This window comes from Girardinichthys multiradiatus, chromosome 22 (assembly GCF_021462225.1).
Source record: "Girardinichthys multiradiatus isolate DD_20200921_A chromosome 22, DD_fGirMul_XY1, whole genome shotgun sequence".
In the NCBI taxonomy this organism is placed as follows: Eukaryota; Metazoa; Chordata; class Actinopteri; order Cyprinodontiformes; family Goodeidae; genus Girardinichthys; species Girardinichthys multiradiatus.
Genome location: NC_061814.1, coordinates 39,237,672 through 39,724,449, shown reverse-complemented (window position 1 = coordinate 39,724,449; position 486,778 = coordinate 39,237,672). Strand labels below are relative to the sequence as shown.

The window sequence follows — 486,778 nt, the reverse complement described above, 5'->3', positions numbered from 1 at the left end:
TTACTTACTTACATTCCACTCTTATTCTGCCTTTCTAGTGTGTGCAGCAGAATATATATATATAGTCAGTCAGTCAGTCATTTTCTAGCGCTTATTCCATAGTGGGTCACGGGGAAGCTGGTGCCTATCTCCAGCAGTCTATGGGCGAGAGGCAGGGTACACCCTGGACAGGTCGCCAGTCCATCACAGGGCAACACACAAACAACCATGCACGCACTCATTCATACACCTAAGGGCAATTCCTTCTTTTTCCTGCTCTCGGTGGAGGTGGACGCTTTTTCTCTGTCTCCCGCACCCCTCCCATATCTGCCCTGCTTCAGCTCTGTGTCTTGTCTTTTTTTTGGAGCCTCTTTTTGCACATCTTCCAAATTCTTTCTGAATCTGGCTCCCCTGCGCGGCCTTGATGGCTGGCTATCTTCAACTTCTCCTGGAAGTTATGTAAACATGACGCTCTGCTCCCTCTGCCCCCTCCCTTCCCTGAGGACACCTGTGGACCTGCTCAGAAATTTGTGGCCGGTTGATGTACATTCCAACGAACCATCAAGGACAATGGCCTCTGTGACAGTGTTTCATGGACTTACTTGCACACACTCATTTGCACACACACACATGCTCAAGATAAACATTTGCACTCCTCACACCACCTTCACCGTTCCCGGCATGATGTTGTTTTGTAAATTTGTTGCTTCTTTGTGCTGAGGTTTTTTGCAATCTCAAACTGTATCCTGCTAAGGATAAAGTGTGACATATGATTTTCTTTCCCTCTACTTACCTAATGTGGCCTCTTTTCTCATCTAGCAAGGGCAGCGCCTGTGAGTGGGCAGCAAAGCCTCGGTGACCTGTCCCCCCATTGTCTTGTGTCATGATGTATGTTTGGATGGGTTGTACTGGAATTCTAATTTCCCCTCGGGGATCAATAAAGTATCTTTGAATTGAATTGAATTTGAATTTAGAGTTACCAATTAACCTAACAGGCATGTCTTTGAACTGTGGGAGGAAGCCAGAGTACCCGGTTAGAACCCACGCATGCACGGGGAGATCATGCAAACTCCATGCAGAAAGACCCGCGGCCGGGAATCGAACCCATAATTCATTCCCAGAATAATCCCAAAGGGAAATTTAGTGTTGTTGTAGCTCATATTACACAGGTTTCTCGACAGAGCCGTTGTAGATGCTACTGGCTGTGGGCAGGCAGGAAGTCACTCCAGGCCGTCTGTTTTACAGCAGATCTGAAGAAGCCCCCGACTGAAGACAATCTGTTGTTGTACAACAGTCTCATGAAGAGGATGCTCAGGGTTCTCCATAATGTTCTTTATTTTATGAAGAATCCTTATTGGTACAGTGATCTCCAGAGGTTCTAGAGGAGTCCCCAGAACAGAGCCAGTCTTCATTATTAGCTTGTTGAACCTTTTAAAGTCCCTGGCTCTGATGCTGCTACTGCAGCAGATGATGGCAGAAGAGATCACACTCTCCACAACAGATTAGAAGATAGAAGATATGCAGCATCTTGCTGCAAACAGCGAAGGTTCTAAGCTTCCTCAAGAAGCACAGCCTGCAATGTCTCTTCTGGTAGATGGCTTCACAGTAGCATCTCCACTCCAGTCTGTTTTCCAGGTGAACACCGATGTATTTATACTCCACCACCTCCACTTTTTCTCCAATGATGGAAATAGTTTGACCTGTTCCTGTTTCGTTCAGAAATGACACCTGTAAAAAAGCCTTTATGGGTCTAAAATCTTAATTAACAGCATTACCTGGTTATGATGTTTTTGGGTTTTCTTCCTAAAGCTTCTCACAATAGCTTGCAGGACCCATTCCTCCTGACAGAACTGCTCTGAGTGAGTCAGGTTTGTAAGACGCTGTGCTTGCACACACCTTTTCAGCCATTTTTAATTGGTCAAATTGAAGATCCATTTGTACCCAAGCCTTAACTTCCTGACTGATTTGAGATGTTGCTTCAATGTTTCCACATAATATTCTTTTTCCTTAATGCTATTTATTTTATTTAGTAAACCATCCTTCCTGTAGCAAAACACCCCCATAACATGATACTTCCATCCTTGTACTCCTCAAATTGCATGGTGTTCTCAGACTTGCAAGCTTCCTGCTTTACCCTCCAAATATAATGATGGTCATTATGGCCAAATGCTTCAATTTTGGTTTCATCAGGCCACGGGACATCAGGCCATGGGACATGTCTCAAAAATGTAAGGTTTTTGTTCACAGATGTTCCTCCATTTCAGGCAATTATTGTGCCTTTAGACTATGAATCTCTCTGAGCAGATCATGGGTGCCTAGTTTTGAAAGTCTTTCGGCATGTCTGGCTGGTATGAGACCAGGCAGACCATAACTAATATCCGATAAGCAGAAGACAATGAGCAGAAGGAGACTAATGGACAGTAATTATAATCGTTTACTAATTTACTAAAAATGTAAGAAACCTTTGACAAAAGTATATTTAGCTCAACGAATAAACCAACATTTTCAGCAGAGGTGGACAATTATCAGCAGCCATGTGGGATTTAACAACCCTTAACAAAAGGCTTCCTCAGCATAATCTGCTGGCTTTACTCTTCCCCTCCACACACTTATATCTCCCTCCTGGTCCTTTGCCTACCAGCCTGTCCCCAGCTACCCTGTTCTCTCTCTTCCCTGAAGATTGCGAGCAACAGTGGGGAGATGAGGAAGGAAACATGGTTGCTTCACACCTGCTCACCTGGCTGGCTGTGTTGTTTGAGCCTTGATGTTACATAGTGGAGTGACAGCCTCCTAGGCTCTCATAAGCCACTGAATCAAAAGGTAAAAATCATGTTAATTCTTTGTTGTACAATTTTGCATCACCATCAGAGGAAGATATAAATAACAAAAAGAGGCTTGTGGGAAAGCAAGGAGAGCAATGGTGGAAAAAACACATAGAACACAGAATAGAGACTGATTGGTCTCACAAAATCCAGAACACAACTTTGAGTTAAATAGCTCAGTAATACTCACACTAACTTGACTCATGGTCTTTGTCATCACATCACAATTTTTGCCAGTGATTTGATGCATGAAGTAATTCAGCAGCACAGCAGGGCCTGCTGGTTGTCACAGGAAAACAAGATAAAGGGAATATTCAGGCATGTCACTCACTGAGGCATCAAGTTGTTTTTTCAGAAACAGGAACCTGCCTTCGGATTGCCATATAATAGATATCAGGTGCAGCTGTGTTGACAGTAAGGGAGTGGGAAGCAAAGGAAATACGGCTGACTGAGGAGAAAAAGGATAGTGTATTCATTACTTTTTGGTGCTTAGAGGAGGGATGTGTCTTAGGAGCTGCTGAGAGTTAGTGACTGGCTGGAATGCATCTTCTGCCTAGGGTGACGTATTGGGGCCCAACACTGCTTTCAGGACCAAACAAAGAAAGTGCTGTTTGAATGTTTAAATCCCTAAGCAGTGCCATTTACAATCTCAACTGACAAACTATGACAAATTAACATGCTTCACAGTTGATTTATCACCAAATAAAACATAATCATTGTTTCAAACGTGCATAATGTTGAAGTGCACACCCTGCTTTGTTGTTTAATGAAATTGTTGTCATTTTCCTCAGTAAATGTTATGGTGTTAAACCGGCGATATGTTCAGATCCTGTAGCAGGCTTAGATACACACACAGCTGAAGAAATATCTGGGACACACATACACACATTAGAAACCTTGCTTTCTAGAAATTAAATGATGATATCTTATAAGCAGCTTTGCCCACCTCTTTCTGTCCTCTCTTTCTCTTTGATCTTCCAACCTTCCTCCCTCTTATTCCTTCATCCACTGAGCCTCAAATTCCAATCCTGCCTTCGCCTCCTGCACACTCACGGATAAAAACACACCACTGTGCCGTCGCCACCCACCCCCCCTTCTTTCTGCCGCTCAGCTCTCGCTCTCCCACCCTGCGAGTCTTGAGCATGTTATTTAAGTCAAGGACAGCATTAGCATGACGATCACAGCCCTCTGTCACAAGTCTTGTCTGCCAAGATTGGAGCTGGAGGAGCAGGCTGGGTTATTGATGGGAGACAGGACTACTTAACACTTGAGAAGGAAGAAGAGTGCGAGAGAGCCGAAGGCATGTGGAGTCAGGATTACATGGGATGTGAAAGATCAGAGATGGGAACAACAATAACCCCTTCATCAAATCAAGGGGTTTCAGTGATTTTGGAAGATGCAACACTGTTTGCTTCCTTTACCAGTCTTAAAAACCTCACATTTAACTGTTTTACAAACATCCCCACAGTGCCTCTCAGAAGTATTTACACCTATTGCACATTTTATCATATTACAACTGCAAACTTGATATACCCCAATACAAAGCAGCACAAACTTGTGAAGTGCAAAGAAACTGATAGGTGGTTTCCTAAGTTATTTAAAAATTAAACTGTTTTTCAGGCATTTCTATTTAGCCCTCTGAGTGAACAGTTGAACTGCCGTTCACTGCAGTTAGTACTAGAACTCTTGTGAGATAAACTTTGTACATCTACAGACTGGAATTTGTTTGCATGAAAAAGCTCAGCAAGACTGGATGGTGAGTTTCTTTGGCCACCTGTTTTTGTATTCATGCCACAGATTCTCATTTGGAATTAGGTCTGGAACTTAACCTGACTGTTCCATTGTAGCTCTGTCTGTATGTTTAAAGTTGTTGTCCAGTTGGAAGGTGATAGTGCCAGTTGCAATTTATTGCAGCCTCTAACAAATTTCATTCAAGGATGGTCCTGTATTTAGCTCCATCCATCTTCAAATGACCAGGTTCTATTTCCCAACTGGAAAAAATCCTCATCACAGCATGATGCAGCCACTACCATGCCTACATGGCTGGTTGCCAACTACAACATTGACTCTTCTGTTGACACTATTTCATAAAGGATCGGTTGTGGAGTATACCATAAAATCTCATGTTAACTGGTTCACCCTCTGAATCTCTACAGCTCCTCTAGAGTACCAAGGGCTTTTTGGCTGCTTATGTGATGAATTATTTCTTTTCTGGGTTTAGGTCAGCAAATAAGCAAACATTTCAGGTCAAAGAATAATTTTTGACTACAAAACAATATGCCTGGAGCCATAAACCTTTTTTGACCGTTGGACACAAAGATATGTAACACTTTTTGGTCAAATATATTTTGAATACAAATTAGTTTTGACGTGAAAATTAAGAACTCTTAATTAATATTTTTAGATTTTTGGAATATTAAAAACATCAAACTTTTTAAGAGAAAAAAAGCTGCACAGTTTATTCCGTAGAATGTGGCCAACTGAGTTTGGTAACCTGTTTGAAAACATAAAGCAGTGTGCAGCTGAATTGATATTAAAGAACTGAAAAAACTATAATGCCATCCTGTTTTTTTAAATGTGCACATAGTTCACAAGAAATAGAAAGAACTGTAAAAAAACGAATGTTTCCTTTTTTCCTCAATTACATTATAATATGGCTGCACGGTGGCGCAGTTGGTAGCACTGTTGCCTTGCAGCAAGAAGGTCCTGGGTTTGATTCCTGGCCGGGGGTCTTTCTGCATGGAGTTTGCATGTTCTCCCTGTGCATGCGTGGGTTCTCACCGGGTACTCCGGCTTCCTCCCACAGTCCAAAGACATGACTGTTAGGTTAATTGGTAACTCTAAATTGCCCTTAGGTGTATGAATGTGTGCGTGGTTGTTTGTGTATTGCCCTGCGATGGACTGGCGACCTGTCCAGGGTGTACCCTGCCTCTCGCCCATAGACTGCTGGAGATAGGCACCAGCTCCCCCGCGACCCACTATGGAATAAGCGGTAGAAAATGACTGACTGATGACTGACTGACATTATAATATTTCATTACTTATTTATTTGTAGCCCTTTTTGTTATTAAGGGTCCATGTTGATGGGTTTTGGAGCATATTCCAAACCCCCAGTTTAGATAGATAGCTAATTTATGACAGGTTTGCAGTTTTGCCATACTATTCGTACTCGTACTCGTACTCGTCGTCTTCTGCTTATCCGGGACCGGGTCGCGGGGGCAGCAGACTCAGCAGAGACACCCAGACGTCCCTCTCCCCAGACACCTCCTCCAGCTCCTCCGGGGGGAGCCCAAGGTGTTCCCAGGCCCGCCGAGAGACATAGTCCCTCCAGCGTGTCCTGGGCCGTCCCCTGGGCCTCCTCCCGCTGGGACGTGCCTGGAACACCTCCCGAGGAAGGCGTCCAGGAGGCATCCGGTATAGATGCCCGAGCCACCTCAACTGGCTCCTGTCTATGTGGAGGAGCAGCGGGTCTACTCCAAGCCCCTACCGGATGGCTGAGCTCCTCACCCTATCTCTAAGGGAGTGCCTGGCCACCCGAAGGAGGAAGCTCATTTCAGCCGCTTGTATCCGGGATCTCGTTCTTTCGGTCATGACCCAAAGTTCATGGCCATAGGTGAGGGTAGGAACGTAGACCGACCGGTAAATCAAGAGCTTCGCTTTTTGGCTCAGCTCTCTCTTCACCACAACGGACCGGCAGAGTGCCCCCATTACTGCGGCAGCCGCACCGATCCGTCTGTTGATCTCCCGCTCCATTCTTCCCTCACTCGTGAACAAGACCCCGAGATACTTAAACTCCTCCACTTGAGGCAGGAACTCCCCTCCAACCTGAAGAGGATAAGCCACCCTTTTCCGGTCGAGTACCATTGCCTCTGACTTGGAGGAGCTGATCCTCATCCCAGCCGCTTCACACCCAGCTGCGAACCACCCCAGCGCATGCTGTAGGTCTTGGCTAGAGGGGGCCAGCAGAACCACGTCATCTGCAAAAAGAAGAGACGAAATCCACTGGTCCCCATTGGTCCCCAGATCCCCTCCGGCCCTTGGCTGCGCCTAGAAATCGTGTCCATAAAAGTTATGAACAGGACCGGTGACAAAGGGCAGCCCTGCCGGAGTCCAACATGCACCGGGAACAGGTCCGACTTAGTGCCGACAATGCGAACCAAACTCCTGCTCCGCTTGTACAGGGACCGGATGGCCCCTAATAAAGGGCCCCCGATTCCTTACTCCTGGAGCACCCCCCACAGGGCATCACGAGGGACACAGTCAAATGCTTTCTCCAGGTCGGCAAAACACATGAGGACCGGTTGGGCAAACTCCCATAAACCCTCAAGTACCCTGTAGAGGATATAGAGCTGGTCCAGTGTTCCACAGACAGGACAAAAACCACACTGCTTGTTCTGAAGCCGAGGTTTGACTATTGGCCAGACTTTCCTCTCCAAAACCCTGGCGTAGGCCTTACCAGGAAGGCTGAGGAGTGTGATCCCCCTGCAGTTGGAACACACCCTCCGGTCACCCTTCTTATGAAGGGGGACCACCACCCCCAGTCTGCCAGTCCAGCGGCACTGTCCCCGACCGCCACGCATGTCAACCATGACAGCCCCACAACATCCAGAGATTTGAGGTACTCAGGGCGGATCTCATCCACGCCAGAAGCCCTGCCACCGCGGAGCTTTTTAACCACCTCGGTGACTTCACCCTGGGTGATGAAAGAGTCCAACCCCGAGCCCCCAGCCTCTGTTTCCACCAGGGAATGCGAGATGGCAGGATTGAGGAGATCTTCGAAGTACTCATCCACCACCCAATAATGGGTCAGCAGACCCCCCCCCCCACACTGTAAACAGTGTTGGTGAAGCACTGCTTCCCCCACCTGAGGCGCCGGACAGTTTGCCAGAATCGCTTCGAGGCCCACCGGTAGTCCTTCTCCATGGCCTCACTGAACTCCTCCCAGGCCCGAGTTTTTGCCTCTGCCACAGCCCGGGCCGCGGCACGGTTGGACTCACGGTACCTGTCAGCCACCTCAGGAGTCCCACAAGCCAACCACAGCTGATAGGACTCCTTCTTCAGCTTGACAGCGTCCCTTACTGCCGCTGTCCACCATCGGGTTCGGGGATTGCCACCGCGACAGGCACTGCAGACCTTACGGCTGCAGCTACGGGCAGCAGCATCGACAATAGATGCGGAGAACATGGTCCACTCGGACTCTATGTCTCCAACATCTCTTGGTCAAAGCTCTCCCGGAGGTGGGAGTTGAATACATCCCTGGCCGAGGGCTCCGCCAGAGGTTCCCGGCGGATCCTCACTACGCGGTTGGGCCTGCCAAGTCTGTCCGGCTTTCTCCTCCTCCAGCGGATCGAACTCACCACCAGGTGGTGATCAGTGGACAGCTCAGCCCCTCTCTTCACCCGAGTGTCCAAAACATGCAGCCGAAGGTCAGATGATACGACAACAAAGTTGATCATTGACCTCCTGCCTAGGGTGTCCTGGTGCCAATGCACTGATGGACACCCTTATGTTTGAAGATGGTGTTCATAATGGACAACCTGTGACTAGAACAGAAGTCCAATAACAAAACACCTCTCGGATTCATATCGGGGAGGCCGAGACGGCTGAGCTGGAGGGCAACAAGCAAACCCACCCCAGCCCGCCGCATCGCCCCGTGGGCCACTCCAGAGTAGAAGAGAGTCCAGCCCCTCTCAAGGAGATGGGTTCCAGAGCCCACAATGTGTGTGGAGGCGAGCCCAACTATTTCTAGTCGATATCTCTCGACCTCCCTCACCAGCTCAGGATCCTTCCCCCCCAGCGAGGTGACATTCCACGTCCCTAGAGCCAGCCTAAGCATCCGGGGATCGGGCCGCTGAGGTCTCCACCTTCGTCCGCTGCCCAATCCTCTTTGCAGCGGTCCCTCACGTTTCCCCATGCAGGTGGTGGGCCCACTGGGCGATGGCCTCATGTCTGTCGTTCGGGCTTGGCCCAGCCGGATCCCGCGAGGAGCAACCAAGACACCAGATGCTCTCCGGCGAGTCCCGACCCCAGGCCTGGCTCCAGCGTGGGACCCCGGCTCCGCCGTACCGGGCGACGTCATGAGCCTCGATGTACTAGTCCTCACATAGGATTTTTGACTACTATTCGCATTTTCAGATAAAGGATTGAACAGTGGTCTTTGAGATGTTTAAAGCATTAGGTTCTGTTTTATAACCTAACCTGCTGTAAACCAATCCCAGAGCTGCCTGCTTCTTTCCTTGGTCTTTAAGATGATGTTTGTTCTATAAAAAATCCTCAATGCCTTCACAAAACAGCTGAATTTAAACTGATATTAAATTACACACAGGTGGCCTCTTGTTTTTACTTTGGTTACATTACAAGACTATTGATAAAACAGTTTATGAAATCATTGACTTACCTTCTAAAAAACCTCTATGGTGCTCACGCTATCTCAGAATCTTCTTAGTAGACAAGTAATGATGGATGTGGTCCAATACTTCACATAGCTTTCATTCAGATAAATAATCTGATGATTGTGAGGCAGAGGGCATGGGGTGGCCTTGGACATAAAAAAAAGAATCCAGCAGCATATTAAATGTACTCAGGCATTTCATGACCTGTCAAATCTGGGTGTGGTTGGTAAGACACAGAAGACACTCTGTTTCATTTCCTGTGTGATGTGTATACATGAGGAAAGCCTAGGCACACATGTGGACTGTCAGGATCTGGGTTGTGTTCGTGTTTTTGTGCTTGCTTCATGTGCTCAGTGTTTTCAGACAGTGCTGGAGTTTTCAGGTGTGCTGCGTGACAGGTGGGACTTATTCCACTGATTACTTTGAGGAGTACTTAAGCAGGAGGCTGCCAGCACTTCGACGCCAGAGTGTTTTGCCCTCAGTGGTAACAAGCTCACCCAAGCACTAAGTCTATGCTTTGTTCTTCGACCTCATGTAACTTTGTTTATGCTCCTTCGCAGATTGAAACTCTGAACTTTGGATTTACTTCGCTAAGCAATGACTACGTGTCTGGATGTTTTCTGGATAACCAAGAGTACCTACGTTTTGAGGACTTTGTTTCCCATCTCTTGTCTTTGTTTGGATTCGCATCAAACTGGCAGTTTCCTGCTACTTTCGTCTCCTGGATCAAGCCGTAAGTGTACCCTGTCCACCCTCCAACGTAAACATCTGCACACCGGACTCATTCCTGTTTGCTCAAAGCTCGTACACAATCTGGATCCCGAATCCCTCAACCCCTGGGGATCTGACCACACCTTTCTAATAAGCTGTTCTCTTGATTATAAGGATTTCTTCGCCTTTAGCTCAGTGTCATTTAGTTCCTTGTTCTCACCAGTTCTCTTCCCCTCCTCCCGTACAGTTGCTGATTCGTCCGTTCTTGTTTCCTGATTGTTTGAGACACAATAAAAACATTATCTCATTTATTCCTTCTCTCCGGAGTGTTCTACTGTATGTGTGTCAGATCTATTTTTGAGAAAAATGACAGAACACTCTGGCCAACAAGACCCAGCAGAAGAACTCCGTAGAACTCTTGCTGAACACACATATCAAATCCATTTTCATGATTCTACTCTCTGTTCTCTTTCAGAGCAAGAACTTCAAACTAACCAACAGCTTGAGCAGGTTGGCTCCATGTTGCAACAGACCATAGGTACACAGTCCACCAAACCCATAGATGGCGCTATCGCTTCGTAATGTCACTTCCCCTAACCCCGAAAAGTTTTCCAGTGAGGTGGGTAGTTGTGGGGGATTTTTGCTTCAGTGTTCTCTGGTTTTCAACCGATCCCCTTGTTCCTTTCCCCATGATTATGCAAAGATTTCATATGTTATTGGATTATTGACAGGCAAGGCCCTACAGTGGGCTGAGGCCCGGTTTTCTGATTGCAGAGAGTTTGGAGTTACTTTTGAGGACTTTGTTAAAGAGTTTAAACATACTTTTTCCCCCTGTCTTAGACAAATCTAGTGCTGGCCAAGTTAAGAACCCTAAAGCAGGATCATAGACCTATTACAGACTTTGCTATCGAGTTTTGTACTTTAGCTGCTATTTCTGGTTGGAATAGTGAAGCTTTGAAGACTACGTTTTTGCACGACCTGGACGATTCATTAAAAGATGAGCTAACTTTAATTGATGAACCCCCTAAGTTATTTCCTTCCAGAGTAGACAACAGAATTTGAGAAAGAAGAAGAGCCAGAGCAGAAAGGGCGTTTTACAGACATCAGATGAAGAGTATTTATCCACCCAATGTTAAGGTTCCACCACAGCAACCTGTTCCTGATCCTGAACCCATGCTAGTGGGAGGTACCCGTCTCACTCTAGAAGAGAGACAGAGACGCAGATCCTCCAAACAGTGCTTTTACTGTGGTTCTTCAGACCATTTTGTAGCCACTTGTCCTATCTGTCCTGGGCCACTAAAAGACAGGGTCCACCAGCTTTGAAGGGGGGTTTGGTGGACTGCACGCAGATTAGTAAGACCCCCAGATTCAGTTTATCTGCTACAATCATAGTAAACAAACATACCTCGACCTTACCTACTTTGATAGATTCTGGCTGTGAATAGAACCTAATAGATACTGAGTTGGTAAACCAGGCAGGTATTGAGGTAGAACCACTAGATTCCCCTGGTTCTGTTCTAGCTTTAGATGGTAAGAAACTACAGCAAATAACTCAGCGGACCAAACCTATAGAATTGTTATTGTCAGGTAATCACAGAGAGAAGACGTCTTTTTTTGTGTTTTCTGTGTCACAAGGCTCCTTAGTTTTAGGCTTTCCCTGGTTGCAGAAACATAATCCAAATTTAGACTGTTCTAAGTGCCGTGTTGAGTCCTGGTCCACAAATTGTCACTCATCCTGTCTCCAATCTGCCTTCTATCTCAATCTGCTTGATGAGTTTACCTCATCAAGCCAATAAAGAGGATGAGGTAATAGATCTGTCTCATGTGCCACTAGAATACTATGACCTAAAGGGAGTCGTCAGTAAAAATAAGGCCCAGTCTTTACCACCTCACAGACCCTATGACTGCGCGACCAACCTTCTTCCCGGTGCGTCCCTGCCGACTAGTAGACTTTACAACATCTCACGCCCTGAACAGAAGTCTATGGAGAACTATATAAATGACTCCCTGTCGGCAGGAATTATTCGGCCATCCTCCTCACCACTCGGAGCAGGATTTTTCTTTGTAGGGAAGAAGAATGGCTCCCTATGTCCTTGCATTGATTATAGGGGTTTAAATCAAATCCCGTTAAGAATAAATACCCACTTCCCCTCCCCTCCTCTGCTTTCGAACCGGTTTATGGTGCCACTATATTCAGTAAGTTAGATCTCCGTAATGCTTACCATCTGGTCAGGATCCACCAGGGGGATGAGTGGAAAACGGCTTTCAAGATGGCGTTAGGCCATTTTGAATACCTGGTCATGCCTTTTGGACTATGTAATGCTCCTGCTGTGTTCCAGGCTTTAGTCAACGACGTGCTCAGAGATTTTTTGAACATTTTTGTTTTCGTATACTTGAATGACATATTGATCTACTCAAAGGATGTTCGGGAGCATCGAAGACACGTTCGCCAAGTACTGCAACGCCTTCTGGAGAACTGCCTGTTTGTATAGGCAAAAAAGAGTTTCATCAGTCTTCCATCACTTTTCTGGGCTACATCCTTGAGGGTGGACAGGTACGTTCAGATCCTGAGAAGATCAGAGCAGTATTAGAATGGCCGGTGCCAGACTCCCGCAAAACTTTACAACGTTTTCTCGGATTTGCAAATTTCTACTTTTCATTAAGGATTACAGTCTTACCGCTGCACTTTTATCTGCATTAACTTCCTCTAATGTCTCATTCTTCTGGTCACTGGAAGCTGAAGCAGCCTTTCAAGCTCTAAAAGAGAAGTTCTCTCAAGCCCCCATCTTGGTCCATCCGGATTCTACAAAACAGTTCATCATGGAGGTCGACGCTTCTGACATTGGTGTTGGGGTGGTTTTCTCTCAGAACTCAGAGGATGGGAGACTTCATCCTTGTGCTTTTTTCTCCCATAGGTTCAGTAACACAGAAATCAGAATCAGAATCAGCTTTATTGCCAAGTTCGTACATACAAACAAGGAATTTGACTCCGGTACACTTTGCTCTTTGGTTTTGTTTTTGCATTACAGAATATACATATTTACAATGTACAATATACACATATATAATAATAAAAAGGTGCATTTGCAACATCTATATGCTGTTGTTTGGTACTCTATTGAATGTTCAACAGAGAAACAGCCTGGGGGAAGAAACTGTCTCTGTGGCGGCTGGTTTTAGTGAACAGTGCTCTGTAGCGGCGGCCTGAAGGTAAAGCTCTGAACAGTTTATGTGCAGGGTGTGTGGGGTCTGCAGAGATTTTAGCAGCTCTTTTCCTGACCCTAGACCTGTATAAGTCCTGGATGGAGGGAAGGTCAGCCCTGATTATTCTCTCTGCATTCCTGATTATTTGTTGCAGTCTGGACCTGTCCTGTTTTGTGGATGATCCAAACCACACTGAGATGGATGAAGACAGGACAGATTGAATGATGGCAGTGTAGAAGATGACCAGCAGCTCCTGTGGAACGTTGAACTTCTTGAGTTGCCTCAGGAAGTACAGTCTCTGCTGGGCCTTCTTTCGAACAGTGTCTATGTGTGAAGACCATCTCAGGTCCTCAGAGATGGTGGTTCCTAAGAACCTGAAGTGGTCCACGGCCGATACAGTGTTGTCGAGGATGGTGAGGGGGGTGTATGGGGTTGGTGTTCTCCGAAAGTCCACCACCATTTCCAGTCTTGAGTGGGTTGAGTTCAAGATAGTTCTGACCGCACCAGTGTACCAGCCGATCCACCTGCTGTCTGTATGCAGACTCATCACTGTCCTGGATCAGTCCAATGACAGTGGTGTCATCTGCAAACTTAAGGAGTTTCACAGATGAGTCCGATGAGGTGCAGTCATTTGTGTACAGAGAGAAGAGGAGTGGGGATAGAACACACCCCTTGGGGGCACCAGTACTTATTGATCTGGATCGGGAGAAGATGCTCCCCAGTCTCACCTGCTGCTGTCGGTCCATCAGGAAGCTGTTGATCCACTGACAGGTGGAGCCTGGGACGTTGAGCTGGGTGAGCTTCTGGTGGAGGATGTCTGGTATGATGGTGTTGAAGGCCGAGCTGAAGTCTACAAACAGGATCCTGGCGTACGTCCCTGGGTGGTCGAGGTGTTGCAGGATGAAGTGTAGACCTAAGTTAACAGCATCATCTGCCGACCTGTTTGCTCGGTAAGCAAACTGCAGAGGGTCCAGCAGGGGGCCTGTGATGTCTTTCAGGTGCTTCAACACCAGTCGCTCAAAGGATTTCATGATCACAGACATCAGGGCTACAGGCCTGTAGTCATTTAATCTTACGATGGTGGGTTTCTTGGGAACCGGGATGATGGTGGATCGTTTGAGGCAGGAGGGGACCTCACACTTCTCCAGTGATTTTTTGAAGATCCTTGTGAAGATCGGAGCGAGTTGATTTGCACAGGCTTTCAGGCATGATGGGGAGACGTTATCAGGTCCTCCAGCTTTCTTTGTTTTCATGCGCTGAAAGAGGGGGTTGGTTGTTTTGCGGGTCAAATTTGTTCCTGAATGGGATGTGGAGGGGATGATTTGAGGTGTGAATGGCTTCTTGTCATGTCTGTAGTAGAAGCCATTCAGACGGTTGGCCAGGCGAGGACTCTGTTCAGGAAGGGTGCGGGGGCTCCTATAGGCAGTCAGGTTTCTCAGACCGGTCCATACAGCTGAAGTATCACCAGTAGAAAGGCTGTTCTTAAGCTTCTCACTGTAGCTTCTGTTGGCTGCTTTGATCTCCTTTGTTAGTCTGTTCTCGGCCTGCCTGTACCCGCCCAATCTCCACTGCTGTGAGCTTCTTCCTTTTCCCTGCGCAGGTTCCTGAGGTGTGGAATAAACCATGGCTTGTTATTCCCAAAGGTGCAGAAGGTCTTGGTCTGCACACACATGTCCTCACAGAAACTGATGTATGATGTCACCACATCAGTTAGTTGGCTTAGGTCAATGGCTGAGGTTTCAAAAACAGTCCAGTCTGTGCATTCAAAGCAAGCCTGTAGCATGTTTTGATTCCTCAGTCCACTCGTTAACAGTGTGAACCTTGGGTTTGGAAGCTCTTAGTCTCTGTCTGTAGGTTGGGATGAGGTGGATTAGATAATGATCTTAAAAACCCAGAGCAGCCCTGGTAACAGCATGATATGAGTCCTTTAAAGCTGTGTAACAATGGTCCAGTGTGTTTTTGTCTCTGGTGGGACACTTAATATGCTGTCTGTATTTGGGGAGTTCATTTGAGAGGTTTGCTCTGTTAAAATCTCCCAGTATTATGATGAAAGAGTCCGTGTATTTTTTCTCCACGTCTGTAATTAGCTCAGCAAGATGTTTTTCCGCGGCAGAAGTGCAGCCATGTGGTGGAAAATATGAGCCAATTATTATAAACGACGAAAACTCTTGGTGAATAAAACGGTTTACAGATTATGGAAAATGACTCCAGATCCGGGCTACATGTTTTTCCCAGGACTTTTACGTCTCTGCACCAACCTTCATTTATATAAAAGCAGATTACGCCTCCTCACCTCTTCCCCGATAGCTCCGCGCTGCGATCCGATCTGAACAGCTGGAAGTCCGGCAACAGCAGTGCGCGGTCCGGGATGTTTTCACTCAGCCATGTCTCGGTGAAGCAGAGAACTGCTGATCCGCGGAGGTCTGAGTTTTTACTGGTGAGGAGAAGCAGCTCGTCCATCTTGTTGTTTAGAGAGCTGACATTTGCCAGGTGGATTGAAGGCAGTGGTGTGCGAAGTCCTCTTTTGCGGAGCTTTACCAGCGCGCCAGCACGCTTTCCCCTTCGACGCTTTCGGCGCAGTATCCCGAATAGTGCCACTGCTCCGCTTGCCAGGAGCTCAGTGAACCTCAGATCGATGAAAGATAGTGAAAAAATCCCAAGAGAGGACTCTCTGATGTTGAGAAGTTGAGAAGGATTGTGGCCAAACACCACAGTACTGTGGCTCGAAAAACATAAAAACACACAAAATACAAAAACAAAGAGAGAGCGAAACTCCGAGACTGCCATCGTCGGCGCCATCTTGGTCACAACAGAAAGGAACTATGATGTGGGGGGACAGAGAACTGCTGGGCATAAAACTGGCTCTTGAAGAGTGGCGCCACTGGCTTGAGGGGGCTGAACATCCCATTCAAGTCTGGATTGAACCTGATCCTGGCAATGGACCACCAAACCACATCTATGATCCTTCTAAAGTACGTTCCCGACTCATCAATTGGCTACACTCAGCTAAATATTCTGCCCATCCTGGTGTTAGTAGAACTATTGCTTTAGTTCAAAGGTTTTGGTGGCCCTCTCTGCATAAAGATGTGAAGGAGTTTGTTCAGGCTTGTGCAACCTGTGCTAGGAATAAGTCCAGCAACCAGCCACCCGCGGGTCTTCTCCAACCCCTCAGCATTCTGAATCGACCTTGGCCTCATATAGCTTTGGATTTCGTTACTGGACTTCCCCCTTCCCCAGGTATGACAACAGTTCTCACTATTGTGGATCGCTTCTCTAAGGCATGTCATCTCATTCCCCTCAGGAAGCTTCCATCAGCCCTACAGACAGCCAAACTTCTCACAAAACATGTTTTTCGTCTTCATGGAATCCCGCAGGACATTCTCTCTGATCGAGACCCACAGTTCATCTCTCAGGTTTGGAAACCGTATTGTCTATCCCTAGGATCTAAAGTTTCATTGACCTCAGGTTATCACCTTCAGTCCAATGGCCAAACCGAAAGATTGAAACAGCAACTAGAGTCCACTTTACGATGTCTCACATTCACAAACCCCTCAGATTGGTGCTCATACCTACCTTGGGTGGAGTATGCCTTGAATTCTCACGTTTCGTCAGCTACTGGTCATTCCCCGTTTGAAGCCTCTCTTGGTTATCAACCGCCCGTTTTCTGCAGACGAAAAAGATATCACCGTTTCTTCTGTCCACCAGCATGTCCGCCGCTTCAAATCCATCTGGAACTCCACTGTCCAAACCCTACATCGCACTGCTGAGCAAAACAAGTGTTTTGCTGACCGGAGACGCCGGCCTGCACCTGAATACCAGACTGTACAAAAGGTTTGGTTGTCAACACGGGATATACCGCTCAAATCTATGTCTCGCAAACCTTCGCCTCATTTCATCGGCCCCTACTAAATAGAGACTGTGATTAGTCCTTCTGCTGTTCGCCTTCATTTACCTGCAAGTCTTCGCATTCACCCTACATTCCATGTATCTCAGATAAAGCCAGTGGTCTCCAGTGACTCGAAATTTACTTCGCTAAGCACTGACTACGTGTCTGGAAGTTTTCTGGATAACTAAGAGTACCTACGTTTTGAGGACTTTGTTTCCCATCTCCTGTCTTCGTTTGGATTCACATCAAGCTGGCAGTTTCCTGCTACTTTCGTCTCCTGGATCAAGCCGTAAGCGTACCCTGTCCACCCTCCAATGTAAACATCTGCACACCAGACTCATTGCTGTTTGCTCCAACCTCGTACACAACCTGGATCCCGAATCCCTCAACCCCTGACGATCTGACCACACCTTTCTAGTAAGCTGTTCTTCGCCTTTAGCTCAGTGTCATTTAGTTCCTTGTTCTCACCAGTTCTCTTCCCCTCTTCCCGTACAGTTGCTGATTCGTCCGTTCTTGTTTCCTGATTGTTTGAGCCACAATAAAAACATTATCTTATTTATTCCTTCTCTCCGGAGTGTTCTTATGTATGTGGGTCAGATCTATTTCGAGAAAAATGACACGAACAAGGTCTGTGGATGCACAACACGCATGCAAACAGGAGGTAACACAACAGCACCCTATTTTAGACTGAAATCATCTGAATTCCTACCCTGTGGTAACTCTGTAAGACATCTCAATTTCCATCGCGCTGCTTAATGCTATGAACATTGGGGGGTTAGGAACTGAAAGGAAAAAAACAGACTTTTGCTATGATATTATTCATATACAAGTTAAACACACATACAAACATACACGCTGAGCCAACGACGCTTTAATCTGTTGCATGGTGAAAAAATACATTTATTGGGTATCTGTGTCAGTGTAGAAAAAAGTGAAAACTGGCTTCAGGTTTTTTTCACAGTACCACAGGTGAGTATTCCAGCAGCTGTCTGGTGGTCTGAAAGTAAGCCAGCATGAAGCTCAGTCAGGGCAGTACTTCTGCTAACCATGACTTCAGAGGAAGTGGCCTACGGCAGCTTGTGATAAACACATCGTCTCAAAGACACTGCAAAAAAGCTCAGGCTGCTTCTAAAACACATGACCAGCAAATACACGAGTTGTACAGCGAAGCTGACCTACACCGATGTTCTCTCAGATTGCATGTGGGTTTTGCAGCAGACTCTTGATTTTGGTGATACTACAATTACAAATCTTCAGAATCTGTAGAAGACACTTTTTAAAGTTTTTTAACAAACATTTCTGTTGTACAAGTGACTCTTAATGAATGAGAATATCATTAAAAAGGTATTTATTCCACACAGTGATATGCTTCAACTGTTAATTTTTGGTAATTTTGATGATTAATGCTTAGAAAATTACAAAATAAGAAAATAACCAATTAGGAATAGGAGATTTTTAAAACAGAAATGTCAGCCTTCTGAAAAGTATGTCCATGTACTGTACAGTATCTGCACTTAATACTTGGTTGGGGATTCCTTTTGCATGATTTACTGCATCAGCGCAGAGTGACATGAAGGCTATAAACAAGTGGCTCTGTTGAGGTGTTCAGTAAGCCATGTTGCTTTGACAGGAGCCTTCAGGTCATCTGCATCGTTGGCTTAGGTGTCTCTGATCTTCCTCTTGACAATACTCGATGTATTCTTTATGGGATTTAGGTCAGGTGACTTTGCAGGCCAGTCAAGCACAGTGATACCATGGTTACATGTAGTGTTGGTACATTGGACAGATTGGGCAGGTGCCAAGTCCTGCTGGAAAATGAAAGCAGCATCTTAAGAAAGCTTGTCAGCAGAAGGAAGCATGAAGTGCTCTAAAATTACCTGGTAGACAGCTGTGTTGACTGCGGACTAAATAAAACACAGCGCTCCAACATCAACAGGTGACATGGCTCCACACATCATCACTGACAGTGGAAACATTACAGTGTACCTCATTTGAGCTCTTTTTCTCCTAAGTTCAGGTGAGACACTTCTCTCTGGTTTGGGTGTTGTAGTAGCTCTTGAACCACTGACTCCAGGCAAAGTCCATGCATTACAAATCTAAACCTAATTCTTGAATGAATTTCTTTCAAAATCTTCTCAAGGCATTGGCTTTCTCTGTTGCATTTTTTACCCCACTTTTTCCTTCTACAGAATTTTCTACTACTTTTGTGGCTTAACCCTTTGTGGAAGTTGTCCAGTCAACAATCTTAAGATTGTCAGAGTGTTTAGGCCAAAACATATTCTTAATGCTTCTGAATTAAAAATCCCTTTTTATTGGACTTATGTAATCTATCTCTAATTAATTTAATTTTGGGTTTTCAATGACTGTTTTCAAAAATCATAAAAATTAAAAACTAAATAACTTTTCAATGACATTCTGATTTATTGAGATGCATCTATTCTAGTATAAAGGACCAGGTTTTAGGATGAGGTGAATATCATGTTGTGCATGTCTGTTTCTGATATGAAAGTCTCACAACACGTAGCATGTCTGCATAATTTATGGACAGGTAAAGGCCATCTGAAAACAAATAGGATATATCTAAACTCAGATGCTGAGCATTAACATTGAGAGGTAATTATTTTTTCCCAACTTTCTTAACATATAGACTTTTTTCTTAAACATCTTTAATCTCATGTAAAATAATTTTTCAGAAACCAATTCTATATACAAGGAAACGAGAGCACATGGAGGGATTCAGAGATGGTGTGCATGCTGATGTGGTTTGCTGCTTAGATACATTTTTTTTTTAGTCTTCTGCCTCAATGTGTCACTAGTTTTGTCTGAAGCGTCATCATTCATATGACAAACAACTGCTGCTGAATCAATTCTGAGACACCTTCTCTTTGGAGTAGTAATTCTTCAAAGAGACTGTGACCTTCTTGGTAACAAAAGAACAATCCATATGCCAACCTTGGCCTGCCCAGACAATAGTTAATATGTCTAAGATGTTTTTTACAGTTTAGGTCAGAAGTTTATGTGCAGTAATCATGGGCAAGAATTTCATATGAAGTTTGGATTTGTAATTATTTATTTTTTCCTTTTTCATCATAGGATAAACAACAAGAACTGGGTGTACGGGTTTTATTTTATTATGGTCTTTCTCTGTCCACACATAGTCAAAATTAAACAAAGTGCACCCAATTATAATAGCGTTGAGGTTGTGGCTATTTAGAGGCCATTCCAGAAAAAATAATGTTTACCTGTTATATTCTTTCCTAAAGACGTGTTTATAGCCTCTAAAACTGCAAAGAGTTATTCTCCCAGCTGCCTCTCTTCACTTATAAATCACAAATCAAGTAGACAATATCCTATACACGTGACCTTTCAAAAATCAAGACATCATCACAGAGCCAAAAGAGGCATGGAGTGAAGCTCAGCTGGGTCAATATAGAGCATATTACACATTAATTCAACCCCCATCTTGGTTCTTTCACAAAATACAGTGAGACTTAATCCTGCTTTTGTTTTGTAAAAGTGGTTTGTGTGTGTTTGGGATCTTTGCCCTGTTGGAACATCAATTGTGTTCAAGTAGCCACACAGTATGTTAATTACAACCACTGTGTTTGACAGTTGTCACTGTGTTCTTAGGTGGAGCCAGGTTTACATGAACATGGACTAATTAGGTTCCAACCAATAAAGAAGCTCCTGCTCCAAAACTGACACTTGTAAGTTCAACTATCAAGCATGGTGGTAGTAGCATGGGTCTGTTGAACTAAGAACTACCTATAAGTAGCAAAATTTTTGAGAATCGCATAACTGGGTGTTTAAACAGCATAAAGATTAGCAAAACGCAACAAAACTGTTTTTAAAATGCATACCCTAGGCTAACATTATGTCTCTGGAGAGGTCCAACCTCATTGACATTTTAGCAACCATGCTAAAAATTATATGTCAAGACATAACTTAAATAATCTTTAACTTTACTGATACGAAATTCCATCATGCGGCAACAAAGTTGCTAGAAGTTTATTGATGATCAAGGTGCAACTTGCTTTATCAAACATTTTTAACTGCATTTAAGCTGGTATATAATTATGACCCTAGTTAGATTGAAGAAAATCCCCAATTAATTCAGTCTTCTGTACCTAATCAGGTTAAAATCCGTAAAGATATTTTTTTTGTTGGATTATCACTCAAGCCTCAGAAGAATGCATAAGAAAAAATCATTAGAAGTATAAAATCACTGCCAATGATAAGTGCAGATAAACGTCTGACCGGAGTTGCAGGTGTTTAAACTCTGGCCAAATGCAGATTATTAATGGAAAATAAAGCAGACATTTGTTTGGGAGGAGAATACATGTAAGGATGTGGCAAAAATGACATAATGCCAGCAGCAACCGATGTACAGGATCAAAGTAATTAACAGCATGTGCACAATGTGGAGCTTTTGTTCATGACATACAAAAAACTGGATTATAAATGGACTATATTTGCTCTTGTTTCAGTCAGTGTTTTGTTATTTGGCTTTGTCCAGTTCTGCGTAGGATGAGAGACTAAACCTATTTTTGTATGCAAGGAAAATAAGGAACATCACTCCTTTGCAGGCTTCTCAAAGTGGCCCCTTTAGCAGCTTGTTGTTTGATTCCAATGATCACATTCAAACATTTTGTTGCTGTTAATGTTCGTATTTAAAAGCAGTTGTGATATTGTCAAGAGAAACGTGCAAACTGAGATGAAAAGAATAAAAATCTGACCAATAATGCATTGTCATGACCTGACTTTGAGTAAATGGACTGAATCCAATAACTCGCTGACATCAGCTCACCATCCACAGTGACATTGCCGTTCCTCCTGATGTGCCGTCGATTTATTCTTTTCAGGAAGAGGGAAACACTAACGTGAAGACATCATAAAGACATCACAATCAATAGAAACCTGGATAGGAGCACGGACAGTTTTCACTTCGCTTTTTCTGCTGTGATTTTTCTACAACTAAACTGGCACCCACACAACTCTGCCAAGCAAAGGTATCTTTGTTTATTATTTAGAAAATCTCTAGAAGGTATTCACAGTTGTGATGGCAAAAATACCCTTATGAAGTCTAAAATTGCTGGTTTAGTCGTCTAGAACATGAATGCCAAAGTACTGGAGATTCACTGTCAACGTAGACTATTGGTAGTTTCAGACTCAGAGTAAAAACATCTTGCAGCTTGTTGCCTTTGAGCACTAACACACATAATCACACATACAACCATTCATTTTTTTGAATATATATATAGAGAGATAGATCTGTAGTAATACGTAGCAGAGGGAATACCTTTAGTTAAATCTGATGGTAAAATGTGAGACACATTTCACAAACTGTTAGTGTTGAAAGTGATTTTCTTCGGTCTATGGATACACCTCTGAAGGCGATTGCATGACATAAGATTTCTGTACAAGAACACAGCACACATAAAAACATGTGGATATTGAAATAAAAAAATTTCCACATTGATTGTGATGTTTAAAATGCTATTTCACTTTTTTATGTAGAAAGGGAGGCAAAATTCATTTTGGCAGGATGAAGCGGAATGCCGCCGGTAATGTTTGGTGTTCCTGCCCTATACAGTAGTTTCATTCTTCCAGGGGCCAGTGCGTATATTCCCTGTGCTGTCTGAGGTGTACTGAAGTCCTTCATGCATGGCTCCCTTTAGAATCCCATTCTGACTGGGTGGGTTTTGGGGGCATGATTGTCTGCGTGGGGCATGCACCTCCAGATGGTGATGTGTTGCCACTGGTTCCTCCTCGGCTACTTTACTGCAGCCACACAGGAAGACTCCTGTGTCCCCTGATTCTGCCGGACACAGAGAAGAAAAAATGTCTGCCTTGGAACAGCAAATATGCCTGTGGCAAGGATTATGGCACGCCAAAGACTCATGCAGGGTGGCTGCAGTAGCATGGCATGTGTGATGCCCCTCGTGGTGGCCTTCATGGGCCAGATGCGGACAGATGTGGGCGTGCCGCTCACGTGTGCTGTGGGGGCTGTCAGTGTGTGAGCTGTGCATGCTTCCCCCATCTGCGCTGGAAGGAATATGATAGGCATATTCCCTGTCGCTCCCTGCACCGCAGGCAGCAGCCCCAGCCTTGCGGCCAAATTGACGACCTTTAGTCCTGGTGCTGCTTTTGAGACAAGGGTGCAGTTGGATCCCCGGTTCAGAGTGGAGCAGCACATGGGTGGCAGTGGGCTCTTCCTCCATCAGCTGCTGGCTGTGAAGGGCGGCACAGCATGGAGTTACCGGTGCCACACACGTCACGTGATTTTGTGAGGATGGAAGAGCAGCATGTTTACAGTGACCCAACCCGCTGTGGCTGCAGCTCAGCAGTGCTTTAGCCTGACACGGTGAGTCATGGTGGCAGTGACTATGACCGTGACCATGTCCTGGGGTGTCTCCATTCACGTTCACTTTGGGCCTTGTTTGAGCAGACCCCTGCACACCAGGGCAGGCATTGGCACGTCTTCCAGGACAACAGGAACACCAGCAGTGCCAGACATCGTCACGCTTGGCACAGTGATGGATGAGGATGAAGAGGCCGAGAGTGACGGAGAAGGCACCATAAAGGCAGCTGAAGATCATGTCCAGGAAGTGTCCCTGTGACACGGCCAACGCACCAAAAGTCCATGTGGCCAGGAACAAGAAAAGGGTAAAGGCTGCAGTTCGTAGCTGAGCTTTGAAGGAGTGCTCATTGGCCAGCAGTGCAGGGTTGATGGGGATGCCGGGGCAGCCAGCGGGGCAGTTGGTCCCACCAGATGGGGCTGCTAGCGCTCCTGGCTCGGCTCCCTGGTGACAGTGGGTCGGCACATCACCGGCAGCCAGCCTCTGATGCTCCTCTGTCAGCTGCTTGAGTTCGTACTTCTTCTCAGGATGCCGCCAGAGCTGAATGAAGGTGCAGAGGAAGTAGATGCATGTCACCAGCACAATGAAGGCCACAGGACCAAAGAAGGCTCCCAGGCTGGGCTCCCATGCCATCCAACAGCTGCAACAAAATTAGTCAAATTTAGTCATTTGATTTGCATTCAAAATACTTTCAAAGTTTTTAGATAGAAATCAAAAACTTACTATGGTGCTTGCTCCCCGCTTCCATAGTTTTCTATATTAACAGCTGCTGTGACGCCACAGATGATGAGAGGCACTCCACCACTGACTAAATAAAATCTGAGATGTGAGGAAGACACAGAACCATACAGTATGAGACAGGACAGAATTTATAAGATAGACTATAAACATCTAAGTATATTTGTATATAATACCAACAGTGTTCTGATAAAGAAATGTTCCAAAAATGTCCTTCAGCATGTTGTCTCTAATCCACACAAAATAATGCATACAGTCTCAAACATAAACATACTACCCTCTAATATTTGGTTAAAATTCACATTTTGAAGCTATCAACAAGCTTTTTACATAGTTCTGGCTGGATACTGGTGGTTCATTTAAATTGGTTGATTTCCTGCCATACAAATATGACTTTTGAACATAATGCATTCAATTTTAACAAGGTTGAGGTTATGGAGGACCGATCCTGCCATAATTAACAACTATAACTAACTATTAATAACTATAGAAATAAATAAATGACTCAATAAAATAATTAATTGGCCAAAAAGTAGCTAGAATTCTTGCAGGTGAATTTTTGCTGGCAAATTTTAAGTACAAAAAAATTCATATACATAATTGCACAGGATAAAAATTCAGTGTTATAAATTCAATGTCTAAAAAATGTCTGATTCTAATGAGACTATTTGACTTCTGTAGAGGTCCAGCTTCTAGGAAGTAGCTGCAAAGCATCATTATGGCTGCCTGGTTCTGAAAAGGAGCAAGCAGAGATGGCTGACTTAACTTCTGTCATGCTGCTCAAGAAGTCAGGAGTATTGTGGATTTGGTGGTAGATAGCGCTGTTAGTCGGGATAGTTTACTGGACTTTTCACAAACTAGGGGAAACATACTACAAAAACCTCAATGTTAATTTAGCCTATTTAAACATTTACAATGATACTTTCTGAATAATATAAAGACATAAATTTTTCAACAATAAATCCTAGTAAATATGGCCAGTGTTATTCAACATATTAACCTTTTTAAAGTAAATTGTCATTGGTAATAAATTTGAAAGAAATAAAAGGGGTAGGAAAAATAAAACAGCAAGAAATCCACTTGTATTCAATAAACAAAGGAAAAATATAGAGTTCAAGAAAAAAAATATGACTTGAAAATATAAAAATCATCTATATTTATTTATAAATAAAAATAGATTAAAATAGAAATATACATATTTATATCCGATTAATTAATGTATAATTTAATAAATCTCTTCTTTTTATTACTTTGTTGCATGTAATGCCGCACTAATTAGGCCCGAGCAGGAAAACTGCAAGGGCCTATTGTAATCGCTCGAATTCTTATTCTTTTTTCCGTTGCGTCTTTGCGGGGCAATATGGGGACTTTGCCAAGCCCCTAGATGCACACGCTTTTACACAAAATTGTCCCCCAACGAAAATTCTAGATCCTTAATGTCGTCATCGGTGGGCGTGGCCTAACCACTTAGTCACGCCCCCAAACGTGAGATAGCCCGAACCGTAAGTCGTAGAGATCTGAAATTTGGCACAATGCTAGAGCACCTCAAAACAATAAAAAAAAGTGTCTTGGGGGTATGCCCTAAAATGCACAGGAAGTCGGCCATTTTGGGTCAAAGGCCGATTTTTGCCCGTTTTTCACTTTTACTCACCTCGAACTTTAACGAACTCCTCCTAGGGATTTTGAGCTATTGGGTTCATATTTGGTCAACATGCAGTTAAGGGATGGGGGATTAAAAGTTATCAAAATCGTGAGTTTTTGGCCATGTTTAGGGGGCGTGGCCGGGCCACAAACTTGGCGTTCGCGCCGAAAGTGAAAAATTGCAATAACGTTCCCAAAAAAAATACAAATCACACCAAAGTTGGCATGAAGGAGGGCCTTCGGCTTCCCAACGATCCTATGGGGTCATATGCTGACATCATCAAAGCCACGCCCCCTCAGAACCGGAAGTCACTTTTTTCACTTGGAAAGGTGCCTCTCTGACCCTCTTCACCCAATTAACTTTAATCTGTGTCAGAAGACAGATAACTAGTGGGTCTAACTTCGTTTGAAGCACAGTAACTTTTCATAAAAGGGTGTGGCCGTGGCGGTGCCGCGAAGTCAGACGTCACGCCATGGCCATACGTTTGCCTCTAATTTCCACATAGATCATCTGATCTGCACCAAATTCAATGTGAGTGATCCTTGTCCAGTCCTCAACATAGATCTGATGACATATTCGGTGGGCGTGGCCTAATTCGTCCACAGCGCCCCCTTCAAAATTAGAAAAAATCAGCCCCAAGCCATGCTTTGACCGAGGAATCTGAAATTTGGTACACATATGTAACTTCTCAGGACCTACAAAAAACTCTATTGGAGCATTGGTCCAAACCCAACAGGAAGTCGGCCATTTTGGATTGAAGTTGCCATTTTGACCCAGTTTTGACCGTTTCTATCACGTTTTCCTTTACAGACTCAATGTTTGATGTTCTTCACCTAATCAATGTGAAACTGTCCCAAGTAACAAATAACATGATGCTCTTAGACAGTTGACAGTACTTACTGCTTTAGCTGGAGGGTGTGAATATGATGGCATGGCGAATTCTGATGTCACGCCACGGCCATACATTTGGCTCTAAATTACACATGCATGGTCCGATTCACTCAAAACTGAATATGCTTGATCTTTGTCAGCCCCCAAACAGCTCTATTGGATTACATTTAAATTTAGATCAACAGCGCCCCCAAGGACACTTCAAGGGCTATATCTCCCTCATACATCCTTGGATCCATTTCAAATGTAGTATACATGATCATGACTTAATGATGGACATGTTGACACAGTCAATTGATGATGTCGTTTTAGCCCCACCCACAAACAAACAAGTGAGTGCAGCTTCCATCTGGAAGGTCCGATTTACTCCAAATTTTGAATGCTTTTTGCCAGACTGAAGAAACTCTGCATGACCGAAGATCATATGACATGTTGCTCGAAGTGCCATCTACTGGCGACGTGTTGAAGTGAAGCAGTGTCATTGTCGGTGGCGTGTATGAGGTGATGCCAGGCTCCTGCGTTCGCTCAACAGCCCGAGTTGCGCTGAGGGGTGCGAGGGCCTTCAAAGCTGCTTGCAGGTTTCTAGTTTATATTTGTAGCTACTTTTTGGCACAGTAATTATTTTATTGATTCATTTATTTATTTCTGTATTTATTCTTAATTATGGCAGGATCGGTTCTCCATATAGGTTAGAGATTAACAGGGTCCATTCAATAAACATATTCCAAAACCAGGTGTGTTGCGTTTTTGGCATCTTTGTCTTATCAGACGCCTAGAAACCATGCATGTTTGTACTAATTCCACCTTGTCTTCCTCTTTTGTAAAAACACTATATACATATTTACAAAAAAGAAAAAAAAAAACCTTTTATGTTCTATTTTCTATTTTCTATATGTTGGGTCTCCATTTTGGAGCAAGGGCTTAAGTGGCACTGAAATTTTCAGCTGCCCACATGCACAAGCTAAAAGCCTGCTGGAGAAAAGTTGTTTGGTCAGATGAGATAAAGATTTAGCTACTTGGCTACCATGACAAGAGATATGTTTGGAAAAGTCAAGGGCAGGCTTTCAAACCTACAAAGACATTACCAACTGTAAAGCCTGGCATGATGTAGGGAGACTTTACTGCAAGTTGCGTGGGTTAACAAAGTGAAGGGAAAAAATAAGGAGAACCACTCCCATACTCTTTGATCTCACAACAAATCAACAACTAGATGAATGAAACTTGGACAATATTCTACATCTCTACAGGACGATGATCCCAGACCCAAATAAAATTGGTCTTCTAATGGATAAAGCAGATCAACATGAACTTCCAAAATAGCCTTACTAAAACACTGAGGTAAACACTACTGATTTCTTTTTCAGTTTCACTTCAAGGCCAGTAAACCAACAAATTTAAACAAACCCTACAAATTCAGCCAAGAAGCACGAACAATTATCCAGAGAGAAGTATACCAGAAGATTGTTGATGACTACAAAAAGAAAGAAGATCCACAATAAGTTCAAAGATGTGCACCAGATTCATACTGTTAGTTGTTTTGTGTGTAATCATTCCACCCTGAAAAAAGCTCTGAGCTCTTTATGCGCATGATGAATGGATGGAAAGCTGGAACTGTAAGTGCTCCCAGAGAAAAGTATGACTGGTAAATTAAGGGCTTATGCAGTGAGTGAAGTTCTTTGCCAACCTTGAAGTAACATTGTATAATGTCAGTGGAAGTGTATTTTCTTAGTTTGACTGACACCCAATGACACGTGGGGTCAGGCATGAAAACCTAATTATGTGCGTTGTTTTTCCCAAACCTGCCAATCTGAAAAAAAAGAAACAGATTATTTCTGTTTACCGTTTGAGCATGTCAGAGTGTTTATGATTACACCCTTGGGGCGCAATCACACCTACTATTTGTTTTCTTCACTGCAACCCAAAGTGCAAACTGTACTACATAAACAAATCTGCTTCCTATCGATCTGAAAATGATGGAACTGCATGCTGTGATTTGTTTGTATTGCATATAGAATCTGTCCTTGACTTAAGCTAAGATGTGGATATATTTTCTTTTTCTAAAAAGACATCAGGTTTGATGCAAGACAAACAAAGTAGGCGAACAAAACCTACAAGGATATTTGTAGTCAGAACAACAATTCACTATCTAGTCATAAATACTCCAGAAATTATGAGCGCTCGACTAACAAATGGAGCTTTCCTTAGGGAGTTTGGGTATCCAAGTGGATGCCATTGTGCTTGCATTAACAATAAAGTCAAAGCAAGCATACGCTGCTTCCACCAACTGTCGCAAATAATACTGGTACTACATACATTTACTGTAGTTATATACAGGTGCATCTCAATAAATTAGAATATAATTCAAAAAAGTATTCATTCTTATTGTGTAATTATTCATTACACAAAGTGGTATATTTCAAGTGTTAGCCATGGTCATTTTGATGAGTATATCTTACAACAGTCAGTCAGTCATCTTCTACCACTTCTTCCATAGTGGGTCGCAGGAAAGCTGGTGCCCATCTCCAGCAGTCTATGGGTGAGAGGCAAGGTACACCCTGGACAGGTCGCCAGTCCATCGCAGGGCAACACAGACACACAAAGGACAAACAACCACGCAGACACTCATTCGCGCCTGAGGGCAATTTAGAGAAACCAATTAACCAAACGGTCATGCCTTTGGACTGTGGAAGGAAGCCGGAGTACCCGGAGAGAACCCATGCATGCATGGGGAGAACATGCAAACTCCAGGCAGAAAGACCCCTGGCTGGGTGTTGAACCCAAGACCTTCTTGCTACCAGGGCAACAGTGCTACCAACAGCGTGCAGTTTTGTTAAAAAAGCTGATGATAAAATGAGGACCAATAAAAATAACTTTTCAACACAGAAATATATTAATGCCTATACATGGGAAACTGCTAACTTGACAGTTGTATTTAACTTGTACCTTCCACTGTTTAGAATAATGTAGGGCTGAAACAATTAAACGAATTAATCTTGATTAATCAATTATTGAAATAATCGTCCACCAATTTAGAAATCAAATAATCATTAACTGGAGTATACACTAAACATGCCATTTGCTGGAAGAACAACCCTTCAGAGCAGTAAATAAAGCCAGAACTGTACAAACAATATATCCATTTTCCATTGAAAACAGTACAGTGATACCAAACACACATCAAAAGTGGATTTGGAATAGTTAAAACAAGCTAACATTAAGCTACAAAAAACCTTCTTAGTCTGTAAATATGCTCTATCCAGAACTCCTCCAGTGGCATAGTTTCAGCTTCACCTGGTTCATTATTAATAATAATTGGTTAATCAAAAAAATAGACAACAGATTAATTGATTAGCAAAATAATTGTTACTTGCAGCCCTAGAATAATGTATCCAAGCATACACACAAACACACATATCCAGGACGTAGGACACACCTTCATTCCTTGTAGCCACTCCTGAAGCAGAGACAACGATGTCTGGTAGAAGAGTAGAGAAGCACAGTGTCGGGATCTGGGTTGTGTGTGTGTTTGTATTGTGCTTGCAACATTGCCTCAGTGTTTCAGATGTTGCTGAAGTTCTCAGGTGTGCTGGGGGACAGGTGCGACTTATTCTGCTGATTGCTTGGAGGAGTACTTTAGCAGGAGATTGCCAGCACTTTGACGCCAGAGTGTTTGCCTTCTGTGGTAACAAGCTTAGACAATGCTAAGTCTATGCTTTGTATTTAGTTCTGGAATAACTTTGTTTATGTCCCTTCGCAGACTAAAAATCTGAACTCTGGATTTATGTCACTGGACAACTGACTTCGTGTCCAGGAGTTTTCTGGATGACCAAGATTATCTACGTTCTGAGGACTTTGTTTCCTAACTATTGTTCCCATCTGGATTACAGACCAAGCTGGCAGTTCCCTGCTTCCTCCATCTCCAGGCCCTAAGCCTAAGCGTACCCTGTCCACCCTCCAACGCAAGTATCAGCAGAAACGAACTAACTCAATCATCTCCAAGCTCATCCAAGAAGCACCTAGGAAACCAACAGAACAAACTCTGCTACGACAACTTGGATCCCAAATCCCTCTACCCCTGGCGACCTGACAGCACCCACTTAGTAAGCCGTTCACTTCTCTACCTGAAATTCTTGTCATTCACTTAGTTATGTTTGTTCCCTGTTTTCACCAGTTCTATTCCCCTCTCCCCTTACAGTTGGAGTTTCGCCCGTTTTTCTTTCCTTATTATTTTGTGGCACAATAAATTTCATTTCACTCTTTCTATTTTCTCCGGAGTGTTCTCTGTATGTGGGACAGAGCTATTACAAAAACAATGACACACAGAATCCAGGTTGCTTGATGTTCATTGTGAAATTTTCATAGTCAATGAAGATTTCGAGGAGTCATTTGTTTGTGGTGGTCTACCGTGATTTATCAAGTACGCAGGCAGTGCAGCCATCTACCATGACATTTAGAAAACATCATGCTTTCCTTAGCTAACAAACTTTATGGAATTGCTGATTTCAATACCTAGCAGGACTTGGAACCTGCCCACACTGTAAAAAGCACCAATGTTTGATTTAATGACCATGGCATTAATGAGATTGATTGACCAGCAAACTGGCCTGACCTAAACATAGAGAATGGAGTATGGACAAAAGAAACATGAGAGAGACCAGACCCCACAATGCAGATAAGCTGAAGGCCGCTGATACACTGGCCTTCCTTAACACCTCAGCATGCTATGTGGCATTGATGCAGTAATTCATGCAAAAAGAGCCCTAACCAAGTATTGTGTGGATATACAGGTCCTTCTCAAAATATAAGCATATTGCAATAAAGTTAATTATTTTCCATAATGTAATGATGAACATTTAACATTCATATATTTTAGATTCATTGCACACTAACTGAAATATTTCAGGTCTTTTATTGTCTTAATACGGATGATTTTGGCATACAGCTCATGAAAACCCAAAATTCCTATCTCACAAAATTAGCATATCATTAAAAGGGTCTCTAAATGAGCTATGAACCTGATCATCTGAATCAACGAGTTAACTCTAAACACCTGCAAAAGATTCCTGAGGCCTTTAAAACTCCCAGCCTGGTTCATCACTCAAAACCCCAATCATGGGTAAGACTGCCGACCTGACTGCTGTCCAGAAGGCCACTATTGACACCCTCAAGCAAGAGGGTAAGACACAGAAAGAAATTTCTGAACGAATAGGCTGTTCCCAGAGTGCTGTATCAAGGCACCTCAGTGGGAAGTCTGTGGGAAGGAAAAAGTGTGGCAGAAAACGCTGCACAACGAGAAGAGGTGACCGGACCCTGAGGAAGATTGTGGAGAAGGGCCTATTCCAGACCTTGGGGGACCTGCGGAAGCAGTGGACTGAATCTGGAGTAGAAACATCCAGAGCCACCGTGCACAGGCGTGTGCAGGAAATGGGCTACAGGTGCCGCATTCCCCAGGTCAAGCCACTTTTGAACCAGAAACAGCGGCAGAAGCGGCTGACCTGGGCTACAGAGAAGCAGCACTGGACTGTTGCTCAGTGGTCCAAAGTACTTTTTTCGGATGAAAGCAAATTCTGCATGTCATTCGGAAATCAAGGTGCCAGAGTCTGGAGGAAGACTGGGGAGAAGGAAATGCCAAAATGCCAGAAGTCCAGTGTCAAGTACCCACAGTCAGTGATGGTCTGGGGTGCCGTGTCAGCTGCTGGTGTTGGTCCACTGTGTTTTATCAAGGGTATGGTCAATGCAGCTAGCTATCAGGAGATTTTGGAGCACTGCATGCTTCCATCTGCTGAAAAGCTTTATGGAGATGAAGATTTCATTTTTCAGCACGACCTGGCACCTGCTCACAGTGCCAAAACCACTGGTAAATGGTTTACTGACCATGGTATCACTGTGCTCAATTGGCCTGCCAACTCTCCTGACCTGAACCCCATAGAGAATCTGTGGGATATTGTGAAGAGAACGTTGAGAGACTCAAGACCCAACACTCTGGATGAGCTAAAGGCCGCTATCGAAGCATCCTGGGCCTCCATAAGACCTCAGCAGTGCCACAGGCTGATTGCCTCCATGCCACGCCGTATTGAAGCAGTCATTTCTGCCAAAGGATTCCCGACCAAGTATTGAGTGCATAACTGTACATGATTATTTGAAGGTTGACGTTTTTTGTATTAAAAACACTTTTCTTTTATTGGTCGGATGAAATATGCTAATTTTGTGAGATAGGAATTTTGGGTTTTCATGAGCTGTATGCCAAAATCATCCGTATTAAGACAATAAAAGACCTGAAATATTTCAGTTAGTGTGCAATGAATCTAAAATATATGAATGTTAAATTTTCATCATGACATTATGGAAAATAATGAACTTTATCACAATATGCTAATATAAGGACCTGTACTGTACAGTACATGCATATACTTTTCAGCAAGCTTTTCTGTATCAAACTTTTTTTAATTCATGAGTAGCTGAGTTTCGATAGCTGTCAATCATCCTCAAATTTAACACAAAAAACACCTGAAATATATCGATCTGTACGTATTGAATCCATGTAATAGCTTAGTTTATTTTTTTTTAACTGAGTGTAAACAGTCTCTGATGATATTCTTATTGAAATGCATCTATATAAACTAGTTAGTGCTTCTACATTATTTATTTTGTGATAAGATAAAGAAACAATGATAGAAAGGCCTCGACAACAAATGAAGCATGAAAAAAAAGCAAAGCAGCTCAGCATCACCTGTTTAAGTGCATCACAGGAAGTGAGACCTCTTTCTCTGCACTGTCATCCACTTCCCACAGAACACTCTGCTAGTTCCTCCTGCATCTTGTTTAATCAAAGCCTCTGCCACCATACCCTAACCTTTCAACCAATCCATCTTTATCCCTGGTTTGCTCCCTTCCGCTTCTTTCTGCTGTCTCTCTCTCTCTCTCTCTGACAATATTTCCCTTATCATACTGAAGCCCAAAAATTCAATTACAATCAAGATGTTTGTCTGAGCTGGTCAGTGAGGGGTTGAGGGTGTGAAGAAGAGAGGTGAAGCTGTTGGTATTAGCGGCCTGTCACTGCTTCTGAACGCAATGGTTCCCCCAGGGGACACTCTTCCAACAGAAAGCCATTTATACAACTGCCATGCAGATAGGAATAAATGAGGGGAACGTGTGGATGGTGAAGAGGCATGTGCTCTCAAACCCTCATTCCCTTACATCGCTCAAGGAATGCGAGCTTGGAAGATGCATAAAGCAGATGTGAGAAAAATATTCAGCACGTGTGACCAATCCAGTCAACTTGCTTCTTTGGTTTTATTCACAAAGCTGTATCATTTTAAATGTCTTGCCAGATGCAGAACTTTTTTGCATGAACATCTAAACACACACTACTCTGCATACTTTTATTTTGGCAAATCCAGTAAGAAAAAAAAAAAAAGCTTTGCTTTTAACTGAACTTAGAGGCAGCAATCATCTGATATAAATAGACCCTGAAGTGGCTTTTAGACAGCATCTACACACATTCCACTCTCATCCTTGTTCCTCGGCCCATGTACCATCCTCTGCTTTGTGACAGGGCCTTGTCCTATCTTTGGACCTCATCCAGTACTTACATAGAACAGCTGGGGACAAGTAACAGTCAAAACCAACTCCAGCACACAACATTTTACGTATGGATAAATCAGGAATCCATGACTTTCTTGTATTCATGCTCTCTAAAAATGTATAAATATCTTTGAAGACTAAATAATGTTTAATATAAAACATGAGCTGACATGCCATGTTTATCTGTTCAAACAATTACAAGTGAGAAATATATTTATTCCTTCTTTTCGAGTTGTTTTCTCCTTCTTTTCTGAATAGACAGTTGACAAACTAGTGTATTATCTCTTTATTTGAAGCTGTAATGAAAGCTGTATATGTCTAGGTAATACCTTGTGGTTCAAGTGGGCCAAAAATAAAATTAAAATCTGTGCATGCTTATTGGAGAGGTCACAGACACAGACACGGAGAGGTGTGTAAAGGTTAAAAAGCAGAGCTAGGTTACAGATTCTCATAAACTAATTGTATTTTCTCTGTTTAGAATCTCTTCAACTAACATTCAAAGTTCTATGTAATCAGAGTCCAGGCAACACAAGATGGATGGAGAACAACTAATAAAAACATCTTGATTGGTGTTGTGGTTTCTATTACTCAAGAACTCAAGAGTTCTGATGACAATTAAAAAGAGAGATCATATTTCTATTTTAGCTTCCCTTCATTGGCTCCCTGTTAAATCCAGAATACATTTTAAAATTATCCTCCTCACATATAAAGCCCTTAATGATCTAGTTCCATCATACATCAGAGATCTGATTGTCCTATATGTTCCTAACAGAGCACTTTGTTCTCAGACTGCAGGTTTATTGGTGGTTCCTAGAGTCTCTAGAAGTAGAATTTGAGGCAGATCCTTTAGTTATCAGGCTCCTCTCCTGTGGAACCAGCTCCCAGTTTTAGTCCGTGAGGCAGACACCCTGTCTACTTTTAAGGCTAGACTTAAAACTTTCCTTTTTAATAAAGCTTATAGTTAGAGTGGCTTAGTTTATCCTGAGCTATCTCTGTAGTTATGCTGCTATAGGCTTAGGCTGCTGGAGGACATAATGACCACTTTCACTCTTTTCACTACATTCTCACACTACTCTCCAATTATGCATTATTTCCTGTTATTTCAGCTTCTAACTTTATGTTCTCTCTCTTTTCTCTTCCTAGAAGCTATACCTGGCTTGACTTTGCGTCTAACTGTGACACCTTTCTGGAGAGGGGCATCATCCAAGCTTCTGCTGGCAACAACTTAATGCTCACCCTCTACTGATGATCCACATGGCCCTGTCTTTCAGTGTTTAACCCTTTCTCTCTCCTAGACATGGCGATTGACTGAGCTTTTACTGTAACTAATATATGTGCTCTTTTTCAGACTCTAACCTTGAAAACTGGCTCAGAGTTTATCTGTTCTTTCTTTCTAGGTGAAACGACTAAAGGAGCTACATCCATTAACATTTATTTTTCCTTCCCATAGAAAGTACTCCTGGATCAGTGCTTCTTTGTTCTCTTTGTGTCTCTGCTCTGTTCTCTCAAACCCCCAGTCGGTCGTGGCAGATGGCCGCTCACAATGAGCCTGGTTCTGCTGGAGGTTTCTTCCTGTTAAAAGGGAGTTTTTCCTCTCCACTGTCGCTACATGCATGCTCAGTATGAGGGATTGCTACAAAGTCAACGCCAGTGACTGTCCACTGTCTCTACATGCTCATCCAGGAGGAGGGAATGCTACAAGTCTCTGACTCGATGCAATCTGCTGGGTTTCCTTAGACAGAAAATCTTTTTATTCAATTTGAATAAATAACTGAATCTGACTGCACTGTTCAATGGTTAGTTATTAATTGGAATGTATGCACCTGACTTTGTGAAGTGCCTTGAGACAACATGTGTTGTGAATTGGCGCTATATAAATAAACTGAATTGAAATTGAATTGAAATTATTACAGACAGTAATAGGGTGCATGTGGTAAAGTTTGTCTCAAAACCCATAGTTTCTACTAATCTCTGGTTAGCGAATTCACTCAGAACCAGTGGCTGGTCAATGTTTCCCTTCAACATTTTGTGTATTTGTAGTTTGGGTCTTGTCTATTTGTCTATATTGTTTCCTATTTCAGGTACAAAAGAGAGAGGTGTACCCTGAGATGTTTTCTACTATACATCAATTTGTGCGAGACAGAGCTAATAATTCAAAGCATTTTCCTATATTACGGGATACGGACGCCTGGAGACTAAGTTGTCCTCAGTCCACCTCCATTTAACAGAGGGGAGTCCTAGTGCTTCCCTGCGGCTTCTGGCCGATCTGATCCGGACTATAGATCTGCAAATATATCTGGGTGAGAAGTTGCTCTGAATGATAATATATATTATTTTTTATTACACATTAACCATCATCTCCTAACTAATTAATTAGGTTCCGGAGTTGGGAGAGGGAGGACATCGACAGAGGGCCAGGTCACCCTGTAAGGAATACAGGGAGGTTCTTATTGGTAACAATAAGATAAAGCAAAACAAAGGGTTTTGCGGGTGGTTTTTGCAATTTCTACACCTTATAAAGGCGAGAGCCAGACAGTAGACGTGCCGCTGAACAGGTAAAAAATGGGTTCCGGAACCTCAAAGGCATCAGAGGTGGGTCCTTCTCCAGACTCTGTGATTTATAAAATAATGAAGAAAAAGGTGGGGATGATTGTGTTAAATGTGCTTTAATTTGGGAAGATGAGACAATTTTTGTTTTCCTGCAGGAAGTTTCATTTGTCTTAAATACAGAGATCAGTCGGAAAAGAACGTAAAAGTGAAAAGGGACATTAGAGATGGGAAAAGAAAGTTGTTTTAGAAAGGAGTATAATGCATGTTGTGGAAGGAAGAATGTGGAAGACAGAAAGTAGAATTCGAAGGAAGTGACAGGCATGTGGACAACTGACTGACTGATAATTTCTGTGTGCAAAATCTGAACCTATACTAAACCTTTTCTTCTGTCTCTTACACACACACGCACACACACACACACACACACACACACACACACACACACACACACACACACACACACACACATATGGGATTTGAGTGCAACATCTGCATTTTTGAGTCTGGCCTTCCCATGGCTACTCCACCAGAGACGCTTCTTCATCATGGCCTGAAAGAGAGAAGGTCTGCCTGCCTGCTGCAAATGACAGTGTGAGTTTCCACCAGAACGAAACTCAGAAGAAGTCTGGCCCCAAACCCACTGAGACGGACAACGATCCATGCTGTTTGCCAGAGCCAGAAGAGCGATACAGTGGATTTATATTGAAAGCACATCTTATGCGGGCAGAAGAGAAACAGGCCGGAGCAAAAACAGAGTTCAGGCGGGCGACCAGGAGGTCGTCCTGAGCAGGCACAGAGTTCAGGCCGGCGACCAGGCCTGCACCAAGACATGGAGGGTGACTGAGCAGAGTAGAGGACTTCCCAGACACTCTGTGGAACTCCAGAGGCGTGGAGCCTGGCGAACCCTCAGAGGCTGAAGCAGAGCCTGGCAAACCCTCAGAGGCTGAAGCAGAGCCTGGCGAACCCTCAGAGGCTGAAGCAGAGCCTGGCGAACCCTCAGAGGCTGAAGCAGAGCCTGGCAAACCCTCAGAGGCTGAAGCAGAGCCTGGCGAACCCTCAGAGGCTGAAGCAGAGCCTGGCGAACCCTCAGAGGCTGAAGCAGAGCCTGGCGAACCCTCAGCTCTGGGTTCAAAAGCCAGAACGAGGACAAAACGTTCCTTAAACTCCTGCTGACTAGGAACAGGAGTTGAGGTGTCGACGGGATCCTCCGTGACGTGAACAGGAGCTGAGACGTCGACCGGACCCTCCTTGACGTGAGCAGGAACTGAGGCGTCGACCGGACCCTCAGTGACGTGTGCAAGAGCTGAGGCGTCGACCGGACCCTCAGTGACGTGAGCAGGAGCTGAGGAATCGGCTGTGCGCTCAGTGACGTGAGCAGAGGCTGAGGCGTCAGCCGGACCCTCAGTGGCGTGAGCAGGGGCTGAGGTGTCACCGAGACCCTCAGTGGTGTGAGCAGAGGCGTCGCCGGGGCCCCCAATGACTTGAGCCGGGGTGTCCCTCTTACGACGTCTTCTGCGCCGTGTGGAGGGGGTTGAGGCTGACTTAGGGTCAGGCTGAGGCTGTGGTGTGTCTGGCCTGGAGTCAGGCTGTGGTGTGTGTGGCTGTGGCCCTGACGTGGGCTGCTCTGCAGCAGCAGCAGCTCCCTGGAGGCTTTACGTGGGCTGCTCTGCAGCAGCGCCCTGGAGACTTGACATGGGCTGCTCTGCAGCAGTGCCGATCGATAAGGCAGATCGAGTACTCCATCTCGATCTGCCTTATCCTCTCCATCAGCTCAGGAGAGGAATACAGGAGACCAGTCGTCCTGAAGATCTTTATTTGGCTTGCAGTGAACGTCAAGTGCTGCTCCAGCTCGGCAGGTGTTGCCCCAGAACACCGGGCTGGAGCGAGTGCAGACGGCATGGGCGGAGGTGCAGCGAGCCCGGGAGACAGTGCTATGGCAGGCGAAGATGCGGGCTCACTTGCTGCAGCGAGCCTGGCAGACAGTGCTGTGGCAGACGAAGATGCCGGCTTACTTGCTGCAGCCCTCACGTCAGCTGGCAGGGAAACCACCTCCTCGCCAGGCGACCGGCTGGGAATCCCTGCATGACGGAGGTTCTTGCGGCGGGAGGAAGATGACGGCTTTGTTGCCAGTACGGAAGCCGGTGGGGAACGTCGGAGCTGAGGTGGAGGGACAGAACAGCCCTCCCGAACTCTCTGGCGCTGGGCCGCCTCACGCTCCATCTGTTCCAGCAGCAGAGGAGATGGCAGAACCTCCAAATCAGTCGGCAGAAGTCTCATCGCCTCCTTCATCTGCTGCTTAACCCAGCGATCCCTGGCGCTCTCCTGCCTACTGTCCGCGAGGTCCATGTTTGGCGGAAACATTCTGTCACGGTTTACTTGGAAATGGACCCAGAATGCAGATGAGCAGGCAGCGTGATGGTAAGTGAAAAAGATTTAATAACAAAAACTCACTCACTACAGGAGGCAGGAACAAAACAAACGGGCAGGCAAGACAGGCATGGCATGATCAAAAAGACAAGACTTGGTTAGAGAGCTAGACATGAGAGTGAAAGATGTTTCCGCGAAGACTAACAGAACAGGTGTGAATATATGGCGTGAAAACCAGGTAGAGTAAGGAGACAGATTAACTTGAAGCAGGTGAACTGAATAAACTTAATTAACAGAACAAAACGTGACTGGAGCAAAACAGAGACACTTGAACACAAACTAGAAAAACATGAAGCAAAAGCATAACCAGATCCGAAAACCAAACTTGACAAAACATGAACAAGACGACAAAACAAAATCATGACCAGGAAAATAAACAGAAACATGATTCAAAACTTGAACATTGAAAAACATAAGGAAAAACCCCGAAACCAAAAACCAAACAACCCTACATCATGACAGAAGTTCATGTAATTAAGCACCTAGGCTTGAGAATGGGACTTTGAAATTAAAAATTAGCCAAATTTGTGAAGGCTCTGCTTATTGTTTTCACTTACGATTGAGACTTTTGAAGTGCTGTTTGACAGGTCTCCTAATTTAGGCATGGGGATATTGCTAAGATCTCTGCCTTCCACATCTTTGTGTGAAGAGAGGATGTTGTTTTACTGTCAAAACCTGTCCACTGTGCTTTCTCTAGTTTCATAGACTGTGAATGCTGCATTACTGGAAACAGCCACTTCCAAACTCCACTCCTTGGTTCCAGGAGAACACACTTGAAGTCCAGATGCTGGAATGGACCATATCAGATCCTACTAGTCACCCACACCGCTGTCAAGGTAGCAGAGCATGTTACCTGGGTCTATGCTACACTGCAAGGTGTTCATGGGAACACCACCTGAGCAGCATCCTGGTTCTGAACCCCCTGCCTAGAGGGGCTTCCATTGACCGCCCACTTGTACCAGCGTGGTAACAGGGCAGCTTGAAGCGCAGAGGCCACTCAGGAGAGGCAGCAGGATTTTAAAATTTTGCTTATGATTTGTTTTCTTTGAAAAAAAAAAAAAAAAAAAAAAAGAAAACTGTTTGCTTTCAGTACCAGCTGATGCATCAAACTGTGAGAAAAATAAGAAATGATAGTTGCTATGTTTGTTGTTTGATTCCACATGCTATTAATGATCAAGCATTTTTGGTACCTGTTCCTATTGATACTGCTTATACTCTAGCTACTTTCTTTCCAGATAACCGGCTGGTGGAGGTCATTTTTCCTTGGGTGAGGAATTATACCCTAAGGCAAAGCAGAAATGTTAGTAGATTTTCTAGTGAGACTAATTTAATATGTGCTAATACAGGAACTCTTTATAGATTTCGGGGTAATAGAAATTCAATAAGGGATCCACATTTTTGTACAGCTCAGGAAGAAAACACACCTTATTTCTTTGGAAAGACAGAGGGTTGCAAAACTATTATACCTGTTTCGTGTGCTTTAACCAACAGACATAAATTTGAGCCATGTCCTATCAGAACTGATCCTTATACCTTCGGTCCCAGGGCCTTTGTGTTAACTCTTAATCTGACAGCCGCACCGAATGGAAGTAAATTGAATGGCCAGGCAGGTAAATTGACCAGGGTTCTTGTTACTCTTCCTAGTAGAGATGGGTACTCGTGTCCTAAGAACATGGTTTGGATGTGTGGAAATAGATCATATTTGTATCTGCCTGCTAATTGGTCTGGAGTATGTTATTTAGCTTATGCACTACCTACAGTCACTACTGATGATTCAATCACCCCATTATTAGAAAGGAAGACAATGCTCAAACGGCAAAAGAGAGCTAGGATTCCATATTGGAAAGGGATTTTGGGTACAATTATTTCTAGTTATGGTGCTGCTGAGGACTAATGAGTTGTCAGTTGAGTTAGAAAATCTTACTGCTTTAACTGAGGAAGGTTTCACTGTTCTGACCAAGGAGCAGCAGGCTATAAGAGCTATGAGTTTGCAAAATAGAATGGTTTTGGATTGAGAGGAGTGGTGTTTGTCATTTAATTGGGGAACAATGTTGCAATTTATTCCTGATGTGTCTAACAACATGATAAGTGTCCATGATACATTAGAGGAGTTGCTGATGACTCTTGGAATCTTTGGTCCTGGTTCATTACTGGTGGTTGAACATCCTGGTTAATAACGATTGGAGTAATTCTTTTATTTTTATTTTTTATTTTGATGTTTTTTCATGTTGCATTATTCCAATGGTTAAAGGAATGGTAATGAGACTGATTAATGTTTCCATGCTAAAAGTTGATATAGCTGTAGACTTAATTTCTGTTTGTAATGACTATGGTGATTCTGTATTTGAGATAACAGACGGTATGGATAACGATGGATTTTATATTGCTTAAGATGCTATAATGATGTAATAACTCTAAACTGTTTGGGGAGTTAATACTGGTGTTCAGCATTCTAGTGGTATAAATAGAGATTTGGAGATTTATTCTTTTAAAGTGTTGTATATTATTTTTTGTTGGTTTTACTTTGATTAATTTTGGGTAATGGTTTTGTAGAATTTTCTTTTATTTGTGATTATCTTGTAATCAGAAGAAAGGAGTATTGTGGAAAATGTTTTTAGTGCTCTGAACTTTTCGTTACCTCTCCTCTCTGACCTCTGTGTTTTGGTTACTTAAGAGCAGATGGGCTCTAAATTCATTATCATGAGTTTTATGAAGTGTTGTGTCTAAAGGGATGATAGATGAGTGCTCTCATAATATGGCCCCTAGACCCCGGGTGGGGCCTAGGGGCCATATTTCTAAACTCTTTCAAGTTGAGAAAACACCCTCATTCTGGTATAAATACTGTTTGTGACTTCTGTTCGTGGCTCTGCTTCACTGACTAAACTCAATGACAGAGTCTTCAAATGCTGATATGCCTTTGAATAAATTTATGAAGACAAAGTCCGGTCTTTCTCTTGTTAATGAGTTGATTTCTCTCCCACTTTGATAAAAAAATCCACAACACCACTTTAAGACAAATCTGCAGTTTGACTATCACCTTATCTGATTGGCTCATGTGACAACATCATAAGCAATGATGTTCACGTTCTATATATTTTTTTGTATGGATAATAGTGCAGAAACGGGTGAAAGTTATTTAACGTTGGTCTAAAATGAGTGATGGGTGTTAGTTTATGAAAACCAAGTAAGTTCCATCAGCACCTGCTGTTGTATAAGTTGGTATTTCTTCACATTTGCTCCTGAATGAGACTATAACGTTAACCTCAGTCGATACCACAAAGTCATGAGTAACTTGTGGTCGTCGAGTGGCCCCTAGTTGCCTTATGAAACATTTTCTGTTCATTGTCTGAGAGTGATTTTTGAATTCTGTATTTGAATCGAGCACTTTGTTTTCTTTGCTTGTAGACCACACCTAAACATATTCAGCAAAGGTTTAAAGATGTAAAGCGACTATGAGTGTTTTATGCATCCCTGAACAGATGCCGGTGGTGGCAATAGACTACAACAAATCCCCTTCAAAGAATATTCACAGAATTATTTTGGTTTGATCAGATTTCCTAGTTTACTAAGAGTCAACAGGGACAAATGAAAATCAGAATTACTACAGACAGAAATAGGGTGTAAAAAAAGATCAAAATAGGACGTACATAATTCATAAAAAAACATGAAAACTGTGGAAAAATGTTGAAAAAAAACTACATGTGTATGACATGGTTTGAAAATGGGTACAGAATGAAAGTAAGAAGCAACAAAACTGCAATACAAAATGATTTAAGCTCAAATAGACACGGAGCCCCAAACCTCAGTTATTCTCACCAAAAACTAGCATGAGGATCGCAATAACAATTGTCAGTTTTGCAAAATATGACTTTGTCATGTCTAGTCAAACACTTTCTTTGCAGTGTATTGTTGCTAAACTGACAGAAGAACAATGCACCCTGTTAACAATATTGCAACAAGTAACAAGTGTCCACAAGTGTACAGGGAACAGTGTGAACACAACCTGCTTCAATGCGGTTGTTCCCAAACTTAATCTACCATTTTGTCCATTTGGATTGATCTAATTATAACCTGTCCTGTTATTCCCAATAATGGCACTGTGATTGTTGCTTTAAGATTAATTATGAATATTAAACTTTAAGTTACAGGAAAGACTCTCAAAGTCTTTTTTTTAATTCCAAGGAGAATAACCACAACCTCTCTCCTTATGCTTCACCCTGCAAGATTTTAAAATTGTGGTTGATTTTCAAAATCTGAGAGACCCCCCACATGATGCTAAAAAATGATAGATATACCAGGTTTGGTCCTTCAGTGAGTTGTGTACAGCCACACGGCAAGCACAACACACCACACACAACAGATTTCACTCAGACATTCTGATGTCAGATGGGAAATCTCACAAATCCTCTCGAGATCACACATTAGAGTGATTCCCCTCTGTGTTTACCTCACCTCACTGTTTGATTGGCTCCACATCACATTTAACAGGCTGTGGGCTCGTTTGTCCAAAACTAAAGACTTCTGTCTCTTCTGCTTTAAATTTGAGGGAATTTTGACTTATCCACTGATTGATAATATGGTCACGTCAACTCACTGACTGTAAAGAACTGCCATCATCTGGTAATACAAATATGAAGTTGTGTATCATTAATATATGGATGATAAGAGATGTTGTAATATTTTATAATCTGAGCTACGGGAAGCAAGTGGATGTTGAACAAAATTGGCCCCAGAATGGAGTCTTGAAAGAATCCCACATGTAATTTTTGTTCACTCATATTTAAATTTCCTAAATGATACACAGAGGTCATAGTATCAGAAAAGGTTTCCCCAGTGACTAAACACATATTTTTTCCACGAACAAAAGCACAAGATCAACCTCATTTTACACTATAGTATTATAAAGAAAATCTGTTTACTCTTTTCACCTTTATTCAAGAATATATTTGAAATATAACATTTGAATTTTTCATTCCTAGGTCCACTCGGGGTCTTCTTTAAAGCCTTACAGACCGTTATAGTTCAGCAATTTATTTTATTAATATTTTAACCTGTAAGATTTTTTTGTTAGGACATTTCACCACTTTTTCCTGCTGTAGCCAAAAAGTAGATTTCAACATTTATGTCCTGTGCACTATCTAAACAAGATATTGTTGTATTTCCATACATCAAAGCTATAAATGTGTCTGTTTGTTTAAAATGATAAGTACTGAAATGTACAGACAAAAATCTATGTTGGGACATTTAACTGATGATGGAACCTTTTTACAGCAAGAGGAAGTGAAACTCCTGCATCTATTGAGGAATGATCCGCACATCGGATTATATGCCAGACAGTTAATACATTAACAATACAATTCATGGTATTTGGTCTACCACAGAGGGGCCAATTTCTGACAACAGTTATTGTGATCCAGGGTTGGATATGTGATCAAAGACTGTCAGACAGAAAGAACAGGAAAACAAGTGGATGAGGAGGGATGAGACAATTGTTAAAAGAGGAGGGAAAAATAGATTTGTCTCCAGCTGCTAAGTCTCACTGCATGAGTTGGTCTGACGGCAGGCATTACAGTCAATCACTGTGGATCAACTTGACTGCTGCAGCCCACAATCTCTCTGCCTGCCCCCCAGACAAATTATCTCATTTGCAAACAGAACAGGATGGGGGAGCCTCTAGAATGTTTACCATTAAAACCCCCATTCATGCAGGGGTCTGGGAATTTACTTCTCAAGGAAACCAACGCTTGTAGGTCATGGGGAAACTTATCTGTTTGAGTCTATCTTTAAAGACTCTTCAAAAATGGATCCCTCAGAAGGGTAGGGGTTTAAGAATGGTCCAGATACTTTCCCTGTATGGATTTTTGTAGATACTGGTGTTTGGTAGTAAGAAATTACAAAGGGGTAAGCAGAGAATTGGGCTAAAATTGAAAATAAAAGCCTCTTGATGCCTTTGCATGAAGTTCAACAATCTCTGACAATTTTTGCAAAAGAAGAAATACATTTTCTTTACTTGAGAGCACAGGTGTAGGACTCTAAATTCAAAACACCCCAGAATATTTGAGTGGTGGGAATTTGCAGGGCAAAGGTGCAGTACTTTCCCAGCACAGAGTACATCGGGTCTCCTAATCTTTATCTTCTCCTTTGATCTTTAATTTCAAACTATGCTGCAGATATTTGATGATAAAACATTTTTAGTGTTGCTTTTTGCTTTGGCAATAACTGAAACCACACTAGATGTTACATTTCACATACCTTTAGAAATATACTCTAATATGGCTCACACTGTATAGTGTTGTATAGACATTAAGATTTAGTTCCATTTTTTAATTTTCTTTCAAGTCAAATTCAATCTTTAATTAGACTTTTCATTTGTCTGAATGATTTTATCAGTATATCAACTTATGTCAGTGTAAATTTATTTTTATAAGTACATTTAAAACCTGCAAGCACATCCAAAGGGCTGTCAAATAAAATGAAGAAAACCAAAAACTCACATAATTATGTCTTAAAAATACATCATTACAGACTATAAATGGTTGGAACGGGAGGAAAATAAAATGTATTGCTTTAATAATAAAACTGTGTTCCTAAAGTTGCTGAAAGGTAGAGCCAATTTGGAAATGTCCTGCTGCTGTAACATCATGCAACTTTATGCCACCCTTATATGTTATCATGAAGTCGTGCTGTATTGTTTGACCTTTGCATGTATACTGTAGTAGTGTAGAGTTTACATGAAACATATGTAGAATCACTGGATCGTATGACATCAAATGTGTAGTACGGAACAGAAGAGCATTTGTCCTTCTGGAAAATTAACATCTATTAATGTAATTACTAACTCAACAGTAGGAACAGTTTGACTAAACTATGTTGACATTTAGGTGCAAGAATCATCATCTCATTTTCTAAATATCATCCAAACTTTGTGAGACACTTGTTGGCATAGAGGAACCAGGGTGGAACATTTCTGGAGAAAGGTTCAGGCAGTCTTTAGAGACTCCAACATTAAGTTGTTTGTAATTGAATAAATTGTGTTTTGTGTCTTTAACAACTGTAACTAAAATGTTTGGGATTCAAGTAGGAAACATAGTTTGCGAGGAAATTTTCTTGTTGTAGTTTTTTATTCTCAGATGTTTTGAAGTTATTTTGTACACTTCCTTCTGTTATAATACTGTGTTTGTTCTCCTTTTACACTGTAACTTGTCAAACATTATTTTAATTGAATCTTTACTTGTGCCGTCTAATAGGGCCAAATTCCAAACACCTTTTTATGCATCTCTTATTATTCGCCGTCCACTTCGGTTGTTCTCATACAAGCTGAATGAAACTTATTTAATGTGATAAGGTTCTGGATCAAAGAGCTGACATTGTGATAGGTGTATAATCTTTTTCTTAGTTTTTTTTAGAGCCACTAGTCTTGATGATTTTTTATGTTTCTTAGTTGCTTTAAGTACCTCTATCACACTCCATGTGTAGCGTATCTGCCTTCTATTTGAGTGTAAAGAGACATAGCTTTGGGTAAATATCTCTCATTCTCATGCCTTTGACTCTGGCCTCTATTACTGGAACACCAGATAAGAAAAACTGCCACAGATATTTTGGACAACTTGAAGAAATCTGCTGCATGAGCATGAATGAGTCTGTGACCCCAAATAGACCACAAATAGACAAAGCTGCTATGAAATGTAATCAGTGCAGACTCTCTAAATAACATTTTCCTGCATAAATTCATACCACAGTAGAACAACGTAGAAGTGCATCTCGACAGGGAAGTAAAGACCAACAGGACACCATCATTGGGCTGTTTCCATTTAGCTAATATTTAAACAGATAGTGTTAGCTTATGCTGCCCAGGAGGTTTACTTCTACACTGTTGCAGGTATGGGAGCTTTACCATTTTAAGTAGCTCTCAAATATCAGTCCTGGTAGCTATGTAACATTAGTGCAGCTAGCCTGTGGCATCTTTCAGCATTTCATTTTTTCCTGTCCAACTGCCTCATAAAGAAAGTACCTCTGAACAATGCTTTGTGTTTGCCCAGTCAGCTAAAGAGCTTCGCCTATGTTTTTTCTTTCTGGATGTACTCGCCATCTTCCGATAGTTTAAAATTTCCAGCAGCAGCTCATTGCTTTGGTCAGGTAAGCAGCTGCAGCAAAGGGAGGGGCTGAGTGTCTCTGTTATTGCAGGAAGAAATTGATTATATTGATTGTATTGATTATATTGAAATATTGATTATTTTGATAAACCTAGTACTTTGTGGCATTTAGGGCTTATTTAGTTAATTTTTAAGCTTTATTTTGAAGACTGTGAGTGTCACATAAATTGTAGTTAGTGTCTTGAATGTCAGCTCTACTAACGGTTACCCAACTAAACAAGCTTCAAGTGACCGATTAAATTTTGCTGAATTCTAATCTATGTTGAAAATTAGCTGAATTTTTACATGAACTAAACAATCACCAACCTGAGACCAGAACAGGAACAAAGTGGAAGGTCTTCACAATGAGACCAAAGTGGTATAAATAGTGAAACTTGACAGCTATGTCAAAATAGAGTTACAAAAGCCAGGGGCTTTGAAAGATTGCAAACTATCTGTGAATGACTCTGCAGATAAACAATGCAATAACTCACCCTGCTAAAGCCATTGCTACAATCTAAACAAAACAATAGTTAGGAAACACCTAAGAAAGAGAAGGGGAATAAATAAAGAAAGGCACATGCATGAGAAGCCTTAATACCAAACTCAGACCACAAACATCTGCCCATGTACCGTCATGTATAAAGGAAGCAAAGAGAAACTGTTGAGTATACCTGTTATGTTATAAACAAATATGTTTGTCTATTACATTTGCAAATCTGTTCTACAAACAGAACCAGGGCTTCCAGAGATGCAAGTTGTTAAAATATCTTCATAAAAAAAAGTTGAATCCAGTCCAATTCAAACCTCTGACATCAAACACCTGGCATCCTCTCATATGTGTATCATTTAACTGTCATCTTGAGAGAGCTCTCCAAGACATTCAGATAAAACACCTGCAGATAAAATTAGATAAAAGGTGGACGCCTGTGTGCCTGACCAAGCATTTAAAAATATCTCAAATTAATAAATCATTCCACAGGCTCGAAAACTAACTGTGAATTTAAGATTTTTGGCAATTGGTTTGTTTGATGAAAAAATAAGACATGTCAGCTCAAATTTCATTAGAAAGTTTGGCAAGTTGTGGTGTCAGACTGCCTGCATCAGTGCCTCATTGTGCATTTCTTGATGTTTTTCTCCCATTTGTATGCTTCAGATCATCAAACAAATTTTAATATCAGACAGAGGTAACATGAGTAAATATAAATGCAGTTTTTAAATGATAATGTCGTTTTTTCAACCGTATTTGTTTAAAGCTGACTTCAATTTCATCAGCCACACCCAGGCCTTACTGCAAGACATGTATAATAATGAATAAATCACTGTAGGTCTCACTTGACTCAGTTAATGTCAATACTCATGATTCAACAATAACAAACAGAAGGGGCAAGTATTGCAACCATGGGAAAGTTCATATGTGAAAGTAACAATTGACCAAAAATAATCATTACTCCTGTTTTCTTGCAGAAAATCCTGAACAACATTGTCTGGTTGTCAGCTTATGAGCATAAACTCAAGCATAATTAGGTTAGCAAAACAAAGATCGCACACCTCATAACCTCTCAGGCTGAGGTAAAAATTTGTGTTTTCACCGATTACTGTCTGCATCATCACTGCCTGCAGAACAGGTACAAACAGGATTAAATGCTTTCTTTAAATACATCAAACGTCTCTCCAAACATAAATTATTGTTTCACATGACATGTCAAGAACAATGTTAGTTTGTAATTTGAGTTTAGTTTGGAGACAGTTATTTAAAATGTGTTCAAACGGGAAACTTAAAGCAAATGTAACTATACAAGTTCCCCTTTTCAGTACGTTGCTTTACGTCAGTGATTCACAAACCTTTCAGCTACTGACCCACAAAATTACACAGGAGGAGACTTTTCAACCATTTTACAATTATTATCCATTGTGCAACAATCTTTAGATTTAATTTTATATCTTGAGATTATTTTAGTATTATTTAGTATTTCTCAACCTACATTAGGATCCCAAACCCATCTCCTGGAACCACTGATCCAGTGCAATTATTTATAAACTGGTATTGAGATTCAGCAGAAGAATTTCTTACCAACAATCACTCTTATTACAATATCAAAGTGTGTGTCTTTGACCAGAATTTCTCAAATTTCTTCCAACAGTCCAAAAGCATGCCGATTTTTCTTTTTTTTCCCGTACCCTAAACAGAAAGTACGGTGGGTCTGGTTGCCTTGTAGCATCAGATTTGCTTTACAAAGGGTGGGAAAGGCCATATGATTCCAGGCCTGTTATGGCAGTAGTATATTTTGTAAAACTTCTTGTTTAATGTAGCAGAAAATGTTTTAGAAGGGGATTGATATTAGAAGAACATTGCATGTTTCCCTAATATTGATGCAGCACAAATGCATCTATCTCGTAAGTGTGTGTGTGTGTGCATGTGTGTGTGTGTGTGTGTGTGTGTGTGTGTGTGTGTGTGTGTGTGTGGGTGCCTGTATGTGTTGCATGACTGCAATGAAGTGCAGAAGCAGTCTATAATGAAATTGTATTGTGTGGGGCTGATGTGTGAGTAAGAACATGGCCGGTGGTTTGTTGCCTTGATTAGGGTGTACTGTGCCTGTCACTTATACACTGCTGGAAATAGGCAGCAGCACAGCATCCCATGATTTTGAATAGGATAAAATGCTCATTTGAAATAATAGATGGATATTGTATCTGTGTTTCAACTGATGTCAATGACACATTTACCCATGTTTGTACCAAATAAATGAGACTAGGAAGATAAATTGCTTTGGAATGGCAACCCAGGTCACCATGTCAAGTCACTACAGTGAAAGATGAAATAGAAAAGTTGTGCATTGAACCAGTGTTTAACCTTCGCAGACCTATACACTGCAAGCGGCAAAGACTGTGGAAGAAAGATGAAAAGAACTGGTCTCTTTCACAAAGACGAACACAACTGTTTAAGTTCTTTTTCTCCTCAAAGAAGTCAAGGCTAAGAAGGACATCACTGCTTACCTCAACAGCGGCTGTTTAGGAGGTGAAGGTGGGTCACCGTCCAGACTCTGTGGGGACTTCTTGGTCACCTGCTTATAAATGTTCCTGGCTGTCACCCCGAGCCACAGCATCGTCGACAGAGACGAGTAGTGCAACACGAACCCGACCTGAAGGGGTGACATGGGTGAATAAAATTATGTCTTTGACTTTTCTGAACTTAAACACTGCCTTACAAGCAGGTTTTCTGGGAAAAATGTAGGACATGTCGACAAAATTCATTTCACTCAAAGAAAATATGTTCAAGACAATCTCACACTCCTGACACTCCCAACATTATCAATGTCACACCAAGGGTAACTCTGAAGATGCTTCCCTGCAAGACCTGAATGCATCATTAAAGCTCAACAGTGCAAGAATAGGAAAATGGGCTTAAAAGTTCGATTGAACCATCAAGGTTGTTTGGGAGAACAGCATCTTAGTGAGGCTACACCAGAGGATACTGAGCAGTTTCTTATCAGTTCAGCTAAACGACACGAGGTGTGCACACTGAATACCAAGTCTGAATATAAATTATGATCACGTTGAGCACTAGCAGTGAGTGACTGCTCTTTTGCATGCAATGTACACATTTCTCCTTTCCTGCTCACTTTAATATTCATTAAACATATTTGGATGGTGCAACTGATCTAACTTTGTTTAAAGGCTTTGCCAGCTTACAGAAACAGAACACAGTTAGGGATGTGGCAAAAAAGAGATGAGAGTTTGGAGAATGGAGCAAGAAAATTAAAATGCTCTAAGCCTTTTTCACCACCCCGTCGGTCTGTTCATGATGAACTGCCAACCTGAGACAACCAATCAAATAGCTCCTCTCCAACATGATAGGCCTGGGGACTGAAGCTAGCATGCAGCGGACCAGACGCTAATTGGAAGTATCCGTGAGCTGTTTATAGAGAGCAAAGAGCGGGTGAGAAGTCAATCACTGCTTTGGAGTCTGCACACTTCAGAGCTTCATTAGACCCAAGAACAGACAGGAGGAGATGCTTTTTTAATATGATTACAAGAGGACAGGAGAAGATTTCAAATGATCAGATTCTGACAGATTAATTGCCTAAAGACTGTTTTACAACGTGACGAGCCGGATGATGACCTCAATTAAAAAAAGGAAGGTGAGTGGGGAAAAGAATGGTTTGAATGATATGATTATACAGCAAACGACTTTAGTGATCTTTAAAACAGGCTTTCATGTACGTTTGTGATACTTTTTTTTTATTGGAACATCCAAATATGTCCAAGTGTCAACTTATAATTACAAAGACAAACAGCTTTTTGGCCACAGTGACAAGAAGTATGGTTGAAGGAGCCGAGGTGCAACTTTCAAACCTAAGAACACTGCACTAATTGTCAAGCACAGTGGTGACACTATGATGCATGGGGCTGTTTTGCTACCAGTGGTACTGTTGCATTGTACAGAGTGGATAGAATATTTAAAGAAAAAGGAGAGGCATCCCCAAAGTCTTCAACTTCACCTTAGATCTAGAGCTAGCTGGATAAACCTGGACACATGTGGCTGCAATGATCCCAAACACACATCAAAACTGCTTTAGAAATCAATAAAGATGGTATGGTTAAGGATATAGAATGGCCACCCCAAAGCCCAGATTATGTCGATTATGCTTAAAAGCTAGGTCATGTCAGGAAACCCGTTAATTTAAACGAACCCTATAATTTCTGCCAATAAACGTGGTAACATATCCGACCAGTATTGTGTCTGAAACGTGCTAATGGTTAACGGCGTGTGATTAAAAAACAACTTGCTAAGAGTGCTAAGAGTTTACTGGGTGGTGTTTCACATATTTTAGCCTGTATGCATAATTTAGACATAATCATCCCACCATTAATAAGAATAGTTTAAAGAAATAAGTAAGTCTAAAAAATAAAATGACATTTATGCCTGAAATGAATGTATGACAACTTCTGACCAGAACTGTAGGTCTTTTTGAATTATTAGCATGTTTAGTGTGCAAAACGTGTTTAGTATAAACGGGTTTTGAAGAGATGCAAGTGGAAGATTTACAGTAAATTTCCGGATAAACAAAATACGTTTGTATAGTTATTTGACTTAGAATATCAAGTACTGTGATATTTTTATATTTTTTTAGCTGATTTCTATTCTGTGATGTTGACTGACTGGTGTGATTTTTGTCCCTCAGCATCATTTTGCAGTGCAGCATGGTCCCCACAGCCGAAAAGAAAAACAATTTATGTTATCAAGACACTGATGGAGCAGAAAGTAATCTGAAAGTTATAGCTTGACAGTTAGCTGCATGAAAAAAAAAACCTGTTGTGATTCAGACACAATGATCCCTACTCAAATCAGACAGCTGAGCAACAAACTGGAAACATAACAAAAACAACAGACCAGCATCTGAGACAAATGACTCGTGGGGCTCATTGGGCACCGGTGTCTTCTAGAAAAGCACACTGGTTGTGTGTTTATCTGGTGTTAACAGCCTGGTTTATCCAGTTCCTTGACACAAGCCCTCCTGTACTGTTGTAGGTGTACACACACAGAAACAAGAGTTAAAGTAGTTGAAATAGAGATCAGTAAAGAGTTTCCCTTGCTTTAAATATTAGAAAATACAATATATAATCTGCTCTGGATCTGTGAATAGACACCGTTGTATAGGCAACTGAGAATTTTGACCATATCCAAGCTCTATAAAAGTGAATGCTTATTGGACCTAAGCATATTAGGTGATCCACTAAAGACACCCTAAATCCAAGTATTCATCATTATTAGGAAACTTCTCTTCCTCAGGAAAAATGGGCCAAAAAAGATGTTTACTGGACTCTAAAGAGACTAACATTCTAATGAGATGAGATTGACTCTTGATGGACCAGATGACTGGACGCATGCCTGAACAAATAACAGCTACAGAGTTAAACAGCCACAAAGTGGAGGTGGGGTACTGCTGTGGGATGGTAGATGACTTAGTTATTCCGTTACAGCTTAAAGATAGACTCGAGACCAACTCCCAAACCTAGCTCCAGTTTTCAGAAGACACTTTCTCCAAGCAGTGAAACAATAGAAAGTCAATAAGTCTCCATGATGTCACCTTAAATTTACGCTTCTATGTCTTTTGTCAATGCTATTGAGCCATAAAAAATAAATCCCCATAAGAAAGAGGCTACAGCCAGAAATGTAAAGTAATTCTGGTGAAACGTCAGAACCTTTCGGCCCGCATACATATGAGGAAACAAAAATAATCCCACAAAAAACAAACTGATACTTACAAAAGACTCTGTGATATCAATGTTCACTGTTGAGTAACCTAACTTTAAAATATGTGTACTATACCAAATTTGGCAAAATAAACCTGAAAAATATGAAGCAAATCAGTGACAACAGAATGAAATTTAAAATTAAATAAACAACACAAAAGGTTTTGCTGAGCCGTTTCCCACATATTTTCCAACACTAGGAAAATATGTTTATATAATTTTAAGAAATATTTATTTCTTGTTTATTAATCAATATTTATTTGCATATACAGTTGAGCAATATATTATCCTCTGCCCTCCTTAAACATGGTCTTCCTACCATATACCAACTTGGTGATAGCCTAGATCCTGCCTTCAGGCTGCTTGTTTCTTGGAGTCATAAGCAGGCTGAAAGCAAACGACCTATGAGAGAATGTATGCCTTCCATCTATGCCAATCTTAAGTGTATATTTAGAATTAGTCTTCCTTGACCTCCTACAATTTACCCTGGCAACATCATCTATCACCACACCATCATGTCTCTTAGGGACAGTCCTGGGTCCTCTTTTGTGCTTTCTTCACTTCAGCTAACCCAGCGGTTTCTGGTAAACTTGTTCTGTTTATATTTAATCATATGTTTTGGATTATTGCCCTGCTGAAAGACTTGATGATGACCCATTTTCAGATTTCTAGCAGATTCCACCAGGTTTTAAATCCTCCTAATTTCAGTTCAGGATGCCATGAACTCTAACAAGGTTAGTATCACAGATCCTCCACCATAACAGAGGACATCAGGTGCCAATGCACATATCTACAGGGGTTGGACAATGAAACTGAAACACCTGGTTTTAGACCACAATAATTTATTAGTATGGTGTAGGGCCTCCTTTTGCGGCCAATACAGCGTCCATTCGTCTTGGGAATGACATATACAAGTCCTGCACAGTGGTCAGAGGGATTTTAAGCCATTCTTCTTGCAGGATAGTGGCCAGGTCACAACGTGATACTGGTGGAGGAAAACGTTTCCTGACTTGCTCCTCCAAAACACCCAAAAGTAGCTCAATAATATTTAGATCTGGTGAATGTGCAGGACATTGGAGATGTTCAACTTCACTTTCATGTTCATCAAACCAATCTTTCACCAGTCTTGCTGTGTATTAGTGCATTGTCATCCTGATACACGGCATCACATCGGTGGTCCTTGGTAGTGACGCGCCCATCTAGCACAAGTATTGAGCCACGGTAATACCATGATATGGCAGCCCAAACCATCACTGATCCACCCCCATGCTTCACTCTGGGCATGCAACAGTCTGGGTGGTACGCTTCTTTGGGGCTTCTCCACACCGTAACTCTCCCGGATGTGGGGAAAACAATAAAGGTAGACTCATCAGAGAACAATACATGTTTCACATTGTCCAAAGCCCAAGATTTGCGCTCCTTGCACCATTGAAACCGACGTTTGGCATTGGCACGAGTGACCAAAGGTTTGGCTATAGCAGCCCGGCCGTGTATATTGACCCTGTGGAGCTCCCGACGGACAGTTCTGGTGGAAACAGGAGAGTTGAGGTTGTGATGGAAATTCTTATTGTTAAGTGTTCCAAAGTGTATGACTTTTAGGTTACCTCTCACCTCAGAACATCTGTGTTGGAAGCTGTAAAGCCATTTACAGAAGTTTAATGGTTAAAACCCATCCTTTAGGGTGATGTCTCAGGAAGAGCAGATGGTCTGCTCGTAGATAACTTTGTTACCTCTGACCCCAGAAGGGTCTAGGGCCATAAAACACAGGCTCTTTGAAGTTAGGATAACACTGTCATGTTTGGTATAAATACATGTGTGGGACTGGTGTTTGGGGCTCTGCTTAACTGACTTGCTCAGTGACAGTCATTCAAACGCTAACTGCCTTTCAATAAATTTAATAAAGACAAAGTCCGGATTTTCTCTTGTTGTGAGTCAACTTCTCTCCCACTTTGAAAAGAAAATTCCACTACAAGGTGCACATTTAATTCTGCCGTGATTTGGGCAGCCGTGGTTTTCTGTTTTTTGGATACAATCCGGATTAGCACCCGAACATCCCTTTCAGACAGCATCCTCTTGCGTCCACAGTTATTCCTGTTGGATGTGGTTTGTCTTTCTTGGTGGTATGCTGACATTACCCTGGATACAGTGGCTCTTGATACATCACAAAGACTTGCTGTCTTGGTCACAGATGCACCAGCAAGACGTGCACCAACAATTTGTACTCTTTTGAACTCTGGTATGTCACACATAATGTTGTGTGCATTTCAATATTTTGAGCAAAACTGTGCTCTTACCCTGCTAATTGGACCTTCACACTCTGCTTTTACTGGTGCAATGTGCAATCAATGAAGACTGGCTACCATGCTGGTCCAATTTAGCCTAAAATGACAGGTGTTTCAGTTTCATTGTCCAACCCCTGTATACTTTATTCCAGACTCACCAACGTGGTGCCAAAAAGCTCAGGATTAGTCTTCTTCTAAAGCACAGTATGTGCACAATTTAGCATTTAGCCAATTTTGATGAATGGATGGCCACAAGTCCAATTAAAGTCACTGAATGTGTATGGTCCTATTTACTACCAAGAGGCAGAGAAACAGAGTTACTCGTACTCGTCGTCTTCCGCTTTATCCGGGACCAAGTCGTGGGGGCAGCAGACTCAGCAGAGACACCCAGACGTCCCTCTCCCCAGACACCTCCTCCAGCTCCTCCGGGGGGAGCCCAAGGCGTTCCCAGGCCAGCCGAGAGACATAGTCGCTCCAACGTGTCCTGGGCCATCCCCTGGGCCTCCTCCCGGTGGGACGTGCCTGGAACACCTCCCGAGGAAGGCGTCCATGAGGCATCCGGTATTGATGCCCAAGCCACCTCATCTGGCTCCTCTCGATATGGAGAAGTAGCGGCTCTACTCCGAGCCCCTCCCGGATGGCCGAGCTCTTCACCCTATCTCTAAGGGAGTGCACAGCCACCCTACGGAGGAAGCTCATTTCAGCCGCTTGTATCCGGGATCTCGTTCTTTCGGTCATGACCCAAAGTTCATGGCCATAGGTGAGGGTAGGAACGTAGACCGACCGGTAAATCGAATGCTTCGCTTTTAAGCTCAGCTCTCTCTTCAAAACAACGGACCAGCACAGCACCCCAAGTTCCGGCGGCAGCCGCACCGATCTGTCTGTCGATCTCCCGCTCCATTCTTCCCTCACTCGTGAACAAGACCCCCAGATACTTGAATTCCTCCACTTGAGGCAGGAACTCCCCTCCAACCTGAAGAAGACAAGCCACCCTTTTCCGGTCAAGTACCATGGCCTCTGACTTGGAGGAGCTGATCTTCATCCCAGCCGCTTCACACTCGGCTGCGAACCGCCCCAGCGCATGCTGTAGGTCTTGGCTAAAGGGGGCCAGCAGGACCACGTCATCTGCAAAAAGAAGAGACGAAATCCACTGGTCCCCAAACCAGACCCCCTCTGGCCCTTGGCTGCGTCTAGAAATCCTGTATATAAAAGTTATGAACAGGACCGGTGACAAAGGGCAGCCCTGCCGGAGTCCAACATGCAGCAGGAACAGGTCCGACTTAGTGCCGGCAATGCGGACCAAACTCCTGCTCCGCTTGTACAGAGACCGGATGAATAAAGGGCCCCCTATTACATACTCCATAATGGGCAAACTCCCATGAACCTTCGACTACCCTGTAGAGGGTATAGAGCTGGTCAAGTGTTCCATGGCCGGGAGGAAAACCACACTGCTCCTCCTGAAGCCGAGGTTCGACTATTGGCCGGACTCTCCTCTCCAATACCCTGGAATAGGCCTTACCAGTGAGGCAGAGGAGTGTGACCCACCTGTAGTTGGAACACACCCTCCGGTCACCACCCAGGTCTGCCAGTCCAGAGGCACTGTCCCCAACCGCTACGCAATGTTGAAGAGGCGTGTCAACCATGACAGCCCCACTACATCCAGAAACTTGAGGTACTCGATACGGATCTCTTCCACCCTCGAAGCCCTGCCACCGTGGAGCTTTTTAACCACCTCGGTGACTTCAGCCTGGTGATGAAAGAGTCTAACCCCGAGTCCCCAGCCTCTGCTTCCACCAGGGAATGCATGATGGCAGGATTGAAGAGATCCTTGAAGTACTCATTCCACCGCCCGATAATGCCCCCAGTCGAGGTCAGCAGCCTCCCACCCCCACTGTAAACAGTGTTGGCGAAGCACTGCTTCCCCCCCCGAGGTGCCGGATGGTTTGCAAGAATTGCTTCGAGGCCAATTGGTAGTCCTTCCCCATGGCCTCACCGAACTCCTCCCAGGCCCGATTTTTTGCCGCTGCCACAGCCCGGGCCACGGCACTCTTGGCCTCACAGTATCTGTCTGCTGCCTCAGGAGTCCCGCAAGTCAACCACAGCCAATAGGACTCCTTCTTTAGCTTGACAGCGTCCCATACTTTCAATATCCACCACCGGGTTCGGGGATTGCTGCCGTGACAGGCACCGCAGACCTTACGGCCGCAGCTACGGGCAGCAGCATATACAATAGATGCGGAGAACATGGTCCACTCGGACTCTGACAGACGTTCCCAGCAGACCCTGACTATGCGCTTGGGCCTGCCAAGTCTGTCCAGCTTTCTCCTCTTCTAGCAGATCCAACTCACCACCAGGTGGTGATCAGTGGACAGCTCAGCCCCTCTCTTTACCCGAGTGTCCAAAACATGAGGCCGAAGTTCTGACAACACGACAACAAAGTTGATCATCGACCTCCTGCCAGGGTATCCTAGTGCCAAGTGCACTGATGGACACACTTATGCTTGAACATGGTGTTCATTATGGACAATCCGTGACTAACACAGAAGTCCAATAACGAAACATCACTCGGATTCAGATCGGGGAGGCCATTCCTCCCGATCACGCCTCTCCAGGTGTCACTGTCCACGTGTCCTTTCCCACGTGGGCGTTGAAGTCCCCTAGCAGAATAATGGAGTCCCTGGGAGGGGCACTATCCAGCACCCCCGACAGGGACGCCAAGAAGGCCGGGTAGTTTGCACGACCGCTTGGCCCGTAGGCCGAAACGACAGTCAGAGACCTGTCCCCAACCCGAAGGCGCAGGGATGCGACCCTCTCATCCACTGGGGTAAACCCCATTACCAGACAGCTGAGAGTCCAGCCCCACTAGAGGAGATGGGTTCCAGACCCCCCACTGTGTGTGGAGGTGAGCCCAACTATTTCTTGCTGAAATCTCTCGACCCTACCGCTCAAGCTCAGGCTCCTTCGCCCCCAGCAAGGTGACATTCAACGTCCCTAGAGCCAGCCTAAACATCCGGGGATCGGGCCACCGAGGTATCCACCTTCGTTTGCCACCCAATCCCCTTTGCACTGGTCCCTCACGGTTCCCCCTGCAGGTGGTTGGTCCACTGGGGGATGGCCTCGCGTCTCTCATTCGGGCTTGGCCCAGCCGGGTCCCACGAGGAGCAACCCAGCTACCAGTTACTCTCTGACGAGTCCTGACCCCAGGCCTGGCTGCAGGGTAGGACCTGGGCTCTGCTGTACCGGGTGACGTCATGTGCCGCGATGTAATTGTCCTCATGAGGGTGTCTTGAACCGTTTTTTGTCTGACACATCACCTAGAGCCTGTTTGCCATGGGAGACCCTACTAGGGGCATTTAAACCGCAGACAGCATAGCCTCTAGGATCATTCGAGCACTCAAACCCCTCCACCACGTTAAGGTGGTGGTTCAAGGTTTTGTTTTGTTTTTTGTTTTTTTCAAAAAGAAAGAAGTTAATAAAGGAAAAATACTTTGTATTGTATCTAGCATTTTCTATTTTAGAGAAGATTTTTATGTGTCAAAGAAAGTAGTGCCTTTCCGTATCAACATTTTGGACCGAATTTGTATCATTTTTGAATTGCGGTCGCATGCTGCACAAAATCCTCCGTGCACCACACTTTGGAGACCCCTGATCTAATCTGAGTTATTGAGAATTATTCCAAGATTGTATCCTGCTGTTTCCCTTCCTTATCACCCTGCTCACCATGTGTTGTGGCAAGATAAACTTGAGTCCTGGTCCAGCCTGGTTCATTCCAGTTCCAAATCCAGTTTTTTGTTTCAGTTGTTTTAAACTTTTTAAATTATTGCTCTGTCAGAGATATGGGCATGTTTAGGCAAGTAACTAGTCAAATATTTTCTGACTTAAGATGATCAACACACCCCATACTGAAAAGCATGAAAAGAGAAATGGACATTTAGGTGTATGTAAAAAATATTTAATTAAATTTATTTTGCAATATTTGTTATGTCAAAATAAGTTGAACGCCATTGTCCCAAAAGAATAAATGTAATCAAATTAAATGTTGGATTTTTTTAAATTTCTCAGTGAAAGATTGTTACCTCAATTAGAAAAACATTTTTTAAGGCTTTTACTCATCTTTATATGAGGGCCAATAAGGGTGGAGGGCCATAAACAGCCTCTATTTGGCCCCTGATGCTGTCTTTACCAAAAGGCCAAAAAGGGTGGAAGGCCTGAACACATCCTCTGGTTGGCCCCTGATGTCAGTCAGTTTCTACTGATTGTGGGGGAGCTGGTGCCTATCTCCAGCAGTCTATGAGCGAGAGGCAGGGTAGACCCTGGACAGGTCACCAGTCCATTGCAGGGCAACACACAAACAACTACGCACACTCATTCATACACCTAAGGGCAATTTAGATTAACCAATTAACCTAACAGGCATGTCTTTGGACAGAAGCTGGAGTACCCGGTGAGAACCCACGCATGCACAGGGAGAACATGCAAACTCCATGCAGAAAGACCCCAGGCCGGGAATCAAACCCAGGACCTTCTTGCTGCAAGGCAACAGTGCTACCAACTGCGCCACCGTGCAGCCCACCCCTAATGTCATGAAATGAAAACAACTTAAAATGAGCTAATTTCATAGCCTATTGGCATTGTACATGTGCAAAAATCTATACATTTCTCTGTAGCTCATTAAGAAATCATTAAACATGCAATGAAATGAAATTCTAAAAAGTTCAACAATACTGCACATGAAGTGCTACATAAGTGCTACTTAGGTATACCTGGTTGGAAGTATATTATTGTTGGTTTATAGGTTTAATGGCACTAGACTAAAAACTATTCAGGGCAATGGCTGGGCCGTGAAACAAACCAAGGGTGAAAGCTTCAAAAACAGAAACCATGAGTTGACATTTGATTTTTCTGTCACAAGTGTCAGTTCTCAGACTGTTTGTTTGACATGCCAAAAGACTGTCTGTCTTCAAGAAGACAGTTTTTTGAACAACCATCCTAGCTATTCTACAACTTGTCATCATCAGAAAAGTAGGAAAAAGCCCTTGAAGTGTCCTTGAACAAAGCTGCTCCCTGTCCTTTTGATTACTTTACAAAAGTCAATGTAGGAAAAAAAGTCTCTTACCCTTTTCTATGATACCACTGACACACAGCAGGGAATGTTTAGCCTCTTATTAAAAGGAAGGCAGTGTTTGAAATGTACCTGATATAATCTAGGATACTCATACTATCGGTTTGAAGTAAAACCTTCTTGCGTCCATGCACTGTAGCACATTCTGCAAAGATAACACTGACAGAGGAATGCTTTCACTAATTTTTCCATATGCTAACAATGCTAAATTACCAAGTTCATGTCATCTATACCATGTTCATTATATCAATGTTTTTTCCTGTTTTCATATATAAATAATCAGTTCACCAGAAGCATTTCAGAAAGAGGAAAATAGGCCCAGGAGCCCTCAAATTGGACCCACAGGAAGTAGAAACTAATCATTACAGTTCTTTTTTTTTCTCACTCCCACTTAATTTCACAGTGACATGCTAGTGAGAAAATCCTCTATGTATGTCTTCTTAAAGCTGACAGCTCAATGTAAACTCAGATCTAGGTCACATCCTGAGCTAAGTTTCTTTCTTAATTAATGTTTGATGTTTTACCATCACTCTGACTCACTGAGCAGACACCTGAAACATGCTGTCCAAATGTAGATTATCTGATGTCTGGAAAGGTATAGGAGAAGTGAAAACAAGGATATGTTGCTCTACTGCTAAAAACAGCCACTGAGGTGATGTAGTGTGACAGCTGAGGTGGCGTTCAAGTCGATATTAAAGCAGGCACTGTTTGAAGGAAAGAGAAACTGAGATTAGAGATAACTTTGAGGCCCCAGACATCGGATGCTGCATAGCAACCGTGCCAAAGTTCAAGACAGGAAAGACAGGTAGATGAAGAACAGGTGGAATGTCGGCAGTGCATGCCTAAAATTTCGCAACAACTCCTAAAAATGTTTTTTGGAGGGAGAGCAAGCACTCAATTGCAACCTTGATCATGTGCACATATGGGTGGCACTGCAGGCACTGCTTGGAGCTCTGTAAGCAGTTGACAATGTATACGTGCCATGTAATCACAAGGCTCTTCAAGCAGTCCTGTAATTTTACTAAACTGTGTCCTGGCCAATGTTACAGGCTTCCGCCCAAAATTCAATTCAATTCAGTTTATTTAAATAGCGCCAATTAACAACACATGTCGTCTCAAGGCACTTCACAAAAGTCAGGTACATACATTCCAATTAATCCTAACCATTATGTATTCAAATTGGATAAAAAGTTTTTCTATCTAAGGAAACCCAGCAGATTGCATCGAGTCAGAGATTTGTAGCATTCACTCCTCCTGGATGAGCATGTAGAGACAGTGGACAGTCACTGGCGTTGACTTTGCAGCAATCCCTCATACTGAGCATGAAAGTAGCGACAGTGGAGAGGAAAAACTCCCTTTTAACAGGAAGAAACCTCCAGCAGAACCAGGCTCAGTGTGAGCGGCCATCTGCCACGACCGACTGGGGGTTTGAGAGAACAGAGCAGAGACACACAAAGAATACAGAAGCACTGATCCAGGAGTACTTTCTATGGGAAGGAAAAGTAAATGTTAGTGGATGTAGCTCCTTTAGTCATTTCATCTAGAAAGAAAGAACAGATAAACTTGGAGCCAGTTTTCAAGGATAGAGTCTAAAAGAGAGCACATATAATTAGTTACAGTAAAAGCTCAGTCAATTGCTATATCTAGGAGAGAGAAAGGGTTAAATACTGAAAGACAGGGCCAAGTGGATCATATGTAGAAGGTGAGCATTAAGTTGTTGCCAGCAGAAGCTTGGACAAAGCCCCTCTCCAGGAAGGTGTCACAATTAAACACAATCAGGCCGGATGTAGCTTCCAGGAAGAGAAAAGAGATAGAACAAAAAATTAAAACTGAAATAACAGCAAATATTGCAAAATTGGAGAGTAGTGTGAGAATGTAGCGAAGAGGGTGAAAGTGGTCATTATGTCCTCCAGCAGCCTAAGCCTATAGCAGCAAAATCTGCTCAGAGTTATCTCGTCAGCATTGATTGGATACAGGAGTGGCATAAAAAACGTGTAATTGCACTGAGACAAAGAAAACCAAATACAACCAGCCCTTAAAATGTCCTGGAGCAACAGCATGGCCAATAATGTTAACACCGTATGACTGTATGAGAAGCATGATACCGAAGCCTTACAGACATTGAGGGTCAACCCTTCAGTTGAAATCCCTTTTAAACAACATACCATAACTCTAAACTTTGCAATAAATTACCTTTTAACAATTAAAACAGTCAATTTAATGCTACTGATTACTTCAGTGAAAGAATTATTAAAAAATATATATTTCCAAGAATATAAACTGCCATGGTTTTTGGTTTGAAGATATAAGGCTGTAAGATATAGCATTACATCATCTCAAGCTGATGTAATGAATACTGTGTTGTACATAATTTAATATCCAGCAACCAGGATGAGTAGAGCAACTTAGAAATGTTTCACATACCTCACACAGCCAGAAACGTTCATATTCTGCACTCAACTAGATTCACTCTGATTTACACTTGAAGGGGATAATAGCCCAGGCAGTTGACCCAATTTTATCTGAAGGTTATTTGACCACTTGACCACTCACAGAATGGGCAGCATTGAACCCTCAGCCCAATATGGTGGTGATAAATAAAAATAATAATAGATTCCTGTTGTTCTTGTTCTAAGATGACAAGTGTCACGGTACTGTCACGGTATACTTGGAATTGGACCCAGAATGCAGACGAGCAGGCAGCGTGATGGCAAGTGAAAAAGATTTAATAACGAAAACTCACTCACTACAGGAGGCAGGAACAAAACAAACGGGCAGGCAAGACAGGCATGGCATGATCAAAAAATAAGACTTGAGCATCAAACTTGACATGAGCATGAGAGTGAAAGATGTTTCCGCGAAGACTAACAGAACAGGTGTGAATATATGGCGTGAAAACCAGGTGGAGTAAGGAGACAGATTAACTTGAAGCAGGTGAACTGAATAAACTTAATTAACAGAACAAAATGTGAGTGGAGCAAAACAGAGACACTTGAACACAAACTAGAAAAACATGAAGCAAAAGCATAACCAGATCCGAAACCAAACTTGACAAAACATGAACAAGACGACAAAACAAAAGCATGACCAGGAAAATAAACAGAAACATGATTCAAAACTTGAACATTGAAAAACATAAGGAAAAAAACTCAAAACCAAAAACCAAACAACACTACATCATGACAGACAAGGTCCTATTTATTCAGATCTGGCAGCTGTGCACTTGACAGTGATGTGAGTATATGCATAAAACAGCCATTCTGGGGCTTAATGTATAATGCTTAGTCTTGTAATTATAAATTCAATTACAGGTATGTCACAAAAGTGTAGCTATATAGCTGACAGACCCTGTGTGGATCTACTCATATTTACTGATACAACCGCTGGACAAAATAGCACTAATTGTCTGAGGAAAAGTGATGTGAATAGGCAGGTTTCTGTATTGGCAGATATTGAAATTCAGATATTGGCATTGAATCCAAAACATCCTGGACCATCTCAATAAACATGTCAAGATAAGAAAAAGTGCTTAACGGATAAAATGAAAAAAATCATGACCTCATTTACTCTTTTATTAGCCATCTAATTTACAGGAAGCTGTTTCTCATTTACTAATAAGCAGTCATTTATAGATATTATCAATAAAAGGAGCCTAGACTGACACACTCTTAATGTTGCCCTATTTTACTCCCTTTACGCTTGATCAAGAATTTTGATCAAGATAAAAAAAAAACTGCCTTAATTATACATTAATTTACATTATATCAGGCCAGCACTGCATTTAACTGTTTACACAAAAGTCAATAATGCAGTTTGATCACCCAGCACCTTTATTGCAACTGCAGTCTTGGAGTTTAACAACACAAATAGCAACTAGCCTGGAAACTCAAGATAAAAATATGTTCCTCACATCGATTAGGCCTGTTTTGTCATGAACATATAATTACTGTACTATCAGCCATTTTGAATGTGCTTACTTGTAAAAAATTATGCTAATACTCAGAATAAACAGATGATGAGTTAGGGTCTGTTGTGCTACTGTCTGATAATCCCTGAAGGTAATCACAGAACGGATGCATCCTCTGTCAGGACCAATCATCCGCTGATGTCTGCAGATCGCATTAAAAAACATAATCACTCTTTCCAAACACTCCTCTTGCATGTATAGCCTGGATAATTTGCTTCAGCTGCAGCGTTTTTTGTTTTTTTTTCTTTGTCGGATCCAAATGAACGAGCGTGTGACTACAGCTGCAGTCTAATTATATATCAGTAGTTTAACTTCCTTTCAATGCACCATTTTTAGTATTTGCTTTAAGTGACTTTTTTCTTTTATCGTTGTGAGAAAATGAACCACAGATGCAGCACACTCATCTGCAGATGCAGATGAGTTTAAACGCTGTGACAGACGGTGTCCTCAGAATAATGTTTTGACAGATGCATTAGTGTAGTTCAGTTAAACACTGTGAATAAAACAGACTTATTGTGTGGAGAATAGCACAATCAGTAAATGAACTAAATATACAGTCATATTCAATAAATTGGAATGCAATCTGATGAGGCTCATTTGTCAAATTAAAAGAATCATTTAAAAATAAGAACAACTTTTAAGCAAGTTTTCAATAAACTTTTCATTAAGCCCAAATTTCTGTAAACAAATGTTTTTTGGTCTGATGTAATATTCTAATCTTAAAGGTGGTGTTTTCATTATCTGTAAGCTGAAAATCACCATATTTAACAGAAAGATAGGCTTAAAAACACTGGTCTGTGTTTAATAATATATCATTTCTGTTTCATCTAATGAACTGACTTATTTACATAACTTTTCATTAATATTCTCATGTGTTGAGAATATTATAAAAGTGTTATATAAAAGTGTATAAAGCACTTTTCTATACACACTGACCACCCAAAGTGCTTTACACTGAAGCTACATTTATCCAACAAATGCACACATTCATACACTGATATGCAGATCAGTAGGCAATTTGGGGTTTAGTGTGTTGTGTAGGGCACATAAACGTGTTGCAGAAAAAAGCAGGAATACAACCCACAACTTTTAGCCGACTACTCTTCCCACTGAGCCACAGTCGCCCCACTATTGAAAAGAAAAAATTGTAGAATGTGATGACATACAACCTCTATTTTTTTTTCTTTTTAGACATTTCAAAACAGTGTTAACCATGGCTGATACCATGAATGTTTAATTCTGAATATTTTCCAAAAATAAAATTGATAACAAATGTTAATTATAAATAACTAAAACCTTCACTTTCATTCATTTTGACCTTCTGAGACTATTCAAAGATATCTTCTTGCTTTGTCTTGCCCTAACCTCACTTGGATTATAGTATAATAAACGTATAATTAGCAATATATTAAACTCTCTTTTATGTCCCCAGTGCAGTTAAAAGCATGTCTGATTACTCAGACTGAATGTTTAATTGTAGGACGGTGCATTTAACGGCCCACTGAAGGGGCGTTACACTAAAAAGACATTCATCTATTTACACAGTGATAAAACAATTTCTGATACGGGTTCTGCAGTCCTTTGCTCTACAATGGACATATGAACAGACTAATAAATATAAAAATCTACTGGTTCAAATTTTAAGGGTCTTTGTCATCTTTTTTATCCATTCCTACAAGCCATTTGCTCTAAAACCTTATGTTAAACCTTAACATAACCTTATGCTAAATTAAATTTCTGGATAATGTCAAAGGACTGGAACAACTAGTGATGAGCAAATCCCTTTAGTTAAGCTTGTCTCAATATTTACCTACCTTAAGCAGGTTTAATTTTTGTCTGTACTGTTCAGCTTTACAAGAAATTGTAACTTCAGCTTGATCAACTTAAATACTTTTCATGAATCAAAAACTGACAAAAATAAATGAACTAAAAAAGTGCAAAAAGACACTGTGACAGCAAAACAACTGAAGTAAAACATACAGATACCCAGACACAAACAAAATACACAGCAACCTACTGCAAAAAATAGAAAATTAACATTGCTTTTAAATAACTGCCAACAGCTACAGTATGTCCTTATAAAAAAAATTTATTTTTATTTGTTCCCATTTTGTTCCCCTGTTTTTTACACAGTTTATTCTAAAATTGTACACAATTATATGCTGGATGTGTAAAACTCCCTTCTGTGAATTTCTTTGAGATGAAATGACTTTCAAAGGCTCAGCCTTAAAAATCAGCTGTCAGATATCAATGTGCAGTGTTGTGCATTAACCTTTTCAAATGAACGCGCTCATATATGGAATTCACATTTTTGAGAAATTTGAATTGTACAATCCCATATTTCATGTAGGGAACGTCATAGGAATGAAGCTCACCTTGGCGTCATTTAATGGCGTTCCATTAGGGGGTGAATTAAAGATTGACTGCATTTTTTAGAGGTAAACTTTGGACAATTCATGGAAAAAAGCCACATTTTCTCTCGAAGTTTGTACCAAGTGTCAGATGAGAGTGTAAGGACCCACATCGGTAATCGAGGCCTTCGATTTAAACTTGACTATGTCACCTTCGGCTTATTTTATATGGAATGATATTAACTGAAGACTTCAGCTCCAACCCTTAAAATGATTAGATTAAACTGAGGGCTTTTTTGCAGCCTTTTTGCTTTTGTTTAAGAACTTGTTCTTGTTAAGGATGAACTAGCACAACACTGCCTTTAAGTATTGAAATAATAAAGTAACAAACACGTTCTATATGTAAATAAAATAAAACTCTTCAGATATGAACTTAACTTCACACATTTTATTATTATCACAAAGTATTTTTGTTGTGTTCAGGCTAACTCAATCACCAAGGAGGTTTAGCATGCTTTGTTTTGTTTTTTTTGACACAAACTGATTTTTTTTCAGTTTTTGATTTTTTTTTTTTTTCAGAACAATAAGTCAGTTTTAGAAAGTTGCTGTAATGAAACCACACATCTTGGTCTTCTGACGATCTTTGCAGAGGGAGATCTTTGGCTTAAGTCACCAAAATTTCATACAACTTACAATAATTCAACGCATAACATGTTCCCTTTGTGATTCCAATTAATTGTTTGCAGACAAAAATAACAGAACGAGTTGTTTTCGCTTCACTTTGTGTGTTGTATTTATAATTGACTGTTATAGCAGCGTGATGCTCAGGGCTCAGGTCCCACACAGCTTTCATTTGAGCCTCAGCTGAGCGTATCACATTACACAGAGACAGGGAGCATCAGATATCAGTACTGCTCTTTCACTGTAAACACTGACATTTAGGTTGTTGGAAAAAAATTCTCATTTGTTAAAGGAAATTTCCAAGTCACATTTTTATACTTTATGTGTTTTTCTGGGGCCAACTGCTATCCTTTTGTGAGTAACAGGCTGCTGTTGTAAATCAGTTCTGTTGTCATGATTATGTATGATTTGTTTTCCAAAAAATAATAAAGTAAGCTCATTGTAACAGCCAGGACACTGTATTTTGTCCCCATCATAACATTATGACCAGCATTACTCGTTTTTCCTGCCAGTGGTCAGAAATTCAAGGCTGACTAGTTTAAGCTAGCAATTCAAAAAAATGTGGTTCGGGTGTCAGGTATTCATCCTGTCACAGCAGAATGGAACCATATATTTTCATTTCGTGAAATTAATGGGGTGATGCTAAATGGTAGGGAGCAGGTAGATGGGCGGGTGATACATTTTTTGTCAAACATCACCCATCCTGTGACAGTTACTCCAGCGAGGGAACATATTACAGCTGCTGAGACAGGCAGGAGAAGCTAGGTACATTTCATCAGGAAACAGTGGAGTCTTTACTCTGTGGACTGAGGGGACACCTTAAGTGCCAGTGAAGGCAGACGAGACAGCTGAGTCCCAAATGTGCTGCAGCTCAAAACACGGAGAGTGAACAAGGCCCACAGAAACAAACACGGAGTGACAAAAGGCAACATAAACTGTGACTGGAAAATAGAAACAGAGCTGTGCACGTCTTTGTTTGTAGCAAGGTAGACTAAAGACCCTCTTACTAAGGAGAGCTGACAGTGGAGGATACTTTGCTAAAGTAAGTTCACAAGCGAAACAATAAAAAGGAATCTGACCACATAAAAAAAGAGAATCAGGTACTTTAAATATTTTTTTTGTTTGTGTTTCTTGTTAAAAAGGAATTTACAATATTCTGAATATGTTTTTCCATTTTAATGTTAAGTGCATTCTTTATTTAAGCACAGAATTTGATATATTTTATGGAATTCCTTCATCTTTCACCTCCATTTCATCTTTGTGAATAACTAAAAATAGCAAATTGCTAGCAGGCACAAAAGCATGTCCTGTTTCCAAATCTGTACTGACAACTAAATTCTCCGTGTTGCTCCGTCTATTTCACTCATTCAACTCTGTGGGCTGCAGAGACAAGAGAACCAAAAATATGATCACAGTGACAGTCCATCCAATGTAGGCATCGAGCACCACTTACATCAAAGGAAGTGGATGAAGTGTCAAGAACAAGTTAGTAAAAAAAAGGTGGCGAACCAGAGTGAGCACTTTGTCTTTATTGCTTTCTCTCTTTATATTTAAAGAAAATAAAAGGTACAAAACTGGCTCAAGTAAATGGACTTCAAGTAATACCAAGCAAACATTATCTAAAAATGTAATTATTTTAGTATTTAAACTAAAAAAGACATACAAATTTATTGCACAAATAATTTTTGTATTTTAAAGATTTGTTTCTGTTAATTTTGATGATTTCCGATTACAGCTAATGTAAAAAATGAAAAATCTACTTTTTAAACAAATTTGAATATTACTTAAGACCAATAAAACACTCCTGAAAAGTACAGGAAGTCCACTCAATACTTGGAAGAGGTTCCTTTCGTCAGAATTACTATATCAATGCAGCCTGGCATGGAGGTGATCAAACTGTGGCCCTGTTGAGGTGTTAAGGTGCTGCACTATCTACAACACCAGCAGATAACTCATTAAAATCATCATTGACAGTGGAAACCTCAAAATAAACCTCAAATAAATATTATACTCTCCACAAACAAAATGCAAAAAAGAACCATTGAACTTTTTCTCCTTTCCCCAAGTAATACAGTTCTCTCTGTATTACCCTGTTTTCTCTGGTTCACATTGGCTTAACACAAGGATTGTAAGAGTTGAAGCCCTTTTCCAGGAAATCTTTAATAGCTCTTGAAGAACTGACTCAGACTTATCCCTGCTGGCGGTGCACCTTTGTCCTTCCAGTCAACTTTCCAGTGAAATGCTTGGATACAGCATTTTGTAAACATCCAGTTTCTTTTATGGCTTATCCTCAATGTGGAGGGGGTGTGACAGTCTGCTGAACAGCTGTCAGGTCAGCTGTCCTCTTCATGATTGTGTGTAGACGATAACATGAACATAAGTAATTATTCTGTAATAAAATCCTTTGTTATTGGTCTTATTTAATATTCTAAGCTACTAAGAAATTGAATTCTGGGGTTTTAAAAGCTGTAAGCTATCATAATCAAAATTAGCACAAATAAACACTTGAAATGTATCATTCTGTTTAAGAAATCTATTTGTGAGTTTCACTGATTTTTAATTTTAATTATATTCTAATTCAATGAGATGCACCTGTAGAATCCAATTTAGAAATGAACCAACAAAATAAAAGCATCTTAAATCCAGAAACCACATGTGAACATGTGAATAGTGTACCTATTTATTTCATTTAGAGGAGTCATTTAAAAAGTATGACAGGATCCCTTTGAAAATATTAAAATAAAACACTACAGGATATTTTTCTCTAATGTGGTCACACAACCAGACAAAAGCCACAGGAACTGTGTCTATGTGGGGCAAAAGCATGAATTATTACTGGTCATTGTGCCACTACCTTACTAAAGGAATGTCTAGACCATACATACAGCTGAAGCATGAAAGCATAATACCAAGGTTGCTTTGGGTTCATGAGCTGCATGACCTGGTTCTTGACACTTGGATACACATTCACAATACTTTTTTTTTTTCTGAAAAGCTTTGAGAGTGGGGGCAAAAGAAAACAGAATGCACTTACTGTTTGACAGATGATGGGGTACTTGATTCGATTGATGCCACCGGCAAACACGGCGAAGGTCAGAGCCGTGTGGAAACAAAAGTTGAGAAGCATGTGCCATCCTTTCCGACTGATGCGGACAGCGCTGCCAGAAAGAAAAGTATAAAACAAATAGTTAGCTGGTGCAGCTAATCACTAATTTATTTCCCATAGACTTTACTCAAAAATTTATTTAGAAGATAGACATCCCATCAGTGTTTTATCAAGCAGAGTGTCTTAAACTGCCCTACAGGAGAACCCAGTCTTGCTGCTCACTAGGACTAAGGAGTGCAAACAGGTGCGGATAGGAGCAAAACTTCTTCATGTGGGCTGCAGACTGACTCATACAGTTCTGATCCATTCCGTACACCCACATGTTTACTTGTTCTTTATGTTTTAAATAGCCTTGAATGTAAATGGATTTTCTCATTTATGGATGGACAGTAGCAACAGTTTGTTGAGGTACTGATCCTGTTATCTGAAGCCTATAGCTGCATTCACGCCCTCCACACATGCACACGTTTCTGCATGGAATAGCAAGAAGCTCCCAGAAATTTCCTCTTTTTTTATTCAATTGATTTTTTTTGTATTTGAGGCACTTGAAGTCAGTTCACTCTGATTTATCAAACCTATACACCACCCAAATTATATGGTAGGCTTTAACAGTTAGTCTCATCCTAAAATCTGCTAAGTTTTGTTGTATTTGCCTGAATACAAATTTCAGCACACTTCTTAAAACTGACAGACAAGCTTTACGGCTTCCTAAGCATTCTTTTAACTTAGTTGATGAATGTGTCTAAACAAATTGGAGTATCCAGTAAACCACAATGTTTCTAGTATGACTGATGTTGATTTTTAAATGATGAACTACAATAAAACAAGAACATAAAAATGATAATAAATCATTGTGCAGGATTGGGCTGGATTAGAGTGTTTTGCTGCAAGAATCCAAAGCAACTAATGTCAGTCTTGAAATTTTGATGGAGAAATATTCCACTGGAAGAAGAACCAGAAAAGGGCATTTTACAGGCATCAGTATTAGACACTACTGCAGCGAGTCTCCGACTGTGACTTCATCTGACATAAAAACCAGAGCAGTGACTGGCATACAATCCTTACAGATGGGGTATTTTGTTGGTGAACAAACTAATTACAGGCTACCCTAGGTTATTGTAAGATATATGCAGTACACTGAAATGTTCTGTCCTTTGTTTGTCCGTTATATTATTACTTCTGAAGACAAACTCTGGTCCTAATTTTTCAGATCCCTATTGGCAGCATTCTCTGTATGATGTCATCAGCTCTTTGGCAGCAGGATTGAGAATTATTGTTGCCTTTCTGTTATAAATAAAGTCAATAACTTATGCAATTATATAGTATATAGCTGAAGTTAAGTCAGTAATACAGTTTTTGAAGACATCTCAAAGGTTAAAAATTGTATTTCTTGGATTATTTACTGACCATTAGCATTTTTATATTGTATATTTTGTGTAAAAGATGCATGATTCATGAGATCTAAAGAAAAAAGCTGAAAACCAAGAATAAACACATCTAGTACCCATTTAGTAACAGAGCCTTGCTGCTTTTAAGATTACTCTGTCTGAACATTCAGAAGACTGATGTTTATACAGAAGCTCTTTAAGCACTTCTTTGAATGCAAAATGAAAGAATGAAAAATAAAGGCTCTGAGTGTGAACACTTCAGTGAATCAGATGGTTCCCTTATGAAAAATAAAACAGGAGAGGATCAATTTAATTTGTTTCACTACATAATATTTCAGGCATGAGTAATATACATATTCATCCCCCAGTATCACTGTATCACTAAGCATGCAACATTCTGACACAACTTACTCACCAAAATTTACACTACATAGTAAATAAACCGGTATATGCAACAATCACTTTGGGCTTTGTAATGAAATAGACAATTATATTCAAAGGGGGCTGAATAAAGTGAGGTTTTCACCATTTACATGGTTCACCAAAGTTTACTGAAAGTTTAATATAAAAATATAAAGGTTTACTGACAGTTTAATAAAAATATAAAAATCATAGTTCAATATGAATTTACGGGAGGTATTTCTACAGTATCAGAATATACTTTATTGTCATTTTCACAAGTACAAAAAAACTAATGAAAAAAAAGCTATCTGGTTAATGCATGAGCAATAAATAATTTATGTAAAATTGAACTCATTAAATTTAAGGTCTGCTTACAGTACAGTAAGCAGGCTTTAAATGTCAATCCTACAACAAATACAGAGAAAATAATTTGGCAAGAAGGAAGGGAGGGAGGACAGAAGATGGAAACAAGGAAAGAAGGAAGAACAGAATGGAGGAAGAATACAAGATAGCACACAAGTAAAAGAGAAAGGAAGAAAAGAACAAAGGAAGGAAGGAGATAATTAAGGAAAGGCACAAAGCTGTACATGACAGAGTAAAGGTGCAACCAGAAAAAAGAAGGGGCACAAGAAAAGACGAAAGGGCACGAAGAAGAAAGCAGAATATCAGGAAGGAAGGAAGGAAGGAAGGCAATGAGGGATCATAGCTGAGGCAATGAGGCTTGAGAGAAGGATAGACAAAGAATGACAGATGAAGTAAGGAAGGAAGGAAGGAAGACCATATTTATCCAAATTAATCCTTCCCTGAAACACAATGGACTCCTGGCAGAAGTGGAGGATTGTGTGTTTGTCGATAATGTCAGTCGAGGATGTGGAAGATGTGTATATAATTGGATGTTTGATATCAGGATTTCTGCTTTTTGGAGTCGGCGGTTACCTGGCAAATCGAGAAATTCGGAGAATGTCAGCAGCTGTTCTGGCAATTGTGAGGCTGCCTGGCATGTATGATGGGATCTTCAAGGCGATCAACACTCAGACTGAGATGTTACGTGAGCTGAATCGCAGACTGGATGTGATCCTTAGGATCGCAGCCAGGTTGCGGTTCCTGGACTCAGGGGTGAAATGGGATAAATCTTGGAGAAAGTTGTTCGCTCGGATCTGGCGATAGACCAGGAATTTGGCTGTTTGGATTCGCCTTTGAGAAGCACCAGCGAGACTCTCAAGGCTGATGGAAAATTAAAAGTCAGCCTGAATCTGGCTCCCCTGCATTGCCTTGATGGCTGGTTATCTTCAACCTCTCCTGGAAGTTATGTAAACATGACTCTCTGCTCCCTCTGCCCCCTCCCTTCCCTGAGGACATCTGTGGACCTGCTCAGAACTTGGCCGGTTGATGAACATTCCAACATACCATCAAGGACAATGGCCTCTGTGACAGTGCTTCATGGACTTACTTGCACACACTCACTTGCACACACTCACTTGCACACACACACATGCTCAAGATAAACATATGCACCCCCTCACACCACCTTCACCGTTCCCGGCATGATGCTGCTTTGTAAACTTGTTGCTTCTTTGTGCTGAGGTTTTTTGCAATCTCAAACTGTATCCTGCTAAGGATAAATGTGAAATATGATTTTTTTCCCTCTACTTACCTAATGTGGCCTCTTTTCTCATCTAGCAAGGGCAGCGCCTGTGAGTGGGCAGCAAAGCCTCGGTGACCCGTCCCCCCTTGTCTTGTGTCATGATGTATGTTTGGATGGGTTGTACTGGAATTCTAATTTCCCCTCGGGGATCAATAAAGTATCTTTGAATTGAATTGAATTGAATTGAATTGAAACATACTTAAGTACAATTCCAGACTTTTTCACAGTTTTACAGAATGCATATGAGTCCTGAATGCAAATGTACCTTGTGAAGTATGTGACCAAACATGGTCCATGCAGGCCTGAGCTGGGAACTCAATACACATTATTGCTTTCCATCCAGTTGTTAGAAGACAGAGGAAATAGGTCAGATATTTCCAACATATTTGTTGGGCTGTGAGAGTTACCGGACCATCTAATCTTTTAATTACCATCCTCATATTTTTGTACATTCACTCACTGTCCCCGTTTGAAATTATATAACCCTGCTATGGAAATCTTCTCTTCCCAAAATGGAGGAATAGATCCGCACGTGACCCAACTGTAGATGAAGCAGCGACTCAGTGTTTGAGCCTTGAGGCGTGTCTGGGGCTGGGCTTTACTGATTTGTGCAAAGGAGAGGAAGAATTAAAGCTGCTGTTTTCCAGCCCTCCACTGAGTTCTAGGTTCATCCAGCAAAGGGGCCATAAATCAGTATAGCTGCTGGCCTCCCTGGAAGAGGTTTTCATAGGTTCTGCTGCAGGCTTTCATTGGGTCAAGTACATTAACCTGGCAACCCTCCATATCTCCATCTCTCAGAAGGTTAAAACAGCCTCGACTCAGCAACTGCTTTCTCACCTCAAAATCAACCACTCCGACAAATGCAAGGGACAATAAAGCCACTGTAATATAACACAGACAGTACGTTTAGTCAAGCCAAACGTGCTGCTGATGTCTCAGAAAGCAAAGGGTGCAAGCCTGGTTACAAGCTGCAATGGAAGTCGTTACAGTCTAATGCAAATTTATTACAACAGAAAAAGGGACAAAAGTGGAAATAAGGCTCTGTGACTAGAAGACATAATGAAGGAAACTAAATCTGCTGTGTTTAACTAAATGTGTCCCATCCGACTAAATGAGAAAAGAATAACAGTAAAAACAAAATACAAAAACAATTAAAAAAAACCAATACATAGTATGAAGTAACACTACAAGGGAGTATGTATAGGCGATAAATATAGGAGATAGGCATTTTGTTTTTTATAAGTGTAAGTGGTAGATCTGGGCTCTTCCTATTTCAGGGCAACATCTCCCAGGTGCCAACTCAATGCAGCCATGTTGCAACTTTTTCCTATTTCTTCACGAGTATTCCAGATCCCCCTCGAGGCATTCATGGCAAATCTTTGGCAGAAATGTACTCCGCCGTGGCCCCGTTATTTTAAATTTGTTTTTATCTACAATGGCCCTAATGCTTTGTTCTACGGCTGGAAATATTCCTGATGTGTCGGAATTAAAAATACATTGGTAATCAAAATTAAAATCTGAAAAACAAATTGTAGTGTGCTTTTTCTCCTCTACTCCTAAATAAAATCTAGTGAAACCAACTGCCTTTAAAAATCATAATTGGTGAATGAAATCAAGTTGTGTGTGATTTAATCTCAGTATCACTCCAGCTGTTGTGTACATTAGTGAAAAGACAGCATTATGAAGACCAAGGAACACAGCAGACAGAACCGGGAGAAAGCACAACTGTTAGTCATGCACTCGACAGATCTGGTATTTATGAAAGATATTGTTGAATTGCTGAAAGCAAGTCATAAAAAAACCCATTTTACACCTTACCACAAACCAGGTAAGGGAAACAACAAACATATTAAAGGTGATCAGTTGTGATGAAGCCAAACGTTTACTTTTGACTACATGCAAAACACTGTCTGTATCATAAAGCACAGGGGTAGCAGCATCAGGCTGTTAAGCTACTAAAGTATTTCAAATTATCAAAGGTTAAAATGTACCACATGGAGATGCATATGGTCAAATAGATTGCCATAAATGCATTGGGTTACTGTAGCTTGGCAACACCTGTACTGATAACTTTAAATAATTTGCAGGTAGCAGCAATCAACTTAGAAGCTATGGAAGTTAAAACACTTATTGTCGCATAGTTAATAAAACTGAGTCCTGTTTTCACAGTAAATTTGTGCTATGAGTTACCTGAGGTTGGACAACATGCTAAATTAATTAAATTACATTTAAATGTTTTTATGCAACAATTTTTAACAAAGATAAAAACCCTCAGGCAGAAAAATGTCAAGTAATGAAGGCTGTTTCTGTAGAGACACCTGCATCAGTGAACTTTGCCAGGAGGTTGCTGCTGCTGAAAGAAATGACATGAGAAAGTGAAAATGATCAGATTTTAAAATGTCTTACTGCCTTAAAGAATGTAAAAACATTTAGTTGAAGATATCTGGTGTCAACCTATGTGACAACTACAGACATTGGCAGAAAGTAAATGCAAAATAATTTTGGAGTTTCTAATCAGGAGAGAAATTGTATGTTGGGTCTCTTATCAGGGGTCTTCTTATCAGTTTTATGGAGGCGGTTCAGTGGTGGCCAAGTGTTGGGACCCACAGCCATGGTAACAACATTAAAACTCCGGTACAAACTTTTCTGGAACTTTCAAAATAAATTGCATTTAACTGACTTCCAGCAACTGAGGAAAAGGGGGTAGCAGCAGACTTCCCATGATGCCACTGGCTGTGTAAAAGCACGCCCTTTCCAATGGTCCGCTCTCTACCACCCGGGACTCCGCTGAGAGACTGGCCGGAGAGGAACAGTGCGCTAATGTCTCTTTGCTGGCAAAAAGACATAAACTCTTCATACTGGATCCAAGGATGTCATACGATTATCGATCATATGCAAAGTTAAGTACGAATGAAATACTGTATGTGTATCCGTTATTTTCATTCATGAACGGGGAAATTAATGTGCAAGCATTGCTTACTTTCTCTCTGAAGCCTGCAAAAGCAAACTGTCCCAGATAAGTTCCCTACAGAGACGCGGTCTCTACGAAGCCAAGCGGAGTGGTTTTCCCTGTCTGAGAGAAGGACAACAGGAGCCGCATCACCGTGGTTACAGTAACGTGCAGTTTTGGCCAGCCGACAGAACGGCTAACCGTTTAAAGACTGTGGACATTTCTTCAAACTTCGCCGCCCCGACAGCTTTTCCTCAGCATGGTCAGAGGTTAGGTCTGGGCAGAACAAAAATAGAAAGATTTAGATTGAAATGATCTAAACGTTTTTCATTTTATGAAGTTTGGTTTTGTTTGTGTTGAACTCAGCTATCTGGGTGCTAGCAGAATATCTGCAGCACACGTGTTCAGGTTGTGTTCTTTGTTTGTGTGTTTTTAAAGTTAAGACAAACTTTATTTAAAGGGTGATTTTAAACAGAAGGTTGATCACAACGCGCCGTCCGCGCTTATGCATTTTAACCCTTTTATTAACCTTGGTATTTTAAAGGTATGTGTTTGATTCTGGTGCTAAGCTATCTGCTTCTTTTGTTAGCTCAACTGCTAACCGGTAAGAACACGTGCTTGCAACTAATCCTTGGTCCTCCAACATAAACATTGCATGGTAATGTTGCATCACTCCTTCAGTCATGGTTTTCAATCATCTTTAATCAACTTGTTTATATTGTACATAGCCCATTAATCTTCCTTATTCTTTAATTCTGCTTGGTAGTTTAGTTGGATTGTTTTAGCATAGTAAAGAGTTTGTTGATTGAATTGTTTGACTTTGAGTTGACTTATTTTTGTTAATAAATTCTTGTATTTTAAGAAATTGTGTGAATTCATTCCATGTGTGTGCAAAATTGTGCTGTTCAATAATGTCAGAGCTCGTCTCACACCTTTCTATTTTGTTCTAATACCATCGCCTTACTGGGCTGGTATTCACAGGACAACCCTTAACAGACCAAAATATTATTTGATAAAATATTAAAATATTAATATTAAATAATATTGTCAGATTCATAATCCTAACACAAGCTAACAGACCAAGGGTGCCTCACTTGAAGTTTATTCCTCCATTTCCTCTGAAACATCTGTGTTAAAAATGTATGTTAAAATGAGATATCAGAAAATATTTTTAATGTTGCGTTGCTTGAGATATTTCTTTATCTTATATAGATTAGTGTGATTACTAATATGTCTTAATTCTACCGGTAGCTCTTTAAAATCTAAGCATTCAATTCAAATTGAAGTTTCAATATTGTGATTCTCAATATATATATATATATATATATATATATATATATATATATATATATATATATATATATATATATATATATATATTTATATATAAAAAATCTAAAAATCTAAAAGAAATCTTGATTTGTAAAGTCACTGAACATGTTCACAGGCAAACTGCAAAGTGCAGGAAAATTTGTCTGACTGCAGCAGTCTAATTTAAGTATTAGGAAATAGTACCCACGGCTGTGAATTTTCCTTTGCTCATACATCATACGTTAATCAATAATCAGAAATTCTGTCCTGGAATATCTTGTTGTTGGACAAGGAATTAACTACACACCAGATTCTGGGTAAAGATATTTATACATGTGCACCCACCCCATGCTGTGTCTATCACTGGATTGTCTTGCATTCTGCCCATTTAACACCCGGTCCGAGTGCTTCACAGCTTGGATCCTGTCAGTCTGTTGAAATGATACTGAAGTGTTACTAAACAGAGATGTGTTTTAGTGTTAGGGAGAGCCTAGTGGGAGGTATGGAGGAGGTGGAAGAGTCCGTTGATGTGAGCAATGTTGAAAGAAACCCCCTCTAACTCTTTGTGCAAAACACAAAATCTGCCATCACACCTTAAAATATGGACTTTTTGTACCTGTAGCTCAGACTGGAATTAATGTGCTTTTTGCAAAAAGGACCAAGATGGTTGTGATTTGAGCAGTATTCAAGATACTTGTTTTGATGTAAGCACAATACCTACAAGCCAGAATAATTAATGTACACAAATATGGCAATTTTTGAAGAAACATTGCCAGTATCAAACTGGCTGTGCAGTATTTTACTTTGCTGTTCAAAAATCAGATGTGTTGCAGATATGTTTAGGTATTGTAACACTAAAATATTACAAACTATATAAAGAGCCATGTTTAATGCAAATGTAAACGTTAGTAAATATTCAAGTGGGAAACTTTAATGACTGAAGATGAAAGCACGCAGAAATGAGTTTGAACAATTTAAGACATGAATCTTTCCCTAAAACAGGATCCTACAGCCAAGTGTAATCAGGAATCTTTAAAGCTGCGAGAGTTTCTTTTATTTTTTCATTTTGTAAAAGAAATACCCTTAGTGTCAAGAAAATGTCAATTGAATGTGAAATGCAAGCAAATTCATGCAGAATTCCTTTGTTTTTTTTTTAAATATCCTCCACTAACACATATGTTTTTTAGTTCAATAAGAATACAGGACTCCCTCCTTAAACCGGCATCTTAACGTGGTAGAGGTGTTTGAGTGCCCAAATGATCCTAAAGACTATGTTGTCTGGGGGTTGAATGCCCTGGTAGGGTCTCCCATGGCAAACAGGCTCTGAGTGACGGGTCAGAAAATGAGCAGTTCAATACGCCTTCATGAGGACCACACAATCGAGGCACGTGATGTCGCCCGGTACGGCAGAGCCCAGGTCCCACCCTGGAGCCAGGGTGGGACAAGTCAGAAAGCATCTGGTGGTGGGGTTGCTCCTCGTGGGACCAGGCCGGGCCAAGCCCGAATGAGAGACGCATGACGATCCCCCAGTGGGCCCACCACCTGCCGGGGGAACCATAAGGGACCAGTCCAAAGAGGATCGGGCAGTGGACGAAGGTGGAGACCTCGACGGTCCAATCTCCGAATGCTTAGGCTGGCTATAGGGACATGGAATGTCACCTCACTGGGGGGAAGGAACCTGAGCTTGTGCGGGAGGTCGAGAGATATCGACTAGAAAGAGTCAGGCTCACCTCCACACACAGCATGGGCTCTGGAACTCAGTTCCTTCAGAAAGGATGGACTCTCTTCTACTTTGCAGTGGCCCATGGGGAGAAGCGGCGAGTTGGGGTGGGTATGCTTGTTGCCCCCCAGCTCTGCCGTCGCATGTTGGGGTTTACCCAAGTGGATGAGAGGGTCGCATCCCTGCACCTTCGAGTCGGGGACAGGTCTCTGACTGTTGTTTCGGCCTACGAGCCGGACGGTAGTGCGGCCTTCTTTGTGTCCCTGTCGGAGGTGCTGCGTAGTGCCACTCCTGAGGACTCCGTTATTCTGCTTGGGGACTTTAACACCCACGCGGGAAACAAGAGTGACACCTGGAGAGGCGTCATTCGAAGGAATGGCCTCCCCAATCTGAATCCAAGTGGTGTTTCATTATTGGACATCTGCGCTAGTCACGGATTGTCCATAATGAAAACCATGTCCAAGCATAAGGGTGTTCATCAGTGCACTTGGCACCAGGATACCCTAGGCAGACCTTCTGCCGCATGTTTTGGACACTCGGGTGAAGAGAGGGGCTGAGCTGTAAGGAGGGGCAAGCAATGCTTTGCCAACACTGTTTACAGTGGGGGGCTGGGGGGCGGAGCTGCTGACCTTGACTGGGGACATTATCGGGCAGTGGAAGGAGTACTTCGAGGATCTCCTCAATCCTGCTGTTTCGCATTCCCTGGTGGAAACCGAGGCTGGGGCCTCAGGGTTGGACTCTTTCATCACCCAGGCTGAAGTTACAGAGGTGGTTAAAAAGCTCTGCGGAGGCAGTACTTCAGGGGTGGATGAGATCCCCCCCGAGTACCTCAAGTCTCTGGATGTTGTGGGGCTGTCATGCCTCCTTAACATTGCTTGGCAGTTGGGGACAGCGCCTCTGGACTGGCAGACTGGGATGGTGATCCCCCTTCATAAGAAGGGTGACTGAAGGGTGTGTTCCAACTATAGGGGGATCACATTCCTCAGCCTCCCTTGTAAGGCTTCTGCCAGGGTATTGGAGAGGAGAGTTCGGCCAATAGTCGAACCTCGGGTTCAGGAGCAGCATTGGGGTTTTTGTCCCTTGTGGTCCCTGTGGTTTGGTGCTCCAGGAGTACGGAGTCAGGGGCCCTTTTTTAGGGGCCATCCAGTCTCTGTACAAGTGTAGCAGGAGTTTGGTCCGCATTGCCAGCACAAAGTCGGACCTGTTCGCGGTGCATGTTGGACTCCGGCAGGGCTGCCCTTTGTCACCGGTCCTGTTCATAACTTTTATGGACAGGATTTCAAGGTGCAGCCAAGGGCTGGAGGGGGTCTGGTTTGGGAACCAGAGGATTTTGTCTCTTCTTTTTGCAGATGACATGGTCCTGCTGGCCCCCTTTAGCCATGACCTACAGCATGCACTGAGGTGGTTCGCAGCCGAGTGTTATGCAGATGGGATGAAGATCAGCTCCTCCAAGTCCGAGGCCATGGTTCTCAACCGGAAAAGGGTGGCTTGTCCTCTTCAGGTTGGAGGGGAGTTCCAGCCTCAAGTGGAGGAGTTCAAGTATCTTGGGGTCTTATTCACGAGTGAGGGAAGAATGGAGCGGGAGATCGATAGACGGATCAGAGCGGCTGCCGCAGTAATGGGGAAACTGCAGCAGCTTGTTATGGTGAAGAGAGACCTGAGCCAAAAAGCAAAGCTCTCAATTTACCGGTCGGTCTACATTCCTACCATCACGCATGACCATAAACTTTGGGTCAAGACCAAAAGAAAGAGATCCCAGATACAAGCGGCTGAAATGAGCTTCCTCCGTATGGTCGCCGGGCACTCCCTTAGAGATGGGTGAGGCCATCTGGGAGGGGCTCGGAGTGGAGCCGCTGCTCCTCCACATTGAGAGGAGCCAGTTGCGGTGGTTCGGGCTCCCTCGGGAGGTGTTCCAGGCATGTCCCACCGGGAGGAGGCCCAGGGAAAGGCCTAGGACACACTGGAGGGACAATGTCTCTTGACTGGCATGGGAATGCCCTGGACTCCCCCTGGAGGAGCTGGAGGAGGTGTCTAGGGAGAGGGAAGTCTGGGTGTCTCCACTAAGTCTGCTGCCCCTGCGAACCGATCCCAGATGAAGTGGAAGACGATGAGTATGAGTACGAGTACGAGTAAGAATACAGGACATATATCATATTAACTGTGAAAAAAAATTGTCATTTTTTTATATCACAGATACTGTACATAAAGTAAGCAATAAGAAAGATGACTTACTGTCGTGCTTAAACAATATACCAATTGAGCAAACTCCTGCTTTATACACCTAAAATACATGCAGATGCTACACTGAAAAATTCCAAGAAATGGACGCCCCATCCTAACAAATCCATTGGAGGCATGTGTTTATCCTATGATGGACTACAACACATGTACTTATGTAAACACAAATGTGTATAGGTTTTATATCCTCTTAGACAGATTGTAGGGCTTAACAGCAGCCTAAAGCATCTGACTCACACCCCAGTGAGCCCAGGATCTGAGGCAGAGGAGCCAAAAACGGCCAAAAGGTTGGAAAAAAAAGGTGAGAAATTAGGAGATTATGTAACCGTCTGCCTGCTTTTCCAAATGCTGAGGTGGAGTTAATGGCTATGAATTTAAATTACAGCATATCAGACTGAAGAGGATTGAATGCAGCAGGCATGTTATCCAGTTCATAATATTTCCTCTTACCCGTGATGCACGATGTAGGTGATGATGGAGGCGAAGAGGCAGAGCAACATGACCGCCGTGCAGGCATACACAACCGGGTGCAAAAACTCCCCTGGGTACGGGGGAAAAGACAGCACCTTCTTCAGATCCTGAAACACAAAAAAACAGAGAACAAGAAAAATATTGTCACTATCAGTTTCATGTAAAACAACCAGTCTGCTAGTTTTTTTTTTTGTGCAAAATGAAAGCACTTCTGAAAATCTGCTGAAAAAAGACATAATCACACATAATGAGCTCCTAGTATACATGTCCACAGTATACTGCTCTGATGAGATATGCAGGCAAAACACAAATTAAATTTGAGAAATGTTTCTGAGTTAGAAGGCTGTCCAAATCACTACAAAGGAGAAACAATGGTGTCAAGCGAAAAATCAAAAACAGATTAAAGAAACAGCGAAAAAAATATAAATATATACAGTACAGACCAAAGGTTTGGACACACCTTCTCATTCAAAGTGTTGTCTTTATTTTCATGACAATGAATATTGTAGCTTCACACTGAAGGCATCAAAACTATGAATTAACACATGTGGAATTATATACTAAACAAAAAAGTGTGAAATACCTGAAAATATGTCTTATATTCTAGGTTCTTCAAAGTAGCCACCTTTTGCTTTGATTACTGCTCTGCACACTCTTGGCATTCTGTTGATGAGCTTCAAGAGGTAGTCACCTGAAATGGTTTTCACTTCACAGGTGTGCCCTGTCAGGTTTAATGAGTGGGATTTCAAACCTTATAAATGGGGTTGGGACCATCAGTTGTGTTTTGTAGGATGTGGGTATAGCACACAGCTGGTAGTCCTACTGAATAGACTGTTAGAATTTGTATTATGGCACGAAAAAAGCAGCTAAGTAAAGAAAAACGAGTGGCCATCATTACTTTAAGAAATGAAGGTCAGTCAGTCCGAACACTTGGGAAAACTTTGAAAGTGTCCCCAAGTGTCGTCGCAAAAACCATCAAGCGCTACAAAGAAACTGGCTCACATGAGGACCGCCACAGGAAAGGAAGACCAAGAGTCACCTCTGCTGCGGACGATAAGTTCATCCGAGTCACCAGCCTCAGAAATCGCAAGTTAACAGCAGCTCAGATTAGAGAACCAGTCAATGCCACACAGAGTTCTAGCAGCAGACACATCTCTAGAACAACTGTTAAGAGGAGACTGTGTGACTCAGGCCTTCATGGTAAAATAACTGCTAAGAAACCACTGCTGAGGACAGGCAACAAGCAGAAGAGACTTGTTTGGGCTAAAGAACACAAAGAATGTACATTAGACCAGTGGAAATCTGTTCTTTGGTCTGATGAGTCCAAGTTTGAGATCTTTGGTTCCAACCATCGTGTCTTTCGGGGATGAAGCTCTCCTGTGGGACTGTGCCCCTTGGGGGGGGGGTGGGGGGTGGGGGGGGGTGTCGGTGTAGGCACGAGCCCGGGCTATCCCAGATCCCAGACCAGGTTCAGTTCAGTTGCTGGGGCGGTCTGCCTGTCTCCACCCCCAGAGAGAAGGGGACCACCTCCTCGTTCCGGGGGCTGGGGTATCAGCACCTGGACCTGGGAGTATAGAGTATGTATGGGGAGTGTGAGTGAGTGTACGACGTCCATTGTTGTTTGTCCTTACGTTGGGCGCATAAGTGAGTGTTTTTATGTGTACGCATGAGGATGTGAATGTGTGATTGTAATTGTGTGTGTGCCTGTTTTTTGTGTCAGGTTGGGTCTTGGGCTGCTCCTTTTACTGGATCAGTTTAGGCCCCCATTGAATGTGAGGCCGTTTCCCTCCCCACCACACTCTCTGCTGGTGGTTGGTATCTCTGCCCGCCAGTGTACCTGTGGTTCTCGGGCCTGGACCCCTAGGTTCTGTATGGCCTCTGCTTGGGGAGTGATATGTCCCGGGGTCTCGGGTCTCTGGGTCCATGGCTGGATCTGCTCGGGCATAGACGGCTGCCAGCGGGGCCTGTGGGCTCGTCGCTGCAGCTCCCTGGGGCTTCTGCATTGTGGCTGCTGGGTGGTTCCTCTGGGATTCTCCCCTGATCCTCTCTGGGCGGGTAACAGTAGTCCCGGCAGTGGTTCTCCTGGGGTTCCTGTGCTCTGGGGGGCCTTTGGATGTCTGTGGCTCAGATCTCCTCCGTATCTGTCCCGGGTCGAGGGGGGTGGGTCTGTGGCTCCTCACACTCACTACTGCATGTTTTTATGGAGAAACCTTGTATGCACATGCACGCTAACACTCAGACCCAAAGGTGTTTAGATTCAGGTGTTAACAGATACAAAAATGTTTTATATTGAGCCGCATTTACCACGAAATACATCTTGCATTCATAAGTACCGTTCACCTTTCGGTAAAAAGGCTGGTAATACAAATATTTCTGCAGGTGTACAAGCAAGCAGGGTGTTAGCTTGTATTCTCTTAATCCTTCTTTATTTCCTACATTCTATTCTCCTTCTCACCCCTTTTCCTTTTGCCCCCTTTCTCTCTTTCGTCCTTCTTTTTTTTCCTTTCCATTTCTGTCTCCATGTCCGTAACAATTGAAATAATCCTAAAGCAGTTTCTAATAAAGTTTATTTTCATGAACATCAAGCAGAGCTTTAAAGCGTTAGCTGTAATGCTGCACTTGTGAAAGTAAATCTGTTGGGTTCTTTCTTGGCACTCAGACAACAATTCTGAGTGCTTCTCTGCCGGATAAAAAAAAAAAAAAAAGAACAATTCCTTAGTTGGACACTTTAGACAGTCAATGCACTGTCTACCACAGGCAGAGACAAAATGAGTGATGTCGAGAATTTTGGCTTGATCATGTTGAAGTTGCTACATAAAGCGCACCTTATCTCCATAAGCCTTGCCAGCTCAGTGTGACTTTGTGTCTCTGACGGGCTCTATCATTGTTTTAGAATGTGGCTCAGTGGGACCTTGTTCATCTAAAAGGCTGGTGAGCCTGTATAGACCTATGACGGGATGTGACCCGACTCGAGCAATTACAAGCACTGTTGTAAAGTAGACCGTTGGTTGCTAGGTTGAGGGAGGGGACGTTATAAATCCCACCTAATCCCATTCCTTCCAGTTGATCTTAGATTTTGGGAGAACTTTCTCTGGAAAAAGAGGTCAGTTCTAAAAAGACATGTTGTAATATTTTGCCAGAGTGGTCTGGTCATAAGTTTACATTTATTGAAGGATGGGCATGAATGCCATTTCAATGTGATGTTTTTAATTTCAAAAAAATAAAAAATAAACTTTTCCCAGAATCAAGTGTTTATATAACAAACAATTTCAATTATATTTAAAATCATGAACAATTGAAGTTATTTTAAATTAGTCAATTTCCTAACACAAAGCTAGCCTTTAAACAAAGTGAACTGAATAATGAATGAAAAGGTTCTTTAAATTCACCCCAAATCAACGGCTTGATGGCTGAAACTGAGACATACAGTAGGTGGGTGTTCAAACAAGACAATGATCCCAAACTTTAAAACTGTTCATGGAATAAATAAAGCAGTCTAACAATATGTTTTTGCAATAGCCATCCAAAATTACTGTTATTTTGGAAATTTATAACGTACGCTTAAAAGCTGTGTTCATGCCAGTAAACCACCCATTTTAACTGAGCATCCTGTCAGAATTATGTCCGAAGCTTAAAGACATCTGCGAAGCTTAAAAACATCTGCAGAACGTGTGTGGTCAAGGTCTAAGTTGCTAAGGGAGATTTTTTCCAAATGTTATACATATGTTGGGAAATGTATGTCTAATTCAGCCCTGTGTGTATTAAATTAAATCGACTGTAAATAAAACAAAACTATTAGTCGTATGTTATACAATCATTCCACTCTAGTAAAATAAATCAACCCATAAAGCCCAAACTTAACGTGACATCAAGTCCATAATGAATGCATGTAAATTTCTGATCTTAACTGTATTTAACCACGATGGCCACATTTACACTGCTATGTCTTCTTAATGCAAACATCATATGGTTATTTCTTTTATGAAAAATAAAATAACAGATACAAAGCATAAACAAATAGGCAGATCACAGGTAATCTGTGTATATGCAAGTCCGTGGCTGCAATCAGTAGACAGTTGGTTATACAACCAAAAAGGTCACTGGAGGTTTTTTGTCCAAGTAACATCTGATTAGAGGGTCATAATGATGGTGAAAAACATTGACTGTGAGTCATGATGAACCAAACAGAACACAATGCTGCAACAGGCTTTTAATCCACTGTCAGCGGATGCCATGGCAATAAGCACAGTATAGACACAACACCTACGTTACAAAAGATACATGAAATCGACTCCTGGCATTTAAACCATTTTACTGCCAATGTTCATATGCGCACAAGTATTGTATTAGCATTCTGGATATTTACAAAGTTTTTAAAAATACATGTTTCCAATGTATCAAGCTTGACTGTACAGTCATGTATCAAGTCTTATATAATTTTAATTGAATTACATTTGATTGTATACAACTGGATTTGAATACCCCAATGCAGTATTTTCTGTAGAGCATTCTAAGTGGACTCTGGTTGTGAATTTACTCTATATAAATAAACAGAAATTGCAAACTTCAACTACAGCCAGCAATCAAATGAACAGTTACTGATAGCTAACAGACAGTTAGAGGAAGCAAAGACAGACCAGAAAGCAAACGGTCCTTTTAGGGAAAAAACAATGTGACAAACACATTCCAACTGTAAACTGCTCGTAAATAGCTAGCTTTTTACTGATTTACATGGAACAGAGGGAAGAAGACATGAGTCAGGAACTTATCAGCGTCAGTATAATGATTTATTTCCTTTTAGAGCAAACAGCAGTTAAAGGCAGAAAAATGGGAAAAAAATATAAATTTTACTAAAGGGCAAAAAAAACCTGCTTGCATTTAAGTCGTTACAAGCAGAGATAAAAAACTGAGATGTTAATCCTGATGGTGAGGGATGGTAGCTCTAACAAAATGGCTTTAGGTGAGATAGAAGTGGGCATATGGATTCAGGGTATGCAATTTGATAATCACTGCCATGTCATACAATAAGTCTTCTACAATGCTGTGAAGGAATTTTGTCTCAATCGTTGTTGCAGAATTGATTTATTTTTTGCTAAGTTGGAAGGTTCTTGAGCAGGTGCGGACTGTTTGAAGTCATGCCACAGCACCTTGTCTGATTTAATTCAGGAGTTTTACATTTTTCTAAAAGTCTTAAGATGTTTTTCTGATAAATTAATAAACTGATAAGTTATTTTTGGTCAGAAATGGTTGTGGACATGTGACTCTTCCAAGGATATAATTTTTGTCTAACCATTATCTTACTGAATCACAAATAATTACCTTAACTAAGGCAAGTGAGCTTTGAAGTGATTTTGATGTAGTTTTTGGTTATGTTACCTCCTGAATTAGACAATGATGTAATCTTTACATAATTTGGGTAGGTTGGCCACACCTTGGAAAGTTCCCTCCTGTTAAAGTTTTGTACACATGTTGACAATCGTTTTCACTTTATATTACTGGATTTTTCAAAAGATTGATTTTGGCTCTAGAGACTCTAATTCTGCAGCACTGGCAGTAATTGAGCCTGGGTGTGGCTAGTGTAACTAAATTCAGCTTTCAAAAAAGTGCTTTTAATTAAAAGTTAATTTATGATTTAACAATTAAAATTTCCCTTGAAGAATAAAATCATCCTTTGAAAACTCTGTTTTGGATTTATTTGGGTTGTCTTTCTATGATATAAATAAATTAGTTTGATGACCTGAATAATGACAAAAACAGCAACTGTTCATTTAACAGTTGAAAATGAAGCGGTTTAAGCATTAAACCTGTGGAAATAAAGAACACAATGGAAGAAAATAATTCCATTCATCCATCTTCTATACCCATTTCTTCTATACTGGGTCGCAGGGGAGCTGGTGCCTATCTCCAGTGTACATCCTGGACAGGTCACCAGTCCATCGCAGGGCAACACACAGGACAAACAACCATGCACACACCCAGTCACACCTAAGAGCAATAAAGAACAAAATAAAGAACAAATCATCAGGGCCTAAACATTCATTTATAATAAATGTAGCTGATGTAATTTATTTCTTTATTTTTTAAGTTGAAAGTGTGTAAATCATATTTTCTTATGTCCCTATGATATAAAAATGAGGTAAAAAAGAGGCAATTTTTCACCAACTGCCATTTAAGTGAAGCAGATGATAATGATCTTCGTAAGTCAGGAAAAGGCTACAAGGGGATAACTACTTGCCTAAACTTTCTCATATCTACAGTTAGAGCAATAATTAAGAAGCTTTTCAACAATTGGAACCCTGACAAACAAGGCTGGCTTGCCCTGCCATCTCACATCATGAAGGTCCTAGAGAGACTCCTGTTGGCCCACCTGAGTAAGCAAACAGTAAACCATCAGGACCCCCTTCAGTTTGCTTATCGCTGTAGAGTTGGGAGTTGAAGATGCCATCCTACACCTGCTTCAACAAACCCACTGTCATCTGGACAAAGCCAGCAGCACTGTGAGGATCATGTTCTTTGATTTCTCCAGTACATTTAATACAATCCAACCTGATTTGCTTTGTCAGAAACTCCAGAAGACTCAGGTGGAAGCCTCAACAATCTCCTGGATCAAAGACTACCTGACAAACAGACCACAGTTTGTGAGACTGAAGGGTTGTGAGTCTAACCAGGTAGTCAGCAGCACAGGAGCACCACAGGGGAGTGTACTCTTACCATTCCTTTTCACTCTGTACACCTCAGACTTCCAGTACAAGACAGACTCCTTTCATCTACAGAAATACTCGGATGATTCTGCAGTCGTGGGGTGGATCAGAGATGGACAAGAAGCTGAGTACAGGAAGGTAGTGGACCGCTTTGTGGCATGGTGTGGAAACAATCATCTCATTTTGAACGTGACTAAAACAAAGGAGATGATTGTAGATTTTAAGAGAAACACGAATAAGTCAAAAACTATTTATATCATGGGAGAAGAAGTGGAGGTGGTGGTGGAGTATAAATACCTCGGTGTTCACCTGGACAACAGACTAGAGTGGAGATGCAACTGTGAAGCCATCTACAAGAAGGGACAGAGCAGACTGTACTTCTTGAGGAAGCTTAGGTCCTTTGATGTTTGCAGCAAGATGCTGCATATCTTCTATAAGTCTGTTGTGGAGAGTGTGATCTCTTCTGCCATCCTCTGCTGGGGAAGCAGCATCAGAGCCAGGGACTTAAAACAGCTCAACAAGCTGATAAAAAAGGCTGCCTCTGTTCTGGGGACTCCTCTGGAACCTCTGGAGATCATTGTGGAAAGACGGATTCTTCATAAAATGAAGAACATTATGGAGAACCCTGAGCATCCTCTTCATGAGACTGTCCTACAACAACAGTGTCTTCAGTCAGAGGCTTCTTCAGATCTGCTGTAAGACGGAGCGCTACAGGAGATCCTTCCTGCCCACAGCCATCAGCATCTACAACGGCTCTTTGAGGAAACCTTCATAATATGAGCTATAACAACATTTAATTTCCCTGTGGGATTAATAAAGTATTTTTGAATTGAATTGAATTGAATAAGGACACATATTTATCATGCCATTGTGCACAAGAAGCACAATGACATGGTCTGGTGTCTTCTGACCAAGTCAGATAACACCAGACTGAGTCAAAACATCTAAAACTGTGCCTATGTAGCAGAGTTGATTGTTACTAGCACGGAGATATTATTGGAGTTCATCACCCATTGCTTTAATTATGTGCAGTTGTGGCTTATTCATTCTGTATATGTACAATGCAAGCTGTTCAAAATAATGCAAACCCAGGGAGGCCAAATGTTGTGATTATGAATATGAATATATTATTTAATATTAATACTTTAATATTTATATATATATTATACATGAACTTGGTAATTTAGCATTGTTAGCATATGGAAAAATTAGTGAAAGCATTCCTCTGTCAGTGTTATCTTTGCAGAATGTGCTACAGTGCATGGACGCAAGAAGGTTTTACTTCAAACCGATAGTATGAGTATCCTAGATTATATCAGGTACATTTCAAACACTGCCTTCCTTTTAATAAGAGGCGAAACATTCCCTGCTGTGTGTCAGTGGTATCATAGAGAAGGGTAAGAGACTTTTTTTTCTATATTGACTTTTGTAAAGTAATCAAAAGGACAGGGAGCAGCTTTGTTCAAGGACACTTCAAGGGCTTTTTTCTACTTTTCTGATGATGACAAGTTGTAGAATAGCTAGGATGGTTGTTCAAAAAACTGTCTTCTTGAAGACAGACAGTCTTTTGGCATGTCAAACAAACAGTCTGAGAACTGACACTTGTGACAGAAAAATCAAATGTCAACTCATGGTTTCTGTTTTTGAAGCTTTCACCCTTGGTTTGTTTCACGGCCCAGCCATTGCCCTGAATAGTTTTTAGTCTAGTGCCATTAAACCTATAAACCAACAATAATATACTTCCAACCAGGTATACCTAAGTAGCACTTATGTAGCACTTCATGTGCAGTATTGTTGAACTTTTTAGAATTTCATTTCATTGCATGTTTAATGATTTCTTAATGAGCTACAGAGAAATGTATAGATTTTTGCCCATGTACAATGCCATTAGGCTATGAAATTAGCTCATTTTAAGTTGTTTTCATTTCATGACATCAGGGGCGGGCTGCCCCTGATGGCGCAGTTGGTAGCACTGTTGCCTTGCAGCAAGAAGGTCCTGGGTTTGATTCCCGGCCGGTGGTCTTTCTGCATGGAGTTTGCATGTACTCCCCCCCGTGCATGCGTGGGTTCTCACCGGGTACTCCGGCTTCCTCCCACAGTCCAAAGACATGCCTGTTAGGTTAATTGGTCTCTCTAAATTGCCCTTAGGTGTATGAATGAGTGTGTGCATGGTTGTTTGTGTGTTGCCTTGTGATGGGCTGCCGACATGTCCATGGTGTACCCCGCCTCTCGCCCGTAGACTGCTGGAGAAAGGCACCAGCTCCCCCGCGACCCACTATGGAATAAGCGGTAGAAAATGACTAACTGACTTTAATATTTTATTGAATAATATTTCGGTCTGTTAAGGGTTGTCCTGTGAATACCAGCCCAATAAGGCGGTGGTGTTAGGACAAAATTGAAAGGGATGAGCCAAGCTCTGGCATTATTGAACAGCAAAACACACATGGAATGAATTCACACAATTTCTTAAAATACAAGAATTTATTAACAAACGTAAACTCAAGGTCAAACACATTTCAATCAACAAACTCTTACTATGCTAAAACAACCCAACTAAACTACCAAGCTAAATGAAAGAATAAGAAAGACTAATGGGCTATGTACAATATAAACAAGTGAATAAAAGTTTGTTGAAAACCATGACCGAAAGAGTGATGCAACATTACCATGCAATGTTTATGTTTGAAAACCAAGGATTATAGATAAAGAATCTGGAAATGAAGTTAAGTTATTCTTGGAACTGATTTAGCCAATAATTGGTATACCTTCGAACAACCTTTCACAATGCAAGATCAGATAAAACATAATTTTAATAAAATAACATTTTAAAGAATGATTTGCTGAATAAAACCAACCTTATGGATGACTAATTCTCAACGGTGTTTAATTAGCTGCCTTTATTTATTAAAATATTGTTTAAAAGAAATATTATTATGGAAATAATATAATAATATTTAAAAAAATATTATTAAGGAAATAATGAAATACTATTTAAGCAAATATTATTTTGAATAGGAACCAAACCTTTTGGATAAATGGGTCTTAATGGTGTTTAATTAGCTGCCTTTATTTATTGAAATTATATTTAAGGAACTATTATTTTGAATAAGAACCAAACCTTTTGGATAATTGGGTATTAATGGTGTTTAATTAGTTATCACGTTTAGTAAAATAATATTTAGGGAAATATTATTTCCTAGATTGGAAACTAACAACCTTTCTGGGTAAATGATCTTGAGCTGATTCAAAGTGGGCGAGTACGTGTTCTCAGCCGTTAGAGGTGGGAGGTAACAAAAGAAGAACGTCAGAAGGCGTGCGATGTGGTCACAGCCTTCTTTTCCAGGCCGTGGGGAAATCCGTTTCAATTAGGGCTGCTTCTGGAGGCCTCAGAAGAAAAGTCAAGTCAAGCTTGTCTCATTACACCCTTTACAGGTCCTTCTCAAAATATTAGCATATTGTGATAAAGTTCATTATTTTCCATAATGTAATGATAAAAATTTAACATTCATATATTTTAGATTCATTGCACACTAATTTAAATATTTCAGGTCTTTTATTGTTTTAATACGGATGATTGTGGCATACAGCTCATGAAAACCCAAAATTCCTATCTCACAAAATTAGCATATTTCATCCGACCAATAAAAGACAAGTGTTTTTAATACAAAAAACATCAACCTTCAAATAATCATGTACAGTTATGCACTCAATACTTGGTCGGGAATCCTTTGGCAGAAATGACTGCTTCAATGCGGCGTGGCATGGAGGCAATCAGCCTGTGGCACTGCTGAGGTCTTATGGAGGCCCAGGATGCTTCGATAGCGGCCTTTAGCTCATCCAGACTGTTGGGTCTTGAGTCTCTCAACGTTCTCTTCACAATATCAGGTCAGGAGAGTTGGCAGGCCAATTGAGCACAGTGATACCATGGTCAGTAAACCATTTACCAGTGGTTTTGGCACTGTGAGCAGGTGCCAGGTCGTGCTGAAAAATGAAATCTTCATCTCCATAAAGCTTTTCAGCAGATTGAAGCATGAAGTGCTCCAAAATCTCCTGATAGCTAGCTGCATTGACCCTGCCCTTCATAAAACACAGTGGACTAACACCAGCAGCTGACACGGTACCCCAGACCATCACTGACTGTGGGTACTTGACACTGGACTTCTGGCATTTTGGCATTTCCTTCTCCCCAGTCTTCCTCCAGACTCTGGCACCTTGATTTCCGAATGACATGCAGAATTTGCTTTCATCCGAAAAAAGTACTTTGGACCACTGAGCAACAGTCCAGTGCTGCTTCTCTGTAGCCCAGGTCAGGCGCTTCTGCCGCTGTTTCTGGTTCAAAAGTGGCTTGACCTGGGGAATGCGGCACCTGTAGCCCATTTCCTGCACACGCCTGTGCACGGTGGCTCTGGATGTTTCTACTCCAGACTCAGTCCCCTGCTTCCGCAGGTCCCCCAAGGTCTGGAATCGGCCCTTCTCCACAATCTTCCTCAGGGTCCGGTCACCTCTTCTCGTTGTGCAGCGTTTTCTGCCTCACTTTTTCCTTCCCACAGACTTCCCACTGAGGTGCCTTGATACAGCACTCTGGGAACAGCCTATTCGTTCAGAAATGTCTTTCTGTGTCTTACCCTCTTGCTTGAGGGTGTCAATAGTGGCCTTCTGGACAGCAGTCAGGTTGGCAGTCTTACCCATGATTGGGGTTTTGAGTGATGAACCAGGCTGGCAGTTTTAAAGGCCTCAGGAATCTTTTGCAGGTGTTTATATAGAGTTAACTCGTTGATTCAGATGATTAGGTTCATAGCTTGTTTAGAGACCCTTTTAATGATATGCTAATTTTGTGAGATAGGAATTTTGGGTTTTCATGAGCTGTATGCCAAAATCATCCGTATTAAGACAATAAAAGACCTGAAATATTTCAGTTAGTGTGCAATGAATCTAAAATATATGAATGTTAAATTTTCATAATTACATTATGGAAAATAATTAACTTTATCACAATATGCTAATATTTTGAGAAGGACCTGTATATGAATGAATGCCGGCTACTAGAACAGTAAATCATTGCCTAACCCTGTTACATACGATCGTATGACACTCTTGGATCCAGTTTGAAGAGTTATTTCTGCTTGCCAGCAAAGAGACATACTTCTGTGGTGACTCTCCTGTCTGGTCCCGTCTGGAATCTGCATGGAAATAGATCTGTTTGTTGGAACGCAGCGTTTTTATTCCAACTGTGATGTCACTGGCAGTCCGCTGTTACCCCTCTTGTTCCTGTTCCTGGCTGAGCTGGAAGTAGGTTAATGCGATTTATCTTGAAAGTTTCGGAAAAGTTCTTACTTGTCAGGGAGTGGGTTTGGGTCGGACCAGCTTGCAGGGAGATACTCAGGAGCCAGAAGGTAAGGTTTTGATCCATAATTTATTTGAAAGGCTTCAACAGTGCAGGATACTCTGCCAGGAGTTCAGGACGCGGTAAACAAGATATATGGAACTTACAAGAGCTGAACAGGAACTAGGCTGATGGGGATTCTAGGAATAACGCAGAAGCATGAAAGGTGAATAGCAGGTATCTAGCAGAACGAGGCGACAGGGAACAAATGAAACCGGTAATACAGGGAAGGTGAATGGTGAAACAATGAGAACGAGAGGAGTAGTTAATCAGATGAATGCTTACAGGTGTGCTGGCCAGGTGAAGGGAACTGAGGTAATGGAGGTTGTTATGGTGACTAGAGCTAGGAAACGCAGAGACAGGAGGGGAAACTAATTCTAAACTAAAATTGGAGGAACAGGGACAGAAACCTGAACATAAGTTGACATAAAAAGTAACTCTAGGAAGAACTAAATCTCAGGACGTGGAAGGGACTACGTAAATAAGCAGACTTACTAAATAACAGAATATAACTGACTGACAGGAACTAAAACATGAGGGATAAACGAAGATAACTATTACTATAAACCAAATGAAAGGACAGTGTACTGACACCTGAATTACTGGTGCAGAAGAAATTTAGTATCTGTGGTGTGTTCTAAATAAATTAATAAAAACAATATTTGCCAGAAAGTTAGAATACTCAGTCTTTTTTTTATTTTTTCAGTGCTGTTAGATTCAGTGGAAGCAGAGCTGAAAATTTGTTAATTACTTTATAATCAGTAGCAAATTTCTTTGTAGCCATTTTTAATCTTTATTTGAGTGTAGTGAAATATTATAATTTATGATCTGCATATTAAAACTGCATATTTGGTTATTGGCCACAGCTGGATAAAAAGCTTAATTTGGCATTAAAAATACAAGTGTGAGTTATTAATGAAAGGTTGTGTAAATGCAGCGCTAACTGTTTAGGAAGCAGGTCTGCCAATTTGCAGTGGTGTTTTCCATAAAGAAAAACACTGAGATTTTACTATAATTTATCCCAGATACTCTGAATAGCAAAGCAGTGAAGACTGTCTAACTGCAAGCTGCAACTTATTCAAAAGATGGCATTAATTTTTACAAAATCATTTTGAGCATTGGTAATATGTGTTAGCAGACTTCCACTGTTAACATCACTGTTGCAAGATGCGACAAAGTAAGAATAAATACTCTGAAAAAAGTTAACTAATTTTAATGATTTGCATACAGTACAACAGTATAAAGGTAAAATGAGCAAAACGTAACATAAACAGACATTCAAATATTTAAAATTACCTTCTAGCTGAACGGGATAGAGGAGGAAGAAAATGTTTTGGAAGAAAGAAGGACAGATAAAGAGAGATGGTCACTGCCAGCAGATGGACCGGTTCAGAGGTAAACGTTAAGAAGGAGCACAAACTGATCTGCACCCGTTATTCATGTGGCTCTCAGTAGCAGTGTTTGTGATCAAGCGGTGACATTTGGCAAATTGCCAAAGCACCAAGAAGAAAGGGGCCGATAAGGATGACTACACAATATGTTGCCCATACAGAACACAGACTCAGGAGATAGAATCTGTTTTTATATATGCACTACAAAGTTCTGAAACCTTTTTGAAAGGTAGAGGTAAACTTTCCAGAAGATCAAAGGGTGAGATACGGTATGCAGGTAGATAAAGCTCTAAATAATATACACTGCTCAAAAAAATAAAGGGAATCCTTAAACAACACAATATAACTCCAAGTAAATCAAACTTCTGTGAAATCAAACTGTCCGCTTAGGAAGCAACACTGATTGACAATCAATTTCACAGTTGCTGTTCAAATGAAACAAACAGGGGGAAATCTTTGGCGATTAGCAAGAAACACTCAATAAAGGAGTGGTTCTGCAGGTGGGGACCACAGACCACTTCTCAGTACCTACGCTTTCTGGCTGATGTTTTGGTCACTTTTGAATGTTGGTGGTGCTTTCACACTCATGGTAGCATGAGACGGACTCTACAACCCACTCAAGTGGCTCAGGTAGTGCAGCTCATCCAGGATGGCACATCAATGCAAGCTGTGGCAAGAAGGTTTGCTGTGTCTGTCAGCGTAGTGTCCAGAACCTGGAGGCGACCAGGAGACAGGCCAGTACACCAGGAGACGTGGAGGAGGCCGTAGGAGGGCAACCCAGCAGCAGGACCGCTACCTCCGCCTTTGTGCAAGGAGGAACAGGAGAAGTGCCAGAGCCCTGCAAAATGACCTCCAGCAGGCCACAAATGTGCATGTGTCTGCACAAACGGTTAGAAACCAACTCCATGAGGATGGTATGAGGGCCCGACGTCCACAAATGGGGGTTGTGCTCACAGCCCAACACCATGCAGGACGCTTGGCATTTGCCAGAGAACACCAGGACTGGCAAATTCGCCACTGGCGCGCTGTGATCTTCACAGATGAAAGCAGGTTCACACTGAGCACATGTGACAGACGTGACAGAGTCTGGAGACACCGTGGAGAGCGATCTGCTGCCTGTAACATCCTTCAGCATGACCAGTTTGGCAGTGGGTCAGTAATGGTGTGGGGTGGCATTTCTTTGGAGGGCAGCACGGCCCTCCATGTGCTCGCCAGAGGTAGCCTGACTGCCATTAGGTACCGAGATGAGATCCTCAGACCCCTTGTGAGACCATATGCTGGTGCGGTTGGCCCTGGGTTCCTCCTAATGCAGGACAGTGCTAGACCTCATGTGGCTGGAGTGTGTCAGCAGTTCCTGCAAGATGAAGACATTGAAGCTATGGACTGGCCCGCCCATTCCCCAGACCTGAATCCGATGGAGCACATCTGGGACACCATGTCTCGCTCCATCCACCAACGTCACGTTGCACCACAGACTGTCCAGGAGTTGGCGGATGCTTTAGTCCAGGTCTGGGATGGCAATTAGAAAAGTTTTAATGATGAGAAATTACATGGTTATTTCTTTGGCGCTCGGACCTGGGAGGAAGACATGAATGCTGAGAATGACATGAGCAACGATGATCATTTGTAAGGCTTAGATTTAAATATGTCTTCCCCCTGATCCGACACTGGTGGTGGATTGGCGGCCAGGGAGCGAGGAAGCCAGGAGTAGATGTGAAGGAAGATGGTGGAGGTGGGGTGAAGGAGGGATGAGCTTAGCTGACAAGCGAAGATGAACACGGTAGAAGCTCCTTTAAAAGCAAGGCGTCGGAAGGTGATTGGATGGAGAATCAAACGGACAGGTTGCTTATTGGAAGGCCGGGAGACGCACCGAAGAGTCACTGGAAGATGGAGGCGGTGAAGGTGAGTCTTTCATTCTGAATTTTCGCCAAAACTCCATTTCAACTTGCATCTTTGCCATTTCAGAATCAGAATCAGAATCAGCTTTATTGCCAAGTTCGTACATACAAACAAGGAATTTGACTCCGGTACACTTTGCTCTTTGGTTTTGTTTTTGCATTACAGAATATACAATTTACAATGTACAATATACACATATATAATAATAAAAAGGTGCATTTGCAACAGCTGTATGCTGTTGTTTTGTACTCTATTACATGTTCAACAGAGAAACAGCCTGGGGGAAGAAACTGTCTTTGTGGCGGCTGGTTTTAGTAAACAGTGCTCTGTAGTGGTCGGCCTGAAGGTAAAGCTCTGAACAGTTTATGTGCAGGGTGTGTGGGGTCTGCAGAGATTTTAGCAGCTCTTTTTCTGACCCTAGACCTGTATAAGTCCTGGATGGAGGGAACGTCAGCCCTGATTATTCTCTCTGCATTCCTGATTATTCGTTGCAGTCTGGACCTGTCCTGTTTTGTGGATGAGCCAAACCACATTAAGATGGATGAAGACAGGACAGACTGAATGATGACAGTGTAGAAGATGACCAGCAGCTCCTGTGGAACGTTGAACTTCTTGAGTTGCCTCAGGAAGTACAGTCTCTGCTGGGCCTTCTTTCGAACAGTGTCTATGTGTGAAGACCATCTCAGGTCCTCAGAGATGGTGGTTCCTAAGAACCTGAAGTGGTCCACGGCCGATACAATGTTGTTGAGGATGGTGAGGGGGGTGTATGGGGGTGATGTTCTCCGAAAGTCCACCACCATTTCCACAGTCTTGAGTGGGTTCAGTTCAAGGTAGTTCTGACCGCACCAGTGTACCAGCCGATCCACCTGCTGTCTGTATGCAGACTCAACACCGTCCTGGATCAGTCCAATGACAGTGGTGTCGTCTGCAAATTTAAGTAGTTTCATGGACGAGTCCGATGAGGTGCAGTCATTTGTGTACAGAGAGAAGAGGAGTGGGGATAGAACACACCCCTGGGGGGCACCAGTACTTATTGATCTGAAATACTAGTTGTTACTAGTCATGGTATAGTTTGGTGATATTTATCCTCTGTAAATTTTGTTTCCAATCCAAAATAAATTAACACATACATTCGTAAAGTGACTTGCAAAAGCTTAAATTTTATCACGTCAGAAATGTCAATGTATTTTATTTGGATGTTACTTGATGAAAAAACACTGAAATACTCTGCATTTTCAGGTAAAAGGGAAATTGTCCATAATTTGAAAAAAAACTAATGTCACTAGCTATCTAACAAAAATGTTTTGCATTCAGCCCCTCTTACTCTGATACCCTAAATAAAACACATTCACATAATTTGTAAATAGAGTACACCTGCTTGCGTACACCTGCTTGCGATTAAATCGCTGCATAATTCCAGCTATTCTGTGAGTTCCTCTGAGGTTTGTTGGAGAACAGTAGAAAACAAACAGCATCAAGACGAAAAAGGGACAGAGCAAACAGTCAGGGCTCCATTTTTTTAAAGCAGGGTTACAATAAAACATTTATATCCCAAGCTTTAAACAGTTCAAGCAGCACTTTTCCATCCATCATCTGGAAATTAAAAGAGTATTGCACAGCTAGAAAACCTCCCAAAACACGGCCATCCACCTAAAGTAAGGGTCAGCAACCTGGACAATCCAAATAAATATTTTTGCCCTTAGTCCAGTCAAATAAAATTAGCTTACAGTAAATCTATATAACCCTTTGAAAACATGTAACATACATTTTTATATAAATCTATTTTAGGTTGTCAGTTTTGATAATGAAACACCATTTAATTTAATTTTTTCCATTTTAAAATAAAGAAAAAAAAACTTTTACAAAAAGAGATTGTGTACATTTTCTTCATGCCTTATCCATATTTATGGATAACAACATCAAAAAAGCATCAGATGAAATATTTCCTATGATATTCGTCTGATTCTGTTGTAAAAATTCCAAGCAACAGCCAAAATTTAAATTATTTATAATCTAAAAACTTCGCTCAGTTCTTTATTTTTGGCCTTACTTATTTAAAGCGCCTGTGGAGGATCTAAAGAGCCACGCATGGCAGGACCTGTGGTTTCTTTTTCCCACCCCCTACGCCAGGACTCTATAGGTCTGAAAGTTAAGGATTGGGCAAGAAGATCATTAATAACAGACGACACCAGGATGCAAATAGTAACACTGAAGGAGCTGCAGATATCAGCTACTGAAGAATTTTTTGTCACAGATAATTAAACATCTGCTTCACCAATATGGCCTTAGATTACCATTGTTAAAAGAAGCCATATGGAACCCTGCAAAATGTTTGCCAAAAGCCATGTAGGAGACACGCAAATACGTAGAAGCAATTGTTGTGGTCAGCAGATGAGACCAAGATTAAATCTTTTGGCTGACATGCCAAATGTCATATGTGGAAGAAAACACTGAGCATTGCCCTACAAAAAAAAACAAAAAAAAACGAATCCCATGATGTTACATGATGGTGGTAGAATAAGGCTGTGTGATTCTTTGTATTCAGCAGGCACAGGAAAACTTTGATAGGAAGAGGGAAGGAGGTAAATTCCAGCACATCCTGGAGGGAAACCTGTTGATGAGTTCAGGTAATTTGACACTAGGGTGAAAGATCACCTACCAGCAGTACAACCAGCCTAATCATACAACAGTTTTACAAAGGAATGGTTTAGATCAAACTTAAGTATTCATGAGTTTGAATGGCCAACAGAGAATCTGTGGCAATAGTTGAAAACAGAAATCCCCATACACTCTCTTTCCAAGATGCAAAAAAGAATATACAGGTCCTTCTCAAAATATTAGCATATTGTGATAAAGTTCATTATTTTCCATAATGTCATGATGAAAATTTAACATTCATATATTTTTGATTCATTGCACACTAACTGAAATATTTCAGGTCTTTTATTGTCTTAATACGGATGATTTTGGCATACAGCTCATGGAAACCCAAAATTCCTATCTCACAAAATTAGCATATCATTAAAAGGGTCTCTAAACGAGCTATGAACCTAATCATCTGAATCAACGAGTTAACTCTAAACACCTGTAAAAGATTCCTGAGGCCTTTAAAACTCCCAGCCTGGTGCATCACTCAAAACCCCAATCATGGGTAAGACTGCCGACCTGACTGCTGTCCAGAAGGCCACTATTGACACCCTCAAGCAAGAGGGTAAGACACAGAAAGAAATTTCTGAACGAATAGGCTGTTCCCAGAGTGCTGTATCAAGGCACCTCAGTGGGAAGTCTGTGGGAAGGAAAAAGTGAGGCAGAAAACGCTGCACAATGAGAAGAGGTGACCGGACCCTGAGGAAGATTGTGGAGAAGGGCCGATTCCAGACCTTGGGGGACCTGCGGAAGCAGTGGACTGAGTCTGGAGTAGAAACATCCAGAGCCACCGTGCACAGGCGTGTGCAGGAAATGGGCTACAGGTGCCGCATTCCCCAGGTCAAGCCACTTTTGAACCAGAAACAGCGGCAGAAGCGCCTTACCTGGGCTACAGAGAAGCAGCACTGGACTGTTGCTCAGTGGTCCAAAGTACTTTTTTCGGATGATAGCAAATTCTGCATGTCATTCGGAAATCAAGGTGCCAGAGTCTGGAGGAAGACTGGGGAGAAGGAAATGCCAAAATGCCAGAAGTCCAGTGTCAAGTACCCACAGTCAGTGATGGTCTGGGGTGCCGTGTCAGCTGCTGGTGTTGGTCCACTGTGTTTTATCAAGGGCAGGGTCAATGCAGCTAGCTATCAGGAGATTTTGGAGCACTTCATGCTTCCATCTGCTGAAAAGCTTTATGGAGATGAAGATTTCATTTTTCAGCACGACCTGGCACCTGCTCACAGTGCCAAAACCACTGGTAAATGGTTTACTGACCATGGTATCACTGTGCTCAATTGGCCTGCCAACTCTCCTGACCTGAACCCCATAGAGAATCTGTGGGATATTGTGACGAGAACGTTGAGAGACTCAAGACCCAACACTCTGGATGAGCTAAAGGCCGCTATCGAAGCATCCTGGGCCTCCATAAGACCTCAGCAGTGCCACAGGCTGATTGCCTCCATGCCACGCCGCATTGAAGCAGTCATTTCTGCAAAAGGATTCCCGACCAAGTATTGAGTGCATAACTGTACATGATTATTTGAAGGTTGACATTTTTGTATAAAAAACACTTTTCTTTTATTGGTCGGATGAAATATGCTAATTTTGTGAGATAGGAATTTTGGGTTTTCATGAGCTGTATGCCAAAATCATCCATATTAAGACAATAAAAGACCTGAAATATTTCAGTTAGTGTGCAATGAATCTAAAATATATGAATGTTACATTTTCATCATGACATTATGGAAAATAATTAACTTTATCACAATATGCTAATATTTTGAGAAGGACCTGTACATTTTTTTAAGCTGATGAGACACACCCAAAAACAGCTATAATTGTAGCAAAAAGTAGTTGACTCAGAAAGGCTGAACAGAAGATACACATTTTATTTTTCAGATTTTCGCTCCACTTCACATTGATGCACCACCAATAAAAATACCAATAAAATACACTGAGGTTTATGGTTGCAACATGACAAAATGTGAAAAAGCTCAAGAGGTGGGAATACTTTTGAAGGCTCTGAGCAGACATACATTCAGAAAGACAGAGACTTAAATTCACACATAAACATACATGTTCTCCAAAGATCTGTCTGTGCTGTGCAGCTGTTCCAAACTGTGAAGTTGCAGCTCCCTTGTTGACCTGGCTGCCATGATGATAGATAGGCTGTTGGTGTTAGCTTGCTGTGTGCTCTGATCATCTCTTCCCCGTTGTATTTTTTACAGCCAAAGCCAATAGCAGCATGTCAGCTGAAGAAAACAGCAGCAGCCACTTTTACATGAAGCTCCTCCACTCAGGGTATTATCATTACTCCCATCATATTACATCACAGCACTGCAAGCACTTTATTACTGTGCCTGACTGACAGGTTAATGTGCCTAAACCCTTTGACACTGCAATTCATTACAGCCAGGCGAGTGTATTAGCACACAGGTCAATTTGGCTTAGACTTATCCTGGATTGGTGCTGGCATGTTATACCTAAACATGCCTCAACTGTCCACAAGCCTCAGTGACTAAACAGAGCACTGATCCCTTGTTTGTGCTGTAGATACAACTTTAATCTAGTATTCTCTGTCTCCATGCTAAAATCAGATTACCAGAGTCAATTAAACTTCATCCATAATCTCCTGCAGGCACAGTTGGTGCAATTTTATCAAGCCCACAAAATCCAAAGGGACAAGTGCACTGCTGATCAGTGAGCACTTAAAGGCAGAATGTCTTGGATTTACATGATGACTGGTGAAGATGATGAACTGCATGTCTTGTAAAACCCACAAGTAGGTGCTTCCCACATGTTAAAAGGATTTTGCTTGTAGCTGCTGTCGTTGAAATTCCAGAACTATAAACTAGAGAAGATTCCACCGTTCCCGTTGCAATCACATTGGTGCATGCAAGAGTGCACAAACTTTAAAGTAAAAAATAAAAGAGGAACAGTGAGAAAAGAAACAAAATTAAAACCCTCCAGTGAAGAAACCGTGGGTTGCCAGCTCCAAGTGTCTATCAAGCAATGTATTGTATCATCCTTGAGTGGCCGCACCAACTCTAGAACAGAACCGGAGGGAGTGTGCAAATCAAACCCACTCGGGCTTACCTATACACACTGGCAAACACAAAGAGACAAGATGGTAGCAGCGCAAAAAAACAGTATGGAATTGGCGACAGTCAGAAAAATGGTCACGCACCATTACTGCAGGTCGTCAGCCATACCTGGTGCCTGTCACTCAGCTCGCAGTCACAATGTATGGTCATATTTGCTATCAGCACCTAACCGATGGAGGTAAACACAGCTGACTGCGAAGCAAATAATCAAATCAAGTGGAATCAAGCACACATCCATCAAATCCATAAGCATTATGAGTTGATTAGGAAGTCAGGCCTGGGAATTAAAGATGAACCCCTTTCAGATGAGCACTGTAATTTGATTCATAGACACATCGGTCTTGCTGTATTTATCTCTTCAAACATTGGTGGGACATTGTTTCATTAGTGTTAATTTCTCTAGAGCCGCAGATTAGAAGTGTTGCACTCGACTTTAGGCTTTTATAATTCCTATAAAAAGGCACTGCATTCCCTGTTCCATGTAGATATAGTGATGTGAAAAAAGTAAATGCCCCCTTACAGATTTCTTCTGTCTTTGCTTTATTTTCACACTTAAATGTTTCAGATCATCAAGATAACCTGAGTAAATACATAAAGGAGTTTTTCAATGGATGTGTTTGCTTTATTTAGAAATTTTAAAAAACTGTCTAAACCAGCCTGGCACTATGTGAAAAAGTAATCACCCCTTAAATCTAATACTGTAACTGGTTTCTGTGTGCCTTGGCGGTTCCAGCTGCCAGCAAGCCTTTGTAATAACTGAAAATCAGATTTTCACAGAATTGGGTTAAAATAGCTACATTTTTGAGCGTAAACAGCCTGTTGAAAGTCATGTCACAGTTCATATCTCGATTGGATTTAAGTCTAGACTTTGGCTAGGCTAGTCCAGAACCTACTTTCATACAGGTTATATTAGGAGATTTCGTATTGATAAAAGTCAGACAGAAATCATCCCTTGTGTGGCACATGAAACTGAACCAAACATATGATGAATCACTGATAAACTAAATTGAATATTGAGCAATAACAATGGATCACATAGGGCAGGGATGGTTTGGTTTTTTTTTGTGTGACAAAAAAGCAAAAACAGAAAAATCTGTAAAAGAGCAGGTCCATTTTCATAGCACTGCATTTAACGAATGACTAACTATAATTTATGTGGGCAAGCCCCCCCCTTCAACAAGCAGAAAAAGTGTGTTACATGAACAAGTAATCGATACAAACAAATGTAAAAGAAGCAAGGAGCAGACTGCTACATAACATACTGAAACACTGAAAAGACTCTAATGTCCGTCTTACTCTCTACAGCTCTTATTTATGCAGAAAGCTTCTCTAACCAGGACACCTAATTTCACCCATGTGGAAAAAATCTGATCCTCAGAACAACCCGATCTGATCACATGCAGGGTGATGCTTACTGATTAGCAAAACGACATCTAAAGATTTTCACAACGATCTTTATTCTGTTTTATCAGTTTTACACTCAACACTTAAAAAGGAAACCTACAATAAGTAGGTTGCATTCAACTTTTTAAAATAATTGCCACTATAAACAAATTACAAACCAAAACACTCTCATCCAGTTGTTTCCAAGCTCTCTTTCTTCTGAAAAAATATAAATATTTATGTATAATGGGCTTTTTTTCATTTCTAGCAACAGTTTATGCAAAAATCAAGTAATCTCACTGAAAACCAGTACCAAAGATGTTATGCCATTAGAGACTAAACATAACAATTTATTTATTTATCACCCTTGCAGAAAGTCCTCAGAGTGTTTCAGCTTTTCTGATAAACAAAACCTTTCAGTAATTTTCAGTTCTAGTTTTTTATTCCTTGGCAGGAAACTGCCACTGAATGTAGACATGGAGAAGACAGTTTGCCAAAGTGCTAATTGAGCATCTAGATAAGGAAAGAAAAGGGTTTTAACCATTCCTTAGTGAATTTGAATGTGCCATGCTTCCCAGAGTATCTGGGCTAAATATTTCAGATCCTGCTGATCCACTGGGATTTTCACATATTCAATTTAAATTTAAATTTAAAAATACTTTATTAATCCCAAAGGGAAATTAAATGTTGTTGTAGCTCATATTATGCAGTTTTCTTCAAAGTGAAAGGAGGCTGGCTCTGTTTTGGGGACTCCTCTGGAACCTCTGGAGATCACTGTGCAAAGAAGGATTCCATTATAAAATGAAGAACATTGTGGAGAGCCCGGAGCATCCTCTTCATGAGACTGTTGTACAGTAACAGTGTCTTTTGTCAGGGGATTCTCCAGATCTGCTATAAGACAGACCACTACAGGAGATCCTTCGTGCCCACAGCCATCAGCATCTACAACAGCTCTTTATAGAAATCTGTGTAATGTGAGCTACAACAAAATTTAATTTCACTTTGGGATTAACAAAGTATTTTTGTATTGAATTGAATATTGAGATGCTCCCAGATGTAAATAAAAAAATAAAAAAAACACCTTGTTGCTATGGTGATGCATCATAACAAAGATCCAAAAGTTAAAATAAATTTGCAAAAATCCTTCCAGCTGCATAGCATCCGATACTGGAGAGGATAATGTTACAAAAAAATCTATTTTTATCCACCACAAGAGGAATTTGAGTTCTTAAAAAGAATTAAATAGAATGAAAAGTAACAGAGCAACTCCAACTTGCTGCCGCCTTGAGCGTTGCAATTCTAGAATTTTTTACAGGGTACAATTCTTATGTTGCTTGTTCCAAATTTTTCCAACTTCAAGCTGCCACAGATAGGAAGCTCAAAATTTGTTGTAAATATTATGAAACCATGGATCAACTGTTCAGGCTGGTGGTGGTAGTGTATCTGGTATCTGGAACATGAAAATAAGTTCCAGTAGCCTACACAACCCATAAGGTCTCAAACCCATTAAGCACCTTATATATATATATATATATATATATATATATATATATATATATATATATATATATTTGCAGCAACGGTGTCATGGCAATATAAACCAAAATCTCTAAAAAATCTTTCTCCAGACAATGTAGAATCAATGCCATGAAGAATAAGCATGTTTTAAAAGCAAAAATAAGTCCACCCCTGTATTAGCAAGATGTACTTAATAAAGTGCCCCAGAACAGCATATCAAGTCTAATCACTATTAATATCTCTTAGTCTCTGGACTTCAAGATCAAAAAATTTGAAACAGGAAAAGAATTAGCAGCAGCTATAATAAAAACAACCTCAGTTTCACGTGGAGGTCACTGTGGAACTGAAGCAGCAATCCTTCCCTCCCATGTCAATGGAAAAAAAATCAAACCTTCTAGCATCTCAGTCTGGGAACATAAATCAATAAAAATAAAACTGAGAGAAGATTGCTTTTAAACATGGCACAAGAGAACAGATTGAGACTAACCCTCTCTTTCATGGCCTTCCTGCATGTGTATGTGAGTAAGAAAGGGGCAGGTAGGTGTTGTCTGAGAGGGGTGACTCATCTCGTCCAGTTGCTACACACACTACGGAAGACTAAATAGACATTGCTGGGTTTGCTCACATGTATGTACCGACACATGCGCTGGCAGTCACAGATGCTCATATGAAAGAACAGGGCAAACAGGAGCACACGCGAATGCCAGAAACGCCTCGGCCCCTTTAACCCATGCCGCTCACGCTCTTCTTTCAAGTTCACTGACATGGCAGACTGTTCCGCACACAGAGCGGGAGCTTACGTTACACCAACCTGCAGCTCACTCTCTCCACTCACGAGCTAAATATCTTAAATAAAAACCTGCCATTTTTATTTAAACAGTTCATGCTCCCCAGGCTTTGCTCTGTTAATGCTTAAAGACAGCGCAGCATAGAGTGGGGACTGTAAACCCAGCCTCTGCACGCACCACAATGCAATGCTCACTGGCTATAGAGGTCTCAGATGGTAAATAAGCTTAGGTTTGTGCATGGGGTTCGTCGCTGTACACAGCCAGTGGATTTAAAAAGGTCTCCTGCTCACACACATCTGTTGCTGTCCACCATTTCCATGAGCCTGTCTTACCACTGCAAACATCTTCATAAACTGGCTAACTACTTAATAAGCCAGTTGGCTAGCATCAAACCAAAGCAAATGCTTTCAAATAGAACATAAGTGCAACTGTTAAAAAATTAACTTGAGCCAAATGTAATACATGTGCAGAAAACATAAAAATACAGTTCCTTGCAAAAGCATACCTCTGGCAGTTTTTCACATTTTGTGGCATTATAACCACAACAATGAATGCAATTTTGTAAAGTGGGAGGAAAAATATGCCCTGGTGTTTTTTTAACAAATAAAACTCTAATAAAATTGTTTACAGCTGTTGTATTCAACCCTGCTCAGTCAATACTTTGCAGAACCTCCTTACAATGCAATTACATGGAGTGTTTTGGGGAACATTTAGATACTGACAGAAGATTTTGCCAAATCTTCTTCTGCAAAATAGCTCAAATTCAGTCAGACTTGATTGAGAACATCTGTGAACATTCCTGTTCAAATCCTGACACAGATTATCACTCAAAAATATAGCTAAACTTTAATTGGGTCATTCTAACACAAGGATATGCCTTGATCTGATTGTACTGGATGGTGAACCCCAGTTGTAGTATTTAGTCTTTTGCAGCCTCTAACTGGATTTATTGATCTATATTTGCCTCCAATCACCTTCCAATAAATTCTGACTAGATTTGCTATCCTTGCTGAAGAATCATACCATCACAACATGAAGCTGCCACAACCATTTGTCACTGTAGGGATGTTTTTTGGGTGATGTGCACTTTTTCCTCCAACATAGCATTTTACAGATAAGCCCAAAATTGATCCCCTTGCAAGGCCTGTCAATTCAAAAGAAAAGCCATTTTGTGGTACCTTTGCAGTTGTTCCATACTATTCCCATTTTTGAATAAGTCCTCTTAGAATATTGTTTTATAACCAAACCCTGCTTTAAACATCTCTACAACTTTACAAAGTCTATTAACTAATTACTTGAGTTAGATTAGAAATTGGTTGCATTTGATTTCATTTAATTCTCTTTCCACTTCAAAATGATACGCTACTTTGTGTTGACCTAACAGAGAAAATCCAAATAAAACACACTGAAGTTTTTGTTTGTGACTAAACCAAATAGTAAAAGTTCAAGGGGAATAAAACATTTGTAAGGCCTTGTAAAAGAAAAAATATAACTGCCTTATGATTATGTTTTTCAAAGTTTCAAGCAACTGAAATTCAACTTTTGGTCTGCTTATGCGGTCAGACACCATTCTGTCACAAAGACTCTTGGAGGAATATAGCTAAAAAGTGCTCTCAACTGAAAGCAGACAGTGATAGAATAAGTGGATGCAGGAAATATAAGCTGTTTGATATATCAGGGACAACAATGAAAAAACAGTGATGGGGAGAAAAGGAGATGAGGAATGATTGCATTATATGGCCAAACATCACCGAGAAAAACAGAGAAAGAAGGACAAATAGGGAAATTATTACCCCTTCAGCTGGAATGGTTGTGTATATCTGGCTCAATCTCTCCCTCGATCTCTTTCCCATTCCACATATCCCTCTACCGCAATGCAATTTTCCTTCATTTCTGATTACAGATTGCTTGTGGTGATCTTAGCCTCGTTCCATCTAACCATCTGTCACCTATGCTAACTGTGCCACTCAGACCTAAAAGAACTCTATATCTGCTAGCTCTATATCTGTTGCAGCCAATTTACATGTTTGCGTCTTGTTACTCTTATTTGGCAAAGGCAACCTGTCAGAACAGTGAGTAAAGAGGGAATTTGTGTGTCCAGATTAACTTTCACCTTTGATACCAAAGCAGGGTTGAAACACTGCTCCAAAAAGAAGCATCACTGGCTGAAGAATTGACTTCTTTCACACAAATCCTCATCTACTCTGGCATTCTCAAAACACATTGCACATAAACCCAGTGGGAAATAGCTTCCTTTTGTAAAGAATCTCTATTGTCATTTGTCAAGCAAACCTTAGTGTACACTGCTGCATCCCAGCAACACTCAATCTCTTATCAAATAACATTGTCACAAATCCTAATCATTCCCCAATTTAGCCCAGCTGGGATTCTGGATTTGGAGCAATTTCAAGAGCTCATATTGAGAAGTCACACACACTTGATTTTTAACAAGTAATTTATCCTTTCTTTATGTGCCCCATATTAAATATTAGACAGATATCTTCTATTAGATTACGATCATGTAGTTGAGTTTCATTTTTGTAACTTGTATTTTGTAACTGTAGAAATAATGGCTTATTAATGATGACTGGCATCTAAAGGCACATACAAGTGATGGGAAAAGTTCAATTTATCCCATTTTTCAACATATCGTGGAACCACCTTTAGCATCAATCACCCCCAGTAGTTGTTTTATGTCTGACTTTAATAGTCTCTCACATTCTGGAAGAACTTTGGCCTGGTCTTCTTTACTATACTGCTTCAGTTCATCAATGTTTCTGCAAAACACAGCTGGTCCCACCAGAACATTTCAAAATGATTGATGTCTGGACTTTGACTTCATGTTCGAGTCAATGACTGCGAGATGCCCAAAAGCCCAAATCATCACCCCTCCATGACCATGCTTGACAGCTGGTTTGTAGCATTTGTGCTGTTATGCTGCTTTTGATTTTCTATAAACATGATGCTGTGCATTCATCTCTGCTTTGGTATAATCTCAGAAGCTGTGTGGTTATTTAGATTCGATTTTGCAAACCTAATTCAAACTGCCATATTTTTTTAAGAAAAAAGACTTTCTCCTTCACTCCTTTTAAAAAGGTATAGTTGTGCAGTTTTTTTTCTAACTGTCTTGTCATGAACTTAGAAATGTAATTTGCTTACTGGGGCCGGTGATGTCTGTGTTTTGCATTACCTGCACTTAAAGTTGATTTGACTGGACATTTATTTCTAGAAGATTGCCGAATAATAATTCTCACTGTAGAATAACTGGTTTCAATGTGATCACAAATGTGCTTGTAACCTCTTCCAGAATGAGAGGCAGCAAAAATTGCAACTCAAAGTTTATTGCTCATATCTCACCTTGGCATTGTGTTAACATATACCCATATGCTCTGGACAAGAAGCTGATAAAAATCCTATGAACTAACAGTCATAATGGTTACTGGTGTATATGGCATTTTTGCCAACTTATCCTTTGCTTTTAAAATGCACAAGTTTTACACCCAGCTGCCAAAGAATTTAGAGCAATACTATTTTCTCCTACATATACTTATTGCACTTTCATAAAACAATAAGGACATAGGGTAAAGCACAAACCACAATCTATGGTGAGGATGACACAACTGCTTCCAAAATTTTAATTTTCCAAACTATCAAGAACATAGTTGCCATTTAACATGTTTCTTTTTTGTTTTAGTGCCAATGCATGTTTGCTAATCAGAGTGGCAGCAGTAAAATGAAGAAGCAGAGGTTAGTTCTGGGAAATCCAAACAGCCAAACATCCAAGAAGCTGCAAGGTTAGATGTCTTTCTATATCAGCCTAATACCAAATAAAAAAAGGTTTAAACATGTCCACATAAACTGAACAACAGTGTGAAAATGAACAAACAACTAATCAGCTTGAAGCAAGTGACAGAAACTCGGAGAGAACAGTGGGGAAAGAGAAACACACAATCAAGAAATCTGTTTACACAAAATGTCCTCATTTCTATCAGGAAGTCTCTGGAGCTCTGAGAGGGTCACAGTGTTTGCTTAAGACCAGCTGCTGAGAAACAGGCCATTGGGTATTTGACTTGGGCAGTTTTAGATCAAACTGACAAATTATGGTGTGAGCAGTTCACTGTTATTTCTTGAACATGCAGCTTAGTTCCTAATTCTTGTGTATGCCAAAGCTGTCCAAGGAGATGAATCATGTATGTCAGATGGCCACTGTCACACATAAAAAGAAAAGCTGTGTGGCTTTCATTGAAATCATTTGGATTTAGACAGTGAAGCTGATGAATTTGACTCTACACAATAATAAACAAAATAGAAAATATGCGTATCTACTTTGTTTCGAAAAGAAAGTAAAAATGTAACAGCAATCATCATCTTTCATAAAGCCCACACATAATCAAGGGTAGCTTTACAGTCCCTGCAAGAGATTTGGTTGGTGTAAAAAATAACCAAAAAAACATAACACAGTTTTGACTGCCAATTAATCAGTGACTGCACATAAACAACATCATAACCACGAGGGCCATTAACTTTCTTTACGGATTCACAAACGCACTCCCATTAAGTGCAACAATCCCTTCTGCTGCCAGTAGCAATATTATAATCTTTCATAGCTGAGGAGTATGCATAATTTGAATAACAACAAGTAAAAGCAGTGCAATTCCATGCTAAGAGGGAGACATAGCATTTCAAATAGAGTTCGCAGAACAGAGCATCAGGAAATGGGACCAACTGTAAGTAATGGCTAACTCCTGCAACACCAAACGAAACAAGTAATGTCTTAGATTAATGGCAATCAGTGAGCTCTGAAGTCATTGGTAAGGTGGAAAACAATTTGCATCACATGTCAGGTTACTGGCAGCAGCAATCTGTTGTGTGCAAGCATCATGAGTCAGTTCCTTTCCTCTTTCACTCCAAAGAAAATGTGTCCTATTTAGTCAGCAAACAGTGAGGGGTCAAGTCACAGCAATAGTAAAACAAAATGTCTGCAAAATGTTCGTTGTTACAGTGTGGTGAACGCATGCAAACAGGCACAAACCTACACACAAATCCTGTGTGTTAAAGTGGCTAAAATGACTAACATCCAATCCATGCAAATGCTTTCAAATGGAACATAAGTGCATCAGTTAAAAATTAACTTGAGTCAAGGGTAATACATGTGCAGTGAGTTTACCCAGTGCAATTCATACCCAAAGCTCTGTATGCCTGCTTAAGTCAGCTGTCATGTTTTTTTTTGTTTGTTTTTTTTATGTTTGCAGCCTTAACAGCACGTGCAAGTGAGGTGGAAGGTGAAAGGTTGTGGGTTACACAGCGGAAGATTTTCAATTTGCTTTGGTGAGAGGCTTAGAGGACATGTTAACAAAAACACATACAGTATCATGATCTACTAAAACTAAAACTAAAACTAAATGGAACTTCCAGTGACATTTGTTGTCAAATATCGTTTTAGAAAAACATATCTATTTTTTAACATGACCACCTTAATTGTGGTTTTACTAGTATCTCAATGACAAAATGAGTTTGGTGATGTCATACGTAAAACTCGAAACAGCTATGTTACATTACTATAACTACCAGACTGAAAGAAAACTATGTCAACAAGACACAGGACAAAACACCACTAAATGTTATATTTAGGCATACCACAGTAATCTGCAGTGTTAATATATTAAATTATTAGCATAACAGTAAATAATGTTACGCTAATAAAATCAAACTGTTAGTATAGAATTGTTAAATCTGCTACGGTAATTGCATTAGAAAATATTAACAGAATAACTATTAGCATAGTGATTAACGACATGCTATAAGCAGTATGCTATCAGTATAGGATTGTTTTATCTGCCACAACTGAAAGAGGCTGATCAAAATTTTTTTAGAAGAAACATGCTTCATCTGTTAAGGACATATCACTCATTTCATGAGAACAAGAGAACAGCCTATTTCCGGTTATGATTATAGACTAAACTATAAATAAATCAAATTATAATCATATCATTGAAGAATGCTCTGTGCTCCATTGGTAAAGCACTAATTATTAGTGTGCAAAAAGGAATAGCCCACTAGATTCAGACTGCTTAATATGCATTTTCATATAGAATTAGCCTTGGATTGTTTAATCTGCGATGCTAACAGTATTGGCAACTAATAATAAATAGCATTAGCATAGCAGTCATTGATGTCATATCGATAGTAATAAACTATTAGAATAGCATTGTTTGAATGCTCGGAATATGGATTAAACTAATATGCGATCAGCCTATCATTGACTATTAAACTATTAGTTTAGAATTGTCACCACAATCACCACAACAGATGCAGAACTTAAAAAAAAAAGAAAAATGTCCAAATCTTATCTAAAATTATGCAGCATAAGATCTGATTATATATAAAAAGAGAAATCCGATTTCTTTATTTTTTGCTTCTCTTCCGTAGCTCCATGTTAAAACTAGAATCTAATTTAAAATGTTCTTCTTACTTATAAAGCCACTAATAATCAAGCTCAATCTTACATTAGAAATCTGATTGTTCCATATGTTCATAATAGAGCACTTCACTGTCAGACTGCAGGTTTACTGGCGGTTCCTAGGGTTTCTAAAAGTAAAACGGGAGAGAAATAATTTAGTTATTAGGCTCCTCTCCTGTGAAACCTAATCCAAGTTTGTGCCCGTTTTGCTGACCTACTGACTACTTTTTAGACTAAGCTAAAACTACTTTCATAAAGCTTACAATTAGATATGTTTATGTTATTCTAATTATGTGATTGAGATGTGCTGAGGTAAAAACACATATAAGAGTTACAGGACACCAGCCCTCAAGCACTGTTTGATACCTGTGTCCTAAGCTATCTCTGTAGTTATGCTGTAAGGCTTCTGGAGGCCATACTAACCACTTTTCCTCACTCTGATACTTTCACCTACGACTCTCCATGCATTCTCTGCTGTTATTGTTGCCATTAATTTCATGTTCTCTGTTTTTTTCTCTTCATAGTTGTTATACCTGGCCTGGCGGTCTGTTTAGCTGTGGTACCTTCCTGGAGGGGGCCATAGGCTGATCTATTGCTGACAATAACTTTGTTCTTCAAATATAGATGATACACTTGATCCTGTATTTCTGTGTTCAACTTTGTCTTTATCCTAGACACAGCAATTACAGCAATTATTGCTGCCATTAATTCTGTTTTTTACTCTGTTTTTCATCCCATAGATTGTGCTACTGGCTTACTATGAGCGATTGTTGCCAAGTTCATCACTACATGCAATTAACTTTTCAATGTTGCCAAATGCTTGTTTAGGTGATTAAGTCATTGGCTCGATTCAGTGAGCTGGGTTTCCTTAGATAGCAAACCTTTTACTGATTGACATGTTAAACTGAATTGACTGCCCGGCTCGGTCATCCGACTGGCGCATGTATCCCTCTCATACAGTTTGTCCCATCTTGGTGTGGGGTCGGGGGTTCCGTTGTGGGCGTGGTGCTTGGTGGGGTCTGCCCTGTTGCCCCTGTGGGCACGGGCTGGGGTAGCATTGAGCAGGGCCCTGCGCGCTGTGTGGTGGGGGCAGTATACGGCGAGGTTGCTAGGAGCGTGTGTGGAGCTTATGCTGTGTGGGTGTGGCTTTATCGGCTTTTCAGGGATGGAGCTCACCTATAGGGGTATGCCACTGTGCTGTGGGGAGGGGATTCATGGCGTTTGGGTTCAGGGGCATGTGCTCGATTGGGGGTGGCCCTGTGGGGAAATTCATGTTGGGGTTTATTGGGGGTGGGGGGCTCATGGTGTTACGATCAGAATTCATTGGGGGGTTGGGACTGTTTCATACTTTTGCGGCACTGGTTGGGGAGCTAGTTTGGACAATGCAGACCCCTCTTTTGTACATGGCCCCCTCTCGGATGACGATGGGGGTCGTTGAAGACTGGGATCGGGGCGGAGGGTCGGGGTCCAGGCCAAGGTTGCTCAGGTTCAGGCACCAGCCCAGGCTAGCCCAGGTTCAGGTGCTGGGGCGGTCTGACTGTCTCTGCCCCCGGAGGGAAGAGGACCATCCCCTGGGTCCGGGGGCTGGTTGTCCCTATGGGGTATTGACACCTGGACAGTATGTATGAACCAGTGGCGATTGCTCTAAGAATGCAAGGGAAGCTCAGCTTCTCGGCTGGCCCAGACGCTCAGCTTCTGCATGATGATTGGATGATCTCCCTGAGGCTGAATCCCTTTTTGATTGATAGTGAAATGAGTGAATCAGCGATCTTGAACTTGAGCTTCCCCTCCTTGAAAGACCAGCATCCGCCACTGGTATGGGGAGTGTGAGTGAGTCCATTGTTGTTTGTCTTTACGTTGGGTGCAAAGGTATGAGTCTTTTTATGTGTACGCATGAGGGTGAGAATGTGTGATTGTGACTGTGTGTGCCTGTTTTTTGTGTCAGGTTGGGTCCTGCACTGCTCCCTCTCCTGGATCAGTTTAGGCCCCAATCAAATGTGGGGCCTATTTCTTCACCGCCACACTACCTGAAGGCGGTTGGTGTCTCTGCCCGCTGGTGTACTCGTGGTTTTCGGTGTCCGGGGCTGGGTGCTTTGATGTGTGCCGACTAACTCCTGATGGCTGCTTGCCGGGGCCTGGACCCCTAGGCTTTGTCTGGCCTCTGCTTGTGGAGTAATATGTCCCGGGTTCTCAGCTCTCTGGGTCCATGGCTGGATCTACTTGGGCATAGACCGCTGCCGGCGGGGCCTGTGGGCTCATCGCTGCAGCTCCCTTCTGCACTGTGGCTGCTGGGTGGTTTCCCTGGGACTCTCCCCTGCTCTTCTCTGGGGCGGTTGTGGTAGTCTCGGTGATGGTTCTCCTGGGGCTCATATCTCCTCCATATCTGTCTCAGGTCCAGAGGGGCAGGTCTGTGGCTCCTCACACTCGCTTTTGCATATTTTTATAGAGAAACCTTGTATGTACAAGCGCGTTCACACTCAGACCCATAGGTGTTTAGATTCAGGTGTTAACAGATACACAAATGTTCTATATTGAGCCGCATTTACCACTAAGGACATCTTGCATTCAAAAGTACCATGCACTTTTTGATAAAAACAGCTGTAAATATGAGTGTTTCTGCAGGTATAACAGCAAGCTGGGTGCTATCTTTTATTCTCATCCCCCTTCATTCTCTTCTCCTTCTCTTCCCTTTTTGCCCCACCTCTCTCTCTTTCGTGCTTCTTATTTGTTTTGTTTGTAACAATTGAAATAATCCCACAGCAGTTTCTAATAAAGTTTCTTTTATAAATATCAAACAGAGCGTTAGCTGTAATGCTCCACTTGAGAAAGTATATCTGTTGGGCTTTTTCTTGGCACTCAGACAACAATTCTGAGCGCTACTCTGCCGGAAAGGACACGGTAAGAAAAAAAAAAACAATTTGACTGCAATGTAGGGGCACATTAGAATGCATGTAATGGCTTTTTACCAATTTTGTTTTAACTTGTAATTTAATAAATTTTTTATCTTACATTATGTGATGGATCTGCACAATATAGACTAAGTTGGTCAAGTGAAATGAGAAAAATATATCTACTAAAAAGTTTAATAAAATGAAAATTGGCATATGCATATGTAACCACCCCCTTTACTATGAACCCCCTAAAATGTTGGGGTGCAACCAGTTACTTTCAAAAGGCATATAACTAGCGAAATGAAGTCCACACCTAGGTGCAACTACGTGTCAAATGATCTGTCAGTATAAACACACCTTTTCTGAAAAGCCTCACAGGGTGCAACGCCACTAGGCAAGAAGCATTACACAATGAAAACCAAGGAGCTCTCCAAACAACTCAGGGACAAAGTTGTTGAGAAGTACAAGTCAGGGTGGGGTTGTAGAATATATATATATATAAATATTTGATCTTCCCTGGAGCACCATCAAATCCATCATCTTCAAATGGAAAGCACATGTTACCAAAACAAACCAGCCTAGAAAGGGCTGCCCACGAAAACTCACTGACTGGGCAAGTAGGGCATTAATCGGAGAGGCAGCACAGAGACCAAAGGTAACACTGAAGTTCCACAGGAGAGGCTGAAGTATCTGTAGGGCCACGATAAGCTGTACACACACCATAGAACCGGGCATATGAAAGAGTGGCCAGAAAAAAATGCATCACTTGTCTTGTCATGTTTTAAGTTTGCAAAAGGCATGGAGGCGACTCCCCAAATGTATGGAGGATGATGCTCTGGTCAGATGGGACTAAAGTTTAACTTTTCAGCCACCAACACTGCATGCTGAAGTTTTCTGTTATTTTGTCACGTTTGTTCTTTGCTTTACAATAAAAACTTAATAAAATATCTCCAAAGATGTAGGCATGTTCTGTAAATGAAATGGTGCCAATTCCCAAACAATCCATTTTAATTCCAGGCTTTGAGACAATAAAACATGCTAAGGTGGTGAATGCTTTTGCAAGGCAATGTATTTGAGTACATAAATTGGATCTGTTTTTTTTTTTTTGTAAAGTGCCTGAGATGACATTCAATATAAATCAGCTCTATATACATAAGCTAAATTTAATTGAATAGATATTGTTTCTCTCAGTGAGCATCACACACAATCTGAACTTTATTCTCACTCTACATAAGATCGGTTTAACACTCTTTCATGTAATGACACAACTCTTCATAGGGTATGGTTTTATATTACTTCTTGCCCTGGTCCTCTGTTACAAATCTTGTTAATCTACTAACACAAACACCAGGTAACACCATACCTCTGTTGATATCACTGGTTATCATCACTTCTTTTCACTTCTACATCCATTACATTGCCCACCAAAAATTAAATGTCAACCAAGGTCTACAAGACACCACACAAATCTAAAAGGGTCATCATTATTATTGTCATATCTCCTTCCATCTCATAAAACACTCAAAACACCACAGCTCACCTAGCAAAAGCATGTCTCTGAGATATAAAATAGCCCACAGGTTGAAAATAAAGTTCTCCACACTGGAGCTGGGTGTGTTTATTGGCAAATAATGAAAGCTGGCTTGTTGTCTCAATAGACCCAGGAAGAGCACAGATGTGGGCAAAGGATTGACTAATGAGGACATACAACCATCAATCTATATGTAGTAAGGTAGACAGAGAATATGAGACACCAATAAAAAAAAACATTGTTTTTCATCATCAAAGAAAACCTCAAAAACATAAGTCATAGGCAGTGTGTATTATCCATTATGGTTACAGACCACAGGCTAAATGTAGTTTAAAAATCTGGTCTTATTGTTTTCATTTATATTTACCGATGGGGGCATTTACTCAATCCTTGCTTGCTAATTGTACAATTTAATTTTATCTTAATAATTTTTAAATTTTTAAATTTTAAAAAAAGACACAAAATCTGTGAATCAGTTTTCTTAATGGGAGACTGAACCTTGTGGTTAGCACCCGAAGTCAACAGGAATGTCAAGCTGGTATTAAACCTCTAGGGAGTTCAGCCAATGAAAGCTAATTTATCACGCCAGCCTCCTATCTTGGATGGTTTGGTTTAAAATCAAGGTGTAGCAGCTAAGACAGGTCAGGTCAAGTAAGCACAAAATAATTGCTGGTATCAGCTGTGTTATAATTTTTATGCAGGGAATTAGTCTTTGTTTGTAGTTTTTCCAAGGCATTCTTTTATTACAAGCTGCATCATTGTCTAGTCAGTTATTTGTTATCATATAGCACTGGCCACATTTCTTAGCACTCCTGATAAAGATGTGCAAAAAGTCCTAAAATAAATTATTTGTTTATTGTGGTAGTATATGGATGAACTGGACATTTTAAAAAGCTAAACATTTATTTGATTTAATTAAATCAAAGGGGAAAAATCCTATATGAAGAACTGTTTCGTAAACAAATTATTTGTGGCAAATAATATGTAACATTCACTTTAAATGTAACTGAAACTTTTTTCAATGTGTGCATTGCTTTTTAAAGTTGATTAGGAACTTTAAATTAATAATCCATGACTTACTGTTGTTCTGGGATATAAATTTGACATGACACACAGGCCAACTCTTGGCCCCTCTTCAAAATAAGAAGTACAAGGGAACATGCCATTTCAAATAAAACAGTTATTCTTTTGTTGCAGTAATATATTCTCACACTGGACAGTTGATCTTTAACTAGGTCTAGGTCAAGAAATGGCTACAAGAAAATGGATACACATTTGAACCCTTATATGCAGAGAAATGATTAAAACATTCAAAACAACTGGAACTGTTAAAAACAATGGTGGAGGAGGACTCCATGGTGGTATGAGGAGAACTCATACCCTTGTTGGACTCATATTCCCACCACATACTAGAGGAGGATGTTAAATTAGGTTAAAAAAAGGGGCGTTAAAATCTCAAAAGCTCAGTAGAAACTTGTAATAGGTTTCACAGGAGAGAAGCCTGATAACTAAATGATGAGCCTCATGTTTTAAGCTGTTGTAAAGAGTGGCATCTCGGGGACTCAAACTTTATATAGCAACCATACTATAAGATACTAAGATGCTATCCACATACAAACCCATTGTTTTGGAGTGAAGCCAGGGAAATACATTTTCTGAGCTAGCATCTAGAACATAAACATATAAAGTTTGCAAAGCATTAGTAGAACTGTGCACTTTGGTCAGATAAGAAAAAAACATGACATTTATGAAGAAGAAACATTGCCGGTGTTCATCCTAAAACTAAGGATGAATATACAGAAACCAACTCTTGCCCCCTATTAAGTAGGTGGAGGACTGGTGATTGTGTGGACCTGTTCCTGTTCCTTGGAAACCTTGTTAGAAGGCATGGTATCATAAACTCTTTGAAATACCTGGACATTTTAAATAAAGACCTGGTGGAATCCATTAGTTCACTGAAATTTGCCTAACTTTTATAGAAACCCTGAGGGGTGAACTAAGAAGAAGAAAGTTCCCAGGACTCAGGATAACCTAGAGTCATTGTGCAAAAAAACAAATGGTCAAAGATCCTTCTCTCTGTATCCTCCAACCTTGGGAAATGTTATATGTGAAGGCTAAGTGTTTTCATGTTGGCAAACGCTTATATGCTTATATAAATATTATTAGCACGGGTGCCAAAGATAAACAATAATTTTTTAACATGTGATTACTTCAACACTGAATATATGTACTTAAACTTTTTCAAATTATTATTTTTCTAAATTTTTCAGTAAAATAATATGCTGTTAATCGAATTAAGATTAATATATTTTAAGGCTTTTCACACGTGTTAACCACTGTGGCCAACTCTATACTTCAATTAAAGGAAGTAAACACACTTTAAATTGATCACAGTCTACTCCTGCTCTTTATACCTTCATTAATACCTTCCATCTTCACAAACCATAATATACAGTACATTGTATACAAACTAAACAGGTCACTTGTTTAGGTTATACAGAACCAGTACAAGAAACTCCACCCTGGTTTTCAGAAATCCATGTCCCTTCACAAAGTCATTATATTCAGCTCAAAGTATAAAAATGCATTCTGCAAAATTTTTTTTTCCTATTGAGTCATGGCCTTGGGGCCTTGCTTATGAGCCACCATGTGTGATTGTGTGCGCGTGTGTGTCTCACGTCATAGGTCTTCTCCTGCATGTTAAACAGTCTGTAGAGCTGCATCATATAAATGCAGAAACTTGTGTTGACATCACCTCTAAATAAACAAACAAAAGAATTAAGATTAAAATAAATTAGTAAATCTCTGACACAGGAGACAGCAAAGAGTAAGGTTGCAAAGGTGTGTCTCATAAGGGGGTGGTGGGTGTTTTCAGTGTGGGATTGTGACTTGTCACCACCACAAAGCACAAAGACAGACGATGAAGCTGCACTGCTGTAAACGAGTGAGTCAGCCCTCCTTCTTGGTAAATATGGGCTTGCATGAGGCAGATGGAGGGGAAGAAGGAGGTGGTACAGGCGGAGGGAGAAGGAGAAATGTTCAGGAACTGTCCCTGGTGCTGAAATCTGGACAGTACTGCTTTTCAACAGCTATAGGTTCAGCACAGTGCAAAACCAGTTCAACCATAGACCAATTCAAACATAGAGGCAGGTTGACATTCGTAACTTGCCCCATGTGGAACAATCTGTATTATTAGATGCCACATACACTAACTGATTCATTTGGACAACAGCAAACTTTTAAAATCCACCATTCACAGTTTACAACATAGCTGAGCTTTTCCACACACAGCCTATCCCATGACCATAATCTGGCATTCTGATTACAAAGCCACAAGAGGAAGATTCTCTACCATGTAATTCCTTTTGAACCAAGTTAAAAAGATTTTCATTATTAATTTTTTCTAGTCCAATCCCCAGCCTCTAGGGACATTTGTGCTGGGCTCTGAGCCTGCATATGCAAACATACACATGCATTAACCCCAAAAGAGCTGAATGCAAGGAAGTTTGAATCAAAAAGAATAATGTATGGCAATATCCTGCCACAATTCATGTCTAAACATTTGAAATGATGTTTTTGTTGCATCATCCATCTTTTGAAGATACTATCCATTGGTGCTTTTTTTTTTTAAATAACAGTTGTACAATTGTTTTAGATTACTGTAACAACTTCGATGTTTCTGACTGCAATATAAGGTGTTTTTTCTCCCTTCCTCTATTTTGTGTTGGCTGGAATTGTGGTGATTGTATAGGCCATACTGCAAGTGTATGCATAATAGGGTTAAGTTATAAGATTACAGTAATTAGAAGTTTGTCTGCCAGGCAATTAGTTTCTGTGATGGAGAATTTCTGCATGCTCCATCTTGAAACATCACTGGAAATTTATAATCATCTTGATGGAGAGTGTCAACTAAAACATATGGTTTTTATAACAACTTGGCTGGAAGAGATTGCTAAACATGTTTGATACTTAAATCTGTCCATTTGAGTCTTCCCTATTCTTTTTCACAAACTGCCTTAATGTGTTTTATTGTAGCCACATTTGACTAATGTCCATGCAGTGCTCTTGCATATAGCTTAGGTGTTTTGCTGCACCTTTGCAAAACATGACTTAGGAATCTTGAAGAAAGAATTTAATCAAAAACATGCAAATAAAGAATAAAATAAAAATGGGCACACTCAAAAAAGCTCTTATCAGTTGCATTATGCCTTCTGTGAAGTCATAAGAGGCAGGTGTGTACAGAAGCTTGTTTTTGTTATAGTAGATTGTTTCTTAATTAAATAATGATTTATGAGAAAACAACAAAATGACTTGTTCTATGCGTGAAAATCTGTATCTAATGAGTTTGACTGATTTTACAGAAATGCCTGGCTAGTAGCTTTATTACAGCTCTGCATCCTGTGTAACCATTTTACATTTACTCAGCACCACAAACAAGTATTTAGTAAATATTCCAGGCAAGACAAGTGGTACTGCTTTAAATATACTAACCGGCCATTTTTAAAGGTACCTCTGTTCAGTTGTTGTAAGCACACATTATGAATCAGCCAATCATATGGCAGCAACTCATTGCATTTAGCAATCTAGAAGTGGTGAGGATGGCTTTCCGAAGTTCAAAGCAAACGTAAAAATGGAAAACAAAGGGGATTTGAGTGATATTGAATCCGGCATAGTTGCTGGTGCAAGACGGTGTGTACTGGGTATTTAAAAACTACTGATGTCCTCATATTTTCACAAATTATCATTGCTCAAGTTAACAGAGATGGTCCAAAATTGAAAAGCAGTGAGCAGCAGTTACATGCATGAAAGTATCTTGTTGAGGTAAGAGATGTCAGCGGAAAATGGGCAGACTGGTTCAACATGCTAGAAAAGCAACAGTAGCTCAAATATCAACTGGCTACAACTAAGGCATAAAAAACACCATTGCTGAACACAAAACATGCCCAACCTTGAAGCAGATGAGCTACAGTTGCAGAGGATCACAAGGAGCTATCTTGTCTTCTGTAAATGGTTCAGACTGGCGGTGGTGGCTTAATGTAGGATATTAGTTAGCTATTAGTATGAGATGAGCAGTGTTTGAAAACTACAGCCTGCCTGAGTATTGTTGCTGATAATATCCATCCTTTAAAGGACCCCAATGTTCCCATATTTTAATGATTACTTCCAGCAGGATAATATATTATGCAACAAAGATCAAATCATATCAAACTGGCTTCTTGAGGATGACAATAAGGTCACTGTGCTCCAATGTTCTGCAATGTTTGGTGCAGCCATGTCAAAATGGACCCAAATATTTGTTCCCACCTTTGAAAGCAAAAGAAGATCCAAAGGATAATAGCTATGTGTTCAATAATAAACGGGCCAATACTTATTTCCCTATATGGAAACATCACATTGCCTAACTTATACACACTACATACCTGGGTGTGCTAAATTCCCTTTAAATCACAAAAGCCAACGATGCAATATTATGGAAGTTCTTACACTGCTTGAATGACAAATGACATCTCCACTCATGATGGCACCCTATGAGTAAATGGCCAACTTGCACTCAGGCAGTACAGACAATCCGTCTCCCTTTGACATGAAAAGATTATGCAACAGGTTTTGTACTTGCAGAAGCCGCCCTGAGCTGAGGGGAATCATTGTTACAACAGAGAGCATTTAAGATGGTACTAACAGTAGAGTGATGTCACAGGTCTGTAAATAAGGGTCCTTTTTCTCGGGCACTGCAGAGACCAGGCGGGTGTGGTGACTGCATTAGCAGATGCATCCCCGGTACAAACACCGGCTCACCGTGAGGTGGACGTTCTCGTCACGTCTTTCTACCATAGCTATGGCAACCCTCGCCTGCCGGACGTGTTTTGAAGTTCAAATCATTACTCTATAATTAAATTTGACAAAAAAAAGCTGATCCAGTCTCGTTCTGGTTGTCACAGCGCGCCCCAATGATGGTGCGCCGTGTCGGAGTGAAAAACACACATGCACAATGACATCCTGACATCTGCTCTCCATCTGACAACAGCTTAGTATTCTCCAGACACCTCCCCCACCCCCTCTTCCCCGATGTGCACCCGTGCTTTTATCATATACCGCTTTTCTTCTTCCCTGCTCTAATGCGGCTTTTCTGTTTCACCCCCTGATCCAGCATGTTTCCACCAACGACATCAACGAAACTGATCGATAGGTTAAAAAACGGCACAACACTTTTTCATGCTCCACTGAGAACTGACCTCCCAGTCTAACGAATCCCACTCTTCGGTAAACATCCGGAGGATTTCTCTTCATCCAAAGAAAAAGAAAAAAAAATAATAAGAAGAAGCGGACCAGAAGCAGCGGCTCTAAGGAGCGACCTTGCAATGCGCTGCCATTGCGCTTTTGGTGCTTCTAATCCTCATGAAATCAATTTGAACACAGGGGCACGTCGTCGGAGGGAAGCATCTCGGCTTGCAGCGTCGAGACCAACTTGAGAGGCGCAGATGAACGACGCTAAGCTGTATAGTCCAGCATTTTTTCTTTTTTTTTTTGGCTTCTTCTTTTTCTGCTTCGAGATGGTTGCAACCAATTAGCACACCACTTGCGCTCAGAGTCGATTCGCTCCTGACAAGGCGCTCCTTCTCCGGAGCATCACTTGTATTGTAGCTTGGGAAAGGGTGGCAGACTGTAAAACGCGCACAACTTCTCCTCGTCTGTTTTCCAAAGAAAATGTAGACTCTATGATATTCCAATGCTAATCCTCACACAGCATTTGGCAATCCAAACCCTGTGCTGGAACAATAAAGGAAGCTTTTGAAGGTCCTCTCTTAAAACACGTGACTCAGTCTACTCCACGATAGGAAAAAAGGTTGATTTGATCCGTAATGGGCCCTAAGCATATGGAAGACACGTTATATGTTGGGGGAGGGAGTGGGGGGGGTCACAGTTAAATAACTACTCACCATTAGAACGGCAAAGTTCTTGTGACGGTTGCAGTGAATAGTGGTCGTATTGCCCCCGGAGGCGGTTATGTGGCAGCCCTCTGCCCTCCAACCACCGTGTCCATCCAGCAGGTCAAAATCCCAGTAGGCTGCGGTTGGGTCTACACCCAGCGCGAAGTGCCTGAGAGCAACGGTAATGGAGTGCACGGCGCTGCCGCGGCTGCACCCATCTGAAAGGAAAAGCACCACATTCAGGAAAGGAAGGCGAGTGGAAGCACTGTCAGTGCTGTGGCACAAAAAACACCCGTGCATGCATACGATGCACACATTTAAGCGTCGGACAGTTACTGCAACTGGAGCGTGGACTGTTTCAGATTACTTTCATGCATCACACTGCAGTAAACTGTATTTAATCTGATCCGTGCATTGGTTTATTTCAGTCATTCATATGAGCACACCTCGTTAGTTTTTTTTTTTTTTTTTGTACCGATGCAATCCACATGTTGCGCAAAAAAATACAAACTAATACAGACATGACTGCGTATGAGCGCGCGCGCACGTGTGTGCATGCATTTGGTCCACCGTTGACATCACACGCGTGAAAGATAAAATTGGTTTCCTCTTACCTAATTTGGCAAAAGCAACTGGTGTCGAGACGCTCCTGCGCTTCCCATCGTCTGCGAGGTTTGACGAATTCCCTGTGCAGGGAAAGAGTTTCCCATTGCGAAACAGAACGAACTGCAGCCTGCAAGTGGAGTTATCAACAGATTGCAACGCAGAGGAGGAGACAGACGGACCAGCCAGCGGTAAATGGATCGAGGCGACTGCCACGGAGTTCTGCGGATAAAAATGAATAAATAAATAAATAAAAACAGTGTAAACAGTTTGGGAGTTATAGTATCCTCTAACTTTGATGTGAAAATGTCTTCCATAAAAAAGGCGTTTCTCTTCAGGGTTGAAAGGGACCACAAGTGAGTAAGGGAACGAGTCTCACGTTTGCAGCGCTTTGGTGTGCCTGTTAGGTCTGCAGCAAAGGTGGAGTGGTTCTTACCATTTCAGCTTCAGGGCACATCAACACTGCAGCTTGATTTAAAGAGACAATCGTTGTGACTTTATATCCCATTCAGTGACTAATTACCATCGGATAAGCACCCTTACAATAAAACACCTGACACGATGCAAAGAAAAACACTTCAGTGCGACAAAAATAGGTTGGAAACGTCAAAGTGTGCAACAGGCAACTCTGACCACAGGTGAATTCACTTTGATTCTGTCTCTAACTCACTTATTCACTGCTGTGACTGCAAGCAAAAGCACCTAAACAACCTCCACTCTCCTGCAACAACTCTGATAATCCAAACAGAGTTGCATGATGGTCCCATGGTATAATATCCTTAGGCTACAATACCAGAGTTTCATGGTACCACACATTTGCACAATAATTGCAAGCAAAAATGCATAATCCAATTGCTTTTGTAAACAAAAGAAAAACAACAAGTATTCATACGGTGGCTAAAATAATCTAACATTGTGATTATTAGTTTTAATAATGTTATTTATTGTTATGAAGCAATGTTACGCTATATTATGGTTCATAAACCAGTCAGTCTCACAGTTATTTAAACTTAATCTTCATTATAATCTATCAAAAGTAATAATCTGGCAGGATAAATTATTTGATCACCTCTATGGAAAACCAGTTTGGCTTTAAGACTAAACATGGTACTAGGGCTGCTACTAACAATTATTTTGCTAATCAATGAATCTGTTGACTATTTTTGGATGACATATGGATGTCTCCCTCAGAGACTGAAACATGTAACACTGAAAGCTTTATTGGAAATCTTTTAGTGAATCACATTTTGTATGCAGATGATCTTGTGGTTGGTAGTCCATCAATAAAGATGGTATTAGCAGGCAGTGTTGTATGTTGTACACTCAGGCTTATTCCCTCACGTAAAATCCGTTTGTGCACAATGAAGTAAGAATGTATCTTTTTAAAGCATACTGCACGGCACTCTATACTACACACCAGTGGTCAACCTTTAAAAAGACAAGTCTGAAAAGACTTCAGGTTGCCTACAACGATGCATTGGGCATTGGAAGTGAAACGTTTGTGACAGCAGGAGTCAGCACTCTAAGCTGTGTTTAGAAACTTCATGTATAAGTTTATATATTGTCTAAATGAGCCTGGGAATAAAATAAACCCAGCCATAGTAAACCAGAGGTTGAGCTCTACAAGACTATTCTCATTTGTGAAGACACTGGTAAAATTATGTAGATTAAATTCTAAGTAATTGTTTTTTCTGATAAAAGATATGTATTTATGTCATGTGGTTGTGTCTTATCATATTGTTTTTTTTTTTCGTTTTGTTTTTGTTTTTAGCTGGACCTTCAGTTTGAAATAAAGGTTCTATCAGAATCAATCTGCATGATAATATCATGACCTTCCCAAAGAGCAATCTCTATTACATAAAAATAAGTTAGATTTATGTATATTTCTCTGAATAAAATTTTATTCTGAAACAAAACACATACAGTCATCCCTTTAATTACAATGCAAAGATTGATGAGAACTAATCATTGATATAATCTAAAATCAAATATAACTTTTTCATAATGATTAAACAGAGCAAAGAAATACACACAAGAAAACAGGCAAGAGTATAACAAAAAATTACTTTGCTGATCCTACTCTACTCAATAATACTAAAAGGATGAAGCTTAATGAAACTGCAAAAATGGGTATTCTAACTGAGAAAAAAGCTAACGCACTCTACCCCCTTTAGCTATAATATCTTAAGTGGAGTCTTGTAGCTGTATACCAGTCTCTGACATCAGTCTGAGCAAAGTTTGCCCCAAACCCCACTATTTGCTGTTTGATTTTGAGAAGTGTCTTGCAAGCCTGTTTTAATTCACACCACAGTATCTCAATCAGATGACTCATGTCCAATATCTTTATTCTCAGCCAGTTCCTGGAGGATTTACTGGAATGTTTTGGGTCATCATCATGTTGCAGGGACCACTTCTGCTTTAGCTTTAATTGTTTTACAGATGGTCCCACATTTCCTCAAGCACCCTCTGGTAGATTCTTTGTGGTGATGGCTTGTTCCGAGTGACATACTTTAGTCAGACCTTCATGAGCAAAGGTTTTCATTCTTGCACACCCCCATGAAAGTAAAATTTAAGCAGTCTCATTCTGATACTACAGAAATGCACTTTCATATCAGAAGCAGCAAGAGCCTTCTGTAGGTCAAGTGAGGACCTTTTAAGGTTTTTGGAGATTTCTTTTAACTATGGTCTACCATGTGTACCTAATTTGATATGCCTATGTGTAATTTTAAACAATTTTTGAGGACTAAATATGGGGGCATCCTAATGTATCATTCTACAGAACTAGCTTTTTTATCATATATGACAGACATTTTTAAAAGTGTATTTTCCTCCTGTCTCTGTTTGTTTATATTAATGAGTATTGTGAAAATGTGTATTAAATATGGTCTCCATTGTGTGTTCTAATCCATATTGTTTTCACCATCTGCATATAAAGAGCACATGGTGGTTGGGAGCTGGTTAAAAGAGGCTATAGGAACACATTTATTAAGAGAGCATCCTTGAACAGCATGATAAGCAGATCATAATACATTTGACGTGAGTCTTAAAGAAATGAAGAGGAAGCTGAATATATGCAGCTTTTTTTTTTTTAACCAATGTACAAGGTTAGGAAAACAGAGGCTGAGTAGCTGGAGAGTGACGAGATGAAGACAAAAAAGACCATGGACATGACAAGGTGAAAAAACAAAACAACAACAGCAACGGAAAAGTGTTGATCACAGTAATGAAGGTAAAGGTGATTACGCACAAAGAAGTGAAAAGAGACGGGAGAGGAAGCATCACACAGATAAGGTACAGGAGAAAAGGTGCATAAGGTTAGCCATCATGCAGAGCTCTGAGAATGAGTAGGAAAGGAAGAGTATTTGAATTGTCACAGGTTAGAGCTGGATCTGAGCTGGTATGTATTATCATTGCACACTGTCTTACATCTGTAAAATAAATTCAAATTAGTCCGTCTCAGTTGTTGTGTCCTTGGGCAAGACACTTCACCCACCTTGCCTGCTAATGGTGGTCAGAGGGCTCGGTGGCACCAATTGTATGGCAGCTTCACTTCTGTTACTCTGTCCCACTGTCTGTGTGTGAATGGGTGGATGACTGATTGAGGTGTAAAGAGCTTTGGAGTCCTTGGACTTGATAAAGTGCTATACACTTGCAGGCCCTTTACAATTTAATATTGATTGGTATTACTATGTTCAACTGTGATTATATCAGTAAATATTTTATGAGTAGATTTACTCTTGCTAGATGGTCCCATCTCACAAAGTCTCCTGCCCCCCTCTTAAATATTTTTCTACTTTAGACCCTGCTTAGAGGTAATAAGTAGGTGCTCTTTTAGTCCAATCAATGCTCAGGAGGAACTTGGTCAAATTTTTGAGTTGAGTTCATTAATAACTTTTTTGTCTGTTGTTATGTCTGTTTTTCCGGCCACAGTAATGTGGTTTGTTTAATGTTAAGAAACATTAACACCCCAGAGATATATGGATCTGGGTTATTTTCATGTTCATGCATCTTTCTTTTCCTGAAAATAATTCAAAATTGATAAAATACGAGCTAGGCTGTACATAAACATAGTGCCTTTAGAGCCACTAGGACAGAGAAGCCTGGGGTGATCTAACAGCGTCAGCTTTGTTTGCTATTTGTTTCTGCATCGACTCTTTCTTGAAAGGCTATTGATTTCCACCCTGCAATGTGTGTCTGTGGGGGAACGAAGAAAGACAGAGCATCCTTGCCTTGAAACTTATGTTGCATCATTTCCTTTCTGGGAACGGCTTTAACTCGACAGTCTATTTTCAAGACGTGACAGGATACAGACATCAGGGACTGAGCTGTGGATTTGAGGCTGGATGACAGAGGAGGAGTTAAATGTGGGCATTGCACACTTTTTAGTAGGTCTACTCGTATACCCCAGAAATGAATGCGAATGACCTCTTTCCCCTGGGGAGGTGTTAAAAATCATACAACTGTTGGAAGATAAATTTTATCTCACACACTTGCCCTCTACTCTTTCCACATCTTTTATCCTCTTTTATGTGGCATATCAAAGGGATTTACAGCCCAGAGGGTGTTCTATAAGCCATGGCATGCAAAGGGTCTCATTCTAAGAAACAATCTATGTTCCTCCTGAGCAACTCAAACAGCCACATTTCCTCAATCCTAACATCACCAGGGACCTCTCACATCAGAGTTGATTTAGCTGTCTCTACCTAAACTGTGTGACCTTTCCCAAACTCCCCTCCCTTTCTGACAACATTGCATGCTGTAGCCATGGTAACCCCAATCAGGCACTCCCCTCTGTCTTGCTACAGCCTCAGGATAATTTTCCTTCTTCTTTTTTCCCATTTTCTCCTGTCTTCGCAGAGGGCTTACAGGTGGATGTCCGCAGCTGCCTAGTATTTCAGGGTGTTCCCACATGTTGCCTCGCTCCATCCTTCTGCACCTGTTTCTTGATGCACAGGACTGCTTGATAAAACCAAAACTGCAGGACAAAACACAACAGTAGTGTTTGACCACATCAAGGCAATGACTTGAGACTCACACTTAGACTTGACTCCTAGACTTGAAAGGGATCACCTCTTAATGTGCACAGGCAAGATATTTTATAGAGGGTAATAAATGGGGAAAACTTGTGAGGAATAAATTAGGAAGTCCCAACATTTATTCCCACAAAAAAACGGATAAAATCAAACACATGCATATCATATATCAGGTACAAATGACGAGAACACATACTCATCATTTTGAAGGAAGTTTGCCCAGTTTAATCCTCGGACAATAAGTATTGTGTGCTCCTGGTTGTTGGAGATAGAGTGAACACCATAATGGGATTGAAAAAGCTGCCCGAGGTCTTTGAAAAGAAAATTATACCAGTGTATGAGCCTGGTAAAGGATTATAAAGAAGAAATTAGCCATTGCACTGTCTGGAAAACAGTCTGCGAGTTGATGATATTCAAAACAACTTCCAAAACACCCAGGTATGCCCACAAAAGCAAGTTCATCCTGAAAGTTGCCTGCAAGATGTTAACAGTCTTCAAAAACCCTAAATGTCATCATGGAACCTACAGCAGATTTTTGCTACTGTTGATGTGAAAATGTATCCCTGTAACATGTGAAAGAGACTGCACAAGTTTTACTTTCATGGAAAGTGTGCAAGGAGGAAATCTCTGCTTTCTAAGAAAACCACAAAGTCAATTTAAAATATGAGAACACAGACAAAGACCATGATTTCTAGAAAACTGTTCCTTGTACAGATGAGTCTAAAACAGAACTATCTAGACACCAGAACAGAGGACATGTTTGGTTTCCAGGAAAATAACCTATTGCAAGCTGTGAAACATGGTGGTGGGAGTGTCATGGTGTGGGGTTACCTTGCTCCAGCAAGAGCCAACCAGGTCATCATCATATGATCCAGTATGAATTCTACTATGTATCAAAGGGAGCTTAAGAAACATGTGAAACCATCTGTAAAAAAATGGCTGAATCAGAACTGGACCCACATGACCTTGGCCCAAAGCATACCAGTAAATAAAGATCTTGATCTCATTGAGATGCTGTTTTGTTGCTTGAAATGGCTTGTACACACAAGAACCTTCTCAAACATCTCCCAGTAGATTGTGAAGAGTGGGAAAAACTATCGTCAGACTGTCAGAGACTGATGGATAGTCGCAAGAAGCATCTCACTGTCAGCTAGAGGGAGTTTGACTAGATTTTAGGGGGTGTGTATAGTAGCTTTTTCCTCAGGAAACACAATTTTGTTGATGTGGGCTGTTAAAATGAAATGAAATAATAAAAATAAATAAAAATGTGAAACTTTCTTCTGAATATTTAATGGGGTTTCCTGTTATTTTAACAATAATTATATATTCAGCCCCCCTTTTCTCTGATAATGATAAATATACTCCAGTGGAACCAATAACCTATTTAGTAAATTGAGGCCATTTGTGTGAAATGTAACCTTAGTATAAATCCAGCTGTTCTATGAAGGCCTCAGGGGTTTGTTAGTGAACATTACTGAATAGACAGGATCATGAAGACCAAGGAACACAGTGGACCCTGCAGGGATAATTTTGTGGAGGAGTTTAAAGCTGGGATATCCTGAGCTTTGATCATGTCACAGCAGCCTTTCAAACTATCAGCTAAACATGGAAAGAGTAATAGACAACTGCAAACCCACTAAGACATGGCCTAAATTGACAAGCCAAGCAAGGAGAGAATTAACCACAGACAGAGCCATGTACCTCAGAGGGAGCTGCAGTGATCCACAGATCAGGTGAACATTTTGTTCAGGCATAAGAGCACTTACTCTCTCTGGTCTTTTAAATCTTGGTTTGACATTTTGATGATGCTTTTGAATTTCACAAGCAGTTGAACCTTCTGATAAAGTTCAGCTTTTACCAAAACACACTCCTTGCAAAGGTCAAAGGTTATCTCCTACTTAAAGATCTGAAAAGAGTAATCCGGGTTTTTATAACAGCTGGATTACTCCTTACACTGCGGCGCTGATCAGTCCCTAAAAAACAGCGTGCAGCTAGTGTAGCCAGTCTGTTCATTGATACGTTTAAGCATGACCACATATGACCTATAATGGCCTCAATTATCTGGCTGCCAGTGCAATATGGGGCTGATTTTAAAAATGTGTTGCTTGTTTCAAAAGCCAGCACCTCAGTATCTTGGTGAACTGCTGCAAATTCATACATACTAGTCAGGACATTTAGGCCAGCTAGCAAGCTTCTGCTGAAAGTCTCCAAAACTAGGTTGAAGTGCCGAGGTAACAGAATCTTTGGAGTGGTTGCTGAGCAAATCTGCCCCAACTCTTGGTCCTTAAATATATATTAAAAAATAATTTCCATGACTTTTACCATGACTACGGTTGAGCTGAACTTCCACAATCCATTTTATTTAATGATTAATCTTCCATCAGGAACTTGCTTTTACACAGTTTTGTTTTGGATGTTATAATCATATCTCTACTTTTATTGACCTGTTGCTATTATAAGTCATCTATCAATACATTTTGAATTGAGTTTGAGGTGAATTAATCTTTTGAGCAGTCATTCACTACACACATCTGTCTGGATTGTTTCATTATTTTCACATCAAACATACAAACAGCATATGATGCCCCAGTCAGATGAAACTTATATTGAATTTTTGGCTTACATGCCAAATGCTATGTGAGGTGGAAAACTTCACATTGAACAAACCTTCCTCATAGTTAAACATGATGGTGGCTGCAGCAGGGATGGGAAACTGGTCAAAGTTGATGTACATAGAGGGCAATTCTATAATGAAATATGTTTGAGGCTGCAGAAAACTGGGGCGGAGGTTCACCTTCCAGCAGGACAACAACCCTAAACATACAGCCAGAGGTATATTTGAATGGTTTAGATCAAAGCATATTCATTTGTTCGAATGGCCCAGTCAAAGTCCAGACCTAAATCCAATTGGGTATCTATAAAAAGATTTTCACAAATATCTTCGATCTAATCTGTCTGAGTGGTATTTTGCAAAGAAAAATGGACAGAAATGTCAGTCTCTAGATGTGCAAAGCTGGTAATTGCAGCAACAGGTTGTTCAAGAAAGTTTTGCCTCAGGTGGGCTGAATACAAATGCATGCCATTATTTCAGATGTTTATTTTTAGAAAATGGTAAAAAGTAAGTACATCCCTCCTTCTTTTTAACTTTTTCAGCACCATATCATGATTAAATCAAATTGTCATTTCCAAGCCTTAAAAAAGCAAAACCTCATCAAAAATTACATATTATACTATATCAGTTTGTTGAACCCCCTTAAGTGAAAATAACTTAATGTAATCATCCGTTGTAACATCTGACTAGTCTCTCATTATTTTGGAGTAATCTTAAACCAATCCTCTTGCCATTGCTGTTTCAGGTCATTGGGGTCTGCGCTATTCATTTTGTGCACTGCTCTTTTAAGATCTTGCGAGGTATTAATTAGGTTCAGGACAGGATTTTGATAAGGCCATAGCAGCAGTGAGTTTTATTTTCCTCTTCAGACATTCTGTTGCAGATTTACTGATGTGTTTAGGATCGTTGCTCTCTTCCATTGCCCAATTTTGACCCATCTTCTGCTGCTGGATAAAATGTCTCACTATTTCCCTTTTGAATGTTTTGCATGCAGAGCATTAAACAAAACAAACAAAACCTAATTGTGTGTGCAAATGATGTGGATGAAACACAAGGCCAGTAGAAATAAGATTGTTATAACTTATTTTGCATCTTTTTAATAATCATTGTCTTATCATCATAGTAGATTTTTGTCCAAAAACCCAATTTGATCTAGTTTTCCCTTGATCTATTTAGGATGTTCTTTAAGAAGCTTTACACTACTTTTAGATTTAGAACTTTGAAAATCCATCCATCCATCCATCCATCCATCCATCCATCCATCCATCCATCCATCCATCCATCCATCCATCCATCCATCCATCTATCCATCCATCCATCCATCCATCCATCCATCCATCCATCCATCCATCCATCCATCCATCCATCCATCCATCCATCCATCCATCCATGTTAACTGTCTCACTTGCTAAGTTGCATGAAACCAGTAAGGCTGCTCAGTTTTTAATAACTTTATCAATTTTTCTTTTTAATATAAACTATTAGGTGGGATTACCTTTTTTCATGACTGTGTAAATAAAGTGAGTGTAATATAAAGGGCAGCTTGCTCTGCTGTATTCCAGCCAAGAAGAACTGCTGACAGGCACAACGGCAGATTTGCATAATTTCTTTTGTAATCACTGGCACTCCTGTCACTGAGGACGTGGTCAAAAGCACAATGACAAATACACACTGGCAGACTTCAGGAGGTCCTTTCTGGTCTTGATGCATTAGATTCAGAAATTAAATCCATGTGCTCATGAGCAGCATTTAGTATATTTTCGCAGGCCTCTCTAATTGCACTCTATGTTTAGCCATATTTATATAATCTAAAAAATATAAATAAAATAAGGAAAAGGTAAGTGAAGGTCTATAAAAATGATGGCCATGGTTGCAGCATAAGAGTTGTATTCTTCTTAAGGATATTTACATTTTATCATTGTTTGAGAAATTAAACACAGTATTCCTTCATGGTTACCATGCCGACAGGACTCTGTTGTCTCTCAAGGGGTTATGTTGATTAGGGGTGGGGTGAGCAGTTTTGATGCAGGAAATCAGGCTCTCCGAAAGAGGCTGAGCTGCGCTTCAGACGTCAGTCAAGCTCTCTTTAGTCAGCTGTGACTCAAAGTGTCACATCACAGGATTGCCTCAATGCAAGCATTGAAGAGGCTGCAACACATAGAAGACATTGTTTGATTGGAATGTCACAGCTGAGTGCAAATTAATTAATGTATTGTGTATCAAAGCATAACTAATAAACCAACAGCGTCTTTAAAAGCAGATCTTAGCAGGGACATTTAATGATCTCAAGTGTCAAATATATAATTTTGTCAGCACAATCCAATAAGACTTTGTCTCATCAGTGTCTTGGTTCTACATTGTTGCAGCTTAATATGCACCATTATTAGTTAAGTCAAAAACGATCATGACTCAGAGAAGAATGCCTTCAGTAAAAACAGATTTTCATGCAGCATTGCAATGATAAGAAACTATTCTAGTACAGATGGAGAGATAGAGAGAAAAACATCTCAGTTCCAATAACGCTTTTCCCATTTTTCTTAAAGGAACACCACAGCAAAAAAACTAATAACTAAAACATCCCATATTCTAACTTTATTGGTTTTGGTATCAAGCTAAACAGAGATTTGAGGATAATACACTGAATAAAACTTTCGATGTAGATAGTCTTCGAAAGGAATATGAACCGTTAAAAAAAGCTGCTCACTATGAGGTGTTTATTTTTACCCACCATAGGAAAATAACATGGAACCAACAAAATGCTTATAAGAAATTTCTCTGCAAGAATATAGATGAGGTTTGCATTGCTTTGTAGATGTATGAGAATGTAATATTCAGTTGGACCACCTTTAGGCTTCATAACAGGAAATATTTACTCTGAAATTAATTCAAAAAGCTAATATAATGTCAAAATATTTAATACCATCCAGAGAGGCATACTTTTTGCCTAGATCTTGTGCAACATAAAGTCAGTCCATGGTATCCAGAACATTTTCCTCTAACCTTTACCCCTCTGATACCCTAAATCTGATGTCAGACTGGATATGTGTATATGCTGGTGTATTGACAAACATGAGTTAAGTAGGAAAAAAACATTGAGCAAACAGACAGCTCCTGTCATGTCCTGAAAGTATGTATGTTGCTTAAGATTTTTTCCTGTTTTGAATAGAACATGTATATTAGGATAAAAGGTGTGGAACTCGGCGTTTAGCAGCCAAAGAAGTAGGCCTGTTACTTTTGCCATTACATGTCTCATTTTAATTATTTCTTTTTTTCATCTTTCCATCTGGAAAGGAAATCTTAATATCTATGGGGCCCCCAAGTGGACAATTATTTGCTAGATTAATTATAAAATTGGTCATGTTATTGGTTTCATTGTCAGTTTTAAGCATCCAGCAAACCAAGTGAGTTTGCGTGTCGTGGCGTGATGTGGTGTGCTATTAGGTAATATTATTAGTGGGTCCAAAAGTAAAACAGTCTGATGCCACAAACCTTGTTAAATTCAGAGACTCAGAGCTGCAGCTGGCCAAATAGAACGGTTTTAATCTTGAGTCAGCTGAATTTTAATTTTGTTCAAAGGGGCATCGGTTTTGCCAGATGACATAAAATACTGATATAACCAACAATGTATAGTACTTAATACTATCAAAACCCAAACATACCTATCTTTTTCACTGTGCTAATACCAACCAAAAGGACACCGCATATCTCATTCACAACAATCCCAAACACAGTCATTTTAAAAGAAAATATCTTGGTTTATGAATTCTTTGGAAAATCACTCTCCAACTTCATCCCATATACGAGTTTAGCAGAAATATAGCAGTAAGAACAAATTAGTGTTCAACAGTGGATGTGAAAATACATTCAGCTGATGAGATGTGACGATAGGTGGGGAGGTTAACAGAGGCAATAGTTTTCCTAAAAATGCTTAAGATTTAGAGTTAGATGCAGATATTTTCCTGCATGAAGTGATTATCTTTAACTAAACACCTTCATTACTATTAAAAACTTCAGCTGTCTTCCTTTAAGGTAAGACTGTGAGATGTTTATGTTTTTAATTGTTTGCTTATTTTCAGTTGGGAAATATAAGTGTTTTCACACCTAACATACAGATTGGGCTATCTTTAGAACTGGTAAGGAGCAAAGCTGACAGTATAACAAAATGTGAGAAAAACAGTTTTTAATGAAAGTGAGACTATAATAGTCAACTGTTTTCAGCTTATAATATATGCATAGGTTATAGGCATTGAGAGAGGATGAGTAAGATAGCAGAGATGAGAGTAATCTTCTTACTAGTAGTGATTTACGGATTCCAGTGCCAACAAAAAGAGTTCTCATAATGGGAAAAGTAAAATGATGACAAGGAAAACTAACATCTTAAATGGATCAATTTGAGACATAGGTGTCAAGGATAATAAAAACTGATTAAGGGAAATGAACTGTTTTCAACAGTTCATGTATGGGTGCATTTCTATAAAGCGGAATATAAGGATAAATAGTTTTTTTCAAAAAGTGAAACTTAGATAAAGAGTCATTACAAGTTCAGTTTCTCTGAAATGTTAATACAAAAAAAAAAAAAACAATGATAAAAGATATTAATACAAATACCCTTAGCCCATTTTATGGTCAACATAATTATGGGAAACTGCTGACTTGACACTTGCTCGGTAGACAGTAACTGAAACTCTACAGATTCAGATTCAGGATGTGGGCTTCCCTGTCACATTCCTTTTGTTGAGCCATTTCTGAAACCGAGACAACATCAGTGTCCTACTTCAGCTACGGAGAAACGGGACTGGACTGTTGGTCAAAGGACCAAAGTCCTCTTTGTGGATGCAGGAGGAAGAGTGGAGAGCCACAGAATTCAAATTGCTTTGGGTACTGTGAGAAGTTTCCACAGTCAGTGAAGATTTGGGGAGGCAATTCTTGTGAGGAATTTGGTTGAATGCATTTTTATCAAGTCTAAAGTCAGTGCAGCCGTCTGCAATGAAATTTTAGAGCACTTCATGCTTCCCTTTGCTTACAAGCTTTTTAGAGATCTTGATTTCGTTTTCCAACAGGGATTGGCACCTGCCCACACTGCCAAAAGTACCAATACCTGCCTTAATTACTATAATATCACTTTACTTAATAGGCCAGCAAACTCATCTAACCTCAATTTTAGACAGTCTGAGCACCTCAACAGAGCCACAGGCTAATCACATCCATGTCATACTGTATAGATGCAGTAAATCATGCAAAATGAACTGAGGGTATTTATGAGAAATATACACTTCAGAAAACTTACATTCCTGTATTAAAAACACTTTTTTATCAGTGTCGTAAAATATTAGAATTTTTTAAACTTAGCTATACACCACAATCATAAAAATATTCACTGTTCATTGCTGACTTAGTTACGAAACTACGCATTTTAAAAAACTTTTTATTAAAAATGTATTGAGAGGGACTAGTAAGAAATTCTTTTTTCCAACCGTCCTATTGAGACAACAGCTAAATGGAGCCCCAATCAACCCCCGCCACCACCAAAAAATAAAAAAATAAAATAAAATCTGTACAATACATCTGTACTGAAGAGCCTATGAAAGTCCTCAATGGGTGCAGATAAGGCACATACTAACATACCTTGAGTAACTAAATGAATCTATTTAACTGCCCCTAACAAACTGTCAAAAATACCTCTTTATTACAGCAGCTGCAGATTTTCCACTGTAGTGGAAGACTTGGAGAAATAAAACTATCGACATGCCATAGAGTGCTCCAGAAGGTATATATATTTTCTTTGCACTCTGCATAGTGAACTTTATATAATTGAATCATCAGTTGCCTTGAGAGAAACCTTGACTTCAATGTTGATATTAATTTTACATTACATGACATTCCTCTAGTTTAGCTAGGAATTTGATGCAGGCTTTTTGACTTACCTGACAAATAAAAGTAGCAGGAGTTCAAAGAGAAATACATAACAGCTTAAAGCACAACCAAACACTATTGCAAATTAAATTCATCCAAATATTCTTTTGGTTTAAATGCCAACAAATGCTTGCCAATATTTCATTATATATTAAAGTTTATCTATCAAATATGTGGCTCTTATTTAAGTAAATATATTAAAAACAATGGAAATAATAGTTTTTTAACTAAATTGACGGTACCACATTTACTGACTGACCGTGAAAATTCAAAAAATAAATGTAAATGAAGATTTTTCACAATTTATATGCTTCTTTTCAAGTTCATCAGAGTGTCTAATGACTTTTCTTTAGTAATTCATGACTTCCTGTTTTCCTGGGGTATTTATAAGACATAAAACACAGGCTGATTTCTCACTCTTCAAAATAGCACCTCATGCCTACATTAGGTTCAGTGTAGGAGTCTGTTATTCTGTGGGTCCTGGGATACTTGTTAGAGTTCACGACAATATGAACTCTAACTTAATTTCAGGAAATTTTAAATAAAATACTGTGACCTCCACCGGAAAACTAACAGTTGGCCATAGGGACTTTGCAGCAGGATTTACATATCACTAAATCAAAAGAAATGGTTCACCAGTAACAAAAAATGAACCTTCTTCCATGATCATCTCAGTGGGATGAGATGTGACGGCAAAAGAGCTGGACTGAATTTAGGACTTTTTACAAATCTTTACCAGAGATTTGGGGACATTTCCAGAATAAATTATGTAAACTTTTTACAAAGTACTTTAGTTTTTGCACATTTTGTCTCATATGCATCTCATGTTTGATTAAGCTGTGCTAAAGATAGACAGTACAATACAAAACAGTTGGCTTTCACACAAAGTAGGTGTGTAAGCTCTGTCTGAGGTGAAATTGAGTCAGAAGTCCTGTCCACTCTGTTTAGACTGCCCAGTTTGATTATTATATAACAATTTCTTAATTTAATGCTTGTTCAATATGAGCTGATACTTTTTAAATTACATCCAGATTGGCTTGTTTTAGGCCATCAGTCAAGTGGATTAAAGGACAAGGCCTTAATGCAATTAGGGCCATATTGAGCTGCCTATTCTTTAACAGATTTGTTACTTCTGTTTCACCTGTCTGAAAGTATCATTTCAAACTCCTTTCATTTCAAGTAGAACTCAACTATTTTTTGCATATATCAAATGTAATTAATTTTCCATCTCTCCAACTGCTGCTGTATATGTAGATTCAGCAATAACGTGGGCATCCCAGTAGATATATGTGATTAAAGTAGGTCTCTCACTTGATGAGAGGTGGGGTAAGAACAATCATACCCTCTGTGGGCCTTTTCAGATTGTAATTTAAGATTGAGCTGAGGGGTGAAATGAATGTGAACTGGTGTGTGTACTTTACAGATTGAATCATCCAATTACTTTCAGGAACTATTTAATGATCCAAATTTGTGATGTTTCGGGCAGTCTCTCATTTTTAGCAGTTCAAGCCCTTACGAAACAAAAGTATATGGCAATATACTAGAATTTATATTGCCATACATCAGGAAATATATTTCAATATATCAGAAACTTCGTCATACAGGTCCTTCTCAAAATATTAGCATATTGTGATGAAGTTCATTGTTTTCCATAATGTCATGATGAAAATGTAACATTCATATATTTTAGATTCATTGCACACTAACTGAAATATTTCAGGTCTTTTATTGTCTTAATACGGATGATTGTGGCATACAGCTCATGAAAACCCAAAATTCCTATCTCACAAAATTAGCATATTTCATCCAACCGATAAAAGAAAAGTGTTTTTAATACAAAAAACGTCAACCTTCAAATAATCATGTACAGTTATGCACTCAATACTTGGTCGGGAATCCTTTTGCAGAAATGACTGCTTCAATGCGGCGTGGCATGGAGGCAATCAGCCTGTGGCACTGCTGAGGTCTTATGGAGGCCCAGGATGCTTCGATAGTGGCCTTTAGCTCATCCAGAGTGTTGGGTCTTGAGTTTCTCAACGTTCTCTTCACAATATCCCACAGATTCTCTATGGGGTTCAGGTCAGGAGAGTTGGCAGGCCAATTGAGCACAGTGATACCATGGTCAGTAAACCATTTACCAGTGGTTTTGGCACTGTGAGCAGGTGCCAGGTCGTGCTGAAAAATGAAATCTTCAACTCCATAAAGCTTTTCAGCAGAGGGAAGCATGAAGTGCTCCAAAATCTCCTGATAGCTAGCTGCATTGACCCTGCCCTTGATAAAACACAGTGGACCAACACCAGCAGCTGACATGGCACCCCAGACCATCACTGACTGTGGGTACTTGACACTGGACTTCTGGCATTTTGGCATTTCCTTCTCCTCAGTCTTCCTCCAGACTCTGGCACCTTGATTTCTGAATGACATGCAGAATTTGCTTTCATCCGAAAAAAGTACTTTGGACCACTGAGCAACAGTCCAGTGCTGCTTCTCTGTAGCCCAGGTCTGGGGAATGCGGCACCTGTAGCCCATTTCCTGCACACGCCTGTGCACGGTGGCTCTGGATGTTTCTACTCCAGACTTAGTCCACTGCTTCCGCAGGTCCCCCAAGGTCTGGAATCAGCCCTTCTCCAAAATCTTCCTCAGGGTCCGGTCACCTCTTCTCGTTGTGCAGCGTTTTCTGCCACACTTTTTCCTTCCCACAGACTTCCCACTAAGGTGCCTTGATACAGCACTCTGGGAACAGCCTATTCGTTCAGAAATTTCTTTCTGTGTCTTACCCTCTTGCTTGAGGGTGTCAATAGTGGCCTTCTGGACAGCAGTCAGGTCGGCAGTCTTACCCATGATTGGGGTTTTGAGTGATGAACCAGGCTGGGAGTTTTAAAGGCCTCAGGAATCTTTTGCAGGTGTTTAGAATTAACTCGTTGATTCAGATGATTAGGTTCATAGCTCGTTTAGAGACCCTTTTAATGATATGCTAATTTTGTGAGATAGGAATTTTGGGTTTTCATGAGCTGTATGCCAAAATCATCCGTATTAAGACAATAAAAGACCTGAAATATTTCAGTTAGTGTGCAATGAATCAAAAATATATGAATGTTAAATTTTCATCATGACATTATGGAAAATAATGAACTTTATCACAATATGCTAATATTTTGAGAAGGACCTGTAGCAAATGAAGACATAAATGTACATTAAATGACACATTTTCCTTACCATAGAGTTTTTCAAACTGTTTGACAAACTCAACAACTAGTTTTTCAAATTTTTGTAACCCCTCAGATGTGACAGTGTCCTTACATAGTAAGAACATTAAGGTAACAAGGATTAACGAGTGCAGGTAAAATGCATGAGGTAGTATTCCCTTCAGCACGAAGATACTATAAAAAAGTAACCAGTTCTGCTATTCGCTGACTTTCCAAAACTGTCTTTGCTTAAAAGAGCGGGGCACTCTTGTGATGTTGCAAGGTGGTTTAATTCTCAAGAGTTGCTGGTTGAGCTCAGGAACACGATTACCGATATAGTATGACTCCTCGTGGTGTTCACTATCCAGCCACATGCTTGTCATTTGCCGAAGTGGAATCATTGATCATATTGATCATAGGAATATATGTAATGGTCAATTTGTATTTTGAAGGATACAATGGACTTCTCCAACTAACTGGAATGAAATAATTATGGTAACAATTGCATTTTTACCATAACATTTGTTCTTACTGCCATTTTTTTTCCCATCTGCCACCAGCCTGGTTAACAAAGCCCGGAAACCACTCTGACACTGTCCCTTTCCCCCACACCCCCCCTTTTTTTGCTGACAGGACACTTGTAACCTGTAACTATGCGTTACATTAACGCTCAGCTTGGACTCTCTTATACTGGACTCATCTTATACTGCTCTATATTTACTCTCACTCACTTAAAACTGTGCACTTATATTTATATTATATTGTAGATATGTTTGTACTGTTTAACTTGTACTGTATTGCACCGACTACGCCAAAACAAATTCCTTGTATGTCCAAAAACGTACTTGGCAATAAAGCTTTTCTGATTCTGATTCTGATTCTGATTATCTCTGCTAAATTATGGTAAAAATGCAACTCTAAAGCTTGAAGATCATGAAATATTGAATCCACTTGCTGTGAGACAAACATCTCTATCCACACACAGATCTGATTTGTGTTCTTTCTATGATATACAGTCAAAACTAATTACACTCTTGTTACTTCCAAAGGATTTAGAAGGGATAGTAGAACCCAGGTGGTGTTAATCACATGCACCTGATTAACTGATTATAAACAAAGAGTGACAACCTCTAAAAATCAGGAATTTTGGCAGTTTACTGTTCTGGAGCATACAGATGTGCCCTAATACAATGCCAAGGAAAAAGTCATCAGCAATTAACACAAATAAGCAACTTTAGCTACCCATCAATCTTGTGAGGTTCATAAGGCCATTTGCAAGTCTAGCATTCTATTGTGAGAATAATTAAATAAGGAAGCTAAACATCTCACCCAGGAGTGAGTGAGTTAGTGTCTCACTAACTGCCCCAGTCACACATTATTTATCTCTGACAACCAATATCTCACCATTATGCTAGCATCATTATAAAAAACATCTGGTTCTTCAAAATAAAATTAATTCTTCTTTGACTAATTCATAAGTTTAACATTGATTTGTGTTAAACTTGTGTTACATTTTTTATTATGTTCAACGAGTCTTAAAAATATTTCAGTGCTGAAAAAGATCACTGATAGTTTGATAGAACATTCAGAAAGCTACCTTCAACCTTCAGTGAACTCCAATGTTGTTAAGAAGGGTGGCTCAAATTCCTCAACAACGATGTAAGAGGCAGAAACAGTCATACAGAAAGCATTCCTTTTTTATGAATTATTGATGTGACATTTGGTCTTGCAAGTTATTAGATCATAGGGTGTACTTAGTTTTTTCCTGTTACCGTGTACGTTTTTTAGATGTTAGAAATAACTGACAGAAATTGGCCCCTAGATCCTTCTCCGCTTTTTGATTTGGTCGCAAACAGGTATCCTAGTGTAGCCTGTCTCCATGGAAACTTGCTCATTAATCTGAGTTACTTAACAATTTCCTCTCCACAGTGCGGCAGAGAACCCAGCGCTCCATGTTTTAATGGTGTTTATATCAACATGAATGAAAATGCATGCAGCAGGGAACTTGCGGTCATTTAACAGCAACATGTTGTACCCAGCACATTGTCTGGGCACAACATGTTACAGGGGGCTTTGTTCAGCACCGTAATTACGACCTGCTTTTAATACTTTAAATTTGTAAAAATTTAGAAAATAAAAATAGATGAAACTTAATTCAGTAATTTGATTGGTTTATATTAAGCTGAAATAAATCTCCTTGTAGGCACAGCCTGAGATTTTCTTTTTGCCAATTTAAGTGATGTGATTTCTCTCTGAAACCTTCTGGTGAGAAAGACTAGAAACGAATGAGGGGTTGTTGCTGAATACAAGAAAAAAAATGACAAAGCAAATGGAGGATTGCAAAGCAGGGAATTGGAGATTGGATACTTTCATGGTCTAAGCATAATGGAGCTTCCATAGTCCAAACAGAGCAGAAGCTGCTGTTAGAGGTTGCCAACTCCATCTGAACGTTGCAGGATAAGGGCAGCTGGTAAATTACATACACATCATTTCAGCCATGAACTTAATAATGCTGTGTATGGATACATATAACATTGTATGTCAAATTAATACACACACAAGCCTTCAGAGTTTATTAATAAAGTATTAACAGCATTCAGGTGTTGGTGCAAGGTTAAATCAGTATTATTTGCTTAATATTAAACCCATTTTCTTAATCAACACAGCATTTTTGGATATAAGCACATGAAAAGCTAAAGTATTACATCCCTGTAAATGTATTTAAACTGAGATTAGAATTGTCTAGAGATGTGTCCGTCTTTAACGCCCTATTCTCCTGTTCTGCATTTAAGTGTCTTGCCTGAAAAATGCTCATGGGCATTGCCAGGGCACATCTAACGGAGGTGGGGGGGGGTCCTCCTTCACAATATTAATCCCTGCCCACTAATCCATTCACTGTCCCAAATAAAGCTCTAATGGCTGAAGTGGTCTGTATCACACCAAGCTGATGATAAACTTGGTCCCACAAATTACTCACTTCCATTTAAGTGGTATATTAATAAAAAAGCAGGATCCATAACTCAGGTGGGAGAATATGTCAACATCTTTCCACACTCGGGGCTCGGGGGGATCTGCGGTCTGGCTCGGCTCTATCGTTTTTGCTTGGCTGACCTGGATGTAGGTGGGTCTGCGTCTCTGGATGGGGGTGTGACCTCTTTGCTCCGTGTGCTGGGGCCTTTCTGTGGCACCCTTCGGCTTGCTTGGCCGGCGTCTTTCCCTTGGGCATGGTAGTGGGCGGGTGGTGCATCGTGCATCGTGGGCGTGGGGTCTGCTTGACTGCCCGGCTGGCCCGGTGGTTTCGGTTCGCCTGTCTATGGGGAGGGGGGGGGGTGTGCATGTACCTATCATGGCCTGGAGGGGCTGGGGACGTTGGTCCCGGTTTTCAGTTGGTTCTCGGGGCCTGTTACTTGTCCCTAGTTTTTTGCCCGGCAGATATGCCTATGCCTCCCTCCTTTGTTGGGACTCGGCAAACGGGGGTGCCTATTGGGGTCAGCCGGGGAGCTGGCTCCCTGGGAGAGTGGATTGCCCCCCAGTCCTTCCCTCCCCATCCCCGGACACCTCCCTCTGCCAGCTCCATCACAATACCACTCATAGAGGGCCTTGGGGTGCGGGTGCGCCATCGGAGTGCCGCAAGGGTTTTCCATCTCTGCGGTCCCATGGCAGCCTGTGCCCCAATTTTAGTGTACAACTTAGACTCTCACTTATAACATTTTCATGACATTCACATGTAGGGTCTTGGGGGTGGGCACACTCAATGGCATCAGGGGGGAGGATATCCTAGTAGCCTAACCTCTGGTGCCTGCGCTCACCTCTAAGGGTAAAATTGCATGTAGACATTGGGGGTTCAGAGGGGGGGGGGCAGACCCTCTTCCCCACCGTTTTTTTTCTTTTTAAATGCAAACTACAACAACACGCATCAACACCACATTTGAGCTGGCAGAGGCAGGCTAGGGGTCTTTTCACACCCCCGTTCGCTATTTCCCATCTGTGGTCGGAGGCCGGGAGAGGGAGTGGGCCCTCTAGTCGGGTCTGGGCTGGGGTTGGGGGTCAGGTCTTGGGGATTGTCTGGTGCTGGTCTGGCATTTCGGCTCTCTCTGGATCGCTTGGGTTCTCTTGGATCTCGGCCCCTGGCTTTGGGCCCTGGTCTGCCGGCTGGGGGGGGGGGGGTGCCGGGCTCCGGCAGGGGGGTCTTAGCCGGTGTTGATTGGGATGTGGCCCCGCTTTGATGGAGGGGCTGGCCGGCTGGACTGCTTTGTGGCGGGGTGCCCGGTAACTGTGGCTCCGTGTCCGTAACAATTGAATAATTCCCAAAGAAGTTTATAATAAAGTTTCTTTTATAAATATCAAGCAGAGCTTTAAAGCATTAGCTGTGATGCTCCGCTTGTGAAAGTAAATCTGTTGGGCAATTTCTTGGCACTCAGACAACAATTCTGAGCGATACCCAGGACACAGGGTCGAAGCTCAGGGTCGAAGTTCAGCTGAATCTATGACTGGAGAGCCTTAAAAGCAAAGCCTCGGAGGATTATTGATTGAAGACACGTGCAGATCTGACGCTGATGGAGGACGCTGGATGGAGGAGAGATGCACGGTGCAGTCATAGGACAGTTGGGAGGTGGAGGTAAGTCTTTCAGTTTGAATTTTGGTCAAAGAAGTTAGCAAAATTTATTTGGCAAAACATTTTGTCCACAATATTTGGCATTATTCAAAATAAATTATGAATAGAAATACACCATATATTGAATTGCATTATTATTGTGTTTAAAGTTACAATGAAAAAAATGTTTGGTTGCAAGATTTGGTAGGGTAATATAATAATTACAATGCATGCAAATGATGTATGCTAACACTTTTTTTTGGCCAGTTAGATATACTTTCACTGGCTTATATGCCACAAATGTCAAACTCCAGTCCTTGAGGGCCTGTGTCCTGCAACTCTGTGCCAACACACCTGAATCACATAACTATGTTGTTAGAAGCACTGTAGAACTCTAGTGTATGAGGAGGTAAATCAGCTATTAGATTCAGGTGTGTTGGACTTGGGACACATACAAAGGTTGCAGAACACTGGGCTTGGAGGACTGCAGCATGACACCCCTGCTCTATGCCCATGCCTCATATGTATTTTCAGTGGTTGAGATGCTTACAACTCACAACAAGTAGTGGGGTAGGGATGTTGCGATGGACAAAAAGGAAAAAAAAGTTGTTTGTCCTGTGTGTCTGTGCTGCCCTGCGATGGACTAGCAACCTATCCAAGGTGTACCAGGCCTATTGCCCATAGACCACTGGAGATAGGCACCACCACCCTTGTGACCCTGTACGGAAGAAGCAGGTATAGAAAATGGATGGATACTCAGCAACAGTATCATAATTACATGTTTTCCTGATGTTGTGCAGCTATAATTATAAAGCACAATCACTGTGATGACTCATCGATTTTAATTTTAGTGCAGAAAATCACTGGGGCTCCTCTCTCCCATGCACACACTGGACTGTACATTTTAAATCTCTTGCACATTTCCACAAAGTTTTGGAGAGACTTTGGAGAGACTTGGACATTAAATCGTATCCACTATAAAACAATCAAAGTTTAATGCTGCACTGGCCTGATTTCACAGTTTTTAGATGCATTCTGTACCCTGCTGTTATGGTGGGCGCCTATCTGAATCTCCACATCACTTAAATTGAGAGCATCAACCCTTAAAGTAATAGGAGAAGTGATCCTCTCAGCATCATCAGACATAATTTACTTAAACAACCAGGTTTTGTGCCCTGCAGCGCCCTAATACCTGTTCACCTGTTCTGTGTCCAAGCCTGAATAGACCTGTTTTAAAATTGCCATTGTCATCATTTAGCACACACACTCTGCACATTTTATATGTTGTTTTAAGTACTATATTGTACAAGTCTCCTAATCATAGTGATTCTGGGGAATCAAACACAGCCATAATGGCAAGCAGGAAAAGGATAGAGCATTCATAGGAAATCTCTGTTGTGCCTCTCATGCACATCATTTCAACTGATGTGTTGAAGCATTATCATAGTTAGCTCATAATGACTGTTGAGAATTATCAACCACCCTTCAGGATCTGATCAATAAAGAGCCCATTCATTGTCAGGTCCTACCAGCCCTCCCCACCCTTTGGCTACAGTGGGACAGGAGCCAAATGATTCATATGTGTAGTGTAAAGTACAGAGGGAGCCTTTTATCTCTCAGTCAAGGCCTTAGTTCCAAGGAGAATAATGAGGCAGGTATAAACCGATAGTGATAATTGTGATGGGGACTGCAGATTAATTCAGAAGGGATTTGCAGTGGCTTCATCAGTGTTTTGATTGCTTAAAGGTGTTCCCTGTGTGTTTAGATGAGAGGGTGTAAATCACTACAAAATAGCAATGGAGATATGATAAAATAGAAGATGACATTCCTAATGCTTTGTGCTGGATGAAGAAACAGACTACTGATTTGCTACATGATCTTTTTTGGATTTTTAAATTTAATGACATTAGACAGTTGATGGAAAATGAAATGAAACTGAAAACTGTGCAACTCTAGAAGGTTTCCAGCTGGACTTGGGCTGCTTGGATCGTGCAAAATAAACCAGAGCCAATTGCAAAACCTCATCTATCTGTACGGCTTTTAAAATTAACATTAGACAGGAGGACACACTTTGAAGATTCTGCCTCAAGAAAGTGATTATGTGTGAGCCTAATATGCAGCCCTAAGGGGACTTATTAGTGACCTCACCTAGAGTAAACAATGAGCCTAAGGAGACAGAATGAAAACGGAAGAGGGAACAAAGTCGTTTATCACGGATTTGTTTTCACCATAATTAGAAAACAAGCAAAGTAATGGTGTTAACAAGCAGCTGACCTTTGTCTCCACGCCCCCATGTCTGAGAATGCAATAATCATCTCCAATCCAAGCTTTAAAAGCTGCTAAACTGATAGAACGAAAAGATTTAAAGCAAGGTTTTTGGATTGATTTTTGCAGAGTTTGGATTGTGTGCTGAATGATTAATATCCTTCAGTTTAGGTTTTTGCTTTTAGTGAAGACTAGCTTTTCTTCAAAAATTCCACCCAGGGACAATTCATCTTCTAACACTCACACAGGTTTATCACAGTATCAGGGATATGACATTTCTTAAAATAATCAAGACAAGTAGTGAATTGTTATTTTTTTTATTTCGAACAAATATTCTAAAATATTTTTAATCATCCCACCTCACAAAATTTTTTTTTCAGTACCAATATACTGTCAAGCTATTGTACAACAACAGTTGAACTTTTTCCATTTGTTGTGTTTGTCACAAGTAAAATACTATTCATTTCCACTGTATGTTTTATGTAGTGAATGCTTAAAGAAAGTAAGAGGTATACTTTCATCAACCTAACACCAGAGATAAATACAGTGCCCTGAAAAAGTATTTTCCCTCTTACAGATTACTTTGGTCATTGCTTTTTAGTCATTCTTAAATGTTTTTGATTAAACAAATTTTAATACTAAAGACCAGACTGAATACAAAAAAAGTTTTTGTCATGATCTAGAGATGTTTAGTGTTGATTTTGTTTTTGTGTGTATTTTAATTATTAGCCTGTTGTTATGTTCCTTTGGTCTTGCCTGATCTAAGACTCCTGATCATCTGGTCTCCCTGACTGTCTGTCATCATTACATTATATTCCAAAACGAATAGTAAAAAGCAATAGTCTCTGGATGTGCAAAGCCAGGTAGACACACTCCACTAGACTTATAGCTGTGATTGAAGCAACATGTTGTTCTACAAAGTGTTGACAGGGGGGCTAAATACATTTGGACAACACATATAAATAAAAGAGAGAAAAACAGAAAAAAGTTCAACTTTTTCCAGTGCTTAATCTTGTGCAGCAAACTATTTGTGTCAAAAATATATGTTAAATTGGCCACCTTGGTACCACTGACAAAAAGGGGTGGGTGGGGGGGTGGGGGGTGGGGTTGTATTCGATTTAGATCACTTTCCCATCACTTCCATCCCCTCTACGCTCACACACTGCTTGTCTGGAAACTTTGGACATGAGGACAAGTACTGCATTAGACTGAGAGCCTGTTTCATGGCCCCAGTGACCACTCTTGTGCCACAGCGTCTCAGCAACAAGGAGCTAAGAAAATGGAAGCTAATTGGTCTCTTAATGACAGGAGTCTGTGTCTGCCAGTCTTTCCAGGAAAGGCCAACATTAATATAAAGGTGGCATTACAGAGAGAGAACTGACCAGGACCACATTGGGGTGGTCAGTATCATTTGCACATTTTAAATCAATCTAAAAGCCTGTTACAGTCATTTACAGTTTCCCTAATTTTAAGACCATTAACTACCTGCTCAGGTAGTCCCTAGAAAATATAATGTGAATCATAATAAAACAATAAAGGGTCAGACAGGGATTAAGGGAATTGCTGTGGTTTGTTTCTGTTGCACAATCAAACTTTAAGTCATCTTTAGTTACTCTTAATGGAGTTTTACAAGGTTCTGTCTTGGTCCTGTTTAATTTGTACTTTATTTGCTTCACTTTTATATTTTTTGATTGTTAAGAGATAACAGAGGTTACTTTTTTCAGTCCTTACAGTACAGGTCCTTCTCAAAATATTAGCATATTGTGATGAAGTTCATTATTTTCCATAATGTCATGATGAAAATTTAACATTCATATATTTTAGATTCATTGCACACTAACTGAAATATTTCAGGTCTTTTATTGTCTTAATATGGATGATTTTGGCATACAGCTCATGAAAACCCAAAATTCCTATCTCACAAAATTAGCATATCATTAAAAGGGTCTCTAAACGAGCTATGTACCTAATCATCTGAATCAACGAGTTAACTCTAAACACCTGCAAAAGATTCCTGAGGCTTTTAAAACTCCCAGCCTGGTTCATCACTCAAAACCCCAATCATGGGTAAGACTGCCGACCTGACTGCTGTCCAGAAGGCCACTATTGACACCCTCAAGCAAGAGGGTAAGACACAGAAAGAAATTTCTGAACGAATAGGCTGTTCCCAGAGTGCTGTATCAAGGCACCTTAGTGGGAAGTCTGTGGGAAGGAAAAAGTGTGGCAGAAAACGCTGCACAACGAGAAGAGGTGACCGGACCCTGAGGAAGATTGTGGAGAAGGGCCGATTCCAGACCTTGGGGGACCTGCGGAAGCAGTGGACTGAGTCTGGAGTAGAAACATCCAGAGCCACCGTGCACAGGCGTGTGCAGGAAATGGGCTACAGGTGCCGCATTCCCCAGGTCAAGCCACTTTTGAACCAGAAACAGCGGCAGAAGCGGCTGACCTGGGCTACAGAGAAGCAGCACTGGACTGTTGCTCAGTGGTCCAAAGTACTTTTTTCGGATGTAAGCAAATTCTGCATGTCATTCGGAAATCAAGGTGCCAGAGTCTGGAGGAAGACTGTGGAGAAGGAAATGCCAAAATGCCAGAAGTCCAGTGTCAAGTACCCACAGTCAGTGATGGTCTGGGGTGCCGTGTCAGCTGCTGGTGTTGGTCCACTGTGTTTTATCAAGGGCAGGGTCAATGCAGCTAGCTATCAGGAGATTTTGGAGCACTTCATGCTTCCATCTGCTGAAAAGCTTTATGGAGATGAAGATTTCATTTTTCAGCACGACCTGGCACCTGCTCACAGTGCCAAAACCACTGGTAAACGGTTTACTGAGCATGTCACTGTGCTTAATTGGCCTGCCAACTCTCCTGACCTGAACCCCATAGAGAATCTGTGGGATATTGTGAAGAGAACGTTGAGAGACTCAAGACCCAACACTCTGGATGAGCTAAAGGCCGCTATCGAAGCATCCTGGGCCTCCATAAGACCTCAGCAGTGCCACAGGCTGATTGCCTCCATGCCACGCCGCATTGAAGCAGTCATTTCTGCAAAAGGATTCCCGACCAAGTATTGAGTGCATAACTGTACATGATTATTTGAAGGGTGACGTTTTTTGTATTAAAAACACTTTTCTTTTATTGGTCGGATGAAATATGCTAATTTTGTGAGATAGGAATTTTGGGTTTTCATGAGCTGTATGCCAAAATCATCCGTATTAAGACAATAAAAGACCTGAAATATTTCAGTTAGTGTGCAATGAATCTAAAATATATGAATGTTAGATTTTCATCATGACATTATGGAAAATAATAAACTTTATCACAATATGCTAATATTTTGAGAAGGACCTGTAATTCAAACATGCCTCTTCCAAACCTTGGTGATCTGGAGAAAAGATTCTCTCAGTTATGCCAGATTGCCCAGCTGAAACTAGTCTTGTCAAAACATGACCAGGAGATAATAATCCTTACTTTTATTACAACTCGACTAGATTATTGCAATGTACTTTATGGCTATGTTCACACTGCAGGTCTTCATGCTCAAATCCGATTTTTTCAGGAATCCGATTTTTTTGTGTGGTCATTAGTTTGGAAATGTTGCGGCTCCAAATTGACCCGAATGCGAAAAAGAACAATACGAGCGTCGTCAAGCGCAGCACAACAGTAAACATGGAGAAATAGGTGTTATGGCTTAACTGCACAACAAAAGCCATTCATTGTCAAGGGGTGCTGTTTGGGAAACACGTGAATAAGAGGAAAGTGAAACTCTCTGTTTTAGGTTGATCTGACTGCACAACAAACTGTTAGGATGCAGAGACACAGCCAGGAATGGTGATGCAGGGATGTTAACAACTTTACAGAGACCGAGTCAGAACTTTATCACGTCATCATATATGTCAGCGCCTCTCCTCTCAACTCCACAGGCAGAAGACATGATGCAATCCAATGTATCGGACTGCAGCAGGGGCAGATGATCACATGCTCGGTAACCTCAATAGCATTTTAAAGTCCTCTGTTTGAAGGGTTGTATACACATTTTACAATACAAACTATGTCCCACATCCAGAGGGATCCTATGAGTCTTTCAATCAGGCTTGAATAAAGTTTTATCTCTGTTTATTAACAAGCTCTAATGTCTCTCTGTCTCTCTCTCCACTGTGCAGTTCTATTCTAGCCCCCCGTCTGTTTTGTTAACTGCAACCGTTTCCTACTGGGCGGTGCAAAACTGTGACAAATGCGATGGACCCCCAAAAAAATCTGATTTTGGCCACATCTGCCTGCAGTGTGAATGGGGCCTATGTTGGGATCAGTCAGGCCTCTTATTCATGCCTTAAGCTCGTTCAGAATGCTGCACAAGCATATCTCACCGGTTTTGTCTTCAGTCTACTGGCTGCCTGTGTGCCATAAAATTAATTTTAAAATCCTTCTCTTGGCTTTTGAATTCCTTAATTTTCTTGCTCATCCATCTTTCTCTGACTTGCTTCAGTTCTGTGTTTCACCACAGGTCTTTGGATGTGCTGACCAACTTATTTTGGTTGTACCAGAAAATAGACTAAGGCTCAGAGGAGATCAGGCCTTTTCAGTCATGGCTTCAAAATTATGGAACAAGTTGGCATTTAATATTTGACAGGCTTTTACTCTTGCTGTTGTTAAGTCTCTCTTAAATACACACTTTTTACTGTGTCTTTTAAAACATTGTGAGTGGATTTGATTCTGTGTCTGTTTTATTTAAGAAAGTTCATTCTTTGGATGTCTTTTATCAATCTGACATCCATCCATTCATCCATAGACTTTACCAACTTCAGAGTCTTTGCAGAGCTGTGCAGGTAGGGTATAGGGAGATAGGGTATACACCCTGCACAGTTTGCTAGTCCATCATAGGGCGATAGAAAGTAACAAGGGAAAAACAAACATGCACACACACTCAAAAAGGGCGGCTTGTAGAGATCTGTGAACCTAGCATGCATCATTTTGAGCTCTAGGATGAACCCATAATACCCAGAGAGAACCCATGAATTCATGGGGAGAACATGCAGAAAGACCCCAGGTCTGGATTTAACCCTGGACATTCTTGCTGCGCCACAGTGTATTCAGGTTTTTATTGTAATTTATACCACAGTGTATTTGATTTTAACAACTTTACTTATCTGTCTGTATTAACCTTTGATGCCTTAAATGAAGTCTATAAACTAAAAGTAACTTTGAAATTGCAGACCTTATGCTTTGGCAACCTCTGCCTTTTCATCTACATATTGTGAACTCAAAGGACTTGAATAAGAAGCAGATGAATATTCAGCTTTTTAGACTAACATTTGAATAGTTTTATTTTATTTATTTTATTTTACTTGATTATATCTTAGCTTTTTATTGCTTTTATTTAACTTGACATGTTTTACCTATGTGTCTTTTATGTTGCTTTGCTATGAAACACTGTATTTCTTTTCTGTAATTGATAATATAGAAATACATTTTCAAGTAGGAGTGAGTAATGTTATCTGTTAGAAGGCTTTAACAATGTCTATCAGCTGCTGGTCAAGTACTTTTATTAATAACAAAATGTTCATAATGGTTTCTGAAATGTTATTGGTAAAGCTAATTTCTCATCCGATTAGCCACAGCTACTCTTTTCTCTAAAACAGATTCAAATGTAAAGTGCTTCATTAATACACAAATGGGTTTTCTTTATGTTGTAAAACTATTAGCAGCACAGGTCAAATTGTATTATAGCACCCTCCACATTTATTGGCATCCTTGTTAAAGATAGATATGTAAAAAGACCAATTATTTTTTTGTTTTGTTTTGCAGTAGCAGTTCTATTTGTTTCAAACACTGTAATTATTTCTCTGACAGTGAAGAGCAAATTTATGCGATCATTTTATGATAGAAATTTACAAACTTATGAAGGTCAACACCCATAGGTGTGTTTTCATGTCTTCTCCACTTTGAAGAGTGACTGAAAGAAATGTTTTATGTCAGATTTATACTCCAAAAAACTGAAAATCATAGATTACAAATTAAATGTTCCTAGGCACTAACATTAGCTAAACATTACAAATTAAAGTATTCTTTAAAAATGTCCTTAAGTTATATTTATTTAGCTAAAATTGTCATAGGTGCTAAAGACATGTTGCACTGGTGACCTTTCAAAACCAAAAAAAAAAAAAGAAAAAGGAAAAGACTGTGGTCTAGCTGACAGGTTTTGCAGCTTTTTAAAGATGTGATGATTTTGGTTTGACTTTTATTATTACTTGGGATTCTAAATCAGTATTACACCGTTCAGTTTATTTCTGTTTTAGGTAAAATTCAAAACCTGAATGGAGCATAAAGCACAGAGGGACGACCACAGTAATGATCGTGGCCTGAATTTATAAAAATGTGATCTGCAAACTTGCAGCTTCCAGAGAGCCTGGAATGAGAATGGATGCCTGACAGCAGTCGACCCCAGCCAGGCTTTAGTTCCACTCCAGGGATGGACCTGCCCTTCCATGTCAGTGTAAATGTAATTTTCACTCTGCTAAAGCACTCCAGGTAACTCCTTAACCTCGAATTCTGGATTAAAGTGTGAGAGAGGGAGTTAGGCAGAGACAGGCAGAGACACGTGATGTGAAAAACCAAATCAGTGCAAGGCAAATCTCTGGAAATGCTTGCATGTATAAAGACTATGCTCATCCACAAACTGGTTACCTGCAGTTAGTCCAATTTTACCTTATTACACTGGCATTCATCAAAATAGTATGTGTAGCACCAGGGGATCAAATCTAATTTCACACAGTCAATATTCTGACCTTTTGATCTCAAAACCAATTTAATGCCTGGAACTAACAAGAAACTTTAAGGGAGACTTAAACACTTTTTCTATTACTTCTGTGTGCTTGTGTTAACCCTTGTGCAATCTTAACATTCTGTTTACTGCCTTCGTCCTACAGGTCAAATATCACCCACTCTACCAAACTCCAAAATAAAGCAGCTTAATTGAATTGTAAGTCCAAAATCTATTTTGCATGATGAAACAACCTGTTATTTATCAATTCAACTCAATTTAATTCATTTTTTATCATGTATTTTTTTGTTACACAATACAAAAAGACGATCACCAGTGAACAGTATTACACTTTCTTTTTTTTAACCACAAACCAACTGTCATAACTAGTTTTCTTTTACACAGTTAAGGTTTATTATTGCTATTATATAAATGTGAAGTAATAACTTCTGAATTAATTATATTGAAAGGGAAAAAAACAGTTAATAATGTAGAACTTTTTTGTCAACAGTTTATGTTTTTTAGGAAGTGAATTATAAAAGAGGCTGCACGGTGGTGAAGTTGGTAGCACTGTTGCTTTGCAGCAAGAAGGTCCTGGGTTTGATTCCCGGCCAGAGGTCTTTCTGCATGGAGTTTGCATGTTCTCAACGGCTTCTTCCCACAGTCCAAAGACATGCCTGTTAGGTTAATTGGTCTCTCTAAATTGCCCTTAGGTGTATGAATGTATGTGTGTATGGTTGTTTGTGTGTTGCCCTGCGATGGACTGGTGACCTGTCCAGGGTGTACCCCGCCTCTCACTGTAGACTGCTGGAGATAGGCAACGGCTTCCCCATGACCCGCTATGGAATAAGCGGTAGAAAATGACTGACTGACTGAATTATAAAAATACCTCTCTCATAACATAACGAAATGTTGCTTGATTTTCTGAACTCTATTTAGCACATTTAGGTTAGTATGTGCGAACGTGAGAATGGCCTTTGCAGATGTATTTCTCACACGTGCAGCACACCGCTTTGTATGTATGTAGGTTATGTGTATACATGAGCTTTTGTGTGGAGTCTGAATTCTCTCCAGAATTGAGGATCTCTGCTGGTGGGCATTGTGGCAGGTTCCAGACTGCACACTTGTCATCTATCTTCTCATTCTGGTTGCTGGAGACTTAAGAAGATGTTTGTCAACCAGTCTTTGTCTGATGGTCAACCTTGCTGGTAGACTTAAGCTTCTAGTTTCTTGTGAGACCTTTCTAGTAACAGTTCTGCCAAGTCTTTATGTTTGTTGCCTGTTTTCCTCCAGCTTACCACCTGCTGCTTTCTTTGCCTCACAAGCTGGAGTTTTGTGCAGCTGTCCCTGGTTTGAGCCAAGGCAACCTGAGCAGCATGTCTTTCTCTTCCCTTCATCCCACTTCCTGTCTGTCTACTTTCTGCTTTTAATTAAGTAACCTGTTGTGTAAAATATAATGAAAATTATGACATCCCCATTGAAATGAGTAAAAAGGTTAAGGTTTTCTAACTAGTTAAATAAGAGCTTATGCAACTGCAATAAAAATATTTCTTTTATTTTGCACACATAAACAGCCTCTGCTAATAACGATGCACTGTAACAGTGAGTCAACAATGTCCATATCCATACTTTATGACGATGTGCAGTTCAGGCTAAGCTGAAAAGCTGATGTGAAAAAAGGCTTAATTTTTTATATGATGTAATGGCAGAGGGAATGTCAGGGCTGGAACGAGCTTTAATAATGAATGGGACAGTAGATGTAACTAATGATGGTCTTGAGGAAACCGATGAGAACGTACGTTAATTGTTAAAGATGAGATATTTTTTGCTAGTAGTATTTGTGATTACATGTCAAGTTGTGTGTTATCCAGTCTTCTTCACTCACTGTATTTCTGACAGCACCTGGGCCTGGGACTAAAGAGTTGTCATGGTGGTAAAGTGGAATGCTGCTGAACTGCATGAAAGATATGTTGTTAGTAAAGCCCCCAAATATCAGCAGCATACTGTAGTCAGGAGTTCCTACTCATAAATAGAACAACTTGCTCAGGGCCTCTGTGTTTAGCTGTGTCCCTTTCCTGAAAAGGCCTGTTGATAGAGTACACTTTGTGTACTCTGTTCAGTAGAAAGTAGTCCTAGTTCAGTGCTTAGCTGTGCCTCATTCTTCACTTGGCACTCGGACCCCGGAGGAAGGCGTAGACGCTGAGGATGAAATGGGTTTGAATAAACATCCTGGGATTATGATTAGGTACGTCTTCCCCCCTGGGACCCGATCCTGGTGGTGGCGTAGGCCTTGGTATATTTGGAAGGAGTTGGGAGCCTATGGTGGAGAAGGGGTGGAGGAGGGTCGAAGCTCAGCATAAGAGCGGTGTTTTCCATGCAGAAGGTCTTTAAAAGCGATGCCCTGGGAGATGATTGGCCGAAGAGAAGTGCGGAACTGCCGTTGATTGGAGCAGCCAGTGAGGAGTGATTGGACGCGGCGGGGGTGGTGAGTCTTCCATGTTGAATTTTCGTTTAAACTTCATGTTAGCATTTTAAGACAAAGAGGGGCTGTCCCTTAGACAGAGATCAACACATTAATAAACGACATACTATAATCCTGCAAGTGGTTTTGGCATTCAGATTTTTTAAAATTGAGATGAATAGGAAATAAATATAGAATGAGCTATATTTCCGACAATACGTGGAATACACAAATATCGCAACCCTCATGTGAGAGAACTTATTGTCCCCAATTTCATACTGTTTAAGCAGCTAATGCCCTAATTGGCACAAAAATAAGCAGAAAATAAATGATGCCACACAGCCTCATAGTGACTCAACCCAAAAGAACTCCTGAACTAGAAATGGCAGGAGAGCTGTCTTGAAACCCGTATTAAAATCAGAACAGAATAAGGGAATCTACGAGAAGGCACAGACAGAATAGGAATTAGGGTATTAGAATAAATATAGATAAAAATACAAAGATACTTTTGGAGGGCACATGGAGGACAGGTTCAAAAGCAGGGCACCCTAAAAGTTTCCAGGGGACTGAGAAGAGAAAAAAATTAAACATCTTTATCACTCAGTAATTTGGGGTTTGTCTACACATCTATAAAATCCTGGCTCAGCAACAACTTAAAAAGGTATTTAGGATACCGGTCTTCAATGTATGTTAATTGCCTGTTTGTCACCGGCGGTGCAACAACAGGATGCAGGGTCTCCTTCTGCTACATTATTCGTGTGCTCCAGGAGAGGCTTGGCTCCATGTTTGACTGTGGCTTGTTTTGTGCAGTGTCCCTCATTACAGGGACCCTACCCACCCACACATCCCACGATATGAATTCCTAATCAACTTACACAAAACCAAATCCTGTTGGGTGCTCTTAAGCCCAGCAGGCAAAGCAGAGTTGGTTACAAGTTTTAGTGCATCTCTTCATTGTCCTCACACTCTGTTTACAGGAACACACAAAGCTGATGAATAAGATAATCAGATAGTGATTTTTAATGAATAAATTATGACTTGCTCGAGCAGGAGAATGTTTCCCCCATCAGGCAACCAGGTAAAAAACTGAAGAAGTGTTTGTCCCCATGTTTGCAAGAACACTAATTATTCTCTTTCTTTTGCATCATGATGATGTCCCCACCTCTCTATAAGCTATAGTGTCTTGGCCACTAATATCTCAAGTATGAGAAACAGGAGCAGTAAATGTCCATCCAACTGGCCAGACACAGGCCACTTTATTAGGTGGATGTGTTTAATTGCTTGTTGACACAAATTACAACTCAACAAATCATATGGCCTGATATATATGCCTTTTGACACTTAGAAGGGGTGAATAAAATCTGCTAAAGGTCAATCTGAGCCTCAGAATGGGAAAGAAAATGGATTTAGGTGACTTTTAACATTGTATATATGTGGATGACAGATTCGCTGGTCTGAGAATTTTCAGAAATTACTGATCTAATGGGGTTTACAAACAAAAACAAGAACATCCAATGAGCAGAATTTGAGTGGACAAAAATGCCATGTTAATGAGTTCAGATTAAAATAGGCACACTGGTTGGAGACGACAGAAAAGCATCAGTAGCTCAAATAACTGTTGTACCACCAAGGCCTGTGGAATGCCTTCTCTGAATGCACAACATGTCGTGCACGTGGGCTAAAGCGGCAGAAAACCACATTGGGTCCCACTCCTATCACCTGCGAACAGAAAACTGAGGTTGCAATTCAAATAGGTTCACCAAAATTGGAAAGTAACAGATTGGAAAAATGCTGTCTGGTTCAATAAGTCTTGATTTCAGCTGTGGCATTCAGATGGTAACGTCAGAATTGGACAAAAACAACATGAAAGCATGGATCCCATGCATGAACCTTGTATAAACGGTTCATGCTGCTGGATGCTGGGGTAATGGTTTTGAGGAATGTCTTCCTGGCAAATCTTGGGCTTCTTAGTACCAACAGAGCATTTTTTTCAGAGACACAACTTGAGTATTGTTGTTGACCATATCCATCAACTTAATGACCACAGTCTACCCCTATGGTGGCTACTTCCAGCAGTACAATGCACCATGTAACAAAGCTTATATCATCTCAAACTAGGTTTTTGAATGTGACAAGAGTTTACTGTATTTAATGAAACCCCAGACAGATCTCAATCCAAAAGATTACCTTTGGGATATGGTGGAAGGGTGAGATTCCCATCCTAAATGTGCTTGACAAATATGCTGCACAAAGCTGAACTAAAACACAAAATAATCTACAAATCAGAAAGGGAAAAGTAGAAAGCAAAATTCACATAGAACAGCACACAAGAAATTTAATGGAAACTCAACACAGAGGAATTAACTGGATATGGCAAGACATAAATAACAATAATAAACAACCCAAAAATTATCAGAATAAACACACAAATGAAAACCAAACACAAGCACCCATTGATCGTGACATTTGTATATACAGGGGTTGAACAATGAAACTGAAACACCTGGTTTTAGACCACAATAATTTATTAGTATGGTGTAGGGCCTCCTTTTGCTGCCAATACAGCATCAATTTGTCTTGGGAATGACATATACAAGTCCTGCACAGTGGTCAGAGGGATTTTAAGCCATTCTTCTTGCAGGATAGTGGTCAGGTCACTATGTGATACTGGTGGAGGAAAACGTTTCCTGATTCGCTCCTCCAAAACATCCCAAAGTGGCTCAATCATATTTAGATCTGGTGACTGTGCAGGCCATGGGAGATGTTCAACTTCACTTTCATGTTCATCAAACCAATCTTTCACCAGTCTTGCTGTGTGTATTGGTGCATTGTCATCCTGATACATGCCACCGCCTTCAGGATACAATGTTTGAACCACTGGATGCACATTGTCCTCAAGAATGGTTTGGTAGTCCTTGGCAGTGACGCGCCCATCTAGCACAAGTATTGGGCCAAGGGAATGCCATGATGTGGCAGCCCAAACTATCACTGATCCACCCCCATGCTTCACTCTGGGCATGCAACAGTCTGGGTGGTACGCTTCTTTGGGGCTTCTCCACACCGTAACTCTCCCGGATGTGGGGAAAACAGTAAAGGTGGACTCATCAGAGAACAATACATGTTTCACATTGTCCAAAGCCCAAGATTTGCGTTCCTTGCACCATTGAAACCGACGTTTGGCATTGGCATGAGTGACTATAGAAGCCCGGCCGTGTATATTGACCCTGTGGAGCTCCCGACGGACAGTTCTGGTGGAAACAGGGGAGTTGAGGTGCACATTTAATTCTGCCGTGATTTGGGCAGCCATGGTTTTATGTTTTTTGGATACAATCCGGGTTAGCACCCGAACATCCCTTTCAGACAGCTTCCTCTTGCGTCCACAGTTAATCCAGTTGGATGTGGTTCGTCCTTCTTGGTGGTATGCTGACATTACCCTGGATACCGTGGCTCTTGATACATCACAAAGACTTGCTGTCTTGGTCACAGATGAGCCAGCAAGACGTGCACCAACAATTTGTCTTCTTTTGAACTCTGGTATGTCACCCATAATGTTGTGTGCATTTCAATATGTTGAGCAAAACTGTGCTCTTACCCTGCTAATTGAACCTTCACACTCTGCTCTTACTGGTGCAATGTGCAATCAATGAAGACTGGTTACCAGGCTGGTCCAATTTAGCCATGAAACCTCCCACACTAAAATGACAGGTGTTTCAGTTTCATTGTCCAACCCCTGTATTTATGTTTTGCCTTTTAAGTCTTCTATGCCTTTGTTAAGATTTCAATTTTGGGTTTTATTTTCTCTTTGTTCCTGTTTAACTTAGGTAAGTCTGGTTCCACTGTGCAGTATTCTATTTCACTTTTGTTACCCTAGTAACTACTGTTTCTGTAGTTTATTCTCACCTTTTGTCTTTTTCTTTTCAGTCATTCTTGTGTTGAGCTTTCAATTTAGTTTAAATTGGTTTATTTATGTGGTGCTAATTTACAACAAATGTCTTCTAAAAGCACTTCACACAAAAAACTGGTCAATCTAGAGATATACAATAAAATTAAACCACTACATTTTAATTTTATAGACAAAATGAAATACATTTATAGTAATTCCAATGGAATTCTCAACCAAATTAATTAAATTCAGTTTATTATGCTAATTAGTACAATTTATCTATTTAAGCAATCCCAGCAACCCTCCTGCTGAGCAACATTTTTTTTTTCAGAATGTTAATTGCATCAAGCCTTTAACTTTGTAAAAACCTCTCAAACTTTGGTTCTGTTTGGCCATTCCCTCTCATGCTTCCCTTAGTTGTTTCAGTGTCTTATGTCCCTATCAGATGTTTCCACTCTGGTATATATTGTCAACTCATTCCTGTTCAATTAATCACTCAATGTTCGTTAATAGTTTGTTCTAACCTTGCTAGTTCCTTTTGTTGACCAACGTCCATGTCTCTGACATTGTTTTTTGTGCTATTCCTGTTTTTTACAACCACAGAGATTGATTTAGGTTCTCCTTTTTTCTTAGGGCTATTTGTTAGTAAGTTTTCTTTACAAATTGAATTTTCTGAGTTCAACTACCCAACTTGTCTGCATTTGGGTCCTAAATCCACACATTTACCAGCAGTTCATGGCCTCATAAATCACTTAAATGTCTATGAAAAGTCAATTTAAAAAAGTTAAAACTTTGAGAACAGTTAATATATTTTATTTATATTGCAAGTACGAAACATTACCACCATGATATACATTGAAAGTAGCAAACATACTCCCTGACTTTCTGCGTCACAGTAATTCTGTCTGAGGTTAATAGGTTGAGGCGGGTCAAACTGGTCTCTGAAATGGGATTCTCAAATTTGAATGAATCTAACAAAAAGACAGGAAGTGGAGCTGGAAAAGTTAAAATGAAAACAAATTCAGATAGCCAGAGCGCTGTGTTATTGATTCACATAGGACATGTCTTTGCTGATGTGTATGAAGACACCACTGTTCACTCGACACTGCATGGAAAATGTTTTTTAGTGAATAAAAACAGAACCGGCCAGATTAAAAATCAGTATATCTGGAAGAGCTTAGATTGAGCAGGTTGAAAGCAAATTTAGATAGCCATGGGAGAGAAACATTGGGCATGTGCAGAGAATGAATTGTGAATACATGGGACAAATTGTGCTCAATATGAAATTGACAAGGAGAACGAAAACAGGAAGACCACACAGAGAAGATAAATTCATTTAGTGAAAGAGGATATGTTGAGGGTTGGTGTGACAGAGGAGGATGGGATGAGATGGAGGCAGATGATCTGCTTTGGCAAACCTTAAAGGTGATAGTAGTGTAAAAAGTAATTCACACTTTAAAAATTAACAGGCTTCCATCTTAGGGCAGCTGATTTAACTTCAAAGCTGAAAAAGTAGAGAATAGCAGGGCAACAGGTAAGAAATAAATGTGTTAGAGATAACTCGGATAAGTGAACAGGTGGGCAGCAGCGGGTAAAACTGATGTTCATTGAGCTGTTTATTCCTTTTTGTTGTTTTTTCACTATGTGCTCCAAACAACTAAATCACCTCTGGTATGTCCTGATAAAACATGGAGCACAAAGAAGTCAAATTAAAACAACAACATATTAAATCTATCCAATTATAGTTTCATTACCATTAGCCCACCTGATTCCTTAATGTCAGGGTAAACAGATATATCACCCAGGGAGACTCCATATCTCATAAGAGGTGAGACACAGGTTGAAAACAAACCAAACACTGTGATGAGGGGACAAGTAAGAGACATTATTATTGACAGTGAGAGAGTGATACGGAAAGATGAGTGATGAGAGTGGGTGGGGGTGCGCTTGTTTGTGATTGGTGTTTGTGTGCACATTCTTGCATGTGTGAGGCTCAGAGGATAAGCACACAGAGTGAAAAAACGCGACAGACCACATCACTATAAAATGTAATCTATTAAAGCTTATCCCAGGCCAGATCGCTACATCTAAATTCATCTCAGTCCATCAGGCTCTCTGCTATTCCCAGTGCTGATCTACCTTAATGAGATGTGACAGTACATGTCCTGAGGAATGAAGAAATAAGGGGTCTCCATGTCACACAGCAGCATCATTTTACAATACAAATTTCCCTCATAACAACTAGGCATTGGCCAGTATGAGATTTTCATCATGTTATAAAATTCTGTAAATTTACTATAGTTAAATTATATTTACACATGATTACAACTAAAATGTACATCTAACTACTTTTATAACAAAGAAGCAACAATTCTTCTTACAGTTACTAAACACTTCTAACCTACAGATTATTATAGTTATAGTTATGTCAATATCACATTATTTTATTATTTTGATTTAAATACCTAAACTTTAGGAAAAGTATAGAATACATCAAAGTTAATCCATCCAATTGTTTTTCACAGTTGATTTTCTTCTTTACTTTTTCTGTTGCCTTTTGTAAACTAGTGTTATCCCTGATTTGTGTTATGCACTGCTGCAACATGTTTAGCTCTGCAGATATATGTATTATAAGAAAGAAGTAAACAGCAGAAACAGTTAATAATAGTTGTTTGTTTTTAAGGTACGAACCTATCTGATTGAATACATATGTTGGAAAGTTTTGTGCTTTGTAGAAAAATTAAATGTGAAAAAAGTAAAGTAGAATAGTAACAGTAACAGTCTGAGCTTCAGTCACAACAGGAGGGATAACTACAGTTAATTTTGGGACTTTATCCATTAAGGGCAGAACATAGTCGGGTGTACTGTGAGCAGCGCGGCTCTGCAAGAACTCCACGAACTCCCGACGTCTGAGGCTTCATAGCTAACCGTATCAATTTTCTACATTTCTGATGACAAATTCCTACATTTCCCACACTTTCCATGGAGTCATTGAATGGGGATGCAGAGCTGACATGCCGTGTAGCTTTGGAAAAACAAAAAGAAAAGAAGGTGGCAGCTAAAGGTCTTTAAACGAGACTAGGGACGAAGAAGGGGAATGGACCTGTCAGTGCAGCGCGGAGAGTGGCCGTGATGTTGCGTATAGTTGTGACAGGCTGCTCGGAGCAGTTTGTCACATATAAAATGTTACACATTGACGTGAAAATCGTTTCCCACTGAGAAGGCTATTGAGTGATGCAGTTGTAAAAATTTAGCTTTGCGTGGACAAGTCTGATGTATATCCACTTTGAGTCGGTGTGGAATCCGCGTTACGTCCACGGAGTCAAGTACGCCTGATTATGTTTTGCCCTTTATCTGTCATGGTGAATATAGAATTTGAAAATGTTAGCAGCAGGTTAACAGACTTTGAATGAAGGTAGTTATTTACATCTTCAAAATACATAGAAAGAAACAGGTGCTATTATTAGCAAGGCTATCTGTGCTACTTTCTAACAAAAGTTTTTAAACACAGTCAAAAAATATTATATGGGGTTGTCACATGGCTCAGTGGTAGAGAAGCAGGACCATGTGCCGAGGCTAGTCCTCAAGGCCCTGGTTCAATTCCTGGTCCTGGGCCATTTGCTGCATGTCTTCCTCTTCTCTCTCTGCCCATCTTACTGTCCAACTACTAATGAATACAGGCCACTTGTGCCACAAAAACCTTTACAATATTAAATGGTCTTCACTTAATTTTACTAAAATCAATAACTCCTATTTCACTGAGCTGTTTGTTGCTACGTCACTCAATTTCACGTCACTCAATTTCACACATAAACACTGTACAATGTCCCCTCTGCTCGTGAATAATTAATGACTACTCATGTTAACAGCAGAAAGGCTTGCTGGTAGTGATTTTCTTGCTGGGTGGAGGAACGTTTTGAGACTGTTTAACAACATTTTCCTTCTTTAAAAATAAAAAAGTTAGCAACAGTGTTCTGATGAGAAACATACCATGGAAACACCATTTGCTTACATTGTTCCCCAGCTTTTATCCAGTGTCCTCCAAAGTATAACTGCAAAAAAGTGTCTGATCTACTTTTGTATGTGATTTTGTATGTGATTGTTGCTCTAATCTTTTATCCCCTACTGCTTACATACTTCCCTTCATATCACTCTGTACATACATATACATATACATACATATACAGAAATACCAGAAGAGACAGATGACTTAAGCAAACTGCAAACTTGCAGTTTGCTCCTTTTCCAGGAGAGTGAAGAGGGTATTATTTATGTTTGCCATCCACAATAATAACACTATTTATTTCACTTGAACAAACTGTTTAAAATAAATATTCCCTTTTGAATATAGTTTATCTTGAGGTATTGGAGGTTGGCCCTACATTACTGAAACAATTTACATCATTGACTGGGGCTTTATGTACTCTGTTGATTACCAAGACCCTGTTGATTCAGCACCCTGAAGCAAAGGAAACTTTAAATTGACTTTTACAACCTTATTTACATCTACCCTGCATGCCTCTTCTTCTGTCCTCCTGATTTAGAGGTGCATCTAAATAAAGTAAAATACCATCAAAAAGATAGTGAAAAAGTAGTTAATTTATTTTACTTCAAACATGACATTTGTGTACTAAACATAATTTTTATCAGTTCTATGCAATGTTCTAATTTTCTATTAAACTAAATTTTGGTTTTGCATTTGCTGTATTCCATTATCAACTAAACCAACAAACACTTAAAAAATATTCCCCTTTGTGCCCTAAATCCTTATATAAATTGTACTGTTTGAATTTAATTAATGAAAGTTCTTGATTATATTCTAATGCACTGAGACGCACCTGTATATTTAAACTAACATTTTAATGCATTTAAGTGTCTTTAACACACCTTAATTTCACCAATTTTCTTCTCCTCTCTCTACCTCTATGCCGCTAGCTTTTTGTAAGTAAGAGAAGGCTTTTAGTTCCTTATCAAACTCTTATGAATTATGAACAACCACTGTCCAGCGGCCTGGACAGAAACACATATCACTATATGCGTGCCTCTCTGTTAAAGCAGCTCAGAAAAGAGCAGAACTGCAAGATGGTCACAAACACCTTGCCATGCAGGTCTATGATGTGAATTATTTAAAGCCAGTATGACGTCCCCCCAGTGCGCTCTGTAACAGCTAAGGATGCTGCAGAACATGAGAAATGGCTCACAAAAAAACCTCAACTGGCAAAGCTGTTGCTTAACAATGAACACATTGTAGGGGTCAGAGGATCAGGAGGATCAGCACTAGGCTGATCAAAGCCATATCTAACAGATTCCAGTGAGTTCACTGAAGTGAGGAATCTTCATTGGGCGCCAAAGTAATTACGGAGTTCCACTGGGTTCAGTATGAAACTGTTCACATTGTTGTCACATTACAACTGCAACTGTAACGACATTGGGGTTTTACACTCACCGGCCGCTTTATTAGCTACACTTGTTCAACTGCTCGTTAACGCAAATCTCTTCTTTTTTTTTAACCGTGTCCTGTCCGGCAGAGTAGCGCTCAGAATTGTTGTCTGAGTGCCAAGAAAGAGCCCAACAGATTTACTTTCACAAGTGGAGCATTACAGCTAACGCTTTGAAGCTCTGCTTGATATTTATCAAAAGAAACTTTATCAGAAACTGCTTTGGGAATATTTCAGTTGTTACTGATATGGAGACAGAAATGAAAAGAAAAAAAAAAGAAGCACAAAAGAAAGAAAGGGTGGGCAAAAAGGAAAAAGGGAGAGAAGGAGAATAGAATGGAGGAAAGAAAGAAGGATGAAGAGAATACAAGATAATACCCTGCTTGCTTCCACACCTGCAGAAACGTTCATATTACCAGCTTTTTTACCGAAATGTGCACGATATTTATCATTGAAAAATATATTTAGTGGTAAATGCGGCTCAATATAGAACATTTGTGTATCTGTTAACCCCTGAATCTAAACACCTGTGGGTCATAGTGTGAGCGCTTGTGTATATAAGGTTTCTCCATAAAAATATGCGAAAGTGAGGGTGAGGAGCCACAGACCAGCCATCCTGGACCCGGGACAGATACGGAAGAGATCTGAGCCACAGACATCCAAAGATTAGTTTAGGCCCCCCCACATTTGATAGGGGGCCTAAACTGATCCAGGAGAGGGAGCAGCCCAAAACCCAACCTGACACAAAAAAACAGGCAAACACAGTCACAATCGCACATTCCCACGCTCATGCATACACATAAAAGCACTCACACCCACGCATCCAATGTAAAGACAAACAACAATGGACGTCATACACTTACTCACACTCCCCATACATACTCTATACTCCCAGGTCCAGGTGTCGATACCCCATTGTTTATTAGTCGCTTTGCCCATGCTTTAGTTTTTGTATTTGTTTCACCTGTCCTTTCAGCCTCCCTGCCTCCTTGTCACACCTGTTCTTAGTTCCCTTGATTACCTGCCTTTGTTCTCCCTCAGTATATTAGTTGGTTTTGTTTCATTGTTCTTTGCTGGTCCCTCATTTCACAACTCGGGTCACTACCCTCGACTGTGCCATGTGTACCATGTTCCCGCAGAGCCTGCAGATGTAAGTTTTTTTGGATTTTGACTGTTTAATTCCTGCAGTGAATTTGTTACGCTTTGTAATTTTTGAATAAAGCTGAAGACTACTCAATATGATGCTGCCGAGCTCTTGTCTGCGATTTGGTCCACCCACAAACCCCATTGTCACAGTAGGAACCAGCCAGAGGGACCAGGTGGACAACGTTATAGAGCTGAAGAAGTGGGTGCAGCAGCAGGAGGAGACGCTACGGGCGTAGGAGGTGGAACTTTCTCCCTTGCTGGAGGAGATGGAGGAGTGCTTCGGCAAGACTGACTGGGCTGCTATGGGTTATGAGCCGGGTCCGAACCGTTCCTGTCCAGCTCACTCCTCATCCAGGTGGCATCGCCCTCGCCGCAAGCCCTCCACCCCAGCAGCAGCAGCCTCGGCTGAGCTCAACCTGCCCACAGCAGATTGGCCGGAGCCACCGATGCCTACAGTGGCTCAAGCTGAACCGTCCATGTCCGCAGCGGCTCCAGCTGAGCCATCCTCACCTCGACCAGCCACAGCAGAGTTTCCGGCTGGGTTTTCCTCCTTTCCAGGACGACGTTGTCTACGGAGGGCAGTCGCCACCGGGAAGGTTCGGGTGGGTGCCTCCTATTCTTCCACGGAGGGTCCACCCGCCACAGCTTCCTCGCGGCTGTTTTCGCGGCCGAGGACGGCTCTTTCCATCCAGGAGAGGGACGTCAACAAACTCTTCAGGAGACAGAACCCCTGGAAAGCTGCTGGTCCGGATTCTGTCTCACCAGCCAGCCTGAAGCACTGCGCTGATCAGCTGTCTCCAGTCTTCACAGACATTTTTAACACCTCACTGGAGACATGTCATGTGCCAGCCTGCTTCAAGTCCTCCACCATCGTCCCTGTTCCCAAGAAGCCAAGGACCACAGGGCTTAATGACTTCAGACCCGTCGCCCTGACCTCTGTGGTGATGAAGTCCTTTGAGCGCCTTGTGCTCTCACACCTAAAAGATATCACCGACCCCCTCCTGGACCCCCTGCAGTTTGCCTACAGAGCCAACAGGTCTGTAGATGATGCAGTCAACCTAGCCCTTCACTTCATCCTCCGGCACCTGGACTCCACAGGAACCTATGCCAGGATCCTGTTTGTGGATTTCAGCTCTGCCTTCAACACCATCGTCCCAGTTCTGCTACAGGAGAAGCTCTCACAGCTGAGTGTGCCCGACTCCACCTGTAGGTGGATCACTGACTTCCTGTCTGACAGGAAGCAGCGCGTGAGGCTGGGGAAGCACGTCTTTGACTCCCTGACCATCAGCACCGGTTCCCCCCAAGGCTGTGTTCTCTCTCCTCTGCTCTTCTCCCTGTACACCAACAGCTGCACCTCCAGTCACCAGTCTGTCAAGCTTCTGAAGTTTGCGGACGACACCACCCTGATCGGACTCATCTCTGATGGTGACGAGTCCGCGTACAGATGGGAGGTGGACCATCTGTTGGACTGGTGCAGCCAGAACAACCTTGAGCTCAACGCTCTAAAGACAGTGGAGATGGTTGTGGACTTCAGGCAGAACCCAGCTCCACCTGCCCCCATCACCCTCTGTGACTCCACAATTGACACTGTGGAATCTTTCCGCTTCCTGGGAACCATCATCTCCCAGGATCTCAAGTGGGAGCCAAACATCAGCTCCCTCATCAAGAAAGCCCAGCAGAGGATGTTCTTCCTGCAGCAGCTAAAGATATTCAACCTGCCAAAGACTATGATGGTGCACTTCTACACAGCCATCATTGAGTCCATCCTCACCTCCTCCATCACCATCTGGTACGCCGCTGCTACAGCCAAGGATAAGGGCAGGCTGCAGCGTGTCATTCGGTCTGCTGAGAAGGTGATTGGCTGCAGTCTACTGTCGCTCCAGGAACTGTACACCTCCAGGACCCTGAAGCGGGCAGGGAAGATTCTGGCTGATCCCTCCCACCACAGACTCTTTGAGACTCTCCCCTCTGGCAGGAGGCTGCGGTCCATCCGGACCAAAACCTCACGCCACAAGAACAGTTTTTTCCCATCTGCCACCAGCCTGGTTAACAAAGCCCGGAAACCACCCTGACACTCTCCCTTTCCTCCCTTCATGCACCTCATTTTGGAGGCAGAGTTCCTCGGGAGGGGTTGGCTCGACGCCCCAGTGCCACTCTCCGCTGCAGGTCTGTTCACTCCCCTCCTTGAGGCCTCCGGCGGGTCCTCAAAGCCACAGCCAGCTGCCGACGGGTCCTCAGGGCCACAGCTGGCCACCACCAGGTTTTCAGAGCCACATCTGGCCGCCACCGGGTTTTCAGAGCCACAGCCAGCCACCGCCGGGTCTTCAGACCCACAGCAGGCCACCGCCAGGTTTTCAGAGCCACAACCAGCCGCCGCCGGCTCTTCAGAGCCACAGCCGGCCGCCGCCAGGACTTCAGAGCCACAGCTGGCCGCCGCCGCCGGGTTGCCACGCCATGTTCGGGAGGGGCCCGTGGGCGGGCTGCCTCCACTTCCTCACCATGCTCCGGAGGGGCCGGTGGGCGGGCTGCCTCCACTTCTTCGCCATGCTCTGGAGAGGCCCGTGGGCGGGCCGCCTCCATTTCCGCGCCTTGTTCTGGAAGGGCCCATGGGCGAACTACCTTCACTTCCGTGCCTTGTTCCGCATGAGCCCTCGGGTGGGCTGCCTCCATGACCAGGTCCTGAGCACCTTCTGGGGTTCCTATGGGGGGTGCTCATGGAACTCAAGCCTGACTACACGACACCAGACTACACTACGCCTGACACTATGACTGACTCTACTATGAGTGACTCTACTACGCCTGACACCATGACTGACTCTACTACGCCTGAGTCTTCTACGCCAGACTCCGCTACGCCTGACACGACGCCAGACTCCGCTACACCTGACACTACAACTGACTCACCACGGCCTGACTCTAGGCCAGACTCACCACAGCCTGAGACGACGCCTGACTCACCACATCCTGAGACGATGCCTGACTCACCACAGCCTGGCATGATGCCTGACTCACCACAGCCTGACATGACGCTTGACTCACCACAGCCTGACATGACGCCGGACACCAGATCCAGTTCCCCCGGTGCCCTGCATGGGTCCAAGTCGGACGCCAGGCCCAAGTCTCTGCCACGGTTTTGGAAATGCCACAGACCTGCAAGGACCACGCTTCGTAGGTTCCCCTGACCACGCTGCAGACCTCCAAGGACCACGCTTCGTGGGTTCCTCTGGCCTCGCCGCCGGCCTCCTGAGAGCCTGTGTCATCGCCGCCGGCCTCCTAACAGCCTGCGTCTTCGCCTCCGGAATCCTGACAGCCTGTACATTCGCTGGCGTCCTGGACCTGGTCCGGAGGGAACATGTGACCAGGCCTTGTTGTTTTTTTTTTTGACCTGGACTTTAGTTTCTGCCCATTGGTTTGTTTTTTGGTGTTGGACTCTGGTTTTTCCCCAATTGGGTCAGTTTTTTTTTGTTTTTTGGACTCTGTTACCTTGTTCTGTTTTTGGATTTTTATGCTGATTTTGTACACATACTCGTCGTCTTCCACTTGTCCCGGACCGGGTAACGGGGGAAGCAGTATCAGCAGAGACACCCAGACGTCCCTCTCCCCAGACACCTCCTCCAGCTCCTCCAGGGGGAGCCCAAGGCATTCCCAGGTCTCCGGGATCTCGTTCTTTCGGTCATGACCCAAAGTTCATGGCCATAGGTGAGGGTAGGAACGTAGACCGAACGGTAAATCGAGAGCTTCGCTTTCGGCTCAGCTTCACCACAACGGACCGGCACAGTGCCCCCACATTACTGCTGCAGCCGCACTGATCCGTCTGTCGATCTCCCGCTCCATTCTTCCCTCACTCGTGAACAAGACCCTGAGATACTTGAACTCCTCCACTTGAGGCAGGAACTCCCCTCCAACCTGAAGAGGACAAGCCACCCTTTTCCGGTCGAGTACCATGGCCTCTGACTTGGAGGAGCTGATCTTCATCCCAGCCGCTTCACACTCGGCTGCGAACAGCCCCAGCGCAAAAACAAGAGACGAAATCCACTGGTCCCCACACCAGACCCCTCCAGCCCTTGGCTGCGTCTAGAAATCCTGTCCATAAATGTTATGAACAGGACCGGTGACAAAGGGCAGCTCTGCCGGAGTCCAACATGCACCGGGAAAATGTCCGACTTAATGCTTGCAATGCGGACCAAACTCCTGCTCCGCTCGTACAGAAACCGGATGGCCCCTAATAAAGGGACCCGATTCCACACTCCTGGAGCACCCCCCACATCGCACTAAGAGGGACACAGTCGAATGCTTTCTCCAGGTCCACAAAACACATGTCAACCGGTTGGGCAAACTCCCATGAACCCTAGAGTACCCTGTAGAGGGTATAAAGCTGGTCCAGTGTTCCACGGCCGGGATGAAAACCACACTGCTCCTCCTCCGAGTTTCGCCTATCGGCCAGACTCTCCTCTCCAATACCCTGGCATAGGCCTTACCAGGGAGGCTGAGGAGTGTGATCCCCCTGTAGTTGGAACACACCCTCCGGTCCCACCCCGGTCTGCCAGTCCAGAGGCACTGTCCCCAACCGCCACGCAATGTTGAAGCCCCACAACATCCAGAGACCTGAGGTACTCAGGGCGGCTCTCATCCACCCCTGAAACCTTGCCACCGCAGAGCTTTTTAACCACCTCGGTGACTTCAGCCCGGGTAATGAAAGAGTCCAAACCCGAGTCCCCAGCCTCTGTTTCCACCAGGGAATGCATGATGGGAGGATTGAGGAGATCCTCGAAGTACTCCTTCCACCATCCGATAATGTCGAGGTCAGCAGCGTCCCACCCCCACTATAAACAGTGTTGGCGAAGCACTGCTTCCCCCTCCTGAGGCGCCAGACGGTTTGCCAGAATCGCGTCGAGGCCAACCAGTAGTCCTTCTCCATGGCCTCACCAAACTCCTCCCAGGCCCGTGTTTTTGCCTCTGCCACAGTCCGGGCCGCAGCATGCTTGGCCTCACGGTACCCATCAGCCGCCTCAGGAGTCCCACAAGCCAACCACAGCCGATAGGACTCCTTCAGCTTGACAACATCCCTTACTGCCGGTGTCCATGGATGCGAAGAACATGGACTCTATGTCTCCAATATCCCTCGGAATCTGGTCAAAGCTCTCCCGGAGGTGGGAGTTGAATACATCCCTGATCGAGGGCTCTGCCAGACGTTGCCAGCAGACCCTCACTATGCGCTTGGGCCTGCCAAGTCTGTCCGGCTTTCTTCTCCTCCAGCGGATCCAACTCACCACCAGATGGTGATCAGTGGACAGCTCAGCCCCTCTCTTCACCCGAGTGTCCAAAACATGCAGCCGAAGGTTTGATGATACGACAACAAAGTCAATCATTGACCTCCTGCCTAGGGTATCCTGGTGCCAAGTGCACTAATGGACACCCTTATGTTTGAACATGGTGTTCATTATGGACAATCCGTGAGTAGCACAGAAGTCCAATAAAAAAACACCACTCGGATTCAGATCGGGGAGGCAATTCCTCCCGATCACACCTCTCCAGGTGTCACTGTCGTTTCCCACGTGGGCGTTGAATAATGGAGTCCCCGGGAGGGGCACAATCCAGCACCCCCGACAGGGACGCCAAGAAGGCCGGATACTCCGCACTACTGCTCGGCCCGTAGGCCGAGACGACAGTCAGAGACCTATCCCCAACACGAAGGCGCAGGGATGCGACCCTCTCATCCACTGGTGTAAACCCTAACACGAGACGGCTAAGCTGGGGGCAACAAGCAAACCCACACAGCCCGCCGCCTCTCCCCGTAGGCCACTCCAGAGTAGAAGAAATTCCAACTCCTCACAAGGAGATGGGTTCCAGAGCCCACGCTGTGCGTGGAGGTGAGCCCGACTATTTCTAGTCGATATCTCTCGACCTCCCGCACAAGCTCAGGCTCCTTCCCCCCCAGTGAGGTGACATTCCACGTCCCTAGAGCCAGCCTAAGCATCCGGGGATCGGGCCGCTGAGGTCTCCACCTTCGTCCGCCACCTTCGTCCGCCACCTTCGTCCGCCTCCCAATCCTCTTTGCACCGGTCCCTCACGGTTCCCCCTGCAGGTGGTGGGCCCACTGGGGGATGGCCTCGCGTCTCTCGTTCAGGCTTGGCCCGGCCGGGTCCCCCGAGGAGCAACCCGGCCACCAGGCGCTCTCCGGCGAGTCTCGACCCCAGGCCTGGCTCCAGGGTGGGACCCCGGCTCCGCCATACCGGGCGACGTCACGTGCCTCGATATATTAGTCCTCATGATGGATTCTTGATAATGCTGATTTCGACTCTGGTTAATTCCTGCAGTGAATTTGTTACGCTTTGTAATTTTTGAATAAAGCTGAACACTACTCAATATGATGCTGCCGAGCTCTTGTCTGCGCTTTGGTCCACCCACAAACCCCATCGTGACAGTCTCTACAAGGTCTGCACAGTGAAATGTTTGCCCATCCTTTGTAAAATAGTTCAAACTCACTGAATAGAGAATATCTGTGAGCATAAGCTTTCAAACTGGATTTAGGTATGGACTTTGACCTGGCTATAACACATGAGCTTCCATTATAGCTCTGGTTGTATGTTTAGACTTGTCCTGCAGAAAGATGAACCTCTACCCCAGTTTCAAGTCTTTTGCAGCCTCTAACAGGTTTTCTTGCAGGATTTTCCTGTATTTAGCACCATCAATCTCATCAGCTCTGACCAGCTTTCTTGTCTCTGCTCAAGAGAAGGATATCTAAACCATAATGCTGCCACCATAATGTTGGTATCACTCAAAGGATTTTGAATGTGTACTAAAAGAGAAGTTTCAGTATTATCTGACCATTACACATTCTTCCACGTGTTTGCTATGTCCTCCTGCATGGCCTTTCTTCCTGCCTCTCTTTATGAAGACTGATTTTGTGGAGTGTACGTTTAATAGTTGTCCTATTAAGAGATTATCTCATATGACCTGCATATCGCTGCAGCTCCTCCAGTGTAATCATGGGCTTCTTGGCTGCTTTTCTGAATGATACCTTTAAAGTAAGTCCATCAGTTTAGGTGAAATGCCAGATCTTGGAAAATATGCAGTTGTGCCATACTCCTATTTTATTTCCAGATGATGGATTAAACGGTGCTACACGACATGTTCAAAGCCTAGAATACTGTTTTATAACCTAACCCTGCTTTCTCCAAAACTTTCCCTGTCGGGGCTGGAGCGTTTTGTGTGTACTGTCTGTGTTTTGGCTCCTAGTAGGCGCTAGTGTTCAGCAGTGGTGATGACAGGTGTTTTCTCATCCCTGGTGATTGAGTCCTGGAATACTTAAGCAGGAGGCAGCCAGCATCTCATCGCTCGAGTATTAGCCTCTGTGGTAGCTACTCAGCCAACCTTAGAACCAAGTTTAAGAGTACTTTGTCTTCGGCTTCATTTAACCTGCTTTTGTTCTTTCTAGTGAACTGAACCGGAGACTACCTGGAGGATACCCAGGCTGGCCCCGGGGGCTCAATTCCTATGCTACCTTCGTTCCAAGGACCTTCCAAGGACAGACCTACTACAAGACGACCAGCTATCGCTGAACCCAGGAACCCACTCCAGCTGGCTGCTTCTGGACTCCGATCATCGCTGCTCACTCAACCAGACCTGTCCACCCTCCACCACACCGCTGACTCTCTGCCTGCTCTCCAAGCACAAGCCAAGTCCTCCAAGTCTTCATTTCCTTCGCTGTTTCTCCAGTCTGAAGCCCTCTCCTCCTGGCAGATAACCTTTCTCCCTACTAGTAAGATACATAACACGGTTAACATCCAACCCTTAGTTTACTGTTTTCACTCACCTATCATTTCCTTGCCTACAGTTGTGCCTGCAATCCGTTCCGTTCCAGTCTCCTTAATAAACTTTTCAAACTTGTACCTCTTTCCCTTGAGCATTATTCTGCATGTGGGTCAGATCCGTGCGCAAAACTATGACAGAATACTCGAGCCAACCCGACCCAGCAGAGGCGCTCAAGGGAATTCTTTCCGACCACACTCACCTCATTCAGTCTCACGATTCCACCCTACGCTCTCTAGCGGAACAGCAATGCCAGACAAATCAATTCCTTGAACAGGTAACCACCATGTTGCAGCTTTCCCTGAACAAAACCCCGACTCAGCAGTTAGAGGCCGCTGTAGCCAATCCAGAGCCCCAGCGTCTACCTTTTGCCCATGATGTCATTTCCCCCAGTCCTAAAAAATATTCTGGTGAATCCTGTGATTGTAAAGGCTTCTTGTTGCAATGTGCTTTAGTGTTTAATTGCTCTCCCCATTCATTCCCTCATGACGATTCCAAGATTTCATATATTATTGGTCTTTTGTCTGGAAAAGCACTAAGATGGGATGAGTCCTGTTTTCCTAGTTGTGCCCAGTTTGGTTGCACGTTTCCTGATTTTGAAAAATAGTTTAGACATCATTTTTCTTTCGACACTGATTATGTGGCTTCTGGTGGGAAATTATGGACTGTTAAGCAGCAGGGTAGACCACTTATCGAATTTGCTATAGATTTTTGTATCCTATCAACAGCATCTGGCTGGGACACACGGGCTCTTAAGTCAGTGTTTTTCCATGCTCTTGATGAAACTTTAAAGGATGAACTTGTTTTAGTGGACGAACCAGAGTCTTTGCCAAGGCCATTAAAATAGATAGTTGGCTAAGGGAGAGGAGGAGGCCCAGGAATGAGCGTAGCTTACGTTAGAGTCCCACCTTCGATTTTCGCTACCTCTAACCCCAAGTCTCCTTCTCCTGAACCAGCAGGGGAGACTGAACCTATGCAGGTGGGTAGGGAGCGCCTCACCAGCGAGGAGAGGCAGAAGCGTTGGCAGGCCAGGCCAGGTGTTTTTACTGTGGCTCCTTAGAAAATCTTATAGCAGACTGCCCTACCTGTCCGCCTCGGCCAAAAGCCGAGGTCCGTCAGTAGTTAGGGATGTACCGGCGTAACCTGAATCCCCTAAATTTTGCCTAACTGCCACTCTACTACTTAGCCAACAGGTCCACAATCTTCCTGCACTGGTAGATTCAGGAAGCGAACAAAATCTTATTGATTCTGGTTTAGTGAAGGCCGCCAGGACAGAGACTGTGCCTTTAGCATCACCACGTCTTGTGACTGCCGTAAACCGACAGGAACTTTTTTGTATCACTCATCAGACTAAACCTATTATGCTCCTGTTATCTGGAAATCAGCTTGAATTTATTTCTTTTTACTTTTTTCCTGTAGCTACGCATGCTTTGGTGCTGGGTTTCCCTTGGCTCGGTAGGCACAATCCTAACCTGGATTGGGTCAAGGGTAGAGTAGAGTCCTGGTCCACAGGTTGTCACACTACCTGTTTGCAATCTGCAGTCGTTCCTGCTTCTGTTGACCCAGCGGTAGAAGAGAGCGAGTTTCCAGATCTGTCCTGGGTCCCTCAGCTATACCATGACCTTAAACAGGTGTTCAGCAAGGCTAAGGCGCTTTTGTTACCTCCTCACCGGCCCTATGATTGTGCTATATATTTACTTCCAGGAGTCACATTGCCCTCTAGTAGACTGTACCCCATTTCTAGACACGAGCAGCAAACTATGGAAAAGTACATTAATGAGTCTTTAGTTACAGGTCTAATTTATTTCTCTTCTTCCCCCCTCGGTGGATTTTTTTTTTCGTCAGGATGGCTCCTTAAGGCCCTGTATAGATTATAGGGGGCTTAACAACATTACTGTTAAAAACAAGTATCCCCTACTGCTCTCCTCAGTTTTTGAACCAGTGAGTGAAGCCACAGTGTTCACCAAACTAGATCTCAGAAATGCCTACCACCTAGTTAGGATCCGCCAGGGGGATGAATAGAAGACGGCTTTTAAGACGCCGCTCGGGCATTTTGAATATTTAGTGATGCCTTTCGGCCTCTGCAATGCCCCTGCTTTCTTTCAGGCACTTGTGAACGACGTTCTCAGGTATTTTTTTAACATTTCTGTGTTTGCTTAACTTGATGATATTTTGATTTATTCCGAGGACTTGAAGACCCACCAGCATCACGTCCGTTTGAGGTTACAAAGACTATTGGAGAACAGACTGTTCGTGAAAGCGGAGAAGTGTGAGTTATACCAGACTACTGTAACTTTCTTAGGTTTCATTCTGAAGTGTGGAGGTGAAGGTGAGGGCAGTGCTGGAGTGGCCTGTTCCAGATTCAAGGAAACAGTTACAGAGGTTCATCGGCTTCGCCAATTTCTACCGCCGTTTCATCTGGAACTATAGCCAGGCGGCAGCACCCCTAATGGCCCCAACGTCCACCAAGGTAACCTTCCGTTGGAACTCCGCTGCGGACCATGCCTTCCGCGTGCTACAGGAGAAGCTCACCCAGGCACCTATCCTCAAACATCCGGATGCCTCCAGACTGTTTGTATTGGAGGTCGACGCCTCGGACACTGGAGTGGGAGCTGTTCTCTCACAGCCCTCCTCAGATGATGGCAAACTGCACCCTTGTGGGTTCTTTTTGCATCGGCTAAGTCAGGCCGAGCCAAATTATGATGTAGGAGACAGGGAACTCCTTGCTTTAAAATTAGCTTTGGAAGAGTGGAGGCACTGGTCTGAGGCTGCTACTCACCCTATCCTAGTCTGGACCGATCACAAGAACTTAGCATATTTACAGACAGCCACGAGACTTAACCCAAGACAACCCCATTGGTCCTTGTACTTTTCACGTTTTAACCTAACCATCTCTTATAGACCAGGTAGCAGGAACTCCAAACCTGATGCTTTTTCCCAACAGTTCGCACCCGACAAGTCAGAGAAGGTACCCGAACCAATAGTGCCCCCCACTTGGACAATAGGTGCTGTGTCTTGGGAGATTGAGGAACAGGTCTCCCAAGCGTTAGATACTGAGCCTGATCCCGGAACAAGTCCTCCCAACCATACTTAGGTTCCAGCTGCGGTAAGGGCCAAGGTTATTCAGTGGTTCCACACGGCTAGGTTCTCCGCGCACCCGTGTGTAAGCCATACCATAGCCCTAATTAGCAGACATTTCTGGTGGCTCTCCATGCACAAGGACATCAGGGAGTGGGTGCTTGCCTGTACTGTCTGCACTAGGAACAAGAGTAGTAATCAACTTCCTTAAGGTTTACTTTAACCTCTGAGCATCCCTAAGTGCCCTTGGTCTCACATAGCTCTCGACTTTGTAACTGGATTACCCACTTCTAAGAGTATGATGGCCATTTTGACCATTGTCGACCGATTCACTAAGGCTTGTCACCTAGTACCACTTAGGAAACTTCCTTCGGTTCTGCAGACTGCCAAACTCTTAGTTACACATGTTTTCTGTCTACATGGCATTCCCGGAGTACTTAAGCAGGAGGCAGCCAGCATCTCATCGCTTGAGTATTAGCCTCTGTGGTAGCTACTCAACCAACCTTAGAACCAAGTTTAAGAGTACTTTGTCTTCGGCTTCGTTTAACCTGCTTTTGTTCTTTCTAGTGAACTGAACCGGAGACTACCTGGAGGATACCCAGGCTGGCCCCGGTGGCTCAATTCTTATGCTACCTTCGTTCCAAGGACCCTCCAAGGGCAGACCTACTACAAGACGACCAGCTATCGGTGAACCCAGGAACCCACTCCAGCTGGCTGCTTCCGGACTGTGATCATTGCTGCTCATTCAACCATACCTGTCCACCCTCCACCACACCGCTGACTCTCCGCCTGCTGTCCAAGCCCAAGGAACTAGAAAATTATTGGACTTACCGTCTTCGTTTCCTTCGCTGTTTCTCCAGTCCGAATCCCTCTCCTCCTGGCAGATAACCTTTCTCCCTCCTAGTAAGATACATAACACAGTTAACACCCCCCTTAGTTTACTGTTGTCACTCACCCATCATTTCCTTTCCTACAGTTGTGCCTGCATTCCGTTCCGTTCCAGTCTCTTTAATAAACTTTTCAAACTTGTACCTGTTTCCCTTGAGCGTTATTCTGCATGTGGGTCAGATCCGTGCGCAAAACTATGACATTCCCTTCATCGTGCTATTTGTTTCTTAATGTTCTTTAACAAACCCAAGAGGCCTTCACAGAAAATATGCTTTTTTTGGATTAAATCGCACACTCAGTGTACTATAATCAATTGATTTATGGAAGCAGTTGTTTGCCCTGAATTTCATTTAGAGGCAAAAAAAAATGCACGCCACACATTTCAGATTTTCATTTGAAAAAATCTATGTTGGTCTGTCACACAAAATTCCAATAAAGTATAGAGAAGTTGAAGGTTGTAATATGCCAACATTCAAATAAGTTCAAATGGAATGAAATATTTTGATGTACTTTAGGCATGGTATCAACATTTTGATTGCCTTCAAATAGTTTGACAGAGACTTTGTCTTTTAATAAGCCTGTCGGTTTGCTTCAAATCCCCAATTACCAGTCATGCATCCACACCAAGTCCACAATACCTCTAATTTCCGTGAAACAGCCCTGGATCCACTATAACAAGCTGACTAAAACATATGTATGTCAATAGACTGAATTAAAACAACATGGCCAGAGGCAGCATGAATGCAGAGTAAGCCAGCTAACAAGATGAGCTTCTGGCAAATACATCCACATGATCCCTCATCTTAGAATTTGTGTTGGACACTGTGAGAAGAAAGAGTTGAGAGCGCCAGCATGGATTAGTGGGGCTGGGAGTTGCTTATGCTCTTCAGAAGAATACAGAGCTGCACTGTACTGGATTATGCAGCAGGGGAAAAGGTTGGAGACTTTGCCATGCACAAGAGAGAGGGGGGAGGAGAAATAACAAACTTAGAGCAGAAAGGATAATTAGATAACTCCTGTTATTTGAGAAAAACAGTCAGACCAATGCTGGGACAATTACCCGAACTCGTACTGTCAGGATCGGCCATTTTGGACTTTGTTTTGGTTTTGTGTTTTGTTTACTTTTCAGTTAGATGTTTCTATTCCTTTGGGTTTAGTAGTTATGTTTGTTTATTCTTTCTGTTAGCCTGATGTTAGTTTTGTTCTCTCTCCTGCCCCCTAGTTTTAGAAATTCTTTCTCCCCTTGCCCATAGTTCCCTTTGTGGTTGCTTTCTCATTTATTTATTACTTAGAATGGTTTTCTCCTCTGGTTATTATTATTATTAGAACAGTTCTCTTTGCTTCTTTGGGTTTTCTAGTTTAGTTTCTCGCTTAGTGTTTCTGTGCTTGTTTACTGTTGGGTTATTTGTTCGTGCTGCATTCTTCTAGTTTATTAGTTCCCCATTTCCCTTTGGCCAAAGACCCCTTTTTGTTGTTGTTTACCCAGTTGCTTGTTCCCCTTGAGATTAGTTGTTATTTCCCAGCCTAGCTCTTTACTATAGTTCTTCATGTCCCTGCTTTGTCTAGTGTTCCTTCCAGATTTAACCTTGTGTTTTATGTTAGGGTTCATATTATATAGGGTTCCTTAGGTCTGTTTTCCATTAGTTCAGCTTTTCCTCATGCCCCTGTTTAGTCCTTCCTAGAATTACTATTTATGTGCCCTAGAGTTGTCTTTAGTTTAGTTTAGTTTTCCCCTCCTGTCTCTGTGTTCTCTAGTTCCCTTTTCCATAGTAAGATATTTCCTCAGTTCCCTGCAGCCTGGTCCACACCTGTTTCATGTTTCCTCTGATTACCTGCCTCCCTGTCTCATTGGTCCATACTCCACTACCCTCAGCTTTAATTAGTAGTGAGAAATGAGGCAATCAGGGCTGCCTGTAGACAATAATTGTGACTTGGATTGTAAGCAGAATTGTGCTTTCAACAATTAAATATATTTTTCTTAATAAACATGTATCACGGAATAATAATGTACAGGAACGAAACAAATGTACTTAAGTCCTCAGGCAGAACATAACTTAATGCTTTAATAAGACTTAGTTATCAGAATTAGTCATGTGATCAGTATACATCTGAGATTATCACCAGTAAATTGAACCTCAATGCAGCCTCAAAGGGGGAAAATGTCCTGTGTCCTATTTGTAAAAGTTCCAGTCCCAGATAAATGCAGACATTTGCATCCAGCGTAAAACTTTTGACATGTATACAATGCAAGTGAACAACATCATCTCTATTCCGGATTGGTCAAGGCCCAGTTAACAACTACTGCCATTGGTGCTGTTGACTGACAGGGTACCGGTGGAAATTGGGCTACTGATGGTCAGCAAAGAAGAAGAGGAGGAAGAGGAAGAAGAAGAAGACGTTTCCATAAACAGATAAAAGGCAAAAGACTAGGACTGAGAGTAGAAACTTTAATGTTGAGACAATGAAAAGGTAGATAATTGGCTGACATGATGTAAAGGAGGCAGGTGGACATATTGTGTGTTCAGGAGACAAGGTGGAAAGGTAGCAAGGCTAGAGATTTTGGAGCAGGGTTCAAATTGTTCTACCAGTGTGTGGATGGGGGAGAAATAGTGTTGGAATTATCCTGAAGGAGGAATTTGTCAGGGCTTTTCTAGAGGTGAAGAGTGCTAGACAGGGTGATGAGTCTGAAGCTAGAAATTGAAAGTGTGATGTTCAATGTTGTTAGTGGTTATGCCCACAGGTAGGATGCGAGTTAGAGGAGAAAAGGAAATTCTCAAGCGAGTTAGATGAAGTGATGCAGACTATCTTCTGAGGTAAGAGAGTGGTGATTAGTGCAAATCTTAATGGACAAGTAGGAGCCGAGGTGATGAGGAAATTGTAGGGTGGTTTGGTATCCAAAACAAGAATGCAGAAGGACAAATGGTGGCAGACTTTGCAAACAGGATGGAAATGGATGAATACCTTCTTTCAGAAGAGGCGGGAACACAGGGTGACATACAGGAGCAGATGTAAGAGCACACAGGTGGAATACATCTTCTGTAGACGATGTAATTCGAAGAAACTCAGTAACTGCAAGGTAGTGGTAGGTGATAGAGTAGCCAGACAGCACAAGATGGTGGCATGTAAAATGGTTATGATGGAGAGGAAGAGGACAGAGAACAAAATGATGGAATGTGACAAAGGAAGAAAGTTGTGCAGCTTTCAGGGAGGAGTTGAGACAGGCTCTGGGTGGCCAAGAGGATGACTGGACTACTACAGCTAATGCCATCAGAGAGAAAGGTAGGAGAGTACTTGGTATTGTATGTATTCTGGAAGGAAAGTTGATAAGGAGACCTGGTGGTGGAATGGCGAAGTACAGGAGTGTGTACGGAGAAAGGGATCAGCTAAGAAAAAGTGGGACACTGTGAGGACTAAAGAGAGTCACCAGGAGTACAGGGAGACTCAGCATCAAGTGACGGCAGAGGTAGCTCAGTGAAGGTACTCGTAAGCTAAAGGTACACATAGTTAAGTGAAACAAAAATGGAATATTGACTTGGGTGAGCGGTTGTAAAAAAGGAAGGAGAAAATGATTTATACAGGTTGGTGAGGAAGAGAGACAGATATGTAGAGGATGTTCAGTAGGTTTGGGTAATTAAGGATTGAGGTGCAAATGTACTGACAGGTGTAACAAGTATGACAGAATGATTAAATAATTACTTTCAAGAGTTGATGAATGAGGAAAATGAGAAAGAACAAATAGCAGAAGAAGAGACTATTGTGAAAGGACGAAGTAAGGAAGGTGTTGAAAATGATGAAGAGTTGAAAGGCAGTTGGTCCTGATGATATAGCTGCGTAGGTATGGAAGGGTCTAGGAGTGACAGAAGTTGAGCTTTGACTAGGCTGTTCAATGAGATCTTGGAGAGTGAGAAGATTCCTGAGGAATAGAGGAGAAGTGTGCTGGTATCAGTTTTCAAGAACAAGGGAGATGTGCAGAGTCGTAGCAACTACAGAGGAATAAAGCTGATGAGTCATACAATGAAGTTATGGGAAAGAGTAGTGGAAGCTAGACTGAGGTCACAAGTGAGCATCTGTGAGAAGATGTATAGTTTCATGCCAAGAAAAAGTAATACAGATGCAATATTTGCTTTGAGCATGTTAAGAGAGAGGTACAGAGAAGATACAGAGGAAGCTGCATTATCTTTGGTAGATCTAGAGAAAGCATTTAACAGGATGCTGAGAGAGGAGCTGTGGTATTGTATGAGGAAGTCTGAAGTAGCAGAGATATATGTTAGATGGAATCGTAATAAAGAAGGTGGAGGATTAATGTACTTAGGATCAACAGTCCAAAGCAACGCTGAGTGTGGAAGAGAGATGAAGAAATGTGGCCAAGCAGTTTGGAATGGGTGGAGAAGAGTGTCACATGTACTTTGTGATAAAAGAGTAAGACGGTGGTAAGACCAGCAAAGTTGTATGGTTTACAGAAAGCAGCACTGATGAAGAGACAGAGGTCGGAGCTAGAAGTACCAGAGATGAAGATGTTGAGGTTCTCTTTGGGAGTGACAAGGAGGGATAAGATCTGGAATGTGTACATCAAAGGGACAGCTCATGTTAGATGTGTTGGAGATAAATCCAGAGAGGTCAGACCGAGATGGTTTGGACATTTAAGTAGGAGGGACAGTGAGTAAATTGGTAGAAGGATACTGAGACTGGGACCACCAGGCGGGAGGCCTAGAGGAAGAACAAAGAGGATATTTACGGAAGGAGTGAAAGAGGACATCAGGGTAGTGGGTGTAAGAGAAAAAAATGCAAATTTAGAATTGAGGGAGATGACTCTCTGTGGCGACCCCTGAAAGGGAAAAGCCAAAAGAAAAAGAAGTTGTCTAAGTACATGTGATTTAAGAGGGTAAGTAACACCCGGGTGCTGCTAATCAAAAGCACTTGAGTATTCAAGTTTTGAATACTCAGTGTGTTGGGATGATTTAGAAATTTGTCACCTCTGTAAAAGCTGGATTTGTTCTCAGTTTTTTTTTTTTCTGTTTGCTGTATGCTGGAACATGCAAGTGTGTATTAGCACAATGCCAAGCTGGAAACACATCAACACTGACCACAGATGAGCAATTATTGCTGCCCATAAACCTGGAACAGGTTATAAGGTCATTTCCAAACTATTTAAAATATATCCTTCTAAAGTGAGAAAGATTATTCAGAATTTGAAAAGAGCTGACAGTTGACAATCTTCCCATGGGTGGATGTCCCAGCAAATAAACTGTCAGGCCATGCAATTCCCTCAGAGATCGCAAATAACTCAAGAGCTCAATCTCACAATCAACAGGCAGCAGTTAGCATGTTAAATGTTAAGTACTATTAACAAAGGACTGGATGAGAATGAGTAGTTTGGAAAAAATGTCTGAAGAAAGCTTGTTCTCTCTCAAAAGAATAAGGCAGCATGATTCAAAACTGCATTTAAATAAACTACAAGACAGATGGAACGATGTCCTTTAAACAGTTCAGACTAAGACTGTGTTGACTTTGTCACAGAAAGTGGAGCTCTGAGAACAATGTCACAACCAAGTTTAGCACAATCTAGTTGCAAGCGGTAAGGATATTAATTTGCTACTTGTTAGGGTGTCAAAGTAGCATTACAAACCAACAATAATATATTTCTCCTCGTTTTATGAATTCAAACACTTAAAGAACATGTTCACAAGTTGAGGTTGTACAGTACCACACATGGCATTGAATTTAATGAGATACAAAGTATCAAGAATTGCTTATAAATAATCTAAACCAGCAACATTTACGTGCTAGGCAGCCACATTGGGTATTAAACACAAGGTTGCAATCCAATTTGTCATGTTGAAAAGAATATGAAAAAGAAAATGAAAAGAATAACGGAGTTTGCAAAGACCCAGTCAAAGTCCAAACTTCAATGCAAAGGAAATGCTGAGGTTGAACAGTAAAAAAGCGTGGCAGAACTGAAGCAATGTCAAGAAAAATGTGAAAAAAACAACGTGAGAGACTGAAAAAGTCATCCAAAAAATCTGTGCTTTAAGGTATCTTCAAAAAACATTAATATCTGTTGTGCATTTTAGTACACTTGAAGTTAGATTTAAATAACTTCAAAACCTGTTAAAGATCACATACAGGGGTTGGACAATGAAACTGAAACACCTGGTTTTAGACCACAATAATTTATTAGTATGGTGTAGGGCCTCCTTTTGCGGCCAATACAGCGTCAATTCGTCTTGGGAATGACATATACAAGTCCTGCACAGTGGTCAGAGGGATTTTAAGCCATTCTTCTTGCAGGATAGTGGCCAGGTCACTACATGATACTGGTGGAGGAAAACGTTTCCTGACTCGCTCCTCCAAAACACCCCAAAGTGGCTCAATAATATTTAGATCTGGTGACTGCGCAGGCCATGGGAGATGTTCAACTTCACTTTCATGTTCATCAAACCAATCTTTCATCAGTCTTGCTGTGTGTATTGGTGCATTGTCATCCTGATACACGGAACCGCCTTCAGGATACAATGTTTGAACCATTGGATGCACATGGTCCTCAAGAATGGTTTGGTAGTCCTTGGCAGTGACGTGCCCATCTAGCACAAGTATTGGGCCAAGGGAATGCCATGATATGGCAGCCCAAACCATCACTGATCCACCCCCATGCTTCACTCTGGGCATGCAACAGTCTGGGTGGTACGCTTCTTTGGGGCTTCTCCACACCGTAACTCTCCCGGATGTGGGGAAAACAGTAAAGGTGGACTCATCAGAGAACAATACATGTTTCACATTGTCCACAGCCCAAGATTTACGCTCCTTGGACCATTGAATCCGATGTTTGGCATTGGCATGAGTGACCAAAGGTTTGGCTATAGCAGCCCGGCCGTGTATATTGACCCTGTGGAGCTCCCGACGGACAGTTCTGGTGGAAACAGGAGAGTTGAGGTGCACATTTAATTCTGCCGTGATTTGGGCAGCCGTGGTTTTATGTTTTTTGGATACAATCCGGGTTAGCACCCGAACATCCCTTTCAGACAGCTTCCTCTTGCGTCCACAGTTAATCCTGTTGGATGTGGTTCGTCCTTCTTGGTGATATGCTGACATTACCCTGGATACCGTGGCTCTTGATACATCACAAAGACTTGCTGTCTTGGTCACAGATGCACCAGCAAGACGTGCACCAACAATTTGTCCTTTTTTGAACTAATGTTGTGTGCATTTCAATATTTTGAGTAAAACTCTGCTCTTACCCTGCTAATTGAACCTTCACACTCTGCTCTTACTGGTGCAATGTGCAATCAATGAAGACTGGCTACCAGGCTGGTCTAATTTAGCCATGAAACCTCCCACACTACAATGACAGGTGTTTCAGTTTCATTGACCAACCCCTGTACTTTCCATTAGGTCCACATATGTAAAACCCAATAATTGAAATGGGGTATAGCCTGCTGTCTTCCTACTATTGCTTCATTCGCTCTGTATTCAAAATATATAATTTTATATACGAATGGAAATAAAAACACATTACTATTGGGAAGACATAAAATTGACTTTGGATCTGGAAAAGTAAGATTTACACACCTTTATTTTTTTAGGTTAACTAGGATGCATAAACCCACACACAGTGTCACAAGAACTGTCATGAACAACTTCCTCTCCACACTCCTGCAGAGATAAACAAACTGATCCTTGATATGGCATTAAAATTCCAGGCCTGTGCAGAGAAATCTAACAGTTTTTATTATAATTAATGGAGTTGGCTCTTGTTTCACCTACTGCAGCAGGTCAATGTTAGACTTAACAGAGTAAAGGCTCCTGTCTTTCTAGTGCAGGTATTACTGGATTATCTTTAAGAATATGTAATAGCTAATTTGGGGCAAGAAAAACAAGGTGCCTCAATTTAGGACATGGACAATAAACCGCAGATTAAATACAAGCAGCAGTACAGGATAACTACTGTAGCAGTTGACCCTACTGCTCTGTAATAAAGGAATATAACCACCATTCTAATAGACCTTTAACTCTATTTTACACCTCTCTTTACTTACTCTGACTGGATAACAATAATGCCGCTGCACTGAAAATATACCATGTAGATACTAAAATGACCAATAACACTACAGCAATAAAACACATTGTTACTGAGGCGGAGAAATCTACAAAAAATTGGTTTTCAGTGGCTCCTTAAGTGATAACTGGATATTTGTGAAGGGCTGCGTGGGAAAAGAAGACTGCAAAAACAAGGTCAGGTGAACACAGTAAGAAATTCAGGGGGTGACTATAAATACGCACATATTCTTCTTTATATTTACTGTCATAACCCAATGTTTTTACATGTACTGTGTCTACTCTGTGCAGCATCACCTTCTGTATGATTTATGAAGCTGCGGGGCAGCAAAGTATCCTGCAAAGAAAACAAAGCAGGGATTTGTTTTCTGGTTTGAAATGTTCATAGATACATGTGCATCTCAGTACATCAGAGTATCCTTGCAAAGTTAATTATCCTAGTAATTCAATTCTGAAAATACACTTCCTATTTTATAGATTATTACATGCATACTAGTATAGAAGTTAAAACCGCTACATATTTCAAGTATTTATTGTTGGTCATTTTAATGATTATGAGTTACAGCTAATGCAAAAATCAATATTTCTTTTTTTATATGTTATGTTATGGCCATATCATGGCCATAAGAAGACTGATAACTTGACTGGTGTCCAGCATACAGTCAATGACAGCCTCCACAAGGAGGGTAAACCCCAAAATGTTATTGTTAAAGAAACATGTTAAGAAAAGTTGAGCAAAAAGAAAAGTATGGATGAAGAAGTAAAGATTGTGAAGCAATGTCCACTTAGTTTGGAGGAGATTCACAAGTCTTGACTGTGGCTGGAGTCAGTACACATAATTAACACAATTTACAAATGTACATGCTTGAATTATATAACTACAGGTGTAATCAATCTAAATAATGAGTTTTACATTTTGAATTAAACAACTGATATTACCTTTTTGATGATATTCTAATTTATTTGCATGGACCTCTTACTGAAGCTTTTTAAGAGATGTTGACATTTAAAAAGATGTCTTTTTCAAAGCAGTCAACTGTCAGAATGAGAAAACAATCATGAGTCTCTACTATGAAGCTGTAAAGCATAAATCCTCACATTTTAAACTTCCAGTTTGCTTTTCTTGCCTTGAAGCAGAACAGTTTTTCCTAATGAGTGCATCAGGATCATAATTAGACTCAGAGAAGTTCATGCATTTCCACCGGCACCGAAGAAGCTCATTAGCTCATTTGAGTGAGCTGTCATCACACCAGGCAGGGAATTAAGTGAATATTTTTTCTTCTCTTCTAACTTTATTCTTAGCAGGATTTCACACCGAGCATAATCCTCTAAACATGCATCTTTTGATAAACAACCGTTGTCTGATCAATATAAATATCCTTCTTATTAAGTGTGCGCAACCAGTTTAAATCATATTCTCATTCCTAAGAACAGACCCACAATTGTCAAATGAACCCCTTAGGAAGTTTGTCTCCATTATTCTGTATTCAGAATTTAAGTTTTCTGAAAGACAAGGCTTACTATTTATTTCAAACTGATGCTTGATGTAGTTACACAAGTACAAAACGGAAAATAAACTCTATTGCATACGCGACAATAAATGAATCTGTAGTGTGAAGTACAAATAGGTGTAGGAGGGTTTGGACCCCGAGAAAATATATAAGTTTCCTACAATCATTTTGAAGCTAGAAACTCAATAGTTGTCACATGTGTGGTTTGTGGAGCATACCCAAGTGCAGACAGGCAGATAGAGGCAGTGTGGTGAGTAGAAAATGTTTAATAAATAAAAGTGACAAATGACATTCAAACATAAGGTGGCAGAAGCAGGTAACAAATGTGAGGTAAGGTAAGGTAAGGTAAGTTTATTTATATAGGTCTTTTCAGTAACGAGACACTCAAAGCGCTGTACATACAATTACAATACAATCACAAAGAAAATAAAGACAGATACAGACTCAGAAAAACTAATCAAATGATACTACAATCCTTCTAAGAAATCTAAAAATCTATGAATCCTTCTGAGAAATCTAAAAATCTCTGGCCAACATTACAATGATACAGATAACATTAATAATCCTTTGGGTTTTACTGGTAAGAGCTGGTTCTAAACCAATCTTTCTAAAGAGGTAATTATATCAATAAATCCTCTATTTAGGGGAAAGCATCTTGTGCTAAGAGAAAATGATCCTTGGGTTCACTGGTATAATGCAGTTGTACTCCAATAATAACATTAATTTGCATCCATTGAAATTTAACTGAACAATCACTGAGTTCTAACTAAGGAAGCGGAGTCACTGGTGTCACTTTTGTTAAAATTTTTAAGAAACTATTATTATTTTCCTTTCACTGGTAAATCTAAAAATCTATTAAAAGGAGAAGAAATTAAGAAATGAAATCCACATTTAGGTAAAAATAAGGAGCATGGGAAAGCAACACACATAAGCAAAGATTTTGCAGGGGCATGGTGGACTCGTGAGGGTGCCAATATTGAAGTATGATCATGTTTGCAAAGAGTTAGACTGTCAACACTGACGAAGGTGCCATTGTCCTTTAAAAAGAGATGGAAGTTTTATCAAACGGCCATACAGTTCAGTTCACAGATGAGGGGGGTTGCTGGGGCAGAGCGTTGTATTTACAGAACATTCAGGAGAAATGTTTTGATAAGAAGCCTGTGAAGGCCATTTTGGGGCGCCTGAATTTGACAAACAATAAATGTTTTGGTTCAGGCCGGCTGGGATTTTCCACCTGCCTTCAAAGTCTTACTGGCGTTCTCAATTTCAAATCCAAATAGCCAAATTTCTGGTACTTTCAGTAGATCCTGAGCAAATAACTTTCTCCAAGATTAAATCATATCACCTTTGAGTCCGGGAAACGCAGCCAACCTGCGATTCTGTTCAAGGATCGCGTCAAGCTTGCAATTCTGCTCTCTTAACATATTAGTCTGAGCGCTGAGAGCCCTAAAGATCCCTTCAAACATCCCAGGCAGCAAATATTTCAATAAGCCAGGTAACGGCCAACTCCAAAAAGCAGAAATCCTGTTATCAGAAATCCAATTATGTACAAATCTTCCACGTCCTCGACTGACATTGTTGTCAGGCACACAATCTTCCACTGCTGCCAGGAATCCATTGCGTATCCGGAGAAGAACGTCCCGTCTGGACAAGAGGGTCCCCCTTTACCCTGTCTTCCCGCCGAGAAAATTTGATCAATTGCGTTGAGAAACCAGCTGACCAAATCCATAATGAACAAATTAGGAGGCTCTAAGAAAAACATAGACAAAATGCTCAAGCAGGGCAAAGAATGGGGGAGGATCAAGGAGAGAGTGGAAAAGCGTCTGACCCCACCGAGAGCAGAAGAGAAAAAAAAAGGGAGCAGGCATGGCATGAACAAACAGTCATGGACAGGCATGGCAGGGCAAACAGTATATGCCTGCAAGGAGTAAACAGAACCGAAGGGTAAATGTAGAGCATGGCATAGGTGAAAAAAGCGAGAGTGACTGCGTGAACCAGGTGGGCTGAATGACGCTGAGTGCAATGGCAGAGAGACAAATCTAAACATGAACTGAACAGAGAAACAATGACAATAAAACCAAAGAATAAATCATAAAAATAACAGAATTAAAATGCACCATAATCAGAACAAGTAAGAAACTAAACCTATAGAAATGAACTAAAGCGCTACCTGGAAAACATGAACAATCATGATCCACAACAAAACTCAAATAGTTACAAATCATGACATAATACATAATTTTGTTTGCTTTTTTACAGCTGTCTCACTTTGTCCAAACTTAGTTTCCGTAAAATTGTGAATGAAAGCTAGAAAGGTTAATGGCTTAGGATTTAGCATTGGGTTGGTTAAGCTTTCTGCTTATTTATTTTTTTACTGAATCATTTACTTTTGTTAAAGGAGTCAGGCTAATTTATATTTCTGTATTCGAAATAGATTGTAAAGCTTTTCCTTTTTTTTTGTTTGCTCTCCAACTTTTCAATCCTTTCTTGTTTGTCAGTTCAAAAACTCAAGACTTTTTATTTATTATTTTTCACAGTGCCAAATATTTTACATGTTTAGATTTCTAGATAGATTTTTAAAATTATTTTGAAACATTGGGGGCTTTAGACCAGGCCCTAAATAGTTTAATTTCCATAAGACATTGGCCCCAGTTTATAATTTAGAATTAAACTGGAATTAAACTAATAAAGAACATGTTGTACCAGTTTCCTTGGTAAAATCAAACAAAAAAGGTTTACACCAATTTTACTTGGTTTAATTTTTTTTTGTTAGTAGTTCAAGTGAGGATAAAGAGAAACAGTTTACAATTGATCCATCTCACAAAACGTTTTCCAAAACTTAGAGAAACTATGTTTACTGTTGGTCAAATAAATGTGCTTCTTTTCTCATCTACTAAATTACCCTTTTAAATGTTAAACTCTCTTCAAATTGTTCCATTCCTGAGTCTCTACTGTCTTAATTTCTAATATTACAAAAAATGTAAGGTGGTATAAAGTTGATTTTCTTAAATCTTAGTCAAATGGTAAGATCTTAAAAACACATTTAATTATTTTAATTTTGCTGAGAGCTTCATGAACCTGTTCTATTTTACTGCTGTCTTTCCAGCCCCTTATCTCACTCATGAAGAAACTATTTTCATTTTCCCTGCTGAAAATAATATATGAAACATTTTTATGACACATTAACACACTAAAGACTCTCCACTGAGCATGTAAGTCTTTAGTGCAGTCTTTACTATTAAACACTTTCTGTACAGAAAACCGTGTCTATAATATGACATAGAACCTCATCCATGGACTCTCATCTTTTGTCCTGTTATCAGTATTAAAATTATAGTTACTAATAACCATATACATAAAGTGGCATATATGTATTTACTTGAGTAAAACTGTATCCTTGTTTAATGAGTTTAGTTTATATTATATAAATCAAGAAAAATTAAACAGTTAACTAATTAATAGTACAACTATGAATAATTGCACAGTACAGCACAGAAGATATAAAAGAGAAGAGGGAGGCTCACTATAGGACTTTCTACTAGTTTTATTGGCACCAGGAGACATTTTTCCAGTTTATTGAGCAATACTTTTTTGTTTCTACATTTAGAACTGGACTATAGGACTGGCTGCAGCAATGAGATGCAATGTGGTGATCTGAATGGCTTTTTAATGTTTTTAGTTACTTCAGTATTAAATGCTTTGATTTTGACTGAAGTAAAGGACCAGATATTTTCAAATCATGATGCAAATCCAGCTAGAAGCTCACAGAGAGGTTTCCTACTGTTTTCTGTCACAGCCAGACTTTAACTTTCCCTGCTGCCCAGGTGAAATACCCTCTGCTCTTTCTTTCTCATCATGACCCTGATGATGCTCATTAGTAAACCTCCACCTCATGTTTTGCTGAGTGAATAAGTGATTACCTTACAACTAGGCCTTACTGAGTGATCATTCAGGTTTTACAGCTAACTTCAGCCTGGGTTAGACGGCTTTGCTTCCACCGCTTCCACGCACCAAGCTCCCACTCTGATTGGATCCACAGCTGCTCTGAAATGAGCAGCTATTGTAGCCCTGTTTGAGGCACTCAGTTTAACTTTTCGGGTAATGAACGAGGAAGACCCATGGCTCTGGGCTGAACAGTTGCTATGGACTTCCCCAGAATGGACAAATTGCCAGTCCACCTCCTCTTGTGCATTTAGTTGCACAGTCGCAGTGCTGCATGTGCGCAGATAACAATTTTGTGTCTTCTCTTAGTTTTGATTTATTACCAGGTTAGGTGGCGGTCTAAGTGATTGTATGGAATACAATAGAAACAAATATGCTTGTAGAGAAAAAAAGTGAAGTCTGGGGCCTAATGCATGTTTTTAATAGACACGTTCTTCAAAATATATAATTTTCCATTGCTTATAGAAAGCTTGATGCTTTTGAAAAGCCCAGGGCACACTCTGATACAAATTTTTCTAGCTATTTTCACTTTCCCGGAGCTTTACTTTCACAGTTAAGAGGTCCAGGTCTGAAGTAGGTCTTTTCAGATTTCGCTGGGATTGTTATGGGGGAGAGTTCTTTGCAGTGAGGCATGGCACCACTAGCTCCAGTAATGGTGCAGGTAAGTGTACAAATGTATTGTTTTTATTCCATTAAATTGTCACAAATAGTATAAGATGTTTTTAGGTGAGAAAGTAGACCTCAAAACTTAATTTGCGGTCAATTCGCCAAGAATGAGCATACTTTGAAATATTCTGTCTTTCAGCCCAGATTTTTGTGTCCATGTTATCTGTACATGGATGCAGGACAACAATAATCTCATTCAGGGTTGGAGCCAAACACATAATAGATTAAGAAAAGAATGAAGAGATCATGTGAAGAGGAAGAAATACAACAATGAGCTCATTTCAAGGAAATACATTAAGGAGAGATCTGCTATTTTTCCAGTGTTGATAGTGTGGATACATATTCTGGTTAGAAATCCCTTCAATCTTTCATCTTGCTACATTTCTTCTTCTCCTCTTTTAATAGACAATGTATAAACCAGCGCATTATCGCCTCCTAAGAGGCAGTAGTCAAAACTGTATGTCACTGCGTGGAATGGGGTTGCTGGGTGTGTTCTGATTCACCAGGCCAAGCACCATTTTTCCAGTGCTCAAGATCTCTTTTTGTTGAATTTTGACATCAGTAATGTCGATGTAATCCCCCCCGAATGGCGGGGCACAGTTATTATAGCATTTATTTTTTTATTAAACTCCAATTGACACCAATTTTTTCCAAGATGGAAGTAAGAAAATACAAAGTATTGGGATAGTGCAGCAGAGGACATAGCATACCTGTATAAAAGCAGAAATGTAACCCTTGTCCTCTGTTTGTCCCAACGAGGACAACTACTAGTGTTGGGACCCACAGCCATGGATTTCAACATTAAACTCCGGTACGAACCTTTCTGGAACTTTCAAAATAAAGTGCATTAACCTTCTTCCAGCACAGCCAGGAAACGGGATAACTGCAGACTTCCTGTGACGCCACTACCCAAATAAAAGCACAGCTGTTGCTACATCTGCCCTCTTTCACATGGCCTTCCAGAGGGACCGGATAGGGGAGGAAAGCACGCTGATGTCTTTTGCTGGCAAAAAGACATAAACTCTTCAAACTGGATCCAAGAGTGTCATAAGATCACGCGATCATATGCACAAGTTAAGTATGAGTGAAGCACTGTTTGTGTACCCGGTGATTTCATTCATAAAGAGGGGAAATTAAGGTATAAGCATTGCTTACTTTCTCCCTGAGGCCTGCCAAAACTGTGTCGCAGAGAAATCCCCAGTAGAAAAGCCGTTTCTACAAGCCGAGTCTGAAGGAAGGACAACGGCCCGCACCATCGTGTTACGGTAATGCACAGCTGGTTGACGGACAGAACGGGCCGCCCAGCTACAGCTCCGGAGCTAACCCTTTTGTTCACAGAGCGAACGCAGCCTCAACCTCGAGGTTAGCTGAAAGCTAACTGCTTGTTGAATGTGGACGCTTCTTCAAACTTCATCGCCCCTCGGATAACATTTCCTCACCATGGTCAGAAGTTAGGTTTGGGCAGATTAACAGTTAGGATGACATAATCTGAACGTTTTCATTTATGAAATTTGTTTTTGTGAAACTCAGCTATCTTAGTGCTAGCAGGCTATCTGCAGCACACGTGCCCTGTGTGATTTTAAACACAGAAGATTGCTCATAACGCGCCGTCCGCGCTTATGTATTTTAACCCTTATATTAACCGATGTATTTTAAAGGTATGTGTGTTTCTGGTGCTAAGCTATCCACTTCTTTGTTAGCTCAACTGCTAACTGGTAAAAACACGTGCTTGCTACTAAAGAGTATTTAACAGAAAGGTTGTTAGTTTTCAAGCTGGTAAATAATAGTCCCTAAACATTATTTTACTAAATCTGATAACTAAGTTAACACCATTAAGCCCCATTTCTCCAAACAAATTTGGCTCTTTTCCAAAATACTTCCTTAAATATTTTACCATCCCCTTAATAATATTTCTTCAAATATTATTTGAATAAATGAATGCAGCTAATTAGACACCGTTGAGAATTAGGCATCCAGAAGGTTGGTTTTATTCAGCAGATCATTCTTTAAAATATTATTTAATTAAAATAATATTTTATCTGATCTTGCATTGTGCAGGGTTGTCTAAATATTGCTGATTATTTCCTAAATTGGTTCCAAGACTAACTTAACTTCATTTCCAGATTCTTCAAGATAATCCTTGGTTCTCAAACATAAACATTGCATGGTAATGTTGCATCACTCTTTTTGGTCATGATTTCCAATCATCTTTAATCAACTTGTTTATATTGTACATAGCCCATTAATCTTCCCTATTCTTTAATTCTGCTTGGTAGTTTAGTTGGATTGTTTTAGCATAGTAAAGAGTTTGTTGATTGAAATATGTTTGACTTTGAGTTGACTTATTTTTGTTAATAAATTCTTGTATTTTAAGAAATTGTGTGAATTCATTCCATATATGTGCAGAGTTTATGCTGTTCAACAATGTCAGAGCTCGTCTCACACCTTTCTATTCTGTCCTAATACCATCAACTTACTGGGCTGGTATTCACAGGATAACCCTTAACAGACCGAAATATTATTTGATAAAATATTAAAATACTAATATTAAATATTAAATAATATTCTCAGATTAATAATCACAACACTAGGTTACTTTTCAAGAAGACAATGAAATCTTCCTCTTTAAGATGTTGAATTTGACTCTGTGATAGCTGTTTTTAGTCCTTGTTGAAAACCCATCAAAATTTGACAAAAATGTTCCCATCAGTTTTACATGATGGAAATAATTTACATTATTTATGAAAATAAGAGTAGACTTATGTTTCTAAAAATAGTTTAGTTTTCATTTTCATGATAAAATTCTGTCCACATTTTAATATGTTGCTCTTGAGCACCACTACAACATCCACAGCTAGAACAGCTAGGACATCAAATATATCTGCCTCACAGCATGAAGGAAAGCTTTTACAGCAACTAAACCAATCTATTGATAGCTTTCTAAATAGAATCCCAAATACATGAAACACTTCAAATGTGTGTGAGTTGCTGTGTCAGTGTGCAGGGCATTAAAAATAAGCAGCTTATATTGTTTGAGTAAATGCAAAAATTATGGACACTGTGGGACGACTTGTAACTGCTATGCCAAATTTACAGCCTTGCACATTGCAGTGGCGGGAACGGCAGGGGGTGAAAACCACTATTTCCACACAAGCAATAACAATAATTAGAGAGAAATATACAGAGATTGCAAGCGATATCCCACTGCTGAGTGCAGAACACTGTGTCACTGTAATTATAACTTGTGAAAGCCAGTGCTTTTGCAGCAGATTTTATTTGAGCAAACACTGGCTGAGCAGTAAAACTCAAATCTTCCCGATCTAAGACTCTTAATTGAAGGAGTGGCAGAAGCTCGACAGATGGTGCAACTTGCAAACACAACAGATCAATTAGGAAGTAGCCCAACTCCTCTCTCCCATTTCTCTCTTTTTTGTGGTTATTACAATAAATTGCTTCCCCAAAAAGTGAAGAGGAAGAAGCGCGAGAGAAACGAAATTTTAGATGGAAAGGCTATGATTTAGGCAGATGGAACCTTAAACATGAAAAATAGAAGGACATTTTTCAGTTATTCATTTAATAAAGTGAAACATTTTATAGATATATTACAAACAGGGTGACATACTTCAGTCCTTTATTTCTGTTAATTTCATGATTATGGCTTATACCTAATAGAAATTCAGTTTTTCATAAAATTTAAATATTGTATCAGACCTATTCAAATTTATTTTTAATACAGATCTGATAACATGCTAATACAGCTCTGATAACATGTTACGGAAGCTCAGATTCCTTTAATAATGGCCATAGCTAATTTGTATTGTTGGCTCTGTTGTCTCTGACCTTCCTCTTGACCACGGCCCAGAGATGGATTATGATACCAAGCTTATGGTAGGTAATGGTACTTTTGGCAGTGAGTGCAGGTGTCAAGACCTGCTGGAAAAAGAAATCCTGTTTTTCTAAGAGTTTAGAGTTAGAGTTAAGAGTGTTCTAATGTTTACCCCGATTGAGGGGTGGCTCCTGAAGTACCGACTGCAGCTACAGCCTATGCCATGTGACTCCTCAATGGACTTTGCTTCACAAACATTTCAAGGCTGTTAATATGTCTGTTGCTTTATTTTACACTTTTCCTTCAAATTACTTTCCCTAAATACATTGCAACTCTCTCTTCAATTTGATTTATTGTCTATACCCGCTGGATGGCTGGTGCCAATTTCCAGCGATCATTGGGTGAGACGCAGGGAACACCATTGACAAGTCACTAGTCCATCAGTATTTTATTAAACGTTTAATTAACCAAGTGTGTCATGATTTGATTTGAGTTTTGTTTTGGGTTTTTCCTCTCTTCTTGATTGTTTTCCAGGTGATCCTTTAGTTCATTCCTTTAGTTTTATTTCTTACTTGTTCTGTTTATGGTGCATTTTATGTTTTGTTACTTTTGTAAGAACTTTCATTAGTTAGATTCTGTCATTATACTTCTGTTTACTTCCAGTAATGTTTTGTTTTCACTCTGCCTCTGCCATAGTAATGAGCTTCATCGGGTCCACCTGCTTATGCTTATCAGTCTCACGGTTTTTAGCTGTGCCATGCTTGTTATATACTCTGTTTGTTCATGCCATGCCAAGTTTGTCTATGTTTTCAACTGTTACTCATGCAATGTCTCCTTCTGCTATTTCCATGTCTGGTTACTTCTTCTCTTGTAATTTAATTTAATTAAATCTTTCCACACACTGTACTGCTTTTTCCTGTTTGTCTGCATTTGGGCCCAATGCCAAGAGCCTTTTGTGACACGTTTTTGTGACACGTTTAAAAACAAGTTCTTGATGACAAGATGACTGGCCTGTGATATCTGGGTATTTCGTGATCAGTATCATCAAAATTAACATATATAATGGAATGGAATATATCACTCTGTGTTTAATACTTTTATACATTGTAAGATTTCTTGCATGAAAATAAATTAACTTTATGTAATATTCTAATTTTGTCCTGAGATTGACCTTCATACAGACAGTGCACACTTGTGAAAACATTAAGGTTTAAGTGAACAACAGCTGACGATGAACAGATATTGAATGACAGATGCAGAGCTTCCACTCAAGAAAAATACATCAATAAAAAACTCCCTTTCAAACCTTTTTTTGCTGTAGGATTTGTGATACCGACAGGCTGTCACATTAACAGCTGTTCAATGTGAATTTGATGTGTTTCTTTATCCATCATTAAGCAGCATATCCAATCAAGTCAATAAGATCTGTTTGTTGTTTTTTTCCATGCAATGCTTTCATTGTGACCTTGGGCAACATTTTCTCTTAACTTAATTCCAAAACCTCTATGTGGCATGGAATGCAAGATGCAAGAACAAATATAAAAGCATGTAACAGCATGAGTAAAACACAACAGTCTGGCAGGGAGGCCAATGAAGGGACCAAAGAAGATGGATTGCAAAGGATGCCCTGCTGCTTCACCCTACTTTTAGCAGGCACCTACTATGGGAGAAGTGATGAGGGACAGAAATGAGGATAGAACTGAGAATCATGTCAACTTTAATTTTCACACCAAAAGCGGATGGCGGCACATAATGCAGGATAGGCTTGGAATACTTAGTGCACTGGAGCTGAACTCAGTAATCTGGCTGAGCATTTACAGCTTTAGGACACATTTAAAACAGATGAGCAAAGTAGAGCAGGTAAAGAAAAAAAAGTGAACAATTCATATGTGCGATTGGATTTATATACACAGCTGCTGTCCGAAGTTTACGTCCACTCATCATGCCCTTAAATGTAACGTTCGTTTTGGGTTTTTAGGATTCGTTTGAACAAATTTTTTTATTTTTTATAATGAATTTTAAAAACAGGAATTGTGTGCCAAATTGTGCAATTATTTTTGATAATTTCATAATACATCCTATACAAGGTCTAAATGTTTAAATAGAAACTTGAAACTATGTATATATTCTCACTAAGATAATTTCAACAAATTTTTTTGTAACCATCAACAAGCTTCTGGTATATTTCTGGTTGGATGTTTGATCGATCTTTCTACCAGAAATAGTAGACTACATTTAAACTGGTTAGCATCGGGGTCCACAAAGTCCACAAGTTGTCAGTATTCTAGTGTCATCTTGTGTGTTGGTGAAGGACCCCTACATATGCGTGAGGAATGACAAGAAAAGTGAATATTTATTCAAATAAAAAGTCCAAAAGAGATATTAGCAAGGAACAAAAGCTGGAATCTATCCCATAAGACAAAAAATGGAACACAACAGGGACAAATTCAATTAAATTCAATTCAATTTAATTCAGTTTATTTATATAGCGCCAATTCACAACACATGTCGTCTCAAGGCACTTCACAAAAGTCAGGTACATAAGACTGGAAAAGTTAAGAAATGCTCAAAAAACACTTATTTGTCCCAACTTCATTGGAAATGGGGTTGCAGTGCTGTACAGTGTCCTTGAGTGTGCTTAGAGGTACTTTAAAAAAAATGTATTATTATGACTATTATTATTATTATGACAGTCTATGTAAAGACTACAAGAGAACACAGAAGAAAATAACAAAAGATGAATCAATAATATAATGTACAAAAAAGGTACAAAAAACCAATGACAGAAACAAAGCTAAAGTACTCATAATAAGGTTGGTCAGGAAATGTTAATGGCCTGCTTTGTCCAGTCTAAAACCTGTTTTGTTGTGTATTTGGGCCCATTAAAATGTCCAATGAATGACTTTTGCATAAGTTTCAGCAATCTAGCTGCTGATTTGAGATGAAGATAAAAATTACGAAGTAGTCGTCCTCGTTCAATGTTTCATCCACTTTGTGCAGTCACCACTACAATTGGCAGCATAACAGCCTCACATCATGATGCTCCCACCGCCAGGTTTGAGAGTGAGCGAGTTGTTCTTGTATTGTAAAGCCTCACTTTGACACCTCCAAACACAGTCCCTGTCCTAGGCAAACAGCTCAAATTTTGTCCTTCTAAGCATACAACTTGGCTCAAGAAGGCATTACCCTTGGGCTGGAACAAATTTCAACTAAAGGGAATCCAAAGGTGTTATTCTTATCACCCTTTGGTTGGTTAGCACCTTTTCACTTTACATTGATGTAAAACTGGCTTCAGTAGGACCAGCGGCACTGGTGTTCCAGGAATTTTAATGGTAAACATCAGCCTCAGTGGTTCCTTGACTGTCTCAGTTCATCCAAACCAATTTTCTTTCATCCAAGGAGGACAGTTTGGGTCAGATGGTCAAAACTAAAATGCAGGTCGATGTTCCAACAAGATCCCAAACATACATCAAAACTAGTTTTGGAATGGATAAGGCAGGTTAATAGGACGTTTTTAGAAAGCTCTCACCTAAACCATACTAGCAGAACATTAATGCATTAGAGCGTGCACAAAAGAAAACAAAATATAATAATTATAAATAATAAGCAGAGTAATTCAATCTAAGCAAGCTAACCTAACCCATTTATTACTGGATGGAAGGGTCAAATAAGTGTAAATGAGAAGGCAATGATGATAAATGCTATGTGACTACAGTAGGGGAGAAAGTTCAGCTTCTGCCTGCTCTAATGACCTAATGTCATGTCAAAGTGGAGGCACAGATAATTGGCTTCAGAGATAAAATATCATCAACTGTCACCAAGTTGACACAGCAATTTAAACTGCTAGAATTTAAAGATTTACTATTTAAAAAAAAGGAAAGCATTTATTATACAGACCACTGTTGCTTCATATGTCTCACTGAAAATGACTAGAAAAGAAATCATTTGGCTGACTGTTGCCAATTCCACTGACTTTCTGATCTTTGTTTGGTCTCCATTTGTTATTTTGGGAGGGAATGTGTTGCTGCTTGTTTACTTTGAATTACACTGGGATTTAAAACATATTGGTGGTGTTGGCTGAAAACTTGCTGTTTTTGTCAGAAATGTCACAGCTGGTAAAATAAAATCTCAAGGTTGCTTTGGAAAACATAGTTAGCTGACAGATGGTTCTAGTTTTCCTGTAAGTTGGGTAACTTTTGCACCAAGTTGTACTGACATAATAAATAAGACCCCAAGTACAGATCCTTCTCAAAATATTAGCATATTGTGATAAAGTTCATTATTTTCCATAATGTCATGATGAAAATTTAACATTCATATATTTTAAATTAATTGCACACTAACTGAAATATTTCAGGTCTTTTATTGTCTTAATACGGATGATTTTGGCATACAGCTCATGAAAACCCAATATTCCTATCTCACAAAATTAGGATATTTCATCCGACCAATAAAAGAAAAGTGTTTTTAATACAAAAAATGTCAACCTTCAAATAATCATGTACAGTTATGCACTCAATACTTGGTCGGGAATCCTTTTGCAGAAATTACTGCTTCAATGCGGCGTGGCATGGAGGCAATCAGCCTGTGGCACTGCTGAGGTCTTATGGAGGCCCAGGATGCTTCGATAGCGGCCTTTAGCTCATCCAGAGTGTTGGGTCTTGAGTCTCTCAATGTTCTCTTCACAATATCCCACAGATTCTCTATGGGGTTCAGGTCAGGAGAGTTGGCAGGCCAATTGAGCACAGTGATACCATGGTCAGTAAATCATTTACCAGTGGTTTTGGCACTGTGAGCAGGTGCCAGGTCGTGCTGAGAAATGAAATCTTCATCTCCATAAAGCTTTTCAGCAGATGGAAGCATGAAGTGCTCCAAAATCTCCTGATAGCTAGCTGCATTGACCCTGCCCTTGATAAAACACAGTGGACCAACACCAGCAGCTGACACGGCACCCCAGACCATCACTGACTGTGGGTACTTGACACTGGACTTCTGGCATTTTGGCATTTCCTTCTCCCCAGTCTTCCTCCAGACTCTGGCACCTTGATTTCCGAATGACATGCAGAATTTGCTTTCATCCGAAAAAAGTACTTTGGACCACTGAGCAACAGTCCAGTGCTGCTTCTCTGTAGCCCAGGTCAGCCGCTTCTGCCGCTGTTTCTGGTTCAAAAGTGGCTTGACCTGGGGAATGTGGCACCTGTAGCCCATTTCCTGCACACGCCTGTGCACGGTGGCTCTGGATGTTTCTACTCCAGACTCAGTCCACTGCTTCCGCAGGTCCCCCAAGGTCTGGAATCGGCCCTTCTCCACAATCTTCCTCAGGGTCCGGTCACCTCTTCTCGTTGTGCAGCGTTTTCTGCCTCACTTTTTCCTTCCCACAGACTTCCCACTGAGGTGCCTTGATACAGCACTCTGGGAACAGCCTATTCGTTCAGAAATTTCTTTCTGTGTCTTACCCTCTTGCTTGAGGGTGTCAATAGTGGCCTTCTGGACAGCAGTCAGGTCGGCAGTCTTACCCATGATTGGGGCTTTGAGTGATGCACCAGGCTGGGAGTTTTAAAGGCCTCAGGAATCTTTTGCAGGTGTTTAGAGTTAACTCGTTGATTCAGATGATTAGGTTCATAGCTCGTTTAGAGACCCTTTTAATGATATGCTAATTTTGTGAGATAGGAATTTTGGGTTTTCATGAGCTGTATGCCAAAATCATCCGTATTAAGACAATAAAAGACCTGAAATATTTCAGTTAGTGTGCAATGAATCTAAAATATATGAATGTTAAATTTTCATCATGACATTATGGAAAATAATTAACTTTATCACAATATGTTAATATTTTGAGAAGGACCTGTATTTGCAGAGTCATTTTGGGTTAGTGATCTTTACTAAAAGCCAAATTAAATCACTTCCGTTTCTGTAACTAAATCAAAAGCAAATAAGGCATGCTGTCAGGTCCAGGTTTTTTGTTGTACAAATATTTCCTGAGAGTTCAGTTCTGAGAAGTATTCTGGACCAGCACCAATATATCTGCCAGGACCACATCAACCAATCAAAATGTGACTTTTGATCAATGTGAGAGATCCATCATGTTATCCACCCAACGAGTTAAACAGAGTTTGAAGTTAGAAAGTTAGAGACTGTTCTTCCTCTGTAATACCGGAGAGCTTCACAGATGTGCGACTTTGGGAAAAAAAAGACTTCTAACTAAATCTATCAACAAAGTAATGGTTTCCAAATACAAGCATTTTATGCATGCATTACTTTGACAGGATTAAAGATGAGGGTAGTTTTAATTTAAACAAAACAATACAAGAGGAAAAACATCAGGAAAAACAGAAATATTTTAAGAAATAGAAAGGAGAAAGATGCTGTATTTATATGTTTACTGTATTTAGTCCATGTAATAAAATCTATCAGCTTGGGTGCAGACAAGTAGAGTCTATTGAGAATAAAAGTCAAAGTTTAGAGATTGGTTCACACCACGTTATTCACAAACAGATGTCAAGCAGCCAATGACAATCTAGGAGAAAACACTTCAGTTAACACTGGTATGCTGAAATAATAATACCTATGATGTCATGCCAGCCTGTGTTCTGTATTTTGTTTTTGTTTAGTTTCCTGGTCTGGTCGTTGTTTACCCTCTGTTTCCATCCTCATGTGTACCGCAGCTTAGCCCAGCTGTTCCTTGTTTATCTAATTACCTGGTTCTCGTTTCTCATTGGTTCTCCCTGTACTATCAGTTTGTATTTAAGCCCCTTTGTTTTCATTGTTTGGGGTTGGATCCTTGTGTTGTTTATGTCGTTGTTACCCTCGTCATGTCTGGTCACCCTGTGTCCTAGATCTGGTTCGGCCTGATTCTGGTTTTCCGGCCTGGTCTGCTTACGAGAACAATTAAAGACTCGTCTTACCTTCATTCCTCTGCCTCCTGCCTCCTTCACTGCATGTTGGTCCTACCACAAACCCTCAATATGACATATGATGGAAGTTGTGAACCACAGATAAAAAACTAAATAAATAACATGGGTAATTGTATTGAGAGTTCTTTCAGCATTGTTCTTAGAATTTCTAAATGATGTCTAGACATTGAAATTTATTCAAATGTTGGAAGAAAATTTTGTTTCTACAAATATCTAAAATATCTTGGCCTAAATGAGCTGAGTCTTAGAGATAAGGTAGGAGTTTGATCATTGTGGAAGAACTCGAAGTACAGTTGATGCTCCTCAACATCAAAAGGGTCAGTTGAGGTGCTTCGGCCATGTGGTCCAAGTCCCAATGTAAGGAGATCTCAGGGCAGACCCGGAACTGTATATTCCTTATGGCGTGGGAACACCTTATGTTCCCAGGATCACAAAAATGAACTGGTTACCGATCCGTTACCTCTGTGACCTGATTTCGGATATGCAGAAGGCAGCAGATGGAGTAATGGATGCCATTTACTGGTGGTTATAACAGAACAGAGATCATGGAAGATGTAAATCCTTATATTATTAAGACCATTTTTTCTTCTGATTACAAAAAAAGCAAAAACATTTAAATCCATCCATGAATGATCTGAAAGCCCTTTCACACAGCCAAACATTTGAACACCTGTGCAGTCAGTTAAAGTATGGTAGGATGACCTTGTTACTAGTAAAAGGAAGAAGGAATAATAAATATAGATAAAAAAAATCAGCTTCTGATGACTACTGTTCTTTCAACAGTGGAGACAACCCAGAGTTGTCGTTCCTCCTGTATGTTTTAGAAAGTTCTTGAATTTATTGAATACAGTTGTAGAATGGCATCAAAAGATAATAAATTTAATTAATTCAATAAAAAAACTACTATATCATATCGATTCGATACACATGGAGTTCTTATTTATTGGGATACATCTGTAAAGTATTTGAAGATGCTCGTCTGATGAGTTCATGTTAAGCAAAATGCTGAAAAAATTAGAAGAACAAAGATGAGTCAGAAAGGAACAAATACCTGCATTCATCTCACTGCACTCTGGTGCAGAGTAAGGGCAAACTTGTTGTCATGCAGCAGTTAAACTCTACATTCGACAACACAACCCACAGAGGATTTTCCTCTATCCTTCAGCCTAATGTTGGATAAAGTATTGGAGCAAATTTAGTAAGGAGTAAAGTAAAAAACTGGAAACTATTTGTGGCCTTTGGTTTAGGAATGCAAAAAAAAAAAAAAAAAACTCTGGGGAATTGCAGTGAGGTGGATTCATAAAGTAACATTTCGAGAACAGAATACATAGGGAATGAGATCAGCCTTCTTTCATAAAAGGGAAATAATGTTTTTTCTCTGATTCAATGAACACAGACAGTGATCTACAATCACCTGCTGATTTCCAGTTATTGATTAAGTATTTTCTTTCTCCTGTTCCTAATATTACTCGTATTCCCAGGGATTCTCTTAGCTTTGCTTCATACTTCTTTAGAAGTCCACTAGTCAGTTTTTTAGTCTCTCATTTATCATTTTTGGCTTTACTGTATCCATTCTCTTTTACTATCCTCCATTCTCACTTCTCTTTTTGTCTCCTGCCCCCCTACTTCTCCTCCCCTTCTCCCCTCTGCTTTTCTCTTATGATGTGTTTAGCATTCAAGGCCTCTCACTGCTGCATCACAGCCCTGTTTGTATCACCGTGCAAAGAGAGAAAAATATGTGATTCCTCTGGGAGGGAGAAAATTTTCTATGTACCTTCACAGTGTATGTGCGGCCATACATAAACAGTTCATACTTAAAAGTCAAACTCTGCATTACATCGAATCTGTGATGTGAAATGATATAAGCTAGCAAGCATAAATAAGTTCAACTACGCAAGCATGCATAGATGTTCTCAAATTTATACACAAGCTCAATCCGCCATTCATTAAAAGAAATGACATGAGCCATTACAACCCTCAAATTTATTCACCGTTAATGCTGGTTGCAATTTGACTCTGTCATTTAATCATAGCTGAGCATCCATGCAATTAACCTCCAGTACGTGTCAAACGTGTACAGAGGATTTTTTTTAATCTGTGCCTCCCCTGCATTCTAAGGCGCAGGTCAACAAGCTAATGAAGAGCCTCTGCAATCTTCATCCTGGAGTTTAGCACTTTAAATGCTGCTTATTATAAACATGTCCATAACACATCCCTAACATACTCCAATTAGAAGGGAATTATTACAACATTCATAAAGCACTTTAATGATTGAGTCAAACTGAGGTGCCAAATTTGTTGGCACCTCTAGTAAAGATGTATAAAAACTAAAATCTACAATCTAGAATGCAGGGAAAATTCAAAGAAAATAAATCACAGGATGAACATGATGAAACAGGTTGGCTACAACAGCAGGAGGATCTGACACCAACTGAGAAAACCAAGTAGCACTTATACTGGTGAGCCTGATTACTGGAATGCTAAACAAGTGAGTTATGAGCAGATGAGAGACAGCTGGGGAGTGTAGGGAGCTAAGTCACTGAGAAAAAGTAACCAATCGATGCAAAAAACTCAGAGAGCAGAGCTAAATGCAAACCAAAGGATGAAGGCTAACGCTAATATAGGAGTCTAAACAAAAATGCGCAAAGAACATCCATCTATTCATAGTCTATACCCGCTTGTCCTTGCAGGGTTGTGGGGGGACTGGTGCCTATTTCCAGTGGTCATTGGCAATGTAAGAAAGGTTTATTTGTTTAGTACATTTCAGCAATCCTGTTTTTTCATGATTGGTTATGGTCCTGAGGATGCAGAGTACACTTGAACCAGACGACCTGAGTGGTCTGGAAGGTTAATACAAGAGCAATAGATCTTTAAAGTATTTTGGTGCTAAGCCATTCAGTCACCTATAACAACAGAAGTATTCAGCTTTATGAAGAATCTTGATTGTTCCTCTATTGGTCCAAAAATGAATCAATTTCAAACGTTTTTTTTTTTTTTTTCGTGGCACTAGTCCTTGGTCACTGTATTGTCTTTTCCAACTCAACGTGCATTTGGAAATGTAAAAACAAAGGGGGCGGGACTGGGATGGAGGGGACAGTCTTTGGAACAGCATCAACCCTAGAGGTCCTCGCCTAGTGACTGAGGTCAAGCCTCTAGGAAGTAGTTGCTGAGCCTCATTATGCCTGCTTGATTCAGAAAGGAGCTTATATATATATATATATATATATATATATAAAATGTGGAAACTGTGAATTCAACTATGTTTTCCAACATGGTTTCAGCTTCTGTAGTACCTTCTTGTTAACAAGCTGTAGAGCTGTGTTCGTATGGGACTCCTTATTGTCCTTATTGTGCAATGCTAAACAGAGCAGTGTTAGACATGTGTGACTGATGAGTCACACAGGAGTGTTCATTTTGAGTATTTCCATTTATGTTTCCGATAACTGATACCCAGTGTTTTTAACGTGCGCAAAAATGGTAACTTTGACACAACTGGCTTTCCATCTCATTCATCAACTGCTGCTAAAACTACATTTGATCTCCTATGATCCTGGCTGACACATCACATATAGAAGTGCTTCACATAATGGTTTTACTTTCAGTCAGATGAATTGTTTTCGGCATCGGTTAGAATATTCTGTTTCCTGTCTCTTGCTGTGTTTGTTGCACTTGCTAACACTCAATGATGGGATTTGTCTGAGTTGAAAAAATAATTTAATTTGACGTGTGTTTGCACTCGCTGCTTTTACACTTGAAATAGAATATTTTCATGGCTTGAAGAGAAATCAAGATCAGAAATTCTACAAAGGATTACTTCTGGCTATAGGAATATATTTTTTGGGAACAGCCAAAACCTTAATCCTACTAAATAAATAATGCAGCATGCTTAATTGTATGCTTAATGACATTGCATGATTTCAAATAATGGACCCAATTTTTATTTTTTAAATGATGGAAGTTGTTTTATTACCAGTGCACCTCCCAAAAACTGTTTAAATAAAACATCAAAGGCACAAAATGTGTATAAACAAGCACTAACATAACTTTGCAATTGATGCACATTGTCTAAAGTTTACTAATGAATGAAAATGTATCCAATTTCTTTAAAATCATTCCAAATTAAATTTGTGAGTGCGCAACCTCTGCAAAGCCTTCTGCTTAAACATGTAGGGACGTTTTCCTTAGCATGGAGCTACAACAAGTGTTGTAAATGCTAATAAGACCAGAGGGACTTGACATAGTTGGACCAAAGTAGAAGCAAATCAAGTAAAACTAAATAAACATAAAACTGGAAAAAAAATATTAACATACCTATTTTCATCCTTTGGGTGATTGAGCTTGTTTTTAAAGCATATATAATGACTGTTTTTTCTATGAAATTAATAATAAGTTGATGCAAACTTTTTTTAGGTGTTTCAGGGAAAGAAATTGCTTGCCTGCTTTCTGGAGATGCAAAATGCCTGCATCTATTTGTCATTGTAGAGAGCCACAACTGGGGCCATGGTGGTGCTGATATAAAACGACAAGATCACAAGGCCGTCATATCCATCACTGAAGATTGATTCTCATTCACAAACTCACAAACTGCTGACCCGTAGGAAGGTATTGACCCATATACAACCTCAAGATGATCTATAGCATACAAAACCAGGTGTCTGCTTATCAAACAGCCTTTAGCTATGTGATTAAAACTCATAAAAATAAAACTGATGTCAATACCTGATCATTTCTATCCATTTTTACCAAGACAATGGAGCAAAAGAAGCAACTGGGACATTTTGCAAATTGTCACACAACTTAATTGCTTGTGACTTACCTTGCTGAGCTGACTAGCTGGCAAGGCGCTATTGTTGACAGTGTGGCATTTGAAACTGAGCAACGACTCTCCAGTGGCTTCATGTTCTCCCTGTTTGTCCTTGATGGGGTAGGAATGGTCATGCCGGATGGGAAACTTGGCCGATGTGGGGCTCTGCTGGAGTGCCGTGCAGGATAGACCAAGAAAGTTTGATGGCTTGATCAGAAGAGCCTCCAGAGCTATGTTAGCAGATACCTTCAGAAAATACCCCCAAAGGTTCAGGAGAGGAAGTGGGGAAGAAAAAGGGTTGAAGAGAAGCAAAAAGAGAAAGGAGAGAAGAGAGTTTACATTAGTCATTTTGCATATGCTTTTATCCCTAGTGACAGCCGGGAGGAGAGAATAAGCAGAGGCAAGATGAAACTACGAGAGGAAGCAATTTATCTTTATGTTTCATTATTCTCTTTGTTTGATTAAGCCACATCTAGAGTTCAATATTCTGAGACAAAAGAGAAAGTAAAGCTGTGAAACATTTAGTAAGAAAATTTAACTTTTGGAGCCTGGAGTGTGAGTGTAACACACCTTAGAAATGACCCGATTGTCCTCTGTGAGCGCCAAGTCGGCAATACGCTCCACACACTGGACAATGCGAGTACATGCTCTGGCCTCATTCTGCGCCATCCACAAGATGTGCTCTTCAACTAGCATCATGTTACTGGCTATGTCTGAAATGTAGTCCCCCAGCTGAGGAAATATGATGGGAAAATTAATGGAGATTAATATAGTGCAAAGAAATAAAACTTGTTATAAGCTGAAAATGACTTGAGCCTGGGATTAGTTCCCTTTCCAGTAGGACAACAACTCTACAATACAGCCAGAGTTACAAAGTATTGGGTTAGATCAAAGCAAATTCAGGTGTTAAAGTGGCCTAGTCAAATTCCAGCCATAAATCTAATTGAGAATCTGTGGCAAAAATCGAATACCATTGATACCCTCCATCTGCTACCATGGAAAAAAATAAGTCTAACAGTGCAAAGGTGGTAAAGACATACCAAAAGATATGCAAATGTAGTTAAAACAGCTTACATAGAATTGATTTAGCTGGGCTACAAATACACACCACATTTTTTTGATTTTTTTAGTAAAGAAAATGAGAATACCCTGTTTCATTCTCCTGCCATTTTGCATTTATGGACTACTTTGTGTTGGTCTGTCACATCAATTTCTAATACAAATACATAAAAAATGTGGCTATAAAAAGGCAAAGTGAGCACTTTTGCAAGGGAGTGGGAAAGTGCAGACACACAATTATCCAAATGCACACAGCATTCACATCAAATAAATCCCCTCCAACAGGTACATTTATAACCTGAGTCAGAACTGCGAAGTAGACAATGGTGTCTTCATTCATAAAAGAGAGATTTAATTTAGATTACCAGCTCTACTGGAGCTTAATCACTGCTTCAGGATGGCAGTTTTCTATTTACACATTATATATTTTATTGTTGCTTCGTTTGACTATTTTTTTATTGCCCCAATGAGGATGGTCTTTTGTGAATTGTGCTTTGAATAACATGGCATTAAGTATCTTATAATATCTCCCCCTGAGTGACCTATGTTGCTTAACTGTGCAAGTGAAAACTAATACAGATTCTTCCAACTTACTAGGCTCAGGACCATTCCCAGTGCAAAAGTTGACCTTCATCGTGATATAAATTCCTTCTATTTCCTTTGGTGCTCATGGCTCAGTAAAGGTAAAACTATCACTTTCTTACAAAGAAATACATCTTCATAAAACTGCAAATCTTTGACTTTATCCTTACGTCTTTCTGCTTCTCCAGCAGCCTTGTTAGTCTTTCCACAAGGTGAGTGACAAAGATGACGTCCATAACATCAGTAAAGTGTGCAGCCCTGTTGGTAAAAGCCACTAACTGCTGACCCAAAGGCTGAGCATTGCTGATATTAATGGGTATCTGAAATACAAAGTAATATTTAGAGAAATTATTAACCAATGTTAGGTTAAAAAAGCCAGAGGACACTTTTTAACAATTTAACATTATCTCTTGCAGTATGTGTGTTATTGCAATTCATTTCAGGACTACAGGTGCATCTCAATGAATTAGAATATCATTGAAAGGTTAATTTATTTTTGCAATTCCATTAAGAGGCTACATAGATTCACTGCACACATTTGAAGTGTGAATTTAGTACTGTAAATTTAGCTGATTATGGCTGTCACATATTTTGGTTTGTCAGAATTAGATTTTTTTACATATAACCAAAAAAAAACTGTTTTTTATAAAGACATATTGGGATAATGAAAAGTATGTCCATGTACTGTACAGTATATACAGTGAGTACTTGGTTGGAATCTCATTTGCAAGATTTCAGTCTGTGGCTCTGCTAAGGTGTTAAGCAAGCCCAGAATGCATCACCTTCAGCTTGTTTACATTGTTGGTTCTGGTGATTGCTGGAAAATTAAACCAGGATCTCAATAAAGCTTGTCAGCAAGGAAGCCTCCTCATAGTTGTGTATGCCATGATACATTGTTGTATTAAAAATGGTTTTTTAATAGGTCTCCTGAAATATTCAAATTTTCAGCAAAACTAACTATTGGTTCTTCATTAGCTTTAAACCATAATCATCAAAATTAACAGTAATAAACACTTGAAACGTACTGCATCACTCTGTGTAATTAGTATGTTTAGTACATGATTTTCATGTTTTAAATTGAATTACTCAAATTAAATACCATTTTGAAGGTATTATAATTATTTGAGGTGCACCTGTATGTTCCGATTCTTATAATTTAAAACAGAGTAAAAAAGTTTAAAAAAATCAACATTTCAAACATTCTAAAAAACTCCATAAATTAGAAATGTTTCACAGAACAAAGAAGCAAACTGGTTTAGGATGCTGAAGCAGTTCTAATCAGTAGATCCCCATCAGCACTCGTACCTGAGTGAGCTGATGCAGCACGCGGGTCAATTCACTAGCATATGGGCACTGAGTATAGTCCTCTTCAGCCCACCGCCCAGCTCGATCACAACGACGCCATGCTTTCTTCTGCCTTTGGCCGGAGGGGTGGGAAGAGCTGCCAGAGGGGTTGGGGGCAGATCCAAAGGTTGCAGGAGCACACGGCAGGAAGGCTAGGATGCCAGCCAGAGTTTTCGGCCATCTGGACCGAAACATACTTAATTAAACTAAATTTATGTTGAAACATGGAATTTAGAAATGAAGTTTCATATTCTACTTGCTTAATAAATGATTTATTTACATAATAATTTTCCTTTTAAACATTTTATTGCAGCGATTCATTGGATTCTGAGAAGATGTTAAACATACCTCACATTTAATATATTTGGAAAATCAAACATCCATTGTTTCTCTAATAGACACTGGTGCACTGATCTGACTGTGAACCCCACATGTGCACCAGGGTAGAAGATGACACATTTCAGTAAATGTATATATGATGTACCTACCTAATTCTTCTTATAACAAATTTCCAGCATTAGCGTTGTTTTGATGACCATGCAAAGTTCAATAAAGTCTCCTCTGGAGCAAAAAATTAGACTTTCTCAATAATGTCATCACAGACCAGCACCCAGAGCTGCTCTGCTAATCAACCCGTACTTGGAGTGAGATTGGTTTAACATGCAAATGGATAATATTTTATTTTCTGGGTGTTAGTGTTAGGTTAAAAAAAAAGCTTTATAGAGAAAAACAGACTGAAGTAATGGTCACAGGTTTATTCATACTGAATATCATCAGAAAAATTGCATTCATATTAATTTTTGGGCATTTAAATTTTAGGGTGGAATTAATATACAGCTGTAAAGAATTGTACATTAAAAGAAGTGGGTGCACAGGTTTTACTTTACTGTGGATTTTCTCTTATTCATGCAGGGTCAAGGTATTGCACACAGGCTCACTTTTATATGTAGAACACTACTAACATTTGGTTAAACAACCATATAAGTTGCATAACTAGATGCAACTCGCTCTCTTTAGCCACTATCATGCTTCTAGCATAATTCTGCCTGGATAAGTGTCCCTAGCATGGGCCATGGCATTCCCTTGGCCCAATACTTGTGCTAGATGGGCACGTCACTGCCAAGGACTACCAAACCATTCTTGAGGACCATGTGCATCCAATGGTTCAAACATTGTATCCTGAAGGCGGTGCCGTGTATCAGGATGACAATGCACCAATACACACAGCAAGACTGATGAAAGATTGGTTTGATGAACATGAAAGTGAAGTTGAACATCTCCCATGGCCTGTACAGTCACCAGATCTAAATATTATTGAGCCACTTTGGGGTGTTTTGGAGGAGCGAGTCAGGAAACGTTTTCCTCTACCAGTATCACGTATTGACCTGGCCACTATCCTGCAAGAAGAATGGCTTAAAATCCTTCTGACCACTGTGCAGGACTTGTATATGTCATTCCCAAGATGCATTGACGCTGTATTGGCCGCAAAAGGAGGCCCTACACCATACTAATAAATTATTGTGGTCTAAAACCAAGTGTTTCAGTTTCATTGTCCAACTCCTGTAGATGCTTAATGTTAACCTGTTTTATTGGTTCCTAAACTAGTTTTGTTGGTAACATGGTGGTGGTAGCATTATGCCAAGGGTCTGATTCACTGCAGGAGGTAGAGGTGCATTGCAAAAAGTGGATGAATTGATGCAGAAGGAGGAATACCTCAAACAACAGTCAGATGAACCTTAAACAAAGTGGGGTCTTCAAACAGGCTCTTGATTCTAAACTGGCACCTAAAAATGGTTGTAGGAATCCATAAGGCAAGCTAACATTCAGCTTCTTGAGTTACCCTGACCTCAACGCTATTAATATACTATGCTGAAAAGCAAGGCTTGTACCAGGTAACCAACAAATTTAAAAAGCCCCACCATTTCTGGTAAGAAAAGGGGTCCAGCATACAGCCAGAGTCAGGCCATAAGTTTGCTGCTGCATACAAAGAGCATGCGGTTTCTCTCTGAATTGTTGAAAGGAACATTTATATCTGAAGGAGTATATGTATATATTTGAGACTGAGTGTATTAATGAAGATTCACGATAAATTCAAACTTGTGCACCAAAGTTTTTTTTCTAAAAACTGTTATGCTACATAATCAATCAACTTTCCAAAAAAACTGGTTCAAATACAGTAAAACCTAAATGGCCAGGAACCGCAGATTATAAGAATTCTTATTGTTATGTTTCAGTGGCATTTGGAAAGATATGCTTTGTAATGATTGAAATGGGCTAAAAGAAAACTATCTGTTGCATATTTTATGGTTTTGTGCTTGCAGCTACTTAAAAAGTATACCACAGAAAATATGCCATGTAGTGTTTAATATATAATTAAAGCAGGGTGCTCAGGAGGTCAGTAATCTGTTCTGTGGTTAGAGACGTGGCATTTTACTACCCTTTTTCCCCACTCATTGTCCTCTTACTACCCCTCTCTTTTCATTCATGTTGCTGGTGCTGGAGCAACTGCAGCTGTCTAATAAATTGCATTAATTTCACCCCCACAAGAAACAGGCTAATTTTCCAGCCCATTACTCCAATGGTCTGTCGGAAGCAAAGCCTTGAAGCTTGCTGTTCTGAAAGTAGACTGTGAAGTACAGCGGATACAAAGGAACAAAGGAGTGGACAGCACAGAAAAGCAGAATGGATAGAAGGAGGTATGTTGTGTTGGTTCCTCTGAGTAATGGAAAGAAGAGGTCTCACTGTTTATAGTTGTCCTGTAAAACTAGACTACACTGGGTCAGCTTTGAATGTGTAGGAGTTCATTTACCCACACTTATCAGTAAAACATATCAACTGACCAAACGCTGTAGTTCTTTACCTGCTGAATTCTGGAATTTGCCACTAATAAGACCACATTTCAGGCTAAACAACAACTGGTTTGATACAGGGTGAGAAGACTTAAGAACCTCAACTTCACCGTAAGTAGAAATGTAATAACAGAGTGATTGAGTCAAGTAGTTTCTAGTAATAAGCTACTTTGCCTTTGGAAGGATTTCTGGAGAAATTAATCATAATGAGGTTAAACTATTGGCTTATTTTTAAGGAGACCTCCTGGTGTCAGCTATTAAACCAAGTGTCTGTTTGCAAAATAACTCAAAAACCTATGAATGGATTTTGATTAAATTGTCAGACAAGGTGGATTTCAGGACAAGGAACAGATGGTTAAATTTTGGTGGTGATGCAGTGCACCAACAGTATCCAGGATTTTTCTGAAGGATACTTTGTCATTCCCAGACCATGGAGCGACAACTTGGAATTCCCATATGGTTCCTCACCCTGTCAGCAGCTGACATACAGTGGCAACAAGTCATCCACAGTATAGCTTATCAGTGTAGAAAAAAGCCAACATGCGTCAATGACCCTATGGCCTTGGTGGAGTTCTGCGCTCTATGAGAGATTTTCTAGTTTTGGCAATGTTTTAAAAATAATGGTTAACTGATTTAATAAGTTATACTTTATGTTGTTGTTAACATTCAGTTCTAAGACAGAAATGACAACAAGGTTTCTTGCATGTTCTGTGTTCTTTACTCTTTAGTGGTTTAGCTTTTCGTAAGCCTTTTATTCCTGTTTTTACAGTCGCTCTTATAGTTTTTTTTTATCATGTAGAAAGACCCCATGCTCAGATTCAAACCCAGCTTTTTATACTGAAGTTGGTTTAAAATCATGCCATAGATCTAAAAAAGCCCTTTTAAGATTTTTGTATAATTTATTGTTAACTACGGACTCTGGGGACACTGCTGTCTTTGTGCTTTCAGACCTTTTTGAAAGATTTGTAAAGTCATCCAAGTTTTTATGTCTTCAAGACATGCTTGTAGTCTATCTAACTGGTTGGGTTCATCAGGATTTATGGATAAGTAAAGCTGAGTATCATCAGCGTAACAGTGAAAATTTATCCCATGCTGCCTGATACTTTGACCTATTGGAAGCATATATATAGTAAAGAGAATTGGCCCAAGTACTGAACCCTGTGGCACTCCACAATTAACCCTGGAGTTTAAAGATGAACGCTTGTGTCAGCGTTAATGATAAACGGTTCAGGTAGAAGCCAAGTTGTGTTATAAACAGCGTTAATATGGTGAAAAGGTGCATTGCGGTGGCAGCAGTACTACGACAGCAGCCGTTAGTCTGCACTACTATCCTGAAGTGAAGTGGATCACACCTGGAAAACTGATGAGGGACAGAATTGACAACAATATCCTCCACAGCTCATGGTTTTTTTCTATATTTTGAAAGGGCTGGGTAGCCGTACCTTCTACCAGACGGTGGTAGTTTAAAAGCAGTAACAGAAAGCAATGTAGCTTTCTAATTGCTCAGAAAATAAACTTTTTTGCAGAAAGTTCACGCTGAAACGAAGACCCATACAAAATCGGTTGCTTTTTTAGAACTGTAAGGTTTTGAAATAAGTTCACCCATGTCTTGTTTTGATGCATACTGACATCCTTGAGTTAGCCTTCTGCTTCCAGTCAGGAAGTTATCAAGTTTATTTTGTTACTCATGATCTCTGAAACATTAACAATAAAAGTTTGAAATAATATTGGATTATTTTTAGCCTTGGTAGGATAATGGGCAATGAACGTTTTCTAAACTTCTGCGTGATTATTGCTTCATAACATCACAATGGGGTTATCTCTCTGTGTTATTTAATCCTCAGGCAGATGTGCAGGAGAGCAAGAGAGAATGATGGGCACTAGAAGAGACACAAAACCAGAAGACAAAAAAGATAGCAAAACCAAGAGAAGATTTTAAAGTGACAAGCCTGCTTCAGCATAACTTTTTGATTTTGACTGCATCTTTAGAGTTCTTGCAAACTTTGTTTTGTCTTGCTGCACATGCAATAAAGATGAGTCAGTTTATTACCAAGATTACTATTGTTTAAAATCTGGTTCCTAATTCCAAGTAAGAATAATTATTAATTAAAATAAATGAATGTGATTAGTAATAGGTTAATTATTGGTTCTACAAATGACTAGTTCCAATATAATATTTCAGTTTCATTTTGTAGTGTTAATATTGTGATTCCAAGAATAAAATAAATATACACTGCTCAAAAATATAAAGGGAACACTTAAACAACACAATATAACTCCAAGTAAATCAAACTTCTGTGAAATCAAACTGTCCACTTAGCAAGCAACACTGATTGACAATCAATTTCACATGTTGTTCAAATGGAATAGACAACAGGGGGAAATCTTTGGCAATTAGCAAGAAACACTCAATAAAGGAGTGGTTCTGCAGGTGGGGACCACAGACCACTTCTCAGTACCTATGCTTTCTGGCTGATGTTTTGGTCACTTTTGAATGTTGGTGGTGCTTTCACACTCGTGGTAGCATGAGACAGACTCTACAACCCACACAAGTGACTCAGGTAGTGCAGCTCATCCAGGATGGCACATCAATGCGAGCTGTGGCAAAAAGGTTTCCTGTGTCTCTCAGCGTAGTGTCCAGAGCCTGGAGGCGCTACCAGGAGAGGTGGAGGAGGCCGTAGGAGGGCAACAACCTAGCAGCAGGACCGCTACCTCCACCTTTGTGCAAGGAGGAACAGGAGGAGCACTGCCATAGCCCTGCAAAATGACCTCCAGCAGGCCACAAATGTGCATGTGTCTGCACAAACGGTTAGAAACCGACTCCATGAGGATGGTATGAGGGCCCGACGTCCACAAATGGGGGTTGTGCTCACAGCCACAGACTGTCCAGGAGTTGGCGGATGCTTTAGTCCAGGTCTGGGAGGAGATCCTTCAGGAGACCATCCAACATCTCTTCAGGAGCATGCTCAGGCGTTGTAGGGAAGCAACTTAAAGTCAAGATAAGAGACAGCAGGGAGGTGTACCAGAAGAAGCTGGAGAGCAAGCTCCAGCAAAACAATATCAAAGATGTGTGGACAGGGATGAAGAAGATCACGGGCTTCAGGCAGAGGGATGATCGGACCGATGAAGGTCTGGACAGAGCCAATGAACTGAACACATTCTTCAATAGGTTCAGTTCAGAAACAAGCTTCGCATCCTCCTCTCCTGCTCACAGCCAAACAGACATTCCACCCTCCTTTGACCCACAGCTGTCCAGTAACACCTCACATTTTTTATCTTCCACCTCAGCCCTAGACCCTTCTGCTTCTACATGTTTGCCTTCGACCATATCAGAAGATGCTGATACTTCCTTTGCTTCCCCCTTCCACCTGTGTGTCTCAAGAAGTCAAGTGAAGAGACAACTGGAGAGACTGAATAGGAATAAGGCTGCAGGTCCAGATCATGTCAGCCCTAGAGTCCTGAAGGCCTGTGCAGAGCAGCTCTGTGGGATTCTGCAGCACCTCTTCAACCTTAGCCTGGCCCAGAAGAAGGTTCCGGTGTTGTGGAAGACCTCCTGTCTTGTTCCGGTACCAAAGAAAACTCACCCAACAGTCCTCAATTAGTATAGACCTGTTGCCCTGACATCTCACATCATGAAGGTCCTAAAGAGACTCCTGTTGGCCCACCTGAGTAAGCAAACAGTAAACCATCAGGACCCTCTTCAGTTTGCTTATCGCTGTGGAGTTGGAGTTGAAGATGCCATCCTACACCTGCTTCAACAAACCCACTGTCATCTGGACAAAGCCTGCAGCACTGTGAGGATCATGTTCTTTGATTTCTCCAGTGCGTTTAATACAATCCAACCTGATTTACTTTGTCAGAAACTCCAGAAGACTCAGGTGGAGGCCTCAACAATCTCCTGGATCAAAGACTACCTGACAAACAGACCACAGTTTGTGAGACTGAAGGGTTATGAGTCTAACCAGGTAGTCAGCAGCCCAGGAGCACCACAGGGGACTGTACTCTCACCATTCCTTTTCACTCTGTACACCTCAGACTTCCAGTACAAGACAGACTCCTTATATCTTCTATAAGTCTGTTGTGGAGAGTGTGATCTCTTCTGCCATCATCTGCTGGGGAAGCAGCATCAGAGCCAGGGACTTAAAAAAGCTCAACAAGCTGATAAAAAAGGCTGGTTCTGTTCTGGGGACTCCTCTGGAACCTCTGGAGATCATTGTGGAAAGAAGGATTCTTCATAAAATGAAGAACATTATGGAGAACCCTGAGCATCCTCTTCATGAGACTGTTGTACAACAACAGAGTGTCTTCAGTCAGAGGCTTCTTCAGATCTGCTGTAAGACGGAGCGCTACATGAGATCCTTCCTGCCCACAGCCATCAGCATCTACAACGGCTCTTTGAGGAAACCTTCATAATATGAGCTATAACAACATTTAATTTCCTTTTGGGATTAATAAAGTATTTTTGAATTGAATTGAATTGAAGTCATACAGGCACGTGGAGGCCACATACAATACTGACCCTCATTTTGACTTGTTTTAAGGACATTACATCAAAGTTGGATCAGCCTGTAGTGTGTTTTTCCACTTTAATTTTGTGTGTGACTCCAAATCCAGGCCTCCATTGGTTAATACATTTGATTTCCATTGATGATTGTTGTGTGATTTTGTTGTCAGCACATTTACCTTTTTACAGAACAAAGTATTCAATGAGAATTTTTCATTCATTCAGATCTAGGATGTTATACATAGAAAATGTAAGTGTTCCCTTAATTTTTTTGAACAGTATATATATATATATATATTTTATTTTTTTTCTAAAAATAAATTCTCATTCTTTTTGTAAAGTATTCAATTATGGCTTACTGCTCATGTAAATAAGATGGATTTTTTCATATATTTGCTGCCGATAAGAAATATATTTTAATTATTGACCCTGACTCGATTTTAAATATATAAGAATTATGGCCCACGACGTATTATTCTGCTAGCCTACTATTCATATATATGTACCAAAACTTTCTGAACAAAAGAACTGCGGATACTTGGTTGAAGATTTAACTGTTAAACCTTAATTTCATCCGCAAACAACCTAAGATAAAGAACACACAACATGGATATTTCTGACCCTTTTGATTGTCAATGCTGCTGCAACATTACCCCCTGACTGAGCACAGAAACATTAATATCATTTATTCAGATAATATAGAAAATATCTATCTATCACCTAAAAACACATGTTTTATCTCAGTTGAACTAACAAGGTGATTAATTTAGAGTTCCACTTGATGATGTCAAAAATACATGGATGCAAGGTAACTCACCTGAAATCTCCCTTGTTGTTGGAGACTCTGTCTGCAGGGCAGTACGGGGCCGAAGTCTCCACTACAACTATTTCCATTTGCTTAGAGGTGTTTCCTCTGGAACTGGTCACCAGACACTCCCAGTTGCCGGCGAGGGCTACATCGATATTGGACAGGATAACCTCACTGGAGCAGAGTAGAGAAATCTGTGAGTGTGTGAATTTTAAATGTCTGTGTTGTGGCTTCAATACTGGTGAATTATCTATAAGCTTTAAAGTGTCTTGAATTAGGAAAATTAAATGTAATAATGCTTTAGAAGGGTTTTGTTTCAGGACTTATTCTGTGGTGTTTCAATCATTTTGGGATTACGCTGATGAATGCAGTCAAACACCAGAGACAATATGTGTCTCACAAAGTCTAATTCATTTAAGAGACTTTTGTGTGAATGCATCTGTATGAGTATGTAGCAGATTAAAATGTTGGCTGTGATTTAAGAGGATCATTACTCACACTTATCTTTTCTACTTTGAAACAGTGTGAGAGATTCATATCTCAGCGGAAAATGTCTGATTAAACAAAAGTTGGTAAAACAGTGACACCAAGTAGACTAATCTCGAGGAGTTTTACTCATTCTGAACAAAAACAAGAAAAATCAGAGATCACTAAGCAATGGGAATAATCACCATGGAAATATTGCCTCTTTATAAAGTGGTAGCTGTTTAAGCTCCAAACCCATTGCAGTTGGCATATACTGTAAAGTTTTTATCATTGGATTTTTAAATATTTCACATTTTATGTTCATTGTTAACCTAATCAATTTAGAGCTGTTCTTGGTGAGGACGCAATAAAAGATTCATTAATCAACAGTATACTATATTCAATAGAAAGACTACTTCTTCATTAAAGATCTAAATCCTCAATGTTATCTGTTTTTTTTTTCTTACATTCCTTTTATACTTAAATATGCATAAAAAGAAACAATTGCTCAGGACATACTACCTTCCCAGCCATTACTGTACACACCCCTAGTTAATAGCCTGGTTTCTATGATAAAAAAATAAGACGTGACTTTTTCTATCTTTAGTGTGACTTCCGGTACAATTCAATTAAAAACAAATTTCTAGGCTTGAAAAATAAAAAAAGTTTCAATTTATCGTTGCTTAACTGTCCAACTCAGCATTCAATATTCTTAAATTTAGACCTGTCATCCATCCTTGTGATTATGATGAACCAGAAATAATGTGCATCTGTACTAGTAGGATATTTCTGGTACTTTGATGTTTTTTATTTGCATTTGCACTGTACTAAAACCCCTAAGGCTCTGGTTAGGACTGTTAGCAAGTGGACTGATGAATCAAAGCAGGCCTGCTTGGACTACACAGATTGGAGTGGTTTTTAAGCTTCAGCCACTGACCTGGAAAATCTTAATGAAACTGTGACATCATAAATCAGTTTTTGTGAGGACACGTGTGTGAAGACCAAGACCTTTACAACAACAATAAACCAAGGTTCACTTAACATTTGAGGAAGCCACCAAAGAAGAGGTTTACAGCAGCATTTTGGAGTAGCACGAATCACATCACTAACTACAGTAGACAGTCTCCCCATGCTGTGATGACCAGTGACTGGCTGTCGACCCCAACAGCTTCATCTGCAGGTTTGAAAAACAGCCATTCACATCCTAACCCATTCATCCTCACCCCACTCAAACATAAAACAAAACCCACTCCTCTCTCATCTCTGACCCCTTGCTTGCACTAAAGATCACAGTGTTAGAAGACCAGGAAAGCTCCAGCACCTGATCGTATTTCCCCCTTCTGTCTGAAAGCCTGCACTGACCAACTGGCCCCCATTCTCACCCAGATCTTCAACAAGTCTCTGGAGCTGCGTGAGGTTCCCTACTTCTTTAAGCATTCCACCATCATCCTAGTCCCCAGGGAACCCCATAACAGGATTAAATGACTACATACCTGAAGCCCCGATGTCTGTGTTAATGAAATACTTTGAGCAACTGGTGTTGAAGCATTTGAAGGACATCACAGGCCCCCTGGCAATCTGCTTACCTGGCAAACAGGTTGACTGATGATTCAGTCAGTTTGGGACTAACCTTGATCCTGCACCACCTTAACCAAACAGGGACATACATCAGGATCCAGTTTGTTGACTTCATATTGGCCTTCGACACCATCAACCCAGACATCATCTACCAGAAGCTCATCAAGCTTACAGTGCCAGCCTCCACCTGTCAGTGGATCACCAGCTTCCTTACTTCTGTCCTGTGCCCGTCCATCACAGTTTGGTTTGGCTCATCCACAGTCAGGACAGGTACAGACTGCAACAAACATTTTGGGCTGCAGAGAGGATCTTTGGGACTGAACCTCCCTTCATCCAGAACTTGTACAGGTCTAGGGACATTAAAAGGGCAGCTAACATTTCTGCAAACTCCACACATTCTGGACACAAAGTCTTTACGCTTCTACCTTCAGTTCTGCACTACAGCATAGTATTTGCAAAAACCAGCCATCGCATAGACAGTCTCTTCCCCCAATTTGTCTCTGATGATCACAATGAACACCTTGCAGCCTTAGTAGTCAGCTACTCTGCTGTGAAACAAAATATGCATATTGCACTACTACAACATGCCATTCATTTTTTTTCGTTTATTTGAATATAAATACATTTGCTGTACAAACACTTACATAGTGTTTCTTTTATCCCTTATTTCCTCTAAAGTTTGTATGTGTTGGACCACTTGTTTGCTGAATATTAGACCATTTGCACGTTGCTGGACGCCACTATGCCTTTCCAACGTCATCGGCCATTTTGTACTGCAGGATAGTCTGTCCTACAAAACCCAGCGACCAGAACGGCTGATATGACGGGGCCGTCCCAGGTCTGACATCACAGGTATTGTATTCTTTTTATTTGAGTTGAAACAAATAGAAAATGTATTTTATTTGTGGGTACTGAGCATTACAGTGGAAGGTGCCATTTAACATCCTGCAACAAGCAGCTCCATTTCATTTTGATAGTATTTTATATTTTAGTATTTTATTACGTGTTTTACTTAGTAAATTGAGTTACTGAAATAAATTAACTTCTCAATCATATTGCAATTTATTCAATAAGAGCGTATATGTCACATTAAAATTATAGAAAATTTTTAAAATATTTATCATGGTCTCATTATTTGCATAAAATATCTTACTGTTTTCAACATTTACCAGGGGTGTGTACACTTTTTGGAGTCACCATACTACACAACAGCCAAAAATCCATATTACAAAACTCATTCTTTCTCTTGAATCACAATTTTATTACGTGAACTGGTGTGTGTGGCGGGAGGAAAGAAACTGGAGCACAAAGCCCACATCTAAACAGCAGGTCCCAGCTTGGGCATTTCTTATTCTAATCTATTCAGCTGTGAGTTCCACATCAAGGTGGAAATCTCAGAAAGGGAAGTAAGAAAAAGACAAGCAGCACAGAGAACACTGAGTGTATTATGTTTTGTCACTGCAATGTGTTTATGATGTGTATCTACAAGAAAAGGTAAGCTGTTTATTCAGCAACAATCCCAAATAAAATCTCACTATTCTCTTATGGGAACTCATCTCCACTGCTGCTTGCTTAGGAGGTGAAGGAAAACACGAATCAGAGAATGTTATGATTTCCTTAACCAACAATGCAGAAGACTGAAGAGAAACTGCAAGACAGTTCAAAAAATTAGTAAAATGAGTCCTGAAACCTCGTTTCATGATTGCTTTAAAGGGTCTAGATCAGATTTAAGACTGAGATCAGATTTTTGGCTGAGATGATAGTTAAGTCAAGTCAAGTTTATTTATATAGCGCTTTTCAGCAACAAGGCACTCAAGGCGTGTACATATGGAAAAACGTTACTGTGATACAGAAAATCAAACAACAGAGGTAATTTAAAAGAAATAAAAATAAAATAAAGAGAATAGAATGATGGACAAGAAAAAGAAAGGAAGATTGGACTGAAAACTTAACTAATAATGTTAAATGGCACAGTGAAAGGCCACTCTAAACAAATACGTTTTTAATCTTGATTTAAAGCAACTTAGGGTTTTGGCACTTTTACAGTTTTCTGGGAGTTTATTCCAGATTAGTGGAGCATAAGAACTAAAAGCTGCTTCTCCATGTTTGGTTCTGGTTCTGGGTATGCAGAGTAGATTTGAGCCAGAAGACCTGAGAGGTCTGGGTGGTTGATACACTGACAACAAGTCTGTAATGTATTTTGGTGCTAAGCCATTCAGTGATTTATAGACTAACAGAAGTATTTTAAAGTCTATTCTCTGAGCTACAGGGAGCCAGTGTAGGGACTTTAGAACCGGGGTGATGTACTCCACTTTCTTAGTTCTAGTGAGGATGTGGGCAGCAGCGTTCTGGATCAACTGCATCTGTCTGATCGACTTTTTAGGCAGACCTGTGAAGACACCGTTGCAGTAATCAATTCCACTAAAGATGAACGCATGAATTAGTTTTTCAAGGTCCTGCTGAGACATTAGTCCTTTAATCCTGGAGATGTTCTTTAGGTGATAGAAGGCCGACCTTGTTACTGTCTATATGTGCCTCTGAAGGTTCAGGTCTGAGTCCATCACTACACCCAGGTTTCGAGCCTGATTGGTGGTTTCTAGCTGTATTAACTGAAGCTGTGTGCTAACTTTTAACTGCTCTTCCTTTGGTCCAAAGATTATTACTTCAGTTTTGTTTTGATTCAGCTGAAGAACATTTTGGCACATCCAAGTATTGATTTCTTCTAAGCATTTACCCAGCGCTTGAATGGGTTCATAGTCACCTGGTGACATCGTAATGTATAGCTGTGTGTTGTCTGCATAGTTATGATAACTTACTTTGTTGTTTATTAAAATCTGAGTTAGGGGGAGCATGTAGATATTGAATAGGAGGAGCCCTAAGATGGACCCTTGGGGAACGCCACATGTGATTTTTGTGATGTAAAGTTACCTACTGACACAAAAAAGTCCCTGTCCTTCAAGTAGGATTTAAACCAATTGAGTGCTGTACCAGAAAGGCCGACCCAGGTTTCCAGGTGCTCTAATAAAATGGAGTGATCAACAGTGTTGAATGCTGCACTAAGGTCCAATAATACCGGCAAAGTGGTTTTTCCACAGTTTGCATTTATACGGATGTCATTGAACACCTTGACAAGAGCAGTGTCTATACTGTGGTGAGCACGGAAGCCTGACTGGAAGACATCGAAGTTGTTGGTCATTGTTAGGAAGTTGTTTAACTGCTGAAACACAGCTTTTTCATTTATCTTACTGATGAAAGGGAGGTTTGATATAGGCCTGTAGTTCTGTAGTAGCAGGTTCTCCAAGTTGCTCTTGTTCAATAGAGGTTTGATTATTGCTGTTTTCAGGGCCTGGGGAAAACCCCTGACAAAAGGGACGTGTTTATTATTTGTGTTAAATCAGATGTTATTATGGGAAAAGCTTTCTTAAGGAAAGCTGTAGGTAAAACATCGAGACACCAGGAAGAAGAGCTTAGTTGCTATACGATGTACAGTTTTTGTAGTTTATTTGGTGAAATTCGGAAATGTTGTCGAAATCAGTTCTACAGGTCCTTCTCAAAATATTAGCATATTGTGATAAAGTTCATTATTTTCCATAATGTCATGATGAAAATTTAACATTCATATATTTTTGATTCATTGCACACTAACTGAAATATTTCAGGTCTTTTATTGTCTTAATACGGATGATTTTGGCATACAGCTCATGAAAACCCAAAATTCCTATCTCACAAAATTAGCATATCGTTAAAAGGGTCTCTAAACGAGCTATGAACCTAATCATCTGAATCAACGAGTTAACTCTAAACACCTGTAAAAGATTCCTGAGGCATTTAAAACTCCCAGCCTGGTGCATCACTCAAAACCCCAATCATGGGTAAGACTGCCGACCTGACTGCTGTCCAGAAGGCCACTATTGACACCCTCAAGCAAGAGGGTAAGACACAGAAAGAAATTTCTGAACGAATAGGCTGTTCCCAGAGTGCTGTATCAAGGCACCTCAGTGGGAAGTCTGTGGGAAGGAAAAAGTGTGGCAGAAAACGCTGCACAATGAGAAGAGGTGACCGGACCCTGAGGAAGATTGTGGAGAAGGGCCGATTCCAGACCTTGGGGGACCCGCGGAAGCAGTGGACTGAGTCTGGAGTAGAAACATCCAGAGCCACCGTGCACAGGCATGTGCAGGAAATGGGCTACAGGTGCCGCATTCCCCAGGTCAAGCCACTTTTGAACCAGAAACAGCGGCAGAAGCGCCTGACCTGGGCTACAGAGAAGCAGCACTGGACTGTTGCTCAGTGGTCCAAAGTACTATTTTCGGATGATAGCAAATTCTGCATGTCATTCGGAAATCAAGGTGCCAGAGTCTGGAGGAAGACTGGGGAGAAGGAAATGCCAAAATGCCAGAAGTCCAGTGTCAAGTACCCACAGTCAGTGATGGTCTGGGGTGCCGTGTCAGCTGCTGGTGTTGGTCCACTGTGTTTTATCAAGGGCAGGGTCAATGCAGCTAGCTATCAGGAGATTTTGGAGCACTTCATGCTTCCATCTGCTGAAAAGCTTTATGGAGATGAAGATTTCATTTTTCAGCACGACCTGGCACCTGCTCACAGTGCCAAAACCACTGGTAAATGGTTTACTGACCATGGTATCAATGTGCTCAATTGGCCTGCCAACTCTCCTGACCTGAACCCCATAGAGAATCTGTGGGATATTGTGACGAGAACGTTGAGAGACTCAAGACCCAACACTCTGGATGAGCTAAAGGCCGCTATCGAAGCATCCTGGGCCTCCATAAGACCTCAGCAGTGCCACAGGCTGATTGCCTCCATGCCACGCCGCATTGAAGCAGTCATTTCTGCAAAAGGATTCCCGACCAAGTATTGAGTGCATAACTGTACATGATTATTTGAAGGTTGACGTTTTTGTATAAAAAACACTTTTCTTTTATTGGTCGGATGAAATATGCTAATTTTGTGAGATAGGAATTTTGGGTTTTCATGAGCTGTATGCCACAATCATCCGTATTAAGACAATAAAAGACCTGAAATATTTCAGTTAGTGTGCAATGAATCTAAAATATATAAATGTTACATTTTCATCATGACATTATGGAAAATAATTAACTTTATCACAATATGCTAATATTTTGAGAAGGACCTGTATGCTGATCATCGCTGTGCTGCAGCTATTAGGAGGATTGCTTTCACCTTCTCCTTCCCAGCCAGCTCCCTAATTACACCTCACCTGGTCCACCTGTCCACCTAGCTTCATAAGCAGCACGCTGACAGACAAACAGCGCAAGATTATCGAAAGCCTTTGTGTGAGCCCACCCGCTCGCTCTTGATATCGTTTTTTGCCTCCCCAGATTTCTCTGCTCTGCCTTGCCCCCTGCATTCTGGACATCGACCTTGCTTCTGCCTCCTGACTACAGTTCTATGCCTAACCCATGCATCCGCCTGCCTGAATCTGCCTCTGTGTTCATGACCTCGTTTCTGTGCCCTGACCAACATTTCAAGCCTCTCCCTTGGATACTGTCGCCTGATTCTGCTTCCCCAGCTCTGACCTAGTTTCTGTCCCCTGACCACCACACTCTGCCTATTCAGTTTCCTTATTCTCCCATTCTCCCTTATTCAGTTTGCCGAAATTCAGTTTCCTTATTCTCCCATGGATTCTGAAAAGGTTAGTGGCTTTATTTCTGAGTTTAGTATTATTCTCAGTTCTCTGCTCAGCCACTAACCTGTCTGTCCTCCCTCGGAGGTTCCTGAGCCTACCGCTGATGGTTTCCCGCTGAACATCACCCAGAGCTTTAAATAAATCTTTTGAATTGTATCCGTCGTGTGCGGCTGAAATGTCAGGTCCTCTGTACTACCCGTTACAACATCTCAACACACCTGTTATTACAAGTTGTTTCTCCAAATTAAACAATGTGCCACTTTTAATATCTATTCTAGTCTCAAAATTATTTGTTCCCTTCATGATGGCAATGTTTAGAACTTAACAAAGCACCCTTTCGCTGCTTTAGCCTCTGGTAAATACAATTACTTTGTGGCTCCACTTCTCTCAAACTAGGAACTGTCTGTAGGAAGAACAGTTATGTCATTGCTGAACATGTGCCAACTCACTAAATGCTGGGAAATATACAGAAAACTCCTGACCGTACCATACCCAACCACCCAGTCTCACTTTACCTTTCTCCCTGCCACATGAGCAAAGGTTTATTGCTGAAGACATTTCTGTGACAGATTATACATTCCTGATCTGTTAAACTATGAAAAGAAATTTCAGATTTCAAATAAATAAAAGAAATGTTAAATATAAAAAAACTGAATAAATAACTGAGAGAAGGGCTCTACACAAGACAAACACAAAGCACTGACCTACATCCACAGTAACACTGCATCATTGTGGAGCAGTTCCCTGTGGACTCATTAGAAACATTTATACTTCAGCACAGACATTCATCAATTCATTTACATAATGTTGCTAATGAGACTGTAAACTTTCAGTCTGTCCCCACTACCCACTGGATGTTCCAAAGCAGTGATCTTTTAATTAACATTTGCTGATGACAGTTGATGACTGGGTTTTTAACTCCGAAGGCCATTGCATTGTAATGTACATTCCTGGTCAGAACAGATACAATATGAAGTACATGCAGACATGAGTGGATGTTTATTTTGTACACACAGACAGGAAAATGGTGATAAAATGTGACTTCCAATCTATAAATTTCTCCACTCAGTATATTATGTCTCTCGTCACAAATTAATGTCTCATTTTGTCTTTGTTTTTATGTTTTTCGATAAAACTTGGCTTTTATTTTTTTTCAATGATTTAAACCAGCAAACCGTGAAGTGATGAAACCAGAAGTAAAACTTAATACACTGTGTGAAGATAATCCAATCTGGTTTCCTTAGCAACACGTGTACAAAAGCACGCACAGACAAAAATTTAAGACAAAGTGAAAAACACTTCAAAATATCCAAAAACCAAAAAGGACATTTAGAAGGCAAAGAGCTAGATAAAGACTGTCTTTTAGGACTTTGCCTTCAAAGTTTCTAACTTGTGCAGCTTTTGTCCAGGTTGGGAAACAGTGGACCAGGTCTTTACCCTTGCATAGTCACTGAGAGGGTCAAGCGAGTGTGCTTGTCAAACCACATATAATGTGTGAAGAAAGCTTTTGATACTGTTCCCAAAGCAGTTATTTAGGGGTGATGTCAGGGTTATGGGACGCCGGGATACTTTTAAGGACTTTTTATGCCCGAAGCAAGAGCTGTGTCTGGTTGCTTGACACATAGTAAAGCTTATTCCCAGTGTGGGTCAGACTTCACCTGGGCTTCCTCCTTGTGGCCAGTCCTGTTTGTTGTGTACTCAGACAGGATCTCATGGCATGATCATTTACAGTAAGTTGTCTAATAGGAATGTCAGTGTCTCATCTACTTATCCACCTTTAAGCCATAACCATCATGATGCATTGGAGCGGTTCAAAGAAAAGCAATGAAGCAGCTGGGATGAGAGTAATTTCCTCTGATGCCATGGCCCTCAATTGGAAAAAGGTGGACCACTCCCCTTAGGTGGGAAGTGGAAGGCAGCTTATGTTTCTTAATGTCTTGTTCATGAGTGATGGTGGGATAAATGGGCAGATGGAAAGACATATTAGGGCCTCATTTGCAATAATGCAGATGGCATTCTGGTCTATCAAGGTAAAGGCAGAGCTATGCCAAATAGCAAATCATCAGTAATATTGGTCACCCATGGTCTGAAGGTATGGACTATAACTGAAATAATGAGCTCTCGGATGTAAGCAGCAGAAGAGAGATTTCTTCGCTGGATGGCTGAGCTCACCCCTAAAAGTAAGGTGAGGAGCTCCATCATTCTAACTACAGTCGCTACTCCTTCACATCAGTAGGAATCATCTGAACTAATTTCTCCATCTGATCAGGATGCTTTGTCTGCATCTACCTTTGGAAATTTTCTGGGCATGTTCCACTGGGAAACAAATTGCTGGAGGCCCAATCTGACCTGGGAACACATCGGGATCTCCCCAAAATAATCTGGAAGGTGTTGCTGGAGAGATGGCTGTCTGTGTGTCCTTTCTAGACCTGTTCTAGACCTGTTAGCCTGTCACTTGATGGATGAAGTGTTCCTTCCCACACAACGGCAGGAGCAGCCTGCTGCTGAAGTAGCTCGAAGTTTAGGATCACAGCAGGTAATTTTTATATATATATATATACATATATATATATATATAATGTTTTTATGTATACGTAATAATTTCTATATGGTCAAATATATACTATTTAAAAGAAACACAATTTAAACAAAAATGTGTGGATTTCTTTTACAATAACATATTGTGGCAAGCCACATGAATGAGACTGCATGAAGACACATTTTAGCTTACACCTCAGCTGCTGTTTAATATAAAGCCATTGCAAGGCAGTTTTATAATTTTTTTTGCACACAACAGTGGAAGTTACTAAACAGAACACACACTTAACTCACAGAGCTGAACTTGCTTCATATAACTTCCCCTTTCTTGTACCAATACAGCAATAAACAGATAGCACAAGAAACAACAAGTCAAATTGATAAAAGGTGAACAATTGAACGGTCCCATAAGACGACAAGTCGTAAAACACTACGGTGTCTCTCTGGATGCTGAGTATGCTGCTGCTGAAAAGCTCCGCTGCACCAGTAATATATGCTTTCCGTCGGGCAATGAGCACTGCACGTGCAAATTTCCAAAGCACAGGTGGAAGGCAATTAGGCAAAAACAATGTCTCATAAAAGGACATATCCTTCAGGCACAGAGAAAAGAAGGAGAGAGGAAGAAGAAAGAAAGAGCCAAGATAAAGGTATTTTTACATGTCTTGGTAATGTAATGTTTATCAGAGATTTGTGTAGCCATTGATGGAAAATTAGATTAAACTTGATTGAGTTTATTCACAGAGTTGACCATATTTAAATTTTTTTCAGCTTTAAAACAAATCTTTCCTAATGTTTGATAGCAAACATTAATTAAAACGTCACCTTGCTTGACATTTGCTAGCAGTATGTTTTAGAATCAGGCTACATGGTTTCTAGTTGAGATATGCTGTTTACACAAATTGTTAAAGTACTTTGGAGGCACAAAATCAGCCCAGTGCCAGTCCACTTTTTCAGGCTCAACTGTGGGTGATGCATCAGATGAGGGAAAGACACACCATGCAGAACAAACTTAATTTCTAAGAATGACAATTACACCCAAGGGTAATACATTTTTGTTACTTTCCGTAACACTACAAGATATACAGTGTATAGGATAAAGTAAACATTTGTCCCAGTTTTATTACTGGAGTTTTTCCACTGAGTTGCCATCTCAGAGTTTTATTACCCTTTGTTCGAGATTTGGGGCAATCAGCTGTGAGTTGCTAAGGGCGTGGTCACCATTCTACCAGCTGATCGCTGTATTAGCGCACCAAGAAAGCTGCCCTGTAAAGTGGTTCTTGTCTGCCTTCATGAAAATGCAAAACATATGATAATGACCCAAACGTGCAAATTCATGGGAGGAGGATATGCAAATGTCATCCCTTACCACCCGCAAGGAGATTTTCAAAGCCTGAAATGGTTTGCGGGCGCAATTTTTGCATGTGGATTTAGCAAGTGTGAAACCCAGGTGCTAACTGGGACGCAAAAATGTTTGCTGTCACTTTGGCCATAAGGAGGCATAGATAGAATGACAGATGACAAGGAGAGAGAATCTTCTGTACATGTGCCAACAGATTTGTGTGGTCAAAAATAAAAATATTAAAAATAGATGAGAACAGATTCTATGTATAATTATCTATGCTCTGATTTGGAGACAATCACAATGAAAAGCCATGATATTTTTTCTATGGTAAAACTCCTTGCAACCCTTCATTCAACATCATTCCAGCGTAACATAGCTGTCAGTGATCATTTGCTGAACGCGCACAAACCTGATCATGGCAAAATGTGCACATAACTGATCAAGCACGCAAAGCCTGTAATCACACATCATGCAAAAGACCCACTGTGCTTTGATGTTGATAATATACAGGTCCTCCTCAAAATATTAGCATATTGTGATAAAGTTCATTATTTTCCATAATGTCATGATGAAAATTTAACATCCATATATTTTAGATTCATTGGACACTAACTGAAATATTTCAGGTCTTTTATTGTCTTAATACGGATGATTGTGGCGTACAGCTCATGAAAACCCAAAATTCCTATCTCACAAAATTAGCATATTTCATCCGACCAATGAAAGAAAAGTGTTTTTAATACAAAAAACGTCAACCTTCAAATAATCATGTACAGTTATGCACTCAATACTTGGTCGGGAATCCTTTTGCAGAAATGACTGCTTCAATGCGGCGTGGCATGGAGGCAATCAGCCTGTGGCACTGCTGAGGTCTTATGGAGGCCCAGGATGCTTCGATAGCGGCCTTTAGCTCATCCAGAGTGTTGGGTCTTGAGTCTCTCAACGTTCTCTTCACAATATCCCACAGATTCTCTATGGGGTTCAGGTCAGGAGAGTTGGCAGGCCAATTGAGCACAGTGATACCATGGTCAGTAAACCATTTACCAGTGGTTTTGGCACTGTGAGCAGGTGCCAGGTTGTGCTGAAAAATGAAATCTTCATCTCCATAAAGCTTTTCAGCAGATGGAAGTATGAAGTGCTCCAAAATCTTCTGATAGCTAGCTGCATTGACCCTGCCCTTGATAAAACACAGTGGACCAACACCAGCAGCTGACACGGCACCCCAGACCATCACTGACTGTGGGTACTTGACACTGGACTTCTGGCATTTTGGCATTTCCTTCTCCCCAGTCTTCCTCCAGACTCTGGCACCTTGATTTCCGAATACATGCAGAATTCGCTTTCATCCGAAAAAAGTACTTTGGACCACTGAGCAACAGTCCAGTGCTGCTTCTCTGTAGCCCAGGTCAGGCGCTTCTGCCGCTGTTTCTGGTTCAAAGGTGGCTTGACCTGCGGAATGCGGCACCTGTAGCCCATTTCCTGCACATGCCTGTGCACGGTGGCTCTGGATGTTTCTACTCCAGACTCAGTCCACTGCTTCCGCAGGTCCCCCTAGGTCCGGAATTGGCCCTTCTCCACAATCTTCCTCAGGGTCCGGTCACCTCTTCTCATTGTGCAGCGTTTTCTGCCACACTTTTTCCTTCCCACAGACTTCCCACTGAGGTGCCTTGATACAGCACTCTGGGAACAGCCTATTCGTTCAGAAATTTCTTTCTGTGTCTTACCCTCTTGCTTGAGGGTGTCAATAGTGGCCTTCTGGACAGCAGTCAGGTCGGCAGTCTTACCCATGATTGGGGTTTTGAGTGATGCACCAGGCTGGGAGTTTTAAAGGCCTCAGGAATCTTTTGCAGGTGTTTAGAGTTAACTCGTTGATTCAGATGATTAGGTTCATAGCTTGTTTAGAGACCCTTTTAATGATATGCTAATTTTGTGAAATAGGAATTTTGGGTTTTCATGAGCTGTATGCCAAAATCATCCGTATTAAGACAATAAAAGACCTGAAATATTTCAGTTAGTGTGCAATGAATCAAAAATATATGAATGTTACATTTTCATCATGACTTTATGGAAAATAATGAACTTTATCACAATATGCTAATATTTTGAGAAGGACCTGTAATTAAAAGAAAATAATTAAAAACATCATAAGCCAGATTAAATCCTTCATTTGCAAACTGAATACTAAAATCATTCTTTAGCAGGTTAAAAATCACAATTTTAAGGCAGATTTTCCATTTGGTGACAAAGACTAAACCAATTAAATCCAATTCAATTCAGTTTATTTATATAGCGCCAATTCACAACACATGTTGTCTCAAGGCACTTCACAAAGTCAGGTACATACATTCCAATTAATCCTAACCATTGAACAGTGCAGTCAGATTCAGTTATTTATTCAAACTGGATAAAAAGTTTTTCTATCTAAGAAAACCCAGCAGATTGCATCCAGTCAGTGACTTGTAGCATTCCCTCCTCCCGGATGAGCATGTAGAGACAGTGGACAGTCACTGGCGTTGACTTTGCAGCAATCCCTCATATTGAGCATGCATGTAGCGACAGTGGAGAGGAAAAACTCCCTTTTAACAGGAAGAAACCTCCAGCAGAACCAGGCTCAGTGTGAGTGGCCATCTGCCACGACCGACTGGGGGTTTGAGAGAACAGAGCACAGACACAAAGAGAACAAAGAAGCACTGATCCAGGAGTCCTTTCTATGGGAAGGAAAAGTAAATGTTAATGGATGTAGCTCCTTTAGTCGTTTCACCTAGAAAGAAAGAACAGATAAACTCTGAGCCAGTTTTCAAGGTTAGAGTCTGAAAGAAAGCACATATAATTAGTCACAGTAGAAGCTCAGTCAGTAGCTATATCTAGGAGAGAGATAGGGTTAAACACTGAAAGACAGGGCCATGTGGATCATCGGTAGAGGGTGAGCATTAAGTTGTTGCTAGGAGAAGCTTGGATGATGCCCCCCTCCAGAAAGGTGTCAGAGGTAGACACAGAGTCAGGCCCGGTGTAGCTTCTAGGAAGAGAAAAGAGAGAGAACATAAAGTTTGAAGCTGAAATAACAGCAAATAATTCAAGTGAGAATGTAGCAAAGACAGTGAAAGTGGTCATTATGTCCTCCAGCAGCCTAAGCCTATGGCAGCATAACTACAGAGATAGCTCAGCATAATCTAAACCACTCTAACTATAAGCTTTATCACAAAGGAACGTTTTAAGCCTAGCCTTAAAAGTAGACAGGGTGTCTGCCTCACGGACCAAAACTGGGAGCTGGTTCCACAGGAGAGGAGCCTGATAACTAAAGGATCTGCCTCCCATTCTACTTCTAGAGACTCTAGGAACCACCAGTAAACCTGCAGTCTGAGAACGAAGTGCTCTGTTAGGAACATATGGAGCAATCAGATCTCTGTTGTACAATGGAGCTAGATCATTAAGGGCTTTATATGTGAGAAGGAGAATTTTTAATTCTATTCTGGATTTAACAGGGAGCCAATTAAGGGAAGCTAAAATAGGAGAAGTATGATCTCTCTTTTTAATTTTCATCAGAACTCTTGCTGCAGCATTTTGAATCAGCTGAAGGCTTATAACTGCATTTTGTGGACATCCTGATAGTAAAGAATTACAATAGTCCAGCCTTGAAGTAACAAATGCATGGACTAGTTTTTCAGCGTCACTCCTGGATAGGATATTTCTAATTTTTGCAATGTTCCGGAGGTGAAAGAAAGAATCCTACAAACCTGTTTAATATGGGATTTAAATGACATGTCCTGGTGAAAAATAACACCAAGGTTTTTTACTTTATTACCGGAGGTCAATTTAATGCCATCCAGGTTAAGTGATTGACTAAGCAGTTTCTTTTTTAAAGACTCCAGTCCAAAGATGACAGCTTCTGTCTTGTCTGAATTTAGAAGCAAAAAATGTAAAGTCATCCAAGTTTTTATGTCTTCAAGTAATGCTTGTAGTCTATCTAACTGGTTGGGTTCATCAGGATTTATGGATAAGTAAAGCTGAGTATCATCAGCGTAACAGTGAAAATGTATCCTATGCTGCCTGATAATGTTACCTATTGGAAGCATATATATAGTAAAGACAATTGGCCCAAGTACTGAACCCTGTGGTACTCCACAATTAACCCTGGAGTTTGAAGATGATTTATCATTTACATGAACAAACTGGAATCTGTCAGACAAATAAGATTCAAACCAGCCTAGCCCTGTTCCCCCTGAACCAAACACATTGCTTTATTGACAGTAACGTTATGTCATTGCAGGGCATTCAGAGATGGATCAGTTTGATTACGTTGTTTAAATGTGAACATTTGCCAGGGGAGGGTTTTGTTTATGCAGTAAAAAATTATTTTGTGTCACCAAAAGACAATTTAAACAATCAAACACGTTGTATATCGTTAAAATATTGGCAAAACAAACAAAACGAATTTAGCAAAATCATTGGAAAATAATTTATTTTTACATACATAAAAGTTTGATTTAACTTACGTGACACTATATTTTTAAATTAGCAAAGCTATAACATACAGATTGCCAACTCCTACAACAATCTATTTTCATGTTGCTAATATTAGGTTCAGGCTTTAAAATTGTGGTTGATTAGGATAAACTCCAAACTCTTCAAACATATACTCTCAAAAAAACAACACAACTCAGTGAGTCTCCGAAAAGAATTAAAACATCATGGGAGACAAATTAATTAACAGACATATTTGTCTTTTGTATTGAAAATATTGATTGGTCAACTTGTTGCTAGTTACGTCAAGCAAGATAAGAGAAATAATCTTGTCAGGGCAGATGACAAACCTGCTGTGAGTAGCACAACAAAAGCTAACTAACTGTAACAGTCCAGAAAAGCAAGGGCCAATTGAGAACAATTAAGATGGATAATAAGTGTTTTCAAGTCCACCGGTTTGTCCACTAGCAGGCCAAAGTGGTATGTTTATTCTGTATTTCGTAAATTGTATATTTTGTGTAAGTTAAAACAAGTATGCTAATATGTTGTACATCCTCTATGTTTCATCAGTTCTACAGTGTACCTGAGGTGTAAAGTGCTAAGAAGAATAAAGATGCAAGACCACAGAAAACATCAGTCAAAGGAACCCTCTTGTCTCTCTTTTTTGTGAACAAGCTGGCACAATTGAACACTACGCTGCCCTGGAGAAAGCACGAGACTGTCGGGACCGAAGCTACTAGCAAGAGATGCTAAACGTGCAAAGGGAAGTATCATGTGTTTGGACAAATGCATTGAGTACATAAAGAAACAAGTTAACAAGTGGAAGAAAGATAAGCAAGCACTTAAGTTTATGTCTTGAAGGGCACAGAAGTACTTGTAAATTGCTGTTAAAGTTTCAGTCGCACTCAAGATCCAATGTGGCATTTCCATAAACAGAAACAGTAACTTATATCAAAGGATATGAAGATTGAATAAGTGAATGTAAAAAAAACAAAGGACATTTGTAAAAGAGTGATGACAAGGTGCCATGGCCGATGAAAATAGGAGTACAGTACAGCCCACTGAAAGTAGTGCAGAGCTTAATGTACAAGATGAGGAAAGTAGAGGATAAAGAAGAGCAGGCAAATGGAGAAGGAAATCCACAGTCCTCAGTATCTACAGATAGCACACAATCAGAAAACTTACGTAGAAGCCAGCGCATGCGTACACTCACTGAAAAAAGGGAAATATTTACAAGATGCAAAGTTGATTTGATCAAAGATTTTCAACGAATCTACAAGACGTGGAAATACCACATAAACTCTTTTAAAAAATGGTGAAGAATAAGGATATTGATTTAATACCAGAAGCTGTGAGTGCTATTGACACTATTGTGACAGACATCTGCAGCATGATCAGATTAGAAAGATTGAAAGTCCTGATATGGAAATAAGGAGATGTGATGTGTGCTGGGCTGGGCTGTCAGTGGAGCCACCAGGAACTATATTCCTGCCAATAGATCACAAATTCCCACAAGCAGTACGGCAGAGAATTGGCCCCATCTGAATCATCTATCAAAAGAAATGGCTCCCAAGCTCGACGACGAAGTCGGATTACTAATTGGATATAATTGTCCTCAAGCTTTACTCCCTCTGGAGGTGGTTAGTGGTGAAAGAGACCAGCCATTTGCACAAAAATCCCTGCTTTGTTGGAGCATTATTAGTTATACACCGAAACTGATTATGGAGATGAAATAGGAGTATGTTATTGTTAAACAAGTCTTGCCAGCTGTAGAATCCAATCAAAAGCTCAGTACTGAAGTCCACTTTGCTTCAGAGTTGTTGTGAAAAACAATCCCTTGACTAGGAGAGGAATGCTCTCAACAGTGGCCTCGATATTCGACCCACTTGGATTTGTTGCCCCATTCATTCTAGTTGGCAAAATAATCCTCCAAAGAATCCTCCAAGGACAGGCTGGGTTGGGATGAGCTGCTCCAAGAAGATCTCAGGCCTCAATGGGAAGCTTGGCTCAGAGTCCTCCAGAACCTGTCCTCCATAAAGATTCTACGAAGTTACGTCTCCAATCAACATTCAACCAGGATCAGCAGTACAGGTCCTTCTCAAAATATTAGCACATTGTGATAAAGTTCATTATTTTCCATAATGTCATGATGAAAATTTAACATTCATATATTTTTGATTCATTGCACACTAACTGAAATATTTCAGGTCTTTTATTGTCTTAATATGGATGATTTTGGCATACAGCTCATGAAAACCCAAAATTCCTATCTCACAAAATTAGCATATCATTAAAAGGGTCTCTAAACGAGCTATGAACCTAATCATCTGAATCAACAAGTTAACTCTAAACACCTGTAAAAGATTCCTGAGGCCTTTAAAACTCCCAGCCTGGTTCATCACTCAAAACCCCAATCATGGGTAAGACTGCCGACCTGACTGCTGTCCAGAAGGCCACTATTGACACCCTCAAGCAACAGGGTAAGACACAGAAAGACATTTCTGAACGAATAGGCTGTTCCTAGAGTGCTGTATCAAGGCACCTCAGTGGGAAGTCTGTGGGAAGGAAAAAGTGTGGCAGAAAACGCTGCACAATGAGAAGAGGTGACCGGACCCTGAGGAAGATTGTGGAGAAGGGCCGATTCCAGACCTTGGGGGACCCGTTGAAGCAGTGGACTGAGTCTGGAGTAGAAACATCCAGAGCCACCGTGCACAGGCATGTGCAGGAAATGGGCTACAGGTGCCGCATTCCCCAGGTCAAGCCACTTTTGAACCAGAAACAGCGGCAGAAGCGCCTGACCTGGGCTACAGAGAAGCAGCACTGGACTGTTGCTCAGTGGTCCAAAGTACTATTTTCGGATGATAGCAAATTCTGCATGTCATTCGGAAATCAAGGTGCCAGAGTCTGGAGGAAGACTGGGGAGAAGGAAATGCCAAAATGCCAAAGGTCCAGTGTCAAGTACCCACAGTCAGTGATGGTCTGGGGTGCCGTGTCAGCTGCTGGTGTTGGTCCACTGTGTTTTATCAAGGGCAGGGTCAATGCAGCTAGCTATCAGGAGATTTTGGAGCACTTCATGCTTCCATCTGCTGAAAAGCTTTATGGAGATGAAGATTTAATTTTTCAGCATGACCTGGCACCTGCTCACAGTGCCACAACCACTGGTAAATGGTTTACTGACCATGGTATCACTGTGCTCAATTGGCCTGCCAACTCTCCTGACCTGAACCCCATAGAGAATCTGTGGGATATTGTGAAGAGAACGTTGGGAGACTCAAGACCCAACACTCTGGATGAGCTAAAGGCCGCTATCGAAGCATCCTGGGCCTCCATAAGACCTCAGCAGTGCCACAGGCTGATTGCCTTCATGCCACACCGCATTGAAGCAGTCATTTCTGCAAAAGGATTCCCGACCAAGTATTGAGTGCATAACTGTACATGATTATTTGAAGGTTGACGTTTTTGTATAAAAAACACTTTTCTTTTATTGGTCGGATGAAATATGCTAATTTTGTGAGATAGGAATTTTGGGTTTTCATGAGCTGTATGCCAAAATCATCCATATTAAGACAATAAAAGACCTGAAATATTTCAGTTAGTGTGCAATGAATCTAAAATATATGAATGTTACATTTTCATCATGACATTATGGAAAATAATTAACTTTATCACAATATGCTAATATTTTGAGAAGGACCTGTATGAGCTAAACAGTTTTTCTCATGCCAGTTTCAATGGTTATGGTGTGTGCTCATACTTAAGAACTGTGATCAAGACCGGAGAAGTACAATGCACACTTGTGATGGGGAAAGCCAGAGTCGCTCCTACTAAAGTAGTAACCATTCCAAGATCGGAGCTTTCAGCTGCAGTATAGCTGCTAGAACTGCTAGCTTTATTAAGAAAGAGTTAGAATTCTAAGACATTCAAGACTACTACTGGACCGATTCCAAAGTCGTCCTTGGTTATATTAACAATGACACAAAACAATTCCATGTATTTGTTGCTAACAGAATACAGAGAATTAGGTCAAGTACAGAACCAAGTTAATGGCGATACGTTGCCTCTCAACAAAATCCTGCTGATCATGCATCGCGTGGAGTCATGACAAAGGAACTTGTAGAGTCCAATTGGTTCTCAGGACCCAGTTTCCTTTGGCAAAAGGAACTACCAAAAGAATACATCAACGTGAAAGAGGTCAGTAGTGAAGATTCAGAACTCAAGATCGTACAAATTTTCAGTCAAAGCAAAAAAAGATAAATCTATCTCAGAAAGACTGCGAAAGTTCTCAGATTGGACAAGAGCTGTAAAAGCAATAGCAGGATTAAAGCGACGTGTAAAGTATGCAAAAAACCTAAAGGAAATGTCCAAGGAAGGTACTACATTGGAAGAAAAAAAAGATGCAGAGGAGTTCATTATAAGCGCAATCCAAAGCGAATCATTTGATAAAGAAATCAAGTCCCTCAAAGATAAGGAGGACATCAATACATCTCACTCTAAGCTACACCAATTAAGTCCATTCCTTGACAAGCACAATATTTTGAAGGTTGGAGGAAGACTAACAAAAGCGTCACTTCATCCCAACCTTAAACATCCAGCCATCAAGCCTAAGGAGCATCATGTGTCATGTCTGCTCATCAAGCATTTGAGATACATCACCAAGGTCGAGGGATGACGGTCAATGAAATACGTGCCAATGGCATATGGATTATGGGCTGTAGTACAGAAGTGTCATCATTCATATACAAATGCGTCAAATGTAGAAAATACAGGAAACGCAATCAAGATCAAAGGATGAGCAATCTGCCATCAGAAAGACTGAAAGCTACCCCTCCATTTACATATAGCAGTATGGACTGTTTCGGACCATTCTGCATAAAAGATGGGAGACAGGAAGTAAAGAGATATGGACTCTTGTTTACATGCATGTGCTCGAGAGCTATCCATGTAGAAGTCCTGGATGATCTCAGTACAGACTGTTTTTTGAATGGACTTCGTTGTTTCATTGCAATACGTGACAACGTCAGTCAACTGCATTGTGATCAAGGCACTAATTTTATTGGTGCAAAAAATTTACTTTTCACAAAAGTAACTCAAGAAAAGGTCAAAGAACTGGGTATAAGCTCCATTTTTAACCCACCTGCTTCTAGTCACATGGGAGGGGTCTGGGAGAGACAGATTCGGACAATAAGAAATGTTCTAAGATCCATTCTCGACCAGTCAGCTTCAAGATTAGATACTTCATCATTGAGAACATTCTGGTACGAAGCCATGGCGATAGTTAATAGTAGACCATTAACTGTAGAGTGTATCAACGACCCTGTGGGGCCAGAGCCGGTGACGCCAAACCATATTTTGACCATGAAATCAGCAGTAATCTCACCACCATCTGGTGAATTTGTTAAAGAAGATCTCTACCTGCAGAAAAGATGGAAAAGTGTGCAGTATTTGGCAAATGTCTTCTGGAACAGATGGAAAAAGGAGTACCTGTTAAACTTGCAGCAAAGAAACAAATGGAATAAGAATAGAAGGAATGCAAGGATAAATTACATTGTTCTGCTACAAGAGGATCATATTCAAAGGAGCCAATGGAAACTTGCCAAAGTAGCAGAAGTCACCCCAGGAGCTGATGGCAGAGTGAGGTAGGTCAAGCTTCTGATCAGTGACTCTACTTGAGACAACAAAGGAACACGTTCAGCAAGGACAATTTTAGAAAGACCCACACATAAGACAATACTTTTACTTGAAGCAGATTAAGGACTCAAAAGTAATGTTTATTGATAACATTTATGAAGTTCATTGTTTGCTAACTTCTGATTAAAATCACGCATGCTGTAGTAGTAGCGTGATGGTGGGAGTGTAACAGTAGTTGGAATCACTTTTAGTCAAATTGTTTACTGCTAGATGTACAGGGATTGGACAATGAAACTGAAACACCTGGTATTAGACCACAATGTTGTAAATATGAATCTGAGAATATTATTTAATATTTAATATTAATATTTTAATATTAATATTTTAATATTTTATCAAATAATATTTCGGTCTGTTAAGGATTGTCCTGTGAATACCAGCCCAATAAGGCGATGGTATTAGGACAGAATAGAAAGGTGTGAGACGAGCTCTGGCATTATTGAACAGCATAAACTCTGCACATATATGGAATGAATTCACACAATTTCTTAAAATACAATAATTTATTAACAAAAATAAGTCAACTCAAAGTCAAACATATTTCAATCAACAAACTCTTTACTATGCTAAAACAATTAAACTAAAATACCAAGCAGAATGAAAGAATAATGAAGACTAATGGGCTATGTACAATATAAACAAGTTGATTAAAGACGATTGGAAATCATGACCAAAAGAGTGATGCAACATTACCATGCAATGTTTATGTTTGAGAACCAAGGATTATCTTGAAGAATCTGGAAATGAAGTTAAGTTAGTCTTGGAACTAACTTAGGCAATAATCAGCAACATTAGACAACCCTTCAGAATGCAAGATCAGATAAAATATTATCTTAATAAAATCATATTTTAAATAATGATCTGCTGAATAAAACCACCTTTCTGGATGACCAATTCTCAACAGTGTCTAACTAGCTGCCTTTATTTATTAAAATAATATTTGAAGAAATATTATTAAGAGAGTATTTTGGAAAAGAGCCAAATCTGTCTGGAGAAATTGGCTTAATGGTGTCTACCCAGTTATCAAATCTAGTAAATGATGTTCGGGGACTATTATTCACTAGCTTGAAAACCAACAACCTTTCTGTTGAATAGTCGCTATCTGTAGCATGCTATCTGTAGCACCCACGTGTTCTCTACCGGTTAGCCGTTAAGCTAACCAAGAAGCAGATATCTTAGCACCAGAATCAGCACACACCTTCAAAAATACCAGGGTTAACAAAAGGGTTAAAAATGCATAAGTGATACTGGTGGAGGAAAACGTTTCCTGACACGCTCCTCCAAAACACCCCAAAGTGGCTCAATAATATTTAGATCTGGTGACTGTGCAGGCCATGGGAGATGTTCAACTTCACTTTCGTGTTCATCAAACCAATCTTTCATCAGTCTTGCTGTGTGTATTGGTGCATTGTCATCCTGATACACGGCACCGCCTTCAGGATACAATGTTTGAACCATTGGATGCACATGGTGCTCAAGAATGGTTCGGTAGTCCTTGGCAGTGACGCGCCCATCTAGCACATGTATTGAGCCAAGGGAATGCCATGATATGGCAGCCCAAACCATCACTGATCCACCCCCATGCTTCACTCTGGGCATGCAACAGTCTGGGTGGTACGCTTCTTTGGGGCTTCTCCACACCGTAACTCTCCCGGATGTGGGGAAAACAGTAAAGGTGGACTCATCAGAGAACAATACATGTTTCACATTGTCCACAGGACAAGACTTGCGCTCCTTGCACCATTGAAACCGACGTTTGGCATTGGCATGAGTGACCAAAGGTTTGGCTATAGCAGCCCGGCCGTGTATATTGACCCTGTGGAGCTCCCGACGGACACAGTTCTGGTGGAAACAGGAGAGTTGAGGTGCACATTTAATTCTGCCGTGATTTGGGCAGCCATGGTTTTGTTTTTTGGATACAATCCGGATTAGCACCCGAACATCCCTTTCAGACAGCTTCCTGTTGCGTCCTCAGTTAATCCTGTTTGATGTGGTTCGTCCTTCTTGGTGGTATGCTGACATTACCCTGGACACCGTGGCTCTTGATACATCACAAAGACTTGCAGTCTTGGTCAAAGATGCGCCAGCAAGACGTGCATCAACAATTTGTCCTCTTTTGAACTCTGGTTTGTCACCCATAATGTTGCGTTCATTTCAATATTTTGAGCAAAACTGTGCTCTTACCCTGCTAATTGAACCTTCACACTCTGCTCTTACTGGTACAATGTGCAATCAATGAAGACTGGCTACCAGGCTGGTCCAATTTAGCCATGAATCCTCCCACACTAAAATGACAGGTGTTTCAGTTTCATTGTCCAACCCCTGTAGCTATGGTACTGTTAATGCCGTGGAGAAGGTTCAGGTAACATGTTTATTTAGGTGCTATGTTTTTATTTTCAATATTGTTTGTAGCATTTATTAGAGTAAAGAATTAATAATAGTTGATATCTGAGTGAAATCTTAATGGTAAATTTGATAAGTCTAGTTTAAGAGCACAGTGACGTCACTTCCGGTTCCAAAAAAGGTCGAAAATAGGTGCTGCAGACGGACTCGATTTTGTGCCAGTTCAGAACAATTAAGATGGGTAATAAGTGTTTTCAAGGCCACTGGTTTGTCCACTAGCAGGCCAAAGTGGTATGTTTATTCTGCATTTCATTAATTGTATATTTTGTGTAAGTTAAAACAAGTAAGCTAATATGTTGTACATCATCTATTTGTTTCGTCAGTTCTACAGTGTACCTTTGGTGTAAAGTGCTTAGAAGAATAAAGATGGAAGACCACAGTAAACATCAGTCAAAGGAACACTCTTGTCTCTCTTGTTTGTGAACAAGCCGGCACAGGACATATAATTTAAATCCTACATTAAACAAGTTTCTAGGATTTCCTTCTTTCATCTCCAGAATATTGCCAAAAATTTGAAATATCCTATCCAGGACTGACGTTGAAAAACTAGTCCATTTGTTACTTCAAGGCTGGACTATTGTAATTCTTTACTATCAGAATGTCCACAAAATGCAGTTAAAAGCCTTTAGCTGATCCAAAACACTGCAGCAAGATTTCCAATGAAAGAGATCACATTTCTCCTATTTTAGCTTCCCTTCATTGGCTCCCTGTCAAATCCAGAATAGAATTTAAAATTATCCTCCTCACATATAAGGCCCTTAATGATCTAGCTCCATCGTACATCAGAGATCTGATTGTTCCGTATATTCTTAACAGAGCACTTCGTTCTCAGACTGCAGGTTTACTGGTGGTTCCTAGAGTCTCTAGAAGTAGAATGGGAGGCAGATCCTTTAGTTATCAGGCTCCTCTCCTGTGGAACCAGCTCCCAGTTTTAGTCCGTGAGGCAGACACCCTGTCTACTTTTAAGGCTAGGCTTAAAACGTTCGTTTTTGATAAATCTTATAGTTATAGCTTAGGTTATCCTGAGCTATCTCTGTAGTTATGCTGCTATAGGCTTAGAGTGCTAGACATAATGACCACTTTCACTTTTCCTGCTACATTCTCATACTACTCTCCAATTTTACATTATTTGCTGTTATTTCAACTCTTATGTTCTTTCTGTTTTTTCTCTTTCTAGAAGCTACATCTGACCTGGCTCTGTGTTTAGCTGTGGCACCTTCCTGGAGGGACATCAGCCAACCTGGTGCTGCCAACAACGTAATGCTCACCTTATAAGGATGATACACTTGGCCCAGTCTTTCAGTGTTTAACCGTGTCTCTCCTAGACATAGCTACTGGCTGAGTTTCTACTGTGACAAACCGTATGTGCTCTGTTTCATACTCCAGACTTGAAAAGTGGTTCAGAGTTCATCTGCTTAGCTCTCTTCCTCTCCTAGATGAAGACTCTAAATGAGCTATAACCATTAATGTTTCACTTTGCTTTCCTAGATCAGTGCTTCTGTGTTCTTTTTTTGTCTCTGCTCTGTTCTCTCAAACCCCCAGTCGTTCATGGCAGATTGCTGCTCACACTGAGTCTGGTTCCGCTGGAGGTTTCTTCCTGTTAAAAAGGAGTTTTCCACTCCACTGATGCTACATGCATGTATGAGGGATTGTTACAAAGTCAATGCAAGTAACTGTCCACTGTTGCTACATGCTCATCCAGGAAGAGTGAATACTGCAAGTCAGTGACTTGATGCAATCTGCTGGGTTTCCTTAGACAGAAAACTTTTAAACTAATATGATTAATAAACTGAACTTGACTGCGCTGTTTGTTAGTTAGGAATAATTGTAATGTGTGTACCTGACGTGAAACCTGTCTTATTCGATTGGACTGACTTTGTAAAGTGCCTTGAGACGACATGTGTTGTAAATTGGTGCTATAGAAATAAAACTAAATTGAACTGAGTATGGATGGATGCTAACAGCTAGCAGCTCCATGTTTTTTGTGCAATGCTGCTCCTTCACATGCACATGCTTAGAATTGCACTACTTCTACAGACATTGCCAGACCCCTGCCACACCATAGTGCTCCAGTCTGCTCTCATAACTCCGTCTAGTGCAATAATAGTATCCGGGGTGATGTTATTAAGCCACGTCTTTGTGAAACACATGAAATTGGCTTGCCGGTACTCCTGCTGTAGTCTTGTAAGTGCTGCGAGCTTGTCCATTTTATTAGGTAGCTATCTTAAGTTTCCCATAACAAAGGAAGGTAACATGGGTTTATACCTTTATTTTTTTCTCACAACACTTCAGTTCTACAACACTGTCTCTTGACCTTATCTCCACGGGGCATTGTGGTCTCTCAAGTGGGAATATCCGTGCATCGCTCACCACCATCAGCTGTTCACAGGAGTAAACAATGGAGCTGTGACTGAGGGGTACCCAAAAACAGTCCAAAGAGCAGAAAAAACAGCAAACCAATTTTAAATGTTGTGTATTCATAGGCGCATGTAAACCACCAGGATTAGTACTAAGAGAAAAGCAAAAACACTATAGAAACAGCAAGAAACACAGATAAAGGCATAGCTGCTGCAATAGACTGTGACTCAGGTGATGCCTAATCTTAAATTAGGCCATCCGTCCAAAAAGGATAACTTTCTTGTTTATTGTTTTATACGGTATGCTTAAAACCGTATAAAAAGGATGACAGAAAAGCAAAGAGCCTTTTTATTCTTTTCTTTGCTTTTGGTAATATTTCCAAACAGGTTCCTTATTTTGTGCAAGATTAGCCTAATTAAAAATGGAGAGGATTAAGAGAGATACATCCCAAGTGTCTGCTGCAGTTAGCTACAGGGCTCTAAAATGTTTGATTAATGAAACATGAATCTCAGGCTGGTTCCACTTCTGCCTCTAGCATAACTAACACTGGGATTTTGGCCTGACACCATTACTCAGGAGGAGTTTGGCCAACGTTGCAGTGCCACGAGGCCTCACAGGGCCTGTTTCTTTGCTGCTACTCGATGTGAGAAATGTAAACGGAGAAGCATATCGGCCCTCCTGCGCCAGTGAATAACAGTGTATGATGACACAGCACAGTGTGGATTTGAAACAATAGGGAGGTGAATAATTAAGAACATAATACCACACAAAAAGAACCAAACAAATTTCATTTCATAAATATCATGCCAGTTTTAACAAGGGAATAATCCTGTCATGGTTTGCTTTCAACGTGGGCAACTTGCCAGGGATAGCCTAAAGCCTGATGAAAGATAATTTAACTGAGAATATACACGCTGAAAATGTTGGGTTCACCTTCAAAGAGGTCACTTTGCATGACTTTGGTATCACTGCTCACTCTTCTGCAACTTTGTGCGACAAATCCAGACAGAGGCTTTAAGCCATGTGCTTAAATCCTGTGTATTCAGCCTCTCCCCTCTGATGGGCCACAGAGGGCAAGGCTGACTGACTCAGAGGACGGTTTGCCAAGGTGAACCATTTTGACATGTGCATCTTAAAGTTGAACCAACATACAATTTTAGAATTTTGAAATAATTTTTAATATACAGATTTTTATATAAACTGTTGAAACCAAAAAGCACAGATTTAGCCTTGCTTCTTGTAGTTTAAGGTGAAGTAAAGGGACAAAATGTGAAATTAGGCTTGTGCGCAGCATAATGTTTTTGTTGGAACTAGCTTTGTATTCATCGAATATCAAAATAATGCCTGATTTTGGCTATTTTATTTAAAGGAGGCAGACAATCCCAGATGCCAAAAGAAACATGACTAATATTAGTTCCACCTGTGGTGAAGAAAATGCATATTGGTCTCTAGATTTAGAGGAGCAGAGTGTAATTACAAAAAAGAGGGAAAAAAGTGTTAATAAATTAAGACAAATAAAGGACGATTTATTTCATATTTCAAAAACAAAGGGAGCAAAACACCTTGCAGTGGTATTATAACTGTAAATTGGGTTCTGGGTTCATTAGTAAGTAAATTTCACTAATGTTAGTATCAGGATGTCAGGGAATTTTATGTTTATTTAATACCAAAGGATAACATTTGCATTCAAATTAAAGCCGGTTTAAAATGTTACCACCTGTGGAGGTGGAAAATCTAGCTAACGTTGAGCGACAACAAATCAAACGAATCAGCTGGCTTAAAAATTGTTAGCCTTCTGATTTAGCATAATGTTGCTGTTTGATAAATGATTTAAGGATTTTCTAACATGTCTAACATTGTTTGACATCAATCTGTTATTAGACAGAACAACGATAGTCCCGGCAGAGTCTTGGAGAGGTCTTTTAGGAAGCATCAACAATGTAGCAGGCTCCCCTTTATGTATGATGGAGTGTGAAGGTGTAATGCTTTTGGTGCATTACTTCCTACCACTGCTCTGGCTGCAACAAAAATGATCTCACCAACCAGCTAAAACAAACAATCCACACCCTCTAAAAGGAATAAAATAACATGCCATATTCGTGTATTCATGCCTATTGCACAAAGAGCTCGGTAAGTTCTGTGCTTCCTGCTCACCTCCAAATTGTGCATATAGGTTAGTGGTAAATCATAAAATGTTAGTTCAGCTTGCAGTTCAAATGGAAAAAAGTATTTATCATGCATTAATTCATGTACGGGCAAAAAAACCTAAGGAGCTACTCATCAATTTACAACGTACTTACAACATACTTTTACAAGTTTACAATTTCAGGTTTGAAAATCTCAGTGTAATTTTTTCAGAATGATACAAACTATAGGTTAGTTGCGTATCCCTGGTACTCAAAGTAACATGAGTGAGATGTCTCACTATGGGATACACCTCTTGCCGTATTCTTTAGAAGCATCGATCTCATTACACCAATTCTGATTGGCTGGTGATTGCGATGCAAGCGTCACCTATCCTGTACGTAGCTTGCGCCATGACGTGGCACCATTCAAAATAAGGACCTCTTTTCACTTTGCCCTAGGAAGAAGAGTTGTCTAGTGAGAAATCTCACTCATGCTACTCTGAGAACTGGGATTACCCAAGTAACCTATAGTTCTCATTCATAGCAGTCGTTTCAATGGGATATGGAGTGTTCCGTATTGCCAGACAGCTTATCTCTTGCAACCGGGTCTCTCCCGGGTCCAGCAGGGACCCAGAGTTCAAAACAGCTGAGGCCACAGACGTCCAATTTATAAAATCATGCAAAAGCGAGTGGTGAGGACCAGCGCAATAGCTTCCACAATCCAGTGGGAGAGCCGCTGCTTTGTGATGGGTCCCCCTATAAGGCCTAATCCAGAACACAAAGAGCAGGACGCACGGCCACAACGCACTCTGCCGTGACCATCACCCTCTGTGCGCCATGACACACAGGGTGCAGCTTGTGCGTAGCCATTCAGCGCTGGAACTCCCTTCGGTGCAGCACACAAACACCTTCGGGTTCAGAGACAGGCGGAAGAGAAGCACTGGGTATTTGTAACAGATGCCCTGAAATGCAAATATCAGATATTTCCTGTGCACTTGGTACACCAAAGTATGGAAATATGCTTCTTTCAGGTCAACCGTGGTGAACCAAACACCGCAGTGCACCACACACAAAAGGGATACATGTGTGAACATCCTGAATTTGTAATTCCTGAAATTGCCTTTCAGAGCCCTCAGATTCAGGATTAGGCAAATCCCTCTCCCCCTCCGTTTGGGGATAAGAAAATACCTGGAAAGGAAGCCTCGGTTTTTCTACTCCTCGGGAACAGGGGGGGGAATAGTGGCAAACTGAACCCTGTCTCCCCACGGTATTGTTCGCTGAACCCAGGCTGACGCTGTGTGGGAAGCCCATATGTGTCTTCAAGCACAGAGCGACGTCACTACAGAATTTCCCTCCATTCTCAAATGTTGTCTCATGGGGCCCCCTGCCGGTAGAGCAGAGTCAACGACAACAGATGGCAATGCGCATGCACGGGTAGATCGAGCTGTTATGGAGTCGGTCACAATCTGTTGCCTGCGGGCACCCCCTCATGGAGCAAGGATGGGACTGATCCATTTATTCTCTTTTTTATTGTTTTTATCTACGGCCTCGACCTTAGGTCTGGATGTGTCAGACGAACATGTTTTATTCTTGTTTTTGCACATGTGTGTGTGGTTGTGTGACTCGTAACCAGGACAGAACCAGCTGTCCTAGCAGTCGAGCTTCCTCGTCCTTTGGCCGGGGGAACGCACCACAGCACAGGATCAAAGGGACACACACTCTCTGGCTAGGTGTGCGGAGCTGGTGAACAGGGAACGTCCAACTCCATCACACGCAAGAGGGCTGGGCCATCAGGTCACCCTCTTCTTCTTCCTGCCAGCTGGAGGCCTGGGCCAGCTGTCCAGGTAGAGCAGCTGCAGATGGCATCGGAGCCTTACTGGGCCAACCCTGTCTTCCTCCCTGGCCAGAAAGGAGAGCTGGAGAAGGCTGGGGTTTCGGCCGCCTGAGGATCTTGAAGAGAGGAGGCCGCAGCGAAGCCTGGGTGTAGGTTTGTCTTTGGGTCACCTGAGGAGAAGGCTCTTCCTGGGTAGGCAGAATCGGAGCGCCTCGTTCTCTTTTCTCCGAGCCTTGCATCACTGTTGCAAAGAGGCTAATGCGGAACCAAAGATGCCTGCTGGCACGAATGGCATGTCCAGAATGTTCTCCTTCTCCCGGTCTGACAAATTGGTCAGGTTGAACCACCTTGCTCTTTTCTGCAACACCATCATCCCCATTGATTTCCCCATGGCCTGGACTGTGCAGCATTGGATGCGGAGACAGATGTCTGTGACCATGGTGATCTCATCCCACTTGTCAGGGTGCGGCTTGGTGGCCATGTCCTCGCTCAGCTCTGCTTGGTATGCAGAGAGCATAGAGGACACATTGAGCACTCTGACCACAACCGCTGCCACCTTGTAGGCCCTTTCTGTCATGGCGGACTGGAAGTGGTCTGCCTTAGATGTCAGTAGAGGATTTTTAGAGGTAGCCGCAGGTGCCACCAGCAGTTCCACTGGAGGCATGTGGTGAAAGCCCAACTTCTCCATGCCCTGGAAGTCCAAAGAGGAAGCTCAATGGATCAGAGTCTTCCCACTGAACGGGCGGTCCTTCCAGGAGTCTGCCACCTCCTCCAGCAGCTCCGGGAAAACGGGGAGCTGCTGTTTGGTCGCCCTGGTGGTCTGAGGCCATTTCTTCCCATCATAGCAGGATCTGGTGGTCTCCGCTGCTCATTCAGGCCAAAGGCCAAGGGATGCTGACCCTGGATGCATCGCATTTGCACATGGCCTACATGTCCATGCACAGAGGCTGTACCACTCTCTCCACCATCCCGAGGGGCGACGAGGTGCTCGGCGTTGCAACCTGTGGGCTCGGGGTGAAGATTTTGTCCTCATCATCATCCTCTGAAACAAGGTGCTCCGAGATGACTTTGTCATCATCCTCCTACTAGGAGATATGCCTCGAACCGAGGAGGGGTTTTTGAATGGCACTGCGTCGTGACAAGCTATGGTCTTCCACGTGGTTGTCCTGGGTTTGATTCCCAATCGCAGGATGCATGTCTTCCCCTTCTCGCTTCACCCTCTTTCCCATCAAATTAATGTTCAATAAAGGCCACTGATCCAAAACAAAAATCCTTAAAAAAACAACCAAATTATGGATTTTGTATGCATGATTCCCTCTGCCTGCACTTGCCAAGATATCAACATAGAGGACTGCTATAGGATAAAAACAAAGCGCAAAATGGCCCACCCAGCAGTAGTGCAACCTTTACACAAAAAACCCACTCAACAATAAGTTCATAAAAACTGATGTGAGACAAGTTATTCCTCTCGCTGAGATTTCCTCATTAGAAAGCAGATGCTAAGAGTACTGCTCTGGGGGCAGAGCATGGGCAAGGCACATGTTACAAATAAATGCAGCAAGGTAAAGATGACGGAGAAGATAAAAATGCCATCACCAGCTAACTAAAGATTAGCCAAGGCTAACCTCATGACACACCTAAAACAGCAATATGCTGGATGTCCAACCTTCACCTAGCTTTACCTGCCTCAGGTTTAAATTGTCTTGGGTAAGAAGTTACAAAATTGGTGAATATGTTTCATGCCTTCCTTTGTAACCGCTCTGCCCATTTTAAGAATACTGCAGATGTCATCACCTTGTTCAAAGATAACTTGCTGTACAGTGTAACTGAGAACATGAAATTGTTTTTTTTTATTACTTTCACTATGTCAAGTCTAGGAACACAATTCTCAGCACAGCTAAACTGCCTTACTGCCATCATAGTTAAGTGAGGTGGGAGCTAGATTGCAGCAATATTGGATGTTTCACAGATTTCGAAGAAAACTGTTTAAAGCTAATTTTATATCTTATTGTTTTATGATGCTGCTCAGTTATTGAATAAGTGCTAACCAAATTTGCAGCCTGACAGGTTTTATAATTTTGCTGTAAGCTTCAGTGTTTTTGATCATTGTAACTCAGGTTTTATAAAAGAGCACTAGAATTATTACAAAACCTGTTTTATCCTAGCACTGTAAAATTAAATTAAATCATATTAAACTAAAATAAATATTTGGAAAAATAGCATAAAATAATTTTTTTTTGCATTACTGACTGATCCGAAGGCATCACTGAGAAATTATCTGCGTATAAGTTGGTACAAAAAAAAGAAAAGAAATGTATGTGCATTGGTGTTGCATTTGAAGCCAAGGAACTGACGACCCTTCCAGGACCTGATCTAAAAATTCACTGTGTTCGTTTCCAAATAAACCAACCAAAAATATTCAGGCCCTGTTTACACAGTGAAACATTTCTGTTAGCTTTCCATCAATATTTATGTCAGAGACTCCAAGTGAAGATAGGCAACAGTAAAACTAATCAACAGCAATGTGCTCCAATATCCCAACCCTGCTGCATCACTATTACCTCAAATGTGCGATATAATAAACACTGATGCACATACACACAACCACAGCAAACCATCCACAAAACAAAGACAGAGGGAAGATAGAGGTTTGTGGTAGTTTCTCAATAAAGAATTTGCAAACGTCTGTGATGTCGGTCCACTTTATCACCTCAATTATGATTCAGCATCTGTTCCTTTTAGCGTGTGATCAGCTAGTGTCCTGCCAGCGCTTGGGGGGCAGACCTGACGACCAATCTCAAGAGACGAGACGTAGATTGCTCTGAGGTTTTGAAGCGATGCCAAGACAGTTCTTCTGTGTCCTTTCAAGGGCGGCAATAACAAAAGGGAAAACCCAAAATCCTATGAGTGAGGTATACAAAAGAAGGAGGTCTCCGTGTCTGTGATTACTGAATAGTGAAAACGTTACAATGTAAGTTTTTTTACAGACAAACATGATTAATTAGTGCATAATGGTGAAGAGAAACGAAAGGATATGTGGTTTTCAAAGCTTTTATTTACAAATAAAAGTCTAAAATGTTTGTTCTGCCTGTGTTTTCAGTCCCTTCTCTTATAACTGTAAATAAGATTCAGTGCAACCAATTTATTTCAGAAGAGTCCAAATTAGTTAGAAAACATTAGTGAACAAACAACATAATACAAAGGATAAAGTTTTGTATAAGTTTAAAAATGGTTAAAAAACAATAACCAAAGATTTAAACATCTAATGGAGTATTCTATTCAAGTACTGTTATACCTGCTTGTGTTTTGAGCTCTTGAGTTTTTGTTTTGTTATTTTACCTGGTCTAGTCCTTTGTTTTCTGTCTCCCTGCAACCCAAGCCCACACCTGTTCTGTGTTTTCCCGTGATTGTCTGGTCACGTGTGTCACTGGTTCCCCCTGCTGTCCAGATTTGTATTTAAGCCCGTTTGTTTCCTTTGTTCCCCGCTGGTTCCTTATGTGTTGTTTGTGTGCATGCCTGGTACCCTGTCCGTGTCCAGCCATGAGCAATAAAGTGTCGTCTTACCTGCAAACTTCGAGCTTCAAGAGTTCTTCCCCGCATATTGGTCCAGCAGAAACCCACATTATGACAGAAGGAGCCAGCCAATGTGACCAAGCGGGAGGAATGGTGAGGGAATTCAAGAGGGATGAGGTTCTGGCCAAATTATCTTTTCACCTGGTGACCTCTCCCAGCTCACCATGGAGAAGGCTGGAAATAGCTGGCAGCCTCCAAGACTGGCACGAGGCGAGGAGGGATTTTTTCCCTGATCCTCGGATCCACCACACCATCGAGGCCGAGCGACAAAGGGCCCTGGGAGAAATTGCCGCTTCTATGAGGAGATCTCCTGCTCCTTCCTCCACCCGCCTCTCCACTGAAGCTCTACAGTTTTCCAGCTCATGGTTTACCTCCTGATCATCCATCGCCGCTGCTTCCGACTCCTAATCCTGTTCCTGGTCCAGTTCCAGAGGGTTCATGGAAAACCGCCTCCACACCGCGATCCTGTTCCTGGTTCTGTTCCGGAGGGGTCCCAAGCCGAACCGCCCTCACACTCTGTTCCTGTCCGTGAGGGGCTCGTGGATGGACTGCCTCCACTTCCTTCTCCTGTTCCCGGTCCTGTCCTGGAGGGCTCTGAAGACGAACTTTCTCCATCCCTGGTTCCCGTTCAGGAGGAGTTCGTGGAGGACCTGTCTCTACTTCCTGTTGCTGTCCCTGAGGGGTGCGAGGACGCACACTCTCCGCCTGCTGTGTCTTGACAGGTCCGCCGCAGATCTCCACGGCCTCGCCGAAGGTCCCAGCGGTCTTCGCACCGTGCCTCTGAGCTCCACCGTGGGTTCTCCTGGTCCCGCCGGCAGCAGTCAGATCACCCTATGTCGCCGGCCTGCTGATCGTCTGCCCCTAAGTCACCGGCCCGCTGATCGCCGGATCTGCCCTCCGAGGCGGTCGCCTGAACTCTGGATCTGCCAGGGCCGGCTTCCACATTTGTTTTCTCAAATGTAAATATGGAGTTCTTAACGAAAATTCAACATGGAGGACTCACCTTCACTGCCCCTGCTCTGCCTGGTTATTTCTCCATAATGCTCCAATCAGAGACGGGTCCGCTCTTCTCCTCGTCCAATCATCTCCCAAGACATTATATTTAAAGACCTTCATCATGGAAGATACTGCTCGTTGCTGAGCTTTGACTCTCCTCCTCCCCTTTCTCCACCATCTGGCTCCCATATTCCTAACAACTTCTTCAGGCCTCTCCACCACCAGGATCGGATTCCCGGGGGGGAAGACGTACCTAATCCTAAAATGGCCTTTCTAGCTCACGTCATCCTCAGACTACACGTCTTCCTCCAGGGTCCGAGCGCCAAATAGATAATTTTCATTAATAAACATGCTAATCACTATCTTGTTGTTTCTCCCTTTTTTTGAGTCTTTCTAGGTTGAACTGTTTTCTGAAATTCAAATGTGTTTTGTCAAATGTAAATTTGTATTCTTAAATGTTAATTTGTGTTCTGGAATTTAAATGTGTATTTTTAAATTTAAATTAGTTTTCTCATACTCGTACTCATCGTCTTCCGCTTTATCCGGGACCGGGTCGCGGGGGCAGCAGACTCAGTAGAGGCACCCAGACATCCCTCTCCCCAGACACCTCTTCCAGCTCCTCCGGGGGGAGCCCAAGGCGTTCCCAGGCCAGCCGAGAGACATAGTCCCTCCAGCGTGTCCTGGGCCGTCCCCTGGGCCTCCTCCCGGTGGGACGTGTCTGAACCACCTCCCGAGGAAGGCGTCCAGGAGGCAACCAGAATAGATGCCCGAGCCACCTCAGCTGGGGCTCCGAGCCCCTCCCGGATGGCCTAGCTCCTGACCCTATCTATAAGGGAATGCCCAGCCAACCTACGAAGGAAGCTCAATTCACCCGCTTGTGTCCGGGATCTCGTTCTTCCAGTCATGACCCAAAGGTCATGGCCATAGATGAGGGTAGGAACGTAGACCGACCGGTAAATCAAGAGCTTCGCTTTTCAGCTCAGTTCTCTCTTTACCACAACGGACCGGCACAGCACCCCATTACTGCGGCAGCCGCACCGATCCGTCTGTCGATCTCCCGCTCCATTTTTCCCTCACTCGTGAACAAGACCCCGAGATCCTTGAACTCCTCCCACAAGGCAGGAACTCCCCTCCAACCTGAAGAGGACAAGCCACCTTTTTCCGGTCAAGAACCATGCCATCGGACTTGAGGAACTGATCTTCATCCCAGCCTCTTCACACTCATCCACCCCAGCGCATGCTGTAGGTCTTGGCTAAAGGGGGCCAGCAGGACCACATCATCTGCAAAAAGAAGAGACAAAATCCATTGTTCCCCAAACCAGACCCCCTCCAGCCCTTGGCTGCGCCTAGAAATCCTGTCCATAAAAGTTATGAACAGGACCAGTGACAAAGGGCAGCCCTGCCGGAGACCAACGTGCATCGGGAACAGGTCCAACTTGGTGCCGGCAATGCGGACCAAACCCCTGCTCCGTTTGTACAGAGACCGGATGGCCCCTAATAAAGGGCCACCGATTCCATACTCCTGGAGCATCCCCCACAGGGCACCACAAGGGACACAGTCGAATGCCTTCTCCAGGTCCACAAAACACATGTGGACCAGTTGGGCAAACTCCCATGAACCCTCGAGTACCCTGTAGAGGGTACAGACCTGGTCCAGTGTTCCACGGCCGGGACGAAAACCACACTGCTCCTCCTGAAGCTGAGGATCGACTATCGGCTGGACTTTCCTCTCCAATACCCTGGCGTAGGCTATACCAGGGAGGCTGAGGAGTGTGATCCCCCTGTAGTTGGAACATACCCTCCAATCACCCTTCTTATGAAGGGGGACCACCACCCCAGTCTGCCAGTCCAGAGGCACTGTCCCGACCGCCAGGCAATGTTGAAGAGGCGTGTCAACCATGACAGCCCCACAACATCCAGAAACTTGAGGTACTCAGGGCGGATCTCATCCACCCCCGAAGCCACCGCGGAGCTTTTTAACCACCTCTGTGACCTCAGCCTGGGTGATGAAAGAGTCTAACCCCGAGTCCTCAGCCTCTGTTTCCACCAGGGAATGCGTGATGACACGATTGAGAAGATCCTCGAAGTACTCCTTCCACCGCCTGATAATGTCCCCAGTCAAAGTTAGCAGCCTCCCACCCCCACTATAAACAGTGTTGGCGAAGCACTGCTTCCCCCTCCAGAGGCGCCGGACGGTTTGCTGGAATCGCTTCAAGGCAAACCGGTAGTCCTCCATGGCCTTTCGGAACTCCTCCCAGGCCCTTGTTTTTGCCTCTGCCACAGCCCGGGCTGCGGTATGCTTAGCTTCACGGTACCTGTCAGCCGCCTCAGGAGTCCCACAAGCTAACCACAGCCAATAGGACTCCTTCTTCAGCTTGACTGCCGGTGTCCACCACCAGGTTCGGGGATTGCTGCCGCAACAGGCACTGCAGACCTTATGGCCCCAGCTACGGGCAGACGCATCGACAATAGATGGGGAGAACATGGACTCTATGTCTCCAACATCCCTCGGAAACTGGTCAAAGCTCTCCCGGAGGTGGGAGTTGAATACATCCCTGGTTGAGGGCTCTGCCAGACGTTCCCAGCAGACCCTCACTATGCCCTTGGGCCTGCCAAGTCTGTCCGGCTTTCTCCTCCTCGAGCGGATCCAACTCACCACCAGGTGGTGATCAGTGGACAGCTCAGCCCCTCTTCACCCGAGTGTCCAAAACATGCGCCCGAAGGTCTGACGACATGACAACAAAGTCGATCATCGACCTCCTGCCTAGTGTGTCCTGGTGCCAAGTGCACTGATGGACACCCTTAGGCTTTAACATGGTGTTAATGACTAGCATAGAAATCCAATGACGAAACACCACTCAGATTCAGATTGGGGAGGCCATTCCTCCCGATCACGCCTCTCCAGGTGTCACTGTCATTTCCCACATGGGCGTTGAAGTCCCCCAGCAGAATAATGGAGTCCCCGGAAGGGGCACTATCCAGCACCCCCAACAGGGATGCCAATTTGTTTTCTCAAATGTAAATTTTTTTTCTGAAATTTAAATGTGTTTTCTCAAATGTAAATTTGTTTTGAGGCTTGTAAAAGTCTTTCAGATATTGTAATGTTTGTTTGCATCTCCCGGCCACCGTAGTATGGTCCCCACAGAGCCCTGATCTCAACATAATCCAGTGTGTCTAGGATTACATTAAGAGACAGAAGGATGTGAGAAAGCCTACATCCACAGAAGATCTATAGTTAGTTCTCCAAGAAGTTCGGAACAATCTACCAGTCGCGTTCCTTAAAAAACTGTATGCAAGTATACCTAGCAGATTTTATGCTGTTTTGAAGGCAAAGGGTGGTCACACCAAATACTGATTTGATTTAGATTTATCTTTTGTTCATTCACTGCATTTTGTTGATTAATGAAAATAAATTATGAACACTTCCATTTTTGAAAGCATTCTTTGTTTAAAGCATTTTTCACACCTGCCTAAAAAAACTAACACTGAGCATTAACCTGAACTTGGAGGTGGCAGGATCATGTAAATTTATTGTCAAAGTTAAACAGATGTTTATGTGCTCAGTCAAAGCCCAGACTTAAATTTATTTGAGAATCAATGGCAAGACTAACACTTTGCTGTTCAGACGCTCTCCATCCAATTTAATTGAGATTTAGCTGTTTTGCAAAGATGAATATGGTAGAACTTCAGTATCTATGTGCAAAGCCCGCGAAAAAAATTTAGAAAACCATCTATCGCCCTGGTGTTGGTTTATCACATACAATCCTCCAAATATACATTCAAATTTTATGATTGTGGCTTGACAAAATGTATAAAATGCTAAAGTAATATGAATACTTTTGCTCTGTATGTGTTTTATTAATTTTGTTGAAGGAGGAAGTTTTTATTGTATCTGCTTAGTGACACACTTTGGAGATTATTTATATGTAAGTGCAACAAGTCAATCATCAGCTAACCAGCACTCAGCTCACGTTTCTTCGTGTACCTGGTGAGCAAGCAACAGTCATGAAGCAGGGTCTTCTCTACATAGATTCCCATGTCCTCCTGTGTGATCACGACGTGGCCATTGTGACGCCATCGTAACTCCACCGACTGGTCAAGGTAAGAAGCGGTGCACTGCAGGGGTAGTTGGTCACCACGGAAAACAAGCTGCCTTTGGGAAGGGATGAGCTGGAAAAGCGGCATCTCCAAAGGACCATCTGTAAGGTTAGCAGGAAAGCAACAGGATAGGAGCTTGTAACCCTTTCCATACAATCTTCCCTGGGTGGAAAATAAAATAAAAAAGAAACAAGAAGGTCACTCTCTAATTTTTAAGTCCAATTCATGTTATACACATTCAACAAACTATTGCATACCTCAGCAAACCTCAAAAACATAGACATAACTGTAGACCTAGAGTCAAAGCCAAACTCCTCATAATGAATGTTTTTACTCTTACTGAACAGGACAAACAGCAGCCGATAAAGAGGTTCAGCCTTAGGAGCTATTCCGATTCTCTTTTGCTGCAACTAAGTAACAATAGAGGCCTCGAGTGATTAGATGGTTGAGTGAATAACACCCTTAAGAATAAGTCTACAAAAAGGGTTAGACTAAACGACATGTGCAAGAATGCTGAAACGGTATTGTGATGTAATGATGACAGATTTGAAGGTCTAAAGTAAAACCAAAAGTCTGAAGTTTTTCTTCTGGCTTCCAATCTATCCACAAAGTAAACCAATAAAATGTGATAGCAACTGTGGGAAGCAAAAAACCCACACATCAGATTCACATTTTAGACCAAGTCAGTAAAGACATACATTCTTAAATCAAAGCCAACTAAATGTGAAGTCTTGCTGATTAAAAGTTCCCTACATGATTTACAGAAGCAAGCAAGCCTGTGAAATTGAATGCTTATTAAATACATTTAGCTGACCAATGGGTGACATTTAGTGTGATGTAGACATAAGGAATGCAGTGCTTTCACATAAAGCAAATGCTTATTTTTGGCTTTTTTTAAACTGGTAAATAACTTCAGAAAAACTCACTGTGGCTTTCAAGTTTGAACTTAATTTCAAACTAAATCACATTTTTCTTGGTATGGCCTGTTTGCCCCTACCCCAGATTAGTAATCAGTTGTTACATCTTCTGTATTCGAATAGAGTCAGGTTTACATTTTCAATTTGTTATCAACAACATATCAAAGTTGCTTTGAAAAAAAACAAAAAAAAAAAAACTGATATCACTATCTGACTAATGTTCCTGTAGTCAGAGGACCACCATCTGAAAGTGTTTTTAAAACTATACTTCCAACACTGTGAGAGGCTATGTTAAATATTTCCTAATATCAGTTAATAATTCAAAAAGTCAAGCCACTAAATTAAGACACATAGGCCTACAAGTATAATTTACTTTAATTATGATAGCTTTAATGTCCAGTTACACAGCACTGTCATCATCCAAAAAAAAAAAAAAAAAAGCACTGCTAATGAAAGCAGAATCATCTAGTGAAGCAGTATGTAACACATCACATTAGCTTCATACTTCAGGTTTGGGGTGTTGCTCTCTTGTGCCAGCAGTGTTTCAAAAAGAAGAAAGCAGTGGCGACATGTATTAAACAGATGACCCTGAACTTGACCCAAGAAGCACCTGATGTTGACATGAAGACAAGCACGGTTCTCTGTTCCCGCTTATCTGCAGCCAGCAACTGACCTGAGAGAGAATTTAAGTGCACCCTTCCATCAAACATTTTGACAGGTGGGCGGGACTTCCGGTGAGGGCGGGACTTCCGGTGGGGGGCATATGGGCGCCATGTGGTTGCCATGTGGGCAGGGGGGGTGTGTCCAAGGGGCGTAACAGTGGATGTTGATTGGTTGTCGTCATTAGGGGCGATACCTTAAATGAGTCAATTAAAACACAGGGGTGTGTTTAAGGGTGTTATTAATAATCTGTATGTTTTTTTCAGGCGTTAATACATCTAAAAAACAAAACAACAAAAAAAAGACATGCATCCTTTTATATTTTTAAAGGTATAATCAACTTAATGTTGACCTATCACATGAAATCCTAATAAAGGAACTGTGTAACCTGACAGAATTGTAAGTTAATTTTTGCTTTACAGCAGGACCTATTTGTTGAATATATGAGCCAGTCTAAATCCGTTCAAAATAGAAAAGACCTAAAAAAGTAAATAAAAAAAAATTGTGCTTCACTACATCGATGGAACGAGAAAAACCTTCAGCTTCTGCGTCAACATACTGGAAAAGCAGCTGAAAATAGGTAAGACGAATATCAGATTAACAGAAAAAAAAAGCGTGCCCCAGTCGTACAGCTGGAGAGACAGTAACTTTTTTGATAAAAAGAGATGCTCCTAATATCCTGAGTTTGTAAGTGGAGTCTCTTGCGGCCATGAGACAAAAGGCATCGTTGGCTCTTGTAAGTTTAATTTTAAGGTCAACAGAGTTTAAAAGAAGTCTCTCGCAGAAAAATATGTCGGCATGCAGGGGGCCTAGGAGATGTACCTCCCTGGAATTTGCCGTAAAGCCTGCTCTGCTGTTAAGACCTTGGTTAGGGCCGTTAGTTGTAACAATAGAGTTCAGAGCACCTGCAGTGTCTTTATAAAAAAGACCGGAGCTAAACTGGGTTTTTAAAGAATCCTCAGAAAAGTTTAACAATGTCTCAATCATGGCTCTATATGGATGTGTAGCGCTGGATTGTGAAATCATTCGATCTCCGAGAGTGACGTCACACTGACTGAAGATGGTGTTTAACGGGTAGTTGATGAGCCCTACAGGTGCATCATCTGGCAGGTTTGTTCCATTCTCGTTAGTAATTTTCACTCTGAGATGCAACAGCGTATCGTTGAGATCCAGATACTTTTCTCCGTCTCCCGGAATGAAAAACTCGATCGGGCCTCCATCAGTGATTGCTGATAAAGGCTGGATCTCGGTGTAAATTTTATCTTCGATCGATAGCTGCGTCATCGGGGCAGAAAATAAGTCCAACTCTGCCAGCGTGCACTCTGATGATTTGTTATGTAAAAGAGCCATTATTTAAATATATCAAAACTTGCGGATGACTTCCTTCCTCTTCGTTTGTCAGCTGCGACTGATCTCCTTTTTCGCGTTTGTCGTTGTTTTTTAACCGTCCTTAAACGATCACCAGGGGGTCTTGTTCTGGGTCTTTTGGATAAAACCATAATTCCTGAACCTTCTTGACCGTCGATATGTGCAGAACCACTCATTTTACTCACGGCTCTACCGATGACATCCGAAGCGATATTTGATGCAGCCGTTTTAAGATGGGGTTTTGCAATTGCAAATCCTTTTTTAACCAGAGGGGATACGAAGCGGAATAATTTTGAAAATAATGATCCAATTCCGCGTCCGTACATGACCGGGGCCCCATAAAACCCTGGCAGATTACCGCCCGATTGACTTACATAGTAATTTACAAAGCGATTTGGATCACGTCTCAGACTTAGATGTGCCATGTTCTCTCTTGCCTGCTTGATGCAGTGTTGAATGACCAGCGTAATATGAATGATAACCAATCAATCTTAGAGGTTATATACATATCTCTGGAATAGTTTATACAAATAAAATTTATCTCAGGCTACGTTGTGATATCACCGGTCTGAAGTGTAGTCTTATGACGGTCTTTCCATAGACGAAATTTACAGGAACGTTTTGGTCCGATTTAATTTCTATATTGATATTTTCAATATGTCTTCTGGAGACTGGAAGGTAGTGGGCGGGGTTAAACGTCTGAGTAATCATATCACTGAATGTGCCTTGTAGTTTGACGGTCCGCAGTAAAGGTGCAAAAGTGTCGCCTACTATTTGTGGGCTGACCACGTCGCTGTAACAGTATAGGTGATAGAAACCAGCCTTTATATCCGCCGGAAAAGGAGCCAGTTTTGGTTCAGAAACATGAATCCATTCCCCTGGTTTCACGCCAATCATATAAGCTAGAGGGCTGAAGAAGCGTATTTCATACGGACTATTTGCTTGAAATGCAAATCTCTTTTGAACTTTGCTGAATTTAATGCGTAAACCCGATTTCAATTTTTTGAAAAACATTTCCATCTCTGTCTCGAGTTGAACAACGCTGTTATAGTAGCCACTTCTGATCCTTTGCGTATTGATCTCCACATCACCAACCTTCCTCCATTCAAAGTAGGCATCATAATCCGGTAAATTATGCCATGTATGAGGGTATGAAATCTCGGCTAATGCAACCATCCATTGGCCTTCTAAATCAATATGTTGAGCTAAATTTACACGGAAACTTGAACTGGTATTATTTTTAAACACTTCCATGCTAGCATTAGATGGAAGAGTAACGTAAAAGCCATCATCCTCTACCTGACGGTTCATGATGCTGTGTCAACTGTGAGGTTTAGTGCAAACCTTTTTTATACGTTTCGAAGTTCATCAAACTTGATCCAACTGTTGAATTTCTCAGGCCAGTTTTTCCAGCTTACAAAAACCTGTTTGACTCCCTTGACCGTACGTCGTTTTAATATTTTTTCCACTTGATACATCTTGTCGTTAAATATTTTTACTTTTTGAAGTTCCTCAGCGTAAAAGGAACCCTCGATAGGTTCTCCATCCAAATCTTTGAGTTTGTATACAGGAGGAGAACGGGGTATCCGGTCATAGACTGTAAACACTTCATCCGTAAAACTCTGTTCGTATTTTTTGTCAAACACTCCACGGACCTTGGATATTCTGACAAGATCCCCTTGTTTAAACGTTGTCACTGAGTCCTTGCAATATCTGTTGGACTTGACATCATACAGATTCTGAAACACTTGAAAGGCATTTTCTGGGGTCACTTCCATAGGGCTCATTTTAATGCTGGAGTGGTAGGAATGGTTGTAGCTTCTAGCTAGGTTTTGCAGTACATCAACGTACCGCCGGGTATTGTTAGCTGTAAAATCTCTCCACATCCTTGTTTTTAATGTGCGGTTAAATCTCTCGACCACTGAAGCTTTGGCTTCACTCGCTGTGGCAAAATGTTCAATACCGTGTTTCTCCATTAAAACTTTAAATTTCTTGTTAAAAAATTCTTTACCGGCATCAGTCTGAAGTTTTTTGGGGATCTGACTTTCTGTAAAAACTGATTCAAATGCCTTTACCACCTCAGCGGCTGTTTTCCTCTTCAAAACTCGTACATACGCCCTTTTTGAAAAGATGTCAATGACTGTTAATAAATAATTATAACCATCATTTTCCATGGCCAGAGCTTGCATGTCACAGAGATCAGCCTGGAACTGCCTCAATGGTCTGGTGACAAAAACTCTGTTTCTCGGGAACTTTATTCTTGCAGGTTTATGTAGAGTATAGGTATCTTCTCCTGATAAAAAATCTTTAACTTTTTCAACCGCAACCTTCTTTCCCGTTTCATCTTGCATAACCCTCCTCAGCCTATCTACACCCCCAAAACTTCCCGGATTTGAAGGGCTATAATATACTTTCTTCATCAGCCGTCTTCCTGCCATCTCTGCCGATTACTTGTTAAATAATGAGAAAAAACACACAGGAGGGTAGATTTATCCTTATTTTTTTTTTTTTTTTTTTTTTTTATTTAATATAAACAAAAAACAACCAGAAAACAAAATCAGATAAAATGCAGATGAATTCAAACACTACTAGCTTTTTTAAACAACACTTTTTGGGAAAGGTTACTATGTTCCTACTTTAATTGTATTTAATAGTAAAAAAGAAAAAAGAAGAAAAATCATATAATGCAGATTAACTAAAGTACTGGAATACTAAAAAAAAAAAATGATACAACAACAAGTCATCAAACATGTGAGATCAGTTTGTCAGTCCATAGCACTCTGAAACAGAGTTAAGTTGTTTGAGATGTTTCTCATCGACCATGCGATCATAAACGTGCGCTATTGCACTGTGGATGCCTTGTACCGATTTCAGTTCATATAAAACCGTCTTGGCAATCGTCTTCACTCTGAAGTCATCCGCTTGTATGCTTCGAAGTACCAGAAGATTCTGAATAGCAGGAATGAGTTTGGGGGTTACGAGTCGTCGTACGATGCGTTGAAAGTTGACTTGGTAATAATCCTCCCCCAGTACCTCCAGGCAATGGTGTTGACGCTGGCTTGGGTGGTTCGTTATACATCCATAGCAGGTTTCTCTGAGATAGTTCAAAGAGGTTATGTTGAATAAATGAAGCATCGCTGTTTTCACCGTATTGATGAGGGTGGTTGAGAACCAACCGTCAATTTCGTCCTCCTGGTTACTCTCATCCTCTGCTGAAGGCTGAGGGTCCTCCATCGGTTCCAGGGTTTGTGTAGGGGCTTCGGTAGAGGGTGAGTAGCCGGTGGCTACCTCCTCCTCCACGACCACCTTCATGTCTTCAGGCAGGACATTCGCGTCTACAGACTCAGCCATGAATAGCGGTGATGGTGAGCAGAGGTCTGGAGAAAGCGGTAGATATTTCATGTTGTATCCTGTAGGTGATGCAGGACTGTAGTGGTTCTCTGAGAATGAGGATGTTGAGGTGGATGGTGAGAAGAGGTCAGGGGAAGGCGGATGATATGGTCCAATGTTGAAGCTTTCATCGTGCTCAGGAGAGAAGTGGATCTCTGCTCGGTGGTTGTAGAGATCCCTGTATGGTGTCGGTCCACTCATTCTCATGATACGATTCTCAGTGTCTGTGAGCTTGCAGTTATCCCCCCGTATATATCATAGGAAGGGGCGTGTCCTCAGAAGAGGGTTCGTTCTAAACGTAAAACAGGAAACGTCAGCGTTTTTTTCACTGACATGACATCGATCCAACTTCGTGACTTTTGGAAAAGGTCGGAAAGACGATGTCCAATTTCACTCATCTTCTCTGCCCAAGCTTCAAACGGCAGAGCCAGCATTGTCTTGAATACGCCGCAGTCCTGATTGAAAGCCTCCAACACAAACAGATCTGAGGGACTCGTCCGGTTGTTCCTGCGTCTGCTTGCCCGAAAAGACCAGCGGCCATTTGCTGTGGTTTTTGACCCCCACACTGCGCTAAAGAGAGGTTCTCTCTCAGCTATTTCAACATCGGATGGTATATGAAACATTCTCGCCCGTTTTACAGGTCGAGGAGACAGTTCATTTTCTTCTTCTTCTTCTTTCTCCCTCTCCTGCCTTGAGACTGTTTCAGGGCTATCATTAAGGTGCGGGATTGCAAGCTTTAACACAGCCCAGTCGCTGTGGGTGAGTGTACACAGAGCCAGTGATCCATTAAATACCTCGTCTTGATCCAATTGATACAGGCAAAGCTCTCCTATTTCATACATGAAAATATAACCCCAGCTGCCAACCAGGCCATATGGCTCCAAAGACCATTCTTCCTGCAGAGTCTTGAACGGGGGTCTTTGTACCCTGCAGATGTAGTATGTTGATTTCTTAGGAGCATTCAATTCACGGGATGAATACTGGTAGACGGTCACTGGGGTTTCGCACAGAACTGACATACCTCTTGGCCGAACCGAGGTCTGATTTTCAACCATGGTTGTTGAAGTTGATTTTGGATCCTCATCATCGGTAGAGTATGTCACGACGGGAATTCCGATAGGTATCTCCGTTGAGGAAGTATATGATGCAGTTGCTTGTTCATCATCATCATCTTGGCACGCGTTGCGTTTCTCCTCCGCTTGACGATAAACTCTCTTAACTCTAGCCATTGTTGAACGGGTGTTCTTTTTTTTTCCAACGAATGCTGCATGTAAAGTGCAGAGTTTTATCTCTGTATTTAAAGTAAACACTAAGGCACGCCCTATTGTTTTCATTGGGTTATTCAAGGTTTAATGATGCTTACAAACACACCCCCTCTATTTTTAATTGGTGCTGATGCCAAACAGTTTCCGATAATACCATATTTGTCTTGTTCTATTTATAACAAACACACCCCTGTGTTTTAATTGACTCATTTAAGGTATTGCCCCTAATGACGACAACCAATCAGCATCCACTGTTACGCCCCCCTTGGACACACCACCTGCTTGACCACGTGACCTCCTGCCCACGTGGCAACCACATGGCGCCCATATGGCCCCCACCGGAAATCCCGCCCTCACCAGAAGTCCCACCCACCTGTCAAAAAGTTTGATGAAAGGGTGTACTTATATTCTCTGACCTGAATTGCTATGGTGACATGTGCTATTTATCACACTTGAGAAGCTGGGGAGGAAATATACATTTTGCAAAATAAGTCATATGCATTTAACTTTTTAACATTGTATGGTTTTACAACCAAAAACGTCAATGTAGTTGGGATTTTATGTGATAGATCAAGAATCCATAAATGTTAATATTTTGTATACTATATTGATTGGTTGAAGTATATTCATATTGAAAAAAGTGAACTGTTGTTTCATTCACTGAATAATACCTACAGTACAGACCAAAAGTTTGGACACACCTTCTCATTCAAAGAGTTGTCTTTATTTTCATGACTATGAATATTGTAGCTTCACACTAAAGGCATCAAAACTATGAATTAACATGTGGAATTATATACTGAACAAAAAACTGTAAAACAACCGAAAATATGTGGTTCTTCAAAGTAGCCACCTTTTGCTTTGATTACTGCTCTGCACACTCTTGGCATTCTGTTGATGAGCTTCAAGAGGTAGTCACCTGAAATGGTTTTCACTTCACAGGTGTGCCCTGTCAGGTTTCATAAGTGGGATTTCAAGCCTTATAAATGGGGTTGGGACCATCAGTTGTGTTGTGCAGGTGGTGGATACAGTACACAGCTGATAGTCCTACAGAATAGACTGTTACAATTTGTACTATGGCAAGAAAAAAGCAGCTAAGTAAAGAAAAACGAGTGGCCATCATTACTTTAGGAAATGAAGGTCAGTCAGTCCGAACAATTGGGAAAACTTTGAAAGTGTCCCCAAGTGCAGTCGCAAAAACCATCAAGCGCTACAAAGAAACTGGCTCACATGAGGACCCCCCCAGGAAAGGAAGACCAAGAGTCACCTCTGCTGCGGACAATAAGTTCATCCGAGTCACCAGTGTAACCGATTTTCCAAGATACGAGAGTGGGTTACCTTTAATACTGAAATAAACTGATAGAACAATCTGCGGGCCTAAGAGCAGAAGAACCTGGTTTGTGGAGCCAAGGAATAGAGCAACAATAATAAGCCGAACACAGAAATGAAATGGAGTAGCAACTTTTATATTATTACATAATAAAAATAAAATTTGCCATGGCTTACAATCGGTTAACTGAAAACACCCAAAACAAAGAAGAAAATAGTGCAAATGTCCCACAAGAGATGAAAACAAAAGAAAATTGTCCGTCTGGGCCTCTTATAGGAAGGACAGCCTGTGTTGCAGGTGTACCGGTTATGTTGAGTCTGTCTGAATGGTCTGTGTATGTATATGTGTGTACTTGACTCTTCTCCTCTTCTGGTTATGGATCCCTTCTTCAAGGTCCTTTTAGTCATCAAATTGGATCGGAATCTTGCCTGGTCCTCAAGATTATTTTCTGGTCCACTCAAAAAAACCTGACCTAAAGATAAGGTCATACATGTACATATCAATGAATTTCTATTCTTAGATGCATCATTAAACATTCAAAATCAACATATCTATTGAATTGAACTTTGTTTATAAGTCTTCAGTCTATCAAAGCTCTGTTTTAGTTGTACAACATTCAACATTTCAAACAAATCAACCATGAGAACTAAATATTAAAGTACTCGCATTACCTACTGTTCGTGTGAACGATGTTCTACTAGATTACAATTTCAAATAAATCTTATGAAAAGTTATCATAACCTGGATAATCAAATAATTTCAACCAAAATGAACACAAATACAAAGCTGGTTTAGAGATATCAGAGAAGTGTGCTTAATTTCTTCCCTTGCACTACAGGCCTAATAATACAAGAGAGAAGCTGCACCAAAATTTTCCTCTAACCTGCTTTAATTTACAAAGGAAAAAAAAGTTTCCCCATAAATTGAGCTTACAAAACACATTTAGCAACAACACAGCTACAACTCTTCTTAGCATACATTACAATACTGCCTACTTACTGCTACACATTCAGTTCGCACTTATTTCACCATAGTTCTCTCATTAACTTTCAATTCCAGCAGCCAAATCACACTAGTTGTAGCTAAACGAACGCGGTTCTCACCGTTGCTCTGGATTTCAAACGGAGTTTGTTAGCTTCGGCTCCCCCACAGCTCCCAACATGGAAGGCAAACCAGCTGATGTAACTTGTCTCACTTTGCTGAATAACTATTTCCTAAACCCACAAGTAAACTAATTACTTCTGGCTTTCTCCTTACTATATTTACCGAAATTTTGTCTTCAGCATGTAGCTACCTTCTCCATCGTGTTTCAAGTCAGAAGAAAAACAAGTAGAATTGTGCCTTGACTTCACCCCACGCTTCTGAGTGTGATTCCTGATTGGCTGCTGAATATCGTATGATCACGTACACTAAACGATGCATTCAAGTGCAGTAGGACATTTAAAAACTAACCATTATGAATAAACTTAAAGGACATACATTCCTATTAATTCTATTTTTCCTTTCATTAGTCAGTTTTTGTTTTTTTTTTGTCACCTGGGCTACACCAACCTCAGAAATCGCAGGTTAACAGCAGCTCAGATTAGAGAACAGGTCAATGCCACACAGAGTTCTAGCAGCAGACACATCTCTAGAACAACTGTTAAGAGGAGACTGTGTGAATCAGGCATTCATGGTAAAATAGCTTCTAGGAAACCACTTTTGAGGACAGGCAAGAAGCAGAAGAGACTTGTTTGGGCTAAAGAACACAAGGAATGGACATTACACCAGTGGAAATCTGTGCTTTGGTCTGATGAGTCCAAGTTTGAGATCTTTGGTTCCAACCATTGTGTCTTTGTTCGGCACAGAAGAGGTGATGGACTCTACATGCCTGGTTCCCACCATGAAGCATGGAGGAGGAGGTGTGATGGTGTGGGGGTGCTTTGCTGGTGACACTGTTGGGGATTTATTCAAAATTGAAGACATACTGAACCAGCATGGCTACCACAGCATCTTGCAGCGGCATGCTATTCCATCCGGTTTGCGTTTAGTTGGACCATAATTTATTTTTCAACAGGACAATGACCCCAAACACACCTCCAAGCTGTGTAAGGGCTATTTGACCAAGGAGAGAGATGGGGTGCTGCGCCAGATGACCGGCCTCCACAGTCACTGGACCTGAACCCAATCGAGATGGTTTGGGGTGAGCTGGACCGCAAAGTGAAGGCAAAAGGGCCAACAAGTGCTAAGCATCTCTGGGAACTCCTTCAAGACTGTTGGAAAACAATTTCAAGTGACTACCTCTTGAAGCTCATCAACAGAATGTCAAGAGTGTGCATAGCAGTAATCAAAGCAAAAGGCGGCTACTTTGAAGAACCTAGAATATAAGACATATTTTCAGTTGTTTCCCACTTTTTTGTTCCGTATATAATTCCACATGTGTTAATTCGTAGTTTTGATGCGTTCAGTGTGAAACTACAATATTCATAGTCATGAAAATAAAGAAAACTCTTTGAATGAGAAGGTGTGTCCAAACTTTTGGTCTGTACTGTACATAACTTTAACAAGGCTCTGGATTGTTTACACATGTGAATGACTTTCGCTTATAAGAGCCAGCTATTTGAGAAGAACAACCATCAAATAACATTTGAAACCTTGCTCTAACATTACGACACTGCATCCAACTGCAAACAGCTTGTAGTCAAATGAATGAACGAGGTGGTGTAAGATGAAGTTAGTGTAGAGTGCTGTATGAAGGCCAAGAATTGCAGGAGCATGGAGCCCATAATGTTATCACTGTAATCCCATAATGGATGCTATGGGGCCTGAAACGAGTGCTCTTTGTCCTGCCACTGGATTCCTCTCTTGGCTCTTTGTCTGGGGACTGTGCAGAATTAGCCTGTAATTGCTTTGGATTGTTTTGACTAAATGAAAAATACATCCAGTTAGGATTGGAGGAAATCAGTCTACAATGTCTAGGCTTTAGACATCTTTGGATAGCACTGACTGTGTATGTGAAAACAAGAACTGCAGGGGATAATCATGTGCATGATGCACACCAAAACACATATCTCTTAATTAGTTTCCTGGGAGTGGTGTCACATTGTGCAGACAGTGCATCTCCATGTTAGATGGCTGTAGTTCACATATACGCACACAAGGACAAACACACAGATATTTTCTCATTCTCCAGCAATGTCCCTGGCACAATCCAGAAATAAGGAGAGTGGGAGCATGATTTTATCACATATGAAATACAATACCCCTGTGGACTAGGACACAAAGTAAGGAGATAGAGAAAATGAAGGAAAAATCGAGGGAAGGAAAGGGAAAGGCTGGGAAGACAACCATAGTTTCAAATAAAAGAAGGTAAAGACTGTTGGATTTTTCTACTGCTCAATAAAGAAGCCATCTTAATGTCTTTAAAATCTCCCTTTTATACACTAATTGAGAGCAAATACTATACATTAGCTTTCCTTCTTGTTTTTTTTTTACAGTCATGCACAGTGCCCTGTAAATGTACACACGTGGACAAAATTGTTGGTACCCCTCGGTTAATAAAAGAAAAACCCACAATGGTCACAGAAATAACTTGTATGTGACAAAGGTAATAATGAATAGAAATTCAATGAAAATGAACAAATGAAATTCAGACATTGCTTTTTAAATATGCTTCAACATAATTAGCTTTAAAAATAAACTCATGAAACAGGCCTGGACAAAAATGATGGTACCTTTAACTTAATGGTTTGTTGCACAACCTGCTGAGGCAATCACTGCAATCAAACAATTCCTATAACTGTCAATGAGACTTCTGCACCTCTCAGCAGGTATTTTGGCTCACTCCTCATGAGCAAACTGTTCATGTTGTCTCAGGTTTGAAGGGTGCTGTTGGGACCCACAGCCATGGATTACAACATGTGGTACAAATTTTCTGGAACTTTCAAAATAAATCGCATTAACCTACTTCCAGCCAGCCAGGAAAGGGGATAACAGCAGACTTCCCGTGATGTCACTGGCTGTATAAAAACACCCCCTTTCCAATGAATCGATCTCTTCCACACTGATCTCGAGAGGATCTGAATAGGAGAGACAGCGCGCTAATGTCTCTTTGCTGGCAAACAGACATAACTCTTCAAACTGGATCCAAGAGTGTCATACGATAACGCAATCATATGCACTAAGTTAAGTACAAATGAATTGCTGTTGGTGTATCCGGTATTCATTCATGAACAGGGGTAATTAAGGTACAAGTGTGGCTCGACTTTTCTCTCTGAGATCTGCAGAAGCTAACTGTTTCCAGAGAGTTCCCACCAAGCCGAGTGAATCAGTTTCCCAAAGGAAGGACAACGGGACGCATCACAGTGGTTACGGCAGTAACTGTGCAGTTTGGTCGGCGAGCCGCCCCAACCAACAGCTACGGAGATTAGTTGAAGCAAATATTTTGTTCACAGAGCTTTCTTTAAACGCCGGACAAATTTTCCTCAGCACGGTTCACATGAGAGGTTAGGTGGTTTGGGTAGAGAGATAGAAGTAATTTAGGATGAAATAATCTAAACTTTTTTCCGTTTTATGAAGTTTGGTTTTGTTTATGTGAAACTCACCTATTGTAGTGCTAGCAGGCTATCTGCTCAGCACGTGCTAAGTTAGTGTGTTCTGTGTTTGTTTTAAAGTTAAGAAAAACTTTATTTAAAGGGTGATTTTAAACACAGAAGATAAGCATAACGTGCCGTCCATGCTTATGCTTTTTAACCCTTTTATTTGCGGTATTTTAAAGGTATGTGTTTGATTCTGATGATAAACTACAAGCTTCTTTTGTTAGCTTTAATTGCTAACAGCTAAGAACACATGTTTGCCTGCTAAGATCATTTACCCAAAAAAGTTGTTGGTTTTCAATCTAGTAAAATATTTCCCTAAACATTATTTTACTAAACGTGATAACTAAGTAAACACCATTAAGCCCCATTTCCCCAGAAAGATTTGGTTCTTTTCCAAAATAATATTTCCTTAAATATTATTTTACTATTTCCTTAATAATATTTCTTTAAATATTATTTTAATAAATAAAGGCAGCTAATTAAACACCGTTGAGAATTAGTCATCCAGAAGTTTGGTTTTATTCAGCAGATCATTCTTAAAACATTATTTTATTAAAATAATATTTTATCTAATCATGCATTGTGAATGGTTGTCTAAAGGTATGCTGATTATTGCCTAAGTTAGTTCCAAGACTAACTTAACTTCATTTCCAAATTCTTCAAGATAATCCTTGGTCCTCAAACATAAATAACATTGCATGGTAATGTTGCATCACTCTTTTGGTCATGATTTTCAACAATCTTTTATTCACTTGTTTATATTGTACATAGCCCATTACTCTTCCTTATTCTTTAATTCTGCTTGGTAGTTTAGTTGGATTGTTTTAGCATGGTGAAGACTTTGTTGATTGAAATATGTTTGGCTTTGAGTTGACTTATTTTGTTAATAAATTCTTGTATTTTAAGAAATTGTGTGAACTCATTCCATGTGTGTTTTGCTGTTCAATAATGTCAGAGCTTGCATCCCTTTTGACTTTGTCCTAATAACACTGCCTTATTGGGCTGGTATTCACAGTACAACCCATAACAGACTGAAATATTATTTTATAAAATATTAAAATATTAATATTAACATATTCATATTCATAATCACAACAGTGCCTTTTCCATGTTTCAGCTCCTTTCAAAGATGCTCAATAGGATTTAGGTCAGGGCTCATAGAAGGCCTCTTCAGAATAGTCCAATGTTTTCCACTTAGCCATACAGGTCCTTCTCAAAATATTAGCATATTGTGATAAAGTTCATTATTTTCCATAATGTCATGAGGAAAATTTAACATTCATATATTTTAGATTCATTGCACACTAACTGAAATATTTCAGGTCTTTTATTGTCTTAATATGGATGATTTTGGCATACAGCTCATGAAAACCCAAAATTCCTATCTCACAAAATTAGCATATTTCATCCGACCAATAAAAGAAAAGTGTTTTTAATACAAAAAACGTCAACCTTCAAATAATCATGTACAGTTATGCACTCAATACTTGGTCGGGAATCCTTTTGCAGAAATGACTGCTTCAATGCGGCGTGGCATGGAGGCAATCAGCCTGTGGCACTGCTGAGGTCTTATGGAGGCCCAGGATGCTTCGATAGCGGCCTTTAGCTCATCCAGAGTGTTGGGTCTTGAGTCTCTCAACGTTCTCTTCACAATATGCCACAGATTCTCTATGGGGTTCAGGTCAGGAGAGTTGGCAGGCCAATTGAGCACAGTGATACCATGGTCAGTAAACCATTTTCCAATGGTTTTGGCACTGTGAGCAGATGCCAGGTCGTGCTGAAAAATGAAATCTTCATCTCCATATAGCTTTTCAGCCTATGGAAGCATGAAGTGCTCCAAAATCTCCTGATAGCTAGCTGCATTGACCCTGCCCTTGATAAAACACAGTGGACCAACACCAGCAGCTGACACGGCACCCCAGACCATCACTGACTGTGGGTACTTGACACTGGACTTCTGGCATTTTGGCATTTCCTTCTCCCCAGTCTTCCTCCAGACTCTGGCACCTTGATTTCCGAATGACATGCAGAATTTGCTTTCATCCGAAAAAAGTACTTTGGACCGCTGAGCAACAGTCCAGTACAGCTTCTCTGTAGCCCAGGTCAGGCGCTTCTGCCGCTGTTTCTGGTTCAAAAGTGGCTTGACCTGGGGAATGCGGCACCTGTAGCCCATTTCCTGCACACCCCTGTGCACGGTGGCTCTGGATGTTTCTACTCCAGACTCAGTCCACTGCTTCCGCAGGTCCCCCAAGGTCTGGAATCGGCCCTTCTCCACAATCTTCCTCAAGGTCCGGTCACCTCTTCTCGTTGTGCAACGTTTTCTGCCACACTTTTTCCTTCCCACAGACTTCCCACTCAGGTGCCTTGATACAGCACTCTGGGAACAGCCTATTTGTTCAGAAATTTCTTTCTGTGTCTTACCCTCTTGCTTGAGGGTGTCAATAGTGGCCTTCTGGACAGCAGTCAGGTCGGCAGTCTTACCCATGATTGGGGTTTTGAGTGATGAACCAGGCTGGGAGTTTTAAAGGCCTCAGGAATCTTTTGCAGGTGTTTAGAGTTAACTCGTTGATTCAGATGATTAGGTTCATAGCTCGTTTAGAGACCCTTTTAATGATATGCTAATTTTGTGAGATAGGAATTTTGGGTTTTCATGAGCTGTATGCCAAAATCATCCGTATTAAGACAATAAAAGACCTGAAATATTTCAGTTAGTGTGCAATGAATCTAAAGTATCTGAATGTTAAATTTTCATCATGACATTATGGAAAATAATGAACTTTATCACAATATGCTAATATTTTGAGAAGGACCTGTACTCGGGTGTTTTTAGTTGTGTTTTGGGTCATTATCCTGTTGCAAGACCCATGACCTGCGACTGAGACCAAGCTTTCTGTCACTGGGCAGCGCATTTCTCTCTAGAATCCCTTGATGGTCTTGAGATTTCATTATACCCTGCGCAGATTCAAGACACTCTGTGCCAGATGCAGCAAAGCAGCCCCAGAAAATAACAGAGCCTCTTCCATGTTTCACAGTAGGGACTGTGTTCTTTTCTTCATATGCTTCATTTTTCCATCTGCAAACATAGAGCTAATGTGCCTTGCCAAAATGTTCAATTTTTGTCTCATCTGTCCATAGGACATTCTCCCAGAAGCTTTGTGGCTTGTCAACATGTAGTTTGACAAATTCCAGTCTGGCTTTTTTATGATTTCTTTTCAACAATGGTGTTCTCCTTGGTCATCTCCCATTAAGTCCACTTTGCCTCAAACAACGTTGGATGGTGCGATCTGACACTGATGTTCCTTGAGCTTGAAGTTCACCTTTAATCTCTTTAGAATGTTTTCGGGGCTCTTATGTTACAATTCGTATTATTCGTCTCTTTGTTTTGTCATCAATTTTCCTTCTGCGGCCACGTCCAGGGAGGTTGGCTACAGTCCCATGGATCTTAAATTTCTGAATAATATGTGCAACTGTAGTCACAGGAACATGAAGCTGCTTGGAGATGGTCTTATTACCTTTACGTTTAACATGCTTGTCTATAAATTTCTTTCTAATCTCCTGAGACAACTCTTTCCTTCGCTTCCTTGTTGAGTGTAGTACATACCATGTCACCAAACAGCACAGTGACTACCTGTAGCCCTATATGTAGGCCCACTGACTGATTACAAGAATGTAGACACCTGCGATGCTAATTAATGGACACACCTTGATTTAACATGTCCCTTTGGTCACATTATTTTCAGGGGTACCATCATTTTTGTCCAGGTCTGTTTCATTAGTTTAAAGCATGTTTGAAAAGCAATCTCTGACTTTCATTTGTTCATTTTCATAGAATTTTTATTCAGTTTTACCTTTGTCAGATTCAAGTTATTTCTGTGACCATTGTGGGTTTTTCTTTCATTAACCGAGGGGTACCAACAATTTTGTCCACGTGTATATGTGTACTTGCATTTTTTTCACAGCCTGTTTACTGGGATTTCATGATAAATACACAATGATATGCATACATGTGAAGTGGAAAGAAAATTATGTGTGGGTTTCATTTTTTTTCACAAATAAAATCCCAGACATTTTGACGTGCATTTGTTCCCCTCTGTAAATACTATGTAGAACCATCTTTCTTTTAAGGTATGTTTCTACTAGCTTTGCACATCAATAGACTAAGATTTTTGCCCAGTCATCTTTGCAAAAAAAGCATAAGCATAGTCAGATTCAGTTGGGCATGATTCTGCCATGTTTCATTGTCAAGAAAGAGAGTTTATAACAAAATTTATGTACTTCAGTTATGGTCTCATGTGACCAAATCACCTTCCACCACCGGCTTGCTGTGTTGTATACAAAGATTGTAGCAAACCTTAAATGGAACTTTATATGGCTTTCTTTCAGCAGTTGTTTTCCTCTTGCCATTCTTCCATAACGGCCAAGATTGTGGAGTAATAGTTGTTTTGGCAACATACTGTTCCAGCTGTGGATGCCTCCAGCTCCTCCAGGGTAACCGGGGGCCTATTGGTTACCCTTCAGCGCTTTGAGTGTCTCGTTGCTGAAAAGCGCTATATAAATAAACTTACCTTACCTTCTGCTTAATGTTGTCCTTGGCTACTCTGTCAGTTAAACTGAATGGCCATGTTTTAGTAGATTTGTGGTTATGCCATACTGAATTTACAGTGCTGTGTAAGATGCTCACAGTTTGGGATATGATTTTGTAATCTAATCCTGCTTTAAAATTTGCAACATCTTTATAGCTGACCTGTCTGGTGTCTTCCTTGGACCTCATGATGGTGATTGTTCAATAATGTTCTCAAACAAACCTCTGAGACCTTCAAAGAACAGCTGAATTTATGCTCAGAATTAGTTACACACAAGTGGACTCTGTTTAATAATTTGGTCATTTGTGAAGACAACTGGTAGGACTCGATTGTATTCAGGAGTATCAGACTAAAGAGGGTGAATATAAAAGTGCAGCACATGTTTCCTCCTTTTAATAATAATAAAAAAATAAATAAAATGTATCGTTTTTATTTCACTTAACAATCATACACTACTTTGTGCTGGCCTATGGATGGATGGATGGATGAATGAATGGATGGATGAATGGATGGATGGATGGATGGATGTATCATTTAGAGAATTGTGAGCTCACCTTGTCTAAGATTTTGCAGAATCTGTCAAAAGCTGCCAGTTCAAAAAACTAACAACAAATAAAAAGCTTGATTGGTTCCCACTCTTTGCATCTTATTATCTAAAGATGGTGGGATTAGAAGAAATTCTTCAGTTGTCATAGAAAAAAATTTGTTAGTTTGACATTTTGTCTCATCTGCATTAATGATATCATCTCTTTTAGCCCTAAACTGTTATGGAAAACAAGGCCTTACCACATTTTAACTGCTGTTCTCGAAGGTTGCGGAACTCCAGGCCATGGAGGTGGGTTGGGAAAACGCAGACCGTGTCATTACCAACCCTCACTGAGTTCTGTTGAGCCCAAAGGAGCAGCCACTTCAGCTGACAGTCACAGAACAACGTCTCAGTGCCAAAGGTCCTGGTGGCAATGTCAGTATACAGTTAAGACATTATTCAGTAGGGTTTAAATCTCAAGGGCACACATGTAACATGCTTAATAAGTAAAATGTCCGCAATGCAAACATACGCAAACAAATTTTGTACAATAAACAAAAGTCACAATTAGAGTCTAGGAAATCATGCTTTTATCCCCTACAAATATTTTAGGTTTGCTTATTTACAAGTAATAAGGAGTCTGTTTTGTTAATTGAAGTTTTGTTTTAATGGAGACAGAGAGAATGTAACCAAATGTCTAAAAAGACCACATTACATCAAAGTTAGAAATTGATTTCCATGTCATGAACAGAATCAAGTAAGCCTCAAGGAAAACATGACTTGAGAGGTATTTTCTATATTTGGTCACCAGGTTTAAACCAAAATTCTTTATGTTTCTTGGCTGTTACTATTCGAGCTTCAGGTACTTCCAAAGATTTCCTGCAGGATTGTGGTCTGCAGAATGACTGGGCCACTCCATTCCTTTTATGTGGTTATCATTTATCCATTCCTTTGTTACTTTGGTGGTTATTCGGTACATGGTCGCAGGAGGAGCTGGTGCCTATCTCCAGTGGTCTACAACGTAGACAGGTTGTCAGTCCATCGCAGGGCAACATAGAGACAAACAACCATGCGCACACCCATTCACACTTAAGAGCAATTTAGAGAGACCAAGTAACAGTCATGTTTTTGGACTGTTGGAGGAAGCTGGAGTACCTGGAGAGAACCCACGCATGCATGGGGAGAACATGCAAACTCCATGCAGAAAGACCCCTGGCCAGGAGTCGAAACGAGGATTGTGCTACCAACTGTGCTACTGTGCAGCCCTGCAGTGAACTCATTTTCAGAAAACTAATGGCAAACATAATGCTTCTGCCTCTGTGATTGATTGTGAAGAAGGGGTCTATCTCAGGATGTCTCTTCGCAAAATTCAGTTGATGTCAAGAAGTTCAATTTCGGCCTCACCGGACCACTGCATTTTCTCCCAAGCTTTCTCTGAATCATTTAGATGTTCACTAGCAAACTCAGGACAGATATGTACATGTTCCTTCTATAGCAGGCAGCTTCAATATTTAAATAAATTACAGTGCTTTGAGTTACCAATGGTGTTCTTGGCAACAGTAGTCCCAACTACCTTCAGATCATTGACAAGCTCCTTCTGTGTAGCTGTGGGCTGATTCCACAGCTGAACAAAGGGATTTGATGGTCATTTTATAACAATTTCATTTCCAACAGTTTTCACCTTTCCACCAATTGTCTTGCTAATGGTCTTGTAGCCCATTTTAGCCATTTTAGAGATGTACTAATATGTCCCCGATGTCCTGTTAAGAGCTCTTTGGTTTTCTCATCAGGGATTAGATATAGCAATAGAAGAAACTGATTGTGTGGACAGGTGTGCTCTATACACAAAGTTAGTGACATGTAGCATTTGGGACATAACCATTCTGTGGGAACCATGATTCTGGTTCTGTTGTAAGCGTTCAAATACTTATTTCTCTCTGTCTCTCTTAATGAAAGATAAACTTTACTATAAAAACAAAAGTTTATTCAAATTAATTCATTGAATCAAATACACTTACTGGCCACTTTATTAGGTACACTGTGATGGCCCCTCTGGTCCACTATCTGTATCCCTCTTTGTTTTAATTTTTTCCTCCTCTTTTGTAAAAGTGCCTCTTCTTTTCTTCCTCACTGATCTGGTTGGAGCAGGCAGCTGTTTGTTGCACTCATATCCTTGCGGCAGGCATGACACATGATTGACTTCTATTGTTTTGTAAAATAAATCTATTTTTTTATCCGCCAATCCTTGTATGTCTCCCATATTTGTTGCACCCTCAGAGTAACAACACCTTTCCAGGTTTGTCCCCAATTTGCCATCAGAACTGCACTAATTCTTCATGGCATAGCTTAAACACATCAGAGACATTGCAAACAGATTTTGGATCTATATTGGCAGGGCAAAATTCTGCAGAACATTCAGTTAAACTTCAAAGAGAGGCATGCAGGAGGCATCCTGATCAGATGGCCAAACTACCTCAAATGACATCAGCAGCTTAACTCTTTGCTGCCCCTGACTGGGCTCCTAACGGACAGTTATCCTTGAGGGCAGATGTCCTGTAACTTTTGGATGCATCTATCCTTCAACACACCTGAATCAAATAATTAGGTAATTAACAGGACTCTGGAGAATATGACTTCATACTGAAGAGATAATTGAACCATTTGATTCAAGTGTGTTGGGTTAGCCCTAACCCAACACAACTAATGCAACCCCAATTATTTTAACCACTACATCATCCTACCATCCCTCCTAAACAAGAGACCAAGATACTTGAAGTCCTCCTCTTGAAGCAGAGCCTGATGCCCAATCCGGAGGAAGATATTCACCTTCTTCTCACGGAGAACCATGACCTCAGATTAAGAAGAGTGGAGTCTGTTGCAATGAGTGGTCATTTGAGGTACTGTTGCCTTTTCTCATCTGAAACCAGTAAGCCATTTCTCTTCTCACCTCTGAGGTAAGCAAAACATTTTCATCCACACAGCTAAACAGTTCTCTTTTTCAGACCATTGTTTTTAAACCCGATAAATAGTTGTTTGTAAAAATCCCAGTATACAAGCTGTTTCTGAAATACTCAGTCTAAAGACATTTGCAAGTTGCTGCAATGTAATTGCCTGACTTGCTATTTATTTAAACAAGCAATTGAACAGAGTACCTAATTAAGTGGCTGTTGAGTACATCTGCCTCACTTAAATATATATATACATATATATACATATATATATATTATTTGTTCATCTTACAGTATTCTAAGATCCTGGAGGTTTGTGAAGAGTCCCGTCGAGAGTGTGGAGAAAATGTTCCCAGACAAATTCCTGTTTGTGAAAACAGAAAACACACACATTTCCAGAAACACATAACAGAAAGAACTCCCACTTCTGCATACCTTATGCAAAACTAAGGCCACTTAAAAGGTATTAGCCTATGTAGACAAAATGGAAAATAAAAATTTTGAGAACCCAGGTGGCTACTCACAATTTTGAGAGTGTGCCCAGATCAAGAAACATCTCAGGTGAGAGACAGCCAATTCTGTTGTCAGACAGATCCCTATAAGGACAAAAAAGGCAAAGAAGAAAAATGCCTCACTTGACTTAGAGAATTGTCCTGACATTGTCGTCAGAATAAGTAAGAACAGAAATCTGAGATGTGTCTGTGGTAATATGTGCTTCAAGGCATGCCTGCCTGCACAGGAAACTTAAGCAGCTGAAAACGCTGTTTTTCTCTGTCATTTATGCCACTTGGTGAGAAATCTGTCCTGACCTTTTGCAAAATTTCACATTTCACATAACAACTGCTGGCACACACACACATACACGCATCCTTTCTAACACAAACACATTTGAACGCTTGGATCAGGCGCTCGAGTGGCAGAGCACTATTGTGTCCAAATCTCCACGCCCACACACACTATAATTAAAGAGCTGCTGGTCTGGAGCAGCTGTGGGAAAATAAGCAGAGCACTCGAATAATCACCAGTTGGGGAGCACTTAAATTAGCCCTCTGCTTTTCCCCAAGGCTGCGTGCACACGCGCCCAGAATCAATATTGTTAACTCACTGTTTTTATCCCCGGCAGTCCAGATCCTACTATCAGGCTGCAATCATGTCCCTTACTCCTTAACCTTTTATGTAGAAGCAATCATTAAAGAAAGTACAGAGGTAGAAGCAGGGCCTGCTGAGAAAAAAACAAACTTTTTTTCCTTTTAAATATTGAATATTTTTCCAGCTTTGAATAAAAAACAGATAAAAATAGCATTTACAAGATGTCAAACCCATTGTTACGGCTTGTTGCTGGGTGTGATGGTCTACTTATTCTGTCTATATGTTCTATTACTGTGCTGCAGAATGTGGCTGAACAATAACTAGGACTCTTGACCCGGATGCTTCCAAAACAACAAATAGACACTTCAGCCTCTTCAATGACGCTCTCACTTGGGCGCACCCGGTCCCCTTCATCACGCAGCAGTCCAGCCTTTCGAAACCCGTTTGTGATTTTCCATGTTGATGAGGGTGAATATAAATGTGTGATTTACAATACCGGTAATTGCATTGTGAAAGTGCTCTTGATTTATCGCACAAGTTCTTTGGACCTCTTTGAACTTCTCATCAATTTGATTCTTCTACTGTTACCAGGCTAAATGTTTTTGGCGGCATGAAAAAAAAACATGCATTACCCGCACCGTTGTATAGGCCGCAGTGTTCAAAGTGTGTGAAAAAAGTAGCGGCTTATAGTGCGGAATTTACGGTATATATATAGTTCATAGTAGGTATGTCTCCATTCTATGTCTACTTATTTGGAACATTTTGGCTCATTTAGGTTATTTACTGGTGAGGTCAAAAAAGGCCACTGTGTCAAGAATTCTTGAAAAAAATATTGACAAATATTCTTGACAAATCAAGAAGCGGTCAGGGAACATGTATATTTTCCCTCGCAAAACTATGCATAACCCTTAAACCTTTTGCATTTTATCACATTGCAACCCCCCTACTTGAACCACCACCTTAATGTGGTGGAGGGGTTTGAGTGCTCAAATGATCCTAGAGGCTATGTTGTCTGGGGCTTAAATGCCCCTGGTAGGGTCTCCCATGGCATACAGGCTCTAGGTGACAGGTCAGACAAAGAGCGGTTCAAGAATCCTTCATGAGGAATAATACAGGTCCTTCTCAAAATATTAGCATATTGTGATAAAGTTCATTATTTTCCATAATGTAATGATGAAAATTTAACATTCATATATTTTAGATTCATTGCACACTAACTGAAATATTTCAGGTCTTTTATTGTCTTAATATGGATGATTTTGGCATACAGCTCATGAAAACCCAAAATCCCTATCTCACAAAATTAGCATATCATTAAAAGGGTCTCTAAACGAGCTATGAACCTAATCATCTGAATCAACGAGTTAAATCCCATCACCTGCAAAAGATTCCTGAGGTCTTTAAAACTCCCAGCCTGGTTCATCACTCAAAACCCCAATCATGGGTAAGACTGCTGACCTGACTGCTGTCCAGAAGGCCACTATTGACACCCTCAAGCAAGAGGGTAAGACACAGAAAGAAATTTCTGAACGAATAGGCTGTTCCCAGAGTGCTGTATCAAGGAACCTCAGTGGGAAGTTTGTGGGAAGGAAAAAATGTGGCAGAAAACGCTGCACAACGAGAAGAGGTGACCGGACCCTGAGGACGATTGTGAAGAAGGGCCGATTCCAGACTTTGGGGGACCCGCGGAAGCAGTGGACTGAGTCTGGAGTAGAAACATCCAGAGCCACCGTGCACAGGCGTGTGCAGGAAATGGGCTACAGGTACCGCATTCCCCAGGTCAAGCCACTTTTGAACCAGAAACAGCGGCAGAAGCGCCTGACCTGGGCTACAGAGAAGCAGCACTGGACTGTTGCTCAGTGGTCCAAAGTACTTTTTTCGGATGAAAGCAAATTCTGCATGTCATTCGGAAATCAAGGGGCCAGAGTCTGGAGGAAGACTGGGGAGAAGGAAATGCCAAAATGCCAGAAGTCCAGTGTCAAGTACCCACAGTCAGTGATGGTCTGGGGTGCCGTGTCAGCTGCTGGTGTTGGTCCACTGTGTTTTATCAAGGGCAGGGTCAATGCAGCTAGCTATCAGGAGATTTTGGAGCACTTCATGCTTCCATCTGCTGAAAAGCTTTATGGAGATGAAGATGTCATTTTTCAGCACGACCTGGCACCTGCTCACAGTGCCAAAACCACTGGTAAATGGTTTACTGACCATGGTATCACTGTGCTCAATTGGCCTGCCAACTCTCCTGACCTGAACCCCATAGAGAATCTGTGGGATATTGCGAAGAGAACGTTGGGAGACTCAAGACCCAACACTCTGGATGAGCTAAAGGCCGCTATCGAAGCATCCTGGGCCTCCATAAGACCTCAGCAGTGCCACAGGCTGATTGCCTCCATGCCACGCCGCATTGAAGCAGTCATTTCTGCAAAAGGATTCCCGACCAAGTATTGAGTGCATAACTGTACATGATTATTTGAAGGTTGACGTTTTTTGTATTAAAAACACTTTTCTTTTTTTGGTCGGATGAAATATGCTAATTTTGTGAGATAGGAATTTTGGGTTTTCATGAGCTGTATGCCACAATCATCCGTATTAAGACAATAAAAGACCTGAAATATTTCAGTTAGTGTGCAATGAATCTAAAATATATGAATGTTAAATTTTCATCATGACATTATGGAAAATAATGAACTTTATCACAATATGCTAATATTTTGAGAAGGACCTGTATATTGAGGCACGTGACGTCACCCGGTACGCCGGAGAGCGCCTGGTGGAGCAAACTCCTCCTCAAGTGGAGGAGTTCAAGTATCTCGGGGTCTTGTTCACGAGTGAGGGAAGAATGGAGCGGGAGATCGACAGACGGATCGGTGCGGCTGCCGCAGTAATGGGGGCGCTGTGCCGGTCCGTTGTGGTGAAGAGAGAGCTGAGCCGAAAAGCGAAGCTCCCGATTTACCAGACGGTCTACGTTCCTACCCTCACCTATGGCCATGAACTTTGGGTCATGACCGAAAGACCGAGATCTCGGATACAAGCGGCTGAAATGAGCTTCCTCCGTAGGGTGGCCGGGCATTCCCTTAGAGATAGGGTGAGGAGTTCGGCCATCCGGGAGGGGCTCGGACTAGAGCCGCTGCTCCTCCACATCGAGAGGAGTCAGTTGAGGTGGCTCGGGCATCTACACCGGATGCCTCCAGGCACGTCCCACCGGGAGGAGCCCCAGGGGAAGGCCCAGGACACGCTGGAGGGACTATGTCTCTCGGCTGGCCTGGGAACACCTTGGGCTCTCCCCAGTGGAGCTGGAGGAGGTGTCTGGGGAGAGGGACGTCTGGGTGTCTCTGCTGAGTCTGCTGCCTCTGCGACCCGGTCCCGGATAAGCGGAAGACGACGAGTGGACGAGGAGTGGAGTGCAACCAAAAACATCAATGCATTTTATGTGCCCCCAACTACACATGTGTTGCTGAGCACTGCCAGTCAGCTGGCTGAGAAAGAGCCGAGTCCAACTCAGATTAGTTTTGCTATGCTTGACAATAACAGTATTATAACTGCAATAATCAAATTTTATTATTTTAGCAGCAGTAGGAACAACTAACTAAAACAGCGTTTGTGTTTTAAATTAAATTAGATTTTATTTTAGCTTTGTTAATACAGTGATTTTTTTCTTCAAAGCTATCATACCCTGAGAGCATTGTTGAAACTCCAGCAATTTGCACAGCTTTTTAAAATCTAATTCTTTCCACTGTATTCCTCATGACTTTAAGTAAAGGGTCCAGTGGAAACGGAAAATCTAGGGATTCGGGGAGGGTTATAAAAATAAATACAAAACTCTACATTTAGTCTTTTTTGCTGTATTGTTGTATCAGGCTGTTTTAAGGCTTAATCACACTTACAGTTTCCTTAAGGCCAAAAGACCACGGAAAGCTCCAGGCTCCACAGTACTTATCAGATTATTCTTCAGGTACCTAGAGAAGAGAGACACATAGAAAGAGTCAGATATAACTATCCTACACATTTATCCATCCATTTGATCAATGGTGAGAAAAGAGCTCTTAGATGAAATTTAGTGACCTTCTATTTGCAGACTACACAAACAAGCAATGACCTACGATGCCATCAAACCATCTATGAGGCCTGCCAAGTCCAGTCGGTATTATGTTCAGCTTGTGCTTGGGAATAAAGGACGTTTTTAAACATTCAAGAAGCCTCATTAAAGCAGTGATTTTATTTTTATTTTAACAGATGTAATTAGGAAATGCTGGCATCATGCTTCAGTAAGATAACTTGCACCTGTTAGCTAGACCACACAGACCATTTCCTGCAAGCTGGAGATCCAAACCACATGCAGCAAAAAGGCAAAAACACACATGTGGCAGCTCCAGACCAGCTCTTGTCCACCAACACCGCCTACCGTTAAAATTCTCACAATACTAAAAATGGATCTCAGAAAAATCTCTTCTCTGGCTTTCTTTGCAGGCCAAGGAAAACTTCCTGAAATTGTGTCTCTCATTTCCTTTAACTCTGCCCTGTAGGCTGTGTGCGATGAGGAGCAGAAGACGGGTTGTGCTTATTTTAAAATCTGAATAACAATATGGTTCAGGCAGTTCTTTTCTGGGTTATTTTTTTCCTAATGAACAATAAATAAGGCAAAATGTAAGACCACAGCCAGACACCTCTTGTTCTACTGGACTCTCAAAGACATAGCTGTTGTAACTCCAGTTTTGCTTTTACATCGGGTTTAGTTGCACTTTAAAAAGAAAGGTGATGTAACACAGTTGTAAACATTCCCATCCCAGCTTTTTTGAAACATGTTGCAAGCATCAAATTGAAGATGAGTGAATATTTGCAAAAGAAACAATTACATTTATTATTTTGAATATTAAATATTTTGTCTTTGTAATCTATTCACTTGCATATAGGTTCAACAGGATCTGTAAATCAGTTAATTCTGTTTTTATGTTATGTTTTTCACAATGTCCCAACTTCACAAGATTTGGGGTTGTATATTTGAGCTTGTAAATATGACTTTAATCTTGTGTGGACAAACAAAGTCCTCTATAAATTCAAACATGCACACTCAACACTTGTTGCTAAATATGATTGCAGTTAAATGTTGGGTAATCAATCCAAACATATCACTGAAAGGCCAAAATGACCTAATGAAAATATACAAACTTCCAATTGCAATTAAAAGACTGAACTATTTCTTTAATAGAGAAGTCAACTTTGTTAAAAAAGCATCCTTGTCACGTACATAGGAAGAACAAGCCACCCATACGTTTACCATCTACTGCTAACTGTAGTTTCTTAATAGTTGTAACTTTCCAGTTACTGATGTTGATGTAAAAGATGTGAAGCATACATATTTATATCAGTATTAATGTGTGATTTATTGTCTACTCCATGATAAAGGGTGCACATTGTGTTTGCACTATTCCTAAAGAGCAATTCAGTGAGGTGATAACTACTGCTTGGTCATCAGAGAAAACGTGTGTATAAATGACACACACCTCATAATTTTATTTTATAATTTTCTCAAGTTCTATTTAGGATTTATTTATAAAAAATCTTCACTTGACCTTAAATCTGAGAAGAGTATTTATTTTTGCTGAGGGACTTCTTAACAGAATCACCTTTAATAATTTTAGTAGGCAGTCTCCTGGAGTTCTTATTCTAACAGCATACTTTGGAAAGTAGAGGAAAGTTGTCTTCCTGAGAAACTGAGCTCCAGGTCTAGTCAGGTCAGTCAGCGGCTATCTCCCACTTTGTTCACACCGACAGTTCTCTTTGATCATGCATAATATGCTACAGAAAATCAAGTGTGCCAAGTGGTTAGGCCTGAAGCACCTTCTATTATTCTGAACCATCTTGCAGCTCACTGCTCTGCCATCTCTGAATGTGCTGAATGCTCAAAGGTTTTGCCACTTCTGGATTCATTGCCTTAACATAGGGCAGAGATCACTGCTCCATGAGTCTGCGCAAAGCAAATGCATCACTGTTACTACTGTATTAGGACATGATGGATTCCTTAACACCACTAAAAAGCAGCTATTTTAAATGTGTAGAGGAGAAACACAGAAAAATTGCTGCTCCTTTTGTTTTAGATTTCCTGTGTGAGACTATTTTCAAAACCATGTAAAATAAACATTGGCATGTGGGTAACACCTTTAACATGCAACAGACCTGTGCCAACAAGTATTAGCAAATTAATCTGAATTATGATTGTGTGTCATTACACGGTCTAGAAAGGGTTGAGTTTACAGTATAATACAATGGTATGGGTGCCAAAGGCTTTAACAATCAGAGGAAACTATCTGAAAGTACATTTTTACATTCTTTGTCCATGATTTATGATCCAAAATGATTTGTAACATCCTCTGTCAGTGAGCTCCACAGTGTTTAGGGCCGAATAAAGCAAAGTAATTGTTCTTTAGTGACTCAGACCATCTTCTGCAAGGAGTTACCTTTATACATTGAATACAAAATATTAATAGAGATAGGACTGATCCATTCAAATATTTGAGGCCTCTGATCCATCTGCAGATCCAGAAAAAAGAAGACTTCTCCTTGTTACGTGAAAGCATCTAGAGTGGTGAAAGTTGAATAATTGTTACAGTAATGATAACTGAAGAGTCTGTGGAGTGACAGTCCATGCTTTACATAGGTGCAACAGCTTCAGCAGCAACTGCAGAAATATCTGGATAACAAAAAGTTGCTTTCCTTTATCCTTTTCAGCTTTCACACTCTATGACATGGATGCCATGTAGGCAGTAAAAATATACCACCCAGCCACAACCCCAATTTAAATACAGTTTAGACACACACATCTCCGGCACCTGGACTCCACAGGAACCTACGCCAGGATCCTGTTTGTGGATTTCAGCTCTGCCTTCAACACCATCGTCCCAGTTCTGCTACAGGAGAAGCTCTCCCAGCTGAGTGTGCCCGACTCCACCTGCAGGTGGATCACTGACTTCCTGTCTGACAGGAAGCAGCGCGTGAGGCTGGGGAAGCACGTCTCTGACTCCCTGACCATCAGCACCGGTTCCCCCCAAGGCTGTGTTCTCTCTCCTCTGCTCTTCTCCCTGTACACCAACAGCTGCACCTCCAGTCACCAGTCTGTCAAGCTTCTGAAGTTTGCGGACGACACCACCCTGATCGGACTCATCTCTGATGGTGATGAGTCTGCGTACAGATGGGAGGTGGACCATCTGTTGGACTGGTGCAGCCAGAACAACCTTGAGTTCAACGCTCTAAAGACAGTGGAGATGGTTGTGAACTTCAGGCAGAACCCAGCCCCACCTGCCCCCATCACCCTCTGTGACTCCACAATTGACACTGTGGAATCTTTCCGCTTCCTGGGAACCATCATCTCCCAGGATCTCAAGTGGGAGCCAAACATCAGCTCCCTCATCAAGAAAGCCCAGCAGAGGATGTTCTTCCTGCGGCAGCTGAAGAAATTCAACCTGCCAAAGACTATGATGGTGCACTTCTACACAGCCATTATTGAGTCCATCCTCACCTCCTCCATCACCATCTAGTACGCCGCTGCTACAGCCAAGGATAAGGGCAGGCTGCAGCGTGTCATTCGGTCTGCTGAGAAGGTGATTGGCTGCAGTCTACTGTCGCTCCAGGAACTGTACACCTCCAGGACCCTGAAGCGGGCAGGGAAGATTCTGGCTGATCCCTCCCACCCCGGTCACAGACTCTTTGAGACTCTCCCCTCTGGCAGGAGGCTGCGGTCCATCCGGACCAAAACCTCACGCCACAAGAACAGTTTTTTCCCATCTGCCACCAGCCTGGTTAACAAAGCCCGGAAACCACCCTGACACTCTCCCTTTCCCCCACACCCCCCCTTTTTTTGCTGACAGGACACCTGTAACCTGTAACTCTATGTGTTACATTAACGCTCAGCTTGGACTCCTGCTTTACTTGCACTGCTTTACTTGCACAATGATCACCTGCACTGTTGTATTGCTCTTGCATCTTATACTGCTCTATATTTACTCTCACTCACTTAAAACTGTGCACATATATTTATATTATATTGTAGATATGTTTATACTGTTTAATTTGAACTGTATTACACCGACTACCCCAAAACAAATTCCTTGTATGTCCAAAAACGTACTTGGCAATAAAGCTTTTCTGATTCTGATTCATCAGAACAATTGACATCACCACAGACACACACAAACACCATGGAGAGGAAGGCTGTGCTCAAGGGGCACAGCACAGTCCCCTGGCTCCTGCCACAGAACCTGTGCTGGTTCAGCAGAGACTGGGGGTGTGGGGATGGCTGGGGGGTCTCTGAAAGGGCCATGAGGGGGCCCATCAGGAAGCTGCCTGCCTTGGTGGGGAGTTGTTTGTGTGCTGTCTGGCGCCACGTCCCGAATGGTGGGGCCCCATCTGGTGGCCTATGGCTCATGGAGGTGTGTTGGGCTGGTTGAAGGCCGCGGAGGGCTAGTGGTGGATCCGTGGTGGGTGTCCCTCCCTTCAGATCTCTAGGGGACTGGCACCCCAGGGTGAAATTCAATGTGCCCAGGTGACAGACCCGCACTCACAAACACCCATTCAACTCAAACACACTTATTTCTACACAAATGCTTACCTACCCACACAAACAAACACACATCCACACACCAACATACTATTACTCAAATGGTCGAAGGTCTTACAAATACAGGTTACTATAACATCAATGTGGCCGGCCTACTTTGATGTTGGATTGAATTTTGGAATTAATTAAGTTAAGCACGCAATTAGGATACTGCCTTGAGGTATTCTTTTTGTAGAGCAAAACTGCCCTGGTACATGTAGGCAACCATCTGCTCCATATAGAATGCCTGAAACGTTGTGAAAGGACACATTAAAAAAAAGGAACTGGAAGTGATAGCATGCTGCTGGATGACCTTGAAACGAGATAGGTGTGAAATCTGTGATTGATATTCAAACTCACATGTAGATATCACACAAGACAACCTAAGCCAAAATGTAAGTGGTTTATTTTACAGATTTGAACATGTTCATAGTGCTGTAATTCTCATCTGTGGTTGCAAGTAGTGTTGTTCTTAGGGGCGGTGGTGGCAATGAGGTAACCCCATGCAGACACGGAGATGAGTGGCTGGATGTGGCTCTGGAGAACGGTGTTGTGATGGCTTGTATTTGTCAGAGTTTCAGCATGCTTGGGTGTGAAAGAGCACAGGACAAAGGGTGGGTAGGTGCTTGCTGGGAAGGCAGCAGCTTCAAAGGTCATATGTGGAAGCAGCTGAGTATCTAGGTAAGTTTGCTCAAAGAAGTGACTTCAAGGGTCCAATGTCTAACAAGGCAAGTTTAAACATGTAAGTCACGCTATAAGCTATGTTGGGGTCATCCATTTTGGTCGCACATTTTGACATGTGCAGCTCAACAGACGTCGCAGCTCTGATGTCACTGGGAGTATAAACCGGCTGAGCTGGAGAGTTTCGTGGTCATTTCCCACGTGTCTCACAGGACAGCGCAACAGAGGCGCATATCTGGAGAGACAAAAGCTCGTAGGCAAACTTTTGCTCCACAAGACCATTCCCAGAAGAGCTTGAAAGCTGGAAATCTGTCTGATACATGAAGCAGATTTATCAGCAATCTTATTTGCCAATCAAAGACCGCGCCGACACCCGGCGCAGGTGAAGACCTACAGAGGTTCTATTTCCAAGGAGATGAGTTTCCTCCTTGTTATTCAGTCGACTAAACGATTCTTCATCTTTTCCCTTCCTGGACGGATGAGAAGTTACTGTTTGTTTTTTTTCTTAATTTGATCATGGACAGGTGATCCCCCCTCCCTCATTTTTCGTCAGACCTGACCCATCCTCAACCGGTGGAGAGAAGAAATTAACGTCAAAGTAATTTCGTTCTTTTTAAATTAAACCGGATAGGTGCATTTAGAGGTCTGGGCAGGATAAGGCATAGTGAAGGTGATTTAGAATCACCTGTAGTTAATCTAAGGTATTAACTTGTTGCATGCAATACTGATTGAAGTGTTTTATGCTGAGTGGTGTTTTGATTTGCTGTGCAAGCGCTGCTGAATCGTGCCTGGTTAATGTTTTATCCGACTGATCTCAAATCAGCCAGGAGTTAGGAGTTGGACGTTTAAACGTTTTCATTCAAAGCAACTGCGGTCTGTACCTCGTGGCCTGACCACTCTTTGTTCCAGTTTTATTGCTGGAGATTTTCCACTGAGTTCCCGCCTCAGAGTTTTATGACCCTTTGTCTGAGATTTTGTGTGATCAGCTGATAGTGGCTAAGAGCATCCAGCTCACCGTTTTATCAGCTGACCGCTGGAATCGAGACATCAGCACCAGGAGGGCTTCTCTTTCCATTTAACCCAAATTACACATTTTGTCCATAAAACTGCTGGTTTGATCTTCATAGACACTAAATGCGCATATATTTTTGTTCTATTATTATTGTTAGGTAGTCATTTTTATTCCCTTTGTGTAGAACAGTGCTTGTTAGTTAGGTGAAGGTTTTTGGACCAGAATAATGGTATATCAAGATTATTTGGCTTCAATAAATCTTCATATATATAATTAAGAGAAGTGTTTGTGTTTATTTCGTGCAAGAGTGATTTATCTGTCAAAACAAGGTCGAAGATCCTCCATCTTCGGTGAAGTGGTTGAATAAACAGTGACAGTTGGTGGTTTTGGTTAATAATTTGTAATTATTAAAGAGCTTTGAGCCCATAATCACAACACCATAGGATGTCTCTGATTTATATTCGTAAGTAATGATTTTTGCTTAAGAAATTATTATTTTCTTCTCAAATTATGATTTTAAATTATAATTCTTCATAAATATTAATTAATCAATAATCGTAATCCTTACAGCTATAAAGTAAGCATGAGGTGAGTATCTTTTATTATAATAATAGATTTCATTCAACGAGACTTGACAATATCATTATGGTCAATCATCAGGTTCCTAAATACACAGCAGCCAAATCAGGGAATTACAGTCAGATGTGAGAGCTGCAGGCTGCCTGGCCACACCTCATTTTAATAATTAGGGAATTAATAGGACTCTGTAAAACTTTACTTTATGAAGAGGTAATTTAGCCATTGGATTTACAGTAGGTTTTGTGGCCCAGGGAGATATTCAAAAGTTGCAGTCACCAGCCCTCGAGGACTTGAGTTTGACAGCCCTGATCTGGAAAATACACAGAAACTGCTGTTCAATTAGCAAACTGTAAACTGAGCTAATAGGTAAAAACATTTTTAAAAATGTCACCATAGTATGCTTTTAACTTTGTTTAAATAAAATAGCTCCTGTTTTATTGAGCTATTTGTAGTTACTTCTCTCAGTCTCTCAGGTGCAAAGAGTAACATCACCTCAAATGGTCAATGTGACAGTTATTGTCCATAAAAGAAAATTCATTTGCAGCTATCAAACAGCTCAATTGAAATATAACAGTTCACAAAACAGAACAGTCCAAGTTTGGTCAGTCAGAATCAAAAAGGTGCAATTTTCTGTTTTTTTTCTTCTACAATTACCACTAAAATGATCTTTGTCAGCACTACATCTTCTCTGTGATATGAAGGAAACTCCAAGGTGCTACTGCTGTATCAGAATGTTTAGTTCGGGTTAAAGATGATGAATCAAACTGGAACACTGACATTTTACTTTTATTACAACAACTTGCTTGATGTCTGGTGATTACACACCTTGTACAGCTCAAATGTCAAGCTACACCTCAAACTAAAATGTGTTGCATTTCCATCTGCTAGTACAGTACAAATATGTAAATATATTATATTTATCACTCTTCTCTCAATTTTGAGCTCTCAAATCTTTTTCTACAAAAATAATTCTATTACTGCAACATCACAATAGAAAAAAAGTCTCAATTCATTTATACTGAATCAAATAGACACGTTTGCATGACTTCCACACTTTTTTGTGGATGATAAAAAGTTAAATTCTAGCTTTGCCCACTTTTAGAACAGGCAGTGTTGCTTGGTCTAAAACTAAACAAAATATATAGGTCTAAATCAGGGTTATGTACGTCCATACATTACCTCATATAATGTAGACTCAACACTGAAGTTGGGAAGGGTTGTTAAATTACAATATAACTTTCAAATGTTTCAAAAAAGTCACAGGGTAAACTGCAGCAACTTTTTTAAAAACAAAAAACTACCATTACAACGGGAAGTGCTTTGTGTCTTTAATAACTAAATTTCTCAGTCTATAGTTCAGCTTTAGTAGCTCTACAACCGACAAGAATGTAAATAAAGGCATTACATTTTTAATCTGATAATTATTTTGTGATTATTAATTTATGAAATCTAAAGAAAACTAAAGATATGTGGAAAAAAGCAGAAGTATAACTTACAGTTACTAAAGGTGTCAGGGTATGGACATTTTGGACTTTGTTTTTGGTTTTGTGTTTTGTTTACTTTTAGCTACAGTAGATGTTTCTCGTTTGTGTTTTGTATTCATGTTATTTGTGGTTTTCTGACACTTTTGGTTTTGTTTTGCCCCCAGTGTGTTCTCCTCTCGCTCCTAGTTCCCTTGGCGTTGCTTTCCTGTTTATTTTCTTGGTTTCCTTATTATTATTATTATTTATTATACTTCTCTGGTTCCCTTGCACTTGGTGGAGATGAGCCATTCTCATCTCCACCAGCCGCATCAGACTTTCCGGCTGGGTTTTCCTCCTGCCCAGGACGACGTCGTCGCCGGAGGGCAGTCGACACCGGGAAGGTCCGGGTGGGCACCTCCTACTCTCCCACTGAGGGTCCACCCGCCATGGCTTCCTCGCGGCTGTTTTGCCTGGCGTGGGTCCTGTCCAGACCGGAGAACCTATAGGCGGAGCTCATAAGGCTGCAGGTTATGGATTTTGCCAGCTACCTGAAGATTTTCCCCGAGGATTTGGACTTTGTGCACCTCATTTTGGAGGCGGCGTTCCTCGGGAGGGGTTGGCTCGACGCTCCAAAGCCACTCTCCGCTGGAGGTCTGTTCACTCCCCTCCTCGAGGCCACTGCCGGGTCTCTAGAGCCACAGCTGGCCGCCGCCGAGTCTTCAGAGCCACAGCCAACCACTGCCGGGCCTACTGAGCCACAGCCCGGGAGTACTGAGCCACAGCCGGGCGCCGCCGGGTCTACTGAGCCACAGCCAGCCGCTGCCGGATCGCCACGCCATGTTCCAGAGGGGCCCGTGGGCAGGCTGCCTCCACATCAACGCCATGTTCCGGAGGAGCCCGTGGGCAGGATGCCTCCACATCCACGCCATGTTCCGGAGGAGCCCGTGGGCAGGATGGCTCCACATCCATGCCATGGTCCGGGGGAGCCCGTGGGCGGGCTGCCTCCATGACCACAGCCTGACTCCAGACCACACCCTGACTCCGGGCCTGACTCAAGACCACAGCTTGACTCCAGGCCTGACTCACCACAACCTGACGACTCACAGCCTGACCCACAGCCTGACTTTTTGACTGACCACGTTTCAGGCACGACTGACTCACCACCTGACACTACACCTGACGACACTATGCCTGGGTCCAAGCCGGATGCCAGGTTCAAGTTTCCGAGGTTCCTGCCTGGGTCCAAGCCGGACGCCAGGCCCAAGTCTTCAGGGTTCCAGCCTAGGTCCAAGCCGGATGCCAGGTTCAAGGCTCCAAGGATCTCGCTTCGTGGGTTAGTCTGGCCACGCCGCAGACCTCCGGACTATTTGCTTTGTGGGGTCGTCTGGCCACGCCGCAGACCTCCGGACACTTTGCTTCGTGGGTTCATCTGGCCACGCCGCAGACCTCCGGATACTTCGCTTCGTGGGTTCTTTTAGCCACACTGCTGGTCTCCTGATCAGCCCTTGCGGCTGGTTTTGTTTGGACTGGACTTCAGTTTATTCTGTGATGGAAATTCTTGCAGTAGGTATTCCACAGTGTATGACCTTTGGTTTACCTCACTCCAGTGAACATCTGTGTTAGAGGAGGAAGCTGTAAAAGCCATTATCAGAAGTTTAATGGTTAAGGACATTTGTTACGGTGATGCCTCGGGGAGAGTAGATGGTTGTTCCTAGATAACCTTCTCACCTCTGAACCCGAGAAGGGTCTAGGGTCGTAAACCACAGACTCTTTGAAGTTGAGATAACACTGTCATGTTCTGGTATAAATACTGTGTGTAAATGTTGATCGGGGCTCTGTTTCACTGACTAACCTCGGTGTCAGGGTCTTCAAATGCTGAATGCCTTTGAATAAAACTTATAAAGACAAAGTCCGGATTTTCTCTTGTATGAGTCAACTTCTACCTACTTTGATAAGAAAATTCCATAACAATTTCATCAGGTTGTTTTATGTTTTTGTGGACTCTGGGTCTAGTTTTGTTTTTGGACTCTGTTGCCTCACCCTGGTTGGATTGTGTTTTGGACTCTCTCTTCCCCTGCTTCACCTGTGCCTCTGGCTTTATAAGCAGCACTGCTACAGACAAACAGCGACAGATTTACGAAAGCCTTTGTATGAGTAGTGTCCAGCATTCCTTTCTTGCCTGTCTGCCTGATCGGATCTCGTTTTGTGCCTCACGGATTTCTTTGCTCTGCCTTGCCCTCGTCGGATACCTCATTGGCTTCAGTTATCTGGACTACGGCCTTGCTTCTGCCTCCTGACCAACCCTCCCTGCCTAACCCCTGGATCTGCCAGCCTGTGTCTGCCTTCCTGTGCATGACTTCGTTTCTATACCCTGGACAAAGATACAAGCTTTGCCCTCGGATCCTGCTGCCCTTGTCTGCTCTCACGGCTCTGACCCAGTTTCTGTCCCCTGACCACAGCAACCTGCTCAGTCATCGGGTTAATAACACTGAGAACCTGTGGGGCGCTTTCCAGCCATTACCCCAGCTACACTCTGAGCAACCGGAACTCAGCTACCTGATTTTATGGATTCTGAGGAGGTAAGTGGCTTTTTCCCTGAGTTTTACATTACTCACAGTTCTCTGCTCAGCCACTAACTTACCTCTCTGCCTTCAGAGGTTCCTGGGTCTGATGGTGGTGGTTTCCTGTACGACGACTTCCAGAGCTTTCACGGAGATTACATTCACCGGCTCCTTCTCAGTCTGCTCCTAATCAGACTTCACCCACTTCACCTGCCCCTCTGGCTTTATAAGCAGCACTCCAGACTCCAGACAATCAGCACCAGATTTACGAAAGCCTTTGTATGAGTAGTGTCCAGCGTTCCTTACTGTGGTCTTAACGACATTACGGTTAAGAACCGTTACCCACTTCCCCTAATGAACTCCGCCTTCGACCTGATTCAGGGAGCTAAATATTTTACCAAGCTTGGTCTCCGCAATGCTTATCATCTAGAATATTTGGTCATGCCATTCGGGCTGACCAATGCCCCAGCCGTGTTTCAGGCGTTGGTCAATGATGTCCTCAGAGACATGGTGGTACGTGTTACATATGTTTACCTCGACGACATTCTGATCTTCTCACAAACCCTTGAGTCCCACAAACTCCGTGTCCAGTCTGTCCGCCTGCTCCAAAACTTTGTTAAGGCGGAGAATTTCACACGTCTTCAACCTCCTTTCTGGGTTTTGTCATTTCTCCTGATCAAGTCACTATGGTCCCCTCTAAAACCACAGCAGTGGCAGAGTGGCTTGCTCCATCTGACCGTAAGCAGCTCCAGAGGTTTCTGGGCTTCGCCAACTTTTACTGCCAGTTTATCCAAAATTATAGCTAGGTGGCATCTCCCCTCCATGCTATCACCTCATCTAAATTACGGTTTGTGTGGAACGATCAGGCTGAGAAAGCCTTCACTAAACTAAAGTCTATGTTTACTACTGCTCCTGTTCTCCACACCCCTGACTCTGAGAAGCAGTTCATCGTGGAGATTGAAGCCTCTAACACTGGGGTGAAAGATCCACTGATGGCTGTGTTCACCCTTGTGCTTTTTTCTCCAAGACCCTCTTCACAGCTAAACGTAACTGTGATCTTGGAGATCGAGAACTTCTTGCAGTCAAGCTCGCCTTGGAGGAGTGGAGAAACTGGTTAGAGGGAGCTAAGGAACCATTCATTGTTTGGACTGATCATAGGAACTTAGAATACCTTAAATCTGTTAAAAGACTCAACCCATGACAAGCCAGTTGGTCACTATATTTTGGACATTTTAACTTCTCCTTGTCTTACAGATCCCGAAACAAGAATGTAAAACCTGATGCTCTCTCCAGAATTTGTGAAAAGTCCGAGGCCAAGACCAATGGTGTGGAGGATTTTTGTCCTTCCGGAAGACATAAGACTTTCCGTCACCATGCTAGATCTTAAGAAAGATATCAGGGACGCCACCCAGGATCTTCCGCCCCCGGATGCATGCCCTGGAGATCACTTGTTCGTGCCGGACCATCTTGTCCAGAAGGTACTGATGTTCTGCCATAAATCATGCCTTTTTTGTCACCCTGGAATCAATAAGACGCTACAGGTAGTGCAGTCTCAGTTTTGGTGGCGTTCCATGACCAAAGATGTCAAAGAGTTCATCTCATCCTGTCATCAGTGCAATAAAGCACAGTCCTCAAGACGCCCACCCTCTGGGTTTCTGCAACGTCTATCCATTCCGTCACACCCTTGGTCTCACCTCGCCATGGACTTCGTCACAGGTTTGCCTCCATCTAGTGGTTATACTGTCATCCTCACTGTCATTGACAGATTCTCAAAGATGGTCCACCTGGTTCCTCTGCAGAAGCTTCCCTCAGGTAAAGAGATGGGGGAAATTTTGGCATGTGAGGTCTTCCGCCTCCATGGTCTCCCCACTGGTAATGTCTCCGACAGAGGTCCTCAGTTCCTTTCTCGTTATTGGAAGCAGTTCTGCTCTATGTTCTATCTAACCAAGAGGCTGAGACCAAGCTATGTTGATGATCCCACCAATTGGTCACACAACTTACCATGGGTGGAGCATGCCATCAACTCCCTTCTTAATATTTATTGCATCTCCAGCAGTTTTTGACGAAATTCATATGCAGTAATATTACATGCTGTAAGATAATGTGAACAAAATAAATGCTAAATATTGCGCAGCCCTATTTCAAACATTGTGAAATGTTACGGGAGAAGACTAAGTGATGCCCTATTGGCAAAAGGGGGTTGTAAAAGTATTACCTTGGGACTTTTTCCCACCAAATAAATGTCAAATAAAGGTTAATTTTCAACAAATAAACGTTTGGGGTTTTTTTTTCACATTTTTTGGTTGAGAGCATGATGCTGCAATAATAATGTGTTGGCTACTGTAAATGGATCCATCTGCTAGAAACACATCCATGATTCAATCCCAGCAGGGCAAAGTATCCATCTCTAAGGTCTAACCCAGCAGGCAGAAAACTAATTAACATCAACACACAAAAAGGAGAACAGCTGTTAGCAGTATGGCACAAATGCAAATAATGATACATAAAGCAGGTGCACTCAAAAGCACAATCTTAGTTCAACAATTAAACAAAAGCTAAAACGAGAAAACAACACTGTAGAATCCTTAGTTTTCCAGGAAAATAGAAAAATATTGATTAAACTTTTACTATAAAACTGAACATTTAAAGTATATATAACACTCATTCACACATATAAACAGAATATAACCACAGTATGGAAGCCAGACCTTCATATCTGTAGAAACAGCTGGAGTCGCTCAAATGAGATGAATGTTTAAACAATGACCATTTTTGACTCCCACTGTGGTCCATGTTTGAGGAGCGGTAGCAGCACACTGTATAAACTCCACAATTTGTAGTTAATGTTTGAAAAGCTCCCAAGTTCTTTGAAACTCCACTGTATATCTAAGTCTGCACAAAATGTCCTAAGAAAAGTGACGCTAAGAACAGCAGCATGATTATTTTGTCACTGAAAGGGCAACATCTAGATTGGAGGTTTGCAGTTTTATCTGAAGGTTAGTGGGTGAAGGTGAAGAAACATGGCATTAGTTTTAAAAAGAATAGGTTTCAAGAGGTCAGGTATATTTAATGTGCCATGGGTGACCTGTTTTTACCAGAAGCCTACAAATGGTTTAGATGTCCAGATCCCATGTTTTTGAGGTTATGTCTTTTTTTGTTCCCTTCTCCTTCCCTTACCCTTTTCCTTTGTCTCCCTGTGTAGACAATTTCACTGAAGACCAACTTCAGTGAAACTGGTTTACAAAAACCAGCATGTGTCTCCTTCTTTGCCTCATTGTCTGAGAATGACTGCAGGAATTAAGCCAAAGATTCAAAGTTCTATGTTCATTTATAACTAATAAGTAATTCCACTTTCAGAATACGTGTGGGAATGAGAGGAACCCAAGTGGGGCCATGAGGTTACAGGGAACAGAGGTAAAGAAGGTAGAGGATGTTGAGTGCTTAGGGTCAACAGTTCAGACCAACAGTGAGTGTGGAAAAAGGTGAAGAACCATGTCCATGCAGGTAGGAACAGTTGGAGAAAAGTGTCAGGTGCGTTGTATGATAATGGAGTATCAGCAAGGACGAAAGAAAAAGTGTACAAGACAGTGGTGAGGACCAGCGATGTTGTATGGTTTAGAGATAGTACTGAGGAAGAGACCGGGGCCAGAGCTAGAGGTAGCAGAGATGAAGATGTTAAGGTTCTCGTTGGGAGTGACAAGGAGGGATAAGATCAGGAATGAATACATCAGAGGGACAGCTTATTGCGACTAAGAGATACATTACAAGATGTGTTTACACACTAATGCTGTGGAATTTTCACATGTGCCATTCAAGTGTCGCAGCAATGACCCGTTGATACCATTACTTAATCTCATCTAGATGCTCTGTCTGCATTGATGGAAGTCTGGGGTTTGATTCCCAACTCTGGGACATTTGCTGTCTTCCCTCTTTCTCTGTCTCCCAATTTTATGTCTGTGCATTGTGAAATGAAGGCCTCTAGTGACAGAAAATTAATAAAATAAATTGAGGTGAATGCCCAAACAAATGGAAAGGTTGGAGCCTTATATTCTAAACTATTAGAACATCACAAAATCAATGTATGATGCTCACTTCTTGCAAACAAGCACCCAAACACACTGACAAGGCCCACAAGTCCTTCTGGAAAAACAGAGATTTGTAATTAGCAAACTTTATTATTTGTATTAGCAATTATATCTCAGACTTGATATTATTTTTAAAATACCATCAGATGTACTTTGGATCAATGTGAAACACATGCATACATAAAAGAGCAGCTGACTGCCGTCAATTTGGCACTCGTTAAAATGGAAAATGATGCTGCATTATGCATTAATTTTATATGTCCACTGAGTAAAATGGGACGACAACATACATCTGTTAATAGGTCTTGTATTATACTTCTCAGTGGTAGACTGGTGTAAAGCAACTACATTTTGAGTCAAGCCTCTTAGTTTGAGGAAAAGGGATTAAACTTCAAACAAACATCTAATGACAAATTAGTATTTAGTTAGAACACAGGTTATATGACAAAATTGTACCAATCTTTGTCTTATTTGCAGCAGTTTAGTACACCAAACATTAGTTAGGATCAAGCATTTAAACTATATGAACCTGCTGCCTTTGTCAATATTATAAGTGGCATTTTCTTCATATTGGAAGCCAGAAAGCAGAAAGAGTTGAGTTAAAGCAAACATCCATCTGGTTAAACTATTGATGTGAAATCTAAGTGTTAGGACTGAAAATTTTTATTTATTTCTTTATTTTTAACCGTGTCCTGTCCAGCAGAGTAGCACTCAGAATTGTTGTCTGAGTGCCATAAAAAGCCCATAACTTTTACTTTCACAAGTGGAGCATTACAGCTAACGCTTTAAAGCTCTGCTTGTTATTCATAAAAATAAACTTTATTAGAAACTGCTTTGGGATTATTTCAGTTGTTACGGACACGGCAACGGAAATAAAATGGAAAAAAAAGAAGCACAAAAGAGAGAAGGGGGGCAAAAAGAAAAAGGGAGAGAAGGAGAATAGAATGGAGGAAAGAAAGAAGGATGAAGAGAATACAAGATAACACCCTGCTTGCTTCTACACCTGCAGAAACGTTCATATTACCAGCTTTTTTACCAAAATGTGTACAGTACTTATGAATGCAAGATGTACAGGTCCTTCTCTAAATATTAGCATATTGTGATAAAGTTCATTATTTTCCATAATGTCATGATAAAATTTAACATTCATATATTTTAGATTCATTGCACACTAACTGAAATATTTCAGGTCTTTTATTGTCTTAATACGGATGATTTTGGCATACAGCTCATGAAAACCCAAAATTCCTATCTCACTCAATACTTGGTCGGGAATCCTTTTGCAGAAATTACTGCTTCAATGCGGCGTGGCATGGAGGCAATCAGCCTGTGGCACTGCTGAGGTCTTATGGAGGCCCAGGATGCTTCGATAGCGGCCTTTAGCTCATCCAGAGTGTTGGGTCTTGAGTCTCTCAAAGTTCTCTTCACCATATCCCACAGATTCTCTATGGGGTTCAGGTCAGGAGAGTTGGCAGGCCAATTAAGCACAGTGATACCAGGGTCAGTAAACCATTTACCAGTGGTTTTGGCACTGTGAGCAGGTGCCAGGTCGTGCTGAAAAATGAAATCTTCATCTCCATAAAGCTTTTCAGCAGATGGAAGTATGAAGTGCTCCAAAATCTCCTGATAGCTAGCTGCATTGACCCTGCCCTTGATAAAACACAGTGGACCAACACCAGCAGCTGACACGGCACCCCAGACCATCACTGACTGTGGGTACTTGACACTGGACTTCTGGCATTTTGGCATTTCCTTCTCCCCAGTCTTCCTCCAGACTCTGGCACCTTGATTTCCGAATGACATGCAGAATTCGCTTTCATCCGAAAAAAGTACTTTGGACCACTGAGCAACAGTCCAGTGCTTCTTCTCTGTAGCCCAGGTCAGGCGCTTCTGCCGCTGTTTCTGGTTCAAAAGTGGCTTGACCTGGGGAATGCGGCACCTGTAGCCCATTTCCTGCACATGCCTGTGCACGGTGGCTCTGGATGTTTCTACTCCAGACTCAGTCCACTGCTTCCGCAGGTCCCCCAAGGTCCGGAATTGGCCCTTCTCCACAATCTTCCTCAGGGTCCGGTCACCTCTTTTCGTTGTGCAGCGTTTTCTGCCACACTTTTTCCTTCCCACAGACTTTCCACTGAGGTGCCTTGATACAGCACTCTGGGAACAGCCTATTCGTTCAGAAATGTTTTCTGTGTCTTACCCTCTTGCTTGAGGGTGTCAATAGTGGCCTTCTGGACAGCAGTCAGGTCGGCAGTCTTACCCATGATTGGGGTTTTGAGTGATGAACCAGGCTGGGAGTTTTAAAGGCCTCAGGAATCTTTTACAGGTGTTTAGAGTTAACTCGTTGATTCAGATGATTAGGTTCATAGCTCGTTTAGAGACCCTTTTAATGATATGCTAATTTTGTGAGATAGGAATTTTGGGTTTTCATGAGCTGTATGCCAAAATCATCTGTATTAAGACAATAAAAGACCTGAAATATTTCAGTTAGTGTGCAATGAATCTAAAATATATGAATGTTAAATTTTCATCATGACATTATGGAAAATAATGAACTTTATCACAATATGCTAATATTTTGAGAAGGACCTGTATGCTGATCATTGCTGTGCTGCAGCTATTAGGAGGATTGCTTTCACCTTCTCCTTCCCAGCCAGCTCCCTAATTACACCTCACCTGGTCCACCTGTCCACCTAGCTTCATAAGCAGCACGCTTATGAAGCCCAAGCAGCCCAAGACCCAACCTGACACAAAAAACAGGCACACACAATTACAATCACACATTCCCACCCTAATGCGTCCACATAAAAACACTCACACCCACGCACCCAACGTAGAGACAAACACAATGGACGTCATACACTCACTCACACTCTCCATACATACTCTATAATCCCAGGTCCATGTGCTGATACCCCATAGGGACAACTAGCCCCCGGACCCAGGAAATGGTCCCCTTCCCTCCGGGGGTGGAGACAGGCAGACCGCCCCAGCACTTGAACCTGGTCCAGGCTAGCCCGGGCTCGTGCCTGGACCTAAGCGACCCCGGCCCCCCCCCCCGACCCCCCGCCCTGACCCCAGTCCCCAACCACCCCCATCTTCATCCAGAGAGGGGGCCATGTACAAAAGAGGGGTCTACATGGTCCAAACAAGTTCTTTTTTTTCTGAACAAAAAAGATTGCACAAAACAAATTCATTCAAGTGTAAATGTTACCTTCGCACAACATACAGCACCTCTAAAATGTATAAAAAGCCCTGAGGCAAGAAAGGTTTGAAATAATCATGATCAAAAGTCACAATTTTTAATCTTAGTATCTCTATAAAATATATTAGGTTCACAAGAGCAACACAAGATTTTTAATATAAACAAAAATCATCCATCTTTTGGTTATCACAAATAATGTAAAAGTTTAATAAATCACAAAAAAAGTATTTTAGAGAATCTGCATTTAGCATAGAATAACTTGACTAATAAAACTGGCCTCCTCTGTAATTTTAATAATTAGCTCAGGTTTTACCAGTCTAAATATTTAACATTTTTAACCAAAGGTGGTTCAACATTGTCCAGATTGCACATGCATCTTCGAAATAGCCATTCAATTTTAAATCAGAATTGTTTAATGAATATTAACTTTAGTACCAGTAGACAGCTGCAGCATAAATCCATATTTTTTGACAGTCCTTACCACTGCGTAAAACACAAGAGGACAAACACTTCACTTTGGCTTCTGGTTCAAACAGAAAAGCTATTCTAATACACTTTCTTATGCTGCTCCCTCACAGTGATACCACCCTAGGCAGTAAGCCATATCAAACATTAGGAACTGCCAGTGGGACATTTAGACATGTGCACATATTTATTTTTAATAATTGCAATCTTTCTGTTCTTTAAATAATCTCCAATGTCTAGTAATGGCATCTTTATTTCAGCTATAGGTATTCATTTTGTTAATTGAAAAGATTTTATTGATATAACCAATACATCACTGATTATGATACCATGAATACAATAACTGCAGAGTTTTGAAAGGTAAAAAAGACATCAAACACCTTGATGGCAAAGGTGAACCCACACAACATGAGTGGGTCAGTTTACAGATGAAGGCCTGTCCATCATATTTCCATCCACCCAAACCCTAACAGAGATGGATAACTATTTAATGAATAGTAAATATGTGCTGAAACTTTACTGAGAAGGGGAGGAAGGCAGACAGGTCAGTCCAATTAAAATGACTGAACATGTATGCACTTTGACAGCTTTGTAACTACCACTGCCAGACCATCAAATGGCAATGAAGTATCCTATAGTTGTCTGCCTATTATATAAATTGCATGACTCCGGTGCCAATTATTTTTTTAACCTACATTGCAAGAGACAAAGCCCAAAGTAATTTGCTACTTTAAGCCACACTTACTAATTGAAATAAATCTTCTATAATATTTGCTTCTGGAGTTTACCCATGCTGTTCATGGAAAAAATTATCTCAAGGGCATTTTTGTCATTAAAGATCTCTGCAGTCTGAACCCATTTTTCAGCAACGGGTAAACAGTTTTCAAACACTGCGCAGCCTATTCCTCCTGATGAGTGTCGCCTATTAAAATATTTGCTCTGATTTTCTTAATTTCAATTGCTCCTTTGAAGAACAAAAATAATGGGAAAAATAAGCAGTCACTCTCATTTAAGCCCACAGTCAAACATGTAAAACAGTCACATAAAACTACTGGAGGCAATTTTAGAGGAGATGGCAAACAAACAAAAAAACTCAGTAAACGTCTGAAATAATGAGGAACAGCAGCTTCACCATACTATCTTATTTTAGAGCTACAGATCTCGCTGTTGTGAGATATCCTATCAGAGCTAAACAAGGGTCAATGAGGATAAAAGCAAAGATCTAACTTTGATGCAATCCATCTTGTTTCATCTGCAACTGCATTTAATAGCAGCCAACAATCGGTGATCAACAACCTCCAGGAGTCAGACAGAAAAGAGAAACAAGCCAAGCCTGACTGTGTCTCCAAACTTGGTTACAGAATTGGACACACCCTTTGAGCTCACATGCTATTTGTCAACAGTGACCCTGCAGTGATTCCCTCTAAAAAAACAATGAAATGATTCATATTTCAAAACCCAGCTTTGATCCATACAAGGCTTCATCATACTTTATGTCCTTTGTTTAACAAAGTGGGAATAAATCAGCCAGGCCTTACAGTAAAACATCTCAATAAACAGCAAGAAAAAAAAAACAATTAATGGTTATTTGAGATAGTACTATGTGCAAATCTAACTGTAGGTAGCAACAGATTTAGCTTAAACCAGGGGTCTTTAAAGTTAAGCAAAGTCTCGCTGAAGACATTTTTTTAAGGAAATGTCCAAGTTCATGATTAAGGCAAATCAAAATACAACAAAAAAGGTCTTGTTTGTATTTTTTTTCTTGCTTCAGTTACAAAGAAAAAAATATATATATACAAAATATATATATATATATATATACAAAAAAAAAATATATATATATATATATATATAAATATATATATACAAAATATATATATATATATATATATATATATATATATATATATATATATATATATATATATATATATATAAACAGGAGAAAAATATTTTGAATAAATTGATCAATTTTAAGCTTTCCTCACCAGCCTGAAACTTATTAATCCAATCTTTTTTCAGTTGCAAATGAGTCATGCCTATGTGTTAACAGGTTAACACAAAACAAAACACTCTTCTGCGTGAAGGTTGTTACTGAGGGAAGAAGACTCAACTTTAGCTATTTTAGTGAGGTGATAAAAAATGAAGAGGAAGCACAACATTTGTCACACACTATTTCAAAAGAAACTATTTTCAACAGAGACATCTCTGCTGATTATTCAGGTTGCTGCTTAAAACCAACTGCAATTTCATACATGTAAATATACCAGTTTATACTCATTTACTTAACCAGAGTGATACAGTGGTATGTTTACACAAGGTTATCTTATTCTTTGAATCTCACACCTTCTGCTGCTTTGCCAGAAATATTACTAACATCTACAGTTCTTACACCTGGTTCACACAGCAGGAATTTCAAATTGTCGGCTGATTTTCAAAACCTGAGAGACCCGTGACAATAAATAATCATAGGTATAACAGGTCTGGTCCTACAGTGTGTGGTGTCCAGCCACACGGCAAGCACAACACACCTCACATGAACAGATTTCACTCACAAACATTTAGATTTCAAACGGGGAATCTCACAACCTCCCTTGAGATCAAACGTGAGTTCAAAGTAATTTCCCTTCGTGTTTCCGTCACAATGCTTTCTGATTGGCCTAATGTCACATTCAACAGGCCGTGTGCTTATTTCTCCTCAGAGATCAACCCACACGATTTGAGGTCGGACAGGGCTAGACGTCCTTCCCAGCAGACTAGATCACTCTTAACACACCACACACGGCAGGAATATCTCATAAGATTAGCTCAAGAGTCATCAAAATAATCGGGGCATGTTGGAAGGGGAAGATCGGGTCAAAAATTGGAATTTAATCCTGCTGTGTGAACCAGGCATTACTGACTGTAAGATTGCTATATATTGGCAAATTAGGTATGACTGACTAAACAAAGCCACTGTTGCTTTTTTTTCTTTTCTATCTACCATTAACCTCTCACCTCCCTAAAAACATTCTTAGGGTCAGTTTGATTTATGGCCACAGAAAATCATTAATTTCCTATCTATACTGAAAGCATGGTCTTCCATTCGTACATACATTGTTCGGCAACACCTTTGGAAGGACGTGTCCTTCAGTGATTTGCCACTCAATCAATCACCGCTCAGGCAGGCTCATTCTTGAGGAAAAATGAATAAACGTCACTTTGTCTGTTGAAACTGTGAAAAGTTTGCAAAGAGCACCTCCCTGCACCTCTGACATCCACTTCTCAGAATGAGCTATTGCAGATGCCACCTGGAATTCTGATATTGTTTTTTGTCCTGGGTTGAAGTAACTTCTGTCCATTCAACTTGCTTTTAAATTCCACTGGCTAAATGAATAATGTTTGGTCAAATAGACTGGAAACAAACAAAAAAAACGGTATTTGCTTTCAGCTAAGAATGAATTAATATAATATGAAACATGCATCTGTACAACTTCTGCAAAGGTTCAGGGCCTTAGGATTCAAAAGTATACATCTTGCATTCTTGTAGTAGAATATTTGACAATTTCTTCAACAATCTGACCACAGTACATTTCCTGCAGATTGGATTATTTATTTATTTAGTTTTAATAAAATGTGTTTTCAGTCCAAAGCTTCCCTTAAAAATATTACTCTGTACAAGCTTCAAAATGCAACATAATTAGCATGAGAACTAAAAACTATGTCAGTCTCATTGATGTTAACAGTGGGAACCTTTAATAAAGCAAGACTCTGTGTACTGAACAGAGAACAGTGATGGGCTTTGTTTTTGCTTTGCCCCTGTGGGACTCATTTTGGCTGACGGTAATGGGCCGGTGTCCATATGGGGGGATTCAGGCCATCATCCAATATACAGGGGCCCTGCATTTAGGAATACACTGTCTGCTCCACCAAGATAAAGTTCCACAAAAGCTTTTTCCCTTGGAGAACTACAATTCTACAGCAACATCTGATGATGATGATGACAGAAATGAAGATAAGCATAATAAAACATTATAATGGAAAACCTACAATGGTTATGCTCGGTAAGCTGCAAGACAAAAATAATCCAGTAACAACATAAAGGGACAAGGGACTCCTGATTATTTTTAAATAATCCAGATAGAAAGAACCTTTATAAAACTGGTGAACAGCTAACATTAGCTAATATTTGCACCACCATGTGAAGCTTTATGGGTTTTTAAGGTTCTAGATGAAACATGTAAAACATCAAGTTTTACAAAAACAAGAACTGTGTGTTATTTGTCTAGCATGTTGTATAGCTAATGTCAACCTGACACCTAACTGTTAGAATGTCACAGAGTAATGAGGTGATGGTGAAATTTATCATTAAACTTGATGTTAGAAAGACTAATGTGCAAAACTGATTTGCCAAATGTTTGTGTTTTTAAGGTCAGACTTTCTGGTAATGTTCTAAAGTTGTCTTGATCAATAACTGTGCAGACCCGAGGGTCATTCAGAGATTTATTTGGACATGAGCTGTTTCTTTATTTTCAGAGGAACAGTGGCTCTTAAAAGTGTCCTTACCCCTCTTAAAATGCCTTCCAAGGATGACCAAAGAAATCAGAACATTATGAAAAAGATTATGTTTGATCCCTATTGAAGCTTTTTTTGTTTCTTCCTAATTTCTGTTGTGTTGGATATATGCTGGTTTATTAAGCCCCCTTTAAGACTTAACATTTACCTTTAGTTAGAAAACAATCACTGGATTGTTGTTTCTATGAAGAGAAGCAATGGAGAAAGATTGCTTGACAACAACTAGTGTCCGCATGTTGCTGCAGCACATTGATAGGTCCTAGCAGCCTTTCACTAAGCACTACAAGTCCAGGTAAATATTTCTGCTGTACTGGACCTGATTTAAGAGGAGTAAAGGAGATTTAATAGCTCATTGAGATTAATTTGCTTTTTTCTCCCCATGGGTATCTGACTAAACAGATCGCATTGGGTTGAAACTACTTTTGTTTCCAAATCAAACTGTGGCTAGAACCAACTAATAGGTGAAAGTAGGTGGGACTAAAATGCTCAATTCTTTCTAATAGCTATTTTTAGTTTGCAATTTAAAAAAAAAGTTTACAAAAAATTTGTCAGACTACGGGGGCAAATAGATTTTTAGCCAAAACATAGGGTCACAAAAATAAATGTATGCACACTCCTGTTAAAATGTCATCCGTTTGCGCCATTCTTCAAGTGCCTATGGGTATGATGATAAGTATTTTTAAAAATAAGATATGTATATTGTGCATAATTCAACAGAAAACAAGTACAGTGATTCTCAAAGGTCTAAGGTAATTGTTATTATTCCCAAGGGACAATGTGCTGTGCAGACAGCAATCACATAAAAACAAGCACAACAACATTAAAAGAAAAGGAAAGGTCTGAGTTGATTCCCACATTGTCAAGTTCACCAAGCTGACGGCAGCAGAAATAAAACATTTTTGCAAACTGTTCATTCACAGTGCAGCATCCTGCACCTCCCTTCTGAAGGTAGATGGAAAATTATCCCATAAAGCATGGCTGTGGTCAGCCAAGATGATTTTAGCCTTCTTAAGAGAACTGGTGTGTTAGAGGTCACAAAGTTTATTCAAGGCTATGCTGGCAATTGTCCTGTTATTATGTTTATAATACCCTGCAGACAATTCTTGTTTTTAACTAAATGTGACTCGTGCCAGTGGATAAAAGAAAAGATGAGGCTCAATAAAACAAGAATAAAACATCCTCATAAAACAGAGCTGACATGAATGTGTACACATCTCTGTTAAAATAACAGTTTTTTGTAAAGTGAAATAATGAGATGATGATAAATAGTTTAAACACATTTTCCATGTATTATCCTGTACAATTCAACTGAAAACCAAAAACAAATCTGTTAGAAATATAAAATAAACATGAGGAAAGGTTTGAGATCCTGTTTGTGCAAATGTCCGGACCCTTTAATCAATACTGTGACCCTGTTAGATTTTCATTACTTTTCCACATTTGCATTCAGTAGCTGAAGCCCTGGCTTGCAGAAAAGAACAGAGGATCAGAAGGATCTCAACGTAAAAAAGAACCTTCAGGAGACAGATACAAAAAACTTCAACAGTATCATATCCACAATGCTCATCTGCGCTAAAAAGCTTTTTGACCCTGAAACGTGTTTCGCATAAAGAACTGAAATTTTGGACACAAACTGTAAATTAATTAGGGATGATCTAAGACTTTTGCTCAGCACTGTATATACCACATGCTACATATGTTAACTCACTGATTGCAGTTTTTACTTGCTCGCTGTAACAAACAAGCAAATAAGTGCTGAATACCCTTGGTTAAAAGTGTATGTTGACTGATGAACACAGTTAAATGTAATAATAGAGGACAATTAAAAATGAATAAAAAATAAAAAGTTTGTGTAATACAAGTTTTAGATACAAAATATGTTCTAGAAATGTAAAACTTCCACCGCTACTTTAAAATGTGTGTTCGTTTAGATGTATTCGGACTAGCTGCAGCAGTGGTGGTGCAAATGCAGACCTTATTAGACTTTTCAATTAGCTGCCAGTTCAGCTCAACTATCCAATCCAGTCAGATAGCCAACCGTCCAAGCAGAAAGTTGGGGCAGACGAGAGAACATCTGGCTGCCACTTTCAACCCACTGTGGCTACCTGGCTTTGCATCAGCCACTGGACACAGGCACATTACTGCCAAAGGCTGCATGGGGAAAGGTGGATGGACACAACATGTCTATGGAGTGCACAAAGGGGAGGCATAGGCCACACAAATTGCTGCTCTGAAAGGGTAGCCATGGCAAACATGTGACCAAGCACATTTAAAAGCCAGGCAATCATTACTGTAGCAAAGCTAAAAAGATGAAAGTAGATATTTTGAATATCACTAATCTGACCCAGAGAGACGAGTGATATAGGTCCACCAACATCACAAAGAGGAGAAGAAAGTGAACAGAATTATTCCACTGACAATATTCCAGAGTGGATTTAACTGTCAACTAGTCAGGGAGACAGGGACCAACCTGATTTGTCATCATTTTTACACCAGTCACTTTTGTAGCCTGTGTGTGAGTCTGTGCTTCCATGTGGATGTCTGACTGAAGGAGAGTGAGGTATCAAGCTGTCTGCTCTGTGTGGTGTTGGCCTCTCTTTTGATTTCCTGATCAGAAGCCAATGTCAGTGTCACCATTAGGTAGAAAATCAGTGATCACAGGGCTGGACGGAAGTGAAAGCAATCAATAGTTGACTTCAGGGGCAAAGCTGGGCCAGCCGTCACATAGCTTATAATCAGGCTTCATGAATGCAACCCTCTGGGACGCTGCATGCGGTACGAGAATCATCGACATGGACATGGCTCGTCAGTTGCGCTGTCAAACCTCATGGATCTTGCGTCGCATTAGTCTTTTATATAATGCTGTATTTTATCCCCTTTTAAAACTTTCACTGCTGCAGTGCTAGTCAAGCACAAGGCATGGGAGTTTAAAAAAAAAACAGGAGAGCCTCCTGCAGGGTAAAAACTGACAAAGATCTTCTAATTTCCACCATGTTCCCTGTTTGCCTTTTTACACCTTAAAAGCCCAATACTGCCATGGTGATGACAGCTACTAGGACTCCGGGGAGGACAAAGCAGTAAAGAGTGCTTGATTTAAGTACTTACAGCTTTTCCAGGGCAGCCAAGCCATAGAAGGACCCGTTTCTCAGCAGAGAAATCTTGTTGTTACTCAGGTCTCTGTTTAAAGTTAAGAGAAAAAGAAGAAGAAAAGTCAATGTTAGCTGGCAGGCCACTTAAGCTGAGGTATATTTATTACAGGGATGTAACAAGATTTCATAGCGAAAGATCTCTTAATATCAAATCGCCAGAGTGTTTTTTTCTTAAAGTGAAAATTGTCTTGAATTGCCTTCATCTGATGAATTAAGTGTAAGCTATTTTTAAGTTTGTGTCTATTTTTGAGACTTTTAAAGATTATTGATATTTTTCAATCATTGATGAGTCTGGACTGCATTTGACCGAAAGAGTCTAATAAAGACTCTTCAATGAGTTCGGAGCTGCTTAACTCCATGCAATATGCAACTCTAGTCACTCCGGCACTTTCGCACCAAAAGAACTTGAAACCATAGGAATGGTATGACAGAAAACGTTTGTGGTTTTAAAACTGTAACTCTTCACAACCTTGCCAGTGACGGGCCATCTATAACTATGACAAAAACAGAGCTGCTGGAAAGTGCTTAGTCAAATGGCTGATGAATGGTTTATCTTCTGTCAATATTCTGGTGAGTGATAAAGATATAAGTCTGATGAGATTTGGGGATGTAAATTTCTCATCCAGGCCACATTCGAGACTTGTTTATTGCTGTTCCTGTATAAGACGGGTAATGATCCAAGCTGCCGCCATCCGCTGCTTCTCCACATTAAAATATCTGTGCAATGGGAGGTCTTACAGAAACGCCATTTCTGCACCATCCAATCATCCATTGCACAGCATCACTACACCAAACAAATCAATGAAAGACACGAGAGAGATATTTAGGTGATGAATTAATATTCAGGAGAGAGTCTGTGCCTTCATTGGGATTATTTTAGTGGCAGCTATCTCTGCACTTCCTCTTTTTTCTTTTCTGGTTTAGATGGAATATGGCTATGTGAATGCAAAATGTTTCTCTGAGTAACGCATTAGTCTGACAAAAATAGAAAAATAGTGCTCACTGACAGGCAAAAATTGCAAGTCTCATTATTCAGCCCACTGGGCCTTGCAGCTCAAATGTTTTCTCAAACCTGATCACAACAGTGTGAAGAACCATGCAAGAAAACAAACACATACTCAAAACATACTACACTTGTTAAGTCCTTCTGCTTTTCCTTTTGCTACCTCCACAATGATCAGCTACATTTCCCAATATCATACGTTGAAATAGAACTGAACTGACTCACCAAATCTAAACCAAAATGTCATATATCTGTAGACTCTGGATGGCAAATCTTGGCAACGAAGGAAATAAACTCTCAGTGGATGTAATCAGGTGTTTTGTTACAGAAGAAAAACACACAGTAACTAATCAGGCAAAGTATTTGCAACCTGCAGCTCAAGCAGGGCATTTTACAGCCGAAAGCCCAGTTCTCCTTTGAGATATCATCAGGACAGCCAATAACTCTCACTCTATTCATTTTGAACTGAACACGTGAACTCATGGGGCCTCCAGAGGTAGAGAGGTAGAAACAATAAGGAATGGAGTAACTGCAACACTTCACACTGAAAATAAAGACGGTCTCAGCGTTTTCTGGGGTTGTTTGTCAACGATAGTCCCAGCTTTAAAATTGGATTTCCTTAATATGGGAATTATGTATTTGTTAAAAGTTTAAATCACAACCTAATCAGTAACTTACTGAATTTGATTAGCAAATTCCTTAACTGAAGGTTAATGAACAATGACACTGCCCTTTCTTAAAGAGCTTTGTTTGGGACCTGGCTACAACGTGGTGCAGAGAAGCCAATGTAAAGCTATTCTTTGGTACAGTTTTTTGAATTATTCTAATTTTCTGAGAAACAGAATTTGGGGTTTTTATTAGCTATAAACCATAATTATCATATTGAACATGTCAAATTTTGAAAAAGTATCATTCTGTGTCTATTTATCTATTGTTATCAATCTGAGAGATGAGTTTCACTTTTAGAATTGAATTGCTACTTAGTAACTTTTATGTGATTTAAGTAACAAGGATTAGCAGCAAATGCTGAATCTTAAAACAGAAAAGATAGACTTCAGGGGATAGAAAATCTTGTTTTTTGCTTACAATTGTTCCAAATTACACATTGAGAAAAACAAAGTATGACTGTAGACAACAAATAATGGTGGCAATATGTGCCACCATTATTTAAATTCTTAAAAACTGGATCCAAATATTCACTTCTATGTAAATTAATGGATAAGTCACTTCATGTAGCCATAACCTTTTGTACTGAAATTATTTCAATAATATTCATGAAGAATACATAATTACTTTCAATATATTAGATAAAAAGAGAACTTTGACTTTGATTTTTGTATGGGTGCACTAACTACAGGTAGTGATTGTAGTGCCAGTTCTAAAATAGGCAGAATAGTTCTTACAGAGCAGAAAGCTATGGTACTATAGGGCGAGTGGCTGATGATAAACATAGCACCCATTCTACACCCAAGATTCAGATCATTTTAATTACATGCTGGATGAGGATTCTGGTTTTTATATCTGCTGAAATATTGATTGTTCCAGCCAGCTCTTAAATCATTCACTGCAGGCCCATCCTCGCTCTCTCGCTCTCTCTCTCTCTCTCCGACGCTGTGGATAGCAGCCTACTTATTTGATCAGCTTGCCTTGAGCGCCCCTCTGCATGTGTGATGTTATGCATCTCCTGTCAGCAAACGACCACCCCCACTAACAGATTCTCACAAGGTCAGATTATTCCATCACCCTAATGCAACATCTCCCTCTAACAAGCCTGGCTCTGGGAATAATTGGCCAGGTTTAGCAAGAGGGGGGTAACTGGGATGTGTACTTGGCCTCCACTGTGACGACAGAGCACTCGTTAGGGCTGCAGGCAAATGCATACTCAATTTTAACTCTAGGATTACGCAGTAAGGTCCCACAATGAATTGTGCTGAGTGGGCAAACTGCTGGCCAAGCTGTCAGAGGGGAGTAGTGGAAATGTGTCTAATAAAAATGTTAAGGTGAAAATTCACAATGCACCAAAATCAGACGGCTAAATGTTTGTCACTGTCGTCACACGGATGCAAGAAACTGTGAATGCATGCATGTTTGTCCAATTTGTAACTAGACAATCAAATGCGTATGTTGTATGCTTTTGTATCTAGGAATCTTTGATGAGCATTACTAATTGTCTTGACAGTAAGATACCTCTTCAAGCCAGATGGACAAAGTCGAATCTGAAATTCAAATATAAATGTCAAAGAACGTATCTCTTCCAATGACACTATGACACATTTTTAAGGTTAAGAATCATTGGAGAAATCTATTAAAAAGACAGATAAACCCAGCAGAGGCAACAGACATAGAACGAACATAAAAAATGTGACTGATCTTTCAACTCTACATCACCACTGTATCGTAACATGATCCTGAGCAATTTAATGTCAGGGCTTCAAAATAAATTGTCTGTAAAGGCATCACATATCTACTGATTATTTTCCAGCCATTATCCCAGAAAATCCTATTTGTCCATAAAGTGATTTTCACAATATTACAGAACATAGTCAGGACTCAATAAAGATCTAGAGTATAGAGTCTTTCAGGTTAACCGAGGTGAGCAGAGGTGGGTAGTAACTTCTTATATTTACTTGAGTAACTTTTTGAACATGTTTTTCTAAGAGTAGTTTTGGCACCATATTGTTTACTTTTACTTCAATAATATTATACCCTTATTTGAGTAAAATTTCTGTCTGCTTTACCTCTCTCAAATGAATTCACTAAAAAGATACCAAGCAAGTTTTAACAATAAAAGCACCATACTTCAGCGAGACTTCTGGTTTTTAGACAAGTTTCATTTTTCTGATGTTATTTTGTTCCTGCTGAGCTGGTTTTGAAATTTGGAGTGCAAGTAAACACACATCAAAGAGTATATACATTGTCACTGGAAGTACTTTGCACTCTTCTAACATCTATACATTGCCTACTTTAAGCATGGTTTCAAAGGTTTTAAGTTATAGAAAACAGAAATGAGTGTTTCTTCTGTCCTTATCTGTTATTTGTAATGATTCATTGGGATGCATTTGTACACTTCAACATATCATCTCTAAACAAGCCACTCTCAGTTTTTACAAATACGGTTTAAGGTCATTCAATTAGCTTTTTTAAGGAAAAAGCATCAAATGAGTCTTTACTACCACTTTTAAAGTGATCAAGCAGATCCCTGAGCAGGAAAGCTAGGGTTAACAAAGACCCCAAGAACATAATTGTGGTCCCTTGTATTCCTTAGTGAGGTTAAAGGTTTTGTTGGTCCTGCTAAGCCATCATGTGTTGAATGTGTTTGTCAGTATTGTACTCTGATGCAATGGACAGCAGGATAATTGCAGCATATCCCTTAAATCCTGTGAAGTCGGCCTCCTTTACTTTTTTAAGCCCATCCTACTGACATTGATTGGATTTGAAATCCGGGGGTCGTGTTTCTTAAAATTGTAGCTGGAGACTTAAAAGTAAGAGTTTAGATTCTCAGCCACTAATCTATATTTAAAATGTACATAGAAGCAGTAATGTTAATGGTGCTGGTTTATCATACAGTTAGGACCAAAGGTATTCATACCATGGCAGATTTTGGCTTAAAGTAGTCATTTAATTTTACAAAAGTGCTTTTTTGTTTTTTTTTTTACTAAAAGAGGCCTTTCAACCTAAATAAGTTGACTCATCACTGCAAGAATAATTGTCAAAATACCAGTGGAAACATGCAAAAACCAAAGTATGTAGGGTAACTAAGAGCTTGAAAGATTATAAATCAGTTTCAGACATTTTCTTCAAAAACACTTTGAAGGTGAATCTCTTGTAACTTATAATTGGAACTACTTTTCTGTCAGTTTATACTGAAACAAAACAGCCAAAGATTTAAACCAGCATGGAATCGGCTGGATAAAATGAGTAAAAGTTAAAACAACAGATACATTTCAGTCAAAGAAATACTGGGAAAACAACACTTTGAAATTTTCTACATTTTCAGGTGATGGAGTGATCAGAGATCTGTGAAATGTTCAAAGTTTGGGATATAATTTAATAACCTAACCCTGCCTTAAACTTCAGAACAACCTGCATACATATTTCAAGTCCTGCGCAATGTCCAGGAAATCCCAGAAAAAACAGAATTGAACATTGTGTAAACAGCCCATGACAAACCTCTGGATGAGCCCTTCAACTGTCTGTTTACATTATTAATTGTGCTCTCTGTAGATAAGCTGCTTTCAACACAGGATGGGTGCAGTGACTCAGTATTGTCTCTGTGGGTTACTGTGTTCCAGTCACAGCCAAATAGGCTGACTATATAAATTATTAATACACTGTATAAATAAACCAGACAATCTACAATATTTTAAAGTAGTCTTGATCAAGACTTCTCCAGCTTTTAAAGATATTCCAAAGTTTTTCTTTTGCTTCAGCTGCTAAACTCATCTTCTGTCAATTCCTTGTAATCTGGCCTCAACAGCATACTGTGTGAAAAAAGGAGACTGACAAGCTGAGGACAAAAGATGTGTTAGGCCTTAAAAACTAATTACAGCAGATTAGGCATTAGATTTTTACAGTATGATATCCTTGAGTAAAAATACATCACATTTAAATACAATCAGACTGTTCCTGAGATTATTACAACTATAATACTCTACTTACTTATTGGTTTTTCAATACACATGCACATTAAGTCTATAATTATCATAGCTTGAGCTTCACTCTTTTGTAAAGCAGCACTATATATTACATTGTATTGGATATCACAATATCACACTGCTTGGATGCATAGTTTGAAAGGAAAACATATTGCCATGTCATGCATTCCCACTCTGCATTTTGCTAGTATATTTGGTCAGTTGGATGGACTGTAACTGCCTTTAATGCCCACAGCTTTTAGACAGTGGTGTATAAATTGTTCAATGGTAAAGCAAGAAAAGAGACTGAAATTTCTGTTTCATCATAATACATATTGCTGTTGCGATATTTTAGCATTTGTATCACAATTGCATATGTTACAAATAACAGCGAAGGGTGTTATGCATTTAGTTTCCAGGCCATCAGTGTCCAGAAATATTTGAAAACAGCCAAATTGTTTTTTCTTTGCAGTAAAGGAAGTGTGGTACATTTTTCTCAGCCAGCTGAACTTCAGTGTGCAGCACTGTGTCTGTTTTAAATTCCTAACTTTTTAAAACTAGGGAAAACCCTGACACCAACCCATACTAACATCAAATTAACAAAAACTTTAATTTAGGTTTTAAGGAAATAAAAGGACCTAAATTCAGTTTTAAGGAAATAAGAGGACCCCTCCTTGAACCGCCACCTTAACGTGGTGGAGGGGTTTGAGTGCTCAAATGATCCTAGAGGCTATATTGTCTGAGGCTTAAATGCCCCTGGTAGGGTCTCCCAAGGCAAACAGGCTCTAGGTGACGGGTCAGACAAAGAGTGGCTCAAGAATTCTTCATGAGGACTAGTAGATCGAGGCACGTGACGTCGCCCAGTACGGCCGACCTGGGGTCCCACCTTGGAGCCAGGCCTGGGGTCGGGACTCGCCGGAGAGTGCCTGGTGGCCAGGTTGCTCCTCGCGGGACCCAGCCGGGCCAAGCCCGAACAAGAGACTCGAGGCCATCCCCCAGTGGGCCCACCACCTGCAGGGGGAAGCGTGAGGGACCGGTGCAAAGAGGATTGGACAAAGGTGGACACCTCAGCGGCCCGATTCCCGGATGCTTAGGCTGGCTCTAGGGACGTAGAATGTCACCTCGTTGGGGAGGAAGGAGCCTGAGCTTGTGCGGGAGGTCGAGAGATATCGACTAGAAATAGTTGGGCTCGCCTCCACGCACAGCTCTGGAACCCATCTCCTCGAGAGGGGCTGGAGTCTCTTCTACTCTGGAGTGGCCCACGGGGAGAGGTGGCGGGCTGGGGTGGGTTTGCTTGTTGCCCCCCAGCTTAGCCGTCTCGTGCTGGGGTTTACCCCAGTAGATGAGAGGGTCGCATCCCTGCGCCTTTGGGTTGGGGACAGGTCCGGGTTGGGGACAGGACTGTAGTTTCGGCCTACGGCCTTCTTGGCATCCCTGTCGGCGGTGCTGGATAGTGCCCCTCCTGGGCACTCCATCATTCTGCTGGGGGACTTCAACGCCCACGTGGGAAATGACAGTGAGAGGCGTGATCGGGAGGAAAAATTTAAAGCAACATATTGATAGAGTTACTTAAGGTATTTACGTTCTGTATATTTTTTAGCTATAATGATGTGTTCACATGCAAGGCTCTGACAACGAAAGGATTGAGAACCATCCGCTTGAGAGACCATCATTTTTAACTGAGATGGTACGGACCATAAAGAACTAAAACGAGGCAAACTGAGCCGCAGGAATCAGAGGTAGCTTACATCATGACAAAATTCAGTGGCGAGAATAAACCAGTCAAGGCAGCTCCTGATTGAGCGAGTTTGGACGCAGCTTTGGCAGAGAAGGATTTGTGATATGATAGAAAAAACTGGAAGCCATGTTTGAAAAGAAGGTCGACAATAAGAGAGGAATAGGTATCACACTTATTCTACACTCAGATAACAGAGCAGAAGACGTCTCTGAAATGCTTAAAGGCGGCCAAAAGCTCGTCGAAGGGGATTCTTAGAAAGGTGGGGAGTAGATAATTTAAATACAGCATTAAGCCATCAGGTAAAGCGAAACAGTGATCAACCTCGGGAAATAGTAAATGAGAGAAACCAGATTAATGAGCTGCCCCATGTTGGAAGCATGGGAGTATATGATCTACCTTAATGTAAAAGAGGAGTGGGAAACACGGCATGCTTAAAGGGCATATGAATGAGGAAACAGTTCAGAAAAGGAATGGAGTGAGTTGAACGTTGTCGGAGCGAGAACAGGAAATGCTGATGTGGCAGAATTGGAGGCGAACTCCCGGAGGAGCTGAGTAAAGAAGATATGAAACCCTGGAGAGAATCCATGGACGAGATGAATGAAGCAGGGAAGATTGTGGGATGACCGGCGTAGAAGAAGACGTCAGAGCCTGGGGAGTGGGAAGATCAGTTTGAGAGACGAGATCGGAGGAGAACCACTGGAGAAGCCGGGCCGGGCCGGGAGCCACGGTGATGGCAGGGCGACTTCAGCAACACTTAGTAGATGGATTGGAGGAGTTCTTAAGGCGCTTTCCACATGCCCGGAGCTGAGATGAGGGGAAAGGGGGCCATTAGGCAGGAGGCCAGTCGAACGTTCCTACAAGCGGAGGAGGAAGGAGGGCGGAATTCATCACAAACAGTACGAGGAACCACCAAGTCCCCAGAAACTAGTCGGACATGTCACGGCTGATCATCGAAGCACAGCAGAAGAGCGGTGTTTTCCATGCAGAGGGTCTTTAAAAGTGATGCCCTGGGAGATGATTGGCTGAGGAGGAGTGCTGACCTGCCGTTGATTGGAGCAGCCAGTGAGGAGTGATTGAACGTGGCGGGGTGGTGAGTCTTTCATGTTGAATTTTCGTTTAAACTCCATATCAGCTCAGCTAAGCTCTGCTTCATATGCCTCCTCCACACCACTGCTGGGAAATTTCTGGGAGGTCCGACCAAAGAGTTCTCTCCCTGCAAACCATCCTGGCTGGCATTCAGCAGAGATGTTTTACTACAGATTATTATTACAGGGACACAGAAACAGAAATAGCTCCCACAGAAGCAGTTCACTGCACTGATCTGACAGACCAATCCAGCAGAGATTATAATGTCAACTACTACACATATAAATAAATCTCTAACAAGGTGGAATTTGTAAATATCAAGTTTTAAAGACAAAGTTTCAGAAGGTAGACACAGACTGACAGACGGATCAACAGCGAGACAAACCTCTTCAACTTATTTAAGTAGCAAGGCTGTGCAATAAAAGGTGTGAAATGTTTTTGGGTGCTTAGAATTAGAAGTTGAAAATATATTAGAAATGAACAAATCATTACACTTTTAGCTACCTTTGGTGTGTTCAATAGTTTTCAATTGAAAAACTTTTTTGTTCTTTTTAAGTAAATCTGTCAGAGACAACAATTCTAAAAAAGAATAAAAAGTCCTCTGGCAAATTGGATAGTCATTTTGTTAAATGAACATAGCTCTAATTTGCGGTAAATAGCTGGCTAAAAAACATGGTCACAAAGATGTTTGTTTCTGTTCAGTGAAATAGCTACACCAACATGAAAATAAAAAATCATAGTTAATCTTAAACATTTTAATCTATTTTTGTCCTGTTTTTCTTTGTGACAAACTCATTGAACTGAGAAAAATATTTTCTTCTGTGGATGTGTGGATAAACTTTGTCAAAGACCCACCTTGTTACCAGGTCATGAATATAGTCTTGTCCTAATATCAGACATTAGTGATGACTGATCCGTTGAGTGAAAATGTTACTGTAACTTTAGGTACTTTTTATTTATTTACCATATTTAATTCAAGTTTACGTTCTCCAAATTGCTGTATATATTATCGGATTTTATAAAATGCAGAGGCTTTGTTTGACCTCATATGATGACCTTACAGATTAACCATAAACAAATCTCTTAGTCGGAAAATGTAACAAAAAGATACAATAACCTGGTTATATAAGTCTGTACACGCTTTCACCTTTCTGAAGCACAATTTGATAGGATCCTATCAGCATGCCACACCATTCATAACTTGCCCCAAAATTTGCCCTCTCTGCCTTGCAAAAGTTATCCAAGTCTATCAACCTGTAAAGACAACCAAAGCCATGTGCAGCAAAACCCACGGATTTGGTGTCAGATTTAATTCTGGACAGTGGTAGTGACTTGCTCATTGAATTTTAATTTTCCACTCCTAAAGTTATTCTTCTGTTGATTTGGATGGATGCTTTGCCTCACTTTGATAATGAAAAATAACATCCGTCTTCATCTTCAGCTTTGTCAAAGACACTCGATGGTTTTGGGTCAAAATTGACTTGTATTTATAACTGTTCATAATTTTATCCACATTTTAAAAGTCAAGAGTCCCAGTTCCATCTGAAGAAAAAAAGGCCCAGACTATTATGCTGCCACCACCATTTTTCACTAGTGTTGTTCTGTTGATGCATACTGTAGTGTTTTATTTGTACCAAACTCATACTTTTATACTTATGGCCTAAACCTTTGATTCTGCTTTCACCAGATCATGGCACATCTCCAACAAGGTTTTGTAAGATTCTTCAGGTCAGGAGAGTTGGCAGGCCAATTGAGCACAGTGATACCATGGTCAGTAAACCATTTACCAGTGGTTTTGGCACTGTGAGCAGGTGCCAGGTCGTGCTGAAAAATGAAATCTTCATCTCCATAAAGCTTTTCAGCAGATGGAAGCATGAAGTGCTCCAAAATCTCCTGATAGCTAGCTGCATTGACCCTGCCCTTGATAAAACACAGTGGACCAACACCAGCAGCTGACACAGCACCCCGGACCATCACTGACTGTGGGTACTTGACATTGGACTTCTGGCATTTTGGCATTTCCTTCTCCCCAGTCTTCCTCCAGACTCTGGCACCTTGATTTCCGAATGACATGCAGAATTTGCTTTCATCCGAAAAAAGTACTTTGGACCACTGAGCAACAGTCCAGTGCTGCTTCTCTGTAGCCCAGGTCAGGCGCTTCTGCCGCTGTTTCTGGTTCAAAAGTGGCTTGACCTGGGGAATGCGGCACCTGTAGCCCATTTCCTGCACACGCCTGTGCACGGTGGCTCTGGATGTTTCTACTCCAGACTCAGTCCACTACTTCCGCAGGTCCCCCAAGGTCTGGAATCAGCCCTTCTCCACAATCTTCCTCAGGGTCCGGTCACCTCTTCTCGTTGTGCAGCGTTTTCTGCCACACTTTTTCCTTCCCACAGACTTCCCACTGAGGTGCCTTGATACAGCACTCTGGGAACAGCCTATTCGTTCAGAAATTTCTTTCTGTGTCTTACCCTCTTGCTTGAGGGTGCCAATAGTGGCCTTCTGGACAGCAGTCAGGTCGGCAGTCTTACCCATGATTGGGGTTTTGAGTGATGAACCAGGCTGGGAGTTTTAAAGGCCTCAGGAATCTTTTGCAGGTGTTTAGAGTTAACTCGTTGATTCAGATGATTAGGTTCATAGCTCGTTTAGAGACCCTTTTAATGATATGCTAATTTTGTGAGATAGGAATTTTGGGTTTTCATGAGCTGTATGCCAAAATCATCCGTATTAAGACAATAAAAGACCTGAAATATTTCAGTTAGTGTGCAATGAATCTAAAATATATGAATGTTAAATTTTCATCATTACATTATGGAAAATAATTAACTTTATCACAATATGCTAATATTTTCAGAAGGACCTGTAGTTAGTTTAAGGGTGTACACGCCTGTGCACCAAGATATGGCATCCTATTCAATATGGACGCACCAATATCAAAATTCAGGCCAAAATCAAGAACCAATATTTACCGATATTATACACTATATATCTCACTACTTTTTCAATACAGTGAAAAAACGATTACACTGCTGACATTGCCTCTCTGCTAGAGTTAAACAACCTACAGTCCTCCACTGCATCACCATCGCTCTCACGTGCCTAAACAAATACCACATGGCCAACCCCCTCCCACTCCAAAAACACATACACAAACAGCAGCAAGATAGTAATAAATATTGGTTATTATTTATCTGCCCAGTTTTACTTATTGTGCCAATACCGATATGTTAAAAATGACAAACATCAGCCAATACCAATGTCAATGCCGAAATGGAATGGACAGGATGTAGCTCACATTAGATGTAGTAAAACTTTAGGAATAATTTTTTATTAAGGTCTCTTTTTCCCCCACAAACACCTGAAATAGTTTTAGGGCTGTGAACAATTATGACTGCCAATCTGTTATCAATTTGAGAGCTTTCTATGGTACCTATTAATGTTTCGGAAGATTATGAGATATAACCTGCAAACCAAAACTGGCTGCATACCTAATTCTGAATCCTGGGCATATCTCAATCTGCTCATTGTATTTCTCGGGATACAGCTTTTTGGGTGTGGTTTCGTTTCTTTCTAAAAAATGTTTAACTTTTTAAAAACCTGGATTCAGAAGTACAACAGCAGATTTTAGGTCCAATGAAAAAAACGACCTGGTTCAACATGTACATAAAAAAGAGAAGAGCACAAATGAAAGATTTGTGAACATCTGAGCCTATAGCAGCTGCACAGGTGACACACCAAACCAGCATTAATGACAAAGTTAGAAATAAGAACACAGAGCGCTAGCACACAGCTCTGTACATATAGACTCAAATTGAAACTTAGTAATGCCCTGCTGCACACACACACACACACACACACACACACTCTTGTTTTGCTATATGTAGTGAGGACCATGTGTTGACTCCCATTGACTTCCATTGATTTTCAGTCATTTTCAACCCTTTCTATGCCCTAACCCTGACAATAACCCTAAACCTAACTATTACCAGTGCTTACCTAACCCTAACCTTAACCTAAACTCAATTCACATCTTAGTCCTAAACCTAACCGTTAGCAAAATAGGTCGTGAGGACCAGCAAAATGTCCTCACTTTGGTACAAATGGTCCTCAATTTGATGGTGAAATCGGTTCTCACTGTGATGCCAAGACAGGAACACACACACACACACACACACACACACATACACACACACACACACACACACACAGAATCAGAGATATACAGATATATCCAAACCAGAACACACAGCTGATAAAGGTCTGCCAAGACTCCTGTGTGACAGACCTGACAGCTCAAGCACTTCCCACAGAGATCACACTCTCTGAGGTTTCATTTAGCATGTTTTACTGTCAGAAAACGGGGGAAAACCATCAGGCTTCTGAGTTGACCTCTTTTGCTCCTTCTAATATATGGCTTTTCGGTAACTTTGGTATTGAACAGTCCAGTACATATTTACCAGACACACCATTCTTTATTGCTTAATATTTTGCACATGCTAGGCTTGCATTTTGACACATTCTTGGTTATTCAAACATAATTTATAACCTTCTCTTCAGCAGTTGTGAATTCCCAATCCCCAAAATCATTATTTTTTTAAAGCAAACGTCTGTTTCTCTTAAGCATAATACATGATTGATGACCAGACAACTTTAGGCAGCTCAACTGCAGGTCAGTAGGTCTTCACCAGCTCCTGATTATATGACAATATATTTTCACTCAACAGTGAAAGAGGTCCCAATAAAATACTATCAATTTATAACTAAATACATCAGTCATTCACCTATTACAAAGACTGACAGCTCGGCCCTGGCCTCACTGTTCTTGAGCTTGCGGATACCCCAAGGGCAGATTTTCTTGGCTTTAGGAATTGCAAAAGGAAAAAGTGGTGGGATGTAAAAGATTTCCCCCCTCTGAGGCTTAGATAACATACCCATCTAAAGATGAACCCGTTTGCTTTTCATAACTGAACAGGTTTCACAGGGAAATGCACAGCAGAAGCAAACAGGGGGACAGAGAAGTCAAGACCGGCAAGATTTCTCTCAGCATGACAGTAGATAGAACATTTTTTATCGGGGTCATTTTGGTGACGTGTGTGTAGATTAACAGCAGGCTCTCCATGTTGATGTGTGTCATCGCCATTATTGCATTTCACACTCTGCATTTCTTGATCTGCTGTGTGCTCACATGGTTTGTCAATGAGATAATGCACAAGAGTATATAGAGGTGCTGTGTGTGTAGAATGAAATATTCATAGATAAGTACTCAGAACTCTGAAGATGGTAGAGCACAAACAGCACCTCAGTAGACAAGAAAAAAAGACCCCAAGGAATAACAGTGAGAGAGCATAACAAAGATAGAGTGAATAAAAGAGTGGCAGAGAAAAGAATACAGAGAATTTTATTTATAGGAATGTAATATCTAAAAAGCCTGACATGCCATATTTATTTAAAATGACAATACATTTTCAAACAAAATGTCTACCTGCAATTTGCCAACATATTATCCTAAATCCAACATTTTGGTCATTTTTCATTTGGTTCTTTCAAGTCTACATTCTTCGAAACCGCCTTCACACTGGATTAAGACGTCTCCCAGATTAAATAAATGCCACAAATCACAGCAGTTTGGAAAAATTGCTTTATGAGAACATCATGAAAAACAACAAACTAAACAAAGCAGTTAACTGCCCTGAACATGAAAGTTTCCCTGATGCCTTCTCGTTGAACTTTCCATAAAGGTTTTTATTCAAATGTACGTTATTACTTAAGACAATAAATACAAAAAATATGAAATATATTGTATTTCATATATCTAATACATTTGTGAATTATACATTTAAAATAAAATTGAAAATATGTAATTTTATGTACACCACCATATGTGTTCATTCGCTGTTTTGATGCCTTCATTGAGAATCTACATACAATGTAAATAGTCATAAATGTAAAAACCATTAAATGAGAAAGGCACTCTAAAACTTTTGACCGGTAGTATATTTAGTAATTTAGTTTATTTTTTTAATATCAAAAAGGAATCTAGATAATACTAGTTGGTCACCTACCCAGGCAAGGTTATTCGCTGTATTGTTGAATGGTGCAGACACCACAGAGTAGCAAATCTTGCACCTAATTTTTTTTATCCAAGTCTTTGTCTTCCACATAAATTACCTGATTATACCTCTTTTGTCTTTTTAAAAAACTATCAGTGCTGCATCTCTACACTTTCTGCCATCGTCACTAGCGCTGACTTTTCAAAACACAACTGCAAGACACATGAGAGTTCCGCCTTCAAAAGGGATGCAAGGGCACTTACAAGCACCTATGCATTTGCTGACAATACAAAATAAAGATGAACTTACCAAGTGTATGCCAAAATGATTTTTAAAAGTCAAAAGGAGGATGATTAGATACAAATTCCACACAAAAGCTGGCAGTAGTGCTTTTTATGACCACAAAGTCTGACTTCAATTCTTGATTTGATGCTTTTTCAATAAGCTCAATAGAACAGTAGAAATTGTGTATACTCTTGGTCACACAGCAGTTTAGAAACCTAATTTTAAAGATTTATTCTAGCAATCAGTTTACAAACTCTACTTCCTAAGGTTCTGGAAACACCACAAATCAGTGTGGCATGTTTTTATGTCCTTACAATCATTTTATCTCCCTAATTAATCTGTTTTGAGTCATAGGTGGCTTGTGCCTGTCTCCAGCAATCAATAGGCAAGTGCTGTGGTACACCCTGGAGAGGTCGCCAGTCCATCTCAGGATTACACAGAGACATACAGGAGAAGCAAAAATGCATTCACACAGTCACATCTAAGGGCAATTTTAGAGCAGCCAGTAATTTAACATGCATGTTTCTGAATGGTGGGGGAAAACCTTAATCCGCTTAGAGAAAATGCAAACACAGAAAGGTCTCCACAGGGATTCGTACTCAGGACCTTTGTTGCCTTGAGGCAACAGTGCAAACACCTGTTCCTCCATGATGCTGTAGCATGTATTATGTATAATTTAAAGGAGTGATTGAATCAAAGAAATTAACTTCAACTTGATGTGTCAATGTGTGTTAATGCAGGAAAATTATAGAACGTTTTAGTGGGAGCTATTTTTTATGAAGACTATTTCTCCAATTAGATGTTTGCGCATATCTTAAAATATAAATTTAAATTAAACCCACACATGCTCTGCCCTCAGCAGGTAAATCACAAAAAAGCACAAACAGTATGCAAATTAGGTGTGTCACCTGAGACACAGCTGATGTAGTGCTGTTTTTAGTTTTGCTGGTGCCTGAGATCTGGCATGCAGAAAGCACAATCCTGTGTTTCTGTTATATTTGTTATGAGCCTGAAGGTAGAAGAAAAGCATTTCAATTACAGTGCCTTGTACAAGTATTCATACCCTTTCAACTTTTTCACATTCAGAATTTTACAACCACAAATGTTGATGTATGTTATTGGAGATTTATGTGGTGAACTACAAAGTATTACATATTTGTAAAGTGAAAGGAAAAATTACAACATCTCATTTCATTCATATGCAGATGACACTTTCTACTTTCAGTTGAATCCTTTTTACTGCAACTACTGTTTGATGGTCTTATGGAGGTAAAAGCTTGGATGACCTAAAATATTTTAAACTTCAATGAAAATAAAACTGAAGTATTTATTTTTGGTCCCAGTGGAAATCGTAGTGCTTCTTCATCTCCAGATCTAGGTAGCCTGGACCAGTTTGTAATATCTCATGTAAAAAATCTACGGGTGATTTAAGGTTTAACATTTTAACCTTGAGAAACAAATTAGTTATGTAGTAAAAATATCTTTTTTTGAACTGAGACTTTTATCTAAAGTGAAACCATTTATATCTTTTAATGATTTTGAACAGGTTATTCACACATTCACTAGCTGAATTACTGTAGATCTCTGTACATCGGTGTTAGCCAGGCCAGCCATGAACAAAAAAGCATGAGCATATTTTCCCAGTGCTTGGTTCCCTTCACTGGCACCCTGTTTGTTTTATGAATAGATTTTAAAGTTTTGTTGATTATCTATAAGACCCTGAATGGACAGGCTCCTGAGAACCTGACCTGACCTCCTGCAGCCTTATGTGCTCTCCAAATCTCTTCGATCTAATGATCATTTGCTTTCAATTGTCCCATAGTCAAGGCTGGCCCACAAAGGTGATCGAGCCTTTTCTGTTGTAGCTCCTAAATTGTGGAACCAGCTCCGCCTTCATATCATACCCGGGTCAACACTTAAAAAACCTATATCCCCCCCAGAGTAAACTTTCGTTTGTGGCTGTAATGTAACAACATGTGATAAAGTTAAAGGGGTATAAATAGTTTTGCATGGTGCTGCATTTTAAGACTCAGTTACCAGGTGATACTCAAAACATATCTACCAGTTCCTTCACATCTTTGATAAGTGACGTGTCCACCTGTTAGCGCATAACCCAAGATGGGTGTCAGCTGCAATTTGGGCTGCTACCCTGCAGAGAAATGCTGCTGCTCAAAACTGCAGAAACAATTACAAACGATAGGTCCCAAGGTCGACAGAGTTGCTAGACCGAACTCCTTAACTTCCACTCCCCACAACTCAGATGATAAGGAAAACACAGGCAAAGGTGTTAATCGAGGGCACTATGCAGCACAGAGAGTTTAGTGACTCATTCCTGCATACAGCTCATTTCCATCTCTATTATTCATGCAACTGCTCCTTGATTTGCTCATTGAATTGTTTCTCTTTGCCACTAGCAGGGTGTTCCAATGCTGGGCCTGTTCCTCATAAAAAAATTTTTTTGATGCCGTAATAAAAAGCCAAGCAACATTCCCCAATCTGTGCCTATAACAAGAGATGGCTTTTGGATATTCGTGAGAACATTTAAAAGTGACACATCTGGGCTTCAACTGTCACTCAGGAAACGGTGGGACAACCTGCTCACCAGGGTGAGAAAAGAGCAAAAAGGGGCTGATTTAGAGGATTCAAGCAGCCTGCAGGGAGAGAGTGGTGTGTACATGCTTCCCTTGACATATCTGTTTATTTACAAATCACATCTAAACAAAAGAGCGAGCGGGGAGGCCACTCCAGCCTGACAAAGGTCACATTTCCTAATGCAGGAAAACTGCTTCCTGCCCGGGCAGAGCTTAAATGTAGGATTTAGTTCACTAAGGCATAGGGCATGGTGACCTTCAGACTTTCACAGATCTCCAGTGGTCTGATCATAGCACACAGCAGACACACAAATACCAACACATACAACCATAACTCTCTCAAGAGGAACCATGCATGTCATGGCATGCAGTTACAATGCCAGTCAGTTTACATCCACCATCATCATTGACATGAATGTCAAATGATGCATTTGGACTTTTCTTTTTTGGTGGTGGTTTTATATTAAAAATATATCTCCATTTTATTTTAGAACAAGAACTTTTAACCTTCTATCAGAGATTGTATAAATCATTAGTTGACCTCCTCACCTAGAGCATGGTTCCTAACTTTTCATCTGGGTTGAGGTCAGGATCTCAGCGATCATAGACTTTAGGAGAGATCATGTTTAGCATATAGCCAGCAATATTCATAGTGAAAAGGTAAACACAGTACATAACTGCAGGTACTTTGTAGCAGTTATTAACTCACAACTGAACTTTCAGGAGAACCGAAACTGTATTGATGACAGGGGTAACCAAAGAGTCTACATGCTAAGAAGGGTTAACCAGTTTGGTTTCTGTAAAAATATATTACATACCTTTAAATCAATGCCTTATTAACATTTTGTCAACTCTCTCCTGCTGTGATTGATTAAAGATGTGTCTTCTAATGAAATAAATAATTTTTTGTCTTCTCTCTGCATTGTTAGGTCTCTTCTAAGATTATTGGAGCCCAGCAGGAAGACCGAAGCTCTCTCATTAGCCATTTAGATCGAAAACGTCACCAGCTGTGGTAAGCTTTGAAAGCCATTCATGTGTAGTGCACGCATGACGCGACAAAAGTATTGTGCTGTGCTAAACCAAGTGGAGCACTGAACCCACATCTGTGTGGAGGTATGTGCAGCTTGGTGAAGCGTTTTATAGTCAGATGAGAAACAACTGAGGTATTTGGCCACAACGAAGACAAGTGTTTTGAGAAGCCAAAGTCAGCCTTATGAAACCAAGAATACTGCACAAGCTATCAAGCACGGTGGTGGTAGCATTATGCCAAGAGTCCCTTTTGTTGCTAGTGCTTGCACCAATAGTGGTGGAGGACTACCACCAAATTATTCAACTTCAAATCAAATCAACAAGTTGAAATTTGGACCCAGTCGATGTTCAAAGTGAGACAATGGTCCCCAACCCACATCTATATTGGAATGGATAAAGCAGGCTGGAAAGGCCCCAACCTCAACCATATAAACCATACAAAAACATTTATGGTTAAAAGCCAGGTCCATGGCTGAACACAAACAAAATGATTTAACCCTACCAATTCTGGCAAATCAAATAAAGAGTGGTCAAAGGCTATCCAAAGGCTGTCAGTGGCTACAACAGGGCGTGGTTTCTCTGCAGCTGACCAAAGCACATTTAACCAAATAATATAGGCTGTACATGCATATATCAGAGAATGTATTTATTCATTTTTACCCTGTGTAGATTTAAGAAAATACATAATGAATTCAAATTGTAAATCTGGCTCTTGTTTTTAAAAAACACTGCAGCTCTTTACGAATAGTCTGCCATTTTAAAAAAAATAATTTGAGGCCTGCAATTATAATACTCATCCTGATGATGGTGTATGTAAACCTCTGACCAGCAGTTGTAAATTAAAAGGTATTTTGTAAGGAAAATGCTGTTTATTTGTTAAATTTTTTTCATGAAGTCCTCTTTTCAGTATCTGCAGGAAACAAAACATTTGCATGTTGACAAATTTAAAAAATAAAATAAAGCTACTACACATTCTCTGCATAAAAACACCCCTTTAAATAAATTGCAGTATGCAAAGTGCCTTTCATTAATCAACCATGCTTGTAGTTCAGGATGAGTGGTTGTTGGCTCTGACTCGTCAAGGGCCTTTACATTTACAATTCGTCTTTTTCCCACCAAAGCCAGGCATCATGTTTCCAATAATAAAGCAGTTTATTAATTTCATAGCATTTCAGTGCACCTGCAAAAAGACAGAGTGGTGATGTGCAGGAAAGAGTTCAGGGTTTTAAGTGCTATTTGATCTACAAACGAGAGACAGGAATAAATGCTAAAGGGGTTTTTTCAGTGTTCTTGTGGATGTGCCAGATTTGTGTTAAAATAACTTTGAGTACAATGCAAATAATATATCGCACAGGGAACAGCAAGCAATTTATGTAGATGTGGAAGTTTACCAAAACAAAACAGGTGAGGCTCAAAAGCAGCACTAAAAGCGAGATCTGGGGAAAATAAAAGCCCAAAATCTCGAGGAATTTTAATAATTAAGTAAAGCTTTACAACAACAGAAAATGCTTCCATATAAAGAACTAGACGTTGATATGATTGTTATTTTAACCCTGGGTCACATATTGTAAATAAATTCTAAACATTTTATTATATCAGATAAAGATAAGTATTCAGTAGCAAATGCAGCAGAACTGCATGTCTGTGAGTTACTTATTTTTCTTCCTATACATTACTTTTTCTAATAATTCTGTTATTTCAAGGACTGGGTATAGTGGGTATCAGAGAACTAAGGACAACAAATTACAGATGTACCAAGAAACCGACTAGGGACCAGAACTGGACAATTTCAGCTTAATCAGCTGTAACCAGTGACCCGTCGGGTAGTGAACAAACTATACCTAAGAACAAATGGCTCTTGATAACCACTACATTCTTCAGTGGGAAGTTGCTAAAAAAATAAGTATTTCACAGTTATCTAAACTCTAGCCCAGATTTACACAACTAGAAGGACAACATCAGCATCACACATTCTGAAAAACACAAAACACATTTATCTAGAAATAACATCTGAGCACTGATTTTCAGATGGCCACACCAATCGACTGGTTAAACGCATGCATCAAACGTCCAAATCTGATAGCTGACTTTAAAACATACCAATTAGGCATAAATGCTATAAAATTGGCAGCAAGTAAGTTCAACTGCTTTCACCACAAATAGATGAAAACATGAAAGAAATTAGGACGAGAGAGAGAGTTCACAAAGGAGGACAAGGAAGAGGTGGATGAACAGGAGGGAGAAGAGTTGAGGTAGAGTGAGAACATGCAGAAGGACCAAGAGGACCATCAGCAATGGAAATCTGTGCAGTACTAATCGACCATATTTAAAACTGTTCTACAGATACATATCTGATACATATCTGATGGTAAGGCGGCTATTTTTAAACAATGAGATTTCAGTATATAACAGGAAGGCTAAAATGTATTGTAGCATTTGCTCTTTTTAGTCCTTTACAATATCTACCTGCTATGGAATATACTGAACTGTGAAACGTTGGCAGTCTTTAAGCATAATGAAATTCAACTTATTTAATTCTCTATCTTTACTAATCGAATTGTCAATGCTGCTGATTATGTTTTTTTTTTTTTTTTTTCTTATTAGATAATTAGTCTCAAATGAATCTGATATGGGACTAAATCACACCTTCATTTACACCACATGTAGAAAACATGTATTGGTGTTTTACAAAAATTGTAGCAGAAACTTTTTCTGTAATAAGAACTTCAACTTAAACATAACCAATATGACAACCAAGAAAATGTGATAAGTTTTAAGAGAAGAAATAAAACAAAACCTTAATATTTGATCAATGGGGCATAGCTCACAATTTTACATATTTTTCTTAATTATGTTTGGACTTCTAGCCCACAATAGTAAAAAAAGAATGTTATTAGGTGAAGAAAAAATGAAGGTTTGGAAGAATAATTGCCTTGCATGGGAACATCTGCTTAAGTTGCCTTGGGCAAGGCACTTAAGCAGATGTTTCCTATCAATACTGATCTATTTCTACATGTGTTCAGTACTTATTCCCCATGTTAATGATTTCTTTGTATGTGTGGATAACTTGGGTTGTTTCTGACATCTGATGTGAATTGCATGTCAAAGGCCCAATTAGAAATACTTAAACAAAGAAAAACATTGATGTGTTCACTACTTATTAAATACAAATTCTGTAAAACAAAATTCATGGTGATATCTGAGCCCATCATTTGGTTTGTTTTACTATGTGGTTGGTCAATTGTGAAATTAGTAGTGTACTAAGTGTGCAGTATTCTCCTAAAATCTACCTGTCTTTGACTGCTGTCATGTTGCTGTATGGTGTTGAAACTGTTAACACTTGGTGAATCAATTTATAAAACTCTGTGGTTTAAAGTTCTTTAGGTTTTTCTTGAAAGTGTCAAAAAATACCAGTTAAATTTTAAACGCTATACATACTTGAAATTAAATGATTATAATTTTTCACCCTCAGCTCCTATTATTTTGTCTTGCAGATTCCTGTTGGGGCAATTCATACAGGTACAGGGCCTTGCAAAAGTATTCATACCCCTTGAAGTTTTTTTTTTTTTTAAACATACAGTCACATGACATCCATACACATTTATTTAATTTTATTTATGTGATGGACTATCACAAAATAATTCAGCACATGATTTTCAAATATTTGACAAATAAGACTGTGGCGTACGTTTGTATCCTGCCCCCTTTTTACTCTGATACCTAAAAACATTCCTGCAGCAAAAGTGGAATTCTGAAGTCATTGATTTAATCTCAGCATAAATCCAGCTGTGAAGGCTTTAGAGCTTTGTTAGCAAACATTAGTGAACAAACAGGATCACTACTATGAACACACTATCACTATGGCCATCATGCTGGCAATATCATGCTGAGGGGATTTTATTTCTTTAGAAGGGAAAAGGAAAAGCTGGTCAGACCTTACGGAGAGATGGAGCTAAAAACATGGCAATCATGAAAGAAAACGTGTCTGAAGCCGCAAGACTTAAATCTTGGTGTAAGTTCACCCTCCAGCAGTGGAACGATCCTAAACATACACTGCAATAGAATGGTTTAAGTTAAAGCTTATGCATGCGTTCAAATGGTTAAAATTTGGTTTTAGATTTAGCAAAGCTAGTAGAGATGCATACAAAAGAAGCTGTAAAACAAATTATCAACTTAGGAAGGCAGATATTTAATTTTTTTGTAGAAATTTATAAATCCTATAAATCCCTCTGCCATAATTTCACAGCTGCACTACTTTCTGTTATTCTAGCACCTCAAGTTCAAATAAAATAGAAGTGTGAGATTGTAACGTGTCAAATAGTGAAAAAGTTCATTGGGGAATTAAGACTTTTTCTAAATGGGTCTGCTCAGCTGTCAGTGACATTTCACTCATGATGGCTCCTACTTACAGGAAAACAGTTCTGTTTGGGAGGAAGCTGGGGGGCAGAGTGTCCATCAAGTCCACATCATCACACAGCACTTTGACTCGAACGTGGTGCCTGCTCAGCTCCTTGTACCTATCAGCCGAGCAGTGACAGCTGTCAACGATCAGGTCCGGGCAGTTTCGGCTGCTCTGGCTCGCCTCCCACAACAGGGCTGTTAGCCAGATGAAACTCGGCGATCTCATCGTGGCTTAGTGCTGCTTTTAAAGAGGGGACCCTCTTCTCTTCAAATTGTGTCATTCCAGCCTCTGGAACTAGTCGGGACCATCTCACACCGCCTTTAGTAAAAGTGGAGTAAAATCGAGACAAAATCCCACACCGCGTCGGTCACCTGCTGAGTCACAAGAGCTTAAAATCCTCTATAAAACTTCTACCTGTAAAACAAAAATAAAATCCCACCACTGTATACTTTCCATGCTTTTAGAACAAATCCAAAGTATCTTCGCTGTTTTTTCCATGCGTAAAGAAAACTTCCAGTGACGCACCTCCGAAAGTTGCGATAAACTTAGTCCCTGTGCGTTCTTCAGCCTAAACCAGAATGAGGATGAATAGGCCAATCAAAATGTATCCTTGATCTCAGCGTCAAGTTTTTCCCCTGTGAGCCGCAGCGCGCCGGGTTCCCAGCCACTGCCGTCGCTGCAGTCTGTGCGCCCTCGGACTTGTTGCGCATGTGGCGTCCAGAGAGTCCCTCCCCCGCTGTGTCCGGAGTGTCCGGACACGCTCTACTTTTAATGACGTGTGACGTTGAATTTGAATATTTAGGACCAAGAAAAAACAGTTTTGTTACAAAAATGTGGACCCACTGGCGAGTGTGGCTCAGTAGGAAGAGTAGTCGTTTTGCAATCAGAAGGTTGTGGGTTCGATTCCAGCTTCCTCCTGCTATATGTCAATTGGGCAAGTCAACTTCTCCTCAAGTTGCCTACCGATCTATGTACAGGTCCTTCTCAAAATATTAGCATATTGTGATAAAGTTAATTATTTTCCATAATGTCATGATGAAAATTTAACATTCATATATTTTAGATTCATTGCACACTAACTGAAATATTTCAGGTCTTTTATTGTCTTAATACGGATGATTGTGGCATACAGCTCATGAAAACCCAAAATTCCTATCTCACAAAATTAGCATATCATTAAAAGGGTCTCTAAACGAGCTATGAACCTAATCATCTGAATCAACGAGTTAACTCTAAACACCTGCAAAAGATTCCTGAGGCCTTTAAAACTCCCAGCCTGGTTCATCACTCAAAACACCAATCATGGGTAAGACTGCCGACCTGACTGCTGTCCAGAAGGCCACTATTGACACCCTCAAGCAAAGAGGGTAAGACAGAAAGAAATTTCTGAACGAATAGGCTGTTCCCAGAGTGCTGTATCAAGGCACATCAGTTGGAAGTCTGTGGGAAGGAAAAAGTGTGGCAGAAAACGCTGCACAATGAGAAGAGGTGACCGGACCCTGAGGAAGATTGTGGAGAAGGGCCGATTCCAGACCTTGGGGGACCTGCGGAAGCAGTGGGCTGAGTCTGGAGTAGAAACATCCAGAGCCACCGTGCACAGGCGTGTGCAGGAAATGAGCTACAGGTGCCGCATTCCCCAGACCTGGGCTACAGAGAAGCAGCACTGGACTGTTGCTCAGTGGTCCAAAGTACTTTTTTCGGATGAAAGCAAATTCTGCATGTCATTCGGAAATCAAGGTGCCAGAGTCTGGAGGAAGACTGGGGAGAAGGAAATGCCAAAATGCCAGAAGTCCAGTGTCAAGTACCCACAGTCAGTGATGGTCTGGGGGGCCGTGTCAGCTGCTGGTGTTGGTCCACTGTGTTTTATCAAGGGCAGGGTCAATGCAGCTAGCTATCAGGAGATTTTGGAGCACTTCATGCTTCCATCTGCTGAAAAGCTTTATGGAGATGAAGATTTCATTTTTCAGCACGAACTGGCACCTGCTCACAGTGCCAAAACCACTGGTAAATGGTTTACTGACCATGGTATCACTGTGCTCAATTGGCCTGCCAACTCTCCTGACCTGAACCCCATAGAGAATCTGTGGGATATTGTGAAGAGAACGTTGAGAGACTCAAGACCCAACACTCTGGATGAGCTAAAGGCCGCTATCGAAGCATCCTGGGCCTCCATAAGACCCCAGCAGTGCCATAGGCTGATTGCCTCCATGCCACGCCGCATTGAAGCAGTCATTTCTGCCAAAGGATTCCCGACCAAGTATTGAGTGCATAACTGTACATGATTATTTGAAGGTTGACGTTTTTTGTATTAAAAACACTTTTCTTTTATTGGTCGGATGAAATATGCTAATTTTGTGAGATAGGAATTTTGGGTTTTCATGAGCTGTATGCCAAAATCATCCGTATTAAGACAATAAAAGACCTGAAATATTTCAGTTAGTGTGCAATGAATCTAAAATATATGAATGTTAAATTTTCATCATGACATTATGGAAAATAATTAACTTTATCACAATATGCTAATATTTTGAGAAGGACCTGTATTGGTGTATGAATGTGTTAATGAGTGCAATTGGGTGAATGTAGGTCTAGTGTAAAGCGCTTTGAGCGGTCTGTATAACTGGAAAGGCACTATATAAATTCAGTCCATTTACCTTAAAGTACTACATCAATGCAGTGTAGCATGGATGAGAGCAGGCTGTGTCTCTGCTCAGGTGTTAAGGGAGCCCAGGATGCTTTATTAGTGGCCTTTAGCTTATCTGCATTTTTGGCTCTTGTGTCTCTTGTCTTCCTCGTTAAAGTCTTGATTATTCTTAACTCAGGGAAGAGGCTCTAACGTTATCTGTGGTTAATGGAGTTAGTCAACAAAGGGAATGAACAGTTGTACCCCATGTTTTGGATACATCTGTATGTGGTGGCTCTTAAATCACTGAATCCATTTGCAGTCCACACCCTGTAAATCCCAGCTGCATGAGGCCCCTTTTCTGCCATAGTTTTTTTTCCAGAAAATTTTGCATAAAGATGCATGGATACAACATTCTGTGAACAGTCAGCTTCTTTTGCAGCGATCTTTAATAGCTTACCCACCTTGAGGAGGGTGTCAGTGACAGTACAACAGTGCTGGACAACTGTGTGGTCAGCAGTCCTTCCCATGAGTGTTTAGCTGTAACATCATATTTTGGCAACAAAACACCTTTTCTTTATTGATCCCTATTTAACATTAATATTTTTGGAGAAACTGAATTTGGAGTTTTCTAAATGGATATGTGTCATATGTGTGTATTTTCCTTTATTGGACTATGTATTAAATGTTTCAGTGGTTAGGTCTCTTTTATTTATAGTTGTCTTTGGTTTCTAATTAGTTATTAGTAACTTTCAGTTTTATTTCAGATAGTCTGGACCTTTTTGTGTGGTGTTCTCTTTGTTTTCTGATTCTAAGTTTGCTAGTCTCCTGTTGGTTTTGAGCCTTTTTTTATCTAGTTGTGTTCTGCTTGTGCATTTTAATTAGTTTGTGGTCGGTGTTTAGTACTTTGTGCCATTCATTCTCTTTGATTCCCTCTGTCTCAGTTTGTTCAGCTCTGCTCATTAATCTCATTTCATCTGTTTCTAGTTCCACACATCAATTCTCCGTATATATTGCATTTCATTTCTTTAGTCACTGCTGGTTCATCTGCTCCATAGTGCTGTAGTCTGTCCTGTCTAATTATGACCTCCAATGTCTTTGCTCCATGTTCAGGTTTGTTTTTCGATTTATTTACTTTTTTTTTAATCTTCCGTTCACATTTTTTGATTTTTGGACCATGGTCTTTGATTTTGCAAGTTTAGTTTTGTATTATTAAACATCTTTCATTTTGCACCACCTCTGCCTCCCTTTTGCCTGCATTTAGGTCCTCCACAACATTTTTGTTCCTTTTGTGACACAAATAATATGAGTTTCACATTTTGAATTGAATGACTGCTATAAATTTACCTTATATAATATTCTAATTTATTGAAGTGCAGCCACATTTATTCATTTGTCATTTTTGTGTCTGTTAACAAATGCTACTTTTCTATAGCTCTGCCCAACACTATATCTGAGCATCATAAAGCTCCTGAAAATCTGCTTTGGCTTTTGGTTTTGGTTCCTGATCTGTGGCCACAAAAAATCTAAACACTTTGGATTTTAGTGGTCTCCATGTGGCCACCCCATTTGAAAACTTTCCAGAAGTGCTCCTTTGTACCTAGAAGGAGGAGTAAAACTCTTATTTTATCAGGGGCTGAAATCACATTGAAATTAAACAATTTTCTCCTAAGTTCATTTTTCAAATGTTTCTATGAGTGCATGGAACCCATAATTTCTCAAGCACAAATATTTATGCTGTGTTTGCTTTTGTCACTTCATTTATTCTGGGAACTGAAAAGAAATCTTTGTATCCATTTCTGTGGACTGACCAACACTATCTTAGTTTTATAAGGACTGAACAAAGTAATCTAAGGTTACTTTGTTTTCCACAAGCAAATGACTGGAATTGAATTGTCCCCAAAATATGAACATATTTTTGTTCTGCAGCCACAGTTCAGATATACACTGATAACCATATTGCACAGATTTAATCAGCTTTTAGCATTTGGTTGTCGTTACCCTCATTAGACATTTTTCCTCATAAAAAGCAAACTTGTAAACCTCTCATTCATTTCACTGAATGTATAATATAAATGATGAATAAACTGGCAAGAGCCCAGGTCGACACAGTAATACACTGTTGGGCTCATTGAGATGATTAATGACTTTTCTTTTTATCACCAAATAAAGTGCTTTGATTGCCCTTATGTTCTTGCATTGCCAGAGCTTGAGCAATATGCACTGTTTCAGTTTTCACTCACTCTAATCATGGAAAGCAAATCCGATATATTATACTTTGATGTTGTGACAGAGAAAAAAGAGGACCAGGCCTAATGTCCTATAATGAGTTTGTGCTATGTTCTCTATCAAACTCTGAGGGTGTAAGGGTAAAGGGAGCTAAATACAAATGCATACAGAAACCATTGTCCTTTTCCTTCCACTTTACAATTATGCAATGTGAATCCTCCTGAATTTTCTTATTTGGATGGAAAATTTCAACATCCCACATAATTAGCCCCAATGACATATATCATGGAGGGGTTTCTTGTGTGGAAGGGGTTTGGCCTCCCAGAAGACAGCTGATTAGTTGTCCTCCTCTGGACTAAGGTAAGATGTTCCCCACTGGCTGCGCACGCAGCGCCATTAAGCAAGTTCCTCTCTCATTATCTACATTGTCTCTGAAACAGGCCCAAGGGCTATAAAGAAGATTTGAAGCCTCTCCCACTGACCCCGCAAGCAGCCCATGATTCCAATTCTTCTGTCTGACAGGCGACCAAGACTCCCTTTTTTCCAGCAGGCTGGAGCAGGCTGCATAAGGCAGGACACATCACTTGCCTCTGTTTATCCGCATGTGTAGGCCTCCTTCTTTTCGTGCTCCCCCAGTGCTGTCAGTCACACCTGTTTATACAGATATATTATTACCTTGTACCTCCTGTAAGTGCAGAGGAGGATCAGCCACCCGGCCGACCGTCAGAAGCTTTAAGGAAAGTCACCCATTGCAGCAGACATAACCGTTTGCAGCGATCCATCTTTACCGGACCCTGAAGAAACATTTTTCCTTGGCTACAAGCCATAGCTTTTCACTGAGCTACTTGTACACTCCTAATAGAAACCAGACCCATGCTCACATGCCTGTTTTCTCTCTAGTTGGGGCTGTATTTTCACACCAACCAAATCCCTAATAAGCACAAGCAACATTATTTGAACAATAAAGAAGTTTTATAGTCAGAGATTTACTTTTTAGACAGCTCAAGACTGCAGAGTGAATGGTAAATAAAGCCTCATTAGTGCACAGTTAAAAAAGAGAGTTAGTTATACTGTGGTACTGCAAACACTATCTTTCTACAGTGGATGTTCAGCCATCATCTCTCTCTGACATCAGTGTTCGGTGCTCTCCTTTATTACCTGGAGACAAATAGGAATGGGCCATGCCTTGCTGGCAGCAATTGCAGCCCTCACTAAATATTTATCAGCTTTACTTGCAGAGGCCGGAGCACTCCTGGATGACAGACTCATTAGGATGCTGTGACTTCTGACATAAAGGCTAACAGCTAACATTTCAACTTATTCGGGCCCTATGGACTTCTAGCCGTGCTGCTGATTTCACATAAAAGAAGGTCAGAGCCATTGCTACGGCTTCTGGTAAATGTGACAGGTGATTCCTGGTTTTATAGCACAGTCATTAATATTGGTCTTATCTGAAGGGTTTGAAAGAGAAAAAAAAATGTACCATAATATTTCCTTTGTGGCTCTGCCTGCTGAAACACCCGAGGCTAAAAGGACTTTGAAAAGACTAAGGTTTAACATAATCTATGAAATAAAGTGGATTAGGGAATGAATTTACAATGCTGCATTTAGGGTATTGAAGCTAATTTAAATTAAAATGGTATCAATGTCTCATCCAACAATGTCACAAAACTTAAAAGTAAGTAAGTAAACTTTATTTCTATAGCACTTTTCACAGACACAGAGTCACAAAGTGTTTCACAGTAATCAAACCATACAATCTAAAACATTAAAATGGAACAATACAAAAGTGGCAACATTGGGTCAGTTAAGACTGGAATGCTTGTCTAAACAAATAGGTTTTAAGGAGCTTTTTGAACACATGTACTGAGTTCAAAGAGTGCAGCTTGAGATAAAGTTCATTCCAGAGTTGAGGAGCAGTAGCTTTCAAAGAACGGTCACATCTTGTTTTAAAAAAAGTTTCGTGAAATCATTAACAGGTTCTGTCCATTTGACCTCAGACTACGAGTCGAGCTGTAAGACTTAATTAGGTCACAAATACAGACAGGAGCCTGTCCATGTAGGGTTCAAAACATTAGCACTAAAACTTTAAACTGAGTACAATACATAACAGGGAGCCAATGGAGAGATTTTAACACAGGTGTGATGTGATTCCACCTGTTCGTTCTGGTCAAAAGTCTTGCAGCTGAATATTGAACTTACTGCAGATGAGCCAGCTTTTTCTTGTTAAGATAAGAAAAGAGACTGTTGCAATAGTCCAACTGCGAGGATACAAATGCTTGAGTTATCATTTCAAGCTCATCTCTGGACACACAGAAGAAAAAAACAGTTCTTAACCAGCTGCTTAGCATGGTGATCCAGTGACATTGCCTCATCAAAGATAACCCCAAGATTCCCCAGTTTGTTTTTTGCTGAGAGGCTCAAATCACCTAAGTGCTGTTTAATAGAAGGGATAGCACTATCTGGAGCTATGATAAGAGTCTCAGTTTTCCTTGAGTTCAGTTGAAGACTATTATTGCCTAACCACTGTTTCACTTGTGTCAGACATTCCAGTCAGATTCCACAACCTGTTTATGAGAATCTGGTGGTCAACTGCGTCAACGGCCAAAGACAGGTCTAGCAGGACCAACACCTCCTCGAGTCTGCAGCCATCATGATGTTGCTAGACACTTTAAGTAATGCTGTTTCTGTAGAATGTAGATTGCGATATCTAGACTGTAATTTTTCATAGACATTGTGTGACTCTAGAAGGATGCAAGTTGCAGAGAGACCACCTTTTCCAACAATTTGGCCAGAAAGGGGAGTTTAGATATTGGCCTAAAGCTATTAAGATCAGATTAGGTTTCTTCAGAGTCTGGTACGGGAGGAAACAGCGACGTGGAGAACACCAGAACGCCAGGGGGAAGGTGAGTAGTCGGTGGGGTTGTTAACAGCACGGACTGCGGTGAATGGATGTTTGTTCCACAGCGTTGATGAAATCCAGAGGGTAGTGAAGACTGCAGTGGTGCTGGGTGAACAAGTAGTGCAGAAGATGAGGTCAAAGATGGATAGGTTGGTCAGCGGAACGGAAGCCGTTCTTGGGAATGTAATCCAGGTAACAACGGAGGTCCTTGTAATGCCTGAGGTAAGTTCACAGGCGAAATTGCACGTAGGAACTGGAACTGGGTAATACCTTCAGGAGAGGAGAGACACAAGGATTACTGTTGGTTCTTCAGGTGAGAGTTCAGATGGTTCTGGTAGGATGGTTATGTTGGTTCAGAAAAAGCTCAGAATAATGCTCAAGGAAATACTCAGAAAAATTAATGAGGCTTGATGTTACCAGTGATAGTTAACACTCAGGCGAAGAGTGACTGGCTTCCTGCTCCTTTATGCTGCCAGTGGACTGAGGCTGATTGCACTTGATTAGTGTCACCTGCATGGAGGTGCAGCAGGAGGTGACACGCCCAGCTCAGGAGCCGACTACAGGAAGCCCTCTGGTGGAGAATCTGCAAAACTGGAGCCAAACAGGACAGTGCACAAAGCCAACAACCCCATTTCCTGACATATATAAATTTCAAGCTTAGCGGATTTCCAAAGACGTTACATTTTCCCACAGGATCTTCTGAGTTTCAAAATATTTTCATTAATCCAGGACCATGACACCTTGCGGGGGGCAAAGTTGCATTTTAATGGTGCCAATTCACCTACAATAGGGTCACAGTAAGAATTAAAACTATGCATAAAGCTATTTACGTCACAGCATAGGTTAAAAGCACAGTGATCAAACAGCACAAAAACTCCAAGCTGTGGTCTTTGTGATGATTCTTATTTCTGCCCTTGTTGGAACAGGTATGAACTGAGGAGGGACGTTTAAGTCAAAAAATAGAGAGCTATGATCGCTCAAGTGGACATCCTCTGTATGTACATTTGTAACATATAGGCCAAGACAGAACAGCAGGTCCAAAGTGTGACCCTTACTATAGGTTGGGCCCAGGGGTGTTTTTAGGGTCTCAAAACATTGGGGGCTTTAGCCCAAATCCAAAATATTTAGATTTTAATAAGACAATTTATAGGTAATTTAAAGTTAAAATAATATAGGACATATTGTACCAATTCTCTGTCTCAGCTGGTTTTAGACTGAATGTAAATTATTGTGAATCAAACCAAAAAGGTTTGCAATAATTTAACTTTTTATTTTTGTTAGAAGCTGAATGAAGGACAAGGAGAAACAGAGTTTAGTCCTGATGAAAAACCATTTTGCTGAAGCAAATAATGACACATTTTGAGGTATTTAGAAAATAACTTAATCTGAATTTTTGCTGACAAACGTTTTTCTTAAACTCAGAGATGTTTATTATGGGCCAGATAAATGTGCTTCATCTGTCATCTACATAAATTACCTATTTTAAACGTTACATTCTCATCAAAGTGTTCCGCTCCTGAGGCTCCATTGTCTTTATTTTTATATTTCAAAAAAGGAAAGTGGTATAAAGTTGGTTTTCCTAAATCTTAGTCAAATGGAAAAATCCTAAAACACGTTTATTTTATTATGCCAAGAGCTTTCAAAACATTTTATTAAAATTGTTCCTTCTTTTATGAACCTGTTCTCTTTTATCTCCATCTTTTCAGTCCTCTGTTCCACTTCTGGAGAAATTTGGCCTGCCAGAAATAATAAATGAAACATTTTACAACCAAGTCTTTTGTTCTGCACTGAACATGTGAGACATTAGTGCAGTTCTTACTATTAAACACTTTGAGAGGAAAGGGTGTTAAGTTGTGTTGTTTAAAATATAGCATAGAGCCTCATCCTGGACCTTATCAGTACTAATATTACAGTTATTAATAACTGTATACATATGGTATGTATGTCTCACCTTCAGTAAAACTGTATCCTTGTTTAATTAGTTTAGTTTATATAATATTACATGTGTAATTCAGAAGAAATAAAATAGTTAACTAACCAACGGTCCACCTGTTATTAATTGCTATGATTTATTTCTTAATTATCCTGCATCTTTAACCCCAGAGCTGTATGTTTAAAATCAGCACAGAAGATATGAAAGAGAAGAAGGAGGCTTACTGTTGCTCTTTCTACTACGTCTTACTGGAACCAGGAGATATTTCCCTGGTTTATTGAGCAACACCTGGTTCTTTCTACATGAAGAACTAGACTATAAGACTGGTTGCAGCAATGAGATCCAATGTGATGATCTGAAGGACCTTTTAATGTGTTCAGCTACGTTAGGATTAAATGCTTTTATTTTGACTGAAGTAAAGGACCAGATATTTTCACATTATGATGCATATCTGGCTAGAAGGTCACAGAGAAGGTTGTTACTGTTTTCTATCACAGCCACATCATTTAACTTCACCTGTAGCTCAGGTGAAAGTCCCTCATCATGACCCTGAAGATGCTCATTAGAGTGAACCTCCACCTCATGTCTTGCTGGGTGAATCAGTGATTAGCTGTAACTTACAATTAGCCCATTCTGAGTCAGCATTCAGGTTTTACTGCTATCTTCGTCTGGGTTATACCACTCTGTTTCCACCTGTTCCTGAACACACACCCACCAGCCTCCCACTCTTCGGTTGCCTCCGCGGTTGCTCTGAAATTATCCTTGTTCGAGGCGCTCAGTGTAACTTTTCAGGTAATGAAGGAAGCAGGTCGACATGGAGTAAACTGCTGTTCTGGACTTCTCCAGAACGGAGTCCGTCTCTGGCTGTGCGCGTAGTTGCACATTCGTGGTGCTGCGAGTGTACAAATAAGTATTTTTTGTCTTCTCCTCATAACCCATTGTCAGGTTAGTCGGAGCGGGACGTGATTACACGGAGTACAATTGAAAGAATCAGATTGTTTTTAAATAAATATGTGAAGTCCAATACCATTTTGTGGCTGCATCTTTTTAATACTTCTAAATTTCTTCTATCAAGAAGTCCGGGGCTATTCAGAAAACTTCTGGGGCTTCCGCCCCGGAAACCCAGGTCTAACTACGCGCCTGGTTGGGCCTGAAACATGCTATATAAAGTTAAAAGATTCAGTCAATGATAAAAGTTCCACTGCTGGGCTTGAAGAGTCATCATCAAAGTCTAGGTGGAAATCCCCCAAAATTAAAACATTCAGAAGTCCAATATGACTCACCACAGATGACGTCACTGCATTCATGTCAGCTGAGCGCAGTGGGATTGGCCTTAACTGTCTCTCGCTGCCACATGATGTCCAGCTGTACCAGCGTGTTCGTCTGGCTGGTGTAAAAGGTGTTCAGTTTAGGCCTTGGGGCCTATTTCATCCCCGCCACACTGCATGCCGGTGGCTGGAGTCTCTGCCCGCGGGTGTATTGGTGGTTCTCGGTGTCTGGGTCTGGGTGCTTTGGTGCAGTTCACTCCCAGTGGCTGCTTGCTGGGGCCTGTGCCCCGTGGCTCTGTTGTTCCTTTGCTTGAAGGGTGATGTGCCTCGGGGTCTCGGGCCTCTGGCTCAATGGCTGGATCTGCTCTGGCGTGAACGTTTCTGGTGGGGCCTGTGGGCTCGTCGCCTTCGTTTCCTATTCGTTTCCATCTCCATGTCCATGGCAATTGAAATAATCCCTAAGCATTTTCTAATAAAGTTTATTTTATAAATATCAAGTGGAGCATTATAGCTTTAGCCGTAATGCTCCACTTGTGAAAGTAAATCTGTTGGGCTTCTTCTTGGCACTCTGACAATTCTGAGTGCTACTCTGCTGGACAGGATATGGTAAAAAAAAAAAGTGTTTGTTTTCCTTTTTGTTTTATTTTATGGTAGCTCAATCAATGTTGTTTTAGCCTTGATGGAGAGTTACCACTTATGCCAAAAATTAATTCATATAAAAGCAGTCAACCTTTTAGTTTTTAACTGTCACTCTTATCTCATGCTGTTTATTATAGCTCAAGAAACCAGATAAACCAACAGCTCAACCTCAGCTTCTGGATGTAGGCATTCTGTTTTAGACCCCTTCAAACTGGAGATAGATTGCCCTGCAGTCCTCAGGACCTCCATGGTTATTCAAAGAATGCTGAATTTTGGAACCAAATTTGGAAAACCTAATTTAAGTGTGAAGGCCAGCAGGACTCTACTGTAATATTAGGTGGTTAGATAGCTGTTTCGATTTTGTTTTCCTGGTAGTCCTGACCCAATGGTTTCACCACTGGTGTCACATCAGCACTATGTCATTTCCACAAAATATACGTAATTTTTCTAAAAATACAGTTCATGTATGGGAAGAACATGGAAACACCACGCAAAACAACCTCCGCCCAGGATTTAAAGCTTTTTGCAACAAAGTAACCTTGATACAAATGAGACAATAGGCAAATAAAATACAATCCAGGACCAATCGTATGTCCTCCAGAAAAACTGATGAAATGAGATTGGGCACTAGGCACCTGTGAAATGTTTTGTTGTGACACTTATAACCGAAACAAAAGTCAGTAGCATGTTTAAAGCCATGAGGACTTTGGACAAGAAAAGCCAAATGAAATCATGTCAGAATAATTTATATAAGAGCTAAAACTTTGATGGAAAAAACCTTACCTCTCTTTCTTTGAAAAAAAATAAAAAAATGTTGCATCTTAGCTTAAATCTTGTGCTGCCAAAGTCAGCAAATGGACTATGATTCTAAATAAGGCTAAGGAATATAATAGCACAAAGTCGAAAACAATAATTGCATGTTATGTGCTGGGCAATCATTATTTTCTTCCTTTTGGTTAAAGAGGGCAGGATTTACCATCAATAAATAAAGGTGCCAAAAGGATTTGGGAAACCAGTGCTACTTTTAAACTTCAGAAAGAGGAAGGTTTGTGCTCCAGTAACTGGGTGGAGCCACTGACCATCAACCATAAGTATGGTAAGTATGGTATGGCATAAGGATTTAAGTAAAGGTTTAGTGCATTCTATATTGGCTGGTTATGCAATCACATCCAATAGCAGATGCCAGCACTGAGTTTTGGTCCCAGTTGTTTTCACCTGTATTACAAACAAGGCAAATGAAATGTTCTTCAGTAACACTGTTTGAAGGGTGTCTGCATGCAGAATGCAGAATGCACTTATTTATGACATCTGTTTTCCTCTGAGTCTTATAGTGCTGTACATAAACTAAACTCTTGTTTCTACATTTCAATAAAATCTCCCTGAAATTTCATAACCACGCTCATTTGTCATGATGTGTGGTGACGGAGGTTGCCCTGCTCCTATCTGGCGATCCTCAACGCTAAGTGCTCTGTTTTGGTGGTGAGACAGGATACATCTCCAGCTCTTTCTGCACAATAAGTATTCCAGTCTTCCTCCATAATCTCAGCTGCGTGAGAAGGAAGCAGATGAAGAGATGAGGTACCATGGGAACGTTTCCTGGCAGAGGAAAAGGAGCAAAATAAGAATGAAAAGAAAGAATAACATCAGCAAGCCGTGTTATCATGTTTTGAATCAAAAATAATTTTTCTTAACTCCAATGAAAACAATCAATCTTTTTTGTATTATAAAAAATATTTTGAAACATATTATGCTAATCCCAAGGTGTAAAAGAAAAGAAAAACCTTATGTGTTGATTTCTCTACAGATCTATTTTTGCAGCTTTGTTCGATAATAAAAAATAAAAAAAACCTTCCCTGCTGCACTTTGTTTATTCCAAGTTATTCTGCTCTTGTATGCAACTGTGTCTCCTTCACAGAGCTGGGATGGCAGAATACATGCAGAGAAGTGGTGAGGCAAGTGTGTCATAAATTGTCCAGTGTGATCTAATTATTGATATGGGTATTAAGTGACAGTTTTAGATTCTATTGAGGAAACCAGGGAATTCCTAATCATTCCCCCTGAGAATCAGTCTCTCATCTTCTGGACAAACAATAAAAAAGATGCACAAGAAATTTGAAAATACATTCTCAGAATGTGTTTTGGTCTTACATCCAACAAAGATGTATTGTGTGAATGGAGAATCCACAATGCCTGGGGTGTGCTGGCTTTCTCATGAACTCTGACCTTGGTGTCTGTAAACTTAGAATAGCACAGGGTAACAAGCTGGGCTCCCATATCCTGCCCTATCATGCCCCTTTCTGTAAAATAATTGCTACTTGTTCGCGGCAGTGAGATAGGTCATCTCAGAGCTGAAGATCTCCTATGGCAGATATTTCACGCCTGTCAGTAGATCTTCTTTTTCCTCTCTGCCTCCATTGCTATTAAAAAGACACGCTTTAGCTTGTTGTGGAGATGTCTCTGTGTAGTTGCTGAGAGTGGCCTACAGTGTACATTCAGATGTGATTTCTGCTACATGACAATGTGAAGTCAGTGAGGGGTTCTTTTTTAAGCGTCCTTAATTCATTGCACTCATTCTTGACATGGCCTCCCAACAGAGACATCCCTCTTATATTTCACATCAACATCTAAGGCGCCAGATTGGAGGAATCCATGAAAGCATATCTTGGTAACCTCAGAAACCCCCCTGCTCTACCTGTGCTTTTCAAAAAAGGAGAGAAAAGGCTGAACTTCTTTATAAATTCATTTAAAAAGAAACAAACTAAATACTAAGACTAATTATCAACTGCTCTTACTGGCTAAAAGGGGAAGTTTTGTTATTAGGTGATTAAATGTAAAAAAAAATTACAAGAGATCCGACTTGCATCAAAAGTTCATTAGTGTCTCAGGAGCTTAAGGAAGGGGTTTGATCTTCTACAATTCTTAATTTGAATGCCTACCATTAATCTGATGGGGGAAAGCTCATGAGAAAACAAAACATTGCAAAATGAAAACATGGTTCAGAATCATCTTTAATCTGTCAGCTTTCAACATCAGAACCATCATGGGTTGACCTGGAAAGGTTTCCTGGGTCAGGCAAGTCTGTCTGCTTTCTTGGATCCAACTTCTGTTTCTTTTCTGCGGTCCCATTACAACTATCTTTCTCTGAGGAGTAAGGATAACCAGCTGTTCTGCTCCAACAGTGGTTTCACCAGAGATCACTTGGCGACTTGCAGCTGTTGGTTCTGTTGCACTTTGTTGGATATCTTGGCAGTTCCCCTCTTTGGATTCTGAACTGTGTTGCATACAAAGGAAAAATACACTGAAAGGAAGTTACAAACCTGTAAGGAGAAGAAGTCCAAGGTATAGAGGAAAATAAAATAAAAATCTTTCACAGTAAATAGACAAACAGTAAATCGTATAACAAAAACATGAGTTATTTGTTCATTTCAAAGGGATTGATGGTCGGTGTCAACAAATAACATGTATAGCCTAAGCTAATTTGCCGTTGCCCTATTAGGCTTTTGGTTACATAAAAAAATTACATTCTAAGAAGTTTAAAATAAAAATATAAAATAGTAAACACTTCAAACTAGACCCAGCAGTACATAAAAACAAAACACAATATTATCAAAATAATCATTTTAAATTGGTGGACAATATCTGTAACTACAGAAGTGGTCTTTAAGAAATTGCTACAGCTGTGGTCTAAAATGAGGCCTTGTTTTGGTGTCAAGATGGGAACCAAAAGGTCACTGAACCCCTGAGGAACATTACCATTTATCACATTTGAATCCTGACAGTGTGTGTAGAAATGGCTTTGACTGGTATCACTTGTTCAGCGTTCTTTGTGTCTCTCAGAACACGCAACAAGCTTCTCCACAGCCAGAGCTTCTGGCAGAAGAGCTGTCGCAAGAGACCGATCAGCCAATTAGGAGCAGACTTTGGCAAATGTGTGCTATATCATGTAAAGCAAGCAAGGAGAAATGGTTTCCATAAGCTTTTCGAAACCACACTTTATACCCAAGAAATATACCTAACATGATCTTTCATTGTAGAAAAACTACTCTCTCGTGGTGGGCCTGTTTTCACTTTCAAAGTTGCAAACATGTACCAATTCGATTGAATTAAAAAGAAATTGCACATTCAAGGTTTAACAAATCAATCAATATTTAAAGTTAATCATGAGACTACCTACATAAGAGAAACAGACATTTATTGATAGTCAGAAAAACTGTTTTTGAGCATGGCACTTATTTAGTTTATTGAACTTTTCAGGTTTTGTAAATTCAGTGCCACCGGAATATGACAGTTTTATGACTAGACCAATGATCTGTCAAGGATATTGGAAAGGAACTTGGAAGAAGGACGTTCTTGTAGGTGAAAGGACAAATGTGATCAGTCAGGGTGTCCTGGTGAACTTTGTCCTCATGATCTGTATCCAGCTGCTCTGTTACCTTCACACATTTGGGTACTTCTCAGTATGCAATCAAAACCTAAGGCCTGAGCTAAAATCTTTCTCAAACATGTTGCTCTTATGGCTGAGTTCTTCTGCCTCTTGGCCAGAAAGACAGTGAAGATGATAATCATAAAATGCCGATCTCTCCAGACGGCTTTTTAAGATTAGAAGAATTTGACTGTATTGTGATATGATAGGACTGAATTGCAATATATCTGTGTCTGGCTAAATAATTACATTGGGTTGGAATGGTTTGAATTGAATTTGGAACGAACTAGAACCTATATTTTTGGATATGAACAGGACCTGGTTGTCTTGCTTCAAAGGAGATCAATGGAGATCAATGTTTCACCTTCCCACATCTTCACCAGGTAGAAAGATTGTAAATTATGAAAATTCCTAGTGAAACCTCCAGATTTGAGCCTTTTGCACTGAGAAACAAGCAAAGACAGTGGCTCTCAAGTTGTACACACCTCTACATACCACTAAGCATTAGCGAAATAAGATCAGACCCAGACTGAAAGATGGCAGCATCATGCTGAAGGTTTACTTTTCTTAAGATTGAATTTTCAGAGTTTTTTGTTAATGGGAATGAAGTTATGAACAGTTCCAAAGATCAGCTAGTTTGTTTCTGCAAGATAGTTCAAATTGAAGAAAGATTTAATTTTCAGCATCACAGTGAGTATTAAATTACAACCAAATCAACAAGAGAATTGATTTGTGCACGAAAAGAAAACTGGAATCACCTAGCCATAGTCTCAAACCTAATTTAACAGAAAATCTGTGGAGTCACCTTAAGGGATGTGGAAAACAGTTGTCCTCACAATCTGTTAGCTTTAGATCCATTTTACAAGCTACAATTGGCAAAAAATGACAAATCAAGATGTGGGATACTGATGGACTCCTGCTAAAGAACACAGAAAGTGAATTAAATGATGATTTAAAAAGGTTTAAAGCATTGGAATATTTTCCAACTGGAGTCTCACACTTTGTATGTTTTGTTTTATTTTATGTTTTTCTTTTTGACTGATATGTTTGTTTTTCACTTGGATTCCTGATAATATATGTCCCATTATGTATGGAAAAAAGTTTTTTACTGATTTATCATGATCTCTTTTTTACATCACAAAAACATGACATCTAACTGGGGTCTTTTGAGAGCCACTGCATTCATGTGCTACATCAGACCATATGAATCTAAAAACAAACCAAATGTTTAAAGATAACATATTTATCCATTATAAACAGAATAGAAGAGGAACATTAGTGGCATACTCATGTAAAGGGGGAACAAACTGGCATTACATACCCATATAAATCAAAATGTACAATATACTGTATCTTAGCATCAGAAATAGGACATAGGCCAACAAAAAGTTTCCCTCTTAAAAGTGACTGACCAAACTCTAAATATGCAGACTTGATTTTTCGAACATATTAAAACACAAATGAAAAAGAGATGCAGAAGCCTTCTCTCAGACATATTTAATACCAAAAGGTTAAAATGTTACTGCAACTTGCTTCTAATTTGCAATCATTTGATCTTGAATTAAGGATAATTGCTTGAATGAAAACAACACCTCATGTTCATGAAATGTAGGGCAAAACCCTATGTCTTCTAAATAAACATGGTTGACTGTGATTTTTCTGTTTAATTTTTCTATTTAATTTATTTATTTGAGAAAAATACTTAACAAATCCTACACAATTTAAAATGTTCCATCTGCAATGAAAGCACAATGTTAACAATGTGAGGAATATGTTTTATTGATTATATCATGAATAAGAACTGTTATAAAAACAGGCATACAACTAGAGCAGGTAGGTGAATATGTGGTTCTCCGATTTTAATTGCAATGGTGAATTACTGATGCCTGTTTTTGTCTATAGGAGAGGAGTGAAGCTAATGGAGCCCAGTGAATATTTTTGAACCCTGAATGTTTAAAAAAAGGATTCCATATATGCCAGTTGATGATTATTATACCTAGAAGATCCAGGTGAGGCCAGATTGAACAGGGAGCTGGTAGAGGGATGACGCTGGACAGGCAGGAGTGTTGTGACTGTAGAGAACAGTGAGGAGCTCTGGGAAGGAAGTTGAAATTTCAGATGAATCTTTCAGGTGTTAAGCAGGAAGTAACCAGAGGATCAAGATAATGCTCCAGTACTCCAGGTCAACATTTCTATGACATAAACAAACAGAATGTAAATATGTAATATTCACTGAAAAGATAACATGTCTAGATTACTACAGTCATAGATGGGCAATTTGCAGGTGAATGAAGCAGCATCACCAGGAAGGCTCGGATGGAGCTCAGCCGAACAAGTAAAGGTGGAATGCAGGGGGAACGAGAAATAAAACACCAACCCATGATTATAACTGTCAGGATCTGTCTGTGTGCCCGTTCCACTTAGTTTTTTTTTCAGCAGGTTCAGTTGGAGGCTGGAGCAGCGCGCTGCCTCTCACTCCTGTGAGTCGTTAGGCTCGTTATGGCAGCTTCTTAAGGAGAGGGTTGCTGAGCATTCAACGCCTGAGTGTCGTCCTTTTTAGTATCTCAAGCCCTGTATCCTGTTCCTGTTTTACACGCTCTCTGAGATCTTCTTGTGACCTAGCTCTGTTCCTTTTTAAAGTGCTTTCCTGGATCCTTCTGGTGGTTCCTGTGCAACCTGTTTTCACTCTCCTTCTGAAGTTCCCCGTTTGGATCGCAGGCTTACCATCACCGGGTTCTAGATGCTCAGCTGCCAAACCTGTCTGCCCTCCAACGAACTGCTTACCTTTTGGAAACACGGACCTTCCATCCAAGAACTGACCACCCCTCCCGGACTCCATTCCTGCCAGCAACAGTAAGCCTTCATCACTCAATCTTCCCCTCCTCGCTGTGTAACAATACTCACCATTCTGCTTTCCATCCTCAGTGGACGTTCCGCTGGAGCCGCCCTGAATTCCTCATTCATGTCATATCCCTTCTGAATAAATCTCTTAAAACTCAATTTGTCTCCTGGAAGTTTCTGCATGTGGGTCAAGAAGCTCGGTAAAACGATGACAATAACAGATTTATAAATTAAAGGTGCTTGCAAGAATTTTGTGTTTGTCTGTATTTCTTTCCTTTACCTTTACCTCTTAGTCAGCCATGTGGGGCATTACTTAACAGATGTAGAATAACTCTGGTAGGAATGATGACAAAGCAGAACAGGAGTGTTCCTCTTAAATGGACAGAAAAGCATTTATTGGCCAGAAATTACCCGTCAGATTGATTTGTATTTATTCAGTCATTAACCGCCTGCAATAGAAATGAGCTCACTCAAGACAATAGATCCGAATGAGACATCCGGAGTATGCCCCATTCAAATGACACCCTGATGCGCTGTTTGAAAAGGTGTGTAAGTCACAATAGACTTTGAACATTTTTGTTTATAGTTAATAAAAAGCTCTTTATAATATGCTCTTTTTAACTATACAATTTCAGCATAAAGATGTTACACTGTAAAACAACATGTGTCTGAAGATGATCTGGAATAAATACCATGCGGTGTTTTGACGTTTATGTGACACAACATTCCTGTGGAGACCAGATTAACCCCAGTTAAAACCTGCTAACCCTGAAGGGGTTCTCATGATCACACAAACTGTAATCTGCAGGGAGGCCTTGGATGTAAGTTGAAGCGAGAAACCCCCTGAGGCAGGTTAACCTCTGCTCAGCTGTTCTCTGCTCTACACTAGCCCTGATTTGTGTATGTGGGTGCATATGTGTGCGTTAGTATGAATGTGTGTGTGTGTGTCACTCTCTTGCTCGCCCCTGATTTCCTGGGCTTATTGAGTCATGATTGTGCAGCAGCACCCGGTGACAGAGGATGTCAGTTGGCTGTCAGGCGTTCAGACTCCAGCTGAATCAACAGTCTCCTGACAGTGAACGACTCACTCAAAAAGACACACACACACACACACACTCACACACACATATGCATGCCGTGCATGTTGGCCTCTTTTGTTTATGTATGCAGTAAAGAAATGCAATAAAAATGGAAAGCACAATACATAAAGAGTTATTGAGTACCTTTAGTGGACAATGGAATCATATTGTGATGGGAAATGGATTGTTTTGATGACATCAAAAGCTGATCCTGGCAAACGACACTTCTCATTTTGGATGCTTTTATCCTCAGCAGATGGACCCATACATTACCATGATGCACTGCAGTAGTTAAAAATATTCGCTCTCTTTCCTGGTTTCTTTTTTTTCCTCATTCCATTCCCTTGCACTCCCCACAGTTCATGACACTGGAAGCTCGCCAAGCAAAATGTTGACGTAGATTCCCTGGCGTCACTCATGGAGCCAGTTGTGCAGGGTTCAGTCCCTGGCCAGGGGAAGGGCTGACCTGCAAATGGCAATCTGAAGCCCACAGGTAGAATATCTCAGAAAATAATCTATATCCACAAAAAGAAAATGTTTTGCTTCCTTAAATAGCTGTTCTTGAAAGCCAATTGCAAAGTGTATTTATATTTTAGAAAGAAGCACATCTTGGTTAAAGGCATATTCAGAGACGGAATATGGACTGAAACATTCTCCTAAATTCACATAGACTATATGTTTCTTATTTGCAGATTATTGGTCAGTAGCAGGTTTTAAAGGCCAGCATGGCCAACCCAGTGGCTTCATGCAGACTTAAGAAAGCCACTAGATGAAATCACATACTGCCATTGTGTTAAGAGCTAGGCAGACGAGAATTGACCGGTAACATCTCCATCAATCTTTTATTATCTTTAGCTGAGCAAGGAAAACAGAACTCACAACCAGAGGAACAGACAGAGAAGGAACAGACTGTTGAAATCCAGCTTCCTGTTGGCTTCAACAAGCCCAAAATGCAATGTGAGTCTGTCTAATAGCAAACATGCAGATTAGGAATCAGTTGAACAGCATGGGTTTTCACAACGGTTTTGCTTCTTTGGTGCATTTAGGTACAACTGGTAAGCAAATCTCACATCACTTCTATACTGGCTACTTGAAATTCAAGAAAATGCTGATAAATTATTATTTATCAGCATGTTATTATTATTATAAATTAATTATTTTCAGAGTACTTCAACTTTCTTTATTTACTACAAAGAAAAATTTATATAGTATTTCTATGATTGTAACATACCGAAAACATACCAAACCCAAAGCAAGGTACATGAGAATGGCCTATAAAACGATTTCTTGGTTCCCAAGATATTGCACAAGACGCAACTCATAATGGCTAAAAGCAAAAAGCTCTCACATGGACACTGAAACTGCTTAGTTGCAATCAAGGTTTTTTTGCTGTTAAAAGAAAGATTTTCCTTTCCACTTTGGTTACAGGCCTGCTCCGCATGAGGGATAGCTGCTAAGTCGAAGGGGTATTTCTGCATGGAATTAGCATGTTCTCCCCGTGCATGTTGGTTTTCTGTGAGTACCTATCCCACAGTTCAAAAGGTTCACTGTTTGGTTACTTTGACATTTTAAAATCCCTTAATTTGAGTGTGTGCATGACTGTGTGTGTTTCTGTGTTGCACTGTTATGGACTGGCGACCTGTCCAGGTTGTACCCCATCACTTTCCCAAGCAGGCATAGACAATGGATGTATAGATGTATGGTTGGATTGATTTAAATATATATCCTAATTTTTATAAATTGAATCTGTTTGTTTTGTATTGTGCCTTGAGGTGACATTTGCTGTAAATCTGCGCTATATAAAAAAATGGATTTTAAACCATAAACCAGCCAAGAAACCAGATGCTTATTGCAAGATTTCTGACAGAGGAATCATGACCTGCTTGCTAACAGCTTGCAAAGAGCTTTAGACAGACATAGGGCCTCATGTACAAACACCTTTGTGGATTTGCTAGTAAACATGGCAAAAGCTGAATTCAGAAAACTGTATACACACAAAGAAAATAAATCCTCAAGCATGAAAGTGTGCATACACATGGTTGCAAGCACAATAGTACATCCCATTTCAGATTAAGTGTACATGTGGAATTAGCAGACTTTGCCTTTGAGACTCCTCTTTTTACATATGCAAATCGATGTAAATAAACCCTGGACATGAGATTCTCCTGGCTGCAAGGTCAAAAGTCATATCTCTTGCAAGAGTCAGGACACAGTAATGCTATGTCTGCCATTGCTTACAGGCAGTGAGTATGGAACCCCAATGATGCTGAAATTAGTGGTTGTTGTGAAGTGCAGACTGCTCAATGACGGAAAACACTTCAGAATGTATTTCCTTAAGGAACTTGTTTGTCCTCTCAAGAAATAAGAAATAAAAATAGCTTTTAAAAACAGAAATGTACTCCTCAGCTATCCCCACAGCGGGTTGTTTATTGTCTTTATTAAAAAACTGTTTAGTAATTATTTCTCTCGGCAATGCTTTTAGCACCGTTATGATACAGAATTAATTACCCTATTATGCTGAAAATTACTGTGATGTAAAGTGCTGTACATGTTTTGGTCAGAGTATGGCTGGGAGGTCTGAACAATTTTATTTTTATTTTTATTTTAAATTTTTTACATTTTAAATTTGTATTCAGAGGTCCCACTGCACTTTATCCTAGTGGTCTCAATGTCTACTATCCCGAATGTTTCAGAGGTTTTCTTTTTCCTGCACACCCTATTTAAATGAATAGGTCATAAACAAGTTTCAGCACGTTAAGGAGGAGGTAACACAACGTTTGAATGACGTGTGCTGGAGCAGGGACACATCTAAAACTCACAGGACAGTGAGCCATGGAGACTCAGTTGTTGCTCAGGCGTGGAGCCTGGTAACGAAAATATCTGTGTTCTAATTCAACTTGTAGTAACTCTCAAGTCAACTTGCTGTTTGTATGCTCTGTTAGGAACATATGAAACTATTGGGATCAAGGGTGTGGAATTCACAGCAATATACTGAGTCAGGACAGGGTACGTTTCTTTTGCTGTGACATTACTGTGCTTAATTTTTCTTTCCATTTGTAAGAATAAAGTGACCCTCTGGGGTTGAAATTCCAATGATCTATAAGTGAACCCAAGTGGTCAAATAATTGGTAACAGTAATAACCAGAAAGTAGGTCATGCTGTCAGTTTTACTTTCTGTTTCAGGCATTCAGCAAGGTGAGTGAACCTTCATCTGCAGAGGATTTTGAAATGTGTTGCATCTGATTCCATTTTTTTTGCTGTACTATTTAGGTAGCGGTTGTGTAAATACTGTAGCAGTGGCACACATGTACATCTTACATGGCATGTGAGAGCTTGTGGTGCTCATGCTTTAGAATTGACATGTTCAATAATTCTGTTTCAGCCTTACTTACCCTGATAACAAATTTTGTATGCTGCAGTGCTGAATGCATAGGAAGGCGATGCAGGAGCTTTGTGTACCTCGGTGAGCATATCTTCTCATGCTATTGAAATGTAAGACAGATGTTTGTTTTGGGTGAATTCAGTTTTTTGCAGACTTTATCATTTTGGCTTTATTCTTAATAATTTATTACATTGTGAAATCGTTAGTGTGTTTTGGTTTGGTTTTAGCTTTTAGGTTGGATTTAAATAGATGAGATTGTGCATGTGTTGAATCCAAAGCATACTTTCTTTTCACCAAGAGTGTGCATACTGCTTTTTGGTAACATTTCACTAAGTTGTCAGACTGCTTGCCTCAATTTAAAAAAAAATTTCAGTGGAGGATGTGTTGATAGTGGCCATGTGTGCCCATTGATGTTTGACTTGCCTCAGCTCAGCGAAGCAGATAAGAGCTCACTAAACAACAAGCAGCAGTTAAAAGGCCAATCTGCTCAGGGATAGGATGAGCACTAAAGGACCATGGCCCTTAGTGACAAGTTAATCTAGAGTGGGCTGTTTTTCAGCTGGATTTATTCCCTTGAGTATGTGTGATGTGCCTGCATCATGTATTTGTGCAGTGTGTACATTTCACTGCTAGTTTTGACAACAAAATCATAGCTCTCAACACTTTTCTAATCTATACTTACGTATATTACACAGTCACCGATTTTACCATCCCCAGGAGCCTGTATTCCTCTGAACTAAAGTAAGTAGACGGGCACTTAGAATAACCTGAGTAAAAATATTGAAGTTTTTATTTATTGATTGCCATCCTGACATTAAGTGTTTCGAGTGTAAAGAGCACCAAAGGAGACATCTGTCTCATCTAAATTTCATCTTGATGTTAATAAATGTAAAACCTGATGTTAACTGAGTTTGGTACCTACCTTTCCTTTGCCGACAGCAAAAAAATATGCTGTGACTGAATTTGTGAGTTTTCTGAAACCTTGTATGAGGAACAGCTTCTTAACCTAAGTGTCTGTGTGGGTGTTAAATCATGCATGTGTTTCGTTTCCCTGTGTGAGTATATGTGTGCCTGAGCTGTGCGTGGTTGTCTGTGTTTATGTCTGCTTGCTCTTAATTAGGGGAAGCAGTGAGCATTTCACCTCTGGAGGGGATTTTATGGCTATATAAACATCATACATCATGATTCAGCGAGGTGAGGCGAGCACAGCCCTGCGGCTGCCAAGTCTCACTTAGTTTGTTGTCAAGATGGCAACAGTCAAGAGTGACAGAGGCAGAAAAGAAACAATGTTGGATTTTTTTCTGTGCATCAGAATACATGGTGGGGTTTAAATGTTTGTGTAATGTTTGTCTCTTAAGTTGGCATCACACTGCTCAGAAGTAAAACATTTCAAAACTGTCGACACCAATAATATTACAGCCCAAATTCTTATGTTATCAGATTACGTTGACCCTATGACTATGAAAAAAATGGTAGAATGTGAGAAGACAAAATCTCAGTTTAAACTGTAATGATTGACAAAAGAATTTTTGGTCAGACTTTTAGACATGTCCATATCTGTAATTTGAAAATACTATCTGGTGTAATTCTTTCTCTCTTACAAATGCATAATGACTCAACTGGATAAAGATGTATCGGGTTTTCACTTCCAGATTTCCCAAAAAAACTATGTTTTTCGCTGGAATACCACAATTACAGCATAGATTCTGAAACTTTAGAGTTGTGTTTGATTTGCAGGGGGTTTAGTCTGACATGTTTGAGCCAGAGTTTGACCCCAATGATCACCAAGCCGTAGTGGATGATACCACGAGTGGCGAACCAAAAGCAAACAGTGACATTGACAGTGTTTGCTGACTTTGAACATTCTGTTTATGTTTGTTTGAACTTTTCTTTTTTTTTTTTTTGTGAAACAAACAAACTGGTGCCAAAACACAGTGGAAACATGATTCTTAAATTTAGATTTGGTTGGTTTAGAAAAAAACAAAACAAAACAGAAAATACACATTATGTGTCATGGGATCCTGCTTCTAAAAGCAATTTCAGGAAATTACAGACTTTGGGAAGTTGAAGCAATTGTTCCCTTACCTTTGGTAGATAGATATCAAATCTGCAAGTTTTTGAGAAATCCAATCAGGTACTGTAAAAAAAAAAAACTATTTGCCCTTTAACAGGCTTGTTCTGGTTTCCTTTTTTGTTAAAAAAGCAAATTGTAATGTCAATTTATAATTTTATTTTTTAAGCGGAAAATGTCATCACCCATTATTGTATAATCATGAATTAACTGGGATTAATCACGTTTTTTTAAACAGCTAAGTTCATTTTAATGCCTGATTACTGTATGAGCTGTAGATTTAAATAAAAATTCAAAAAGAACCTGTCTGACGACATGAATTAGTGAACCACAGTGAGAGCCACAAATGGTACTCGTACTCTTTGTCTTCCGCTTTATCCGGGACCGGGTCGCGGGGGCAGCAGACTCAGCAGAGACGCCCAGACGTCCCTCTCCCCAGACACCTCCTCCAGCTCCTCCGGGGGGAGCCCAAGGCGTTCCCAGGCCAGCCGAGAGGCATAGTCCCTCCAGCGTGTCCTGGGTCGTCCCTTGGGCCTCCTCCTGGTGGGACGTGCCTGGAACACCTCCCGAGGAAGGCGTCCAGGAGGCATCTGGTATAGATGCCCAAGCCACCTCAACTGGCTCCTCTCGATGTGGAGGAGCAGCGGCTCTACTCCAAGCCCCTCCCGGATGGCCAAGCTCCTCACCCTATCTCAAAGGGAGTGCCCGGCCACCCTATGGAGGAAGCTCATTTCAGCTGCTTGTATCCGGGATCTCGTTCTTTCGTGATGACCCAAAGTTCATGGCCATAGGTGAGGGTAGGAACGTAGGTCGACCGGTAAATCGAGAGCTTCGCTTTTTGGCTCAGCTCTCTCTTCACCACAACGGACCGGCACAGTGCCCCCATTACTGTGGCAGCCGCACCGATCCGTTTGTCAATCTCCCGCTCCATTCTTCCCTCACTCGTGAACAAGACCCCGAGATACTTGAACTCCTCCACTTGAGGCAGGAACTCCCCTCCAACCTGAAGAGGGCAAGCCGCCCTTTTCTGGTCGAGAACCATGGCCTCAGACTTGGAGGAGCTGATCTTCATCCCAGCCGCTTCACACTCGGCTGCGAACCGCCCCAGTGCATGCTGTAGGTCTTGGCTAGAGGGGGCCAGCAGGACCAAGTCAACTGCAAAAAGAAGAGACGAAATCCTCTGGTCCCCAAACCAGACCCCCTCAGGCCCTTGGCTGCACCTAGAAATCCTGTCCATAATAGTTATGAACAGGACCGGTGACAAAGGGCAGCCCTGCTGGAGTCGGGAACAGGTCCGGGAACAGGTCCGACTTAGTGCCAGCAATGCGAACCAAACTCCTGCTCCGCTTGTACAGAGACCGGATGGCCCCTAGAAAAGGGCCCCTGATTCCATACTCCTGGAGCACCCCCCAGAGGGACACAGTCGAATGCTTTCTACAAGTCCACAAAACACATCTCATCCAACCTCGAAGCCCTGCCACCACGGAGCTTTTGAACCACCTCGGGTGATGAAAGAGTCCAACCCCGAGTCCCAGCCTCTGTTTCCACCAGGGAATGCGTGATGGCAGGATTGAGGAGATCCTCGAAGTACTCCTTCCACCGGCCGATAATGTCCCCAGTCGAGGTCAGCAGCTCCCCACCCCCACTGTAAACAGTGTTGGCAAATCCCTGCTTCCCCCTTCTGAGGCGTCGGACGGTTTGCCAGAATCGCTTCGGGGCCAACCGGTAGTCCTTCTTCATGGCCTCACCGAACTCCTCCCAGGTCCGAGTTTTTGCCTCTGTCACCGCCCTGGCCGCGGCACGTTTGGCCCCATGGTACCCGTCAGCCGCCTCAGGAGTCCCACAAGCCAACCACAGCCGATAGGACTCCTTCAGCTTGACAGCATCCCTTACTGCCGGTGTCCACCACCGGGTTCGGGGATTGCCGCCACGACAGGCACCGCAGACCTTACGGCCGCAGCTACGGGCGGCAGCTTCGACAATAGATGCGGAGAACATGGTCCACTCAGACTCTATGTCTCCAGCATCCCTCGGAATCTGGTCAAAGCTCTGCCAGAGGTGAGAGGTGAATACATCCCTGGCCAAGGGGTCCGCCAGACGTTCCCAGCAGACCCTCACTATGCGCTTGGGCCTGCCAAGTCTGTCCGGCTTTCTCCTCCCCCAACGGATCCAACTCACCACCAGGTGGTGATCAGTGGACAGCTCAGCCCCTCTCTTCACCCGAGTGTCCAAAACATGTGGCCGAAGGTCTGATGATACGATAACAAAGTCGATCATTGACGTCCTGCCTAGGGTATCCTGGTGCCAAGTGCACTCATGGACACCCTTATGTTTGAACATGGTGTTCATTATGGACAATCCGTGACTAGCACAGAAGTCCAATAACAAAACACCGCACGACTGCCACAAATGGTGAAGACATTAAACAGTAGGGAACCTTCCGAAGAGTTGCTTTAAGAGCATACCAAAAAAACAAAAACAAAAGAGCATACCAATGACTCATCCAGGGGGTCAAATAGAACCAATAACAACATCTAAAGCACTATTGGCCTCGTTTTCCTCAGTCACAGCCAGTGCTCATGATTCAACACTGATGAGGAAACTGAGCAAAAACAGCCTCCATGGGAGAGTTCCAAAGCCAAAACCACCACTCACCAAAACGAACCCAAAGGCCTGCCTCACATTTACCTAAAAAAACTCTTGATGAAGACTTTCCGGAAAGTATTATGTTTGCTGACGTGACATAACTGGAAGGCATGCTTCCCATTACATCTGGTGGAAAACTAACATAGCGTTTCATAATAGGAACATCATACTGACCTGTTGCTGGTAGTATGATGGTCTGGGACTGATTGGCTTCTTCAGGACCTGATCAACTATTCATAATTGATAGAACCTTGAGTTCTGCTCTCTGGCTAAAAATCCTGAGGGAGAATATTGGGCCCTCAATTTATAACCTTCAGCTCAAGTACACATGGGTTATGCAAAAAGACAATAATCCAAAGCACAATTGCAAGTCAACCTGTGAATAGCCCAAAACAAACCAAAAAAACCCAAATGAAGGCTTAAGTAATAGGGGGCAAATACTTTTAAAATAGCGACATGTTGGTTTGGATAGCTTTTTGTCTTTTTGTAAATGAAAACTGCATTTCTTATTTACCCAGAATATCTTGTCTGAATTGTTGTCCAACTGTGGCAAAAAAAGCAAAAACAGAAGAAATCTGCAAGTGGGCAAATACTTTCAAACCGAGAAGCAGAAGTAAGGTAAGGTAAGGTAAGTTCATTTATATAGCGCTATTCAGTAACGAGACACTCAAAGCGCTGTACATACAATTACAATACAATCACAAAGAAAATAAACACAAAAAAACTAATCAAATGATACTACAATCCTTCTAAGAAATCTAAAAATCTATGAATCCTTCTGAGAAATCTAAAAATCTCTGGCCAACATTACAATGATACAGATAACATTAATAATCATTTGGGTTTTACTGGTAAGAGCTGGTTCTAAACCAATCTTTCTAAAGAGGTAATTATATCATTAAGTCCTCTATGTAGGGGAAAGCATCTTGTGCCAAGAGAGAATAATCCTTGGGTTCGCTGGTATAATGCAGTTGCATCCATTGAAATTTAACTAAGCAATCATTGAGTTCTGACTAAGGAAGCTGAGTCACTGGTTTAAAAACAGCTTTTGTTCAAATTTTTAATAAACTAGCATTATTTTCCTTTCACTGGTAAATCTATGAAAAGTAGAAGAAATTAATAAATGAAATCCACATTTAGGTAAAAATAAGGAGCATGGGAAAGCAACACACATAAGCAAAGATTTTGCAGGGTCATGGTGGACTCGTGAGGGTGCCGATATTTAAGTATGAGCGTGTCTGCAAAGAATTAGACTGTCAACACTGACGAAGGTGCCATTGTCCTTGAAAAAGAGATGGAAGTTTTTCAAACGGCCATACAGTTCAGTTCACAGATAAGGGGATTTGCTGGGGCAGAGCGTCGTGTTTACAGAACACCCAGGAGAAATGTTTTGATAAGAAGCCTGTGAAGGCCATATTGGGGTGCCTGAATTAGACAAACGATAAATGTTTTGGTTCAGGCTGGCTGTGATTTTCCGCCTGCCTTCAAAGTCTTACTGGTATTTCTCAATTTCAAATCCAAATAGCCAAATTTCTGGTACTTTCAGTAGATCCTGAGCAAATAACTTTCTCCAAGATTAAATCATATCACCTTTGAGTCCGGGAAACGCAGCCAGCCTACGATTCTGTTCAAGGATCGCGTCCAGCCTACAATTCTGTTCAAGGATCGCGTCCAGCTTGCGATTCTGCTCTCTTAACATATCAGTCTGAGTACTGAGAGCTCTAAAGATCCCTTCAAACATCCAGGTAGCTTTGGAGTGCTTTGAACAGCTGCTGATGTTTTAGAAATCTTTCGACAAGCCAAAAAGCAGAAATCCTGTTATCAGAAATCCAATTATGTACAAATCTTCCACGTCCTCGACTGACATTGTTGTCAGGCACACAATCTTCCACTGCTGCCAGGAATCCATTGCGTATCCGGAGAAGAACGTCCTGTCTGGACAAGAGGGTTCCTCTTTACCCTGTCTTCCCGTCGAGAAAATTTGATTGATTGCGTTGAGAGATCAGCTGACCAAATCCATAATGAAAATTAGGAGGATATGCGAACAGAGGCTCTAAGAAAAACATAGACAAAAAGCTGAAGCAGGGCAAAAAATGGGGGAGGACCAAGGAGAGAGTGGAAAAGCGTCTGACCCCACCGAGAGAAAGTACACCAGCAGGCAGAGACACCGACCACCGGCAGGTAGTGTGGCGGGGAGGAAATAGGTCCCACATTTGATGGGGGGCCTAAACTGATCCAGGAGAGGTAGCAATCCAAGACCCAACCTGACACAAAAAAACAGGCACACACAGTCGCAATCACACATTACCACCCTCATGTGTACACTTAAAAGCACTCACACCCATGCACCCAACGTAAAGACAAACAACAATGGATGCTGTACACTCCCTGAGCTACACTCTCTGGGCTAGCTCGGGCTGGTGCCCGAACGTAAACACACCAGCCCAGGCCCTGACTCCCGGCCCCGACTCCAGTCCCCAACGACCCCCATCCTCATCCGTAGAGGGGGCCATGTACCAAAGAGGGGTCGACATGGTCCAAACTAGCCTGCCAACCAGAGCTGCCACAGGATGAAATAGTCCCAACCCCCCCAATGAATTCCTATCCTAACCCCATGAGCCCCCACCCTCAATGAACCCCAACATGAATTTCCCCACAGGGCCACAACCAACCAGGACACAGATATTGAACACATACCCCCGAACCAAAACACCATGAATCCCCTCCCCACAGCACAGGGGCACACCTTACAGATGAGCTTCATCCCTGAAAAGCTGTCGAAGTCACACCCACACAGCGCAAGCTCCGCACAGCCCTGCTCCAAGCACCCCCGACGCATCCTGTCCCCACCACTCAGCGTGCTGCGACGGCAAGGTAAGGGCCCTGCACAATGCTACCCCACTGCCACTGCAATGATAGCCCAGGGAGAAACATTATCCAGCTCAGCTTTACCACCGCCGCTCAGCCGATCCCAATGTCGATGACCCCACATCCAAGAAACTTGTTATCAAACCTGCAGGTAGGCTAGATTGCTAAAAATGTAAAACCACCATTTGTGGCATGATCCTCCTCTACTCTACTCTGGCCACTAAGGGCTTGATCTTCAAAAGGTTTGCGTGTACAAAACCGCATGCAAACCTCTTTGCGTCACAAAGCTGATCTACAAACGAGGTGGTAATCGGATTGGGTGTGCAAAATCAGCGGAACTGCGGGTGCAAACTTTTTAGCGTGTCTGCCTCCATGATTATGCAAAATATATGATAATGACCCAAACGCACAGATTCATGGGAGGAGGATATGCAAATGTCATCCCTTACCCCCCGCAAAGCGATTTTCAAAGCCTGAAATGGTTTACGGGTGCAGTAATCGCACATCATACAAAAGACCCACTGTGCTTTGATGTTGATAATATAATTAAAAGGAAAGAACTAAAGACATTATGAGGCAGATTAAAATAACTTCTTAGCAGGTGAAAAATCTCCTTTTTAAGCCAGCTTTTCCATGTGGTGACAAAGAAAGTAATTATTATGCATTATTGACAGCAACGTTATGTCATTGCAGGGCAGTCAGAGCTGGATCAGTTTCATTACGTTGTTTAAATGTGAACATATGCCAGGGGAGGGTTTTGTTTAGGCAGTAAAAAATTATTTCGTGTTACCAAAAAACAATGCGTTGTATATCGTTAAAATATTGGCAAAACAAACAAAACGAATTTAGTAAAATCATTGGAAAATAATTTATTTTTACGTACTTAAATGTTCGATTTAACTTTTTTGCAGGACAATTATGTAACGTTATGTTTTAAAATTAGCAAAGCTATAACATACAGATTGCCAACTCCTGCAACTATCTATTTTTATATTGCTAATATTACGTTCAGGCTTAAATATTGTGGCTGATTATGATAAACTCCAAAATCTTCAAACATGTACTCTCAAAAAAACAACAGAATCCGGTAAGTCTCTGAAATGCATTAAAAGATCATGGGAGTCTTTTATATTGTTAATATTAATTGGACAATTTATTGGGAGTTGCGTCGAGCAACATAAGAGCAATAATTTCGTCAGGGCAGATGACAAACCTGCTGGGAGTAGCACAACAAACGTTAACTAACAGTAAGAGTCCAGGAAAGCAAGGGCCGAATGGACAGAAAAAAATCAGCAACTGGATCATTTATAATGATGCAGCGTAACAATCCTTGCATATTTCTAGCAACACGATTACGACTAATAAACGATTAGTATATAAAAATAAGAATTTTATAATCAAGAGCTTCTTTTTGTAATTTAGCACTTTTTGGCACAAAAATCTATCCAACCAATATGAGTTAATGCACTTCAGGCTTGCCTCAAACATTTTGCTTCTTCAGCACAGCCTTCAGGAGCTTTTATGTAAGTCTCAGCATCCATGAGTTCCTGTGCTGTTCTCATCAGGGATATCTAAGAGCTCAATTTGACAAGTCTCATAACAAGTCTTCTGATGGAGCAGTGAAGTAAAACTTAAAAAAAATCTGCATAGATTATCAAAGTACGCATGCCAAAAATTGTAAGGAACCCATTACTATACAACTTTTAAAAAACTAAGTATAAACCTGCATACACCTAAATATTCATTACATTTGTGATGCTAATGATGATGCTGATTAAAAAGCAATGGGCCCTCAGTTCAAAGGTAGAGTGTTTCTCCTCACTCTTTTGCACTTTCTGTTACAGTTAAGATTAATTCACTGCCACTGCTTATCATACATTGTAAAAGTATTCATATCCTTTAACTTTTTCACATTTTGTCATGTTGTGCCATTTCCAAGTGATGGATTCATGATAATATTGTTCACTAATGTTGTCTAACGAATCTCTAAGGCCTTCACTGTACAGCTGTATTTATACTCAGATTACATTGCAAGCAGCACTCTATTTACTTAATATTTAAATTAAATTAAATTAAATTAAATTCAGCTTTATTTATATAGCGCCAATTTACAACACATGTCGTCTCAAGGCACTTTACAAAGTCAACTCAATCGAATCATACAGATTTCACGTCAGATACATACATTTCAATTAATCCTAACTATCAAACAGTGCAGTCGGATTCAGTTTATTATTTAAATTTGTTAAAAGGTTTTCTATCTAAGTAAACCCAGCAGATTGCATCCAGTCAGTGACTTGCAGCATTCACTCCTCCTGGATGAGCATGTAGAGACAGTGGACAGTCACTGGCGTTGACTTTGCAGCAATCCCTCATACTGAGCATGCATGTAGCGACAGTGGAGAGGAAAAACTCCCTTTTAACAGGAAGAAACCTCCAGCAGAACCAGGCTCAGTGTGAGCGGTCATCTGCCACGACCGACTCGGGGTTTGAGAGAACAGAGCAGAGACAAAAAAAGAACACAGAAGTACTGATCCAGGAGTACTTTCTATAGGAAAGTAAAGTGAAACATTAATGGTTATAGCTCCTTTAGTCGTTTCATCTAGGAGAGAAAGACAGCTAAGCAGATGAACTCTGAGATAGCTTTCAAGTCTAGAGTATGAAAGAGAGCACATACAGTTAGTCACAGTAGAAGCTCAGCCAGTAGCTATGTCTAGGAGAGACAGGGTTAAACACTGAAAGACAGGGCCAGGTGGAACATCTGTATAAGGTGAGCATTAAGTTGTTGGCAGCAGCAGCTCAGCCAATGTTCCCGGCCTGGAAGGTGCCACAGCTAAACACAGAGCCAGGTCAGGTGTAGCTTCTAGAAAGAGACAAAACAGAAAGAGAATGTAGAGTTTAAAACTGAAATAACAGCAAACAATGCACAATTGGAGAATAGTATAAGAATGTAGCAGAGAAAGTGAAAGTGGTCATTATGTTCTCCAGCAGCCTAAGCCTATAGCAGCATAACTACAGAGATAGCTCAGGATAACCTAAGCCACTCTAACTATAGGCTTTATCAAAAAGGAAAGTTTTAAACTTAGCCTTAAAAGTAGACAGGGTGTCTGCCTCACGGACTAAAACTGGGAGCTAGTTCCACAGGAGAGGAGCCGGATAACTAAAGGATCTGCCTCCCATTCAATTCAATTCATTTCTATTCAGTTTTTATTTACATAGCGCCAATTCACAACACATGTTGTCTTAAGGCACTTCACAACAGTCAGGCACATACATTCCAATTAATCCTAACAATTGAACAGTGCAGTCGGAGTTAGCTTTTTATTCAAATTGGATAAAAAGTTTTTCTATCTAAGGAAACCCAGCAGATTGCATCCTGTCAGTGACTTGCAGCATTCCCTCCTCCTGGATGAGCATGTAGAGACAGTGGACAGTCACTGGTGTTGACTTTGCAGCAATCCCTCATACTGAGCATGCATGTAGCGACAGTGGAGAGGAAAAACTCCCTTTTAACAGGAAGAAACCTCCAGCAGAACCAGGCTCAGTGTGAGCGGCCATCTGCCATCTACTTCTAGAGACTCTAGGAACCACCAGTAAACCTGCAGTCTGAGAACAAAGTGCTCTGTTAGGAACATATGGACCAATCAGATCTCTGATGTATGATGGAGCTAGATCATTAAGGGCTTTATATGTGAGGAGGAGAATTTTAAATTCTATTCTGGATTTAACAGGGAGCCAATGAAGCGAAACTAAAATAGGAGAAATATGACCTCTCTTTTTAATCTTCATCAGAACTCTTGCTGCAGCATTTTGGATCAGCTGAAGGCTTTTAAATGCATTTTGAGGACATCCTGATAATAAAGAATTACAATAGTCCAGCCTTGAAGTAACAAATGCATTTGCATTTGACTTCTAAGTCCACTTAGGTGTACTCAGTTCTATTTTTCGATAACTGAAGATAGAAAACCTGTCCAGGGTGTACCACGCCTCTGGCCCGTAGACTGCTGGAGATAGGCACCAGCTTCCCCGTGATCCTCTATGGAAGAAGCGGTGTACAAAACGACAGACTGAATGGCTGACAGAAGACAGACTGAAGATAGAAAAGGCTAAACACAAACTTTTTAGATTTTAATTTGTGAAAACCTTTAAACACCATGTATAATTTAGATGGATGGATGAATACAATATTAATGTCACCCTTATGATATTGACAATACTTCATATGTTCAGTTAAAGCCTGTCTTCTCTGTACGGTTAAATAACTAGCTGGTCACGCTGAATTTAAAAATACTTGTCGAGGTTGCGCCAGGTGAATGTTCTTTGAAACTTTGTAGCCTTCTCTATCACGACTTTCTTGTGTGTTTCCCTTTAGAACATTTCTCTTTTTTGTCTCTTTCATTTTGTCCTTCACAGTGAACATCTCTTGCTGAAGATTTCTCATTCTATTTAGCAAATAAACTGAATCTGTAAAGGGAGAATTAAAAAAAATAACATGTTCAACCTCCATCAAAAGAAGCTCTTTATTTAGATTTGGTTTGGGAAGATTTGTACTCTAAGATTGGATTATTTATTTGAATTTTTACTCTTCCAGAGAAACGTTAAACCGCATACAAAGTGATTAAAACCCAACAAAAGTACTACTGAAAGCCAGATATTAGTATCTGTGGCTGTATTATATTCTATACTGATTTCAGACACCAAATTATCCCAAATCTCAGAGGAGCATTAATGTCTGATTGCAGTTAACTATCAATAAGCACTAGGTCATGCAGAATCCAGACCTTTGTAAGAAGTCCTCTGAAACCTGGAAATTAACCTGGCCCTGCACATGAGTCAGAGCTGTACTTTGTCCCTGTCTGGGTGAGTGGATGCTTAATCACCCTGAGCTATAGATGTGGTGTTTATGAAATTTACAGCAACGAAAACATTGTAATTGCACCTCAGTTACTCTATAAAATAAATAAATGAAAAACCTTCAAAGTAGCTTTTTAACTTTGTGCAAAAATGTGTCCAACTGAACAAAAAAATGTTTCATTTTATTTTACTTAATAAACAATTTATGTCATTTGTTTATTCTTTTCTATGTACAAATAACAACTTAACACCTAGATTTTTGTACACAATTGATACATTTTGCAAATAGAAATAATTTTGATAGATAGATAGATAGATAGATAGATAGATAGATAGATAGATAGATAGATAGATAGATAGATAGATAGATAGATAGATAGATAGATAGATAGATAGATAGATAGATAGATAGATAGATAGATAGATAGATAGATAGATAGATAGATAGATAGATAGATAGATAGATAGATAGATAGATAGATAGATAGATAGATAGATAGATAGATAGATAGATAGATAGATAGATAGATAGATAGATAGATAGATAGATAGATAGATAGATAGATAGATAGATAGATAGATAGATAGATAGATAGATAGATAGATAGATAGATAGATAGATAGATAGATAGATAGATAGATAGATAGATAGATAGATAGATAGATAGATAGATAGATAGATAGATAGATAGATAGATAGATAGATAGATAGATAGATGATTGATTGAGACGGACGGACGGGTAGGTAGCACAGCATTAGGATAGGTAACATTGTTATTGGATTATTGGTGATGTACATAGGGAGCAGAGGCTGTCTCTTGTGTACACCTGGGGGATGGGGAAACACATGGCACCAGGATATGCTATGAGATAAAGGGAAGTGCTGGTGACAGTGCGATGATGTGAGAAATGTTCTTTTGGCATCAATCTGGATGTATTTTTACATCTACTATAATTCTGAGCATTTCTGTAAACAGTATACATCCATTCATGGAAATGACATTCCAAAATGACTGTGGCCACTTTCAGCAGCTCAGTGCTACAAAGTACAGATCGTCCAGGGGTCTCATGGAGTCCATGTCTTGACAGATTGGGACTGTCTGGTACCAAAGAGGGATCAGCACACTATTAAGTAGCTGGTGGCGCATGCCGGAGTTTTTCGAGAGCTTGGGCTAAGATCAAATAACCTATGCTACAATATCAGATTCATAGAAACATGTCTTCGAAGCGTTATTAAATGAACCTTATACATTTTTCTGTCTAGGTTTCTATTGAAACCTAGACAGATAAACAATTGTGTGTCCAGGGTATTAATACAATTCAATTCAAACAAACAAAAGTTTCCCATGCAGTTTACAAAATAATAATCAATTACATTCCACAGCATACTAAATGTATGCTGTGGAAACTCCCGTGGGTAAATTGGAGACAGTTTCTCCTGTGAACCCCTTATTTCACCTTTGATGTATGACATCAAATAGCTTAAACCCAAGTCATTGATCAGGAGAGCAGTAGAAACCTGTTTGAGAAAAAAACTCACCAACGCAGGTCACGACTGCATAACCACCACTGCAACAGATGATGGAAGACAGAAAGGCAGTGGGAGAAGAAAATGAGATAGGTCTTTAAGATGGGGTTTGCTGAGGGAAGTCACTAAAATATACATCACACAATGCTGTTCGTTTGAGAGCCCACTGCAGTCTCTGGAGGTGCATGGGTGGGGAAAAGGGAAAACACGCTCCTTAGTGACAGGGAGATCAAACTCAAATACTGTGCTAAGAAAAGTGGTGGAGATACAACTGTCATATCCTCAGTAATATTAAACAGGGATATGGAAGTCTCTTAATGGTTGCAGTAAAAAAGTGAAAAAGATCAAATTGCTGCATTTTACAGGATGAATGATAGACAATATGATTCTCTCCTGTGGGAGATGAGGTATTATTATGAATAACTGATATCTGTGAGTCTGCTTGTGTCCATGAGAATTATTTTGTTGAAGTTAGTTATATCATGTTAAAAATGGTGTCCTTTATCCACTGCAATCTTTACATAAAATGTTTCTGCAGTGGATGGTTGGTTGGTTGGTTGAATGGATGGATGAATGGATGGATGGATGTTCTTATTGCTGGTAATATACATTTGACGTGTAGTTCACATCTATTATGTTTTTAAAAGCATTCATTATCCACACAAGCTTTACATGCAGTGATAACTGCTAAAACAAACTTTTCCAAATACAACTGATAATGCTTGCGCACACTTAATAAATGCACAGCCATGCTGTCATACCTATGCGCAACTGTCTCCCTGTCTCCAGGGTGTTGAGGATGTTGGTGAAAAACTGGATCCGCTCTATATTCTAAACTCCCCACTGTGTTGTAGAGGCTCCAGACTGAGTTATGACTCATCATGAGCTCTGACAGAGCTCATGCACAAAAGAATACATGCATACAGAGCGAGATAGAGACAGATAGATATTATGAGCAACAGGCTTCAGAAATACATGGATGCTGGCTTGGGCTCCCTCTCCATGTTGCACAGTTACCTATGAGAGAATAAATCTGTAAATAACAAAGCAGGCCAATAGGGAGAGAAAATTTGTTTTAATAAGGTAGGGCATCCTCAAACTGCAGATTCAAGGGTCAAAGCTGACCGTGCAACTGGCTTTGAAATTTGTACTGCTTGTTACTGTGGATACCGCAGCGACTTTAAAAACCTTTATATTCCCAAAACTGAAAGCTTCTGCCACCCAGCCAGCTCCTAAGAGGTTTTGATGCAGGTCCACAGAGGAAAAAAGCATTGCAGTCAGACAAAGCTAACAGATATCACATACAAAAGAGTTGATACATAAAGAGATTCAGATTCTACTTCTAATTTCACCATTTTTACCCACAGGTAAAATAAAATTGTGAATCAGATATGGAATCTAGCTGATATGTCCAATGAAAGGTACCAAAAAGATGTGACGCTTGGTGGAGATTTTGATGATGAGCAAAGCAGGAGAAAGGTAGAAGTGTGTGTGTTTGTGCGTGCGTGTGTGTTTATGTGTGTGTGTGTGTGTGTGTGCGTGCGTGTGTGTGCACGTGTGTGTGTGTGCATGTGTGTGTGTGTGTGCATGTGTGTGTGTGCGTGTGTGTGTGTGTGTGTGTGTGTGTGTGTGTGTGTGTGTGTGTGTGTGTGTGTGTGTGTGTGTGTGTGCGTGTGTGTGTATGTGTGTTCCTGTCTTGGCATCACAGTGAGAACCATTTTCCCGATTTCACCATCAAATTGAGGACCGTTTGTACCAAAGTGAGGACATTTTGCTGGTCCTCACGACCTATTTCACTAACGGTTAGGTTTAGGACTAAGGTATGAACTGAGTTTAGGTTAAGGTTAGGGTTAGGTAAGCACAGGTAATGATTAGGTTTAGGGTTATTGTCAGGGTTAGGTCATAGAAAGGGTTGAAAATGACTGAAAATCAATGGAAGTCAATGGGAGTCAACACATGGTCCTCACTACATATAGCAAAACATGAGTATGTGTGTGTGTGTGTGTGTGTGTGTGTGTGCGTGTGTGTATGTCAGGGGACACATGCATCCAGTGAGAAGTTCATGTTCTGCAGCAAGAGGAATAAAGAACATTTGATAAGATGTGTAAAACAGCCGCATCTGTACTGACTGATTGTGTGAAACAAAATAAGCAAAGGTGCCATGACTACCACAGTGGCTTCTGTGATTCGTCTGTCAGACAGCACGCAGTATCCTGGATTTTGGTCATACTGTGACTTGCAACATATTAACTCTGGTGTTACTGCAAGAAACTTTCTGTCTTCAGGACGTTGGACTTTTAAAATGAAACTGGCAACCGACTTAACTGTTCAGAATATGCACGCAAGAATTTTTTTTTGCATGACTGACCGCATCGATGTGGCATGGCATGAAGGTGATTAGCCTGTTCAGGGAGCCCAGGTTACCCAAATAGTAGCCTTAGGTTTGTCTGCCTTGTTGGCTCTGGTGTCTCTAACCTTCGAAAGCAACCTTACTAAAGGTAAGACATGTCATTGAAAAGCCAGCTGATTGTGGTCCAAGCCATCAATACATATGCTCCAATTACCAGATACCCTTCTGGTATTATAGCCTTGACATCAAGACAAAGGGTCTCCTCACTGTGCTTTGAGGGTTTTACCCTGAGAATGTATGCTAAACGAAAGGCAGGAGGAAAAGTACTTGAAAGTGACTATTCGGCGTCAAAGCCCCCCTCTAGAATAAAACAGCAAAGATCCTGGAGTACATCCTAAAGACAGACCCCAAGGATGACCTGGTAAATGAATGTCACAGACAGCAGAAACCCAGTGGACAAGATGAGGACTAGGATAAACAAAGTCCCTGTCTAGCATGTACCACTGGCTAGAGAGGGTTGGACTGAAGGTCAGCACAGTGGCCCTAATTGTGGCAGCACAGAAACAGGTTCTTAGAACAACAGGAAAAGAGGTTGAGGTCTACCACATAAGACAGGAATCAAGATGCAGGCTGTGCACTAAAACTGTCTAATACATAATAGCTGAAAGTCAGATACTTGCAGGCACAGCGTACATGGAGAACCATAACCAAGAGGCTTGAATAGTTTAAGGAACATTTGTGCTCATTATGTGCTGGAGAACCTACAGTCAAAGAGGGGGATATGACCAAAAGTGGACCAGAATAATGGTGCCAAGAATGATATTGAGACTTGCATAACCAGATGGATGAGCAGGTGATGACTTATCCACTGGACATTGCCTTCGTAGAGAAAGCAGAAAAGCAGCCAGCAGTGATACAAATTGCAATCCCAAGCAACAGCACCATCATAAGGAAGGAACATTATGACGTTAAAAACACCAGAGGCCCAAATGGGAAATAGGTTGTGGAATGTCAAGGCCTGAGTCGAGCCAGTGGTCATTAGTAAACTCAAGGCTGTGGCCACCAAACTGGGGTAGATTCCAGGAGCAAACCTTAAGAGACCTTTGTCCAGCAGAGTGAAGTCCAAACAAACAAGATACTGCGCAGAGCTGCCAGTCTTCAAGCCCTCTGGTACAGGGCCCAAGTTTGAAGTGGAACTTCCCAAGTGGTAATGGTGAGGGGAAATGTTTTTTCTTTTTTTATATACTATATTGATCCATCCATCCATCCATCCATTAGACCTGGTAGACTTTTATAGCTTTTGCTTGACATTTGTGAAGTTGCAGCTCAGTAGCTGCTGATAATAATTGCGCACACTGGCTGAGAACCCATCTGTTTTGAAATAACTTGAGTATTTTGTCTAATGAAGGACACAGAACTTACCATATGCATATAATGGCCAGGCATGCCTGTTTAATTCTGATTTAGTTTTAGTAGTTAACCATTTGAAAAGAATTAAAAAGGCACCGTTTCTGATAGCGTTCCCCAAAGTTTGCTCTCTATTTTATTACAGGTTTATTAGATCACACACAACCAGATGACACTGATCACATGGTCTTTCTCAGCCCTCACTTTGGTGGAGTGTAGATGTCCAAGTTGAATAGAGTAAGGGACCATATTCACCTATCACCCTGTGCAGGTGCAATGAACCAGCAGCTGTGCTTTTCCACAGACATTTTTCTCTTCTTATCACAATGTGAAACGCGCTGTTGAAATGAATAAATTAAAGGATGATTTCAGTCCTTTGTGCAGCTGCAGGTATGGCACATGCTGGCTCACTGCCACATTGTACTGGCAGACTGAATAGAACAGACATATGGTAAATATGATTAGTAACACCTGTGCTTTATACTCTAAACAGTCAGAGCCTGGTGTGAAAAAATGTGGTCTACTTTATTTGTAAAGCAAACGGTGAAGTTGAATCTGAACCAGGTGATAATGATAAAACCAAGGTTTGGAGAGCGGTGGTGTTCATGTTAAAAATTGGCAAGTATTTTAAACTTAGCGGGCTAAATCAACATGCATAAAATGTTTCATTTGAAATTCAATTTGTAGAATAATGGTCCCATTGGCCCAAATGTGCAAATTACAAGGAAAGCTGATTGACACAGAGTGGCTGTTAAGAGGTGCATAAAATTACATTTAGTTCAAGTGCACCAGTGCAGAATGGTTTGCAGGTATGTACTTAGACTTTTGTTTTCAGAAACCTTTGAAGCTATACTTTAGAATTTATTCTGTTTTGTTATAGCAACACTAATAAAATGTGTACTATATATTTATTATGCTGTGTATGATCTATTTTACTGCTCTAAAAGACTCCACTAAAATCCCTCTTTCTCTGTTTCATTGTTAAAAAACGTGTTGACTTTACCAACAAAATTTTAAAATGCTAATTAGCACGTTATCCTAACATTTTAGTAGTCTTGTCTATAAATCCATGTTGAAGCATATTTATGAAATTGGCAATATTAGCTCACACTTTTTTGCAAAAATGCTCCAAATCTGTCAGATTTTGAGAGCATCACAAGTACACTGCCTTCTTGTGGGTTTTTCGAATTGAGGTCTGGGCTCTGGCTGGGCATTCCAGCCATTCTTTTGTTCAATTGGATAGATGCTTTGGGATATTGTCTTATTTGTAGTTTAAGTTCCTCTTTGTGTCTAACTTAGAAATATTTGAGTATTAATTTCTGAATCCTCATGCTGCCCACCTCCACGTTTGACTCATGGTAGGGTGTTCTGTCGGTGATGCGCAGTGTTGTGTTTGCACCAAACATAACCTTTACTGTAGGATTATAGCCTAAAGGTATATGAAGATAACTTTTTTTTTATCTTGTTTGCTGTGTCCACTAGCACTACTGTCCTGTAGCATATTTTAACAGATAAAAACACATTTTCTCACATGCTTCTGGGTGGCTTCAGGGGTATTTTTTGTAAACTTTGGCTAGTCTTTGAATGATTTGCTTTGTAAGAAAAGGTTTCTGTTTTCCCACCCTACCCCACAACCCAGACATATGAGAAATATGAACAATATTGTCACGTTTCTTATTGAATGGTATGTTCTCTTGTGTTTCCTGTTTTGAAGATCTGCTAAGACAATTATGCAACACTGATGTCCTGAGTTTCAAGTTTCAAGTTTGAACAAAGATTTCTAAAAAAAGAAAAAAAAAAGAAGCTGGAAACAAGCGCAAAAAATCTTCATAGATTGCACTGATCATACAGTACTGTAGTGAATATGTACTATGAGATGGTTACATGTACAAATATTTTCTAACAACATTATAAAAGGTATTAAAATTTAATTTATAAGTTGAAGGTACAAAAAAGATAGGAACATCTTTAGTTAGCATGCTCATTCTGATCATCAGTAATTTATCATTCATCATCTCTTTAAATTAAAGATTCATTTTAATAATGCCAGCAGCTCTGTTGTGGCATCGCTTTATTTTTCTTTTTATCTTACATAGAGCAATATTAAAAACGGTTTAGCCTAATTAGACAAGCTAATTTAAATAATCAATCATTATTTTTTTAAATCATATTTGCAGTCAAGAATCCCATCCATCCCTGTTACTTAAACCCTAAGTGCAAAACAAGAAATACAAGTTTGACATTTTAAAATATCATCAGTGTCATCTTCGTTTTTGATTCAATTCACTCTCATTGGATACTCATTGGATACTTGCAACATGTGAGTAAATATTTTCAATGTTTGACGCACTGAACATCTGTTTTGCACTGCAGTGGATTCAGCGGTGATTCCTTGATTCCTTACTGCCATCTTGTGGTAACACAGAGCAGCGCATGTTAGTGCACTGATTGGATTTTTGGGGGGGAAACTTGTGATTTTGCTGGGATATGTGTGAGCTGTAGCAAAATGACTGGTGACACAACAAAATTATCAGTATGATATAAAGTAATATGTGAATCAGAACATAATTGAAAAGCTATTTTCTATTTTAGTAATTTAATTCAAAAAGTAAAACATTATAAATAGATTCATTACACATTGGACTTCTTTCTGTTTATTTAAAAAAAAGATGACTTACAACTAATGAAAACCTTGCACTTAGTTTAATAATTTTGAATATTACATTACAAAAATAGTACATGGTTGTTTGTGTGTTGCCCTGCGATGGATTGGCGACCTGTCCAGGGTGTACCCCGCCTCTCGCCCATAGACTGCTGGAGATAGGCACCAGCTTCCCCGCGACCCACTATGGAATAAGTGGTAGAAAATGACTGACTGACTGACTGACATTACAAAAATAAAAATTTTGATCTGTAGTCCAAGTACCGTGCAGTAGGCTTTATGCACTCTATGGGGTTTGGATCAGGCCTGTTTACTGGTCAGTCAAGCACAGTCATTAAAGCAAATGCTGGTGCTTTTGGCGGTGTTGGCAGATGAAAAATTGTGCCTGAATATAAAATCAGCATCTCCGTAAAGATCGTCAGCAGAGGGAAGCATGAGATGCTCTGAAATTAGATGCTCTGGTAATCCATTGTTCTGACTTTGGACTTGAAAAAACACAGTGGACTAACACCAGCACATGACATGGTTCCCCAAATCATCAATGACTCTGGAAGCTTCACACTGGATCTCAAGACACTTGGATTCTCTGCCTCTCCACTCTTCCTCCAGACCCAGGGACATCTGAACAACAGTCCAAACCAAGATGCTTCAGATTTGTTCTCTGGTTAAGGAATGACATTGTCTCAGGTTCAGCTGTGGCTTAACACAAGGAATGTGACAGTTGTAGTCCAAGTCCTGGATGCATGTGTGGTGGCTCTTAGCTCCAAATGCAGTCCATGTATTCTCAATCTCCCTAGAAAGTCTAAAAATAGGTAAATACCCCACAATCCTCTCATCCTCTTATCCTTGCTTGTACACCTTTGTCTACCATACTTTTTCCTTGCACTGAACTTTCCATTATTATGCTTGCATACAGTACTCTGCTAACTATAGCATTGACTATTTTTGGCTTACCCTCCTTATGGAGCGTCTTACTAAATGTCTGCTGGACAACTGTCAAATCAGCAGTCTTCCTTACATTGTGGAGGCCATAACCTAGCCAGAACAAAACATTTATTAAGTATTAAAAATCCATTTTATTTTTGGTCTAAATTAGCATTCTTTTTCCCTTGAAACTAAATATTGCATTTACATTTGCTGTAAGCTATAGTAATCAAAATTAACATAAATACATCTTGGTGTAGTGTTTCTTTTTTTTGAATTGATACTGAAATAAAGGAAATTTATTTTATGACATTCTAATTTACTGAAATGAACCTTTAAAAGTCCAACTAAGCTCTCCTTCTGGATTAAAGGTAAAACAGTCTCACTGAAACTGTGTGGCTAAAATGATAATTTCACTCACTTTTCTGTCAAGACAAATGATGTATCAGTCTCTGTCACACTGGCACACCTTTCAGATTTACACTCTGAGCTCAGGTCTAATAATGTTCTGCTGCTTTGCTCCTGCAGACCAAATTCGGACCTGATTCAGACCTGCAGGGAAAAGAGCGCACTCCACAATGCAATTCATCTTATCTGTGTTATACTGATGCAGTTCATAATTCAACGGTGTGGTGCAGAATCAAAGTGATTGGAAGTAAACATAAAGTGAAACTTCAGTGTAAAAAGAGCTGGACTTCAGTATGTTTCAGAAGTGTAAAGGTTGAATACTAAATTATAACCCCAATTCCAGTGAAGTTAGGGCATTGTGTAAAATGTAAATAAAAACAGACTTTGATGATTTGCAAATCCTGTTCAACCTATATGTAATTGAATACCCTAAAAATATATGATATTTATTCTTCAGACTCATAAACTTTATGGTTTTTGCAAATACGACCTTATTTTAAATTTGATGCTTGCAACACATTATAAAAACACTGTGACAGGGACATGTTTAGCACTGTGTTACATCACCTTTCCTTCAACAACACTCAGTAAGTGTTTGGGAACTGAGGACACAAATTGTTGAAGCTTTCTGGGTGAAATACTTTCCCATTCTTGCTTGATGTACAACTCCAGTTGCTCAATAATCCGGGGTTACTGTTGACGTATTTTGCGCTTCATAATGCACCACTCTTACAATCTTTACTAAGAAGCCACGCTGTTGTAGCACCTGCAGAGTGTGGCTTAGTATTGTCTTGCTGAAATAAGCAGGGACGTACCTGAAAAAGGCATTGCTTGGATGGCAGCGTAAGTTGCTCCAAAATCTGCATGTATCTTTCAACATAAATGGTGTCTTAACAGATGTGCAAGTTAGCATGCCATGGGCACTAACACACCCCCATACAATCACAGATGCTGGCTTTTTAACTTTCACTGATAACAATCCAGATAGTTCTTTCTCTTTTGGCCCACAGGACACGATGTCCATGATTTCTGAAAAAATAATTTTAACTGTGGATTCGTCAAACCACAGCACGCATTTCCACTTTGCATCAGTCCGTCTCAGATGAGCTCGTGCCCAGAGCAGCGGCCAGCGGCAGTGTTGTTGATATTTGGCTTTCGCTTTGCATGATAGAGTTCAAACCTGCACTTGTAGATGTAGTGATTGACTGTGAGAACTGACAATGGTTTTCTGAAGTGTTCCCAAACCCATGTGGTAATATACATTATAGAATGATGTTTGTTTTCAATGCAGTGCTTCCTGGGGGGTTCAAGGTCATAATATAATGTTGGTAATCCTAACTGTCCTGAAACATAAAATGTTTAGTCTGATTTAATGTCAGTCAGTGAGAAAAACTGATCATGTGTCTCCTATAGCGAATGTGAATATCTGGCTTCAGCTATAAATGCCTTAAATTATGCATAATAGCAAACCAAAGAAAAAGAAGAAGAAATGCAAGTTGGTTTTTTTGAGACCCAAAAAACGTTTTTCTATTTTTAAGCAATTTCCTGCTTAGTTTACCCTCTGGGTACCTCTGGGTAACGAAATCACTAAAACCAAAAATCTGCAATCTGTGCTGCTGCCTGGCAGAGCAAAGTGACCTGAAATATCCTTAAATGAAAGCATCTTTCACAGTTCTCCCATTAAAACTAACCCACTGTGTGTGTGTTTGTGTGAGTGTGTGTATGAGGCTAAGAAGTGATCTTAGATCATCTCATATTCAAAGATAGAAAACCTTCAGGGAATTAAGACCCACACGGACTCTCCCACTGGGCTACTGCTGTTCAAACATCACCAAAACACTGAACAAACGGATTCATAGGTGAAAGTTTGAAAGGCTATAATGCTTACCAAGAAGATGCTTCCATTTTTGCTGCATATACAGTGGTGTCCCCTTCCTGATTTCTTTTTGCAATTTGTTTGCATGGTTGTCACACTTACATGTTTTAGATCATCAAACAAATTTAAATATCAGTGAAAGACAACATAACTAAACACAAAGCGCAGTTTTTAAGTGAAGGTTTTTATTATTAAGGGAGAGAAAAATCTGAACATATATGAGACTGTGTGAAATAGTGATACCTCCCCTTCTTCCACACATGTTCTCAATCAAGAAATCAATTAAAAAGGACCTGCCTCACAAAGGGAAGTAGACCAAAAGATCCTCAAAAGCTAGACATCATATTAAGATCTAAAGAAAAATTCAGGAACAAATTAGAAATAAAGTCATTGATATCCATCAGTCAGAAAAAGGTTATAATGTCGTTTCTAAAGCTTTGGAACTCCAGCGAACAGTGAGAGCAATTATCCACCAATGGCAAAAAGTTAGAACAGTGGTGAACCTTTCCAGGAGTGGCCAGTCGACCAAAATTACCTCAAGAACATTAAGGCTCATCTGACTTTTTCCCCAAGACTTTAGGGAAAGCACTCTGTGGACTGAGGAGACAAAAATTTTACTTTTTGGAAGGTGTGTGTCCCAGTACATCTGGTGTAAAAGTAACACCACATTTCAGAAAAATAACATCACACCATCAGTAAAATATGGTGCTTGTAGTGTGATGGCATAGGGCTGTTTTGCTGCTTCAGGACCTGGAAGAACTGTTGTGATAAATGGAACCATGGATTCTGCTATCTACCAAAAAATTCTCAAGGAGAATGTCCAGCCATCTCTTCGTGACCTCAAGCTGAAACAAACTTAGGTTCTGCGGCAGGACAATGATCCAAAACACACCAGCAAGTCCACCTTTTTAATGACCTAAATCATATTGAGATGCTGTGACATGACCTTAAAAAGGCCGTTCATGCTTGAAAACCCTCCAATTTGGCTGAATTACAACTATTCTGCAAAGATGAGTATGCCAAATTTCCTCCACAACATTGTAAAACACTTATTGCAAGTTGTCACAAACACTTGATTGCAGCTACTAAGGGTGGCCCAACAAGCTATTAGGTTTTGGAGGCAATCACTGTTTCTCATAGGCTCATTTTGTTAAGGCTTATGAACTAGGACCCCAGAATGCAGACGAGCAGGCAGCGTAATGGTAAGTGAAAAAAAGATTTAATCAACAAAAATTCACTCACAGATGAGGCAGGAACAAAACAGAAACAGGCTGGCTAGACAGGCATGGCATGGTCCAAAAAGCAAGACATGACCATGATCTGTAAACAAGACATGATTTGAGAATGTTTCCACGAGGAATAAACAGAACAGGTGTGTATATATGGAGAGTGAACCAGGTGAAGCAAGACTAACTAGGTGCAGGTGAACCGAATAAACTTAATTGACAGGAGAGAACAAACGTGACTGAGCAAAACAGGAATTCAAGAATACAAACTAATGGAAATCGAACTAGAAAAACATGAAACCAAAGCATAACCAGAAGCCCAATCCAAGAAAACAACTTAGCAAAACATGAATACAAAAACTAAAGCATGACCAGGAAAACAAACAGAAACATAATTCAAAAATCAAACAAGAATAATAATAATAACAATAATAAACAGAAGAACGATTCAAAACTTCAACTGTGAAAAACATATAAAGAAAAAACCCGAATCAAAAAACCAAACAACCCCGAATAATAACGCATTTTGTGTTTACTTGTATTTTCTTTGACTAATATTTAAATTAGTTTGATGACCTGAAACACTTAAGTGTGATAAACATGCAAAAAATGAAAGGATAAGGAAGGGGGCAAACACTTTCCCACCACTGTAAATTCGGATGAAATTAGAATGTAAAACATTTTATTTAAATTAGTCTTTTGGATTGATTAGTGTTTTGTTTATTGATATGATTGGTGCTGTTTGTCTTGTAAAGTGCCTTGAAATAATATTTATTTTGAATTGTGACTTCAATTGAAGTTAACTACACTGATAAAAATGTTTGCAAAAATTATGGTAAACATACAAAATGGTAAGAGCGATATAGTGTTAAAGCTCATGTTGGGCCCAGGCATGAATGGAGGATAAGGACTGAACTGCACAGAGAACAGAGTGCACAATATTAACCAATTTTAATGAGAGCTTCCAGGAAGGAGAAATCAACTCTGGAATCCCCGTCATGTCATGGAGGTATAAAAGCATGAGCAGAGCAGTGTTTTTTGTCCTACCGGCAGCTCTCCACAGGCTGTATTGGGGAGGAAACGCATGGGAACATATTGATCTCGGTGGCCAAATAAAAAACTGCATCTTCCAAAGAAACCTTGGATCTAAGATGGTTTGTTGTCTGTATATCCAGTGACCATACCCCAGCCAAATATAAGACTAGACGCCTGAAACTGGCTGTCTGAGCTGAACCAAAGATTCTCCAAGAAGAGATGGATTGTCTCTAATTACGAAGCGGTTTACCTGCCCTGAAGAAGACAGCATTCGAAAACTCAGCTCTGCACTCCTGACGGATGCGCCAGTCAGAGCTGATGCTCGCCCCAGCCGCGAGACCAAGTTCTGTTCAACCGACCTACTGAACTCAACGCGCTTTCCTGTTCATCAGTCAGTTTACAGTAAGAGGTTGTCTCTGGGCAGAGAAAATTAGTTCAAGAAAAAACAATATAATGATTGTTTTTTTCATTGTGTGGTGTTTTGTTCTGGTGTTGTTTTGGACACTGTGGCATGCTGTTACGTAACATGAACTTGTTCGTTTTCTTTTGAGTTTTGCCTTTCTTTCCTCTCACTAACCTGCATAAAATATATCCACATACTCCTTATACATGTGCTAAGTTGTGTTACCATTATCCCAGCTGCTAATGCTAAAGCTCTACTAATACTAAGAAGATAGCCCCCGTTATGCCGCCTGTGTTCTCCACATGGCTCACTCTGTGCTCGTATACATTAATATTTATGCTAGTTGAACTTAAAGTACATGTAGGACTTACAGGGGAATGCTAAATAGCAGCAGCTATTTTCTTTGTTGTTAGCTGAGCTGCTAATCCCGGATGTTACATCATCATGCCTGCGTCTGTCCACCAAATTGAGTCCATATCCCCTTTTAGTTGCAATCTTGTTAGTCAGTCACTCCATCACTCCATTCAATCAGTCACTGTGATAGCTAGTTAAAACTACATTAAGAATCAATTGTCCAAAATGTTATTTTGGATTTGTATTCAGCAAATGAACATTATTTGATCAAAATCGTGTTTTATTTTCCCTTTTGCTTTGTATTGTGTACCGGTTGTTTGAAAACCTAGCAACTGTTGTTCTTTGTTAGCTTTCAAAGCTAATTTGGTCTCATTCCCAATTCCTTAAAACAAACCTTGGTTCTTAAACATACATATTTACACTGGAAGTTGAAGTAGTTTGTTACCTAATTATTGTATGTTGGTGATAAGTTGTTTTTGTTTATTCTGTGTATGTGTGTAGGGCTCGCTGTTGAGAACACCAGTGCACAAATTCAGCTTCTTGTTATTTCAGTATTAGCAGTGACCGTCATACAGCAGACAAAATTATTTCTCCAATTATTTTGGCATTAAGACATTAAATATGAATGGCTTTGTATTCAGTTATTTTGAGGGGACTGATTGATTTGCATTATATCAAAGTGTTTACCCATGGAAAAAATGTAATCAAATATTTAAAGAAATGTGAGGGTGTACTCACTTTTGTAAGATACTGTATTCAATGATTATGTTTATTTTAAGGTGTCCACTTTCTACAAATGTAACACTAACTCTGCAATAGTTCATTCATTATAAGACTAAAAGGGGATGTTTTATCAAAAGTTAATTGAGGTTTCAAATATTATGTAAGTTGTTTAAACTTAGCACTGTGTCACACTGTGTGGGTCTCACAGGAGTTTTAAGGAATGTGTTTTGTAACCTAAAATTCTGAGTTCTAATACCTAATATTATTTTGAGGAGGAAAAAAAGGATGAGCAATTCAATGTTTTGGGACCACCGTTTATCCATTATCTTTCAGAACCAGAACCATCCCAACAGCACAGGAAGAGAGAGTGCCTACTGTGGGTCAGAGGTTGCTGCTGCTCACTTTGCCAGAACCACTTGTATTTCATTGCCTCTCACTTTATATTTGGAATTGGGTGAAACAAAAACTAAAAAGGAAGTCATTGACAGCGTAATCAAATGTTTAGCTTTTTGTACTCTCATATCGTCAAGATCTCTCAACAATTTGGAGCATCCAAGTCATTGCTTGAGAAATAAAACTTAATACCCCCTCTGTGTTTACTTCTCAGCAGACATGCACAAGAAAGTATTTTTATTGTACTTTTCCTCTGTCTTAACCCATAAAAATGGCAACAAAACAACAAAATACCAGTTTTTTAATGTCTGCATTTAAGCATAACATGTTCTTTTTATAAATATCAAACTTTATGTTCATATTTATTGTGATGGCTAAGCAGGTTTTCCAGCTATTGGCACTTATATTATGTTGGAATGGAGGCAAAATGGTTCATTTGATGAAAGTGTGCCCACCGGCTCCACACTACTGAACACTTTCAAAACAATTGTCAAAACATCAACGAGTAACACATTAAACCTTTTTTATTGCTATCATTCAGATTCATACACCAATAAACATGCATAGTGGTATTATTTATTTACATTAGATTAACTGGATGTTACTACTGTATATACATACATATTACAAGAAAATGTCCTATGAAGGAAAGTTGTCCAATCAGCTTGAAGCATATAACTGACATAATACCCACACCAGGGGACAAAAGATATAATTTTTTTTCATTTTCCTTTGAATATATCCAGACAATATCCAGTTGACATCCTCCTTCAGAATCATGCCTTCAGTATTGTACATTGTTCAGTCTGCGTGGTTGGAAAATATGGTCGGTATCACAGAGTACTATTGATTTGATATTTGAGCATTTGGATCGCCTCAGATAAGGGGTTCTTCCTGTCGTAGTTCTTTGGCTTCTCATTTGCATGCATATGTTAAACTAAGCTAACTAAGCTATTAATAATAAAAAATGCTGGGGTGCTGTAAAAACAAAAAAGTTAATGTTTGCCAACACCCACAGCAAAAATGCCACTCAGTCTGGTGGAGGGGTTTGAGCATTTTGACTTAATCCCAATTTTTCATTATTGTAATTCAAAAGTGTTTGGCAACTAGCACTTTTGCAGCCAAGACATACGGTGACTACAATACTCATACAATCCTCACAATAAACTGTCAGTCAGCCTCTTACACTGAGTAATTCTGTATGTTAAACATAACAAATTAAAGAACGTAGAAGGAAAAAAGGTACACCAAAAATCATGCAGAAAGGGAAATGAACTAAAAAGATATCCCACAAAAGATAGAAATTCAAATAATTGTTTATAGATGGCAGACTGCAAAACAGATATAAAATCATGGAGCTAAAGCAGGTCATTGACTATACAGTGACAGTTTAGTTTTCCATGACAAACTAAGGATTAGTTCTATAAACATTAACTTGACTGACAATTCAGGTTTTTATTTTTTATCAAGTCTGAGTTTTTCACTGTAATACTGAGCAAAAAGCAAGAAATAAACATGCACCTCTGTATTTCAGCTGAATAATGATGTCAGTCTGAGTGTTGTCGTGTTCATCCCCTCACTGACTTCATGCGGTTTAAGGATTCTCTAATGACTATAGAAACATAAATGGTAGAATCGTTTCAGCAAAGCACTTTAAGCATTTGAAACTAAAAGGAAACTAACAACAATGAAAGCAACTTATTTGGTTCAATTTCATGCGAGCAAACAAACCGTGGCATTGTTAATTCTGATATTTTACATTTTTGCACCTGTTCACCAGATATGTGATGAAAGGGATGCCTAAACACTGTAACTTAGTCACAAGCCAATGTTCAAAACACCCCTGATTTTGAGAGTAGTAGGTTTGGGCTGGTTGGGAAAACGAAGATGACAAAGATAGAAATATCTTTCAAGCTCCATAAGAGAAGTATAAAATTGTACTTCTTTAAGCGAGAGCAAGAGCAATCATTACATTATGACCACCTGCCTAATATTGGACCAGTTCCCCTTTTGTTGACTCATTGACGCATGGCCTTCACTAGACCCTTGAAGGTGTGCTGCGGTATCTTGCGCCACAGCAGAGCAGTAGTGCAAGAAACCACAGCATTTAAAGGATCTGCAAATTACAGAAGTCCGGTAATTTGCAACTTCATGGATTTAAGTTTGTCCAGCAGATGCTCATTTGGAGTTAGATATGGGGAATTTAAAGACAAAGTCAACACCTCAAACAGGTTGTTGGGCTCCTCAAACTGTTCCTTAAGCTTTGCTATGTGGCAGGGAGCCTAATCCTGCTGAAAGAAGGCCCAGTCATCTGAACTGTTTCCATAAATGTGTCTACATAGTCTACAACGTTTGAGTAGGTGGTATGTCAAGGTTCTATTCACAAAGGTGGCAGAACCAATGTGTTTTTGGAGCAGAACATTGCGCATATCATACTACTGCGTCAGATGGCTTGCCATCTTTTTATAGTGCATCCTGGTGCTATGTGTTCCCCAGATAGCCAATGCACCCTGAAGAGGCCATTTGTGAGTTGTAAGAAAATATTTGATTCATAGGACCAGACCAACGTCTTCCATTGCTTCTTAATCCAGTTCTTCTGTTCATGTACCCATTCTTGATTATTTTAGCAGTGGACAGAGGTCAGCATGGACAACTTTACTATAGTGAACCTATATGCATGAAACTGAAGTAGACTGTGTATTCTTGCCCTCGTCTATCAGAGCCAGCATTAATTTCTTCTGCAATTTGTCCAACAGCAGCTTTTTTGGGCCCAGCCTATCAAGAGACCAGCCTTTGCCCCCCATGTACAGCATTTGCCCCCCTGCCGCAGGTTCCTAACTTCTCCTTGCTTGGACCACTTTTGATAGAGACTGCCCACTGCAGACACATAGCTTCAGCTTTGTTAGATACTCTGACCCAGTCACCTGGCCACAACACATTCAAATTCCTATGCTTGTCCTTTTCCACTGCTTCTAACACATCAATTTTTGGAGACACAATGATCATAATATTATGCCTGGTGTATTTCTTACTGTGTCTAATTAGTTTTGTTCAGACCCTGTTACCATTACAGTTCAATGGGCGCAAGAAACATTTTGGATTAGTTGAGATGAAACAATGGATTCCTATAGTGTGTGAAGTTGCTGCAAAAACACAATCACTGACTATAATTGGAATGTGTTTTAATGGCTTTTAACATGTAAGAGACACTTCATAGCAACTTGCTGCCCCAGCATGGTTATATTAGCATTACTGGAATTTCTCCCTTCTTCGTAAGAGTGTAGCTGAAACCTGAATCATTAAAACTAAGAAACACTATGCTGCTATTTTCACAGTGTGCAGAGGCTTCCATTCTCTTTATATATTTTGGCCATTTCATTCCTCAAAAAGTTTGGCTACTGTGTTATGTGTTCCAAAAGCACAGTGGGAAAATAGCTGAAGCCACATAGAGAAATGCTGCCTAAATAATGTATTGCTCACCTTCTCACTGTACTTTAAAGTGTGCCTGTCATGTACACCCACATATCTAATTTGTTACCCCTGCCAAGTGAGCATTGACACCAAAGTGAAAATAATAATGTAAATTATTAAATCTAAATGTTTAAATATCAACAATTAGAGTTTGATACATGATGATGGTTTGTTTTTCTGTCTTTGTAACAAGTGTATTTCATACAGTAGAATGGGTGTTGTATGGAATAACATTAAATTTTCTTAAAGGGAAAATTAAGTTGAATTTAAGGCCAGTCCCAATGTATTTTACCAAAACTTGACATGAACAAGCAGTAGTAGCAATAATATGTTCCATGATAATGAAATATCCCTAAGAAACCCACTTTCATCAATTTCTATTAGTAAGGAAGGGGTTGGGTAGATATAGTTTCAGTGAAATGTTTTCATGAACACATCATGGGTATGAAGGTTGTTTAATTTTTTCAGGGCAAAACTATGATACAACGTACTACCTCAATGATTTGACAAACAAGATTTGGATGCACTGGTTTGGATTTGCTGTGGGTTTTCTCTCAAAATTACACATACAGGCCAACATACATACAAACATCCCAAGATTGCTAAATGTCATTAGAAATGTAATTAGTGAAGTGTTTTTTGTTGACATCAAGAATATTCTGCCATATTTCTGGCTGACTGGGTTGTGGTTGGTGCTTTGGGAAGGTCATTCCAAAAGTGTATTGCTAGCCTGCTTTATCAATTACAAAACCAGTTCTGATGTCATTGTCGTGACACTGGTGTTCCAACATGGTGTTCCAACATTGTGTTCCAACATTGCCATGAACTGAAAGGATCCCAAACCAAAAAAGAAAACCCTGCTCCAAATTGACTCAACTTTGGTAAGGCTGTTAAACCCATCAATGCTGTTCTATCAAACATGGGCATGGTAGCATCATGCTGTGCAACCTTTTTATGCCAGATGAATAAACAGCTAGATGGTTGAAATTTGGAAACAACTGGATCTTCTATAGAGATATTTATCCAGAAAATAAGCTACTGGAATGGACTTCCCAAAGCCTTGACCTTATATTTTGGAAGTTTGCTTAAAAGCTGTGTTCATGGCAAAAAAACAAGTAATTGCTTGAAATATTCTTATAAAAAGATATATCCAATATTCCATCTAGAATCATGCTAGAATGGCTGCACAGTACTGCAGTTGTTGACATGCCCAGGGTGTAGCCTGCCTCTCAATTAATGACTGATGGAGACAGACACCTGGCAACCCTGCAAGGACAAGAGAGTATAGACAATGAATGTATATATGTTGTAAATGAACTGAATTTTATATAGCGCTTTTCTAGTCAGACCACTCAAAGAGCTTCACATTAGAATCACATTCACCGAATCACACAAACAAAAGGCCACACATTCATACACCAATATGCAGATCAGTAGGCAACATAAGGTAAAGTGCCTTAAATTAGCTGGAATCAAACCCACAACTTCAAGACTGAAAGGCTACTACTCTTCCCACTGAGTCGCCCTGGTTGTATAAGCATTCTACCCAGGAAAAAGATTGATTCAAATAAAATCACTGAAATCTCAAAATTAATATGACATTCATGCCTCTGATTAGTACACGTTTATGAACTGTGTCTGTTGGTGTTTTTTCAGTTCGGTGTATTTTAGCGTTTATGCCAATAAATGCCTCTATACCTCAGTCACTGAACTTTTACCATTAAACATTTCTTACAGGTTGTTTTTGTTTTATGCTATTCAATATCATGTACTGTGCAAAAAATTCAGAATGTTCAAGTTTTATAGGGAGATACAGGGCACTTCAAACTCTTATGATGACTAGTGTCATAAAACTGGTTTCCACTATATTCATAGTATCAATCAAAAAAGATAAAATGCAGGCAAACAGAATCGTACTAACTAGTAAATAAAAACAACTCACAGAGTAACACAAAGAAAACAAAATTCAAAGAGTGGGAGGACTGATCATCTTTTGGAGAAAGGTTTATAGTTTTTTAAAACACACTCTCTGTTTCACTGATGGGTCATTTTCACCTCACACCTGCTATTTTTTCCCTACTTCCTCGTGAATGTTGGCTCTGCTAACAGAAAATAGAAGATGAAGTTAGAAAATATCAATTAACAATCCATCACAGCAGAGAATCAAAGTGCTGTGGGAATTTGCTCTCACATAACAGCCCTCGTGAAATCTGTCACAAAGCGTTAAATCACAGCTCTAGCTTAAAATAAATATATCTCAACTAGAAAGATGCAATAGCCTTTTCTTACTTTTGAATTATTAGAGTTGATCAAAGCCTGTGTTCTCTGGTAAGGCTGGCCTATTTCTTAGTAAAATAAAGGACTTATTTGGAAAAACAGGGCTGGAGAATAAGCAGCAAATTGGCATTGTTAAATAAGTCAACTTAGTTATATATCAGCATATTACTGGAAAGTTGTGTGAAAGGAAAAAGTGTGGTAGAAAAAGGTGTAGAAGCATCTGGGATAGCTGCAGCCTTGAGAGCATTGTGATGAAAGGCCTTTTAAGAGTTTAAGAGAGATCCACAAGGCATGGAGCTAATCACAAAACTGACTGTGGAAACTTTCAGTGTGAAAGTTTCACAGATTTGGGAGAAAGGGCATGGCCTGTGTTGGTTTACTGTGTTTTCTCAAGCCCTATGTCAGAGCAAGGGTCAACCAATAAGTTTTAGAGTACTTCATGCTTTTCTCTCCTGACAAACTTTATAAAGATTCTCATTTTATTTTTCAGCAGGACTTGGAACTCGCCCACAACACCATAGGTAGCAATTTCTGCTCTAATGACTGTGGTATCACTGTGCTTGATTGGCCAGCAAACTGGCCTGACCTAAACCCCAAAGAGAATCTACTGAGTGTTGTTAAGATGAAGAGGAGGGAGACATGACCCAACAATGCTGACAAGCTGAAGGTCATCTTTAAGGCAACCCAGGATTCCTCAACATCTCAGCAGAGCAACAGGCTGATTGCCATCATGTCATGCCACATTGATCCAGTAATTCATTCAAAAGAACACAAACCAAGTATTGAGTATATATAATGTACAGTAGATGGACATCTGTGGCGGACTGTTGACCTGTCCTGGATGTACCCCACCTCCTGCCAATAAGCACTGGAGATAGGCAAGTATGGATGGATGGATGAGTACATGGGCATAGATTTCAGCAGGCCGACATTTTAGCTTTGTTAGTAATATTGTAAGTTATTGAGATGCAACTGTTTTGCTATTTAAAATGAATCTGCAATTATGAGCAGTAGTTTTTCCAATAAATAAATAAATAGATAATTAAATAAGAACATTTCAGTTTGCTACTTTGCTCATGAATCCAAACATAGAAACTGTATAAACCTATCTCAGAACACACCTTGTTTTTACTTCCTGTACATATATACAGTAAAATACACTTCTTGTCAACATACGCTCTTTGCCTTACACTCTCTAAGACACACTGCTGCTCTTAAGTTAATACTAGAAGTACAGATAATATGTCCAGTAGAGCAGGTTGACAATGACAAAAGAAAGGGGGAAGGTAACTCTGGAGTAGTTGTCTATGTGGTGGGGGTTCTCGATATGACAGCAGCTTATAAAGCGGAGGATTTTGCGGAGTGTGGCAAGAGCGGTGAGGCACCAGTTGGTGGGCTCTGGAGGGGTCACTTCAGGCTTGGGCTCACTGCCCGAGGGACTTGAGGGGCTGACATTGAGTTCTGCTGAGGCAGGAGCCGGGATAGAAGTGATTGCAGGCTCCTTGCGTCTCTTGGCTCTGTTGGAGTGAGTGGAAATGGTGGTGACGATGCCATTCATTTCGTCGTCCATGTCGTGCATTTGGTGACCGTACTGCAAGAGAGGGAGTCATGATCATGAAATCAGGTTCTGATGGAAGCACAGAACAGAATGTAGACTTGGTAAGTAGTTGAGGGGTTGGTGAATATGATTATGATGACAAAGAGAAAAACCCTTATGTCACACCAAATCACTGTGATAATTAGACTTACAGCATCCTCCACATTTATTGCCATCCTTGGTAAAAATGTGTTAAAAACCTTTAAATAAGTTCTACTTTCATCAGAATAGAAAAATCTCACACCAAAAAATTCACAGAATTCAGCCATTAATTGTAATACTATTACGTGGAAAGCATGTTTTTCTTTCTGTTTTTTGCTGTATGATTAGTTCCACACTTTAAGGTGTCCCTAACAATTTCCAAAAATTTAAAGTAACTGAAGCATTTTGATAATTTATATGTAGCTTTTGAAACTGCTCAGTGTTACTCAGTGAACTTTTACTTTGTAATCTATTACTTCCTGTTTCCCTGGAGTTTATGTCGAGACACAGGTGGTGTTTTTAGATATCAAAACTTGGCATTGGAAAGGGGTGGGGGTGTTGCATGATCACCAGTTAAGGTTGTTAAGCACTTTCCCCTGACCCACATCTGAGAGACTTTCCTGGATTTTTAGTGGTTTTCAGGAGGAATGACTGCTTGGTGGTGTTCGTCAAACGAAGCCCATGTGGATTGGACCTGCGTCTTCCCCTCTGACTTTAGCATGAGTGCCTTATCAATGTCCAACAGGGTCATTTGTTAAAATGACATCTTCACAAACTGGAACCGTTTCTGCGGATGCCAGTATCATTGAAGCAGCTGCAGAGAAGATAAAATCTTGGGCTAACAGAAAAACACAGCATGGCCCAGCTAACAGGCCTGTTGCTAGTCATGAACGATTGGGATTTAGAAATTCAGAAGAAGTTGCTTGCCAAGCGTGGGATTTAAGCAACAACCACTACTGCATAAAACATATCCAGTTTCCCTTGCACATTCTTTAAAATGAGAAAGTCAAGAGAGCAGGCAGTTTAATTAGGGCAGATGTGTTTAACATTGTAAGCAAAAATTGGCTGTATTAAAGAGCTACTTGACTAATGACGACCATATTTTTATTCAGAGAAATAATTTAAAAGTTCAACAGAACTAAAACTGTGACAAACAAGGATGAATGAGGACTCAAATCTATGTTGCCACCATACACAGAGGAATATATTAAGGGAGGTAAAAATAACCTTCAAAGCACATGCTAACTGATTGTTTTGGGAAACAAAAGAAAAATGTAGGAGTTTTTGAGCGCAACATGCTGAAGTTGGTTCTGGTCGAGTCATCGTTGGTGTTTCAGCAGGATAGTGATGTAAAAAAAAAACACTCACAAATAGTTTTCCAAAACTGAAACTCAATTTTTTTCCCAGTCATCTCAGGACTCCATACCTAAATCCTATAAAAACCTGTACTGAGCTGAAGAGAAAACAGCATAAAAGGACCCAGGACTCTGAATGATGTGGAGCGATTGTGCAAAGAGGAATGGTTAAAGAATCCTCATGGATGCTGTACGTTTATGAAATGTTGCAGACAGAGAATAAACACTGTCCTATCGACAAAAGGGGTTTTGTGCAAATATCTGACAACCAAAGTGTAATATTGTTAACAATTATTTTTTAATATGGGATATTTTTTGCCATTGACTAAATGCCCGAAATGAAAAGTTGGCTTTTTCTTTTTTTTTTTCAGGAGTGGCAATAATGGTTAATGGTACTGTATGAGCATGAGCATTAACAACAATGCTTTAAAATATCTACCAAAGGGTCTCACCATCAGCATGTGAGCATTGGGGTGAGTGAGAGTGCAGAAGTGGGCCACAGCATACTCAATGAGTGCTCCAAATATGAAGCTGAAGCAGATTCCCAAGTAGACATCAATGGCCTTGATGAAGCAGTTGGCATTGGGCAGTGAAGTCCTGGCTCCCATCATCAGTGTGGTCATAGTCAGAACGGTTGTCACTCCTGTCAAACAATAAATTTAGAAGCATGGTCTAAAGTCATATGTGTTAAATGGGTTCTTGTTCAATGACCCATTCAAACCCATTATCTCCTTATACTGTGAGAAAAATGAATTTGCCTTTTATGATTAAAACATTGGAACCCTTCTGTGCCAGCCAAATACTGTTTCAGGTGAAATAATTCACTTTCCTTACTTTTCCGCAATTTGTTATATTAAAGATGCATTCTAAAAACAATTTTAATACAGATTTGTCTAGAAAAAACTCCACAAAAAATATTCCCAAAATGACAAGGTAAATTTATAAAAAATGTTCGTTCGTTCGTTCGTCGTCTTCCGCTTATCCAGGACCGGGTCGCGGGGGCAGCAGACTCAGCAGAGACGCCCAGACGTCCCTCTCTCCAGACACCTGCTCCAGCTCCTCCAGGGGGAGCCCAAGGCGTTCCCAGGCCAGCCGAGAGACATAGTCCCTCCAGCGTGTCCTGGGCCGTCCCCTGGGCCTCCTCCCGGTGGGACGTGCCTGGAACACCTCCCGAGGAAGGCGTCCAGGAGGCATCCGGTATAGATGCCCGAGCCACCTCAACTGGCTCCTCTCAATGTGGAGGAGCAGCGGCTCTACTCCGAGCTCCTCCCGGATGGCCGAGCTCCTCACCCTATCTCTAAGGGAGTGCCCGGCCACCCTACGGAGGAAGCTCATTTCAGCCGCTTGTATCCGTGATCTCGTTCTTTCGGTCATGACCCAAAGTTCATGGCCATAGGTGAGGGTAGGAACGTAGACCGACCGGTAAATTGAGAGCTTTGCTTTTCGGCTCAGCTCTCTCTTCACCACAATGGACCAGCACAGTGCCCCCATTACTGTGGCAGCTGCACCGATCCGTCTGTCGATCTCCCGCTCCATTCTTCCCTCACTCGTGAACAAGACCCCGAGATACTTAAACTCCTCCACTTGAGGCAGGAACTCCCCTCCAACCTGAAGAGGACAAGCCACCCTTTTCCGGTCGAGTACCATGGCCTCGGACTTGGAGGAGCTGATCCTCATCCCAGCCGCTTCACACTCGGCTGCGAACCGCCACAGCGCATGCTGTAGGTCTTGGCTAGAGGGGGCCAGCAGGACCACGTCATCCGCAAAAAGAAGAGACGAAATCCACTGGTCCCCAAACCAGACCCCCTCCGGCCCTTGGCTGCGTCTAGAAATCCTGTCCATAAAAGTTATGAACAGGACCGGCGACAAAGGGCAGCCCTGCCGGAGTCCAACATGCACTGGGAACAGGTCCGACTTAGTGCCGGCAATGCGGACCAAACTCCTGCTCCGCTCGTACAGGGACCGGATGGCCCCTAATAAAGGGCCCCCGATTCCATACTCCTGGAGCACCCCCCACAGGGCATCACAAGGGACACAGTCGAATGCCTTCTCCAGGTCCACAAAACACATGTGAACCGGTTGGGCAAACTCCCATGAACCCTCGAGCACCCTGTAGAGGGTATAGAGCTGGTCCAGTGTTCCACGGCTGGGACGAAAACCACACTGTTCCTCCTGAAGCCGAGGTTCGACTATCGGTCGGACTCTCCTCTCCAATACCCTGGCGTAGGCCTTACCAGGGAGGCTGAGGAGTGTGATCCCCCTGTAGTTGGAACACACCCTCCGGTCCCCCTTCTTATAAAGGGGGACCACCACCCCAGTCTGCCAGTCCAGAGGCACTGTCCCCGACCGCCACGCAATGTTGAAGAGGCGTGTCAACCATGACAGCCCTACAACATCCAGACACTTGAGGTACTCAGGGCGGATCTCATCCACCCCCGAAGCCTTGCCACCGCGGAGCTTTTTAACCACCTCGGTGACTTCAGCCTGGGTGATGAAAGAGTCCAACCCCGAGTCCCCAGCCTCTGTTTCCACCACGGAATGCGTGATGGCAGGATTGAGGAGATCCTCGAAGTACTCCTTCCACCGCCCGATAATGTCCTCAGTCGAGGTCAGCAGTCTCCCGCCCCCACTATAAACAGTGTTGGCAAAGCACTGCTTCCCCCTCCTGAGGCGCCGGACGGTTTGCCAGAATCGCTTCGAGGCCAACTGGTAGTCCTTCTCCATGGCCTCACCGAACTCTTCCCAGGCCCGAGTTTTTGCCTCTGCCACAGCCCGGGCCGCAGCACGCTTGGCCTCACGGTACCCGTCAGCCGCCTCAGGAGTCCCACAAGCCAACCACAGCCGATAGGACTCCTTCTTCAGCTTAACAGCATCCCTTACTGCCGGTGTCCACCACCGGGTTCTGGGATTGCCGCCACGACAGGCACCGCAGACCTTACGGCCGCAGCTATGGGCAGCAGCATCGACAATAGATGCAGAGAACATGGTCCACTCGGACTCTATGTCTCCAACATCCCCTGGGATCTGGTCGAAGCTCTCCCGGAGGTGGGAGTTGAATACATCCCTGGCCGAGGGCTCCGCCAGGCGTTCCCAGCAGACCCTCACTATGCGCTTGGGCCTGCCGAGTCTGTCCAGCTTTCTCCTCCTCCAGCGGATCCAACTCACCACCAGGTGGTGATCAGTGGACAGCTCAGCCCCTCTCTTCACCCGAGTGTCCAAAACATGCGGCCGAAGGTCTGATGATACGACAACAAAGTCGATCATCGACCTCCTGCCTAGGGTGTCCTGGTGCCAAGTGCACTGATGGACACCCTTATGTTTGAACATGGTGTTCGTTATGGACAATCCGTGACTAGCACAGAAGTCCAATAACAAAACACCACTCGGATTCAGATCGGGGAGGCCATTCCTCCCGATCACGCCTCTCCAGGTGTCACTGTCGTTCCCCACGTAAAAATGTCAAAATAATAACCACCCTCTAGTCTTCTAGGGCTGTGGATCCCAAACGTTTTTGACTGGTGTACCCCTGGGCCATTTGCTATACCACGGGTACACCCTCCAGTGTATCCCTTAGGATATATATATATATATATATATACAGGGGTTGGACAATGAAACTGAAACACCTGGTTTTAGACCACAATAATCTATTAGTATGGTGTAGGGCCTCCTTTTGCAGCCAATACAGCGTCAATTCGTCTTGGGAATGACATATACAAGTCCTGCACAGTGGTCAGAGGGATTTTAAACCATTCTTCTTGCAGGATAGTGGCCAGGTCACTATGTGATACTGGTGGAGGAAAACGTTTCCTGACTCGCTCCTCCAAAATACCCCAAAGTGGCTCAATAATATTTAGATCTGGTGACTGTGCAGGCCATGGGAGATGTTCAACTTCACTTTCATGTTCATCAAACCAATCTTTCACCAGTCTTGCTGTGTGTATTGGTGCATTGTCATCCTGATGCACGGCACCGCCTTCAGGAAACAATGTTTGAACCATTGGATGCACCTGGTCCTCAAGAATGGTTCGGTAGTCCTTGGCAGTGACGCGCCCATCTAGCACAAGTATTGGGCCAAGGGAATGCCATGATATGGCAGCCCAAACCATCACTGATCCACCCCCATGCTTCACTCTGGGCATGCAACAGTCTGGGTGGTACACTTCTTTGGGGCTTCTCCACACCGTAACTCTCCCGGATGTGAGGAAAACAGTAAAGGTGGACTCATCAGAGAACAATACATGTTTCATATTGTCCACAGCCCAAGATTTGCGCTCCTTGCACCATTGAAACTGACGTTTGGCATTGGCATGAGTGACCAAAGGTTTGGCTATAGCAGCCCGGCCGTGTATATTGACCCTGTGGAGCTCCCGACGGACAGTTCTGGTGGAAACAGGAGAGTTGAGGTGCACATTTAATTCTGCTGTGATTTGGGCAGCCATGGTTTTATGTTTTTTGGATACAATCCGGGTTAACACCCGAACATCCCTTTCAGACAGCTTCCTCTTGCGTCCTCAGTTAATCCTGTTGGATGTGGTTCATCCTTCTTGGTGGTATGATGGCATTACCCTGGATACCGTGGCTCTTGATACATCACAAAGACTTGCTGTCTTGGTCACAGATGCGCCAACAAGACGTGCACCAACAATTTGTCCTCTTTTGAACTCTGGTATGTCACCCATAATGTGTGCATTTCAATATGTTGAGCAAAACTGTGCTCTTACCCTGCTAATTGAACCTTCACACTCTGCTCTTACTGGTGCAATGTGCACTCAATGAAGACTGGCTACCAGGCTGGTCCAATTTAGCCATGAAACCTCCCACACTAAAATGACAGGTGTGTCAGTTTCATTGTCCAACCCCTGTATATGAAAACTGAAATGTTCTTTCTTCATTTTCTACCTACTGTATTTATATATAATTTCTATATCTTTTTCTTTATGTTTTAACTGGCTCTTTATCATTCCCTATCTGTCCATCTTTCTGTCTATATCACATCTTTTATCTATTTCTGTCTCTTCATCTTTTAATCTTTATATATTGTCTTTCTTTTTCATCTATCAATCAGTCTGTCTGTCTGTCTGTCTGTCTGATTGATTGATTATCACTCTTGTAGAGCCTAGGGGATTATTTCACCTCTGACAGCAGGTCGAGTTCAGAATCTTTATTCTGCTGCCATCAAAATGAAATTCCGCGCTTTTAAAAACCGCAGATATCCGTGCTTGCTATCCAGGTTTCAGTGGGATGTTTTTCTGTCCGCTCTCTCTCCGCTGTTGGGAGCGTGTGTTCACCTGCTAGCGAGCATACATAACTCAGCTTGTCAGCATCGACACAGAGTATGAGGAGGACATAGAAATTAGAGTAGCGACAATGCATGGATAGAAATCGCTCATGATGTAATCTATTTCAATGAATGACATGAGCTACCTTTTGGGCGGGGCGGAGTGCCCCACTCGGATAAGTCCTCAATACACAGACATTTAAAAAAAAGTATCTGCAACAGAACACTTAACAAAAATAATACTCAGGCTACCTATGTCAGTTTGTTTTCATCATTTAAGTGAGCTGTAATATGACACCTGAGCTTGCTTGTCCTTGATAAACTTTGATAGATCAGCAGAGTGGAAACAGCTGTTACATTTCACTCTCTTTGTAGCAAAAAGACACCCCTGCTTTAGTCTTTCCCATCTGTAGTTGTTTTATTGTGCCTCTTTTGCTCTTTTGGTTGATAAAGGTACATTTCCATGTACCCCCTGCAAAGTGCTTACGTACCACTAGGGGTATGAGTACCCCCGGTTGAGAATCACTATTCTACGGTATGCCTCTATAAACTTGATACACCTGTGTTGAAGATAATTTCCCCATTATTCTTTACAGATCATTTCAAACTCAGTCAGTTTGGATTGTCAAAGACAGTAGACAGACTGGGAACAAGCTATTAAAACATTTAATAAGGATCTATTTTGAAAATGCTTGGTTTCTGCTCTGAGATGCACTATCAAGTGTGTTTATTCAAGTGAATTTAGCGCAAGTTCTCTCCATTCAGGGGATGCACAGTGGTGCAGTTGGTAGCATTGCTGCCTTGCAGCAAGAAGGTCATAGATTCTACTCCCAGCCGGGGAGTCTTTCTGCATGGAGTTTGCATGTTCTCCCCGTGCATGGTGGGTTCTCTCCGGGTACTTCGGCTTCCTCCCACAGTCCAAAAACATGACTGTTCGGTTAATTTGTCTCTCTAAATTGCCTCGAGGTGTGAATGGTGTGTGCCTGGTTGTTTGTTCTCTGTGTCTCTGTGTTGCCCTGCGATGGACTGGCAACTTGTCCAGGGTGTACACTGACTCTCACCCGTAGACCTCTAGAGATAGGCACCATCTGCCCCACGACCCTGTATGGAGGAAGCGGGTATTAAAAATGGATGGATGAACTTCATTCAACTTGCAGACACATCTGCAGAATTATCAGTGGAAATCTAATTAACTTGAGCTCAATTTTGTGTGTCATAGCAACGGGTGAAAAGATGTATTCATCACTTGTGTTTTAAAATATTACATTTAAAATACAAAACCCAAAAAATGTCTGACAAAACATGAAAAACTTCACAGGAATACTCTCTGGTGGATCACAGAAACTAAGACTTAAGTAGAAACGTTTCACTCAACCATTATATGAAGGACAATATTCAAACCGGTCCTTTATAAAATCCTGATTTTTACAATTAAAGCAGACTGCATTTCACCAACCTAATAACACAACCTGACCTGACCTTACTTGCTAGGAAATTATTAAAAACTGATACTGCAGATGGAATATTTATTACCAAATCAGTTTAAAAACCCTTAATCTGTTGAACATAAGTGATCTGTTGCACCTAAGCATAAGTGTTTCCAATATTCTTGGAAAGTATGATCATCTACTTGCTGCATGTTGAAAAATAAATTGTGTAAAAATAAACTGGTTGAATGTCTTCAACAGATTGCCACACTGACAGGTACATGCCAGATCACACAGCTTTCAGCTGAAAGTTTCCACAAGGAAAAATATAAAAAACATTACTACTGTTTATTGATGTGTATGTAAAAATCTTGGCTAAATGGGCAAAGTACTCAAATTCTTCAAACCAAACTATTTATCTGTTTTTTTTCTGCTCTGCACTGAGGATGCTATTGTGTTGTAAACCTGCGTTTTTCAGAAATAAATCAAACACCATCAATAGAAAATTTCCAAAAAAAAGAATTACAAATTATGTTTTTATATTGATAAAATTACCTATTTATGAAGAAGTGGCAAACAATTATGCTAGCTACTAGAACAGTTACAAAACACATTGTTTTGAGGTCATACTGTAAGACATTTTCTATGATCACATAGTGATACAATAGTGTCTAGGCAGACAGTGATGAAAGGATTATAGTAATTATAGTTTCATTTTCTAAGCTCTGTAATTTGAATAATTTAGGATGTGTGTTAAAGAACAGTAAAGGTGGTCAATGAATGAAACAAAGAGATAATTTAGCTCATCAAAGCAAATAGCAAGATGGATTGAAAAATGGCTTGATTGTCATGCAGACGGGTTGTTAAATCATTTCTGTGATGAGAGCTATTCATTGGCCCTATCTCAATTTCCAGGCCTTCAGTCGTGCCATCTGGCTCACGTTCAATGACACCAACAAAAAATACTGAAACCTTGTCTAAAGTTTTTACATGCATCTAAAATGTCACGTAATGCAATTGGAGTAAGATAAATCTGATGAGATTCACAAAAAAATGGCACCAACGAGTTACAGGCAACATGGACCAAACGCTGACCTTATCAAATATTCTGCTAACCTTCTTGTGCTTTGAGGATTAATATTCTGCTAGCCTTCAAACATTAGAACGAGTGCAGTCAGGTGGATATCAGTGTTTGGATCTTTACTCCAAACAGGATGAATATTAGAGAGACTTTTTTCTCTCTGTGTATCAGAGAGTACAGAGACGACATCTTGAGTTAATTCAACCCTCTGAGATTGCCAGGGAAGTAGTCACACCCCTATCTTGGCTGACTCATGTTGGGGTTAGTCAGACTATGTGTCAGTCACAGACAGATGGACTGTGTGACCAGCTTGCTGGTGGATTTACAGCAAAAACACACCAGGACTGGGGCAGATCGGTGTATTACACACATCTTTGAAAGGTGGTGCAAAGTGCACTTGCAGGCTTGGTTCTGCGATGCTAGCCTGGTTTAAGAAAGATGTGTACATGACTTGGTCGACTTCGTGATTTATGAACAGCCACAGTAATCTGTGTTAGGTGCTTGTTTTTACAGGTTTATGATGGAACTGTTTGGTAAAAGATAATTTTGATACACGAATGCCTCCGAATTACACTGATGTATGAGCTGAGTCCACCTTTTTCAATCCTAGTCTGGCTTTCTTGGACAAGTACAAATATAGAAAATTGATGTAGATGGAATTTTCTGAAGAGAGTGCAGATGGGCTGCAATAGCCAGGATGTGCATGCCCATGAAATGTGGACCCTTAAGCAGCAATCTGATTCACAACCTCCTCAAATAGGGCTCCCATACTCAAAGACGTTTCTCATGTCATTTTTTAGTTTGTCATTTTTGACTCATGATACATTTTACTTGAGTCAAAAATTATTATCTCCTGTGTGTATTACCAAACATATGTATACCTATACAAATTCGAGCTGGAACAGAGGATAAGGAAATCCAGAAAGACACCCATGAGAGGACCACCAGCAGGCTTGATGGGACATAAGTCTCCAGGATGAAATACAGAATGCTCCTTTTCAGCTCAAAGTGGAAAACCAGTCTGGGGTAATGACCTTTTGCGAGAAGAAAGCAAAAAGATTACAAAATAATAATAAGAAAAACAGAGATGTTAATTTTTAGCATTGGTGGTTTTAACAGAAACATTAGACTATTTCAAAAATGGTTAAATTCAAACTTCTTTTCAGCCAAACTCAAACATTATTCAAAGATTTTACCTGTTTCATAGACAGCTTCTGAGACAGATGTGTAGTGGTCCTCTACAGTGTACTGAGCCAGCTGGAGTGTGTCTAAACCACTGACAGACTCATTTCCTCGAGTCCAGTAAAACATAACATCATTGATGTTGTAGCCCCCTATAAAAGAGCAAAGAGATGACAATTAGCAAGTACCCTACTCAGGTTTAGTATGTGTCTATAACTTGTTGTCACACCATTTTTTTATCCTTTGTTTTAATTATTTGGCCTAAAACTGTAATCTATTGTTCCATCTCAGATAATAATTAATAGTTTATTCTCTAAGAACAAACTATTGCGTAACAGTCCATCATAGAGCAACACACAGACACACAACCATGCACACACAGACACACTCTGTTTTCAGGAGCTCAATTAACCTTTCATGCACATTTTTGTTGGTGTTCTTCACTTCACCTGTCAGTGGTCATATTTTTATGGTTTTATGCATGTGTTATTCATAAACATTATTTTGTTTTTAATAACTTATTTTGGTATGCAATATGCAAGTCTGTGCTGTATAAAATGCAGGTATAACATTATGATTCAATATCAGCAAATAATATTAAACGACTTGATGGCAAAAGATCATGACAGTGACATCCCTACTGAAAACAGCTCTTTGGTAACATATGAAGAGCAGTGCTGAGATCGATGTGTTTCTTCATTTTATTTATGAGGTATCCTTGTTGTCATATGTGAGCTGTAATATTACATCACTGAATGTCAGCAGTTAGTGGAACAAATGTTGTGCAGTCCCTACTTCTCTCTCTGCCTACTTCCTGTCTGATAACTACAAATAAAGACATTGTAACAAGTGCCACAAAATCAAATAAATAAATAAATGTTAGCTTGACCTTTGTAATACGAAAGACTTAATTATATGCACTTAAATAAATTAAAATGCCTTTCTAAATGTGGAGCAAACACATAAACATGCAGATAGGAGTATTAAATCAGTGCTGGTTGATTTTGTAGCAACAGAATAATTGTTTCCTGTACTAAAGCCTGAAGTGGCAATGAGACAAACAGCAGGGAATGTTAATGGCTAATAGCTGTGCAATGTTCAGATCTTATTAGAACTCAGATGTTTGGGAGTGCAGCTCCACAGTGGGAGGCTGGTAAACTTGGCATAATGCTAAATATCGGCAACAAGAGAGAAATCTGGGGAAAGCAAAATGGAATGCTTAAACCTCAGCTAGGTTTAGACCTCATGTTAACCTTAAAAAGTAGCACCATAAGATTTGGCTTGTTCAAAACCTACTCATTTGGTGTTTAAATGTCTTCAGTCACTACAACTAATGTTTACTTCATATGCAACAACCTGCTCATATTCTTGCACGTGATCTGCCACAAATGTCTGTAACACTGTGTGAGAGAAACCCATCAGGGCTTGCTAAATGTACAGAACCTTGCTTAAGTATTCATACACCTCGAACAATTTTGCATCTTGTCACATTACAAATTTAAACTTCAATGGATTTCATTGAAAAATTATGTAACAGACTAAAACGAGGTGTTAATTCAAGTGTAATAAAGAAGATACATTGTTTTTAAAATCTTATTTTAAAAAGCTAAAAAACATGACACACAGATATTCACCCCCTTCCCCTTAATTTCATGGCTGAAATAAGAACGATAGTGAACAGACAGGGTTATGAGGACCAATGAACACAGCAAACACAAAAGCTTTATGCACTGTTCAATCCACCACCCAATAAGCATGACACAACTGCAAACCTACCAAGACGTAACTTTCTACTTAAACAGGCCAGGCAGGGAGTGCATTAATCAGAGAAGCAGCCAGGTGCCCCACTATAATTCTGGAGAAGCTGCAGGATTCCACAGCTCTAGTGGGAAATTATTTTACTTGTGCAATCCACAAATCTGGCCTCTATTGAAGAGTGGCAAAAAGAAAGCCATCATAGAAATGAAACCAAAAGAAGTTGTTTGGCACAAGCCATGTTGGGACAGGGCATAAATATGGAAGAATGTGCTCTGGTCAGATGAGAACGGTATTAAATCTTTTGGCTGGCATGCAAAACATGTGTGGCAGAAAGCTAACTCTGCACATCACCCTAAATACACCACTGTATGACAAAATATGGATCAAGGGCATACGTGGGGATGTCATTACTTCAGCAGGGATAGAGAAACTGGTCAGAGATGACTTGTAACTGGGGTGGAGGTACACATTTCAGCAGGAAAGCAACCATAAACATGCAGTTAGAAACAAACAGAAATGATTTAGATCAAAAGACATCCATGTGTTAAAATGGCAGTGTGAAAGTCCAGACCAAAATTCAGTTACACACTAAATGCAATATGACTGAGTCCCAGCTATTTGCAAAAACAAATTGGAAGTTTGGTCTCTAGAAATCCAAAGTAGAAACATACCCCTAAAGATGATTCTACAAGTCATTAACTGTGTTGTTATGGAATACCTATGCATGCCACACCTTTCAGAATTTTCATTTCTAAAATACTTAAAAAATATATGCACTTTTCCTCCTACTTTACCAATATGCACCCCTCTGTGATGATCTCTTACCTAAAATATTAATAGAAATAAGTGCATTATTGTTTGTGGTTGCAATGTGGCAGAATGTGAAAAACTTCAAAGGGTATCCTTTTGCAATCAACTCTATTTCTGTTGTGCTTGCAGCAAATTAAAGAAGATAACAAAAGAGTGCAACAAGGTCCTGGTGAAGTGCATCACTCTTGAATCGTACCACAACAGAAAAAGATATGCATATTGCACAGGGCCCAGGAGAACTCAGATAACCCAATTATTTATTGTTCAGAGGAAGCCTAAAAAAATATATGATGAAAGAGAACACAGTCATGTGTGAAAGGGCTTCCTGTAGCAGCATACAAGTGTTATATTGTGAGGTAACAGGGCTTAATATGTTTTTAATTTTCTATTTTGAAAAACAGTATGGTTTATGTAATGAGGTTGAACACCTCAGATGCATTTTCCGAAATAGTCTGCAGAGGGAGTAAGAGAATAAGAACTGTAGTTTGTTCTTTTGGCTAAGACTGAAAAACCCCTGTGAGCTCCTGTCAAATGATGCTTAATTTCTTGCTGCTTACCCTGTTTAAACCCATATGAAAAGACCCTGTTTTAGGCCACAAGTGTTGCTGGAGCTCTCACCTCACCAAACCCACATGAAGCCATGGATTAATGACCAGAGCATGATAGTAAATTAAATGTGGGACACTGTTGACTTTGATGCCTTTAAATTAACAGTTTTCTCTCTAACTGTAATTCTGGAAGGAAGAACTGATAGTTGTCTGACCTACAGCATTGGCAGGATATGGGAAGTGAAATGTTGGCATGGAAAATGATGGTACACTCGGACCCTCTGTCCCATGTTCTAACTAAGGCTTTTTTTAAAGGGGTATCCTGCACCAACGTTTTATTTCAAGCAAGCTCTACATAAAAATACTATATTTTAGGTCTGCTGCTGCCAAGTTTCACTAAATATTTTACTGCAATTCTAATTTAAACACCCCACAAACTCCCACAACAGCACTGCCTTTAAAGCTTCCTCCTGCACAGAGGATCCAGTTCTGGCACAGCATTAAAAGAAATAAATCCTTGGATATACATTTTCATAAAGAGACACCGGGACAGCGCAAGTGGGGGATGGAGGCTGAATGAGAGGAGGACAAGATATGATACAGAAAAGAAACTGAGCATCAGGAAGTGAAAGAAAGTGATTTGAGGGTAGAATGGAAACGACAAGAAAGAGGTATTAGGCCAGAAATTATTGAAGGACCAGAGGAATATCCGTCAACCTCTCAGTTTCCTTATTTTATACTTTTTATTGTCTGTCTGTCAGCTAAGTGGCACTGGAGCTAGAGGTAAATGTTTTGTGTGAAGCTGAGGTTTTGGTTGACTTCTGGCAGGGATCAGACTGAGCTTAACCTGACTGGCAGTCATTTTATAGAAAAACCAAAAGCCGTCTGGAAATAGAGAGTGGAGAGGAAGACGTATATTATATAGACATTTTTGCTGTCGAAAATACTAACAATGAATGTCCTTTCGACAAAAGTGAGCTTATAATAACTTCTTCATTTCTGGTACTTCTCGTACTCATACTCGTCGTCTTCCACTTTATCTGGGACCGGGTCGCGGGGGCAGCAGACTCAGCAGACACACCAAGACGTTCCTCTCCCTAGACACCTCCTCCAGCTCCCCTGGGGGGAGCCCAAGGCATTCCCAGGTCAGCCGAGAGACATAGTCCCTCCAGCGTGTCCTGGGCCGTCACCTGGGCCTCCTCCCGGTGGGACATGCCTGGAACACCTCCCGGGGAAGGCGTCCAGGAGGCATTCGGTATAGATGCCCGAACCACCTCAACTGGCTCCTCTCAATGTGGAGGAGCAGCGGCTCTACTCCGAGCCCCTCCCGGATGGCCGAGCTCCTCACCCTATCTCTAAGGGAGTGCCCGGCCACCCTACGGAGGAAGCTCATTTCAGCCGCTTGTATCCGGGATATCGTTCTTTCGGTCATGACCCAAAGTTCATGGCCATAGGTGAGGGTAGGAACGTAGACCGACCGGAAAATCGAGAGCTTCTTTTATCAGCTCAGCTCTCTCTTCACCACAATGGACCGGCACAGCGCCCCCATTACCGCGGCAGCCGCACCGATCCGTCTGTCGATCTCCGCTCCATTCTTCCCTCTCTTGTGAACAAGACCCCGAGATACTTAAACTCCTCCACTTAAGGCAGGAACTCCCCTCCAACCTGAAGAGGACAAGCCACCCTTTTCCGGTCGAGAACCATGGCCTCTGACTTGGAGGAGCTGATCTTCATCCCAGCTGCTTCACACTCGGCTGCGAACCGCCCCAGCGCAAGCTGTAGGTCTTGGCTAGAGGGGGCCAGCAGGACCATGTTATCTGCAAAAAGAAGAGACAAAATCCACTGGTCCCCAAACCAGACCTCCTCCGGCCCTTGGCTGCAACTAGAAATCCTGTCCATAAATGTTATGAACAGGACTGGTGACAAAGGGCAGCCCTGCCGGAGTCCCTCTAAATATCCCCTAGGAACCATATGCATGGTTTCTTGTGTGTGTTGCCCAGTGATGGATATGAAACCTATTCAATTGGCCCCAAAGAAAACTATTAATCCCTGAGTGCATTTGCAAACTTTAATCTGGCTTCTTGTGTTGCTTCTGTTGTGATGTCTTCTTCCACTCTGAGTGATCTTTCGGCTAATTCTTTCACTAGATTAAGCCAGCGATGTCTTATGTGCCTTTTGCTTTTGTTTTAAAAACCATGTCTACTGATACTTCCACTTGATAATTATGTTGTACTTTTGGTCTATCACAGAAAACCTGAGTGAATTACAGTGAGGTTTCCGGTTGAAACAGGACAAAATGTAAGAGCATATGAGGGGAATTAATACTTCTGGTTGGACAGACACTGTTTGTGCTTTATCCATGTTAAAGTTACATAAAAGTCTTACGGTCATTTATTCATTTAAAGGTTTAGGTTTCAAGGGTTCTTAAAGCCTCACAGAAGAAATAGTACATCTTGTAGTTTTTCTACTCAACAACTCTTCACTAATAAAGTGGCTGCATTAATACCTAACAAGAGATTATTACAATTGACCTGAAATGTCTCAGCTTCTGTTGCAGAGTGACATCAGCGGTCCTTTGCGCAAACACAGAGAAAGACTGCACTTGCTTTTACAAGCAATGTAAAAGATGAGAGAAAGTGATGCGTTTGATCCCTAGATTTGATCACATTCAGTCAAAATCACCAGGTCTCTGCCTCTGGTTCAAGGAGGATGGCTCACATTTTCCTAACAAATAGTGTCCTTACAGCTCTCGAGTTGTAATGTGCAGGTCTGCTTGTCCATGGGGTACTTTGTCAAATCCATGTTGCATGCCACAGTGGTGGTGATCCTGAAGAACAAAAAATGAAGCTTTTAGTTGAGGGCTATTTGAATTAGAATGCATATTTACACTAACCTAAATGCTGAGATGCCTTACATTTGTGAGGGGAATTCAGTTAAGTACTGATTATGCTTTTTTAATGATTTATGATGATAAACCAATTAAACTCATGCTTACCATAGAGTATGAAAAATATGGGATGCAATGAATGAGAAATGAATCCCATGGTATGTTAAGAAATTGTTTGGAAATTAAAGCAACATGTAATGTTACAGAACATTAATGAAAAAACCCAAAATGATCCTAAATATATGCTCTTAACAGTAGCAAGCAGATTACATTATTCATACCACCCATTTTAGGCAGTCCTCTGGCATTTATCAATATATTTCCACAGATATGTTTTACAGTTAATTAGATCTGTAATCATTAGGCATAGAAATGCACACTGTTATGGATGATTTAATGCAGCCATGACACATCATATCTGGAGGCCTTCATTTTTTTTGTCTTTTGTTTTAGAAATAATTGCATTCAGATCAATACACAGCACCCTTTACATTTATTGGCATCTATAGTGAAGATGTGTAAAAAGTACTAAGATTTATTCTTTTATTGAGGTAGCATAATTACACACTAAAATTTTCAAATAAATCTTGCTTTTAACAACACATTTATTCAGTGGTGAAAACTAGTATCTCACATTATGAAATAATTGTCTTTTTACAAAATCACTAATAGCGCACCCTTAACAATTCATGTGAATGTAAGTAAAGCAGTGTTTTAAATGTATCATTTTTTTAAGTTGAGCAAGGTGTATAGGAACTTTTTATTATTAATCAGTTACTTCATATTACCAATGGGCATACATTTAACATAAAAGAGAGGTCCATTGCATCTAACTACACTTAAACATGGAAAAGACAAGAAGAACATAAATTTGCAGATGTGTTGATTCTTACAAATCGGAAAATGTGTATAAGAAAATAGCTACAACACCTGTCACTGTGACAAACAAGGCTGAACGAGTTGGGCAAAGTGGGGGTAACAAGAACTGTGCCACCTTATTAGAAACATTCATTTCTTAATATGAGATTTATTTTTCACCAATGAACAAATGGTCTGGTGATTTTTCTAAACTGTTCAGTGTGAAATTATGTTACTGCAATGAAGGACTGAGTCAATAAAAAATAGCATACGTCAGTGAAAGGGACAAAACACTAATGTTTAAAAAAGAAACTCGAAATGCATAAAAATCCATCTGCTGTAGCTTGGGAAGTAAGCCACAGGAAATCAGTTCTTCACCTTGATTGGAGCTTTTACCGTTTACCTGCCTTCTTAAGGTTTTATTGTACTAAATTTGGTTATCTCTAACTTGATATTTATTAATATTTTACCACAATAAATAAAAGGACATACTTGATCCAGAAAATGGGCACAGTGCTTTGTTAAACACCTCCTGTTTTAACCGCTGAAACTTTCACTACAATCACCTCTGCGTTTGTTGCTCATTCTCTCCGGGCCCAGCAGTGAAACACTTGGCACAGCTGTCCTTTTCCTCTAGCATCATATATTTCTCACTTCACTCTGTCCCCTTTCACAGCTCAAATTCCCTCAGGTTGCCATGCCTCTCCGGACTGCCTTTTTGTGCTTGTTTTATCCTGTTGAGCTCCTTTTCCGTCTGTCGCACTGAGGTGCAGCTAGAGCACAGTTTCCTGTGTAAAAGCAATGGGCCATGAAAATGGACCCAACCAGATGAAGACTTGTATCTATCAGTGTTCAAGTGGCGTTATCTAGACCTCAGTGACACATGGGTCTTAAGAATAGAAACACTGATCAAAAATTTGATGTAAAATATTCAGAATGTTCATGTTTGAAGGAGAGATTTGGTGCACACCGGGACAAAAAGTAAATATCCAATAGACAAACACTAGTAAACACCATACTGTGCTGGTATAAGGTTTCTTTTTTGTGTATTTATAACATATATGACAAAGTCAAAACTAAAGTCAGAACTGTAGCAGAGAAAACTCTTTGAAATTTCCATATATGAAGTGATTGGAAATAGAAAGTACACCCTTTTATTGTTATAAGGACTTAAGTATCAGGTTATAATAAAAATGATCTGTTTAACCAGGTTCTTATTTAAATCTGACCTCAAGGACAAACAACCATGCATACACCCATTCATATCTAAAGGCATTTGAGAAGGACCAATTAACCTAACAGTCATATTTGTGGACTGTGGGAGAAAGCCAGAGTACCCGGAGAGAACCAACGCATGCACAGGGAGAACATGCAAACTCCGTGCAGAAAAACGTCCCAGCAAATTAAACCCTGACCATGAAATTATCAGGGAAAATGCAAAAAACCCTAAAGATCTATCTCAGTCTCTATCCAGGCCTCAGTAAACATGTTGAATGTTGAAGATCATGAGAGGCAATTTGAAAAAGACTGAAAAAGTATGGTTGGTTCTGAAGAGTTGCCAGGAGTACGCCTCCTCTCTCTTAAAAAGGATGACAGCTTGACTCAGGTTTGCAAAGCTGAATGAGAATGAACTGAAATATGTCTGGAACAATGTTATTTGGACAGATGAAACCCTAGTAGAGAAAGGTGACCATAATGAACAGTACTATGTTTAGAGAAAATACAGTATATCAATACATACACCTCATTACTCTCTGTAGTAAGACCTGTTGCTACAAAACAAGCCAAACTGGGTCATTGCCAGTGTTGAGCATGTTACTTTAAAACAGTAATTAGTCAGTTATTAGTTACTTCTCCCAAATGTAACTGAGTTAGTGACTGAGTAACTCTACTATGAAAGTAATTAGTTAACAGAAAAAGTAAATATTGTGTTTTTTTAAGTTTAAATATGTCCATGAATTTAGATTTTTTTCTAAGGTTTCACAAGCCAGTTGCATAAAGTGGAATAACACAGACATGTACTGACACCGAACTTTTAATATTTACTTCACATGTACGTTCTAGCTTTTTACCTCAAGGAGAATAAAGTACTGTCTGTACTTCTACTTTGAAAACGCAATATTTCTCTCCAGACCTGCCATTGTTGCAGCTTACATCTGCTAGTTTTCCTGAGCAGGGCTGCTGTGTGCGTTTGGGGTTTGTGTTTAAACTGAACGCTACCTCTGATTGGCTTACCATGAAAGGTTACTCTACCTTAGTCAATCATCATTACTTATGCGATTGTCTCACCTCTCGCTCCTCCCTTCACCAAATAAAAAGAAGTTTAGCTCCTGTGTCTGTGAGCCACAACAGATGACAAGAGCTTCAATGAGTAACTTTAGGTCATAACGCACCCCATTTAACTGGTAAAAGTAACGTCATTAGTAACGTCGTTTATTTTAACAGCTGCAAACCTACAAAATAAATCAAAGAATCAATCTGTTACAATGGCTCAGTCAAAGTCCAGACCTTAACCAGATTGAAATGCTGTGATGGGACCTTAATGAAGGTGCGCAGAAATCTAAATAAACTGAGGCATTGTATTTAGTTTTAACCAATAGCTTTTTCAAATTGATTTTATGTTTGTTTAATTGGTAACAATATTGTGGAATCCTTTGTATGTTTGATTACACTTCAAGCTAAATTTAAATGATCTGATTATTTTTTTAGTGTGTCCTGATACATAAAACTCAGAGGGTATACTGTCTTTCTCCCATGACTGTAAAATAAGGATAAACAATGTAATTCAGATCTGCCACCATGACAACAATGTTTACACTCTCAAATATAAATATAAATCGTTCACACAGCACAACATCTGCTTAAACGTCCAAACTAGACTTATGATGTTCACAGTATCCACACATCAAATGCTTCTGGACTCAGACAATCCAATAGTTGAGTAATAGTGTGTTATAACTCCCACTGCTGCAATCACATTATCTCAAATTTAACCCACGCTTCCTCCCTCAGCCTGTTTCTTCTTGATTCTCTGGCCTACTTTTCTATTATCTGCTGGAGCAGGAGAAAAAGAAACCAAACAAAATGAATGACCAACAATGCTTTTTTGTTATCCCACCTCAGAGCATAAAGGACGGTCCCATTGGGGAAGATGCGAATCAGTCTGTTCTCCACAGTGATATCATGCAGGAAGGATTTCTTGGAGTCGACAATAAAAGTGTCCGGCACCCAGAGGAGCTCCACCAGCCGTCCGTCAAGGCTCAGGCTCTTGTTGCCCTCAAACACCAAGCGCTCGTCTGTCCAGCGCTGACGAAGAAATATGGTGGCAGTGTAGTCCTATAGGATTGAGGGCAAAAGTTCACAGTGGAGCCATCACAATGCCTGCTTGATCACAAAGCTGGAATATTTATTGAGTCGCTGAATGTAGATAAAATCAGGTCCTTGAGGCCCTCTGTGCCTGAGGCAACAATTATACACAGCACAGCCTCAAGTCAGCAGGGCTGCTCAGGGTTTTGGAATACAAACCTGCCTTTTGTGCAAAACACTGATTGAAACCTTTAGAGTCCCAAACATGAAGTAGTTTAGTTGTGAAACTAAATGAAAATGATACAATATTTATTTTTTTACTTTTTTATTTCACAAATAAAAATCTCTAAATTATTGTGTGTATAACTGCAAGTACTTTGAGATATATCTAGACCAAATTGGCACATCTAGAAATCAAAATTATTGCCCACTTATCTTTGCAAAATTGTTCAATTCCATACTGGACTAAGAGCATTTTAGAACACCAAAATACAATTTTTGTCAGTGATTTTGAATTAGATAACTTTCTGGATTTGGACTGGGCCATTTTAACACATGAATATATGTTGTGATGTAAACCTCTATGCTAGCTTTCCATTTAGGGTCTTGAAAGGTGAACTTCCCACCTAGTCTCAAGTATTTTTCAGCCTACCCCCATGTTTTACGATGAGTATGGTCTGTTTAGTTTGCTGCACTGTTTTTCATAATTTTGCATGTAGGCATTTTTGTCTCATCTGAACAGAACACTTGCTTCTACAACTGCTGAGGTGCCTACATGGCAATTTGCAAACTCAAAATGTGACTTACTATGGCTTTCTTTCAACAATGGCTTTATTTTTGCCAGTCTTCTATAATGGCAAAATTGTTGAAGTGCACAACTGATAGTTGTCCTGTCAACAGATTATTAAGTGACAAGTATTCCTGGAGCTGCTAAAATAATACAACATTATTACAGGTAAACTAACATTTTCCATAAAATATACTTATATTGGTTTTTAAACACACACTTATGCAAAAAATAGAATAAACACCAATTACATTTACAAGTAGCTTTCAATTGGCTATTGCACAGAATATTGCATCTCATGTTGTTTCGTTATTTATGGAGTCACACAAATATAGCCCTGTGATATTGACTGGCTCATTAGTCGAAACAGACTCTAGCTTGCCAGTTTTTAAACAGTGTCACCCTTTTAAGAGTGATGGGTGGGGCTCTTTTAGTTTCCACACCATCTCTGTGCTTTTTGTAACCATACATATTTCCAAACAGCCAAATTGATCTTTCTAGTGAGGGATGCAAAAAATGAAGTAGCCTTCTTTCAGCCTCTTTAATCCATTAGAGCAGTATGACAAAATAATTTCTTGGTTTGGAGTCTTTTTTTACTTTTTAAAGCCTTGGTATCGCTTACTACAAGTAACCAGTCCATTTAAGTTGAGAGTTTGCACTACAGTCTCTAATTATTCACTTCTTCGCCTCCGTTTTCATTTAACCTTTAAAAAGTTAATGTGTCAACTAATTAAACTATTTAAAATAGTGCTGTGTTTGTTCCTAACTCATCTAAAACCCAAATATGTAAAACTAAGCACTGAATGGATTCTATGCTATTAGGCATTTGTTAATATGGGGCAGTGCATGGTTCCCAAAATTAGCTTCAATATAGCTACAGGAACTGATGGTGGAATACTTAATTTTTTTTGTATAAATTACACTTTGATGGTTAGATTAAATGCAAAAAATGTGCCTTTTATATTATTTATTATGCTTTTGGATACAGTTTTATTTTATTAAAGGTTTAAAACTAAAATGTAAAACCAGTTAGAAACAATGAAAGCCTAAATCTAAAAAGAGCCAACAGTCTGGTTTGACCACTTTAGCAAAAGTGAGTTCCAATTTTTGCTGTTAGTCTGTTTCAAGAACAGTGTAACATCACAAAGCAATAATTTCCAAATCCACCCCTCATAGTAACTGCATGCAACACTAAATAACTAATGTATTCATTATAGTGTGAAAATCTTACCATGTTAATCTCAGAGATGGTGTCAATGCTAGCAATATCCAAACTCATCCCCACCGTTACAGGGCCGTCTGAAGAACAAAGACAAAGCTATTACTCCACCCGCTACTGGTTTTTCACACAAAGCATTGAGATTAATACTCTGACATGTGCTTTCAAGTGTTTCAGTCAGATTTGTTAGGATGATAGTGGCAAACTATTAGGGTCTTCAGAGAGAAGGCCACAAAACATACCACAAAAAGATGTGGAATCATGCCTTGAAGACTGTGGTGTCAAATTCCAATCCTTATGGGCCTGCAATCTGCATGTTTTAGATGTTTCAGCACACCTAATCATTTAAATAACTGGGTCATTAACAGGCCTCTGCAGAATCAAATGACAATTTTAGGACTTAATTCCATGATTTAAATAAAATGTGTTGGAGCATGGACAAATCTAAAATACCCCAGATACACAGAGGAATCAAGGCCCTAAAGCACTGGAATTGGACACGTCTGTCCAAACAGACCAATCTTCCAGAAAGACTGGTCTAGTAAGACTTAAAAAAGGAGATATTTGCTTATAGCATTTTCTAACCTTCAATCTGTGACGCCAACTATGATTCCTTATTGCATAAGTTAAAAATTAAAAATTTCACAGCAATATTAAAGCACAAGATTGCTTTAGTCCCCTGAAACTGTGCTTTAATAATGAGATTTAGAGCAAAAGGTCCAGCTTCTGTTTGCAATAGGATACATGCTCATCCAGGAGGAGGGAATGCTGCAAGTCACTGACTGGATGCAATCTCCTGGGTTTCCTTAGATAGAAACACTTTTTATCCAATTTGAATAAATAACTAACTCTGACTGCACTGTTCAATGGTTAGGATTAATTGGAATGTATGTACCTGACTGTTGTGAAGTGCCTTGAGACAACATGTGTTGTGAATTGGTGCTATATAAATAAACTGAATTGAATTGAATTGAATTGAATATGAGAAAAACCACCTCATTCCCAAATAAGTGTGGTGGAGGTTGTTTGACCCTTACTGTAGATAGAGTCATAAATTCTTTGAAGTAACAACTTAGACAAATAACTGGTGGCTTCCACTAGTAAACTGACAATGCTGATGAATAATCCAAAAAATATGTCCAAATCAACACAGAAATGGTTTGCCAGATACAGCCATAACCTTCTTCCAAGGCTTTCTCAGTCCACAGATCAAAATCCTATTGAAAACCCATGTAGTGAGCTAAAGAAAAGAGAGGATCCAGAACTCCATCTCTTTTTATACATCAACCTTGTAAAATGCTGTAGAAGATGACTAGTGCTGTTTCATTGGCCAAAAAGGGTTATGCAATGTATTAATAACAGAGGTGCCAATAATTATGTTGAGTAAATGAACTCAAATTAAATGTTGGCAATTTCTAAACCTTTCCCTGCCTGATTATGATACTGAAATAAAATATTATTTTAGATCTATTTTACACAGTACATTTCTTTGCATTTCTACATTTTCTTGCATGCTCTTTTCTTTACACCTAGCATACACAGATTTCAAGGAAGAATTAAATTACATTTGAATATATGAATGGAGGCATGCAATATTCAGCAGGGACATGCAAGCACAAATCAATGCAAATGCAATATGAACTCCTCTCACTATCTGGCACACCACCAACCCCTGACTGTTTTGTCATTTTCACATTTGTCTTTGCTGTTCCCTTACTGTCAAAGAAAGGCCTGAGATACTTGTTGTATCCTTTCATCAGCCTCTGAATGGTAGGAGGCAAAATCTCTCCTTCCTTCACTTCTGCGTAGAGCAGTGAGTTCTCTAACAACCTGAGAACAAAGACAGAGAAAGAGAATGGCTGAAATAAATGACAGCCCCCCCAGCAGGTAGATTCTTCTGTGACGCATCTGTAGGGTGCCGACTGAGTTCCACTGTCAGACCTAACTGGTTGCTGAGCTGAAGATTACAATGACAACACTGAAATAGAGGACAAGCTAAGAAAAATAAAACAAAAACATCTTAAGTAAAATATAAATGAATATAAATTGTTTCACAGCTTTAGTCTGGTTTTCTGTCTATTTTTGTCTTTCAAATGGATGCTTTTATCAGTTTTTTACACTTTCCTTCCTGTGTTGGAAGTGTTGGAAGATGATTATATTGCTTGTAGATTGAGACAGGAGAGACAGAATACTCCATGTACCTTCTAAAGTGGTGTTTTTGTGTGTAAATCACATCCTAAATACAGAGCTGCTCTGTAGGAAGAAAAATCTGAGGCACGTGCCATGATGTAAGAGAAGCTAAAGCAAGACAGATCAGGCCATGTGCACATGGTGAAAAAATTCATCCTCCCCTCACTGGCAGCAGTCCCCCATGTCACTTGTGTGCCGCTGTAGTGGAGTATGAGGAGAGGAAGGGTAGTCCTTTAAAATGGGTACAATGTTTGAGCCCTTTAATATCAACCCCTAAATGAGTCATGTGCATTTGGAGAGTGAATATGCTTTAATCTAGGAAAGCTTTATAAATGTATTGATGCAATTACATCCCATATAATTTCAACCAGTGTCATTCACAAATTATATTGTTTGGTTGTTACAGGTGAACTGATATATTTCTGTTTTATCACATGCGACACTGCAAAGAAAGGCAGGTACAAAAATTGGCTGGGTGGATGAAACCCTATGAGAATAGGACTTGAATGAAAAGTTCTCAATAAATTAGAGTATGACTGAAAAGATCATTTATTCAGAAATTCATTTTAAACAATGAAAGTTTAATTTAGATTAATTATACAAATAGTGGAAGATCGCTATCCTTTATTTCTGTTAAGCAAAATGAAAATAAAATGTATTGATTCTCCAGAGTTTGGTATTTAAGTTTCTTTGGTGATTTGTTTCCTATGTGTTGTTTATGTTCTTCAGTTGCTGTTGGAGTGTAGGTTCATTATTCATTCTTATGTTTTGTTACATTTAGATATTTTTGCTGGATGTCCTCCCTGTGTTTCTCTTTGTCCGCTCCTGCTCATTTACAGGTCCTTCTAAAAATATAAGCATATTGCAACAAAGTTAATTATTTTCCATAATGTCATGATGAAAATTTAACATTCATATATTTTAGATTCATTGCACACTAACTGAAATATTTCAGGTCTTTTGTTGTCTTAATATGGATGATTTTGGCATACAGCTCATGAAAACCCAAAATTCCTATCTCACAAAATTAGCATATCATTAAAAGGGTCTCTAAACGAGCTATGAACCTAATCATCTGAATCAACGAGTTAACTCTAAACACCTGCAAAAGATTCCTGAGGCCTTTAAAACTCCCAGCCTGGTTCATCACTCAAAACCCCAATCATGGGTAAGACTGTCGACTTGACTGCTGTCCAGAAGGCCACTATTGACACCCTCAAGCAAGAGGGTAAGACACAGAAAGAAATTTCTGAACAAATAGGCTGTTCCCAGAGTGCTGTATCAAGGCACCTCAGTGGGAAGTCTGTGGGAAGGAAAAAGTGTGGCAGAAAACGCTGCACAACGAGAAGAGGTGACCGGACCCTGAGGAAGATTGTGGAGAAGGGCCGATTCCAGACCTTGTGGGACTTGCGGAAGCAGTGGACTGAGTCTGGAGTAGAAACATCCAGAGCCACCGTGCACAGGCGTGTGCAGGAAATGGGCTACAGGTGCCGCATTCACCAGGTCAAGCCACTTTTGAACCAGAAACAGCGGCAGAAGCGCCTGACCTGGGCTACAGAGAAGCAGCACTGGACTGTTGCTCAGTGGTCCAAAGTACTTTTTTCAGATGAAAGCAAATTCTGCATGTCATTCAGAAATCAAGGTGCCAGAGTCTGGAGGAAGACTGGGGAGAAGGAAATGCCAAAATGCCAAAGGTCCAGTGTCAAGTACCCACAGTCAGTGATGGTCTGGGGTGCCGTGTCAGCTGCTGGTGTTGGTCCACTGTGTTTTATCAAGGGCAGGGTCAATGAAGCTAGCTATCAGGAGATGTTGGAGCACTTCATGCTTCCATCTGCTGAAAAGCTTTATGGAGATGAAGATTTCCTTTTTCAGCACGACCTGGCACCTGCTCACAGTGCCAAAACCACTGGTAAATGGTTTACTGACCATGGTATCACTGTGCTCAATTGGCCTGCCAACTCTCCTGACCTGAACCCCATAGAGAATCTGTGGGATATTGTGAAGAGAACGTTGAGAGACTCAAGACCCAACACTCTGGATGAGCTAAAGGCCGCTATCGAAGCATCCTGGGCCTCCATAAGACCTCAGCAGTGCCACAGGCTGATTGCCTCCATGCCACGCCACATTGAAGCAGTCATTTCTGCAAAAGGATTCCCGACCAACTATTGAGTGCATAACTGTACATGATTATTTGAAGGTTGACGTTTTTTGTATTAAAAACACTTTTCTTTTATTGGTCGGATGAAATATGCTAATTTTGTGAGATAGGAATTTTGGGTTTTCATGAGCTGTATGCCACAATCATCCGTATTAAGACAATAAAAGACCTGAAATATTTCAGTTAGTGTGCAATGAATCTAAAATATATGAATGTTAAATTTTCATCATGACATTATGGAAAATAATGATCTTTATCACAATATGCTAATATTTTGAGAAGGACCTGTACTTCTCTCCCTCAGCTCTCACTCTTTAATGGTGTCAGCTGTTTCTCATACTCACCTGCTTGCCCAGCCTCTCTCTTCACTCTCTCCTTGTATATAAGCTGTTATGTTTTCATTTGTTCTTTGCTGGAATGCATTTTTTGCCTGCTCTACACCCATTGCTATTCCTCATTATCTGTGGTTTTTCCTCCCAGTATAACTGTTGCTCTGCCTGGTTCACAATCTTTGTATGTTTTTTCAAATTTCTTTTTATTTTTTTATATTAATTTATATATAGCAATATGATGATGTTTATTTATGCACACATGTAACAATAATGTGCAAACACATTTAAATAGAGTTGATCATTGTCACAATAAATCACAGTTCTTATCACAATAAAAGAAAAAACAAGTTAACCATTAATGATGTGAAAACTGCTCATCTCTTACCTATTCAAAGTTAAACTAACTCTGCTTATTCATTTATAAACATGTATTTTAAAAGCTAAAGGTTAAAAAGGGGCAAATTCAAAGAGAGATTTTTAGCACAACATTGGAGTTGCACTATCCTAACTTTTCACAGGTGAAAAATAATTAGGGAACCATTTCTGACAGCTCATGCTTTTGACTTTTTTTTATCCTATTTTGTTTCAGGAAAATATTTTTTCCATCTCTATCCTTTGTTTTTGACCACTGTAATGTTATGTTCTGTTCTAATTTAAAACCTTCTGTGTCCCATCATCCACTCTCCTCTCTCTGTGTATGTATAATATATATATATATATATATATATATATATACATAGTCCTTTCTCCTTTTCTTTCCTTTGTCAGTCTGTTTGCCTGCCAGATTTGTCAGCATCTTCTCCTACCTGCTTGTTTTCACTTTCTTTTGGGAGAATTGTTTTGTTTGCAGCTATTTATTCCAACCTGTTTCTTTTGATGCTTTTTCTTCCAAATGTAAGAGCACCTCTGTCCTGCATTTAGTTCTTCTAAACTCTCACATAAAACACACTTAAAAACCAAAATTATGTATCTGTTTCTATAAAACTGAATGACAACAGAAGGTTTTCTGCAGATTAAAAATAGCCATTTTTTTCTTGCACACTGCCCTCCCTTTCGTTTTCTTTTTTTGTCCTGAACTGGACCCCAATATCTGAACCACACTTGGATCAACAGTGAAAAAAAATCACAGAAAAACACCTATTTTGCCAGAAAGCTTAACTTATTTCACCTGGCTGTGTCAAATCAGCTGAGATGGTGGGGTGCCTCCACCCTGACAGATTGATGCTATGCTGTATAAAGTCCCACTCACATGGCTTGCAGCCTGTTGTTTCAGTTGGCAGCAGCCTTGGATGGGGAAGCCATGTTAGTAATGGTGCTGACTGCATTCTGCTTCTAGCATAATCAATCTGGGTCAACCCGTGTTACCCCCCCTGCCTACCCACACAAATGTATGTGTGTTCGTGTGTTTGTAGCAACAGGAAAGAAGGGATAAAAATGATATTTAAATTATTTACAAATAGATTATTTAATAATCCCTGTCATAAGAGAAAAATATGTAGATTTATATAAATAATGCAAACAGAAACATACTTGAAGGTGGTGCCATATAACATACTGCCTAATGAAAGAAAACCAAAGGTTGTCAGATAATGGAATGCAACTCCTGTTTTATTTAGAAAAATGCCTACAGAAATCTCACTTCACTTCTCATTCTGTCCATCTCAGTAAATCCCTAGGCTCTAACTTTTGGTTGTCTAAACCTTCACCTGCAGAATAAGAGTTGAGCTTTCCAACCTGCCAAACAGGTGCTATCCACTGAGCCATGACAATAAAAAAAAGAAGCAGAAGAAACAGAGAAAGCAAAGCAGATCTAGAAAACAATCCAATAATTCCCAATTTCTTCAAATACAAGCCATTCTGTTCTTTTTTTGTCTGAGTAGCAACATAGTTCTGAAAACAGAGCTGCAATGTGAGCCACACATAAAAGTAATGAATAAATACTCTCACATGCACTCACATTGAATACCACTCATATACACTCATTCATTTAATCCAAGGGTTTCAAACAGTTACATGGACACAGCACCCCATGAGGGATGGCCTCGCAGGCCATCGTGGGCCCACCACCTGCAGGTGGAACCATGAGGCAATAGTGCAAAGAGGATTGGGCAGCGGACGAAGGTGGAGACCTCGGCGGCCTGATCTCCAGATGCTTAGGCTAGCTTTAGGGACGTGGTTTGTCACCTCGCTGGGGGGGAAGGAACCTGAGCTTGTGCGGGAGGTCGAGAGATATAGACTAAAAATAGTCGGGCTCACCTCCACGCACAGCGTGGGGACTCCATTATTCTGCTGGGGGACTTCAACGCCCATGTGGGAATCGACAGTGACACCTGGAGAGGCGTGATCAGGAGGAATGGCTTCCCCAATCTCAATCCGAGCGGTGTTTCATTATTGGACTTCTGTGCTAGTCACAGATTGTCCATAATGAACACCATGTTCAGGCATAAGGGTGTTCATCAGTGCACTTGGCACCAGGACACCCTAGGCAGGAGGTCGATGATCAACTTTGTTGTCGTGTCTTCACACCTTCTCCGCATGTTTTGGACACTCTGGTGAAGAGAGGGGCTGAGCTGTCAACGGATCATCACTTGGTGGTGAGTTGGATCCGGTGGAAGAGGAGAAAGCCGGACAGACTTGACAGGCCCAAGCGCATGGTGAAGGTCTGCTGGAAATGTCTGGCAGAGCCCTCGGCCAGGGATTTATTCAACTCCCACCTCCGGGAGAACTTTGACCAGATTCTGGGGGATGTTTGAGACATAGAGTCCGAGTGGACCATGTTCTCCGCATCAATTGTTGATGCTGTTGCCCGTAGCTGTGGCCGTAAGATCTGCAGTGCCTGTCGTGGCAGCAATCCTCGAACCCAGTGGTGGACACCAGCAGTAAGGGATGCTGTCAAGCTGAAGAAGGAGTCCTATCGGCTGTTGTTGGCTTGTGAGGCCAAGCGTGACGCAGCCTGAGCTGTGGCAAAGGCAAAAACTCGGGCCTAGGAGGAGTTCGTTGAGGCCATGGAGAAGGACTACCGGTTGGCCCCGAAGCCATTCTGGCAAACCGTCCGGCCCCTCGGGAGGGGGAAGCAGTGCTTCGCCAACACTGTTTACAGTGTGGGTAGGAAGCTGCTGATCTCGACTGAGGACATTATTGGGCTGTGGCAGGAGTACTTCGAGGATCTCCTCAATCCTGCCGTCACACATTACATTGTGGAGGCAGAGGCTGGGGTCTCGGGGTTGGACTCTTTCATCACCCAGGCTGAAGTCACTGAGGTGGTTAAAAAGCTCCATGGTGGCAGGGCTTCGGGGGTGGATGAGATCCACCCTGAGCACCTCAAGTCTCTGGATGTTGTGGAGCTATCATGGTTGACGTGTCTCTTCAAGATTGTGTGGCGGTCGGGGATAGTGCCTGTGGACTGGCAGACTGGGGTAGTGGTCCCCCTTTATAAGAAGGGTGACCGGAGGATGTGTTCCAACTATAGGGGGATCACACTCCTCAGCCTCCTTGGTAAGGCCTACGCCAGGGTATTGGAGAGGAGAGTCTGGCCGATAGTCGAACCTCGGCTTCAGGAGGAGCAGTGTGGTTTTTGTCCCGGCCGTGGAACACTGGACCAGCTCTACACCCTCTGCAGGGTACTCGACGGTTCATGGGAGTTTGCCCAACCAGTCCACATGTGTTTTGTGGACTTGGAGAAGGCATTCGACTGTGTCCCTTGTGGTGCCCTTTATTTGGGGCCACCCGGTCTCTGTACAAGCGGAGTAGGAGTTTGGTCCACATTGCCGGCACTAAGTCTGTTCTCTGTGCATGCTGGACTCTGGCAGGGCTGCCCTTTATCACCGGTCCTGTTCGTAACTTTTATGGACAAGATTTCTAGGCGCAGCCAAGTGCAGGAGGGAGTCTGGTTTGGGGACCAGTGAATTTCGTCTCTTCTTTTTGCAGATGACATGGTTCTGCTGGCCCCCTCTAGCCAAGACCTACAGAATGTGCTAGGGCGGTTTGCAGCCAAGTGTGAAGTGGCTAGGATGAAGATCAGCTCCTCTAAGTCCAAGGTCATGGTTCTCGAACGGAAAAGGGTGGCTTGTCCTCTTCAGGTTGGAGGGGAGTTCCTGCCTCAAGTGGAGGAGTTCAAGTATCTTGGGGTCTTGTTCACGAGTGAGGGAAGAATGGAGCAGGAGATCGACAGGCGGATCTGTGCGGCTGCTGCAGTACTGGGGACGATGTGCTGGTCCATTGTGGTGAGGAGAGAGCTGAGCCGAAAAACGAAGCTCTCGATTTAACGGTTGGTCTACGTTCCTACCCTCACTAATGGCCATGAAGTTTGGGTCATGACCGAAAGAATGAGATCCCAGATAAAAGCAGCTGAAATGAGCTTCCTCCGTAGGGTGGCCGGGCACTCCCTTAGAGATAGGGTGAGGAGCTTGGCCATCCGGAAGGGGCTCGGAGTAGAGCTGCTGCTCCTCCACATCGAGACGAGCCAGTTGAGGTGGCTCGGGCATCTATACCGGATGCCTCCTGGAAGCTTTCCTCGGGAGGTGTTCCAGGCCCAGGGGCGGCCCAGGTCATGCTGGAGGGACTATGTCTCTCGGCTGGGCTTTGAATACCTTGGGCTCCCCCCGGAAGAGCTGGAGGAGGTGTCTGGGGAGAGGGACATTTGGGTGTCTCTACTGAGTCTGCTGCTCCCGCGACCCGGTCCCACATGAAGCGGAAGAGGAAGAGAACGAGTACAAGTACGGATTCTCACAGCACTAATCCTAAAACTTACATATTTTCCACCATCTTCATCATGCAAATCCAGTTCACAGCTAGAGGGTGACTGAGAGGACTCCTACTGTTTTCTGTCCCTTTATGGCTACTGACTTATACATGGGGCTCTGGTGAAGTTCCCTCTGCCGTCTATCCTTCATCGGGCTCATTTTCCACCTGGTACCAAACCCACTTCCTGTTACATTCCAGCAGTGGAAAGAGTTTAACAAGTTGTACAGTTTGTTGTTGTAACCCATATTCTCCTCACTTGCAATCATAATACCGATTTTGGTTGGAACTGGCAACATCACATTTTAATCATAATTATGTGACACCGTAAATGTAGTTGCATGCAAATTGTTTTCCGCAATTTCTGTTAGTGTTAAATAAAAGACTATGCAGGCTGCACTTGAGGGAAATGCGTTCTCCAGGTCAGCCCAAGTAGCAGTGATACACTAGCAGGGTGTGCATAGTGCAACTTGAAATAGGCTTTGTTCTATCTTTAACATTAACAAGCATTTTAGTAAAGTACCAACTGGATGCTTAGATTACATTTCATTTACACAGCTTTAAGACAAAAAAAAAAAAAAAAGCAGATGCAGTTTTGGTAAATTGATTTTTATTGACAGCAGAAGCTGACATATGTATGAGCTTAACAGTTGGATGTCAACAGGAGCATAAGGAGTCCATCACACCAGTTACTTTCTGAGGAGTCTATCTGCTATGGCCTTGGCAGTGACAATAATATCAGGATAGGTGGATGTCTCTGTGAACAAAACAGCAGCATTAATGTGATAATTGGCCAGTCACAAACAACTGAGCTAGGTGTGGAAGGAAGTGAAACAGGAAGCAGCATTAATTCTGTCCTCGTTTGTCAAGATCAAAACCTCCAAGTGACTAATAAGCCCTCTGGATACTCACTCACATCCATTTTCTTTGTTGTTTCTCTCTCACATCTCCCCTCTATTCGTTTTTCTTTCTCATTGCTTAAATAATGCATAAATGGGTTCTTTAACTGTAAATGGTCCTAACTAACCAAAAAAATCAAGGCACTATCAACAAGAAAAAACACACTAAAATATTACAAAATCTGTATATAGTATAACAGATGAGTCAAAAAGAGTAAAAATGAAAGGGGTTTTAGTGGTACCACTAATAATGGTTTTGGTACAGTTTTTGAGTTATAGTTTGGTACCGGTACATGAAAGCAGCAAGAAAGCACTCTAAATGTCAATTACTAGTATCATTTTTACATCTCCACTTAAACAGCAAAAAACCATCGCATACGCAGGCACAAACTGGCTGTGCTAATGAGGAAGTATATCTTTAATTGTTATTTTATGATCAACTTTACAATAATGTTTAATCACTTGGACACTGCTTTAATGCTATGTAGCATTTGATTTGCATCTGATAACAACAATTTTGTGTCTGATTATAAAGCACCAATTCACAACACGTCATCTCAAGGCAATTTACAAAAAAAGTCAATCCAATTGAGTAATACAGACAGATTCTATGTCAATTACACACATTCCTATTGACCCTTGTAATCAAACAATGTAGTCAAGTTCAGTTTATAGCGTAACATCTGTCGCCTAGCAACTGTGACAGCGTAAAGGATGCAGCCCCTGAATTCGGACACAGCTATAGATTTTGATGGTTCACAGATTTTGGTGTAACACCGGTACTGTCACATCCGCTGCAGGTCACTTCCATTGTGACGTTTGTATTTGTGTTGTGGCTTTTGTATTTGGGTTGAGACCTCTGGGCCACTGTACAATTGGGAGTTGTACGGTGGCCCCCCGTTTCATCTTCAAATTCTTACCAAAATGCCCCAGTGCATGTCTCCATTCGTTCTTTCTTTAACTATATAAGGTCTGGTTTGTACCATATGCTAAAAGACAGTCCACATCATGATGTTCCCACCTTCAAACTTGTAGTTGGTATGATGTTTCTGGAGTGATATACAGTGTGATTCCTCCTCCAAACATGGTGTTTGCAATGAAAACTAAAGAGTTACATTTTGGTCTCATCACTCCAAGTATTTCATTGGATTGTCCAAATTTCCCACAACAAACTTTATACCAGCTTCAACATTCTTTCTGTGTCTTGTGAGATGAGCATTCACAAACGTTATTGTGGTTGAGTACATTACATGTTTTTAAATATGAACATGAATAAATATGAATATGTTATGAGCTACAACAACATTTAATTTCCTTTTGGGATTAATAAAGTACTTTTGAATTGAATTTGAATTATGGAAAACCTGGACTTGCAAATTCTAGGTCATTCTGTAGCCCTTTGCAAATAGTCTTTGGCTCTTAAAGAACTCTTCTAACATGTTTTACTCCTGCGCCACCGCCACACCCCAAGAAATCTTTTTATTGACCATCAATTACGAACTAAACTAGCTGCTAATAACTGGCACTGCTAGAGAAAGGGATCACTTTCTATATACTGACACATTTCTTGGCTTTCTGTGATTTTTGGCACCTGATTTTTTTCATATTATCTATATTTGCTCCCTGTAACTTTACCTATATTACACATAACTTCACTTATTGACTAAATATTGACATGTCCAGTACCAATTTTTCTCATTTTACTAACACTCTTTCTGTACCTGTCAACTTGGATAATTTCTTTGTAACATAACATCTGTAAAGACTTTTATGTTTCATGATGTCAACACTGTGTAAATATATATAAATATATATACAGTACAGACCAAACGTTTGGACACACCTTCTCATTCAAAGAGTTTTCTTTATTTTCATGACTATGAATATTGTAGCTTCACATTGAAGGCATCAAAACTGTGAATTAACACATGTGGAATTATATACTGAACAAAACTGTGAAACAACTGAAAATATGTCTTATATTCTAGGTTCTTCAAAGTAGCCACTTTTTGCTTTGATTACTGCTCCGCACACTCTTGGCATTGTTGATGAGCTTCAAGAGGTAGTCACCTGAAATGGTTTTCCAACAGTCTTGAAGGAGTTCCCAGAGATGATTAGCACTTGTTGGCTCTTTTGCCTTCACTCTGTGGTCCAGCTCACCAAACCATCTCGATTGGGTTCAGGTCCGGTGATTATGGAGGCCAGGTCATCTGGCGCAGCACCCCATCACTCTCCTTCTTGGTCAAATAGCCCTTACGCAGCCTGGATGTGTGTTTGGGATCATTGTCCTGTTGAAAAATAAATGATGGTCCAACTAAACGCAAACCGGATGGAATAGCATGCCGCTGCAAGATGCTGTGGTAGCCATGCTGGTTCAGTATGCCTTCATCAGTAATAATTTCCTTTGCAGTGCTTGCTGCAATTTTGACATTGTGTGGCTGTTGTTGTATTCCCTGTCTTCGTTCTCTTCTTAACCGTCTCATCACCACAGCTATTTCTCCTATGGAAGACAGAGTTACCCAGCTCTATCCGTTACTTAAACATCAGGATGATGAGGATGATGAAGATCTGACTGACCACTTTTCTGACCTGTACCCAGATCCATCTCTACATGATTCTGTGGTTTAAATGTCAGTAAGTGCCTCTGAGTGTAATTATATTTGTGCTCATGAAAAATGATCTTACAGTTAAAAATCCAAAAGAAGTGGCTGTTTAAGTGATATGAGAATATGAGCAAATATAAGATAAACAGGGGGGAAATGTTGGAATAATTGTATATAGATTTATCTTATATTTTTCCTTTTTTATTAACTTTACTATTTGATCTTTATAACCTTTCATGTATGTGTGAGTAAGGATGTGATGAGTTGTTTGCAGGCAAGGATCAAAGGTGAAGCCGGGAAGGAAGCAGTCACAGTTCAGGATGTCATAAAGATGGTGGCTGATCGTGCTGAACAAAGGACACACAGATCTTAAGATGGTGGAGACTGTGGAAGTGTGCTGTTACAAGATAATGGTGTATATGACCTGTTTACGTTGCAGCTGTTTATCCCACCCTTCAGAGCAGCAACGTATATTGTAACTAGGGACCACCCTAAAGATAATAAAAAGAGAGGATCGGACAGATGTGTTTTCAGAGCGTTAGGAGATTTGTAACTGAAGCACATCTCTGTCCATTCTCCTCATGGCGAGTAAAAACAAATTCTTTGTCTTTCTCTTCTTTTTGTGATGTTATAAGTATTTATGTTGTTTGAACCTGACACGGTATGCCTTCAATTTTGAATAAATCCCCAACAGTGTCACCAGCAAAGCAGCCCCACACCTCCACCACCATGCTTCACGGTGGGAACCAGGTATGTAGAGTCCATGCGTTCACCTCTTCTGCACCGCACAAAGACACGGTGGTTGGAACCAAACATCTCAAACTTGGACTCATCAGACCAATACACAGATTTCCATTGGTCTAATGTCCATTCCTTGTGTTCTTTAGCCCAAACAAGTCTCTTCTGCTTGTTGCCTGTCCTCAGCAGTGGTTTCCTAGCAGCTATTTTACCATGAAGGCCTGATTCACACAGTCTCCTCTTAACAGTTGTTCTAGAGATGTGTCTGCTGCATTGACCTGTTCTCTAATCTGAGCTGCTGTTAACCTGCAATTTCTGAGGCTGGTGACTCGGATGAACTTATTGTCCGCAGCAGAGGTGACTCTTGGTCTTCCTTTCCTGGGGTGGTCCTCATGTGAGCCAGTTTCTTTGTAGCGCTTGATGGTTTTTGCGACTGCACTTGGGGACCCTTTCAAAGTTTTCCCAGTTGTTCGGACTGACTGACCTTCATTTCTTAAAGTAATGATGGCCACTTGTTTTTCTCTACTTAGCTGCTTTTTTCTTGCCATAATACAAATTCTAACAGTCTATTCAGTAGGACTATCAGCTGTGTACTGTATCCACCTCCTGCACAACACAACTGATAGTCCCAACCCCATTTATAAGGCTTGAAATCCCACTTATTAAACCTGACAGGGCACACCTGTGAAGTGAAAACCATTTCAGGTGACTACCTCTTGAAGCTCATCAACAGAATGCCAAGAGTGTGTGGAGCAGTATTCAAAGCAAAAGGTGGCTACTTTGAAGAACCTAGAATATAAGACATATTGTTGGTGTTGTCAGTTGTTTCACACTTTTTTGTTCAGTATATAATTTCACATGTGTTAATTCATAGTTTTGATGCCTTCAGTGTGAAGCTACAATATTCAGTCATGAAAATAAAGACAACTCTTTGAATGAGAAGGTGTTTCCAAACAAAAAAAAAAATATATATATATATATATATATATATATATATATATATATATATATATATATATATATATGACCAATGGAAAGACAAAAGTGAACCCCACCACTGTAGCCCCGAACCCCATTCATATTCTATGGATGGTTGGCTATGCTCATGTGTTTTGTGTCTTGATGTAATTGTTAGGGTGGAAAAATGGGTTCAGACAAACTAATACATTGTGATAGTGTAGCTAGGTCAGAGGGACCGAACCCTGGGGCAGAATTTGCTTTTTCACAATCAGTTTCATGACATAGCCTCCCAACAGATCAGTCTACCCATCCGCTTCCTCATCCTCTCTGTCTCCAATGTACAAAAGGCATGGGTCCAGGCCTGCCTTGCACATTTCACAACAGATTAATTCAGTTGAGCACAACCCCTGCAGAGAGCTGAGTAACACTCTCAGTGGACCCCTTTCTAACTCTTTTTCCGCCATTCTTCCTCTCACTCAGCAGCAGGCTCAACTCAAACCCGCTTCTTACTCCAATCCATATTTCAGTAAACCATGTCATTCTTTGCTTCCAGGCTCACTCAGCTGGCCCCCTTGAGTTCTCAAAATCCCTGAACCCATCTGTAAGCTTTAAAACCAAAACCCCACAAATGAGAGCAACATGTGGATTTTTGTTTGCCCAGAGAGCAATTTAATTTCATATTCCCTTTTAAATAATGTGCAAAGAAACTGAGTAACACCTCCCTCCGAATATTGTTTTTTATTTTTGTTTTCCTTATTTTGTTTTTTCAGGTGCCCAAATTTCCAATTTTGAGATTCCCCTGCAGTTGTCCAAGAAATGGGATCATTGTCCATTCACTAGCACAAATTACCCAGTCTCTCACTAAGGAGGAAAAAAGTTTAACATTTTTAGTGCTATTAGTTTTTACATTTTAGACTAAATGACAGAGATTTAGCCTTCTAACATTGCATGTATGTCTACTTTGAATTCACACAGTGCTAAAAATATGTGAATTATAATCTAATCCTTATATCTTTATTGAAATACACTGCCTGGCCAAAAAAAAGTCACCACCAAAAAAAAAAAGTCACACTAATATCTCATTGGACCTGCTTTAGCTTTTAGCTCCAGCACATCCCAAAGATTCTCAATGGGGTTCAGGTCTGGACTCTGTGGTGGCCAATCCATGTGTGAGAATGATGTCTCATGCTCCCTGAACGACTCTTTCACTATTCGAGCCCGATGAATCTTGGCATTGTCAAGAAATCTTTGGGGCTACAGCAATAGTGAAAAACATCTCAATTCTTGTGTTTCTTTTACAAGAAATCATAGTTGGTATTAGCAGTCTCCCTGTTGAGTTGTAGAGATTTTGATTACCATGTTGTGTCCAACTACTTCATTAGTCAGCCACCATCTCCAAATCCTACAAAATCCCTGGTAAATAGGGACTGAAAGCTAAATACAAAAAAATAAAGGTACGTTCTCTAGTTAGCCTTCCTGTTGCTGCTGAAACTCCATGTTTTGTATTGGCACTAGTGGCCTTTATTGAATAGTAATTTGACAGAAAAGAGGATGTAGAGAGAGAGCGAAGACATTCAGCAAATGACTCGAGACCAGGAATTGAACGGAGGACAACCGTGTCGAAGACTATCGCCTCTCCACATGATGCGCCCGCTCCACCAACTGAGCCGCCTAGCACCCCAAACTCTTTGTTGTTCAGCTGTTAATAACCTACTTCTGATTTCACAGAGCTCTCTCCTGTCATTACGGGTCTTGGTTTGGTCGGACCAAAGTGCAGACTTACGCTCAGGAATCGCATGGTGAGTAAAAAAGTAGTGAACATACAGCGCCAGAACATGGAAGACAAACGTGGAGCCAGGAAACCAGAACCGGTAACAACCATGGTAGTTGACAGAGGAATTCAGGAGGAACCAGAGGGGAACAAGGAAAACCAGAAAGCTTAAGTACTGAGAGAAGTGGAGTATGAACCAATGAACAGGGAGACAGGTAATCAGGTGAAACATGGCACAGGTGTGGAAACAGGCTGCAGGGAGACTGAGGGGAATGTATCCAATTAAACTAATGTGAAGGAACATGAGGAACTGAGCAGAAAAATAAAGAAACTATACTAAATAGCAAAACCCAGGTAGAAACAGATCTATAGGGCAACATAAACACACACATGAAACACAAGAATCTAAGGACTGAAAAATAAACAGAAGGAATCTAATAACCTGGATAAGAAGAAAAACACCTGACAGAGAGAAGTAAACAAAAACACTAACACAAATCTCCACTAACTGGCAGGACAGGACATCTCCTTATTTATTATTACTGTAAGAATGCTACATAACCTCCAGTGGTGCATAAATCACATTACAGATAGATGTTCTGTATTTTCTCCTTTCAACATACAACATACATTTCTCTGGAGAAGTCAATGCTAAGAAATACACAGCTCACTTTGCATCAAATTGACCTTGCATTCCTCTGTATATAATTCATTATCTAAGTGTAAAACATAGTTTTTGGCTATGAAGTTTAACTTTCAATAGAGGACCATAGAGCCCTTTCGAAAGGACTGTGCCTGATATTTGATCCAAGAATCACAAGTCAGATCATATCTGCCCCATCTCTATATAGTACTTATTAATATATCTCATTGAGTGTCAGCACAACAGCAAACAGATGCTTACATCACAAGTACGGTCTTGGCAAATCATTGTAGTCTACCATTCTCATTAGAGTTCATGTACAGGAGTGTTCAATGCAAATGGTACACCACCTTTTGAGGGCTTTCTTTAAACTGAGAATAACACAGTATCATCATGTCATGTGTTGGGATCATCCATTTTGGTCGGATAGACCGACTATGATGCGCAGCTCGACATACGCAGCTCAGCCTTTGTTGCAATGATGGACATCGAAGCTGACGTCATCGGAGCTATAAAGGCCGAAGAAACAAACTTTTAAACAGCCATTTCCAGCATGTCTCATGGGACGACGCAACGGAGGTGCATATCTGGAGCGACAGAAACTCACAGGCAAGTTACTTTTTTTTCCTCCACAAGGCTATTCCGGGAAGAGCTTGAAAGCTGGAATTCGGTCTGATACAAGAAGGTCAGAGGACTCATATACTGATCGAAAACCCCGCCGACACTCCGGTGCAGGTGAAACTCCACAGAGCTTTGTTTCCAAGGAGACGAGTTTTCCTCCTTGTTGATTCAGTCGACTGCAACGGTTCCTCATATTTCCCCCGTTTTGGACGGATGAGAAGTTTACCGTTTTTGAGTCGATCATGGATGCTTGTCACTGCCACTTTGAAGTAATTTTGTTCTTTTTTTATATTAAATTGGATTGGTGTATTTAGAGGTCTGGGCAGGATGAGGATTTAGAATCACCAGTAGTTAATCCAAGGTATCAACATGTTGCATGCAATACTGATTGAAGTGTTTTTTGCTGAGCTGTGTTTAATTTGCTGTGCAAGTGCAGCTGAATCGCACAGTGCGGATGCGATCAGCAAGGTGCATGTTCATTTTTTTGTCCGGCTGATCCCAAATCAGCCAGGAGTTAAAAGTTTTCCATTCAAAGCAAACGCTGTCCGGGCCTCGCCTGACCAGTCCTTTGTGGCTAATGGCGCAGCCCACCGTCTCCCAGCTGATCGCCAAAAATAAAGACATCAGCACACATAGAGGGCTTCTCTTTCCAAGTAAACTCAAATTGCACATTTTGTCCATAAAACTGCTGGTTTGATCTTCATAGACACTCAATGCGCAAATATTTTGTTTAACTATTATTGTTAGGTAGTCAGTTTTATCACCTTTGTGTACAATGGTGCTTGTTAGTTAGGTGAGTAGTAAGTACCAGAGTAGTAATTATATCAGATATAGATATATAAATAAGGTCAAAGTTCCCCCACCGATTGGTGAAGCGGTTGAATAAACAATGACATTTAGTGTGGTTTGGTTAAAAATTACCAGTTATTAATGATAATTAACTAATTGTAATTATTAAGTGCATTGAGCCTGTAATCACAACACCAGATGACATCTCTGACTTCTATTGGTGAGCAATGATTTTTGGTTAAGAAAATTATTTTTCTGAATTAAGATGTTTAATTATAATTTTTGATAAATGTTCATTAATCAATAATCATAATCCATACACATGTATCACGTGTAACAATGACTTTGCAGCATATCATATGAAATAAGCTGTAGGTGCCTACTTTCAATTCAACTGAATTCAATTTTTTAATATAGCACCAATTCACAACACGTTGTCTCAAGGCACATCACAAAGTCAATTCAATCGAATCATACAGATTTCAAGTTGGCTACATACATTCTAATTAATCCTAACTACAGAACAGTGCAGTCAGATTCAGTTATTTATTCAAATTGGATATAAAGTTTTTCTAAGGAAACCCAGCAGATTGCATCCGGTCAATGACTTGCAGTGTTCACTCCTCCAGGATGAGAATGCAGAGACAGTGGACAGTCACTGGCGTTGACTTTGCAGCAATCCCTCATACTGAGCATGCATGTAGCGACAATGGAGAGTAAAAACTCCCTTTTAACAGGAAGAAACCTCTAGCAGAACCATGGTCAGTGTGAGCGGCCATCTGCCACGACTGGGGGTTTGAGAGAACAGAGAAGAGAGAACAAGAACACAGAAACCCTGATCCAGGAGTACTTTCTATGAGAAGGAAAAGTAAACATTAATGGATGTAGCCCATTTAGTAGTTTCATCTAGGAAGAAAAAACAGATGAACTCTGAGCCAGCTTTCAAGTCTACAGTATGAAAGAGAGCACATACAGTTAGTCACAGTAAAAGCTCAGTCAGTAGCTATGTCTAGGAGAAAAATAGGGTTAAATACTGAAAGTCACAGCCAAGTGTATCATCGGTAGAAGATGAGCATTAAGTTGTTGGCAGCTTGTAAGATGCCCCCCTCCAGGAAGGTGTCACAGGTTAGATACAGAGTCAGGCCAGGTGTAGCTTCTAGGAAGAGAAAAGAGAGAGAACATAAAGTTAAAAGTTGAAATAACAGCAAATAATGCAAAATTGGAGAGTAGTATGAGAATGTAGCAGAGAGAGTGAAAGTGGTCATTATGTCCTCCAGCAGTCTAAGCCTATAGCAGCATAACTACAGAGATAGCTCAGGAAAACCTAAGCCACTCTAACTATAAGCTTTATTAAAAAGGAAAGTTTTAAGCCTAGCCCTAAAAGTAGACAAGGTGTCTGCCTCATGGACTAAAACTGGGAGCTTGTTCCACAGGAGAGGAGCCTGATAACTAAAGGATCTGCCTCCCATTCTACTTCTAGAGACTCTAGGAACCACCAGTAAACCTGCAGTTTGAGAACAAAGTGCTCTTTTAGAATATACGGAACAATCAGATCTCTGATGTATGATGGAGCTTGATCGTTAAGGGCTTTATATGTGAGAAGGAGAATTTTAAATTCTATCCTGGATTTAAAAGGAGGCCAATGAATGGAAGCTAAAATAGGAGAAATATAATCTCTCTTTTTAATTTTCCTCAGAACCTCTTGCTGCAAGATTTTGGATCAGCTGAAGGCTTTTACCTACATTTTGTGGACATCCTGATAGTAAGGAATGACAATAGTCCAGCCTTGAAGTAACAAATGCATGGACTAGTTTTTCAGCATCACTCCTAGATAGGATATTTCTAATTTTGGCAATGTTCCGGAGGTGAAAGAAAGAAGGCCTAGAAACCCGTTTAATATGACATGTCCTGGTCAAAAATAACACCAAAGTGTTTTACTTTATTAGTTTAATGTAATGCCATCCAGGTTAAGTGATTGACTAACCAGTTTCTTTTTCAAAGACTCAGATCTGAAGATGACAACTGCTGTCTTGTCTGAATTAAGAAGCAGAAAATTTAAAGTCATCCAAGTTTTTATGTCTTCAAGACATGCTTGTAGTCTAACTGGTTGGGCTCATCAGGATTTATGGATAAGTAAAGCTGAGTATCATCAGCATAACAGTGAAAATATATCCTATGCTGCCTGATAATTTTACCTATTGGAAGCATATACAGGTCCTTCTCAAAAAATTAGCATATTGTGATAAAGTTCATTATTTTCTATAATGTAATGATGAAAATTTAATATTCATATATTTTAAATTCATTGCACACTAACTGAAATATTTCAGGTTTTTTATTGTCTTAATACGGATGATTTTGGCATACAGCTCATGAAAACCCAAAATTCCTATCTCACAAAATTAGCATATTTCATCCGACCAAAAAAAGAAAAGTGTTTTTAATACAAACAACATCAACCTTCAAATAATCATGTACAGTTATGCACTCAATACTTGGTCGGGAATCCTTTTGCAGAAATGACTGCTTCAATACGGCGTGGCATGGAGGCAATCAGCCTGTGGCACTGCTGAGGTCTTATGGAGGCCCAGGATGCTTCGATAGCGGCCTTTAGCTCATCCAGAGTGTTGGGTCTTGAGTCTCTCAACGTTCTCTTCACAATATCCCACAGATTCTCTATGGGGTTCAGGTCAGGAGAGTTGGCAGGCCAATTGAGCACAGTGATACCATGGTCAGTAAACCATTTACCAGTGGTTTTGGCACTGTGAGCAGGTGCCAGGTCGTGCTGAAAAATGAAATCTTCATCTCCATAAAGCTTTTCAGCAGATGGAAGCATGAAGTGCTCCAAAATCCCCTGATAGCTAGCTGCATTGACCCTGCCCTTGATAAAACACAGTGGACCAACACCAGCAGCTGACACGGCACCCCAGACCATCACTGACTCTGGGTACTTGACACTGGACTACTGGCATTTTGGCATTTCCTTCTCCCCAGTCTTCCTCCAGACTCTGGCACCTTGATTTCCGAATGACATGCAGAATTTGCTTTCATCCGAAAAAAGTACTTTTGACCACTGAGCAACAGTCCAGTGCTGCTTCTCTGTAGCCCAGGTCTGGGGAATGCGGCACCTGTAGCCCATTTCCTGCACACGCCTGTGCACGGTGGCTCTGGATGTTTCTACTCCAGACTCAGTCCACTGCTTCCGCAGGTCCCCCAAGGTCTGGAATCGGCCCTTCTCCACAATCTTCCTCAGGGTCCGGTCACCTCTTCTCATTGTGCAGCGTTTTTTGCCACACTTTTTCCTTCCCACAGACTTCCCACTGAGGTGCCTTGATACAGCACTCTGGGAACAGCCTATTCGTTCAGAAATTTCTTTCTGTGTCTTACCCTCTTGCTTGAGGGTGTCAATAGTGGCCTTCTGGACAGCAGTCAGGTTGGCAGTCTTAACCATGATTGGGGTTTTGAGTGATGAACCAGGCTGGGAGTTTTAAAGGCCTCAGGAATCTTTTGCAGGTGTTTAGAGTTAACTCGTTGATTCAGATGATTAGGTTCATAGCTCGTTTAGAGACCCTTTTAATGATATGCTAATTTTGTGAGATAGGAATTTTGGGTTTTCATGAGCTGTATGCCAAAATCATCCGTATTAAGACAATAAAAGACCTGAAATATTTCAGTTAGTGTGCAATGAATCTAAAATATATGAATGTTAAATTTTCATCATGACATTATGGAAAATAATGAACTTTATCACAATATGCTAATTTTTTGAGAAGGACCTGTATATAGTAAAGAGAATTGGCCGAAGTATTGAACCCTGTAGTACTCCACAATTAACCCTGGAGTTTAAAGATGATTTATCATTTACATGAACAAACTGGAATCTGTCAGACAAATAAGATTCAAACCAGCCTAGTGCTGTTTCCCTGATCCCTACAGCATATTCCAGCCTTTCTAAGAGAATATTATGATCGACTGTATCAAATGGAGCACTGAGATCTAACAGGACAAGTACAGACACAAGTTCATTATCTGAGGCTAGGAGAATATCATTAGTGACTTTCAGCAGACTTGTTTCAATGCTTTAATGAGCTGTGAAACCTGCCTGAAACTCTTCAAACAGATTATTGCTGTGTAAATGCTCACACATTTGATTAGCAACTATTTTCTCAAGAATTTTAGATAAGAATGGAAGATATGATATTGGTCTGTAATTTATTAAATCATCTTGATCAAGCGAATGTTTCTTAAGCAAAGGTTTAATTACAGCTACCTTAAAAGCTTGTGGTTCTGATCCATTTACTATATAGATTAATCATATCTAAAGTGGGGCTGGTAATCAGAGGGAACACTTCCTTAAATAATTTGGTTGGGATTGGGTCTAACATACAAGTTGAAAGTTTAGATGAAGCCAATATTTTTGATAACTCAGGAAGCACCACTGAATCACAACAGTCCACACACAGGTCAGGTTCTACAGTTACTTCCAATGTTTTATCACTTGCTGAGGATGAAGTAATCATCTTTGGGAGTATGCCAATGATTTTGTTTTTAATAGAATCAATTTTATTTAAAAATAATCCCATAAAGTCATGACTGCTGAGAGCTAAGGGAATAAATGGTTTAACAGAGCTATGACTCTGTGTAAGTTTAGCAACTGTACTAAAGAGAAAACTAGGATTATTCTTATTCTCTTCTATTTATGATGAGAAATAAGCTGTTCTAGCTTGGCGAAGACAACACTAGACAATTTTTCCAGATTAAGTAGGAATCCTCTAGGTGTGTAGAGCGCCTTTTCCTCTCCAATTTTCTAACATTGTGCTTTAAAGTAGGCAGCTCTGAATTAAACCAGGGAGCCAGCCTCCTATAAATAATATAAATAATTGGGCGAGACACTGTCTTAATAGGGTACAGGGTGGGTAGCAGTATAGAAGCTACAGAGAAGAGTGTTAAACTACAACCCTGCTTCCTGGTCTGAACCTTGGGTTGTCAGAGTTTTGAAGAACTAATAAATTCGACCAGATTACTAGAAACATGAGCTGCTTCATTCAAAGTGGGATGGATGTCGTCTCATGGATCGGACCAGGTTTTCCCCAAAATGTTCACCAATTATCAATGTAGCCCACATCGTTCTCTGGACACCATCTAGACAGCCAGCGGTTGAATAACAGCATGCGGCTAAACATGTCGTCACTGGTCAGATTAGGGAAGGGACCAGAGAAAATTACAGAGTCCGACATTGTTTTGGCAAACTTACTCACCGAAGCAACACTAACTTTGGTGACCTCCGGAAGTCATTACTGCCATCATGAATAATAATTTTACTGTATTTACACTTATCCTTATCCAGCAGTTTCAGGTCCGTTCTGGCCCCTGGCAAACATTTGACTATGGTCGCTGGTGTCTCTAGTGCCACGTTTCTGACTATAGAGCTGCCCATTACCAGAGCTGGCTTCTCAGCGGATGTGTCGCTGAGCGGAAAAAATCTGTTAGAAACGCAGACAGGTTGGTGGTGACCTGTGAGCTGGGATCTACTTGACTTTTAGAGTTTGAAAATCAAGCCAATTCATATTCAAACAGCTCATGACATTTGGATCTTATTTCACAGCACCAAATCTATTTAGAAAACATACACAACTGATTCTTTTCTTTCTGTTCAGAGCTGTGATCACAGTGCCATGGGGTTTCAAATTTAGAGCACCCTTGCGATTTCCTTGTCAGCATGTTGTGGGTAAGAGGAGGCATCTGTTGTCTTTTGACAGACAGCTGGGGGTAACAGGTAAAACTTATGGTATTCTTCTTTTCTTCTCTTAAAGAGAATATTCCGTTTTTGCCGCTATGAAATTCCATTTGAGAAAGAAACCGCTGCTCCCCTTAAATATTGAGATTATATTATTCGGCTCTGAAGGGACTTTCAAGGCTTCCTCAGACCTTTCAGCCATTTCAGGCAAATATACAGAGACAGGGAACCAGGATCCACAACAAGAAACCCTCCTGAGTTTGTCCCATAGGCCTATGTGCATAAAAGCAGCTGTTTCTCCCTTTCATGCTATCCCAGTGAGCTCCCTAAGCTCCTCCACACGGGAGAGTAGCAGAACTCCCCTCTACCAAATAAAGAACATTTGCTGTCTTCATAAGTCCCCTCAAGTCAGAGGAACCTTGGAAAAAGATGTAACTAAGAAACACAAAGCGTTGTGTCATAGAAGAGAATAGATACAGGTCCTTCTCAAAATATTAGCATATTGTGATGAAGTTCATTATTTATTTTATTTTATTTTATTTATTTATACTTTATTTTCATCACTATTTACATTGTAGATTCTCACCAAAGCCAACAAAACTATGAATGAACACACATGAAATTATGTAGTAAACAAAAATTGTTAAATAGCTCTAAACATTTTTATAATCTGTCGGTGGCAACAATAGCAGAGGTTCGTCGTGTAACCGGTGAGTTCCCGGTTCAAACTCCTGCTCTGTCTGTCTCAGTCGTTGTGTCCTTGGGCAAGACACTTCCCCCTCCTTCCCTGCTGATGGGGGGTCAGAGGGCTTGGTGGCGCCTGTGTATGACAGCCTCATGTCTGTCAGTCTGCCCTTGGGCAGCTGTGGCTACTATGTAGCTCACCACTGTCAGTGTGTGAATGTGTGTGTGAATGGGTGGATGACTGATTGTAGTGTAAAGCACTTTGGGGTCTCTGGGGACTTGATAAAGCACTATGCAAGTTCTGTCAGGATCTGCCATTTTGGTTTTTGTGTTTGTTTAATTTTGCTGTTAGGTGTTTCTGTTCCTTTGGTTTATTAGTTATTTATTCCTTTCGTTGTCCTGGTGTTGAGTATTGTCTACACTGCTAGTTAGTTTTTTACCTGGTACTCTCGTTTTTGTTTTAGTGTTGGTTAGGTCCTTGCTGCGTTCTTGTTTATTAGTTCTTCTGCTCTTCCACCCCACTTGTTTGTTAGTTCCTTCCTTGTCCTTAGATCCCCTTTAGTTATTTACTTTGTGTTTGTTTCCCTTAATATTAGTAGTTCTCCCCAGCCTTACTTCGAGTTTTCCCTTGTGTAGTTTTTTGTTTATTTTCCCGGTTAAGATTTCTAGTATTGTTACCTCTGTTAGTCCCTGCTGTTCAGTTCTTCTCTGACAGTTATAAGTATTTGTTGCCTCTTCCCTACTCAGTCTCCAGCTTCCTGGTTTCTAGTTTGTTTTCAGTCTAGTTTAGTTCCCCGTGTCCCTGCGTTCCTCAGCATTTGTCACCATAGTAACCATTGATTTCCTCAGTCTCCACAGCGGGTCCCACTTCTCATCTGATCACCTTAGCTCCCCTCTTATTGGTCCACTATCCTCCTCTCCCTCCTTATATATGTGGTTGTTGTTATTATTCTCTGCTGGTTGCTCACTTCATGTAATCCATGAATGTCACGTCCTCAAGTTCCATGTGCCTCTTAGATTTTGATACCAGAGTTATCTCCTGAGACTTTGTAAGTGCTGTTTTCCACGCCTGAATTAAAAGATCTGTTTTACAACATGCTGAGCCCAAGCGCCTGTTTGCATTTTGGTCCAACACAACCGCAGACTGTGACAAGTTCAGGCCATTTACCATTTACCATCTTCAAAATAGCCACCCTTTGCTTTGATTACTGATTTACTCTCTTGGCATTCTCTCCATGAGCTTCATGAGGTGGTCACCTGAAAAGGTTTTCCAAAGAGTCCTGAAAGAACTTCCCAGAGGTTCATTGACATACTGCTAACAGTTAATATTTCAGTCATCACAGCGAAGGGCGGCTATTTTAAGGAATCTAAAATATAAAACATAGGTGTTCATTCACAATTTTGATGCCTTCAGTTAGAATTTATGTACAATGTAAATTGTCATCAACATAAAGACAATTATTAATTGAGAAAGTGGTTCTAAAACTTTTGACTGGTCGTGTCAATAAAAAAGCAGCAGCTTTAACTACTGTTAGAACAAAAACATCAATATAACCTTCAACATAAAAATTACAATTACTACTCTGATCTAACTTTAAAATATGTTATTCAAAGTTTGCTTTGAATGTAGGAACATTTGTAATGCATTTTAAGTAAGCAGCTAGCTTCAGTCTGCACAGTAGGGCTACATAAAACTACTGCTCAGAGGGGAATACCAGTAATAGGCAAGGCAGAGCAATACAAGTATGTCCACAACTTCGCCGACAAAACTCACACAAATATAATCTGAATACTTCTACTCAAAACTACCCGTCATTATATCTACAACTATATCTGATACTAGCTGTGGTTCCTCTTACAAAGTTTCTATGGGAAAATAGCTAACAAAATGCCATTTCATATAGTTGTACAAATCCTAGCGGTGGGGGTTTTACACATGATTGTACTGATCCCAAGTGATGGAAAGGAAAGGATGCGACTCGGCATCATGAGGATAAAGACCCTGATGCACAGCCTTCTCAGTGAGAACCTCAGATGAATGTGGTTTGTGGGAAGAAATTTCCTTCTCAAAGCTTGACTGACAGAAGTGCTGTGATAAAGCACAGTGTGAAGGGGAACTGTGGAGAAACCTGACAGATAGCTTGACAGATTTGTCTCGTGTGTCACAGAGGACACATATATTCCGGGGCTTGCAAAGGTAGTCATGCTCTTTGAAGTTTTGCACACTTTCATGTATTTTATTGGAATTTTGTAAACAACCCAAAGTAGAGAAAGATTGTGAAGTCAATGGAAAATGGAACATGGCTTTCAATGTATTTGTAAAAATATCTGAAAGATGTGGCATGCAAGCCTCTTTTACACTGATTTACTTGAATCTGTCTAAACCAATTGCCCTCAAATGTCAGTTTTATTTTTACACAAATTTTAAACAAATATATAATTTATCTGTCTTTTCACAATTATGCACTACTTTCTTTGGCTCCAGTAAATCTGACACAAATACATTAAGGTTTGTGTTTGTATTTTGGGAAAATGTGAAAAGGTTCCAATGTTAGAAATTATTTTGTCAAACAGATGGAGCTTTACATGCTGGAGGCAAATGTTTGTGAAATGTAATTATTTTAATAAATAATGTTGATGGGAATATATGTAATACAATGTCTAAGATAAGTGATAAATAATCAGAGCTGTATACAAAAGTAAGCATAACAGAAGCCCAGACAGAGAGAGACAAGGATGCAACAAAGGGCAAGTGGCAGAAAGCATGCTTTCGAACCTGAAAACTGACAAAGGACAGTAAGCTAATTAGAAACGATTTACATGTAGTAAAGAGAGAGGAAAACAAGTTTAACTGATAAAAGAAGCACAGATACAAAATAAAAGGGCCCCTGGATATATAAACAGGAAACTTGTGCAACATCGAAAAGCTCCACAGACCAGGACAAGGATATCTACAATTAAACTCACTGAAGAAAGAAAAGGTTTAGTTAAAAAATCAGACATTGTCAGTGTAATGCTGAACTTTGGTTAGTTTTGAATGAATGCCAGCCTCCTCATTATTTAGCTACCAGAAAAGTTCTGATCAAAAACTAATCTCTGTTGATTTGACACCAACACAGCTGACTTGAGACAAGCCAATAATACTCCCCTCTGTGGAGCATAAATTAAAGCTATATGTAAAATCTGAACATCTCAAAACACAGCATTGTGCTCAACCAAGTGAAAAACTTGTAGTTCCAATAAGCGTTTATCAAAAAAGGGGAAACAGTTCTCGATCTTATACAGTAGCACATGTGTTTGGACATTTAAAGCTAATCAGAATTTTCTCTAAAATTAGTCAAACTTGCTAAGTTTAATTCTAGAAGCAACATGGATTCAAGGATTACAGATAAGACTGACTACAATAAAACACATGATAGCAGTTTCTGAAGAGGACCATGAAAACTAATCAAATGGAAAAAAATAACAGATATGTACCACTTAAAGTTCCTGAAACAATCATCACTGTAACAGAATGCTTTAGCTTCACCATTCATGGCAGTATTGATCATCACTTCTGGATCAACAGACTGAAAGGCTGGTAAAAAAAGCCATAAAGTTGAACCTTTTGCAATTTTTGAAAATCTGTCTGAATGTTTATTGATGTAGGCTTGCTCCCCTTGCTATGCCATTGACCTAAATACACACAAAGTGGATTTAGCAGGGATCTTTGTTTTTAAGTCCGCTTTTTAAAAAGTTTAGATTTTGTGAATCATTCAGTTGAAATCTAAACTTTTTTACCCATCTGTGTTTTTATCATCAGTTTACATTTGTAGATAAAAAAGGGGGGAAAACACTGCATAATATCTTTATTATTGGAGTTTTTAGATAAAAACAGATGCACTGGTACATTTTGGAACTGGAATAGCTGTGGTTTTACTTTTAAGAGGTTTAGCATGGAGACTGAAGTTAGTATGAAGGCTGTGCGTTGCCTTCCTGACAAGCTTTAAATTGGTCCTGGCATCCTGTCTAACTTCAGTGATGGGATCTTCTTGGAATCGGTGATGTGAGTTCAGCGAGAGCCCTGGAGCATTAACTTGTCTAAATCAGTTCACTGGAGGATCACTCTTTGAAACCATTGTGATAAAGCACTTGATGAATCCGTAATTCAGTTACATGGTTTGCCAGAAACTCACTACACTACTTCCCTATTTAAATTTTCTTGGAATCCACGCCATCTGCATGAAATAGATAAGGACAATTTGAACAGGTAACATACCTCCTTTTGTAATGTTAAGTAGAAAATTATGCTACAAAGCTCACTTATATTTTTCTCCCAGACCACTGTCGGTGTCTTGTTTGAGACAGTTGGGTCATGTACGTACATGGGACCTGTAAATGGATTTCTATTCAAGAGTAAAGTCATGTCTGTGCAGTAAAGTAAGACAAGTAAAGTCTTTAATCTGCAAGTAATAGGCTTTTTTATGTGGATTCTGTGAAACCACTGGGACTACATTTTTTTTCTCTTATTATGATTCTGTCATGGGAGCTTAATTGAGAAATGAAGTATGACTGCTTTCATGATGCACCCTGAACTGTCAACATACAGTCTTTAGGTCTTTTTTGCACCTAATTGTCCCCTAGACACTGGAGCTCATTTGAACTGAGGTCGCCACATCCTGCAGCTGCAGTTTGCCAAACAAATAAATTATGTATTCCCTTCCTCACCTGTAGTGAATTGGAGAGTGCCAATAATGGCATCTAGTTCTTTATAACAGTGAAACATGTCCATTTTCAACTTTTTGCAGCACTGCTAAACCTTCGTGGTTCTTGTGAGTTCTTACCAGAAACTGCGAGCCATTTCTCCCGGTTGTAGTTCTACACACATGTTTGTTTTAGTTGTGTTTACCCACAATGCCCTGCATTGTAGTCTGCTTCCTTCATTTGGTTCATCTGAACTGAACTAAGACCTCTGTGTTCAGGGGGACCAGAGTTTGCTTCTTTAATCCATAGCAGAATTCGATTGTAGATAGCTTGCAGCATTCACTTTACTCATCATTTCTGGTCAGAAACCAATCAAGTACACTCAACAAAGTAATTCAATATGGCACTTTGCCTACATACAAAATGAGTTAATGAAATCTTTTTATGTATATTTGTTTTATAGTATTTTTGAATAACTATGGTGTGACCTTGAGCAAATTGCATGGAGAATATCTGGTGCAACATTACCATTACTTAACATTACTGAATGGTTTCTTCAAATTGGATTTCAATTTATTTCTTTAGGGAGGCTGAAAAGAGGCCGGCAGCAACACTGAAAGAGCTAGATGTTACAGCAGTCAAGTTTATTCTCCATTTGTCTGCCCTAAGGAGTAACACTGCAGGAGAGTGTTACCATAAAGATAAAAACCAAGTTAAAATCTCCTAAGACCTCATAGGATAATGTGTTCCGGTCTGATAAAATCAAACTTGAACTTTTGTGCCACAATTTCAAAATATATGTTTAGCACAAAAACACCAACGATCTTCTAAAACAACACCATGCCCATTAAAACTGCAGGTCTACAAGATAAAAGCCTGTTATGTTTCACACATTTCTGGGATTTGGGTTAAGAGAGCATTCACAACCAATACATTAACTGACTCTGGCAAAATAAAAGTAATACTGTAACCAATTTACATTCAATATGAATTGAATGGCTGCACGGTGGGGCTGCACGGTGGCGCAGTTGGTAGCACTGTTGCCTTGCAGCAAGAAGGTCCTGGGTTCAATTCCCAGCCAGGGGTCTTTCTGCATGGAGTTTGCATGTTCTCCCCATGCATGCGTGGGTTCTCACCAGGTACTCTGGCTTCCTCCCACAGTCCAAAGACATGCCTGTTAGGTTAATTGGTCTCTCTAAATTGCCCTTAGGTGTATGAATGAGTGTGTGCATGGTTGTTTGTGTGTTGCCCTGCGATGGACTGGCGACCTGTCCAGGGTGTACCCTGCCTCTTGCCCATAGACTGCTGGAGATAGGCACCAGCTCCCCTGCAACCCACTATGGAATAAGTGGTAGAAAATGACTGACTGATGAATTGTCTGTGTAAAATAACAGATTGGACTAAATTCTGATGATCAACATAGCAGTTGAAATGTTTTTGAAAAGTTTAATTTATTCTCTTCATCTGCTATGTGGAGGGAATGTTTTTTTTTATTCAGGCTATTTTGGATGATGACAGCAGAGGATGTGTTTCATCACCACATTTAATGTGACGCACAAGCTTGGCTAAATTTGTCTACAAAAACTATTACTGATTTTTCTATTTATTTAGTGCCAGTTCCGAACAATATTGGAACTGAATGAGCTCTAATGCCCTCAGATTAAGGTTTGGGACATTGGTCCACGTAGGCATCCATCTGGTTCAATATTACAATGCAGAAGGAAGGATTGCAAGCATTTAACCAATACAAACACCAAAAACCGTACAGCACTTAAACACACTCCTAATAAACTGTTCTGGTCTGTAAGCACACTCCTTTAGGGGACATGTAGAATCACAGTGGGGACAAAAATGTGGCTCTTTCAAAAAGCAATCATAGGATTTGAGTTGGTGTTTTTTTAAGCACAGAAGGCAGCTAATTAGATTTGCTACCAAAGAAAACATTTCTGATGCTCTTCTCTCACACAAATTTGACTGACTTTATGACTTTTTGATTTTTTGCTTAAACTTTTAAACTGTAACTTTAGTTTGATCTGTAATGCATAAAGGCATATTTCTAAAAATAAATGAAATTAATGCATGTTGTAAATATGAAACTGAGAATATTATTTAATATTTAAATATTAATATTTTAATATTTTACCAAATAATATTCCGGTCTGTTAAGGATTGTCCTGTGAATACCAGCCCCATTACGGCGATGGTATTAGGACAGAATAGAAAGGTGTGAGACGAGCTCAGGCATTATTGAACAGCATAAACTCTGCACATATATGGAATGAATTCACACAATTTCTTAAAATACAAGAATTTATTAACAAAAATAAGTCAACTCAAAGTCAAACATATTTCAATCAACAAACTCTTTACTATGCTAAAACAATCCAACTAAACTACCAAGCAGAATTAAAGAATAATGAAGACTAATGGACTATGTACAATATAAACAAGTTGATTAAAGATGATTAGAAATCATGACCAAAAAGAGTGATGCAACATTACCATGCAATGTTTATGTTTGAGAACCAAGGATTATCTTGAAGAATCTGGAAGTGAAGTTAAGTTAGTTTTGGAACTAACTTAGAAAATAATCAGCAACCTTTAGACAACCCGTCACAATGCAAGATCAGATTAAATATTATTTTAATAAAATAATGTTTTAAATAATGATCTACTGAATAAAACCAACCTTCTGGATGACTAATTCTCAACGGTGTCTAATTAACTGCCTTTATTTATTAAAATAATATTTGAAGAAATATTATTGAGTATTTTGGAAAAGAGCCAAATCTTTCTGGAGAAATGGGGCTTAATGGTGTTTACTTAGTTATCAACTCTAGCAAATGATGTTCAGGGACTACTATTCACTAGCTTGAAAACTAACAACCTTTCTGTTGACTAGCCTTAATGCTAGCACACATGTTCTTACCGGCTGGCAGTTGGGCTAACAAAGAAGCTAGCTAAAGTGCTAAGCTAGAGATAGCTTAGCGCCAGAATCAACACATACCTTTAAAATACCAGGGTTAAAATGCATAAGCGCTGACGGCACGTTATGAGCAATGTTCTGGTTAAAACCACCCTTTAAATAAAGTTTATCTTAGCTTCAAAACATACAAAGAACACGAACCGGCCTGTGTGCTACAGGTAGCATGCTAGCACCAAGATAGCCGAGTTCCACAAAACAAACTTCATAACATGAAAACGTTTAGATCATTTCATCCTAAACCAATCTGTAAATCTGCCCAAAACCCAACCTCTGAACCTGTTGAGGGAATGTTGTCCAAGGGCGAAGTTTGAAGAAGATATCCGTCGTGAACAAAGAGTTAGCTTCCCGCTAACTTCTTCAGTTTCTTCCGATCCGAAGGTGCGTTCGTTCTGTGAACAAAGGTTAGCTTCCCGCTAACTTCCTCAGTTTCTCCCGATCAGAAGGTGACCAGCTCTTCGTTACCGTAAACACGTTTGCGGGCCGTCGTCTTTCCTCCAGACTCGGCTTGTCGAAACAGCTTCTCCACCGACTTCTCTTGAACCCGTTTGCTTCTGTGGGGCCTCGAAGAGAAAATGTAAGCAACTCTTACACCTTAATTTCCCCATTCATGAATGAAAATACCGGATACACAGACAGTATTTCATTCTGCTTAACGTTTGCATATGATCGGTCCTTGGATCCAGTTGAATTTATGTATTTTTACCAGCAAAAGACATTCAGCGCGCTTTCCCCTCCTATCCGGTTCCTATGGAGAGCCGCGTGGAAGAGAAAGACTTGTGGAAAGGTGGGGCTTTTATTTGGGTATTGGCACCACAGGAAGTCCGCAGTTACCCCCTTTCCTGGCTGTGCTGGAAGAAGGTTAATGCACTTTATTTTGAAAGGTTCCAGGAAAGTATGTACCGGAGTTTTAGTGTTGAAAACCCCTGGCTGTGTGGTCCCAACATGCATCTGTATTGCCTTCACCATTAGCTTGTGCATTAAATGAAGAATGTTTTAACCATTTTCAGTGAGTCAAAGCTGGGTCTGAATAATTCATATTACACAGCCTTTAATTACCTTCTTCAGCTGTGATCCTTCACCTGTCCTCTTCAGTTTTGCTGTTTGTTATTTGTACTCGGGGATAAAACAATGCTGACTGCTGCTGGGATTTGTAGCAAAAACAAGAACAGATGAAACAATCTGAGGCCTGGCTGACAGTGTAGCATTGGGAAACATTCCTTCTGGATGTTAAGCTCAATCTGTGGTACACTGCATCCTAAACATAAAGGAAAACTTGATTTATTCCACATAGTTCATACCATGGCCATACATGGCTTTGCATTACTGCATCTTTCAACCTCTAACATTTATATTTGCTTGCTTTCAGTCAGGGCCTTCCCCTGCTCTACAGTTCCAATTTTGTTTTCTCTGCTCAAGCTGTGCTGCATTTCAATTCTCACTGCAAAGTAAAAGCACTCTCCCCTGATCACACTGAAGCTATCGAAGCTTCAGAGCTGAGCAAAGAAGTGGTCTGTCAATATTCTTTGGAAGAGGCTGAATTGACATCCCTGTGTTTCTGCACACAGTTAAATGGAGGCCCTTTCAGTTACATAGCGAAATGTTTGAAACCGGTTTGATTATACTACAAAAGCCTGGAATTCTTCTCCAGTGACAATGGAGCCTACATTAAATAAATAAACCCTTGTCACTAATATTGTGTTTGTGGATCAGATCTCTAGGCTTAGTCATGAAGAAGAGGGTGTCTGGTTTGGGAACCTAAAGGTCTAGTCTTTGCCTTTTGCCAGATGACATGGTTCTTTTGGCGACTTCAAGCCACAACCTCTAGCGTATACTGTAGCTGTTCGCTGCCCAGCAAAGGTCAAATCCTCAACCATGGTTCTCAACATGGTTCTCCCTCTGGGCTGCAAATCTGTATCTTTTTTTCTTGTTCACAAGTGATGGAAGAATGAAGCAGGAGATGGTTATGAGTTGTGATGTCTAACGAGATAGTCAGCAGCACAGGAGCACCACAGGGGACTGTACTCTCACCATTCCTTTTCACTCTGTACACCTCAGACTTCCAGTACAAGACAGACTCCTGTCATCTGCAGAAATACTCAGATGATTCTGCAGTCGTGGGGTGGATCAGAGATGGACAAGAAGCTGAGTAAAGGAAGGTGGTGGACCGCTTTGTGGCATGGTGTGGAAACAATCATCTAATTTTGAACATGACTAACACAAAGGAGATGATTGTAGATTTTAAGAGAAACAGGAATAAGTCAAAAACTATTTCTATCATGGGAGAAGTGGAGGTGGTGGAGGAGTATAAATACCTCGGTGTTCACCTGGACAACAGACTAGAGTGGAGATGCAACTGTGAAGCCATCTACAAGAAGGGACAGAGCAGACTGTACTTCTTGAGGAAGCTTAGGTCCTTTGGTGTTTGCAGCAAGATGCTGCATATCTTCTGTAAGTCTGTTGTGGAGAGTGTGATCTCTTCTGCCATCATCTGCTGGGGAAGCAGCATCAGAGCCAGGGACTTAAAAAGCTCAACAAGCTGATAAAGAAGGCTGGTTCTGTTCTGGGGACTCCTCTGGAACCTCTGGAGATCATTGTGGAAAGAAGGATTCTTCATAAAATGAAGAACATTATAGAGAACCCTGAGCATCCTCTTCATGAGACTGTCCTACAACAACAGAGTGTCTTCAGTCAGAGGCTTCTTCAGATCTGCTGTAAGACGGAGCGCTACAGGAGATCCTTCCTGCCCACAGCCATCAGCATCTACAACGGCTCTTTGAGGAAACCTTCATAATATGAGCTATAACAACATTTAATTTCCCTTTGAGATTAATAAAGTATTTTTGAATTTAATTAAATTGTTATACAGCTTGGAGTCTCATCTACAGTAACGCAATCAGCCATGGTCTCTCATGGTCTAGAAAGAGCTGAACCAAAGAATTAAGCTCTAGATTAACCTTTGCATCAACATTCCGACCCTCACCTACATTTGTCAAATATGGATTAGGACCGAGAGAACGTGATTCTGAAAACAAGTGGCGAAATGAGAAATGAGGTTCCTTCATTGGATGGATGAGCTCATCCTAGGAGATGAGGTGAGGAGCTCTGTCATCCAGGAGAGGCTTTTATTTAGCTTCTGCTCCTCCACATCAAAATGATTCAGTTGAGTGGGTTCAGGTATTTGATCAGGATGTCTCCTAGACTCATCTCCTTAAAGATTTTCTAGATAACTATGGGGAGACCCTAGGACAGGCCCAAAACTTGCAAAAGAGGCTATATAGTCTGGTCTTAGTAAAACATTGGGATCCCCCAGAATGAGCTGAGAAGCGTCACTGGAAAGAGGGATATCAGGATATCTGGATTGGTGTGATTACGATCTCAATTTATCAGAAGACAATAGATGGAAGTAAATAAATGTGCAGCATTTTTCTCATCAAAGGGGTTTGATTAAAATGCTGATTTCAGCATTCTCAAGCATAGTCTTATTGCCATTAATAAGCTTCAAGTCAATGTACAATTTTCCTTGGAGCTTGCAATGCTGATTTTTTTCTGTCATTTAGTAAAAACCGTATTCAAATTCATTCACATTTATTTTCACAAGCTTTCTAATCACAGATTCTGTGATTACATTATTTAAATGACTGATCAGTGTATTAGTTCATTTATTCCATGTGGTTTGTCTAAGTTAAAAATGTATTTGATTGTAATTATCAACTTTCATCAGTTTTCCAATGAAGACAACCCTAGTTATTGACTTACTTATCAGTCAGCATCTTCTGACTGTATGCACCAAAGCAACATGTAACCATTTATATCAGTGACAGTTTTTTTTGTTTGTTTGTTTGAGACCAGTTGCTTAAAAGTAAAACTGGGGCACTAATTAAAAGTATTTTATAATTTATAAAAATAAAAAAAAACTGGCATATAAATATGTTGAAGAGAGGCTCAATTCTTTGACATTCTTAACATGGGGAAGACAAGAACACAATATATCTGTAGGTAGATCTTCATAAATCAAATAACATCTAAAAGATGATTTTACTTATCAAACCTTGTTCATACCTACAGTCTGAGTAAAAATGTCAAAAAATAAAAACAACAGAAACCAGGGCTAAGATCCCTGGAAAACTTGTTCGCAGGTATGGCATCATGGCCTAAAAATACCAGGACAATTTGAATACTGAAAGAAACTGAAAAATGGTCATTATTGGATCTTTCACCAGGATAACGATGCGAAACAAATGGTAAAATTAACACAGACACTTTTCAGCTTAGACAGATTTTACTTTTTATCCATGGCCTTGTCGGTCCCCAGACCTAAATATTATAGAAACTCTGTGTGGAGAACTCAAGGGAATAGAGGGGTTATGCAGAATCATGGTCAAGGAGCCCTGTCTGTGTGCTCCAACCTGGTAAAATACTTTAGAAAAGTGTTGTGGGCAGAAGTGGATGATTAAAAGTATTAGCATAAAGGGTACCAATAATTGAGGTACACAAGATTTTATACAAAATTATTTACATATATTTTCATGTAAATCTATATGTATATTTATATTTCCAGATGTTTTTCCACACTGAACAAATCTTCTCAACATAGTTGCGTTTTTCTAATACGTCCACTGTGAAATTAGGCTTTTGCAATAAAACAGTTCATCTTAAAGCTCTTTACATATCTCTAACAATGGAACCAATAAAAGTGGAAAACCTTGTTACATCCCGTCTTTGTATAATCATCACTCAGAACCTGATGCAAACAAAAGAGCAGTCCAGATAGGATCTAAAATCAGATCTCAGTTATCAGAAACCAGGTGGGCTCCTGAAAATTCATGAGCTCTCTCAGTATCTCTACTCCCGCCCATCAGCTAACAGACATACAGAATTCATTTATTCATCACATCTTCGGGTGCACACAACATTTGATGACATGTTTGTGTGGCAGAAAATGTGCTGCACCCCAGTAATCCCACATCTGATTGTATAGCACAGCCTTTCTTTGCACAGAGAAGATCTTATAGCCGGATTCAATGAGAACTAGATGGCTTGCCTTATCTACAATGTGGAAAGTGCACTTTGTACTTTGAAAGTAAAATGCAAAAAGGAGAAGCATCTCCTCACAGTGGCAGGCAAATATGCATCAAAACATCCAATCACTCTCCTGTTATGACCTCAGCAGGGATTATAACCCCAACTGAATGCAATGAGAGATTGCATGTAGTGCTGGATCCTTCCTCATCAGTTTTGCTCAGCAGTGTCATAAATGTGGTAGTGGAATTTCAAAGCTTCTTCTTGCATAAAGAACAGGGAGTCGTTATTGAGTATTGGTGGTTGACAGGAAAATTAAACCACATGAGTATGCCTCTATCTCCACCTGAGCTTGCTGTATAACAATTTTTGGCATTGTACCAAATAACAATCTGAAATGGCTTGATTATGCTCCCTGGCTCTATAATATATCTTTGTGGCTGTTCATCCCACTGGTTATATTTCTCTTATCTATTTGCGGCCTTACCTGCTAATGAGGAGGATAGTGAGCACAGTCCCTCCAGATACAGAGTGAGCCATGACTGCTAAAGGGGAGAAGACACCTGGTCGAATTTATCTGGAATGAGAAAACACAAAGTACTGTTATTTGCAGGGACATATGGGCTGGGTTTCAGGGATATGATTGTAACTGAACACTGCATAATTTGTTGCCTTTAAATAAAATGATACCAGATCTATAACTAGCAGGCTGCCACTACAGATGGTCTGTAGTGCATTCCCTATTTTAAATCATAAAGATCCAAAGTTCCACAAATATTTTCTACTCAGATAGAGTATGTTTCCAAGGTAACTAATGTTACCCTAAGGCTAAGTCTCTCCAATGGCTTTAAAAATCACGCAACAGAAAGGAACACTGATGATTCACCTCGGGACCATGTTCTTCACATCATAATGACCTTGCTAATAACTTCACCCCTACTTTAACTGTGGCACTGAGCTCAAGACTTGGCTGGAAAGTAATAAAAGTGGTTCCCTTCTGGGAGAGGGCTCTTGTTGCACACGTTCCCATGCTCCCCAGTCTCTATCTTCCTTAAGATAAAAGCAGAAACTGAGAGAAAAATCCTCAGAGGCCAGAACGACTTAATGACTCAGAGCCAACAGATACAGATGGTAAACTGGAATAAAAAAATATTGTAAAGCAGAAAGAAAATGTTTGCGACACTAGGACGATTGACATTAACATAATACCAGAAATGCCTTCCTTACAAATTTGACACTGAACCATATGTAATTTGATCACCAGCAAAACTAGGCTGACAGATTTTTAGGACCTGTCAAATTCAGTGGCAGGAGCATCACAACCATATAGACATGATATAAGAGATTTATATAAAGACACATAAAGACAGAAGAAAGGATTAGAAAGACAATTAAAAGACACATTAAATATTTCTATAAAAAATAAACTAATGAGAAATTAAAATTGAAAACAAAAAAACAATCTAGCTATATTTTTGCTTTTGCATCAACCCATGAGGGTTATTACAAATAATAGTAAAAAGGTAAAAAAAAAATCTGGTACCTATTTATTTATTGTTTTTGTGGCAACACAACCATACCCTGCTACAGAAATAGATGTAAACTGCACCCATCGTCATTGCTGCCTCACAACAAGGCCTTTTTCCTGTATGAATGTTCTGCATATGCAGGCTTTCTCCAGAGGCTGGAGACATCCAGGTTAGGGTGGCTTTATATTGCCATGAAGTATGAATTTGTGCAGGTTTGGTTATTTGCCAGTTCGTCTGTTTATGGTGTGTCTCACCACTTTTCCAATAAAAATTGGGATGATGTCCAGCTCCCTTGCAAGACTAAACTGGGTTGCAAATAAAGAAAAGAAGAAATAATAATTTATCTTATGTAAATAATCATGCATATATGATTAAATCAAAAGGGCCAAGGCCATTACACTTATTATTGTTTTTATAAACCCATCAATTAAAATGTATACTAATGACTGAGTTTTTGCATTTTTTATGGTTTTGTTCGTCGGTCTTTACATTGTTTCCTAGGAATATCTGGACATTTAGGAAAAAAGCATTTGTAGCTTTCTTGGACTTTTTAACATGCAAGGCTTCAGTCAGCTTAGGTTAGCAGAAAGGATAGAGAGAACAGAAGATATTACTTAAAACTTTTCAAAAAGTGTTTTCCCTTGTTGTTTTTATCCAAGTTCTGCTTCCTGGAGTATAAATCAGTCTGATTCTTGTACTTGTTTCCAGTTTTTGATGAACAAATCTCTGTGTTTAAATAAGTCTATCTCCTGACCCATAGCTACAGAAAATGCCTTTATTCCAGACATAATTATGTATTTTACAAACAAAGAGTTTACTTTGAAACTGTTTTATAGATAGTGTGATATCTATAAAAAAGTTATTTTTCACCTACGTTTACAAACTTGCAGCTCAAATATAAAATGCACAACCTGATGAATATTTAGTAATGTCCTTTCAGTGTAAAACACTGTCCAATCCTTTTTTCTGGACAGTGAAATGTCTGCTTTTTAATTTACAGCCATGTAGTCACCACTTCAGAATAATTTATGCTAAATAAATGTTACTAAAGAAATATGAGGCAACACATATTATTCAGTTTATGTAACATATTTTCTGAACTGATGTGTAAACACTGTACCACAATCTGGGCAGCACATCAGAGCAGCAGAATTAGGAAACATGATGTGGGCCTAGATGCATAGTTTAATTCTAAAACCACATAAAAGCTCATGTTAACACCATGTTGTGCATTCTAGTTTCCATGTAAAACATTAATATGGCAGTTCAATTAATGTAAATTTTTACAATGCAAACCATTAATCTAGGCATAGGCAGACAGCTCCAGGTAAGAATTTCTTTCTTTGACTGGATTATTTGATTTAGGTGTGTTGAAAGAGAAACTGATAAACAAGTTGCAAGACATGTCACTCGAGGAGTGGAGTTTGACATGTGAGTTCTAGGGTGGATCTATGCTGCATTGTTTGCATGAGACTAGGTTGAAACATTTTTCCGAATTCAAGATTGCTGGCAGTTGCTTTTAGTCTGTAAACCTTTGACAAGCGAGTAAAACCCTATGTACATCAAAAGTGTGTATGAACAGAAACAATTCTGAGCGGTCCATACATCCTTTCAAGCAGACTAGATCACTCTTAACACACTACACACAGCAGGAATATCTCATAATATTATCTTAAGAGCCGTCATGATGATCAGGGCATGTCAAAATGGGAAGATTGGGTCAAAAATTGGCATAAAAATCCTGCCACGTGTACCAGGCATAAGAAGAGGTAGCTGCCGGTTATTCGATGCCAGAGTGTCAACCACAGTGGTACCTCTAGCCCTTGTTAATGTCAGTCAGTCATTTTCTACCACTTATTCCATAGTGGGTCGCGGGGAAGCTGGTGCCTATCTCCAGCAGTCTACGGGCGAGAGGCGGGGTTCACCCTGGACAGATCGCCAGTCCATCACAGGGCAACACGCAAACAACCATGCACACACTCATTCATACACTTAAAGGCAATTTAGAGAGATCAATTAACCTAACAGGCATGTCCATGTCTTTGGACTGTGGGAGGAAGCCGGAGTACCCAGTGAGAACCCACACATGCATGGGGAGAACATGCAAACTCCATGCAGAAAGACCACTGACTGGGAATCGAATCCAGGACCTTCTTGCTGCAAGGCAACAGTGCTACCAACTGCACCACCATGCAGCCTGCCTTGTTAATGTACAGGTCCTTCTCAAAATATTAGCATATTGTGATAAAGTTAATTATTTTCCATAATGTAATGATGTAAATTTAACATTCATATATTTTAGATTCATTGCACACTAACTGAAATATTTCAGGTCTTTTATTGTCTTAATACGGATGATTTTGGCAAACAGCTCATGAAAACCCAAAATTCCTATCTCACAAAATTAGCATATTTCATCGGACCAATAAAAGAAAAGTGTTTTTAATACAAAAAGCGTCAACCTTCAAATAATCATGTACAGTTATGCACTCAATACTTGGTCGGGAATCCTTTGGCAGAAATTACTGCTTCAATGCGGCGTGGCATGGAGGCAATCAGCCTGTGGCACTGCTGAGGTCTTATGGAGGCCCAGGATGCTTCGATAGCGGCCTTTAGCTCATCCAGAGTGTTGGGTCTTGAGTCTCTCAAAGTTCTCTTCACAATATCCCACAGATTCTCTATGGGGTTCAGGTCAGGAGAGTTGGCAGGCCAATTGAGCACAGTGATACCATGGTCAGTAAACCATTTACCAGTGGTTTTGGCACTGTGAGCAGGTGCCAGGTCGTGCTGAAAAATGAAATCTTCATCTCCATAAAGCTTTTCAGCAGATGGAAGCATGAAGTGCTCCAAAATCTCCTGATAGCTAGCTGCATTGACCCTGCCCTTGATAAAACACAGTGGACCAACACCAGCAGCTGACACGGCACCCCAGACCATCACTGACTGTGGGTACTTGACACTGGACTTCTGGCATTTTGGCATTTCCTTCTCCCCAGTCTTCCTCCAGACTCTGGCACCTTGATTTCCGAATGACATGCAGAATTTGCTTTCATCCGAAAAAAGTACTTTGAACCACTGAGCAACAGTCCAGTGCTGCTTCTCTGTAGCCCAGGTCAGGTGCTTCTGCCGCTGTTTCTGGTTCAAAAGTGGCTTGACCTGGGGAATGCGGCACCTGTAGCCCATTTCCTGCACACGCCTGTGCACGGTGGCTCTGGATGTTTCTACTCCACACTCAGTCCACTGCTTCCGCAATAGGCCCTTCTCCACAATCTTCCTCAGGGTCCGGTCACCTCTTCTCGTGCAGCGTTTTCTGCCACACTTTTTCCTTCCCACAGACTTCCCACTGAGGTGCCTTGATACAGCACTCTGGGAACAGCCTATTCGTTCAGAAATTTCTTTCTGTTTCTTACCCTCTTGCTTGAGGGTGTCAATAGTGGCCTTCTGGACAGCAGTCAGGTCGGCAGTCTTACCCATGATTGGGGTTTTGAGTGATGAACCAGGCTGGGAGTTTTAAAGGCCTCAGGAATCTTTTGCAGGTGTTTAGAGTTAACTCGTTGATTCAGATGATTAGGTTCATAGCTCGTTTAGAGACCCTTTTAATGATATGCTAATTTTGTGAGATAGGAATTTGGGGTTTTCATGAGCTGTATGCCAAAATCATCTGTATTAAGACAATAAAAAACCTGAAATATTTCAGTTAGTGTGCAATGAATCTAAAATATATGAATGTTAAATTTTCATCATGACATTATGGAAAATAATGAACTTTATCACAATATGCTAATATTTTGAGAAGGACCTGTATTTCCTTGAATTCTCCAAGTTCTGGTCTAAACTTGACTCTCTGCTCCCTTCCTCAAGGTTGTCTCCTGGTTTCTCCTTGGCTCCTTTACCTCCATGAAGTACAAGACTCCTGTCTGATTTATTAACCTCCCGGATCACAGCTTCCATGACTGGCAACCTTAAGGCTTCTCTTACTTGCTCCGACACTACCTGTCCACCCTCCAATAAACATCAACCATCTGCACGCAACCTCTTTCACAGATAGACCACACTAGACTCGATCTACACCCCCCGGGGTATGGACCTCCTCAAGACTACAGTAAGAACAGTTTCCATTGGAACTCCTTCCACATTGCCACCAACTCTCCATTTACCTGTTTATCTGCCACTCTCTCTCAAAGGCTAAATTATGGCTGGGTTTCTCCAGGGCTCTTCCCTGGATCGAGCTCACCTTTGTTCCTGACAGAAATAAACCTTTGAACTTAGGGTGTCTACCGAGTGTTTTCTGCATGTGGGACAGAATAAATGTAAACTGACCCATTCTTGTGGCTTCAAAACATACCCAAATCCTCACCAATTAACCATAATGCTCATTTGGTATTATGTGTTTGCACTGATAAGCTGTGTCTGATTTCCCCCAATTATGGTGTTGTTTATTAGGGTCAAACATCTCTACTTTGGTTTCATCTGTCCAAAGGACATTGTTTCAGAAAGATTGTGGTTCATTTCCAAACTTAATTTTCGCTGCAATATTCTTTTTACCAATAAAATACCTCTCTTATCAACCCCTCCAACAGTCTTTTGCCTTTGAGGTTTTTTTTCCATTCTTTTTTGGCACTAGTGGCTTTTATTGACATTTACCAGGCAGTATATGGGCAGAGAGAGAAGGGGTGGGAAACATGCTGCAAAGGTCTCAAGGTCTTGAATCAAACTCAGGACAGCTGCGTCGAGGGCTGTAGTACAGTCTCTCTATGTGGTGCCTGCTTTACTTCTACACCACTAAACATCCCATGCGTTTGAGATTTCTGCAATTTTTCTGAACACCATCTGAAATTGAAGCAAATTTGCTGACATCCCATCCAGAAAAGATTGGCATTTGTCCTAAATTTCTTTCAGTTTGTGAATAAACAGAATAATGGCCTTCAAAGTGTTTAAAAATTAAGTTATACCCCTTTGCAGATTGATGGGCAGCATCATTCGCTTCTCTGAGATCATTGTTGATGTCTTTACACCCTGATATTGTGAGTGACACATCCACATGCTCCAGATCAGTAAACTGGCAAAAATCCTGGCTGTAGAGGTTGCCTCACACTGACGATTTGGTAATAAAGTGATCTAATTAGCAACAGCTGGCTGCTACTTTCCATCTTAAATGTAATCAGCAAGGGTATACTTATCAGTCTACACATAGCTTTTACATTTTACCTTCATTTTTGTTTAAAAAGTATTGGGAGTTTTAAATATGTCACATGTCATTGTACACTTGAGGTTAGACTTAAATAAAGTTTAGAAGCTGGTCATTTTTTTAAGTAAAACTACCTTGTCACTGAATGCAAACCAGGCCATTTATAAGGGGACCAGAGAAAAGGAAACAGTGGGTGGAAACATTAACTGAGGTAATCAGCTCCGCAAATTTACAGCAAATTACTTATGGGAATTCAGCAGTGTTCCAGACACAGCACCATTACAGAGCAGAGTAGCTACTTGCACCAATGCAATTAGTGAAAACAATTTCTTAAAAACTAGTCTTTAAATGAAAATGTATGCTTGGAAACTGGAAATGCTGCTTGTGAACTAAATTATATGACACAGAAAAATAATAAGATAAATTTGTGTAAACTCAAAAAGTCAATCATAAAAGCAAGCTTTTTGAGAGGGACTGTTATATAAAATTCACATTTTGGTAGTACCCCCCTGTAATCCATGTATAAGCAGCTGAGACAAAACTCAGTGAAACAAAGTTTGTGACTCCAGTCTGATTTTATAGATCAGAGAGTGATGAATGCAACACTGTGTATTTTTTCCTCACCAGCTGTAATTGGATCCATCTGTCATCTCTTTTAAATAACTTTGTGATCTTTTGACAGATACATATAAATCAAACAAGGCTTTCAAACAAGACTGTGTCCTCATTTGAAATTTCAGATAAAATGGAGCCTTAAACGCATACACAAAATGTGCAAATGAAAGCTTAATATGTAAGACTTTATAAAAATAATTTTTACGTTGCAAAAAAAATTATTTTCAGCAACAACCAGTCATTAGGTATATAATATATTCACAGGTATATAAAGCTTCAGCTTTACCTTCCTACACATCTTGCACTTTATAATAAACAATTTGATCTCTAAGCTGGTTGCCACCAATTTCATTTTTCTTTTTTCCCTTACATTGCCTTACATATACATTGCCTCTCTAAGTTGCTCAAATATTGCAGCATTGACGAGATGTTACTTATTTATCTTATGCTACATTGTTCACACTCTGCAGCAATGAAAATTCCCTTACAAACATGCAGCCAGTGGCTGCTATGGTGGAAGCCCCAGAAGAGGGCTGCAGAAAAGATATGTGCTCACTGTCTGATAAATTTCGAGAACTTTTTCAGAGTAGATGTGGTATATATAGTCAAGTCAAGGTGTGGAATGCACCTGCCGAAGAGACTCAGCCTAAAATTGCATCAAAAAGTGTTGCAATAAGCCTTGGGCTCAAGGATAGCCACAGTTATGCAACATTTTGCACATTTATTTCCTTATAATAAATTAGTTTTCTGAGTTGCGTGGTGACTGATAAATGTTACATTATATGTGAAAAATTGCAAATGGATTTAGGATTGGTTTATAGACCCATTCATTAAATTGGAATATTGTTGAGAAGTTCATTTATTTCAGTAACTTTACTCATTATGTTAAACACATTATATAGATGTTTTCAAACCTTTATTTCTGTTAATTATGAGGATTTCCTGCTTATAGCTAATAAAAATATCTCATTTAAGATTAGAATATTAGATATTATAATACATTATATAAATTTTTTATTACAAAAATGTGGGCTTTTTGAAACGTATGCTTTATACTTGCTTAAAGGTTGTTATTTTCAAAAAACACTCCTAATCTGACAAAAATCTAGTAATCTAGTAATCTAGTACACAAACTCGTCATCTTCCACTTCATCCAAGACCGGGTTGCGGGGGCAGCAGGCTCAGTAGAGATGCCCAGACTTCCCTCTGCCCAAACACCTCCTTCAGCTCCTCCGGGGAGAATCCAAGGTATTCCCAGGCCAGCTGAGAGACATTATCCCTCCAGCGTGTCCTGCGGCATGTCCTGGGCCTCCTCCAGGTGAGACATGCCTGGAACATCTCCCTAGGGAGGCGTCCAGGAGGCATCCGATACAAATGCAGCGCCAAAAAAACCTGTCCACGAAAGTAATAAACAGGACCAGTGACAAAGGGCAGCCCTGCCGGACTCCAACATGCACCAGGAACAGGTCCTACTTAGTACCGGCAATGTGGACCAAACTCCTGCTCCACTTGTACAGAGACCGGATGGCCCCTAACAAAGGGCCCCAATTCCATACTCCTGGAGCACCCTCCACAGGGCACCATGAGGGACATTGTCGAATGCCTTCTCCAGGTCCACAAAACACATGTGGAGCGGTTGGGCAAACTCCCATGAACCCTCAATCACCTTGTAGATGGTGTAGAACTGGTCCAGTGTTCCACAGCCAGGAGAAAAACGAAACTGCTCTTCCTGAAGCCGAGGTTCGACTATCAGCCAGATTCTCCTCTCTTTTACTCTTCCATGGACATTACCAGGGAGGCTGTAGTTGGAACACACCTTCTGGTCTGCCAGTCCAGAAGCACTGTCCCTGACCACCCTGTTGAAGAGGCATGTCAGCCACGACAGCGCCACAACATCAAGAGACTTGAGGTACTTAGGGCGGATCTCATCGATTCCCTGAAGCCCTGCCACCGTGGAGCTTTTTAACCACCTCCATGACTTCAGCCTGGGAGATGAAATCCAACTCTGAGTCCACCGCGAAAGGATTAAGGAGATCCTCGAAGTACTCATTCCACCACCCTATAATGTCCCCGGTAGAGGTCAGCAGCTCCCCACCCCACTGTAAACAATGTTGACAAAGCACTGCTTCCCTCTCCTGAGGCACTGGACGGTTTGCAAGAGTCGCTTCGAGGCCGACCGGTAGTCCTACTCCATGGCTTAACTGAACACGTCCTAGACTAGAGTTTTTGCCTCTGCCACAGCCTGGGCCTTGGCAAACTTGCCTTCATGGTACCCGTCAGCCGCCTCAGGAGTCCCACAAAGCAAACCACAGCCTGACACAATTTCTTACTGCCAGTGTCCAGGGTTTGGGGATTGCCACCGCGACAGGCCTCGCAGACCTTACGGTCACCGCTACAAGTGGCAGCATTAACAACAGAGCAGCAGAACATAGTTCACTCAGACTCTATGTCTCCATCCTCCCCCAGAATCTGGTCAAAGCTCTCCTGGAGGTGGGAGCTGAATACATCGCTGGCCGAGGGCTCCGCCAGACGTTCCCAGCAGACCCTCCCTATACACTTGGGCTTGCCAAGTCTGTCCGGCTTCCTCCTCTCCCAGCGGATCCATCTCGCCACCAGGTGGTGATCGGTGAACAGCTCAGCCCGTCTCTTCACCCGAGTGTCCAAGACATGCGGCGGAAGGTCCGAAGACACGACAACAAAGTTGATCATCAACTTTCCTGCCTAGGGTGTCCTGGTGTCAAGTACACTGGTGCCTGAACATGGTATTCATTATGGACAATCCGTGACTGGCACAGAAGTACAATAATGAAACACCACTCAGGTTCAGATCAGAGAGGCCATTCCTCCCAATCACACCCCTCCAGGTGTCACTGTCATTTCTCACGTGGGCGTAGAAGACCCCAACAGAATGACAGAGTCCCAGAACGAGAGTCTCCCAAAGAGAATCGGGCAGCGGACGAAGGAGGAGACCTCAATGACTTGGTCTTCGGACCCTTAAACTGGCTGGAGGAGAATTCTCATTCTATTTTATTAAACATTATTGTATTTGTTTACTTCACAAAAACCTAGTATACACTTTGAGAACCACTGTAAACTGCAAAGGTGCACCACTGCTACAGAATTTACACAAATGCTATTCAGATTTTGCAGTAATGACCCAAAATTAACATGGCTTAATCTTATGCTATGCTATGTAGACATTGTCTGCCCTAATGAGGATTCAGTTAAATCAGTGGCTGATATGGCAGGGGAGTTGGATGTATGTTTTGGGTAACTCACCACTTGGATCATTGCATAAACAATGCATAATGTTTTGGAATCTCAGCCAAAGATGGCTAGGTGATCATTAGGTTTGAAAAGTACAAAAATGAGATGGTAATACCTTGTCAAAAAGTAATTTACTGTCATATTGATGTAGCAAACTTAAAATTTTACACCTTTAATCCCAATACACTCTCAATATAATGAAACTGGGTGCATCATAAATATATGTGGCAGGTCTTGATGTTTCGCAAATTTTCCGTCATATTTTCTGTTTTAAAAAAATGCAGGTCAACCTTCTTGGGGAAAATCACCTGTAGTGTTACGGGTTATGTTTCATTTTGTTTGAAAATATTTATTTAATCAAAAAAAGATTAAAACTTGTATTGCTATATTCCTATGCTAAGTGGCTATTCTGATCAAGGGACACTTTAATGTGGGAAGACAGGGAACAGTTCTCTGTTGGCAGGGGGATTTTAAGCTGACTTGAAAAGGACACCAGCAAATATAAAAAAGACATATCAGGCAGAGCTGAGTCACTTCGTCTAATTCTTTTGATTTCTTCTTCTTTTTTGCTTTTCAATGTACCTTTCCAAGGCATCCTACATTAGTCACATCAGTTGCATGTGTCATTCAAGCTCCTGGCACACACCGGAAGTCCCCTCCACCCCATATTAGTCAACTTTATTTCCCCCACAGCTCTGACCTACTAAACCTGAGGGATGTCATTTTAAGTTTAAAATGAAGATGGTCCCTGGAAAGATTATTGGACATCCTCTCCTTTGTTTAGATTGTGATGGGAAGTAGGACATATTAAACTTACTGAAATCCAGTGTTAAAATGTTTTCCTATAATTATATATAGACGCTGTCTGATTTTAGCACATTGTCTGCCAGTTCCTTGTAACTGACCATTTGTGATTTTCTGTTTATAATACTTACATTGTTAGTAAATTTAAAAAAGCTAAAACAACTATAGTCAACATATTGTAGCATGCTTGCATCCTCTCAATGTGCAGCAGCACTTCCATGACACCATTTCCTCCTGTAGGTTCACTTTCATCACTAAAGAAATGAAAATGGATAATGTCATAAAAAGTAGTCATGTCTAGAATTTGTACGTTTAAAAACACATCCATGGGCAGGTTGGGCGAGGCCAGATTGTTTGATAGAGTAAGGTTGAGGCCTGATGGTTTATAATTTCGCTTCTCGGGTTTTACTAAAAACATCATAAAGCAGAGTCAATGGTTTGGCATCTGTATGAAATAATTCTAGCTATTACAATATTAAGCACATCCAGCTGGATTACTGAATCAGAGGTGTTGCTATGCAGCCAGTCTAAAAAAGCACCAATCCTCCCCAATTTTCATACCATATACATACAACTTTGTCCCCATGTGCTTAATTAGGTTTTATCAGTTTATTCTTCATTGTAGTGAAGAATGTTTATGGTGATAAATGGTCAGTAAAATGATCAAATCTTACTTGTGAGTTATTTACATATTTGTAACTATCCTAAAACTTTAATACTCCTAAAAGTATTACACTGTGTTTTTATTTATTTATTTTTGTTATCCACATTTGCACCATTTGAATCCATTTGAAAATAAAACATTGCAGATTTTGACCATTAAATAAACATAACTAGAGGTGATGGTTTGATGGTAATATTTATTGGAGACATAAAACCAATTTTACTTACACTAAATTCATCTGGGCCTGCATCTTCAACATATTTTTTTGTCTCTGTAACAAATTTTACAAAATTTAACTTTTTATTTATAAAAAAAAAAAAACATTGCAGCTCTGAGGCAATGAATAAAATTCACATTTTCTAATGTAGAGTGCTGTTTAGTAAATGGAAGGATTTTGGAAGCAGTCATTAGGATCCTATAGCTGGGAAAGCACAGGTGTGACTAATTACATTGATTTGCGTTGATTATTTCCATTAGGGTAAAACTATGTGCCCTGCTTTAGCACCATAAATAACTGTGACTTTTATCATCTCAAGTCTTGCAGAGCAACGTGTGCTTTGCTGTGACAAATATGTTTTGATTAACCAGCCACTCAAATTCAGCAAAGTATTACATTACAGTGATGTCTAACAAAAAGTGCATAGACTCCAACACAAAATTATTGCTTTGTTTTTTACTTGCCCATATCTTGAGATTTTTTACACCAGAATCACACATTACATATCGGTGTGATGTAATTTAAGGTGATTTTCATGACAAACAATGTTATAAAGATTTATGCTTTTAAAAATATTTTAATACAAGTATAGTCTGAATCAAATGGCTTACTTTTACCCTCACCGTGGCAACATGAATTCACAACCGATGAAAATGTGATAATCAGCTTCCTAATTTGTGTTAAACAGTTCTGGTCAGATATTTACATACACTTATAATGGGTATGAATGTATTAATTTGGGGCTCTTAAAAATGTATTTAACCGTTTTATTTTTTTTTTTTTTTTTTTTTTTTTTTTTTCGAGATGGCCTGATTATACAACATAAATCTGCAATGATTTTCAAAAACAAGAATTGTTTGCACAAATTTAAATTAGCCAATATTTTTTTCTACCACCACCAGGGGCGTTTTTAGGGTCTCAAAACATTGGGGGCTTTAGCCCAAATCCAAAATATTTAGATTTCAATAAGACAAATTATAGGTAATTTAAAATTAAAATAATATAGGACATATTGTACCAGTTCTGTGTCTCGGCTGGTTTTAGACTGAATGTAAATTGTTGTGAATCAAACAAAAAAGGTTTGCAATAATTTAACTTTTTATTTTTGTTAGAAGCTGAATGAAGGACAAGGAGAAACAGAGTTTAGTCCTGATGAAAAACCATTTTGCTGAAGCAAATAATGACACATTTTGAGGTATTTAGAAAATAACTTAATCTGAATTTTTGCTGACAAAAGTTTTTCTTAAACTCAGAGATGTTTATTATGTGCCAGATAAATGTGCTTCTTCGGTCATCTACATAAATTACCTTTTTTAAACGTTACATTCTCATCAAAGTGTTCCACTCCTGAGGCTCCATTGTCTTTATTCTTATATTTCAAAAAAGGAAAGTGGTATAAAGTTGATTTTCCTAAATCGTTATCAAATAGTAAAATCCTAAAACACATTTATTGTATTATGCCAAGAGCTTTCGAAACATTTTATTAAAATTGTTCCTTCTTTTATGAACCTGTTCTCTTTTTTCAACCCTTCATTCCACTTCTGGAGAAATTTGGCCTGCCAGAAATAATAAATGAAACATTTTACAACCAAGTCTTTTGGTCTGCACTGAACATGTGAGACATTAGTGCAGTTCTTACTATTAAACACTTTGAGAGGAAAGGGTGTTAAGTTGTGTTGTTTAAAATATAGCATAGAGCCTCATCCTGGACCTTATCAGTACTAATATTACAGTTATTAATAACTGTATACATATGGTATGTATGCCTTACCTTCAGTAAAACTGTATACTTGTTTAATTAGTTAGTTTATATAATATTACATGTGTAATTCAGAAAAATAAAATAGTTAACTAATCAATGGTGCAAATCCCGCTAGAAGCTCAGAGAAGGTTGCTACTGTTTTCTATCACAGCCACATCATTTAACTTCACCTGTAGCTCAGGTGAAAGTCCCTCATCATGACCCTGAAGATGCTCATTAGAGTGAACCTCCACCTCATGTCTTGCTGGGTGAATCAGTGATTAGCTGTAACTTACAATTAGCCCATTCTGAGTCAGCATTCAGGTTTTACTGCTATCTTCGTCTGGGTTATACCGCTCTGCTTCCACCTGTTCCTGAACACACCCACCAGCCTCCCACTCTCTGGTTGGTTCCATGGTTGCTCTAAAATGAACCCTGTTTGAGGCGCAGTGTAACATTTCAGGTAATGAAGGACGCAGGTCGACCTGGAGTAAACTGCTGTTCTGGACTTCTCCAGAATGGAGTCCGTCTCTGGCTGTGCGCGTAGTTGCGCATTCGCGGTGCCATGAGCGAGCAAATACCAATTTTTTTGTCTTCTCCTTTTAACTCATTGTCAGGTTAGGTGGAGCGGGACGTGATTATATGGAACACATATGAAAAAATCTGATTGTTTTTAAATAAAAATGTGAAGTCTAATACCATTTTGTGGCTGCATCTTTTTAATACTTCTAAATTTCTTCTATCAAGAAGTCCGGGGCTATTCAGAAAACATCCGGGGAAGCCCAGGTCTAACTACGCGTCTGACCACCACCATCCTTGATAGTGGGTGTGGGGCCCTTTGAGTTAATGCCTCACCTAGACCTTTCCTAACGTACGCCTTGTCATTGCGACCAAATAGCTTAATCTATGTTTCCTCTGACCATAAAACATTCCTCCAGGAATCGTTTATTTTGTCAGCATGGATAGCTGCAATTTTTTTTGAAGATGTTTATTTTGGAGCAAGCGCTTCTGTTTTTGGTTTTTTCATTCCATGCTGATGTAAGAATTGCTTCACTGTAGACAGTGACAGACGTGGCTGGAGCTTATCTGGGTTGTTTGTAAAGATCCAATTTCTATCCATCTGAGATGATGGTTAAGACACAGTTTGCTGTTCCAGTAGTACAATTTTACCAAACACATATTGAAAACGTTCTTTGAAACGATAAAACAGGCTAACATTTAGGATTTCTTAAACCCTTGACCTCAGACTTTTCTAATTTTGCGGAATATGCTTAATTGCTAAGAGACAATATTAGCGGTGTTAGCTGCACAAATTTCAGTTTAATGTTTAATCTAGGTGGTAGAGAAAGAGCCAAGGAAGCCATTTAAGCTAAACTCTAAGGTTAATGTACATCCTTTTGAGTCATCAGCATAATTTTGAACTATAATGGACTCCATGGAAGAGGGCTATTGAACTATTGAAAGAGGAAGGAAATCCAGACCAGACAAGCCACAAAGTTTCTGAGAGAAAATCAGGTGGACTGATGAGACAAAATTGCAGATTTGTGGCCAGTCATATCAACTTCATGTTTAAAAAAAGAATACCATATGTACAGTGAAACATGGAATGTTTATGTGGCTCTGGGCTGTTTTGCTCCATCTGTCATGAGGTAGCCCGAGGCCAACCATGCCCCTAAAACATTAGGTAAACATTAAGGGATGCCAGTTAACATTAGTCAGTTTAAAATAATTTTAAGATTAACATACATAACACAAGTTTGTCTGCGTAAGCAAGAATGGACCTTGGGTTTTAATGGTTACAAAGTGTAAAAATACACTTGGTGATCATTTACTATGCCAGTTTTTGGTTTATTACGAAAAACAAAAGCCTTGATCTACAGTAAATTGTTAATTTGTTCTGACTTTTTTCCTACTTTTTCAAATCATCCATGTAAATGCACAAATGTCACAGAGCATTATCAAACAGCTTTTACTGTCTGTAATGAGTTTTGTAATTAGGGAGATTTTATGATGATGGTACAAAGTTCCTTGTCCAGCTCAGCACCATCAATCTCCATCACTACAGCTTCTGCATTTTTAATGTTTGTCATATCCACGGTGGTTTGTTTGCAGGCTGCATGCAGGCTGTGTTTGTGTGCTGTGTTCTCTCACAGGTGTTGCTCATCTGAGAGCAATCAGCTGGGCTACTTATGGTGTGTAAACCCAGAGGGAGGCATTAGCTTGTTTTCTCACTTGGCGTGGTAACAGCTAGACCTCTGCTTCTCTGCAGTCCTGCTTGAGTGCATGACCCATATACGGAGGCAACAATTCTCGACGCAGCTGTTCCTTGTCCAAGTCCCGACCCCAGCAACCAGTGCTGCATGTGTTCCCCATCTCTTCTCCCCACTTCCTGTCTGCCTACTTTCAAATAACAAAACTTAAGGCCACTAGTGCCACAAAAAATGTTTGATTAGTTTTAAAGTTTATTTGGCTGCATTTCAAATTCCTCAAACTAAGCCTTGGTTCTGAAAGATTCACATTAAAGTATATCATAGCATTATTTTGGATCCAAGATTGAACCATGGATGGGTGCTTCGGTTATTCGCTCGCTTGTTTTTTTTTTATTGCTGTATCCTGCTGCTACATGTAGTCATTTTCACGAGAGAGCAACTCCTAAACATCAGGGAGTCTTCTATGGGCAGTTTCTTGCCGGTCTTTATTGAACCAGAGAGTTTTTCTGAGGTCCTAACTTTGCAACACTCCGAACTCTGCAAACCTCTCCTCTAGCCCCTGGCTTCACTAAAGATCAAAGAGAAAGATGTTAATATGGTCTTTCAGCATCTGAGTGGAAAAAAAATTCCTGGTCCTGATGGCAGTCTCCTTTTTCTGCCTGAAACCCTTGGTCAACACTGGTCAACTTACACCATCTTCTGTCAGGATGTGACATTTTGGACTTTGTGTTTTGTTTTGTTTACTGTTAACTAGAGGTTTCTTGTTTATGGTTTTGTATTCGTGTTTTCTGTTTTTTCCTACAGTTCTAGTCTTCTTCTGCCTCCCAGTGTGTTCTCCTCTCACCCTTTGTTCCCTTGGCGTTGCTTTCCTGTTCTTAGAATGGTTTCATTATTATTATTATTATTGTTATTAGTTCTCCGGTCCCCTTTAGCCTTGTTCCTCTAGTTTATCTTTGTTCTCTATTTCCTCCTTTATAGGTTAGCTTTAGTTATTGTTTACTTTTATTCTAGTCCTCGTTTCCTCTGCTTCACCCTCAGTTTGGTTCAGTCAGTGTTTGTTTAGGTTTGTTTACTTTTTAGTCAGGGTTCCCTTTTGGTTCCTATTTTGTTAAGTGTTTACGCTATAGGTTGTTGTGTTCCCTCAAAGTTCTCAGTTTCCTTTAGTTCATGTTTATTCTTGATTCTTATGTTTTATTTATCTTTGCTTATAGTTTTGTTTTAGGTCTGCTCAGTGTCTTGTTAATTACTTGTATTAGGTTCACCTGTTCCCTCTGCCTTCCTGCCTCCTTGCCTCACCTGTCCTTAGTTCCTTTGATTACCTGCCTTTGTTCTCTCTCTGCATATTAGTTGGTTTGTTTCATTATGTTTTGTGGGTTTCTTGCGTTACAACTCCTCTACCCTTGTCCATGCCAAGTGTTTCCATGTTCCTGCAGAGTCAGGTTTGGTTAGCGTTTGGATCTCGACCCTGGTCAGTACCTGTGTGTTTTTGTTACGTCTGTGAAATTTAATAAACCCCTTGATCTTTCACAATGCTGCTACCAAACTCTTGTCTGCGCTTTGGTCCAACCCAAAACCACTCTGTGACACCTTCACTTATATTTTTAACAAGTCTCTAGAACCTTTGTGAGGTTCACTCCTGCTTTACGCGCTCCACCATCATCTCGGTCCCCAAGAAATGCACCATCACAGGATTAAATGACTAGAGACTTGTTTCTCTGATGTCTGTGGTAATGGTGCGGAAACATCTGAAAGACTCACCCAGCTCTAAGTCCCGGACAGGCAGCAGCAGTTACTGCTGCGGAGCATCTTCTCCCACAGCAGATCAATAACTACTGGTGCCTCTCAGGGCTGTGTTCTCTCCCCACTCCTCTTCTCTCTGTACACAAATGACTGCACCTCAGCAGACCTGTCTGTGAAACATCTGAAGTTTGCAGAAGACACCACTGTCACTGGCCTGATCCAGGACAATGATGGCATACAGACAGGAGGTGGACAGGCTGGTCCACTGGTGTGGTCAAACCCACCTAGAGCTAACACCAGTATTAACACCATTGTGGATTGGCTCATCCACAAAACAGGAGAGGTCCATACTGCAACAAATAATAAGGTCTAGGGAGAGGATCATCGGGGCTAACCCTCCCTCCATCCAGGAGTTGTACAGGTCTAGGGTCAGAAAAAGGACAGCTAACATCTCTGTCAACCCCTCACATCCTGGACACAAATTGCTTAGACTTAGTTTGGCACTACAGAGTACTAATGACAAAAACAAGCAGACACTGAGACAGTTTTTTCTCCCAGGCTGTTTCTGTTAAACACAGTGAACACCTCACAGCTAGAGTAGTCAGCTACTCTGCTGGAAAGAAATACTATGAGAAAGAATCATAATAATAAAAGCATTAAGCAATAACAGCACATAAAAACAAACAAAAAACAATTAAAGGCCAATGACAGTGCAAGGACTGGTCTACTGATCATGCTTTTTGAAGTTAAAAGGCAGTGTAAGAGATGTCTGTAAAAAAGATTGATGAGAAGTTGTTTTTGTTTACTCTGTATTTGTGTGTATGCTTGCTGTTTGAAAACCCCAGTCCTTCATCTATTGTTCTATAATACAAAATCTCATTCATTAAACAATAACTGACGGACACTGAGAGCTGGTTGGATAATAATTTTGATATTCAGGTGGTGCCCCGACTTGGTTTGATCTGAATTCCTAACTTTGTTAATAATAGCTTTAGCACTTACTAATAGTTATTCATACCATACCTTAATTATAGCCAAACCAAACGAATTGTTACACAAAATTATAAAACTTTTTTAAACCCATCCGAATTGGCGATCTTTTACCTTCCAACAGTTTAACCAGTTATCAGTTCTGCAACGCATCAGTCAGACATTGCATTTGTTGCACACAACAGAGTTAAAAACAAATTTGTTACATTACATAATAAAATGTGGTAAATGCCATGTATGTAAATACAAATAAATGCAGCGTCTGTGTTAAAAGTAAAGCTAACAAGTCTTATGGCATTCCTCACAGAATCGTTGCTTCACGGCTCAATTTTCATTCAGATGTTAACAGTTTCTTCAGAGTATCTACAAGTGCACTGAAACACAAATAACTGAAAAATCACTCATGTGCGAGGGATGGAACAAAGTAATGGAGAACATCACTATGTGGTTGGCTAGTTTTATCTCTTCTCACTTGTCTGTCAGTGATTGTGTTATTGTTGAGTTTTATGGATCTTTTCAGATCATAAGAAAGATCTTTTGTCAGACACATTCTTGGGGTCACTTTCTTTTACTTTGTGTTTTTCAAAAACACCAACTTGGCTTTTCAGAGAAACATCAGGGGCTCTGTGGACTTGCAGATAGGGATGGGTACCTTTCACATAGAGCAATTTCCGCCTGACATTACGTTACTTAAATAAATCAAGTATAGCTCCACATTTATAAGGTCTACATGGAAATGTTTGGTACCTGTGTAAAGGTAGGACATAAAAGAATATACTTCAATTGGAACCATTATTGTAACTGTTACTATTTCTGATTTATTTGTGGTTAAACAAAGTAAAATCCAAGTTTTTTGAGCCTCGCCAAAAGTGTTTTCCAATGAACATTGCAAAACACCATGGAAATCCTTTGGGAATCCTAGAAGCCTCAGGTTGTATTCATCAACATCTGGACTTTAACTGCAGCAAATTTAAACTGAATCAGTTGAAGCATATTTGTTCCACATAGGTTTTAGTGGGCAATATGCTAGGCAGAGCTGGGATTTCGGCACAATTTAACCAAATATGCCAAAACTGTGCCATAAGTGTTTTTCAGCTCATAAAAAGGAATTTGGTCAAATAAAAGTGCTGATTTCCATTGTAGGAATCCTTTTGCATATGATATAGCTTTTGCCCATGACATTTATAGTATATATCATCAAAATGCACAGTTGTGCATAGCATAAAATCAATATAATGGACATAAATACAATTAAATTCATCATTTTGTATCATTTTGTCTCCAACTGGAAGAATTTTATTGAAAAAAAAGAATTAGCAGTGAAAAGCGATTTAAACAAATGTGCAAGAGAAAATAGCAATAAAAACTATATAAACAAACTTGGTGACCGCAGGAATTTCTTGCCAGCTGAAAATCTCATTTGCGCATTCAAATTGGTATTATTGATTATATTCCGGATGTTGCTTGCACTAAAAAACAGCTCCAACAGGGTCAGCGGTGACCATGATTTTGTGGTGTCAAGTCTAGTTCCTGGAAGATCCCTCCGGGTAAATGTAGGTGCCTCAATGTTAGGGTTAACTGGAGAGTGCAACTTGTACTCGTTATCATCACCAGGTGTAGAGGTAGCCTGACTCGCCTGCCTCAAGAGTTGTTTACCTCTCCTTGATGTCTTAGATGAGCTGCTCCTTATTTCTGATGACAAAAGCTACCTTGCATTTCATGGGCCTTCAGGCACTACATAGCTGATGGGCAGGTGGCCCATACTCATCTTTTTCGTTTTCTGCACCATCGTCACTGCAGAAACAAAATGATATATGCTGAAGACCAAATTCATAGCAATGACATGCTAAAAATTAAGTTACATCTGACACTGACTTATAATAAGCTTAGGAGCACAATGGTAACACTGTAATGACACTTCAAGTTTATTTTGTAACCATAATAGTTTGCTGAATAGACCTCTCACCTTGAAGAAGAGGATATAGCTTCAACCGAAGTAGTTATTTCAGTGCCAGATGGTACTGCCTCCTCCTGTCTGTAAAAATACAGATTATAAATAATTTTTCTACTGTACACAAAAAATAATAAAATAACATACTAAACCAATGATGTAAAGCTGTAACAGTAAAGTGGTTTTAGTATATTTTCAATCATATAACAGCTATATAACAGGCTTTCAACCAGGGGGGTTAATATAAACAAAAAATAAAAAGTTCCACACAACAGTAACTACAAATGTAAAAAACGGTAAAGCGTTGTTGAAATAGCTAAAAGTTGAAAATAGTTAAAAGTTGCTGAAAATAAAAAGTAACACTATAACTTACTAGTGAACTGGGTCCCAAAGAAGAAGATCCTCATCTTCCTCCACTTCCAAATCCACACTGCTGTCCTAGGAATCTACTTCGAGGTCATTGCCCTGCAAAATTGTTTCCAAGGGTTCCAAAGTGTTTGTTTTACTTTGGTATATATTATAATGTTTGAAATTCACGGAAACCTACATGTGTAGCAGTGCGTAAAACAAGCTGTGCATAATGTGAAAGTTACTACCACTTTAAGAACCTCGGTTACGCACGGGAATTACATGACCGGAAAATGTCATACGAAGACGTGCGATATGTCCCCGCAAAGGTGGGATTCTTGACATTCCATTGGTACCAAAACAGACAGGGTGGGAAAAAGCATTTTCTATAGCATTTAACATGTAGACTCAGATATGCCTGAAAGAGCCTAAGCATCATATTATGTGTTTAAATTGCTGTAAAACCAAAAGTATTTGTGAAAAACTAATATAGTGAATTGCTTTGTAAACATTAAAGCCTCCTCTTGTGAGGGATTTAGGAAAGGTACTTTAGTAACAAAATTAAGAAAACCTACAGCTAGGAACAAGGACAACCGCACATGGAACATAAGAAATGGACCGGGCATGGTAACAGACAGGCAAAATTGAGAATCCCGCAGAAAACCAGTGAACTAATATACTGAGGCATGAGTGGAAGATGGCCAATGAATGCATTTGTATAATAGGATCTAATTATTAAGTAACATTCTGGTCTACACTTCATACCAGTTGGCGCACTGATTCATTGTTTGCCAACTGCCAATAAACACCAAGACAAAAAAAAAAGACCTAATCAGAGGAAACAAAGAGCAGCTGAGGCAGAGAGAAGGCAGAGCAGCTGAACAAGAGATACTAATTCACAAGAACCGAGCTGAACAGAAACACAAAGAAACCCGGGGAAGTATCTAACAGACTTCTAGGAGGAAATAACTCTTTATAAATGTATAAAGAACACTAGAATAAAACACAAGAGTAAATTAATTACAAAAACACCTAACAATAAGAACCATAGACCCGAGACCTTGGGACACATCACTCCCCAAGCAGAAGCCCGACAGAGCCCAGGCCCTACCGGGAGTGAGCCGGCGCACACTAAAGTACCCAGGCCTGGACATCAAGAAACACCAATACACCAAACTAATGCCGGTACTGCCTGAACCTGAGCAACCCCAGCCCAGAACCAGACCCAACCAGGACACAGATATCGAACACATGTCCCCAAACCCAAATGATGTGAATCCCCTCCCCACAGGCGCACATCGCCACAGATGAGCTCCACCCCTAAAAAGCTGATAAAGACACATCTACACAGTGAAAGCTCCACTCCAAGCACCCCTGCTGCATCCTGCCCTCCACCACACAGTGTACCGCAATGGCAAGGCAAGGGCCCTGTGCAACGCCACCCCAGCCTCTGCCCACAGGCACAACAGAGCAGACACCACCAAGAACCATGCTCACAATGGAACCCCCGGCCCCACACCAGGACGGGACAAACTCACCCGGCAAGAGGTCCCTGGCCAGCGGCAACTACCCGGGGCTGGCAGCCCCCACCACGCCCCCCACAACCACACACAAACACACCACACCACTGCAGCTGCAATGACAACCCGCCAGCCACCCCAGTGCAGGCACTGCTAAACGAAACTGTGAACTAAACTAAACTAGAGGGTATTCGCAGGTCAACTGATTGTTTGAGATAAATGGGTTTTACCCGTTTGTTTAACACATCTGGGAATCCAACTGGAAATTTGTTTTTATCAGATGGGACTAAAATTGAGCTTACATAGAGAATGTCTATAGATGTGTATGACATGAACAGAATGCAGTCTAAAGTAAGATGAAGGATGTATAATGCCTTGGGCCTATTTCTCTTCCAAAGGCCACTCTAAAAGTAGATGGCAATATGAACACAGAAGCAAACATCTTTTATGCTTTGCGGTCCAGACATATATAAAGCATTTTCTCATGTACTATGTAGGTAGATATAGACATTTTATTCCTGCCGTGTCTCACATTTGAACAGGCGCAACAGGCAACTATGTGGGTCAGTGACATTCTGGTTCTGCACTCCAAGCCAGCTGGTGGCAGTAATGCACCACATTTATATGTATATATGTATGTATGCCAACCCCCATAAAATGACAAAGAAGAAGCTATGCGGGGTCCTTGAATGTGGGTTGCTAAGTTATTAGCTCAGGAGCTCACGCTTGCTGACAGTACAATAACTTGGTGGTGCACACATGAGTGAGAAAAAGAAAATGGCTTTGTCATCAATACGTAAAGTGTTTAAACACAAAAAGCCTTTAACTGGCTCAGAAATGATCAAAGAGTGCATGCTAGCTGTGGAAGAAACACGTTTAGATGGAAAAGAAGGACAACAACTTAAGGAAAAGGTTAACCAAATTGCCATCCCTGCCACCAGCACAAGGAGAGCAGAATTGTTATACCAAGATATACATACCGAACTCAACTGTATCATTCAAAGTCTGTTTAATACTGGTAAATTGCACTGCACTTCATGAGCATATGAATAATTGATCAGTAGTTTAAAACCAAAAGCTTTATATTGTTAATTAGATCTTAAATAAAAATAAAACAATTATATTTTTGTCAGTTGGTTTAAAATCTTCGGAGCCCAAAGTGTTTGGAGAATGGCGGTAGTGGTAGTGGTAGTTGGGGACCCTGTTATAGAAGTTCAGCTCGAAGCAATTTTTGCTGCTGATTCTCTAGTCTGGAGAGGTTCCACTGAAGACTTCAAGTGTTGTTTGAAATCATATAGATGCCTACATACACTAACATCTCCAACTGCACTTCTTGCCCTTTTAAAAGTCACTGTAGCTGAATCTGTCAAGAATTATTTGTTTTGGCATTTAATCCAATACCATACTGTGGGATGCAAAACAATAGCAAACTATCTACTTGATGTTCAGCAGACAATACAGTTATGGATTTAGTTCAAGAAATATTGGCAAAGGAAAATAGGTTGGAAAGAAAATAGCTGCATGCGATTACTTGAGAGCTTGTGCTCCTAACAGATCTGACCTCTGGTCACCTCTGTTTTCCATATTCCTATCACAAGTAATTTTTTAATATAAGACGCCAGAGGCAAACCGGTTGATGTTGAGACACAATAGAAGAATGTGACTGGACAGTACCACAGGACCTCTGCCATCAGACTGCATTAATAAAGAGACACAGCACTGTGCCAGTGAGTCAAAGCACGGTCCCAGAAGAAAAGGACCAGAGAGTGGAACAGATACTGCCATGATGTGCTGCAAACAAGCCATCACTGGTCTGAATTCATCCGTTTTCTATATACTGTATGTTCAATCCTTGCAGGGCTGCAGGATAGTCTGAATTACCTCTTTGAAATATGTGCCAAATATGCATGAAGATAGCCTATGTAAAAATAGTTCACACCCCTGCTAAAATAGGTGGTTTTGTGATAAAAAACAAATTTATGAAAAATTATTTCAAAAACCTTATACACTACAGCTGCAAACCAGACAAATCTGCTAGGGGGAAAACGTGAAAAAATGTGACAATGACCTTGTTGAATAACTGTTCACGCCGTGAAATTAATACTTTGATTCAGTTCCACTGTTCAGTGACTGTAGTTTGTAATTCACACCATCAATTATAGTGAAACTGGTCAACATGAAATAAAGGTTTTCTATCCAATGGTGTTTTTCCTGACATTGCATTATTTACATTCTTTAAAGAAACAGTTTGCAGAGATTGAAGGTTCCAAATGATCAAGGGGATCTCGTTGTACAATGGTATCAGTCAGGAGAAGAACAGCAAAAAATCCCCTGCAGTGTACGTTTAAACTATGCCACCATGAAGAAGGTCATCAGGAATTTGAAAAAATAAGGGACATAAACCTTATATAAACCTTGTCAGGAAATGTGTTATGGTCTGATGAAACCAAACTGAAATCTTGGGGCCACAATTTGAAAAGGTTTGTTTGGTACAAAGCAATGCTGAGCATTGCTAAAGCGAACCTATTCAAACAGTGAAAAATGGTGGCGGCAGCATCATCCGGCGTTCCTTCACATCAAACAAGGGTTTTTAGATTAAGTATTTAAAATGAGTAGTTTCAAATACACAAAACCCACAGGTTTGTGATAGGCAGCTGAAGATGAAGATGGATTTATTTTCCAGCTGTAAATCTAAGCAAATAATCAGATCAACAAAAGAATGGCTTGATTAAAACACAAATTAAAGCTTTGGAAAGATATAGCCAGAAAACAGAACCACATCCGATGGAAAGTCTGTGGGGCCACCAAAATAAAGCTGGAGATAAGAGATTACCTCACAATCTGAGAGATTTGGAAAACTTTGGCAAGGAAGACTAAGAAAATATTGCCCTTTTAAGATGATGAATGCTGAGAGAGTCTTACCAATGAAGGCTGTTTAAACTAAATCAAATAATGAAATAATGAAGTGTTAGTTTAAGGACATGTCATATTGTACCAGACATATGTCACCTAAAGCTGTACAAAGCTGAAAGAATTTATCCTCATCTTATTTCATGAGTAAACGTTTAAGATTCCTGCCTATAAAGATCTGCATCAACATGAATGAAGAATGGATGCACATTCACACAGAGACACACTTTAATCAGTAAGAAATCAAAATAAATAAAAAGCTTCCACTTCACTGTTTCAGTTTATTTTGACAGAAAACCTTCTATTTTGTCCAGTTATGATGGAGAAGAAAAAACGCTCCCAGCTCTGGTGTTTTGATGATAACAGGGAGGTCTTTTCATTATCTCCTCACAACTCTATTTCTGTAAATCTCATTCCCTCTTCCTTCTTTTCTTGTGATGAGTGACCTGCATTCAGAGAGTTGAATCTGAAAGGCAGCTGGCAGTTCATGCCCAAAGAGTGAAAAGGAAAAAAAAATTTCTTTAATTAAGTGTGCCCCATAATCTAGGCTTGTTCCTCTGATTACAGGCATTATCTCTGTGGTAAATATAGTTTATGAAATTAGAGGCGTACTGAGGGAAAACTCGCCATAAGGCTTCATGGGGCATTAGCAACATTTTAATTACTGATTTTCATGGCAGTGGAAATCTTCCATATCTAGGGGCATTGCTCTTTTGACTCTACAGCTGCTGGGGAAAGTCAGACACGAGCTTTGATAACCACTGTCTAATTAAAATTACCAGTCTGATCTCTTAAAATGTCGGCATACAAACTGGAAAGCGCTAATAAATTCTGTAGGATTTAGTTGCTGTAAATTCGCAAAAGTACAGTATCATACCTTGAGGGTCCATTTTATGTTGCCTCCCGCATTAAGCTTCTTCTTATTTTGTTGGGTTTTTCTTTAGCCCCAATCACAATTAGAGATGGCCGTTTTATTTCTGTGCTTCACAGCTGGAATACATACAAACATTGTAAAGAAATTTGGTTTAAAAAGTCGCTGGACAAGAGTCCTCAATTTGCGATTATAAGGCTTTACAAGCAGAGCGCTTGTTAACCCTTCAATCGTCATTATTAGAAATTAAGAAGGTTTTACGCACTGATGCATAAACCCTGAGATTAAATGAAAGCAGGTTGACGAATTACATGCATGCAACCATACACACGCAGTGCTTGTTGCTAGAAATATGGCTGTGTTTTCGGCTATAGTTTGGAGATTACATGACTGAAAAGAAAAAAACCTCGTTTCTACACATCAATTTATCAACGCGCTATGAGTTCAGAACGCTCAAAGATGCGCTGCGCTGGTAAGAAGCGCACCAAGACAATTACACGTGTCCAAAAATGAAAGACGCAGCAAATATAAAAGAAAGTAATCATCTTTTTTTTTTTTTTTTGTTCTGCCAAAATTACCCAAACATAAAAAAAATGTATTCCAAATTTACCTGATCCGAGCTAACGCGACGATCATGTCACACACACGTCCGTCAGCGCATTCTGGAAATAAGAGTCCTTCCACGAAAGAGTTCTCCCTCAGTTCGCCGATGCTGATTTTGTTGAAACCTCCACTTCCATTAATGTTTCTTTCTCTCTTTTTTTAAGACAGCACCTGCTGATCCGCGCAAACATATGCCTGCACAAATAACTGGTTGTGCTCTGTCAGCAGATTCCCATTAACCACCGAGGGCTGGACGCGCCGCTGTGCAATGACACACGCAAAGGACTCGAAGCTGATTTGGAGTATCCAAAGCCGCATGTGTTGAATCCCAGAAAACATGATGCTGTTACATTTTCTACGCCCTGCGATTACAGTATGAAACTGATGTTATGTCACCACTAAACCCCCGAAGGGCTCTATGTTGTCTTATTCCTTATTTTGTTATTACTCTATCAATTGCACAATTTGGTGACTAAATTCTCCCACATTCAGTCACATATTTAAATCAAAGAGATCAAAAATGGCACACAGCACATGGCGACCTGCGTATTAAGAGTCCATTTCTATTTTAGTCTTTGAATAAATCAAGTGACAATAATCGTGTCAGTGCACATTTAACGCTTTGCATCACCTCTTAAAGCTGTTACTCTTTCAACTCACCGTCATACAATGAAAATTCGGTTCCTGCAAAAGTCCAAGAAGTACACTCATATTTTACTTGTCAGAATGGAGGATGCGGAGGGGAAGGAGCTTGACAGTGATTACTATGTTGATGAGCTGGGTACATTCCCATCCAGGATGCCCCAGAGCGGAGTTAGGAGCGGTCAGTCAGGCAGAAACTGATCTTAGCTCCACATGTGTGTTATAATTGTTGGAGCTGGGTGTATATGCAGAACATAAGAATGTCACTGTGGGTGGTTTTTCCTTATGTTGGTAAACAGCTTTTCAGCCCAAGCATGGCTGGGCAAGATAGTGAGTTCTTGCAATCCATATATTTTATGCTTACTAACTGGAAAAGACACAAGCATCCAGAAGATATGGTTCGGTTCGGACAAAATTTAGTACATATGCAGACAGCTGATGCGTATGTAAATTATTTGATTTGCATCCAGCGGACGGTGTCTAGAACAGGCACCCGTGGGCATTCCTTACAGAAACGAAAAGGAAAGAAAAGACGCAAGAAAGAGAGATTGGTGGGACAAAAAGGAAAATGGGAGAGAAGGAGAAAAGAATAAAGGAGAGAAAGAGGATGAAGAGAATACAAGATAACACCCTAGAAGACTGCTTCTACACTTGCAGAAATATATATAACAACTGGAGAGTTACCTAAAAGTGCACAGTATTAATGAATGCAAAATGTATTTCGTGGTAACTGTGGCTCAATACATAAGATTTGTGTATCTGTTAACACCTGACCTTAAACACCTGTGAGTGTAAGTGTGAGTGCACTTGTGTATATAAGGTTTATCCATAAAAATATGTAATAGCGAGTTTGAGGAACCACAGACCTGCCCCCTGGACCCGAGACAGACACAGAGGAGATCTGAGCCACAGACGTCCCAAGGACCCCCAGCGCACAGGAACCCCGGGAGGACCACCGCCAGGACTAACACAACTTCCCCAGAGAAGAACAGAGGAAAGCCCCAGGGGAACCACTCAGCAGCCACAGTGCAGAAGCCCCAGGGAGCTGCAGCGATGAGCCCACAAGCCCCGCAGGCAGCCGTCTACGGCGGATCAGACCCAGCCATGGACCAGAGACCCGAGACCCCGGGACACATCACTCCCCCAAGCAGAGGCCCGACAGAGCCAGGGAGCCCAGGGCACCGCAACCAGCCACTAGGAGTGAGCCGACACACCAAAGCACCCAGACCTGGACACCGAGAACCAGCAATAGCGGGCAGAAACACCAGCCACCGGCAGGAGTATGGCAGAGAGGAAATAGGCCCCACATTTGGTGGGGGTCCTAAGCTGATCCAGGAGAAGAAGCAGCACAAGACCCAACCTGACACAAAAACGGGCACACAAAGTCACAATCACACATTCCCACCCTCATGCGTACACATAAAAACACCCACACACCCAACATAAAGACACACAACAATGGATGTTGTCCATTCACTCACACTCTCCATACTTACTCTATATCTATACTCTCAGGTCCAGGTACCGATACTCCAGAGGGGCAACCAGCCCCCGGATCCAGGAGGTGGTCCCCTTCCTTCCAGGGTGGAGACAGGCAAACCGCCCCAGCACCAGCCCAGACTAATGCCCGTACTGCCTGAACCTGAGCGACCCCGGCCCAGAACCAGACCCAACCAGGACACAGATATCGAATGTTATGATTTTTGTTTCGGGTTTTTTCTTATGTTTTTCACAGTTAAGCTTTTGACTCGTTCTTTTGTTTATTATTATTATTTATTATTATTCTTCTTAGATTTTGAATCATGCTTCTGTTTATTATTTTTCTGGTCATGTTTTAGTCTTGTTCATGCTTTGTCAAGTTTGGTTTTGTTTGTATATTGAAGTCTGTTTTTGCCGCAGCCACATTTTGTTCTGTCTGTCAATTAAGTTTATTCGGTTCACCTGCTCAAAGTTAATCTGTCTCCCTGCTCCACCTGGTTTTCACTTCATATATACACACCTGTTCAGTTAGTCATCGCGGAAACATTTCTCACATCATGTCTTGTTTTTTGATCATGCCATGCCTGTCTCGCCTGCCCGTTTGTTGTTTTGTTCCTGCCTCCTGCTGTGAGTGAGTTTTTGTTTTTAAACCTTTTTCACTTACCATCACGCTGCCTGCATTCTGGGGTCCTATATCTTGCAAGCCGTAACATCGAACACATGTCCCCAAACCCAAAAGATGTGAATCCCCTCCCCACAGGGGCACAACCCCACAGATGAGCTCCACCCCTGAAAAAGCTGATGAAGACACATCCACACAGTGAAAGCTCCACATACAGCTCCACTCCAAGCACCCCTGCCGCATCCTGCCCTCCATCACACAGTGTACTGCGATGGCAAGGCAAGAGCCCTGTGCAACGCCACCCCAGCCTCTGCCCACAAGCTCAACAGAGCAGATACCATCGGGCACCGTGCTCAAAATGGACCCCCTGACCCCACACCAAGACGGGACAAACTCACCCGGCAAGAGGTCCCAGGCCGGCGGCACACACCCGGGGCCAGTGGCCCCCACAACACCCCCGCAACCACACAAATTATGGTGCTTATGTTTAAGTTTAAATGTTTGCACAGATGAATGCAGCAACTTCGCACATGTAAAAATTGTACCCAAGGATGAATCCAACATGGCAAAACATCCACGTTATTCATTCTCCATCTCTGATTGGCAGATCGGCCCTGGTGACAACCCCTTCCCTGGAAGCTCTTGTCTCCAATGAGCTACTGGAGCTCAGAGACTAAATGAAAAAAAATGAACAAGAACCACAAAAAAAAAAAAAACGAGAAGCATGATTAATTTGTTGACATTTGAGTGTGATAAATGTTTCTGGTTCTATACTATTTGTATGAAGCTTCTGCAAAGTAAAAGCCAGTCCCTGGAGAGACCAGTTTTCCTTTTTCAGTGGGACATTCAGGCAGACCAAACCTCAGCTGGGGCAGAAAAGCTGACCTTCCTCCAATCAGAGAGAGGGATGAAGATGCAGCACCCCCACAGCAAAACACAGGTCATCCAGCAAAAAACAAACAACTGCTTCTGACCCACAGGTACCAGGATTTCCTGTTCCAACTTATTGGTTCTGGTGTTAAAACCTGATGTATCAAAGAGGGTTCCAAACCTTTGAATTCCTCCTTTTTTCCAGTTTTCAATCAAATTAACACCAGTTATTAGACTTCAGAATTCTAGGCTATAAAAACACTGTTCTTAAAACTTCAAAAGTTAGAGTTTTAAATGAAC

At 40.7% G+C, this 486,778-nt stretch overlaps 2 protein-coding genes and 3 long non-coding RNA genes across 7 annotated transcripts; 2 read left to right on the top strand and 3 right to left on the bottom strand.

Moving 5' to 3' along the window:
- Positions 1–20,102: 20,102 nt before the first annotated feature.
- LOC124858850 (adhesion G protein-coupled receptor A3) lies at positions 20,103–337,994 on the bottom strand. The gene is made up of 19 exons (XM_047351126.1): positions 337,279–337,994; positions 314,413–314,484; positions 288,000–288,071; positions 283,554–283,625; positions 283,322–283,393; positions 280,342–280,505; positions 261,353–261,566; positions 222,353–222,517; positions 214,144–214,363; positions 213,009–213,158; positions 211,768–211,929; positions 211,210–211,443; positions 126,436–126,646; positions 125,831–126,039; positions 83,189–83,316; positions 71,013–71,136; positions 50,315–50,460; positions 24,077–24,172; positions 20,103–23,993 (listed from the first exon to the last, which is right to left on the bottom strand). The coding sequence occupies exons 1-19, from the start codon at positions 337,494–337,496 to the stop codon at positions 22,580–22,582; spliced, it is 4,143 nt and encodes a 1,380-aa protein (XP_047207082.1). The 5' UTR covers positions 337,497–337,994; the 3' UTR covers positions 20,103–22,579.
- On the top strand, positions 298,842–301,270 carry LOC124858851. Its single transcript, XR_007035955.1, has 2 exons — positions 298,842–299,019; positions 299,096–301,270. It is a non-coding gene; the product is annotated as an uncharacterized LOC124858851 (long non-coding RNA).
- Positions 337,995–343,795: 5,801 nt separating the features above from the next.
- Positions 343,796–345,911, bottom strand: LOC124859457. The gene is made up of 2 exons (XR_007036105.1): positions 345,443–345,911; positions 343,796–345,295 (listed from the first exon to the last, which is right to left on the bottom strand). It is a non-coding gene; the product is annotated as an uncharacterized LOC124859457 (long non-coding RNA).
- A 9,888-nt stretch (positions 345,912–355,799) lies between these two features.
- Positions 355,800–356,288, top strand: LOC124858629. Its single transcript, XR_007035888.1, has 2 exons — positions 355,800–356,141; positions 356,214–356,288. It is a non-coding gene; the product is annotated as an uncharacterized LOC124858629 (long non-coding RNA).
- A 32,536-nt stretch (positions 356,289–388,824) lies between these two features.
- Positions 388,825–483,639, bottom strand: LOC124859409 (gamma-aminobutyric acid receptor subunit pi). Of its 3 annotated transcripts, none has more exons than XM_047352182.1 (10): positions 483,526–483,639; positions 456,185–456,274; positions 419,862–419,974; positions 418,157–418,224; positions 415,951–416,168; positions 411,832–411,914; positions 405,986–406,123; positions 405,671–405,823; positions 397,453–397,643; positions 388,825–395,657 (listed from the first exon to the last, which is right to left on the bottom strand). In XM_047352182.1, the coding sequence occupies exons 2-10, from the start codon at positions 456,235–456,237 to the stop codon at positions 395,292–395,294; spliced, it is 1,383 nt and encodes a 460-aa protein (XP_047208138.1). In that variant the 5' UTR covers positions 456,238–456,274; positions 483,526–483,639; the 3' UTR covers positions 388,825–395,291. The 3 variants fall into 3 exon arrangements, with proteins under 3 accessions (XP_047208138.1, XP_047208137.1, XP_047208139.1); XM_047352181.1 differs by lacking the exon at positions 483,526–483,639 and adding an exon at positions 482,873–483,242; XM_047352183.1 differs by lacking the exons at positions 419,862–419,974; positions 483,526–483,639 and adding an exon at positions 482,873–483,241.
- Between the last annotated feature and the right edge of the window lie 3,139 nt (positions 483,640–486,778).

What these genes read in the sequence shown, in the direction of transcription:
- LOC124858850 (XM_047351126.1), bottom strand. Translation starts at nt 337,496, where the DNA reads ATGAGATCGCCGAGTTTCATCTGGCTAACAGCCCTGTTGTGGGAGGCG. An exon ending in TTGGCTGCCCTGGAAAAGCT is followed by an intron (nt 288,072 to 314,412) that starts GTAAGTACTTAA and finishes TCTCTTCTCTAG; the next exon opens with GTACCTGAAGAATAATCTGA. An exon ending in TGCTGCATCAGCTCACTCAG is followed by an intron (nt 213,159 to 214,143) that starts GTACGAGTGCTG and finishes TTTGTATTTCAG; the next exon opens with ATACCCATTAATATCAGCAA.
- LOC124859409 (XM_047352182.1), bottom strand. Translation starts at nt 456,237, where the DNA reads ATGGCTCACTCTGTATCTGGAGGGACTGTGCTCACTATCCTCCTCATT. An exon ending in ACCGTCCTTTATGCTCTGAG is followed by an intron (nt 411,915 to 415,950) that starts GTGGGATAACAA and finishes TTTGTTCTTCAG; the next exon opens with GATCACCACCACTGTGGCAT. An exon ending in TCCAGCTCGAATTTGTATAG is followed by an intron (nt 397,644 to 405,670) that starts GTATACATATGT and finishes ATTGTTTGACAG; the next exon opens with GAGTGACAACCGTTCTGACT.